This window comes from Anas platyrhynchos, chromosome 5 (genome assembly GCF_047663525.1).
Source record: "Anas platyrhynchos isolate ZD024472 breed Pekin duck chromosome 5, IASCAAS_PekinDuck_T2T, whole genome shotgun sequence".
Classification (NCBI taxonomy): domain Eukaryota; kingdom Metazoa; phylum Chordata; class Aves; order Anseriformes; family Anatidae; genus Anas; species Anas platyrhynchos.
In genome coordinates, this window is record NC_092591.1 from 29,416,026 (window position 1) to 29,856,966 (window position 440,941).

Consider the following 440,941-nt stretch of genomic DNA (forward strand, 5'->3'; position numbering starts at 1 on the left):
CTTTGAGGATCATTTACTAAAAAAGTTTTTAATACATTTTAAGCTGTGAGTTTAGAAAATGGGAATCCTGAAGAAAGCTTTTATTATTATTATTATTATTTTATTTTTATTTTTATTTTTATTTTTATTTTTATTTTTTTAATTTAACTTCACAACTCTGAGAAACTTGTTCAAAATCCGAGTGAAAAGCACTGTCCTGCTCTGTAGCACCCCCAGATGCACTACTGTGGACGGGCTAGTCAACTGTGTGATTTCATGGACACTGGCCTGAGGGTCCCAGCAGCCAGGCCCTGCTGCCCACCTTGCCTTGACCTGCCCCTCTCCCAACCTCAGTTACTGATCTCTCCCTCCAGCTCCCTGTGGCCTTACTTAAACTTCCATCTGGGAAAGTACCACTGTTTGGGGCTGTCTCAAAAATGTCTTGAGTAAGGATTGAACGAAACCTATGTTGAAACAGTTTCCCGCGACTGATGAGTGTACATTTTCTGAGCACAGTCTCTTTGTCTAGGGCTTGACTCCAAGAGTCACAGCCAAAGTCTGGCTATGCTGGCAAAGTCTCTTGCAGATATTTCTTATACCATGACTAAAGGAGTTTTTCTGAAAGCATTGCTACAAAGGAGTACATTCCTCCCCTCCATCCCACACCTCCAGCTAGCAATTATTCTAGCCAAATACTGTAGTACAAACCTGACCTCAATCTATCTACCTCTTCCTGTGGACATAACATAAAAAAAAGTTGCAGCTTTTCCCATTCATGAGAGATCAATTGTGTTCAGAGCAATAAGCAGGGTTCTGATTACAGGGGGCCATACCCCTCAATACCACCAACAGGAGCTGTGTGTGGTGGGACAGTGGTACAGCCAACACTCCGCCACCCTCCCCAGTACAGATGCAGCTGCTCCACAAGGGAATCAAACCTGAAATCTCTAGGGTGTTGTCATAGAGCATCCAAAGAGAGTTATTAATTTAAAAGACTGCATTTATGCTCCAAAAGTTTCACTTCGTTGAGCAAACATCTCCCTGTTCTCCTTTCCCCTCCCACCTTGCCCTGTCTTCATACATTTGGCTCCTTATTCAGTGTGTAAAGTTAACACCTAAGTCTAAGCAAGGGGGCCATTTTTCTTATAGACCATTTCATTTTTCTTTTGTAACAGTCCCTGCCATTTTGCAAAAAAAAGTTCCCAGCTTCAGAGAGAACAGTGCATGCCTGCTGTGGGTGTTATGCGAACGGAAATTATGTGGTTTGGATTTTTACGTGAGAATTCCAGGAGAAGGCAAAATGTTGCAAATAACCTCTATAAATCATTTTAAACAAAGCTCAGGAAATGCCCTAATGATTTAGCCGGCAATATCTAAAAAGAAGTTCACACTGTTCTCTGACTCCTAGTAAGTAAGTGTGTTTGCTTAAGATGTAATTGAAAAAGTACTGTGTTAATGTTTAGATTTTCCATTTTGTATCTCCTGTCCAGACACAGATCATTGCTGGCAGCCCTTAATTTGTACTATGCAGCATTTCATCATCCAAACAACAGTCCCTCTGGGGCTACAAAGTAAATGGCTGAAGGGAGATAGGTACCAACTGGCTGGGGAAGGCTGGAGTGAAAGGCTGGTGACATCTATAGAGCTTCAGAGTTACTGCAGTTTCCCTTGCCCTTCACTTTCCTCAATCATTCAGGCTGGTGAGAAACGACAACCCTTTATTCAGTGTGGGATTCTACACTTCAAACCTTGGTCTGGTTATTTTCTGCCTGTGCTGCCTCACACTTTTATTTACAACACTGCAAAATACCAGATTACTGTTTTTTAAGAAATGTTCTTTGCTGGACAGTAAAGAACCATGATTCTTTACAGTTCTCTTCAGTTCAATTCAGAGCTAAGTATTGGGTGGAAAGAGGATACATTCTCTCCTGTAAAATACCTGTTCCAGTTACACAAGTATGAGGAAACAAAGTCAATATCAAGCACCATATTTGCCATCCGGAGGAAGTAGTTTCAGGACAGCAGCACAAGGATAGTTTGTCTTGTTGCCATCAGCCTTTGACATTCTAGAATGAGCTCTGGAAAGAACATATTTGGAGCCCAGTAATAAAAACTGGGAATTCATGATCATTCCCCTTACCAGTCTTCCACCAAGCTTAGAGGCAGAATAGCAGATGAGCTGTTCTGAGAGCTTATGCAGTTATAAAACTCTCCCTTGCATCATTGGTTTTATAGGAAGAAAACAATTGTCTACAGTCAAATCTACTTACTTGTTTGTCTCTCAGGTAAGTTTTATACCTTCCAATAAAAGCTCATCTGTCTTCACAAATGTGTAAATCTTACTTATTTGGTATATCAAACCAATATCAGGCCATCCCATATTAATTCTGAGACATTAGAATTCATTTATTGCCTACTCAGTTTTTTTACTTCCGTTTTTCTTGTTTAGCTGCCCCAGAAGGGCTGCAGTCCAAGTATTTGGTGAGAAATGGCCTCAGCCTGATGCTCTGATACAAGACAAAGAGAGAAGAAATATTAGCATCCTTGTTTTACCAGTAGGAACAGAGGTACATGGTAATTTGCTCATATACTCCGAAAGTCTGTGTCAGAGCTGAAATTTTAATTTAGATCTCTCAGGTCTCTGCAGTACCATCTCCAATGTCTCAAAGAAAACAGACATGAATTTCTGTCAAATTTCTGAAGGCAGTGGGCCTTAGGCAGGCCTCCTTCAGCTGCCATACATGACTGAAATGCCTCAGAGAGTTGCTCTGAGTGACAGCAGGCACTTCCTTCCCCTGCTGGCAAGAGGCACACAGAATAAGTGTGTTTATTATTTTCTCAACCTGCATTTTGGAAGGTTACTTATGCAGGCTTAGAAGTTCACATGTGACTCTTCTGTGCCAGTCCTCAGAGTCATGGTCCCCGCTGCAGAATATTTGCAATGCTCTTTTGATCCACAGCTTTGAAGACAGATCTATCAGAAAAGAGGGGGAATTGCCACAGCTGTCTTTTCTGTAAGTATTTATTTATGCTTATAAAATCAGATGGGAAAGGTGCCCATCCTGTGCCCTAGGCACTCCTGATGATTATTTAAAAGCACAGCATAATAGAATGACAAAACCAGCAGACGCACATAGAAGCAACCTTTGCTTAGAGCCTGCCTCGGAGAGTAATATGAAAGAGTATCCAGACATCCAGGGCGAAAAAAACAACCACCCCCATGTTAAAAAACAGCCATGTTCCTAAAAGCCCTACAATTTGCTAACTCCTAATGTGGGACTCAATGATGACAGACTGAGGAACTCTGCAAGAAATGGGGTAAAAATAGCCAGGTGTGCCCATAATAGCCAGTATGACCATCACAGAGCAGGTCCCTGGAACATTCAGACTGTGGTTTGGGGGGGCGGGGGAGATGGGGAGGCTCAAGCAATTGGACATGAAGCTCAAAAAGCTCAAGCAATTTGGACATGACTGGTCACAAGTGTCAGTAACTCCATATATAAATCCCTCTCAGGCTCCTGTCTCTTGCTCACAGCTCCTAAAAGCAACAGGGATAAGATACAGTGAATTCATAGTCTCTGTTCTTACCCAATACAACAGCATTCAAACACAGGATGCAACCATTTACTTTAATGTCACTCTGAATAAAATAACATAATAATAATTTAAAAAACACCTGGCAAATATCCTTCCCCCTTCTCTCTCCCTGCATACTTTGAGGCTTTTCTAATCATTCAGTGCCATTCACCAGAGGCTGTTGTTTTCTCCCAGGTGGTTACAGCTGCCTTCAGAGAGTATTCCTGAAGTATCTTAAGTGGCTTTCAGAGGAAGCTGTGACATTTAGATCCAGGCAGAACTAGGAGATTTAGAACACCCCACTGGCTGAGTAGCTGACAGATGAGCATGCACATTGCTCAGATTGTCTCAGGACACAGAATTAGAGCCCTCCTCAGACAGGAGGCAGGAATTAAGAACCCATTTTCAAACACATCCCAGTGAAATACCAGCCACTCTAGCTGTAATTCTTTTGCTTCCTGCAGCTGAGTAGGCACCCAAAGACTAGACCCCGTACTGCAAAATAAATAAATAAATAAATAAATAAATAAACACAGTGCTATTTTCTTCATGAAATACATCCTGGTCCACATTCTCCTTAGATATTCATTTTCTAGGAGGTCCAGATTAGATGCTGCAGGTTCTGTGTATTCTACAGAAGCTTCTTGAAACACTTCTGCACTTGGTGTGATGGAAAATGTTGTGACAGCACAAATGTTCTCTGAATTTACTCTTACTACAGCCTACATAAACATCTTTCAACCAATTACTCACTCCCTTGTAGAAGATGGGGAGAGTTTGCTAATGCCACTGATTTGAGTTTTGAAAGGCCTTCTCCTGATGAGAATACAGGCTGGCTTCAGGCATCTTGAAATGCTTTGGCTGGGGGTTTGTGCCAGAGTCTGCCACAGAAATGAATGTTTCTGGGATTTTATATTAAGCGATCTCTCTCTCCCGAGGCACAGCCGTTTCACCCCATCCAAGTCACCAGACCCATATTAGCACTCTTCTTTCATATTGTGTTCTCATATTTGTCCTGTCACGTGTTCTATTGGATTCCACCCTGACGCTGCTAGTGTTTACATGAACGTGGTGGATGAAGGGATTACTTCAATCTTCCAGTGCCACAAGCCCTGACCTTTGCTCCTCACCAACAAACTTCAGGTTGCTGAGCCAAGACTGGAACATTTCCAGGTCCCATCAATGTTAGTTTGCATGCGTGGCCTCTGCTTCAGTGGTTCATATGAACTACAGTACATTTGCCTCGTGCTTCTCTTCTCTCTTCCAGCTACCTGAGGTCTCCTGGTGACACTGAATGGACAGGAGGTAGTGCACCTAATGCAGTACACCCTGGGGCTTGCCTGACTTTAGGCAATTCTGAGAAACCCAGTGGGCTGGCATGACAACCCCAAATCATTCAGCTGGCATGGAGGCAAGTCAAACATGATTCCAATCAAATTACTTCTTTTTTGTTGTTGTTCAGGAAAAACAAAAACAAAAACAAAACAAAAAAAAAAACAGCCAATACACTTCTGTACTACAGAAACATCTGAAGTCTTCATTTCATAAATACCATATACTGAAACTTTTCAACCCACAGAAAGGAAAACATCAATATTATCATGTTTGGCCAACTCCCGACAAACATAAATTTTCAAATACCAGAAAAATATGTGGGACAGAATGCTTACATATTTTTGCTCTTTTACTGCAGAGTAGGAAAGAAGCGTAAGCATAAATACATCAACCCCCAGATTATTTCTGTTTTCAGATGGAAAGATGGAGCATTAAGAGCCTGACCTCTGACTGATCCAAGGACATACAACAGTAGATTGCTCCTAGGAGCCAGGAATTCTCACTCTGTCCATTGCTGTAGCTATTAGATGATGATGCCAATCATGATAGAAACCATATAACAGAGGGTGGGTGTTGAAACACCTGTAACTGGCACCAACTAAGCTAATCATATATAGTCTGTGTAATCAGAATATTTTAAAAAAATACTTTCTCCAACCCACACAGGAAAACTGTATCGTTCCTTACTCCTACGATGCATTGTACTATATTTCTTCTTGTTAATACTGTATCAACAGTTTGTGTAACACTCTTACTAACACATTCTTAAGTTAGAAATAGGAAGTGAGTAATAATGCAATCAAGAGTATCTCTTGTGTTATTTTTGTGCGTGCAGGCAATATATTAGTGATATGTGTCACTTCTCTGAATCAACAAGAGAGATATTAGATTGTTTGATTCCTGAGTCGTGTTAAATTGAAACGGAAGGTCACCCTTTTGTTGCTCTCCTGCTCTCAGGGATATTGTATCAATAAATATAAACAGGACTCCCATGTTGTGAAAGATTTGGCATAGAATTGACATTTAAATAAATGGATTAAAATACTGTAAATTTAAGAAGCAAAATGGACCTCAGATAGAATTTACTTTGAAATATGGATCTATTCATGCCTCAGTACTGCTTTAGGCAAATCTCTCACCATCAAATTGCAAAGAAAACTGGGAAGGGAGCTTTCAGTTGGTGCTTTAGCAAATAAACAGAAACTTAACTCTCTTGCTTCCCAGTTGTCAAAATGTTCCATTAGCTATTTGAATCCAAACAGCTTTAACCAGTCACATAAAGAACATGGGAAGACTAAATAAAGCCCCAGGCCTTTTAAGACTTAGTCTGCTCTGGATATAAGCAGACAGAACTCACATTAGCTTCAAACAGAATTTCCCTGGCTTATGGCTTATGCCACAGATGAGTTTGGCTTTAGAGAACATTTGTTTCATACATTAAGTCAAATACATGCAGGTATGAGTTCAAAATAGCACCCCTGAATTTAGGATCTGGGGGCAAGGGGTTAAGGAGGAGTAAGGCAGGCTTTGTCCATGGTGATATCACCTTAAGCAACTATAAAAGTTCAAAGCAAAGTAATCTCTAAAGAGATTTAAAAAAAAAAAAAAAAAAAAAAAAGGTCCAAAACTTCATAGTTTTGACCCATTGTTTAGTTTTAGAAGGAATTTTCTTACTTTTTGAGCTAGAATTGCAGATATCTTTGAATATTCAATGACAGTAATACTGCAGTCTCATCACACAATGCAGTATCTTGACTCTCCAGACCGGGAATGAGACAGTCTCTAGGCTGTGAAGGCTTTTCCTCCCTTAGTTTACCATCCACTCCACAGACAATTGACATTGCTGGACGCCGAAATCTCCCCATCCATAACTTCAAGAAAATGACATCATCGGAGCTTCTGCTTTTTGAGAGGTTGTGCTTTACCACAACCTGCCATATATCCTTCATTAGTGACCACCTGGCACCCAGAGGTAGCCACTGTCCAGAGGTGTGGAAGCCCCAGAATGTCACTGAGAAATGAAAGCATGGCCCAACAAAAAGAGCTATTTCCAGTCCCTTCATTGCCTTGTTACTAGAGCTGAGAAATGGCTTTCTTGCATGGTCCAGAGCATGTCCTAAGCTGTGAAGAATTGTGGGGAGGCATGTGCAAGAGAATATCTAATGATTCAGTCAGAACAGAGCAGAATCAACCTGGATAGTGCAGAAAACAGCACAATACAAGAGTACTACATTACTGAAAATGTAATGTCACCTTGTCCTTTTACCACTGCTGTGAACCTCAGACACACTCAGGATACTAAATTCCCAGCATTTACTGCTGACTACCTCATAAACCTTCTCTTGCTTCTGTTGTTATGCCTTACTTAGATGAGAGGGGTAACACCCATGGGTAAATACTGCTGTTTTTTACAGCTGCAGAACCCTACTAAAGCTACCAGGATTGAAAGCATTCAATTAAAAGAAGAGCTAGCCCAGCTTATTGATATGAGTCACATCTGATGTTATCGTGTTCTGTCCTATTTCAGTTTTGGTCTCATATTTCACTGCAGCCAAGCAGTCTGAAACCAGGAAAATGTCAGGAAAAAAAAAAGTTAAACACTTAAGGTCGTGAACTGTGGTACTTTTTCTTCTCCTTCTGGGTTTTGGTCCCTGAAAACTCATAACAGAAGGAACATTTTATTCTTATAATGTAGCTATGCATTAGCCATGACAGCATAACATGCTGCCAGACCTGCGGTAAAATGTTACGGTTTCTTGACTTTGCCTTTGAACTCTGTCATTTTGCAAGTATTGACTGATGGAAACAACTCTCTCCTGGTCAGTTCCTATAAGGCAATGATCTCTGCACAGATTCTTCCTATATCAGCAGCCAGCCAATGCAACACTTTTCTGAGGTAAAGCTTCATCAGTATTCCACTGGTAGAAGAGTGAAGTGCTGAGAGATTAATATTCAAAATCATTTCCCCTCTCCATGCTCCAGATGCAAACTTTGGCAATCTCCCATTTCCAGACTGAGTTGTTACCTGAGCAGGTCCTAGTTTTCCCCTATCTTCTTTACCTGACAGCCTAATTTAAGTGGGGGAAAAACAGGTGATCAAGCTGAAAGAATAACGGAGGGGCTTCCAGCCAGGTTTCCTTTTTGGGGACATCTCTGGCAAAGCCTGAGAGCAAGTGAGTCACTGAGCACTCTTTGCTATTTGCCTAAGTCTCCACAGGGGTTCGGTGACACTACAGGGAAGCCAAGCTACATCTCCAGAGACAGTCTGCTGGACCTGCAGCTTGTCCCTCTGGCAACTCTGACAACATCTGACAACTCCAGTCAGATGGAGACTTTTCTCAACAAGCAACAGTGATGTGGTACAGTGCTGAAATAAATCTCTCCCTTTTCTCCTGCAGAACCAAGCTGTCAGGCAGGCATTAACAAGTTGGGTAAAACCAAACCGGTTTTCAACAGCATGCTTTAGGTTAACCAGGCTCCATTTCCCTGACAGAGCAGCACTTTGCAATAGGCCCTTAATGACCACTATTCACAGTTCTCAAGCTCATTTACTGCTTTGTTCTGATGGCATTATTTTATACAGGAAATAGATGGAAAAATGGAATGTAGCTATTACCACTCAGGAAAAAAAGCAATAACTGTTAGCTCTGAATTCTGTCTCTGTATCTGGCTTATAAAGGATGCTTAAAAAAAATTACATGAAAGCAAGACAAGGAAAAAAAAATAAAAAAAGGCACTCTTCCTACCCTCTTCAACAGCATGAACTTAGCCACTTTTAGAAAACTGCCCAGACCCACCCAGTCCTGAGCCAATATCATAAAACTTGAATACCTGTAACTGTAAGGGCTGCATGGCTTGGAGGAACTACACTTGCTTGAATTCCTACCTCCCTCTTTTGAAGGCATGTGGCAGTTCATTCCCTGCTTCATTCTGGGAAATACTAACATATTTTAGATCATATAGATCATATTTTGCAAGTAGAGAGGTACTGAATTACATGAGAGACGGGACTGTCTGTCGCATATGACAGCAGTAAGGTTTTTCAAAGACATTTACTCCCAACTGATTGGTTTTAGTAAAGGCTCAGTCCGAGTGTTCTTGAACTTGTATACGTATATTACTTTTTTTTTCCACTCAAAAGTAAATCAGACTGTATTATGGTTATTTATGCAGAAAGTGTTTGTGTAATGACAAAAACTGACTAAGAAGTAAAGCTACATGTATGCATTAAGAAGACTAATGACATTAACAATGAGTTCTTGCACATGTTCTCTGAATAACATAGAAAAATTATTAGTTACATCTGCAAAAGGAGCATCTATGTGAGATAAGCTGCACCAGAAAACTTTCACCTGACAAAGCCAAACTGTTATTCAATTTTTCATTACTGTCATTCTTTATTATGAATATTTTTTTCAAATGAGGAACACTTAATTCATAAGCTCCCATAAGTCAGAATTCAGAGTAACTTTTGAGCATTGCCTGATCAACTAGGCTTTGTTACAACAGGCAGAAAGAAAGGGCGCTGCTGCTGCTGGCAGTTCAGTAATGCTAAGTGACAACGAGACTGGGAACGAATACCAACTAGAAAAATTCAAAGAAAAAGCTTGAAAACAGCTTCAGGTGCCAGACAAAGCAGTCTTGCAGAGCATATGCCAACTTCCTCTGACTACATACAATATGCAGGTCCTTGGTTTCTTAATCAAGCTATTTTCAGCAAAAGGATGTATAGCTTGTCTTTATAACATCCTGATGTGACATACAGGTTAAAATTCTTAGCTGATTATGTTCCATAAAACGTAATTAAACCAGAGCCAAATCTCATCCTTCTCCATTATACTTGAAGATATCAAGATACTATTAAAACCCATAAACTTGTTTTCTATGCTGATGGTCTCTCAGAAATATGACACAGAACTTAACCCTGCCCAAGGTATCAATCATAAGGTTCTAATCAGTTTGTTGCCCCTGGTTCAGTATTTTGACTTGCTCTATGATGATCTCTTGGAGTCATCATTATTCACATACATCATATCCATATTAACACACCTCTGTCTGTCCAGCCACTATTGTTAGTATGTACTAACAATGAATGAACTTCAGTAGTAAAAAATACTCATTTATCTCAGACACATGGAAAACTTAGGAACTGTCACTGAAACGGTTCTTTTCTGAATGAGTTATCTGCGTTTTCAAACATTTCTGGACATGGTAGGACTATTCAGAGGCAGAAGATACTTCCCAGGAAACATTTTTCTGTGGGACTTTTTGGACCTCTTGCCATAGGTGGCCTCTTGCTAAGGGAGCATCTATTTCTGTTCCCAAGGATGATTTCTGACATTAATTTTCTTGAACTTGGAGCAGGGGAATGATTAATCAGAGAGATAAGCGGGTAAATATCTTGAGCCATACCCAGATAAACGGACTTCAGCTATCTAAAAAGTCTATCAATTCTGCCTAGCAGCAAGGCTTCCTGTGAAATGCTTGTTTACTAATATTTGCAAGACTACAACAGATGTACAAAATTAGCTAGGCTACAGTGAACGTTAAGAAAGGGCAGCTGATTGCTTAATCTAGAGAGAGAAAATTTGTTAGAAACACCTCTAGCTGTTTGCTGGCATGGAAAATTCTTAGTCAAGAGGCAAGATTCTCTACAGTGACAGCCTTTCCTTTCAGATTTGTGCTTTTGCCTGTCCCCTACCCCATTCCCCTGGAAATTAGAGGAGCTGAAGCTAGACTATGGATTTCTATGTACAGGGAGATCTGGCTGATGATTGCTGTTGTTTTTGCCAAAACTTTTCTGATTTGCCTATTTGCTTTTTCTATCTAAAACATGCAACAGTAAGAATGCAAAAAGCATGCAGAGCCAATGTTTTGAATACTGGATGTATACAGAAGCAATCTTGCAGAGGTCAAGTGAATATAGGGATAACTGGGGTACTTTCATCCTTTAGGAAGCTTGATGTGTACTAAAAGGCAACATTTTAGAGTCAACTGTACCAGTCTCATTGATTACTTTGCGTGAACTTTACAGAGTAGACATGAAACTTTGCTCTCTGCTTGTTGGCTAATGTGACAAACTTTCATGGGCTGCAAGTATGTATACAACACATTGTAGATGCCAATGGATTGCACTGTTATTTGAGGAAAAAAGGAAAAAAAAGAAAAAAGATGGCTTTTAGCACCTAAAATCTAGCTTGTGTAGTTTCATGCTTTTGTAAGAATCTCACACACCTTTTTACAATTGGGCCCTGTTGAGTTTGTATACTGCAAACCCAGAAAACTACAATCTTGGCCTCAGGAATTTACTATCCAATTCTGAAAAATTGATACATCACTCAGGTATAACAAATAGGGAAAAATGAAGGAAGAGCAATGCAGGTGATAAGATCAAATAAATACAAAAGCTAACAAAACTATGTTTGATTTTAGAATTTCTCCATCAAATCTTAATACCTAATACTTCATTCATCTTTTTCCTACCTTGTGAAAACCAATCCTGCACCAGCTGAGCAATCCTGAACTCACAGGAGGTCCAGAAATGAATTTGAGATGTCAAATGTGCTGAGTTTGGGGGTTCTGCCTTCAGCTATCTCCCAGGACCTGATACTGACAACGTGCAAAATGCCTACTGATTTCTTTAAGCTGCCTTGAGTTGAGCAGTTACTAACACTGAACAACCCATGAACACCAGCTGCTTTTGAAAATAAACACATAATCTATTTTATTTTTTTTTCCTTCTCATACTCCACATAAAATGTCTAAAGCTCTTACACTTCTCATTATCAGACCACTTTCAAAATTGCATGTTTGCACAGTATCAGAGCACATGTTCTCTCCTCCAGGAAAGGTATCTTTCATGCTGTAGCTATCAAGGTCTCTGCAGACGTGATCCCCTGAAAGCACACTGCCATAAGTGCACTTTTTGTCCTCAAACAAGAAACAGCATGCTGTCATTCTGATTTCCTCTGAGCCACATGCTTTGGTGGCTTGAAAGTATCCAAACCAAGACTTCTCTTGTTTTTCCTGAATATCTGAAGTGGATAACCCCACAGCCCCAGTCTTAAACTTTTGGATTTTTTAATTCTGACTTTTGCATAAATTGAGGTTTTTACCTCAAGCAAAAATTAAGCTTCCAAAGTTTTTAATATGACAATGTTAGCCTTCTGCAGTGTGTGTTTATCAGAATAACTGCTGGTGACACAAGCTGAGAGAGGGGAAACCCCAGGACATGCACCATATGTTGACAGGGACAGCAGCAGAAACAACTACTACTAATTAAAACAGTTCTTCATGGTTTCAAAATGGCTTTTCTAATAACAACTGCTGGTTGATTCTTCCTTAGGAGTACTTAATTCTGAATAAATACATATCTCTCTCAACTTTGGGAAAAGTTTTTTATTCCTTCTGCCTTTTTTCACATTTGAAATATAAGGAATATTATAGTAACCATGGAATCCTGATGACATAATGGTTACCATGAGAACAAAGCTGAAATAGTGTCATCAGAACCCCTTCTCTCTGCTGTGTGCTGAGTTTTATATTTAATAGGGATGGCCAAACTGCTGCCACCCAGCCTGACCAATGCTATCCTGCTTAACTTGGGTTCCAACAGCTGTAAAAGCAAAGCTGCCCTGTGCTGTTGCTTTCCACCTCAACATGGTTAGTTTTGCTTCAGGGTAGCAGTTCCACCAGTGTATAAGACAAGTCTGCATAGCAGGCAGGTAAGAGGATGAGTGTGTTGTAGCAGCTCCCCTGAGACACTCATTTGTCATGCCCCTAGGACATACTCCAATATAGCCTTTGGCCATGTATAAAATGGATATGGTTGGTCCTTGCCAACTAACCAGTCTTCAAATTGGGTTTCCTTGACTGCACTAGATCTCTTTGCTAACTACAGTGTCATTCAATGCATCATTTTCTGTGGTCTAGCCCTGCCACTACCTCTGCCCAGAGTGCTCTGCACCCACAACGATCTCCCTTGGCTTCAGCAAGCCCTAGCTAAGCACAGCAACGCATCACATGCAGCCTGTTACAGGACAAGAGTGCTGAAGCAGACACCAAGACTCAAGACAACACTGTGATTCAAGTTGCACACAGTTAGTTTTTTGAGTGCTCCTGAGTGCTGGCAATTCAGAAATTAGTTCAAATTGGTTCAGATTCTGCAGTACCGTCAGCATGACTGCTGTGAACGTCAAGCGCTATTCTCTCCTGGGGCCAGCACACCCCACTGCTACGGGGCAAACAGGCATTGTCAAAAAGCTGCACCCAGAAGGTAGCTCCAGCTCCAGAGAAGCAAAACCTATTCCCAGTCATTTTCCCCAGAGAAGCTCTTCTTTCTTTTATTGCAAGAACTGCTGGACATGACTCACTGCATATTGTTTGTTCATTTTGCTATATATATTTCCCAAATGCTATTTTTAGTTGCATTTCTCCCTTATGCTCCCACCATGTTTACTGCACTAAAACAACCCTCTAATTTTAATTTCATATTTAACCAAAACAAATGTGGCGTAGCTCTGTTCCTTCAGTAAAGCTATGCTGATTTATATTATGCATACAGACATAAGAAAAGTGGTCAGAGGGGAAGACATGGAGGGTATTATAAAACAAAGGGGTAAATTTACCAGAGGCAACATTTTGTGTAAAGATCCCTGCATTCTGCCTGTTTAACAGAATATTTTTAACAGAATATTTTCACACCAACACAGCCAGGTTCCTGCAGATGGTTCACATGTATTTGCTTCCTCCTCTAGCCAGGATCCACAGCACACACTCTTCCTAAAGCTTCTGGCCACAAAGTTTCTACTGTAGCCTCTTTTTACCTACTACCTGGTATTTTTACCCCACTGTTTTAAATAGCTCCTCCTGTTTCCTTGCCTTACCCTTATATTTTCTTCTTGGAAAAACAGGATAAAAATGGAGACATTGTCAAAGACTAACTGCAAAGACTCTCTACAACTATAGAATAATTCAGGTTGGAAAGGATTTGTGGAAGTCATCTGGTCCAATTCCTATTAAAAGCAGGGCCAACTTAAAAGTTAGATGAGGTTGCTCAGGGAGTTGTCCAGCTGAGTTCAAAGTATCTTCAAGGATGGAGATACCACAACCTATATGGGCAGCCTGTACTGGTTTTCAATCTTGCTTACTGTGAAAGTAGTCACTGTTTCCTTATGTCTAGTCAGAATTTATCTGGTCAGAAGGTAGCTCTTGCTACAAATTAAGACCACTGCCTTCTGTTTTTTGCTGTGAAGAGCCTGATCCTTGGGACACCTCCACTAGATTCTCTCCAGTTTGTTAATCTCTGTCTTGTATTGGGAAACTCAGAATTCCTGACATAGCTTCACAAGTGCCTCATGGAGGGGAGAAATCACTTTCCTCAGCTGCTGCCTATGGTTTTGCTAGTATAACCTAGCATGCAGTTGGCTTTTGTTGCTGCAAGGGCACGCTGCTGATTCAGGTTCAACTTGTCATACACTGGGACTCCCACATCCTTTCCTGCAAAGCTGCTCTCTGTCCAGATGGTCCCCAGCTTGTACTGTCACATGGGATTACTCCCTTAGTACAAAAAGCGCATTACAAACCCCAAAATTTTGCATAAAAGCACAAACCTTTGCATTTGTCTCCGCAGAACATCAAGAAGTTTTCCACTTTTCCACTCCACAGCTTCCTGATGTCCCTCTGAAAGGCATCCCCATGCTGTAGCCCACAGACTGCTCTCCCCAGTTTGGTTTCATCTGGGAAATGTGGGAATAGCTTGTCCCCTCATGCAGGTCATTGATAATGATGTTAAACAGCAGCATCCCTGGAGGAACACCACTCATAACCAGTCATCAGATAAATTTTGAATTGTTGGTCACTGCCCTTCAAGCCCTGCGGCTCAGCCCATTTTCTGCCATTCTTGCAGTTCCTGTCTCATTCCATATCTCCGTAAATGTCTGCAAGGATGCTGTGGGAGAATAAGTCATAGGCCAAAGTCTTGCTAATGTCAAGGGAAACAACATTTACTGTTTTCCTCTTGGTCCCTGAACTAAACTTTTCATCATATAAGACAATCAGACTTTTCAGGTATTGTTTGCCTTTGGTAAACCCACTCTGTATGTTTGTAGTCACCATCTTCTCCTTCACATGCCTAGAAGTTACTTCCAGGTGAATTTCCCTCACAGCCTTCCCAGGGACTGCCCAGCCTGCAGTTCCACGAATCTTACTCCTTGCCTTTTTGTTTGTTTGTTTTCGTTTTTTAACATGGGCATCACATTCGCCTTTCTTCAGTCACCAGGGACCCCTCCTAGTTGCCACAGCCTTTCAAAGACAGCAAAAAAACAGCTTTGCACTGACATAAGCCACCCCTTTAGCATTCTTGTCTGGTCCAACGGGCATTCATTTACAGATACTTTTTATATGAAAGGTAAACTTGTAAAAAATACAACAGACACGGTGGGGCATACCTTAACATCACAATAAACATACTATGAATGCATTACTTCAGGATTTGGAATAACATTTTATAGAGAGAAAAAAAAAAAGAAAAAAGAAAGAAAAAAAAGAAGAAAGGAAAAGCCTCTATGACTGAAGGACCTGTTCTTGGTAGCCTGAGAACAGGATACTTGGACAGGATCAGTCCATCTCCTCCACTTCTTCCTTGCCTCACCTTGGGACAGGGCCAAGATGGGGAGATAAACCCTGACTTTGAGGGTTTATCAAATATAAGTTGGCTTCAATACGATTTGGAAAGGCCTTCTGTATGATTTCACATACCTGATGCAGAACTACAGAGCTGGGCTGGGAATGTTGCTCCGATCAGTGTACAACAAACTTCAGCATCTCTCTTTGCCATCTCTGGTTAGCTTTCTGGCTCTTTTATTCCGTTGTCTCCATGTGAGATCTGTCCTGTTTAAAAGAAGACATATGTTGAAGAACCCAAAGAGAGGGAAAAGAAATGTAGAAGCCTGCCAAGTTCCACTGGACTCTTCCCATTGGGAGCAGGACTAATCTCTCCTTACACTTACAAAATAAAAGAAAAAAGGATGCAGCCCAAACATATCAACATGGCCAGATAAATGCATCAGGCTTTGCTATTTTGAAAGAAATGAGCCATTTGGGAGAAGGAACCAAAGCAGTTGAATTATTTATGAGGTGTTACTTTCCCCCAAGACAGTGCAAGTCCACTGGGGACTCTGTGGTTTTATGCACCATGTTGTCAGTGGGACCTGCTTCCCTTTTTAAAAGGAGCAACTGAGAGCGGCAACAAGAAATGTGGCAGAGCTGCAGATGAAAAGCTTGGCTTTTGGACAGGGCTTTTGTGGCACAAAGTTGATCGTCCTCTCTCAACCACAGATAGTGAAGAAAAAAAACAAACAAACAAACAGAAACATTACTTGCCAGATTGTCTTTGATTCCACAAGGCTTGCTCTTAACTCTAAGAACTAAAATGGTGTTCATGGTTGCTAGTGCAGTACAGCTGTTTTGCTACAGGTGACACACAGGGAAAGGAAGCAACCTTACCAGGGCAAACCCCAGATGAAACTTGGACCTCAGCACATCTAACTTATCACAAAATTAAAACCTGCACTGAGTTTACCTCCAGAAGACTGATTTGCATTTATCAACCTGAAGTTAAAAACAAAAACAACAACAACAAAAAAACCTCAAATCTCTGTAGCAGAGTCCCGGAGAACATGCTCAACCCATATCCTTCACCCATTAACAGGAGTGACTGAATGAAGCATGTTGTGAGGGCCTGACACACTCTTTGCTGCAAGCAGTTAGAAGGTCAAAAGGGAAATAAAAACCAAAGTCACTTAGAACCAGCTGGGGTAGATTTTTGAATGACTTCCTGAGCCATACAATCAAGCATTAGCAGGGAACACAAATACGGCTGTACACTAGCTTCAAACATTACCAATTCCCCACTGTTCCCACCTTAACCCACAGCTGGGATTCTTTACCTGTTCCATCAGATGCCTCAAACCCAGTGTACCATGAGTGCTTCACTCTCAGCAAGATCAAGCTTCAAATTTCAGCTATAGCCTCTGCTCTGCAACCTTGTCAGTGGACACCCTGAAATTATTTGGTAGTACCTCCTGACTGCTACTCCAAGCCTAGCTGATCGTCTGTGCTTCACTCAACATTCAACCTCAATCCCTGCTGTAAACCTAAATCAGCAACCTCTGCCTGCCTTGCAGAAAGCTGCTGTCAGTGGCAGCACCGAAGGCACTGTCACATCTGGCAATAAACCCATCTCTGGTGGTCACCAAGTCCCAAATCTTCACCTTCAGCCTCATGCCTGACGTTAACCTCACCCCAGTCCCACACTTAAGTCCTTCCTAATCAAGCCAGACTAGCGATTTCTGCCCTCCCCAGCAATGATTGCCTCTCACTGCCTCCACAAGCTCAAGCCAGGCCATAACAATGGTTGCTCAAGCCCAAACTCAAGCTCATCTCACCATCATGGCTTAGACTTATATCCAGCCCTAAATGTTGGCCCCTCCTGACAGAATTTTTGACAAAAAATAGCTGGTTGACTAATCACAATACATGCTCTGTAGCGAGCAGTTGGCAAATTACCAGGAAACCAAATTTTGCTATTCAAAATCAGTCGAGGCATATCTGAGCTGCAGTTTTTCAGCAATAAAATGCAGAGAACCGCTGGCAGCAGCACATGCGGTTTTAATGTCACACCTCCTGCACTTTGGTAAGCCCAAGAAGCAAAAGATTTTCTTGGAGTAAAGCAGCGAAGACCTACGGCCTCTCAGCTATTTACTGCTGCTGGACCCGTCCCCCTGCCAAGTCGCTGTGCACCCCACAGCAGCCAGCGGCAGATGGCTGGTCCAGTAGCTCGGAGCATTTGGGACCAAGGAAGCTAATCCCCCGGCACACAGTAGCCTTTCTGAAATCTGAAAGGAGTTCCCAACACAGGCTCTTTCCAGCTTTTTATTGAATTTTGGAGGGGAAGAGCGCACTGAGCTAGTCCAGTAGTAACTGATGAGTCCAGTTTTGCCTCTTGCATCAAACTCTGACTCACCCTGCACTGATACCAACTCGCAATTCTCTCTTAATTGGGAAAATCACTAGGATAGTACTCGCTGCCAGAATTCTGGGTCATAAAGTCATTCTCTGACTCAGAAGAAGGTTTACAACAGCTGTGGCAGTGATATGTACTGTAGGTGAGTCATGTTGAACTATTAGCATGAAGAGAAGAGCCTCATAAAGCCGAAACAAATACATAAAGAACTGCACTGACCCATCTAAATTATAATCTTACATTTGTTATTCTATAGCAAAGGACTCGACAATGTTTTATTGCGTACTCAGTTTTCTGGAATGCAAAATTTAAAAACAAAGTTACTGAGATGCCTCTCATCACATGAATCCCAAACAGCCTTTTAATTCCGAGGATAAAACTTTAGCTGATATAAATTTCCTGGCAGGCATTAAATTTGTGGAGGCATACTGGTTTTAAACAGCTCAGAATCTGATTCCAGATTCATGGGACGAAAACCCATGTTTATGGATTATGTAACAGTGAATGCAGATATGTCTCAAGTGCAGCACGCAACGTATCTGGCGGCATATAACAAAATATTCAGTGAATATTCAGAAGGAAAATAACGCCCTGTTTAATTTAAATTACAGGAAAAAATTAGATAGATAAACACCATCAGGTTTTCCAATGAAGGATTCCATTAAATTAGTGAGAAAATATATGAAATACGAAGTAACTGAAACCAATTACTGACTGTTGGTGAATGGATACTGAGGTAGTTTCACTGATTTTACAGGCCCACCATTGTCTGAACATTGAATCCTTTGCCTGTGGAGTAAGCCAGCTAATGCCACAAGTCATACCCAACAGTATTGATGCCAGAGCACTCAGAAAAGCCTGGTCTCCAGCGTGTGACGTGTGTGTTTAACAAGTTACAACCTTTTTAGGGAGAACTGATATGAGGAACAACAGGGATACATGGCTATTCCTCAGTACCAAGTAATCACTGGAGGAGGGGGAGAGAGGAGGGGGAAGAAAGAGGGGAAAGCATAGTGTGGTCTTTGAAATCCTTTGCTGCCTTTTATCACATCAGTGCAGGAGTCCCCGTCCGGGTTTGTGTCAGCACCAAACGCGTTACCTGCAGGCAGCACGGCGCGATGAGGGCCAGCGCGGCGAAAATGGCCGAGTGCTGAGGGGACACCTGCCCGCTCCTGCCGGGGGCCTGGCGCCGTGACAGGGGCGGGGGGGGGGCACCGTGACAGGCACGAGCCCCCTCCCGCCGCCCCCCACCCGCGGCTCTGAGGGCACGCGTGGGCTGCCGGCGGCGGGGGGGCCGTGGCCTCACTGCGGCAGCCGCTCGGCGGGGAGCTGCGGGCCGCCCCCCCGAGCTCCCCCCGCCGCCGGTTCCATTCATGCTTTCTCCTGCCTTCGCCATCTCCCTCGCCGAGCGAGGGGAGAAGACGGGAGCGCGCGTGGGCGGCCGCTGCCAGGCTCCCTGTCAGTCACACCGCCGCCGCCGCCGCCGCGCTGCGAAGAAGGCGAGCGGGGGAAGAAGGAGGGCGAGCGGCTTGCCCGGGGGGGAAGGGGGGCGGCTGGCGGCGCTGCCCCCAGCCTCACTGCCCCTGCCCGGGGCGGCTGCTGCGGAGCCTGAGGCGGGCGCGGCCCCGCGGAGGGGAGCGGCGGCGTCCTGAGGGGTGGGTGCGCGTGCACGCGGCGGGGTACAGGGGAGGTGTGAGGGGAGGGGGGGGGGGCGCGGCTCTGAGGAGAGGCGCGAGGCAACTTGCAACGGCCGTTAACGGTCGTAACGGCTCGGGGGGAAGCAGGGGGGGCGGGCTGAGGGCTCCGCCTTCGTGCGCCCCCCGCACCTGGAGGCGGCGGCGGCGGTGGCGGCGGCGAGAAGGGGCAGCAAGGTAAGGCTGAGCCGTGCCGCGCCGCCACAAGGCGGCTGCCGGGTCCCGGGGGGAGGACGGGAGGGAGGTGGGCGAGCGGCGGGGGCCCCGTGGGCAGCCCCCAAGCCCGGCGCCTTCCCGCTGCCTCGGTGCCCTGCCCTCCCCTTCCCTCCGCCGCACCGGGCGGCTGCTCGCACCGCGCTTTATCTCCCCCTCTTCTCCAGTGTGATTTCATGCGCCTCGCAGCCCCGCCGGGGAAGGCGCGGGGAGGCTGCTCGCACACCCCCAGGCACGGTAGCGGCGGCAGCGGCGCGGCTCGGCGCCGCTCTCCTCAGCACTGCAGCCGCTTCCCCTAGCGGGCAGCGCCTGGTGCCGGGGAGCCGCAGGCGGGGGAGCAGCCGGGCTCTGCGTGGGGATCGCGCTGCCGGCACGGAGCAGGACGCGGGCTTCACGCGTGCCCCCCGAGCTCGCAGTTAGGAGCGATTTTTTTTCAACTTGACGTGCGGTTTTCTCCTTAGTCAGCTGCGTTTTAGCGAGGCGGTGATTCTTGTATGTGGAAAGATGGTTTTAGTAGGTTTATCCTTTTGGATAACGGTGTTATTCACGGAGTTTATGGGGTTTGGAGCCAGCTCCTCTGTTTGCTACCTGGTTGGTACAGACTTGCAGCTGAGGATGAGACCCTGTGCTGGTTTTGGTGAGGGATTCAGGAGGATTGTGGCCGTGTTGCCCTCTGTTCTTACTTGGTGATGACTGTATGCACTGAGGAAGCAACGTCTGCTTTGCTTTCAGCCTTTTGTCAGGCAGTTTGAGATAACTTGTTGTATAAATGCTGGAGCTAATGGATCAAATTGAAATTTGGGTAGATTCAGAGCTCGCCCTGATTTTAGCACAAGTTTTGTACGTGACGGAGTGCTGAATTTTGCCGTCTGTCATACCTGAAATAGAAATTTTCCCTTTTGCTTTTCTGACACTTGTTTTTCATTTTGCTCCTTTGCAGTAGCGCTTTGGTCAATGGTTTCATTGATACATTTGAATTGTGCTGTATATTTGAAGCAAAGGATAGTTCTGAGGCTCAGTATGCTCCCATTGAGACAGAACAGAATTTAGCCTGTTGACTTGAATGAATAAAATGGATCCTAAAGCTCTTGGTTTACATTTGTGTACGATGAATCCCAGGGATTTCAGTAGGTATGCGCAGGAAGGTGACCACATCATGTTCACCTGTGTAATTCATTGTGCTGTAATTGAATAGGTGTTATTCTTTGTAATATTTTGCTTCTTTTTTTTTTTTTCTTTTTGTCACCCAGAATTACAGTTGTGTTATATTTGTCAGTTAGCTATAGAGAGTTGTCAACTGGATGTCGTGTGTGTAAAACTGGAAGAACCTCCAGATAGCAAGACCATCCATTTAGTGTGATAAATGTAGAATACACAACAGGGAAGCAAATCTGAATGGTTGTAGCATGCATCTCGCGAGGCAAATGCTGAAAAGGTAGAAAGCCAACAAGCAGATTAATGCCTTCAGCTTCCAAGTAACTAAAGTTGTTTTAAATGGAAGATCTTTATTCTGTTATGACATGCAGTTCATGACTTAAAGAAAAACAAGAGAATGGGGAAGAGAAGTTATTTATGAGCATTTTTTTTGATGGTGGTGGTAGTTTTTGTGTGTGTGTGTGTTCTTTTTTTTTGTTGTTTGTTTTTTTTGGGGGGAAGGGTGTCTCCAAATTCCATTATGCAGTAGGATGCTTTCCAGTGTCTGTTTTCTCAGTATCTGGAAAGGCAGATGTTGCTGCAGCAGGGGCAATTACAATGACTTGCAGCACAGGAAGGGGAAAAAATATCTGTTCTGACTCTTTCTGCATAAACCATTGATCAGATATAGAGCTTTAAGTCCCTCAAATAGTTTGAGAAGGTTGGAACTAAGGATTTGGTTTTTTGGTTGGCCCTGTTTAGGGCTTGTCAACAGAAGAGATGAGATAAGCATCACATATAAACTTGTTTCACTACGGGAGTGAAATTAATGCACAAATTAATGGAAATGTTCATTTCCAGAAGAAAAAAACGGTTAGCTTGTGTTACAGTCTTTGTTAAAGGATTCTACTTTATTGGTTTGACCTTACAGTTGTCCACAAACCTCACCAAAAATCAGTTTTCCTAGGTTTCATTGGTTGCTGGATGCTTAACCAAACTGCTCTGTCCTGGGAGATATTGAGTCAAAAAGCAGAAGAAGCAGTGGTGACTCAAGCACTGTAGGATTTTACAGAAGAGGTCTTCTCAACTGTAGCTTTTTTTAAAGGTGTATGATAAAATCCCATATTTGCTGAGGTTGCTGAGAATTTTGTTATCACAGGATAAGAAGCAAACTCAGAGAGAACTGCCTAGACCACAGCAAAGTGCAACTGATGTGACCCTAGATTCAAGCTGTGATAGCGTGTAGCTTCTGAATTTAAGCTGGTGATGCCAAGAATTTATTTCTATCTTTTAAATATAAAGTGTTTCTACTTTAGAGGATATTTGAGACTTCCTGCAAGTAGAACATGCAAGTGGAGGTGACTTGTGCTAAGGCATCTTTTAGCAAAGCAAGACCAGAGGAGTTGCCTTCCTTCAGGCTCAGCTTTCATACTGGTTTGATAAATAAGTTCAATCTAACACCAAGAAATGACTCAAAAGGGCAAAAAGCAATTTTTTTATTATTATTATTTTTTTTTAAAGGCTTTTTCCTTTATCTTAGAAATGTTTGGTCATCTGTTTCTTGCAGTCAGGGACTTCATTACATATAGCTGCCAAAGCACTTTGGCCCCTTATTTGTATAGCAAGTGAGCCATGATATATGGAAAAGGCAAGGGGCCCTAATGTCTCAGGAATGTGGCAGGATTTTTTAACCTACTCCGGAGCTCAGGCACAATAATTGTTTTTCTTTTTCCCCCAGTCTTTTCATGTTCCTTTAATAGTATAGAACCACCTGAACTAGTTTAGTTCTATGTTCTACTACTATGCATATCAGTATAACAGCTTGTTAGTGCAACCTTCAGCTTGTCAGTGCAAACTCATGTGGACACAACTGCATGTGTTAACAAGAGTTCTTGGTTTTGACACGATCTCATCCTTCCGGTATAAAAAAAAACTCAAGTTACAGGGAGATCACGATATTCTTTATAGAGCATCAGATAAATACCTTCCAATAAGCCTTGTCAAACACTGCTGTGCAATAAAGCTGTTTAGACTTTTTTTTTTTTTTTTTTTTTTTTTTTTTTTTTCCCCAGAAGAGTTGTGTATGTGGTGCTGGGTTCACATAGCAAGGAGTAGCAAGGAGTGACAGAAAAAATGCTTTCAGGTACACTCATTTGTTTAGGATGATACCTGTCTTCATAAAGCTGTGTGCAAACTTGGGTACTTGCAGATGTGGCAGTGGTTCAGAAAGGTTTTGAAAGCTTCAGTGAAAATAGTGATGGTTGCAATGTGCAGACTGCCCAGCAGTTTTACACACTGTCACGCAGACCTAGCATGCCACCATTCTGACGGAAGTCTGTGTGTAAACACGGCTTCATCAAACTGCATAACCTATGGCACAGATAGTGTTAATTACATTGCTTTCTGAAATCATTCAAATTTTGTAATTCATATTTCACTAGAATTGTTCTTCCACCTGCTCTGTCCACAGATCATGTTTCGTTAAAAGTGCTGAGGAGCACCCAGAACTCTGAAGACAGCAGTTTTGTGCAAGATAAGAATGTTCCTTAAAGAAGCTGATGGAGGATAGAGCTCAAGAGTGCCTGTCATACACTGGCAGCATAAGATGACACCATAGTCTAGTCTGAAATTGTAAGTCTTGAGAAAGACTTGATGTCTTTCATTTTACAAAAGGTTCTTGTACTGGAGAAACTTAATAGTGGGCTGGAGTCTGCTTTCAGGACCTGCATGGGTGTGTTTGCTTCTTTTCAGTTGTGCTAATGTCAGCATGGAGCAGCTAAATTTTCTTTGGTGGGTCAGGTATTCTCCATATGCAGATTTTAACTGAATCCTTCTCCGTTAGATGAAATGGAGATTATTTACCCAGGTGAGCCTTTGCTTTCTGCTTCGTCTGCAGAACTGCTAGGAAATCTAGGAAATAGGTGGTGTAAGCTTTACAGCCTGACTGAATCTACCAAGGGAGTTTCCATTCTGAAGCTGTGTGTTCATAAGGAATTGTTTCATTTACAGAAAGCTGTTTGGAACCTGTAGTTACCAACAGTCTTGAAATCATTGATGCCATGAAACATTCACGTGAAATATTTTTCATGATATCCATACCTTTGCGGAGTCTGCTTTTGACTGAGGTTTTTTACTGTATAGAGACCTGTCAGCAGGGACCAGGTTACAAGTCAGGAAGCTAGGACACTGGCAGTATATATTACATGGTTGTAACTACAGTATTAAATATAAAAATTGCACTACACTTGGCAGATATGAGCTTGACTACAACTGGGGGAAAAAAAAATCAATATTAGTAGATATTTTACTGGAATCTACAAGTCCAGTGGACTTTTTTCCATTTCAAAAAGTGGAAGAACCATATCTCAGGCTTCCATTTCCTTTCACCTTCATTACACAGCTCTCTTAAGAAACAGTAAATGCAATAAGCAATCTTGTAAAGTGTGATTCTATTTATAAATAGTCAGTGATCAAATCCTGTCATTTATTCCTGTGTGACCCTGAGAGAAGCAGGAGATAGATGTTTTTCAGTGGGAAATGGAGGAGTAATTTACATATGGAAATTTGCTAACATTATTATACCAAGCTTATTTGCTATGTGTGCATACATTTTAAAGAACTAGGCTGTGAACAAGGAGATGTATAAGCCTAAATAATAAGAATGGCTATTCTGGTAGTTACCTCTGCATAGACAGACTCTTAGATATAAATTGCTATTGCAGAAGTTGGGAAAATTGCCTCTAAACATGGAGGAGGGGAAAAAACAAACAACGAAGTGGGGGAGTGAAGTCCCAAAATTATGCAATTTGAAATGTAACAAAAGCACAAAGATCTTTCAAAGCACGTGTGCTTTGATAAAGATAGGTATTTTCACCTGTAAAACCAATGTGAGAAATCGAGGTTAAATGTCCTCTTAAATATCCACACCCTTGCTTGTTCTGTAGCTACGTATAGTGGATAGTGGTAAAATACTTTCTTTTTATGATTTTAACTGTTTATTCAGGTAATGATGCATGCTGTACTACTAGCGCAGCAGAGAAGTGACTCTGGGACGTCTGTTACTCTTTGAAATGCGTGGTTATGAAATCAGGATTAAACCTAAAAATCACAGCCTCCCTAGACCCTGCCAGTTCTTTGTGTCTAGAGATGTATGCCCTTTGCTGAAATTCAAGGGGATATACATAATGATACATCACACCAGTTATCTTTAAGAAATAGATACTGAAAATTGTTGTTGGAATAGCACTAGTCTCTAAACTTATGTCAGTAAAATGTAAAATTATTTGAAATAAATGGTGGAGGAACGAGATGTAGGACACGGCAGACTGTTGATGCACGCAAAGTAACAAACAGGATGCTTGAAGGAAATCTTTAAAACAATTTCTATGAGTTTTGTTAAATATCAGCAAGTATTTTAGATTTTCTATGTGATACGCAAGTTGTAAACAATCAGCTTTTTTTCAAGCTCCTAAGTATTTGACGTTAGAGTATGAGCACTATGGTACATCAGTTTATAAAATCATTGCAAATGAATGTCAAAGAAGTGTTACAATAGAATATAGCTTAATTCATACGCCAACGCCAAATTTAAAGTTGTGGTAGAAAACTTAAAATTGAAAATGTTTTAGAAAGCAGTATTTTTCTTGGAGGAATATCAGTTGGAATATTATGACTACATTCAGTTATTTCATCTATGCTTCCTTTTGGGTCATTTCTTTTTTCATAACCTAACCGTGTTTTTTTCTGGCATTCTTAGAAGCAGAAACTTGAAATTTTCATTTCCAGAAAGACTCAATTAAAGCTTACAGGGCCTTTTGTGTTTACGAAATCTGTGCATAAGCTGTTTCAGTATTGAAACAATAGCACACTACTTGCTACTTAATGTTACTTAATTAGTTAATGTTTAAACTGTACACAGTTAAATAACTAATGTATAGTTTATTTCTGTGACTTCACCTCTCAGTGCAGGGGGGGGGCAGCTTAAACAAATTTAGATGATGCAATCATTTGGATGAACGGCTACCTTGCTTTTGGGGGAGGATGAGGGGAGGTGGAATATTTGGCTTACTGCTCTGATACATCTCTCAGCCCATGCTTTGGATACCCTCTTTTTGCCTTTGGCACCCAGACCTCTGTTAGCAGGCCAGCAAGTCCCAGGGTTTAGTATCATTGATCTTTAGCCAAGACAGATCCCCTAGTTTGTGTAGCCAAGCGAATGGAGGTAGACAAGGATCTTCACTCCAGGATTTTCTGTTCTTCTTCCTGGAGGCTGTGCTCTTCAAAACAAAACAGCAAAACCCAACAGTGACACTACAGAATTCGGAGCACTCCTCACAGCGAGATACTTTGTTCTTCATAAGGCCTTGGTTTCCCATAGGTCTCACAATTGTTGTTTTACTTCTCTGAACAGACTGACCTGGCACTTCATGCTCTTGTTTGTCTCCAGACACTTAAACATTTCACACCTCTTAGGAGTACAGCAGAAATATCCCCACATATCTGAGCCTCTGGAGGCTGAGCTTGAAGTTGCTTTTTCTAATCCAGAGCATCAATGTGGTTCTGAGTCAATGGCAAAGGAACTGGGGCCTAATCTTGCACATGGGTGAGATATCTTGTCTTATGTGGAAGGAAAGTTGATGGTTTCCTGAAGAGCTAAAACTTTCAGTTTTTCAAATAATTTGTCATCTCAACACAGAAGCTAGACACGCTTGTAGCCAGTCAGTTGGCAGGACAAAACATCCTTATTGGTCTCCAGAAACTAATCCTGCAAATGCCAAACACCACCTGATGGAAGCCAAAACCAATCCGTTTTACACCATTTCAATTCCCGGTAGTGCTGTTAACAACTTGAGTGTCACAGTTCCCTTGCCTTCTCTCCCTGCCCCCCTCCCCCCCTCCCGAACTCCATGCTGTAACCAGTAAGCCTTGCAAGACATTATAAGCCAATAGACATGGAAATTCAGAGCATGTCTTCTATTACAGAATTATCTCAGACATTGCCTCACACACAGGCCTCTTCTGGAGACTTAACCCTTTAAAACCAAGCTAGTTGCGTCTGGTATTTTAAAAGCTTTGGCTTGTGTTTGGTAATTTGCCTTGTTTGCAGTGCAGACTTAGGCAAGCCACAGGACTACTGGTGGCTTTTTGATCTTACTGGTCTTTGCAAAGACCAAGATTACAGATCATGCTACAGATTCCAGACAATCTCTAAAGAAATGTCTTGCCCTCCCAGGTTGTGATGCTTGTGGATTCTTTGTAGAAAGGTGCACTGGAAATCTTAATTCCTGAGGCTGTGATCAGCACTAAACGTGATTTGTGAATTCTTTTTTATACTCAAGTTTGCTATAACATGAGATTTAGTTGCCTGTACACAAGTCTATCCATTCTGCCGCTTTCAAAATGTGGTTTTACTGCATTTTTCCTTAATTCTGCACTCGAAAGTAGCAAATCTAGCAGTTTCTACCCTGAGAAAAACATTTCCTTTTTTTTTTTCCTACAGGTAGTTGCCACTCCCCTTAAGTGGGAAAATGTGTTCTGTTTGTACCACCAGCGATATCACGAGCCTCTAATGGTATCTTAGAGTTTGTTATGAAATGCAAATACTGACATTTTGTAAAGATGCAGAGTTTTTTTCAGGTATCACTGTGTGAAACCAAAATTACTGAAAACATAAGCTAAGAATTTTGCATGGTGGGGGGGGGGGTCTTTCTTCTGAACTATATCTCTCAGGTGCTGTAGATAAGAAGTATTTTCATAATAGATGACTTGCAGTCTATAAAAGCAGGTCATTCCTATTACTATCTTCTTTCTCTTACTGCCACTTAAATGGCAGGAGGTATTCAGCAGCCAACAGCATTGCATGCTTCTTTAAGTGGAGGTGAATGCTTTGTGGAAGTGAGATGAAGGGAAGGCTCCACTGGAGTATAACCAGCTTTGGATACCTTTGGAAGGCAGGATTGAAAAAGCTGAGGTGGGTTAAACCAGCAGTAATAATTTTTTTGGTTTATTTTTTTGGGGGCCAGATGTTTGCCTGATTTCAGTTCTTAAAGAGAAGTTGTATTCTGTAGCCCTGTTCCCATGCAGATTGATGATTATAAATATTTGGCAAGGGGACTGGGAGAGGAGAGGTTGAGAATTTTTTTCTTTGGTTGGACTGTTCCTCTCTCCACTACTTGTCTGCTCACTGCTCCTGGCTGGTCTCTGAAGAGTGCCTTGTCACAAGCAGTCCATGGATTGTAGGCCTGACACTTGTCGTGCAGCAGTGGTGACAACACAAACAGCAGAAACCTTGCCATACAGCCACTCTGGAAGGTTATTCTTAAAATTCTGTTCTTGAGTAGTTAACTGCTTGAAAGCTAGGCAGCTAGACTAACCGGGATGCATTCCCAGTGTTCCCAATCATTCATAAGATTCTGAATCTCAGTAGTACTTTGTGCAGGGTGCAGGTGTATGCTCTCATGAAATAATAAAGAAGGCATATTCCTACAGGCTTGCTAATGGCAGTGAGTCCTCATGGGCTTGAGGTTTAATGTTTCTCCCCTCCTGCAAGATTTAAGAAGCTTGGCACCTTGACTCAGCCTCTCTGAGAGAGTATTTGTTTTGCCAGATACGTTATTTATGCCATTCTCTTGGACACGTGATGCTGCTTTTGAATTTACTGTCAGTTCACTGAATTACTCTCGCCTGTTTGTTTTTTTAATATACTTGTAAATAAAATAAGCCGCTTTTTTTTTTTTTTTTTTTTTTTTTTCCAGCAGCATCCAGAGACTCTGGGAAAAGGTTTCTATTTTATCTGTCAGCCAGTACAGTTTTCTCAAAGTTCTGCAGAACCCTTTTACTTTTAGGAACAGAGACTTGCTGCTTCCTTCCTGTACCTTGACTTGTTGAGTACAGCTAGACTTGTTTATTTTCTTTTACAGAACATCTTCTATTCAGTACTCCAAGAGCATCTGTTCCATCATTTTCTGTCTCAGTAACAGTACATATTACCAGCCTGCAGTTTGGCTGTATCCGTCTCCTTTAGGAGCAAAGCCTCCCTTGCCAGTACAGATCATTGCCACCATTCCATTACGCTGACCGAAACATTTGCTCCTTAAGTTTGAGAATAGCAAGCCAGAGAGGTGGAATAATTTAACTAATTGGCTTGTTTCAGTCCTCTTCTAAACATGGAAATCAGAGCCTGAAAACATTTCTGAGATGAAATCTTGGCACAGACACGATCGTTTCTGTGAAACTGCAGATGTGACTACTTTGTTATGAAACTGTTGGGAGCTTCGTGAATTATTGTAACAAATCCTGTGACTGAAAACCATGTAATGGCTATTTTATTCTGCTGGTGATTGTTTCTGCAATCCAGAGCCCATTTTGAATGGCTGCATAATGGAAATAGTTACAAGTTTCTTTTAGGTTAGAAAGGGGGGCTTCTCACTCACACATATGATGCCTAACTTGCACTAATACGCATGAGGAGTTGGGCTAAAATACACAGAGCATTAGCTCACCCATTATTTATTGTCTTACACCATGTTTTCAGGTGTTTAAGTGCTCTGTGGTAAATTTATTGCAAGCACGTGTAACATGTTTTATAACATCTCTGACTCCTTAATTACGCATTTTTCCCTGAATTGGTCACTGCCCTTTTTAATTAACTTTCATTTCTTTTGAACTTCCAAGCATCATGCACAACAGTGTATATCCTGAACTTTTTAGGAAAAAAACATCATCCCTTTGAATTTCCCCATGTGCTCTCTGGTGCTTCAGCTCCTCAAACTCCCGTCTGGGAACACTGTTGTAGATCTTGCGGCTGAATATAGTGCTGGCCATTTGCCATAGTTCTGCATGTTGCCAGTGGGCAGCAGATCACAAATGGAGACTCACTGCTCTAATGTTTTGTAGTGATGCTAGATAATGAGAGAACCAGCAATTAAGCAACAATATGTTTTATTTGCAGCGTATTCTATGCAGCTGAGAACATCAGTTATCACAGTCTGTTATCCTTGAGTGGGTAAGATTACGTTATATTAGTTTGCATTAGATTAAATTGAGAACTGTTTGGTGTTAATCCTGGTATGATTTTAATGTCACACAGAGGCTTTTAAACACAAAAAAAATGTGTCAGTGATAAGATACTGATTCAGGTGTCGTGCTGAATAGAGGAGACCATTACCTGTGTACCTAGAATTTTGGAAAAGATTATTTTCTGCTTGGCAAACTTGCTTAAAAGTCAGGTCCTGCTAACAGTATTTCTGTCTTTACTGTGTTCTGTCACAGCCTACTGGAGTGGATTTATCTGGTGGTCTGGGATTTGTAAAGCTGTATCTGTGAGATTACTGATAATGCTGGGAAGAGAAGGGAGTCCAAAGCTAGCTGGAGTAGCGTCTGCTGTCATTTGGGAATTTGCTTTATGAAGGCATCCTGCTTTCTCCCTAGGTTGTTAATATTGAACAGAAGTAGAAACTGAGACCAGATCTCCAAACTGACTTTCAGTCCTTGAAACCAGATGTTTTTTTCCAGTTTGGAATGTAGTTTCCTAGCTGTGTCTATAAGCTTTTCTTGGTTAATTTTTTCAGCCAATACCAATGTCTTCTGCTCAGTGGATGGCTCTCCTCCTTTCTGCTTGGGTGTGTCACCTCTTCACCCCAATTGTCATCTCCTCTAGCTATGTATCTCTCTCTCTCTCTCTCTCTCTCTCTCTCAAAAAGCTCAATAACCTGCCACAACAGCTTCAAACCAAGGAATTGCAAACCACTGTTTTTGTCCATCACATCCTCACAGATTAACAGCTTCTGTCTGATGTTCTCCCAAGAATGAAGGAAAGAGCTTTTTTCCCTGAAGCAATAGTATCACCTACATTCGTAACTTCTGAAGACACAGTAGGTTACCTATAAATGCAGTGAACAGTTTAACTGGAAGAATTCCATATTTAGCATAAAATCAGTGGCAACTGAGAGCCTCAGCAGAAACAAATAGCCAAGCCACAAAAAAAAAAAAAAAAGTGTTAATGAGGAAGAACTTCAAACCACTGGAGAGTTAATTACCTATTTCAGCTGGGAGATATCAGAGGGGTTCAATATGTGATGACCTGAAGATGAACCCACCCCAGATAATTAAGGATGATGTATAAGTAGCTAGAACCACTGAGATTATATAGAAATTATTTCACACAGATGCTTCAAATATATATATACATTTTTTTTTCTAGTACTTAACACAGTAGATGATGTGCCATCCAGTAGGAATTTTGGGGAAAATAATCAATTTTATGGCTTCTGAATCAAGGAGGAAATACTGCGAGTTAAATTAGGATCTGATACTGTGGTTTCATGATTTCTTTAGTTCATTTGCTATGATGTTTGTCCTTAAGCAAGGTGCTTAGTGCTTGTGGAGAGGATAAGGAATTTCAAGTAAGTTTTAAGAGCTGATGACAATTTCTCTCATGTTCATAATAAAGTCTTCTAGAGCCTTACATTCAAGTAGGTGTAGCGGTAACTTGTAGGCAATAATTAGATTTGGAGAAAAGCATTATTTTTTGAGGAGCATTTATGCTTAATTTGCTTTCATGACATTCAGCACCCTTGGGATCAAGTTTATTACAGCCTAGAATATTATTAGCTGATGATGTTGAAATTTCCCAGTCACAGAATGGGACAGAATGGGATGGGACCTAACCTTGAAATGAGCTGTGTCACCATTACAGTCTATGTAAAAGAATCACCCGTTTCACCTTTTTCTTTGTTTGCAACTGATTGCTATGGATGTCATTCTCTCTTAGTCTTCAGGACACAGCAGGTATTTGTAAGTATCTTTTAAAACCACCACTGATCCTAGAAATAGTGGCACTGATCCATTCAACTATTTCTATGCTGCTTCCAGAAATATCGAACTTACACATTGTGTCTATCTGCTTGTGATTGCTATCTTCTCTGCAGTTGCTGTGTGGTTTTAGGAGCTGATGCTTCATAAGCTACCAGAGCTAGAGATGAGTAGAAATCTGAGATCCTTCTGACATTTCAGGCTATTTAAAGCCTTGCTTCCTAGTAATAATAGTTTATATTATATTGGTCCTTTGTCCTAGAGAAGTTTTTTTTTTCCTCTGTTGTTCAAGAACTGGTCTCAGACTTGACACCAGTGTAAATTTTAAAGTTTTTCTGCTGTATTAATCTCTCATGTGTCATTTTGGAGCTGTTAATTGATGATAATTCTGAATGTTTAATCTGTTTTGTTTGAGGATTTCTAAGCCTTTTGGTGGCAGACTATCTCTCAGTGACACTGGTTGATGTGGGGAGTACTTTTTGGGAAGCAAAGGGATTGGAAGGCAGAAGAAGCCATTTCTCTTCAGTGTCTTATGTGTACAGAAATGTTCTGAAAAGCAAGGGCTGGAAAAGGTGAGAGTAATTGGTCCTATTCCTCTCTGCACCTGCCACGCATTTACATTAGAGGATTATGGTGCGGAAGGAAAGCCCCATCTGTTGATGTTTGCCTTGGTATAAGTTAGTTCCTTTGAGTTAATCCCTTAAATAACAGACTTTACGTAAATGTTGTTGCTGGACCTGTGTTTCTGAGTGTATGCCATATCATGTCTGTGGGTGTGTTGGTAACTGCTGCAGAGAAAAGGAGAAAGTAAGAAATCAAGTCAGTGCTAGAGCTGGAGAGACTAAGCACTCCTTTAGTTATTTGGAGGTCATTATTTCTATGTGAGGCTTAGCATTTTCACACAAAAAAAAAAAAAAAAAGACTTGGTCCAAAATGACCTCAGAATGTACCCCCAAAGTAAAGCTTAATTCTTTCTTATGTTAAACCTAATGGCAGAAATCCCCTGGATGGGTGAAACATGGTCAGACTTGTATGGTGGTGGTCTGCAGCCTGTATAATATCAAGGCCTGTGCACACAACCACCATTGGCAGTTTTCTGTCTGAAAGAATCCTGATAGTCTGCTGTGGGGCAAAAGCTGTTGCTCTGTTTTGAAATTGTTTGAAGTGGTGTCCAGAGAGAGGAAAACAGTATTGGCAGCAGCTTCCTTTGCTTTGAATATTATGTCTGTATTCCTTAGAGAACTCATTAATTTTTTAAGGCTGTGACAGCAGCAGGCTAAGTGCATACAGTAGTGGTACACTGATGGTTTGAGGTGCTGCATTTATCCTTTTGGGATAGCCAGGTCTGCTCCCTTCAGTGATGTGTGACACCCCAGGATGACTGGGAATATTCAACCTGAGAAGTAGGCTTCTTAGCCTACAGGAAGGTGACATTTGGTACAATGGTAGAAACAAGAAAATGGTTTTCTTTCTAGAGCATTGTCTGCTGTCTGATGGAAATGCTTCTTAAGATGAAAATACTGTGCTAATAAACTCAGCCTGCTTATAGAAAGAGGGGGATTATGCAAGACAGTCTGGTTTGCTAGCTGGTGCTGGGGAGACCTCAATATGTGAAAGGCAAGGTTATGAGTTACTGTATAATTTCTATTCAGTAATTGTCAGTCTGGATGAGTGCCTTGATTGCTGGCTTACAGGGTCTGAATGTTGTGAATGGGTAAGCTTTTCAAACCAGGGTACGTTAAGGGTGGCCATGTTTCATGTGTGTGTATATGTCACTCTGTTGTAGCTTATGGTATCCAGATACTTCACTGTCTTAATTTTGGCCTTGATTTCCTTCTATCCTTCTGCCCTCCATTTTTTTCTCCAGGGATGACTGAAAATATTGATGTGCCTTATCCAGGAGGACACGAGATGAACAAAAACTAAACAGCTAGTCTAGGGTCATTTAGGAGGTCTATATTAGACAAGGTATGGAGTTCCTGAGTGCAGACCTAGGACCCAAGTTATCACATCCAGCTTCCTCTGTAAGAAAAGTCATAAGAGATTCCCATTGCATTTTGAGCTACTGTGTTGGACCCTAGAAGAAATGTAGCTTTTTTTTTTTTTTTTTTTTTTTTTCCCATGCATGAGTGCTTTGAAGGTGTAGAAATCAAGGCTGAGTTGGCACATCTGAAGCGGGACAAGGCTGTGGCATGACCCTGGGGCCCTGATGACATTGTACTGTCACTTGGATGCATAGCCATAATACAGAGAACAGATTAAAAGGGACATCCTCCTGTGCCCCACTGCCAGTCAGCTGTGGGTCATGAGTGAGACAGGCTTGGCCACAACTGAGGCCAGAGGCTCTCTCGAGGCTGTTCTTGGAGACAAGTACACTGTCTTGGGGTGAGCAGAGACATTGAAGAACACTGAGTAGTGTGTCACGGGACATTTGAGGCACAAGTGCCTGGACCTTGGGACAATGAAGGAGGGAAGCAGTCAGCAGATGGGCCTCCATTTGGTACTGAAACCACTTAGTGGCTTTACTCAGACTTCGGTGTGACTTTACTATCCTTACTTTTGATATTTTAATATAAGACCACTTAGTGCAGACTCTGGTCGTGGAGTGTCTGTTCCATACACTCTCTAATGCTGTCTAATGCTGCTTCTCCTCCTCATTACTGTAATCCATTTCCAAGAACTAAAAATCAGAGGCATGCTTTCTACTCCAGCCAATGGGGCTGGAAGCTGTAGGAGTTCCAAATTCAATACTATATGTTCTGTAATCAAAGACACAATGTAAACAAACCGTAAAATGTACCAGATATAAATGTCAAGGGGGAAGTAACGCTCCATCCAATACAAAATATATTCTGTGCATAAAGCTCTCACGTGTGCTGTATATTTTATAATGTTTGGAATGGAATAGCGCTAATCTTCCTGACCCTGAATAGATATCATCCGCCCTGAGATGGAAGCAGAATCAAGCTCTCTTAACCAAGGATAGCAGTCCAAGTACAGAGGGACTGTGGTCCAGACCCTAGGAGCGGTACATGTTTTAACACCCGTTGATTTAGAAACAGGTAATCCGTCATTCTTTGGGGGGTGCTAGCCACCTTACTTCCCACTGAGATTCAGCCTTAAATGCCTGCCAAAATGTTCTCTGCTTTTGGTATTTGTAATGCTTCCAAGTTTTTAGTCTTTTTTTTTTTTTTTTTTTTTTTTGTATTTGCAAATTAAACTGTCAAATCAAATCTACCTTGATACTAACATTTTCTTCCTTACCTGTCCTCCTCCTTTCCCCGCCCAAGCTCCAGGTCTTTCTTTGTGGACTGGAACCCTGTATATCATGTTTCAGTAAGCTTTGGGGTTGTTTTGCTAACATATAATTAGGGATTTATAATGTAAATGGTGACACAACCTTAACTAGCCTGTTGCAAATGTGACACTATTAATTAAGGGCTCTCTAGGGTGCAGTATGCTCCTTGGTGGATTAGCTTCCTGGAAATTTAATGGCAGTTAGCAAATTGGCATCCAGTTTTGCTTTTAGTCTGTTTCTTGCTACTACACAAAGGAATTCTGATTCTCATAATGTGAGATGGTGGGTTTTTTTGTTTGTTTTGTTTTTGTTTTAGAGATAAAAGTAAAAAATTTCTTTTTACCATTCTGCTGTATTTTAGGCAGGAGGATGAGTCAGCTGGGGAGATCCTGGAGATATGGTACAAAGACAGATTGCTTTGTTTGTCTGCTTAGTGTCCACTTAGTTTTGTAGAAATTAAGCAGGATGTTCTTGCCCAGTTGCAAGTAACCAATCTAATTAATATTTCACATGTTGGTGAAGCTCACTTAAGTTCAGAAAACACATCTGAGGTTTAAATGTAATCCTAGCTCTATTTCTGCCCAGTCACTTTATGGAGGAAGGTGGAGATCAGCATTATAGGGTGCTATAGGATTTACTTCTTTTTCATTACATTTGGAGGCTAGATTGTTTTGCTTCTTCTCAGAAGAACACTGGCTTCTATTTGTGGTATGCTACAATTTTCTGTACTCCTTACAGGTTATCCATGTAACATCACTGTGCAATAGCTGTTTCTAAACAACTTCATTTACAGAAACACAATAATTCTAGAATGGCTATTCTTAAAATACTCATCCTACTATACTCTGGCATAACTTGTATCTGTAAACAAATTCATAAATGTTTAATAATGATTGGGAGGTCTAATTATAAGAACTAAACTGGCCTGTGTGGCAAACCTTCTAGCTAAGCAGTTCTATAACTTAAAAATATAAATATATATATATAAATATATATATAAATATATATATAAATATATATATAAATATATATATAAATATATATATAAATATATATATAAATATATATATAAATATATATATAAATATATATATATATATAAGATCAGCATTTACATAGCTGTTGTATACTACCTTTCAAGGCATGCCACCCTAAATGCTTCTTGTTTTGTTTTCAAGTTGTTGGTTGTCAAAGACTTTCCAGCCATGTGATTTAAACACTGAAGTGTTGAAATGTATTGTATAATCTGTCTCTTCTTTTTTTCCCTGAGAAATTAGTTAAAGAGTAGGTCCATAAAAATGTATTGCTGTCCCTTGTGAAGCAATTTTATAGATACAAAATAAACACCAAAAAAATTCTAGCATTAACCATGAAAGTAGCTTAACTTTCAAAAAAATCAAAATGCTCCCCAAGACGAAAGCTTGTTTAGCCATGACATATATTCTTCTGTGCATTCTACTGTGGTTTGAGTTACTTGTGGATGTGCTTGACTTACTCTGTTTGACTCTACAAATGCTGGGAGCCATGAAAATTTTGGCTACCTCTCCTCATGCCATATGCTTTGCTAGCATGATGCTTGCTCATAAGCTGATCAGACTGTTTTGATGGAGACTCAGTGCTGAGAGATCATGAATCCACGCTAATGTTTAATGGCAAAACAGCCTTGAGTGATTTTGTGCACAAGAGAAGAAAAAAAAAATTAAATGAAACAGAGCTCAGCATCATCCTTATGAATGGATGAAGAATATGCTGAGGGCTTGCTGGATCATCTTGAGGAACCCTGTCAACACCACTTATGGCATGTGACGAAGGAATACTCAGTAGATAACAGGCTCCTTTGGAGAGTTGGTTCCTGCACAGGGTGAAAGTAGCTGAGCCAGTTAGGATCTGCAGTGCAAACATAATTGGCAGTAGAATGAGGGCAGGAATGTGTCCGATTCTGTCAAAGTTAGAGTGGTATAGGGAAATCTATCACTTGTTTCCAAAAAAATTGTCAGGCAAATGCATTTGATGCAAAGAGTTCTTAATAAACTTAAGCCATCTAGCAATGGTGTCTCTATGCATTTCTCCATAATGTTTCCACAAACCACTTGGCAAGCTCTCTGGATAAGTGTCAAAGTCAAAATTATAGCACTTACATTTGTATATGGCATGTGATCTGTTTCTGCCCTTTGTTACTTATGGCCTGTACTCTGCCTCACCCAGAAGCATATAGACATTTGCTTACCTGAATTAGAATTTCATGAGCAGTGCTGCACTACTTGGATTGAGATTCATGTGGGTGGGAAGGAGCATTATGTCATTTTAATCCAGCAGTTAGTTCAGGGATAAAGGAACAGGGAAGTGATGGTTGTGCGGAGGTGGGGATGCAGACCCGCATGGAGTTGATAGAAGGGCTGTGCGGCAGAACAGTAATTCCTTTTTTATATAAAATTTCTTGGATGCAGCTGCAGTGTGTATCACATGGTGCAGTGCTGGTGGCCAGGAGGTGTTCATTCCCCCCTCTTTTTATCCTCATAGAAGGATGTCTTTCAAAGGCTCAGGTAGATTTTGGTAGGGTTGTGGACTCACAGCCGTGCATGCCTGTGGATCTGGTATTCTTAGTGCTCCTCATAAGAGTCCTAGCAGGAGAACGTAGTAATTTTAGTGCTTGCTTTGTGTATCATTTTCATGAAATCTGCTGAAATGAATTATCCTTACTGCACAAAGACTGATTGCTGAGGAAGATATTGTGACCACTTGTAGTGGCTGGCTCTCTAGCAGGGTTTTTTGACTGCTATGTGGGAGTTCGAGGTTTCATTAGAATAGAGAATTTAATTTCCCTATTTCACCGATGTTAGATTTTTACAGAAATATAACTCTGTGTACCTTGCAGAATCTGCAGGAGAGCAGAGCTGATTTGTGTTGAGACAGATCTCCCACACGGCTGTGAAAACAAGTGCACAAATTCGGAGGAGCTGGGTGTAAATCTGAAGTAACTGTCATGGGGATTGATGTTCTCTCTAGGAGTTAATCTAGATTTACATCAGGGTAACTGTGACCAGAATCTCTCAGGATTCATCTTTGCTAGACTTTAGTAGCTCACAAAATTAATTGCTAATTAACTCGAGATAGTTGATTATTGTGGATGCTTCCCACATATTTCTTCTGTCTTACCATCATGGAACTTAAAGGCAGAGCTCCACAAGATCAGACTAGACCCAACATATTCTGAACTCCTGCTTGTCAAAAGCTGTTCCCTTCACCTAGATATTAACCTTCTGAGTGTGGTCGGCAGATACAACAAAGCACTACAGTCCTCAGGAATCCAAACTGGTGTGCCTCTGGGGGATGAACAGCAGAGACATGGCAGCACACATCATCTGTGGGACTTAAAATAGCAAGGAAGAAGTTAGAGGAGGTCCTGCAGGGCTGTCCCAAGCTACCCTGGAAGGCTGGCCTTGCCAATTTCTGTGGTGGAGAGGTGCAGCGTGAGTCTTCTTGACATAAACAGAGTAGTCAATGTTGAATGGGCTCACAGATGAAATACCGAAGAAACAGCCTGAGCTACCTCCCTTCAAAGCACTACTCCCCTTGTGTGTTAGAAAGGAATTAGATTTGCATGCTGTTAATTCTATAGAAAGCAAGTTGTAACATGAAGTATCTCATGGTAAAATATTCATTGGCAGCATTCAGGGCCATTAGGAGGGGAGATGGCAGTGCTGTTCCTTCAAGGGTTGGCAATGTTGAGGTGCCTGAAGGATCTGCTTCCCTCCTTTTCTCCAAAGTTTTTCATGTAATATTGAGGGTGAAAAGGCTTTTTGTGTGTGTGTGTTTGGTTTTATATGGTTTAAGTAAAACAGAGATGCCAAAAGAATGGGATCCTTGCGAACTTACCTGGTGTATTACTATAGTTTGGGCAAGGAGATCTTATGACAGCCTTGCTTGAAAACTAATTTCTGGTTCTGCTCCAGCTTTGTCTGAAAGGGAGGTGGAGGAAGACGGTTAAAGCAAACTGGCTGAGAAGCTGTAATGCCCGTTAAGATATTAAAGGAATCTGTGTTGGGGTTGAAATCAAAAGTAAGGCTATACATAATTAAAGGTCCTTATTCTGAAACGAAACATTTTTAGTCCAACCAAAGGGGAAAAAGGCAACATGAGTCTAAAATGTCATCCTTGTCTTCATAGACTTGCTTAATAACCTTCCAAATTTTGGGCTGTACCTTGAACTTGCCTGTCTCCTAACAGTTTGTAGTTTGATCTGGGAAGGCCTGGTCATACTGACTGCTGAACATGCAATGAAGATGTAAAAATACAATAAACTGGTAATCATCTTTCTTGCCTGCATATGAAAGTGAAGGCATTGTGCCAAGCAAATATGCGCATTAGATGACTAACAGAGCTCCCACACTGTCAGTGTAGGCAGGGAATATGCAATGCAGCCACATATGTGTCTCAGAACCATACTGAGTGCTTTTTATTCTTAATGTTTGGTTTTGTTTTTAAATAGGAGTTCAGATCATTGAGCAGGATGTTTATCTCTATGCACAGAAAACAATATTGGTCATAGTTTTTAATATACGATCAAGTTTTTAAAATCACCAGCTGATATATCTATTGTGAGTGACATCAGAATTTCAAGTGCTTGCTATAAATGTTCACTAGGATAGCCCTGTGTATCAGATGTGATTATCTGAGTTTACAATTTTTGCAACCTCTGGAAGAACCCTTTTGCTTTTCCAGAGGAAAGTCTGTTGGAAAGTCTTGCATTTAACTGCCCTTTTTTGAGGTTCAATTTCTTTCTTTGATAAAATGTTTGAGACTTTGACAAAAATGAGTATACTGTAACAAAGGAATTTCATTTAATACTTGCTCAGCCATGGTTTTAAAATACCCATGCAGACATGACTAAGCTGAACACCTAGGGGAAATTCTGTAAATCCCTGTAAGAGGGATGCATTTCCACATTGCATTTAAACTAACAGTGAGCTTCCATTGAAGGTGATCCCCTTTTCAATTTCTCGGTGATGACTAATCCGCACCCTTAATTAATTAGTTTTCCATCAATTCTGCAAGCTAAAGCAGCAGCCCCATTTCTGCATAGATAAGATGGATGAATATGATGCAGTGGAGGAGAGTGAGCAGGGTGAAACATTTGTTTCTGTAGCACTGTAAGGTTAAATCAGCTTAAGGTTAGTTTTCGGTTGCATTGAAGTGTTGACTGTTTATATGGCAGTGTCATTTAAATCTCCCAGGGAATGCTGAGGACCTCCAGAGCCAAGAACTCTGCCAACACAAAATGGGAGACCATCTCTTCAGCTGTCTTTAAAAATAAAGATTTAAAAAAACAAACAAACAAACAAAAAAAAAAACACAGGCCGTGGAAACGGGAGGCAAAATTTCAAACCACCAAGTACAGGTTCTGTGACCTGACAACCAGCTGATCAGTATTTGATGGAAAGATCTCAGCTTGTTCCAAGAGCTAACATTTTTCCAAGTTCGTCACACGTATCTCTGGCTCATCCTACAAGCATACGGTATTTCTGAAAACAGAGTTCCAATGTTGAACAGGTAAAAGAAGGCAGAACTCTTGAGACTCTTCCCAGGACTCTTTCTTTGACAGCAGCAGAGTCTGTCAGTATCCTTTTAGTGCTAAATAACTTTCCATTTGATGACAAGTGCATTTCTGAATTAAAGACCAGTAATCAGGAAAGCCAGATTTCCCTTACAGAGATGTTCAGTAGCCTGTATAATAGATTGGTCTCTATTTTCTCTGTCCCCATTTTAAAAACCTGTTTCTTCTTTGTTCATCTCTGTGAAAGTTGGCATCCAGATCCCTCATTCCAGTTACCTTACTTCTACTAACAAAATTTTACTAGCAAAAAAAAAGCTGTTATGTGGACCAGCAGTTACAAGTTGTTTGGAATGGCTGGGGTGAGAGTCTACAGGTAGTCTGCATCATATAAACTGTGCAGTACGCTCAGCTGGTTAATTAACTTGTTTTTCTGGTCCCAAGATGGAAAGCACTTAACATGGATGCTTTAGTTTAATAACACATTCCTGCTCGTCTCTCCCAAGAGACTTGTCTCTGTCTTCAGGTTTGTCCATTCTTAAGGCGGAAAAAGTGAACGTAAGGACAAAAGGTTGGAGAGTGTGTGGCTTTTTAGGGAAATGCTTTACACCCTTTGTTAAAAACTACTTTGTTGAGATGTCTGTAACAAAGTACTTCTTGCTGATTAGGGGTTGTAGATGTAGGGAGGGAACATCTTACAACACAACATTGCTACAGATTGCCTGATAGATGTATTTGTTGGACTAGATTCTGTGTCCTTTACAAAACAGGGAAGAACCAGCAATAAACCATTATATCGTTGTGTTCCACTCTTTAGATTTGTGTTATTGATCTGTGGTGATGCTCCTGCACATCAACCTTCTCTGCTGCTTTGTCAGTGCCCAGGTAATGATGTGCACAACTTTTGCTGGTGTCTGGGCAGACTATGCCAGAGATTTTGGCAAAAATTAACCTGGGAATTTAGCAGAAATTGGGGTCTTGCTGGTACTGAGTAAAAAGTAAAGTCCCTTCAACTTCGATAAAGTAGTCTGGATGTGCTGCTGAGTACGTGGTACCAGTAGTTCAGCAATTGCTTATCAGTTTGCTGTGACACATCCTCTAGAGGTTTCACACAGGTTAAAATGATGTGCTGAATTCCTATCTTAACTCAGAGCCTGTTTCTGCTGGCACTTATGCACATGAGTAAGTGTGTGACTAGTTTTATCGGTTTGTGTCAATGTAACACAGGACATGTGAGAGTTTTAAAAGCAAGGGCTTGGTTGGGCAGCTACATTCAATGTAGTATTTCAGGTGACTAGCTGTTGGTAAAATTATTCAGCCTCCAAGGTTTTTTCTCATAGTCATGGGTGCATAGCAGCACATTTTGTCTAGATCACTGCCAAGTAGGTACAAAATTCTATCAAGTCTTATTATTGCTCTCACACCAGTTTTGATAACTGCAGGATTTGTAAGGTGTTTGAGAATAAGATTTTGTGTTGTCAGAGAGAGGACTGACTCCAAACTGTCCTTGTTTTGTAGTATTTTCTTCTGAGTGTTGACATGTTGTAGGAGAGACAGAAAGATGGAGCAAGTGAGGCAATAGATAGGCTTACTTCCTTCACCAGTTGGAGTCCTTCACAATGTGTAGTCTGGCAAGGCATCTACACTGAAGGCAGACTACAAGAGTTGCAAATGGCTTAAAAGGGGGAACTCTCACTAGAAGCACCAAGGACTTAGAGATATAGGCCCCATGCCTGCATCTTCAGCATTAATTCTTCATTTGGCCTCTCTAGAAATGTCACATTGCCAGGTTTCTTGCACAGCAGTGGATGTAAAGAAGACTTTTATACCAGTGTTCAAATATTATGGTGAACTGCAGGCACTAGGGAAGGTCAAAGAACAGCTTTTTTGGCTGCTGTCACTGCAAATAGGTTTATGTTAAAAACTCGTATGTGCGACCATTCCTTCATGTCAGCACAGAAACTACACATACGCATTCTTATTCTGCTTTTGTAAAAGCATTAAGTGTTTTTTGCTTGAATTTTAGCGATGTTTTCTGTTTGCATTGCGCTGAGAGCATACAGAGTAGATTGCACTTCCACCTAACTGAAGGAGTAACTTTCTACACCGGGCTTACGTGTTGACACACCAGAGCCCTTTATAGGAATGGAAAGGGAGCGGTATAGAGACGCTGAGCATCTTTCAATAAATTACTTGGTAGATGGGCATATAATTTGGCTATCAGTAGCAAGTCATGAAATCCACTTACCTCTTGGTTCTGCACCTCATGGACAGGCTGCTGGATTGCAGTGAGCATATTGCAAAGCCTCGTACTCTGGAACTGTTGCTTAGTGCTGGCAATTATGTTATTGCCTCAGTGGAGCAATGAGGGTGGTGATGGTGGACTTAGAACTATCCGTCCTGTCTTTCTATGGGACTTAGCTGCTTTGAATGACATCTGCTCTGTAAAAGAATTCTGTCGCCCCTTCGGACTTGCCTGCAAGACATCTTTGCAGTGTTAGAGCTTTGACTTTGGAAAACATACTGGCAAACAAACTTAATAAAAACACTTACAAAAATAATCATTTCTCATATTTTTCCTGGGAGGGAGGGAGAGGTATTTCCAAGGGTCTTATATTTTTTTATATTATATAAAAATATAATATGGTCTGTGAATCTTACTCTTTTTTTTCTGGTTTTAGGAATAACATTTGGATTACGTTTTGACACACACTGTACACAGACAGTATTCCGTATTCTTGGGCCTATATAGTTCTTCCATGCTATGTTTGTATTACAAGTGAAAGATGCTGTACCGAGGCTTTACAGTAAGTTTCTTTGACTTAGCAGTCCATTACCCTGCATAGCAGAAGATTCCTTAATGCTAAGATATGCTGTATTAAAGTTATGTTTTGTAGCTGACTCCAACTTTGTTTTACCTGGCTGCTGTCCTGTTATATCCTGGTGTCTTCTAAGAATGTGACTTGCATTATTATAAATAAAAATATATTTTTTCTTTAACGCACAGACATGCTTACCTGTATGCAGTGGTCACCTCATGTCCTTGTGTCAGAGGTGAAGGTTGCATTTCTAGGTGGACTTCAGTTTGTTAGCCTACTCAAAACTGGTCTTTCCAATTTTGAGTAAAATGAACTACCTGATTTCAACAAGAGCTCTGTAAGAGAGTGTACTTTCAGGATTTAGCTCTCTTCTTTATTCTTGTTCTTCAGGAGGCATCCTGATTGGGCTTATGATGCAAAGTGTGTTGGCATCAGTAGAAATAGTTGTATTGGTTTCCGTGGGCTTTGGATGAATGTGCTTTAGAAATCAATGGTGCACCACGTAAGATTTGGACGAAGAGCACTGTATCCTCTGGATAAACAAAACACAGCTTTGGCCTCACTCTTGGTAGAATTTGTAAAGGAGGAAAAAGTCCTTGCACTTTGTTAGAGGGGATTTATTTATATATATATATATAAAATAATATATATTTTTTTAAACTACATGCCTGCATGGCCCTCTTTTACCTATGTTTTTTGCTATGCTTTGAGTGGCATGGTGTGGCACAAAATGTCTAAGGCTATGATGGACCATTTCCAAATTATTTGTTCAGTTAGCTCCCTAGATACTCTCAGACCTTTAAGGACTCTGAGATCTTAGTGCAATCAGTCACTGTGATTTCAGCTGCAGGTTTTGGATGGATCACAGTTCCTGTATGCAGGTAATAAACAAAAGTAGGTGGGCCAGCATAACACAGGAATATACTTCATCTCCTTTCTGTGCTTCCTCCAGTCCCATCATTTGCAAAAAGCTGAGCAGATCAGTAAAGCAGAGGTCAAATACCTGTTGAACGTGCTTCCAGGTGTAGCTGCTTTCAGACACTGCTTACAGGATCCCAGCCTTAGGAGAGGACAAAGTACACATGGATGCGCTTCTGTCTACTACTGTTCAAGGAATTTGCAGGCTGCTACCAGATTATTTTCCAAAAGAAAGTGATCTGGGCCAGAGCAGTGATGATAAACATGAACCATAAACAGTGTACCAGACTAATGATGTTATCATAACATTAAACATTTCTCCTTCTTGGTAATGTAATTTCTGGCTTCTGCTTATTTCAGATCAGTGGCTTGATAGTTTAGGGATGAAAATCACATCATGGTCCCCTAGAATTTCCTTTTTTGAGTAAAAGGATGTGTAAAAGGCCACATGCTTCTTGGACACTTGGTAGTATTCAAGCTTAGACTTTTCATTTATGTTTTTTTAGGATTCTAGAGCTTAAAGGACATAAACAATAATCCCAGAGGATCATCTGTCCTGGAGCAGACACTGAAGCTAAGCTACTATGTGACTAAAAGAACTGAGCACGTCTGATGGTAAGTAAGGCAAGGAAGATCAGACTACAATATGCTTCAGCATGGAAGAAAAATTATCATACACTTCCAGAACTTGTCCTAATTTTTCTTGGAGAATGAAGGGAACAAGGAACAGCAAGGTTGTAAATGTTTTGGAAGTCCAGGTTAGCAGGGAATGTATGTTTTTTGCTAGATCACTTTGGCCTGCTGAATATCTTTATAACTTTAAATCTAGCTGTGGTTCTCACACTATGCAGAGGGTCCATTTGTCCTCTGTTAAAAGACTACTTGATGTCTATGAAGCTCATTTTAATTAGGATTTCTAAAGAAACTTAATGGATTGATCTTCAGTCTTCTTAAAGCTCCGAGGAAAGTCATCTTAAATCTCGTCCATAGCTGTCTCAAACATTTTTTGTTTATTGGTGGTGAGCTGTAAGGAAACTAGTGTGGATTTGTGTGTGCACACTTTTTTTTTTTGGTTGTTTGGTTTTTCTTTTTAAGTGGTCAGGGTAGTGGGTGAAAACTTAAGTCATTCTGGACTTGGTTCTAAGCGTATTTTATCTCTTAACTCTAAAGTGTTTCCTGTCCCCACAGTGAGGGCTTTTAGAACTACATTAGAAAGACTGAACTTTTGATAAGGCATTTGGTGTAGATAGACCTTTTTTCTTTTTATTGTCTAGAAAGCTAATCCATTTACCTTCTGCTTACAATATCAGAATGCCTTGATGCTGCAGTGGTACAGACTTCTATACCATCTTGCAAGTATAGTTGCCTTGCAGATTATTGCGGTCGATTACTGTTTTTATGGTACAGAAGCCAGTAGAGTTGGTGTGGGTAAGCCTTTCAAATCAACTCCACACTGCGAGGGAGGCCCAGCTTATGGAAAGATTTTGAAAGCCTTTGTTGGGGAGCATTTGGAGAACAAAAACATGTTCCATATGCAAACAAGCTTTAAGGTGAATGGGTTCATTCCACCTGATGTATGTTTTATTTCAGAAATACCCTTTCACAGAATTTCTAGGTTGGAAGAGACCTCAAGATCATCGAGTCCAACCTCTAACCTAACACTAACAGTCCCCACTAAACCATATCCCTAAGCTCTACATCTAAACGTCTTTTGAAGACTTCCAGGGATGGTGACTCCACCACCTCCCTGGGCAGCCCGTTCCAGTGCCTAACAACCCTTTCAGTAAAGAAATTCTTCCTAACATCTAACCTAAAACTCCCCTGGCGTAACTTTAGCCCATTCCTTTATAAGCTGTGGCCTATTCCTGTTTACATAAAAACCCTGAGAAGCTTCAGGTACCCTGCAAATATCTCTCCTGTGTGTTCATGTTGTCTTTCAGATGAAGCACTAGTAGTCAGCTTTGGCCAGCTGGTGATCAATGCTTACTGCTCATTTGACAGTAGAAAGGATGTGCTTTCCTTTCCATAAGCTCACATTTGTGTTCTTTGCAGTCTTTGTGTTACACAGGTCTTGTCCAGGTCCTTTGAGGCCATTGTTAAACCTAGGCTATAAAACCTCAGTATTTGTTACTTTTACATTGAGGTTATGTGTAGACGTTCCAAATAACTGGAAGTTTGATTGTGTTAGGACGTTTTCAAACATGCAGTAAATGTCAAACTTGCTTTTTGCCTCAAAGCACTTAATCTTGATAGCTGAACATAAGTAAAAACATGATATTGAATGCTATCTCATCTTTATAGGCATAGACTTTATATTAACTTCAAAGCAAGATGTAAATGCCATTCTGCTGGCTCAACAACAACAAAACCAAAAAAGATTCAGAACTTACTTTACAGAGCTTATCAAATTTATCCCTGCAGTGAGATTTGGAGTAAAATGCATTTAAAAGTACTTAGTTAAAACAGGAGTTAATTTGATCCATCTGCTAACATAGAAACCACAAACAAAATCTATTTTTTATTTTTTTATTTTTTTACTCATACAACTACCTAGTGTTTTTACTGAGTAGTAAATGTTATATGTTTATGATATGAGGTTGGTAGATGTTAAAGATACTGAGTACGTTCAGAGCTTTCACATTTCATTTCCTTTTTTCCTGTCCACATATATGATTGCTTTCTGGAGAATATAGGAAGGGTTTTAGTAGAACAATGCTTTCTTTTTCCCCTAGTTAGTATGAAACATCACTTCTCCCCCTTCTGTTTTTGCTTAGGCTTTTGCACTGCCCTAAACCAAGTGTTCTCCTCTTTAATTTCTACTCATTTCCACTGAATGCTGCTTGGCCTAAATGTCATGTGTTCGTGATGTAGCGTAGCCTAGAGGGTATTTAACAAGAAGATTTTTAATTCAGCAATGATAGTCTTCCTCCTCATATGTGGGCAATACAAAGCAAAGGTGTTTTTTTGCTTTTGTTTTGTTTTTTAAAATAAATAAATAAATAAATAATCAACTAAGTTTTGTTTATTGCAGAATAAGGTGTGATAGTTCTGCCTTGCAGAAGGACTTAGCCTGGGAAAACCTGATATGGGAGGAGAGACAAGAGACTGACAGATTGACAGTTGTTAACCATTTGACATCAAGGTGAACTTGTTCCAACAAAAAAAAAGTCAAAGGTCTCCAGCTGAGTGTGAGCTGAAGGTTGTGTACTTGCCTTCATGTTAACACAATATAGTCAGTATGGAAGCATTGGTAAAATACTGTGGAGGAAGAGAGTTGGCTGTATAGGCTGCCTCTGGTAAGCATGCTTGCTGAAAAGGTACCCTGAAACAGCTTCATTTTGAAGTGGCTGCACAGATGGGTTTTGGTACAAGAGGCAAAGACAATGATAAAATATGATTGTAATCTGAGCCAAGGCTCAGGAAGTGGTGTATGAAATGCAAATCAGTGTCTTTAAAGTTGCCAGAAGATACTTTGAAATAAACGTTTTAGTCGTTGTCCACTATAAGGCCATAGACTGACCCCTGCTTCCAGGTTGGCTAAAGAACAGATATCATCTACTTGCTCACGAACAAGCTAATGAACCTGGACAATGCAGAAAATGCTGTCTAGAATGTGGCTGAAGGGTCGCAGTATTTAGTACTTAAGCTGAGCAATCAATGGAACATGTGCAAAGAAAACACTGTCACTTTCACTGGTGTGCATGTGAACTAATGAGACACTTCTAATGCTTTTCTTGGTTAGGGTAGGTTGAAGCATAAACGTTGAATAAATATTTACTTTCAAATTCTGAACAATGCTTTGGGAAACTGTTAGAATGTGTTTGTGCTAACCAGTGGAAAAGGATGGCTAAAGCATGAAATGATGGACTATATAGGAAAAACTGTCATTTCAAACTCCCAGAAGGCTGCTTATTTCACAGAACTGCCTCATGCTGGATTTTGTGTGCTCTTACATCCTCATAGTTCATCAAGTAAAATAAAATTGGATGGTGTTCCTGGAGGCTTGAAAAGTTTCGCTGTAGATGCGTGAGCTGCAGTGGTGCGGGTGGAACAGAGGATGCAGATAAAAGGGGTCACATGAATCTGTGAAAAAGAGCAAAATTAAACATGCTATTTTTGAAGGAACGTGCGCTTGGGTTGACAGCTTCAAGTTGAGGTCTTTCAAGTTAAATCTTTATTAAAGCAAGTTTCTTCTGCAGTATGTACACAAAACTCAACACGGTAGAAAACTGATGTAAATCTCATTCTAACTCTGAACTGCATCTAAGATTCAGAGGGAGATGATGAAAATGAGGCAGTTTGCAGTGCCAAGGTACACTGCCTCTTAAGGTTCGCATCTACAGGGACACTGATTTCAACAGAGGTAAATCAAAAATCAATCTAGTCTTCTTGACAGGTATCTATTTGGTAAATTACCATGTGCTAGTTTTAGTTATGTGGTCCTTATTGCTTTAGTACAAGTTTCTGTCAGAATTATATAAGGAAGTTTGCCTTGAAGGAACTTCACTTGAGGGATGACATAGGCTGTCTACAGTACGTGAGAGTATAATTGTTGTTTCTTGTGGGCCAGATTGTGATCTCTTTCATTTGGGGGTGTTGCACAAATAATCCTGATGACTTCAGGGAGATTTTTTGCAAAAATAACGAAGTAAATGAGGTTCTAACAATTTCCACTGACAGTAGAAAGAAGGCTGCCCTGGGAACATAGTTGTTTTCTTTAATGTTTTAACAAATACAAGTTTAAACAGACTGACTTAAATTTGAGCTTTGATGTGGACATTCCATGACTTTATTGTAGTATTTATAAACACTAGTCAGCATTTCTAATGAATGCTTGATTCAGAAAGATTTGTCATTATAAAGTGTTTGTATAGTAACATGAACAGTTTGGCTAACAACATGCAAATAGAATCATTAAAAAAGCCATTCTGACTTTCGCATGAAAAATCCCATTGGTTTTCATGTAATATTTCCTTCCAGTTTTTCTTCCTGTTTTATTATGAATCATGAAGAAGTGGCATTCACAGCACAGCAGGTAAATGGTGAAAATGCTGGTTGTAACACTGAGGAGCAGCATCAAAAGAAACTTAGCTGTGGATGGCAAGTTCAGCATATACCAATGGATTAAATACAAAAAGTTCACACAGCAAAATTATGCCTATGTCAAGATCTTGATACAAAAGCAATGACTTGGAAGGTGATGTTTGAAAGACTATTGTGTGTGTGTGTGTGAGACATACCTTATGAAGGGCTGGACAGGTTCTTAGGCTTTTACTTCGAATTCTTCTTGTACTTGACCCTTTCTCAAGCTGGATAGTTAGCAAGTGAATTGCCATGATGCTCTTCCTTCTCCTGTCCTGTCTGTCCTTCTCATTCTTGCCTTATACTACGTAGCAGGTATAACTGATAAACTGAAATTTGTAACTTACAGAGGTTACATCTGCTAAGGCTGTCTTCTGCTGTAGTCTCATTCTTCTCACAATATCAGGGATATCTTTGTGTTGAATATCAAAGATACTTTTATGTTATTCAGTCTGGGATTTCCAGAGACATTTAATGAAATTGATTATTTGTTTTCCACTGAACTTCTAATGGAAGTCGGGATCCTTTGGCCACCTTTCAGGCGTCCTGCACAAAACCACAATAGAGTCACCTTGTTGGTATGGCCATGGATGTATGTAACTAGGCCATGGTGGAGAGACTTCAGTTCTCCTTGTAGCACTACAGCCATGTGAAAGAAACTAGAAATAGGATAGGATAGGGTAGGTGGGCATGACTGACAAGTGAACGACTTCAGCAGGCCATCTTGAGTGACAACAGCTCTGGAGAGAACTGTGAAGCTGACTGGTCTCTGGCAATGCTGACAGCTTGGTATTGGTGGAGTGTGTATTTTGAGTTTTGAATTGCTATGAGGGTTAATCATGAACTTCAAAAGGAGGATGAACTGGTTTAGAGCAGACAGATTTCTGTGAAAAGCAGTTTGAAGTGGTGTATTATGGTGTGTGTTGTCATCTTCAGTGTAACAGTCCAAGTAACAAAATAAAATCAACCCAGGTTGATCTAGCACAGTGTTTTTGTGCAAAGCTCCAGTTCACTATTTGTGTTTCTCTAGCAAGATATCTTAACCACTCTGCTCCTGTTATTGCTTCTCCAGCAGCTGAGTTTTTCCAGGGTTTCCACAAGTATGCATGTACATCTCTTTCCCTTCCACAAGGATGTATGTCTCTTAGGCTTGATATTTAGCAATCACAGGAGATAAGTCTGTCCATGTACTTTAACTGTGTCAGAGTGAGGTCTGGATGGCATCATCTTTCTTTTTTCCTGGTTTCTGATAAGGGAAATGTGGGTATATGGGCCTGAGAAGTGCAACAGCAATCTCCTCTTACAACCCTGCTCTGGATGGTCATAGTGAGAGAAGAGTCAAAGCTGTAGTTTGTTCCTGCTGTGCAGTTAGGTGTAGCAGCCTGTGCATACCAGGACATAAAACAGGTGGGACATAGTGGGATATTTCCTGCAATGGAATTTCTTGGCTTGTCATGCATACTAGCCCTGGCTAGTACTGTAATACTTCCTAACTTAGAACTTTGTCTCAGGTTTTGTGCCGATATCATAAACATAGCTTAAGGCCTGGAAGGCTGGGCTCTCAGACTGTCCAGTTTGTAGCAGCTGATGCTCTCACAGCTGCACCTGATTCCTTAACTGTCAGTGACACATGGACACACATTTGTGTGCTGTATTTGCAGACATACAATTAAAGAAAGCAAAAGCATATGGCTGGCAGCAGCTTGAAAAGCCTGCCAGTCTTGGTTTCGAGAGCAACTGTGCAGTATTGCAGTATTGTCTCAGCAGGACTAAGACCCTGTCTGGCTGGATTGGGGATTTTGAATATTTCCATAGACCTTCTGAAAATCTGGCTTGCTGATGTCCTTAACTGTTTAGGGGGTGGTGCCCAGCATCATTTTTCCCACTACAGAAGATGAATCAAAATCCATGTCTTAATTCTGCAGGTCTGCCTTTAAAATTTTCCCTGAGGAGCTTACAGTAGCAAGTGGGAAATGACAATTGCAGAAAAGTTTAACTAGATCTTCTGCTTCAGAGTTCAGGGCAGGGGCTTCCAGAGGAGAGGGAGGGAAGACTCTACCATAAGTCTAAGGTTTAATCCTCAAGAGGCAGGAAGTTTTCAGTGTACTGCGCTCCTTGCATATGCTGTCTTGTTTGATTTGAGCTGCTGCCAGCTGCTGTTTTTAGTCTCCCCTCAGTCCTTCTGCCAGGCTTTCACACTCCCCCTCCTGTGGGCTTTTCTTCTATGGCCTTATATTCATTTTCCTTCTTTCATCTCTTCTCTCATCACATATTCTCATTCCATTATTCTTAAGCATGCTCATTCCTTCTTTTGTCCCTGTCTTCACCTTTATTTTATCTTTGTCTTTCCCTGCTTGTTGTTGCTAGTCTCTTGTCTATCTTGACTTTCATCTTTTATATTACCTGATGGAGAGTGGTTTTGTAGGACCTAGTTTAATGTCATAAAACAGACATTTTAGAGGTCAAAAATAACCAAGGGCCTGTTTTAAGGATCTGAGATCCCAAACAGTTCATTGTTTTTTGATTCAGGCACCTTGTTACATCCCAATTTTTATTTATTTTTTTTGCATGCCTTATGGTCACTGTTCGAGTTGGTAGACTGATTGATTAATGGGCAAAGTATTTACATAGCTACATGCTGAAATAAACTGAAAGTCAGCCTAGTAAACATGCTAGTCATTTTAGAGAACAGAACCTTGCTGACATGTGGCTGTTAGTAATGGTCTCATAAACCTGATTTTTGAGCTGAAGCAAACCACTCTTTGGAAGTCTAATGTCTCATGTCATGGTATCTTAAACCTCCACTGCTGATTCATGCTAAACAGCCAGAAGGCAGCCTGAAAACAAAGTAAGAGCATCCATTCATTTTTTTGCCATCAGTCTAAGTCAGCTTCCTGCCATTCCTTTAGCAACTCTGTAACGTTGACAAGCCCTGCTCTTTTGGAACCATGCTATCTAGACCTCTGCCTTAACAGTTTGCAGACTGAAGTTTCATGCTTTACTTATACCTGCTGGTACCATTTCTGTATTTAGCAGAAAGAAATGCAAAAAAAACTCAATGAGAGAAGTATTTCAGTAAGGATAATATTGAGAAGAGGGTGGGAGGGGAATACCATCCTTAAGAATCAGAGGTTTTAAAGATGGAATATAATCTTCATTGTATCACAGTTCTCTCTCAAAAAAGAAGCCTTGGGAACCTGAGACTTGCTTTAATTATTTTTTTTTTGCCTCTTTTTATCTCTTTCCTCCCACTCATGATCTCTGATCTTTGTTAATCTGGATCTGCTCTGTATGTTCGTAGGGGAAATTTCTTATAGGAAAGAAGAAAGACTGCAAGGACTGAGAAATTATCAAATCTGAAGGAGAACAGGCATTGAGTTATGCCTCAACTGTTCAAAAGCAGTGAGGAGCACTCTCCCACCCCTGCTGCCTGGTTAGTAGGATTTCCACCTGCAGTGTGCCCTGTTTGGAAATCTGGTTGAATGTGACCGGGGAGTTAACCATGGCCCTTTAACCACAAAACGTGCCTTCCAGTCCAGATTTGGTTTTGATAGGGTGTTGTAAAAAGCACCATATTCAAGCATGTTATTGAGGGAAGGGACAGGAAGGGGAGTCTGCCTTGGTGAACCTTCCTAAGGAGCATTCAGATTTAATGGAGAGAAGAGATTCTGCCACTGCACAGGAAAAGCTTTTGGGAAGGCAGGAGAGGAGTTGAGTAAATACTGACACACGTGACTTTTGTGGGGTGCATTTTAATAACATCTGTCAGTTCTTTTAAAAGTACCCAGCTGGCTGTGGTTTAACTGTACATACCTCCCATACTTATTTCCACACATAACACGCTAGCATGTTCATTTCACACCTGTTCTTGGCCATGGAAACACAGTAGACTGAGTTTCTTCCTGTGTGCTTTGCTGTCTTAGTGTTCAGGTGGGCATCTGAGCTTCAATTGCACTATTCTGTTCAGGCTTTGCGTTGTACTGTATTCTATATAATTTCATCTCTGAAATTGCGCCCACCACTACGATATGTGCTCATAGTGGGTTGTTAGACTGTTCTCACCATGGTATCTGAATGCCTCTTCACTGGAGTCTGTTTGGCTCCTTGTGTGCTGCACCCCATGCTGTGGTAGCAAGCTGCCTGGGTATTACTACATTGTGTTTCTTACTCTGCACCCACCAAAGAGCATGAGTGCTTATCAGGTGTCCTTAATAACATGAATCTGGCATGGCTTTATTTTCAACTCAGTTGTTAGGCTAAAAGAATGTGTTATTTTGAATAAAAAGCAGTTTCACCTGAAAGTAAATGGCCAAATGAAATTTTTAGTCCTGACAATAGAGGCCATTTGCTGTTGATTATTGCCATCATGGCACACTTTAAGTGAGAACAAACATACTAACCTCCTCCAATACACACAGGCCTTTTTTCCTAACAGATTTATTCATTAAGCATATGTTCAAAGACTACAGCTATTACCGCTTTTAAATAGAACAATTTTTTTCATTGCTTTTCATAGATACAGTGCCATGGTGTTATGAAAAACCCATTAACATTCTGGATTTAATTAACTAACATATTCTATTAAAACTGTTCTGCTCCAGCAGTTGTTTCACAATAGGCAGATAAATACTGTATGTTTAAGACTGACCTTCAAATGACAGTCCAAAGTTGCTCCTTGGCAAAGTCTTCAGCAGTTTGAAAGCCTTTGTCTTTTCTGTATGTGCCTGAAGAAGTGTCTCTTACCTCTGAGCCCAGAAAACAGGGGCTGAGGTGGTAAGGCTGAAAGGCTTGGTTCTCAATTCCTTGCCAAGGCAGTATTCCTGCTGAAATAGGTTAGAAATAAATAAATAAAAATAATCTAACCAATTTTGCAGGCTTTCAGGAAGAAGGATGGCACTCCTGAAAGACACTAAGTGCCTTCCATTTTGTAGGTCTTCTGTGGAAGATAAATACAGAAAGCTTTTGCAGAGCAGGTCATTTTTCTTTGTAGTTTTTGGGCAGGGGCTCGCAAAATGGTTCCTTTAGCACTCTGCACACTGCCTGCTGCTGCCGTGTGCTTGCTGAATCTGGCAGGTTCTGAATGTCCTTGGCAAGGCCTTGTTAGCCTATGCCGTTTTCCATAGGTGAAAGTGCTTGTGCAGCAGCTCTTGGGTGAAGCTTTCTTTGTTCTTGAGGCTTTGCTGTGTGTTGCTAAAATGCAATTTCTAGTGGAGACATGTATGACTTCAGTGATTCTGTGGCTTTTCAGTTGGTAAGAGCACTTCAAATCTGTAGAGATAAAAGGTCAGTACACAGACAAATATTGTAATTACCCTTCCCCAAAAAGTAGGACTTGGTATCTTCTTGATTCATCTCTTGTCTTTTGAGTCCACATTTGGCATGTCTGAAATAGATCACAGCACTTCTACCTGAGCCGCGTGTAAAGCATATCTCCTTGTCCATCCTGTTTATGATTTTCCCAGGATAATTAATGTCGTCTACAGCATAACGGACAAAGAGTGTGTTACACATAGTTGAAACTGGGAGTCAAGAGGCGCAAAGAAAAAAAATTGAGTGGAATCTGGCACCTGTGGAAGAAGACAAGTAGGGTAGGTAGGAAAGTTCAGCAATGGTCCTTAGGAGCTAAGAATGAGATTTCCAAGGTCATTCAGTACAGGTTTAACTACTTCTTGTAGAAGTCAAGTGTGTATCTCAGTGTGGGAAGAGACTTGGTATAAGGCATTTGGCATCTCCAGTGAATGCAGACAAAGTGTTCTGGATAGCATAGCAGGAAGAAAGCTGTGTGGATGAGAAGTATCACTGGAAAAAATCTTGCTTCCCATTGGCACATACGGTCACCCACACTATGTAAGGAACACTGTATGTATGACATTTGGCTGCGTGCACTTCCAAATACATTATAAAATTCCTGAAAACACAGATTTAAACAGCTAGCACAGTAGTGTTCCAACATGGAAACAAAGCGGTGGGACATCTTGGACTCCATGAGGACATGTGGCCTTTGTGATGACCCGCATTACAAATGTTAAGAAATCAGGAGCTCCTGAAAAGAGAAATGCTCTAATCAGGGCCTGAGAAAACAATCTTTTGAACCACCCCAATTTGTGTTGCACAGATGAGGTGGTAAAATGAGTTCATGTCTTTTTCATCCTCAGAGCAGTAGATGGTGTGAGACCTTTTATACCTGTAGCAATGGAAGGTTTTAACAGTGTACATTGACAGTTCTGCCTCCTGCAAATACAGCAGACGTGCCACCTGCTTCTGTGGAACATCAAATCATATGCAAGACCTTTCCGGAGTGATCTTGATCCAAGGGATCTGAGAACGCATCCACTCTGATTGCTGGTGCACAGAACAAAAAAAAAAAAAATCCTAGGCTAGCTGATAGTAACCTTGCTCTGGAGCTGAAAGCAGCAATGCTGTGTTGTTTCAGGATCTGGTTCCAAAACGACGTCTTGACAGCTTTGCTTATCATCTTGTGGACCTGTTGGTTCATGTCAGCTCTTGCTAGATGACTTGGCATGAGGCTGTGGAGTACAAGGCAGTCACCTTCTCAGATCAAGGAAAACCTTGGGATGCAGACTTCTGTGAGAGGTGTTTCTTTGGATTGTTTTATAAGCCACTGAAGCTCTTGACTGCAGGCAAGTAGTGCAAAAATGCTCCCAGAATAATTGCAAAGCTTATCATCAGCATGTGCTTTTTTTCTCACCTACTCTGACATAAATCCATAACAACTTGTGCATGTCTGCTTATGTAGCTAGACGAAACATTGTCCTGTGCACATTTCTGTCACTGGGAAGAGGATGAGAAGGCAAACTGTTGGATTCTTTTAGTTAGCTACTTAAGCCTTCGTGTATGTGTTGATGAGCATAGTACAGGAACCTTTAAAAACTGGACACAAGAAACCAAGTGAGCTGTTACCTTCCTCTAGGTGAACTGTTTGCTGTTGTGTTGTTAGGTGGTCAGTTAGAGAGGAGGAGAGGTTGATGGAAGTATTATACTTAGCATGCATCTCAGTATGGCCCTAACATGAAGAGCCTGCAGTTACAGAGGTTGCAGAGCACTGATCCAGAGCAACAATTGTGTAGCCTTTGCATTTGTGCCCATAATGGAACTGCCCTGGGTGGAAACAGAAAATGAAGTGTGGACATCCTGTTGCCAGGTGTCCAACACCCTTATCTAACCAAGTGCTTATTCTGGTGACTAAATGATAGCATCTGAAAGATATTATTTTTTGAGGAAGCCAAGCAGTGCAAGCATAGCCTTTTTAAATCCATAAAAGAAAGTGAAATGCTTATAGTTGGGATGGTACCCTTGAGGCATATATAAGGTTTGTGGCTGAAGATGATTGTTGAGACTAGTCTTGATATAATTCACTCTACTCAGGGAAGAGAATGTCATTGGAATAAATGTTGAATGTGATGGTGGCTATCCTAGATGTTTTTGCTGATGGCTCCAGGGCATAACGTTTTAGTCACTTAGTAAAGCAGGCTGTATCCAAATGGACGGCATCAAAATCTTCACATTTGAACTTGGCAGGAGGCCAGCATATCACCCATCTGCTTCAGGGTGCAAGCTCTCTCATTCCCCAGAGGAGAAAACAGATGTAAAACATACAGGTCAGCAGGCTAGGAAGTTGCTCAAGAGAAATTAGAAGCACGCAATGGTATTTGCATTGCAGCTGCGGAAGTTCTTGCAAAAAGAAATATGCTTTATTTGAGTAATACAAGTGTGCTAATGCCAATATAAACGATAGTATTAATATTAAATACTTTCAAAAGTGCATGAAACTAGAATGCACTTTCTGTTTAATCTTCTAATTGACTCTGCTATTGCAGAGGCTGTTTGACTGGTTTTAAATTAAAGTAGCTGTTTTTTGATTATGCAGTCAGGCGCTTTTACTCATATCCTGTTGTTAATGGCTGAAGGTACAAAAGTGATCATTTGGGTTTGAGCAGGGAGAGTTAGTTATTCTATCTCAGGAAGAGAATTAAACTCTGGACATCTAAATCTGCCTCTTTGTTGCCCTGTTGACAATTCTCCCTAGCTATGTTCCTGTGCAAGGTCGATCCATAAGCAGTCAAAGCAACAGCTCTTGAACTACAGAATTGCCGAGCTGCTTTGTGGGTGTCAGTTTTCCCTGTTAAATGGAGTTTGCAGGCTGGGAATGATTTGGGGCAACCAACTCAGCTGAAAGTCAACTTGTGGTCTGTTTATAAAAGCTCAAGGCACCCCCAGAATTACTGCCAGGCACTTGAAAAACTTTCCCCGAAGAAAACAGTATAACCAAGAAATGTATTCTTTATATTAAAATGGGGAATGCAGTTAACTGTTAAGCAGTAATGAGAAGGACCTTCTGCAATGGGTTTAATAGGAAAGGAGGAAAAAGCCTTGTACAAAAACAAAAGAAGCTTTGAATAGAGCCCTGATTGAAAGATGGCAAATGCTAATTATGTGTGGGTGTGATGGAAGTTAATATTCGCTGCCTCTGCCCGCTGAGGGTCTGCATTCACTTTTCAAGAGCTGTAATTTGACACTGTATTTAATATTTTAATTGTTTTGAACCAAACACTGCTCTAGGGGCCCTAGCTTCCATGAGAAATAGCATATTCTTGAACTTGACAGGTTTCCCAGGAGAAAAGGACAGTGCTTAACAACACATCCTTTGTTTAAGACCTGTAAGCATTAGTAGATCTGTTAAGAATAAACCTCATGTGTATTTGATTTAATAGTGGAGCTGTGATTTATATGGGGACAGTGGCATAACTAACCTTCCGTTGGAAACTCAGAGCAACTCCCACATTATTAGTGGAAGCATTGCAGTTTATAACTAATATTGGAAGAGAACTAGACCTGAGCAGATGGTACAGTAGCTATCGTATACTTTGTCTTTGGTTCCTTTATCTGACACTCTTATTGCTTCTGATGGCTCCTACTGTTTTGTCCATGCTAAACTGGGAGGTCTGTCTTTCTCGAGCAAACAGCCTGATGATTTTGCTTTCCTCTCACTCCCGTGTAAGCAGGGCTTGCACCTGAGCTAGCCTTCTCAGCCAAGGGTGTTGTGAGCTGCCATGTTCTTGCAGCTCTTTCATGTGAATTATTACAGACTAGAAATTGGATGAGATGATCAAGTAAGTTACTTGCTCATACTCAATGGGCTAGGGCTATTAAGCAGTCACAAGCACTGTGCAGGACTCTGTCTTGAGCAGCTGGTTTCTCCGAGGAAGAAAGTTTGGCAGCAGCTCAAATGAGGTCTCTGAGTCTCACCCTTTGGTGCAGCAAAGTCATTGGTGGCAGGCTGCATCCTTCAATGATGTTTTCATAGACCAGAGTCCTGTCACATAAAATTGTGCTTTCCAAACTCTTTTGACTATTTGGAACAACAAGCTGACAGAGGTAAGGAACTTGGAGAATGGTTATGAATTTTGCTTTTTCTCTTTCCTGTATTTCTTTTCCCACCAGTTATCATATCAGCCTCTTGGGGGGGGGGAAGAGACCTGATATAGGAAGGCACATTAAAACAATTTCACTAAAATCTTCTTGGAATGGATTTTGGTTTTGCACTTCAGACCTGTAGAGAACAAGCACACTTTCAAGCAAGTAAACTTGCACTGGAAGAATTTCTGAGAAATGGGGCCAAACATTAGCTAAGAGCAGATTCCTTCTCACAAGGAAAAATCAGGCTCACTTTCTGAAGTGCTAATTCTGCCTTATAAAACAATTCTTATCTAGTTCTTAATAAGCCTCTAGTTTTTCTACAGAATATAAGCAGTAGCATTAGTTTAAGAATTAGTCTGAAAATTAATCCTGGTTTAGTCTGCAAGTCGGTTTCAGAGGTGTATTTTTGGAATAGTTTAATAAACTGGGAAGCTTCTGGGCATTTTCTTTTTTTAATGACTTAAGAACTGAAGTGTCCAAAAATCTAATTAGAGAAAAATTACTACCTTCATAATTTAATTAAATGTATATTTCTATTCAACTGTACAGCCCAATGTAATAGAGACCTGTGCCTGCTATAACCTTGATAAAACAAGTTTCCCACCACAGATAGCAGGGTCTCTTCTTTACATTAGAATTTAGCAGATGGCAGGAAATGTTGACTCCTGTTGTAGCTCCCATGAAAATCAAGCAAAAGAAAAGGACTAAGGTTTTCTCTTCATATTATTCTGTTTGAAAAAGGATTGCAGTTGATGGATAGTTCCACTGCAGCAAATCAGCTAAAGATGGCCTTAGGAACTGTGGTCTATCCAGAAGGTATTGTCACTTGTCATTGTGACACTTCCCTGTGGCAGCCAGGCAATTACTACACAGTGCCTGCTGGACTGTTGAAAAAGTCACAGCATCTTCAAAACTTTGAAGTCGGAGAAAAGGGGAGGAATCTCAAGGGCTGAAGCCTGAAACTTGTGGAACAAATCAGCAGTGGCCAGTTGGGAATCAGATGAGGTCTGCAATCTGTTTGCTGGCTGGTCTCTTCTTGTAGAAGAAGAAGAAGAGGGGGAGGCAATTTGTCTTGCAATCTGATATTTCTCTTCTCCATCCCTCTCTAGCAGCTTGCAGGCTTGCTCTTATATGTGACCCTGCTGTGTCATAATAATGGTCCTGGGTGAGCATGAACATTTTTTCTGACTTCACCTCTTTTTCTCTCCTCCCACCCATCCCAGATGAAGTGGCAGGTGGACTGAGTGGGAGCAGTGTGAAAATGAATGCAGAGAAAATGTGTGACTCAGCAGTTCAGCAGGGAGCTTCTGAGTGGAAAGGCAACTATTCTCCTCACACACTCTGGTATCAGGTTCCTGTTCCTTCAGAGATGAGAATAGGCCATTTATGGATGGAGTTTTGCAGCCCACCAGCAGGGAAAAGGGCTGCATATTCTTCTTAGCAGAACTTATCTTAAGTAGAGAGGAAAGTTATCTCTCTAAGTTGGTTAAATAAGGTTACCAGTAAAAGAGGAGAGGTATTGGACCAGAAATACATAGACCTCAGGTTGGTGCCTGATTTGATCGTGATTTTTTTCTGCATGGCTTTCCAGCTTCCTTTTTTTTCCTCTTGATGTATCTTTCCATTCTGGTAATCGGTTTGGCTTAAGCAGTATCTAGGTTCCACCAGCTGACCTTGAAAAGTGTAAATCTCAGTGCTCTTTCTGGCTTGTAGAAGGCACACGTTTCCTTCTCTGTGCTTCTGTTTAAACAAACTTCAGAGAACGTTTGCCTTTCTCAGAATGAAGGCTGGCTTTAGGTGCACTAATTGCCACTCACAGGAAAGCAGGTGCAAAGGAAAACTGATGCTCAGTGTGGGTTGTCCTCTATCTTATAGGGGTAAATTAATCTTTTTTTTCAGCTAATAGTAGGGAGGGGCATTGCAGTGCCTAACTAAGCATTTTGGTAATGATACAAATGAAAATTGAGATATTTTATTATCAGTTTTATTCTTAAGAAAGGACTGAAGAAGATTTTTCTCTGTAAACTAAGCAACAGGAGGTAGGCGCTTTTTATCTGTGATCGTACTTACCAAAAGCTCAGTTTCAGAGCTGTAGTTTGCATTGTTGTCACTGAAGTTTCCATCAACTTCTGTTCCAGAGTTTGATCTTTCAAAGAACAGATGAACTCTTTGCTTTCAGCTGATGCAGGTGATATGTGCACACACGTGTGCACATACAGGTACCTATAAGGTGCATATGGGATTGTTTTTCTTTTCAGCTCTTCATCTGGATACTTTCAGGGACTACATGCTCTCTCAATTACTGTTTTATTCAGATATTTGGAAGAGGTAAAGTATGGGACCGTTGGAAACACTAATCAAGTAGAATAGTAGTTCGTACTGTATCATAATTGGGAAGGTACAAAAAAAAAATAATAATGGAAGAGCCAGAGATAGAGATGCATTCTTATTATAACTGTGTGTGGAACTAGCATTCCCACTGCTTTCAACACAGCTCATTAGATCTTGAGTGTAATTTTTAATGTAACTTGTCAGATGAGTTAGGAACGTAGAGAACATGAAGAAAAAACAGCCTTTCCCTCATGAGGAATTGTACCCATCAGTAAGGACATCAGTAAGTTATGACATAGCTTCTGCCATTGTATTTAGTTCATGAATATCTCAGATTGGCTGGTTGTAAAGATCAGTAAAAGTTTGAGTTGTAGGTTAGTGACTCACCGGTTGGTTTCCTGTGGGGAGAGGAATTCAAGTCCATAAGTTGTTTGCAATGAAAATATGGCAGATCCCCTTCCTTATACCCGCTTCCTCCCATACCACTGCAGTGCAAAAGAAAAATCCTCTTGATCTAGAACCTAGTTATTTTGTTTCCTTCGTTCTCATACTGCAAGGTGTCGCAAGCAAAAGAGAATGCTTCCTAAGGCTATCTCTGTGTACTAGTACTATAGTTCCATTCCTTGAGTAGAGAAGCTGTCTTTTTACACTACAGCAGCACAAGCTGCCTCATGTTTGTGTATTCCCCGAGGCAGCTCATCCATGTTGGATGTGTCTTAACAGCATCTGGACTTCACTGAAACCAATGTCTAATGACTTGCAGATTTAATGGGTTCCTTACCGGCTAGGTGAAGTACCAAACCAGGGTTATGTCCTGCATATGCAATTTCAATGCATGTGAAAACAAGCTTTGCAGACCTGTATCAGTAGCATACGTTCAGTTAATGTTCTCTAATCAATGGCAGACCTTCCTAGCAATTAGATGGAAATCTGAGACAGTGATTTCAATAGAGAGTTGCATTTTGATACCCGAAGATGTAGAGGCTATATATGGATTTAGGTCTGTGATGTAAAGTGTTTGTAATTTTGCTGGATGTTAAGTATTGCTGTCATGTTCATAGCTAGCAATGCTTCCTACTCTGGTCCCACCCTTCAGTGTAAATTCTTGTTAAGTACAGTCATCGTGGAGATGTTAACAGGTTGACAAAGGTATATATCTTCCTCACACCTAGCACAAACATGGGACAGTGTTGCTGAGCTGCTGCAATCTGCTGGCTGCTGCAGCTTGAGAGCTGGTGATATAGGCGAGGCCCATTTCTCCTTTCTACCTTGTGCATCTGGCAGGTAGTTTCACAGAGCTCATGGTTTGCCTACCTGTGCTACACTGCCCCAAGCTACTTCTGCTCATTCCTGACACAAGGACAGCACCCACAGTAAGAAGCATGGAGTGGATGTTCTTCTTGTTTTTTTCTTGCTGTTGTCTGTCCTGTGTTTCCTATTTGTTAAGAAATACAGCCACGATACATGGTTGAGGGGATTGTTGTTTTTTTTCCTGTGATGGTTCTAAATATGAATCAATTGAGTTACAGAGCTGCTGCTGCCTTGTCCACAGTGGCATTCAATTGGTTTATGGTGTATTTGTTACTGCAAGGCATTGTCATCATACTTCCATTACTACAGTGCCATTTAGTGTTCCAGCTAAGTCTGGTACTCCAAGTGTGTGGCTTTCTTCCAAGAGTGTGTATATATTCTTGTTTCATTCTTCTGCCCTATCTGTACCCATATGCAGAGTCAAAAAACAAGCAAACAACAACAAAAAAAGAGAGGTAAAGGGAGTTTAGAAATAGATATATTCTGAGTTATGGAAGCCTACTGTTACCTTGTGAGGGGATGAAGAAGTTCCCCTGTATAGATCATTCCTTAGCAAATTGTTGTGTCATTTATTTTTGGCAACTTGCTCTGGTGGCTGTGTTTAGGGAAAGAATACAGGATGGGTGTATCGCTAGTTTGATTCAGAAAGTTATTTTTCCCTGAACAGCAAGGATGATGGTCAAGTTCACAGTGCTATTTTGAAATTCCAATTTGCTTTAACAAGGAGTATGCCTGATACAGATATCAGAGCCCTTTTAGTTCTTCCTCCAAAGGGTTTTTCTAGCAAATCCTTTTTCTTAGCCCTGTGTCGAAGGAGAAGTACTGGTGGAACTTGAATTTCTGCATCATGGGACAGGGATTCAGGAGGCTATCACATGGATGTTAAATTTCACTGTCAGTCAAATCGCTCAGAGGTGAGGCATAACTGACTCCTTCTGGATGTAGTTGTTCTTGTCATCTCTCTCAAGACCTTCCCACTGACCTTGACATGAAAACTTTTACCAATGTCTCACTCACGAGACATGTAATTTGTGCACTGAAAGAAACCCCAACCCCATTATTGCAAGCAATACATGAATATAGGGTTGTAATATGAAGTTTGAATGATGACTGAAGTATTGTCTAACACAGACATAGTTAAATCAATACAAAATCCTAGATGGTCATCACTACGTTTGTTAAAATCTAATATTCTGGGATTTGGAATACTAAATTTTAGTGGACTTGTATTAATCTAACTTAAATTCTTTGTATATCCAAGACATGATTCTTAATATATACATTTACACATGTGAATTCTGACAGTTTTCAAGTATTTGAGTTCTTGACCTAGTGCCGCTGTTGATTTTTACTGTAACAGTGAAAACACCTGTTGATAGCAGCTGAACAGAAGCAATTCAGCATAGCAGGAATCTGTGGCTCTTAGGTCAATAGAGCAGATCTCTACCTCATGCAGTAAAAAATTAACTGATAGTAGAAGTAGTCTATTGTCCTTCATATAGGGCAGAAGAAGAACTTGACTCCTACAATCGTACATCTGTTGCTAGACAACACTGGAATACTGGGAATTGGGCTTCTTGGCTCTGGAGAGGCATAGATCCCCATGGTTACGGACCCAGCACTCCCCTAACTTTGACGTCTTTGTTCCAGAAGGTGTGTGGTTAAGTGCCCTTAACATCGTCATCTGGAGTCAGGGTTCTGCTTCCAGCTTAGAAATGACTGGCCTTGTAAAATCTCAGGCTGTTACAGATAGGAAATGAAGACATTCTATTTACCTGCTGCATAACAACGTAAACGAGGTTTTGGTCAGTTAAAAAAGAAGTAGTCTGAAATATGAAATATTATGAGTTTATGAGAACTAGTTGAAAGCTGGACTTGACATCTGTATTCTCTGGTTCCTTGCTCTGGTTGTCTTCCTGAAGATATTTTAGTTGTTCTTTGCACATATTTTATCTGGAGCTTCAGGAAGGTGCATCCAACAAAGGCCATCACTAGGATTTGGAATGACAGTGAAAGACTCTTCAGCCATTCTCAGGGACTGAAGTACATTATTTAATGCAGATGGAGGAAAAGTGGGACTTAAACCATGCTTAGTGAAAACAGGTTAGAGACTCGAGCAAGTCATAATAAACTATGTAAATAGACATTCTTGTAGGTTTATCTCAGCCACATGTGAATGCCTTTTGCATGGATGGCAAACATAATTTCAGACATCAAGATTATGTCCTGGCTAAATTTCAACTTCCTGTTCCAAAACGCATAGCATAAGCATTCCACAAAAAGAGCAGGAAAAAAAAATAGGCAAATAGTAACAAGGGGTTTCCCTTTGTCCTATTCTAGATCCAATGAGATATGAAGCAGTCTGAAGAGTTGGAAACTTTCAAATTTAACTCATTGTGGAATATGAAAATGAAGGCCAACATTGAAAGTATTAATTATAATGCAGCCTTAACTATAGACATGACTGCTGTGTCATCCTCATGGAGATCTTTGTGTCCAGCTCTATGTAGCACGGTATCAGGGGTCAGATGTTAAGCATGTGGCCAGTGTCTCTGGACATGAAGGACGTCTTTTGGGCTGTGTGTGTTTCTTGGAGGGTGGGGTTGACATGGGCTGTGCACTACTGGTTGGAGCCTGAAGGGCGGAGAGGCAGAGTTCCCATGACCTCTTCAGCTGTATTTCAGAAATTGTCTGCTTTTTATTAACAAGTGCTATTTTTCAAACTGTTTTCTTCCAGCATTAAGGATGCGTAGATGGAAGTGAAAGGAAACTTACTATTGAGAAATACAGGCTGGTTAACGTTTCTGATACTACCTTTTTAATTCCATATTTTCTGCACATTTTATTGCTGTATGATTAATATGAAAATGGCATACATACCTGGGTGTATGTCTCTCTAGATGTGTGTTCTTAGTGTTTCCTGAGAAATACCTGTATAATGACAACGAAAATAGCTACCTAGATCCACTTAGAGCCAGCATACCCTGCTGGGGCTACTCCCTCTCACAAACTGAGTGGAAATATCTTGAATATAAGAAACAAATAACCTGAACTTTACTGAAAGTACCAGGTAGTACCTTGCAGGTGCTCCTTTTTGATTCATCTCTGGGTCTCCCCAGTCACTGCATGTTGACGATCCTCTTGCTGTTGAGTAGCTGTGGGAATGGAGAGCGTTGTAGGAAGCCACTAACATTTCCCAAATGCCTTGTTTTCTTATGGAGGCATGTCCTAAGGTCCGTTTTGGCAAGGGGAGAAAAGACTATGGAGTAGTAGGAAATTAACAGCTTGTGGAAATTAAAAGCTCATGTTCCTGCCCACTCTCACGATTTTGTGTTCTAGAAATCAGAATGCCAGATTTCTATGAATCCTTATTGTACAGATGACCAGACCCTCAGATGATACATGAATCCAATGTTTCTTTCTCCTAATTAGAGCTGTGGCTAGTTTCTGGATGCTTATCCAACACAGGGTTACTATTCCAAGACTTGTAGAGAAATATCTGATGAAGAGAGCATTCTATAGAAACCTGACCTTGACCAACCGCAGAAGTGCCAACAATGTGGCTTTTACCTGGGGCACACAGAGCCAATTTAGGGTTAAGAATAGTGTTGTACATAGAGCAGCCTTGGGATTTTCATCGTGTGGAAAGGTGTAAATCAGGATGATTTACAGTGGATAGGTCTGATCTTTTACTCCTTTTATCTTGTAAATTAATTAATGTCTATGCATACTGTGTTCAAAAAGCTGTTACTGAGGGACTTACCACTCCAGTGCATATTTCTATTGAATGGAATAGCATTATAACGTTATTAAAATAGCTCTTAAGTACAAATTCATCCACAAAGTAAGTTTTTAGACTTAGCCTGTGCCATAGAACACTCAGCCAAAAATCCGGAAATCTATAATCAAATTAGACAAAACAGACAAATAGGTGGAAAGGAAGAAACTGAGGCAGGGAGGGACAAAATGGATTCTCTGCCATCACGCAGCTGGAGCTAGGAAGTAGCACAGATGGTTCCTTTAAAAAAAAGTAAAAACAAAAAGGTACAGCGATGTAAATGAGAATGCATTAACAACAAAGCCCAGAATCTGCACCTCCGGAAAGAAAGGGAAAATAATTTATCCGCCCACACTCACTTTTTTCTGACGAAGGCAGGTGAATACAGCTGCACTAATAGAGTGTGACGCTCGCAATCCTGAGCCGCACTTACTGATGCAGAACTGAGAGGTAACCATCGTCTTTAGGAAAACAATAGTTCTTGCAGCCTCCGCAGTGGCTGCAGGGTTATGTGCTATTCATTCCCTGCACATGTCATTTTCATGTGAAGGTCTTTCCAATCCAGCTGCAATGGAGTCCATGGATGAAGCTGAAGGACAACAAGGACAGCTGAACAGGAAAGAGCAGTCCCTGAAAGCCTCCCAGAAAACAGCATTGCTTGGTTGGGCTGCCTGGTGGAATGGATTCATGACGGGAGACAACATGTATCTGTTTGTCCTCTCGCAGATACTGGTAAGGAAGCTTGTCATCACTTTGAAATGCTGGGACCCTTCTCTCAAGCTTTCTTGTCTTGGGAGGATTCCTCCTCATTAGTGGTGGGCATAGCAGTGGACAGAGCTGCAATCACCTCCCACAGCCTTGCTTTGCAAACAGCCTTTGCCTTTGGATGTCCCAGATTCCCATCCCATTCCCTGCCCCTTTGAAAATGCCTCCTTTGTAAAATAGCCAATCTCACAACTGATCAGTTTTCTGCAGCTGATATGTTTGGGGGTAAATAACAATTTTATTAAAAAGTGAACTGGTAAGTATACCCTTTAAGGTTCATTCCAGTGTGTCCTTTGTGCTAGGAAGTGAGGGTATACCCCTTTGTGAGGGTGCTAAATGTAACATCATTGTTTTTGTCATTTTATGTTAACTGTGGTGAGTGTAGCAACCTTGTGATTCAAATGAAATGCTTCAATATGTGTGTGTATATATTTTTATAGGGATAAGTACGTGAACATGGCTATTTGTAAGAGCTTTGCATAGTTTGAGATAGACGTTTTAGTAACACCAAGTTCATTGAATTCCAGTTTTGATTTAAAAGTGATAATGCTGAAAGCTCAGAAATCAGAGGGATCTCTTCTCTTTTGATGCACAGACTACTGTGGGCAAACACTTTGCTAGTATAGATCAGAGTAAGCTTGCTGAACTCACCGATAAGCATCTAGTTCATGCTTGCTGAGCATTTAGCCCTCAGTCGTCGTCTTGTTGTTAAGCTATAGCATAGAAAATATCTGACTTCTGAAAGCAAAAGTGGTGATCAACATAAAATCAATGAGAACTAAATTAGTTAATTATGCTGTCTTGAAATGAAAATGAATGTTTGTATAATGAGGGATACTCATTATGTATTTTCTGATTGATTGCACAGCTTCTCTGCATGATGCTGTGGTACAGCACTTATGGGACCATCCCAGTAGCTCAGAATGCCTTTGACCTGCTGTCTTACCTACTTACCCCATTTGAACGATTTTTGTCAGATCAGGGGGAGGTAAGTCCCTGTGCTCTTCTCTCTGACCATATGGTTGATGTCAGTACCTTTGGATGATGTTTCCAATATCTCTTTAGACTACATGTATGATACACAGGTATTCAGATTAATGTTGTGACTACTGCATTGTGTGTATGTTCTGAAAAGCATTTTCTGAAAGCACTTTCACATTTTATTTTCAAGAAACAGGGCTAAATTTTTGTTTATGATGTTACATCAGCTCAGTGGATTTTCTTATAATGTACAAATGATTGCAAATGAAACAAAGTAATGAGAAGTCAACCCTGTAAGGCTTAGCTGACATAAAAGAAGAGCTGGAACTTCATTTACGAGAACTGATGAAAATTTAAATTCTGGAAGAATGAATGAAGCTGCATAGCGGGTGCAGATCACAAGATACTCTGTCACAAAATTCTGTTTTGTTTTGTTTTGTTTTTTTTTGAGTGTTTAGAGCATATCTGGATGTGGTAAAAGTATTTCAGGTGTACTAGGAGTATGGATACAATTATATCTTCAAAGCTACCTCAGTAAAATTGCTTAACTTCTCACCATGACATAATGACATATATACCGGTATGATTCATTTGATTAATTACTGGGGTAATTATACCCAGTGCAGATTCTGCTAGCGTGGACAGAACCTTAATTAAATGGTGAGCAGCTACTTTCAAAAATCAGGTGAAATATAATTGTTATCAGAATGTTTAGATTCATTGTACATGATCTTTGTAAAGGAGGCTAAGCATTACAAACAGGAAATCTGAGTCGGTGCCTCTTGTGGTTGAAGTACAGAGGAGACTGTTTTCTGTGTTCCCTTAACAGTGTTTGAGCTGCATGTCACCTGTTCTTTTCTTTATTTGAAAGAAGCACTTTCTCTTTGTCCTTGCTTGGTTGGATTTATTATGATGCATAATCAAAGCTCTTCATAGAGCATTGCCTGTATCTTATTTGCAGTGGGCCTATCATTAACAAATTGTTCCTTAAAAAAATGTTGATTTATAGGACTTTAACTGAAAATAAATGTACTGTGAGTTCAGTGTGGAGGAAAGTGATTCCTAGAATGCACTGCAGGAACACCCCGAGTATGACTCTGTGCAGATGTTCATGCATATCTTTGAGAACTGTTTATTATAGCACTATCTACAGTACAAATTTATACTTGAGAACAGTAAAGGCAAAGAAATTTGACATTTAAATAAAACTCTTAACTCTGAATTTCTTTCTAGCATTTTGCACATATTGCTGAGAATGAGGCTGGACTCTGAACTACTTAAATATGACTCAGGGCATTAGAATGAATTTCACTGCAAGTACTGCGAATGAACCTGATGACATTCAACAGAATGCATGGAAAATGCAGGAGAATCCTCTGTGGCTGTGTTTTTAGTAAGGACCTACAAACACAGAACAGTACTAAACTTAATTCAGAGCCTTCTGCCAAGAGATAAAATTAGGCTGACTGTGGCAATGAAACTTGGGTCCAGCTTGCAAAATTCAGTAGTGGATCCAGATCTCAATTTTGGAAATATTTATGGGTAGGAAGCAGATTTACTGTTTCAGCAACAGCCTTCACAGTAGAATCTGGCTTTCAGACCTTCACAGATAGTTTCAGTCTTCTCCAAAGCCTGGCAGTTTTCTGGTGGTGGTGGTAGCTTTTCCACAACCAAGAGTAGGGTATGACTAATCCACATGGAAAATCCAAGAATGGATGCATACTCTCTGCCAAAAAACATGTATGCAGAGACTATACTGCGCTCTGAAGTACTTCATAATTATTATCAATTCTGTTGTATTGCAGGACCTGACTAGAATTGGGAGTGTTGTGGTATCATATATCCTGCTGTCTTTAGCATCTTTAGGACTGCTACTTGTAGGATCTCTGGTAAGTACAGTACTGCGCAAACTGTGTTTGTGCCCTTTCTTCAGCAAGTTTTTGAAAGATGTCTAATTTACCCTAAGCTATTGACGCTATGCTTAGGATGATTTTAAAACCACATCTGGGAAATTTCTATGTAACTTTTGGCATGACTTACATAGAGAAATCATGACTACACTTATCCTTAATCCATTTCTTGATGAATTGTGGATTACACTGATGGGTTTTATTCTTTTCGTCCTCGGGCAAAATGTTTTCACTTAGAATAGAAGGGATGTGGCCCAGTAAAGGAACCATCTCAAATTGCTTCCTTATGACTTGACCACAGAGCATCTGTTGTTGTCTGAGGTGGCAGAAAGAGCTGGTGCAGAGCACCAGGGCACTTGCAGGTGCAATGCCCTTGTAGATATAGGCCAAGGCCCCAGCTGCAAAACAATATTAGTGGCATGACTACAATTAATCTAGTTAACTGTCAGCCACTGGGGAGCAGGAGCACTATGTTGTGTTTCTGTGTGACTGTGTAATTGGCACAAAGGTGTGCACTAGATGGGAAAGCTAGGGAGAAATCTCTCACTTCAGGAGTTTTAACTGAGTAGGGTGTTTCTTGCCCCTCTATGTTGTTTTGTTAAAGTGGGAGTGCAGGTAGAACATGGCCTCCTGGCCTATGGCTGGCACTACAGCATCTTCAGGCAGCTCAGGAAGCTGAAGCTATGCTGAGTACATGCAGTTTAAGTGATGTGCAATGTAATGAAGTGTATCATAGAATAACAAGGACTGTTGGTTGGATGGGACCTCTGGAGTTTGCTAATCCAACATCTGGTTGAAGCAGGGCTATTGCTAATACTTGATACAGTCAGACAAGCATTATTCTACACAGGTTTTGAAAACCTCCAGGGAAGATAAGATGTACCACCTCTCAAGGTACCCGTGCCTTAACAATATGGCACACTTGGGGAGGAAGATTTTCCTAATGTCTGATCTGAATTTCCCAAGCTGCAGCTTGTGGCCCCTGTCCCTTGTGGTATCAGCTGTATGAAGGGTCTGGCTGCATCAGGTCCATAGCTGTCCTTGAAGTAGTTCCAGGCTTCCATTGCATCACCCTTGGCTGCCTCTTTGCCAGACTGAAAATGCTCAATTCTCTCCACTTTTTTCAAAGATATGTGCTCCACACCCCTGACCTCTTTGTACCCCTATACTGGGCCTGCTCCAGTTTGTTCATATCTATTTTAAACTGGAGGACCTAAAACTGGACATGCTATTTAATCAATGTGCAGCTGCACCAGTGCCAAGGTGAGTGGGCTAATACCTGCTTTAATCTGCTGGCCATGCTCTTCCTGATGTCACCTGGTATGAAGTTTGTCACATTATATTCCATGGTGAAGTTTGCTCAGAGGCAGCATAGTGGCAAAATCTTATGTTTACTGTGTAAGATGATATACTTTTAAAAACCGTTCTCAAGGCAAAGTAGTTAGTGTTAATGTCTGCGTTACTGTGATCATTGATGTAGGCAAGGAAGTTAGCCTGGCTTATGTAATGTTCTGCTTTTTTGATGCTGCTGTTCCTTATCCAGATGTTTATTTTTTGAGGACAAAAATTCATCTGGTGATTTTGTGACTGTAAATAGTAATGGAGAAAAATGACATTTGAGGGTTTTGATGAACTGTGTGCATTCCAGTTAATTGTTCAGCAAAACATTCTGAGCTGGAAATCAGAATAGCAGGGGTGTGTTATCTCTGTATATCCAGCCTATTTGTTGTGGATGGAAACATTTTATTGTCAAACTATTCTTAGGATAGAAAGTAACTTCAAACAAGAGTTTTGTGCCCAAAAATCCTGATCTCACTCAGTTTTAACTGCTTTGAATCTATAGCATTGCCTTGCAAACAAACATTTTTACCAGTGTAAACGAGAACTGATTGGACTCGTTACATGTTAGTTAAAACTTCTGCACAGAAGCAGTTTTATAACAGCTTCCCTGTAGTTGAGTTTGCTCTGTTTTGTGATCATATGGTCTGCACTAATGGACAGGTCCTAGGTGGATTAAGGCACGAATGTCACTGTGACAGCCTGTTCTCTGGACAATTCACAGAGCACCAGACCATAAGTAATGTCCTGTGCAGAGCAATGGTCTATCTCTCCCAGTACCTTTTTTTTTTTTTTTTTTTTTTCTGACAGTGGCATTAGGAGTGGGTGTTTAGAGATCATATGAACCTGGTCCATTTCTACTTGTTACCTTACTTCTCATCACTGGTCACGCTGATTTGCAATTTGTAAACATCGGTTTCTACCGATATTTAGGGAATCAGGTTTAAAATAATCATTAGTAAGACACTGGCAATACCACAGTGATGGAGCTAAGCAGGATTTCTAAAATCCTAGCCTGGTGGACAGCAGACAGCTGCATGAAGGCAGTTTTCTTTATTTTCTTTCTGTCTCAGTGCCATGATTTTACCCTGCTGGGCAGCTGAACTCCACCACAACTATTCTCTCATTCCACCTCCTCAAAGGAAAAGGGGGAGAAAATATGATGGAAAAGGCTTATTGTTGAGATAAGGACAGGGAGATCGCTCACAAATTATCGTCACAGGCAAAACAGGCTCAGCATAGGGAGATTAATATAATTGCCTCTTACTAACAGGCTAGAACAGTGAGAAACTAAAAGCAGCCCCCTTCTTAAAACTTCTCTCACAGAAGTGCAAACAACATCGCTCACTGGCTCAGCTCTGGGTAGCAGTGATTTCCTTTGGAGCTGACTAGAGGTGGCTCTGAACTGACATGGGGTGGCTGCTGGACTCTGCTAACAGAGGCCACACCTACAGCCCCCTTGCCACCAAACCCTTGCCATGTGAACCCAGTACACTCAGATCTTTTTTTCATTCCCTCTGGATTTTAAGTGATGTGATGCCCAGAAAGGACTTTGTGCATAGAAAGGGGTGTTTTACATTGAGGAGCACCATTATAATGAAATCTTTCTTCACCAAATGTACCCTTGTTTCTTTATAGATGGACTTGATACGTCAGTCCCATGCCAACACGTATACAAGATGGCATGTCAGTTAAAACAGCCTATGCATATTTTATTTAGCAACTGTGGTAACTTACACTAATATTTTGGTAGTTCGCTGGGGAAGGGAGGAGAAACACTTACTTACATAGCTACTTCACTGCCTTATTGTAGAATAATAACTATTGGGCCACCAAACAATGCTGAGGAAATGATAGTCAATTGGATTTTCAGAAGTGATACAAAGAGAACTGGGGCCCTGTCTTGCCTTGTCTGTGTACGTACTAAAATATAGCTCACTCCTGTATCAGGGAATTTGTGACTGCGTTACAAGTTGAACAAATTTCTCAGGAGGGCAGACCTCAGCTATGGTTTGAGGCGCATTTCAGAGAATGCCCAGATACCAGTACACATTGGGAAGCAAGCGATCACATAAGAGGCTGGGTAGTGTGTTTGAGGTTTGTGGTAGCGATGCTGTTGTTTTCTGCCTTATACAATGGTGTGTTAAGGTTCCAGCTGCTGCAGAGGACCAACATAGCACTGTCCAGTCCTCCTGAACAGGTTTTTAGAGTAATGACAGTACTCTCCAGCAGTATCAAGTTGCCGAGCTGATGTACTTTGCACTATGAACCGCTTGGATATCACAGTCGCATGGTATGTGTAAGAATCATGGCTAGTACTGGGGGACAGCCAAACTCCAGAAGTCATCTTGGGGAATGAAAATAGAATCAGATCTTAAAGCTTCTCACTTGTCACCCAACAGGCCAAGCGTGAAGGACAGATTTGGCCCCAAATTTGTATAGAATATAAGTCTAGCAAGCATGTTTCTGTTTGCTTTTGTAATTGCTGTGTATCCTGATTAACTGAAACAACATTTTGATTGAAGTAACTGTCAACTGAATACTGCTGCTTTGTGAGAATCTAACATTCTCTAAAACTGACTGTGGACAGAAATGAAAACTTGCTTCACTTTTCATTCTGTAGGCTTAGAGAAAGAAGAGTACATGACACACACAAGAAAATTGTTGTTTAAAATCCTGCACAAGCTAACATGTTTTCATAGCCTAGGAAGACAAATTTGACCTTTTTATTTGCATGTTTTCTAAATTCAACTACCCATTTAAAAGCTATATAAGAAAAAGACAAATATTAACTTCAAAAAATGCAACCCACTCTTCTTAGTCTCAGAAGGCTGCATGGCTGTACAAGACACTTTGTGTAATCCTAGCTTGAGTGACACTGCTCCTAGTTCAATGCTAGGGACAAAGCTGGCATGAAGTTTCAGATACTGGAATTCAGAGATGGACTTCTAATTTTTATGGTCCATGTGTAGAATTAAACAGCCCACTGATAATATCTCAAAATCATCTAGTCTGGCACAGCACCAATGCAAAACAATATGATTTTTTTTTTAGGTTTATGCTATTTCAATCCCTTCATTAATGCTAAATATTCAACTTTAATATTGCATACGTCCTAGAACTGTGCAAGATTTATTATTTAGTGATTATGTCATGCTTTGTAACCTAATTGTCTGATTTTAAACAGGCTTCACCACTGGCCAAAAAATGATGATATAGGCATTCTGAGTCTCAAAATGAGGTGCATTAAAACTCAAGGTCTCTAAAAATGATTGGTTTATATATGAATTTAGGCTATGGTGTCAGGTTATCAAAGATGTGCAGTTCAGGAAAATTATATTTACCTTTCTTAACCCAAGTATATCAAATTGTTAGGTGGAAAACAACATTAATTCAGGAGAGGTATCATTTGTGGAATAGTGTAGTAGATTTTGATTTTGTAAACAAATCTAGGAAAGGTAAGAAAGTGAACAAAAGGACAGTGGTGTCACAGCTTGCATGTGATGATCACAAGCACATTCTGCTTCCACTGTTATCCCTGAGTTCAGCCTAACCAGCTCCGTAGAAACCTCTGTGCCTGAAAGCAGGTTTGAATGGGTGGATGTGAATTCCTGCAACACACCACAAAGCTTTGCCTGCATGGAACATTCCTGTCCTTTGATACTACCCAATCCTGATATGTTACAGTGAGTTGGTATGCTGCCCTAATGACCCATCCTCCAGATTGTATGGAAGGGCTGGCATCAAACAGAAAGGTTTTTAAATGTTTGTTTCCTCCAGTTTCGGCATCTGCTCAGAGCCCGTCCAGATCCCCCCTTTCCGCTACAAGAGGACAGACGCCAATCTGTGAGCCGGCAGCCTTCATTCACATACTCAGAGTGGACAGAGGATAAAAATGAGGATGACTTCCTAGATTTGGATCCCGTACCAGAGACCCCGGTCTTTGACTGCGTAATGGACATTAAAGCGGAGACAGATCCAACTACTCTAACGGTTAAATCCGTGGGCTTGCAAGAAAGGTAGGGTAGATGTAACAAATAGGGGGAAGTTTGGTCCCAGATTTTGCGGGCTTAGTTCTGTACCTTGTAGGAAGCTTTATTACCTTTATGAATGTCACTTTCAAATGTGGTTTTAAACAGAAGTAGCTGCTTTATTTCCTGTCTGTTTTCAGTCCAGTCCTAAATATGCAACATATTAATCTACAAGTGCAATTTCCAGATGACTCTCAACAAGTTTTGTTCAAAAGCCTCACTTATTTCCTTGGAAAGATACATTTGTTTGATCAGTTTCTTGCCCTTCCCCAAGATAGCAACTGCATAGTATGAAAACCAGTATAGGACAGTGAAAGGTTTTACCACTGAAAGATGGATCTGGTTAATTCTTTTTCTGTCACTCATGTTGAAGGATTACTCCTTACTCTAGAGGCAAACCATAGTACAAATGGCAATCTGCTGTAATTCTCTTAAATCAGTTAAGTTAGTCAAAAAGTAAATGAATTCCTCTGAAATTAACCCAGTAATTGAATTGTAGGGTGAGCTGATGTTCACTTCTTGAGCCACGAAAGCAACAGAGCTTTTCAGGGAGATGCACAACTGGGAAAGGGCAGTGATGAGCTGAAAAGAAGGCAGGAGTGATGCAACATTGATTTGTGTTGCATTTCTATGTTTTCACTCATACATCGCACAGATAGGTCACCTGTAATAGGCAAAATTTGAAAGGCCCAGAGGTGTGTGAATTCCAGAATGCGTGACTACAGATAGGGGAAGGTTCAGCAGAGTTGCTGAGTGTTCAGTTGGATTGAACTTCAATCCATAAGATTATTGTAGTACATTTTACCGATCATAAAAGAGTGTTCATAAGTGAAAAGGAAGTACGCCAGATTTAGTATCCTCATCTCTGAGGTGGAAGTTGAATAAAGGACAGGAACTTTAAATCTTCTGTGGACCATGGGAAGGCTTTGTTTACGTTGTTAGCTGTCTGCATCTTTTTTCCTGTCCTGTTCTTTCAGTTGTCTTCATGAAACAGAGCAAAAATCTTCTGAATAAAAATCCCACAAAAATTCTGAAAGGTGATGTTGTTATGAATAACAAGTTTATTGCAGGGTCCAATGTAGAAGGGTATCAGCTTTCTTTACTTCCATTTTTTCAAACTTAGTTGGAGTGCTCTCCATAGTTAATTCTCATGTCTAAAACTTAAAAAGTAAAACTTAGATTCATTAAAAAAAAAAGTATAATACCGGATTTCGAAAGCTCCCTGTGACACAGTAAAGTGTTACAGCAGAGCCTTTTAATTTGCAGTCTGTGAGCTTAAAATATTTTTCTCATACTTTACTCTTGATTACATTATTTGTCGTAAAATGTCTTTCTTCTTGTATTATATTCTTCTGCTTTAAATATGAGATTCCAGTAATTTTGGGTGCATGTCCCTGAACCTGCTGATATTAGCAAGCTTTGCTGTCGTTTTTACATTATGGACAAGACTGAAATGTTTCAGTCATTTGTGCTTTGAAGCTTCATTGATCTCATTCCATCTCTCTTTTTAAAGATGCTGACATTTCTCCTCAGGTGGCAGCTGGTTTCGGGAAAATACTCACTGTTTCAAGAGAAGTAGTGAATATCAAGTAGTTAAAGTAGTGAATTAAAATTTAAAAATTGTCAAGGAAGTAGGGATGGGGAAAAAGACTACAGCTGATTGAAGTTCTCTCACTAGGTAGAATGTGTTATACAAAGACATAAAGTGAACTTCTCTTCAATATACACATGCTTGAGAAGCCAGACCTCATTTGGGGTTTGGAATATGCTCTGAGAAATTTAATTTACATCAAGCATTGGTCACTCTTCCTTTGTGTTTTTGTATTTAAACTATCTATCCATCCCTCTCTTTTTAATCCATCTTGCTTCTGCATCTATGATCTTTCTTCCCTCTCATTCTTAACCACCCACACCATTAATAGAGTAGTTGCTAGCTAAATTCAAACAGCACTGAATGTTACTCTTATGAAGAGACCATCTCATTTCCTCATGCTGAAGAATTATTCATACCTTTACATATGTAGCCTCCTCTACCCTAAAAGAACCCAAAGCATTTGTTATCAAATGCAGTTATTTTGGGGGAGGGATGTAGTACCTCTTTAACAGCACACAGGATGATAGGGTCAAAATATTTTTGAAAAGCACCACGAAAGAGTCAATGTCTACCACTAGTAGTCATATTTCATCCAAAATCATTTACCCATGACTGTGAATTACAGCAGGTGGCTGGCTGCACATGCTTTTGGAAAAACTCCTGAATCTAGAAAAAGGCTGTGATCCAAGTAACAACTTCTACCCATTTCTCTGTGAGCTGGTCATCCTCATGTGTTTACATGTTTTTTCAGCAGCTTCTAAAAACTGTTCCCAAGTAGATTTTTCCAGCTGAGTGAAAGTCATCAAAAATAGGTCTACTGTGTGGATATATAAACATTATACCTAGTACTTATTGTATGGTGTGATGTCATTAATACACTAAAGATGTTTAAATACGCATTCCCTGATGGCACTTGCGTCTTTTTTTGTCTGTGATATGTGAGATTGACAGAAGCTTTGGAATGCTTTAAAAATATGCAATAAACAATGCAGGCATTTTGGCTTTTTCATTTTGTTGTTGTGGCTAACTTGTATAAATGCCACTAAAAATCCTCCACTTAGGTTATAAACAGAGGGGCTCTTAACTCTTAAAACATTGGGACCTTCTTTATAACCTTCTCATGATGTACTATCGTTGAAAGAAAGTTTGTTGTTTTTTGTTTTTGTTTTTTTTTTAAACAGGTTAGTTGTTCACTGTAAAGGTTAGCATCTCATGTATTGATTCATGTTGAACTGGTAATGTTTATCCCAAGATTTTCCCCCCCGATGTTGTCTGGGCTACTAAGATATGGTTATTCAGTAGGATCTGGCCTAAAGAAACCTAGGACCAAGCTTTTCACCTGTGATGTTTAGAGTGTCCATATTCAGCCTTGTGATTTACACAAGTATGAAAACTTTTCCTCCAGTTGCCTGCTCAGTGCCTTTGATGCTTCCATTTAGGTGAGAAAATACAGTCACCTCACTACAGAAAACACTTTGATAATATTGGCCTTTGTATTCCAGTGCACAAAATGATCTTCAGTCTTGTTGAGACAAGAAGCATTGCCAATTTTTCAAAGGTAGTGACAATAATATACATAGCAGAACCAGATGGGTGCTTTTCTAAAGTTGTTGTTTATCTGTCATTGGGGCTGCATTTGTTGCTGACACATGCTGGTAATGATGGGGAAGTCCATCCCATTGTAAGCTAACTGATTGCTCTGTTTTGCAGGAGAGGTTCAAATGTTTCACTCACGCTAGATATGTGTACCCCAGGCTGTTCTGAGCAAGGTTTTGGCTATATTATGTCACCACGGGAACAGTCAGCTCAAGAATACCTCCAGACAGCATCAAACATTCTTACTGAAGAGGAACTGCACAAGAAAGCGCTGGATCCTTTCATACTCCAGGCAGAGTTCTTTGTGAGTATCCAACGTTTCCTCATAGGAGCATCAGGAAAATGGGATGTTGTCTGTATTCTATGAGCCTTGCTATTACTTTTCTGCAGGACCAAAATTAGTACATAAAAATTCCACTTTGATCAGTAAAACACTAAATGAAATCCCCAAATTAATCATCCTTTGAAATGGCAATGTCTGAAAGCTTTCAATGATCTTTTCTCTTAAAAACTACAGAATTGGTTCTGGAAACAACAGCAAAGTCTTGTTTTCACCAGTTTGTCTTTTTTTTTTTTTCTTTTCCTTTCCTCTTTTCTTCCTCAGCGTGCTACTAGTTAATGCAAAATCCAACTTCTTCACTGAAATATAGAAGAAAAGCCTAGTTTGCTATAGACACAGCTTCTTGAAATTTTGAGTTGCCTTAGGGATTAAATTAGTCCAAGTGCATGCTCTTTGTTGTTGAATGCTTGGCATGGAGCTACTTTCCAAGTTGCCTGAATGTTCTCCAGATGACTGAAGCACAGGATAGCTAGGTCACTCAGCTGAAGCCTTAGAAAGTATGTTGTACTGGTTTTTCTTCTGCACAGAAATTATTTAGCTGTAAACTGCTTTGTCTGTTGCTTTTAGGATTCTCTTAAGCATAGGATCTCAGCAGAGTGGAAAGAAAATGCTTTGCAACATTGAATCTTTTTCAGCCTGTCCCCTTTATGACACTTCAAGTGTCACTTGCTCTTGAGAGAGATTCAGAGATGAGATAGATTGGTCTTTTCTTTTTTTTTAAAAAAAAAAAAAAAAAAAAAAAAAGGCTGACATCATAACTTCCCAACTTCACTACCAGTGTGTCCAGTACTGGCCTCTCAAATTCAATGTGCTACAGCTGTGCTGACCATCTCTGCTCCTAAGCTCCATGAGCTGCTTCTCTGCTGAGGCTGATTTACACATCCCATCTTATCACATGTCTAGTGTCTCCAGTTGGTGGAAGGGTCTTTTGTTTGTCCCTGTCTGGCATTGTCCGCTTAATTGCAGGATATGAGTACTGGAGAATAAGAAGGTTCTCCTTTATTGTTTTCTTTAGGCTGTAGTGTAGAGAGCAGGTAATCCCTGAACACCTCTTTGCTGTCCTTGCCCATTGAGCTGTAAAGGGCAGTGAGCAAAATGAGTGATAAATGCTCCTGCCCAGCTCCATGGTATCAGATCAATGCAGCAACCTGTCATAGTGTGTGTCGTCATCTGTTGCTGGTGAGAGTCACTAGCAAATTACTTCCTTCCACCCTCAGGGAGGAAGAAGAAATGTGAGTCAGAATGGATGGCGTCTGAGGTCCATCGCTTTTGGAGCAGAGAATCTTACGTACTACCTTTTACTTAGTTCTGTGCCTACACTTGCAATTCAGTTCTAATAATATTAGGAGCTAACATAATGCTGTCTCGCATATTACTCAATGAATTAGTCACTATGAACGTTTTCATGTTAAGGATTTCAGAAAAGAAAGCCAGTGACAGTAAAAGGAAACATCAATCATATATTGGTGGCAAATTGCTAGAAGTACAGCACCATATGTTTCGTTTGACTTCATCACTTTGCCTCCCTCACAGGCAGGACATAATGGGTTTGGGATTTTTTTATTCCTTTTGTGAATCTAATAATACAATCTACTCTGTGGTTTTTTTGTTTGCTTTTTTTTTTTTTTTGAGCAGGAAATTCCAATGAACTTTGTTGATCCAAAGGAATATGATATTCCAGGCTTGGTGCGGAAGAATCGCTACAAAACAATTCTCCCAAGTAAGTATCCTGCTTTTTTTTTTAATCACTAATGCAGGGTGGTCTATTCCACATGCTGAAGGGCTTTGCACTTTGGTGTGTTTTCCAGGATACATCAAGTGGGCTGTCATTACCCTGTCCACTGGCTGTATTTATGAAGCAGCAACATAGCTTCAAAGCTAAATCAAATTTCAAAAGAGGTACAGAGCATGAACAACCTAAAATTGACAGAAGATCAGTAGCACTTAGGTTTTTTGAATTACATTGAATTACATCATTTGGTTCTGTTTAAAATTTCTACATGGGCATTTGGTGTGTTTATTCAGAAGCTACTTAGTAGTTTCTTTGATAAACTCCTTTAGAAGGACTGAATTCTATCAACGTTATTTTACTGAGCAATATATTTCTCAGAATCGTACCTCAAATGCAAACAGAGAGAAAGTATTGAAAACTGGTCTGATGGCATTAAGATGACAGAGAAAATCAAAATCTTCTGTTGCATTATTTGTAGCCAAGAATTGGAGATCCAAGAAACATTTTGTACAGGTTTCTGTATGTATAATTTTCTCCTATGTCTGAATTTAAGTTGCTTGAAAATGAATACATTTAGATGTCATGCTTCATTTTTGCTGTAAGCCGTTGTGGGAAGATGCCACCACTAACCAGAGTTAGCTATACTTGCAAAGCCCAAATGGTTCAGTGTCAGGTTAGTAAAGATAGGTTTAGAGAAGTCAAAAAAAGTCCTCAGCTATACTTGTCATTTTAGAAAATGAACCTTAGTTGGAAATGGTTCCAGGCTAGGTTTTATGCTTTTTTAAACCTAGATTTACAACTTTTTCAGCTGCAGCTAATGTTTCAATGTGCACAACCCTTTCGATGATTTTGCATTCCCCCTTAAACCAGAAGCATAAAAACATTCAGCCAGATGTTTTACGATTTCTGTGCTAATTATTGTGATGAATCATTCAAGTATTAATTTGCTGGTTTTGCTGGAAAGGGAAGATTGCAGAAGCTACTGCTGATTATAGAAGCCTAAACTGCTGGATTTTAAAGTGATCTGTCTATTCCACATTCCGTATTTAATGTGCATTTGAGAACTGGATCCATTTTAAATATCCCATTTTGTATTTCTAGACTCATAGTTGCTGCCATTTTTAACACCCTGTTCCTGAGATGTCAATAACTGCCAACATGCTACCATATATTTCTAAGAACGATCACACTCCAGGTTAATTACTTGCTGCAAACTTTATCTCAGCCTTATGGATATCTGTGTCAGCCATTGCTGTTGCTTTGACCTCTCTTGATAACTAGTTTCTACCCTACCATGCCTCCAAAGATTAACAAGCTTATTCCAAGCTCTTTATGATATGGGTTTTTTTTTTCTTGAATGAATTTTAAAACCACAGTCTCTGTGCAAAATTATGTCCCAGGCTGTGGCCAGAGGATGGCCTGATGTCTTTGAGGGGAGAAATGGGCTGACTGGGTTCATCTTTGTTCAGCTACCCCCATTTTGAAGGATACGGTGCTGATAGTAAAGAGGCTAGCAAGGAGTGCAAAAACTATACTTTTATCTCCTTTATGCTTTAAATCTAAGGATCCCAGTAAAGTGTCCATGCATGAAGTAGGCGAGGGAATTGTAGGCAAGATGAGGGAGAGTCCAGTCCTTTTTGGGTTTTGACCATCCACTGACTTACCAGTTTACAAGCTGACCAAATGTTGCCTGTGCTGCCTTGTGTATCCACTTAGTATTTCTCCAAGCTGCAGAAAGCACTACTGACAGGAACTACTGGACAAGCTGCTGCAGAGCAGGCTCAGGCAACTGATTATCCAAGGGAACAGCAAGTGCTTGATTACCAAACCAGAGTGAAACCCAAAATCGAAAACCCTAGAAATAATTAAAATTCCATCACCAACTGCATCTCCAGAAGCACTCTAGGCAGTTATTGTTAAAAGGTAGTCACTTTACATGATGATCAGTTGCTTGCAACCCTCAAGTTAATTGTAGTAAGTGAGAGACATGATAATAGTCTGTTATTCATCTAATTTGTATTTCATTTGTAGTAAATTCTTTTTGCAGATACTCACATTTCACTGTTGATAGTAAAATGGCTTAGAAGATGGCTTTCTGATGGCAGAAAGGTGTTTTTGGAAAAATGCAGAGCTAACAAGGTTGATGTGGTTATTTCATAAACATGAAGTTACTTATTTGCAATCTTCTATTTGGGAAAAGTCCTGTGGAATTTCCTGGAAAATTATGACTTTTCTTTAGGATATTTGAAGGCACTGTTTGATTATATGGAAAAGGCTCTTGTTACAGGATCCCAGAGGGTGGCATGTTGCGTGTCAGTCTCTTTGAATCCTTTTCTGAAGAGTAATGTCTAGACAGGCTTTCCTTATAATTTCTACACAGTTTTATTGCTTTTATGCCATGTTCAGTTATGCAAAACGTTTCAATAAGTTTAGCCAATTCCTCTAAAATAAATACAGAAAGTCCATAAAATAGATTGTGGGAAAAAATAGCTGACGTTGTTTGGCTTCTTAGAGATGCAGGCTACTACTGTGTTTTTTTTGTTGTTGTTTTTGTTTTTTTGTGTGTGTGTTTGTTTGTTTGTTTTAATAGATATAGTGTCTTCTTTAGCGTGGCCTATGCACTAGTTTTGTCCTGGAAGAACATTTTTTGTTAAGAGTAGGATTTGATTTAACTTAAATGTTTCTGTCTTGAAAAAATTTGAAATTAATGCCACAAACTCTCATGATATTAAAACGTTATGACTTTTGAAAAGAATGAGTTATTCTTGTTTATACATTTCTAAGAGAGGCTGTTTAACTCAGTTATGCTTCCTTAAAACAGTATAAATTCTTCTATCAACAATGCATTAAGAAGCTTCTCTTCTATGAAATAAGATTAGAACTGCTCACTAACATACTACTGTAAAAATGTAAATAGGTTAACAGAAAAATCACAAGCCAAGTATCGTAATTTGGAGTTAAAGAATATTATAACATTTTAATATTTGTGGCCACAGCAGTAATAGTCCACACTGAGAATTAACTCATGTTCAACTGCAGCTGAATACCAAAAAGAACCTTTGCTTAGGAGTCTGTGGCACTTAACTTACTTGATAGAGTTCTTCAATCCAATTTGTTTGTCCCTAGAGATTCACTATGAGCTGGACAATATAGTATTATGGTATTATTGCTGTTCTGAGAAGGGGGAAATGATGTAATCATTACTCAAACTTGAGCAGGCTCTGTGGATGACTGCATAAAACCCAGACAAAAGGACCTTAGGCAAGGGGCCTCACTAACCAGTACAGTAACATTTAAATAAACATCTGGCAAACGATGTCACCTTGTAGTGTAGCATTATCTCCTGTCTCATCATCTCCCCAGCACTAGGGAGATGAGCAAAGGAGAGCAGGAAGGAATTGTATTTCAGAGGAACTCGCTAGCTTCCATATTTCTGTTTTGCTAAACACCATCTCTGTTATTATCTTTGCTTTGTAGATCACATGATATTGTGACTTCATTATCACATAATAGATTATGTGAATTAGTTCTGTCTGAGGACAGTGTTTCATGCTGAGTCTGTTTATAGTACAGTAGGAACAGCTGTGTGTTTGGTCCTCTGTACTTGATCCAATATCACACTGTGTTTGCATATTTATTATTTTGTTCTGGTTTCTGAACAGTCTCATTTTTTTAATGAAGATGTTATCTGTGGTTTGTTTCTAATATTCCCCTGGTGATGCACTGTTAATGTTTGCTGAGGTCCTCTGTCAGAAGAATGTTTCTTGTGAATGATAAACTGGAGTACTGGTGATAATGGATGAATATGGGCCTGTGTAAGCTTGCATTAAAACAAGTAGAACAGCTCCCATTGACTTCAGTGGGAGCTAGACTGAGGTTCTCAGATGGAATCATGTTTTCATTTGTTGTCCTATTAAAACAAGAATAATGCTTCATAAACAGTCCCAAAGAGGAAGGGCCTCAAGTACTGAAATATCTTGTGCAAAAGGACTGTTTAATAACCTTCAATTTCTCCCCAGCCATTACATTTGTTAATAGCACTTCTCGAACTTTAGCTTATTGCAAGACAAAATGGAGGAAAAAATACTCAGCTGGCTTGCCTGTATGCAAGAAATATACGTTTATGATTTGGGAGAAAAAGCATTTGCTGCCATTAGAATAATGTCTTACAAGCCAGGATAGATCTATTCACCCAACAGACTGAGAAATAATTTTCTGGAGCAGAAAAGTTGATGCTTTCCCAGAGTTGCTCTGGGGTACTGACTGTAATAGGAAAAATTCAACAGGCTTCAGAGTGGGTAAAACTATCAGAGGAAGCTAAATGACCCCAAGTACCCTTCACCTTTCTCTGTATTAACATTTTAGCATGGGATCTTTCCAAGGCCACTGACATGTATTGGGATGGCCATGAATGCATCTAAATGTCTCGCTGTACAAACACCTGTGTCTTTCTTTCTCTCCTATCAGCAAATGATAAACTATTGCTCATCTCTTTACACATTTCAGATCCTCACAGCAGAGTGTGCCTTACCTCAGCTGATCAGGACGACCCCCTTAGCTCTTACATCAATGCTAACTACATCAGGGTAAGAGCTCAACAGTCCTATATGTTTGCCTAGCCTCTATCAGCCACTGTTAATGTAAACAAATTTGCAACATCCACTGGCTTTTAAAGGCATCGTGGCTGATCTGATTGCTCTTCTCTCCTGCTTACATTAACTGAAAACTAAATCTCAAAGTTCAATTGCACTGGTTCAAACCAGAGAAAAGCACACTTCTGCACTTCTTGATGCAAATTGCTTGTCAGTTGGCTGATCCGGGCCCTGGTAAATAAGCCTCAAAAAGGTTTGTGACCTAGCTAGAGTCACCTTGAGGCTATTGGACTCTCATTGCTGGAGTTATGAGACCATATTGTGCCTTTGCTCCATGTGCGTATGTGCAGGAGAAGGGAGAAGAACTGATGCCACGGTGTCTTCATTCCAACCAGCTTTAAAAGACTGAACCTTCAAGGTTGTGGTGGGCATCCCTGTTAAAACTGTTCTCTTGTTGTTTTGTTGGCAGGGCTATGGAGGAGTGGAAAAGGTATATATTGCTACTCAGGGACCAATAGTTAATACTGTCAGTGATTTCTGGAGAATGGTGTGGCAGGAGCGTTCTCCCATCATTGTCATGATTACCAATATAGAAGAGATGAATGAGGTAATGGTGTTACATATAGTCTGTATTTTTATCTGTACTCTGGCAGATATTTTTGGCACAGATGCAAAGCCTGCAGAAATAAGTGAACAGAAGTTAGTTCTCTGGCCTAAACAATCAGAGCTAGAATTAAATTCTTCAGAGTTAGAGAAGAGGTGAGCTGCTTTTCTTTCAGTTCAATTTAGTGAAAGTCTTGTTTTGCTGTCTGACTTAGCCTACTGCTGGTTCTGCTATTTTTTTTGTCTCCCTGCTGACCTGAAGCTTTTCCAAACCCAGCTCTATTTGCAGACATGCTTTAAAGCTGTCTCCAAAGGAATCAGAAAGAATTGTATTCTAGCCCTGTTTGTTTTAGTCTTCAACAACATCAATGTTTTTCAATCTTGCATTTATTATAGTTCATTGTCTATAGTCACTTCTCTGAGAGGCTGTCCCTGATTTGTGAAAGATAGTTACAATAATCAACAGCTAGAGCTGACTTGGGTATGGAGGCTCTTTTCCTCAAATATGTCCAGGAAATGCTGTTGAAATACTGAAATTAAGAAGCAGAAATTTTCTATTTACAACCTTCTGGAATTGGTACTTCTAGAAAGTAAATTGTTACAGTGTTTCTGGTAATCTGCCTAATGTTATTTTTGTTTGCAGTTATAAATACTGCTGCCCTGCAGCTGTTGATTACTAATTTACCTACTGCAAAATTTACCCCATAGCAGAGTTGCAAGAACTGTGTGCTTGGGCTTCAGTTTACAGGTCGGTAGCTGATCTTCTGTCACCTTTATTGGCAGAGTAGAATGTAGGAATATGGTCTGGGCCTGTGTTGAGCTCTGCATCCCCCTTCACCTCTGGCAGCAAAGTGTAGTAGAGAAATGGAAATGGTGTTTCCTATCTGCAGCAGCAATATTTGTCAAAGCTTGTCCCTGAAACTCAGTAGTTCAGCTGAGAGCGTTTCTTTTGGAGAAGACATTTCAGACACTTAAAAGACTGAGAATATAGTCATACAGATAGCCTGAAGTGCTAGCTGGAAGCTGAGTGCCCATAATTTTTGCATGTTCACAAACCTTTAGCTTTCCCCAGTTGTGAAGTAAATCATTTTAGACTGAATTTTAGTGAAAAAAAAAAATATATATATATATGGATAAGACAGATACAGAATTACCATGCTTTGCAACACAAAAAAAAATATATAATTGCAGCTGGCCAGTTGGACACATGCTCACAGGGCACTGCTGATTTAAAAAAAAAAAAAAAAGTTGCTAATCTAAATGTTTTGTTTGTACTAACATTTTAAACTTATGTCCTCACATCCGCTTTATCTCAGGCAGCATTGAAAGAATAACTTGCTCATTGATCAGAGTTGGCAGGTTATGGTGAATAAGATGTTGAAATATTGTGACATAGTGTACCCAAATCATTAAAGGACTTTGAGGTTTGAGAGAGAAAAAGAAGCAGAGGAAACATTGGTCCTGAATGATGTATTTGCTGAGAAGTTCTGCTATAGTTTTCATATAACAGGAATGTAAAATAACCTTTATATCTGAATTTTCTCTCATCCACACCGACAAAGTATTTCATCCATCATCTCAGTCTTGGAAAGGAGCACAGTGCAGTGGTGTTGCTCTATATGAGTGGAGCTAGCTACAGTCTCTATATTATAACAGAACTGTTGATTTTTTTCTGATACCTTTTGTATCAAAAATTAAAAGGTGTCGGGAATCTCAGCCGTAAATACAGGGTAAGTCCTTTCATGTGGATGTCTACTATATTCATTCCCTCTTTTCCATAATACATATTAATATATGAATAACAGGACTTCAGAATTATGTAGATTTAAAACCAAAACTTTTGTTCTGCCATGATGCTAGTAACAGAGGCTTTGTGTTCCTGCTCAATGCAACAACTTGGCTAATGTGCGTATGAAGAGCTCTGTATCTCAGCCCTCTGTCGCATCTAATCTGAACTGACAGACAGCCCACGGAAATGAGTGGGCAATCTTACTCCACTCCTTGAAGCAGAGCAACGTCTGTGCTATTGATAGATGCTAGCGCACTTGACAATTTTTACAATGGATTCTGCAGTTTAAGAAGAGAGGAAGTAAAGATGAGATCTGCGTAAATAATTTTACAGAGACACAGTGGGCCACATTCCCAGTGGGTTATTAACTGATGCGCTATACAGATGGAACAGCACTGCTTCTCCTACACACAGATTTTGACTCAGTAGCTTTGCAGAATACTTTTCTGTTGTTAGTCTTTATCCTGAAATGGAATTACTCTTGGTGGGGGAGGGCAACGCACACCTTTAACTCACTTCCTTCAAGACTGTGTGCTGCCATGTAGAAGAGAAAGCATGCAACCATCCTTTTCAACTGGGTCCGTCCAGCAGCAGGTTCTCATTCTCTTAGGATAACAAGAGGTTGTTTCTTGCTTTAACACAGGGGAGTCTTTTTATAAGAAACTGCCTTGTTCATGTCATTCCTTGTCCATGGACCTGTCCCTACACCGCATTGAAGTGCTTGTCTCTTCTTTTGCATATTGATTAGCTTAAAGAGCGATTGCATACAAAAAACACAATTGTTTTCAGTCCTTCCAGGACAAGAGTGGTTACAGATCCCCACCTACTTGTGCAGAGTATCAGTACCATGATGTAGATTTGCAAATGGACCGTGGTTTCAGCTTCTTTAATTGTCAGGCGATTCTGGCTGCATCTCTGGTTGTGTTTTGGCAAAATCAAACGTAGCAGTCTGATAAATCCCATAGCTATTGCTTCCTTTTTGTTCCTTATCTTTGATGTAAGATCCTCAACATCCATTTAAAGTGGATTTTGGTACACAAGTTAATTCCCCAAACATCTCCAGTCATGTTCTTTTGTACAAAAACCTATGCAGGTAATAATCTTATATTCAGAGAGCAATGGCCCTTTACCAAAAGTAGAAAAAAATTATTTTGTATTTCCGTATCCATTTATACACACCACAGAAATAGCGGCAACTAGTCTATATTGTGCTAATCATTATTATATTAAGAAAAGAATTAATCTGAACACATGGGCTATTAATAAACACAAGCACATTGCTGCTGGCCTTTCTAGTGAAACTTCAAAATGTGTATCGATTGCACAAAGTTAAATAAGGATGTGTGTATTTAAAAACAGTGGTTAGTCATTATTTGATTTGTGCATTTTTATCATGCAATCAAGCTGTTATGAATGCAGCAAAAATTGCCAGAAATGTGGTCCCTGTATAGAAATTGAAAATGTGTACTTATTATAGAAACAACCATCATTCATATTCATCTATGCATGCGCTAATCCAATTTCAGAGGAGTAAAAATGAACCTCCCTTGATGGCTGCCTGACTAGATGTATTTTATATTGCACACAGAAATGCACAGAATATTGGCCAGAGGAACAGGTCACCTACGAAGGAATAGAAATCACAGTTAACCAAGTCATACAAGCAGATGATTACCGTTTAAGGCTCATCACCCTAAAGGTAAATCATTCAAATGTACTTAAAATAGTTTTGCTACATAAACCCTTAAACAGGCCTTCATAGAGAGCTGTGTAGAAATATTTGCACAGTAAATTACTGTACAAGTATCACTTTTAACTACTGCAGTCATTATTGCTCTGTCCAATTCACCAACATACAAATACCACAATAATGTAAACAATCCAAGATTTATACCATATGCGTACAATCTGAAAACTTCCAGGCCAACTTCAGCAGTACAGAGTTAACTCAGTGGAAGAAATCAGTGACTCATTCTGTGCCTGTGTCTTCTGTGTTGATCGATCTCTTCAGTTACCAGCAACAGGACCCAAGGAAATGGCATGAAGATGCACGTTTTTGATTTTCTTATTAGGAAAAAGCTCTTCACTGAGAGGGTGATCAGGCACTGCAACAGGCTCCCCAGGGGAGTGTTCATGGCATCAAGCCTGATGGAATTCAAGTAGCATTTGGATGATGCTCTCGGACATATGGTTTGATTTTTGGGTGTTCTTGTGTAGAGCCAGGAGTCAGACTTGATGATCCTTGTTGTGTTGCTTCCAACTCAGGATATTCTATGACTGGTCACTTAGAGTGACATGTTAGTTCAGCATGATAGCATCTTACCAGCCTTTGCAAGTCATACTACAGACAGTGCTTGCGGAATAACCCACTGAACACTGTGATGATATTCTGTAGAATTCAAAGGCTTGTGTATTCTTTGGGCCATAGGCTTAGTCAAAGCATTACTGATTGCTAATAGGAATCTTTTACTTGCATGGAGTTTTACATATTTTGTAATAGGAGACACCTAGAAAACATTTAGATGGTATTTTTTGTCTATGTATGAATATTATTAGAATGCTGTCAGACTGCTAGATATCTCCAGTTGTTTATGCTTAAGATGACTCTTGTGCTACTAACAAGAAATGGAGAAGTTGAGAACTGACCAAAAGTCTTTTCATGGTTCTTTCCTGCCTTCAGTTTCTTGCAGTGGTTGGACTAGTGGTCTGCTTGTCATAATAGTGGTGTGGTAGCACTCCTGGTGTTCACAAGACTGACTTGATTTTGAAGATGCTTTAAGGAATCATTCACTCTAAGACATTAAAACTGCTGATGACCTTTATCAACACTTTTCACCACAGAATTCCCTCTGCTCATGTTTCTAAACATAGTATTTTTCCAGCTATTTGTCTAATTTTACATACCGGTAACCATTCTATCATCTTGTGGATAGGGAGTTTAAAGGCATATTTACTTAAGCACTTGGATGCTACTTAGTCTAAAATACCAGTCTTATTTTACAACTGATCTCATTGCTAGGTTCCTGAATCTCAAGCTATATGCTTTAATAAGAACCATCTATTTACATAAACTTAATACATATTTAATATACCAGATATACCCTTGACTTCAATATAACAACACAATTTCTTTCCAAGCTGAAAAAATCCTTCCTTTTATCCAACCACTTTCAAGTTTCTTCAGCCATATGCTAATAGGCAGAAAGCCAGTATGTGAAATTCCAGGTCTGGACGGAGTGTGGAAATCCTGTCACTCACGCTTTTTGTGAAAGCAGCAAGGAGAAAATCACATTCTCCAACAAGTGGGAAGAATATTTATAAGTGTACTGCAGACTTGCATTGACCTTAAATACTACCTATCCCAAACAATACAGTGCAGCAGCAAGAACAATATATAGCTTAATTCTTCTGGAATAATGATATCTCACAGAATTGGTCACACTTCAGTTACGGTGACAAAGCAATTTGCTCAATAAAAATCCTGCAATCTCTTCCAGAAGAGTTTCTTCAGAATTATCCCAAGTCTTCTCAGCCTCAAAGAAGCACCAGTGAAGAATATTTTTATTAAAGTCAAATCAAAATTATACAAGGTTCTACAAGCAGAATCGTAGAACTGGTAACAGCATAGAGAAAACTAAAGATATCCAGTGTTCATGCTTAGAAGTTTGGCTGTTTTCTGTTTCTGTCAGATGAGTGGTTTTATGTAGTGATTCATGTTTTTCTTCAGATGACTTTAATCTTTTACTTTTCTCTGAGTTTTATTGACAACATTTGAATTGCAATTTTCACGACCCACTTAAGAATACAGTGCTCATAACTTCTGTGGCTTACACATAGTCACATGTTGAAAGGCAACTGTGCATATCCATGTTTCAGAGCAGTGTTGAAATCTGATCTGGTTTACTGTCGTGAGCTCAAAGTGCTGTTCATGCCAGTTAGTTATCCTCTCTTAACCAGAGTATCTTCTGACAAGGGTAAATAATCTAGGGCCATGCTCTGTGGTACAGTAGTACTATTCTTTTTCTCAGCTGAGCTAGATGTACCCTTAAGGTTCCTGTGGCTGTGCACTTCAATGAGCACTTCAAACACAGCGTAAGCTGGAGCAACAACTAAATGAAGCCCGGCCTTCTTTGTCCAGCTCTCTTGTTTCCTACCCCTGTTCCATCTCCCATGTCCAATACAAGCATTTGTGAGAATGTGCAGTAACCCAAAGAGGGGAAGCTGATCCATGTGAAAATTAATCCTATGAGAGAAAGAGAAAAGATTTAACTAGATGACTTCCACAGTGCAGTTTACAAGTGAAGCTATGAAAAGCTTTGCCAACCCAGGAGAATGGTGGAAGGTGGCAATCATGTAGCACTTCTAACATACATCAGCTGGTAGTCATAGGGACTTAACAGCCTCAGTGACAGAAACTATTTCTAGATTTTTGCATCTCTTTCTTTAGAAAGAATCAAATCTGTTCTTTTTTCTACCTTCATCTCTTGAACTCAGCCAGACGTGTTTAAGGAAAGGTGGTGGAAACTAACACCTCAGATCCTGGACTTTGTGAAGCCATTTGCTTAGCCCTGTGCCAGTTGGCTTATGTAATGGCTGAAAGGGTAAGGCCAATTCCCTGAGCTCCATGTTATTGTTTGGCACCTTCAGGAATCAGGCATAAGGATGTCACTTTGAACACAAAATCAGAGGCACAGAGTGCTGCTTGGCACTCAGAAAAGGTAAAGACACATTTGCTATATGCTGAGAGATAGAGGCAATCAGAATTTGTCTCATGAAAAGCCCTGGACTGCAACTAGATGCAATTCCCATCTTCCAGTGTCTCTGAATCTGTCACCATGTCTAAGAGAAGTGACAGGAAACTGATAAGAGTCTGTCTGTCAGAAAAGAGAGAAAAATAAGCTCCCATCTCTATCCCTCATCTAGCTAGCTAGCTATCAAAGACAGAGATATGGCTCCTGGCTCTCTGTCTGTCAAATATATTATGAAAGCAATTATGTCACAAGTACAGCTCTGGTTTTGCTGAATGAATCTGTCAAGAGGGAGCAGACTGTTTTGCACACAGCTCTTGGCACTAAAAGAGCAGAGTACTTCGGGGGTGGGCGGGGAGGTTAGGTTTTTCTTCCTTTTTTTGAGGCAGTGTGCTGAAGTGCAGACTTGATCTTCAGAGTCCAGATTTATGTTGCTTTGCTCACCATTTGGTTCTCCTCTTTCTTTTAGCACTGATTTGCTTACTGCGTTCCTAAAGGAAAGCCAGGTTTCAGTGTGACTTTACAATTAAATTTAAAACAAACAAACAAACAAAAACCCCTTTGTGATGTTTATCTTAACTGGGTTGCAGAAAGGAGAAGAAGTCAGAAACCTGAAACATTACTGGTACACATCTTGGCCAGACCAGAAGACACCAGATCAAGCTCCCCCTCTGTTACAGCTAGTGCTGGAAGTGGATGAGGTAATGCAGAGTGCAGAAGAGAAGAATGCCCCAGTGATTGTTCACTGCAGGTAAATAAATGATGTATTCAACTTCGAAGGGCTCCTTTGCATACAGTGGCATACTGTCGTATTGGCCATCAGTCAGACACGTAAGAGATGTGGTCCAACTGCTTTAAATATTCTTGGAGCTCCTAAACTCAAGCTTTCTCTTTCCACCTTTATCATGCACATAGTCTGAGCTGTTGGTGGCTCAGTTACAAGTAATAAGTCTCATTTCATTTGTCTTACCAGAAATATATGTCTTCAGTAACCTTAAAAGGGCCATTTTACCAAAATGAACACACTGAATGAAACTGAGTAGGAAGATCATAGAAGATACGTGCAATCAGAAAAATAAGAACCCTTAACTTCAATAATAATATGTTTTACCAATAAGAAAAACAGAAGTTCTGGAGAACAAAAGCAAGTCTTGTTTTGCTAGCGTTTAGAAAGGTTAAATGTGATTACTTGAAAACAACAAGTCAGTTCTCAAAACAATTATTCCAGGTAAATTGCAAAAAACGTGATAAGTGGTGCAGTAGTACTGCCAGGATAATTTTCCATTATTTCAATAAAAATACGTTTTGATAAATGTACTTTGGGGATTTCTGTAAGGAATTTCACCTAATTTTGCATAACATTTTTTAGGAAATGACAGATGGTTGTTAATCAAAAGCCATAGTAAATGAGATATTATCATATAACAGGAGTGTTTGGTTTTTTTAAAGAGACTGGCACGAATGTTTCATATTCCAGTGTTGCCAAAGATCAACCTATAAGCAAATAGAGAGTAATCATTAATAGAATAGTCATAATCAGATCTCTTCAGGTTTATCTTGATTGTTTGATTTATTTACTTAGAACATGCATTTTAATGTAGCTACTGACAAGATCCTATGTCAGGAAAAAAATGGATATCATGCTTAGGGCTATGATCTCCTGGAAAGCAGGTGTCTCAAAAAATAACATGGAGGTTGCATTGGTTGTATATGAGCTCCCTGTATAACGCTGAAGATGAGAGGTTAAATGCAGTTCCGAATCCAGAAAAGGAAATTAAATAAGAAATGCAGAGTTGTCATTCCTTCTGTATGTAGAATGGGTAGATAATTAAAGTCTTATGTCCACTTTTCTGCCTCTGTTTTGGAATGGATTTTGAGAAACAGGGGAGAGTTCAGAGAAAAATAATGAATGGTTTGTAACAAGATCCCCTTTACCCTTGGATATCTGTATTTCTCAAAAATCTCATTGAAGAAGCATGGTGTTTGCTGCAGGTGAAGATTCTGACCACTGTGTCATTTGTGCTTTGCATATTTGCCTTGTCTTCTTGTATGGTGTCACGTCCATGATCTGGATATCATTTGGAGGCAATTAGGGCATTTTTATTTAAAAACAAAAAAACAACAACCAAACCTAAGAGACACTAGGAGGCATGGCAATAGGGTTATGAAGTATTTTATGTGATAGGTGGGGACCAGAGCCCTTTCAGATTATTCTCAGTTGCAGTCATTTTATCCAAAGAAGGAATTTAAACTGATGCCTCTAATTGAGAGTGGTATGTGCAGCAATCCATCAGTCAAGGCCTGACTTATGCAAGGTACTTGCATCTCCTTTGGCCTCTGTGGGAGGTCCTCAGTAGAACATAATCTGGTGGGTTTGGCCTTCAGTGATGTAAAATAACCCACCTTGAATAAAAAAATAAGTACAAGCCTAATCATGAAGCTATTCTTAAAAGCAATGTGAAGTTAAAGGAGGCTAGCAGTCTTGGTAAGGTCTTGTGGATAGTGTGGCAGTCTTAAAAGGATTATGACTTTTTTTCAGCCACTGACGAACTTGCAGCTTGGCCTGGGATAAGTATTCTCTTGGTGCTGTTTGTCTTTGAAAATGTCACACCCTCCCTTTGCACAACAATGAGATTTATGGATGGGAAGCAGCATATAAGAGATGCGTACAGTAGCCTATTTGATTATGGTATCAAATGTAAGGTGAGGGGCTTTTTTTGTCTCTTGATGTGCATCCATATGCATCAAAGAGTATTTTGAAACTGAAATGTACGAAGTATTGATAAACAAACTAGGAGATAAATTGAGACATGAGGCACAGAGTTTTAGGGACAAGGAAAAAGAAGTCAGGTAGGTACCTCCATCACAGTTATTTGACTATAAGACTGGGATTAGCTCTTAGGGAGTAAGATGGCCTACCAAACTTCCATTGAATTGCCTCAATCATTCTGTAATACAACTTAAAACAATTACAACGTAGCTGTTTTAGTTGTTGCTAATGCAGTTTCCGTAACAAGCATAAATACTGAATTAAAAAAAAAAATTATATACAATCAAAGAAAAACACTATTAGGAGTCAATCAGTAGCAGCTATCTGCAGACTCCATTATTGCTGGTACATTTGTTGCCAGTGTTTTTGTGTTATGACTTTAACACAATTTAAATGGAAGCAGGATTTCTTACAGTTGTGTCAGGTAATTATTCCTGAGGATGCTCACTTAATTATTTAACATATAAGAAGGGCTGTCAGCTTTTGCTGCATTGTTTTTTATAAGGTGATAAGAATTCACAGCTTCAGTAGCACTGTGCCTTTGAGAATAAAATCAATTCGGGTCATTAAGCAAGGACTGAGTTGGATACAGAGATATTCAGGAAAGGTGAAGCTTCTTTAATAGTGAATTTGTTGTATCCTACTCTAATTCAGAGAACTAATAGATTGCAGAACTGATAACAAATGGCACCATACTTATCATATTGCTGTTAGCTAAATTGAATTACTAAAGTAGGGGGGCTTTTTCATTGTACCTATGAATGAAAAATAGCTTTAAAAGAAGCTGTAAGGATTAAGAATCTCAAAGCAAAGGCTGCCCTCAAAGCAAGGGTTGATCTCAAAGCAAGTCTAACCAAGAAATACTATTTATATTCTTAGTTTGGCAAATTCAATGGCATGTTAGGTAAGACAGTATGTGGTAGTCTATTTTTTGGCACTGTGTGTGAAATAATCATGCTTTTAATGCAAACAGCTCATGCTGAACTGCTGAATCGTGTTGTCCTGTTGAAGCCATTCATATTCACAAGCACCCACTTGGCAGAGGTTGGAGGGAGGAAAGGAATAATGGGGTTTGACTGCTGGTTTTCCTGTTAAATGGGTGCCATGAAGTTCCAAAGCCCTTCTAACTTGTTCACTGCTTCTCTCTCCTTTTCCCTCCCTTAGTGCAGGCATCGGGAGGACAGGCTGCTTTATTGCAACTAGTGTCTGTTGTAAACAGCTGAAGAGTGAGGGCATAGTTGACATATTGCGAACAGCCTGCCAGTTACGGTTAGACAGGTAAGAAAACCTGTTTCTTTTCCAGAAAAAAAGAAAAAGAAAATTGGTAACCTTTCCCTTTACCTAAGGAGGACAAAACAGGAAGAGGGAGAACATTCCTGGAACAAAGTTGTCCTGTTCTAAGCAGTTCTGTCTTGCCTGTTGTATGAGAGCAGTAAATTTTAACAAACATCCCTAGCTAGGTTCATAGCTGGTATCCAAATCTGTGCAGCTGTGCAGGTTTGGAATGACCTTCCACCAGCAGAGGAGTTGGCCTCACGTTCATACAGATGCAAAGGATCAAAGTTGCACTTGTTTCAGAACTGTAGATCAGCTCTTTGCTCCCATAAGGAAAAGTGGCCTCATGTACTTGGAGCTGTGAGCACTGTTGGGAGGGCACTGCTGCTTGGGACTTTGTGGGGAGGGGGCGAGCATGCACAGGCTGAAGTGTTTGCAGACATATGAAAGGAGCTGTGAAAATCTCCAGAAATTCAATGGTTTCCAGTTAAGTATTTCTTAACACACCACCTTGAGTTTGATTATGAAGTAAACAGACTTGAATTTTGCACCAGAGATGTTATTTTTCCTCTCCCACTGGTTTCAAGTGCCATCAAAACATGTCTCAGTGCTCTCTCTAATGATAATGATAAATGTAGTCGGGGGAAGAGATGTCACGAAAAACATACCAAAGATTTTTCTGAGGAAAAAAAGAACCTCAACCCCACGCTGAACTTTATTTCAGAGGAGAAATTATGCTCAGTGGGAGGCAGAAAATGAAATGCTTGCTGCCCTGCTGAGGCTCTGATAGACAGGGACCTGCAGGGGCTTGGAGATTTGGCTATTTCAATGGATTTCAGGCCAAACAAGGAAAGACTTCTTAAGGAAAAAGAAAACCAAAATATGAATAGTGAGTGCTGGTTATCCATGGCCCTGTGAAGTATCTGGCTGGATCTGATATATCTTGTGTCCATGACTAGTATAACATGGGAAAATAGCCACACAAATGATGGTCAAAGACACCCGTTTACAAACATACTTGGCACAGAAAACAGATTAAAATACTTGCTTTGCTGGGAGAGGGCAACTGACAGTCATTTGTAGAGGCAGGAGAAGGGAGGATGCAACAGAGCAAAAGCAAGCCTTCAGGGGCCACTATTGCTGCTGCATACCTCTTGTTAGTGGGGTGGGATATGAAAAAGCCATTTAATCTCATGGGAGGAAATACTCAAGATGGAAAGCAGTCAAATCACCACCTTGCTGTAGGGAAACACGGTTTCTTCAAGGAGTGAAAAATCCCTTCATTCCTTCACTGATTCCCTTTGCAAAAAAACTGTGCTTTGGGCTTTGCACTGCTGGCCAACAGTTGGTCCTAACATAACACGGTACGACTAAGGAGAGGAAGTGATTGTTCCTGCATCCTTCCCGCAGTGCTGAGACACATTTGCTGTCCTTCCCCAGAATGCAACTCAAATTTGAAAGGTTCCTGTGGCAAGCAGGGGTGAAAGAGTAATATCTCTGTTCTGTGTCAAAGCCTGGACTGCAAGTACATGCTGTGGTATGCACGTGCGGGAAGGGGAGGAAGCTACTGCAGAACAGGGAACGAGATAAAATGGAAAATCACTTCCTGTGGTCTGAAACTTGATGGCCACCCTAGTGCTTCTGTTGCTACAACTTCAGGGTCCAACCTTGCTGTTAATGGGGAGAAGTTACCAGATACGACTCAAATTCCTTGTGTGTCGTGGACTGACATAAATATATTTCAGTGCTGTGCATGGCACAGAAGGACTCAAATTAACCATGAGCCTGTGTTAAATAGAGCAGATGGAGAAGAGATGCTCATCTGGGAAATAGTTTCTTTAAAAGCACACTGTTTCCCACCCTTTGCTCATTGATGAGAGGTTGGAGCATGGTTCCTGTTCATTGTTAAGAGTGTGTTTCAAGCATTCTGTTAGCAAAGTAACTGCAAGAGGCTGAAGAAGGAGGTTGTCTTGAACCTTCATTTACCTTCTGGTAGCATTACTGTGTGATCCACAATTGTTAAGCTGGGCCTCAGAGAAGAGGGCAGTTCCTGAGGGTGGTGCTACCAGTCTGCTGCCTGTTTGGCTCAGAGGAAGCAACTTTCCATTAATTTCCTCTGATTTCTGAAGGAAGTCATCACGTGTTCTCTTTCTCAAGCTGACACAGTCTGGTTGGCACTGGCCACCCCCAGGCTCCCACGTTCCTCAACACCACTTGTTTCAGACTCCTTTTGGCAATACATTCCCTGGATCCATGCGCCAGCACTAGTGCTGGCACAATTTTGTATAAACCTGTGAATTCGAACTACAGGTTTTAATTATTTTCATAATGAATTATGAAGAGATCATATCACTGTTATGAGGTACTCTTAGCAAAATTTAAGGTGTTTTTCTTTTTCATTCATTTTTGTCTCCCACTGTAGTATTTGTGTTCGTTAATATGGTACTTATAGAAATACACAGGTTAATGATGCACAGAGAAGCAAATTGTGCTTCTGCTCCTGCTTGCATTTCCTTTCAGATTTGCAGGTTTAAAGAGAACAGTAAAAGCTGAACCAAAACACATTTCTGCTCTTGGAGTCTCTTACTAGTCAAGGTGTGTTGGCAGTCAATTCAGGTAATAGTTAGAGTTCTCCTTTGTAAAAATTACAGTGTCTGTTCCTGAATCCTGCTCTCAATCATCTGGTTTGCTGGTGATCTTACCCCTCAAAAAAACACAGTCTGGGACAGCACAAAGACATTGCAGACTGGGAAAGTAGGGTGCTGCATCAGTTCTCTGGGCTAGCCTGGCTCTCTGTAGTCCTGAATTTGTTCCTGAATTCAGTCCCTAGTGCAACTGTGAAGACTGAAAGGAGCTAATTCACCTCTTTATATTCCCCCATCTCATATCTGTCAGTGTAGAGCTTTGAGGTATGGGTTGCTTTTTGCCACATTTAAAATGATGCTTAGAATACAGGTGCTACAGCCAGATACATATATGCAAATGATGATGGCATTGTCTTACTGGATTCAGGCCTCTGCTATCCTGTTCTGACTTGTTTCTGTTCCTTAGTTAGCAGAGACTTTCAGAACAAAGCTTGAGGTTGGACTGCAAGCTGGTTACAATCAATGGGTGCTTTCTCACTCCTTTCAGGAAATGTTGGAATAGATCTTTTGTGTGTAACACCAGCTTCATGCTAGCTGTGCCATTTCCTAGTATGTTATTTGCATGTAATAAGGCTACTGTTTCCCTCCCCTTTTTTTCTTTCCTTTTCAGGGGAGGAATGATCCAGACTTGTGAACAGTATCAATTTGTCCATCATGTCATGAGCTTGTACGGAAAACAGCTTTCTAGAGCAGCAGAAGAATAAGTGTTCATGATATTCCTAAAGGCTAAAACCAAGAGAACTTTTGACTGCATTCAGATATATTTCAGATCTGATAAGAGATGCATGGTAACCTGGCTGTCTTAGCTGGAGAGAAAGATATATTATTTTACTTTGATATTGCTTTTATGCTCTTGTTTGCGTTGACATTTAAGAGCTGAGGTACGCCTTGTCTTAAACATATGTGACAGGACATAATCTTCACCAAAAAAGGCTTATTTATACTGTAAATAAGGATAGTAGCTTCATTTGTTACAAAATCAAAAAGAAAAAAAAAAGTCTTCAGTTTGCTATTTTTAAAAGATAATTGCTATTATATCCAAATACAGTGTGAAACTTTTTGAATTGTCATGCTGAAATGTGCCGTATGTTGACTAAGCTTGAAAGTAACTTTTTGCCTCTTTCTGATTGTTTTTACATATAAAATTACCGAATACTGTGTATATCGTAAACCTTCTGAGCCTCTGCATTGAAAGATTCAAGTAGATTCATGTTGAAATGTTTCACACGTCATGTTTGCTTGTTGTTTTTTTTTTGTTTTGGTTTGTTTTTTAAAGCAGTCCCCACCAGTGTTATCAGAACTAAAGGGAAAAAAATGATTTCATTGATGTGAGTGAAATTCTTGCCTCCAGTTCCTACCAGCAACATACCTTGGTATCCTTACAGCTGGGTGAATCTGAGATTGATAGGGGAGAAGTTAATCTGAATTCTTCATATTTTACGTTTCCTTTGTCAATATTTTGGCATCTCAACATGGAGCCAGATTTTACTTGTGCAAGTATTTTCTCTTTTTGCATATTGAAATCATAATCCCAATACAACTTCCTCAGAAATTTGAGGAATTTAAGGTGAGGAATTACTATTCTTTTAATTGAGTTCATCTTTATCAAAAAATGAATAACAGAAACACTTGTGTTCTGAATTTAAACCTGTTTCAATGCTTTGAGAGTAACTGAGTGCCCAGTGCTCATTAAGACTAGTATGACTAGAAATGAAAATCTTATAGGCAGCTTTAAAAAAAAAAAAAAAAAAGCCTAAATCTGTTAGCTGTTCTTTGATACGTTTCCCCTCAAACCCAATTGAGACAATTGTTAGCCCATTATAATCACTAGTCCAGGCAACAGCATTTCCTTTAAAATAATAGACTACTGACAGACTACTGCCCATGCTTTTGTTTTTAGCCCTCAGTCTGGCTATGCAGGCTGAAGTTTGTGTTTAATGCTTAGAGGTAAGCACATGTTTCAGTGCTCTGATGAGCAGAGAAAAAAGGAGGTACATAGGACTATTTACATGAAAGATGAGTGTTTTGTGAATAGAAGCTGTAATCATCTACTGCAAATAATTTGCTTCTCTATTTGTGACAATAACCAAAACCCACTGCTTTTGCTGGTGCAGAAGATTCTCTGAACTTACTGCACTTTGTTATCAGGAGAAGGGAAAGCAGCTCTCAGAACAGTAAGGGCTGATCCTGCTCTCACTGAGGTTTTGCCATTGACATCAGCAGGTGCAGGGTAGGGCCAGAAATGTTATGCCTACAACTTCATCACTGTGCAGAAAGCTTCCCAGTATTTCAGTACACATCCTTTATGTTTATTCTGTATCCATGAACCTGTAAAAATCCTGTCAGCAGGGTTTGCATGAATGTGTGGCAAAATGTGTTATCTTTAAACCACTTGATTTTATTGCTGTATTTAAAATATTTCCTTCAGTGAGAAGCTAGCAGGAAGAACTGGCATTCTTTTTAAAAATACTGGCGGTAGTCATTAAATAGAGCAATAAACTTAAGCTTTTGAGCATAACATGACTGTTAGTTTTATGTAAACCTTGCTAGCTATGTTCTTCCCATTGCTACTGATTCTTTCAAAAGGGTAACGCTATTTTGTCTGAGCACTCCTTAGAAATAACAAAAGCACCACTGATGTTCTGAATGGCATTGTAAGTGGAATTCCCTATAATGTTTTCAGCTGTTCAGTGCCCTTCAGTGTCAAAATTGACTCAGTGAATAAAATGACTTGTTCTGTCATCAGCTTGCTGTGTATCTAATAAAGAATATTTGTTGATGATGGGTAGGATTGTGCATGTAGGAGAGAAGTTGACTGTATAAGCTGCCTTCTGTACAAGGAAACTTTCTAGAGGAGAATTGCTGTATGGCAAACAAGGTACGAAGGGCTTTTAGCATACTGACAAGGTCCATATGCAGATCTTCAGCAGGCACTAGTTAGCAGTGTGGTTTGTTGACTTGAACAGAAACAATTTTTACTGGTGAATGAAATCTAACCTGCTGCCCGCTCCTATTCTGCATATGTGGAGTGTCCCGAGAGTGTGGCCATGGGTAAAGTCTGGCTGTTTTGCATCAATTCACTAGTATAAAGCAAGTGTCAGCCTACTTCCCCTCTCTGGTTATGAGGACTGCCCTCCTGCCATCTCACACCAGGCAAGAGCATGCTGCTTAGTCAAGACCAAAATATTCAAATGCCTCTTGAAGTGTTATTTTGTCTAACAATCAGAGCTAATCCTCCTATTTATACTTCAGCCTTACCAGAATTAACATTTCTCTTAAAAAAAATAAATAAATAAAAAGGGGGAGGGGGGTCTGAAGGACCTTGTATTAGCTGCTCTGGTCTCTTCTGATGGCAGAGGTAGTCTTAAGTGTTCAGGATTAGCAGAAAGGATCTCTGACCATGCAGAAGCACTTGAGGTGAGTGGAGCTGCTGTTTCTGCTACTCAGAAGGTTTGAAACTGAGCTGACAATAGGGACTAAGCCAAACTGTGCATCTCACTAGGCTTCTATTTTTACTAGGCACTCTAAGAAAAAATTCTAGCATACTTTATGCCCCCAAGCCTATTTATACCTGAAACTGCAGTATTAACACCTACAAACAACACAGTTGTTCCTCAAAGGGCTGAATTCCTCTCCTTGGATATGTTAGCATGTAATAACCTGAGCTAATTTTATTTATAACTGGCTGTAATGTCTTCTCTGTCAGTTTCATAAACTTTTTTCACACTAAGTGTGAAAAGACTAAGGCAGAGCCTAGATCAATTCCTTGTTTGTTCATCAGTCACTGGCCATCATGCTTATGCAGTTATCATTTGTTTCACTTGTGGTAACAGTAATGACACTTTCTGTCCTTTTGTAGGTCTTCTGAGATCTGCAGACACACAGGATTACGTAAAAAAAAAAAAAAAAAAAAAGACTAACATAGCATGAGAGAGCATGAGCTGTCCCCAGGTAAAGCATGACTGACTCTCTCAAGGGTCATAATAAGTTACTTTGGTCAAATTACTTTGAAATATCAGCTGTCTACTATGTATAATACTTACTTGCACAACTTTCAAAAGCTGCTAACAATTTTGGATGTTTCCTCAGTAAGTACACTACTTAGGAAAATCTTAATCTATGAGTTTGCAGTAACAAAAGGACTTGAGACCAAAAAGATCATGAAACAGAATCTTGGTTCCCCTCATTTCTCTGCAGTGGAGGAACTGTGTAGATTGCACAGTAAGGTGGTCTTAAAGTGTGTCAATCACTTGGTGAGTTGGTAAGTTTTAGAAGTGCATCTGAAGTGTGACTTCAATTTGTTCTTTCCCTGCAAATCATTTTAAAGGGAAAAGGTAATTTTACAAGTTGCTAATCATAAATGTCTCTTTCTAATTTTGACATAAAACATGTTTTGTGCGTCTGCTAAGGAGGGAAAAATTGTTTTCTGAGATATGTTGGGGATAACCTTAAGTCTACTGCCTCAGCAGAAGAAATGTATTGGCTGATGTCTGTGAGAGTGACGATTAACATAAGATAACATAGGGCAGCTCGGAATTCCTGCAGGAAAAAAATGACTCCATTCAAAAGCACAAAAGGAATATATGAATGAAAGCAGCATTTGCAGCTCTGTTTATAAGGAACAAACATTCAAATAACTGCATGCTCTAGAAAATTGGTATCTAAAAGTAAATTTCACATATTCACAAAGAGGTGAATTCCTTCTATTGCAGGCAAGGAAAGAGAAGAGTCCACTCTCCTCTGAGTACTGATACACAGATCAGGCTCCAGCACTTGAATACATCTGAAGCCACATTCTCATGGCATAGCATGAACCTTCACAGAAGGGAGTACAATTAACTTCAATACAGAAGATCTTCCCAGGCTTTGTGCTTCATGTAATTCCAAGTAGGGCAGCAGGCAAGATTTATTCAGTTGATAGCAAAGCTGAACACAGAGGCTAAACAATTTACTCAGAATTAAAAGTCTTACTGGCATCACAGCTGGCAGTATGGTTCACAGCATCTAAGACGATAAAGTTGGCAAAGAACTCAGGTATTGTAATTCCTGCCCCTCATTTCTCTTTCATCACCGGACCATGCTCCTCAAATTCCATGTTTCATATCTCTTGTTTCTCTCTTATCTGCTTATTGCTCCTTAGGCTTGAAATACAGTAAAAATAATAAAAATAGTAATTATTTTTATTAGGAAAAATAAATAACTCACTGTGTCGCACTAGTTTTAATCCAAAGTGCTGATAGCTAGTTTCTTCCAGGGACCATCTCTTCCCTTGGAGAGAGTCTGTGTTGTCAGACACCCTTCAGAGGGCCTCAGGGGACCTCTTCTGCCTACCTTTTGATCTCAATACATCTCAGAATTTTGGGGACAAAATATCTGCAGTACCATGCATCTTTAGACTAAAGACATTTCTCCTTTGGGAAATGATGCCTGAGTCAAATTTTTGCTATGTATGGCCTTAACTCCTCTAGTCCCATAAGCAGCTACAATGTGTCTGCTTTTCTCTGCAAAGGCAATGCTTCTCTCCAGGGATCAGAGGGAAAAAAAATCTGCATAGATCCTTTTGGTCCAATCTTTCTCCTTTGCATGCTTATTTAGCCTGTTTGCCTCTGAAGTGGACATAAGGAAAATTGTCAGGATTTAAGTCAAAGTTAATAAGGTACCACAGAACAATAGAAACCTCCTCTCTTAACAGATAACTTTGATTCCTTTTGTCTCAGAAGAAGGAAAAAAGGGTGTGATTGGTTTTTACTACATCCACTGTTATTATCTTCGCACTTAGGCTGGTGTGAGGAATAATGCAGAGCAGACACCCAGCCATCACAAAGGTCAGGATAATAACTCTTCATTAGAGAATCCTTCACTCCCTTCTCTAGGCCTGCGCCTGACAGTGTGGCCAGACTTAATGTTCCAAAGTGAAAGATCTTCTCATTCATATACATTAGCTTTTTCCTACAGCACTATGCACGCATGTGTATGCATACGCACATGCCCACTCAGTGCGCCACAGTAGCTGGTGTAAGAACAGAAGGATGAGGGAGGACTCGTGAGCACTGTGAAATGAGCATGGAAACGGACTGCCTGGTTTTTGAGTCTGTTTGGAATAGTGGGTGGAATTGGATTGGGTTGGCAGTGTTTTGTTTTTGTTGGGGAAAATGCGACTCTCAGCCCAGAAACCAGGTTTCTCTGTATCTAATTTAGGCCCTTGTTTCTCAATTAGAACATTGAAGGGGTAAATGCAAGTCAGTTCCTTGACAGATTTATTAGACAAGCAATAAATAATACCTGATCCACTTTACAGCATGACCAATCCTATTTCCACACTATTCTGATTTGATGAATGTATCTGTGTTAATAACACTAACTTCTAGAGAAGGAAGCACAGAGCCTCTGTCATGCTGGAATCCTTCTTTAGCCTGTGAACTACAGCATGCAGTTACTTTTGGTGTCTATATACAATATTTTTAGCTCACTGGAAAAGCTGACAATGTTTTAGCCTCTGCACTATTTTTTTAAATTGATTCTTGTTAATTTTCTTTTTGCCTTCCCCTTTCTTTCTGAGACAGGTAGAAATCATCTGAAATCATCAGTAAAAGTGGTATATTTCCTGGAGAATTGCCATTGCTTTGTGTGGTGTTTACACTTAGAATTACTTCTGTCAGCCTCTGGAAGTTGGCTAGCAAACATTCTTTGGTGTTTCAAGTTCCTGTGTGTTGCAAAATGTAAGTGGAAGGTGCCTCCTGCACTAGACTCCCTTCTCATTTGAATTTAGCATAAATACAGAATAGATAACAGTAGTCTGTTCTAAGCAGAAATCAATTGCAGCCACTGAAGAGAAGCAGTTTATTGCCACTAGTTCACCCTAATTTACAAACAAGATATGTAGTTTGTGTCCTTCAGAATGGATAGACCTGTATCCTTGTAAAGAGGCCTCTTGTACTTGCAGTATTTCACTGCTGCTGCTGTTAACACTAATAATGTAAAAGAGAGAGAAATACACAGGCTGTGACCTGTAATTCATTCTCTTGAGAACTACCCTAGTGTTTGGGAATTGAAGTCCTTCTCCATACAAAGAAGGGTGACAATCTCAGACTTATTACATGTGAACAAGAACTGTTCAAAGAGTATCTTCTGTAATCTAAAGTTATAAACTGGTTTTCCAAAGAGATCAGTCCCTGTCTGATTATCTGAACAAACTGGTTGGACTCAGAAATGGTGGATACTGCTGCCTGTAGAACTTAAAAATAAACAAAGCCAAAGGCTGCCCAGCTCACTAGGTTGTGAAGCAAGCATTGAGGACTGACTTAACTGCCAAAGCAAAATTTGTTGAATGCTGTAATGTTTGAAACCTGACCCTACGTGTTTTCTTTTTATCATGAAAAACAAGGGTAAATTGTTTAATAGTCTGCCTTTGATCAGAGTTCTAAAATGGTGTTATAAATGATTACAACAAAATGTGGGATTGGGGAGGTGATGTTTATTTTTAAATAAAGAAGACGTACCTTTAACTTACTGAAGATATGCTCATTTTAGCCTCATACTTGAAGTTTCATTGTCCTGTTATTTTGAGAATGAGAAACTGCTGGAGTCAGTGTAACAGATGCAACAGCATAGCCTGTAAGAGGCTAGTAAGTATTTAGTTTGAATGGATCAAAAGCCATATTTGTCCAGTGTGGAGGGACCCAGGCACCTTCCGAAGACTGGAACAGCCTACAGGACTTCACATAAGCCAAGGGATGCAGAAGGGTCAGTAATGGTCTGAAATCTCCATTCTCTTGGTAGGTATAATCAGGATGTTAGCTGCTGGGGGAAAAAAAAATAAAATAATAATAAAAAAAAGGTAAAATGTATGGCAGCAGATGTCTGTCAGGAATGTCCTAGTACTCTGTATTTTGTGGCTGTATGCAGGCAAAGTGGAAAATGGTTGTGCGAGGTGAATGGCTTTAGTTTCATGTCTGCGTTGCTTTTCTCTTTGCTTTCCATGAAAGGAACCGTATGAAATACCCCTCTGAAGTATCACTCTTTGAGACTCTTAAAAACAAAGTTTAAAAGAGCTGTGCAAAGTATGGTGTAGGGAAAGCTCAGTTATTTGTCCAATTCTTTTCTGTAACAGAATCTAAAATGAATGTTTACTCACACCAAGTCTTTGTTTTGTATAGTGTAATGGTACCACCTAGTCGTTTCTCAAGATGTGGTTTGGCTTGCAAATGGATGCTGATTCTGTTAATAGAAGCCATAGAGTAAAATAGCAATGCTGTATGGTGATGGGTGAAGTTAATTTCTCTGCAGAGTACCTATCAGTTGATTCATGGTACACCTGTGTTCTTAAGCATGGAGGGTTGTCTGTGTTTGTTTTTGTGTTGTGTTTTTTTTCTTGTCCACAGTCAAGACATGGGCTAGTTGAGTCAAGGTGATGGGCAGTAACAGACAATGACATATCCTTCAAGTGCAACTTCTTGGTCTCTGGAAGTCAGTTAGTCTTATTAAGAAACAAGGAATCTTGTAGCCTCACAAGTCTTCCAAAAGCTTGTTCTTTCTTACTAAATTTACTGTTAAGGGCAATTTTTCTAACAGAGCGCTTGCTGTCTAGAAAGTAGCCAGAGTGAACAATAACAAAAGGTTAGGCCCAGCATTTCAGAAAAAAATTAAAAATTGATTATTACCAGTCATTTGTACTCCACAGCTGGCACAAGCTGCTGGATCTTAACCTGTACCACTTTCATGTTAAGAAAATCTGTGATCAAGGCTGAAAAACTTTGATCAGGTAAAGGAAATACAAGTAAATGAAATTCCATTTTCAGGTGAAAGGAGGAACTGTTAGAATGGTGAGTTGTTTTTTAAACCGTTTCACGGTGAGTGTGCAGCAGATTGTGCAGTGGAGCAGGTAAGTAAAGCAGCATGCTATGTGCCTTCTCACTTTAGCATTTGATGCTACTGAATATGGAGTTGCTCCATAGAGACTGAGGGTAAAATACGCTCCTTAAAAGGGCATTTGGAATTATAGAATAACATCTCCTATCTCTTCCTAGCCAGCCCCATTCATTGCTGTTGCTCACACTGCTGACCGTTGGTATGCAGGAAAAGAAAGGGTGAGAACAGAACAGTGAAAATGAGGGTGGTAAGAAGAAGAAAAAACCCTTTGGCCAGAGCAGGCAAGAGAAAGAGATATCTCTTTTTCCTAGATTCGTGGTTTGTAGAAAAGGTTTCAAAAATTGTGTTGCTGTGAGAAAAATTCTGAGCAGAAGAATGACAAAACGGTGTCTAGAGATGCATGATATCCCTTTTTTTTTAGAGGGTATATGGAGATACGTAGGCTAGGACAGAGACTCTTAATTCGTCTTCTGTACATAAGGAATTGGAGAACATTTATTTCTCATACAGGCCAGCTGGAGAAAAAGGCCAGCTCAGCAAGGAGACCAGAGTATTTATGTTCTGTGAAGGAAAAAGATCTGTTTGGGTGACCACCCAAAACAGAGCACCCTTGGTATAGCTGTAATTTCTGCTGGCAACAAAGCAAAGTCTGAAGGTCACGTGGTCTTGCTATTGTCTTCCCCATGGACTGTATCTTCTAGTTTCAGTGCATTATTACAGCCTCTATCAGAATAGAAGCCTGTGCCCCTAACTTTGGGAGGGGTTGTGTTTTGGGTTGATCTCCTGCCCCATGATCCTCTAGCAAGGACACAACTGTGTCAAAGATTACCATTTCTTATTTTATCTGCCTTATCAAGGAACACTTTTTAAAACTAGGGACCTGCCATTTCTAGATGACTAATGCTCATCCTTTATGGATGAGAAGTGAATAGTCCCTTTTCCCCAAACTGCCTTCCATACTGACACTGGTCTTGGCATAGCTGTAGGCAGCAGAATCCCCACTGGAAACAGGTTATATGCTGACAAGTTTCTCCAGTAGCATAGACACATGACTTACCCAAATGATGCACGCCAAACTGACAGAAAGTAGGCTGCATCTTCTCTGTGGGATTTGCTGAGAGGGAAGTGAGCCTTTTTGTTACTGTCAAAGGCCAGCTCATGGCAGTACATGTATTGCCTCTGCTAAACCATCAGCTGTGGGCTTTGATTAGAAACATTTTGTCTTGCTTTATCTTGGCTTAAAGAAACCTCCTTTCTGGTTGTGTCTTGGTATTGTAGTGAGTACTGCAACTCAGTTCCCAGCCACGCTCACCAAGAGTGAGGTGTGCACAAGCCCTCTTAGCATTCATACATTCCACAGTGTGATAAACTTGAGACAGCTGTGGGAGTCCTTAATAAGGAAAATGTGCAATGAAATTATCTAAATAAATAAGCAGAGGTAAATCCATTCTGATAGTAGAGTTTATGTTGATTTTTCTGGTGTAAAATGGAGACCTTTTGCTGTTACCACAGAAAAATGTAGTAGCTCCAGTAAGGCATTTGCATGGAGCTGTTAGAAATGAGTATTCAGGGTCAGTTCCTTATTGGTCAGTCTGACCAGAAAAAAGTTACTGTTTTACCTAAACTCAGGAAATACTTCTCGAAAAATACTAAATGGGTTCATTCTGGTTGAAAAATGCTGCACCTCTTTGGAGCCTTCTAAAATTAAGAGTTTAAAATGTTGCCTATTTCAGTATGTAGATCCATAAAGTGATAAAAACAGCCTTCTAGGTTATTCTACATGGGTTTTTTCCACCTCTGTTATCCTGATGCACACTGGCTTGCCAACACAAATTGCTAGATAGCAGTTAGTTTGACAGGAGAGCCACACTTACCCCTACACACATCAGGCAAGTGTATTTCTTAATGCTCCTTTCCAGAGTTTGCATCCCTCAGAACCCTGCTGCCATAACAGCAGAACTGCAACAGCAGAAGATGTGCACGTGCAAACTGAGATTGAGACACACTGCTCTGCTGAAGTCTTCAGCTTGCGAATGCAATCCATCTAAACTGTATGTATTTGTCTAAACATAGGGCATAAGTAGGGCTTAGTACAGCTTGACAGAAGGAAGTAAGTCCTAACAGGCCTTTTGTTACATCCAAAATTAATTAAATGTTACATACAAATTTAATTCCCAGAGTGGTATCCATGATAGACGTGAAGTTGTACTAAGCACAGTAAGTAGTAAAGTAAAGCAAGGTTAATCTAATCTTTTCCATAAAGCAGACATTTAAAATATCATATACTCAAACAGAGAAAGCAGGTAACAGATCCCTATTCCATTTCTTTCATTTATTCATTCATTCATTTCAATGTTTCTTCCTGAATTTTGGCGACATTCTGAGCTGAAGTGATAAGTAAACAAAAGCCTAGTATAACATGGAAAAGAGAGAGTGGGTACCAGTAGAAGAAGGATCCAGAGTGGTTTTTATAAGATCAATAAGGAGTATGTGCTAAAGGTAGCACTCCTTTTTTTATTATTTTTCTTGCCATTAATTCTTTTCTTTACAATAAAACTTTTAAAAAGAAAAATTGAAGTGTTATAGCACTCCTCAGCAGCAAGGAAAATGTCCCAGTTTGCAGCTGGCATACTGCAAGTTTCAGATGCTGTTGCATGTTTGTAGGGCATTATTGCCTATCAACAGAAAAGAGCTTTAGAGCAAGAACCATTATTTTTGTTCCTTGGTTTTGTGTATATTGTAGTGGGGCACTACTGCATCTTGTGTGCCTGTCAGGCAAAAGCAATACTAACATTTAATTCATAATAATATTCAGGACATATGTCCCAGTTCATCTCTGTTTAATTCATGAAGTCACATGACTGACAGCAGAAATTCTGCCTTTCTGCATTCTGCTCTTTTCCTTATTTCACTTACTCTGTCCTTTGTCTCCTCTCTTTCCTAGCCCAATCTATTCCACCTCGTCTCTCAGACAGTCATTTATTTACAAGTCTGCCCACCAGGGCAGGTCAAACTCCCTATTTCTTCTACAAAACTCCAGAGTCTTAAGTCCAGCAGTTTCCATTTATGCTCCTTTGCTCTCTGTATAGCTTATGCAGTTGAGGTGTGATATTCATTTTCATTGCAGAGCACTAGAATAAAAGGGTGCTTCTGAGAAGAAATGCATCTTCATTAGCCTTAGGCCAAGAATATAAAATCCAAAATACATCACTGTCAGTGGAAAGGCTTCTGGCTGTTTCTGAGGCTTTGGCAAGGCTGTGAGAGATCTTTAGGGAGGAAAGAGCATAGGAGTGGGTCTCAGATTTCTCTCCTCAAATATTCTGGATTTTCAACGGGTCAGTTCTATTAAGGAGTTTAAAAATACTGATTTTAACAGAAAAAGAGAAATTCAATAATATATTTGCTGTATTTCCCACTACCACCACTGATAACATTGGCTTCTTTTTTCTTTCCAGTCTCAGTGCCTCTCATGAGATGATGCAGATAAGTACAAGCATATAGTGTCTAAATTAAGTTCCTTACTTGCCTGTGCCCCATTCATAGCCCACCAAAGACAGCAGAAGTTAAAACATCTTACTCAGTGGAGCATGGAGGATGTAAATGACTAGTTGAAGGTCACACTAGGAGTGTAAGCAGTCACAAAATTACCTTGGCATTTTTCCCCAGGTCAATAAAAGTTGGACTTCAAAAAAAGTGATGAAGAAAAGGTCAGACAGGTTGTTTCCTTGTTTATGAACTGACTCTAAGTCTTCATTTCTCAAGGCACAGTCAAACTTCCAGCACCAGTAATGCAGACTGCTGCTTCTGTCAGTTTTGTAGTATCACAGCCACCATCAACACCAAAATCATCTTTCTTTGCTCCTGAAGCATTAACAATGTAGCATATTCCCAGCAGATGGTCTGGCAGGCAAGGTGGTGGGAAGGATTTCTGTAATGCCTTTATCCAGCAATGACCCTATGAGGGAAGCAATTAAAACCTTTGTTGTATTCTCTGGAGCTAGGAGAGCTTGTTTGGAATCACATGAACGCCCCTTCCTAGATATCTGTAATGCTATAGGGATGACAGTTTCTTATTTAAAAATGTAGCATGAATTACTTGTGAGATGTTACGTGTCGAGCCTGTAACTACTAAGAAGAATATAAAGAAAATGTTGACTGAGGAGAAAGAAACATTAGAGATCCTCTCCAAAGTGTCAGAGAAGTACTTTGAGAAGGTGTGCGTGAACTTGCAAGTTCCCTGATTTCCATGGGCTTCTCAAAAAAGTTGAAAGAGGAAGTGAAGAAGAAAGTGGAGGTTGAGGTTGGTGGCACTGTCTGCTTTCAGGACAGTTTAAATGTTCATTTCATTTCATACTTTTGTTTTTCTGTCCACAGTGACTAACTGTCCTTTGCATAAAAGTGCATAAAATGGCCTACAATGTCTGTCACAGCTCCCAAGACTCTTGACAGAGATAAAAGACCTCAAAAAACAGCCTACATCCAAAAAGAAAGCTGTGGAAGAAAGCAGTTCCACATCCCAGATAGGATACACATCTACAATTTTTTGCAGCAGGACTTTTGAAGGTAGATTTTTAAAGGAGCATGAAAGAATTGTGCCAAATCTCAACAAGGCAAAAATGACTTAAGAACCTCTCTGTCAATTAGTGAGAGATCTTCCTATAGACATACAGATTAAATTCATATCAAATCAGGTTCTTGGTGTTAATGTTGCATCCTGATAGTCTAGCCAAGGTCTTCAATCCAGTATTCCTTAGGATAAACAATGAATGAAATAATTAAATGTTAATGAAATAACCCAAATATGAATATTGCAGACAGGATCTTTTTCAGAGAAATGACTGTTGTATTACACATGTTCAAATGCCCTTGACCAGAGTAACCTGCAACGTACAGGATGCCTCTTAGATGACTGGGTATGCATTCAGCTCTACTGGAGACTCACTCTCTAATAGGCTGACTTGCCTGGGGCAAAGCTGCACTTGCTGACAATGGTTTGTTGATTTCCTACCAAAAAGGAGACCGAGGCTGGACTTCGTTCACTGTGCTACCCCCTGCTGGCTTTGGGTGTCTTTTAAGCAGCACTGTGTGTCCTGCCTGCTGTGTCCACTGCACAAAAAGAACGTGTTCAAAGGTACAGGCATTCTGCTTATTATGGGGCAAAGCCTTTGTGTTCCCTGTATTCCCTGAGAAAAATATGAAGCAAATGGATTAAGAAAAATATGCTGTGCATTACCAACATGAATGAAAAATACCTGGGTGTCCACAGTTTTCGTGAGGCTGGAAAGAAACTCTGTAATATTCAGAGCGATAGGTGATGTTTGTTATGGGATATGGGAGGTTCTGTGTACAAAGATGACATCTGCAGAAAAAAATGTGAAGGTCAAAACTGGTGGGCCAAACTGTGACCTGCTTTCTTTTCTTAGACATCCTTGTAACAATCATGATTCATTGGTCTTTTTAGGCTCAAAAAGAAATCTAACATTGTTCAAGTCATAGACCAACCTGCAATTAGCAGAGCACCCATGTGAAAACACCTTTCATGAGATAGCAGACTTCAATTTGAAGGCTAGTTATTAAACATAATAAGCCAAATTCTCCGCCGACGTAAGTGTGGTAGGGGTGTGAGTCACTACTGAGTTTGGACCGGTTTTAGTGGAAAAAATGGGAATGATAAAGTGCACCTTGACACTTGGTAAAAGTGATGCTGCCTACCTTCCTTACCTTTTACTGCAGTTGGGCCATCTTTTAAAGATAAGCTTTGCCAGAAGTACCATTCTTTAAGTGTAATACTTATCTTTTTCAGTAGCAGGGTTTGGACACAGTATTTGGTAGTGTTTGCCTTACTTAAGCCTTAGCAACCCCGTGCCAGGTACTGCAGCACCCTTGACAGATCATGCAGAAAGATAGCAGTCTTCTTTCTGCTTACCAGTTGGTTCCAGGTATGCCAAATGGTTCCAGGTATCTTATCTGCAGCTGCCTGAAGCCATTGACTTTACAATGACCTAGAGTCAGGAAAGGGGAAAAAAAAAAAAAAAAAACAGAACTGAGACAGAAGAACTGAACAGAAAAATAATGTGTCTGTTGGTATTCAGTTTTGTAAGATTACATGAAATTTCTGTTGAACATTGAGCTATTTAGCTTAATTTCTGCTGAAGTTTAAGGAATGAATTGATCTTTTTGCTGCCATTTATGAAAGAAATCAAACTGACTTCACTGAAGTCTCACTATTTAGTGTAGGAAATCCAAGGTCAGGAACTAGGCAAAACAAAATGGGTATTTGTCTTTTTGGTGTTTTAACAGGTGAGCTCCTAACGTTCCTAACAGAACCAAAAGGGCTGAAAGAAAGGCTGACAACAGTGTTTGTAATCTGCCTGCCAAACAAAATACCAAAATTCACCTGGAAGTTCAATGGGCAAGAGTTGAACCAAGATGATAAGTATGAGGGCATTCTACTGATGATGGATTGGTACACAATTAGGTCCAGTGGCCCTAGAGCACTCATTGTTGAGACTGAAGATCTTGTGCAGAAAGCTCCCCTCTTCATTAATCATAAGTAACACAAGGTAAGCATCTTTGGGCTGTGGGTGAATCTAACACAAGATTAGCAAGGTTTGAGATGCAAAATCCATAGAGCTAAAGTGCAAAGCCCCAGAACTTGGGCTGAGAGAACTGAAAGCCGCAGTGTTATACAGCTGGTCTGTAGATGGGCAAGCAGAGAAGCATCAGGGCCTCTTTCACCCTGGAAGTAAAATCCCAAGCCTGGAATCTCTCCTGTGTAGGAGCCTGGGCTGTATCCTGCAAAAGCAAAGCCACCTGTTCTGATCTATAAGGTATTTGCTGATACGTGCCATTTCTTGTTGCCAATCCTCTCCCCTTTGCTAGGAGTTAAAATTCAGTTCGTCAGCGAACCTGAGAAGCACCCAAGACGAAAAAGGAAAAAACCTGCCTGGAGCGCGTGCTGACTTCCAAAGATGTCACCCTGAAGGGGATGAAGAATGAATGGGTGATTGAGAAGCCTCTTAAGTACACCAAAAAGCATGAAGGGAAGAGAGCAGAACTTATTGTTAATGCTGCTGGGCTGAGTGATTCAAGAGATTGCACAGGCATTGATTGCTGTGCAAGACAGTGACCCTAATGAGCGGTACATCAGTGGCAGTCTAACTGAAGAAGGTAAGTGTGATTGGCTCAAGAGGAAGAGTAACAATAGCCTTTGTACTGTTCTTCATTGCAGAGTAATAGTGCTGCTTTGCTGTAACAGCTAGGAAACTGATGTGAGATAACACTGCTCTGCAGTCTGTTTATTGTTTAATGTGGAATAAGCCATTAGTCTGTGCTTTGTCTTGGTTGCATGAAGGTAATAATTAAGGATTTCCCTTTGCTGTACAAAGTGGTAGATGCATAAAAGAGTAAATCTTCCTTTTAAGTCCTTGCACGTGCCACCTAAACCATCCTAGTAAAATATGATGTTTTTTATTTTAGCCAGGATTGTCATAATGAATTCTCATCCAGATTCTTTGAAGTGACCCATGGGATGTTTGACTGCAGTCTGCTGAAGACCAGCAGCACAATGTGAGGCTGTTGGTATAGTAAATATTTAATATCACATTTGTTTTGTGATTTAATTTTGCACTAGCGTTATTGATGCTGTAAGCTTTTATCTATGATCCTTCTGTAAGGACACATGGCTGTTAAAAGCGGAAGGTTGGCAAGCTTAGCCTCATGCTCTCAGCATAAACCAAAGGAGAATTTCAAAGCTCTTCTTCACAGTCTGGATTTTGGTGGCTGCTAGTATTTGAGATGATTTCTGTTAGCTGTGGACCAGTTTTTACTATACCCAGATACCTTCCACGAAAAGTGCAGCATTTTAAGACTATTTTAAAATAAGCTGCTTGAAAGGCCAATAAAATGATATTAGCGTATCCTTCACAAGTTCAGAAACACCTGACCATTCAGTTGGCAGGATGGTACTAATGAAACCTCAGGGGCCAAAAGCAGCTCAGATGTGAAGTCAGGCAGATTTTAGGCAGTTTGTTCATGTGGAAGATTGATCTGTCCTAGTGCCCACCCCTGACAGCTGTCACTGTGAGGGTGGTATCTTCCTAATAGCTAGGCATTTTCTGCATCAGATGATGCCCCACAAATGCTAGTTTGACTTGGTGCACAGACTTAGGTAGAGGTAGCACTACTAATAGCGTTTTGGCCAAGCATGTCTCATTTTGTTTTCCCAAAACAGGCCAGAAGAAAGGAGTGGTTTCCCAGTGGCATCCGCAGTGTTGGGCTTTCCAGGTGTGCACCTTCATGAGGAGTCTAGGGCCAAGATTGAGCATGGCTGTTGATGGTAATGGGCAGAGAAACCCTGGCTTCTGGAAAATGGGTACCAGGCCTGGTATGTGAGTGCCCATCAGGATGGCCTGAAGGGACAGGGTTGGGGCAGGGGCCTTCTCTGACCTCTCCTCTGGAGAAGAAACCACTTCTGTGGTACAGGTAACCTGGAAAGCTGCGGCTGGGCCACCTCTCTATGCAGTGGTTCCAGGGGCTCCTACCATCCTGTGCGCAATGGAATTGCAGTCTGGTGTCTTAGTTACACTTAGTTACACTTAGTTACACTTAGTTAGACTTAACACTTCCCTGTGCAGAGTTCAGGTTCAGCTACAAATATTCTCTAGGTAGTAGCAGAAATGTTCATCTGGTTTGAAAGTTCCTCTGGATCAGCTAAGGGTCCAGAGCAGTGCCAAGAGGCTGTTTTCTGCTTTGGCTTTTGGGTTCCTAGAGCTGTATCCCTCTAGTGGATACCCAGAAAGAAGGGCAAAAACTAATTAACAAGAGTCTTTCTTTATCCCCCTTTCTTCCCTTGACATCCAATTCACCAAGCAGAGATAACAGCTTTCTGAGGGCCTGTCCATTTTGTTATGAGGTCTCCATGCTGTAAATACCTCCTTGGTGTTTTAAATGTTCACTCTGAGCAGAACTCAGTCTGTTCTGCTCACATGCTTCTACTGGCATTTCTTCCAGGTGCTTTTGCTGCTGTGAGGGGTGTATGTGTGATATTCTTGTTCTAACTGGGGATCCTGCCAAACTCTGTGTCATCCTGAATGATGAGAAGGTGGAAGGAGTGTGGTTCAAGGATGGCAAGTAGGTAAAATATCCCTGGTGTTGTCAGTATAAAGAAAAGATGCAAAACTCTAATGGGAAGTTCTCCGATATAGCTACTGTGGGATTTGGCTTGATTTTGGTAAGGGGCCTTTAACTAAGGACAAACAGATGGACAGAGCAGACAAGAACTGATCTGACCCTTCCCAGTCTCCTGCAGCCTTGCTCTTAGTAAGTTTTGGCTTGGGATCTTGGCTTTTTTTTTTTTTTTTTTTTAATTTTCCTTCCCGGTTTCCTGTACAGATGCTTTCATGTTTGTTAACCCATTTTCTCAGCCTGTATACTTGCATTCATTCGCACAAGGCTGGTTTCTCACCACCCACCCTTCTCCCTCACCCAGTCTCAGATTTTCAGTGTAATCAGTAAGCATATCCTTTGCATGCTAATGCTCACCCTTCGTTGCATGCCATGTGTGGCTTTTGAAGGCAGATTTGCAGATCCCCCTGTCCACATAACACTGAATTCATTCTGTCCATACATCACAGAGCATTTTGCTAGAGAAGGAGTTAGAAATCCTGACCCCTTAGTTGTGTTAGAGGAGGAAACTCTGATCAGAGGATTCAGGGACAGGGTCAGAGATGGTGTTTATTGCAATGCAGGTTGTTTTGTGCCTCAATATGCTTGTCAGATTATGGCTGTGAGAGGGATCTAGATAGTGTAGCAGGGAGCCATCTGCAAACTCATCACTGACAGGCTGGGAGAGAAGCAAGAAGGGAGGTACACATTCAGCCAAGGGACAGAGCAATAGTTGCCGTTGCAGGTAGTCAGCCCCTCTCCTTACTGCTGTTCAGAAGGCATACAACAGTGCTTGCAGAACCGATGCTTCACCAGGTACTCTAACCCGGGCCTGTACCATTTGACAGGCTTATCTGTCTGCATGAGCAAAACAGCTTCTTCCTGCTTCTTTGTTAGCTGAGGGGATAAAATTGAACAGTCGTACTGGTTGATTATAAGTGACTAAGCATAGGTTTCTGTATTTATAAATCTGTGATCGAGAACGTTGGCCTCAACCTTTGCTTCAAGCATTGTTGTCATGAGCAACAAGAAAAACACCTTTTCTGAAATTACATATAAATATGTGTATTACTCAGCTCTTGGCAGCCAGATGGCGCCAGATGGACTTTCAGACTCGTCTGCAGCGTGGAAATGAGCCTCTGTTTGCTGAATCAAGGCGAGGTGGGTAGATATCGCTGCCCAGGCAGCGGGACAAATGTAGCAGTAAGGATGCTTTGTCTGCAGCACCAAATATAGATTTATCGAACCTGTGTGCAGTAAAAGCTCATCCAAGCTGTGGTTATAAGGAGGGCTGACTTCCTGCTTTCAGAACTATTCTAGTCTGCATTTTATGACAATTTCAGCAGAAGATTGTCCTTTGTAAACCGTATGCGTAAGACAGTTGAAAGAAATACCACCAGAAATATTTAGGAACTTGGTTATTTTTCTTTACTGCATACATGTCATCCTTGGCATTTTCCCATATTACTCTAACAATTGACAGAGTATTTCGTTTACAAGCAGTAAACTTGGATTCCATGATCTTTGTCATGATCATAGCTACCTAAATGTAGCCTTAGGGAAGACTAGAACAAAGGGCTTCTTCTTTTACCTTCAAAACTTAGAAACTGCCTGGAATCAGATCTCCGGGCCCTAAGGAAGTGGGGAACTTTGGGGACTTGATATTTCCCAGAGCTTCCTCTTTCTCTGCTGAGCTGAACAACTGAAGGAGATCAGCCAGCTCCCTGAACAACAAACAATTACTTAAATTACTTAAATGAAAACACACTGAAAATTTTGCACATCCCTGAAGACTGATGAAATACAGGATTCTTACATTAAAAACATCAAGGAGTGTATGAGGGGCCAAGCTCTGGACCATCTTTGTTGGGAATTTGCAGACACAGGAAAAATGTCAAACTGTATTTGCAGCTGCAGCTTTCAATTGTCTTCTGTTCTTTGCAGATTCTCCTGTTATTGAAGAACCCGTCCTTGAGCTTTTTGCTGCACGTTACGAAGACTGAGCATACTGCAAGCATCAAGGTGCCTTTCGAGCCAAAGTGTTGCCTTGTGCAGAGTCACATGGTGCAGAGATGGTGTTGAGGTGACAGAGAAAGAGGTGATGGAGAAAACTAGTAACTAGGTTACAACCAAAAAGTGTTCAAGAGAAGACAGTAGAGCCTTTGTGCTGAATCTGAAAAAAATGTCTATGGCTCGGCTTCTGTCAGTCTTTACCTCGGAATGGTTGGTAGATCCCACATCTTTTTATAGTAGGCCGGTCACTGGTACATATGTTGGGTTGTAGACACTGAATTCAGATTTCCTTAAAACAAAACAAAACAAAACAAAAAACAACTTGCAGTGGGGCAGACTGAGTTACCAAATCAGTTCACTTTTGCTGGAATCAATAGAACTACCCTGATTTACACCATGAAAGGATACGACCCTCTAAATAATAGCTCTCCATGTCACTATGTTCAGCTGCACACAGTGCAGACAACCCAAAACTCACACAGGGGACAGTAAAGTTCCTGGAATACACAGGGAAAATGCACTGTATTGAGATGAAAAGCACCCAAAGGCAATGGCAGAAAGCAGGTCACCATCAAGAAGAAAATGGGCTGAGGAAAAAATCTTGAATCCAAGTAAGGATGATGGAAAGTAAATTCACCACATTTGCTATGGGTGGAGAAAGAAAAAGCCTACCAATTCAGAATATGTGAATTCTGAGGGCCTCACTGAGCCCCTTAAAACAGAAGTTTTTGCTGGACCAGCCTATTGATAAGCATTTCATCATCTCAGGACAGCTGTTTTAAGGTGGTTTCACTGTCCTGTTTCCCATCATTTTTGTTCTCTTCCTTCTTGCCAATCCCCAAAAGAATGCTGTCCTTGTGCCTCAGGGGACATTCCAAGGTCAGGAGCTTAGAAGCTGTTTCGTGCCTGGGCTAATAGCCAGGATCAAGCAAATAGCCAGGTCTTTTGACTACAAGTGTCTGTGGACTTAGAAACCCATCAGTATGGACTGGCCACGAGAGAGGACTGACTAACACACTGTTCTAGTGTCAGTTACATAAGCTTAGTAGAATACAGCAGAAATGAAAAGTGGCTTTCTCTGGAAAATATTGTGGGGGATGAGAGAAGATAATTTAAAAGGGAATGCTTAAAAACGTTTTGTTTTGCAGCCAAGAAAGAAAATATGTCAGCCAAAACCTAACTTGGTTAGACAACACTGTTGAACTATGTTCTAGGAGTTATAGTTTGGGTACCTCTTGTGCCCATTTTCCTTTACAGACTGGGTTCCTTGGAGAAGCTGTACCTCCCAAGATTTGCAGCCCCCTTTCCCCAGGATCAGAGTATATCATAGATGCCAGAGTAGAAACAATGAGTCTGGCCTATTGAAGCATGTCAGAAAGACAGAAAAATTCCAAATTAAAGTAATATGCATCAGTTCTCACCTAAAACTCTGCATTTTTTTTCATTTTTATTTAAATTACCTATGGATTAGAGAAGGCATTTCTTGACTGCTTTGCAGCACGTTGCAGAAAGAGCTCATTTTTTGAATGCGTGCAACCATTGAAATGTTTCAACCATTTCAAACGATAAAGGGAAGTGGATGGCAAAGTAAGAGGCTTTAGAAAAAGGTTGTGGCCATGAATAAACCTAAACATGTAAGTTAGCCTCCTTCACTTCTTACTGTACGTATTTATGTATGTGTACATAGACGCACACAATTTGGAGTCCACAAATTCTGTCTGTGCTGCACTAAATTGATTTTTCTCTGTTTAGAGCCTTCAAGATAGATGTTTCAGCTTCAAGTTGTAGATGTCAGGAAAGAAGCCGTCACCATCACCTGGAGCTCCACAGCCCAGGTTGGAGGCTTTCCAGTGGAAGGCAACATCATAGAAAGAAGGAAGAAAGGCAGCAATCTTTGGGTCCCAGTCACCAAAGAGCCAGTCCAAGGTCAGACCAAGATTATTATGTTTTATGTAGCCAGAGGAAAAGCTAGAGATTAATCAACCAAATGTCATCATGGCATCTAGCTAGATGTATATTTTGACATACACTGTTCAAAGTGAGATCCGCTTTTCAGCTCTCAAATAGAAATAGCTGGATACCCACAAGCGGCAATGAGATGGCAAAACTGCTGAAAGTCACACCCATGGATTTGAGTGTCTGATTTGGCTACCCAGATTTGGCTGTTTCTCCCTGACTGTTTCTCCCTGACTTAGACCAGAACTGAATTAAACAAATGATTGATTTTGTTGTATCCATCAGAATGCAACCATATGATCAATGCTTAGCACAGCTTGCATAACACATGGGAGTGTTCCTATCAGCAGCAGCATCTGACTAACGAGACTTATGCTTTTCCTTTTCTGCTAATATTTTGGTACTTTCTTGGATTCTTTCCTCTGTCTCATTCAAAATGTTGGACCTTCATATTAATTAAGTTATGATCAATCACACTACCCAAAAATATCCCCCTTAAAGTCACAACATTACTCATGGTAAATAATGGAAACACTTTATGATAGATTATTCAGTTTCAGAGGCACTTTTCTCCTTTTTTTTTTTTTTTTTTTTTTAGTTGAATGGAGGTTTAACCTTGCTTAAAGGCTGGACTATGAAAAACTTGGCCAATCTGAGCCTGTTACTTCATGGGAATTCCCACTAAAGTCAGTGGGATAAGATATTTTTCCCCACCATGTATGATTACACCAGGCGCTATAGACCATAACGTAGTAGAAAGCATTATAATGGCAAATTATGCATCTCTCTCCATAATATATTCTTAGAGATTTTATCTCCTTCTTCTGGACCTTAGTGAGAGATGTAAAAATGGACCCCTGGAGATCTGAAGGCTAGATTTAGTTAAGGGGCTCCCTTGACCCCTAAGTTCATGTTGTTCTCCAGCAGTCTGTGAGCTGAAATTTCCTCATGCTTTTTTCTCAGTCCAAAATCAATTAGAAAAAATAAGTGACCACTCGGGAACACTTTCATAGGTGACAGTTGTGTAATTGCAACATTTGTCTCTCCAGGTGCTGTATTCAAAATGGATGGTTTCCTGAAGGATATAGGATGAATTCCATGTGATAGATATCAACCATGCAGGCCCTGGACTTCCTAGCACACCATCAACCTGTTGTTGCAAAGAATTCCCTCAATATATTTCTTTCAGCATTTATCATCTGGTTCCTAAACATGTATGTTATAACTAGACCTATGCATTTATGACTGAAATCTGAGGGAATGTGGCAAACTTCAGCCTGGATTGCTGTAATGAATTGAATTGTGTCTTGCAGAATTTATGAAAGTTGCAATATCTAAAACAATATCTATTTTCAAGAATGACTATTAACTGGGGTGCTGTAATCCTTGGCACATAAACTTGAAGAACATTAACAGTATCTTGCAAGCCAGTAAGCAAATTCACTTGTCTGAGCAATTCAGATAGCACCTAACCACTTGACATAGGACTGTAAGAGGAGATTTATTAAATAAGAACAGAGACAAAGCAGTCAAAACAATAAAAAGACAGGTTTTATGAAATATAGTACAGATCTTATCAATTAGCTAGGAAGAGACAGAAACAATGCATTGACCTTTAATGAACAGATACCTCTCCCAAATATACATGTATGTGGAGACTGAGTAGTGGTCAGTGCTCATAAAATGTGTCCTTTCCAAGTTGAACTCAGATGGTCCCATGTCAAACATTGTGAGGACTTCTAAATGACCAGCTGTGGAACAGGGCTGTATGTATGTGCATTCATTTTAGAAACTGCATAATCTCATCGGACAGAATTTGCTCCATGTTTACTAAAGCTGCTTTCACTCTAGGTTTGATGTCTTGTAATAGGAGCAGCTCTATGTTCACATACGCAAGCGTAGGCCTGCAGGTACAGTGATCTGTCACAACTCTCCTGCTGTCATGGAGCCTCTAGAACTCATGAATGGCCTCCACAAGGTGAATTTGTCCAGCTCCAGCAGGTTGTTAACCTGGCTGGAGCTAAATCAGGGAGCTGTGCCATCAAGATATGTACTAGAGGATGTGAGCTGAGGACCAAGGAAAGGACAAAATACACCAAGATGCTTATCTCTACTACCATTTAACCCTGTGGGAGGCTTGCAGCAGAAACAAATCCTTGTTCTGAATCCAAGTCATGGAAGAAGCAATGGAATTACTTCTACAAAGAAGGAATTCTAGCAATGCCACCTCCAGGTAAGACCTGCAGTATCTGTCCAGATCAAGTTCCCATCTCTCACTTGTTATTTTCTTACATTTTCTAACTGTACATCATTTTTGTAAAGGGTTATCAAATTCATCTTGCACAAAGGAGCATTGTGCAAGAAGCTCTGCTGCTTTTTGCTGTATTTTCAGGGTGCTGGGAGGAAACGGAGGCCAGCACAAGCTGTGCAGTCAGTCAAAAGCATTCTGTGATCATGGCTAGCACTGAGCTGTCCCATGAATGGGTATGTCGGGTATAATGTCAGTTGTTTCTTCCACCACTGACCTCTCACACTGAGCATGTGATTACAATTGATTGTCTAATTTGTGTCATGGATACTGTAGTTTGAGTATCATTTAGGTGGGTAAGTATGACAGCAAATCAACTGTCATGTTTGAAATGCCAGTTAGTTTTAAATACAGTGGTACTGAGACAAGATTATAGTTCTTTCAGGTGATGGGTTTGAATGGGATGAGCAGTCAGGTGCTAGCGTGCTAAAGATAAAATAGTATTATCAGAGGTTATGCTTCAGAGACACTAATTATGTCTTGAGAATGAAAATTTTATAACATTTCCTGAAATCCCTAGCCAGCTTACTATTCAAGGTAGCAAATTATTTAAATCCTTATTGTTTAGGACTTAGGAGTTCTTGATTATTAATTATGAAAATCAGACTTATTATGCCTATGATATTCTCAAGTGATAAAGCGTGATGCTGACTGCTCTAAGCAGCAGTAATGCCAGCAAGAAAACGTGTATGATTCGTAAGTCATGTTGTATAACACTGATTTCTGCAGAGTAGAAGGATGTTCATACTTGACTAAGGAAATCTCAGGAGACAACATCTGGGTGACCAAAAAAGTTCCTCTCAGTCTCCACTTTGGAACTATATAAACAGTCTGTGAATCATGGCTTTGTAACACATCTCCAAAGAGAGAAACACCAAAAAATCTCGGAGGGACTGCAGACTCCAAACAAACTTCTCTGGTACAGAATGGCAACACGTAGTACTGTACCAAAGAGTATGACAAGTTCTATTAGAAACAGATGTACAAAATTGTTTGTGACAGGAGGTGGACAATAAAATCATCTAATGAGGCATTAAAGCTGCCTCTTCTTTTTGTTTGTTTGTTCTCATTCATTTTTTACATGAACTATTTTTAAATGTTCTACCTTCCTCACCTAAAATTGGTGTGAATAGGTGCTTATTACTAAGATGTTTGCTGAGGCATTAATGTCTCTCTTCTTGTGGTACAGGTATTAAGAAAATAGCTGGCATCATGGCTCTCAGTCCACTGCAACCCTTACACTAACTGCCTTCTGCTGATACAGTTCGAAGGTTTCTTCTTCCTGTCTCAGTCATTCACTTCTTGGGGCTTGAGTCAACAGACTGAAGAACGGCTTCACTCTTCTGTGCAGTCTTTCATTTTTTTAATCTTTTAATATCTCTTTCTGTCTTGCGTTTTTCTTCTCTCCCCTCATAGGTTTGATCTGACTGTGAGGTTGGAGAGCCACGGGGTGGTTTGTTCTGGGAGGGCAGGATGCATTCATACATCTTTGCCCGTAAGATTCTGTGTTATGTCCTGTCACAAGAGAAATCCTGCACTTAGAGTTTTCTTTGGCATGCAGTGAAATACAGCTGCAGGGTTATGGAGGCTGCAGTTATCTTTTGGCCTTTGTCATATGAGCTGTCACTTTGATTTAAAAGAGGATGACTGTTGGAGAAAACTAATAACAGTGCTTTAGGTTCATCAAGTCCCACATAACTGCTGACTATTTTTCTGGCAAGTTCTTTTTTATAAGCCTCTCTGATGGTGGTGGTAGAGGGACTTCTGTGCACACAAGTTTGTCAGCTGCATTATCCAGCCCTCTGCAGCAGGACTGACAGTGTTCAGCAAACCATAAAGCACGGAGGAAGCTCTCTGGTTTATCAGCAGAAGCAGAATTTTTCAAGCATGCAACTACAGTTTGCACAAACTGAAGTTAAAACGTTTTTGATTAAACCTTGAGTGACGTAGGGGGAGCAATTAGGTTATAAAGGCAAAGCTTGAGGTCCATATACTGTCCTTTCTGAGGTATTACTTTTCACATGGATGTTGAGCTCATATCTGGAGAGGTTAAAGACAATGTCTTTGCTGTCCTATTTTTAAGCCTAGATGTCTGTGCAAACTGTGGCTCTGTGGTACTTTGCAGAATCGGCACCTGTGTAAGAATGGATCTCTCAATTTAAATTGTACAAATATATCTCTATCATCAGCTGTTGTCCCTTAGCTTTCAAGGCAAGCAAACGGATTAACTGTAGCATGAGGTTTATGTGGCATCTCCCAAGTCAAGCCAGCTGTCTGCCTTGCTCAGCCTTTGCACTAGCTCAAAGTCAGAGCCAGCTAACTAACACAAACATGGGAGTGGTGCAGTTCAGACCCAAGCAATAAGGAAGGTACTGAGCTTTCCTCACTGTGACCAATGTGGAGGGAAAGGATGAAGTAGTGTTGCTCCAGACATCCCTAAATGCTACCCTGTTTCTCATTCTGTGTTTGATTGGGCACATGCCCATAATAGCCCTAACACAGCAGTGTCTGTCCCCTTGGCAATCTGGTGAGATTATTTCCATTGCACGTGGGTGCAGCCAAGTGTAGGCAGACTAGCTTGCTCCTTGAAGAGGCTTCCATTACTGTAACAATCTGCTGGGGATTAAGGGACCTTTGCACTGTGTTTTTACGTCTCTTCACAAGAGAGTGCTTTTTAAAATTAACAAGCTTATTTTTTCATCAGAAGGGAATTACACAGGGCAAACTGCTACTCGGGTTCCTCAAGCTAAAAGAAATTAAGGAAGAAAGTATTTTACACACACACAGACTTTGGAAGGGAGGAGCTGAAGTGAATTTTTATTTTCCCAGAAAAGGACACAGGGAGGGTCCCAAGTAGAAGAAACCAATACTCAAACATGCAAACTAATTTTTAGTTTTCCTCTGACCTGCCACAGCTGGCTGAGAAAGTCCCAGAAACTGTGACCCTGATACAGAATTGCCACCCAGACGAAGATGAGGAAGACAACTAACAGACTCATGGTATGCTGAAACATGATGTCAGTACTGCCACATGGTTCACAACTGCTGAAAAGGTCTACAGCAACAAGCACTGTCTGACCCTTGAGCTTCAATGGAGCTGTGATACATCTGCAAAGACAAAGGTGAGTATAAACATTCATGACAGTGCTGGAGGAAGAAGGGTGCTTTTGTATTCATGACTGTGGACTAAACTCAGTATTCCTCTTTGACTTTGGGCATACCACTAACGGGTTCTCCACCTCAGCTCCCCACCTGGGCAGTGGGCTTAAGATTATATTTCCTTCTATTCCATCCATTTGATAGCAGTCTTCTCAAGACCAGGCCACCTTTTACTATGTGCATATGTCGCACATTACATAGTAGTTCCTACAGATGTTGATTAAATTAAAATTCAAGACAATAGGGCCTGTCCATGTACAGGGACAGTGGTTATGTCATGTCTTGACATAGCAGAATACTGGCTTTACAAGTCATTTGTCTTGGAGTATATTTCCTGTCTGACCAGGATTTGTTTCCTAAATGAAAATGATTCATTAAAAAAAAAAAAAAATCTGTCATGGGTAGGAGATTGCATGACAGTCTGTCCAGGCCAGGAGCTATACAAGTCCCTAAAAGTATGTTAGATGTGCTTTTAGCACACTCACTAGTCACCATCAGGTAAATCCTTCTTCCTTTGTTCAGTTGTTACCTGCTCAGGCCTAATCAGTAATAAGGATGTCTCATTAGCAGCAGTCCCCCCCCCAAAAAAAACTGAACACACCCCAGTTCGTCAAATCAAAATGGTAAATGATTTTTCTGCCCGGTCTGGGGCAAAGCAGTATGCAGGTACTTGGAGTAGTGAGATCCAAGCCCAATTTTTTCTATCTGGCCTGTTACTATTTGTTTATTAAAACAGAGATATAATACAAGCAAACTATATATTAACATGTGTCACCAGGCTATACATACGTTTCTACGAAGCCTGTCCACACGCTTCTACAAGTCTTCTAATCCCATTAAGAGCAATGGGCAATACATTCAAGTAACAGTATTAGTAATACACTAAATTGAGTAATTGAGTGTCAGCTTATTTTTATTTTATGATCAGCCTTTCTTGATCCATGCAACTAGACAATACGTACATAGCTTCAGTTACATGAGCAGCTGAGGAAAAGCATCTGCACTTTGGTGGCTGTAGTCATTTTCTCATGTGGAATTTCTGTAGGCCTGGATCTTACTCCAGGCCTGGAAATAACTTGAATAGCTTCTGTGTATGAGTGAGTATAAAAGAGTAATAAATAGGAGAAAGCTAGGTTGGTTGTGCCTTGTGATACATTCCCTTGGTAACAGCCTGCCTGTCTTCAGGCAGGACAGCAGGACACAAGCAGATGTGAACTGATTTCTTATTCATCATTATAAACGGTGAGTCACTGGGTTCATCTGCACAAGCCTGAGAGATGGTAGAAAAAATCTGAAGGAGAAAGAAGGAGAGAGAGCTGTTGCTTGAGAATGAGGTCTCATAGGAGAATTTTACTCTACAGTGTTATATTTAGGATGCAGGAGATTTGATGGGACCCTACGCCGATGCAAAAGGAGATGATGGAGACTTCAGAAAACGTGTTTAGATAGAGGCTGAAAATGAAAGATTTACAGTGGACACTGGAAATTAAATTGCCCATGCAGATCCCCATGATTCCCCAAGAGCATTGTGTAGGCTATTAATGCCTCAGAGCAATGCCAGCAGAGCAATATCCCTTCCTTTCCAAGATCACCTGGTTTGGTTTATAATTGGGTGTAATTTAATCATGCATTTCTAAAGCACCTTAGGAGCCAAATATCCCAAAGCACTTTACAATTTAATGACATTAACAAGAGAAAGCATCAATATATTCCCATGGAGCAAAAACCCAACACCTTATTTACAGACTGAGAAACAAAGAAATTAATTGCTTGCCTACAGTTGCACAGCAGGTTAATGGGAGAATGAGGTTTCTGATTCCTTCCTTTCTTGCTTTTCAGTTTGTATTTGTTTACATGGGTAATAGGTACACTGGTCAGATGCTGAGGGTAATGCAGCATATTGCTCATTCCTATTCCTCCCTGAATTTTCCCTCATGGGGAAAGAAGGCCCAGGGCATGAACTCTCATACCCAAGCTCTTTGGATTTGTACTTATGCAGGGGAAGATGCTGTCCTGATGGTGCGGTGTGTATGCGTCTGTATGTTTGTGTGTTCAACCAACAGTGCAGTGCAAAGCAGCCCAAGGTGTCTGTGTCCTTGGCAGAACATTTTGACTTCACGATGGAGAAGTGTCCTAGGAAGGACTGACTGGCATTATGCTCCTCACTGAGCAACCACACCATGAGTCAAGGCAGAGTCTGCACCATGAACTGTGCTTTCATCAACAACCCCCATCCAGGAGTGACCTGTACAAGGTCAAGATTAGCATCCCATGTAAGTCCAAGTTGTGATTCAACTCAACAAGCGGCATCTGCCTACGAAGGATCCCGACAACCTGCAGCTATAAGTTGACCATCTCTGGTAAGTCAAATTTGAAGCTGCTGTGCTTCACTGGGCATGATTTCCTTCAGATTGGGTAACCAGCAGTAGGTTTATGTCTTTGAGTATAGTTTATACTCTGCAGTTGTCCAAGGCAAGTTGTCTTACTGAGATTGACAGTGTGGATCACGCTTCTCTGGTCAGTTTGGCTCTTGTGCCTGCCCACGGAGGAAGCAATAGCCCTGTAGGTACTGCAGCTAATGCTGCAAGGATGACAGTGTTTCTAAGAACTTATCTTCATATCCAAAAACCAGCCTAACTGATGTTGACTTCCTCTGAAGATTTGCCTTCAGTTGTCTGAAGCAGTATTGGGTCCCTTAAAATGGCATATTTTGGCTAAGTCTCATGAATTCCTTAGATGTCTCAAAAGCAAATATGGCTATTTCTCAGTATGTAACCAGGCCTGCCCTACACCTATGGCAATATGTAACACCTCCAGACAGTCAACTGATGTATTCTGACAGTAGCTTTGAGCTTTTTTTATTTTTTTATTATTTTTTTTTTTTACATATACCACAGAGACTGCACTGGTTAGATCTGTTCTCTTCCTTTGTGAAATATCAGGATTTTGCCAACATTGTATAAAAGCTAGTAAACGTTTCCAAGAGACAATTAATGAATTAATTAAAAACAGACATTTATGTCCCCCTCTCCTTTCCCTGCTTTTTTCTATGTCAGAAGTTCCCACCTAGTGAAGTTTTAAATCAGGTTGTAACACAGCAAACCTGGTTCCAGCTGGCTCATATTGGTCCTGTGCAACTGAATGCTTCCAGGTGCATACAGTGAGGGTTTGCTAACACTAATGCACAATCCACACACGGCTTCCCCATGTCATGGCACCCAAACTTGCAGCTTGCAGACTGGTCTTACAATATATACAGCAGTGCCTTGAAACTGCTATGTCCTGTGAGTTTCAGCAGCCCCTGGTGAGCTCACTCTACTTATGATTAACTAGGGAGCCATTAAGGTTAAGCATGGAGAGCAAGAATTCTCCATCCTTTTGTCAGACATGAAACTGTTTTCTCCATTTTCCCTTTCTAGAGAAAAGGCTCTGGTCCCACAGTACCTGTTGTTCTTTTAAAAGGAACGAGACACTGTCAGGCACAGCTTGAAATGAAACTGATACAGCACCAATAATGACGGGGCTATATTTGGAAAGATCTTTTACAGTTATTTTTGTCTGTGATCATTGCTTCTGGACAGCCTGCTGGCAACTGCTGAGCACACACATGCACACCCCCACATCCCCCTGAAGGTTCTGTTCTCCCTGCCAATGCAGAAGTAGCTCAGTGTGGGTCAGCAGAGGGAAAGGATGTGCATGCTGGGTTTCCTGCTCTGATTTTCAAGCACTCATCTGTCTTTCTGTGTAGGATACATATGACACTTCTTTCCCTGAAGCCAGCCACCACACGCCTAAAAGACCAGAAACAGTTCTTTATTGTTTTTTAAGACATCCTGGTGTTACTGATTCTCATGTTTCTCAGGCTCCCTAATACACTCCTCCCCAAAGCCACAGTTTGAAGCCGTATCCATCAGCTGGAGGATAGTTTCCTAGTCCCCAAAAGCAGTGAAAGCCCGTCCTGGCCAGGCATCATCAGCCAGGCTGTGAGGAGAACCCTGGCAGTGCTGCTCACCCGGCCTCAGGGAGGGCAGGCAGGCCTGAGGGGCAGAACAGTTTTGTATCCCTCTGGAAATCTAATTGCTGGGTAGGACATACCTTCTGCCTTCCCACATACAGCATGTTGAGGTGAGCACTGCTACAATAGGAACATGACTCTTCAAAGCTATTCAGAGCAGCCTATTTGTAAGCAGAGCTAGCTAAGGAGCAGGGCTTGCAAAAGCACTGTGTGGGTGAGGTGCTAATTTATATTCAGATTTCTTAATGGCCCCTTAGGAGGGGGTGAGATTTCAGAGGCTCTGATATCTTATTTCTGGGGCCTCCAGAGGCTCCTCCTTGCCCTGACCTGGGCAGTCACTGGGAAGGTCTCTGTCCTGCTAGGGGTCTTTGCAGCTGAGTGAGATGGGGAGAGCAGATCTCAGAATAAGAGATAAGGAACTGCAAAACTGACTTTAGGAGATCAGAATTTCACTCCAAATTGAACTTAATTGCAGGTTTATTTTAGATCTGAGGAACTATATTCTCACTGATTTTAGTTCTGGAGGAGGGGTAGTTACTGCTTGGAGATGGGCGCTGTAGGCTGGGGCACAGTGTACCTGCTGTGGGGACTCCAGCTGTGAAAAGTACTCTTTGTTAGGCTGGGAGCTTCTTTCGACCAGGACTCGGGAGACTTTCTTTAGGGGTTAAATGGTCTTTACTTGGTCACAGGTGGACTGAAAGGGAAGGGAGTAAGAAATGATCTAAGGGGTGAGCAAACCTGGGGATTCTGAATAGCTGGGCTGGAGACTCAGCTGCTGGTTTCTGTGCTGATTCCATGGCAGCTAAACCTTTGTTTCTCAAAAATGTCTCCTCTCTTGTGTATGTTCTTCTGTCTCTCTTCTTTTAGGAAAAGCACTTGCATTCCTCTGCTTAGCATGTTTTCAGTTTTAGTCCTTTTGTAGTATTTGCCAAATCACATAGTGCATCATTGCACCTCTGAACACGCATCAACATCTTTCCTGCAGTTATAGCTCAGAAGGAGGGAATCTTGTTTTCCATAGCAGGGTACAGAGGACACAAAGCCTGTTAGACCCAAAGTGAATTTTTCAAAACAGTGATGAACTGAACAAGGGGAATTGAGAAGTGAAATGAGAATGAAAATGGGAACTCTCCAAACTCAAAGTACCACTTCCTATGAAAATTGTAACCAGTTGCGTTTAGCCGGTGCTTTGTGAGATTTGCACTCAAAACATAGGGGGTTTTGCGGTGATTACAGCACTTCTCTCTCTTTTCTCAAGAAAAAGATGATAAAACCCACCTGGACACAGTGACAGAAAGTTTGCAGAAGCCTAAACACAGGATATAATTAGTGGAACCTGCTCTGCCTGGTCCAGCATGCAGAACAGCATTGCTGTGGCTGCGTAGTTTGTTTGTGTAGCTCAAAATGCAACTGCACTTGGCTTTTGTAATGGTCAGTTAAACAAGGTGGAAAAGACTGGGGCTTCTGCTCAGCAGGGCCAATTCTGATCTGATCTTTCCATATTTCTTGCCTGTAAGTGGTTTCAAACAGCATGTGAAAGGTGACATTTCTAATACCATCTGTTAATGTATCTTACTGGTAGTGAAAGGATCCTAAGGCTGCTGTTTTCTATGTATCAGTTTGCTTCTGCACTGGTCAATGAGAATCCCGCTTCTGAGTTCAGGAGGAGAGCTGGATTCTGTCTCCTTATTTGTCTTGTCCCCAGATAGCTCAGCGGGATCTCTGTGATGATGTAAGCTTTGTTATGTCAGACTGCATAAACATACACTAAGCCATAAATCTGAAGTACTTAAAACCTTGCAATGCTAAGAAAGTAAACATAGTCTGCAGCTTTGCAAATGAGGGAGTCACTGTGTGAAAGAGCTGGTTGTAGAAGGCAAACTTGAGATCCAGAAAGGTCTGGTACCTTCACTGCTGGTGGGCAAGACTGGATAAGGAATTAGAACATATCCGAACCATTAAAGGATTGATAGAGAGACAGATATAATTATATATATTAGTGCTGGTTCTTTTAATTCAGAGTGAATTCTTCCTAGAGCCTGTTGTGGAATACACGCACAACAGTGACCAGCCACACGCACACGTGGAGTCCAAGAATATTTTGCCACCTTTGTTCCACCTGGATCTAGGAAGGAGGTCTGTGGGAACTAGATGCTCCTCCCAGCAGGCCTCCGAGTGTTTGAAAGGAATTGTAAAAAGTTAAAGAAGCTTTCCCCTGCAGTCACTCCTCTGGGCTGCTTTGAAAAGAACTTGGTAGTGTCTCTTCCTGTTACTGATTCATTCTTGTGTCAGGAACTGCTCCACTTCAGATGGGGAGTATGAAGGAACCGCTGTTAAGCCTGCAAGCAGATCCATTTAATGGACTGGGAGCTCTTACTCCGTGCTTCTGTGCTATAAATCCTTGAAACCTGCTCCACTGGTGACAGATGGTCTGGTTCAGGATTAATGAAACCAAATATCTGTGCCACTGCATCAAACACAGCTGAAGAAATTGGCATCAGATCCTCAACCAGAGAAAAACGTCCATGCTACCCTACTTTCTCCCCTGGAAATTTTGCTTAGGAAGGGAGGGGAAAAAAGACTTGGCCATTTGTCTGGGATTTCTGGGCAGTGAGCAGCCTTCCCAGAGCAATCCTTTGCAGCAAGCTGCCTTCTCCCTGGAAGTGTGGACAAATGGCCATTGTAAGCAGGACTGGCTGGAGCAGCAAGGGCAAGTGTCCTCCAGGGCTCAGAACCCAAGGGAGCTCAGGGTGCATTGTAACACCAGCCAGGTGTCATCAGCACAGTGGTACCTGGTTGGTTTGTGTTGGATGTGCTTGTCAGTGTGCATGTGGCAGTGTTTCAGGGTTCCCCAGATGGAAATGCTGTAGCTGGCCATGACAGCGCCTGTCTGCTTCAGTGGGGCTCTGGGTAGCTTCAGGGCTAGAGAGGTTCAGTAGGCTGCTGTCACAGAACCAGTGTGAATAGAGACACTGCATCTACACAGTAAACATACCCAGTAAATTAATATTTTTAATTGCTGTTACATACAGAAGAAATGAGGAAAAAATACATTCCAAACAAAGAATTAAAATAGTAAAATCAGCACAAAAATGTGTTAAGAAAAGATCCCAGATCAAGTGGCCGTACTGCACATGGTGACCTTTACAATCACGGTAAAGGAAATAAGTGCTGGAGACTTTCAGACGTGGCAAAAAGCTGACTCCCCCAGGGAGAGCAGCTGCTTCAGTCACATCTTTCAGTGCACTCTGTCTGGAATGTGTGGGAGAGGGGCCGGAGTGAGAGGCTTGCAGGGGTACAAGACATGGATTTAGTGCTAGAACAGACCAGTGAGTCCTGTGGTCTCAGCCAGGCAGAACTACTGCTTACCCAATGGCATTTGCTTTTTCTTTCCTTGGTGGTTGTTTTTTGTTTGGTTGTGTTTGCTGTTGTTGTTGTTGTTTGGTTGATTGGTTTTTTGGTTGGTTTGTTGATATGGTTCCATTGTTTTCAAATTCATTTTTTTAAAAAGGTTTCTGCTAGCCTGACCCTGCCCACACTGTAGGCCTGGAGCAAGGCTTCCAGGGTAAAGTAGGAGCAAGGTCTGGCCCAACAGAAGCCTGCAAGAGGAAGGTCTAGATCCATGTGTTTGTACTGATTCAGCACCCTCACCCAACAGGCTGGATTTGGTTTCTTGATTTTCAGCTGTCAGGAAAAGATTTATTTTATTTCCTGTTGCTCTGTCTTTTAACTGATCCAAACAGGCCCAGGCGTTGCTCCCGCTGCAATCTTGGCTGCTTGGCCCCTGCATCCCTCTGGTATGAGGCTGGCTGCAAGGGTCTGCAGTTGGCCTTGTGCTTCAGCCTTGCTGTTGAGCTCTCACACCACTCCAGTAGCTCATCCTACAGCAGCGTAGTGTCACCACGAAAACAATACAAGCCATAGAAATTTTGGCATTCCTGCCAACTGGCCACCTTTTTTCATTTGTGGTCTACCTAGAGTCATGTATTTTTATTCTTTACAATAAGAGCAAAAATAAAATAACATTAAGAAAATGTCCTCCAAACTAAGAAAACTAGAACCCATCATACATTTTAAAGAAACAATAAAAATTTGCATTGTGTTTGCTTCTGAGTTCATATTAAGATAAGATTTAACTGCAGCTGCTTCAAAATTATGGTCCATTTCACATGTACACAGCTCACGCTCCTTGGTGAGTAATTCCTTGCCTTCATTTGTGTTTGTACAGCAGCTAGTGGTACCAGAAACAAGTAGTTTGTAGCTGTGGTCCAGATTTGAAATCAGTGAACTGTGGCATTTTTATAGTCATTGAGAACATGGTGATGGCTTAGAGCTGTATTTCTAGGTCTACTTTTGTTCTGAACCCTCGGACTGATGGTACAAGCACTTCTTTCACTGCAGAACCTGCTACTTCTTTGATTCAGGTGAAAAGGAAATAATTAAAATAATTCAAGAAGGATGTGTCGACCTTATTGATTCCAGCAAGGCCTTCCCTCTCTGCTGATTTTAAAGCCAGTAAACTTACAATCACAGGAATTAATCATCCCTTTTTAAGTTGTCCCTTGAAACCGAGCTGACCTTCCGCAGGATGAAGGTTGAACAGAATGACTTTGTTTTCTGTTCCAGTCTTTCCAACAGCCGTCACAGACTATAAGAGCACTGTGTTTTGACTGGATTAGATTTATTCTAGCTAGGGGATGTCAGGGATGAGACTAGACTGCAAAATTTGGATACACAGTTCACATCTAAGAATTTGGTTGAGGCTTTTAGAAGAACCAAAAACCGTTTGCAGAACTGAGATTAGAGTTCAGACTTCTAAGCTAAACCCTCCTCAGAGTTCAAGTGTAGCTGAGCCCATCCTGTTAGACAGTATGAATAAATATTTTTCATTTGCTTTCCATCTGATGCAAACCAAAAAGGCAGTCACACATTCTATGCTTTAAGAAAAGTCCTGCAGAGGCCTAGAAGCATTTTTAATACTACAGTACGTTAATACTTGGGACATATAGCACTTTACATCTTCAAAGTGCTGTATGAGCATTAATCCTTACAGCATCCTTGTGAGGTAGGCAAGTGCTAATATTCCCATTTTAGAAATGGGATGAGAACAGACACAGGGGTCTTGGTCCCCTGCTGTTGTAACCTGGCAGAGAGCGCTGATTCTCATACACTCAGCCTATTTACACCAGATGAGGACCTGGCCCCCAGAAATTTAAGTGACTTACCCAAGGCCACAAAAGGAGCGAGCATGGATAAAAGGCAGGAGAAGTACCTGGGAGGAACATGATTATGCTGCCTCTGCTTAAAAGAGCCCCTGTCTGTATCCAGAATCCAAGCAGAGAGAACAAGGCACCTGCCACTGAGCTTTGCAGTTGCTGTTTGCTTTGATCTGCTTCTTCCAGAACAGCTCCCAAATTACCATGACAGCAAGATGAAAACTTACAGGTGTCAGCGTCAAACTATGGCACAAGAAAACTTAAAAGAATCACTAACAAATTTGCAGTTTGTCCTGGGAATTTTAAATACATATGTATAAATATATCTATTGTCTCCATTGAATACAACATGAAATATTCAGCAATCTATTTAAAAGCCACATTAGAGTAATTCTCAAACCAATCAGCCTTACAGGTGCCTCAAAATGGAGGAGTAAGAAGCCAGGTATTAAGCACAAATACTTTTTTTTTTTTTTTGGCAGCGGAGGAGTAAAGCTGTTAATACCCTATGGCTTTGTTCTACTCAGCCTGCCATTTCTAAACCACCTTCACCCTGTTGACATCAGTGCAACTGGCACAGCCCAGTAGCATTACTAGCATTTAAAAACTTGCTGCAATTAGCATTGCTTCTTGGACTCATTGGGAGTTGTGTGTGAGCAAAGACAAGGAGGATGTACCTACAGAGAGAGATGTACAGCTGAAATATATTCTCTGCATTTCCAATTAAAGATCCAACAGATCTTTGAGTGGGTGATAACTACAGTGTAATAGAAGAGAACAAAAGTAATTGCACAATGTGTTTAGCCTCAAGTGACGTAGATGGGAATTGCAAAGCAACCTTTGAGTACAGCATCATGTAAAGAACACCTCTGTACTTTGCAAGCACCAGAGCTGATACTTCTGGGGCCAGGAACACTGCATTACTGGGGTGCTTCATTCCCCCTGTAACATCCCTGGCCTAAAAAGCAGGTGCTACTCAGAGATTGTATCCCCAAAAAGAAGAGAAGAATATCTTAAACCTTTCACTTTTACAAAGCAGAGAGACAGCAGGAAGGTCTGATGCTGCCATAGACAGTCACGTCCTTCACACTTCTTGTTTGCTCCTTTTCATAGTGAAGACTGCCCTTGCTGGGGTTAAGGGAAGAGTTTTAATCCCGTGAAAAGGCATTTAACAGCCTGAGAGCAACTGCTTAGTGTTTCTCAGGGTTTCTGAAACTCAGAACTGTGTCAAGTAAGTGTCCACATCAGCTCATCTCCTCCCAGCAGGAAAGACACCCTCCAGGAAAGTGGTCTCACACAAGTAATATGGATTAAAAGCAGAGAATGCATGGTAGGAGAGAGATTTTGAAGATTAAAAGCCTTCACTGGCAAATCTCTGAGCCAACTAAGACTTTCCCAGACTTTGTATGCTGAGGGCTTGGCCTCATGTTCCTGGGCAAGCTGACGCCGTTGCTTCACTGGGATGGAGCCAGCATGGCTGGCCAGGATATGTCCCAGCCAGCCCCTGCTGGGTGAGGGGATGATGAAGTGGGCAGCAGCCCACTTGGGCTACACATGCTTCTGCTGTCCTAACTAGTGTCACCTGCAGGCCTCTACAACCAGAAACTGCACTTCTGACAGTCAGTGGGTTAGAGAGAGCAGGTCTACTAACGACACTTAAAAGAGATCCTTTTGCAAGTTTCCACAGAACCTAGAAGTGGAACAGGAGAGCAAAGAAAGCCAAGATGGAAAAGCAACCACAAAAGCAACTCAGCTATCTTCAGAAAAGGGAAGATGGCTCATTTCCAGAGGGAAAGAAAGTGGTAATGGCTCAGATTGAAATTCTAACTTTTAAATCACAGAATGGCTGAGGTTGGAAGAGACCCCTGGAGGTCACCAGGGAAGCTCAGGGTGCACGGACCTTCTCTGAATAAATGCTGGATCAAGTGTGCTGGACTGACCCAGACTGAAACGTGCTCTTTGTTTATATGCTGGGAGAATGGTGGGGTTCACCTCAAAGGCTTAGATTTCCTCTTAGCTTGGTCAGTCTGTTGCAGGAAGAGATTTGCAAACAGTCAAGCTTAGTAACAGAGGGTGACATCCGCAAAGAGCTACGCTACAGGGTTCAAGCTGCGGCCAGGAGATAAGCAATGCTGATGAATGAAGATGTTTTATGGCTCTAAATTCTTTTGCTGTTTACTCCAGGCAGGCCCCCATACACCGGTGAATGAATACTGACAGTATTACACAACAGCATTAAAGGGAAGAGATTACACCAGACTGTGCTATTTACAATGCTTTCCCTCTCAACAATGCAGCTGACCTCTCTGATCTCTCTCTGAAAAGCAGCAGATGATTCCACGGGGTCAGGATGGTTAACCTAGATTTTTGTAATACTGGTTGCATTGGCACCAATGCAGAAGTCATGGGGGGGGCAACGCCTGTTCTGCACCCGGTCCCAACAGACAAGGCTGGGGAGGAACAGGAGCTCCACTTAGCACCTCTCAGCACCAACAGAAAAGCTAGCAGGGTCAGTAACATTTCCTCAGCTGCCCCCTGGCCCCTCTGCCCTCCCTGCAAAGAATTCCTGCTCTGCCACCTGTGCCAGGGACTCAGTGCCAGGCTTTTGCCAGGAATGGTCTGGGCACGCAAGGTATTGCAACCATGGTACTTTTCATCCCACGAGGACAATCTGGAAGGCTGCCCATCCTGTTTGCTCTGCCCGTACAAGATTGTGCAAGGGGTTATTAGGACCTGCGTGGATTTGAGTCACACGCATGCAGTGTGTTTTGGTTGTCCCTGTTTGGCCACAGGTTTGAAGAGGTGCTAGAACCCTTCGCTATCTCCTTAGCATGCCCAGATGCATTCGTCGTGTCTTAAAAACAAGCCACTGGAGGAGCACCTCGGCTCACAGGAGCAGCCCTGGAATGGACAGAAGGGAAGACCACATTTAAGAGAGTTTCAAACAGCAACACAGCTTGCTGTCAGATATCCCAAATAACAGGAAAAAATACACATACGATCACAAATCAATCTGGTGTTAAAGGAAAAAAAAAACAAACAGGGCAACCTCTTTCTATATCTTTTTAAGAGAGTAAAGACAGAAGTAATCTTGCTTCAGCAGATGGGCAGACAAAAGGCAAACCAAGTGAAGAAATTTGGGTCAGAACGAAACAGGCTTTCTCAGCCCTGATGGCTCTCACATTGTCACTAATCTGTGTGCGTTCAAGAAGGAAGAGGCAGGCACTTTGAACACACAGGACTGTGCTTTTCATAACGCTCTGCTGAAAAGGGGCTTTCCAAAAACAAGTGGTGCAAAGCTGATCATCTACCACCAGCTGGCAAAACACAACAACAATCTACAAAATCAGGGCCCTGACTAGCCATTTAAGGCATGGGAAATGCTCACACAGAGATGCAGAAGAGATGCTGCAAGCAGCAGGATCGTTAAACTTAATGAGTATATGGAATGTTATCTGTTAGAATACTGGTAAAGAAAGATGTAACGGCTTAGATTCCTATCTGCTGTACTAGAGATAAATAGGAAGCATCCTCCAAGTCCTGCTGTAAAAATCAAAATTCTTCATGTGCCCATGACAACTCAGCTGTCGCTGGTGGCTGCTGACACCACGCATTTGCACACACATGGTGGGGCAGAATGCCCTGGCCTAGCTACCTAGACATCCCTGAAATCCCACCAAGCTCCAAGTTCTGCCATATGTATTGACATCAACTGGTGTCCACAGACCTGCTCTGAAGCAGCAATCAGCCGCGATCAAAGCACACAACACTTCATCTCAGTGCATCTCCTGCTCTGTGCTCTCTGCCTGGTGTTTTGCTTTCATTCTGGATCTGCTAAGGGCTGCCCCACATGCTGCTGTTCACTCCAAAGCTCAGCCCTCATCTGAAATTGCTGGTTTTGCTCTCGCTGCAGGCTTCCTTTCAGCAGAGGCTCAAATAGCTCCAGTTTGTGTACTGAGTTCATAATGCACAAAAACAGACTAACTTAAACGTTGGTTAAATTCATTTTACCTATGGCTTTAGCAGAGATCTGTGCCTGTCTGCCTCCTATTGAAAGCAAGTTTCCTAGCACAGTGAGTGGCCAAAGCTTCTTTCCGTTCTTTCCCTCCTAATTCCCAGACATTCAGCATCAGTTTCAAGACTAACAAGTAAAATGCAGTAGTACAGCACTTCCAAGGAGGAAAAGTTGGATGAGTAGCTACTGCAGGGACAGTCTAAGCTTTCTGATGTGGACTCCACACTGAAGTAAGCTATATTCAGAGAAAGCCATTGAAAATAAAGCCCCAAAGGTAATGCTTCAAAGAAGCAAAATCAACATCACCAATATGCCTAGAGAAATGGAGATCTCTCTCAGGGGTGAATGCAGCTACAGCACCTGAGATATAACCCACATTGTTCACAGACTGTCGGCACTCCACCTAGCTCCTCTTTTTGAAGTCCTCTTCATCTCTGCTCTCTACAGCTGACAATGCAATAAGCATTTGAGCTGCATAGTAAGTAGCCATGATGATGACACGCGAGTAGGGCACAGGAAAGCAGAACTTGTTAACTGCAATGGTCAGATCCGACACCATGAAAAGCATTGCGCCGATGCAGGCCGAGAGCTTGGTCCATGTCCAGAGGTCGTTGCACAGCTGCATGCCGGCGACCGCTCGCCAGCCCATGAAGCCGATCAAGGCGATGTAGACAGCTACCAGGTAGGTGAATGGGCCCGAGAGGTAGGAGTACAGGAAGGCATAACAGGAACTGCAAACAAGGCCCATCAAGAAGCCGGCCTTCAGGTCCAAAGGCTTCATGCCGAAGGCTGAGGAGTACAGGATGTGTGTGATGGCGAACATCAGCAGACCTAGAAAGAGGCATTGACAAAGCAAGGGTGACTTTCATCAGTGACTGGCAGTCAGTAGCAAAAGAAAACATGGCTATATTGGATGTGAAATATACAGCAACAACTACAGGCATGATGTCCTTCCTGTGTTACAACCCTTATTTGATTTAAGCAGGAACCCTACTGCACACTTGGGACCATTTCAATATAAAAATCTGTGCACAGGAGATCAGCCTTAGCATCAGGCTTCTGCCCTAAGAAAACACCCCAGTGCATCTACAGCGGCAGCTGAGTATGACTGTTGTGGTGCAAGCCATTTTTGCCAAGAGGCCAGGTGAACCAAGCTGCTGCCGAAGAAAAAAAGCTGTTTGCTTTTCAGCTGTTCCTCCTCCCTGCTTTGGATGGAAGAGTGGGAGCAATGCAGAGCAAAAATCATCCCCTCTGAATATCTGTCATCTGAAGCATTTCACTCCTAGGTCACGTGTGGAACAGGAAGGCTGGAATCAGCAGCATCTGAACAAAATGCAAGAAGATAGCGATCCCTCTGAATTCAGACATAAAATCTGACCGTATTTAGTCACAAACACAAAGGCAAGGCACTCAGGGACTAAATCTGGCTTTTACTCCATCTCTGCCCGTAGCTAGGAGAAACCTAAGCTGGAAAGGAGCAGCTGACATATTTCAGGGACTTAGACCAATGTGATCTGCCAGCAATGTTATGGCTGTTTGTAAGATTCAGAGGAACCTTAGCTGGAAACAATCAGTGAATATAAAATGCCAGCTTCTCTTTGAAGTGAAGCACCCCTGAGAAATCCCAGATGTGGTTACTGGAAGGTACGGCCCATGTGTTATTCACTCGCTACTAATCCAGTTGACAAAAACTGTCACCATGTGTCAGTACAGCTGCTGACTGCTACTTGTCTTGCCAGTTGTACGTTGCAGGCCCCAAACTGAGTCCAGCTCCTCTGGTTCCCAAGCCCATGTGTGGCACAGCTAAAGGCTGTTCCACTTCATCTAGCAAGGTTGTTAGAGTGGCTGGATGTTTTCATGCAGCTCTAAACCATGAAACAGAGAAAAGGGTCTGGGAAACTGAGTCCTCCAGCAGGACACTTGTTTATGTTTAAAGCACAATGCTGTGGCATAAGGGGCAGCTGCTAAAACCTGCCACTGGCAGACATTTCTTCAATCTAATGCTTGCTGAGGCATCTTGAAGGGGAAGTGTCTCCCAGCCTTCAGGAAGGACCAGATAGATGTCTGCTGGAAGCTCAGCCACAGTGAACAAGAGGGGAACCCACTGGAGGGAGAGAGCTAGTTGGGGCGTCTGGTCTGCAAGGTGAGAACACGGACAGTGTGAAGGGCAGTGCAAAGAAGGGCAATGAGAAGGTGGTGTTTCGCAGAGCTGTTACACATCACGAGCATAGCACTGAGGGAAAACGAGGAGGGATTTAGGATGAGCTGTTTATAGTGCAGGAAAGGTTAGAGCCATGGGGGTGGTAAGGAGGGGAAGGTTACTTCGCCCTAGCAGTGAGGAATGATTTTTCCTTCAATGGCATTATGTGGAGAGTGCTGGGATGGGAACTGAAGAATGTGTTGTCCTTCATGCAGGCAGCTGGCAGTGAGGGGGAGGAGAGGAAGACAGGATGAAGCAGCCAAGCAGAAGCCCAGAAAGGTAGGAGGGGTTTTGTGATACATGGTGAGGCTGGCCACAAACAAGTCAGCTCTCAGGTTTGCTCATTCAACATCCACAAATCAAGCTAGGAACTGGGGAAACCTGTGTCAGCTGTACAGGGAGGGGGGTACATTTCTCTTGCATTTCTCAGCCTTCGGCTCAGCCCTCTGAGCACACCAGACAGATCAGCCTTTTCCCTCTGTCCACTTCCTTCTTCTCTCTGCTTTATTCTGGGATACCTAGATGGAATCAGAGAGCCCAGGTTTCCTTCCCCCCCCTGCTTCTTGAGTTCCCCTCACACTGGCAATGGGTCCTTTCTGCTGGTCCCCGTCTTCTTCACCAAATGCATAAATTGTTTCTAAGCGTCTGCTATTAAAGGATGTGGATGTTCACGCTGTCTGTCTCCTAAATCCAGTAAGGCACTAGTCAGAAAATAGCTTGTTATTAGTGGATTGAAACAGCAAAAATGAAAGAAGTCAAGTGTGCCAGGAGTAAGTTCCCAGGCTCTCACTTCCCTATAAAATAATGAACAAATGTCCTTTTATAAACTCATTGTCTCAAAAGCTATTCATCTCAGCCCAGTTCCCAACCCTTCTTTCTGCCTGAAAGCCATAGAAGTACATTTTTGTCTAATAATTCCCCTTATTCCCCTGAAATTTGAAATTCCCACAAAGGATAATGTCAAAAGTTTCAATGTCGTCAGTTGTCAACAACAGCAGCCTGCTGTATTTTAAATCAGAGAAAATACATTTTGCAGGCAAGGTGACAGAGTAAGTGGGGTGGTACACTTTATCTGCTGACAGCTGAAACGCAAATGTTAGCGCTTCAATACAGAAGGCAGTAGCTCAGATTAGGACAGACTGAGGCAGACAGGAGACAGCTAGGATCAAGGCAGAGATTTTCTAAATGGTCTAAGAGCTAAACAAACATTCTTCTTAAATCAAGAACAAAAATGGATAAAAACCCACAAAGCGATGCATCTCATTTGTGAAAAAAAAAATCCAGCTTATTTGCAGATTAAAACACTTTAACTAGACACTGAATTGCTGTGACAAGTCAACCTTCCTCTAGCATTAAATCACAGAGGGGACTCAGAGAAATCCCAGCTACGGGAACGGGGAACCTCTGTACAGCCTTTGTGCAAAAACAGTCACGGTGAGAATTGGGTCTTGAATGTTTTCCAAGCCACAGCTCAAGAAGCTACTCCAGCAGGCAAAACAGAAGTACGGGCATTTGGGCCGAGGTGACTTGTGCTGAGCCAGGCACCCCTGTTAGGACGAGGCCCATCGGTGGGAATGCCAGCACACTCAGCACAGATGGGATGGTGCCCCAAGAGATGGATGGAGCTTCTCAGCAACATGGCCAAAGTTCAGCCAAATGGATCCAGTCCTCAGGGCCTAATCTACAGTCCAACAAAATCAGTAAGAGTCTTTACATGAACTTTTAAAGAGATCTGGATAAACCCTTGGGAAGCAGGATTAAAACCAGATTCAAAGCTTTTGGCATTTCATATCTGGCATTTCACATACTTTCCTCTCATAAAGAAAGCAAAGCTTGTGGGAATTCCAGAATAAAACTAAATACTGACCTTATAAAAGGGGTAAAAAATAAGACTTTAATTTTCAGAGCTGACAGCAGCAGAAGTCAGAAAACTGGCCCCGTCTCATCACATTTTCCAATGGGACAGTCACAGGTGGATGTTAAATGAGATCCCTGCTGGTGAAGTTGACTTCACAAACCCCACCAGTACAGTTAAGTGAAGGGCTCAACTGCTGCTGATTTCTTGTGACAGTCCAAGGCCATGGGGAGTGTTGCTGCAGGCAGACTCAGTGTGGCTTTAAATCATTAATCTAAATCATTATGTTCTAGTCTACAAACAAGTGAAGTAAAAGAAGCTTGTTTTGCTCTGAGAGATGTGGATCTTTTTGTAGAGATGACAGGGTGTCGTGGTAAGGTTTGCCCTCAATTCCCTGTCATTTACATGTCTTGCAAAACCAGCTCCCATATTTTTACAACAGGCTGCATGATTCATGCTGATGAACCTGCAAGTAGGACAAAATTTCTGATGCTTTGGTTCCTAACATTCACATAAACACCTCCAGCGCACTACAGGCTTGTCTTTTAAAACTTAAGGATCTTCTCTATCTGTTCTCTACTGAAGATCTTTGCACCATACATCTTATTTCTGCATCCTTACAGAGAAGGGCTGACAGATCTCACTGCAGAGGGACAGCAGGTAGATACTTCCTGTAGCTTCATGGCAGCTGCTGAGTGCTGTAAGTTTTTGACTCTTCCCCGGACATTCTGCTCATGCCACTTTCCAACTCCTGCCAGCTGAGACGCTATGAGCACGTGCCAGGGAATCAAACTTGCACCAATTACCTCTATGACTCCAGGGCACCTCCAGATAAGCTCGAGAGATTCATCCATTATGTGACTCCTCTAACTGCAACGGATTTTAGTCTAGGGATGAGTGCCTCACACTACCAGGCACTTAAGCTGTGCATGAATAAACAAAACACATGGCCAGCAACTCATTACTAAATAAAGAGAGTAACAGCCAAGCACGGTGGCATCCCTTTAAGACTAACACTGCACTCACCATGAATGAAGTAGCCCTGCTCCTGCCAGATGAGGAAGGCATCTCCCACTGCTGAGAATATCAGTCCTGCTAGGATGCGGCTGGCACTCCGGTGTGCCACTAAGAAGTTAATTCCATGAGCCAGAAGGAAAACCCACAGGCAGAAAATGGGCAGACATTTGATTAGGGCACTGAACCAGGAGGGGCTGGAAGTTGGCAGCCAGAGTACAAAATAGACACAAGTTGCTTTGAAGAAGGGCACCAGTTTGGGGCCTTCACTCTTCACCTAAAAGGAAAAAAAAAAACAAAACAAAAAAAAAAGAAATTAATAGGACCATCAGAAGCATCAGTGGAATAAACTACAAACAGACTGTCTCCTTCCTTTTGAAAGCTTCTCTTTTTTTTTGTATAACGTCAGCTAGCAGCATTTCTACCCCAGAAAAAGGCTGCTTGAACTTGACTAAAATCTTCAACCTAGACCTTTGTGAACTTCTGAAAACACTTCTTGGCTGCCAGGATGGGTTTTGTGTGGTGGAGATGGAGGGAATTTTAGATACCTCTTCTATTTATTTATTCTACTGAAAACATCTAGGCCATTAGTCAAACCTCACTGGTGGTCTTTGCACCTGTCTTGTACTTAGACTAACCCCTTTTTTACACCTCCTTTCCTGTAGCTGGGAAAATACTGCACCCCCCAGGAGTGTCCCAGCAGCAAACAAGCCAATGAAAGTGCTAATAATCCCTCCTGGCTTGGTATATCCTCTTGCTTAGCCAGTTGCAGATCACCTTGGGGATACAACATCTCTTCTAACCCATTGTCTTTCCTGCCCTGTAGGCTCATGCCTGGAGCTTGCTGTCAGCATAACCCCGTGACTTCAAAGCCCATCACATCAGCCTCCAAGGTGGGGATATCACTTCCTCAGCTGACTACTAACACCATGAATCACATGTTGCTTTGTTCTAGCATTACGCTAATAATATACTGTCCATATTGCAGGAAATGCTTTGACTCAGATGTCTATTGTGTAAATACAGACAGAAAAATGCAGCATGAGCACTGCGCTGTTCACAACAAAGACACAACAGAGACAGAGCAGAGAGCTACAGACTCTGCAAGCTGGGTCTGCTCTCACCAGCTGCTCAGCTGGGAGCACTCTGGACGGTCCTATCATATATACTGTGTTCACCTGCCCTGCTGTGCTTCTTCTGCCTTTTAATGCCACTGGGGAAAACCTCACATGAGAAACAAAACTCCTATTTTATTTTCTTCTGGAAAGCAGCTGAGGGCTAAAAAAAGGAGCAAAGGAAGAGACTGTGATTGCCTGATACACCTGCAGTGTTTATGAGCTATGTCCAGGAATGTTTTAGGACGCCTGCTTTCTCCTGCAGCTAAGGCAGTGCAAAATCTGGGGTGCACAGGCTGCTGCAGGGGTTCACTCTCAATCTTACCATTTCTTTCATCGAGCAAGTTTTCGTCCCTTAGTATCATGATGGCCTACTACTTGTGGCCAAAGCACAGAGGCCTCAAGAGGTCATGGGGAAAACTTAAAGGCATCAGAGCTGGGTTCACACTGCAGAGCCCATCACAATCTGAATATCCATGCTATGGTTGCTTATCTTATGCAAGGACTCCATGCTCCAGAAACCTGAAAAAGAACTGTTGGCCTTTTTTCCCAAATCACTTGGCCCTGTTTTGTGGGACTCCATTGCCATGACACAGAAACAGCGTCCATCTTCCTCTGATGCACTGTATTTTGGTGCAGACACCTGGAATGGCTAGAGGCTCTACAGCAAATGACTCCATGCTTACAGTGCTCAGTTAATAAAGCCTAAACTCATCAAAATTCAGCAGGTTTTACAGACGTAAGTGAAAGGAATTGGATGAAGCTGGACGGCAGAGGCAGGGGCAGTGGAGGGCATCTTCACATGCAGTGTCTAAAAAGGGAATGTGATCTCTGAAGCAGCAAGACCATAAATAAAGGGCATCCTGAGAAGACAGTGCTTTCAAAATTGTTCTCACATCTGATGGAAAGTTCCCCAGCATATCAGCAGTTTCTTAGCATCAAGGTATTTCATTATTCCTGTATACATTATTCATAGGCTATTGCCAACACAATTTTTAAACACTCCATTAAACAACCAGGCTACACAATTCACTCACAGAAGGACATCAGAAAGCCGTTAACTTTCTTGTATTACACGGGGAGCCCATCTTGAGTCCTCTACTTCGGTTGTCTAAATTAATCACCACTGACTACCTCTTGTCTACGTTTCTTGGGAGAATTCTGCCAGCAAATACCAAATGAACTTGAAGTAAAAGTCATGAAAGCCCATGTAGTCTCTAAGCACTGAGTGTGCTTGGGAACTATCAAGTAACACAGGGGGAAGAGTGGAGACAAACCTCCTCCTCCTTGAGACCCAGCACCCTTCCCTTCCAAGGTCACTGAGATAGTCCCCAGCTACCTCCACAGCCGGGGCCTGGCTCCAGCTCTGCCCCCTCCCCTCCTGTGAAATCTTTTTGCTAAAAATGTAGTTGATCACATTCATCCTCTTGCAGTTGCAGGCAACAGATGACAGCGCTTCTGGCAGCATCTCCCCTACCCCGCCGGCCATGGAACATCCCTGCTACACCACAATGAGCCCGTGATCTCCAGTCAGGAAGACTAGCTCCCAAAGAGAAAGAGAAAAGGAATTTGCAGCTTCAACAGTGCTCCGGGTTCTTGTAACAGTGTCTGGTAAGGTAGGTAACTTTGTATCCCTGAAGACAGAAGTCTATGCTGAAAGACACCATTCAAGTTCAGCTTTGTTGGCAAAGGACAGAGGCACTGTTGGAAGCATACAGGAGAGTATTTGGGTTAATAAACACAGGAAGTTTCATTTAATACCCCATATTAAAATAAAAACACCTGCTAGGATGTTACCATTACAGTCACAGCTTGCCCTCCCCTGTGCACATGCATGATGAGACAGGTTTTAATTACACTTGTCGTTTTCCCCAGGAACCTTGCCTTACTGAATGTAAGATATGCACATGTGCAAAAAGATGATGTTTGCTTGGTAACCTTGAAATTATCATTTCCTACTATCTGAATGTGAATTTTCCAAGCCCAACCAGCATTATTTTAAAATAATGGTTTGTATTATTTCCACTCTAGTAACAATTAAGGAATTTTTCATGCATAAGGGTCAGATTCCAGTCTCAGTTACTCACTCCTAACTCTGGAATTTAGGGAGTTGGAGTCCTCACATAAGAATAACCTGATAGACCTAGAAGAGCTGCAAGCTTCTCAGTGTTAACACTTTATTCCTTTACAACTTTTCTACGAGTATACTTCAAATTATGTTATTTCAAAACATGCCCTTGCCTATTACTGACCGCTGCGGCTCAGGGGAGCCCCTGTGCTGGCTGTGACCAACACAAGTGCCCACGAGGGACACCATTCACAGAGAGGGAGGTCCCCATGCTGCTGAGGTCCAGGCAACACATCCTGCTGGGATGGTGTGGTGCTCGAGGTGTTTGGGAGAAATCCTACAAGAAATGCTGAGGTGACTGAAGGGTGAGGCTGGGGGGTTTCCCTCTGTTCGGACATGTGGCTGGGACCTAGGAAGAGGGGATGGGACAACTTGCCATCTGGAGGACAAGTCACAGCTAGTATTAGGAGGCTGTGTACCAACATGAGTGGAGGCTGTGGCTTAAGGAAAGCCAAGCACATAATCCATGACTGGACTTGCCTGTACCTCAGGGAAGGGAACATTTTTGCTTGGCTGGGTGGGTAAATTGCATCAAACCACCCATCTCCTTTGCACTTGAGTCTCAGAGACAGAACTTGAGATGTGGCTGTGCTGTGGTGTTGGAAAATGAAGTACTTGCTGCAGGTGACAAGATCCTTTTTGTTAATGTATGTGAGTTTTATGGCTTCAAGCTGGGTTTCACCATTTTGTCACGAATGCTATTGCATTTTTCTTACTTGTTTTCTTCTACTGCTAATTTACTCTTGGCTGACATGCAGTCCGGAAAACATCTTGAATACAATGACAAAACAATGTTTGCAAGTTTTGAATTTTTGAACTGTGCATAATTCAGGGCAACTTCTCAACTCCTATGATTACCAAGTTATTTAGAGTCTTTAAAAAATAGTTTAAATTGTTGTAAAGCCACTATGCCAGTCGTAGTGAAATTACAGTCAAACTACTATTTATAAATTATCTGCATCCAACCAAGTCCAACAAAACCCTCCAGTCTGAGGAAGTCGTGTCTGGGCTCTCACCAAGAGATGTACACCCATAATCTTTAAACAGAACCTGGCACTGGCACACACAGCTCTCTGGAGGTTTGGGCCTGGATATCCAGCTCCCTGCTAGGGATGCATAGCTGTACAATATTCATTTTTTGTTTTGTCCATTCTTACTCTGCTCCAGTTTGTAATATTGCTCATTTCCTTGTTGCTGTTGTTCAGCATGACACATGATGCTATCACACAGGTACTCCAACCATGCTGTGGTTGGGTATTGGTGTAAGACTTCTTGAGAGGTGAGGCGAGCCGATGAGGAAATACAGCTACAGGAGAAGTGGCAGACCTGAAGAAGTGATGCTGGGTAATAAAGACAGGGAAAAAGTTCCCAATGTGCAAAATATATACAGGATGTATATATATGTATAGATAACACCTGCAAGCAATATCTGCAAATTAGTTATTGATGACTCGCGGGGAGCCTGGGGATCCCTGCTGGGAGATCTCTTCTCACAGCTCTCTGCTGTGCACTGGGAGATGCTAATGATTTGCGTCTGTATAAACCAATGTTCATGACGGTGTGCGACCTGGGGACCATCTATGCTGCTCCTCAGCAGTACAGATGGCCTGTGCTGACTGCTGCAGGCGTGTAAACAAGCCAGAAAATTACAACCAGCTCCTCCATCCAAGAACAGGCTGCATCCGCAGAGGTACATCTATACATGTAAGCCACAACCCTGATTTTCTTTCACATTTTGGAGCCAGTTTTCTGTACCTACATCACAAGTGGGTTCATTCCTGAACAAACGTGTGCTTTTGACAGAGTCGCCCTGAGGGAGGTGACAAGCTTCTCTATGCACCAAAGCACAAAGGGGCGTAACAAGCAGTGGACTTGAGATAAGATGAAGAAAATCCAGCTGTCACAGGGAGAGAGGCATCTGACTCTTAAGGTATAGAAAAGTATCAGAAGCCTGTTGCTTTGAAATGCTGAAGCTGGACAAAGTGCACCTTTTGGAAATCTCCCAGGAGACAATGTGGTGTATGTTCTCTTTGCAAGCCCCCTAAATCAGCCTGCTCAGATAATGAGCGTGCAACCTCTGCCACCCAACAGCTGTACGCCAGCTTGCTGCGGAGCTATGGCTCACACCCATTGGGCTGTAAAATGCTGCTTTCCAGGAAAAGTGTTTGAAAAACAATACCCCAGCTATTTCACCAAGCAACACTTGAGCACGACCATGCACACTGGCCAAAAAAAGCTGGGTTGCTGTCCTCCACCCGTCCCTCCCATTGGCCTTGGCTGGCTGAGTACTGTGTATCCAGGCCTGAGCCACTTCTCCTGGCTTTTGGCATTGTCCATCATGGATCCTGCCTTGGTTCTGCCTTACTGTGACAACAGCCCCTACCCCACTGTGTGTCAGTAAGTATTTATGTGGATTTGGCGCCGGGTATTATGATGCCACTATAAGCCTATGGCTCATTTTCTCATTCCCCAGCAAATGTGGCTCTGTGCAAGGCACTGCCAATCCTCGGTGCAGTCTGAGTCACAGAGGGTGCTGCTTCAGCCTGGGGCTGGACCACAATTAGGATATAGACTATGTACCTGCAATAGGCTCCTCTGCAGAGCAGTGGGGAAAGCCTGACTTTGTGCTTATCCAAAAAGGACAGGCCTTAAGGAGTGAAGCCTGTGTGTGCACAGATCCTAGCTAGAGGCAGCCAATTTTCACCAGGTCTCAACACCTCATCAGCTTTTGCTAAACCACGGAGAAACACAGCTATGCTGGGCAACTCCTAGCCATAAACCCATGAGCTGACTGCAAGGCCACCATCCTCCGGGTGCTCCCACCCTTGCTCAGACAGTGCAACACCTTTTTACTCCACAGCATTGTTGAGATAGGAGGGCTGGCTGGGACAGCCCTGAGAAGGCGAGCGCACAGCGCTTTGCCTCCACCTTGGCTCCCCTGAAAGAGCAAACTTGCTCCTGGGAAGAGTCGCTTGTCTTTCGTCAAGAAATGCACTGGCTTGTACATGTACCAGGTTGCTCCTGGATAAAATTCTGAGAAAAAAGCATTTGTTTACAGAGGGTGGCAAAGAGTCACTGAACCAGCCAATCTGCCTGCTCGAATTACTTTGTTAGTGCAACATATTTGTGCAAGTGGATATTAATAAGAGGGCTTATGCTTGTGTTGGAGGTGCCATGAGTCAAGCATCCAAGGCAGATGGCTCTTGAACAGGCTCCACTTGCTGCGGGAAATTCAGGGTGATAGATGAATGCTCCTCCCCGCAGGTGGAGACAAGGCCATAGAGGCTGCATCTAAAATTGACTTTTATAATGCCTAATAAATCACCCAGCAGAGGAAGGTACACGATTCGCCTTTGGGAGAGCACTGATAATGGGCTGGTTGGCTGCATCAGGCTTATGCCATGCCCCAAGCCTGGCCAGGCCTTGCGGCGTTTTCTTGCAGCCTTTTCTTGCAGCTGCTGGCACTCCTCAGCACCCAGGGCCTCTGCTTCTCTGACAAGGGTGGTGCAGTGAAACTCACCTCGTGCTCGGCTGCCCAGCCAGACCTGTTTGCGAGCGGTCAAAACACCTGGATTTGTCTGCCAGGAGAGCCTCCATCGTTCAGCACAAGCCAGAAGTAACAGGGCTCAGCCTGAACGCTTCCCACCCGCAGAGGGACAATCCTCCCTGCTCAGCCACTTGTGCTGTGGCAGTGGGCCCCAGGCAGCTACTGCAGCCTGGGGGAAAGGAGTCTTTTCAGCTCCTCCTGCAAACTAATGCTGCTTTGTTGGTTTTTTTCCTCCCTCCCTGCACCACAGCTGCCTCGGCACTCTCCTCCTCCCCATGGCTCAACTGCATCACCCCCCCCTTAAGCAAAGTAAGCTCCAGCCACACTTCCCAGCTTTGCTCCAGTGAACCGAAACAGTCAAGAGCTAGAAATACTTGTCTTCTTTTTCTTTCTTCTTTTTCTTTTTTAAGAGAGAGCTATGGCTATTTGCCATAAAAATACAATTAAAATTTTGGCACGAGCCCTTGCAGTCCTTGGGTGGTGAGCTCAGATATATTGCCGTGCGAGTTCTTGGCATCAGAAAAGCACCCTTTGGTGGAGACACAGGGGAGCAGGCAGCGGCTGAGGATTAATCAAACTGGCATCTAAAAAGGGCACCCCCTACACAGCTGCATGCAGAAACGAGAACCACAACAAAAAGTTTTGTTTCCAAGCTGAAACCCTGCCTTACTTGCAGCCAGGTCAAAATTCAGCCTAATCTCCAGGTTAACCATAGGGGGGGGGGTGAAAACCTGTCAGCACTGAGGTTAAAATCTTCCATACAAGCATCTTCCCCAGGATGCAGCGAGAAGGCAGCAAATGTGGAGCAGCAGGCTCCCCGCAGCTGCTGGCACGTGCCGCCTGGCAGCGGGGCAGCCTTTGCCTGCAGGGTCAGCTTCTCTCAGGGGAAACCACAGCTTGAATCCCCTCAGCCAGGCAGCATGCCTGGGCACGGCACGGACACCACACAGCCACCCAGCTGAGGGACGTCTTGCCTCAAGGGGCTGGGGAGCCATGTGAGCAGGGCTCACCGTGTCCTGGGAGTGCCGGCACGTGAGACTGCAGATGTGGCTCTCAAGGTCTCTTTCCTGATGCTCTCTGAGTGTGATTTTTCCACCACAGGTTGCTGTCTGTCTCTTGCCTAGGACACTGCTCAAGCCCCTACTGCCCAATGCTTTCCTTTAGCTATGCTGTGATGGGAGTGGTTTCTGAAGGGGGTTGTCCTGGACAGGTTATAGAAGACTGAACACACAACCTATGAAAGACATTTAAATAAGTGACTCTGGAAGGTAAAAGAGATGAGGCGCATTAGACAAGCTTTGTGGCATTCTCCAGAGGACAGGAAAAGAGCTACTATCATGAATCCTTGCAGAACAGTCAGGGAACGGAGATCTGCAGTAGCAGGCAAAGCTGGCAGGTAGGGCAGGAGATGCCAAACTGCTGCTCACACAGAAACAACGCCTGTGTACAACACAAATACAACAGCAGTCCCGTCTCATCTTCACTCCTTTAATGAAGAAATTCAGAAGCGCCGGATGCTGAGCTGTTGCACTGGCCGTGCTCACGGTGATGCTTTCAAGGCTGGTTTGGCTCAGCAAATAGTGTGACCCGAGAGCTCTCCATCACTGTAGCTCTCTGCTGCTACACCTATGAGTTGAAAAATGCATCTGCAAACACCTGTAAAGTAGCAAGGGGGAAAGCCACCAACAGGAAACCAGAGTCTCACCTTCCACAGACTGCTGCAGAAAGCCTCAGAAATGTGAGGGAATGGAGCCATAGCAGCCTAAAGCAGAGGCAGGTGGTTCTGGAGTCAAGGAAATCCTGTCCAGCACATTAGGGCACTGCCCGTGCCACACACTGTGTCAGGAGAACACTCTTGGTCTTTGCCTTTTTAACCACAACATTGCCCAAAGCTATACTGAGACACTGGACCAGTGTTCCCTCCAGCAAATAAGGAAGTTACAGCATCCATAAAGGTATCTCCTGTCCCAAACAGGAGAAATTGGGCTAGCTCAGCTAACTGCTGTCAACAGGCAGTTGGCAACAGCATCTCTGGGACCTGCTTCTACTATGCAGGACCTGCCACTATCAGCAGGGAGCCCTGACACCAGGCGAGGTATCACTACAGCAGCCAGGGCCACGCAGGGTCACAGGGGTGTCTGCCCTTGGCTTCCCGGGGAGGTCTTTAAGATGTGGAAGCCTTTCTTTAGCAGATGCTAACTCTTGAAATCACATGACAAACACATTTCATCCTGAACTTAAGGCTTGGCTCAGATGCATGTTTTTGTTAGGACTTGTTTTGTTTGGGTTGGTTTTGCTTTTTTCCTTTTCCAAGCATCATCTGCTCTGTCTGCTGGGCTGGCACAGGACCACAAGCAGGGCTATTTTAAAAAACTTTTTTTAACCTGCAGTGGAAATGATTGACTCCCCATCTGTAGCAATCCTATAGCTGTCAGCAGTTCTGGAGATTGCTTTCAGAGTGTGGTTGGCAGTGTACCATTGCCAGTGACCAACAATGTCAGACCAGTCAAGAATTTAGATGTCTCTGCAGGGGCCAAGGGACCTGTCACAGATTAATGTTTTCAGGGTAGTCCATTGGCTCTCAGAAATGAAAGCAAAAAAAAAAAAATAGCTTTTGCCTGCCAGCATCTTATCTCAGAGCAAAGACTGCTTTTCCCTCATAGGATTTCACATCTTCCTTTTTATGAAACAGAAAGCCCCTCCAAACATTTCCTTTGCTCACAAAAGAAGCCCCTGCAGATGTTTAAAAACCCAGACCATAATGGATCTGTCTTTTCTCTTTACTCATCAGAGCTGCAGTGCTGCCACTGCCAGGGCACGCACCCTTCCTCAGCGAGCGAGGTCAGATGGGGCTGCATCCCCTAGTGCTGCCTGGGACTGTAGAGGGTGGCCCTGAAGCCACAGGGAGCTTTTCAGGATTCAGCCAACATCCTGGGACGTGCAGTGGCAGCCCCACGCTGTCCTCTCAGGATGAGAAGGAGCAGGCATGTGGTTGTCATATTAAAATCCAGGTATATTTCTGATGGTTAGAGAAAAGTCTCTGCAGCTCATCCTGGGGGTTGTTCCCAGGCTACAAATGCAAGTTCTCAGGACACTTGTCGTTATTTACATCACACTCTTCTGCAAACGGAGGCCCTTCCATCCAGAAGCAACAGAGATGACCTCATTTTACCTGCCACCTGTGGGGGATAATGCAAGTATAAAGAGTGTGTCAGGAATTTGTGCTGCCACAGCCCCTGCAGCTGAAGAGCCGTTAATGTTAAAAACCCCAGGTGACACAGGCCAGGCTATACCAGCCCCACCAGCCATTCCCAAAGACCTGTTAAGGGTGAAACTGCCTCCAGCACCAAAAGGCACTTCTGCAGCTCACCTTTCTGGCTCACGCAAGAAACTCGTGCACAGCTGCCAGGAGAGGTTTTTGCAACAGCAAAAGGAAGGCAGGGCAGAGAGAGGAGGGGAAGGAGGCTGCCAGTGGCTGGGAAAGCTGGCAGCTCCATGCAAGAGACTTTTACTGTATGAATCCTCACAAGGGGCTGCAATAAGATCGGCAAAATCTGGAAAATGCAAGCAGGGCTGTGCTGGGAAATCCAGGAGGGAACAGCTTTGCTTGTCTTATGCCTAATGGAAAGCTGAATGAAATGTTCTACCTGCGTATCGTGGCCTGCAGGCTGAATGCTTGTGAAATGCTGGTGTTAAAATTAGAAGGGGGAATAGCAATGTATCCCAATAAGGATGTGTATTTAGAGAGTTACCTCTCTGGTACCTTATAAAAACACAGCAGTAGCCCTCCTCGTTTTATAATGGGACCAATACGCTCTAAGGAGGACGAAAGGTCAAAGTATGACAGCGGAGTCACAAAGTTTACTTCCAATATCTACATCGTGTGCCAAGATGTTGTGACCTGTACCAGCCACTGTCAGGCACAAATTACATGAAGATTAATTGGACTTTCATGGCCAATTTCAACATGAGGGGGCAGCCAGGGTGCCAGGTGCAAACAGCCTATGCAAACAGGAACCCACGCACTCCAGGATTCACACTGAGGCATCAGGGGTTTCAATTGCAAAACCCCTGCTGCACATACAAATGGCACGCAAATGCACACTCACAAATAAGCGTGCATCTGTGTACCACAGGTATGTCCTTTACACTGAGGGGGGTGTAAGTACATGCATGCACGGGGCACGAACCAACAAACAATCCTGGAAACTTCATAAGCATCAGTTAAATGATGAATTTCAACATGATACTCCTTTTATATCAGGGTTGCAGGGAAAAGCCACACAACCAGCTGTTTCTCTTGCAATGGAGCACAAGTCAGCATTGCTATCCAAGAACCCTGGTTGGCTCTGACTAATGCCACAATAAAACCAGAATACACAAGGAAATAGGGGTAGAGCAGCCAAGCCATGGTGTCAGTCGGCACAAACCCAGTTCTGCTGAAGCCACAGCAGGCAAAATGCCTCATACGAGGCTGAGGATCTGCCCCAGCACGCTTGGCATAGATCAGTAGTCTGCCAGACAGGCAGGCTCTCGCCTAGCCCACCTACCACCCTGCAGCTCTGGGGGTGTGTGGAACCTGCTCCTAGTCCACGTTCAACATTACACAGAGGGATGCTCTGCACTGACACGCTTGTCATATAGCAGCCTGCCATTACCTCAAATGCTATTTAGATTATGGCAGTATGAGCAACAGCTATAGGAAGGGCACAAGCGGGCTAGAGGAAGCAATAACCATCACCTTCATTTTGGGCACGCTGCAGTAAGCAAGATCTGTATCTTTATTGTAATTACAAATCTAGTGGCTGTTTGTGTGATGTGAAGGGCAGCAGAAAAATTAAGTGCTAATATAATATCTGCGTCGGCCTCCAGGGGGAAGGGAGTTATGTAACTAATGATCTTTTCACTGTTCAAGAGTTTCCACATGCTAGCAGAAGACGGGTGCCAGATGCCATCATTTTCTAAGAGTCTCATTTCACTGAAGTTATTATTTCCTCAGTATTATGCAGTTACCCACAGAGAAAGATAACTTTGGCTTTTCTGTCATACTCGGTGTATTTTGGATATAGATACTTGATGAGAAAAAGAGAACAGCAGAAACACATTTAGGAGGAATTCTGTGTAAGTACAAGCTTCAGAACTGGACCCGTAATCTTAATACACAAAGCACACTTGAAACAACAGCCACGTGTGACTTGAGTGATCCACTTGAGTTAATGAAGCCTTTAATCTACAGCACTGCCTGCAGAAGTGATCAGCTCTAACTGCTTAATGCAACCGCACTGGGGCTGGGAAGAACATTAGCAAAGCTCGGACTTTCTAGCCCCTGGTTTCAGTTACCAGCCTGTCACAGCAACAGCTACAACAGCAAAGGATAATAATACCATTGCAAAAATGCCCAAGTTCAGCCTTAAAAATATAAATTATGGCACACCACTATGCCCAGACTCTTGCTAGCATAAACTAGCACAAGCTGTAGTTCAGTAGGGCCAAAGCTTTTAGGCTCCTCCCAAAAGGTGTGACTCGCATAAACATTACTGAAATCCTGCTAAGCTTACCTGAGGCGATGCCTCCCCCTCCCCCTTATTTCATTGATTGCAGAGTTTAGAGATTTCTTCTATAATTCATTTATACAAGCTTGTTTTTTTATACAAGTGCCATATTTTCATAACTGTTGATGTGGTGTATAAATGTGCATGTTTATAAGCCTCCCGTGTAATAAAATCCCAGTTTATGAGGCATTTAAGTAATGGGAAAAAGTATAATGAAAGCAACAACGTTGGGTATAAACAAAGAACAATTAAAACATACTTCTACACTGTATGAGTTAGTTCTTAGATGGTTGCTAATGCTTTATTTCTTAATGCAGAAATAACATCCTCTATTCAAAAAGGAAAAAGTTGAAGTAGTTCAAGGGGTGATCTGGCTTTCTTGTTTTAGAAAGCAGTTTGGCGTTCTGTAATCATCTGGATCAGTAGGGTTTGGCCCTTCTTCAGAAGCTCCAATGTATGAATACCCACCCAATTTTCCATCCCTATTCAATATTTTGCTGGTGAATACCTTTCCAGGGCATACGTTGCTTTTCTGGGGGCATCCAGTTTTTGTAAGTGACCTTCATGCTCCTCCACAGTGACACCCTGCTTCCACCCAGGGGGTGACAGGGGCTGCCCCCAGCAGGCCACCTTGCAGGGGGAAGGCAACAAGGGCTTGGCTTGCTTGATGAAGCCAAAACAATGTATTCTTCCCCAATCCAGCTACATCCATTTAAAGATGCAAGTATGTCAGAGAACAAAAGGGAAAGGATGGGGATTGTTAACAAATGGCTTCCAGGCAAAATCTGTCCCAAACAGGGTTGTGCTAGGCCATGTAAGTCAGTACAGACAGGATGTTGTATGGATGATTGTAGGGATGAAGCCCACAATTCATCTGGCCCAAAAGGAAAGCAATATCATCTATACACTGCCCTCAGAAGAGACCTATTTCAGCCTCTAGATGTCTTTATTTTTCCCATGCCCAGATTTCTTCAAGGTGATGTGTGAAGCTCTATGCTTAGTTTAGCCCTAACTTTATTTATGGGGAAAATAGGGTCCCTCTGAGCATTGCTGGAATGACTGCACATCTCCAGGCTTGTCTGCTCTGCACTTGCAGCCCCTGCAATGTCACGATGTCTGCTGGGCAGAGAGGTCTTTAGGGCAAGGCAGTGTCCTACAGCCCCACGCTCCAGTGCTGAAACCTGCTTACCTACTACTGGGGAAAAAACAAAAACAAAAAAAAACAGCAACAACAACAGGAGAAAAATTACTAACAAGGCAGTCTCAGGGAGGACTTTTATTAAGATGAGACCAATGACAACTGAATACGAAGAGAATTAAACCTCACATATCCGTGAAGGAAACATGTTGCTTATTAGTACTGCTCTCCAACCCCAGGCTCTTACCCTAACCACCTTTATGCAGAAATTGTAGCTCTTAATCAGAGCAATATCAGGAATAACAATTCTTAAGCAGGATGCTCCTGCTTGCCTAGCAGAATAAGCAGCAAAAACTTCCCTCCAAGGTGACTTTCAACCGGAGCAAGCATTGCTCACCAGCTGGAGCAGGACGGGCAGACAAATGCATCTTTGCTGCCACAGCCCAGTTCCGTCCAGGTCTGGACTCCAGCATCAGCAGGACCCCAAAGTGTTACCCCCGCCGAGTACCTGGCAAAATACATTAAAAGGAATTTTAGCACCAGGCTCATTTATCCATGGGCACTCTCTTCCCTTATCACATCTGCATCGTGCAGCACCAGAGAACAGCTCAGCTAGCTCTGCACCGCGCTGCAGTCTCCCCGTGTGCATGGGGCGGACATGCCAAGCCCCCAGGGCATGATGCACACCTGGCAGCTGGCACTAACGAGCAGTCCTACCCGTGCTACCTCCCTGGCTTCCTCTCCACCGTTTGTTCCTCCTTGCGTGGTTTCTTCCAGCTATCAACTGTGCAGCAGCTCTGGAGCTCAGTGTTTTAAGTAACCTGTCACGTTTCCTACAGGAGTGTCTTAGTGGGGGTGACACAGGAGATCAGGTTGTGCCTAAGTAGCGCGGGCCATCTGCTGCAGTTATAAACAAAGGCCATGGCTTTGAAAACTGGAAACAAAATAGTGCCACTCTCAGCTGTGTTCTTCTAGCGTCTTCCCTGTCGAGGCTGATGCTGCAGGACACTAGGAGAGAACATGCATTGTAGACAAATCAATTCAGCTGGCTAACTTATTATGCCTCAGGTGCTGCACCCACAGACTGTGCCCCCATCACGTGCCACAGCAGAGATAGCCACGCTGGCCCCCAACACCTCATCTATCTATGCAGCAAAAGGCAGTGTGGTACGGAGATAAGCCCTGGGCCCCAGGGGTAGCACCTAGCTGCGGACAGACTGATCACCCACTGCTGTTCCCTTCAGTAAGTGACCTGCCGGAGGGAGCCCACCGGCTTTGCAGCCACACCGCTTCTCAACCCAAGCATGCTCCCAGGCACTGTGCGGTGCTGCACAACGCCGCCCTGGCCTGGCCTGGGTGGGCTATAACACAGCCGATGGCACAACAGCACCACGCGCTCCTTCGAGAGAAGAGCAACATGAAAAACAGCTAAAGGTGACGCGCAAAGAACAGCTCCTTGACAGACTGAAGGCTGGCAGCTCTTTTTTTGTGATCTCTCCGGAGGATCAGACTAGCATTTGCCAAAGCCCTCCCCTTCCACCTCTACAGCTGTGGTAAACAGCTGCAGCTCTGGTCACAGCTCCCAGTGTCATCATGCCTCCAGCAATCCGCAGCTTCACGCCTGCGTTAGTTGCCTTTGGTGAAGCAAAGAGTTGGCATGTCAGGGACAGAGCCAGAGCAGAACTGTGTGTTGCTGCATGTCAGAAGAGCAAGTAAAGAAAGCAGCTTTTTCATCTGCCATTGCAAGTTACGTTCCTGAAGTGTAGTTCCTGTTGTAATTCCTGAATTTCTGAATTCCCAGCACATACCCATGCTTTAATCATTTGCCCTTCTCAAAACCTAGGTGAAATATATGCTCCAGGACCACCCCGAATAACAAGCCTTAAAAGCCAAGTGCTGTCACCTTTGAATTATGAAACAAACTGTGCCAGTTTTTAGCCATTCCAGTATTGTCCCAGGGCAGCATTTCATTTCCGAGGTACAAGTAAGTACACAGTTCACTGTAACCAAAAGCATTACTTAGATTAATTTAGCTTATGGCACAGAAGCACAAAGATACCAAGCCTCTTCAGTTATTTTTGAAAAGCATGAGGAAAAAATAAAAAGTAGTTTGGCCTTACAATGGTGTAATGTACAAGCTACTTCCCTCTGTCTCTAAAGATAACAATCACCCCCAGGCTGCTGATGAACTTACCAGGTACATGTTAACGAAAATTCATCTGAAGTATCAGACAATACAAGCTGCTGTGCAGGGCTGGCAAAGAAATTTGAAAGTTTTGAACCTTGGCTTTGTGAGTTAGGGAGAGGGGAAAAATGGGATTTCTACCTGTGAGAGAAAACACAGCGGAGTCACTGTGATCTGTGCAAGCCATTAACCAAAATACAACAAAACAGGATGACAGCAGGTCCTCAGGGACCCAGAACACTGCCAGTAGGTGTTCAGCGCTGCAGTGAAAGCACCAGGCAACTTTCCTACCAGCAGACAGCTATTCTTACAGCACACAGTGGGCTGCTGGCGTACCCAGCCAAATCCCTCGCTTTCTAGAAACAGGAACATGCGAAGCAGCGTGTCTAACAGCACAGCTTATCTGCTGTTCGGGTTGAAAGCATTCTGTCTACCTCCAGCACAGAAGCATCTCCCCTTCACCTGCAGGGCCAGGACCTGGTACTGCCAGTGCAGCATGGCACGAGCCGCAGCTCCCTCAGCTTTTGCTCCGTCGCGTCACCTATTCACGTCCTCTGCCAAAGGACAGCGCTGAGTTGCTGCCTTATTGCCGGTTGCGTTAATTAAGCTTCATGACTCCCCCATGAGACAGGCAGGTGACACCATCCCCATCTCACAGCCGCTGGATGGTGGAAGTGGCTCACCAGGGAGAGCAGGTGTCGGCGGGAGCTCCATCACCCCGCGGGAAGGGCTGCGGGACGCGGTGGCCTCCAGAAGCAGGGACGGGCACCAGAAGGCTGCTTCCAGCCCAGGTCCCTGTCCCTCGGCCACAGACCGAGCAACACAAACCAACTATCACAGAGAGCCACCCTCACAGCGGCCAGCAGCAGCGTTGGCCTGAGCTGTCACCTGAACAGCTGAGCGGGTCATAACCGTGTGTGAGGGCCGGAGGGAGCGCAGCACGGCGGCCACCAAGGCGATGCTGAGCGAGGAGGCGGCGGAGCAGCAGCAGGAGGGAGCCGGGGGCAGCGGCGGCTCCGCGGGGCCCCAGCACCCCACGAGTGGGGCAGGCGGCCGAGCGCGGGGGTGTCACGGCGGACCCGAGCAGCACCCCGCTAAGCAGACGCGCTGCACACGAAGCAGATATCCTTTTTTTTTTTTTTCCCCTCCCAACGACAACAACAACAAAATGGGAGCCGAAGGCGAGCCGAAAAGCCGCCCGGGGCGGGAAGGAGGCGCACCTCTGGAGACACAGCTGCCGGCGGGGCGGGCCGGGGGCGAAACATGGCGGCGGGGGGCGCGATCCCGCCGGCGGCCGGCAGCCCCCTGAGGGGCACGGCACGGAGCCCACGGCACGGATCCCACGGCACGGAGCCCCCGCCTCGGCAGCCGGTAAGAGCGGGGAGGGCGCGGGTGCGGGTCCCGCCGCGCACTCACCACAGTGACGGGGGACACCATGTCGGCGGCGGGGCGCGTCCTGCTGCCGGTGCTGCTGCTGCTGCCGGTGCCGGTGCCGGTCCCGCCGCGCTGCCCTGCCGCCCGCCTGCCTGCCGGGCTGCTTTTTTAGGCAGGGCTGACGTCAGCGGAGGGGGGGCCCCGCGGACAAGGCTGGGGGCGGCCCCGGCCCGGCCCCCGCGAGGGCGGGCGGGGGCGGGCAGCCCCCTCCGGGCCCCCCCTTCGGCCCCGGGGCAGGCCCCAGCCCCGTGCCGGAGCCGCCCCCCGCCGTTCCCCCGCTTCTCCCTTTGCCCTCACCTTGCCCGCGGGGCTGCCCGGCCCCATCCCGCACCCAGCGATCCTCGGTGGCCCCCACGACCCCCGGCCCAGCTCCCCGGGAGGCTGCCGGCCCCTGCCCTGAGCAACGCTGCCGAGCGGGAGGCAGCGGCTCGGGCTGCTTGGGGTGACCCCGGAGCTGCTTTCGGTCTATTTTTACTTGAGGATTAATATTTAAGGATGCAGGAAGCTGGTTTTCGTGTAATATGATCTTGTTCAAAAGTTTCGCCTCATAACAAAACAAACAGGTACTTAAATAGTAGACGATTGAGTAATCTGCTATTTGCAGCCCGAGCAGAAGTCATGCTCGGTATTTATCACATCGAGGGAACATTTTCTTCCATAAAGTGGAAAAAAAAAATATCTATGCGATTCTTTTGCAGCCTTTGTGCAATAAATCGGTATCGTGTTTCCGAGGACAAAATGTTTGCAAGCAGCAGTCCCAAGATCCCAGCCCGGCAGCGCGATTGCTCCCAATGTAAATAGCGAGAGGGCAGCCTTTGGGCCATCACCACCCGATGGGGCTGGGATGGACTCTGCTGCCTGTGTGTCGTTTGCCAGTCTGAGGGAATTCTACCCCAAAACCATAGTGCAGATCTGCACCGTCAGGTCAGAGGAGTGTCACAGCGAAATCTGTGGCAAGCAAACCTCAATCAGGTCAAAGGATGTGGTTCTCGATGCAGCATGGCCACGGCCAGGGGATTGAGAGCCGGACTTACAATTTCAATTAAAATAGTTCATAGGGCAGTAGCATTTTCATTAGGCAAGAAGAGAAGGATAAGCTTTTCCTTTTCCAGGGAGCTAGAGGAATTAGAGGACTGAAAGAAATTTCACAGCTTTTCATGATGAAGGCTTTGCCCTGCTGAAATCAAGGGGGGCAGTCCCTTGTAGGAGCAGCACAAGGCACCGGAGGTATTTAGATGTCAAAGGGTACCATGGGTTTGATACCGTATGGGATTTTCAGAGGGCCTATGGACTCTCAGAACTAGGGTTCCTAATTGCTTTCAAAAATCCTCCTGTGAGCTTGATTATGTCTTGGCATGTAAATATCTCCAAAAAAAAAAAAAATCTGTTCCTTGGTCCCTAGCCAAACTCTTCATCTGCTTATCTTGGCCTTTTTTTAAGCGATGAGCCAGGCAGTGCAGTTGGTAGGGGCATGTTTGTATTTGGGTATCATCTATGGTGCTCCAAAACTAGGAAGAGGTGATTGGGATGGATGCAGCTTTGCATTCATCCATTTGTTCTGATGTCTTCACTGGTTACCAGCTGAAGCTTTGCCCGGTCTCACAAATCACATATTTCTCTGTGTCATGATGCAAATGTTCAAAATATGTTAACGTTTAGATGTGGTTTTCCGCATGATGTTTAGCTTAAGGAAACCTACCTGGAAATGAAGGGGAAACCATGTATACATCCTGACTTCCCTGTCTCAAACAGTTACTGGGAAAATCACTCTCATTAGTTTTGCCTAGGGGAGTTTGACCATTTGTGATTTCCTGAAAGTTATTTCTCATAAACCTTTCAAATATAGAGATTCAGAAGTCCTAACAGCAGGTTTGGCATTTGTATGGAGTGAAGAGGTGACCCTCATGTCAAAGATTTTGCAACCTGTATATAAGGTGAATTTTTGTTGTTGTTTATCTAATACTGGATTGATTTCATGTCATTCACAAGATTATTCATTTTGTTGTCCTTTTTTTCACTATCAAATTCAGTGCTGCATCAAAGATAAGTGATTCCTTCTAAGTTAGGGACATCCTGGAGTATTAATGAGGAATTTGGACATAACAGCAATATCTTACCTTTTATCTAAATGCAATGTCTTAGAACAGGACTTGACACAAATCCTTTTCCACTCTAGAAACAGCACTCCAAGCAACAGATGAAGGAAGCAAAAGGAATAGATGGTCAGTGGCTTTGTAAAACTGTAAAATTTGTCTTGTTCTGTGCGTGCCATTCTTTTTTTTTTTTTTTTTTTTTTTCCTTTACTGGTGTTGCTTCAGTAACCATATTCCTCCTTTTCAGTCTCCTGTCCTGATCAATACAGGTGAGGGAGATCTCATGGGGCTCACCGCACCGTTTTGTTCTCAATCAACTGCAGGGATTTAAAACAACAAGGAAAATAGTTCCAATTTTGTGGAGGTGGTATTTTTAACTCGCTATCAGTAGGCAAACAGAGAACAGTAATCACACGAGCATAAATGTATGGGGGTTGGGTATAGCAAAACAGCACATTAAATATTTCTTTGCACGTTCCTGAAGATGCTGTTGCTGGGCCATGTCTGTGGTCTGTGGGGAAAAAAAGCAAGCAAGAAAAGTCCTATCTCCAGCAAGGCTGCTATGCAGACATTAATTTTTCTGAAGGATCCCATGGTGTTGAAGCTACTGCACGTAGCCCCATGGCTCTGTGTGCATGCAGTGGCTCCATGGCTCCTACAGGTGTGTTATTTCTTTATAACAACAACAGCCATATGTTTCTGTGATAGCTTGACCTTTTTTCTACCCTTCTCTGTGTTATTATTGCACCAGTTTATTCTCCCGTTGGAGAACTGTGGGCCCCAACAGCCCTGCCCTGAAATCCATCAGTGAAATCCTTTTAGCCAGGTCCCTGAAGCCCCATGCGTCAGGGAGGCTCAGGACTCTGCTTCGTCAGACACAGTCCAGACATGTCCAAAAAAAGACAAGCACTTCTGAAATGCGATTAGCCTTGCAGTGTGTGGGTCTGTGGATATTTGTACATGAAATGTAGTATATGGATTTTTATGGGAGGCTGTTGGGGCCAGAGGGCATGAATCCCAAAGGTCTGCAGGACAGCCCTATGCCTGTATGTTTTCTAGCTGCTTGTTCTTCAGGGAGGTGGTCCTACATCCAGCAATGGCTGGAGCAGGAGCAAAATACATCTCATGCTCAGGTGTCTCTGAAAAGGGGAGTGCAACCTGCCCTCGCTCTGCTGGCATGGGCTCTGCCAGTGGGCTGTGGGGGCACACGCTTTGTTTTGTGCTTTTTTTATTAATGCTAGACCTAAATAATAACAGTGAACTCAGATTTACTCTTATTAAGAAAGTGCCTGGGAATTAAACTGCTGAGGAACCACATGAGATGAACATGAGTCTCTGCTGGCTGCTCCAAGCAGAGTACTTCCAGATCCGGTGGCTGTATCCAGCCTGGCTTTCTGTTCTGACACATCCAGCTCCATGTAGCTCCGTTGTGGTTTGTATGCTGGTCACTGCACCAGTTCCTGATCCTTTTCATGTCAAGTAATCTGATGTTTCTCCCTGCACATGAGGATATATTGGGCTGTTTCCTTTCTGTACAGATTTATCTCCTGAAGGCTAGAGAAATTCAGAAAGTTGCCTTTGCTTCCCTCATGGGCAATTCCCATAATGATGATAAAAGTATTAAATTTAGACTTCAGAATTAATGTCTGAGTGAAATAGAGTGGGGGGGCACTGCAAATTCATGCCTCCTGAGAGCACTTTTTCAGGCTGTTTACTGAGCCAGAAAAGCAACACATCATCTATTTATAGGCTTTGTATCTGAAAGTTTTCTTCCCAGACATAAAATCAATTTGCTGCCGTGGCTTAATAAATGCTGTGTGTACATGTGTGTGTACATGTTTATGGAAGAGGCAGTCTTTCTAGAGATGAGCATGGGTATAGCTAAGCAGGATCCAGAGCATGGGTCCCTTATGGGACTGTACTTGTTTGTGATCAGTTTATGTTCTAATGCCCATCAAAACAAACACATTAAAATCTGATCAAGAAGATCAATAGGGAAGGAAATGTATCATCCGTTCTTTTAAAATTCTCTGTTCTACAGCATGAAGGTAAATCACAGAATCTGCATTCGTACAGTTTGTATCCCTGCGGTATCCTTTAAAGCTATTTCAGACACATAACCATCTCTTCTGAGATTGACAAGAGTGACTTAGAAGCTCTTAATCAAACTAAAAAATCCATAACAACCTACCTCAAATACTAATTCTGATTCAGTTACAATTTCTGTTCCTCACTCAGGTGCCCAATTTCCCAGTACAGAAATCCACCCAAAAAAAGCTGTGATTTATCTAGTGATCAATTCACCAGTGATTTAGCGATATAATTCTCCACAAGCAGGAGGTGCTAACAGTTGCCGTGTTGCAATATGCACAAAAAGCAGTGAAGGTTCGTCTTGGGAAACATCGTTAGATGATTTGTAGGAAAAAACATGGCGCAATTAAATGGTGAGATTACAAAACAGCACATAGGTAGAGAAAATGCTTTAATGTCTATTTTTACTTAAGCAATCTAGCTGAGCATCTGGAAGAAAAATTGTACCTGTGATGAGGGAGAAGCATGCTGAGATGATGCCGGCTCATCCCAAAGCTAGGCACTGGCAGCAGGCAGACAAGGCTGCCTTTCGGCAGCATTTAGGTCTTGGTGGGCTCACACCCGTCGTGAATTCCCCAAGTCGCATGGGATGAGGGTCAGCAGGAGCTGCCAGGGAAGATTTGTGTGGTGGGCATAACAGCGGAAGTAAGGTGGCATCTGAAAGTGGCAGGTGACTTAGGGCGGGTGGTCTGAGGGACCTTAGATACCTATTTTTCAGAGAGCGTTTTCAGAAATTTTGCTCTCTTCTCTGATGTTTTCCAATGCTCTGACATGATTTGAAGTATCCAAAGTCGCTGATGACCGCAAAGTCTTGTCTGTGGGCAACAGGCATTTTATAAATTCCTCTAAAATCAGTCTGAGTCACTAATGAGTTCAGATGCAGTTTGTTACCACTAAGTTTATTTAAATCCAATCACTGTTACATTTCCCAGAGAAAAACACTGTCAGCACCGCCAGCAAGCAATACAGTGATTTTGTATCAGCAAAACTGCCATTGATTTTAGCAGCTATTTATTGCATATGTTCCCACCAACCACTTTCTAATGGAATTTTAACAATTCAGTAGGGTCACTTGAAGGTCTTGAGGAAGCAAGGGAAAAAATCATCCCTTGTAGGAAATGCTCCTCTCCAGCAGTGCCTCCAGTCACGATCACCAGTCAGATGGGAGCTCTTCATCTTTTTCATATAACTACTTCTGGTGAATCCTGGTCGTTAATTTTCAAGGCATATTTGTTCTTTTTTTTTGATTAAGTTCACCCTGCCAATATATATACAGTTTCATCTCTGTCTTATTAAGTCCCTGAGCTGCAGGTTGCTGGAGATTGGGAATATACAAAGCAAGTATGTCTAGACTCAGTGTGTTAGCAACTCTCTAGCAGTTGGCTGCTGTCAGCCTCAGGACAGATGAGGCTTGGTCTGGTGCAGTGGATCTTACCTTAAATTAAAAGCACTGTTGTAAGAACCGGTCTAAATACGCCTCTCTTTCTGCTTCCTGTCCTGTAAAAAATGGCCTTTTTCATTTGAGTTAAAATCTTGCACCAGAAGAAATTTTTTGTTTGTTTGGGTGTCCTGTTCCCAATGGTTTCATCTCGCTCCATTTTCTTGTGCGTGATGTCAACTCCAAAAGCGTTGCATGGGTATGTGGGCAAAAATAAGAAGAGTAGGACAGGAATCATGACTGTTTTCAGAGAAAATGTTAGTATATTGTAAAAACAGAAGGGATTAATGCTTGGGTCAGTGCTGAAGGAGGTGGCCAGAGCACGCTCAGGGCTGGGCTGGTCCCTGCCTTGGCTCTCTACCTCCTACACATGCATAATGCATGCTGCCTAAAAACTACAAGGAACACAGCACTTGACATGCACCTGTAATTTTAGCTGAGACTTGACCCGAGTGCTGTGCCTATATCCCTTGGCACGCTATCGAGTGCAACATAATACAGCAGATAATGAAGGATGAGGGCAAACGAGCACTTTGAATAAGTGACAGCATCCATCACTCGCAAACCATCTACCACCTTGGAGTGAACCGAACCTGGTGGATTTTCTGAGCCACGCAGGCACAATTATGTATTACGGCAAGGACTAGAAGTGAAAGGAAAGCTGAAAGGAAAAATGTTTGTGTGAGGTTTCTTGGTCCCTTTGCAAGGTATGATGGATAGCAGGAGGGAAAGAAGGAGGCAGCACATTCTGGTAAAGAATTAAATGAGACCTGGCCTTTCATCCAGGCTCCTCACCTGACTCACCAGGTAATTGTGAGCACATTTTGGCTTTTCAACACTTGTCTGCATCAGGAAGCAATGGCTGAAAGCTGTCTTCTTCAAACCAGTCTTTTCCCTTTGCAGCAAAGTAAGCTTGAATACATCTAAAGGCAGCCAAAGCGCAAGCCAAGGAGCATATCCCCTTTTTGGAAATCCATCATTGTACTTGCAATTAAGTGAAGCTGTGCTGCTCAGGGGCAACACAGCCCCCAGGCAGCTGGAAGTGTGGCTGTGGGCAGGGAAGGGATGTGAGGCAGGGCCAGGGGCAGCTTGCTCTGAGCTGGCCGCGCTGCTGAATTTCTGGCTAACACCCGGCCTGGGCTTCTGGGATCTTCACAATGGTGCCACAGTTCCCTATCACTATGGAAACTGGGATATTTTTTAAAAGGCTCTGGTTTAAAAAGTGCATTAAAACTGCAACTTGTGCTCTGTTCTCTTCCCTGATTCTTGTGTTGCCTGGTAAAAGCCAAAGGCTCCTGGAGGCAGGCCTGGCCTCCTTAAACCCAAAATCTGGGTTCCCCTTCATGAGCGAGCCACAGCTGAATCAGCAGCCAGTTTTACCACAGATACAGAGAGAAGCCGCAAAAGCTGTAAAGTCAGCAGGAAAGTCCCCCAAAATAGTTTGAGGAACCAAAAACAATGTCAAAACAACACGGTGCAGTCCATCTGTCCCACCATCAAACAGCCCTCTAGGGTCGGCTGGGGGGTGTGCGATAAAATTGTGTACAGCTCAGGTTCATCTGAGCGTATTAAACAACTTCAGGAGGAGCTTCTTTAAATTTCTCCATTCTTTACAGTCTTGCCAAAGCTTTTATATGCAGCCAAATGCTAGTGTTCGATTATTAAAGGAATCAGGCTATAGTATGGGGGGCTTTCCCATGTGTATGTGCACTGCATACCTGACTGCCAGATCTTTCAGAGTCTGATTCAAACTCAGCTGAGATGAGAGCAACCCCAAAGGTCTTTTCTTTCCATGTGTGGGCAATAAAAAGGTCTTTATTGTAAACGGCTTTCTCTTGGAGCCTACTATTCAGTCTTAGCAGTGTTCATAACCCACTGAGTAGGTCATACTTGGCTCCAGCGAGCCAGCCTCGAGCAAAAAACCTGGCGTTTTGGGCCTCTCACCACAAAAATCGCACAAGAGATCTGCATGTGGGCGTTGGTCCCAGCTGTAGGCCAGCCCCAGTGGTGCAGCCCTCATTTGAATGGTCAGCATTTTTGTATCCCTGCCCAGCATTACAGAATCACACCTCAATCTTGACACCAACACTTATCACCTAGGAATCACAAAGTACTTGCAACCTGTACTTGTAGCCCCTGGAGGCATCACTGGAAATCTAAAAGCCCTTTGCAGAGGCTCTGTGAAGACAGATACTTCTCTCCCATCAGTCCTGCTCCTTTCCAATTCATCATTGTGCACGTAGCTCTCCATGGGGCTCTGTCAAATTTGTAAGAAAAAGCTGAGGGCTGGAGAAGTCCAGGAGGGGGGCAATGAGCAGCTGAGGTGACAGAAAGGAGGGAGGGAGGTTTCTGAGCGAACTTTAGCACTAGAGGAAATTCTCACTTAACTGCCTTCCTGGGATGAGTTCAGGAGGCCCTGCGTAGGGCATACGCCACTTGCAACCATTACGGACACCTAATTAGCAGGTGCCAGTGTCCAGGATGTGATTCAGAGTAATTAATTTTCATACACAATTGGCAGAAGGAAATGAAGACTGCTCCAGGGAAGCCACAGAAAAGCAGGTAATTACCCCTCTGAAGTGTAGGCACCCAAAATCCTCTTCCTCATCATGTCCTGAAACAACAAATCCATGTTTAGGAGAAAGAAATGCAGGAACAGAAACGCTAGTCCCATACGGTGCTGACCCACTAGCAACTCGTGTAATGTGTAAGTAAGTAGCTGGGCTTGTTTTTTTCCAATAAGCCTAATGCTGCTCCGTTACCATGTGGTCATGCCGGACCACTTGAGTCTCTCAAGCCTTTTCACCATCCCTTCCGCTTGCTATGTCTTCATCGTGCCATGGAGCCCTCAGCTCTGCAAAGAGCCTACAAGAAACCCCAGGAGAAATGTGAGCAAATCCGCCTGGAAAGGTACCGGAGCAACGAGGCGCCTGCATGCCCAGCATTACAGTTCAGAGCCAGCTCCAGAGCACAGGGTGGTTCCCAGTCCAAATGCAGGATGCTCCCCTTGTCCGAGGCCAGTGCACGGTGCCCGGGTCCTGTGTGACATGGTCAGGGACTGCAGGAGAGGACAACGTCAGTGGTGGGAAAGCCCCAGGTACCTCCAGCAGCCCCTGGACCAAAGGCACAACCAGTGCCTACCAGGCCATGTAAGGGAGCCTTTGCAGGCCCCTTCCGCTGACGTTTATTTTTGGCCTGTTTTGCTTTCTTTCCCTTCGGGTTTTCTCTGTCGCTGGGCATGCTGTCAGGCCCCAGGCACTTTGCCAGCACTGCAGTTCAGCACTGCTGGTCACGCTGTGCCCTGGCCTGGGAACTTGTGCTCCCGGCATTGTTGTTAGAGTCTCCTCCATCGCCCTCCTTCACTCACCGGTCAGATCTGCACGGTGGCAGTTTTCAACAAGCAAATGCAGATGTGCAACCATCCGCAGCGACACTTGTTGCTCATTCCCACCAGAAGCACGTTCAGAAAAGAGAAGTGAGGCAGGATCCATGACCAGCTCCTCTCAAAAACTGCCAGCTGTGCCAAGGTATCAGGACAGGAGTGTCTGGAGAGTAGCTTAGGATAGCTACTGGCATTGCCCACGTACCTGGAATAGCACTTTTTTGTCCATTAATGTCCTAGATGCTGCAATACAGAAATGGAAGAGCTCCTTTTTCAGCCTCACTGCCCCTGTGCTTCACCTGTTTTCCCCTGCTAATCTGAAGGGCATAGCCTTGGATTTGGGCTAGCATTTTTTTATCATAAATATCTGCAACAGCAGTCTAAAGTGTAATGATTTCCCATTCTTGCAAATATGGAAATATTTTAAGCTCATTAGAGACTTGGTTTTTTTTTAGTTCTTCCACATGTATACCTTAAAAATGCCCAAGCTTCAGACCACTGCCTGTGTGCAAAATACAGAGGAGTATTAGAAATAAGATCAGAATTAGGCAAAAATGATGTGACTGATGCCTTTGATAAACAATTCCAGCTCCTTAGAAAAACAATATGGTTACTGGTGTTTCCCTTTTTGGCGTGGCTGTCCTTGACTGCCTTACCAGCAGATTGCTTTTTAACAAGAGCTTTTCTTTCTAGGAAAGAATACAACAGTTGTAACTTGCTCATTGGACTGTGGCTTATCTGTATGATCCCAGCCATCTTTGGCTTTTTCTCTGCCTCACTTTGTGCAAGGTTGAGATGGTTTAAATTAGATGTTTTATTTAGACCATTAAAGACTTAGGTAAAGAAGAAAAATGATTCTATAGAGAAAGATCTCGAAGCTGTCTACAAATTCCTGTCTCTGTTACTAACCAGATGGAGAAAGCAAGTCATTTAAAAATCCCTGTTTTGGAAGGTGAGAGTTAGGCAGCATTTAGGAACTAAGGTCTAAGAAAATGATTCCTAAGCACATTAGACTGCACTCCAAGTTCACTCTTACTGAACAACTAAATAGCGTGTCCTTGTAGTTATCATCTTCTGTGTTTTTGTTAGGCACAGAGCTAAGCTGGCTTTCTTCTAATCTTTATTCCATATGGCAAAAATAAGCGCCAATAGAAGATAGTGAAGATCAGCATATCTTTTAGAAGTCCAAAGTTCTTCTCTGCACTATTATCAGTATCACCATATCTAATAGTTTTATATTTTTCCTGTTTGGCACAATGGGAGATGTGTTTGTCACCAGAGCTCATGCGCTCTATGAGACAGGGACAGCAAGTGGCCAAAGCGTAAGGGACAATATATCCAGCATAAAGAACTGAATCTGGGTTTAGATCAGGAGTAGGAGATTTACAAACGTTTGAGAGGCTTAAAGTAGAGCTTTGAAACTTATTGTCTAAAACTAAAGATAGATTTTTGCATGTTTTTAAGCTTTAAAACTTTTTCAGTTTTAAAAACTTCTGGATTTTTTTTTTCTTGGGGTGGAAACAGTCAGTAGATGACAATGTGGTTTTGCTATGAAGTAAACGTGCTGAGATCAGCCCGTATCTCTATCCAGAACTGCTGACTTTGGGCTATACTGCTAAGTGCCGGCTTTTCATCTCATGATAACTCGTGTGTGTTCATGCTGCTGTGAAAAAGTACGGCTCTGTTAGCAGTTAAGGCTAACCTTGTAGTTACACAACAGCATGGGATACCTTCCGGGAGGGACACTACACTAGCATTAATGTTTTGTTTTGAATAGTGGGAACAAGGATTTGCTTCAACCTGAACTGGAATTTGTATGTTTTTACTACACTCAGTCACAAATGGTTGCTCTCTAACAGCACCATAGGAACTGGGCAGCAAAAGTGCTTTCAGCTCTAGCCTCTCCTCCAAGGCTGGACGTTGCATCCAATAGCACATCTATGACCAATGCATCTGATAGTGCTGAAAAGCAGATTGGCAAGAGCATTAGGGACCTTTGAGCCCTGTGAGACATGTGTGCGTGATCTCTTGCAAACAGTCATCATATCAGTGAAACACCGGAAAGATTTTTCCACGCTGTTGGTGGCAGAGTCCGTAACTGCTGCTGCGCAAGCAAACCGAGGTTGGTAGAGACGCCCAAGAGTCAGCCCTTCCTTTCAGATTAGTTTTCGCCCTCCTGTATCATTATCAGACAAGGAAATGATTAGAGAGTATCGTATTTGTACAAATAAATGTGACATTGCGTCTCAGCAGAATGGGAGGCATATCTGGGAGTGGGGATGGAGTCAGACACTGAGACTGCACTTAGGTTACCTGGATTTAAATCCCAGTTCTGCCACACCCCTCCTGCTCGTCTCTCACCATCTGCATCTTGGTGGGTGTCTGGACAAGGCACAGCACAACCTGCACTGTGACTGGCATTTCTAAGTACTCTTGTAATAAATGTGGTGTAAACTTCTGCTGTCTAGTGTTGTGCCTGCAAGAGTTTGCATTTTGGCAGCAGTGCCATTAGTTTGATGAAGCTATCTGAAATAACACACAGTAAAACAGGTGTTTTTCATTTTATATCCTTGACCTGTGGTTATTAAAGCATTTATGGGAGGTCTGATCTGCAGCCTGTTCAGGTTAATGAAAGGCTGTGCATTCACCTCCACAGGCTTCAGATCAAACCCAATGAAATTAATTACAGAAACAATTTGCAGGAAAGAAACAATGAAAAGAACAGCATAGTACTGGAGGATGCAAAAGAGAAGAGTAGTAACAAAGCTTAATCACTCAGATCTGCTTAAAGGCTTTTTAGTTAAATAATCAAAAGTGTTGATGTGATTATAGTGAATACGATGGTACAACAATGAGATTTTGCATTAAAAAAAGTGATTAGATTAAACCATGACATACTAACTTTTGAATAACTGAATATAATTGACTTTATAGCAATAAACCTACCAAGAGAATGACCAACCTGTTGCTGAGAATACAGCTGTAATCAAAGAAGATGTAAATAGTAGGGACAACCTTGCTAAGGTACAGACTCCGGGCACTAACTCAACTGTTGCGGTCTAAGGCAGTGGCTTCAGAAGACAACATATTTGACAGCAGTATCAGTGAGTGATATTTTCCCTCCCAGCTCCTGGGGGACGCTCTGTCTCACCCCCTTGCTGCTGCCTGCCTTGGTGCCAGCACAGACCTTGGTATATCTTTTCCATGAATCACAGAGGGAAACTGAGCATGCTTTCAAATGTGCGCACACAGAAACAAGCAAGCATATTTTTGCTGGGTTATTTTTTTATCACAAATCAAGTGCTGGTATTGACACCAGGGTCAAGACAGCACGAGGCAAGGAGAAGAAGGATGGGCAGGGGGCAGGGGCTGGGGAGGCAGCCCTCAGCATTTCAAGTCAGCTTCTCCTTTGCCAAGGGCTCAAAAAAGATTTCACGTGACCACCAGAAATACCCATTCTTGGGTTTGGGGTTGTTTGTTTGTTTTAATGCAGTCAAATAGTGTTTTTACAGTAACCATTTGCTTAACAAATTATTTAACCTTGTAGGGAGTGATGGAGTGCTGATTATTTATTCACCAAAATTCAGGAGTCTACATCTAAATTCTCCTCGCACTCCCTTTCCTAGCATGTCATTATTCCAACTGGGAGAATGCTTAAGAAATTTAAATAATCTCCCATTCAGCTACATGTATGAGAAAATGCATTCACTCAGTACAATAATGCAATTGTGCCTTTCCTCTGAGATGGCCAAGCGGGTTAGTGGAGCCATTTTGAGAAACAGGAACCGAAAAGCAAAGGCACTCACACAGACTGGGCACAAGAAAACATAAAACCAGATAGTAGGCATGTGAAAAAGCCCCTCTGCATTCACAGACAGCAGAGAACAAAGCTAACAAAGTAAATTGTGTGAGATGAGAAACCACAGCACTCCACCAACTAGGGAAATACATAGATTCGGGTTAACTCTTTTTCAAACCAGCCAGGAATACAGAGCGTGAATGGACTGATGCTCTTCTGCCTTTCACTGCTGCAAATCAGGAGCAGCTATGCTCAAGCAACTCCTTTAAGCACAGGTATGCTAAAGTAAAAGTGTTTTGAGTGAAAAAACTTTCAGGCCCTAGACAATAGGTGCAAAACCTGGCCATCACCCCCTGTAGTTAGTAACAGCCGCAATATGTTTGTGGCACTGACCTAAAAACACAAAGTCCCAGGGACAATTATCCACAGCACAAATGCTGGGACATTTACTATACAGCCAAGACATCAGCAGCAGAAGAGGGCTGTGTTTAACAAAGGGAACAAAAAGACATTTTTATAGTGGTTTATGTTTATTTGTTCTATAAATATTGCGGCAGGGTTCCTTCGGGTCAGCCAGCAGATCTGATTAATTTATTTTTCAGTTTCATTTTTGTGCCTATAAATTGAGAGGTGACTTGGGGTTGCAATGCACAGCTGCTAAAAATACACCGCAACCACATAATGCACACAACAGGGTTAAGCCACCGCACTCCCCTAAACCTCAGCTCCTTAAAGTCCCTACACACGGGCAGATTGGTGTATTTGGAGGCATGTAAACCTGCTGTGGTTGTGGCTTACTTTGTCAGAGCAACATGGGGAAGGAGGCAAGGCAAAGGGAGCGATGACCAGGAGGCAACGTGAGCTGCTCAGCAGACACACGGCTGCCCCGTCCCACAGGGATGGGAGGGGAAGCACTTTCCCGAGGGAAAGCGAGGATTCCAGCCTTTTCAGTGTTGTACGGCATTATTTTCAACTGCAAACAGTTATTAAAATAGCAGCCTATAAAATCAAGACGGAGAAGAAAGCAGAGGGTGTGACGGGAATCAGAACGATTCCATTTTGATGGATTTTTTTCTTGTGAAGTTGCAAGCCCAGAACTAAACCTTACAAAGCAAAGTGACAACTCTCCCCTTTCCAACGGTGGGCTGCAGCCTCTTTTATCCTTGCAAGCTGCAGACCACCAGGCGCAAACCAGCTCTGAAGAAGAGCTGTTAGCTCACTGATGTCCGAGGTCACCTTGCCTGAGTTCATGAACCCCGGGCTCTCTCGCACGGGGCCAGAGGAGCTCCAAGCGGGGTCTGTGACAGGCACCTGAGCCCAGGGCAGTGCAGCGGTGCTGCAGGAGCTCGGCAAGCAGCCTGGCTTGGCAGTAGCAGAGCCAACTCCCTGCCCGTTGCCTGCTGTTCTCTGAGTGACCGAGCTAATGGGGTGGTCTGGCTGGGACAGGAGAATGGCTGCAAAGCCAGATGCTGGGCCAAGAGGGACAGGATAGCTACAGGAGGTGGGGTAAGGCTGGGGAAAGTCAGGGAAGGGCTGAAAAAAAGGGAGAGGGAGAGTTTAATCTTGCATGTGCCAAAGCAGAAATGGAGGGCGGTGTGTCGGGGTGTATAAGTGGGGTTACGACCTTTTTCTACTTTTGCATTTAACTTCTTTGAGCATGACTCTCACCTTAAAAGTCGGTGGTTCCAGGCCCTGTGACATACATTGGCCTGGCCCCACTAATGGACCCACAGCTTCAGAAGGCAGCTGTTGATATTGCAACTGGGAGCAACTTCTGGACTGGCAAGCAAAGGTCTGGGCAACATTTGCCTACCTAGTGACGCAGTTTATACTGTTCTGCTTGGCATATTCTTTCTCAGGCCTGGAAATGAAGAGAATTTCAAAGGAGAAACACAAAGGGCTTGGATTTGTGCAAGCAGTCAACATTGACAAGCTGACAGGATGCAAGCCAGTAGGGTGGAGACTCGTAGGAGATCTCTGCCGTTAATGGTCTTCCCTCCATTTTTTGAAGTGTCAGCGACCCGGAGTTACTCATCCAAGTAACTTCAGCAGTAACCAACAGTGGTGCAGCAGACAGCCAGTGTTTCCTTCCTTGCTGACAGTCCCTGTCCTCCTCACCACTGGGGGAAAGGCAGAAGCTTCTTGGCTGGTGCAGGGGCAGCCAACAGGGTGACATTGCCTGGCAGTGCGGCAGGACAAAAGTCCTGAGGAGGGATGGGCTCTGCAGCTCAGGAGGTGAGCAACACAGTGTATCTCACAATCCACCATGGCAGGGCTTGAATTTTTTAACTGCCTGTATTCATGGTCTTAATTTTAGATTTAGGGTCTGTAATTTTGTGCTTATGGTACACACTCAGCAATCATGCAATACTTGGTGACCAGCTGAAGTCCCCTCTTCGCCCTCTCTTTCCTGCATTTTTCTCATCCCTCTTTATCCTGGCTGTAGCCCTGACTCTGCCTGTGCTCCGGAGATCCCACGTTATCTCAGAGCAGCTGCTGACAGGTGGATGGAGGTCCCTCCTGTGTGGGGACAATGTATCCTGACCTAGATGTGACATATCTGACACTATATTCCATTCCTCCTAGGTACTGCCTTGTTCCTGTCTGTGTCCCCAGCTGTCGCGTAAGCCATTCCTGCCGTATCACTTCCTGCATGTGGGGGTATTTGCATGAGGTATGTTCCTGAGACCACACTGTGGGATATGTTTGTGTTCTGGATTAGTTTAATGGAACTGCAATATAACCTGCAAGACAGCTTCCCAGCTGGTAAATTGTGTTTAAACAGTGGAAAACAAATACACTTTCTTAATGCTCCAGTCCTTTTACATCTGGTTGCTTAGCATTGCCCCTATCTCCTGTCCGCTTTGCAGTGCTTCAGCAAAATTGCCAAACAAGCTGGCCAAAAATCAATTGAACAGAGATCAGAAGAAAAAAACAAATGAGATATAGCAGTCACTGATGGTATACACAGGCATATCAATTTGGCAGCTAGTCAAACTCCTTGGAGCAATCAGCTGTGCTCATTAAATGTCAGAGCTGTGAATTTGCCCTGGGCATTATCAGCAAAAGCTTGAAAGTGGCCCAGCTCAGTTGAAAGAGACTTTCTTCCCCCAAATTTCAGGTAAATAGATGAATGAGATGTCAATAGCAATTCCATACCCCAATTTTAGCTCCAGAACCTGATGTCTGTGCCACAAAGCCAGGGTGGAAACTTGGAGGGGGGTGTTAGCATGGAAGATTCTAGAAGCAGCACATTTTCTGTATACACTCGAACTTGGAAAGAAACATGCTGCCATTACCAGGTTTGGTTTTCCTTAGTATCACAGCAGCTGATGTGTTACATGACAACTGCCAGGAGGTGACATAAAATAGAAGACAACCAGGGTGAGGTAAAGAAAACCTAATTCTTCTAGAGGTCAGCAAAGAAAGAGCAAGTTCCCTTCCCTGATAGCACTGCTGAGTGGTGCAGAAAGAGGGAAAACTCCCTAGCCCTGCTATGTTTCTTTTCTCTGCACCTCAGGAGGTTCCTGCTGTTTCAGGCTCAAAAATCATGAAGCAGAAGAGCCAATTGCTTGCTCATTCATGTAGGCTTTAGGAAAAATCTGTGGAAATAATTTATACTGTGTAAACATCACAAAAGTCTTTTTTTTTGTTTTGTTTTTACCTGACAGGCCACATTAATGACAGATTTTAAGCCAAGTATTATTCAGATATCTTTATGGAAATCAGTGAGGCCTCCCACCAACAGACCAGTTACCCAGTATGGCCTAGGTTGTGAAACACACACTTGGCTAAGAGCTTTGCCTCACTGAGGACCTTGGGATTTGACCTTTAATTTTGAATGTGTGACTGTATAAACAAGCCATCACAATTTGTCTGCACTGTGCTCATCACAAAAACCATTCACACAGAAAGGACCTGGAGGTAAGTAGCAGGCAGAGGCCATTCTTGTAACACCTAAGCTTGGTGATTTCTCTAAGGACACGAGATTCCTTACCCTACCTTGAAGGTGGAGAAGTGGGCTCTGTCTGGGAGGGGAAGAGGGTTAAAAAGAAACCCCTGGGCAAAGATCCTCTGTCCCACTGGGAGCTGGGGCTGACCAGCTGTGTGGGCAGAGCCCTGAGCACTGTACAGGTCTCTCCATAGGAAAGTCTTTGCCTGGGATCTTCATACATTTGGTTATTTGGAATAATGTCCAAGAGACAAATGGTCCCCTGCTTAAGAAAGGCATGTTATTGCTTCTGGAGTGCAGCATTACTGTCGCATTAGATAGGAGTCTCTAACACTGTTCTGAGAAATGTTGCCTGCTCATATCACATTTCAAAACATGCAAATAAATCAGTGACCTTCGCTACCAGCAGAAGTGCTGTGTGGATTTGTATTGAGACTGGGAGAGTGGCTGGCTGGAGGGGACCAGCACACCAGCTAAACCATGTGCTGCTCACCAAGTACATCAGGAAATTTCTTTGGAGTGAAAAGTTGATGTCAGGCACTGCATTTCTCTAGCACTGTGCCCAAGGGGGATCAGTATCCATTCAAACGCAGCAGCATGTCAAGAAGAGGCATTTAATAAGTGAATGCTGAGTAGCATTTACCCTCTATACACAACTGTTATCTCTGATTTTATTTATCACAAAGGAAGGTATTAATTCTCCTCCTCTATCATGCTACTTCTAGGGAAATAGTTAAAATCATAACTGCAGTCTCAAAATCTGCAGCAATTTGCACCTTGTTGGATCAGCAGTTTGTGTGATAAAGGAGCCCTGACCTCCTCACCTGCAGTGGAAAGTCCAAAGGTATCATCAGAAGGTTTCAGCCTTGTTTACCAAAAAGCAGAAGTGCAGAAATCCACATAGAGACTCTGTAGCCTAGGAATACAGGCCAAAAAAGATGTGACGTGGTGGAGGCCTCTGACTACAAATAACACCCCTCACCCAGCTGAAACCCTAGCCAAAGGATGTCTCCTTTGAGTGATGTGAACTGCATCTTGCTGAATCTCAGACTCAGTGCCACAGCTGCAGTGCTTCCTGCAATCCCTCTGACACTGGAGAAAATGTCTTGCCTATTATCTTTACTGTTAAAGTCTGGATTTCCTGTACAGGGGAAGTCGTCATGTAAAAAAGCATAGAAAATGCTTTAAAGAAGGAGCAGAATGTGCTCAGATTGTGAAGCAGCTGATCTAAAGGCACTGAGACCCTTAGGGAACCCTGGGCCACAATAGTTGACATTTGAGGCAGGAAATGATGGTTTATTTAACTAACTGAACTGAAAACTGCCAGGGAATTTAAACAAGGCAAACAGAATTACTGAGGGCAGCATTTAGCTAAGGAAGGCATGCAGGCCAGAGCTCCTATGATCGTGGGAAATACTGAGAGATTTGACATCTGTAAGTGGTAGTGGCCTCTGCTTTGTCATTCATCTAAAAGACAGATCAGGTGGGCAAAGGATCCCCGGAGGGTGTTCCTGCTTGCTCACCACAGCTTCTTGCCCTGTCTGGTGCTTCTCCACACAGTCTTCCTTCCAGCCAAAGGCCTGTCTTGAAGATTTTGAGATATAATGGCACAATTCTGGCACTGGGCTACTCTGTTCCTATTTTTGTTTGTTTTCAAATGTTTCAGTAAAAATACTTTTGAAGACATTTGTTAGATAAAAACAGGTATCTCTGTTCAAATCATGGCTTTTTTTTCAGAGGTTTTCTTCACTCTTCTCAGGCATGTGCAGCAAACTCTAGGATTTTTCACTTTCTGTGGCAATGAATGATATCCAGGAGCTTGACTTCGGTAGAGGATCTGGCTACAGAAACCAAGCGAAGAGGAGACAACCCAAGTCAGGCAACTTCAGTATCAGCAAAGAAAATTGAGAGAAAGGCATAGCATAAAGGCATTTGTGATTCATCACTTGGTACCTGGAAGGGGAAAACAACAACTGTGAGCAGTTTGGGGGTTTCACAAACCACACCTGACTTTGCCAGTGCCTGACTGGTCTCAAGGCAGCGCTCCTGCAGGTGAAGTGCTCAATCTATGATCTCCCCTGGCTCAGCCCACCAGGGACATTCCCCATGGCCCAGATCTCTGCTGCACGTCCATCCCCCTGCCTCCCTCCAGCCCTGCTGAGGGCCAAGGAGTCAGTGTTTCGGGACTGGAATTCATTGTCCCAGCTGCACTTGAGCCCATTTAACAGGAAAAATGGCAGGTAGCCGTCTTTCTGCACAGCAGTGACCTTAACCTCCTTCTCCAGCCCACTGGGAGGGCAGAGTTGAATGAACAGACTGGTTGCTCTGCTGAAAGCCATGGCCTTAGGGGAACTAACTTGTTGTTGTTGTTGTTTGGTTTGCTTTCAGCTGAACTGTTCCTGGCTGGCCAGCTTCATTGTGCAATTGTACAAATACCGGTGCCAGCACAAATAAGGGATGATGGAAAAGCCAGTGCTGCAGGCAGACCAGGTTTCTTCTCTCAGCAACTCTTCTAGCTTAGGCTGTCCTCTAATGCATGTGAGACACCTGCTCCAGGAAAAGCTTGATGTAACCACAGCAAATGCAAAACCCATGAGATTATTATTCAGACTCTCCTGCCATTCTGCACAGATCCTAGCATTGGCCTGCTCCTCCTTGTACTGCACTTGACTTAATTTCTGTGTGCTGCATGCTTTTTAAATATTCACAGGGCACTATCTGGAGGAGGAATGAATCTATAACATCAAGTCATCTCCTGCTGAGCCCCACCGAATCATCACAACCTTGGACAATTGATCAACTGATTTTGTGTTATTTATGTTACCCTAAAGGCTACATTTCATAATTTGAAATGTATAGATTGGAAAAGCTGACAACTCATACTGCTCAAACTGTTTAGTAACACTGCACTTGTTTGAAAGGCTTACTTTCAAGGGAGAGAACATATCCAACTTGCAGGGAACAACTTCCGTTGCAGCTATAGTGAATAAAAAGTCTTCAAAATATTTAGAAACCGATTTAAGCTAACAAAGTCAAGGAAATAAGTGTTGAAACTCAAACTCCTGCTTGATGGTCTATTTGTAGTTCATCCAGTGGTAATGAGCCAGATTCTTGCCTAGAATAAATGGGCATAAATCCACTTAAGCCATGCAAGAATGTTGATTTATGCTTGCTACAAATCTGACCTTTATTTCAGTATTTCATGGTAAGCTCCAATCCTCTTTACACTGCTCATTTATTGGAATGGAATTAGATTTACCAAGGTATGCTCAGACAAAATGGATTGCTTTTCCCTTAAATTTTTGTGCCAGGGATATAAAATTGTGGTCTATTTCAATGGAAAACTGTTAATAAGGTATCTTTGTTGAAGAAAAGTCAGAAGTGATAGCCCCATTCATTTCAACACTACGTGTTATTTATTTCTCAAAGCTACACTGCAAGAGTACAATATGCTCCACAAATTACAAGGTCCTTCCAGGAAATCTGAGATGCATCTGAAGAATGGAGGTTGAAAGAAGTTTAGCTAGCAAACAGTTGCATAAAAACTTAAATATATGAAGCCAAATTATTTGCTGAAGGTGTACTGGAATGAAAATATCCTTTTGTTTGCTTAACTGAAACTACATTGCTCTAAATGACCTTACATTCTTTATTTCTAAGTCCACGACCCCTGCACTGAGGTTCAGCACACTGCAAGATGCCAGATTTACCAGAATATGCTAATCAAGAATTTATTTTATTAGTTTTAAATAAAACACTTTTGATTTTTGACTATGGTAGCTGCCTGGTAAATACAACTTATCACTGAGGAGAGGCATGCTGAGAAAACTGCATGTGAGATTATACTACTGTAAAGTGCTCAATATGGGGTCTAACTCAGAAGACAGAGCTCATGCAGGAGGCAGCAGCCTGTTTGCTAAATTCTTTCTCACACAGGTAACATCTTATGCTGCTGTTTTCAGCCTGCACTAGTTTCCTGTTGATGTTTGAAGAGTTCATTTGCAGTTAATTGTTTTCAGCCTGGCCACCAGATGAAGAACTTCTCTAACATGATAATGCGTAGGGATTTGACAGAGAAACATTAAGGTTGGCATGGATGAGGCACAAATGGCAGTGTGCAGATGCGAAATCATTGAGAAATGAAAAAGGACAAGCATGGGCAGATGTACCAAAATCAGCAGGACACTGAGATCGCAGCACACACTGCACCAATTCTCGAGGCACCTGGATCTCGTTTAAGTCTCGATCTGTGAGGTTTAATCTCTGCAGATTCTCAAGGCACCTGGCTCTTGCAAACCTCAGGAGGCAGCTTGACTCCAGCCCTTGTCCTCTAGCTGGACCTTGGACCTGTGCTCTAGCTTTGTCTTCAGCCCCATGGTAGGGGCAGCAGGTAGACCTTGGACCCATACAGCAGCTCTGTTTCAAACTTTGTCTGTGATCCCATCTCCTGCTGCTCCTGGATGACCCCTGGACTTGATCCACTAACTTGCCTTGTTTGGACCCTGGACCTGGTTCATTAATTTGCTTTGTTTGGGCCTGTTGATGGACCCTGTTATCAGTACCCAGCTCTGAGGGACTGTGCCCAGCTGCTGAAGGCACTGCCCATGCTGGGTCACCACCAGCTTCTGGCTTGTACCACAGGGGTCCTGGCCAGGCGATGTGGCCACACACATCTCCATCATTGTGCGTGAGAAAGAAAGAGTGAGATCTGTCTGTGAGAGAACCTATGAGTAAAATCAGTTTAAAATGAAACAAACTTCCCTCTCTAGGTGGTTTTGCATTGCACTTTGCTACATTAGCCAAGCATAAGCAATGGAAACACTCAACAAAATGCTTTGATCTGACTGAGAGGTGCAGGTGTGTTGTGCCCTCAAATTTTGGAGTTTGTTCCCTGATAACATGCAAAAGAGATTGGATTTTATAATAATGGAGGGCGGGGAGAGTTGATAACCTGGACATGAGTTTCTCTGAGGCAGGGAGAGGCTGAGATGAAGAGGTGCAATAGCTAGACAGGGGTAGAGTTTCAAGAAGCAGTTCATTTTAGATTGCTTTCATTTGGCAGCTTATTATATTTTTGTTTTCACATACATGTATAATATAATAGTGATCTGTAAAAACAGCCAGGAGCCCAACTTTCAGAAACGCCGTGGTCCCAAAAACTGATGTAGATCTTCCAGTCAGGCTCTCAGCACTGTTTAGGAAATAAATCCAAATATTTCAGTTGTAAAGAAGATGCTTTGGCTCCAGAACAATATGAGAAAAATGTACAATCCATTTGATCTGCTTCAGATGCCACAACCATCTGCAACTGCATGTGGCAAACACACATTTCTCAGATTCACAGGCATGTATGATTGCAAAGAGCATTGAATACTCTCAGTAAAATAGATAAACCTTTAGTATGCTCTTTTTGTTATTTACTTCTCTCCCAGCAACTCTCTGTGCAAAGAATTCCTCCTCGAAGACCTCGGGGGACTCAAAACCCACAGCCAGGCAACACAAAGCCTTTCAAGGCAGGAGAACTTGTGTGCAAAAGTGCCTGACAAGCAGCCAATATGAACAACAACGGTTGGCACCAGAAGAGGGTCACAGATGCTTATTTGAACATGCTATTGTGCAATATCGCCACACGGTGCAGGCTCCAGCTGCTGCTATTGGGAAGACACCAGCGCCATCTGCCTTTGTAAAGCCAAAGGAAACCCGGGAGCACAAATAAGGAGTAAAAGTCCTGTAGAGGAGCTCATCTCCCCCTGCTCTTCGGGGACTCCCAAGGGTAGCGCCTTAAATTCTAAACTTTGTCTTTGCAATATCCACCGTTGTTCTCAGTTCTTATAGCTTATATGTACTTTTTGCTGTCGGGTAGAAAGCACAAACTCGTGTCATCAGTCATACGAGCTGGCAGGCAGATATCACCACACTTCATCCTCCTGGGGCTGGAGGTTCGGTGTGACACAGGGACCAAGAAGGACTCCTAGCCCAGTAACTACAGCCAGCACCAGCACATCTAGCGCTGCATGCACATGCACGTGCTCTCCGCTGCTCAATGCTGCTAACTCGTGCTTTCTGTGCAGCTGAAACACCATTTTCTCATACTCAGCGTTTGTATTCCATGCAAATACTTTGTCTCTTAGTCGGGAGCTCAGATGAAATGCAGACAGCAGCTTTTGGTTCAGGGCAGCTCCTAGGGCAGAGAGCTTCCCAGCACTGAATGAGGGATCAGCTGGAAACTGCTCATTGTGTTGGGACAGTTGTCTCTCAGTCTGGGTTTTCTTATCTGGGATGCTGGCCCCAAAGCCTCATGATTCTCCAGCAACCCAAATCAGCCCAATCCTCATCATGGAGGAAAGCTCTTGATGCTCTGCAGCCTGTCCTACATGTGCTGTTTGATTTCCTGTTAATGCTATAGCATCTGGGCACGAGGTTTGCATTTCAATGTTCAAATACCACTTTTTCATGTTTACAATGATGGCATGGTTTTGCTTGTTTGTTTTTTAGCAACTTTTAGCCACTTTGGAGAGGAGGATATTCTTATAAAACAATCTTTATTTTGCATCTAATTTCCATCATTCTACCTACTATCTATATAGGTGTACACCACATACTACAGGATTTTTGTCTATTTCCCATATATTTATTTTTGTGGATTTTTGACATGTTTAAGCAACAGGCACTTTCAAGATATTTAAGCTAACTAAGCTATTAAATAAACTAAACTAAATTAAATATAATTACTTTTTTTTTTTTTTCTATTCTTATTTCTCCTCTGGTTAAGAGAACAGTGCAAATACTTTGCAATGCCTCTAGCTGTTGTTATTCAGTATAATTATCGTAATTTTCTGGCAGACTTACCTTTTTTTTTTTTTTTTTTCTCATGAAGATGTTAGTATTTTCATCAGTAATGTCCTGATTTGATAGGTGGTCCACAGGACCCCATTCTTTCCTGTTATGATGCTTGTTCATCCATTGACTTTAGGATACATTAATGCTCACATGCAGTGTCAGAGTGCTGCAGGGATAACCTAGCCATGGAGGAAAAAATGTGTTTGCTTGCACTCATCTCCACACCAAAGAGTCTCGCAGGCTTCATTTAGAGCATGAAGCTGAAAAATGTCCTGGAAATATATATATATATATATATATATATATATATATATATATATAAATATATTAATTATTATATTTTTGAAATTGCTCTTAAAGACCAGTGGAGATTGTTTCTTGCTGTCTTGTATGTTTCTATCCCCAGTGTACAGCAACAGAAAAGTAATACTTTGTGATTGCCCTGGATTTGAAATATAAACATTTCAGAGCACTGATAATTTCAGAACACCTACAGAGGAGTTCATGTTCTCTAAATTTAGTCTGTCTGTCTTGCACTCCTGTGCTAGGAAGCTGTGCCACTTCCGTGACCAGCTGACCCATTAAACAATGAGCTGCTTGCGTTAAACCTTTCTCTCTGACCCATTTAAGTACCTAGAAAATTGAAATGAGTACCAATGAGATTACATTGTCTAGAATAAATCATGTTAAACAAGTTAATTTCCAGCAGTGACTAGGTAACTGCTCCTGTGTATAGCAGAAGAGCCACCGATGCAGATATCTTGGTTTTAGGAAGCCTTCTAACGCTGTCTCCCATGACCAGCTGTCTCATAAGCAAGCCACAAACCATGAATGGACAACTGGGTGCAAAAATGGATCTATAGACCATTTAGCAAGAGTAGGTCATTAGCTTGGCCAGACACATCAAGCAGAATTCTGCAAGAGCATTTCCACAGCACCAACTTGATACTTAAAAAAAAAAATGTGGAATGCAGAAAAGATAAACTGCTTACCAAGCCCACTGACTGGGAAGGGCAGAAAGTGTTGGAGGACAGGACCTCAAGGAACTTGGCAAAGTACAGTCAGGGGGAAAATGTGATTCAAAGTACACGCTTTCGCTCGCTACTCTTGGCAGAACTGCCGTCACAGATGCAGGTTGTGGAATTACTGGTCTGATAGCATCACAGTACATACTTGGTGGTTAGCATGGATCACAAACTGAACAGGAGCCAGCCACGCCACGCCACCACAAAAAATGTCAAATAGCACCGGGGGGTATATATATATAAAGGAATATTGTTTGACAGGCAAACGAAGCTATTCTTCTGTTATGCCTGGGGATAGCAAACCTTTGGTTGGTGTACAGTATTCTGCTTTGGCTAGAATGGTGATTTAGAGGTTTTATGAGGAAATATTGGTGGAATTGGTGTTTACTCCTAAAGAAGGGGGAGTCCTGGTAGGGGGTCCCTGAATAGGCACACTGTGTTTCTGAGTGGGAGGGCAACACACTCGTCTGCTGAGAAGGCTTGTGGGGAACAGGTCTGGGTTACATGCTCAAAGCAGCCTTCCCATGGTGCAGCTAAGGAAACGGAGGGAGAGATTACTGTGGGGTACGACATCCTTGTTTTGTTAGTTTTCAAGCGTGGATTAGACATGTATATGTCAAAAATGACCTACACATAACTGATCCCGCTTTGGGGGCAGTAGGAAGAAAGGAGACACTTCCCAACCCTGTTCTTCTGATACTCCTGTTTGGAACTGAAGGTCATAATTTAGACACCTAAGTTAGATGTCTAAATTATACATTGTGAATACCAGCTAATTATCAAGGCTCTTGCTTTCTATTTCTGTTAAATATGTCATTAAGAAAAAATCTTGGTAGTCAATAATTTAAATCCAAAGCGGCTATAATGCATGCTGGCATCATGCTATGCAAACTCTATTTATTCAAACCTGTGTTTTCCAAGTCCTAGGCTTCTTTTGAGCACATACTGCCAGCTCCACTAACATCTAAAAGGCTTATGATCTAGAGACCTGTCTGCTGGACATTAGGATGATCAGGTTTATTTAATAAAGGCTTTATTGGAACACACATCTAACTTACTGCAGAAAGGATGATGGATGAAAAGGGGAAAGTAACACACAAATATTACTCATTCTGAAGATGCTAAAATTTAGGCTCAGAACAGTCTTTGATATTTGACCTCTGCAGATGGCCTGTAATTAAGACTCTAATCCTCTAAACACTTAAACACACTTGAAGTTAATAGGATTAGTCACATGCCTGAAGTGTGCATGGTGAGCAAAACTGTTGTTGAATACAGCTGATTAAAAAACTTGCAACAAAGGCATGTTTCTGGTGGAATACTGTCTGATATTTTCTAAGTGTTTTCAAACCAGTTCTAAGTGATTTCCTAATGTGATGATGTTTAATAAAAATAAAACTTAACCAAGTTGTAGCTTGAAAAAGTGTTGTACAAAAAAAAAAAAAAAAAGTAAATCAGTCTGAACTTTTTCAGAGGCAGAAATTATATGTTGGGGGACATTTGAGAGAGGTTATTTTGGTTTTCTGGATGAGGCAGGTCTACACTCACTGAATTTTACAATTCTTGCAAAAGAAATTTGAGACTAAGCATGCACAGAATTAAACAGATCAGACAGTTACAAAAAGAGGAAAAAACATTTTCTCATTTTTTTCTTTAGCAGAAATAGCAGTTTGGCTTAAAAGCACACAAGTTATTCCTTCGCTGTTCCTGACAAACTAGCTGTTCTTGGGAATCCTGGCCAACTCAGTCGGGATAAGATTGTCACATTGTAAGTGTATGAAAAGATGATGGAAGAGCAAGTACAACTGGGGAAGTGATTTAAGATATTGCAAGGACAAAGCTGTAGGCATACATGGCACTGAGGTTCCCATTCATTGTTGCACATCTGGCAGAAAAAGAGACTGGAGCACAAGGCATTGTGCTGGTGCATAACGTTCTAGATTTTATTTTTGTTGCCATTTACACCATGGGTGCAATCTGGGAATCCCAACACAGCTGAATCATTCGTTACCACCCTATAAAGTGCCTGCTGCATACACATACACAGTGACGTTATGTCTCCCATTGGTAATGTAGATACAAATCCCCTCTGCTAAAGGATGTGTGGTACCACAGTATTGTCATATACAGGAAAAGGTAACAACTGTGGTTAAAGGTTTCCAAAAAGTGGCACACGGCAAACAACTGCAGTACCATCCTCTGGCTTGCTCAAAAGTCCTCTTTTCGAGGCAGGGAGAGATTTCCTCCACTTGCCCTCAGGATTACAGTCAGCAGAACGAAGACTGCATTTAGCCAAGTATTCCTGCCAACTCCAACACAGACCAAAGTAAGCAAATAAAAAAGCCCAAGAGTAACAATCATCACTCTGTCAATACTGTTGTTGTTATACAGGAATCTGAGTCACACTAAGAGGCCTCTCAAGGAAGGGAGCAGTGGAGATACAAGAAATTCAAGACGGAGCAGGGAAATTCTGATTAAAGAAGCATCACAGCGGAGATGAGGTGGCAGATAAGACCACAAGAATATGGCATCATAACCTTATTGACAGCGTCATGGGGGAAAACAGAACTGAAAAAGTGAGAAACGATGGTAAACCACTGCCTGTAAGAAAAGACAGACTAAAAGGTCTTAAACCAAAGCAATACTTAAGATGAAAACTTAAAGAGAGTAATAAAATAAGGAGGGCGGAAACCAGAAGATGTAATCTAGGTCTGAGTCAATTAAAAAGACAGCACAGCCTGGTTCTTACTGGGGTCAAAAAACAGGGGGGAGAGGAGAGAAAAAGATGTTCTTCCAGGGTGAGGGGGTTAAACCAGGGCTGAGGCAAAGTGAAGGCAGTGGGAGGTGAGGGGTGCAGACCCCACCAGAGCAGGCCCTGCAGGAGCAGCTCCAGACCTCAGGCTCAGGAAGCCCAAAACCACCAAGCCGAGCACTGCAGTGCCTCACTGGGGCAAATCATCCCCTTCCTCTCCCCGCTCAGGGCCACACTGGGTGTCTTTACACAGAGCTGCTGTGGGGCTCAAAGCGGTGCCCAGAAAGGAACTTCAGATGTGGAAAACGTGATGTGACAGCGGGAATGAGGCAAAAAGGAGACTGGTAAAGGCCGAAAGCTGGAGGCAATGAACGCGGGGTGTTACGAAGTAGTATCGAGGCAAGTGGGAGCACCACTGAAACCAAGAGGAGGAGGAGGCAACGTGAAGTTGGAGGCACGGAGAATTTCCAACCTCCGCCCTGTCAGCAGCGCGGGGGAACTGAAAGAGAAGAGCCTGAGGAGCCCCGGGTGGCTGCGGGCTCGGAGCCACACGTCAGGTCAGAGAGGAATTCGCGTCGAGAGAGCAAAACGACAAGAAGACAGCTTCTACGAGAAGCAGAGGAACTTTTATTGTTATGTTTATTTATTTTTAGAGGAACCGAGGCGATAGGAGACCACTCGAAGGAGGGGGCCCTGGGCCCCTCCCCCTTGAGCCACGGTTCGTGAGGCGACGCGCACGTCAGGGCGGAAGTGACGCGCGGGCCGTGACGCCGGCGCGAGGCGAGGCCACAGAAGGGGGGCAGGCGGCGGCGGCCGGAAGCGAGCGGCGCGGGGCGGGCGCTGAGGGGAGCGGAGAGGCGGCGGCGGCGGCCTCGGCTCCGGCCCCGGCCATGGATTTCCACAACATCCTCGTCATGGCCTCGGAGCAGCAGGGCCTCAACGCCGTGCCGGTGAGCGCGCGGACGGGGCCGCCGGGGCCTTCCCTTCCCTCCCCTCCCCTCCCCTCCCCTCCCCGTCCCCTTCCCTCTGGGGGCACCGGGCGCGGGGCCGCTGACAGGCGGCGAAGGCCCCGCGGGGGGTGGCAGCCGGGGCCGGTCCCGGGGCCGTGCTTGGGGGGGGCGGCCCGCAGCGGCTGCTGGTTTCGCTGTGGGGCGGGTGTGGGGTGGGCCGGTAACGGGAGGCACCGAGGCCGCGGATGAGCCGCGTGCCGCCTGGAGGAAGGGCCGGGGGCCTCCTGCTGCGCTGGCATCCCGGGGTGCGTTCCTTCGGCAGCACCGAGCTGCGAGCTGTGTGTGCTTAGGTGCTCGACAAATATTGGCTTATGGCAGGCACCAGCCAGGGAAACACTTGGGCTGTGTGTTCTGTACCCAGGCGTCAGGGTTCTGTGCTTCAGCGATGAAAGCGGTGTAAATGAGGGCAGGTAGAGGCGTTTAGCATAAAAGGTGGGGAGGAGGATTAAAAGCGTAGCCTTTATTTCTGACACTGCTGACACGGGCACCCCAGGATCGAGGTTTGTCTTAGACTCTGTGTCACTACTTAAACTTTGTTAATGTTCGCCGGTGTTGTGACCAGTCACTCGTGTGAACCAACCACATGGTAGGTACACAGAATTCATCAGATCCTGCTGTGTTTTTACAGCTTATAAAATATATTTTGTATACATAATATGTATACATTTATATGTACTTCATATACATTTACAAATGTATACATTTGTAACATATCTTTTGTATTTAGTCTGATCGAGTTTGTCTCTGAATCTACATAGAGATGTTATTTGTAGCATAAATAGGAAAATAGCAGCTACGTAAACATGGTAAGGTATTTAAATGCCTGGTTTATTACTTTTAAAACTTTGTTTCACAAAGCTGGTTTTGGGTGGTTGTAGTAAAATTTCAACCTCTTCAGTTTTCTCTTGCAGTTCTTAGGTGCTGCACCACTCTTCCCTGTCACAGAGTTATGAATTACGATGATGAATTGATGAAACATCTGCCATGCTCCCTATCCCAGATATTGTGCTGGGGAGGCAGTCCTACCCGTTGTGCAATGGGTGAGGAGGGTTTTGTTGCTGCTTTTAGAAAAGGCAGGATTAGGATTTACTTGATTAACTCATGCAGAGGGAGTGCAATTATATGCATAGCTGAAGCAGGGTTGGTTTCTTGCCTCTCTTGCATGTTAGTGGTGCAGCTTTTAACTATCAGATGACCTTGGTCTCCGAGAAAAGTGGAGCTGTGCTTGGCACTATTATCTGCAGCTGCTGGGCTTCAAAAAAAGGCCTGTGGAGGTTTTCTGATCTGTCGACATCTAAGTCACTCCACTAGAGTAAAACTAATGCATAGAATTCATTCCTATAAGAAGCACGTAAGTAACCATACATATTTTTTGATTGAAATACTTTACAGACAAATTATACAATTCACTGCTATGTAATATTGATGGGTTTCCAGAAATGTTGATTTCTGCATTAATCAGCATATCCCTTGAATTTCCATTTGAGGAGTTTAAAAGAATCAGTGCACTGAATTAAGTATTCCATGCTTACTGTAATGAAAAAGAGTAACACAAGTTATGTATAAGTTGACTTTTTCTGTCGTTTATAAGAAATAATATGGTCCTGTATCATAAAAGAGGGACAATATTGCATCATGTCGTTGTAAAAACAGCTCTGCTTGTTCATCTCCCAGTGGAAATAGGTTAGAAAGGAACACTGCTGAAATGAACCTTCCAGGGCCCTATTAATTGCATCAGGTTGGGTTTCTAAATAGAGAAATAACTAAACTAGTGTATTAATGACGTGTCACTAGTAATCTTCAAATCAGTAGCTGAAAAATGTCTCTTTTTCTCATGTAGCATTCGGGGGGGAGGGGGGGGAAGGGGAGGAGCTTCAGTATTGTGTGTATCTTGTTGTGTTTATATTTGGCTGTTCATCACACCTGCAGTGTGGACTGGCTTTGGTAAGACATGATACCAGTCATGACTGTTGAACTCAGTTGGATGTAAATCCTGCCTGGGCACCCCCTCTCTTCACAGTGAGATCGGTACATGCTGATATGGGGCATAACTGATGTGGTGAAGCACTTTGAGGTCTTTATGGAAGATACTTCTAAAAGTATGAAATGAAATAACAGTTACATAAAAACAGAAAAAGCATATTTAAGAACTCAGTCATCCTTTTATTTTGTCTTGATACTGCAGTCATTAATAATTTATTAGAAACAACCTCACCTAGGTCACTGTTCCTTTTCACAGCGGGTGAATCAGTGGACAGAACTCGAAATCTGAAACAGATTTAACCACAGAGAGGTGCCCTGAAACTGAAACAGCTCATCATCCACGTCAGCACTGGCTGAAGTCTGGCTTTAAGTCGGACTGATGCACAGGAGCATGCATCCGTACAAAATAACCTCTGCTAAAACTGACAGATACATGCAATTATGGAAACTTGGTTTGTGTTTCACTCCTCACAGTAAATTTCCTTAAAAATGCAGCCATTGTAAGTATTTGGGAAGTAAAACCATAGCAAAATCCTGAAGGTTGTTCAGAGGACCAGAACTTGTTACAGAGCTTTCCCATGACGCTGTAATTTACAAACTACTGAATACTTGCCTCCAGGCAGGAGGAGCCCTTTGAGAGCTAGAGAAAGGGTGGCTGGGAAGCACGGGTTGCAGTTGTGGAATCGGGCTCCTGTTCCATCTACAAACGCTTATGTGGCTAAAACCTGTCTCAAAACAGGGTCTGGCAATGCTTCGTGTGCTGTATCAGTGCCCACGAGGACAGCAAGATCTGTAATAAAAAAGCTGGCACGGGGTTGAAGAGGGCTTTTATTTAGCAACTGGACTTGATGGTTAAGTTCCAGTACAAGCACTGACTAAAAGGTGTAAAACTGAGTTTTCCCTATTCTAAACTCTTTTTACATAAGTGAATGAAAATGGGGACCACAATACACCACATGAAGGAAAGAGCCAAGTATGCCTTTTTCCTGTGTGAAGCAATATTCAACAGAAGAAATGTGTGTGTTTTTCAGTTAATGGTTCGGCTTAGGTCTTGTGACAGCAGTTGCAAAATCTTCAAGTGACTTTACTTTTTTTTTTTTCCCTACACTTTTTCATACAATCGGTGACCTTGTTGAGTGGATTTGGAGAGATGAGAACAGCTGACAGTTCGAATGCTCTTATCGCTAGGGTATTTAAAAGGGTGGTTACAACCTGCAGGGGATGATACAAATTGAAGGGTGCTTGGTAACTGCCATTAACTGTTGTAACTCGGTGTTCGTAGTGGTAGTTGGGGAAGCATTTTACACACGTGTGTGTGCCAGGAGACAACAGCTGCAGAGCGAGCTAAGGTCTGCAGAGCAGAGGCGGTGGCCATCCAAGTGAGGGCTGAGAACCGACTGCTCAGCGGGGAGCAGCAAACATGGGTGTGGGGGGCTTTGCCTGCGCTGCGTGTTCACAAGGGCTGTGGTGAACTTGCCAGTGTAAAGAACGTGTGAGACAGCCTGTGAAAGCTGCCTGTCCTTGGTAGCACAAGTGGGGATTGCCTTCAGCTTGGCTGTGCAGGCGCAGAGCTGCAGGCGCTGTACAACAACGTGGAATGGTGCAGGATCCGTCACTTGTCTCACAGGGCTTGGGTTCAGAGGCAGGCATCGCTGGCTGGCTGCTAGTTCTGATGGGACAGGTGGGGAGTCATGGCAGGGTTCACACAGGTAAAGGGAAATGAGAAACCTCGGGAGAGCTGCTGCAGGAGTACTGTTCAGTGATGGGAAGAGGTTGTGTTTCTCTAGGGGATGCAGTTGAAGAAGGGCACTTCCGCAGCCTTGCCTTTATTCTTTGGCTAAAGCAGTGCCTGTTTTGTCTCAGCAGTCGGCAGTGAGCTGTCACAGGTGCTACCTGGAGAGTTAATCGCTGTTTGCAATTTGAGAAGGGCACTGTTCTGGGATAGCTTGACCTGCTCTCTTCTGGGGCTAACTGTTTGTTTCCCTGTTACTTAACCACCTCGGTGATAACAAAGCCAGGCACTGTGGCTGCCGCTGCCCAGCTGCTGATGTAGTGACGTGCGCTCACTTAGTTGGGCACTTCTACTGAAAGTCGGGTATTTGTAGGAGGTTGTGGAGCACGTGCATGCTTCAGTGCTTTTAAGAAGACCAACCTAAGCATGTTACCGTACACATTTTTAATTGAAAGTGCACGACGTGTGTCAACAGCAGGGGTGATTCATGGTACAGAGCTTTCTGTACTCATTTATGAAATGCTTAGCTGTGGTTTCAGCTGTTAGTCAATATTAAGTAATGCTGCTGCCAGGAAGACTTCAAATCTTGAATTTTGCACAATTTCTCATTTAGTGGCAGTGAGAAAGCAGCGTGTCTGTCTGGCTGCTTCACAAACCTGCTCCTGGGTAGGACTGTTGGTTGTAGTGCAGCAAAACAAAGCCTGAAAACTGCTTCCCCATCACTTTAATTCTTTATAAGGCTTCCTAATGGGATAGATCAATCTACGTTAGTCCCTGCTGTCTAGCAGTTTTCAAAAGTGCTCCTTCTGCCTAAAACTGTTTTAGAAAATCCTTTCTTTTGTTTTTGTATTTAAAAACTGTACAAGTTGAATAATTAAACCAAGTTTTACCAAATGAGATTACCAATTGTGAAACATGCCATGTTTAACTTAGTACAACACTGACTTATGCCAAAGATCAGTATACTACAGAGTACCTTCAGTTGTTCCAAAGGCACTAATTTGCTTCAGTATCCTGATTTTCTCTGATGTGGGGATTGCTTTGCCTCTCTGTCTTTTCCAATTTAGAATATGCATGCTGGATTACTTCAGGCCACAGAATCAAGGGTAAGGTGAGCAGAAATTGAGAGGAAGTCCTGCAGTACAGCTGAGGTCTCCTCAAACATGAGGTCTTTGCGATAACTGTGGTAAACAGCATGGAAGAAATGGGGCTGGAAGGGGGAGTGACTTGGCTTCCCTTGAAAAAGTGGGGCCCTACTCCACCCATCTTCTAATCCTTTAAATGGTTCTAGCTCTCGTCATTGAGTCTAACGATTTTGATCAAAAGTAACCAAAATTGTTCAGAGCTGAAGCTTCTGGAGTGGTACAGGTTTACCAAATCAGTTCCCAGGTTGTGGCAAATGCTCTTGTGCATAGAGGAGATTCAGTAACTGAGTCGGGTTATAGTAGCTCATTCCTCATGCGCTGAGGAAGCATGTCAGGGTACAGTACTGGAATGTAGAAGGATGCCGTAGCTTCAGAGTTTTAGTCCCTTGGAAATTATTAAAGGTGCCTGCAGACAGCTGGTATTGGAGCTGCCCTTCTTGGAGCCAGTTTTGGCTGCATTTGAGTCTCTGCACCTTGCTTCATCGTATCTGTATGCACAAGGCAATACATGGCGTTACATACTGTGACATCAGGTAATCCTGGTGTTTCTTTGCATGGTGCTGTTTCAGTGAATCAGATTAGACCTGAGGCTTCCATTGTATGTTACTGAAACCTACAGAAAGCCGTGCTACTTGCTTGCCAGCTTATTGTCCTTTAAATACTTGGATGATGTGTCTATCTTTGCTAGATATTTTCATGTCTTTGTTAACTTTCATAATTCTGTACAAGGCTTCATAAGGCTTAATTTACCATGTAGGTCTTGTCTGGGCTTATAATAGGCTTGTTACCAAAATCAAAAAAAAAAAAAAAAAACAGGAAAGAAAACTCAAATATTTCTTTTCTGAATTTATTCTGCTTTCTACCTGCTTCTAAATTTAACTGGCATCTATCATATTTACCTTGGTGAGTGTATGTGTCTTGTTGCTTTTTCTTTTCCAATTTGTGGGGAGATGTAAAGAAGTCTTTTCTGTCCCATTTATCATTTTAAAGCTCAGCCTCATGATACCCAGTATGCCTGTGGAAGGGCATGTCTGAGTGGTGCAGCTGCAATAGTGCAAGCGTTGGTTACATTTTTGTACACCTCAACATTTCTGACATGTTTATTTGTTTGTTGCAGAAAAGATACAGTTTGGCTGTTGGTCCTCCCAAAAAGGTTCCAAAAGTCAAGGGTGTCGAGTCTGCAGCGGTACAAGCATTTCTCAGACGGAAAGAAGAAGAAAAAAGAAAAAAAGGTAACTGCTGAAGCAGCCCAAAATATATCCTGTGGAAGACTTTCATTGACTCTTTGAGACTTTGACCCTTTTTACAGGGCTCTTGCAAATAGGGTTTTACATTTGCTTCTGGAATTCATGCATATAACTGCTGATGCTGAAGGATAGCCAGGGGAAAAGTTAGGGCCAAGGATGTTTGCATGCTTTCCGAAGGATTTAAACGTTAATCAGCTACACTGGTATTTACTGGTGGAGACCAAGAAGTAACTAAGGTGGAGAGAGATTTCAGGAAAGCATCCTGAATTTTTGTTAACATTACTTTGAAATATTGTTTTTGTGTCAAAACCTGGTAAGAGTTCTTGCTGTTGTTGCTTTAGTCTGCTCTCTCAATAAAGCCCGAATTTTTAAATTGGTGTGGCAAAAGCTTTACCTAAGCCATGCGGTGGTTTTTTTCCATTTTTATTATAACCAAGTCTGATGGACAGGGTGGCCCAGGATTGTCTTTCTCTCCTGGGCCAGTTGTAAGCCAGCTCCTTATCCCTGCTGGCAGATCCAGCCAGAAGCAAGACTGAGCATGAAACACAGCTGTACTCACAGTGTACAGTCATGGCCATTGACAAATAAAGTAACATAGGCAGGGCATGGTGCCTTTACAGGTACCCATATAAAATGCAGCATGAGTAGCCCAATCCAGTTTCTAGGAAGTGATGCTCAGAAACCCCTTTTTCCCAGGTCTTTCTGGTATTTTGCCCCTATCCATGCCATTGGTCTCTCTAGTACGTAGCCCTCAGACCTCATTTTATTCACTAGCTAGTTCAGCATGCATTTTGTATGTGATCTGCTGACAAGACACTTAAGATAAAGAGCATATGCTTAAACAGATGCAGTGACCTGCAGCTTGCTCATCTGTCTGGCTGCTTCCCTCCCTCTCCTACACCTCAGCCTATTTTCCAGTTCTTATTCCCACACCCCAGTATTCATCCCTCCCTTTCCCCACCTTCACTTAAACATATGATATTAAATTTTGTACACTCAAAATTATTTTACTCAATCTTGGAACTCCTTCCCTTTCACCAGAGATCCCATATGTCCTGTGCCTTTTTACACAGTAAGTCTCCTTAGTTTGTATAGCATCTGACAGTGGCTTCTGTTGAATCACGTCAGCCGGTTTTGTAATAGCAGTAGTTGGGCATAATTATTCACCTTTGTTTGTGCAAGTACCTAATTCAGGTGGATCAGGCTCCCCTGTTGGCAGACCTGGATCACTTTCCGGTCTGTTGTGAATTGCTGTTAGCCAGATATCCTTAAGCTATTGTCTTAAATGGTTTATCAGTTGGAAGAAACCGAAATAAACAGTAGTGCTTTTGCTTAACTTTCTCCTGATTTTCTTTTTACAGCATTGGAAGAAAAAAGAAAGAAAGAACAACTCTTGGCCAAACGTATTGAACTGAAACATGACAGGAAGGCACGAGCTATGGCCTCACGAACAAAGGATAACTTTTATGGCTATAACGGCATTCCTGTTGAAGAGAAGTCTAAAAAGAGGAGGACTTGTGAGAATGTTGCTCAGGCTCCAGAGGCTGAGTATGCAACAGAAGATGAAGCTGAGCAACTTGAATATGCTCAAACAGAATCTGAGCACGAGCAAGAGGAATATGATGAGAAACCATCCAAAGCTGCTCTAAAACCAAAGGCACCTCCCAAAAGTGCACCAGCACCTCTAAACTTTACAGATCTTCTGAGGCTTGCTGAAAAAAAACAATATGAACCAGTAGAAATAAAAGTAGTGAAAAAGATAGAAGAAAGACCCAGAACAGCAGAAGAATTGAGAGAGAGGGAGTATTTGGAACGCAAAAATAAAAGAGTAGAAATGCAGAAAAAGAAAAATGAGAAGGAGATTAAGAATACGGGAATATCCGGTTCTTCAAAAAAAGTGACTTCTCTGAAAGAATGTGGAAATGCAAAACTTAGCAAAAGCTCAGTAGATAAACATTCCTCTCCAAAAGGCAGCCTTTCTTCTATGAGCGGTACTGATAAGAAATCCAAAGCACCAGCATTGACTGAAAAACACTCCCGGTCGTCATCTTCCAGACCGAGCCAAATGGAAAAAGTAAAAACCTCTCAAAACGGTTCCTTAAAAAGCTCTACTGGTAGCAGTCATAGTAAATTACCTGTCAATGGCGTAGGAAAGTCTGGCTCAAGTTTCCCTGTGCAGTCCTCAAAACCATTGGCCAACGGCGCTCAGAGGTTACCCTCTGCTAAAGAATCCAGCCTGAAAAGGCCTGCCCATGCGAAAATGGGAAATGCCACAGCCCTCCAACACGACGTCAACTCCAGCGCAAAGCGAGCCAGCAGCAGCTTAGGAAAAGGAGGACCTGGGCATCCAGGTGGCGGTTCAAGCATAGGACCAGGGCGATCAGGCAGCAATTCTGGTGTGGGACCGGGCAGGCCGGGGAGTGGTTCAAGCCCAGGACCTCGGCGGCTGGGCAGCAGCTCAGCTGCAGGACCAGGAAGGCCAGGTGGCAGCTCAGGCGTGGGACCTGGAAGGCCGGGTGGCAGCTCAGGCACGGCCCCTGGGCGACCAGGGAGCAGCTCAGGTGCTGGACTGGGACGGCCAGGCGGCAGCATGGGCAGCGGGCCAGGAAGGCCGGGCAGCAGCACAAACACAGGACCTGGGCGGCCGGGCAGCGGCACAGGAACAGGACCAGGAAGGCCGGGAGTCGGCCCCAGCACAGGACCTGGGCGGCCGGGCAGCGGCTTGGGCACTGGACCAGGAAGGCCAGGGGTCGGCCCGAGCACAGGACCTGGGCGCCCAGGCAGCAGCTCGGGAACAGGACCAGGAAGGCCGGGAGTCAGCCCAAACCCAGCACCTGGGCGACCGGGCTTGGGTACAGCTGTAAAGCCTAAGTGTACTGTTGTGTCAGAAACGATTTCTTCTAAAAACCTAGTCACAAGGCCTAGCAATGGACAGATAAATGGAATGAGACCTCTACAAGGGCATAGACCCATGTTCCGTTCACAAGGTATGAAGTTCTGTAGCAAATAAGTTTTTAACTTTATTTGTTCCATATTTTTGATAAGTCGGAGTTGAGGTCACTGGGGGTCTTTGACAGTTGTAGATGCAATAAGGAAGACTTGCACAAAATAACATTTGTCTTTTAAAGAGTGTATTTAACAGTGGAATACTTCTTTTTGCTTTGCAATTTGTTTTCACCCTTTCTTATATACCTTGAAAGGAGGACCCGGGCTGTAAGGTCTTGATGAAAGAAATCTAAGCAACCTGTGATGGATGGTGGGATATGGATGGTTTTAAAGGAAAAGAATTAAAGGATTCACTTCCTGCATTACTCAACTATTCTTAGCCTTTAAAAATTTAGTAAATAAGATATTTTAAATAACAGATGCTTAAAGCAGCACATGGAAACTGAAACACAGCAAACCTGCAACTGTTAGTTGAGTGCTTGGGGAAATTTGCCTTATCAGTGACTAGCAGGAGCAAGCAGTATGTGCTCTAGTAGTTAGTACCAGAAAACCCTGACGAAGAACATAGACTTCTGTCTGGTAGTTTGCTCAGGATGCAGTTGATGATACTGATAAGTAATCTTCTACTGCACAGCATAGAGGATGTACTTCCTTTCTGTGAACTTCAGAATTGCTAATTAGCTTGAGGCAGAAGTTTTCTACTTGGAAGCCCAGAGTTAATAAAATGTATGTGCCCAAAGTACAGCAAGGAGAAGTACTTTTAAGGTAATGGTATGTTAATGTTAATTAATCATTTTTTTTATTCCCTTGTCATTAAGGTATTGGGAGACCACCTATTGGTTACAAAAGACAAATAGATGACGATGATGATGACGATGAATACGACTCTGAAATGGATGATTTCATTGAAGATGAAGGCGAACCCCAAGAAGAAATATCAAAGCATATTCGGGAGATATTTGGATATGACCGGAAAAGGTACAAGAAATGTAAACTTTAAGCTATTGCAAAGCAAGCAACAGAACAACAAAGATGACTATAGTTCAATGAATAAAAACTTTGGAAATAAGTGCTCATATCAAAAAATGTTTTGTTTTTTTTTGCATTGCAGAAATTTAATGAGCGTTAGAGCCCCTTCTGTGCAGAAGGGATTTTGACTTCTTACACTGCTTGCTATGCTGGGGCAATAATATTTGTGGAGCAATATTTGATGCAAACAGGACATAATCTATGAACAACATGGCTTCTACAGCTTCTCACCTAACTAATACATAGTAACTCCTTCCTATCATAAGGTGTTAAAATGCTTCCTATGGCAGTGGGTATTTGAGAATTCATGAACGTAGCTGCCTGAAAATGAACTGGTAAATGCAACAGTGTTAACAGTTCTCTAAGAGGATCTAAGGTGGCATATTTGTATGTCTAGGAACTGTGGGAAAAAGAAGACTGGTTTATTTAAATGCTTTCCTCATGTCTGACTAAGGTATAAGAAAGTAAGCATTTTAAAGACTTGTAAGTTAGATTCTTTCAAACTGTTAATGAAACCATATGTGGCAAGGTAATTTTTCTTTTTAAAAGGATGTGACTTCATAATTGAACTGTGCATGATGGTATTTTTCTGTGTGCTAAACACTAATATTTAATTTCCAGATACAAAGATGAAAGTGACTATGCCTTACGTTACATGGAGAGCAGCTGGAGAGAGCAACAGAAAGAAGAAGCTAGGAGGTATGCTTGGATTTAAAATAGAAATTGGGAGATTTGTTTGTTTATTTTCTGAGTCATGGGGATATTTACTGCTTTTTCGTAATGGAGGCAAATAAGTCTTTACATTTTTAATAGGAAAGCTTAGATAGAAGATGAAGCTCAGCCAACCAGAGCGCCCATGGAATAGTGGGTAAAAAGTTCTGTATGTTCATTCTATGCATTCAATGCATCACAAATTTTGCTAGTAGAAATTTTACCAACTTAGTCCAAAAAGTCTTCCTGCAAATACTTTGAATTCTGACTGAAATGACAAACCCTTCAATTTGTCCCAGACATGTTTTTTTTGCTAGTTCTTGAGGACTAGAAAAAGATTTGTCTTGATCTATATAAATGTGTGGTTTGTGTGCGCATACATATATAAAGAAGGCTCTGACACACATCTGTAACCAACAATTTCAAAAATGAAGACTAGGCTTTCTTATTGGTTTTGGCCTATAGACGTGTGCAATTCTTAAATAGCTATTACAAAACTTGGCATTCAAAAACTGATCCTTTTTTTTTTTTTCCATGCCTGGTGGAAGATGTCTGCAGTGCCATTACCAAAGTTTTGTAAATGTTATGGAAGTTTTTTTTATAGGTAATGGAAAATTCTGGAAATATATAGTCAAAATTCTTTTGTTTTAATTTTTTTTATATTTTTCATGGGGTGCCTCAAGTACTGTAAACTTGCATCTTTTTAAAGTTATAGTCAGTGTCCTTATTCATTCCTACTCTTACAAATAGCTGCAGCTCACGCAAAGCTGTAGTCTCTTAAATGGAGAAATAACTGAAATTTTACAGTTATACTGCTATTTACTGAATTCTGCATTGAAGACCTAGAGTGTGGTTCTGCAAAGCTTAGTACCTCACTAACTTTTAACTACACGTGCTAACGTAAAAGAAGAAACGAGGAATCTGAGTAAAACAGTAACTATTTCCTGTCCTTGGCTATTTTTCACTGAGTTTGGTTAAAAGTTTAACCTTTGATGTGAGGAGCTTTTTTTCTAATCAAACAAGCCCACTAAAATTACTGAATTCTAAGCTGAAATGGAAAATGATGCTTCAAGCCAGAGGTTGATCGCACAGATTCTTGTTGTTTGCTCTCTTAATCTAGATTCTGCAGTTTCCTGCATTCATTGACTTCCCTCTGCTTGTTTAGGCATAAAATCCTTTTTAGAGCCTGTTCTGGAGCAGTTACCCCAGAGCAGCTGAATGATGACAGATGGTTAAGTAGTTGACCTTGATATATTTTGGTGCAAACTGCCTTATGCTGCTTCACGTTGAGCTGTGGATGCTCAAAGGCTCTGAGTAGGCCTGCAAACCAGGCAGGGACTGATCACAAAACAGTAGCTCTGTGGCACCCATTGCTAGTATCACACCGGCAAGATTATCCATTGAGGAGGAGGTCAGTGACCGCAGATACTGTTTTCAGTATCTCTTTCAACATACTGACTTCTAGGAAGTTGAAGGAACTGCACAAGGACATAGCCAGAACATGCTCTGTTCAGCAGCATCTCTTCCCTCTGCCTGCTCCCAAGTCCAGGCAGCTAGCTGGACTGAGGGTAAGGCAGTGTCATTCATGGAGATGTCTCAAGTCAGGAAGTTGCCACGAAATCTCTTACTTGTTTGACGGATCCGCTCTCAGTCTTGCCAGTGAAAAAGGTGTAGGCGGTCCTCAGAAAAGCTGATCTGAGTCAGTCCTGATATGAATTGCATGTAAGAGTTACTTTGGCAAGAATTGATGGATGTTTCGGCAGCTTCTTGTCAAAAAAGAATGACCTTTCTTAGCCAAACTTTTTTTATAACGGTCATTTCTTTGAAGAAAACTTTATTTTCCTTCAAAGGATTTGGTTCTGCTCTAATGATGAGACTTTTTGGGGTATATTCTTTCTTTTCTTAAACTGTATTCTTACTGTAATTGAAGAAAACTTACAATTGTTGAACTGATCTAAATCTTTGTTGCTCAAATCAGTTGTAATTTAGAATTTCTTTTCTTGGGGGAGAAGACAAATTGCATGTTTCTTGAGTAGCAGTTTGTAAAGGCTTTCAACTTATTTGGCAGCTTGAGACTCGGTGTTCAAGAAGATCTAGAAGAATTGAGACGGGAAGAGGAAGAACTAAAACGCAAGAGACAGTCTAAGAAGCTGAGGACACGTTAACTGACTTATGGTGTTGACTTCTTTCATTTTTCTGCTACCCTCTGCCTCCATACATCTCTTATTCTACTTCAGTTTCCATTTGCTTGTTAGAGGGCAAAAGAATATGTTAAAGGGATGAAAGAACTGAAAAATAAAGGCTTTAGTTTGACTTAAATAAGATATTTATTTTTAATACTGCCAGGGTTGATTTTTTTCTATGAAGAAATTAATGCACTAATGCATATTATTAAGTAGAAGAAAATTAATTTCCATTGATGAAATCAGTTCAAGATGCCAGCAGAAATATTGACTAGCTATGCACTGACTTGGAACTGTGTGGGCCCATATACAAGTAAACCAATTTTGCATTCACTTGAAAGGAAGGTATAGCATTCTTGTTCCCTGATTATTATTATTTTTTTTTTTGAGATGTAGAGAAATTGCTTTATATCCTGCTTTGTCTCCTGAGTTGGGCCTCAAAGTATTGAAATGTTATCTTCTGTACAGAAGCGGCTTGGGTGTAAATTCAGCCATTGCCACAAATGTTCAAAGCAATAAAGTGCTTTATACTTTCTGATGACCCATAAACAATAACTAAACTAGCACCCTCTTATTTCTGAACAGGAAAGTGCACGTCACTTGCAAAAATTGCACAGTTATGGTTGCAACCCAAAGGTTAGGCTGGCTTTTGCTGTGTCTGGAATTTCAATGCCAATCAAATTCAGTATGATAAATACACATCCCGAAAATAGGAATTTCTAGTGTTCGTATGTAACCTGTGCTTTTGTGCTCAAGCACATGCTTGGGAGTTCCCTTTCTTCCCTGTCAATCTTCATGTTTGTCTAACAGCTTCTGTTGCTTTTACAAGTTGTGTGCAGTGCTTGTGGTTTTTTCTTGCATTAAGCATCAGGTGTGTTTAGTGATTTGAAATGTGGAGTAGTTATTTATCTAATCAGGTTTGCTATTTGGAAAGCATACTTCCAAAGTATTTTCAGCTCTCTGAAATCAATAACTTCATATTAACTAGTGAGTCCTTCTGAGTAACTTAATCAAGCCAAAAATCTAAAATGCATGTCAGGAGAGTTCGTTCTGTTACCTAATGCCCATATTTGCACATTATTTCTAGCTATGCACTCAAAGATTAACTGAATTTGTTTACTATCAACACCGGGTTCATTTAAATCAATAGGGGTTGTATTTGAGAGTCTGAAGCTCAAACCTGGTGTTGCAGCTACTTTGATTCCCATGGCTGCCCTTTGAAAGCTCACCAGTATCACCACTCAGCTTTGCCTCGAGCTCCAAGACTTCATTGATAAAGACCTCCAGCTTTAGCTGCTGAGGCTATGTTCTAATACCAGAAGTATTTAGAAAAGTGTGAAAAAGGGTTTGGGGTGTAAGTTGGGGAAAAAAAAAAAAAAAAGGGAAAATCAATGAGTAGAAAAATAATGAAGGAACCATTCCTACCAGAGCGCTGTTTGTGTTCTTCCTGGAAAGAGTTCAGACAGCAACCCATAAGGAACAATCTTGGAAGCTGCTGAAGTTTACACATCTGACTCTTAATGAGAGAAAAAACAATTTGCCTTTTTTAAGACATTTTCTGTTGATGGTGTAGCATTCACTGCCTTAGCAAAACACTGACATAAGCTATTGGGATGGATTCTGTTAACTAATTCAGTATTAACTGTCAGGGAGCCCAGATGATAACCATCATTGCTCCTCTGTATTTTTTTTTAACTAACAAAAATTGTTTCTCAGTGTATACACTTGAGACCATTCAAGATAGTGTAATCTCAGTGCTTGTCTAAAAGTGTGTTGTATTCACTCTGCTTAATGGGACCATCTGAAATTTCCTGTTGTAGCTCCTAGAATTACCCAAATGACCTCTGGGACCATCATCAAGTTGTGTTTTTGTTTTTTTTTTTTTTTTGTGTGGTGTCTTAGTTTTGTTTGTTTGTTTGTTTTTGTGTTTTTTTTTTATTTTAATCTTTTTAGCTGGAGAAAGGCTCTAGGTCTGTCAACCCAGACAACTCTATCAGTTGCAAGCAATTTCCTGCCTGGTTGGAAAAAGTCTTGTGTGAAGCAAAAGAACCATAGTGATTCAGAATTGGTTCAGTTTGGAATTAAATCTGCATTTCAGATAAATATAGGTTAAATAAATCCTAATTATTTCATCATTTTGTACACAGTTAAATTTCCTAATCTGTAAAGCACTTTGTCATTGGTCTTTTAGATGGTGACTGGAATGTACTCTGCTCTGCCAGCCTCCCTAAGACACTGTATAACTTTTCTTCGCACAATAATAATTGCTTAATTTTGTTTGTTTCATATGAAAAATTATTTAAGGACATGTTTGTAATTTTACAATCAAGAAGTACTTTCTCATAATTGGCATGGGATACTAATGCTTCTCAAATTTTGTACGATGTTTGGGTTTTAATGTTTGCATTTGCTGCATCTTTGTAAATCGTCTAGGAAGGACCTTGTATCCAAAAACATGTTTGCTGATTTCCAGATTAATAATATTAATCTAATGAGTACTTCAGTACTCATCCAAAGTGCATCAGAATTTGAAGTTGAGAAAACCTGAAAGAATGCTTATATTGGTTTATGAGGATCTAATGATTTAATTGTATGTAATGAAATTCTGGTTTGGTTTTTAGATTTTAATTCACTGTTTGACAATGTGCCTTTTATACTAAATTGTGTCAAAAAATAATGAATGTAGGAGTATAAAAAGGTTGGTCAGTTTCTGCTATCTCAGATATTATATCCTTAAACTTGATAGTGTGAAATGGTGACATACTTTGCATAAAACCCTTCCAGGTCTGGCTTTGATTGCACAATTACAGTAGCTACTTCTTTACTGATAACGCTAAATCAAATGAAGGGCACTTTCTATTGATGACTACTTTTTGAAAATGTCTTGTATTTACACTTGAGCTGTGTTTCACTTTACAGCGGTCTTTTTGGAGGCCAGGGTTTTGCATATCACAGGAAGCCTTACTGTGCAACTCTGTGCTGTGCATAAAATAAAAATCTTTCAAGAAGTATATGAGATCTCTATGGAAATCTGGATTTATTTTTGTGTAAAGCCCAAAATATTGTCCAGGAAAACTAATTTTCTATTTTTTTTGCATTTTGTAACATAATCTAGTAGCTGATGCATATTTCTAGATACAGTGTGCATATTTCTGGAGACCAAAACATGTCAGAAAGAAAATAAATATATGCAGAGACTGGTGTTTAAGTTGTGATGAATGTACTTCTATTTATTTTGGTGAGTGGGTGTGATGCAATATTAAAGTGTTAGTGTGTAAATAAGGGTGCTTCTAGTTTTAGCCAATGGTTTTCTTTGGGGATATCAGTTGTGCACAATGTCTTTTTACACAATGTGACAAATCAGGTTTAAAAACGTACATAGCTTAACTGTTTTCTGGTGCTGTCAAGAAAGTGTATACTTTTGCACACACCAAATGCATATAAAAGTTTTGCAGAGTATGTATACAATAAATTACAGGCATTAAACATTTCACTGCTATTTTTCAGTGGTTTCCTTTATGGAAGACTTTTCAGATTGTTTTCTGCTGTTTTCCTCAGAGATGTCACATAAAACAGCATTAGGCTGAATGTTCTCCAAGAAAAATTCTTCTCTTGTTCTCATGCAGCCAGCAAGAATGTATGAAAAATTGATGGAGTCGCTTACCACTCAGAAAAGAGCTGAAATTCATTGCTGTCTCCTACAGTTTAGTCTTCTAACCTAATTTATATTTGAAGGAAGGAACATGCATTTCAGAATGGTAATATAAACAAGTGTACAAGCTGCCTTTCATCTCTTCCAATGGGAGTACGGTGTTTCATCCTGCAGTTTCATATGCAGCATCCTTCTCGGATTCTTCTATTCCCATGTGAGAAACCTGAACCTCCTCTACTGCTCTCTGCTGTGCAACTGTTTACTGCTTTGACAGTTGGAGGTAAATAACAATGATAGTTCTGATTAGCTAGCACTGTGAACTACTTCCAAATAGATAAATGAATACCCATCATCAAATTGAGCCCATCTGCCCCTCTTTCCTTGAAAAGGGAACACTTGCACACTGTTGTGCTTAATATATATATATGTGTATGTGCATATATAAAGTCACTTAGCATTTGATTGGTGCCCAACCAGTGCTCTGCTTTGCAGGCATGAAATCTTAGCCTGTTTGGTCTTACCTTGTATGGAATCCCCCTGAGATTTTTCATGCACCTTCCTAGTTCTAATCAGTCATTATTTTAAAGCAAATATATTCTGGTCAGGCAGATGGAAATTTTACATTGAGTTGTCTTAATCTGGCCAATAAAGCTATACCTCTCTGGAAGCAAGGAAAGTATTTTATTCAGATTAAAAATAATAATAATAAATAATTAAAAAAAAAAAAAAAACAAAACTGAGGGCAGTTTTTAGTTTTAATTTTAAATGACATTTTAATTCCATAAGGCAGAACTGTGATTTAGTCATCCAATAAATGTTCTTTTACCTACTAGTTTAAATGCACATGGAAACATTTATTTTTCCACGAACCTAGGAATCCAAAAAAATTCTGACATACCATGGTTAACGTACTTTGTGGGATTAAACTGAAAACAGAAAAGGTTCCTGAGGTAGTAATACACATCCCTAATTTAGTTCTAATCTCTCTGCTTGCAGTTAATGAGTGCTTTTCCCAAACCAGCTGATGCCTAATTTCCTTTGGGGATTTTCTCTATTCAAATGCAAGTTTTTTGTGAGTCTTTGTTTTTACCTATATCCTTTTCCCCACATCGACAAATTTATTGTTTTTTTGTTTGGTTGTTTTTTTTTTACCTTGGATGTAACATCTGCCCACCTTCTCTGTGTTACTAAGTTTGAGAAAAGGCTCATCTGATGTCATCCCCTATCATACCATGCGTGAATGCAGCAACTGACAACTTAAAGAGAATTAAGAGCTTTGGTTTTGTTCCTTTTTCCTTAGTAAAGGCATGGGCTTGCTTCTGACTTGAAAAATACTTAATGAGGACAGTGTTGCAGGTTTTATAATACACTCAGAATAAGAGTGTATATGTAATCATGCTGAGCATAAGAGGATGTTTTTCAGTGCCTTGGCTATACTCCTCAACATTTTAACCTCTTTTGTGGACTTATTTATGGAAAGGTAACTAGCTCCCTTGAAGGATGCAACAAAGGATTTATAATGGTTGCTCTGAGTTTGTCAACTCCCTGTCACAATAATTCTCCCTGCCAGCTTCTTTTTTGGTCTCAGCATATTCAGTTCTTGTTCTGACAAAGTGGTGTATATGTTAGAGCAGTACACCTATTGGTTGACCTGCTGCCCTGAAACTGATAAAGGACTCTGCTTATAATTGCTTTTTGTACAGGAGAGACACTAACAGGAGGCAAACTGCTCTATCCGGTCTTTATTTTTATGGAGTGTGCAGGAATTTTGTTCCTGAGACCTCTATGGGGGTGTAAAATATGACTGTCACTGATGTATAGACAGCCTGGTCATGCAAGGTGAATCTTCAGAGTTCAGGCAGAGCGACGAGTTCAGGCAGAGCGACACACTCACTAACAGCCCTCTTCCCCCAGCCACAGTGTGCAAACCAGCAAACCCCTTATTCATATCACTTCTGCTTCTGTGCTGTGTGTACAAAGGGAAGGCAGCGAAAGCAGCATGCAGGAAAAATGAACCGTTTTGTGGAAGACTGATTGATGCCTCGTGCAGTTGGCAAAGAAGTCTGAAGTTGTGTGAAACTGCTGGTTAAAATGCAGTCTTGGCTGGGTTGTGCTTTTAAACTGATAGATAATGGAACAGTGATAAAATGAGCTAGTCATAGTATGGATTGTGCTCAGATCACATGGTTGTCCAGAACAAAGGTGAACAGTGAGATAAATGATGATTTTACCTGTGATATGTCCAGAGCTAAAGCCAGTTTGATGGGTTTTGTGAGGAAGCTGTTCCCCTGCCACTTGCAGTGTACTTAGTCTTCATTTATTCCCAGACCTTCAGTATCTGGGATGATCACAGAAGTATACTTCAGAAGTGGAAAATATTGCACATGGCATGTAGCTTCTGTAACTTTTAATTTCTGTTCCATTACTCTTAATTTGGACAGCTCGTTATTGCATGATTTTCTCCACTGGAGAAAGGTTCCTGACAACCTTTTCCTTTGGCTTTGCTCAAAGGTGGCACAGAAATACAGAATGCCCAAGGTTAACCAGAAGATTAAGGCCAGTGTCTGAAGTATGACATTTTAGGACACAGAAGATGATGCATTTTTCCTCTTATGTAAAACTGAATAAAATTCACAGGCCATGTGCAGTACAACTAGCTCCATGTTCCAGGAGCCTCTCATTTTATTTTGCTCTCTCCCTCAGCACCTGTGAAACCACAGCTTATTTTCTGTCTAACTGGCCATGTCTTCTATCAAGTCTCAAAGCAAATATCTCAGTATTATACACTTAGTGCTGACAAAATGCTGTTTTTGAATACACAGGGCAAGCTTTTATGGAGATAGGAGCTCTTAATTTATTAAGAGTTTGATATATTGGTTGCCTGTTCAATAGATACCAGTTTAAGGAAGTTGCTGAAGCTCAATTGGTAGTAATATATGCAAAATGCTATGGGCATACTTAGAAGAACACAGTATTACCAGTCCCGCTGGCTTTACCAGATGATTTGTGTTTAAAGTAAATATGTATGTGAAAGCTTTTCTAGAGCAGAGACAGTGCTGGATAATGTAAGAGCACTGTGGTGGAGACTTGCATATGAGCTGCTGGGCAGGCAGATACCATTTTACTGTCTTGAAACCACCCACATATGGCTTCAAGATGGGGCTAAGGTAAGGTGTGTTTATCTTCATAACTGCATTTACCAGAACACCCCTGTTGCTCTTGGAGCTATCAGTAGCTCTCCAGCTGTCCAAATTGAACCTCACTATCACCAGCACTTCTCGCCTGTGTCATACTGCAGTGAGTGTGTACGCATAGAGCAATGAAGCCAATAACCTGCAGAAAACATCTCTAGGAATGGCAATTATACTGCTAGCTTTCTTTTTGCTTAATACAGTGGGAGGTGCTGGGTTTGGGGAGTCAGGAGCTAGCTTCCAAAGCTGAAATACAGAAGGGAATTTCAGTAATGAAAAGGTAGAAATCAAGTCTTTAACCTGTGCAACCTGGTATAACTACTGATTTAAATTAAAACTATAATTTTCATCAGATCAGGTTGGGCTTATAATAAGACTCTGCCATCTTTTGGAGAAGTATTTTTCTTAAGCTGCCTCTCTGGGAGCTTCTGCTCTGTATGTCAAGAAGCACTTTTGGAAATGGCAACCTGTGAGATGATGTGGGGGAGGAACTGCTGGAGGGTGGTGTGTGGGGTAGCAAGGCCATTATCTGTGTGGGCAGAACACCAGCTTGCTAGGAAGATATTTAATCACTGCAAGATTAGCTGGCAGTAGGATATGTAATTCAATATGGAGTTACTCCTTGCATATTATGTGTAGAGCAGATTTTGAGTCAGAAGGCACAGGCACTGTTCTGAATTTAAAGAAGAGTTCAGACAGTGAATATCAAGAAATCTGGCCCTGTAGTTTGGGTGCATGCTTAGTCAGGGATGACCTGTAAGCCTCACAATGATGGTGTACTACTCAGCCTTGCAATGACAGTGGTGTGTCACTACCAAGGGTATATTGTTACTGTTCCAGTTTCTACCATTATTTTAGCTATATTGCACAAAGTGCTACCAAGTGTCTAACCAAGATTCTGTCACCACGTGTCTAATACTACATATCTTTCAGATTTGCCTAGTTGTCTTTACAGTGAAATATAGAGAAATTAAATAATTAAATTTTTGAGACAAAAAATTTGAAAGGATCTTATTCTAAACCATTAGCCTCTGCTAGCATCTTTGTGAATGAAAGTGATTTTCAAGATGTCTTTTAGAAGTGTTTAGGAGAATGTTCATGCAGATCATTCTGTAACAGCTCATCTTGGGATTCACCATATTCCACCCTTCAAAAAAGTACACAGGCTTCAAGTCTGTGAGGCTGTCATAAAGGTAACTGTTGTATACGTCCCAGTCCAGAGTTCTCAGGTCACGATTCATCCTGCCACAAAACCCAAGTGGCCAAGGATACCTCTGACTTTGTAGAGAGGCTCTTTACCATAGCATTTTTGTAGGGCTTGGGGACTTGCTTGCTGCTGCCATTTTGTGCATTTTGCCCTTCGGTTGCTCTCGTGCAGGTTGGCAACTTCTGCACAAATACAAGCTTTGGGAAAGGGCAGGACTGACCGAAGTGAGGCTGCCAGGAAGGAGGAAAGGCATAATAACTCCCGATAACTCCTCTTCAAAGAGTTGGACATCCTACCTACAGGTATGACTTGCCACGTGTCTCAGTGTTTTACTGATGGGAGCAGCCAAACAGGCAGCCCAGTTGTAATGGGAAGAATATTGCCCTAACACCAACACTCGGCTGCTGCGAGGTGGTGTCATACGCCCCCTTACGCCTGTATTAATGCAGAAATAACTCATCGCCTGCCCGAGGGGGAGCTTCTCTGCCAGTGGGGTCTGGACACCCCGCCCCTCGCTGACTGGTCTGCAACTGGGTGGGTGCTGCGGCAGTAACGCTTCAGAAATATTTAGAGCGAGAGATACGCACTCATACAGGCAGTCCGGAGCTAAGTATGTACCTGAGCAGCGGTGACTCACGGGGACTTGCCACAAGTCAGCTTCCAGAAGTCAGCGGCGCCCCTCAGCGGCCCTGAGGCGAGGCCGCCGCCTGCCCTCACGCGGGGCCGGGCCGGGCCGGGCGGCGCTGAGGCGGCTGGGAGGCGGCAGCCGGCGCCATGGCGTTCGCGGCGGAGGAGCTGAGGAAGCAGCTGGGCAGGGTGCGGGGGGCCGCAGGGAAGCGTGGCAGGGGGCTGGGGTGGCGGGGCTCGGCCGGCTCCGCGGCCACGGGGTCGGTTTACCTGGCCGCCCTAAGGCTGTGCTGCAGGTGGCTCGGGTGTTCGTGGGGCTGGGGACGAAATGTGGGGGCGCGCAGTGGGACTTTGGGAAGGGCTTTCAGTGTCCTGGGGGCTTGTTTGGTAGCCTCTGCCTGCCATCTAGGGGCTCTTCAGGCAGGGAGTTGTTTTCATAGCATCCCCCTGAGGTAAAAACTTTTTAATTTTCGTAAGAGAAACTGAGCTATGCATACTTAAACGCCAGACTTGCAACTTGAGACATTCCATATCTGATACACCTCAGAAGGACTTTACAACCTATTTAATAGGAAAACAATGTATTTAATAGGAATATATCTTTTGTTTTATGAATATGGGGTCAGCTGGGGAGGGATGGCTTTGGTTCACAGCCAGGTGTGTCAACACTGAGGAGAACGTGTTACATGCAGGCTGCGTGGCTGCTCCTCGCCTGTGCACCTTTGAGTTTTATGCACTTGACTTTGCGGCATCCCGTCAGACCGAACACCAAGAAGCTGACTAAAGGGCATTTCTTGTCTGCAGCTTTGTGTTTTCGCATGCAAGGGGGAAAATAATGGTGTTGTGTAAGCAGCTCTAGCTATGGTTCTGGTGGGGGGGTCTTGCTGAGGAGCAGGTGGGTTTTAGGTGCTGCTGTGTGGCAAGTCTCACAGCACAGTGAGCCTTGTAGGGTGCTCAGGGCTGGCTCAGCCCCCTGTAGCAGCTGTGTGCTCACACAGACAAGGAGGAGGAATGGTATGTGCAGAATGAGGTCAGAAACTGAGCTCTTGTGTTGCGACAGCAGACCCGTGATTCTTTCAAAGCTTTTTTTGGTATCAGCTGTTTAACACATTTATCTCATGCCAAAGCTATTGATAATGCTACAAGTAATTGTTATCTGCCCCTTCTTTTGTTTCTAATTTCTCTTGGTTCCGTCTCCCTGTCTCTGGTAATGAAAGAAATGGCCTTTGAAAGGAAACTTTTTTCTGATTTTTTTTTTTTTTCTGTCTCTCTCTGCTTTTCAGTATAAGTTCAGGGACCTGACCATAGAAGAACTGAAGACTGTTAACAAGACCTACCCTAACTTCACATTCTCCATGAACACATACAGTAAGAAGTGATACAGTTACTTTGAATGATTCTTACTTGCCATCAATTCAGATGGTGTATAATGTGAATGTCTTCCAGGTGCATTCCTACCTGTATTCTGACTTGCAGCAAAATTCCTCTTGCTCTGTGACTATTTTTGAAGAAAGCAGATGTATAAAAAACTAAGTTTAATGTGTCAATAACTGTAGAAGATTGATTTTTTAAATTTCTTCATGTGTAACAGCATTTTCCCATATCCCATGATTCTATTTAAGGAAGTTTTATGTCTTTAGCTTGTCAAGTCTAGTATCTAGGTTCCTTCGGAAAGACTGAATGTTCTTATTACACCAGATTTTCAGACTAGTGATATCCTTAGTTTTACCAGCCCAGTCTTCATTAAGATTCCATTAAGGAATTACCACAAAGGAGGCCAAGGCGGGGGGGAAGGAGGGAGATGATGGACAGATGGACATGATGGATGACACTTTTGTAACATTGGTGACTAGAGCAACGTATTTGATTTCTAAAGAAAAAATAGCAGTGTATATTTGTAGTTGTAGACGGGATTGTCATAATCATTTTGATTTTTAATTTCAGCCTTCAAAGATGGATCCCAGAAAGACCTCCTGAATTTCAGTGGTACAGTTCCAGTGAAATATGGTAAGAGTAATTGAATGTAATTTCCTTACTAGTTATGAATCTAATTATAGAATGTGCTGGGTACCGCCTCCCAACAACATACCATACGGATTGGTCATGGAGAATCTTAGAAAAACGTGTGGCTGAAGTAGTAGAGATGGCTTTTCTGCTCTGGCAGCCAGGTGGGAGAAGTGGGGAAAAAGCAAGAGTGCTGCTACTCATTTCCAGCAGCCAAAATGAGTTAAGTTTGCTCCTGAATGTGTTGTAAATGAAGTGGAATGTTAAAATCAAACATGAAAACCATGCCTCTAAATTATCAGATTAAGCTGTGTTAGAATGCATATGCGAGATGAGGTACCCTTTCTCATGTTGGGTATGGTCAGGGCTAATGTACACATGCTATAGGATCAAATACCCAAGAATGTGAATGAATACAAGTCTGTGTAGTGCCTTTGGGATCCTGGTACTGCTGGTGTTGGTTTCTGAACTGTAGCTTCATTAAAGGTGGCTATAAAGGATTTTGCCTAAATTGGCAGAAGCTGCTTCTGCTCCATAAACAAGTATCTTCATGCACACACAAATGTTGAAATAAGGTGTTATAAGATAAGTCAATTAAATAAATAAATAAATCATATAGTGTGACAAATTTATTTGCCTAGAAAACTGGACACGTTGGTTGACAGAGAGTACCCAAGGGAAAAAAAAACAACAAGGAGAAAAATAAACTTACATTAATCAAGACTCAATCAATGGCATGTCAAGTTGATCCAGACAAGTCTGCTTTTGTAAAGTGGCCTAAGTAACATAAATGCTTTTGAGTGCAAAACTAGAAAGTGATCTGTCTGGCTTTTTTTCTTTGTTATTATGAAATGTGAATCATGTGCGTGCACACCTGTTTTTTGTTTCTTCTCAGTGCAGAGGTTGGTAATGATTTTGTTTGTGTTGAACAGGTAACTCCTATAACATACCTATTCGTCTGTGGATTTTGGATTCTCATCCCTTTGCTCCCCCCATTTGCTTCTTGAAGCCAACTGCGAACATGGGCATTTCAGTGGGAAAGCATGTTGATGCTCATGGCAGGATTTATTTGCCCTACCTGCAGAATTGGAGCCATGTAAGAGGGGCAGCAGGGGAAGGAGGTGTCCGGGAATGATGTCTGATGTTATACATGTATGGAGAGGGGTGGATAGGGTTTGGGGCTTTTTGTTTTCTGTGTTGTTTGTTAAATGTGTAATGATTATGCAAAGAGAAGCAGAATGTTAGCACCTCTTGAAATTACAGCTTTCAGCCAGTATGAGGTGATCATAAGGAAAAATGCAGTTGATTCTAAAGACAATTATTTTAGGCTGAATAAAAATGGGATTGAGTTTGTTACAAAGTATTGTAAGGCCTGTGTGGACATTTTGATGTTTTCCCCTTTGTTTCAGTGAATAATGAATAATAATAGTAGACAAACTGAGTATCCCTGGAAGCTTCAGTGGAAGTTCTGATTTTTTGGGGATGTCTTTTTTCAATAGAACTATGCGAATCATTAGAACAGAGATTCAAAAGCCAGTGCTGTTGCTAAATAACTTTATGCACCATTAAATAACTTCCTGAAATGTAACTGTGTCAGGCCAGTGAAAGTGATTTAATGAACACTAGTTTTTAAAAAAAGGATAGGATATATTTTCCATGATTAATAGAGAAATTCCCATGGGAATTGTTTCTATTGCTCAAACATCTACTGTCTTCTTGCCTAAAGAAGAACTGAATCACCAAAGCTCTGCTCAGTTAAGCTCATCTAAGAAGGAAGCTGTCTTTCCTCTAGCTAAGATTTGCCCTGTTTATATTATTTGACGTCGTTAGATCAAAGGCTTTCGTATGTCCGTGGATGCTTTCAAAAACTAGTTGCACTGGTCATTTAAATTCTGTAATTCCTTTTTGTTGCATTCCTTTTAAGTTGTCCTCCTGTTTGAAAAGCATCTTCTTAAAAAGTGATGCTTTTCTTTACCTTAAATCTTTCCATGTTAAAGGTGTCAATATTTATAATTTTACCAGGTTTTGTATAGCTATGGCACTTTATGAAAGTGCTCCCGTTTACAACTGATACTGGTATGTGATAAAGCTAGTCAACTGTTTTGTCATCTTCCTGTATTTCAGCCTAAATCAACTATTGTTGGATTAATCAAGGAAATGATTGCAAAATTTGAGGAAGAGCTCCCTCTGTATTCATTGTCATCTTCTGATGCAGCCAGGCAATCAGAACTTCTCTCCTACATTGCAAAGATTACTGAAGGTGTGGATATTTTAATATATTGGTAATGTTCTAACACATTGTACTTATTAATTATTGTACTTATTAATTTATTGTTATTACTTAATAACACAAAGATGCCTGCGTAACGCTAATGTCTGAATTTTTGGTGCTTGCATGTCCACAGTTATTGGTGTTTTCTCTTAAGCACTTCTTGGAATAGAGAGCTCAGACTCTCTTTACTTGAATACGCAGTTCGTTTTGGTTATTTGCATTTAAGCCCACTGCAGACAAGTGCTGCAGACTTAGCACTACTTGTTTGTAGGAAATTACTGCAAGAAAATTCATTGTGAAATCTTGTGAAAACATGATTTTAGAATAAACAAGTTGATTTTACTCCATCACAGTCATTCATTCCCTCAGATCTCACGTGCTCACGCTCTTACATCGGCAATCACAAGCCCTGAGACCTGGGGTGCAGCACTGAGGACAAGGAGTGCTAGTGTTGAGGCTGCATTGTGTTTCTTGGGTTCTTCTCGTTAAGTGGTGGCAAGCTGATTTTGGTCTTTTCTTTTACACCCTTCAGGAGTGGATGCTCTTTGGCATCTTTTGCCTCACTGTTTTATCTCACCTATTGTAAGTCTTGGGCAAAATTCCTGAATTTCATAATTCTCATGATTTATGTATCTGGGTATTCTATGGCTCCTGTGCTGTTCTTCATCTTGACACATACTCTTCAAGTCAATCCTTTCTTTTAATGAAATCACAGATGATCATCTGTTGCAACTAGGGCAAATCCTTCCCTTTGAACCCTTTTCTGCTGTTTCGTCTGGTAATTGTGTACACAGACACGTTTGTGAGCACGTGTGTATGCAATACATATTTCAAATCAATTGATCAATCTTAATGTTTCTGCTACAAATCTCTGTGTGTTATACTCAGAATGGGAATTGTTGCATTACCAGTACCATTGGCTCAATGACCTCAGGTCATTGTATTTTAATCAAACTTGATTTTGAATGTCTTTTCAAAATTTTAACTTTTTTACAAGATTTTCTGATCCTGGTATATATTCATGCCCGTAGCAGTAGCAAAGGGAGTATTGTTTCTATGGTCTTGGTGTCTAGCTGCTGCTTATGGTTATGCTCATACGTTCCATTTAGTGAGAAAACATTCCTATTGAGAGAGGAGTGTGTGTGTGTTATACCTTTGCAGTTAGGATGAATTTTCCATGGTTAGACTGACCACTATTTTGAAGAAGCTTACATAAGTTGGTTTAACTGTAGCCGTGATCCTTTACAAAGCATCGATACTTGTATGGATGCAGTATGGACTAGCTCATCAGTTTGTGTTTTCCTTTTAATTGTAGGAGAAACTGACACGAAATCAAAGAGTAAAACTGGTGGGGACAAAAATGGAGGGCATTTCAACAAAATTACTGTGGTTGGAGCTGGAGATCTTGGCATCGCCTGTGTGTTAGCGGTTGCAGCAAAGGTATGTAATTAATATGAATAGCTACAGACCTTATTAATATAGAGGCTCCCAACCTAGTTCTTAGTGTCTGACACAGAACTAGCTCAGCATTTTCAATAGTTGTGTCACTGCTTATGTCATTGGCCTCTTCCCTTCAGTTAATTTATGGATGCACAGAAGCATTAGTTTCTGCTGTTTTCTCAGTCAGCTTTTGTAAATACAAAGGGTTGAATTAGGAATTCATGTACTTTGAAAATCCTTTGTTAACAGGTTGTTGCCTAAGCTGTGGCCTGTTAGAATTGGCATCTCCTAGTCACCTGGAAAGGGGGTTTATAGATGGTCTGCACTGTGTTGCAGGCTTTCTAGAGATTTTTGTGTTAATTTGTTTCATAATGCCTTATTTTCCAATTCAGCTCATTAAACTAATTCTATTTTTCTTGTGATTTGTCAGTCATTTTGGTGAGGTCTCCCCATAATGCTGATTTAATACACTGTACAACAAATGCTGTTTTGAATTGGAGAAAGCTGTTTTTATTCCCACCGCTGGCAAGAACCAGTTGTGTTTTATTGTTAAACTGTGTTATTCATTTAGGGTGTTGCAGACAAGGTGGTTCTTCTGGATCTTTCTGAAGGTGCAGCAAAAGGAGGAACCATGGACTTGGAGATCTTTGCTCTGCCAAATGTGGAGATCAGCAAAGGTACTAGGTCTCATTGCTGGAATGGCTTTAGTCGCAGAGCTTGAGGTGATGTAGCTTGATACCTCTTCCACGGTAGAAGTTGGAACTGAACATCTTTCATCTTCATTTTTCCTTGCTTACCTGTGGTGTTTTTATGTTCCTTGGACCCTCCATGAGACAAAATTGGGCAGGAGATTTTCACATGAGGCTTCTGATGTGATTTATCTTAGAGTGGGGACAGGGATGTATTCTGGTTTCACCAAGCATCTTACCTGATTATTCTGTTTCCACCTGACATTGCCTGTGCTACATCCTTTGATCTTACCTTGCAGATTTTTCTGCTAGCACATTTTTTTTCCTGAACTCTGCTTGTTGAACTGTACCACAAATCTCTGTTTGTCTTTTGTGCACCTGTTACATATTTATGTTTCTCTGTGAGAGTGCAAGCTTGTATGTTGTTGCTGGTGATGCTATTAGTAGTGTCACAGTGTTACTAAATGCTTCTGTACTGTAACCTGTTAGTGTGCTTATGTCTAGGTTTGGGGCAGGCTGGTATTATGGTGTTTAGTAAGGTTACACTTTGTAGGTACAGTAGGCCTTCGCTTTGGCTACAGCTGGTTTCAGAGGTAGTATTAGAAGCCTAACATAAGTAGGCTTTTGGAACTCTTACAGCTGTCTACACATCCTTAATTGAGCTAAAAGAACAAATAAAGGATAAAGGAATAAAGTCTCTGCCCTTCTTTTACAAGTCAGAAGAAAAACAAAGCAACCTTTTCATGAATCATTTTTTTTCCATTGCCAAGAAAATTACGTTTGGAAAGCTTATATGTCAAAACTGTATATGTGTGTCCGGTTTGTGCTTTATAGCCTTGGGCACACTTCAGTCTTTCTTCTGTGTTGCCCGCTATGAAATGGGAAGAGTGGTTCTATGGGAGAGCTGTGTTTTACAAGTGCTGTGGAAGTGCCACATGTTCCAGATTGGGGTGGTGGGGGTAAGACACAAGGGGAAGAATCCCTAACTTAAGTTGCATGCTGCAATTAAGCATTTAGGATAGCATTTTGTTTTGCATCTGAAACTTGATAAAGTAACATAAATGTTTAAAACACATTTTATTTTTATTTCCAGATTTTTCTGCTTCAGCTGATTCCAAAGTAGTGGTGCTGACGGTTAACTCTCTGGGCAGTGCTCAGACTTACCTCGATGTTATACAAAGCAACGTGGACTTGTTCAGAGGAATTATCCCAGCAGTATCACACTACAGTCAGAACTCTGTTCTGCTTGTTGCTTCCCATCCAGGTGCGTTGGTACTTCACCTAATGTTCCGTCTCTGCAATGGCTTTCTGTTTGGGCTGTTTTAAAAGTATATTACTTCAGATTGCACCCACTTAGTCAGAAGTTCTTGCTACTCTGAAAGATATTTTCCTTTTCAGCATTGAGCAGGACACTGTCTTTGAGGGGGTTTTTCTTAACTGTTACCAAGATAAAAGAAAATAGTGTACTTTGTTTTGTTTAAAAGGTATGTATTTCTGCATATTTCTGTATGTAGCTTAAATGTCTCTGTACCTACAAGATTAGCATCCATTAGCTGCTGTCTTGTCAGCTGTTTTATGTGTGTGTTTCTCCTGTGCAGTAAGCATAGATGTGTGTGTCATGTGCCATGTGATCAGACTCGCAGACTACTAATATATTTAATGTGGTGTCACGAGTAAACATTGCAGCTGTATTTTTGGGGAAAATCTAAATCTGTTGGGTCAGGAATATTGTGAAACAAGAAAAAAGAAAACATAACTTAAAGGGCAAGAAGTATGTGTGACCTCGTCTGTCCTGTAAACAGGCTGAAGACACTGCCAGCCCTTTTCTATTTTTCAAGTGCTTCTTGGCCTTCCTGTCATTTAGAGCTGTGGAAATGCAGAAAAGATCTCCTGCCTTATCTGGGGGAAGAAACTCTGGCTGCATTAAACTTTGAAGCACATGAGGGCTTTGGTATAGGGAAGCATAGTGACTCATTTTGAAGTTTCCCTTGATTTCTCTTAAAACTTCACTTGGTCTGTGAATCTTCTTTGCCTCCTCCCTGTCTGACCTGGTGTTTTGGTTGAACAGAACTACTGAAGTGTTCATGCATGCTTTTGCCTTTTCTAAAAAAAAATAAGTCCATCCTGTGTTTTGTAGCTGATTAATAGTTGGCCGTTGGGCTGAGTTTTGATTGATCCTTTATTGTCAGCATATTTTTCTTTCACGCATAGTTGAAGTAATGACATATGTGTCATGGAAGCTGAGTGCGTTTCCCAAAAGCAGAGTTATTGGAGTAGGTGGCAATCTGGATACCGAGAGATTTCAGTATACGCTCGCAAACCTTTTGCAAGTACAGGCACTGGGAAAAGATGCTTGGATTGTTGGTGAACAAGGGGAAGACAAAGGTAAAGTCATACGGTGTCGTGACTATGAGTATTTAATGTTCTGGCAGTACGTAACTAACTGAGAAAAGTATTGAAGGTAGTCACGAGCAGGGTAGTAAAATTTTCATAATGTAGTTCCAAAGAGTAATATTCTGGTCTGTGACCAAGTCTGTAGACCTGGGGTGGTTGTAAAACTATTTTACATTAGTCACAGTTGAAAAAAAAAAAAAATACAACCTTGAATGCTTTTTAATTAGTGTAACGATGTAGATTAGATATATTGAAAGAGGAAGGAAGTGTGGTATAATGTATGGCAGGCTACTGCTAATGTAAAAATTCTTGCCTATTAATTCATTTTTAAGCAAGTGTCTCTGGTCAAGTGATACTTCAGAGTTTTATTTCATCTGTATAGAAACCCTTAGCAGGTCATCAACTACATTTGTCTTGTTATGGGGGAAGGAACCTTGCCTTTTTTTTTAATTTTATTTTCCCACCCTATCTAATCCATATTTTAGTCACTGTTAAGATGTAGATTTAAACACTATGTTTGTTTCTATCTAGTACTCTCATGGACCAGTTGTAAGTCACATGCAAATCAAACTGAAACAATGGTTGCTCAGAATTCAAAGGAACAGGTGGCTAACAGGTAATGCCATTATAATCTTAGGGTTTTTCCATCGTGTTCAAACACTTCAGGTTTGCAGGGGTTTTGTTTTTCTTCAGTTCTTTGTGAAGAGGAGGAAGTTTGCTCTAAAATGTTCACACACTGAGTATCTATGTGTGTCACTCATTTTTCTGTAAGTGCATATACCTGCTGATTTTCTGATGTTTTTAATAATGTCTTGTCATTAGATAACATCACAGATGCAACAAGATTTGTAGGATATACATAAGAACATCTGAGCTGCCAGTTCAATTATGTCCACTTAAAAAAAAAAGGGGGGGGGGGGAGGCAAGCTTTCTGGTGTGCTTTTCTCAGAGTTTGTGCAGAAGCAGTTTACTTCAAAGTGAAGTAGAAGTTTCGATCAATTTACTTGATTTATTTATCCACTCCTTGACAGAATTTTTACTACTGTGGGTAAAATATTTATTAAAAATTTCTTGAAAGAATGTTGTTATTCTCTTCTGTTGTTTCCCAAATAAAAGAGTCATGTTTTTATGAAATGCGTATATGTCTGTAGGGTTTTACATATAAACCAAAAAAAGTAATAATTTAAATAATGAAAATCTAAACATTGTTTTCTCCCCTTTTTGTGGTTTATATAGAGCTATGGAAATCCTAAAGGGAAAAGGTCAGAGATCTTGGTCTGTTGGGCTCTCAGTTGCTGATTTGACTGAGAGTATACTGAAAAATAAAAGAAAGGTTCATTCGGTATCCACCCTGGCAAAGGTAAATGGGTTATTTAATATCTTCTGGTTGGCACTGTAATGATGTTATTTATACTGGATAGCCTCTGTTCAGAAGTAGCGCTGTTCTCATGACTTTCTTCCAACAACCACCTTCAGTTCTAGTCCAAGTGAAGCATAAACCAGTTCTTGTGTTAACCTGAAACCAATATTAAAAGTGGATTGTTTTACCTCAAAATATAAATGTTTAGATGGAAAATGTGATCAGGGTTGCTGACCAGCTCCCCAGGAACAGCTGGATTTGGCAAACGGAGAGAAATGTGTCACGATTTAAGTGCTCAGTGTTGAATGTAGATTTTTGTGGGGACCAAAAGAGTTCAGTATCATTTATGAAAGTGTACGTTTTCTTACGTTATTTTATTTGACAAGCTTTGAAACAGCTGTTCTTGTTACTCCTAGATTCTTTACATTGAGGAGATTATTAAGCTACATTTAATTGTAGACTCGACTTTGTGTGAAGTTTACCCAAGAGGCTTCATTAAAGCTCTAAGTCATTTCAAATGAGTAAAAAAGAGGCAGAAGCATTTATTGGTCACTTCTATTTACAGGACTTGGACGGGTTGTTCATTCTCAGTGCAGGGAAGTTGAGCACAGAAGGCTGCTCACTGTAATCAAGTACAGATATACAGCTCATTTCATCATTGTGTTTTCAAGTGAAGTTTTAAATTCTTTCTGAACTAAATGCAAAAGTAGAGGAGTCTCTTAAACTACAGTTAAACTTAGTAGTTAGACTAACTACAGAAAGTAAAATTTCACGTACAGATCCTAAAAAGAAACAAAATCAATCATGTAAACTTGAGCTACAATGATGTAACTTTGGTGAAGTCTCTCACAGAATGAATACATGATCAATATTCAAAAAAATATTCCCAGGAGAGATTTTTGTTTTCCCAAAGAAATTCCTCAGCTAGATTGTATCTTTTAGCTTAGCCTGTGTCGTAGAAGTCTAATATATTTATATTGGGAAACTCTTCCAAGTGTGGCACAATTCAAGATTGTTTTTAATTCACGCTGTAATATCTTACAGTTTCTGTACAGTAAAGCATTGCACAGGATCTAAAAAGTGGAACGTGAGCTATATAAAATCATGCCATGTGATGAAATATCTTTGCTTAATTACCATTATCAAGTTACTTTGTGGTTCTTTGCTTCAGATAAAGATCAGCAGAAATAAATGACAGTGTTCTTTGCATGCTGTTTCAGGGATGTTGCAATATAAACAGTGAAGTATTTTTAAGTCTTCCATGTATTCTTGGAACCAGTGGAGTGATTGAAATGGTCAAACTAGAAGAAGATCCATCAGTGCAAGAGAAACTGCAGAGCAGCGCAGGATCAATTCACGACCTTCAGCAGCAGCTCAAACTGTAAGCACCAGGAAAGCCACAGTGTCTGCTCACAGAAGATCTGCTGGGCACAACTGGTTGCTTGGTGTATACGGTTTTCTATATAAGACAAGATTATTATTTTTTTTTAATTTGCCTACAGCAGTGCTTTCTTTATTTGGATTTGGTTTACATACTTAAACACTGCACTACCCAGTACAAATTTCTGACTTGAAAAGTGCACTTTAGATAACCAAACCCTGGAGATTAATGTGCAAGAATGCTTTATGTAAATTCAGGTGGTATTTTTCTGTAGTATTTTCTTTTTCCCCAGCTGATTATGGCCTGATTCTTGGGTTATTCCTAACTTTGCAACTCCAGAGGACACCGTCTAGGACCGGAGCTTACCCAGCTCCTTGGACACTCCAGCAAGAACCCTTCCTCCTTGTTCTAAGTGCTGCCTGAGGGACTTGTGTAGCACAGGGCTGGTTGCAAGGCAGCTTGTGGGGGCAGCAGGGGCTGCGCTTTGGGAGCTTGGTATTTTATATTTAATGTCTAATGTCAATGGACTCCATCCTTGTGGGTTGTGAAGCAGGGGGGTAAAAGCCTGATGTAACAGTACGCTGAAAAATTACATATGGATTTCTGTTGTACGTTTAACGATGGTCTTTCTGGCCGTGCCCGGTGTATTTGTGGGGGCGTCCCTCAGGGGGAGCCACGCACCACAGCACTCAAATGGTGGCGGGGGGAGGGTGAGGTGAGGCGGGGCGGGGCCGGGCGGAAGGCCCCGCCCCGGAAACGGCGTCAGGGCCGGGCGGAAGCGGCCGCGCGGGCGCTTCCTGTTTGGGCTGGGGGCGGGCGGGCGGCGCCGCCATGGCGTTCTCGGAGAGCCAGCTGAAGAAGATGCTCGCCAAGGTAGCGCCGCGACGGGACGCGGCTGCCCACGGCCGCGGGGGGCGTGGGATGAGGAGGGGAGGCGGGTCGGGGGGCCGCGGGGGCGTGGGGAAGGGGAGGGAGGCGCACGGTCAGCTTTGTGCCTCGGGACCCGCAGGCGGGGGGAAGGGGAGGCGCGGTGCCTGGCCGGCCGTGACGTGACGGCCCCCGAGGGACCCAGAGGGGCCCATCTCCAGGCACCCGATGGAGCTGTGGGCTTGGCTCTGGGGGATGCTGTTGTGATGAGGTTCAGTCGTGGTGTTCACACAGAGTGAACGTGGCACGCAATAGATGAGGACCTGACCAGAACTGGTGGTCCTTCACCTGCAAAGGGTCAGAGGCACCTCCTGTTGTCAGCTCGAGAAGCAGTGCTGAGTGCTAGCTCGGTGCCAGCAAGTGGCAGTGTGCGTTTGTATTCCCCTGTCTCCCATTAATGAATGACTGGCATGCCAAGGAAGGGAAGAATCAACGCTGACTCCACGTCCTTATCTCTTTTTCATTCCACCCTGCCTCACCCCCATTTTATAGCCCCCAGTGCCATCTGACTTTCTGTGGGTACGTTCAGTGAAAAGTGCAGTGAATCAAGCAGTTCAGGAAAAGTGAAGTTACTAATTCAGCACTTGCCTGTATTTTTCAAGAATAGCTCCACTTTCTGTTCTGTAGAGGAAATCTGAGGAGTAGGCGTAGCCATGTGTGAGATACCAAAACACTGAGCCCCAGCTTGGGCGGAGACACACGTAGCTCAATTCGAGGTGTTGACCTGCTGTGTGAACCTGGCAAGCTTCATCTCTTTGCGGCCTGTTACCTGATATGTAGAATGAGGAAGATGCATTTACCATCTGATACTTGAGGAGGAAAAAAAAAAAAAACACACTTAAAAATCAAGAGTTTAAAGTAATCAGTTTTAGTTACGTTTATAGAGATCACTAAGGTCTTGCGTTTTCCAGAAGGATTTTGGCATTTCTTGGAAATCTTCAGCTCCTTACTAGATGAACACAGAAAAAGATTGTCTTGTAATATCAGTATTAGTGTGTCTGCTAAGCCAGCATGCAGTTTTTTGTCTGCTTTTTGATTAACCTGACCTGGGACTCTCGTACTACAAGTGGACTTAAATCCTTATTCCAAATCCTTATGTTTGCTAGGAGCTTTTGTTAGTGAAAACCTGTTCTGGTTTTGTTCTTCTTGTTCTTTTGATTGTGCCAATCTTCTTGAGCCTACATCCTGTACTATAAGGTATGTTCCTATAAACGATATAAACAATCCCCTCTTTTCTTTTTTTTTTTTTTTTCACATGGCTGGAGAAGTGCTCTCCCTCCTGCTGTAGAACCACATCTGGTGATGGGGGCACGCACTGCCCTTCTCCAGCCTGGCCTCACTCTGCCCTTGTTAGAAAGTTTCTGTTGGGGGTGATGGGATTGTTTTGTGACAGATTTCCTCTTTCATATTAAAATTTGAGGTACTTTTGACTTGCTTTCTGGGTTACTAAGCTGGTACTGGGGGAAGGCCTCAAAATTGTCTTGTGTAAATAGATATTAGGTATTCGTTGACGAGTAAAATCCTGGAGTTGCAGCTTTTGGTAGACTAAGGTGTTAGAGCAAGTGACGGGGCACGTTCAGCCCACCTCCTCAAGTAAGACTTGTGATGCCCAATGTTGGCATCTTTGTCAGCCTCTGTAGATACTGGAAACAAGTGTTAGTTTCCAAGTTTTACAACTCAAGAGTTTTTCAGAGCAAAGGTGACCCTTAGCCATGGCACCAGGCTTTGCTCTTGGATAATGTTGGAATTAATTTGTTGCATCAACATGTGTTGGGTTTCAGGCCGCATTGTGGAGGGTTGTGAAGGGTTGCTGTCTGTGGTCCCTGAGGCACCTGAAGGTTGCCTTTTTACAGAGCTGCACTACCTGGTGAAACCAGCTCTCTGCTGGCCAGGAGCATCTCCTCTAGTGTCTGGGGGTTCTTGTTCTGAGACTTAAATCTGGGCTGAGACTCGCTCCCTGCTCCCAGAGAAAGCAAGTGGATGAAACTGGTGGTGTTACCGATAGTATGGTGCCTTGAAATGTCTGCTTTTTTGTTGGTAATAATAATAGCAATTGATTAATACTGTAGTATGAGTGCTACGAAAGTGGTCTGTGAGGTTCAAATAGTATATAGCTGTGCATCAGGAATACTTAAAATGTCATACTATTGGTTCAGAGATGCAGGTTTTGTTTTTGTTTTCTGTTTTTTAGATCCACAAACTCTCTCATGGCTGAGTATTCTTTTGTTTCTCATAGTTATCCTTTGTTTTCCTCATATTTGTATTACAAATTGTATTAAAAACTTTAAAAGTGTGTGAAATTCTTTAGAGCTTTTCTACTTTGTGGTTATTCTGTATGTCCAGAAGAGGATTCGATAATTTTCCGTGCTTTTCTAAATGACGTAGATTTAGTTTTATTGATGATGATGTGTGGGTAGTCTTAATTTCACTCAGAAGATATGTGTTTGTCGATTGGAAAGGTATATGGCAGTTTGTTTTGCAGAATTTCTGATAAATACTATGTCCCAGTATTTGGCTTTGCTTAAAATGTAACATTGGTTATGGTAGAACATCAATGAAAATATGATAGCTTTCCCAAAATCACTTGATGTATGGACTCTTATTTGAGAATAAAAGCATCCTAACGTGTTAAAATTGGGTAAATTATATAGGAAGTGGAGCCCAGAAGAATGTCCATATATTATCAGTATAAGCTCTCATAAACGCAGGTTATTTTGTGAAACAAAACCAAATTAAATTACAGTGAAGCTTTATGATGTAAAAACATTCTTTCTCCTTGTTTTCTAGTATAAGTACAGAGACCTCACTGTGCAGGAGACGACCAGTGTCATTACTCAGTACAAGGACCTCAAACCTGTTATGGATTCATATGGTAAGTCTGCGTGACAAATTTTTTGTTACTGAATTGTTGTTGTTTTACATATATTTGGTAGCTTTTGTGGGAATGAAGGAGATTAAAGCTAGAATATGGAATTTTAAGACGATCTTTATGATCTTTGACATCAACACTTCCTTGGAAACAGACAGTAATACAGAGAAGTTAGCTAATATGCCAAGGAGTGTTGCATTTCACCACAGTTAAAATTTGATTGCTCAGAGGTTAGTACTCTGGAGATTGCTGGTATGTTATAAATTGTGGGGGTTTTACCCCGCTGAGCAGCTAAATTCCACCCCAGCTGCTTTCTCACTTCCCCTCATCAAAAGAAGAGGGTTCAGCTGCCCAGCAGGTGAACCAGCCACACAAGTTGAGCTTTGCTGTGATACAGAGACATTTTTGGAGTTCTGTCTATTTAGAAAATACAGTAAGATAGTGTACAAGTACTTCATTAAAAATGAATATTTGTGGCAGTGCTTTAAAGCATGAGGAAAGCAGTCATGCATATAGAAAACTGGTATGAGAGGTTTTGTAATGTAAACAGTGACTTAATAACAGTTAACAGTGACTTAAACAGTTTTGTAATGTTAACAGTGACTTAATCACTCTTTATTTTAAAGGCTTTGTGTCAATTTCAGTACATTTAAATGCTATTAGGGTCAGTTTCAGGGGGTTGAGAGTGTGATTTCTCAAAATAAAGTGAGCCAGCATAGCTGCTGAGGTTACCTTCCTTATGATCACCTTCTGTTAGGCCCTTGCACAGGCTGCATGGGAAAGCTGTGGCTGCACCATCCCTGGAGTTGCTCAAGGCCAGGCTGGATGGGGCTTCGGGCAGCCTGGGCTGTTGAAAGGCGTCTCTGCCCGTTGCAAGGGTTTGGAATTAGATGACCTTCCAACCCAAACCATTCTGTGATTATTTCTGTCACCTGTAGGATTCCTCTGTGAGCCAGTTCATATTAATAAAATATGATAAAAAAAAAATTATAGTACTTTGCTTTCTAGATTACAGTCTGGATCGACAAGAATTGAGGAGGGATGTAGGCAGGTAGAAGATGAGTTTTAACTTGAACTGCTCCAAGCCAGCAGCTGTCATGGAAGTAATATATATATTAACAATAATAATATAACAGTAATAATAAACTGTGCAGTGGTCAGAGAATCAAAAGCAATTGAGAAAAGGCTGTGGTAGGAATCTCGTATGCAAGTTTGCAATTACGATAGAGTGATCCAAATTCCAAATAGCACTGAGCTGTAGCATGAAGCTCATTTGTTACCTCTCTCATCCTAAGCTTCCTTGGAAGGTTGAGCACAGAATTACTTACAGATGGCTGGTACTGTTTGGAGCTGTGAAATGAGTTATGAGAAAATGGTTACCTTGCTGTTGAGATAATTTTCAAGTTTGTAGTAATAAAGTAGTATATACCTACCATATAAATCCTGATATGTTCTGTCTACATTTGTAGAACATTAGCAAAATAATTGTATATGGTCAGCTACATTTGAAGTGTGACTAGAAGCTTTCAGAAGAGATTAAGAAAATAAATCAACTTTTGGTAATAAAACTTATTAAGCAAAGAGTAATCCATTGTTTTGAAACCTAGACACAGTGACTCAAAACTGAGATCAGGGTTCCTTTGCTTTTTGTGAACAAAGACCAAGATATGGCTGCAAGTCAACAGCTAGGTTTTTCTTCCTCTTCGGTGTACTATTTGGTTAAATTGCCTTTAATTGTGATGTAACAAATATAATAATGCCTGTGGCCAACAAGTTCTTGGTAGTCTTGCTGACATGATTGTTTGGAGAAAGCATAAGGAATTCTCTGTAATCCTCAGATAAAAGTTGTTTCTTTTAAACTGAATTGAAATTACCCTTGTAGCAGTTCTTATGATGAGCAATTTGAATGGTTCCTACGTATTCTACTTGGACTCTGAGGAGACAGTTTTATTCGTGGTGAAGGTAGCTTGACAGCAGTCAGTCAGTGTTTTCTCAGAAATACATTATTTGTAAGAGGCTAACTGGCTGTAGATGACCATTTACTAGTCCATAGATGTGGAAGAGCAGAACTTTTCAATATACTTACTTACAGGTAACTTCTGCATTTACACTAACAAATAGGATGTAATCTGAACAGAGATCAACACAATAAATGGGTTTCCTTTAAAAACACTATTTGTTCCCTTTCAGTTTTTAACGACGGCTCATCGAGAGAGCTGATGAGCCTGAGTGGAACCATTCCGGTGCCTTACAGAGGTATGCTATTACTATTATCAACATCGTCATCAATATTGCAACCATTATGTTCCCAAATCACATTTAAAACTGTTCAGATTTTAATGGTTCAACTTCACTACTTCCATGACCACTATTTTTGTGAAATCCTTTACTTAACCACAGTATATTTGTCCTGGTTTTGCTGTGGAATAAAATCTTAGCATACATCATTGCCTCTTCTTGCCTGTACAGCTCTGTAACATGTGTTTATCTTTCAGTGCTGCATGTTTTTCAACTTCTCTAATTGAGTATTGCAAACCACTTACTGCTGCAGCTAAGGATAATGCAGATTAGGATCTAGTAATGTTACATTGCAGAATAAATGAGATAATGTATTAGTGGTAAACAGTAATTGTAAATGAAAGTTCTGAGTTTGTCACCATATCAGGAACTCTTCATTTGAGTGTTTTTAGTAGATGCTGTCTTCGACTTGTGTCAGTGCAGTTGAATTTATGGATGATAGAAGTTTTAAAAATCAGAGTACAAAAGAACAGGACTTCTAAAATCTTTCAAAACCTCTTTTTAGGTAACACCTACAATATCCCAATTTGCTTGTGGCTGCTGGACACCTACCCTTTCAACCCCCCAATCTGTTTTGTTAAACCCACTAGCTCAATGACAATAAAGACAGGGAAACATGTTGATGCGAATGGAAAGATATACCTTCCTTACCTGCATGAGTGGAAATACGTAAGTATAAGGAACTTGGAATTGTTAAATTCTCTTCTGAATTTCTTTAGATATTTGTACCATTTATAACAAACAGCAGTCCTATTTATTAGGCATCTTAAACCATTTATTTAAAGAATGCAACTGCTTATGGTTTGTAATGTCTTAAAGTTCCCACTGTTGTGTTCTCTGTTGCCTGGTTAATTTAATTTAGCGGCAGCTTGTCTGATTAAACAGAGCAGCGTGGGCTTCCTTGCCTGGCAGAACGCTGATATGAAGATAAGAATATTTACCGTGAGATAAGAGTATTTACTCAAGGCAAATTACAAATTCTGGCTGATATTAATCTCTGATGAAAATGGACTGCTGCATGAGCACTTGGACTACTTCAGGCAAACTTTGCTGGAGCTCTGAGTATATGTATGTATTTGCTTTACTAATAAAGTCATTGAGTAGTACAGGTTTCAGAGAAGTTTTGACCAAAACATGGATGTTTAAAGAAAATAAAATATTCTGACAAGGTCAGAAGAACATGACAAGATGTGCAGTTCTATCAAAAGTGATTAGCAGCAATAAGTGTAATAAACATGGGTGGTAGTTCAGCACTTGTATGGGAATACTGGAAAGATCAGCACTTAGGTCCCGCCCAAGCGGGAGGATCATTGAAGATGCAGATAGAGAGGGTGGTAAGAATAAAATAAACTTGTTTTTTGGATTACTGAGTGGATTGCAGAGGTAAGAAAATCAAGAAATACGGTGCTTAAACTAGTACTGCATTCACGAAACTTGCCTTTATTTCGGAGAAATGAAATCATTCCTATAAAAAAGTAGTTATAAACTTTGAGAAAACAAGTGTAGCTATACTTAAAGGACGTTTATGTGCAACTCCTTAAATGGGCTAGATTATTTTCTGTTGAGCCATTCTGAACTGGAGCAAAAGCTGTGTCGTATTAACTTGGAATGTCTCAAAACTTTGTGTGTTTTTTTTTTTTTGTGTGTGTGTGGAAGAGCTGATTTAAGCTTCAAGAAAATATTATAATCCATTATTGTGCAATCATCTGCAATCATTTATTGCCGTATGGTTGATATGGCACCATGTACTCACCAGGTTATTCTGGAAGTAAATGCTCAGAATCGTGTATTTCTCTATACTGTTTTGAAAACCAGTTAGCTAGGTTGCAATCTGTAAAGGAATCCATAAAGAAAGTTAAATATACATTTGTGCGTGTTTGTGTACATGTATACAAACAAATGAAAGGATGGCTTTTGGAAGCTGATAGAATGGTACCGTGTCGTTGTTAGTCAGGTAAACTGTCTGCCAGCAGAAATCAACAACATCTGATTCGTTTATCCTCGCAGCCTCAGTCAGACTTGCTGGAACTGATTCAAGTAATGATTGTGGTGTTTGGTGAGGAACCTCCAGTCTTTTCTCGGCCTACTGTTTCGGCAGGCTACCCACCATACCAGGCAACTGGCCCACCAACTAGTAAGTGGTTGTGGTTACCGATTTCCACAAATGCTTCCGTTAATGTTCCAAAGTGTGGTGGTGATTTTTAATTTGTTGAGAAATTATACTACACTAAAGTGGCTTTCTGTACTGATGCGTAATGAATTCGCTTGTGCTGTGCCAGACCTTTTTGATCTATTGGAAGAATTTGTGGTGTTTTTTTTTTTTTTGGTGTTTGGAAGCAGGGGAAAAATAAAGGTTGTATTGGCAGGGGAGAAGCAGAAAAAGATAACAAAACAAATGAACAACACACATACTTGCACTCCCCCCAAATCAAAACTGCTGATGTGTCAGCATTCAGGGATATACTTAAAAAGACATTATTCAGATAACTGTATCTTAATGTTTTTTGTATTTTGATAATACATCTCTGTATGCCAAAATCCTATTGCTTGTGTTGCCCATGTGCACAATCATATTTGTTTATCTGTTAGTAATTGTTGGCTGAAATGAAAAGAGAAACCTGCTTCAGGTTTTGAATGAATGAAATGAAAAGAAAATGAAAAGAAAATGAAATTTAATTGAAATGAAAAGAAAAACGTGATTTTTCAGGCTTCTCTGTTAATTTGGTACTCCGACTTAGGACACATTTTATTGCAAAAATCTTGATATTTTAAATATTATATTTTATATATTAAATAGTTAAAATATTTTAATATTTTTAGTTCATAAATTTCTGGAAGCAACGTAATTTAAAGACTGAGGATAGGTGGGGGGGAGAGAAGTGGGAAACAGAGAAGACTGAATTGGATGGGAAGAAAACAGTAGAGTAGAGCTATTCATGGAAGACTAGGAGGGAAGCAGATAAGCTGCAGAGTATTTAATGGTATTATAACAGTTCTACATAATTTGTTGTTTGATTTTAGTTGGGGTTATATTTTTGCAGTTTTTAAGGCTGCGTGTGGTTTTGAATGAAGTCTTTTATCAGATCATAGTTGCATCTAAAAAAAATAGTCATTACAATTCACCGAAAAAAACACCTTTATATTAAGGTCTTAGTCTCTCTAACATATGAGAAGAGAGGTAGCAAACATAAATAGGACCATTAGAGTTAGGTGGCTATAAGTAAGTCTTTGGGGCTTTTTAACTTGTCCAGTGCTAACCTGCCTGACCACAAGAGCACTAGATAACAAACAAGCTGTTGTGATTGTCCAGGAACAGCAGGTGTCAGCACAGTGTAGTTCTAGTGGAAGTTGTGACCTGTACTGTGCTTTCAGGGAGGATCATCAACTGAAACATCACACTGCTTTGTTCCTTTGTAGTTATTCATGACTAGTATAGTTGAAGTAATTTTAATGAAAATATTTCAGAATTTTTGTATTATTAATAGCTGCTTAGATTTATTACAGTATTGCATGACTACTCATTTTTTTTCATTTTTAAGACAATTGGTCACATTTTTAAGTTCTAGATAATGCTGTTTAAGCACTTTAATTAAAAAAGCATAAATCCTGAATTATTTGAAAGTTATTGAAGATGTAGGTAGCTAGGGAGGCTTAAAAAAAGAAAGAAAGGTAAAATGGTAATATTCCTAAAATTACTATAACCATGTAGTAAATTATAATAATTTTTAATAATAGAATCGTCGGATTTCTGAGAAGAAACTTGAAATTACTACGGCTGTGTTAAAGCCTTAGACATTTATATTTGTTGGTATTTTTTTTTATAAGTGTAACTTCTAAATGGCAGAAATTGCTAAGCAGTGTGATTGGATTGTTAAACAGCTAATCAACCGTTAAGCCTACTCTGAAGGTACTTAAATTATATGCTCATAATTTAGTGTGTAGAGAACAATGACTCCTTGGAAAGGTTATTTTCTTTTTCTCATCCATAATATAAAATATGGAGACAAAATTCATCAGGTCTGTCATCTTTAACACACCCATTTTTTGAGTTCTCTTGCTGTAGAGACTTTCTTATGCATTCATGATTTACTTAGTACAATTGCTCACTGCATTTTTAATTTGATATACTTTTTTATCCATGCATTAGTGAATTTATAATTAAAGTAATTAAGAAAATAAATATTCAGTGAAAGATGTTCTAACTCTTAATTGTAAGTAATGTGTGATGTTCTTTTCCTCCAAAAATATGTGAAATCCTTATTTTGTTTAGCTTCCTATGTGCCAGGCATGCCAGGTGGAATAACTCCCTATCCACCAGGAAGCACTGCAAACCCAAGGTAAGAACTATTTTAACCACTTTGCATTATCATTTACATAACAGATTGGTTTCTCTGAGCAAAATCTAGTCTTATTCCTATTCTGTTTCTTATGATGGATTTGAATCTCATCATTTATCACTTAATTGTTATGTTTGCAATGTGTGCTCATGAGTAAGGACAGAACTCTTGTCAATAGCCAGAAGAAAGTTTGAGAAAGGTATAGTTTTCTTACTGTTTAAACTGTAATGTAGTTGTGTGACAATTATGTTTTCAAAATGATTACTTAACTCCACGTTCTCTTGCTTCACTTGTATAATTAATTTGATTTTATAAGGTTATGGTGATTGCTGTATAAAGGCACGTACCCTCAACTGGGCAATTCAAGTAATTGGACAAAACAATTGTTGGATTAATGGGAATCTTCACGTGTCTTCTTCCTCTCTATGCCTGGTCTTGTTTCACAGGCATTAAAAACTGACAGTGAGTTACACCAGAGTACCTCCTGGTAATAGTTTAAAGAGTTGTTTAGAATGAACTGTTGCTTTCAACAGTATTCTTTGGCAGTTAGAAGAGGAGCAGTTTGTACTTCGCCTTTGGCTCTGCTCTCACCATTAATGTTCCATTTTATAGCAAAACCTGTGTATCACAGTGTTACAATTGCCATTCATAAAACTCTGCTAACCAGATTTTCTCTGGGTATTATATTTGCACATGCAGATATGACTCTTTTGTGTGCATAAGTAAAGTTGATACGGCAGAGAGCTGTTGAAGAAATTAATGACTATCTTTTAGAAAATGAATATTTAAGTTAGAATTTCACTTAGGTGATCTTAGAACTTTTCAGCAAATACATATTGTTTTAAAGTGTACTTTTAGAAGATAGATTTTTAGAAGATGAGAAATTCTTAGCAGCAGAAAAAGGTTAAAATTGCAAAGACTTAAGAGGCACTTCATAATATAATTACCATCTTTATGAAGATTTCATTTAAGTAGTTGTAAGTAGCTAATACTCTAGAAAAATACCTAAATCTTAAGTAATTAACAAAACTAATTCAGAGCACTCTAAGAGAACTTGAAGGGCACAAAATGATTTCAAAAGCGTTCTATTAATATGAAATAAAACATTTGCTTTTAAGTATGTTATGTAAAAGTGAAAATGAATAAACCTATTCCAGAACGATTACAGTTCTTTCTTAGCAAGTAGCAAGATGCTGATTGCCTTCTATCTTAATGTTTTCACACTGCTTTTCTTTTTATTATTAACATCCTTATGTCCTGATTCTGTTAAGAGCATATGAGGAGTTGCTATAGTATATAGCATTTAGATTTAAGAAGGAAAAAAAATAGTAAGCGTTGGGGTGTATGTTTTAAGGAGTGAGAAACAGGGATTTTGACAAGTTCTTAGGGCAATTTTTGCCTCCTAAATAGACCTATCTAAAGTGTTCTTAATGTATTTTGCGTAGCATTTTTGCATTTACATGAAACAGTTCAGTAGTCTTTCTGTTAATGTTCTAATAATATTTAAGATTATTAGAATTGATTTTTTTGTCCATTTGAAGCTAGAATTATTAGTTTTGGATAGCTTAGGGTTCTAGAAAGGCAAGATTGAGTGATTAAAGAGAAATTGGTATGGTCCAAATGCCTGACCAGGAAATAACTAGGTAGGGCTTCAGATAAAATGGTATAATCTTAAATTATATGAAAAAGACAAGTTGTGAAAGATGTTAATGTGAACAGGAAAAGAGAGAAATTATAACGTGGCCTTCAGTTTAAGCATTTTATAATGTCAATAAGTATTTAATATGGGAACATAAAGGTGATATGCTAACGTTATTTAACAATTTGTAAAGTGTCACCTATGTATATCTTTCTTTGTCAAAGCAGCTACCCAAACTACCCTTATCCAGGTGGTGTTCCGTTTCCAGCAACCACTAGTGTTCAGTACTACCCTTCTCAGCCTCCTGTGACTACTGTTGGTGAGTAGCTTTGAAAGTATCTCTTTGAATTGAAGCTTCCCACTGAAATTGATATGTAAAGACAGACAATGGGAAAAGCAATTTATTGTTCTTAACCTGACCTTCTAAAATACTGATCTTGAATGAAAAAAAAAGTTACTTGAAGAAAGAATTTAACACATTTTGCATCCTTTGTCTTTCACTTTATTTACTCAGAAACTTGTTAAATTCTTGATTGTATACAATACATTGTGTCTGCTCTCTGAGTATGTTGAAAAAACAGTGCATGTAACCACCCTAAGATGTTTTTTTCCCCCTCACCCATTAACTGTAGGTGACTTTGATTGTATTGCTCTTCGTTCATGGTCTCAGCTTTTAAAAGTGCTTTTGTCCGCACTTAGTCATGTACTAGTCTCAGTTTTTATATATACTTATACTTTTACTCCAAAAGTCCTAAAGCAGAGGTTTTCAATGAATTTGGAATGAGCTTGATTTTTACTGCATCTTTCTTCTGCCTCTTTGCTTTGTGACGTTACCTACTTGTTAGTAGGTAATATTCTTTCTTCCCTTCAGCAGCAAGACCTAGGATATTAACTTGGATCTTTTCCCATTTTGCTGCTTGGTTGCCCAGTGTTGGCAAAAATAAACCAGCTTGGCTTCTGTTCTGTCCTTCATATTTAGTGTGAGTACGTGTAATGGATTGGGAACTGCTGATAAATATCTAATTAAGTAGAAAGGTGGTGCAGTGACTTTGCAATTGGGTAGTCCTTTAGGAGCAGTTACGTGATAAGGATACAGACGTTTCTGTCACCTTGGTCAGAAGATCAGCCATTTGTAATCTGTTGCACTGCAATTAAAAAGTACATCCACAGGTTTTGAATTTAATGTGCAAGCTCCCAATTATTTATACACGTTCATCACTTCAGAACCATGTGTATTTTGAGGCTTTAATTCACCTTCCTGGGAACAAAGCAAGCTCACAGATTGGCAAAGGAAGGAATTGGAAGGCAAAGGAATTGGCTTCGACTTACTCTTAAAAAGAAATTGAGGAATTGTTCTGTTGTTCTACAACTTAGAAACAAGTCATATTTTGATTTTTTTTGTGCTTCATCCTCCTCCTCCGTGTCCAAGTTATTTCAGCTTTCTGAATTACAGAAGTGTTCTCTGTTGGCTGTTTTAGTGGTCATTTCCACTCTTAAGCAATGTGTGTGGCTGCTGTACACTCTACAAGAAAGCTGCTGTCCCAGCCAGGGTGTACTCAGTGTTGAGGGGCTGCTTGCTCCTTGTGGGCTGGTAGTCCCCACCAGCTCTCATTGTCATGCAGTAGGCTGTTAGGAACCTTTCCAGGGAACGTCAGCTTTCTGCAGCATCTCTCAAAGCAGATCCAGTTTCGCTTTTATGTGGTAGAGTGAATTTAAAATATAGATGTCATATTTAACTACTTTTCTTCCTTTTTATTCCCAGTGAAGATGAACAGAGGTAGAGTATCTGCCAAGTATCATAGCAGGCTTTTCACAGGTCTTGAGTTAGGTTATCTGGTATGTTGTAGTGCCGGATTTTACAGTGGCAATTTAACATTAGACAGCTTCCTTTGATGCAGCTAGGTAAAAGTCATGCACCTGCTGTGTGTGGTTTATCTCATGCAACATGAAATGCAAAGATGTCTCTTTAATCATCCAATGTATTTACAGTAAACTTATTTTGCTTTAACATGCAAACGTTTATTTCCTATTCGGATTTTTTTCTGCTGTTGATAGACTATGGTTTATCGTGATAGTTTATTGGGAACATAGAAGGAGGTAAAACTTGAGAATTTTGTTTGTATGGTGGCAGAGTGTTTCCTTTAGTGAGCTTAGTTTGGATTGAATGAAAATACAGAGTAGCTTTTTTTTTTTTATATATAATTGCCAGTTTTTCAAATAGTCCTTTGGTTGTTGTTTTTTCTTTCTTTCTGTTCCGTAATCTGCCATTAATTACCCGATGCAGTTACTAGTTCGTTGCTTCTCTAAGGTCATGTCTGAAACCAGACTCTGCCTGGTAAAGGTTAAGGGTTTCAGTGCTCTCTGGATTTACAGGCTTTGTGCCATAAAATCTTCCCTAGGCTGGGCTAATTATGGAAGTGACATAAAATGCTACGGGTTCATGCTCTTTAGGAAGACATATAGAATCTAACTGCTGGTCTTTCGTATGTGCAAAGACATTTTTCTTACCTGTTGACACTTGTATGAGAACTTTCATTGTTAGGTGTATTGTGACTTTTTTTTTCAGTCCTTCTTTATTGTTAAAGCAAACCTTTTAAAAATATCCCATAGTGAGAAATATCAGGGGGAAAAAAAAAGTAGAATTGATTGCTAGGTATGGCATTAGAGATTAATAATACTGTCTAAAGTGAACTTTATTATTTTAAAATTCTACAAATTCTGTTGCAATTTGTATGTAAGAAACACATTAGTAATCTGAGGTGTTCTTTTTAGAAGAAATTGATGCATTAGTAAGCATGATATGCATTTTTTCCTTAGTTACTCTTCTGTCAGTTGCATAGCTTTGTTTTTTCAAATATCTGGCACGGAATCAGTTTTGTGTACTGGAAGGCGGATGGGAATAGAGGAAAAGGCATAGGGAGGGAAGAGAGTCGAATGTATGCAGTCTTGTTCCGCTTAGCAGTGGAGGTCCAAAAATTCTTTGGATGTTTTAAGGATTCTCTGAGGTGTGTGGTCATGTCAACATTTTGCTAGTATAACAATACCAACAGATACTCAAAATATTTTTTTCTATTATTTATTTAAAACAGTTATGTTCAGATCCTAACAGAAAACTGTTAATTTTTTGATTCGGATGCTTTTTTTGTCCTAAGGCAGAACTGAAATCTTTAGACAGCATCTTCCAGATTGTTGCTGATTATCAGGAGGATATGTACCCTACTCAAAGATACTCTAATGAGTATCAATACTCTAATACTGGTACAGTCCAGCAACCAGTAGCCAATTCACACTCCCTAGAGCAATCAAAGATTTCCTGGTCTGCAGATAAGCAAAACTTTCTGAGGTCAATATTGAGTTTACCTTTTATTTTAAAAGGTAGAAGTTGCACAGACTCTTGAAATAAGGTAGTCTCATTGAAAGGCTGACTTGCAAAAGCAATAGGTAATATTTAGGCTTAAATGTGAAAGCCTCTAGTGTGTTAGAGGGTGAGGGACTAGTGAAATGTATTAAATGTACTATTATTTATGGATGGAACTGTGATTTAATGAATTGAAATTACAAGTTGTACCCAGCAATCATCTACATAGTAACCTCAATTACATAGCAGCCTCAGCTGCTGTTTTAGCTAACACTGATCAATTTAGAAACGAGTTATATAATACAAGAACAATAGTGGCTACTAATCTGCTTCACTGCTACTACAATAACTCCCTTGAAGTTTCTGGGCACCATGAACCAAGTGAAACTGATAAATTAATATAACTGAGGTCAAATTGTATTTCATCATGATTTTCATCATGTATTCATGATATTATGAAATACATGATTGTCATGCTCTAGCTAAAATAGAGTAAAATATTTGCTTACCTCTCTTAGAATCGTAAAATGGATTTCACAGCACCTTTGTATGCTTGATTTAATACTTTTTATTCAACTAACATAAAAAAAAATGTTTTGTCCAGGGAGAATTTTCACAGGTTCTTCGTGGTTGCCTTTAGTAAACTTCTTCCTCTGTCTCCCATCATTACGTTATTGTCCTGCAGAAGTTATTAAAAAAATAATGTAGGCCCAGTATAATACAGAATATCTTTCTAAAAGTCTGCCATCTACTTTTTGTCTGCTAAAATATATCTATAAATGTTATGCTGATGTAATTGATTAGCATTTCTGGTTTTAGTAAATATTGCTTGTTAAAGGAAGATTATGTTAATAAGCCAACAAATGTTCTGTATGAATACTGATTGTTTTATTGTCTTCCCATGCCTGCCCTAGGCTGGCTGAAAGAGAAAGATAATTGTGAAACTAACTGGAGAGTAGAACATGTTGTAGCTTTGGAATCAGTGTCCAGTAATTTGTCACTTAGGCCCTGTCAGAAATAGAAAACAGCAGTAGTTAATATCTTTTTCATTATCTTTATTTCTGTTAGCATAGTGTCCATCTATTTTTCATGAATCTTAAAATAAGTAATTGGTAAGCCTCCAAATAGAGCACCTCCAGGCAATTTTTCTGTCTCAGGCCAGCTGTTATATTATTTGTGCTTGAACACACATGTATCTGTTAATTCTGACAGAGTTCACCAGAAATTCAGTCATCTTTCAAAGACTTAGGCTACCAACATTTGTAGATTTTAGAGGGAAACAGCCAGCCTATTTTTAATTTAAAATAATTCTGTGGATGCAGGAATAGTAAAGTGGATGAATGGATTCATGCTCTTAAGTTTACTTGTTGTACACATTATTTTATTTTTTTTCTCTGTAGCCTCTTCACAGCTTTTGTAAACTATTTTAAAAAACATTTCTCTTACTATCCTGTGTCGCTAAGTATACACAGCAAGATAGCCATTTTCTCCAAACTGGCTTTATATTGAAGCCAGTGCAGAAGAGAGTTAATTTTGTGCTTGTGAATTTTCTTGTGCAGGACCCAGTAGAGATGGAACTATCAGCGAAGATACCATTCGAGCTTCCCTTATTTCAGCAGTCAGTGACAAACTGAGATGGCGGATGAAAGAAGAAATGGATCGTGCACAAGCTGAACTCAATGCCTTGAAACGGACAGAAGAAGACCTGAAGAAAGGACACCAGAAACTGGAAGAGATGGTAACTCGCCTGGATCAAGAAGTGGTAAGCGGAGATGAAACACTGCTCTATATCTGAGTATTTCTAGTAGGGAACAGAAGTATGTGACTAGTTTCTATTTAGCATGAGATAAATACCAAAACATCCACTGCACTGCTTTACAAGTGTGTATTCTTTTTCTAAACTGAGGTGCACCTATTCAGGAGAGATGAGTTGGAAATAGCAGTGATCCTAAAACACATTGTGCCATGTCTTAAAAATGCTGTTGTTCGACAGTAGAGGAACAGTATTGATATTTTTGCCCATACTCTCTAGAAAAGATGATGAATGTTGTGGGAGTGTTTAATCACTGTGTCTCCATTTCTGGCTAATAATGTACGACAGTAGCACTGGAGAACATTGCAGTGTCTTAGTGCAGAGACGCTGATTTTAGTCACAGCTTCCTTGTATAACTCCAGTTTTCCTTTCCAAACGAGAGTCTCCTACTCCTTACACTCAGAACTTGTTGCTAAGTTTTTCATTAAGGCCTGATTTCTGTTTACTGTATCTGCTGCTTGCATTCTCACTTGGGAGTAAGATTTTGGGACTAATGATCAGTTTCAGAAACAATCAGCTCAGTGTTCAGGAGCAGAGAACACGGAATACCATTATGTCATTATACAGATCTGTGATGTGCTTACACACTGCATTCACTCAGTGGAGTGAATGCAGTGTGTAATTGTAGTCTTCACTATCTAAGGAAGGACATAACAGAACTGCAGATGTATGATAAAAAGGCAAGAAGGGTGATCCAACACGTGAGCAAGCTTGCATAGAAGAGATGACTAAGTAAGCTAGGACGTAAATCTGGAAGAAGATGGGGTCAGGGGAAGAGTGGAATCTGATAATGGTCTGTATGGCTTTGAGTAATATGAGGAGGAGAACAGATGTGTATCGTCTCTTCCAATTGGTTAGCTGTGGGACATAGAAAATATTGGGAAGCAAATTAAAACGGAGGTGTTGACTATTTCTCTTATTGATGCAGCTAAATTATAGTTTCCGTTGGTGGTAAAGCCAACATGGTGTTGTTTTTTTTTTTGTTTCCTGTCAATACGGCTTAGAGTGTGTGTGTGATGCATGCTCAGCAGACTTATCTAGGAACTTACTACAAAGAATATGTTTCCAAAGAAAATAATTAATTTGGCTTTGCTTTTTCATTATTATTATATTTAGCTGGTTTAAACCATTGCTTTTCTTTTTGTAGTACCTTCAAAACACTGAGGCTGTTTGCGTGCCTTCCCTAAAACTAAAATCGGTAATGGATTGACATGATAATCTAAAACAGCTTTTACTTTTAAAAGGATAGAATCTCAAATATATAGACTGCTAGCCCTGTCTTTTGTAAAAATCATAGTGGAGGTGTATAGAGATGTAAAGAATCAAGTGGCATTTCTAAAAATATTGACAGTTACCAAGACAGCTTGACATAAGACGACATTCAGCTCTTGAAAGCTAAGAAATAAACTTCTTCAATGTTTTTAGGCTGAAGTTGACAAGAACATTGAACTTCTCAAGAAGAAGGATGAGGAGCTCAGTTCTGCCTTAGAGAAAATGGAAAATCAATCAGAAAATAATGATATAGATGAAGTTATCATTCCTACGGCACCTCTTTACAAGCAGATCCTGAACTTATATGCAGAGGAAAATGCAATTGAAGACACCATTTTTTATCTTGGGGAAGCACTGAGACGTGGCGTGATAGATCTGGATGTCTTTTTAAAGGTAGGCTTCTTGGGATGGTTTAAGATGAGTTTTAAATGTGTTCAAATCCCTTGAACTCTTGTGTTCAGCTTATTAATGATGTTTTCACGGAAGAAGATGCAGTAAGTACAGCAGTACATATGGGTAGAAAAAGTTTTAAAAGAGGAATTTCAAAATTAAGATGAAGGGCCAATTTGAAAAGCATTATAGATACGAACTCATCGTTAGAAATGTACAATAGTTTCAACACAAGCTTTCTTTTGGACTTGGATACTGATTTTGAAGAAACTAAGGGTGACTAGAGTACTCAGCTTTTCACTTGCGGTATACAGATGTGTCTGCTGAAGCAAACAGTGGAGTGTTAGACTCATAGAAATGAAAAGTGGAAGGAGACCTTGAGAAGCCAGCTAGTTGTCCACCTCTAGCAGAGGCTTTCTTAGAGACCCTTTCTTTGCTGCTCTTAATGTTAACAGTTTTCATATCTGATCTAATAGTCTTCTTTTTTGAGCTTACATGTGTGGTGGGGGGCACTTGAAATTAAAACAGAATTATTACTTAGAATATATTAAAAACATTTTTTAGAGAAGGGAACTTCACAACATGGTTGTCTGAATTGGATCTGAAAAGTTAGTGTGCAAAAATGTCACCCAGTGACCCCAAGACAGCGTTATGAGACTTAGCAGTCTCGTCTCTTTCTAATGGATAACGTTTCCCCAAGTCACTGCATCAGCTTGGCTTTTAATATTCAGCAGACAATGCATCAAGTGGAAACATACTATTTCCTTCTTATGTAGCTTGGTAGTTTAAAAAAAAGTCTTCTCCCCCATGGGAAGTTAATTGGTCTTCAGTTCAGTTCACCTTGGAGTACACATTACATCTCCTATATGATAAGAACTTGTGTAGAACTAATTATTAAATCACAAAAGTATACTATAGTGATTGCATTTGGTAGCCATTTACGATTATAAGCCAAGAAAATACCATTTGGAGAACTAATGTTTTTAGTGTTTCCAAAAATAAACATCCCATTTGGGTCACGGACTATGTCATGTTTTCAAAATTTGGATTGCTGTAGAATTAAGATGTTTATCAGAACTTTCCCAATAGCCAGCTGTTCTTACTTTTTTTTTTTTTTTTCAGCATGTACGTCTTCTGTCTCGCAAGCAGTTCCAGCTGAGAGCATTAATGCAGAAAGCAAGGAAGACTGCCGGACTCAGTGATCTCTACTAAATTCTCAGACTTTAACTGGGAAGTTAGATTTACTTATGAAGCAGCCTTCCTGTTGATTTTTCTCTTAATCAGTAGATTCCCAGAATAAGTTATTACATCATTCAAGTGTAAGATATTTTGAATCAATAATATATTTTCTTTTTGGTAAAGACTAGCTTTTATTAATGCACTTTCTATTTCCTGTAATCTTCGTGCTGGTGGACTTACGCTGAATAAAACTTGTTGCATATTTTCTTCCTCTACAGAATTGTGTACAATGCACTTTCTTTACAAACAGGCCTAGCTTATGGAGTGTCAGCTGAACCATTCTTTCATTTTATTTTTGAGATTTGGAAGATACTTCAGTGTCCTGAGCTAAAATAATTCACGTTTGGTGTAACAGTTCTCTTGTGGCCAATGAAAGCTGGAAACTGAATTTTGAGGCCCTGCTGTTTGACCTAGCTGCTATATCGACTACCATCAGATCATGGTCATCCTGGACTGTGTCTTACAGTACCTTTATGCCTTGCTGTGTGTTGCGTTTTTTTTTTTTCTGTAGAAAATGCTAGGAAAAACAGAAGGGCCTCTACATTTGCACTGCCTGTGAGGCTGATAATGCTATGCACCACAATGCCATGAGAGGCAGAGGTTCTGGGAGCCCACAGTGAGAAGCCTTATGGTTAAATCCAACACAGTTTGCAGAAGAGGGTAGGTTGTGATGGAGATTATCACCCACCTTGGAGTGCTATAAGGATACGTGGTGCTGCTCTTACTGCCTCCCAGCAGCATGCTACTCTCCTCCTCTATTTGTTCTTGTAAATTAAGACCCACGGACTGCCTTGGCAACACTAGCATGAAAACTAAAATTTCTTGGTCTGAATGCAATAGTAAGTGTGGCTCAAAGCTGGGTCTTAAGGCTTTTCACATTAGAGTTGGATCTGAAAAAGGTTTGAGTTCTTACTGAAAAGCGTTGTGAGACTTCACAGAATAAAATCTAAGTCCTGTGGATCTTCTAAAAACTTTAAATAAGGCTTTGTACCATTCTTCCTGCTGAATGCATAAAACAGGTGTTCATAATCACTTGCTGTGTGCTCTCATTCCAGGTGCTGTTTTGGTCATTTAGCTTGAAGAGAAAGCAGTACAACAGCTACAGCTTTTCCTTTGTTACTGAATTTGCTTCACAGCCTGTTTCAGCTTATTTTGAAATACTTTGTTCTGAGAAGCATCACCAGCTGCAGTCCATACAGAAGTCTACACTTGAGTGAATCAGGTGGTGTTTCCATTCCTGCTACATGCCATGTCCTAATGTTAGAAAAAGGTATAAGGCCTTTCCCTCTTTGTTATAAGGAGGTTTCTCATATATTGAGAAGATACCTTATTCTTCATCTACCATACTATGGGCTTTACAGAGTAATGCTGGTCACTATTACTATACATGGTTGCTATTCCAGAGATAATTTTCTGTACTTGGCAGCAGGTTGACTTTTTATGGATGTCATGTACTCAGTCATCTGGGGAGACACTTCCCTTACATACACGTAAGGAGAACATTTCCTTAGTTATATCTCTTTTCTCAGATAATTGTCAATACTGTCAACAGTTTCTTTGCCCTAATGAGGCAACCAAGTTTAAGTCCCAAGCATTTAAGTACTCCTATTAGTACTTTTTTTCTGCACTCTTAACTCAGGAGTCTGATGTTAAAAAGTTTACAAAGCATTTGGAACTGACAATGGATTAGCTTCATATGCAAAATTTTTTACAAAGGTGAGGTTTGAGTTAGCGTGACTGAAGAAATATATTTGATAAAGTCAGTAGTGATTTTAAGTGGAGCTGTAATGTAGAGAAAGCTATATAAGGAAAACTGAGGAGACACATAACCGTTGATGTTTTATTTGGTGTTGGAGCTGGTACTACAGGTGAACAGTTGCTGTCTTGTTGCATACAGAAACTTGGAACACTTTTAAACATGCTTTGGAGATAAACTTACAACTAGTCTGATACAGTACACAAAAATAAGGTTCTCTAAAAAAAGTATACACAAAAATTCCAAAGCAGTTTTAGGAAAATATATTTGGACCAACCAACAGTGAACTCTCCAAGCTATTCAGCTGGCAGAGAAGGTTTGTCAATTGGGTTGACAATCCTTGAACTGCAAGAAAATAGTCTTTGGTTTCATGTTGTGTAAGAGCTACTTACTTATTGTTCTGAGCCAAGGTTTAAACAAGGTGAGGAAAAGGCAAAGGGGTTTCTAGGCAGTGCTGCTTTGAATGCTGGATTTATGTCACCACTTCACTGTACAAGACTAAGTTCTCTCTGGCTAAGAACACGGGTGTCTGAGCATGGGGAAAATCCTAGAATAGTTTCCTAACACCACCTTTAGGAAACTCCTTTGTTCAGATTTTATTTTTTGTGTTCTAGTTGAGATACATACATGGAAGGATTTGACCTACTTGGAAAGTGCAACATTAAGACAAACCACTAACCCTGTTAAACTGCAAAACACTGAACTGCTTGAACAGGCTTAAAACTGTAGTTCCTTCTGGATTCCCCAGAGTGTATCTGCGCTCTTCCTTAATTTCTCTTCCTCTTCAGGTTTTAGGATCATCTTCACTACATCAGTGATGCCATTATTACCCAGTACACAAGGAACACTTAGGAAGACATCTTCTTTGATTCCATGCATGCCCTGAAAAGTAGGTAAGAATAGTTAGTTAGGGTAGGCCTTGTGTATGTGTTTTGCAGAGTGTTCTAATGAGGAAAACTGAACTAAGTTCAATTAAACTAGAATGTTACCGGTTCTCAGTTAAGACAAAGTTGGCAAAAAGGGCTGCTCACCTTAACAACTGTAGAGATTGGGTGCACTCTTCTTAAGTTCTTCATAATAGTTTCAGCTAGATCTGCCACAGAAAGGCCAATAGCCCATGATGTGTACCCCTTCAGTTTGATGACCTCATAGGCACTGCAGAGTAAAAAAATTACTCATTATAAAACAAGTAGCTTCAACTGAATGTTTGTAGGAAAGTTATTTTGGAGGTGCCTTAATCTAGAAAGATCAGAAATTTCACTAATCAGTGGACAGGACTGAAATGAGCAAGTCCACACTACACCCCTCACTAACATTGGAAGCTAAAACACTTCCCTTATTTAAAGCTCACTAACAATGAAAAATTAGCACTGCCAGATTTACACTAGTTCTTAAAACATTATTCCAAGTTGTACTATTTCTGTACCTTGACATTTGTTTTGGGCCACTTATTAAACTAGATAAAAATAATGCAGTTTAGAGATGTTGTAGTTCATGATTAATCCTCATGTTCAAGAAAAAAACAAGGGAAATTCTATTTACCTGTCCACCACCTGCTTATGAACTTCCTTCCAGTGTTCCTTGTCTGCATCAGTTCCCAGCTCTGGATGAAGAGCCTTCAGGGAGACGCCAGCAACATTCACTCCACTCCAGACAGGTACTGAGAATTGCACAGAGATTAATCTAACTAGTTCCTATCTTAACTGTTAACTTGAAGAGGATAAAACTAAGTTTTATTATGTTTGCAAGATTCTTCATCTTGTGAAGCAATTAATCTATTGCACATGTTACAGGTTTAGATATGACTTTGGTCTCATAGGTCATACTACACTTAATCTAAATTGTGAGCTAAGAAGATAAGAGCATAAAACCACTGTTCTTTATATGTGACATTTCAGGGTTTTAATGTACCATTATGAAAGCAAAACTCCTAAACAAAATGAACCAAATTGACAGTAACACTGTACTTTGCAGCAGTTTCTCAAGATAAAAATTGATTCCAAATGCATCCTATTGGATGTCAGGAAGCAGACAGCGCTGCTCTGCTGTTGCTAGAGAAAGTGCAGGCTACAAGAGGAGAACATTGCTCTCTCCTGTCCTCATCTAGACTTGACTCTGTAATTCTATTCCTAAATATAGTTCAAGTAATCAAGTGATGCCAGTAAAGACAACTGAGTGAGTACTGGTAGATCTACTGCAGATCTTTGGGAGTCCCTTGCAGAGAACTGTACCCTCTTGGTTCTGCAGTTTGCTTTTTGGAGCGTTATGGGAACAACTTAGCATAGAAGTTTTTAGCCTCCTTAGGTTACAGTAATGACCTTTTCCAAGCAGCATAACTCAGGTCAAATATAGATCATCTAGGGTTACTCTGTGCTGCAGAAGACTTAAAGCAGGACTTGCATTCTTAAGCTGCTGCAGTGCAAAAGCTTTCTGAGCGAAGTTTTGCTGTAGACTTTGCAAATGATGTTTCTTGCAAACAAAGTATAGGAAGAAAAAATGATGTAACAGCCAGATTTCACCCTTACCACTGGAATCTCCATGCTCTCCAACAATCCACCCATGGCAGCTCAGGGGATGGATGCCCAGTCTTTCTCCCATGAGGTGGCGGAAACGGGCAGAATCCAGGTTGCAGCCACTACCAATAACACGGTGTTTAGGAAAGCCACTGATCTTCCAGGCCACATAGGTCAAAATATCCACTGCAGGTAAAAAAAGAAAGTGAAGATAAGTGCCAGTCATGAACAGTTTGATAACCAGCGTGGTATCTTTTGTTCATCTCTAAGAGTTTTTATTTGCGTGCTAGTTAGGCGGAATAGAGAATGAAGTCATGATCATCACCAGACCCTGCAGCAGGCTAACACAATGACTGTTTATAAGGACAAAATTAAGAGGCTGTTTATACTATGCATGCAATTACCAGTGCCCCTTACTGTGTCTTCTGCTAAAGATCACTTGCAACTGAAGACCCAAATTGGAGGGAACCTGGTTTATTTCGCAGAGAACCAGCTTGCTGTGTGTGGAGAGGACGACACTTCTTGCTATGTGCTTATATGGCATAAACACTTTCCAATAGCCTGTGCTTGGTCATGTTAATATAATGACCACCTTACTGCAGAAAACGCTCTTCTCTAAGCCAAATCCTCTGGCCAAGGCAAAACGAGACAAACCTGGGTTTGAGACAATCAGCAGCTTGCAGTCAGGACTGTACTTCACAACATTGGGAATGATGAATTTGAAGATATTCACGTTGCGCTGCACCAAGTTAAGGCGGCTTTCTCCTTCCTGTTGACGGGCACCAGCAGTGACAATGACCAGCTTGGAGTGTGCGGTCACACTGTAATCTGCAGACAAAAGGCTGTATCAAATGACCTGTACGCATGGTTCAGGAAAGGAGTTCAGTTCCTTTTAGCATTGATACCTAAAATTCTCAAGCTTGAGGTTGCTAGCACTTTACTGATAATTGTTACTCTAGACTTTCCTTCTACAGAAAGTGGAAATTTTTTTTAAAGGTGTGGCCTGTTGCCACAGGTGGCAACCTTAAAGGCAAATCAATATCTTAAAAAGCAGAACTTAGGCAATGGTATCCCATACTCCTCAGCCATAGGTAGATATGGGGTAGCTGTCAGGATACCCTCCTGTGCAAGTGTTGTGTAGAAGCAGCAGGAAGGCTCTCCTCTCATAACTCATCACCTGTGGACACTGGAGCTGAGTATTTACTGAGGTATGAGATGGCTGCTACTTGCCCCAGCCAAGCCATTGCTAAACTGCAAGCTGACAGTCTTACTGCTGACAAGTAAGCAGTAACGTAGAGGCTAACTGCCTGTGAAAGAATTCTCAGAGGTCCACAATTATTTCAGTTCATCTTTCTATACTGAACATACTAGTTGGATGGCCCTTTTCAAAGTGTATGAAGCAGAATCGGCTGAGTACTATTTCTGTAGGAACAGAAATGAAGTCAGCTCCCCTCTTTATAATTAGGATAGCAGGCTCAGTGCTAGACTTGGATGACCAGGTTTGAGATTTGATGTGCTTATCTCCATTTTCAAATAAGTACATTGGAGCCAACTACTTACCTTTCCCAGAAGTAATCTTTGGTGTTCTAAGGAAGAGGCTGCCATGCTGGAGATCTAGCATCTCTCCTCTCAGCTTGTCCTCCACAACATCAACAAGGGCAAGTTCATCAGCCAAGTCCTGTGTGAGACCAGGATTAAAGAGTAAGTTTATTTCTGAACAAAGAACTCAATTTGAAAGGTGAAGTTACGATTCTTTTAGAAGCAGGAATCCATTTCAGCAATTCTGTTCACATTTCTCACTACTTGCTCCCAAGACAGGTATTTAAGTTAGTCTCCTGGGATATCCACTTTGAATTAGTTATATACTCTTCATATCCACATTCTACATGGAATAGTTGCACAATTTAGCAGGACGATGAAGAATAACTTTGTAGTTGTTCATAGACTACCTATTTTAGAGTTAAACAATTCTAGTGTTATCATATCGTTTTCAATTATTTCTGCATTGTGGAATACCTAAGACCACTTTTAGCAACTCCCACTGCAAAGAACTATTCCATCACTCCATCTTCTTTGCTTCAGACTAAGAATTAAGCTATTTTGTCTGTTTGGACAGTGTTTGGAGTGTTAAAGGGCTCCTACTTAATAGGGCATCTGGAATTTCAGAGCTGCATTTACCGTTGAATGAGTCAGAGCATGTTGTGTCAGATACTAAGGAAAACTTGGGTTTAGAAGAACAAGCTATTGACAGGAAATTGCTGAAGTTAGCTTCTTCATTTCAAGCACCAAAATCAAGTAATGTACAACCAAAAGTTCATCATGTGCTAGCTCAATTAGTCCAATAAGGCAGATTATTTTTTGTCCCCCTTTCTTAGGTCTCAAGTAGTCCAAACTGTGCTGCCTGATCCCCAGCTTGACACTTACCCTCATCAGGATGCTGATGGCACAAGCCATTCCGACTGCACCCACGCCAACCACACTGATCTTATTGTGGGCATGGCCATGCTCGTCCTTGTGGACATTGTGGATGAGCTGATCCTTGAGAGACATGGTGCACTGCGGAAAGGAAAGCAACAGATTATCTCTCCAGTCCTTAGAGGTTTCACTGACACTGGGATATTCATATCGAGCAGATACTCTTTATTAATAGATGCTAAATCACAACAAAATAATTAAAAACTGAATTAATCATGACAATCCACTGTTTAAGCTTGCTATAGAGTTGAGCAGTATAGATTACATAGCTGGATAACTTTCCAGCAGCATTAGCAGAATGGTTTAAATGATCATCCATGTTACATGTCACCAAAGGAAGCCATTTTACTACTTCCCAGTACAGCATGGTCTGTCAGTCTCCATTCTGCTGCCCTGAAAAACTGGTACTCTATGCCTCTAGCCTTTCCAGAGCTGCAGTTGTATAACAATTTGGCAAAGTCTTCTTGAAAGCATTATGATTCTTGAAGTATGTTTTATGGATTTGTTTCCACGTGAAACAGTACAGTTCTGCATTGAAATACCTAGTTCCTTGTGTTCCTGAAACATGATACTCTGAGTGGCATTACCAACCCTCACAGCCTCACTTTTTTTAAGCTACCAGCTGTACAGCAGCCTGGTTATATGGGTTTTAACTAACCTGTGCCAGCCACAGGTGTGCTGAAACACCCTGACAAGGAGGGAGTAATGTGCTTTCACCCCAAGATCCTTTGCTTTCCCAGGCAGTGCTGTGCTGGCATCTGCCCAGCTTCTGCTTCACCCGAAGAGCCCAAGGCAGGGGCAGCCTCGCAGATGGATGCAAGCACAGACACAGCTCGATTCTCAAGCTAGTGCTGAAGAGGCACCACCTTGTGCAGTGCAGGAAAGGCCATGCAGCGAGACAGAGCTGGCAGGGCTGGTAAAGACCAAGTGGGGTTGAGGCAGGAGGGACAGGAAGCCAGCAGTGTACTCATTTAGGGAAGGCTGACTAAGAGCTGCAAGCTGAGACCGCCGTAAGATGTCTCCTGAAGCGTGGGCTAGCACGGCATGCGCAGCCTGCACGTGCCCAGCGCTCCCCCGGCATTTGAAGCAGCACAACGTGCAGGGCTGGTGAGGAGTCCACACTCAAGCATTTTGGAGTTAGTTAAGTGTTTTTAGCTTGGTATTTTCACGGAAATCTGCAGGTTAGGAGCCAAGAAGCAGCTGAGGGTACATTTCAGCTCTTTGTAGTTCAGCTCCTAGTAGCTTGGTGTTAAGGCCGTGGTTCAGCCGCAGCCTGGAGCCATGCCTACCCCCAGGCCCCTTCCCCCGGCTGAGGGGAAGCTCGGGGCGGGCGCTGCGGCAATCACGCCGCTTGCACAAGGCCCCCGGGCAGGGCAGGGCGCGGTGCCTCGCCCATGCGGCGCCGGGCTGAGGGCCAGGGCGTGCCGGCAGCCCCACCACCGGGGGGGGCTCGGCCGAACAACCGGCACCGAGCGGACCCTCGCCACCCCCCCCACCTCCATCTCCACCTCCCCGGGCGGCCCCTGCCTCCCACAACCTTCCCCGGCACCCCGCTGTGCCCCCTTCCCTCCCTCAGAAGGGAGCAGAGCCGCAGCCCCCCGCAGCGGCCGGGACCTCTCCGCGGCCCCCCCTCAGCCTTATTTCCCCCCCCCCCGCCCCGCCAGGCGCCGGGCACCTACCCCCGGTCTCCTCAGCCGAGCGCAGCGGCGGTCGTGGCGGGGCGGACCCGAAAGCGGGGCCTTAAGTAGGGGCCGGGCGGCTGACGTGAGGCGGGCGGGCCGCGGCGGCGGGGACGTGCCCGCAGACACGTCGGGGCGAGGGGGGGGGCGGCAACGGGCGGCCCGTAACGGGCCCCGCCGCCCTTCGGCCCCTAACGGCCGCCCCGCTGAGGGAAGCTCTGAGGGAGCCGGGGGTGGCTGCGTGCACGGCACGGCAAAACCCTGCAGCCGGCACCGGGGCTTTGGGGTTTGGTGTCTGTCCTCCCTCAGGTTGATTCCCGCTGCCTCTCGGGGTTTATGGCCCCCTAATTGCACCGCCGTGCTCCCGGATGGAGCCTCTCGGCCGGCGGCTGGAAACCCGCTTCTCATTTCCATCTCTGTCTATTGCTGTTTGTTTTATTTGGCCCAGACATCCTGCTCTGCTGTTTACTTCCCCTTTCCCCATATTTGTCTATCAAATTCCCAGTATTTTTTTTTTTTTCAAGTTACATAAGCTAAACCCTGGCAGTCTTGCGTGATAGCAGCCGTGCTCCAGTCACCGGGACGTCCTTTCTGCAGGCCTCTTCCAGTTTTAATTGTTTTCTCTTGAGAGAGGATGCTGCAGGAGAGTATTTTAAACAGCCTTCTCAGTGGTGCCTATGTTGTGAACATTGATGTTTTCCTGTCATTACTGGAAATACCACAAGTGGACATGTACTTGTGTTTTTCAGTCACACCACAGTCAGCTCCCCGTCACCCGCTGGCTCCTTAGTACAGCCAGCTCCTTCCTCTCTTCACTCACTTCTTCCTAGGATACTAACAGAACAAAACCTGTGTTTTATTATTCTCTGCATGTCTGAACTTTGGATTTTATACTACAGTACAGGCTTGTCCCACAAAACTGTTTTTCCATAAACCCATGCTACCTTTTAACCCTTTGTTAATTGTTTTTTTTTGTCTGGAGTAAAAATTCCCTTCAGGAGTTTTCCTGGAGAACTGCACAGACATCAAATGCACAGTTCCAGACTGCTTCCAGCATGGCTCCTTACTGACATGTTCGCTGTTCTCCTTGCCCATAGTAATGCCTCCGAATCAGTTAGCTTACTGAAAATCCTCACACCTGGATTTGTGGTTAACTGTGCTTCAGGATTCTGGGATCAAGACAGTCTGGTTCCTCCGGTTGGAGCACAGCAGGCTCTGTTCTGCTCTCCACGTGTCTGCCTTCATTTATTGTGTTGTAGCCATTTCTCCCTTCTACCCCTTCTCTTAGACATCCTCTCTTTAACCCATGGTCTAACACGTTCATCCTCAATGAAAATCAGGGAAGCAGTCATTTAGGCTTGTGGGAGTAACCAGGTTACCTTTATTGTCCTGTTCCTCTATTAGTGATACCTTTTTTTTCTTCGCCCCACTTCCCCCCCCCCCAAATTTTCTTGTGGCTGTGGTATCTTTCAGATATTTGTCTTAGCTGTCTTTTGGATTCTAACTCTGATTTTTGTCAATACAAATATTTGGCAAATATTTGTGTCTTTTAGGATATACATGTACTTGAATTCCTTTATGAGGTGATTATCTTGCTATGTCAGAAGGCCTTTCTTTCAATTCTTCCCTTTGTCTTCCTTTACCTATACCAGCTTTTCCAGTTCTGCCTTGTCTGGGATATCCTCTCTCTTCTAAAGTCACTTTACCTAGTTGTTAGTTGATTTACAAATGAGAAGAATGTGTGTTTACCATGGAGGTCCTGATCTCTCCACCACTTCATCCCATTCCTAGCACATGCAAGCCTAAAACAAGGACCTCAGTCGTGCTAGACTGGTGCAGAGTATGTGGACATGGGTGCATCTTATCATGTGTTAGGCTTGTACTCATCTACCAAGCTCTGCTTTACAAGTGAAGTAATTCACTGCTGTTGTTCAGGGCATGCTAATACCTTCTCGCTGACCATCCCAGTGGCAATTCCTTTCTGCCATGGTGATCTGATGGGAATGGTAGCTCAAAGCCTCATTGTTTCTTTGAGAGTCCATTGGGAAAATAAAAGGAACAAGAAGCACAGGTAAGAAAATAACTGAAAATGTTTGAAATATTGCCTAAGGAGAGATTTGCATGAAATTGAAGTCAGAAAAATACGGTTTGAGTTCTGTATTGAACCACCACAGGTTCTCATTATAAAGAACAGCCCTTCTACCAAAGGAGGTTAGATATAATGACTTGTCAGTTGCAAAAAACAGATGTGCTTTATTCCTTGCCGCTGAGTGATGCTTGTGAGATGTGTGGTATGGGCGGAGAGGGACCGTAATAGCTGTGGTATGGAAGGGAAAGTGCTGGTAGGTGCTGAGTAGGCCTAATGCTGCAGGAATGCAGAATGAAAGGAAACCGTATAATGTAGTTCTGTCATTCTGTATTACGCTGGGTTCGCTGAGCATCTCGTTCCATCAACAGTCTCAAGAATGGATTAGGAAGTTTAATTCTGCACCCCAGGAATCCATCCCTACAGAGGCTTTGTATCAATGGGCCTAAAATTCTCGTTCAGAGCTGGGGTTCTGAACAACAGCATCTACACTGAGTGCTAACCTTTGTCTGCTGGGATAGAAACTGAGCACTTGACAGGAACAAAGGTCAAGAAATGTTTTCTCTCTATAAAAAAATTTATTTCTGAAGATTTTGAATATAAGAGGCTTCTAAGATGAGGCCAGTTGGGTAGATTAATGGGCATTTAAAAATATATAACGAGTGTAGAGCAAGTGGTATTTTCCTACTGTCATGGCGAGACCAGCGATTCTAAGAGAAGAATGCTAGCATTGTAAGATTGCTTTTATTCTGTGGCTCGGGCATATAAAATTGAACATGATTTTCAGGCTATAAGTTTCAGTAAATTCTTCACTTGCTTGTGTCCATGCTACTTGTTAATGAGAACAGAACCAAGACCAAATGTCCATTATTTATAACAAAAGGTAACTTACAGCATCAGATTCTCCTCAGCTGTCTGGTGCCTGTTTGGATACCAGAGGTACTGCCTTCAGTAGAGTAAACCAATGCAAGCAAAGTAGGATGTTTCAAAACCATCCTGGTCCCAGCATGTCCTCAATGATGGTGAGCAGATCAGAAGCCTTGTTTCATTAAAAATGAGTGACAGCTTTTAATGTGCTGGTGTTAATTCACCTGGGTTTCAAACAAGAAGGCTGTGAATGCCAAATTTTTCCCTTTATGTGTCATTTGTGATCTTAGTAGCAGCAGTAGATGCTCAGGAGGAGAGCAGTCATCTGTCATGATTGACATCGATTTTCTGCTCAGACAGCTTCTGACAGAGAAAGCTCGTAACAGCAAAAACAGAATGGGATGAGCAAGTGAAGGGCATTGTTCTTGCACATGGAAGATGGAGGCCGGGTTTGTTTTGATTTCTTTTAAGTGACTGACTTTGTAGGGATGGGGCCAGCTTTCCTCACTTGTACACATAAGGAGTTCTACTCTTCCTATTAGTTATCTGCTGTTGCCTTCCATTGCAGTAGCAGAAGGTGGTGTAGATAGAAGGATGGCAATACTTGAAATGTGACAGGGTCTCTCCAGAGAAGCTTGGCCCTTCCTCAGTCTGATTGTCCTCTTTTCCGTGTTAGCTTTCACAGATTAAACAAGAAAAGTAAAGCAACAGAAGTTGCTGAATGTGGAAACGTTTCTCTTTTCTCTCTAGGAGTAACAGGCAGAGCCTTTCCACTGACATCAGGTGGCATTTGATCAGGCTTTGGATGATCAAATCCAAAGAAGAAACAGAAGGAAAAGATTCACATTAATCAATGTGTTTAAACTATGAGATATTGATTAAACCTTTATCACAAAGTCCAGAGACAGCTATACAAGGTGAGTTCAATGTGTGTCTCTTGCTTTTTTTCAGTTAAACACTTACAAAGTATTAGTACATTTCTCTCCATTTTGCTAATATGCAAGAGGTTTTACATGGTGGTGTTTCATTTCTATGTTTCTTGCTATTTGCTCAGGTCCTTGCTCCTGAACGATTAAGTCCAATCTGATGGTGCTGCTGGGGTGGACGAGGACACCAAACCACGACCTGCACATATTTGCTGTATGAGCAAAAGCCTAGCTAAGAGATTGGCAGTAACCCAATGCCACTGCTGGTGCTGACCAGCCCCGGAAAGGTCAGTGAAATCTCTCTGCTCCACCTGAGATTTGAGGTCTAACTTGCTCCTAAAAATCATCAGTGTTATTCTCAGCATGATCAGTCCTGATTTTACTCTGACAACGACTTTTCTTTTATAAGATGTCAGTGTGTGCAGGAAAGACCTGGCACTGGACACAGCTGTGTCATGTACCAGTCTTGTCTCTCCCTTTGATTTAATCTGAAGCCTGAACAACTCCTTCCAATTGTATGGCTTCATTTCTCCTTTGTGAAATGGGCAGGGTCCTTATCTACCAACTGGGTGGTGGTACTGTAGGAATTAGTTTATTATGAAACACTTCAGCACTGTAAAGCAAAATAGAAATGATGGAGGTTCTTTCCCTAAGTCAGAGAAGGCTGGGCTACAAAACTGAGTAGTGTGAGATCAGAAGATTGTCATACTCCGCTATATCTTTAACACCAGAAAAGCTCCCAGAGACAGAATTCTTGCAATTTTTAGATACTTCTCTGTGTAGGATACAGGAAGTTGGTTCACACTCCCTAAAATCCTTATTTGTGTTCTACAAACTTCGTCAGTATAGCTACATCAAACAATTTGAACTGATCCAAGGAAACTGAAAACTAAAAGATGAATTTCACCATGCCTTGCACTAACAGGTATCACTGCAAATATGGCATTACGTGTTACATATTGGGTGGTACAAGGATGTAGTTCTTCTGCTGCTTCTCTCCCTCTTTTTCTTTGCACCGTCATTGTGGCAAGTGGGCGGGGTGGGGTGGGGGCAGGGGGAAGCACTAGCTGATGCAATTCTTATTTCCGGGTATTTTTTACTTAGGTATTTCTACAACCTATTTATCGGTGTTCACCAGGGTAATATATGCATGGAGACCTGTGTAAATAATTGTCACTTTCTGAAGATTCTTTAATTCCCAAGTGTCTTTTTGTTAGATGTAGCTAGAGGTAGCTGGACTAAGTAGAACATGTGACTGTCTTGCTCTCTGAAGGATTGGATTTTACTCATGGAAGCATGAGTCACTGTGCAGGATTCTCCAAGCCAAACCCATTCCTTTTACATAACTGAATATTTACTCATTTACTTAGGAACTGCAGGAAATGGGATGCTCAGATAAATCGCATGGGCAGAGATAGATGGAAAGGCAGCCTGGTTGACAGGAACCACTATTCAGTCTTTGCGTAGCAGAGTCACAAAGACATCTCAGCCGGTTCAGCACCTGCCTCTTACTGACTGTCCACAGGAGTGTTATCACTACTGCATCCCCACTGATGCTGTCTGCCTTCTAAACTGGCAGCAGCAGCAGAACTCTTACTGTTATTTAAGTTGTTCTTGAGTGCCTGGCAGGTTGCAGTAAGTGGAGACTTTCTATAAATTACAGTAGGGAGCCAGTGGGATATGAGAAGAGTGCTGCAGACTGCTGCCGCTGCTGCTTGCCAATTCAAGGGGGTAGGCAGGTTCAGCAGCAAAAGGTCAGAGGCATGTCTCTATACTCCATCTGGAGCAGAGACCTCCTTGCCCCTATTTTAATATTCATATTCATTCTGCAGCTGTCAGTTTTGATTTTCCCAGGATCCCTTCTCAGCACACCACATGCCAACAAGCTGGTTAGCTCAGTGTAAAGAGCAACAGAATCCTGCAGAGGCAGGTTTTTTTTTTCCTGATTCAGGCTGTTTGGGACACAGTACATTTAATGACACAGTATTGTCTCCCCCCCAGTGAAAAGCATAAGTAATTTGTAAATCCTCCTGTAAGGGAAGACAGCAAAGAAGAGCTATCAGATGGGTATCAGACCCATCAAGGGATGTGGAAACAGATGTGGATGTTGTGTGTCTTAGCATGTTCCAAGGAATAAAAGGAAGATGTGTTACTCAGGACAGCAGAGTAAGTAATTGATCCATCATGTCTCATCCAAGTGTTCTCTTTCTCAAAGATACTTTTCCAGCATTTCAGACCTTGCATATCTGATTGATCCTCATTGTATTCAAAGTAATAGCATATTATGTATTCTCTCCTATGCCAAAATGACTGTGGCCAAGCTCTCGTTTCTACGAAGGTCAAGGAAGTCCTAGAGAATGAAAATTGTTCTATGTTTTCATGAAGGACACACTTAGGCATGGAAGATACCTGTCCTCAAAGCTTTCACTCTAAACATCAGTGCTATAAAGCACAACTTTTGTACCTCTTGTTGTTTCCTGGAGCTTGTAAAATATGGCTTAGTTCCTGTAATTCTTTGTGGGTCCCAGGGAATAAAGCCCAGTTCTGTACCTAGAGTGGGAAGGCCAGAGATCAAGACAATCATGTTCTGTTTTTGCACATTCTCTAGCGTATATGGAAAATGTGTGCACTTACAAATGACTGTATGTAATAAATGATTATCCATTCCCTGGGGAAAGCTGTGGGAGAAAGAATGTGAAGCTTAAGTTGCAGTTCAGTACACTTATCAATAGTGTGGAGACAGGCAACCAGTTGCTTTCATTTCAGTCCCCACATTTGGGCCACACCTGAGGCTCTTTAAAAGAGCTGCAACTGGCCTGGCTTAGCCCTGAGCTCTTAACAGCCCTAAGGGCCTTTAGCTTGTGTTACAGAGCTGAATTCTTCTGCTGCCCTCAGAGGGGAGGAATAACTTCACTGTCTCTGCACGAGGTACTCTTACATTTATTTTTTTTTCCGTGGTGGTGGTAGCTCTGTGGATGAATGCAAAGCCAGGGGGTGCAGAATGTGAGAGGCAGGTACTGTCCTGAGAGGTTATTACGCAGAGTTCTGAAATACCATCTATATCATATGTACTACCAGGAGAACATGCTGCTGGATTGGAAATAGAGCTACCCCTAGGAAAAGCTGGTGGCTTGTCTTTTGGGAAGTTCTGCTCTCTGGGGTTTTTAATTTTGCTTTAATGTATTTTGTAGGCAGAAAGTTGCTAAAGAAAGAGAGAGTTTTTTTCTAAAGACCAAGTTCTCCCAGCTCATGCTACCTGTTGGGGATTTATGTCATCATCTGGATATGTGGTAGCTTTGTTTTAGTTGGCTGCCATGGGTGTTCAGGGGTCTGTGCTTTCCCCAGGGGCTGAGGGTTGTAGCTGGAGACATCATCCTATCCACAGCAAAGGTAGGTGTGTGTGTTGAGGTTAGATGTAAGTTCAAGGCAGGAAGAAGAGGGTGATTTCTAATGATTTTTTAAAAAGCTATTTTCTGCCATATATTTTTTTTTTTGAATCCCATGTTTCCTAATTGAAACATGATACACTGCACCATGAGTCAGTGCTGAAGGTCTAAAAAGAGGCATTGTTTCTGAAAGAAAATAAGACTAGAGAGACATGCAGCCTGCGTGGCTAACCAGCAGTAATCTCAAGCGGTAATCTGCTTCATTATGCAACCATAGAGAAATTATTAATGTACTCCGAGCAGGTACCAGACTGAACATCTCTGTTGGCGGCACAGCTTCACAGTGCAGGCGTTGTACAGACACACAGTAGCTCTCCTCAGCAAAGAGCTCACAAATTGTAGAGTCAGAGCAAAGCAAGGAAGTGAAAGTGGAGCCACAGAAAGTGATTACCAAATACAATACTTGTGTTAGGGCACTGTGTTTTTCCAAGAAATGTCACACAAGCACAGACCCATATTTCTATCAATTCAGCTTTCTTATTTACATTCAAATTTTAAATAGAAAATGAAATCTTGCTTGCCTGCAGACAGCCAGTGAATCATTTTCACAGTGCTATGCTAAGCCTGCAGTTGCTGGTTTGTGGTCCCTTTATTCCTGTGTTTAGATGAAGCTTCACCAATATTTAGCAAACTCTTGTAGGGCACAGCCTTGCTGTTTTGCAAACTATGGTGAATCTTGCTTAATGTTACAAAAGGGAACGAGAGCTTGACTTTGGGCTGCTGTAGGGGCAGCCTTGATTCTTGCAGAATCTGTTGTTCCTTGACCCTGAATGTAAGAGGAACAGCGTGCCTGTGTCCTTGGTGGTAAATGCAAGGTACACTATTTCTCACTGGCACACCAGCCTTGTGTTGATTTTCTCACAACTGTCCAGATTCAGTTGTATTCCTAGACCCCGTGCAGTTATGGCCTTAAGAGGCAGTGTCTGAGCACAGTTTCCATTTTTAAAAGGTACCAGTGTGACAAAAAAAGTGAGGTGGTAGGAGATAATGTCATTGATTCTGTGCATGTGCGCACTAGAGCCAGATTTCTTGATGCTGGGTCCTCTGATCACTTCGCTGCTGGTACGTTTTTCCACCTCCTTTTTTGCTAATTGTACATCATTCCTGTTTTGTGCGTCCTATGGTCTATGTATGATTCACTGTGTGTTTGTGGGAGGTCTTTGAGATTTAATGCTGGGATGTCGGGAGGGAAAAAATACCAGCATGTTCCATCTCTCACTCACTGTGAGGATGAACAATTTTTGGAGTGGTGACAGGGATGTGCAGTCCCCTTGGTACACGTACACGTCAGTTCCTCACCATGTGGCAAACCTTTGGACTGGCCCCTGAGGCAGTGGGGTTCACCCAATTCTTCACTCTCATTCTCTGGACTGAAGCGTTTGCGGACAGGGCAGTGCCAGACTGGTAGTGAAATGTCAGCAGTAGGGTTTGGGAGACACGGATGGAGCTGAGCACAGGCCTCTGACCTCTGGGACGTGGTGTGGTGTATTTACGTGTGCAGGCAGGAGTGAGCTCTGCTGCTTCCTTGTAGAATATCACTGTCTGCCTGTTTGGCTGCCACCAGCCTGGGGTTCTGACATTTTTAATCTTCCCAATTGTTTGTACCCCCAATGCATGTTGAACATACAGTATGATCTGTATGTTTTCACAAATGACTAATAATCTGTCTCATGGCCCCTTTAAAAATATGCTCCCTTGCAACTAGAACACACCTGGGCATTTGGAGTCAATAGGGTGTTATCTTAAAGAGACACAATTAAAAAAAAAAATATATATATATATATTTTTTAAACGAGGGGCAAAAACAACTGAAAACCCTTGTGAACATTTTGTGTCTTGCATGAACTGGCGGCTCTTAATTCAGTGCGTGACCTCTGTAAGAGCTCTTAGGCATATAAGAGTAGCCAAAAATAGCTCTGTGGAAGGTCGGAGAAGACATCCCTTCTGCATACGGGAAAGCTTTGCATTTCTGACCTCAATCATCTGTTTATATGGTAAGCAAGCAGGAGAGGCTGAGTATGAAAATGGTAGGCAGTCAGAGCCTGTGTGACTTGTTCTTTATTCATATGAACATGTATGAACTACTGTCTGCCTTGGAGATTTTCCCACATGTGAAGCAAAGGAAGCCTGTCTTAACTTCCAGCCCACACTTCAAGGTGAGCCTAGCCAAATAAAAGCTCGATTCAAGCTGTCGATAGATGAACAGCAGCAAGAGGGACCCTTATGTTTTAAAATGGAGCCATAGGCGTGCATCCAAGTGATTTTTAAGCTTCTGACTGACCCTGGAGCAGGGAAGAAATTTCAGCTTGTCAGACCGAATGTTCTCTTTCTTTTGATGTCTACATGCTGAGACAGAGTTTACGAGAAGCTTTTATAGCAAATTCCAAAGTCACTGCAGAGCACTTTAATTATTGAACAGGCAAGAGCTAATGCAGGAGGGAAGGGCTCTGTATGTCTGTGGGTATTAATCTCCCTTCCTCCCGCCCCCTCCTGCCCAAATCCTCTCGGTTAATCAGGTTATGTTTGCCCTATTTCTCTCTGGGAGCACGCAGAATGCAGCACTGATAGAAATGGAGGAAAGGAAGGAAGAGAAAGGCACGCTGAAAGCAAGAGTGGGTTGACGATGCTCCAGAAAGGAAAGCTTCCCTTTGGCAGTGTTCCCAAGATCGCAGCAGGATGCCTGCGGGCTGTGGGCTGTCGCTGTGACCTGTCACTCACTGACATACTTGATCTTGCCTCCCAGGCCATATGCCAAAGGACATTGAAGGGGGCTTGCTTGTTAGCACTCAATCCAGAGGCGTTGGTGGTCTCTGCAGCCAGCAGCCCCCCTCCCCAGACTCTCAGCAGCTTGTTCCAGCTGAGAACCCATGTGAGGGAGGGACTGATGTCAGGCAGAGTGTGTTCTTCCAGGGACATTTGCCTGAAATGCGGTGGTTAATGTGAGGGTAGAGAGGCACACACAGACATGAATTGTGCACTGAACGCCTCTGCGCACTGATAGAGCCTTTAATTCTTGCTGCACTCATCCTCTTGAACGCATGGCTGCAAGCCACAGAAAAATAGCACAGATAGACCTGCCAGAGTAAAACGTAGTGATGAGAAACAGGGAGCCAGCATGCACACAACCAGCATCACTCGCCTGCTGTGCTTTTGTGCCAGGTTGTGCTGGTGAGCCCAAGCTTCCTCTAATAAGATGGAATTCATCTCTGAGTGCTGAGATCTGGAGGGCTCTTGGAAGAGGCGCATGCTTTGGAAGTGCTCTCGTCTCCAGTTGTAATGGACAACACCAGACTGGGAGATTGAGGACCAAAGCTCTTCTGTGACCAGTGTTTAGTTTGAAAACTTGCAGCTGAAACCCTTCCTGAAATGTGTTTTTGAGGTCTGGGTCTGGGCAGGCTTAACCAAATACATGATGTCTTATGGGAGATACAGGCGCGGTGACTCGGGTGGTTCTGGGAGACTGACAGACACTTTAGCAGGATGTAGACCTGCAGGTCTGCATCTGCACTCTGTGTTTGGAGGTTGAATTTATCAAAAAGCTAAAAGTAAAACTTTTATAGACCACACTGAAGCTTCAGGGAGTTTATGCATAACGCTACTTCTCTAATGCTCAGGTTCTGGCTGAGGATCAATTGATGTCAGCCTTTGCTTCCGTTTCAGTTCTGGCAGGAAGTGCTAAGCCACACAAGCGCTGCTTAATGCAGTCTTGGGTGCTGCTTTCTTTGCTCAGACCTCATGGTGCATTGTTCTGCTGCGATGCGGGTATTAATTAGAAGAGATCTTTAGCACCCCTTTTTGCCAACAGCATGAATCAGGAACATTTTTGTAGCTCAAAGAGAGGTGAATACTAAAACATCCTTCTGAAAACATAAATGCTGGAAAATGCAGACTTGAGCTAGTAAATCCTGGAGCTGTGACATGATTTTACATGTTTCCCAGTGCACAGTAGAGCTAACTGGATGGCCACAAACTCCTCTTCCCACAGGAATGAAGACAGACAGGAAATGAAGCACCAGAAACTGTTTCTTGGCAGGGGAGAGCTGGGGAGAAAGCAAGGTGAAGCAAGCCCTGTGCTGCGGTAGAAGCAGGCCTTGCAGGTGCTTACAAGCCATGTGGGGAGCTCGGGGCCATTTTCTCACTGCGCAGTGTTCGTTGACCAGCGTGCCTTGTGGTGTATGTCCAGGACCTGTCGGTGCCCAAATATAGGGTGCTGCCACAGCCCAGTTGCTCATCTGTTGGTGCTGTGTCTTACTGAGACTTGCTTGGATCTCCTCTGTGCAGTCCCTTTTTGCAATAGCAGGGAGCAGGAAGGCTGAGCTGATCTGCAGAGCTGCTCTTGTGTCGAACTGCGGCAGGTGGGAGGGGATGCTCACGGCATCCCTGCGCATGAGGAAGTGAGGGAGAGAACTGAGCTGAGCTGTGCGAGGGAGGGCTTTGGTTCAAGTCCGCGCCAGGTAGGAGCCTGCCTTGCCAGCCTGTGTGTGGGAGCGCTGCCGGGAGCAGATGGCAGGCAGCCCTGCTGCTGCAGGGTTAGGCTGCTCACAGGGAGCTGCCAGGCCTGTGCAGGAAGGAGGGCATCGGGCCCTTCGGAGGAGAGCAGGGAGTGATGCAGCAGCCTGGAGGCTCCCCCAAACACAGCGGAGTCTGACTTGGACCACATTGCTACTCAGCCTTCAGAGATGTACTTTGTTTTTCCTCCGTGGATTGCCCAAAAGAGCAAAACTCCTAAATTGCTTGCAGATTAACAGGAGGCTTTTTTTACATCTCTCTGATACCACAGGGTAAAGTGCTGTCAGTCACACAAGTACATACATAAAACTCGTCTTCTCCCCAGCCCCCAGACTAGACTTGAGCTCCCAGAATTACATGACTGGCTTAAAAAACCTGAATTTACCATCTGGTGTAGTCCTAGTTGTCTTTCTGTCTTCCAAAAGCTTAATTCTAAGCCAGGAGCTATTTTATTTTTTTTAATGAGAACTGTTTTGGTTTGTAACCAAGTTCCAGGACTCCAGAAGGTGGAGCATTAAGGAAAGCCTTGGGAGGGGGGTTCAGCTCCAGTAGCACTGAAAGGAAGCTGAGAGGCAAAAGCCTTAGTGGAGAAGGTGGTCCAGGAAGCACTGAAAAGGTAACTCTGTTTGACTTGAGCTGTAGCTGGTGGAAATGGCTGCGTGTTCCAAGGAACTGCATGTTACAAATGCATGGCTTATGGCATGCGCAGCAATCAAATCACGAGGTAATGACTAGACCAGTGGGAGAGGCAAGCAGGCAGTATAGGTTGTTAAATCATTAAAAAAATAAAACCACGTGAAAAATCAACACTGCATTTTCAAGTTCAGAACTTGGCTCCCATGATCTGCTTTTACATGAGGAAGAAAAAGTTGAAGGGTGAGGAATCCTGAAAATATCTGCCTCAGTTTTAATTGCTAATAATGATTTTGATGGGGCAGTGGCTATACTGCCTCCAGACAATGATACACTTGACCATTTAAGACATTGGGTATATAATTCAATGGAAGTCTGACTGTGCAGAAAGTACTGCTACAAAATGCCCATTCAAGTCAGGACGATGAAAGAAAATCTTTAGAAATGCTGATATGACAGCATAAATGAAAGATTGAATTTGGCACACGGTGTTTTGCCAGGGATCCATGGAGCTGGAGCTCATTGACTAATGTCAATCAGATAATTCTGATCTAAAATCTTTCATTCTTTCCAATATTGTTCTGCTGAACATATGACATGGAATTTAAGGAAAGAAGAATAAAATGTTAAGATTTTAAAATGTAGCTTTTATAGCATAGTAGTGCCTATTCTCATATCTATTTTGAGGTATCCAATGGAGTTAAGGTTCTTGGAGCTTGGATGCTTCTTGGACAGCCAGTGTTTGCCCTAACCATAGTCTTTTATTGCATGGTGTTTCCTTGAAGCTTTTTGTCCACAAATAATCTTACTCTGGAAACCTCAAGCAGAACAGTAAGCTGTTTGTTTCATATGGAATCTTGAATGTGAATGGGGGTGTGTGATAAAGTTGGTAAGTACCTAATATTGGCTGATTCATTAAACAGCTCAGTGCATTTCTAGTACTTAGGATGCAAGCAACTTGCTTTTGATAAAGCAGCTTTGAGAAATTCTTTGTGTCATATAGAGAGAATTGCTTTTCATCTGATTTGTTTCTTTTTGAAGATATAGGACCTTCTAGTTTTGGTGAAACAAGCATTATCACTGCTATCTCCATTGATAAAGAAATGGGAAAATTTCCATGGAGTATGGATGGTCCTGCCCAGAGCACCTGAAAATGCTTGTAATCTCTGCCCTGTAACTGGACTAAAGATGTCATTAAAGGCCTGCTAGATAAACAGTTGCGCAAGGCCTTTAATAGGGAAAATAGTTTGAACTTTGTGCTGACGCCATTTCCTGCTATTATTACATGCAAATAAATGAAGTGGGGGGAAAGAAAAACATGCCCAAATGTAAGATCAGCCATTGGACTCTGTACTGGTTGATGGAGTGGCCACAAACACACAAAAAATATTTCCAAGTTAAGGATTTGTTTTCTGGGAGATGCTCCAACAGGTTATCCTCCATACAGCTCTTTCTCTAAGGCTCCTTCTGTAGTCAACCAAGAGAAGTTGTTGCATGCAACTTCAGCTCCTTTGGAAGAGCCAAACTTGGTCTCTCTTCTCCTTAAGCAGATTTTCAACTGCTGCAGTTTTGGAGATTCCCCTGTGCACGTGTGCATCCTTGCAATGCAAGTGGAAGATAAGTTGCTTTTTCCTGAGACTTGACACATCTCTCACAGTTAACCTGAGGACCTGCAGGGGGTCACAGACATAAAAGCATGGCTTCAGAGGAGTCATTTTCCATAAGGCTGAGGAGGAGCCCTTTTTTGAGCTGAAGTTGGCTTTTGTCAATATCACTCCTGCTTTTCATCTTATCCACTATCTGCTATTGGGTAGTCTTAAGTATGGTGCTGGAAGTCAGCAGTGATTTAAAAACAAAAACAAACAAGCAAAACAACCTCTGTCAGTGACCCAGATCCAGTGAAGTTTTCCATTATTTAGATCACATCTTGCAGATAATGCAGAAAACTTGTGTTTGGGAGAAGGCTCTCAATTTTAGGTTGAATTAGGTAATCATCTCTTTAAAAAGTAGGATTTTTTTTTTAAGGTAAAGACAGCCAAAGGGCTCCCTTTGAGCACTGATACTGCTCTTTTGATTGTATGAATATGCTTAATGGTTGATGGTGAACTTTAGAAGTGACACGTTTAAAATGTTGACCCAGTTCTTTGTTTTGTTTTTCCTCGTGCTGTTCTTTGGCAGGTGCAGACTCCAAAAGAGCCAAGCAGGCTGGGTGTGCAGCCTGCGAGGTCTGGGCCCTGTGCTGCCCAGTTAGACCTCGTCTCTTGCCAAGTGAGGTCAGTAGGAGAGATGACCCCAGGGTTGAATTTGTTGAACTAGCAAGTGTTTTAATCCTGCAGAGTCCTGAGGGAGGTGGATGCCCCAGAACTTGGTAACAAGCTGTACCAGGCAGGTGGGGGGCTGCACACAGGCCTGTGGCTCCAGCTTGCACACCTTATGCACAGTCCTTTAGAAGGAAGAGAGCTGCCATCACACTAATGAGCTGAAAATGAGAGTAATGTGAAGTATTTGCCCAGTTTATTCATGCGAAAGAGTGAGTTAGCACAGCTACGCTGATGCCTCCTGGTGCTGCCTCAGGAACAAATCCCGGCAGGATCTTGCCCAGTCGCTGCTGGGAGGCCCAAGCAGAAGTGGGGTGAGCAGTGAGGCCTGGCAGCTGGGGGCCTGGCCTTTGTGCTGAGTTGATCTTTTAGAGAAATGAGGTGCTGCCTGCTCTGGCAGCAGTGCCTGGCACTGGGAGGTCCGCAGGGCTGGGACCAGCTGTGTCTGAGCTAGGGACGTTTCCTCTGGGTAGGAAACGGGCAGCTACTGAGCAAATGGTGCTAAGGAACTGGCATCTGCTCTGCGTGAGTGCTGGAAACTTTGCTTCTGCCTAACTCTAGTCTGCACCTGTGGACCAACACTCACTAGTGACTGGAGTTCACCTCTGGTTTAGTTTCAGACTGGGGGTATGTGTTCATGTGCTCTGAGGCTGTCATCTGAACCAAAACACGGTAACCAAGAACACCGGGGAGATGTGCTTTAAGGTTGTTCCTGATGGGAGTCCAATGCTAATGAAGATTCGTCCAGGACCCAGGAGCTCACAGCTGTGCTGTGTAACACAGCGATGTGTGCTTTAGAGGTGTCTAATTATAGCACCAGAGTCTGATTTCAAACAGATCAATACTTACTATTTAAAAGGGAGGTATGTCTGGGGGAGAGCAATAATGAAATTAATGTGCCTTCAGCTTAGGCAGTAACAGGAGTGCTACAGAAGCAGAGCTACCTTTCCAGGCTGTGCTTTGCTGTGGCAGTGTTTCTTGCCCGCCCTGATTGCTGAGTAGTTGCAGGAGGTGGAGCACGTTTCTCTGATGGGAAGAGATGGCTTCCCATTCTCAGCCAGGGCTGGAGGGGAGAGACTTTCCTGCAGGGACAGAGCACAAAATGTCAATGTTTGAATGCTGAGTTTCAGGTCGTGGCAGTGTTGTGTCCCGTGGAGTTAAATAGGAGTCTGACTAGGACAGAAACAAAACTGAGTGCTGCTTCTGATTATTTTTGTGAATTTTCTCCTCAATTCTGTGAGTTTTTCTGTGGTGGAAAAAGCATCGTATGGTCCTGCTTAGGGATGTGAAGCATGATGCTCCTCCTGTCCTGTGAGCTGCAGTGTAAGCACAAGTGAATCAAGTTCTTAGGAAATCAGCCAGGGTAGTGTAATGAGCAGCTTAACAATCCAGCACTTCTAGTAGAAGATTTCCTGGTCATAGTAGGGTTTACTGCTATTGACTGTCACATCTGATGCGTGTGTGTGTCTGGGCAAAGGTTTTGTAGAACAACAGGACAAGGTGGAGCCCTTGTGTCTGCTAGCAGGGACCTGGTTCTGGCTGCCTGCTGCCAGCTGCACCCTGTGTCTTGAGCAGAGCACCAAGCCTCCCCTGCTAGAGCCAAATCCAAACCAGTGTAAGGCTGCAAAAGGGGCTGGTAATGCTGCAGTGTCTCACTGCCCACATGTGCTGCAGATCCCCCAGAAGCAGGGGCTGCGTACACCAGTGCCTGTGCTGCAGAGCTCCCGCTGCACCCCATGGTGCCTGGGGAGATGCAGGCAGGGGACATCTGCCAGGTCAGCATCACTCCCCCCTTCCTGCTTGCGTGCCCACCTCCCTAGGGTTATACCGCTTCTGAATGTAGGCCAGTGCTTCATAAGCCTCTGTCATTCTTTGCTTGGGTACAGCAAACAGCTGCAGGGCAGAGAGGGGCCTTATTTTGCACTCAGATGGCGTGCTGCGGTAGTTTGCTGGGAGGTAGCTGTGCTCAGTCAGAGGGGTGTCTCTGGCTGCCCTCCAAACACAGTCAAACACAGATATCGAGGCTAAGGAGACCAAGCTGTGTCTCTGGGTCTCCTTTCCTTCCATTCCAGGCAGCAGAGAAGCTAGCTGCCTCTTCTGCACCTTCTCCCATGCTTTGCACGTCAAGACAAAGAGCCCAAGATAGAGTCTGGGCACCGGCAGTGCTTTGTCCCAGCTCCCAGTGTGTACTGTGCAGGGCTGCAAGGGAAAGTGGCCCTGGGAACCAGGCTGCTCACATTTAGCAGGGGCAGACAAGTCCCGTGCTGTCTTTGCTTTGGGATCATCTTCCTTTGTAGAGCTAAATGGGGTTTGTTCACCTTGTGTGATGTTAGGTCTAGAAATCCTTCCTAATATGTTTGAATGACATGAAATACTTTGTGGGAGGAGGATGCTGAAGAGGAGGGTTGTGTCTGAAGGGATTTCCTGGTGAAGATGGGTCTCAAATCCCTGGATAGAGATCCCTATTACTTCAGCTGAGTAGTTATTTCCCTAGTAACCTAAGAATGGTTATTGTAAAATCTAGCAGTGGCTCCTGTGTTCGTCTTTGGACTGCTGCATGTGTTTGCCTTTGGTAAGATTAAGATAAGTGGAGCTGTGCCCAAGGGAGTGGCAAGCCAGGAAGAAAGGCTGTTCCATTTCTGCAGCACCCAGGATCACCTGTCTGAGGTCCCTAAAGAAGCACTATCCTGTCTGCTGTGAAACAGCACTAGCCAGCTTGAGAGACTGAGAATTTGGCACAGGGCAAGTGGCATTTTAGTAAACGGGCTTAAACTAGAGAGTTGGAAAGGAGAATCTGATCTCTGTGTTTTCCATAGCTCCCAGTGTGCTTTTAATCAAAGCAGATTCTAAATTCTGTCAGGACTCCTGCATTTGGAGTCTGAGCTCTTTCTTTCCTGCCCCTTTTTTGATGGACTAACGTCTTACCCCATAACTGCCCCCTTGCTGTCCACATCTGTGCCGTGCTCAGTGCTGTGCTCAGCCTGTGCAAGCTACAGATAGAGGAGGTGCTAGCGACACGGGCAAGGCTTGGGAGTCTGAGTGAGCTCATTTCCTATGGGTGCTCTTTGTCAGGCACCCTTCAGTTTAGTAACTCCAGTGCAGGGCAGAAGGAAGCGTTCAGCATGGGGTGACACCATGTCACCATATGGGGCGTGCTGGGGGCACCCCGGTGTACATGCCACGCTGCTGTAAAGTGTTCTTTATACTGGGATGCTTTGTGTGGTCTGTTCGTGCAAAACAGGGTGCTTGGTACTTTCTGGCTGGGCTATCTGGTTCAGCCCGTGCAATCTTTGCCCCCACTGAGTGCACACCCAGAGAAAACAACCAGGCTGATGCCTGTGTCCTTCCTGGTCCCCTGCTGCTCCGTTTGGGGATCAGCTCGGGGCAGCGAGGGGCGGGGAGCACGGTGCCAGCGCAGGCAGCAGGCAGGGCCCATGGCTTGGCCATGCCCGGGCTCAGGGCTTGTCAGTTGGGAAGCAGGTGACTTTACAGCTCGGCGCTTATTTCCCGAACTTCTTATCTGCAGAAGTGGGGCAAAGGTAGAAACGGGGGGAGCACTCACCGGGAAGTGGGTGCTGCGGGGCTGTTGCATCAGAGTTGTCAGTTCTGATCACAGGACAGGTCACACGTCCGACCAAGTCGTTATCAACGCCCTCTTATCTGAGTCTGCCCGTCAGCTGGGGATGGGGAAGGCGGCAGGTTAGGTCAGGGAGGTGAGCATGCTGCTGTGATGCACCTGGCTCTCAGGCTGGAGGTCCCACCTGAGGCCACTGCTCCTTGGGCAGTGCCTGGAAAGGGGCATCTCCTGCCCCTACCCCCCCCGCTGATGTGTGGCTGCTTTCTGGAGTAAAAGAAGCTGTTTGAGTCTTGTCTGTTTAGCAGAAGCACAAGCTTGGTATGCTCAGATCCCTTCCCTTTTTCTCTGAAATGTGCAGTCCTGTTGAGCTGATGGGGACTGGTCGTTGTAGGGCAGAAAAGACAGGGTATGAGTGCTGCTGAGAGCAGGACACTTTCCCTTATGGCTTTGGGGCTGAAATGCACACCTGTGGGCACATGGAGGCTGTGTTGGTGGCTGAATCCCAGGCTGCCAGGGATCATGGGGGGGGTCCACTGGGATTTCCAAGCTCTAAGGTGCTTGGGCACGAGTGAATATTTGGGCACAATGTCGAGGTGTGGAGAAGGCATCGCTGTGGCAAAGGGCAGTTGTGTGTGACGGCTCAAAGGGCCAGAGCTCACTCCAGGAAGGCAGCACGTGGCAGTGAGGTGATGGCTGCGGTGCTCTGAGGACACTGCAGGGTGCAGGAACTTGGTAACTGCAAGCAGGTGATGTTGTGTCATGAATGGGGCTCTGCAGATGTGGGCATTCTAGAGGACAAAACTGGTTTCAGGATCAGTGTTTTTTTTTTGTTTGTTTGTTTTTGGCAGGGGACTGCCTTTGAAAGCTCCAGATTTAATTTGGGGTTTGTGAGGGCTGTGGGTGAGAAAGTAACAAAGCAGCCTTGTTAAAGGGGACCTTAGCAGGCGGGGAGGACAGGGCCTGCTCAACTCCAGGCCAGTATTTCCCTTGAGCATACGCTGATAGCTGAACTAGTGGAGCAGTCAGGCTTTACCAGGGTGAAGGATGTGGGGTCTTTGGTTGACAGAGGGGTTTGGAGGGCCATCAGGGGTTTGGAGAGGACGAAGATGGTTATTGTGTGGGAAAGGCAGCAGCTGAGGGCATGTGGGCTGGGAAAATGCCAACAAAGAGCCTCAGCTGTGTTCAAGTCATCTTGTGCATCACTGCCCTAACTGCTGTGGCATTCGGCAGCCCAGCAGTGACCTTAAACTTGCCCTGAGGGCAGAACAGGGCTGAACTGGCCCCATCTCTTGTAGGGCATGGGGATGTGAACGTGCTGGCCCCTGTGCTCAGCGAGCTGTGGCTGCCTGCAGGGTGCCCATGGCCCCGGGCTGCAGGGAGGTGCCCAGGCTCTACTAGTGCTGGGCTCAGCTCTGTTAGCCTGAGCTGCTGCCAGCACCTACCTTGCTTCTCACCTCTTCCACTGCACGCAGGAGCCCAGAAGAGCCCTGGTGTGTTGTTTTCTATTTAGGAGGTTAGCGAGGAGCGTGGTGAATTCCCTTGCTTGCAGCATTTCAGACAAGCACTTGGCTATCTTGTGGGGGATAATGTGTTTGAAAGCAGTTGAGGGGAAGCACAGTGTCTTGAAAAAGATGGAGGAGATTGGATTAGGTGACTTCATGGTTCCCCAGGCTTCTATAACGCTACCACAGCAGTGCATCTGCCATTAGTTATTGTGGTTTTTGGAGGAGCACCTCCACAGATGACCAGTGATGTCTCATTGCCGTTAGGAACGGAACTTCTGTGTTTTGTTTAGATGGTGCAGCTCTTGCTGGGGGGTAAGAGAGAGCCTGAGAACAAGTAAAGAATAGTGCATCTCATGCTCTGAAACGGTTGCAATACAAAGGCTCCAAATCCACTTAGGGTGCTGCCTGCAGGTAGCAGCAATGTTGATTAAGTTTTTCCCTTGAGAGAGACAGGATGGATAATGAATCTTACACTTTCTGGCTGTTGCCTCCCCTGGTTACACAGTGACTTTCTGGATAAAGTAAATGTTTGATAGGAGCTTTGGCAAAGGTAAGCTTTCTAGCCAGCACAACTTCTAACCTGAAGTGTTGTTAAGGATGTAGTTAGTGTAAATACAGGAAAATCCTTGCAGCTGTAAAAACACCTTAAACAAGGGGGTGGGGAGTAAGTCACATCATGCTTTGTCACACTGCAAAGTTGAAGATGACAGTCTTTTAAGAACTACAAGCATGCAGGTAACTGCTTGTAGGAATGGCCCCACTGGAACAATGCAGCTTCCCCTCCTGGCCTGTGCTGGAGCTCCAGTTGTGAGAAATGGCCCAGCCTTTTTTGTGGTGCATCTAAGAATTTTCATCTGCTGAAATTCCCAGGCTGCAAATAAGCTGAGCCAGACTTGTGTTAATATCTGCTTGAAGATATCCTGTCTCCATTACTAGCAAAGCTCGGATTTGAATGGCTGACAAAGCAGCCTGTGCAGCTCTCCTGGAACAGCAGCTGCTCTATCAGTGCATAGAACAAGCTAAGTATTAATCCATGGAGACTTAAACTGGCTTTTGTATGAGCAGGAACAGGGGCACAGTAGTACCAGTGATGCTGTGAACACCCCACATAGCAGAAAAAGTTTTCAACCCCTAAAAATGAAAGAATTTAACAGTAACTGTATTGTAACCCTGCATGAGGTGCCAGCTAAGCTAGCACTAAATGCCGCCTTCTTTATTTTAGACCTGTATAGACTGGTTGGGATTTGATTGAATGTCAGAAAATACACAGCCTAAGCACTAGAGAAGACTTGACTTTAGAATTCAGTAGGGTTTATTCTACAAATCTTAGATCAATGCCAATGATACAAGTTTTATGAATTCTCATTAAAAATACAAGTCAGTATAAAGATTCCAATAGTAATATAATGCATGATGATTCAGTTTCAAAACTTAAGGAATGAATCTGGGTTTTGGACCATGCTACAAAAAAGGGGAATAAAACGTAGGAGAAAATATTTAGTTGACCTCCCTTACTGTAGGAGGGGCCTGTGCCTTATTGCCACAATACCTGAAAAAGCAATATGAAGTGCATAGCAGCCTTGCCTGTACAGTCTCTAGGCAAAACTATTGAATTTAGCATCCTCCTCCTTCTCTTCCCCCTAGTTCTAGGAATTAATTGATAGCCTGATATCGCACCAATAACTTAAAGCTATAGCAATACCACCCCCCACAATGATTGCAAACAGTCCTTTGAACTGTGAAATCTTGTGATGCACTGAAACTTTTTATCTTCTGCTAAGCACTTTGTCCAGTGTTCCAGGAATCCTAAATACTGAATCAAATTGAAGACTTAGTTCCATATTCCAAATTCTGATTTATGACTTTTGAAAGGAAATGATTATTGCAAAGCCTCAGTGCGGTCTAATACTCACATGTGTTGTTTATAGCTTCAGGCACGGAATATCAATCAGATTTTCTTGAACCTAGCCCTCTGATGTGATGAAAGCCATTATGGCTTTCTCTAAATAGTTGAAATTTGGCCACAGAATTACTAGAGTGAATGCTTTGGAGTGGGGTAGAGCGAAACTGCACTTGCTTTCTGGGAGCTGTCTGCACTTAAGAGTATTAGACTTAGTAAAGCCATACCCTATGTCTAGATTTTAGAGAAACTGTTTATCACAAGAGGCAACTTTTGACAAGATGTGCACCTCTTCCCACTAATGCTGTACATCTATCTGTTAATGTCTAGTGAAGCTTTTACCCTGCCAAAAAAAAAAAAAAACAAAACATGTCCCTCTTGCTGAGCCCAGTCACTTCTTATAGCAAACCACATTAACATCACAGAGCAGGTATCATGCATCTATCTGCAAAAGCAGACAGGGAAACTAGGCTTAACAATAAGCATACATTTCCAAACAGAATTTGGGTGAGGACTGTGATGTTTAACTGAAACTCGGCTTTTATCAAAATGGCAGCATAATACAAAAATCCAAGAACACTGGATATACAGAAGCTGCTGGCTTCCACGCATTAGTTAAAGAAAACCCCTTCTTGCATAAATGGAGCAGCAGCACAGAACAAGCACAGACTTGGCTGTACAAATACATCTCTTCTGCTGAAGGAATTTACAGGAGTTTTCCACCTGGAATCATACTATAATGTTTTAATGTCATACCAGTGGTGGCAAAACCTAGTATTAATTAAGCCATCGTACTGGCTAATGGGAATTTCTTCTGCCTTACAGAACACTGCTGTGCTTCCTTTGAATAAGTATAGCCACTGATTTGTCTCTGTAGTAAATGCCTCCTATATCTAACAGTCACATTTAGTCAGAAGTAAAAAAGCTCAGTAGCCCATTCTGGGCCTTAGTACAGTCAAGATGACAACAAAATACAAGGATGTCATTGAACTGCATATTATCATAGAAAACAGATTTACTTTGCATTTAAGTCACATTTAATACAAGACAAGTTGGTCTGAAATGGTGAACTTAGTTCTATTTGGAACAAAGTATGGCACAGATTCCCAATAGCTATGGACACTGTAAATAACACATTTTTCTCTTTGCAATGATTATCAATTCGCCAAAAATAGTGTAACAGTCAAACGGGAAGAGTGAAGGAAAACAGATTTAAGGGAAGAAATAAAGTCTAAATTGAAAATAAATGACTGCTTTTGTAAGAAACTTTATTTAACTTCATTTTTAAAAATGCATTCTCTCCTCAGAACAAATGCCACCTTAAAAAAAGATTGCAGTAGCACACGCTTGCACTCAAAGGAAAACATGCAAAACTGATGGCTGAAAAAATTCTGCATAAAAATCCAAGACTTCAGGCAAAAGTTTGCCCCCATGTGCCTTCAGGGACCCCAGACCATAGACAGCTTTCAGTGCAATGCCTCTTGCTTCCAATTGGTGGGGAAAATATATGGCAGAAGCTTGTCTTCTGACAGCTACACTCTCCCAAATGTTTGAAGCAAAACCAGTCTCTGCTATATTTTATAATATCATTGTTAAACGGTTGCAGAAAGTATAAACAGAATTCAATAAAATGTCAGAATCCAGTGAAGAAAAACTTTTGATTTCTACCCTGTGCCATACATTTCTTAAAAAAATTAGACAGAAAAACAGATTTTATTAATACACCCTCTTTAAATTTTTTATTTCTGAAAGCAGCTCTTTATGCAAATCATAAGCAGTTCCTGAGTAACTGCAGTAAACAGTGTCTTTTAAATATTTTTGCGCCTCAGCTCTTCTGTTTTGGTTCTTCCTTGTTTTTCTCCCTAGTTTTCAAGTTTAATCTCAGTTCCTTTTTCAAAAAAAATGTGCAAGTTCAGTTAGCATCATTTCCAGAAGTCCACAGCTTGCAGGTCTTCCTGCAACAACTATAAGATCTGCACATGTGCTAGGTTGTATTCCTATACCTATTGCAGATTTTGCTCTCAAACCTGTACAGCATGCATTTTCACGTCTTCTTCAGCATACGGCGGGACTGCCATGTATGGAATTTATTGTAGGCCGTCTGCAGCATCTCTTCTATATGACTTATCAACTGAAAGATTAAGAAGAGAAAAAAAGTCTCAGCTACCACAAAATAGATCCCCTCCCCTGCCTTTGATCAAAGAGATACTCAGTTGGATTATTCCTTTCATTCACTCTGAGTGATCTCACCAAGATCAAGGAGGTGTGCCAGATGAGGAGAGAAAGGACCTAGAAGCTCTATGCTAACTGCAGAGGTAGCAGTTCAGAGAGCTACTAAGCTAAGCAGGTCCTAGGGATGTGACACTTGGTTCTGCTGTTTGTTCTGGTATTTAGTCTGTAACCACTTAAAGTCTGATATGGTAGGAGATTACTCTGAAGTAGCTCAAGTTCTACTTCATGATGGAAGTAGAAAGTGAAACATAACTTGTCCCTTTTCTGTTGTCTCACTTGAGCAATTTCCAAAGTTACAGCTCTTGACAAGTTTGTCATTCAGCAAGGTAGCCAGGGACCAGGGACAGTCAAGGAGAAAAGACATACCTAACTCTGTACCTAATTTCCCCTCTATCAATTTCTTCAGTAATAAGACTTAAAATGACATAGGATAACAGAGCCACCATCCTTTGATAGTTGCGATTCACATTATTAATATGCACCTTATGTAATTAAAGTTAAGAATATTTTTCCCTTACATTTGTGCTTAAATACTGTCTCCGAATCTTTTCTTGGAATGGGCAGAGCTTCGTCACCTGAAATCTTTCCAAGTTGCTCCTCATTTTCACAACCTGAGAGAGAGACAGAAGCCAATGTTGTAATTGCTTGCACAGAACACTTCATAACTCATTCTGGGGGATACTTTAAGTGTGTACAGTTTGAGGAAGGAAAAACTCCTAACACATCTTTAACTTAAAGCATGTTTTATTTTTGAGTACAACATGCCTGAAAATCCACTGTGGTGGCAAGGTGATTACTATTACTTGGTCAGCAAATTCTATAGATATTAACCAAAACATTTTTTTCTTCTTCATGCAAAGGCTGTATGGTGTTTTTTTCAGGCCACATTTTGCAGCAGAAAATCTAAGATGGCTGAATGCAAGTTTTTATCTCTGTGATGCATATGAGGTCAGAGGTTGAGAATGGCAACAGAAAAATCGTAACAATCCTACCTGGTTATAGCCACACATCCCTTCATTAAGGCAGCTCTGTTCTAAAAAGCAGTGCGTGTTTTGAAGCTGAGTGATTTTCAATGGATAGAAGGATAAGGAAAACTTCCTTGTAAACACTGTTGCAGACATTAGGTCTTACAGTTGCGAAAGAGGGTCTATAGTTTATGTGTGTTAAACTGACAGTGATAAATCCGCAGTTGGAAAACAGCTGACCATTCTGTTGGAAACTAGAGCACAGGAAGTGTCCCTGAAGGGGGTTAAGAGGCCTGCAGGGATAAGCATGATTTTAGCCAGTAGCATCAAGTTGCTGAAAAAGTCCCATTTTATAGTGTTCTGTGAACTTCAGTTCTAGGGATGAGTAAGCACTAGCTTAAAGCATGCGTTTTATTTTAGTTCTGTGTTTCAAGTCAATGATGGTCATTTTAAACCATGATCTGGCCATGTCTTAACCATGGCCACAATAGGAAGGATCCACCTTACCTTTTCTTCTAGGAATGGCGTATTAACTGGAAAGCAGGACCAGAAGTGTCGTAGCAGTTCCCCTACTGCCACATACAAGTGTTTTAGTTCAGACTGAACATCATTTGGCACCATCTCTGCAACGGGAAAAAGGCTTTGTCACTTCACTCAAAATTAACATATGTAAAATGAGTATGTTAGGCTAACGAGAAGCTTAGCAATATACATTTCTTAGTAGAATGACAGAAAGATTGGCTGGGAGGGAACTCTGAGCTGCCTCACACCTGAAGTAAGCCTATCAGTGGCATTAGATCAGGTCAGCTGCTTATTTATGGCTATGCATGGAAACTCATAATATTGAGGCAGATCTATAGCCAGGCTAACAATGGACACTGTGCTTTAATCCAAAATTAGAAGTAATAATTAGAAATAATTACTGTTGTTATAGTGGTATAGTACTGACTGCTTCTGGGACCAGAGCCTTGTTCTGTTCAAAGCCCAGAGCAAAAATGGGCTGTGAGGTATGTGGTGAATACTGCAAGCTAATGTAACTTCTAACTTTCCCCACTGTTACATGGGCAATGAGAATAGTCACAGCACCTGTCAGCGATAGGGCACACGGAAGACGAAAAGTTTAGGCAGGAACAAGGAACTTTCTCCCCAGCAGTGCCTTAAAGAAAAAAATAGCTACACTGTTCAAGAACAGGGAGGGCACCACAACTGTAAACAGCAGGGATGAAAAGCACAGCCTGTCACTGAGAATGGCAGGAGCAGTCCCTTGAACAGTATATAACAAACTTGAGGATGAGGCTATTAAGAAGGTGGTTAGGCTTGATGAAAGGGAGCACCCAGTCCGGCAGTTGGGATGGGCAAGGAAGCCTTGTTACTGGCTTGCTGACTCCTTTCTGACCAATAGAAATTCAAACTTTTTCAACAGACCGAATAGTCTCTGCGGTCCTTCAGATCAAGTAGAAAATGTGAACTAGAGAACTATACTAAATCCTGCCTTGAGAGAACAGGGATTCATCTGCTGCAAGACTAAAGGGAAGGGAACTCAAGAGCTGGCACGAATGTGACAACAGGAAATAGAGCAGTTGAATGGAGATAGGAGAAGGAGGGGTTGCCTGTTTGCCCTTGTAGTCCACAAGAAAAACATCCTTCACAGGGAGCTGCAGATCTGAAATGCAGGCTGCAAAAAAAATAGTTCCAAACAATTTCCTAGAACACACTTCTTTAGAGCTCTCCCAGACTATGCCTCTTATTTTCTAAAATCCAGGAAAAAATACAAATTAAGAATGCTGAGCAAGCAAACCCATTAACTGCATGACGACTTAGTATCAGGTGCATCCTTTATCACTTCCTCTGTAAAGTTCTCATTCACTTGCTGCAGCACTGGTATAGCCAGCACCATCCTCATAGGGTGCCTGGGTTGTTTTATTTCTTGTTGCCATAACCAGTCTTACTCCAGCTACAAGTTTCCAGAATTTCCTTTATCAGTGTAATATATTCTAAGAGAGAAATAAAACAGCAAGCTGCTTTAAAAAGGAGTAAAATGTGATTGAAGTACTATACATCCTAAGTGCTTACGGTTTATGGCTTGCTGTGTTCCACCCTGCATAAGTGCTCCTCCAGGTGACAGGACTGCAATAGTGCTAGTAGCATCACCACTTGAAAGAACCTGAAGGGAAAGAGGTTACTATTATTTCAGACCATTTTCTCCAACGTGTCTTTAAAGTAAATTGTATAAGAAATCTAATTGTAGATATAGTTGGGAAGATACAGGGGAAGCTCTGATGAAGAGTTTGCTGTACTGAAGAATTAAATGAGGTGGCTTTGTTAGCTCATGTTTTCAATGAAAGCCCTCCAATTATGAACCAACAAACCTTTCCTTTACCTAGTATGTGAACTGGCTGCACAGCTACTACTACTAAGGATAATCCTTACAATACAGAGATGTGACACATTCACAGTTGTGACCCCTTTTCTTATGGCCAAATTTAAGAAGGGTAGTTCAGAAACTGGTTGGTGAGATGGCCATACTATCCTCATGCTGTTAAAAGCAAGCTTCTCTGCAGCCCATACTTAAAAACAGATCCTACCTAAATACATTTTGGGGCAAAAGACCGATTCAGTTACATGCCTGCTTACTACAACCTCCTAACACCACGATACCCTAAGTTTCAGAGGGTGGGATCAATAATATTTGCCAGTATTCATGTTGCACGACTGTCCTGCTTTACTATTTTATGCCTTTGCTATTTCTTCAGAACAATATGTTAACGGTAGAATATAACTGAGTACCAGCAAAGCTTCAACTATCTTTTTTTCTTATTGTTTTCGGTGTTTATATTTTAAACACAATAGCTGAAAAGGTATCACCTGAAGTTGTAAATTAAGTTTAGGCTGATGAGCCTAAAATTCCAGTAGCCAAGAGACAGAAAGCAAGATGTTAACATTAGGAAGGGAATTTTGCTAAAAATTCTTCCATACCTGAGTTAGTTTGGGTACATATGCTTCCATTTCTTGCCTAATACTATTAAAAGAACTAATTATATCCTGACTGGTTGCATATTGCTGTGATTGAATTGGAGTTGGACCATGATAATACCTGTGAGAGAGAAAAGTATATTAATAGGTGTGTTGGTAAAAATGGAAAAAATTCATTGGACAGTCATTCATATGTTTGCAATTTTAGACTTCTTTATTTTTAGACTTTGTAGACTTTGCAACTGTTGACTCCACTATCTAAATCCTGTTTGTTGGCATGAAAAGTATATATATTGCCAAGAGGTTGGGTTAGAGATGGTATAGTGAAAAGGAGGATGTTTCTGTTGTTGAATCTATGAGCATCATTCTGCCAATAAAAAGCTACCTGTGCCACCTATTTTGCTCAGTTCTGGGAATATCATCAGAATGGAGGAATTCACGCTGCTTTTATTTGAACCTCAGCTAAATGAAGCTACACACACATTTGGATCTGTTCTCCTTCCTGTGGTATCACTCCTTCTCTAAAGTTACTTCTATGGTTCTTAAACTCAAGAGTCTAAAAAACTACTAGTAGAAAAATACAAGACCAGTGGCCAGTCCAAACTATCGCAACAGCACTTCTTTCCCCTGGGAGAGGACTTTGCTAGGAATTGTCTACGAACACATGCTACACACGTTTTTCCACTGAGCTTCAACAAAGTGCTGAATCTTTAAAATAAGCCTGTTAAGATTTTCATAGAAATTATGTCAAAGCCCTCCTAGTAGGTTTACAGAGGCTTAACGAGCTGAGAAGCAAGGTAAAATCAAACTACAAATTTAAATGGAAATTGCTTGGAAGTTGGTTTATGCAGGAATTCATATTTTGTTTCTAAATTTAGCTTAAACACACTTCATTGCGGCACAGTGGAAACTAAATCAGCTGATTGTGTGCAGGCTATGATGAGACCTGCTAGATAGAATATGCTGAAATAGCCCAGCATATTTTGTTAACTTACCTGTCAGATTTCTTTAAGTTTAGTGCAATAGTTTTAATGCTATTATTCGTTGCTAAATCTTCATATTCGATGGACTCCTGTAGTTTCACCTAAAAATAAACCAAAGAATTTTACACTTCACTAATTGGAGCACAATTTGGCACATTTACTGCCTTTTTTCTCTTACTTAACTGAATTTGTGTGAAAGGGCTACTAACACCTTAATGAAAACAAAATTGGCTGGAATGGTTTGTGTCTATCCTCCTAAGGGAGGTATGCCCAGTACCGTTTTAAATGTGCAGTTTGCAAACTACTGCTTTTTCTATAGATTCTGACCAAAACTCACAGTCCCTGACACTTGAGAAATTATTCTGCTATACATACATCATTCTTTGTTCTCTCTACTTAAGTCCAGCTATCTCCAGATTAACAGAAACAGTAATACTGTAATGGCTGGAGTACAAGAGTGTAGGACTAGCACCCTAACAGTTCCCCAAGATATTTGGTAGAGCATTCATGCTGAGAGGTGCCACCACAGTGGTGACAGACTTTTTCAGCATGGGTAACACCACAGGTGTAGTTCTCCTTTGTAGGCTCTTACTCTCATGCTACTTTATCATTCTTCTCATTGTCACATTTGTTCTTGTCCTGGTCTATTTACTTCCTCAGTAAAAGCCTGCAGCTTTCAGGAAAGTCAAAGCTTTTGACCACTGCAACATTTAAAAACTCGAGTATTTTACACCCTTTTCTCACAACATACACAGGTTTTGGGTCAGCTTGGCATTTTCTAATTTGGCTGTCAACTCTAGCAAGGAGTATTCAGTTAAGTTTTGTAGCAGTTACAGTACTTTTACAGCACTTCAAGGTGTAGTTCATTCACGTTTACTAACAGACATGCTCTACGCACAAAGCTTTTCACTGGCCCTCAATTGTTTTTCTCTATACTTTTAAGCAAAGCTAACTTAAATATCGTTTTAGATGCTTCTTAAAACACATAATGAACTTTTAGTGTTGTTTTAAGAGACAGCATCCAATCCCTTTCATTTGGAATCCCATCAGCTAGCTTTATACCTTTTTCGTTGGTGGTTGAAAGAAATCTGAATCCCTGGAGTTTCCATCCGTACTGCTGGTCTCACTGTAATGGTCATTTTGTGCTTCTCTTAAAAAACAGAAACAGCATTAAAAAGAATCCACCTCAAAGGAAATTTTAAATACATGCTAGAAACAAGGTAAATACATCTATTTCAAAAGTTCTATATGCATTTTCATACTGTACACCAGCTCCCCCCCCCCCCCCCCATATGTCTTAACTTATAGAAGTTGATCTAGATAAAAGGAACCAACTCCTCAAATGACCCTGTTTGTCAAGGGGGAAATTCAACAGCAGGGAAGGGTACTTCTGCCTCTCTGCAGAAATAATAGCATGACCACAACGCAAATGAGACACAGCAAAATCATGCAAAACAAATACTTTGCATACATGTTGAGGCCAATCTTGTATTAGCAGAGGTATGGGAGCCCTGAAATAGTACTGTTTCAGAAGGAGAGCTACTGCCTTGTCTCACTCTGATCTGAGGAACAGAAACAGATACCCAGAACGTTATCTGAGGCCCACTGCTCATTCTGGGTGAGACAAGAACAACGAAAGGGAGCTCAGCCATGCAGAAATGATTTAAATAAGATCTCTCACAGGTAAGGCCTGTAGGATTTCAGTACAGTAATAATCTGTTGCTTAGGTGGTTGTCTATAAACCAGTTGTACAACAGAGCTCATATCAAACCCATTTAATTCCTCTTCTGATGAGTTTTTCCACTACAAATATATGTAACCAGCCGATACCTTTAAGGCATGGTCAGGGACATGGTGCTGCACTGGGTAAACCTTTAACGTGATCTACCCAAGTCATACTGTTCTTCTGCTTCTGCTTTTACCTCTTCCCATGCAACCTGCTATAGGAAGCCCCAACAGGCCCGCTCCTGGAAGGCAGGCAATAGGAACTTCCTGTACCAGACTTCCCCACCCGCACAGCAAACAGAGTAATACTTCTGCAGCCTTCAGCAGAGCTAGAGAGCTAAGGCTGAAACATCCTTTCCTTTTCTATATCTGATTTGTATGGTAGCGATCCAGCTAAAAATAGCATTTATCATCTCAGACAGCTCTGAAAAAAAGTGTATGAAGTAAAATAGAACCTAATAATACTTTCGTTTCTAGAACCTAATAGTTCATTCATAAAAAGAGGCTGGATGAGGAACTGCAGATGTATTTTCCTTTTGGAAATTCCTTGAAGTATGCAACAAAATTTAGCTTTTAGACAACATTTATACTTACTGTTTTTTGAGGCCAGCTGCAAGGACCATGGCACTATGATGATTAAAGCGTTTTATAATGGCAGCATTGCTACTTTCTCTAGCAGATTTTGAGGCATTTGATGTAGAGGCCACAGGAGCAACACCATAGCCCTGCAAAGAAAATAACACTAGTTACCTCCTCTCTCGAAGCCAGAAGGACCATTCTGTGTTTTCCATTGAGTCAGGAAGCCTGTGTGCCACCTCCTTGCAATTTCACCAGGCGATACTGCACTATCATCTAAAGCAGTGTTTTCTTACCTTCCCTCCCACCATCATCCACATGCACTCTGAAAAAACTCCAAATGCTTGAACGTTTAGAGGTGTCAGGAAAAAAGTCTTGAACAAGTAAGTTTGTAAGATACCTTGATCTGTTGTATATACAGGACTAGCTTTAAAAAAAAAAAAAGATTACCTGTACTAAACAGACAGGCACGGATGGCAAGTAAGAACTAGCAATTGTGTTACTGACCTCTTTTTAACTTCTTGTAGAACACCAACAGCCTGCAGGCTAAATGACACCTGTCAGGAAGATGTGATAGCACTGGGAATTCGAAAAACCTCAAGCCTTAATGCTGGCAGTGTTCCCCAGTTACCAGGTGGCTGAAGGCAAAGCGAAGTTAATTCCTCTTTAAAAGAAAGAAGTCTGGCTTTATACCCAGCACACCAAGGCAGGCATCTGAGCACAGGCTCCAGTTCTTTACACACACATAACTGGTGTAAATGTTGAGTACTCAACAAGCACAGCAGCCTAGTAAGTGACCTGTCTTAGAACAAACATTTGTACTAATTTCAACAGGAGGAAGATCTCCTTTCCCCTGAACTGAAACAATTTTTTTTTTTTGTATTTTTGCCAAGTACTTACTTCATCTAATGTTTTATCTTCCAAAGCTGTTAAATCTATCAGAGGGTTTTTTACTCCTTGAGATACCATTGTTTTTAACCCTGTATGAAAGAAAAGACCATAAAAAAAAAGCCACACAGAAAAACAGAAATAATTATGGGATTATTACACTGTATTTAACCTTCAAGGAAAGGCCAAAGGTTCTGCAGATGTCCAAATATCACTACAACTAGAACTTCTAACCCTTTTCAAAAGTTCCCTTGAAAATAAACCATAAATTTGGAATATTATTGTAAAATAGCAGCCTACTAATTATAGCAGCTTTCAACTTCTACGCATAACTGAACGCTGTTCGATATGTAAAAAAGAGGATGCATTTAATATTAGTTGTATTAGTGGGAACTGGAAGGCCTTAGTTTCGTTTCTTCTAATTATGGCACTGTATTGCTGGACTGTCTTGGGTAGAACAGTAGTTTGTATCTGGTGATAGCTTTTGTGAAGGGTTGTGGGTTCCTCATAGAATGTATTCACTAGACAGAACATGCACCAAGGAATGGTGTTAAGTGATCTTATCTCTTCACATTTGAGCTAGGTTTGTAATCATACAGAAATGTTTAATATGAAATCTTAAATATCATCTGACTTAAGCTTCTATTAAAACGACTGACAGAACAGGTAACAGGATCCACATTTGTCTGTTGTGAAAAACTGATCCTACTACAAAAGCTGTACCTGCTCTAAGTTGTGCACACAGCATGAAATGAAGGCTTATGTAAAATAAGTTATTCCATAGTAACTGATGGCAGAGCATAAGTATATTATCATGATCGCTTATTTTTGGAATTGATTTATTGTTGCCTGAGTTGTGATAAAGGGTATTTCTAGTACTAGCACTTCCCCATTTGTTTCAAGGAATGCATTTGCTATCAGACGGCCTAAGAATAATAAAGCTATAGACAACTTCCAATGTCCATCTCTACCTCTCAGTTTGACAAATAAGACATCCAATAGATGGACATATGAGAACTCTGACTTGAGTTTTGCAAAGTTCACTAGCCATACCTCTTGATTTGTGCTCTATAATACTGCTAAGTTAACAGCCTATTGCAGAAAAAGAAAACTTACCTTTTTCATCCAGTTTGGCACATTCTGCAAAGAGGTCTTTTGAGCCTGTATTGAGTCTGTCCCGATGGAAATAATGAGACTGAAAAAATCGTGTCCAGAATTCCCTCTCTGTCATGTTATGTGGAACATTTTCTGCATATTTCATTTTTACTGCAAACAAGCAAGTAACGATTACAAAGTATTCTGCAAATCCTAATACAGCACTTTACATTACAAATTCCTTGCTTTGTTCCTTCCTTTCTGTCTAGTGCTATCACCATTGGTGCCAGTTAAATGTAAGGGATTGCAGTAGTTAAACACCAGCAAACTCTTCTATGCCTTGCAATACTACCTAGTGCTCTGAAAAGAAACATACATCACAGAAACCAGAATATTCTAAACTGAATTACACACACTCACACACATACGAAGTCTTATTTACCAGAATTCTAGTTATTCTCAGGATGGATCTAGCATTTTTAATCTAGAGCCAAAAGGAACCCTTGTCAGGGTTCAGCATAGTGCAAGGGAAGGATGGAAAACTGTCTCTTGCCCTCCTGCGAAGGTAGTATCGTGGAGGAAAAAAAAAAGGCATGATCAGTAGGGGCGTATTATGGCAGCCAAGTATCTACTTAGAATTAAAAAAAGTCAGTGCAACAAGTCGAAATTCTTTCATCTAACGAAATCAGGTTTTCATTTCAAAAGCATGTCTTAGCACATACTTCTTTCCATCCCTTCTCAAATTAAGGAAATAAGGCAGGGAAAATCATCCAAAGAGACTGAAGATACAGTCCTTTATACTTACAGGCTCAGGCTTGCAATGTAGCCTTCCTGGAGTAAAATGATAGTAAACAAATCTTAAATGAATGCATTTGTAATGCAAAGCACGATTCTTACCTGCAGGATATGTTCGAAATATGGATTCGATGATATCTGAAGTCAAATTGTACCTCAGACCATTGCAACCATCTGTTTGAGGCCGTACATCAGCCTAAAAAAAAAAAAAGCATACAGAGAGGAAAAACAGTTTAAGTCTGAATTCCCTCTGTAAATGGAGAAGGAAAAAAAAAGGCATAACTATGTCAAATTCTGCTGCAGATAATCATCTTCCTCCAGTAATGCGTGGCATATTTGATCATAAATAGCTATTTTTGGAGTGGTAAATAAACTAATTAATGCATGCTCTTTTATTATACTTGCCACTCAAGGAATGATTCAAGAAGTAGACTGTAGATTTTAGAAGATGAAAAAGACCAGTCAAGGGAGATATGCTTAGTTTAATATAACCTTCTTCCAAAGTAAGAAAAGACATGTTTACAGTACATGCCCAATCTTCTGGTGTTCATTCAAGAATTCAGCTAGTGAACGATCAGTGATAACTTACAGCTGTCACACCTTATTTTCTTAAGCACTAAAAGCATCTAAGTATAAGTGATAAGTAACATTGCATTTAAAAACTGACTGTAAGCCTTGGTCAGAACTTGCGAGTTAGAGTTCAGTAATCATTTTAGGAAGCTCTGCATCAAGCAGAGTCAGATTCTCAGTGACTGAGGAAAGCATACGCTGCCTTTTCTTCCTTTTCCTGTACACTTAAATTCTAGTTTTTAATACTACCTAGTTTCTAGAGAAGCACTCATTCTGAACAGAGCCAGACAGTTATTTTAACTTGGATGAGAACACAAATACCTAGAGATTTCTTCTTCACAAATGCAGTGTACAAAAACTGGTTATTAAAGTAACAATCAGTTACTTTAAGAAAGCTTCACTTTTTTTTTTTTTTAAGGTGTAAGAATAGTGCAGTGACAGAAAATCAAAACAAATTCACTTAACTGATTCAGGTATTTATAAAGGGAAAGCGAGCATTTGTGTAGCAGGTAAGCCAGCAAACAATTTCCATCTCCTCTTTCCCTCCCAAACCTTTAGTGTGTGCAAACAGTCATTACAAAGGTAAAAACGGGATTCCAGCTAGAAAATTGTAATCTGTATGAGTTTTGTTGCAGAAGTAAAAACACGTCTCCGTGGAAGGAATCTGAAGATTGTACCTACATTACTTTTAGATTGCATTCAGATTACAAAAGCATTGAGATCTTATGAAGGGATAACATAATTGAAAGTTGGGGAAAGAGATAAAACAAGCTTTCAGATGTACAAGTTGTTCTTTGGCTAGCTGAAAGCATGTACCAGTTTAGAAAAACAAACACAGGGAAGGAATAAGACTGCTTTGTGTGGGTGTCTTCGCGGCTTCATTTATGCACAACAGACACTCTTTTTATTGCATTAATTAATTGCATTAATACACTATAATCTAGTGACTAAGTTAATCGTTTTTTCTGTTACATGGAAGACAAAGCAGCAGTATGAAGAGCATCTGCCTATTGCCTCTTTAAGGTTAAGTTCAATCTGAGCATCTTAAATCGACAGAATTGAGGTTGCAGATTTTCACAAAAACTACATTTTTTCTCCCCTTTACACTTGCAATATTTTAACAGAGAAAGAAGAACATTCAAGTATGTGGGAATAAAGTATAAGAGCAGAAATCTTTCCACAATTTGTTTGCTCTAAAATGTTTTAAATTAGAGGTTCAACATACCAGAAATGCTGCAGAGATGCCCACATCCTGCTTACTAGGTGCTGCAGAATTATCCCCTGCATTCAGGCTTAAACGGTTGGCCCAGAATTCTTCAGCACTGATTACTTGGCTCACAACAAGGTCTTTATAGAGCTGAAACAAAACAGGATCTTCTTGCAGCATTCTGGTAAAAGAATGTATTGAATACAATTGAAATGCTGAAGAATAAATCACTAGGATTTCCATAACTAACATGAGTTCACAAAAGGAACAGAAACTAACTCTTCTTTCAAAAAATGCTGTGTATTTCTTAATAAGATTGTGTAAATAACCAACCTCAATAACGATACTTGTCTCAAAAGAATGAAGGGCTTAAAAAAACCTTGAAGGAATAGCATTAAATGCTAGAAAACAGTAAAGCCTAGGAGAACAGTAATATGGGATTAATGTCTTGTCCTTAAATATTCTGTGAAGCTTTTGTGCCTTTGCATGCCCAAGACTAGTCTTGTGAACTAGAAAAGCACACTGACTCTTCCTGAACTACCATTACCAAAGTCTCGTCGTAGAAAAAGGGGATTTGGGCACCATCCAATTATTGTTTAAAATCTTAGAATTTGGTAGTTACAGGTCTCTACTTTAGTGCTAGAGTACAGATAACAAAATATGCATGTTTTAAGATACCTTAAAACACACATGATCTTGAGATTTTTGTTCATTTACATTTCTGTTGGTGACAGTAGGACCTTCACCACTTAACTACTGCATGCAGTGCTAGTGCTGCAGAAACATTCGGTGTCATTACCTCCACCAGGAAGTAATGTTTACAGAAGTTAGAAACCAAATATCAAGCAAGTACCCTTACTGTCCACAATACAAGAAAGGTATGCACCAGAAACTTCAGTTATTTCATGTTCTCTTTTTCATGCAGCTGTATACCAATTAAAAGCTCACACTAGGTTACCTGCTGGGAACCACACATGCACGCAGACAAGCAGCCAATAACCTCAGCAACCTTAAGCATATTCCTCAGGGTCTTGGTTGTGAACAAAAAAACAAGCTGTCTTGTGAATACATAGTACACAGTCTAGGGAAGAACGTGGATAGATTGCAATTTGGACTGAACCAAAGTCTGTAGCAGCTCTGAGGACAAAGTATGATGAGATATAAGTGGTAACCTTTTGGGACAGGACATTGCTAGTATGTTTTCTTACCAAGATTATTTTTTATTTGTAAGAAAAATAACTGGATATGTATTAGCGGCCATGACCACTAATTAGTGCAGCAGGAAATAGTCTGTTACTTCGAAATAGCTCATTTAATCGTGGAATTTTGGTACATACCTCACCCCAAGTATCAATAAGCAGAGGAATGCCACAAGGACTCTGGATGAAGTACTGCACCAGAATAGGCTATACTTTTCAGCCTCATCTGTTCCAAATTAGGCTAGTGAAGCCCCATCACTGGTCTTGAACTTTAATTGTTAAAAGAACAGACCAGAACAGCCTGTTCTAAAGATTCTGTCTTTTCTGATTCTAGTTTTCTGTAACTAGAAAAGCTATTAATGCCACATAGCATAGTACTGTAGAACTCCATTTACGGCTACAAAGATTGAGAGCTAAGACTGTGCACCTACTTGGTGGTGTTACTGTTAGAAATGAAGAAACAGCGTAAAGAAACCAGTATGGTAACAGTGCCAAAGTAGCCTGCACTGCTGTAGTGTCTAGCTGTCACTGCAGTACTGAAAACAGTCCATCTCAGATCTGTCAGAGCTCCAGCTCAAGGACTCTTGCCGGTTTGGGAAATCCCTTTGTAAAGATCTAATCTGCCCAGTAAAGTAGGGTTCCTGTTTTTTGGTTAAAAAATATACAGTCTACCTTTAAGTTAGGTAAGTTCAAAGCTACAACAGTCTTTGAAAAGGAAAGCTAGCAGATATAGGATTCACAGGAGATGCTAGTGAAACTCATCTGGGGAGTCACAGAGAAGTGTGCCCTAAGACCACAAAGGCTGCTTTAAAACAAATGTTTTGTAGAAAAAGAAGCATATCTTAAAAGCCCTTTTAAAGAAGGACTTAGTTCCTGAAACTCTTCTCTAAATTCTTTTCAGAATAAACATCCTGTGTGCCAAATAACAAAACTACTACATGTCAAGTGAGATGTATGAAAAAATAGAGTAATTTAGTATAGTATATATGAAAAACAGGAAAGAATATTTGGCAGGAGCGGGCAGGGAGGAAAAAAACAAGCACAAATCAAGGAAGGTGAGAACTTCTGGAAAAAAATCTTTCAGGCAGCTTTTCTCACTGGTACTTATGTACTTAAGCACGCTAAAGAGAGAGACTGCCAGTTGGACGCTTTCATCTCACAGCAATAGGTAACAAAGACTGGGTAGCAGCTGGGCTGGCTGCCTTTACACCTCGAGAATGTGTCACTGAGAACACAAGCACAGTCTCAACATGTTAGAGTTATATAAGTCCTGAGGAACTGCCTCTAAATTGAAAGTGGAGAGATTGTTTGTGATGTTGCATTTGTAAAAATGTTGCAATACAACACAAGTTAGACAAGACTTAAAAAAACAAATAAAAACAGCCTTCAGAATCCTTTCTCTTTACCTGTTTTTCTCCTCAAGTTCTTTATTAGCTTTCCTTTTGAATTTGGGCAACAGTTGTTGAAGAAGATCCTTAACAGCATCTCGCTCCTTCACTGCTGTGCTTTCATTGGAGAAGTGAAAGTTGGTTGTGTCCCCTGCATGCAATACTAGCTGAAGCTGAATCTTAGCTTTACCTTCTGGACTGATTTTCTGGCCTAGATTACACAGAGAGCATTAATTAGCAACAGACAGTAAGCTTATATAAGAAACTGTCTACCCTAGAGTATTTGGTTATAAGTAGTTATCCACATCATCCAATTAAATGTCATTATCCTACATGTGAACTCCAGCCATTCAAGTAGAACAGAGTCCTCCCCTTAAATTAGTTGGAATGCTGCACCGTGTCCTCTCCAAAACCCAGTATCCTTCAGCCACAGCTCAGGAGCCCAGATTCAGCTTGGTATTCACTACGTTCTCTGTTAGCAAACTCCTGTGAAGTAGATTTTCACCACCTGGAGACTTCAACCTGGTACAAGTCCAGGAGGCTGCTGAAAGGTACAGCCTTGTCATTTCACCCTTGCCCCTTCTTCCCACAGCCTCTCTTGCACCAGTGCTAGCGTTTGTGCAGCAGGCCAAGCCAAGGAACCAAGCCACTGAAAAGTAACCCCCCTTCTGTTTTTCCAGCTGGGCCAGCTCCCACAGAAGAGTAGTAAGAAAGCAGATGCAGGGTGGGGTTACAGGATGTTGACAGCAAAAGTATGCTGGTTTCAAGCTGCGTGCTTTAAGCACAGTTAGCCACAGTACTCCCCAAAGGTGATCCCCAGTGCCTCCAAGGTGCTACTACACCCTAATGACTCATAGGAAAAAGCTAACTCCTGCTTCTTGTAACCAGAGGGAGCAGAGGCTAGAACAAGTAAGTTTTATGGACAGTAAACAATTACATTTATGGGTTGTTTTGTTATACTGACTTCACCATAGCCCTGCAAATGGCACCCACCTAACTTCCAATCTTGGCCCCTTTCTCCAATGCAACTTGGAGACAGGAATCAAAGGTCAACCTAAATCATGATCTTTCTTACAAATTTCTTATCCCACTTCTTTAATTTTGAAAAGACAAAAAAGCGCCACTCATCCAAGTTATTAAAGTGTACAGGCATATAAGTCATTATATGTAAGCTGCTTAAGTGTGTATAAGCTAAATGGCTGGATAAAACCTTCACAAAGTTGAAGGTAAGTGAACAGACCTTTTAAACTTCTTGTCACATTTGTAATTCAGAAAACAGCAATTAGTTTTCATTCATCACACACACTTCTGATCGTGCTGCAGTACTTGTATGTGACTTCTGACAGCAGTAATTGCTAAAGCTTAACCAAGTGATGCATACAACATTTTAAAATTATTTTTTTGGCATTACAACACATGGAACACAAGTACTAATTGGAGCCAGAAAGGCAGCATAGTATAGACGTTTCCTGTTCAGTTTTGACTTGCAAGTACTCTGCTATTGCAGCAGCAAACACTTATTGGGTACATTACAGTCAGGCCAAACTACAGAAGCTAGCACTTGTGAAGTTGTGGTCTGTTGGATGAAAATAAAACAGCGAGGTTCACTTTATATGAAAACTGGAACAGCTTTAGATGCATAGTTTAACAGATGATATGCCAGATAGCTTCTGTGTTAGACCCTGAAAATCCTATACTCTTCCTCAATCCTCCTCCCACCCTTCCCTCCACAAGCATATGGCATAGATAATTTGTTTGATTTTTTTCAGATTTTTTTCAAAAGTTAATAGAGTGCAGTGTAACAAATATCTGAAGAGTACAGAAGTTCTACAATTATGTACTTTATCAACCGTTAAGCATGCACCATGGTCCTGATCACTGCTGCTACACAGAATAGCCTAGCCAAAGTCCCAGACCCTTTCAACCTTCCTGAATTATCTACCAGTGTTTTATAGCAAATAAGCTTTGGATTGTATTTAAACATTTATTGAAACACCACTTACTGGAATAGGAAAAGTCTTCACTTACATTTTATGTCTGCATACATATGGCTGACGGTGAAGCGGTCTTTGCCTTCAGGTGCCCATGCTATCCTTTCAGCCATAAGGTAGAGAGCCCCATCCTGCTTCTTCTGACGTACCTTCTTTACTATCAGTAACACTTCTTCAGATGATGTCGCCATTGTGGCTACAAGGAACTATTAAAAAGAGTAGAGCTGATTATCATCATCATCACTTACCTCTTTCTATTCCTGTCAAGGTATTACAACCCACATTTACTCATTAATGCCTACATCATTTTTGAACTATTGCAGATAGACATGCTCCCCTGTGACAATGCAGTTAGCAAATTTATTTAGACAAAACAGTGCAAGCTACTTAAATAATTCACCTAATTATATTGCTGAGACTCCTCGTGCTCCCATAAAAGACCTGCACATCTTAAACCGATAACCGAGTTATCCTATTTTAATATTTCTTTACTGTTTTTTCAAGCTCAAAAGAAAACCAAAGCTACACAAGGAACACAAATTCCAGATCTCCTCTGGCATTTGGCAGCATTTCCCTTCTTCAGTACGAACAGCAGATGCTAAATCATTTCACAAGACAGAGGGATACGTGAAAAAACAAGGATTTTCAGTTCTCCTCTGCACTAAAGATAACAGTCCAGTTACAGTCCTGTTCCTACTGTAGTGATTTTTGCCCAAGGCTCGAACGATATTTCGTACGCTTGATCCCAGCTGTCTAGTCTCCTATCCCCATCCCTCAGAGGAACTGGACTGTATTAGACCTGCTTCAAAAGAACGGGAATTTTTTCACTAGTCTCTCATCGACTAACCTTTTGATACATGCTGTAATCTTTCCAGCAGTCACCATCCCTCCTCTTTTCAGGTTCACTCTACAGCCTTAAATGTCTCAAGAAAATATGTATGCCATAAGTACATCTAGATTTTGTTAACATACTATTGCACACTTATCAAAGAATCCCAGGTTTAGTTTGTTTGCTGTAAATGTTTAGTCTGTCCAGTTGCTATATTTTGTACACCACAAACTTTTCTGTTGATATACAGAACAGTATTTTCAAAAGGTGATACATGTATTATACGTGTTTTATAGTAATGTTTGCTGGTGTCTGCATCAAACTTCAAAAAGCAATTTGCATCACTTATCACACTAATAAGTATCACAAAATGACACTTCTGAGTATTGAAATTCAGATATTTTTTTTTTTAAGACATAAGCAAGATAGGAGATCTTACTCTAACAATCTAAATAATACGATAGCATTCCCTTCGGCAAGTCAAAACCCATCATTGAAATGTGTTAAGTAAAATACTGTATGGGAAGATTCAATGGCAAATGGGCTCTCCACTTAAGCTTTGCTCATTTATCGTGTCACTCAGCCAAGGCTTCGCCCAAGACTTCAGTGATGCTGAGCTGAACGTGGGGGTTCACATCAGCACCACTGCAGCAGCCGCTAGAACGTGCTGTGCCACATTCAGAGCAGCCCTGCTAATACTGCTCTCTCAAGGAAAACTGCATGGCGTAATTTCAGGACTGTTTCCTAGCATAATCCATTACAGTCTCCCCAGCAGCATTATTCTCTTTTGGTGCTATTTGTGCTACCATTTTATGGAGAATTTCCTGTTGCAGGTCTGTAGTCTCTCATCAGCACCTTATCCTTACCGGAAAAAAGCAGCTAGCCACAGAATCCAATAGACCAGAAACTTCAATATACGCAAGACTACAGATTTTGACGCTTTTCTCCCCTTGTTAATTTACAGTCCTTTGAGATCATTATTATCAAATGCAGTAGAGACAAAACCACAGAATGCAAAGGAATTGAAATTGTTCTGAACAGAAAGAAAAGGAAAGCGTTTCCATAGTCAGGCATTCTGATGCACGTTGCTTTGCTTTTAACCATGCTATTTCACCCACCTACAAGCAATCTTTTAACTACGGAGGGAAAGGATCAGCAGCTAGCAACTTCTCCTTTACAGACGCAGTGCTCCTAGCACAGTACCCTGCAGTGTGCAATCTGTGAACGCAAAATTATCCCACAAGTGGCTCATTCTACCTTCTGGGAGAGCAAATGCATGAGCTTGCTGCCATTCTTATTTGTCACTGCTCTGCTCCCTTTTTTATGCAGTAATTTATGGTGGCAGTAGGGTGATATGCACAATAAGCATTACCCAAAATGGAGAAAACCCCGAGCTGTCTTTTAAACAATACATCAGGAAGAGTAAGAGAGGGTAATAATCAGGACTTAGAAAAGTTACCATCTTTCAATAACGAGAACAAGATGGCTTCTCTTGTTACAAGAAGTACAAAATTCTAAAATAGAAATCTCGCCCAGCTGCTAGAAAAGTGTGAGGATGGTCTCCTACTGACTGCAGAGGGGAAGGCGATATCCTCACCATGCACATGCAGGGAACCAGTCACTTTCTCTTTTCTCTGACACTTAAGGCTTACGATGAAGAAGGGTGAGAGCCATCAATGATCTGCTCACGCCTGCCCCAATATTCTGACATCTATATTTAACAACTCTGCTGAAGCTTCCAGGAATCAGTACTGCGGATGATGATGTTGCTGCTCAAAGAGGCAACAACTGCACCATTCCTAGGGAGGAAATCTCTCATTTTACATCTTTGACTGATAGTTTTAATCTGCTGCTAAAAGAAGCAGTGTTGGAGTTGTTCAACTGCAGATTTTGGAAGACAGACTTATCTGTTTTAAGCATCTTCTTGAATAGGAAAACCAGACAGTTTATTTGAAATTCTGTAGTGACAAAGCTTTTAAAGAGAATGGCTGATAGTTATGAAAAGCATCTGGATAAAAGGGTAGGCCTTAACCCAGGGGTATGACTTTGCCATCAAGCCTGTCTTGAGGATGTCAATGTCAGCTGCAATTTACAACTGGCAAGATCAATCAGGAAGCTTTAGCTTTGCAGAAAACAAAACAAAAGGTCCTCTTTGCTTGTCTACGACTAACCCCTCCTCTCCCAACCCTATGGGAATCTTAGAATCACTAAGGTTGGAAAAGCCCCCTACGATCAGCTGGTCCAACCCTCCCCCCCCCCAGTATCACCCACTAAGCCATGACCCTGAGCACCAGCTCCAACCTTTCCTTGGACGCCCCCAGGGCTGGTGACTCCACCACCTCTCTGGGCAACCCATTCCAAGGCCTGACCGGCTTTTGGAAGCGAGCACAGCTTTTTGGCAACACCACCGCATTTTAACGGTTATCTCGCCTTTAACACAGCGAGCCTCTCCTTACCCGATCCCACAGCCGGGAGCCTGCCTCGTAACGCCCCGCTGAGCGCCCTCCGTTACCAGCGCTTGGCTCCAGCCTCCTCCTGCGGGGCTCGGGGAGGGCTGAGCAGGCCCGGAGGAAACCTTTACCCCGTTGGCTAACCCAGCGGCGGGCAGGGGCCGGCAGCCGGGCTGTGCCAGCCTCACCGCTCGCTTTCCGCTGCCGCAGGGCGGGCCGGGCAGCCGGTCCCGGCGGGCAGCCGGCGCTAGCGGCCAGCAGCCGGTCCCAGCGGGCAGCCGGCCCGCCGAGGCGCAGCCCCACGGCCCCGTCACCTCCGCCGCGGCTCCCTCGGGGCGCAGCCGCCGCCGCGCCGGCCTGCCCCGGGCCCCCGGCCTAGCCCCGGGCCCCCCGCCTTTGTGCCCCCCGCCAGCTTCCCGCCGCCCGGGCTCGGTCCCGGCGGAGCCCCCCGGGCCTCACGCTCCCCGCCGGGCCGGGCCGGGCCGCGGCCACGCCGGGAGGGCGCCCGAGAGCCCGGTGCCCGCGATGCGGCCCCGCCGCCCCCAGGCGCTTACCGTGGGCGGGGGCCGGCCGGGCGCTGGGGGGGTCGGGCCGCCGCTGCCGGGGCCATGGGGCGGGCGGGGGGCGGGCACGTGACCGGAACACGCCGCGGAGGGGGGGGGAGGAGAGGGGGAGGGAGGAGGCCGCGTCACGTGACGGGGGAGCGGGCCGCCGCCGCGCGGGCCCGGCGGTCACGTGGCCGCTCCTCCCGCTCTCCTCCCGGCTCACGTGACGGCCCCTCCCCCGCCGCCATGACGGGAGCGGCCGGAGGGGGGGCGGCGGCGCCGGTGCCGCGCCCACCCCGCCGCTCCCCCCCGCCCCACCGCGCCCGGCCCTCCCCGGTCCCCGCCGTCACCCGGCCCCGCGGGGCGCGGCTCCCGCTCGTCCCCCGCCATCGGGCCCGGCGGGCCCCAGCCGCTCCGCTCCCAGCTCGGCGCCGCCCGGCGCGGCGCTGCGGGGGAGGGGCCTCCCCTCGGCAACGGCCCGCCGCGGGGGGAGGGGGGGCGCCGCGTCAGCGTCACGTGCCCGGGGCCGCGCGTCACGCGCCCGCTCGCCCTCGCGCGGCCGCCGGCCCGCTCGCCCCGCCCCTCGCCGGGGGTCACGTGCCGCGGGGGGCGGCCGCTGGCGTGAGGCGGCGGCCGAGGGGGGCGGCCCCTGGGGCTGCCGAGGGGGGCTCGGGGCTGCTGCGGGCTCCGTGCGGGACCTCCTGTGGGACCTCCTGCGTCCTGCCTCCCCCAGCTGCTCGCCTGGGGGCTTCTGGGCAGCGCACCCATCGGAACTCCTCGCATCCCGCTGTAAAAGTGCTTCTGGCTCCGTGACGCCCCCCGAAGGTAGGCTTCTGGGGCTGGGCGTAGGTGCTAAACGTCCATAAGCGTCTCCCTGCGGAATTTGGGCTAAGGAGTTTAAAACCGGGTGCGCGTATGGTGTTGGTGTGCTGAGGTCTAATGCGCCTTGAGCATTTTCCTCTTCTTGTTATAGTCTCTTTAAACGCAAAAAATCTGTTGTAACGCTGAAAAGTGGGCTAACTGAGAACCTTCCTTCTGTTTGGTAGGTGCTGAAGCTGTGATGTACCCATGAGTGACTGCTGCCAGCCTCATGCACCTATGGCCTCTGCGCCAGTCATTCCGGACTCTTACAACCATGTCCTGGCAGAGTTTGAGTGTTTGGATCCATTGCTTTCTGCACTCAGGCTGGATTCTAGTCGTCTGAAGGTGAGTTTGTGATGCTTGCTTTTGTTATTCAATTTAAGAAGTTATCCTAATCAGTTGTTCTAATTAGCCCACAAGCTTTATCATGTTCTTTGGGAGTTTGTGCGTGTTAGTTTGTGGGTGTTGTGCTGTGGAGAATCACAGAAAAAGAAGAAGTGAAGACAGAATCCTGCTGCGGTGTTTTTTTAATGCAACTGCAGGGTAAAAAATACAATCTTAGGTAGTTGTTATCTCCTACCATTTGTTTGGATCTCAGAAAGAGGAATTTTAATTTCTTTAGTGGTGGCTCTGCAGCTGGTGTTTTGAGCTTGCACATGAAGTTGGCAAGCAGTGAACTTTTTTTAAAAAAAAAAATAAAAAAAATAATGTGAAGAAAAGATACTGTACTTACCAGTGTGTGTGATCTGTCTTATGATTTGTATGCCTTCAGTGTACATGTATAGCTGTGTCGAGGAGATGGATAGCTCTGGGCAGCTCAGGAGGAGGACTGAATCTTATACAGAGAGATGGCTGGAAGCAAAGGCTCTTTCTTACTCATAAGGTAAGGGTAAAATATTCTGGAGAAAAATATCCAGGGGAATTGGGACTGGGAAAGATGTGATTTCATGTTAATTTTTATTAAAAGAGTCAATGGGTATTTTCAGCTCCTTAAATTGTCCAAATAAGGTAATATTTCAAACTGCTACATGTTAAAAAGGGTTGTGGTACTGGTCTGTGTCCCCAGAGCGTGTGGTGTAATGTGTCTCATGAGGTGTGAAAGAAACGGCTTGAGAGGGACAGAGCTCTGCTTATCCAAATCTTACTTTTAACAACAGCAGCAAAGTCACCCCCTGAATGTTTGAGTCCAAAGAAAACCCTCGAATGTGTAACCAGAGCAACTAACATTTGGATACCCAAACATTAGTAGTTCTCCATACTATGAACTACCTGAATAGGTAAAGAAAATGTAGGCTTGCTTGTTTTTTCTGAAGGAGGTCAAGGAATAGGGATTGCTGTTCCTACCACCCCATACTGTTTCCTGGGAGCCATTGTTGCTCCCACTATAAAATGAATGTAACCATCTTTGGAGGTTGCAAACATCTTGCTTAGTTCTGGCAAAACAGCTTCTATAGATACAAGGACAGGAGACTGATTTCTGTGTTCCCAGGCTGGAGGATGAGCTGTTGATTCTCTTGATCCAGTTATGTTGTTGGCTACTGCTTCTTAGAGTAAGTTCAGTGTTTTCCAACAGAACCCAAACTAACAAAAGCACCTGTATCACCACAAACTGGTAGCAGCTGTTGACATTAATCTCTTATTTCATAGAGATAAAAGTTGTGTACTGGCAAAGGTAGTACAAGAATGTTTCTTACCCGTGCTTACTGCCATACCTTACTTTCAGGAAGGTGCCATTTCCCGAGTTGCCTGCTGTTTGCATGATGAAGACTACGTTGCTGTTGCTACCAGGTGAGCGATATACTTGGAAACCCGAACAGAGGATAAATATTTTGAAGTAACTTGTAAGTTTCAGGCTGACATCTGCTGAGAACTTGGAGGGGGACAGGGAATTAACTGGTACAGGCTTCAACAGAATAATTCTCTGTGTAGTTTGCTTATATTTTTTTCTGGCATAATTATTCTAGGAAGAAGTTGTATTTCTGTAACAGAACAACTATGAGAGAGCTCAGCATGCAAAGATATGATAAATATACCCTTGAGACCCTTCAGCATCAGAAGAAATGTTTTCAGTGACGTGGCAGAGCGAAAGTTGCAGTTAATATCACTTATGTTGTTTAAAATTTAAATGCATATTTTTCCTTATGCTCAGCATCCTTGCTGGCAATGTCAGCTCTGAAGTGAACTTCTTGCTTAGGTTTTATATTTCTTTGGGGTAATGTGTTTTTGTCGCTGATAAAACGTTGAATGCCTTTAGAACACTTATGCTCAAGCTGTGTTTTCTTTTTAAATGTTGCAGCCAAGGTCTTGTAGTAGTCTGGGAGCTGAATCAGGAACGTCGTGGGAAACCAGAACGTATTTATGTTTCCTCTGAGCATAAGGGCAGAAAAGTCACAGCTCTATGTTGGGATACAGCAGCCCTACGTGTTTTTGTAGGAGATCATGTGGGAAAAGTATCAGCCATCAAGATTAACACATCAAAACAAGGAAAGGTAAAGTGTCGCATACTTCAAGATAAAGAGGTTCCCAGGCGGTGCTGTGTGGATTCTTTTTTTTTTATTCTTTAAAGAGATGTAGAACAGAGGAAAATTTGTTTTGGGTGTCGGGAAAGCAAACTTTCTGTGTAGCTTTGACCGCAGGAGAAACAGTCTACTGAGATAACAGTAGAAATCCTTGCAATTCCATACCCAAACCCTTTTTTTTATCTAATTTAGTAACTCAGCGTAAAACTGTTTTTTAATCTATAGAACTAAAAATTTTGTGTGATTTAGCAACATAGAGGTGCTGGATTCAGCCTGACTTTGTGTGGGTAGGTTCTGACAGAAATTTGTCCAGACTTCAGAGATTTGAGTAAATCCACGGTTCATTCCAGATTTGTTTGCTGTGATCAAGATCAAGCATGGTCTCATAGAATTCCCTTCAGTATAGGACAGAGCAGTATTAAAATAGTGTGTACTGGCTGAGCTTCTTCCTCTTGGAGTTGACAAAGATCCAAGTACGCAGTTCTGGCATTTCTGAGCCTGATGGACTCCTTGGACCCCTTAGACTCCAGGTGCAGTGTCAGCCACATGTTTTGGTCCTCAGCTCATCTGTCAGTCTGAGAAAGAGCAGTCACAGGCTGATTTTTTTTCTGGGCTTCCTGGATCAGTATGAAAGCTGTGCATGTTTATCCTTCTTGAATGTGTGTTTCTTGGCCTCTGTGTGGATACTCTCATTCCTAAAGAGGTGGAATAGTTAAAACAAATGGTGGGTGGACACAAAGTTTAAACCAATTACACTTTGTGCAAAAGGCACTCACATTAATGAATAGCAGCAGCCTCATTTCCAGTTTTTCAGTGTTTCAAGTTTTATCATGACTGGGTCACTTACTTCTCCTTTTAGTTGGTAAGATGCAGCACAATGTGGAAGTAGGCATGTTCCTTCAGGTTGTTTCCGTCCCTCATGAGAGATTTTAGAAGGAAAATTGTCTTAAAAGTAGCAAGAATGTTGCATTTAAAGAGCAAGAAAATCAGCCGTGGAAGGATAGTGGAGAAAGGCAAGACCCATGAAATATGTGCCTGCTTGGGCCTGTTAAGACTGAATCTCAAACGTAGTGCAGTTTGTTAAAAGTAAGCAGTTAACACATTCATAACAAGACAACTTTAAACTGTCAAACATGGTGATTGTCCACTAGAAAATGGGAGTGCATTTTCCAGTAGAAGTCTGTCTAGGACTTGGTTCTGGCACCCATGCAAGCTGAGAGACTTGAGTAATTAAGAGCATTTGGGTAATTCACTGCTGGGTAATAGAAAAAGTTTGTGAGTTTTTATAAACCACCTAAATCTGATGGATTTTTTTTTTTTTGTATTAAATAATCCCTCAGATCTGTCTCTATAAGACTTGGCTGAACGTACCCATGGGGAGAATTGAGAGCATTGGCAAGTGCACAAAGCTTACAAAAGAGTAAAGGACCCTTGTAAAGTTACAAAAAAAAAACACTCTTAAAAAAAATCTGTGTGCTATAGGATAAGATTTATTTGCTTAAAACTTTGGTAATGGAAAACTTCAGTAATGCTTTTGGGAAGAGGATGATTTAGATTCCTCTATCTCTAAGCATTAGGACCTTGTTTCATGGGTGTACTGGGTCTGGCTGGGACGTTAACTTTCCCTGCAGCAGCCCATACAGTGCTGTGCTCTGCACTTGTAGCCAGAACAGCAGTGGTATCACACCAGTGTTGTCTGTTGCTGAGCAGTGCTGGCACAGCATCAGGACTCTCTCTGATCCTCCTAGAGGGTGGGCAAAAAGGTGAGAAAAGAAACATCACCAGGGCAGCTGACCTAAACCAGCCGAAGGGATATTCTATACCATGTAGTGTCACACTCAGCAATAAAAGGTGGAAAAAGGAAGAAGAGGGGAGGGGTGGGCTCTTGTGAAAATGTCAGTCTTCCTCCTGAACGCTGGCTACGTGCGTTGAGGCCCTGCTTCAAGGACGTGGTCAAGCATCGCTCATTTGTGGGAAGTAGAGAGTAATTTCGTTCTCTGCACTTCCATATAGCCTTTATTTGTTTTGTTTGTTTTTTTCTTTCCCCCCTCCCTTTTCCCCTTTCCCTTTTTTTCCCCTTTAGTTAAATTTAGTTAATAATAATCTTTCCTTAATAATTATTAGTTTTGTTTCCCTTTAATTCAATTATCCTTATCTCAACCCGTGAGTTGTTCTTTACTTTACTTCTTCCCCTCCTCATCTAAGGAGGGGGAGTGAGAGAGCGTTTGTGGTGTTTAGCCGTCTAGCACGGTAAAACCACCACAATGGGGGAGAGAAGAGAGGAACTGCATTGCCTTGCTTTGTCTTAGGCTGTACATTCAAGTGTATGTGAGCCTTTTCTGAATTATGCAATTTTAACTTAATGAAATAATCTTTATGCTGAACTGAGGCCCAGTATACATTTTTTTCTTTTTTCTTTAAACTGTAGGCTGCTGCCACTTTTGTGATGTTTCCCGTTCAGATTATAACCACTGTAGATTCCCGTGTTGTTCAGCTCGATTATTTGGATGGAAGACTGCTCATATCTTCACTTACACGTACTTATTTGTGTGATACAGAGAGGCAAGTTATGTTTTACTTGTAAAATATTGGACTTGCAAGGCTGCTCTGCAATCAGGAGGATTGACTGCAGAAGACTTTTTTTCAGCAATTGCTGAAAGAGGAAAAAAAAGCTCGTGATCTGAGTTTTTACTTAAACTAATAAATATTGCTGCACCCCATATGTTACAAACTTTATGCAGGCTTCAGAATTTTAATTTCAGAGTTTAGAGAACAAACGATCAGTTCAGCAGTTAGGATTTAGTATTTTTATTCTTCAAGAACAACATAAAATTAATTAGAGCCTCTGTTAATGCTGCCTTAACAAATGCATTTTCTCCACTAGAGAGAAGTTTTGGAAAATTGGTAACAAAGAAAGAGATGGAGAATTTGGAGCATGTTTCTTCCCTGCTGGAAAAAACAGTGGTAATCAGCAACCACTAATATATTGTGCGCGGCCTGGCTCAAGGATGTGGGAGGTGAACTTTGATGGGGAAGTGCAAAGCACGCATCAGTTCAAGCAGCTGCTCTCATCACCGCCTCTCCCTGTTGTTACTCTCAGGTAATGCATGAGCCTTACCGGTGATAAACAAGCTAGGGACTTCAAGACCAGCTGAGATGAAATAAACTCCCAGTGCAGTCAAACTTTAATCCTAGCTGTCATCTTAACATGTTTCCATCTAATAATGAAAAGCAGTAGTTAAGTAATTAACTAAAATTGCTAAAGCCTTGGTTCTGTAGATCTCTCTGTGACTATAGCAGTGAATTTTGCTGTTACAAGACTGTACATTTAAGCCAGGTTTAGATTTAAAGGATTAAGAGTGTGATACTGTTATGGTTATGTTTTGTAATAGATCATTTTTCTTTACAGGATGGATCCTCACTGCACAACTTCCAGCTGCTCTCCACAATCTTTATCTTTCCCCAAGCTACTGTATTTGACGTGAGTATTGGTTTCCTGTTGATAAAGTAGATTTAAAAATCCTTTAATAAGTTGTGTATACTCCTAATTAGTATTATCAACTTAATGTTTTTGCGTAAGAGTTTTCCAAATATCATGTTAAACAACTGTCTCATTTGCTGTACTTAATGTATGTAGGGATGATGTTGGCTTACAGTGACTACTGCAATTAATTTTTTCCTGGTCAACGTCTGCTTTGCTTGCAGTGAGCATTATGTTGTGACCTGGACGGAAAGAGGCATTTATATCTTCGTTCCCCAGAGTGTTCAAGTCTTACTCTGGAGTGAAGTAAAAGGTAAACTTTAAGAATCTTAGTTTGTAATGTGGTTTGTTATGTTTGCTGTATCTGAAGTCCTTGTCTAACACAAAGCCTTTCAGGCTCTATTTCTGCAGCTGGATTGCAGAACATTTATCAGAGAAATAATTTTTGTTGTCATCTGTCAGACATACCCTTGACTAGTAACCTTCTCCCCACCCCTTCCAGCCTCCATATTTCTGAGAAACAAAACCTGGTATAAAGTGAATCTTAAAGTACAGTAACAAAATACTGTGAGGTAATAACAAAACCCACAGTACTCTTTCCCCATTGCTGTTTATTCCCAGGTATCCTGTGAAGGATAATCAAACTGCTGAAAGCTGAAAAAAAACATTTTTCTAACATCTGTCTAACCAGTGAATGTATTTGTTTGTCACACGAGTGACGCCTCATAAATAGTTGTATGTATATGGTTATAGGCACAGTCCTACAACTGTTGGGCATTGTCACTTCTTCCTTCTGCCTCCCTCCCACCTTTTGGTGTTAAGTTTCCGATGCCTTTGTCTTTGAGTGTTTGCACATAGCGTAACTATTTCCTCTGGAAACTGCTGAAAGGTCAAAGAGGTTTTCTCCTACAAAATCTTTTTGTTCTTTTTTCAAAGCTAATAATGGTGTACCTCTCTCATATTTATCAGTCTTTGTTTCATTTTTCATCCTTCAAAGGAAAAGGGAACTTTAAGTAGCTTAAGTGTACTTCTGGGTGCAGTCTAGAAATGCAACTCTGGAAAGTTTTGATACTTGAATTGTGCTTTATAGTTGTTAGATACTAGCTTAGTGCTCTTCAGTGTTTGTTCTCCATACCACTTGTATTACGCTGTTGCACGTACTTGTGCTCAAGGAAATAGGTTTTCAACTTCCTTCAGGAACAAAAAGGAATCCTGATGAGTAATTTCAGTCCTTAACATGCTTCTTCTGTGCATCTGGTTTTGCAGATATTCAGGATATTGCAGTTTACAAGAGTGAACTGTTCTGTCTGCATACAAATGGAAAAGTTGTACACCTCTCCCTTCTGCTGGTAGACCGCTGTGTAGATCGTCTGATAAGAAGAGGGTTCTGGACTCTTGCTGCCAGGGTCTCTTGTCTCTTCCAAAATTCAATAGTTTCTTGCAGAGTAAGTAAATACCTCTTTGTAAATGTGCAATGTAACTCCATTTTGTTCCCTGTTCTCTTACAGTAAGTTCCATGGGTTTCCAAGGTTCATATTTTCGTAGATTTTAAGAAGTCTGCTAGACCTTATAGTTTTAGTATGAAAATTAGCCTGCATAAGTAGTTCCTTGTTAATTTTTTCATGCATGCATTAGAAATAATAATGCTTCTGTTTCCCTGTGTATTTTTAGGCAAGAAAAAATTTGCCACTAGACAAGCTGGAACACTTGAAGTCTCAGCTGGATGCCTCAACCCAGCAGGACCTCATTTCACGTCTGGAGGAACTGATCTTGAAAGTGGAACCTCTAGATTCTGCATGCAGCAGTAGGAGGAGTAGCATTTCATCTCATGTAAGTGTATTGGTAATGCCAAAAATGTTAGCTAGAAGTTTTATCTTTGTCTTAAAACCATCTCGTTATTTTCTTTGTAGATGAGGCTTTTGATTTCCCTGTGTCTACTATAGGCGATAATACTGTTTTTTAAAGTTACTTGGGGTAGGGAGGCATGAAATAATACTACTTGCATTCTTTAGGCTCTTACACCCCTGTCTTCCTGTGTTATTTTATGGCTAACTGTTAAGAAATGGACAAAGACAGATACAAAGAAGCACACAAAGAAAGCTTTCTCCACAGCTGAGTTTTGTACCTTGCCGTGCTTCAGTAAAGGTCATCTTGATTATAACTGTTGTCTTATCTGGTGAATGCTGAATGTCTGAATGTTCAGAGCTGTCCTTGCCCTGTTTTAAAAATGGTCTCACTCTGCAGCTCAAACAGAAAGCTCTAAGGAAAAAATAAAACATTCCATAGTTAATACAACATGAGTTGCTTTTGATCTAAGTATTTAAAAAGTGAAGCTTAAAAAACAGTAACATAAATTCCATCTGGACATGGTAAATGAGTTCTTTCCATTGGCAAAGTAAACTATGTGGACTGACCATGAGCCAAAGGATGTCCATGTGTCTAGAAGCAGACGGTTTTAGAGGATCCATAGTTGTGCTAGCTAGGTATGGCTTACTGGTAGAAAGCACATGGACTCGTCTGGATGTAGGTACATGGGGTGAAGTGGCTGGTTCACATACGGGACTAAAGCCAAGATGTTTTTTTGTCTCATGGTCTTGTACTAAGTGTGCCAGTTGTTCTACAGGCTGCTTTCCTGAAAGCAATTGCAGTGCGTGAATCTTTATAATGTCACTGGACTACGAGTTTAACAGCACGTGTGTCCATAGCTGTTCTGGATCTGTCAGTAATCTGATCTTCCATAGGGCTTTCTCAGATAGTGAATTATGAAGGGCTGTGAGGTTATTTCTCTTGGGATGGTTGTTTCAATTCATTGCAGGAAGTTGAACAAGGAAGTGCAACTCGAAAAACATCTGGTCCTTCTCCCTTGTCTGACAGGAAAGCTTCAGTGTCTTGGACTCGGGTATATATCGTGTTATTAGTCGACGAGGCAGTCAGTCCGATGAAGACTCATGTTCTCTCCACAGTCAAACATTCTCAGAAGATGAGAGACTTAAAGAATTTCCTGCACACCAGGAAGATGAACAGGTGGAACTTGGTAATGTTTCTTAATGAAAATATGTTCTTCAGATGCGGTATTTATTTATTCTACAAGAATTTATTTGCTCTATGCTCTTATTTTCTCCTACCAAGTTATCTATAATTAAATTTTCTAATTTTTTCAATGGAAACACAATTATCCTATCCTCTAGTCAAACTCTTTCTTGAATCATTGGGGTGAAATACTGGCTCTACAGAAATAACACATAAACAAAAATGAGAAGCGATACAAAAGGTCCAGAGGGCTTTTCCCAAGCTAGAGTTTAACTCAAAATTTTTTCCCCCTTTGTGTGCAATTCAGCATTAATGCTGAGACTGTCTTGGCTGACTGTGGCAGTGTTAATTGAGCTTCAAATGAGATTTGTTTGATGTCCCTATCCTTCCAGCCTTTTTGGCTACAGGAAAGAATTTATTAGTCTTGTCTCTGGCATTATTTCTATATTGGGGAAAATGAGTAGGCTTAGGGAGGAGTAGGCTTAGCTTTCTTGCAGGATTTCATCTGTAAAGGGGATCACCTCTTACACATTTATACATTAGCATGGGAATGATATGATTGTTAATATCTAACATTTTAACTACTCAGGGAGTGTTTCTTAACGAATACCTGTTGCTAGATGAAGCATAGTGAAATAATGTGTCTTGTTCTCTGCTCTGAAGAGGAAGAAACCTGGGATGATAAGGAGCTTGTTTAGTTCAGGGTGCGGTAGAGAGGCTTTCCAATAAAAAGGCTGCTCTTAGCTGTTGCAGAGATGTTTGAGGAGGAAGACAATTTGGATGCTTTGCTGGAGGAAAGCCACAGTAGAGTGGGAGAATTTTTGCTTCTCTGTTTGTCGGTAGTGTGTCCTGCTGACTAAGGTACATGATGTTTGTAGCCCTTATGCTTACATTTGTCTCTTTACCTTCGTTCCCCAAAAAAACAACAAGTGAGAAAATGTGCAGGAAGGTTCCCTAACATTAAAACTCTAAAATGAAGGGTCGTAGTTCTTGAGCATTGTGAGTTAAAACTCTTCTATCTGTTCAGTAAGTGATAGCAAATTTGCTAATTGTTCCAAGGTAGAGAGGTTCTAGATGATTCTTGAAGCACATGTACTTCATTTGGTATTTAAAAGCAATAGACTTAATGAATTACTTCGTTTTTATTTTTTTTTGCTGTGCTGCAGCTGGTTTCCCTGATCATATTTACGTAAGATGTCACAAGTTTTTTAGGTTGCTAATTTGTATAATGAACAAAAGCAGCCTTTTGGTCCCAGTCAGTTGTGACCTTTAGGCCCTATTGAGGGAGAGTGGATTCTGTTGGAAGTTCTGTAATAGCACAACATCTTTTCTTCTCAGCAGTGCAGATAGGTCTGACTGTTGCAAAACAGTGTCATTCTTACTCAAAAGTATCCTTTTTTCTTCATTACACCCCTTAAGTGTAATGCTTAAGTGTGCTTGTATGAGGAAATGACTAATCAAAACACCCTGTAGATACAGGTAGGTATATAAGTGAAGAGGAACAAGTCAGGGGCTCTGTATTTCCTGTGATTCTTGTCAAAAGCCAGAGTTGTGGATTTAATTGTGTTTTGAAGTCCCTTCAAATAGGAGTGATTTACACCTTAACCAAGATTTGTGTTTCTGTATTTCAGAGATAGTTTCCCTTTTAGGAAATAAGGCTGTGTGAATTGATGCATATTACCACATTAAAATTTCGTATCTGCTTAAATAATTAACAGTGAATTAAATTAAGTTTATTGTCTCTGAAATGAGCTGTAAGGTTACGTATAGATTGTAAGTTTTCAGACAGTTGTTGCTGAATGTTATTTGCCTTATTATAGAACCAAAAGGTTTGAAGTTGGTAATAAAATGGTCCGTGAGACTAGGTAGTGCTTTTCTGTCTCCACGTAATTTTCAACATGAAATACTGAAAAATATGATTATCCCACGCAGATTATCTAGCAATAAATTAGTGACTTCGGCTTTATTTCATTGTTTCATTTTTGCCAGGCCATTGTTTCATGACTCTTTATTTCAATTCCATTTGTTAGACAATGTATCTCATGCATCTGTGGCGGTTGAGGCTGACCGGAGTGAGACTTTTCTCCCATTCAGTATTCCTTTGTCATTTCGTTCCCCATCTCCTCTCGTCTCTCTCCAAGCTGTGAAAGAAAGGTAAAATTTGCAGGAGGTTCATTCATCCATTACATCCTTCCCTTTTATGTTCTCTGAATTTGTAGCATTGTCTGTTTTAATTCATACTCTGTTCTGCAAAAGTGTAACACCTGAAATGAAACACTGCAGATGCAGTCAGGTTTGCTAGGCTATTTAAAGCTTTCATCTTGACTCTAATGAAGATCCGAAGAGCTGCTGCAAGCTTCAGTGCAGCCAAGATTTCAGCCTTACTGTTCTGAATGTCTGCTAAGAATATTTAACATGACCTTGTAAACTGTGGTAGTGGTTTGTACTCAAAAAGAAACTTACTAAAAATATTGTTTTAGAATTTAGCTTTTGTGCTACTTGGATTTCTAAATGATAGGGGCTTGTGGGCAGAAATTAAAATATTTGAATGGTGCCAATATTTGAATATTGCCAAAACACACTTGTGAAGTGTACCGTCTAGCCTGCCATCTTTCTCTCCTCACATATGCACCTTTCAGTAAATCTAATGAATTCCTTAAATGTTCGTGGAATAATGGTAGTTTATACCAGGTGCAAGTAAATATGGTAGCGTCCATTTTGTGCAGAAATCAAATTGCCTTTTAAAAACTCACTGCAACATATAAAGCAAATGGTGATAAAAACATAACTTAAATAATTCTTGTGAAACTGGTGTGTTCCTCAACAGAATGTTACTGCTCCATAATGACGGTTTGAATATTACCTCTTCTTTAATCACTTAGGTATGTCAATTATATTCTGCAACAAAAAAATGTAGTTGATATCAATAGTGTGAGTATCTCAGAACAGGTTTCAGACATACATGCATTGTTATGAGTTCTTTCTAAATCATAAGCAACTTTTAGGAGTTTGAGTGTAAACAGTAATAGTAATTAGAACTTAAAAGTAAGTACCCTCTATGTTCTATTTATGATTAAATAAAGTAAAACAGTTGCTTTTTTTTACTATTGCTTTTTAAAGTTTCCCTGTAATCCTAAAAGAAGGTGTGTGTGTGTGTGTGTTTTGTTTTGTTTTGCTTTTTAATGCTCCTAAACTAGTTCTTAGTCAGAAAGCAAGAGGCTGAGTTCTTCGTACAACTCTGGATAATGTGGTTCTCCTTATGGTAGAAATGGGTTTCTGTGTGATCATTGGGATTTTTCTTGAATAAAACACCTGGCAGGAAAAAAAAAATCGATGATGAGAAGGGTGATTTTAGTGAGCTTTATAATCGAAGAATTAACTCTGAGTGCTGTAAAATCATTTCTTACTACTAAGAGGGCCATCATTTCCTAATGCTTTCCTGATGCTTTATTAGCCCTAAAATGAAATGTAGCCAGTCTGCGTTTATTTGTGCAAATATGTCAAAATCTAAGCACTAATGTTAGTGTGAAAGCCTATGTTTTCAAGCAGCAAAAAACAAGTCTTAAGTACTTCAATTTTTGATTCTTTGTGCCGATATTACAGACCATGACTCAAGCACAAATTCTGAGCATTTTCTTGGGGAACTTTTGTTCTCGTTGGCCATCACTGGTAAGATCCTTTTCGCAGAAGTTCTTCAGGTTATAAAGATGTCTGAAACGATGGTTTGAATGGAAAGAAAGTGCTTGATTGTTTCAGTTGTGAACTTTGAATTTCACGTGTTTGAACTTCTGATTTCTAGTGTTTCCAGCTTTGTACGTAAAACTACCGAAAAGATTGGCACGCTTCATGTGAGCCCTGATATTAGAGGGAGGCAAGAAGCAAAGGATGATGAGCACCAGCAGGAGGTGGCTGTCAGTCTGGTAGCATCTCCCCAGGAAGAGAGAGTGTGAGTACAAAATCATGTTGTCTTAGCAGTTGCATTTGCTGGGTGTTCTGAGGCTAGCAATCTAAAGAAAATGTGCTGTTTCAAGGAGAATGGGGAGCTCAGGTTGTTTGTTTGTTTGTTCGTGTTTTCACAGCTGCTGTTTGCTACTCTGGGTTTAGCTGGTTCTTGCTGGCTTCTTACCTAGAAACTGGTTCAGGATGTTGGAGCATGCAGTCTCCGCAGTGCTGTAGTTACTGAATTGTAAGAATGTAGTGTATTCAGCAACTCTTATGTAGCATACCTTTGATGGCTGCTTGGGGTATGAGTCCAACAGTTTGTCCTGCACTTACAGAGTGGGGAGTCAACACACTTCTCCCTCAAACCGTGTGTTATGGTACCTATAAAACGTAATGGCTGTCCAGTTAACACAGAGTTTAACTGTTTCATATTCCAGTAATTTGATAATTTATGGTAACTTTCATATGGTGTCATATTTTTTTTCATTTAGTGTCTTCAGAAATCTACTGTAGTTAGAGCAGAAGCCATAATAAAGGTCACAGAAACATTATGGTTGCTCTTCATGTCCAATTCATCTGTAACTTCTGTTGGTTGAGCTGTTTCTTCTATAGAAATTGGAGCTTTATTTTTTTAATAATGGAATTTATGTTGTTTCCTGGCAAATCTGAGGAAAATCCTCATGTAAATTATTAAATACAATGCTTCAGTGAAGGCTGAGATGAATGTATTTTTCTAGATCAGAACCACAGAGTTGCCAGCTTCCAGAAGAGGATCATCTAAGAGATCTCAAGGCTGCAACAGCAGAAGCAATGTAAGCTGGGCAATTTTTAGTGTCTAGATACGTTGGGCTTTAGTAGAAAAATGACTGATTTTTTTCATTGCAAACACGTAAAAGTAATGTTGTAAATGTCTATTAATGTTACCTGTAAGGCTCTCATTTTGGTTAATGATTTGTCTCCCCTGTTTAAAACAAAGCAAAACCCACTATAAGCTTGGTTAGGACAAAAGTGTAACACCGAGTAACTATATCCTAACTGCAAGCATGCTTAAAACAAACAAAAACCAACCTACGACAATGGCAAAAAAATAATAAAAAAAATCACTAACACAATGTGCACGCACACACACACAAATGCACCTAACAAAAAATCCCTGGATGTCTTTAAAAGACATTTAGATGTAGAGCTTAGTGATGTGGTTTAGTGGAAGACTTGTTAGTGTTAGGTCAGAGGTTGGAATCAGTGATCTTGGAGGTCTCTTCTAACCTATTCTGTGAAAAATCAGTTCGGAAAGAAAGCTTGGGGAAATCGGGAAGTACAGCAGCAAATGCAGATGGTGCAAGTAGCTTAAATTTTGTTTGATGCATTCAAAACCACAAAAAAGCAGCTAACTGTAAGTCAAGTTCAGGAGTATACTTTGAGTTGGACAAAACATACATAATATTTCACTTGTGATGTCTTACAGCTGTGAAGCAACTTAGCAAGTTTCTTTTTTTTTTTTTTTTTTCTACAGAGCCAAACTCCAGGATCCCCTGGTTTTGTTAGAACCACAGTGCATGAGAAGGGTTTTACGAGAATGGCTTGTCTATCTGGAAGAAAAATTTGGCAGCAGAGAGTGTTTTGATTCCTCTGTTAGGAAGAGCAAGACTGGATGTGCTGAAGAACAGAGGGAAATCCTGGAGGAAAACCTGCAAGTAGATCCAACTGGTGGAGACCTAGTAGAAAAAGAACCGAATAGTATCTTGGAAGACTGCACTGAAAGTAGCGATGAAACTTGTGAAAGCCAAACCGTATGTGAAAATAGTACTAATTTCAAGGGACCTTTGGGTGACTGCTTTCAAATTTCTGCTCCATGTGACATAGAACCAGATGTTCAGAAAGATCTTGTGGAGCTGACAACTCTGTGTTTTGAGCTAAGTGTGTTTTCTTGTGGAAATGGTGATGCAGAGGAAAGCTCTGATCAAGGTCTGCCATTAGCAACTTTGTCAACCTTGGCTTGTAGGTTTATACAAAGCTACTTCTTTCTTCTGGATTTGAAAAGACTAAAGCAGTGCATTATAACCACGTATGCAAACAGCCCTAATGTATGGAATACATATATTGCAGGATTGAAAGGTAACTAATGAAAATTTTATTACTAGTAGACTGAGAGAAAGACTTTTTGTTTGGGAAGAAAAAGAAAATAAAGTTTGAATATTCCCATTTATGCCTGCAAATTTTCCTTCTGTGAATATAGTGGGGAAAGGTGATTGGTAGGTGGAAGGTTTTGTTCTGTTTTGGGGTTTGTGTGCTGTTCCCCAGAAGGCTAATATAGGGAAAAACTACTGGCTCCCAGGAGAGAGGAGCCTCATTTTGCAATTCCATAAAAACTACTTCTGAAGCTGTTAATGTATATGGAGCTTGTTGGTTGAATGGTGTGGCAATTACAGACCAGATCTTTGTGAAAGCAAATACACGCCCTTCAACGAGCAGAAAAATCTTATGTAAAATCAAATATCTATAGAAATAAGGCAGAAGGTTGGAGATGGGACTTCATTATTTGCATTAGAAATGGAAGGCCTGACTTAAAGAGCACTGTCATTAGTGTGAAAAAAGGCTGAATGGTCCCATGCAAGTGAATGGCTTGTGATCACTTCAAACTTCCCTTTTCTGCAGAAATCCTTTTGACATTTTTGATTTCTTTTTAGTCTTATTGAAGTAAAGCTTCCTGATTATACTGGAAAACAGAACTATGTCTGTTCTCTGTATGCAGCTTCTGCTTTGTGTTTTCTTTTAAGAGTGACTTAAAGGCTTAGCATTAATTTGGCACTAACAGAGATCAGTCAAAGAACAGAATCTTGCTTTGATGGTTGGCATGTGGTGCTGGGTTTCTTGGAATTTATTCATAATTTGTGTCTTCATGAGAGCTTTAAAGTAATGTATACATTCCCAGTTTGCTCTCAGTTGGACTGTACTCGTGTTTGTAGACTGATACCAACATTTCATCAGGATCTTGGTTTATGATGAATTCTGCTTTCTGTGAATTCAGTGACCAAACTGAAGTTTTTATTTATTAATAGAAACAAAACATACTATACTGAAAACTGCAGATCTACATTATATTCAGCAAGCCATATGTCTTGCAGTGTGCACTTGTGTTTTTTTTACTAGAGAAAAACTGCATCCTCTGAAGTCCAAAGACTTCAGAAATGAGAAATATATCAAGAATATTATTCCGTGCCTTCATTGTATCATTTATAACTGAAACTTGGAAGCCCTGCCTCCAAGTGATGTTGACTTCCATGAAATGATCAAGTGTTCACTTGTTGCTACTGTTCTAAGGAAGTAGAAAAGGTAACTTGTATCTGTACATGTAACAACAGCTTTGTGTGTGTTAAGGCAAAACATTGTTTGTATCTTGTAACACGTGCACTGATTTATTTCAGAACTAACTTGTCACAGTCCTGTTGCTTTGGCAATGGAAAATGAAGATATGTTGAAAATACTGAAACTGTTGCATGACCTGGGGCCCTGGGATGATGGCCCTCTGTTACTGGTACATGCTCAAAGGTAGCCAAGTCCTTTTTTTTCCTCTTCTCCATGTTGTGAACTTGCTAGCAGGAATTGGTTTTGAGAGCTTCACACTTTATGAAGCTTTCTGTGAATCTCTTCAGAAGATCACCTTTCTGAAAATGTTTTTTGTTCTGTCTCTCTTCAGGCTTTATGAAAAATTTGGGGAAACAGCTCTTCGGCCCTTAATCAAGTTCCACCCCTCTATTTCACCTTCTGATATCAAGCAGCTTTGTTGGAATGATCCAGCTCACTTTTTAGCATATTTAGATAGCCTGCTGAAGTCACAGCCAGAGGATAAAAGGTAAAGGGAATAGAGAGCCTTTCACCTGTGTGCTGCCTTCATCACATGGCTGTAATTTTTTTTTTGTTTAACTGTTTTGATATTTCTATGCTTGGTGCTCTTTATCATTAGTTTTCAGATCATTCTGCCAGTTTTAGTTGATTTATCAGTATGGATTTTATTAGCTTAGGTACTAGTTCTAATATTTTTTCCTGCAACATACTTTCAAAATAACCTGCTATTTTTGTTCTTGTGCCTACTGTTCAGCATACCCAGGTTAGACAGTATTTAGGGGGAAAAAAAAAAAGCAAGGGGAATCCAACCTCTGTCAACTTCATGGGTTTCAGTGGTTCCCTTCAGTTCCTAGGAACATAAATGATTCTAGTTTTTTCCATACTTAGTTTTAATCATGATTAATTTATTTGCTCATGTGCAATTTTTACGTCTCCATGTATCTGGTATATTTAAAATCAGTATTTTTTCCCCATGTGCTTTGTTTTGTAGGCCATCTCTTCTTAGATCTCTTCTGCAACCGGAATCAATACGACTGGATTGGTTGTGCTTGGCGGTTTCTCTTGATGCACCACAAAGAGCAAATACTGTGGATGTGGAAGGAAATCCCAGGTAAAGCGGAGTTCACCTGAGGTTCTGAGTGCAGCAAAAAGGGAGGCTTAGGTTTTATATGACACTTTGGATGTCAGTGAATCCTTGGAGCATTTTGCATATTGCAGAGTTCAGCAGAAGCAACCAAAGGATTAAATAACTACCTGTAACACCTTATTGAATGACTGTTCTTGCTGAGACTGCGCCGTGTCTTGTTAATGTTCCTACTTCTACTTGATAAACCTGAATTTCTTGTAGAGAGAACTTTTTTTGAAGAAAACCATTAATGTTTTAAAACAAAAATTTTATTTGTCTAGGCCACGATCGCATTTGTTTACATGGGGCTACAGCCAGCTCATTCTGCTTTTGATTAAACTCCCAGCTGATTTTGTTACAAAAGAGAAAATGGCAGACATCTGTAAATCACATGGGTAAGATGAAAGCTTGCTAATTCTTTATACTTGCTTCATTGGTACTCTTACCCCAAAAAGATACAAACAAAAAACACTTATCTGCTCCTAGCTTGAACAAGTTTCACTCAAAAACATTTCCTGTTTTGAGGATGAATTTTAAGAGTCCAATTTAATGCATCTGATACCCTTGTGAGCCTGCTCTGTGATGAGCCATATGATTGTTGGCATTCAAGAAGTGCAATTGCTTCTGTCTTCCTTAAGTGAATATTTAATTGTTCTTCGTTTCAGTTTAGGATGAATATTTGATTCCTGGAAATTTTTACTCTGTTATTTAAGGTTTTGGCCTGGTTACCTTTTCCTCTGTTTGGAGCTGGATAGAAGAATAGAAGCCTTTACTAATATTGCTCATTTGGATGATTTGAGCCTATTGAATGAAGAAGATGGTTAGTGAATCTTAAGCTGTGTACACATTTCTGCAACATCAGAACTGCCCTTAGTCTCTGCTGATTAAGTTTCTCAAAAGTGGAGTTAAGCTGTTTCTGTTGGTGGTGGGTTGTTTTCTTTTTTATTTTTGAAGTGTTTTGGTAGCAGTACCACTTGCTTGGTGTACAGCAGCATATTTGAAAAACCTAAGTGGATGTTACGCTCTTGCATCTTCACATGGTGTTTCATGAAATCAGTAACTCTGGAAAACATTTATCACCTCAGGAATGTAGGGTTGTTTATCAGGAGTAAAAGCTAGATTTGGAGGAAAAGCTAGCCTCCCTATGCGGCACAGAACTCCCCCACTACACATGTTTATACACACAAATTTGCAATGAGCAAAGTATTGTCCCGGTAGCCTTAAGATGAAACAATTCTATGTTTTTTGACTTGACAAAGCCTCCAATGCTGAAGTATTGCGAAGTTTTGCACTGAATCTTGACACTGAGTCAGTCAAGGCAATACAGTTCTGTATGCAATTTGCTTGTTGATGACACTTGATTTTCTTGCATTTCCAAAGAGAAAAACAGGATAGCTATCTTCCTTTTTAGGTATAGATCTGTTTAAAACAGTAGGCTTGTAATAAACCTTGTTTTACAAACAAGGTAACAAATTTGTTTTTGCATCTAGGTTCAATTCCAGAGACTATAGAAGAATGGAAGTTTCTTCTGCATCTCGCACAAAATCACAGCGCTGTTTTCCACCACCATGGCCCACAGAATGGAAATGCTGCCAGCGACGGTAGCCCCAGCTGGCCAAACTGCATTACTGTAGAAAACATAGCTCTCTTACTAGCAAAGGCCATTGGCCCAAATCGTGCCTTGCCTCTATTGCAAGAGTGTGGCATGATGCTAGAATTGTCTGAGAGATTTACTGGAGTGTGTGAGATACTGAGAATTGCTGAGAAAAGGCAAAGGTAAGATGATGCATCAACGGAAGATCTGTATATGCACACCATTCGTTTTAGATCTTCTTGGTGCTTTGAAGTTTCTTTTCAGTTAACAAAAAGATAAAATATTTCACACTTCTGCCTTGAATTTTAAACTCACTGAAAAATTTTCTTTTAAGAACTATGTATTGTGCAATGTAGCTACCTTAAAATGGGGGGGCAAAAAGGAAATGGAAAACTATACATTAGATATATGTGAAGGAGGTTTCATCTTGTAGAGAGTCTGATCCAACCCCTCCAGAGAAAGCATGCATGGTGATGTCATGATATGTAATCGTGTTTTTGACAATTTTTGACAAAATGCTTTAAAAAGCAAAACAGTTGTTTCTATTGTTATTTTTTTTCAACAGTTTAACCTTTTCTTTTCCTTTGATTTTCTTGCAGAGCCCTGATTCAGTCTATGTTGGACAAGTGTGACCGGTTTTTGTGGTCTCAGCAAGCATAGAAAAAAAGTGGGAAAACTCTGGGATCTGTAATGTGTATATTAAAGTGCCTCTTAAATTTTCAGGCTCTTAAAGAAATGAGCTTCTCCCTAAAAATTCGGTTGTACTGAGCCAACATCCGTCTGACAGGTATCTGACTGGGAGCTGTTCACAGTGCTTTCTTATTCATTAGAGATGAGTTTTACACTCCAGAACTTCAGTCAAAAGAATCCAGTATTTATCTCAAAATTAAGCTTACAGATTTCCAAGATGAAAATGCCTTAATTTATTTTCTGAGTCTGCATGACTTAAGCGTTAAGGGTATGAGCCCCTAAGGATCAAATCATGGTGTATAGATTTTTTTCTCATTGTTTGCAAACACGAGAAGCCATTCCTGGGAAAGATTTAAGCATGTAATTTTTCATTTTCCTGTAAATAATATTTACTTTTTAAAGTAACTGTAGAAGTACTTGGTGTAGTATATATTTTTTCCTCTTAAATTATATACACTGTTCTTACCCATTCGCAATTAATTATTTGAGACAAGTCTTAAAATACTGAGAAAATATTTCTCTGGAGTGGGTTAATGGAAACCTGATGAAAAGAACTTACTAAATAAACTCACTGTTAAACTATAAAAGTGACATTTCTAAATTGCCTATATCTGCTTTTGAAATATGAGTGTAGACTCTGGCTGTGATATTTGACAGACCTCAGGACAGAAATATTCCACAGTGGTTTTTGACCTTTTAGAAAGCAAGAGGACCACATATCTTATTCTAATATTTTCTTAAAAGCTGAATGTGTAGAGTTATTTCAGATCAATGCCATCGAGCAAGAAATCTTTAAATATCTGTTATAATATGAAGACTCGTAAAATCACTTGGGTTTAATTTCTTGTTTACAGAACTATGTTTTATATGAGTACTGTTTCTGCACTTAATGCCTGTTTGAACAATTTCCTTTTTAGGCTACTAGTTTTGACCCTTTTCACTGTTAGATTCTCACAATTTCCTCACATTGTCTTATCAATAATCAATTTTTCCAAGTGTCATTTAAACAACAACAATAAAAAAAGCTATTGCATGCATTAGAACAAAACTTTATTCTTCTCAAAATCTGTAATTTGGACAACAAATGCCTTGAAAGCATTTCTTTATACAGATATGAAAAAGAATCTTAGGCAGATTTGCAGGACTTACACTATTCCCAAATAGTGCTTTTATTTTCATCAGAATAGGGCTATAGTAATACAGCTTTCCGACTTGGATGGATGCAGTCTGACTCTTTCATCTCAATTGCAGGAAAGACTTTATTGTGGAGAGTTGGTTACTACACTAGAGGAAATGAAGCTACAGATAGAGAATTAGTAGCAGGTTTCCATCTCTTAATACTGTTGCTTGTGGAAAAGCCAATAAGTAAGTACTTCTAAAAAAGAAAACTTTGAACACTTTAGATTTTATATTTTGACATGGAAACAGCACAGATCCTTCTGTGAGAAGCACACCATGCCCTTATGTTACATTACAGTAAGACTGTTGGAGTAGGACCCAGGCACTTACAGTATGTGGTGAGGTTAAACAGGTCGGATGATGTCAGTGTCTGTTTATCTGCCAAATGAACACACTGCTACCTCAGTGACTGTTAGGCCTAACTGTTTCATGCAGTACATCAAAGCTTTAGCTGAGATACTAGTGTTGCCTTTCTTAGAGGAAGTTAGCTGGCTTTGTAAGACTGTAGCTGACTTATCTCTAGATCTAACTGTTCTACTTTATTTGTTCCGTGTACGTTGTATACATAGCAGCCTTTTTCACTTCGGGGAATATTTTGTACGCTCAATTGACTTCTGTTGAGTGGTGTGTTTGCTTTTTTTTTTTTGCAATAAATCATAACTTTCCACTCCAAAGTTTTTCTTGTTCTTAATTTTTTTGTTGTAGTAGTCATACTGCTAATGTAACAGGAAGTATTTGTTAAAATCTGTAATTTAAAGTGAGCTTGTGTTGATGACTTCAGTTAACTTGGTTGTCAATAAAGAGTAAGAGTTTATTTTTTGAAGACAAGTCAGCAAAATTGTTGCTTCCTATTCTTAATGCATATGCTTTCATCATATATGGATAATGTGAAGGAACTGTGATATGAGATGATCTCATGCTTAGAATTTAGTTGTACAGAGCAACGCTATTATCCTTAGGCTTCCTGAAGGATCCCCCTTACCAGCTCTTCATCACCCAGTTAAGCGTACACCACTGGTCAATTAAGCCAGCCTGCAGTGAAGCAGCTTTTTTCTCCTCCTCTTCCAAAAATAAAAACAAACAACCTCTGACTGGCTCAAAACACTTATTTCACCATTAGAATTATCAAAACCTACCAGGAGCTGCATTTTATTTAAGGTAAACATCTATACATAAGATCTGTTTCTTGAAGAGGGGCCATGTTTGCAGTTACTAAGTCTCTAAGCCTGATGTCAATGCTCGTAATTACCGCATGGACCAGCACGGCAGAAGTCCTGAAGTGAATTCTTGCTTGAGTAAGCTAAGACAAGGCCATCTTCCCAGAATATAGAAAAACAGCACGTATTATTGTTCCTGAGTGGGGAATTCACCTCATACCATTTCCCAATCAGAGGCTTATTGATTTAGGTTGCAAAATACCGAGATTGCAGAATGACTGCATTCATAGATACTTAAGATTAAAAAACAGTTTGAGGGGTAGAACTTTGAATAGTGTTTTATTTTAATTGTATTGGTGTGTATAAAGTCAGAAGACAGTCTGAGTGGCTCTTACGTATGCTACATTTACCTGGTATATACATGCAGCCTGTGCTTCAGTGCTAGAACAGAAGGGAATATTTTGCTCAAACACTGGTGCTTGTTCATTGGCAGCTTGCCTATGTCTCTGTGAAAAGGAGCAGTTGTTGGCTGCAACATTTTTCTGTGGGCCAAGGGCTGTGACTGGGAAGGCAGGCCAAGAAGAGACGGGAAAGCAGGGCTCAGGAGAGTTAGGAGGATACACTCCGTGATCTAAGGATATGCTCCAGTACTTGTCTTCTTGCAGTTATTCTCATGTTTGTGCTTTTTGCAGAAAAAGCTTAGTTTAGTGGGAATGTGAAACATCAGACTGAATTATAAAACTCAGAAGAGCCTTTTGTGCTCAAAAAATGTCTGAGCTCTTGTATGGAAAAGGTCCTTAGGTTAGGTCAGTTTTGCAGGTATTGTTCTGTTATAGGTCCCTGGACACAGGGGCATATGTGAGAGTTCTAGTGAGCGAGCTCTACCTCAGTTTATAGGAATTATTTTCCAGTCATGACTTACTTTAAATCAAAATGAAAGAGGAGACAGACAGGGCTCTGCAGCCAGCAGAGAGATGTACTGAAGGGGCATGAGTCAGCAGTAGGATGTGAATAGAGTTGTGGAAAAACTTGGTACTCCAGTCCCTACAGTAACTGTGGCGTTGCATTGGTAGACGTGAGGTTCATGGGTAGCAAGGGCAAAACACTTGCTCCCTGCTTTTTGTAAGGTTTCCCTTTCTCTTGGGTTAGGGTACAGGTTCTCTTTGTCCCAGATAATTGAATTTAGAGATACGGCATATAAGAAAATGTCTGTCCTTTTGCTCCAGGCCTATCTATGGAAAATATCTCTTGTTCTCCTTAAGTACATTTTTCTTTGGAGGAAGAAGACCAAGGAAGACAGCTGCTGGCACTATATTAACCCAGTTTGTTATCGTACCTCTTTTACCTCATGCCCCTGCTGTTAAACTGCAACTGCTAATTACATATAAGTGACAGAGTTGTGAATGGGACAGCAACACCTACCTGTTTTGCAGAGAATTTGAAGAAACTCTGTGATTCAGACTTGTTAAATTATTTATGAGACTGCACAATGGGAGATGTTTTGCTTGCTTAGTCCAGAGCCTTCTGCAGAAGAAACGTGTCAGTTGTTATTAAAAGGGAAGCAAGCACCAAGCACTTCTTGAGTAGATCCCTAACCAAGAGTAGGACAGTGAGTAAACAAACTATGAACCACATCGATAGGGCTTGACAGTTGATACGGCAGTCTTAAAATCTAGCAGAGATGTGGCTATATGGGTTTGAACTTCCCCTTTGGTAGAACATTTACTACTGCATTAAAACCTCTCCTTCCTTTAGCCTCCTTGAGCCCTACAGAGCTGTTGTTGCAGCAGGATGGCTGAAAGTCCCTTGAGAGGAATCTGTGGGAGCAACCAACAGAAGGACAAACCATCTAGGCCTTCCTCAGGGTGGCACAAGTATGTGCTATCTTAAAGCAAGGATGTACATGTTCACAGTTTACTCTTAACTCCATTGTGAAGCAAGACTTCCATCAGCTCTGGGATCCAGCCCAGCACCTAGTAGTGCTGGCTATTCCTTGCAGTTCCACACTGTTGGCTAGCTAAGCTCCTCGGTGCTGCCCTCTTGTTCCCCATCCTTAAAAAGACAGGGGAAGAAAATATGAAAAACATCTCATGGGCTGAAATAGGGACAGTAAGGCCACTCACCAGTTACTGTAGTGAGTAAAACAGACTCAGCATAAGGGAGATTAATATAACTTATTGCCTGTTGGTAACAGACTCAAGCAGTGAGAACTTAAAAGCAAACTAAAAGCACCTTCCCATCATCTACCCTCTCCTATCTCCTTCCCCTTGAGTGGTGCGGAGGAACAGGGAATGGGGGCTGCAGTCTGTCCCTAATGCTTTTTCTCTGCTGCTCCTTCACTGTCAATCTCTGCCTCTGCTCCCCATGGGGTTCCTCCTATGGGATGCCATCCTTCCCGCACTCATCCTGCAAGGGCTTCCTACAGCCAGCAACTCTTTAAGAATTCCTCCAACATGGCTCTGTACCATGGGGTCCAGCCATCAGGAGCAAACTGCTCCAGCACAGGTGCCCTATGGGCAGCAGCTCCCCCCAGACCCCTGCTCCTGTGTGGGCTCCTCTCCACGGGCTGCAGCTCCGGCCCGGGGCCTGCTCCTGTGGTGAGGGCTCTCCTTGGGCCGCAGACTCCTCCAGGCCATGTCCACATGCTCCACCATGGGTCTTTCTGCAGGCAAACTTCTGCTCTAGTGCCTGAACCACTTCTTCCCCTCCTTCTTCACTGACCTTGGTGCCTGCAGGGCTGTTTCTGTTTTCTCACACATCTCTTCTATCTGCTATTGTGCAGCAGTTTTTTTCCACACCCTTTCCTAAATGCTGCCTCAGAGGCCCAACCAGCGTCGCTCTCTGGCTCAGCTCTGGACAGTGGCAGATCCCTTTTGGAGCTGACTAGAGCCAGTTCTGGTCTGTCCTGGGGCAGCTGTAGGGCTCTGCTCACAGAGGCCACCCCTCAGCCCCCTGGCTACCAAACCCTTGCCACACAAGCCCAATACACTTGTGCACAGAAACAGACCCAATCTTGTGCTCCAAGGTAAATGCAGGTGATCAGGCAGCTTCCCCTACAAGCTCTGTCCTGCACAAGTCCCAAAAAAGCGTGACTGTTAAGTCAGCCATAATACTTCAAACACACAGAACACTTCAGTCCTTGAGGCAGTTTCTCAGTCTGCTTGGTGTGAGGAGCAAATATTTCCATGGACAGCACCAAAGAAGCACCATACACTCTAAAAAGTTGTGCAACAGGGTCCATGAACTTTAGCCAGGACAAGGGCAGGCTTACTGAAATTCTGTGTTGAAATGAATGGTGCTGGGGAATTCCCACCCCTGGGTATTCTGCCCAATTTCCTCTTTTGGGAGCCTGAACCGCTTATAAATACCCTCTCTGAGAGCACAGGAGACAAGCTTCATCTCCTCCTGGCTTTGCCTTTCTGGAGTGGTGAGTGATACTCTGAATTTACAATTTGCATGCAGTTTTCTCTTTTTCTGGGGAAAGAACTAATGTTTTAGCATGTGGGACTTCTCTGTACTCATGAAAAGAGCTGCAGGGAATGCTAAAACACAAGTGTCTCCTGTCCATCTGTCTTTGTTGAAGAGTCCTGTGTTGAGCTCGTGTTTGCACAGGAGGCATCAGTTCTTGTGGGGCAAGAAGTGGGCTCGTGGGCTGGCTGCTAGCACTGGGGTGGCTGCACAACTGCTCCTGCAGCTGCCTGGGCACGGGTATGAATGCTGTGTCAGAAATCTCTATTGAAAGCTCTAAAACTGTTAATCTCTCTTTTTCCCAGCTCCGTGTCACGCTTGGACAGGGAACCATGAGGCTCTGTATCTGCTTCGTGTTGCTCGCTGTTATTGTGTGTGCAAGTGCTGACAACCCATTTACACGTGGTGGAAGATTTGTCTTGGATGCAGCTGGAGGTAAGCTGCTCTGTTGCCACAGGTCTTTCCCTCGGGACGCCTCCCCGAGCACGGGTTACATGCAGTCAGTGGGTTCAGCCCTCCAAGCAGGGAGGTCTGCAGCTCCCGATGAGGGACCCCTGCTGGTTGCTGCTGGGAAAAGGCCCCGGTCAGCCCCCCGGTCAGCACTTTCTGTTGGCAACTCCCGTGCAAAAGCCAATGTGGAGGAGCACCTCTGCATTTCTTTTCCTTGGGCCTTTCTAAGCACAGCACAAAGGATGTGACAGGCCAGAGCTCAGGCTTGGGCGCATCCCTGCAGCCAAACAAGGCACAAGGACTGAAGGAATGGTCATTTGCTCATGGAGGGCTTTTTGTGGAGAAGCTGGGGGCACAAACCCTCTGCTGGTAAAGCCCCAAAGTGCACCCGGTGCTTTCTCTGGTGCACAGCATGGAACTGAAGTGCCACTGCCTGCTTGCTGAGCTTTACCTGCCCCTACGGTGCCCCAGCCAAGCCATACAATACTTCCATGGCTCCATGAGGGTCTCCCCAAGGAGCCCCCTTTCTTCTGCTTTGTCAACCTCCCCTAGCTTAGCAGAAGAGGTTTTCCAAGGGAGCCTTGGGGACACATGCAGCTTTCTGGCCCAGCAGAAGCCTGTGAGCTTCTGGCTGAAGTGGTTCTTGGCTGTTGCAGGGACGAGATTTTAAAGTTAACATCACCTCTGTCTCTGTGCTTTCTTTAGGAGCATGGGACATGCTCAGAGCATACCGGGACATGCGTGAGGCAAACCATATAGGTGCTGACAAATATTTCCATGCTCGTGGCAATTATGATGCTGCCCGAAGAGGACCTGGTGGTGCTTGGGCAGCCAGAGTGATCAGGTAAGGGAGCTTCTCTGGTTGTTAACAGCAAGTTCCTAGGGATCCGGGCATCCCAGTCAGAGTGAAGTCCTTCTTGACACACACACAGCTTTTGGCCCAGAAGGAGAGGGGAGGGGAAGCAGTTGGTGCCTGAGCAGGCTGTCTGCAGATGGAAAGGTGCCTCCCTTCCCATATAGCAGGGAGCCTTTCTTCTCTTCCTGAGCAGGCAGATTTCTTATCTCTGCATTTTTGGTGGAAAAGCGCTATTTTTCCTTGCTGGCCCACTTCCTGACATAAGTTACAGGTTCCACTGCGGTGCTCAGATAAGGACTTAGCATGTGTCTGCACCTGGTGCTGAGCAGTCCCATGGAAAAGCTAGCGTTAGGCGAGTGAGGAACGAACACGAAGCGATGCCTGTGAGGGGGGTTTGTGCTGGCTGGTTCACGGGGCCCCTTTTGTTTCCTCCAGTGATGCTCGTGAAAACTGGCAAGGCGGCGTGAGCGGCAGAGGCGCTGAAGACACCCGCGCCGACCAAGAGGCAAACGCGTGGGGCCGCAACGGCGGGGACCCCAACCGCTACAGACCCCCGGGCCTTCCCAGCAAATACTAACGCGCGGTGTGCCCCTTCCCCCTCCCTCACACCTTCCTCCCCAATAAAGAAACCGCCAATATTTCCTGAGCCCTGCCTGGTTTACACTCCAGCGCCTTTTCTGAAGGGTTTGGGGCCGGGGGGGGGGCCTCGGGGGCGGCGGCGCGGGGAGCTCCGGGCCGCCGGGGGGCGCTGCGCGGCGGGGCCGGCCCGGCCGCCCTCCGCTGCCGCCTCGCTGCTCGCGGGGAGGCCGCCATGGACCGCAACCCCTCGCCGCCCTCCAGCGAGGCGGAGGAGGAGGAGGAGGGCGACGCGGTGGGCAGCACGGTGTACAGCAAGCACTGGCTCTTCAGCATCCTCACCCGCCTCATCGAGGTGCGCCGCGGGGCGGGCGGGAGGCTGCTGGCGGTGGTTTTTCCGCCACCGAAGCGACCGGGCGGCTGGGGGGGGTGCGCGGTGGCCTTTCCTCACCTACCGTCCCCCCTCTCCCGGTTTCTCTCAGGTCATTAGCCCCGAGAAGACCGAGCCCAGCGCGAACCCCGAGGAAATCCAGACGGAGCTGGACGAAGAGATGGAGAACGACATTTGTAAAGTGTGGGACATGTCGATGGATGAGGTAGGGGCACCGCGGCGACTGGCTGCTGCCGTGTTGCTGCTGCTGAGTGCCTTCAGCCTAAATCCTGTCCCCAAAAGGCTGGGGAAAGGCTTAAATGTGCTGGGCCAGCTCTCTGACGCAGGTGGTGTTGCTGCTTGCCTGGTTTGGCTGGCAGCATTCTGTGGGTCCTTAAACAGGGCAGGGGTGGTGAACTGGTCTGAAGCAGCCTCATCGCACGTTTTGAGACAGCAAGTGCTCTGTGTGTGCTCCTTAAGCCCGGCACTAGATGAAAAGCAGGTCCTTATCTTACATCCCATCTGCAGGGCCCTGTGCTGCTGGCTGAGGATACAAAGCAGGGCTATATGGGAGCGTAAGGGAAACAGCTTGGTCTGCCTGAGCCATCCTCCAGGTGTCCTACAGGTCACACAGTGCTTAGGGTCAGCTGGCGGCAATGGGGCCATATTCACACCTGCCGGTTTTCTATATTACCTGCAGGTGTCGAACTGAAGCCTGGAGTGAATAGACAGCAGCTCAGCTGCACCTGAAGTGAACTCAGCTTGTATTTAGCAATGTGATTACTGATGCTGTCTCTATAATGGCATGTTTTCATCTAGCCATGTTAATGCTAGTAAACGTTTTTTCTGATCAATAAACAGTCTTTTAAAGTTTAGCTTGCAATGGCAATTTAACATATCTTTTTGGTATTTTTCTTAACATTCCCAAATTCTGGAACAAATTCTCAAGTAAGACAAGGATTTATTTGTAGTTCTCTGTTTAAATGTTTCAAGTAAACATGGAAGATGTGTACTTCATTCCCAAACAGAGAACTAATACAGTGATTTAATGAGGTGAAATGAGGAGCAGATTTCCTCTTTTGTATTCTCTGATCAAGTGCTAACGGTAGTTCTTTCTTTTTTTTTTTTTTTTAATATATGATATCACTGCTTGACAAAACAGTATTTGCTGAATTCTGCATGGAATTAGCATGCCTGACCCTTTGTTGAGATAGAGGAAATAGAAACTAAATATGACTGGTTTGTTGTAGAGCCTATCACTGGCATCTTGAATCACTGTATGGGCTTGCTGATCTTCTCTCAGTAAAAAGCAGGAATGGTGGCATAGCACATTATTGGTACTAATTGTTGGTAAATACTTGATCTCTTGTAGTGAGTTTGACGTCTCTGATTCAGTCCTTGAACTATGTGAAAGAGTTTGATTTGTGTTTGAAAATTGTAAAATTGGAAAATCTGTTTACTTTTTCATTCACTTTCTCCACAGGATGTCGCTTTATTTCTTCAGGAGTTCAATGCCCCTGATATATTCATGGGAGTTTTTGCCAAATCCAAGTGTCCTCGCCTGACTGTAAGTATGGGCTGTCAAAAAACTGTCCCATAATAATAGCAACAATAAATAGCTCTGTACCTGCTTTCCTAAATATCGCCTTCTCCCAGTTGCATTTTTGAATAAGATAGTGGAACAAAGAGAAAACAAAATTAAAAAAATGTTTCTTTGTGCAGCATTTTTAATATGGTCCAATCAGTAGGTATTTTGGTGATGCTGAAAATGTTCTGTGTTATTACTGATGAAGGATTAAATGTATGAAACTTAGTTATACTAAGGCTAGTTCTAATAATAAGTAAGGACTGGCCTGTTTTTTTCCTGCTAGCTTTTTCTGTAATTACTATTCAGAAATGGTCATGAATTTGTTTTGTTAGACCTACAAAAGTAACCTTAGCTGTTAGGAATCATTGGAAACCACTCCTTAATGAACTTCTTTTTTTTCTTCCCCCTTTGTTTCAATGTCATTGCTTTGCAGCCTGTATTACATAATGCACTAGCATTTAGAAATTAAACCAGGGTTTTCAGCCTTAATCGGTGTTCTTATAACCTGTGAAGTTGCCAGAACATTTACATCAGGAGATGAGTAGAGGCACACAGGACTTTGAAAGCTCAGTGTTTTGTACTTTGAAAGTGTGACAGAAATTGGGAAGTCAGTTTAAATGGGCTGTCACTAGATATTGTTTGGAATAGCAGCGGCTAGAGTGCCTGGTGTAATTTAGCAGAGGTAGGAGAATGTTAATAAATATGCTAACTTCGATTGGTTAGGGTTAATTTTCAAGTTGCTGAAACTGAGCGACTCCTAGAACGTTCCCTATTAACACCAGGCACCTGCAGGTGTTCTAGAGCTCCCTTTGTAGAAGTGTGCATCCTTCTGGTGACTGTCCGACTGTCTGGGCTTGAGTATTTTAATGGGATGCACTGCTTTTTTTTTTTTTTTTAGGAAGCTCATATTAAGATGTGTTTTTTCTTTAGGAGTAAGCGAGTATATGTAAAGAGGAAAATCATAGGGTGATATTTTTGTTCTTAGGACTCCTTATTGCTTTTATAATAGTGATACCAGATTTCTAAACAGTGTATATAGACAATGCAAGCAGAGTTTCATTTTGAAATGTATTTGCTTTTACAGAACATCTTAACTATGCTAAATATCAGAATAGTACTTCTCCTGAGGATCCTTCAGGCTAGTCTAACAGCATACCTTAGAAATATTGCCTAGAAATCGGTAGGACATACCAACTTGGAAGTCAAACTGGAAAGCATCTTTGAACCTTTTTTATTTTTGTCTTATGGTTGTGAAAATAAACTTGTGAACTGTGTTGCAGTTAGTTCATTATACCTTGTTTGGACTTTTCAGGAAATCTGTGTGGGAATATTGGGAAATATGGCCTGTTTCCAAGACATATGCATGTCTATTAGTAAAGATGAGAATCTCGGGTAGGTATATATGTGTTTTATATGTGCTTTTCTGGACTCTCACAGTTATGGAATATACATTGTAAAAGGAGTTAAGTTGGTTTGCAGTGCCTTTGTTCACATCTTTTTGTCATATCCTTACTGGTTGAGAAGTATTCAATGAGAAATAGGATGCAGAATATTGGGGTTCTTTTGTAGTCCCTGGTCAAGCTCCCCAATCTTAAATTTCTACGTTTGGCAGTCTTGAAACCCTGGTAGTGTATATACAGTCTGGAAAAAAAATGGTTTTAATTTTAGAACATGGCTGCAGCTATGAAATTAACCTTTTTGTATATTTTTGAAAAAGATACTTTTTACTAATTCTTACCTTAAATTTTCTATTTAAAGCCAAGTGTTATTGCAACGTTTGTGTGATTCAGATTCTCCAACTCTGCTGGAAACAAGCAGGTAGGACATCTCAGAAATTAATGAATCATTAATTTAGTTCAGCTGTGTTGTGAGGCCATGGGGGAAAAATTGACAAGTGGTCTCATTATTTTGATATTTTCCCATCTTACCATTTGTCATTTCCACTTTGTTCTGAAATTGATTTGCTGTGGGCTAGATTCCTGTTTTTTGTCACACTATTCTCATTATTTTGGTTTTACGCTTGTACTGCTAAGATCAATGAATTGGCTTTTAATTTGTGAAATGGGCAATTCCTGTCTAGGTTGTTGTTAACTTGCCTCTCCCAGCCTGAGGTGGCCAATGTTTGGGTTGAGAGAATCCGAGACAGCCCTTCGGTGTATGACTGTGTTTGCTTTATCATGTCAAGCTCTACAAATGGTGAGTTGCCAAAACAAGCTGAGAATAAGTGGTTTGCAGAAAAAAATAAAAAGTGAATTATGCCATTTCAGAGACAAATATTTTCAAGTGGGAGTAAAGAATTTCTTTAAAATAAGGTTAAACTCATGATAATTTAATAAGGACACCAAAATAAACTTGTCCGGCCTTTAAGGGTTTGTAAATATATCTAAAGCCAACATGGGAAGTGCATTTAGAAGAATGAGAAAGTTCTGTGGGGGAATTAAAACCAAGTCAAATAGAAGAAATTATTTACACAATAAAGGAAAGGACAAGGTCCTCATTAAGAGATGTGCATATGTCATTTTTGATATTTGAAACGAGACCTGATTTAGATTATTGTTGTTGTTATTTTAATCAGATATGTATTTTCCATTTTTAAAACTACCATATTTGAGGAATGTGAATGGGAGGAATAATTCAGTTTCTCTGAGTGGCAGCAGAATACTGCACAGGCTTTGGGTACGCAGTCAATGGTACAAAAGTCTATTCTTTTTTGTCATAACACTAATTTTGCAAAAAAAACAAATCAAGCACCCAATCATGGAAACATTTTGAGCAGCATTTATTTTTTATGTCCACTCAATTGTAATAGCAGTTGTCATTTGTCTATGAATCCTAATGCTTTAGCTTTTGCAACTTGAAAAATACCAGCTTTTTTGTTTTTTAAATGATCTAACGCTCGTTCCAACTGAAATCGCAGATCTACTTAAGTAAAATGCAGATTAGCAGAAAACTGCACTAGGGACAAATCTTGGCATGTTTTATTTTGGAAGCAGAAGTTATGGCTTTTCAGGAACTTCAAGTCTCTTTGAAGAAAAAAGTTTTGTTTTATAATTAATAAGGTAGAATGTGTCAGTGGACTTGTCAGCAGTCCCTGTTCTTCAATCTCTCCACCACATTTATGCCCCTAAAAAGTAATGAGCACAGGAACTGTTAGTAGATCATGAATGAAACTAGTATATGTCAACACTGAATTTACTCTGATACTTGTATATGTTAGCATTCTGTAAACTAATTTTTGCTCTTTTCTTGAATTTGGTACGTTCTTTTGAGTGCAGTTGAATTGCTGGTAAAAGTGGGTGAAGTCGTGGACAAACTCTTTGATCTAGATGAAGAGCTAATGTTAAACTGGATTAAAAGTGGCATGTGTCAGTCTGTGGGACCGTCTGTAGATGATTCCCCTGAAGAACTTCCAGATTTTAAGATTGTGCCTTGTATACTTGAAGCAGCCAAACAAGTCCGGTAAGTGAGATTTCTTTATGGTATCGAGGCTGGGGAGTCTTCTTGTAACCTCGTTAAGGCTTGTCTCTGAAACTCTTGATTTTTAGCGGGAGCTACGTGGTTTGCCAGATCCCTACAACACGTGTGCTTGCACCTACCATTTGAAATGAGCTAACTAGCTTGTTAGCAAAGAGCATGGCAGACTGCTGATGGTCTGTTGTGCATCTAAAACATGTAGAGAATAATGAGATAATTCAGTAATCATATCTTTAACTTGGCTTTGTTTCTTGTTTTGTTTCCTGTAGCTCAGATAATCCGGAAGGACTTGATGTTTATATGCATATCTTGCAGCTCCTAACCACAGTGGATGAGGGCATTCAGGCTATTGGTAAGACACTTGAATTGCTACATATGATGGGAGTAAGAATGACAGTAACTTCTAGATCATCAGATATGGGAAGAAAAACAGTTCATGTACCTAGATTAAATTTGGTGGTTTTTCTTTTTTTTTTCTTTCTCAAGTGCAGGCTCCTGATGGAGGAAAAGAAACTTGGAGTTTGCTTTATGACCTAGTTTGCCATGAACTCTGTCAGCCAGATGATCCACCGATCATTGTGCAGGAGCAAAAGACTGTATTGGCCTCTATTTTGTCGGTGCTATCTGCTATGTTTGCTTCACAGACAGAACAAGAATACATCAAGATGAGAAAAAGTAAGCCATACTTTTTTCTGTTCTCCTTTTTTTTTTTTTAAAAAAAAATATTTTTATAATTGATATGAGGTGAAAGATGGTTAGTTTATTACTGTTTTCTAGAGGTTAGTTCAGAACACAGAATTCAGATACATGTTTGAATAAGGCACGTTACTTGTGACTCAAAAAAATCATAGCTAGCTCAAAGTTCTGGTACTGGATACGTCTGAAGAGTTATGGTAATGGAACCTACAGATTCTGTTCAGTCTTCTCCACTGGCTAAATGCATGAAAACTGCAGAATCTCTCTTTGCTAAAACATGAGGTCTTGCTGTCATTTTTTTTTTCTAGAAGGAAAGATTCTTTTCTTAAATCCATCTTTATCATTTGTTACTTTTCAGTCCATTTAGAAGTCTTTAGAATTACAAGTTTACCTTGGGAATGTGAGTCACCCGTGGCAGGAGGAGGTTTTGTTTTTGTTTATCAGATAGGGTTATCTGGATGCACCTTTAACATGCTAGCTTCTCTTTTCCTTTTTAAAGGTGCTAAGTCTGACTGCCAGCAAGGTCTGGCTGCCTTTAGATTAAGTTCTAGTTTAGTATAGCAGAGAGATAAAAGTGGGGAGGGAATGTTGCAGAGAGCCCTGATCCTCACTTTCCCTGCCACTTCTGCAGCTGAGCCTGCACAAATTATCTGTCCTCCCAGAAGGTGAAAAGTGGCTTTGTTTTCTTCTTGCTCGCAAGACTCTAGAAAGAATTGTGCTTGCTCTAGGTTACCACTAGAAATGTTTTCTTTCTATTCCTTACCAGCAGTGTATAATTTTAATAGGTACAGGTTAGATTGCAATAAAGAAGTACTTGTTTTTTCTGTTGTTCCACGTTTTTTTAAGTCTTTGATTAAAAACACTGTCAGATTATACATTCCTTTAGCTTTTGTATAAAATATTCTCATCTGTTTCAAAATTCTAGTTCCTTGGTAGGATTGGGGAAAAAAAATCAGTGTTAAACTTCCACTTTCTTGTTACTTTATATCAGATATGCCTCTGATTGGGAGCTTGATTCGTATTTTACAATACATGGAGGGCTGCGGGAAGAGATCTGTTGATAACTCAAAGGAATCTGAACAAGAAGAGACTGGAAAAGGTGACCTAAATGAGGAAGATTTCCACTTGAAAATTTTGAAGGATATTTGCTGTGAATTGCTTTCCAATATGTTTCAAGAACTGACCAAGGTAAGAATAAACAAAGTTTGAAGAGGGATTTCAGCAGGGTGGGTAAGAAAAAAAAAGTTACTATTAATTGGACGTTTTTCTGAGCAACTGAAATTGCGTGTTGGAAATTCATTAAGGAATTGATCAGAAAGTCAGCAGCAACGTGTATCAGATGGCAGGGACACAGGTTTTCAAAAGTATGTACCATCAGGGCCAGGATTCTGTATATTAAATTTTTCAGGTGTATGTTGCCAATTCCTTTTGAATAGAAGTTAATTTAGGAAAGACCTATATAAATTGATCTTCTCAGCTGGACTTTTTTTTTTTTATGGGAGAATTCAGAAGAAGAGACTTCTGAGGTGTCGGTTTTCACACCTTTTTTAATTAATGTCTGGCATTGTCTTAGAACTGTACATTCTACTTCCTTGTGGTTTCACCTGTTACGAGAACAAAGTGCTGCAGCCACTGTGTGCGCAACTTTGAGTTTTTCTTTGACAACTGCTCTTGACATGCTAGTTGTATTTCTCACTTTATTTTCCAGGAAAATACATTAGAAGGACTAAACCAGGGACATTTAAATGAACAGACGTGTTCATGTGCATTCCAGAACCTCTTGCCACTCTATTTTGCATCAGTGAGTATATGACAACGTATATAAGGTGGATAAAAAATACTATTATTGCAAGGACTTTCAGAGACAAGCGTAAAACAGCATTAGGACAGAATTCTTCGGACACATGTAATGTGCCATTTTAGACAGTCTTACCCTCCCCTTCTGGCTTGCTTCAGCCAGAGCTTTGCCTCCATCATCAACTGATAAAAGGTCTAACTGTGCTGAAATGAATGAACAATTCAAATTTTACGTCAGCTAAGAAGTTGCCCTGTATGGTTTTATAGAATAATTAATAATATTTTGCATAGGAAGCTTTTCTTTATGTACTTTTACATGATAAAATAAGAGGCTGGGGAAGGCAGTGGTTCAAATTTTAGACCGAGTGAAACTGTGGAGTTGAGGAGGAAGCTATCTACCGTGGAGCATTTCTCATTATTCTTTACAGTGGCTACTGCTGGCTGCTGTGGCTGGGAAGATGGAGTAGAAAGACCCTTAAACTGACTATAAGAATTCTGTGTTCCAAGCAAGTTAATGTTTTGTATTTTTGTTTGTTTGTTTGTTTTTTATTCCGTGTATGTGTGTGTGTGTGTTTGTGATTTTAATTCCAGGTGGAGAGTTTCCTTGAAGTTCTGCGTGAGGCTGATCAGACACTTGCTGAAAATCTAGAAAAACGTTTCCCAAGCCTGAAGGTCCACACCTAAGACTGTACATGAAATACTTTCCTTTTTTGGAATGAAGATTTTTGACTGTTCATTACAGTGTTTCAGAAATCAGTTTTTCAGTAAATGTGAAAGAATGAGTTAGCCTCCGAACCAACAGGTGACTTTTAAGAAATTTTCCAGTTAGACCTGATTAAACTAGGGATAATCTGGTCTGCATGGGGAAGGAAACTGTTGTAAATTCTGTTCTGCACCTTCCATCCTGTTTGCTCTGGTGACGAGAGACTGTTGATTTCTAGTTGCTCTTTTGTGGAGTAGTGTTGTTTGAATAACTCCTGATCTTGTGCTTTTTAACATATGTTGAAACAACAGAATGGATGAAATGCACAGAGTTGTTCTTAACGTGATGATGGCATTTTCCAAGTTGCTGCTGGCAGGAGGAAAATTGATCAGGAAATCTCAGATATCCTTTGGCTAAGCACCTTCATGCACCTGATGAAAACAGTTAAATTACACAGAGGAGAGGGGTTTCCTTTTTTTTCTTTTTAGATCACATCAGTACCTTGAGCAGGTATTTTAACAGATGTTTCATCCCGCACCTCTAAAATCTTTACCTGTCTTTGATTGAAGCATTTTTTGCCCGGCGGCTCTGAGTTATGACATCTAGGCCCAGCACATTTCAAAGGATTTGAGAATGTGGTTACCAAAGGTCTGTGCTGCAGCTTCCAGCCCTGGCAGCCAGCTACCCAAAGTTAAGAGTTGTAGGATGGCTTGGATTTAATCCTTGGCATACTTGCAGACTTTTTGCTTTTTTAAAGCAGCAAGTACTTCAGTTTAGGAAGACAACATGTATCAGACAGTTCTTTCCTCATTCACATGTTTTATGAGTCATCTGTGAATGGCATTAGAAATGCCATGCTAGCCTGACTTTTCAGGGGAGTTAAGATGTTAAGTCAATTGCAGTCAGTTAATTCAGTGTATGGAGTCTTCTAAAATGCCACTTCTAATCACATTACATTTTAACTACACTACATTGTTATATCCCTGCATGCAGTGCAGCTAATATTCTTTTCTGTGTGTGTGAGCAGCACATCAGCTCCAGCTGTTGCTATAAAGCAGAGTGCAGAGCAATTGGTCTTCATCAGCTTTGGGATGTAAAGGAAAAGTGGAAAACAGAGCATAGGGAATAACTTAATACCATTATGCACACGTTCCCTTGTTCCCCATGTTTTTTATACGTTTAAATGTTGTGCTGGGCCCTGTTTTGTTTGCCCTGAGTTACCTGTACATGTGGTAAAATACAGTATCTGTATGTATATATAGCCTTTTCATCCAAACTTCTAGTTTTCAAAAAAGTACAATTTAATCTTTTCTTTGTGCTGCCAGAAACTTCTTAGTTGTTGGCAGGGGACTTAGAATTTAAAAAGTCTGACTTGTGTCACCAAAAAGAATTGCAGTGGTTTCTATCAATTTTTGTATGCTGTGTTTACTGGAGAAAACTGGTAACTGTGAATAGAATGACAGCATTTTTCTTACTACTTTGACATTTTGGGATATTTTCTTAAACCTACAGATTTGTAATAAAGTTTCTTTAAAAAAAAAAAAAACACAAACAAACAACACTGTATGCTTTTATTCCTTCCAAGTGTCAATTAAATTTGTTTTCTGAGCTACTGGAAATGTCTGTTGCTGTCTTGAAAATGTCATTTTTAAAAGGAAAATTGAGCCTCTTCATACTGTCATTGTGCTGTAAAATATATTGTCCTTTATTTAATAATCATTTTAACTATTTCATGTTTCCTGTGCTTGGCCACTGTTGTGGTCTGGAAGTAAAGGTCTCTCTCATGCAGTTGCTAGCTTTTCTGGACTTCGTTTGTCCCCAGATGTATTGTATGTATCTTTACAGTAGCCCACTACAGTTGAGAATTCGTTCTGATTTGCATTTCTTGAGGTTTCGTGGTTTCCAATAGTGGTTTAATGTACCAAGAAGGTGAGACATCATCTGTGTAGTTTACCTGTATTTGGTTCCTTCTAATTTACCGTACACAAGTGCCTGGTGTTGGCTGACTGTTAAATGTGGTCTTGCTAATTACGAGTGGGTGAGATGTGCCATTTCCCTGATACTACTTTTTGAGTTGGATGCTACCTAATGCCTGTTGCGTAGTAGTCGAACAAGTGCATGATTTCAATGCATGGCAAACCAAATGGGTCCCACCCTCCACTCTTCTGCAGTACAAGAAGCTGTAGGAGCTTTCATCAGCCTTGCTTCGGCAGAATGATAACTCAGGTATGCTGGGAATGTTTGTCCTTGATAAGTGGAATGGAGATGGAATTCCCCACTTGCCCCACCAAACAGCTGCAACCTGTGCTAAATGGGTGAGACAGAGCAAGACGTTGGTGCCAAATCCTATGTATGCAAGGGAAATGTGCAATGTGTTTGGCATTCAGATGTGGAAGAAACTGCTCATGGGTGTCAGATGTGTCTGGCAATGGTGCCCATGTACTACATCAGCCTGCCAGCAGAGATCTCCCTGAGCTTGTGCTTCATGAACATAATATGCCTGTTCAAACTACAAAGGTGTTTTTTTTTTTTCTCTCTTTTTTTCCTCCTTTTTTTCCCCTCTCCTAGCCATGCTTTGACACTGGCTGGCAAGCCAGATCTCTCTGGGTTAGTCGGTTCAGAACAGATCTATCTGTAAAATCAGGAAAGCAGCTTTCTTGCAGACCAAAGACCTGATTTACTTCCATAGCATCCCTCCTCTGTGTAAAGTACTTTTCTCTGCCTCGTGCAGGGCTCCAAACGAGAAGTAGGTATGCAAAGTGCTGTACGAAGGTAACGGGAGCCTGGTCCTGCTTAGACTGAGCTGGATGTGAATGGTGGTATGAGAACACCTAGAAAGGAGAGGTAGAAATCAGACTGCAAGGGCTTTTTTTAGGTCTGCATAATAATTTCTTTCAAATATAGGATTATAACATTATTTTGACTCCTGTTTTGTATGTGTCTTGCATCTTCATAGTGACTGTTTTCTGATGGGACAAAGCAACATCTGCTCCCTTGATGGTGTAAGGAGCTTGCTGCTGTTCACGTCCTTGTGCTTTGCCCAATATTTTTGTCACAGACCTGCCACTTCTGGTAGACTAAACCAAGAAGCCTAGTATGCCGCAAAATCCTTTTTTATAGTATTCAAGTATTCTTATAACTGCTATGGTGATTCCCTTTTCTATAAGATTGTGCGTTGCTGATACTGATTTATTATAACCACATTGGTTGTAACTAAGCCAAACACAAACACATGCACACAAAATTTAAAATCTGTTTTTAAAAGTCAACTGTCTTCGTAGTTTATGACAGTGACATGAAAAGGTATGGTACCTTACAGTGTCTTTGTTTGATTGTATTGAAAATCTGGTCTCTTTTGGATTATTTTGGATTACTAACCACAGATTATCTTGGCTGTTCACTGAGTTGTAAAGGCAGCAGCACCTCCATGTTATTTTCATTCAAAAAATTATTTCTGTTTCTAGAGCAGAATCACTTGGTCACAGCAGTTCCACAGCAAAACCTTTACTTTCAAAAAAATATATATTAAAAAATCATTTTTTCCTTTTTAATGCTTGCTGTTTACTTATTTTCTGTTCTAGATGATGATGAAATTCACATGCTGTGCTGAATTCAATGATAAAGGAAGAACCTATTACACCTGAGGCAATGACCAGTCTGCTGTAATACACAATTTCTCAAAAATCCTTAATGTGAAGGCAAAACAAAGCAGTGAGCAGCTGCGTGTTTGCTCCTCAGTCGCGGCCATGTGCATCAGTCATGCCGTTAGTGTGCCCATCAGTTGGAGCTGATAAGCTGTGTGCTAAGCAAACCTGACATGATAAGGTTGGTAAAATAAACCAGGTTATTTCCGATGGCTATGAACAGAGGTTTTGCACTGGGAAATACTGTTCCTCCTTGCTTCCCTGATTCAGTGACTCACCTCTATATTCTGTTCCAAACAAAATTGATTTTAAAGGCAAAGAGCTAGCATCTAAGATTGGTAAGAGGAAAAGTTCTCTTCTGAATTGTCATGGTGAAGAAAATGAACAAACCTATGGAAAACCCTCTGGGGTTCTTTGTGCTTGCTTGCTTTTTTCCAGTTCAGATCTTTGGGAGTTAGCTGCCTGGCCTCATGATGAGCAGCAGCAAAGTCTCAGAGCTGAATTTTATAAAAAGATTAATGCAAACTAGTTTGCTTGAAAAGGTAACAGTGGTAGGATGAGAGAAGGAGGAAAGCAGTAATACTAGAGAAAGAAAAAAAAAGAGATGAAGGGATACTGTAGAAGGAAATAAAACAGGGAAAAAAAAGAATTATGACATGGGGAAAAAACTGACTAATTGTTATGTTGAAGGAGGAAAGTATTAAATATCAGTAATAATTATAGCATTCTAGATTTGTCCAGGTGGACTATCTAATGTGTGGTCACCTATCAAAAAGGTGTCATGTTATTATATTTTCTGTTTTCAAAGCTGAATCTTTGTAGTTCTCCCTGCTTGCACAGCAACGAGACAAATTTAAGGTGAAGTCTCCACAGCAGGTGGGCAGGCTGATGTTGCTTCATTTCCTCTGGTTTTGCTGGCTGGCTGAGGCATCGAGGTGCAGAGCTGCTCACAGTGGAGGGGAGGTGGTTTCAGGTGTTGTGTGCCCCTGCATCGCACACACCTTGCATCTGCTAGAGGTGAGCTCCAAAAGCAGAGCTGTGCAGGGGTGATGCTTGTGATGCACTTCATTCTGAGCAGAGCACAGCAGACTGCAGCAAACTCCTGGTTTTGATAATTTGTTGGGTATCAAGGGGCAGGGACCTGTTTTCACTTGAGGAGACCAAAACCCTGCTCAGTCTGCAACACCAGGCACTATGAGTACAAATCTTCACTTTTATATTTGACTTCAGTGTTTATATGTTTAAACATAAAAAAAAAAAAAAAATGTTTACCCCAAATTAAAAACTCCGTATGACCAATATATTCTACAGGGATTAAAATCCAAGCCTTAATGTCCATGGTACTTTGTTCATGCATGTAGCATAGACGTGGTGACAGTCTGCAGGTTTGTGCCTGTAATTAACATCGTCCTGTGTCGTTGGCACACCTGCATGTTTTGTCCCTTTATCTACTTTCTAAGGAAATCTTAGAAAAGCAAATGCACCTTGATGTTCTTCTGTGTTGCAATGGTGGCTGTTATTTATTCTGTGCTTTAGGTTATGCAAACTTCATTTTAATTTTGCAGTGAGCTTGTATCAATATTATTTTTGTTGTCGTGCACATCGTTTTTGGTGACAACCCTGTTTAAAGAAGTTGTAACTTTAACAAGCCATCTGTTAACCTTTCAGAGAAAGGAAGTGCTTTTGTCAGTTACTCTAATGAAATCACAAAAATCATTTCCTGGTCTCTAGTTGTAGCCCAGTCATCCTATCTTCTGTCAATAGGAGGATATTGAAACATACAGGAGAATACATGCACGCTTTAATCCCACCTTGTGATATAGCCACAGCGCTGTATTTTAGTGCGTCACATTATAATTAGCTAGTGATGTCAACGGCTTTTATCTTCCATTACAAGTTCTCCGTATTGCACAAACTCTCTTATTCTACATGAAAGAGTTTCCTCATCCATCGGGTAGGCAAGCTGGGCACAAGAACTGCAGGAAGATCTCTTGAGTTCCTGCCAACCTTATTAGTAAAGATTCTGATTTCATAAGTTAAGAGGGTAGAAAGGAAGGAAAATCATGCCAGCTTAGGTAGGAATAAACAAAACTGCAAAATAACTCCATTTCCTCCTTTGGGATGAGGCTGGATGGAAGGAGGAGAAACAGTGGATAGAAACATTTGGAGTAATGGGAAAAATTAATGATGAAAGCATGGGAAATTGCCTAGTGAGCTATAAAGTGATGTTAAGTCTGAGGAAAGGCTTTGAGGCACCAAAATATGTTGGCACTGAGCAATGTGAGTTGTTCGTGAGGAGAAAATCCCAAGCACAAATGAAGGGAAAACTTGTCCTTTTACTTTTCATCCTCTCAGAGAAGATTTGACAACTCCTAAAAGGAAGGAGTAGACGCGTACCCAAGACCATGCCATGGTTTGGCTCTAGAGTGGGGTTGGAGTTGCACAGTGTGTGTGTTCAAGTACAAGGGACAAACCCAGAAGAAGTGGCTGGTGTAGCCCAAGAGGAAACTCGTTGCAGACTTGCTCCTTTTCTGGCCTCCCGGGCACTGGAGCAGGTGGGTGAGGACAGGCCCCGGCGCTGTGGTGGATGACGGCGGTGTGGGTGCCTCTTGGAGCCCACCCCTGCACTTCCCTTATGCCCAGTGCTCTCCAGCAATGAAGAGCTCGTGTTTATAATTGGGTCTTTTACCACTATGCTCTCTCTAACTTGCTCTAGCAGATCTGGAGCCAACTCTTGTGATGGCAGTGTGGGAGTGAAAAGAGGCTTCCCTGTGTGTTTTACTGGGAGGGATGGTGGAGTCAGGCTGGTTCTAGATACATCCCTCTGAGCTTCGCTGGGCTTTTGCTAGACCTAAGCATGTGCCAGTTGCTCTCTTGTAGTTATCACCACCCCTCTGGTCCAGGTGTGGGCTTTTTGTAAAATAAAATGGTCGTGGTTAATGAAACTCAGGTAGAAGTGAAAATGTTGACATTCTCACCCAAAGCAACAGACTGAACAATTGTGTTAAAAAATAACCACAGGGCTGTACCACACTTGTCAGCTTCTGCACTGGAAGAGCGCTTAATACTGCACACACTGTTGTCTGTGTGGCAGACTTCTTTTTTATCCTTCTGGTCCATAGGATAAAGTTTGAGAATGCTTTTTGAAAGGAGCTGCTGAATGCAACATGGCGTGATGTGGGTGCGCTTGCAGGGAAAGGAACTGCTTTCATGATCTAACTAACTGGTTGTTCTGCTGATTCCTGAGTTTACTCAGACTTAAAAGAAGTAAATGCAATTACATTAAACAAAGCTTTTTCCTTCCCACATGTGCTCTGGTCCATTTGCTGCTTCTGGGAGACAACAGCAAGTTTATGACTAACAAGTGCAATCTATTTTTATTTATTTTTTTGATCTGTGGCAAGAGGCTGGCAGGAGAAACATTATGCACAGGTGCAGCATGTTCATGGGATAAGAGGAAGAGGTTACAAGAGTGTTTGAAATGCATTATTTGAATGTGTTCTTTGAATGTAAATCTCTATGTTAAGTTGGTAAAAGGATAAAACTGTCAAGATTTTGGTGTTGCCAGTTGCAGGTCAAGATCATTTTGACAAAACGTGGCATTGTTTGATTTGAAGCCTTGACAAAACAGAGGGAAGAGTTAAAAGGATTTGAATTCAGTTCTTGGCTATTCCAAAGGCTTCTATTTAGCTGCCATGAGCTGGGTAACCTCTCAGTGCCTTGCGACGTGGATCAGCAGCCCACTGGGATTCGGTGTTTTCCTGCCAGCCAGGAGTGACAGCCTGTTCAGTTGTACTGCTCAGCTATCTGCATGTCTCATTTTGAGAGCATAATCACACATTTAAAGTCGTTTCTGTGTCTGGCCACAAATGGAGAGCACCACTTAAAAACACAGCCTTGCCCAAATGTGAGCCTTCTAGAAATTCATTCTAGACTGTACCTTCTTTTTTTGTCTGTATTAATGGGGTAAGTGAAAATATGTGGGGTGAAAAAGCTCAGTTAAGAAATGCCAAAGCTATCTAATGCCTTTTGTCCTCTGGAGCAATTCTCCCATCGAGTTGAAAGTAAAGATGATTAAACACAATTTGTTCTTGACTAAAAAGTAGATTTAAGAAAAAGCAAATGCTTTCCAGGGAACTTGCTAGATATTAAAACCAAGTTTGACTCATCTAAAACAAACTTTTTTTCTCCCATCTTTTCACTCTGAAAATTAGTACTCTTTTTGCCCATCCCTAGCTCTCTTCCATATAATTGCTAAAGATAATATGAATGGGAGAGAGATTTAGTGTTTGTCAGTTCACTAAGTTTTCTACTTGAATTTCACCAAGCTCTGCTTGCACAAATGCATCTTTGTTAAACCTTCTTTAGCCTGTTCTGGTCTACACTGGCATGCTCACAGTTACGTGCCTGCTTACAGTTTACCACCCTAATCTTTTATCCATTATTCTAGTTGCTATTTAGCTAATGCTTTTATCCTTGAATATTCTTATCATGTTGTATTTCTCTGAAGCTATATTTTGCACCAAGTGTTACCAAAAGCAAGACTCTCTAATCAGACAGATGAAGCTCATTAGTGGTATATTTTCAAAGAGCCATTTTTGATGCAAACTAATTAATTTTGACCCATTGCAAAATTGTCCTAACTGTAATGGGAGCTAAAATCTAATAAGATAAAAGAAACTGAGATGGAAAAAAACAGCCGTCACAAGAACACAGCACAATGAACAGCTTCTGCTAATCTTGGAAATGATGATCTGTTTTACAGCTCTGAGGCTGAACGTTTTACAATTGCCAGTGTGTTTGAAGTCCCTATGGTGAATTGGCGGTTTTATGTTGCTGGTTTTCATCCTTAATGCAGAAGGTAACTGTGATTTAATTTACTTAGCTCACACTGACCAATGGTCAGTGTTAGTGTTCAGACAGAAGCTGCCCTCCATGGTTTGTTCTTCTGTGTGAACAGGAGCATTGCAGAGGATGGGCAGGGCTCTAAAGTGCCTTGGCCGAGAACAATCCTTCAAGCTCATTTCACTTTGAAACAAGAATGGACCATTAAAAACAAAAAATGGCAAGGAAAGAAAAGTCTGGCCACGTTCTCAGTTTCAGAAAGGCTGGTTGTTGTTTTCAGCAAGGAGGTAGAGAATACAAAAACTTTAACAATGTCTTCTGATTAGTTTAACCTTAGAGTCACTTCCTGACTTTCCTTGGCCTTTCTGTGTTTAAGATGAGTGAAAAAGATTGAATGCAGTCTTCCTGCTTCTTACTTTCAACAAATTTAATGTCAGGTAAACATCCTAGATGAATATGAACATGGTAGATGATACTGGAGCACGCTCATGGTAAGGCTGTGCTGTCAGAAGTGCCTTTCTATTTTCAGAACGGATCAAAGCCGCCTCAATCGCTTTCTGAGCAGTGCTTACTCATATCATTAGCAAGTACAAAGCTTTCTCCTTTGTTACCTTTTCCACCTCACTTTGAATGCAAAATATGCCTCTGTTATACTAATTGGGCCAACAGGCTGAGGTTAACAAACACTCAGGTGCTTCTCTTATCGGCAGCCTTATTTATACATTTGACTATTTTGCTTTGTGTTTGCCTGTGATGTGAAAGAATTGGATAACTCTGGAGGTTTTTAAGTAGAAATGATAAGATAGAAATAGTGCTAATGGGGTGGTTCTTCAGTGACCGGAGTGCCTTTTGACTACACTTGTTAAGAGATGGAAAAGTATCAGGACCTGGTCAGAAGTAATCCCTGGCTTTGGTTCCCACCCCACTCTGCAAGCTATGAGTAGCTCTTGTCAGTGCTGGTGAAGTTGCCTATGGCTCGGAGATGCTCTGTTCTCATCTTTTTAGGTGCTTTGTCCTTCGTATCCAGGCAAAGTGTTTTCAACCCTGTACTCTGAGCTCTTTGCAGAGCCCTCAGCATCAAGAGGCTGCACAGCCTCCCCTTCTCTGCTAGAGGTTTGCTTGCTGGGGCTCACAAGCAGCCTTGGTGCGGTGTGGCCGCGTAACCTCAGCTCAGACAGCTGTGCAAACTGCCGTGAGACTCCCCTTCTCCCTTGCCTGAGCTACGTGGCAAGTTGTAGATCTGCAGATCAGTTTGTCAGGTTTTCCACTTGGCTTTCCCCAGCCCCGGTGGATGGCTGTGGCTGGACTGAGGAGTAAATACTGGTTGCCCCAGTTACAAGAGGAATTTTTGCTGACCTCTACAGGACCGGAGCTTTCTTGCTCCCTGCAGGTTTAACTTGAGGTCACTTGGCCAACATGGAGCAGATTAAAAAAAAAAGAAATACACCAATAATAAAAAGTAGCTCTTTCAGTATTTTGGTTTCCAGTCTGACAATAGTTTTGTTTGTTGAATGTAGCTGATAGCAAATTAGTGATATCATTCACAGGTGGAAAAAAGTCAGAATGTGCTTTCTCCCCTGCGTTTTTGCAAGCTTTTTATGAAAGGCTAGGTAAAGTGTTGTTAGGAAACTACGCCTTGTTTGCTCCGAGCAGCATGTAACTTCTATCACTTGTGATTTTATTTAGCTTTTATCAGAAGAAAAAATATTAACTGCCTCAGTTGAAAGGTCTAATATTATTTCTTTAAACAGTCCAAAGCAAATATATAAACAGTGAATGGTATGTTGGCTAGATGTGCTTCAGTAGATTTACACAGCATCTCTGGCTTTTCTAAATAAGCATGCTTACAGGCTGCTGGTGTTATAGCTGGCTGCATCACTCTGAGAGGTAATTCATTTCATCGGTTCTTGTACTTTTACAAAAATCTTTTTTCAATTAAATGTTTTCAATCCTTAAATAATTTAAAGGTTTCTGGACGTAATCCCCCTTCTTTTGTTGCTTTTTAACTGCTTATGAATCAAATGGTTTGTTATTCAACAACAATTTGGTAAGAAGAGCTAACTGATGGCTGAACCCTGCCTAGTAGCTGAGTTATTGCACCAATGCATGAGATGCTCCTCTGCACTTGCTCAGAGTACAGTGCATGATGCTGTTGTAGCCTCATGCTGGTGAACGGTTGAGTAAGTGTCTGTTGGAAGAATGGTGGTTCACAAAAGAAGGGGAAAAATAGAATTCTCCATTTGAAATCTGGTGCTTTTGGGTCTGTACTTTTTCAGAAAATTTGAAAAGCTCTTGCATTTGCAGCTGTTTAACTCCCTGTTAGGTAAATGAGCTAAAACAGCATAATTGTAGGTTATCTCCTCCGAGAGAGGGAAGTCAAAGGATGAGAAAGTGAAGATTAGAAAGTGAATGGAAGTAAATGATGCTGCTTAGGTGTTACAATCAATGCCTTATAAATATTAAAAACAAATAGGTGAAAATTTGTCAGATTTTCAGACAAGAGGGTTTTAGGCATCAGGGCATCCATAAAATGCAAGCAGAATATGAGGAAAATCTGTAAAAGCTGCTCTGGAAAAGAAGCTGACCAGTGGTCATCTTCAGGATATGACCTAGGATATCTTCAGGATATGACCTGTCATAACTCTGTCCGTTTGGTATTAGTTCTGGCAAAAGTAAGACATCTTAAATCATTTCACACTATCTTCATCTTCACTCTACTGTGCAACTTCCACAGTGCTTGCCTAAATGCCATGTGATTCTCAGACATAGTTTGTCTGCAGCAGTTAATTAACAGAAAGGCAGAGGGCTGCAGTTAGCATTTGCAGTAGTCTGTTCTGGAGTGGTAATTATGATTAGGGCAGACTTAGTATCAAATCGTATTAAACCTGGTTTGTTCAGGGATGTAACACTTGGTAACTTCTTCAGGAAAAAAAAAAAAAAAAAAAGGTATAAAGTGGCTACATAGCCTCAAGAAGTTGCTGCTGGTTAGGAAGGGAAGTGGCTGGGCCAGTGAAGCCCAGAGGATGTCCGAAGAGGTTTCTATTCCAGCAGCGATGTGAAATTTCTGTGCTGGAGATTAGAGCACTTTCTCCTACCAGGCAGGAAGAAGGGGTAATTCACACTGGTGACCTTGATGGGATTGAGAAGACTTTAGGGCTCACTGATTCTCTCCTTCAGTCCTGCAGCGTTCAGGCAGTTAATCTCATCTTTCAGCAGAAGATGAATATCTCTGCAGATCATTCCCCTTCTGCCTTTCCTTGGCTCTTGCCTCATGAGTTGTGGCAAGCTGTGGTTTTGTTGAACAAAATCACCCTCTGTCTCTGTCTCTCTTTTCCCTAGCACTTAGAAACTGGAAAACTTGAGAACTTCTTTACTACATTGTTGCTTTCTTTTCTTTCTTTTTCCTTTTTTTTTTTTTAACCCCCCACAGACCAGCTTCCTCACAAGGCTGGTGAATACAGGACTTGTGCTGTGTCTGGAAAGATGTAGCAGGTTAATTGAGTCCCTACTTCTTTTAGCTGTGCCCCACGGAGAGCAGCCTTTCTCATGATGGGAAGAAAAGACATGTAGGGCAGAAGGCTTATGTTGGTCTGTTTCACAGACAGGAAAAAAAAAAATCTCTTTACTGTTTGTCCCTCTACTGAGGTAAAGATCTGGAGCTGTGACCATTCTTAATACTTGTCAACCTAAACATTTGCAGTGCAATTACCTACAAATGGGTATGTGCAGCATCAGCACCAGTGTCTGGTTGCAAGCTCTGCTCTTTGAAAAACAAAATGGAATCCCACTAGATCCTGGAGGAGAGAGAAGCCACCCCTAGGTTAGCAGCCTGGCAGCAGGAACAGAGTCACGGCCTCTTTTGGAGCCACTTGATGGTCCTGGAGCTGTGAAGGACCTGGAAATCAAGGGACGTCTCACTTAGAGCTGCATGCTGCTGAGAAAAGGAGGATTCATTTAACAGGAGGAATTATGAGGGGATAATGTAATTGAAAGCCAGCTTGTGTAGCCTTCGTTGTAAGTGTTAGCACAATTGCTTGGTGCCAATGTAACAGGTTTCACAGCAGCCATGCTGGGTAAAACATTGCCTTGCAAAACATGATCAGCTTGACCTACTTTTGAGCAGGGTCAGACCTGTACTTGATCCTCAGATGCCGCTTATCTGTCTGGAGGTCTTTGTCTGTATGAGAGGCTATATGTGAGAAATCTCCTGTGGGCTTTTTTTAAGAAAAAAAAGTAATCACCATCTCACAAAGAGGCAAGGCAATATGAGGAGAGGGCTGTTTCCCTACAGTGCCTGTGCCCCAGGCTGTCTCTGTCCTTCACAGCTCCTTCCCACTGCGGTGTCCCTTGAGACTTCCCGACATCCTGCTGAAAAATTCTGGCCTCCCTCTGCCCCAGTGCTCCCACAGACCAGATCTGTGCCAATGTTTTCTGGGTTGCTCTTTACCTGTGCTGTCTCCTCCCAGGAACAGCACCTTCACACATGGCTAACCTCTTTGCGTTGCACTCCACACTCGACAGCTGGTAGCTTTGCTTTGCCATATTGCCCTTCTCTGTGAGGAGGGCCAAAGCTGCTGTTCTTAAATGGCAGATTATGCTGCCAGCTTTTGGGAGAAGGTAAAGTGTCCTGTTGTTTGTGAAAACCCAAAGAAGCAGTTCTGCTTGTAACACAGCGATAGTTTTCTGAAAACTTGCCACCTTAAAACCATGAAGATCCAGCTTTTGGGTGAAACCTTTTAAATAGTTCTACCAAACAACCTGCACGTTCAGAGGAGCTGGAAACCAACCCTGCATGGAGAGGAGCAGAGCAGGCTCAAGTGAGCACCCAGTGAAGGCAAGCTGTAATCAAGTCAGTTCATGCTCTGTGGTTCTGCCCTTTCAGAAGGCAGACATTGGCTGTGGTGAGTAAGCACTAAACCAGTGAATTAAGTTTAATCAGTTCCCCAAGATTCTGAGCACCCACATTATCTCTTCATGTAATTAGTTATTTTCATGTGTTAAATTTCCTCGGCTGTTAGTGTACTGCTTCGCATTGTAGGAGCAGTTAGAGACAAAACTGACCACAGACTCTGCAGAGTTAGGTATGAGGGGAAGGATGGCCAGTGTCCCAGAAAGCTTCTGATCAAATTGGAGATGACAGGATGATGCAGGGATGCTCCTCTCTGTCAGACTGGAGCCTCGGAGGTAGGAATTGCCCTTAAACCTGGCAGAGCTGAAAGCTCAGGTTATATCCCCTCCATGGCTCTTACATGCCCTGAAGCTTGTGTGCTTCTGTTGAGTTCAGCCTTGCTATCTCGTTGTGTCCCCTTGGACTGTCCTGTGCCCTTCCATGTGCTTCGTGTCTTCAGGTACCTACAGGTGGGAACCAACCCACTGCTTCTCCTTCCCTGGGGGGAGAGAGGTTCTCAAGTGTTTGGGCAGCTGCAGGTGGAGGCAGGCACCAAAGCAGGTTTTCAGAAGTGTTTGTATCACTGGCGTTTCTCTGAGCATCTTGACAAGCATGGGCTGTAGGGAAGGACGGCTATGTCCTGTAACACCAGAATAGTCCAAGTGGATACACCAAGGGTAAACTGGCCTTTCTGCTGTATCTAGTGAAAGCTCATAGTGTTTGAAGGAGAGAGAAAAACAGATTTGATTAAAAATAATAAAAATCATTTACAGCTAAAGCCATCAGTTGTCTCTTTAGAATTTTATAAGGGATGAACTCAATGCTTTGACAAAAAAAATAAAGAGAAGGGGAGTTTGAACCTGGCTGCCATCAGGTAGCACTGGAAACCCAGCCTGAGCCCAGGAGATCACCAAATAAAAGATGCTTACCTGCAACTGAAGAGCTTCAGAGGGCTACCTGGTGTGCAATTCCAAAAAAATTGCATGCGGAATGGCACGCTAGTTCTTACTGTGGTGTTTGATGAGCTAGGGAGAACTGACAGATTAGTCATGGTATCGTAAATATCTTATTGTGCTTGTATTTACACGTTGATTATTGATATCAGGCTCTCATATGTTTAAGATTCTGCGTAAAGATAATATGAATTGTTTGCTTTTTGAGTCAGTGTGTTTGATGGGGAGATCTGTTCTGCCAGAAGGAAGTGAAATGTCTGTTGTAGACCTAAACCATATAGTGAATAAATAGCATTTTCTTTATGAAAGGGAAAATTGAAGTATCCGGTCCCAAAATGAATCCCATCTGCAAACTGGAATGAGTTGGCTGTTCCAGTTTTGCTTTGTCTTATACATGTAGGCATTCTCTTCCAGTCCAACGTGTGTTTGGAGGGCAGAGCTGCTCACCCTCAGCTCTACTAGGGCTGCTTGAGGGTCGGTGCATGTTATGCTGGGAGGAGCTGAAGTCCCGCTGTGGTCCCACTAGCCATGTGGGCCCCTGATGGCCATGTGGGCTCCCAGCAGGGGTTCCTCCAGCTCAGGTACAGGCACTGAAGGTGTCTGTGCAAGTACCACGGTGTCTGATACAGTTTGGTGCCAGCCTCATCAGTGCAATGTGTCAAGTGCTTTACACCGGTGTCAGAGAGCTCTAGCTTCACCCAGGATTTCAGTGTTTCAGGCACTGAAGAGAAAAACACTGAAGCTGGTTCAATCACTTGAGTAAACTAGGGGAAAAATAGTTGTTGCTGACTTTGAACCTTTCTTTGAAAGCCCGGTTTTTAAGAAGTGTAACAGAAGCCCGGGATGTGCTGGCTCAGCCCCATGCCCCACACAAACCCCCACAGACTGAGGGACCGGGGGCGAGTTTCAGCCTCTGCCGAACCCCCCCCTTCCCTTAGCGCTGCGTTTTGGGGAGCTCCCCAGCAGCTGAGCCCACACCTCTGCCGTCCTCAGGCGGGCTGAGGAGGGCGGAGGGAGGAGAACCCGCACCGTGGGCAGCCTCCAGCCTCTCCTCAGCCGCTGCCGGCCGCCTTCCTCCCGCCTCCTCCTCCTCCTCGTCCTCTCCTCCCCCGCCCGGGGGGGTTAGGGCCGGCTCTCGCCCCCTCCATAAAGCAGGGCCGGTGCCGTCCCATCCCATCCCGTCCTGTCGTGTCCCGTCCCGTCCCGCCGGGCCATGCAGGCCTTGCCCCGCCGCGGGGGCTCGCTGGAGGCGGCGCCGTGCCCGCGGGAGGCCGGTGGCCAGGTGAGGGGCTCGGGGGGCCGGGGAAGCCCAAATCTCTAGCGGGAGCTGAGGCAGAGCTGAGGAACTGGTGGGCTGAGGAGAGCGGTAAGGCGCGGGTCGGGAGCAGCCGCCAGGCACTGCAGGTTGCGCTCTGAGCGGGTTCTGAGCGCCGGAGAGTGTGGGATAAAATCACCAGGTAAGTGCCGATTTGCTGGCTGCAGGCAGTGGCACCGGGCGGTTTAACGTGCCGGTAGGCTTTCTTGCAAAAAGCAGCAGGATTTAAGGGAGCGAGGTTACGCGTGAAATTGCCTCGCCGGTCCCCTCAACGCGGCACGGGCTTGAGTCTCTTCGGGAACAGCGGGGCCAGGAGCACCCCTGGCGGGTGGAAACCTGCCCGGTGAGGTGACCTCGAGTCGTGGTCGCTTCCCACAGCGTGTCTTCGTCCTGCCCTGTTCGCACGTGTGGGAAAAGGACAGCGAGAAAGTAACCAGCTGCTCAGGAAGGGAGGCAGGAGGCTGGAAAATGCCTCTTGATGCTTTTTCTCAGGTACAAATAACAACAATCTGTGTCAAATATGTACTTAGGAGGTTTTGGGCTTCAGTTTACAGCTCTAAAATGTAATTTCCTTTAAAAAAAAGTATGTTTGGATGATTTTGAACATAGACTATCTGCTAATACAGAGAACTGAAGCACAACATATAAGTGCTAAATATCTATTCCACAGAGAGTACTTCAGTGTGGAGAGGGGAGAGAAAGGGAAGGTGATTGCTGCGGACTCCAGAAGCTGTCTTTTAACCAGAAGACACTCAGATCGCTGTCTGAGTAAAAGCTTTAGAGCACTCCTCCTGTTGGAGTATTTTCATTAAGATTTAACTCAGGTTGATGACAAGTTAGTTTTAGCAATAATGATTCCTACCCACCAAATCCAAAAAGCTTCAATGTGATGCCATAAAGGAAAAGCATCAGATACAATTAGAGCTGAGTTACTGGTGCAGAAAACAATGAAACAGGAGGTGCAGCTGTTGGAGGAGAGGAATTATTTTTGCATTATCATTTTCCCTTGTCCTGTACCAATAAGGTGGTGGTGTTAACACATACCTGTTGCCAGTCTATTTTTGTATTGAAAGATGGAAATTAATATTAGTGTAGGACTACAGATGCAAATGATGTGCGTTTGGCATTGTAGGCATCTGAATCTACCCTCTGCAACTTTTCCAAATTCATCGTAGTGGTCATTTTTAGAATTTAATGTAAAAATACACTGCATTTTTTGTGCTTTCTTTGTTGGTTCTTAAAAATATTGCTTTATCAATAATATTGCTCAGTCCTGAATACAAGGTTAGTTGAACAAGCAAAAATACAAGATCAGAACTACAAGATTAGTCTTCAATATGTGTAATTTTTCCAAGCTGTGCACCTTATAATATTGCCTGCAACTGTACCAAATCTCTTAAGCTGATCTTAAGTCAGTGATCCTGAATGTGGAATCAAGCCAACGTGCTGTGTATAAACCTTATATAAAAAAACAGTCTGATGGTTTATGCCTTCAAAGACCACCATGTGTTCATAATGCAGACTTTTTTGCTTCTACAGCAGTATCATCTGAGTGGGGTTTGGTTTACTCAAATAGCAATCTCTGCACTTGAGAAGACAACCAATAACTTATATGTGATTGGGGGGCTATTAGTTTTTTCTGCTCACAGTAGCCCAGCTTGGTGCCTATTCCTGGCTCTTGTGATGCTGAACAGATGCTTGCTAAAGCGAGCTGTGAAACCTGCAGGCTGCTGGGTCTCAGCACCACATTCAGCAGATAATTTGGTACCTGGACTCAAGCTGTGAGAGATCAGTGGCTTTGCTGGACCAGAAGCAGTGCACTGGACACTGTTGCCTGAGCTCATTGTATAGTGACAGCTTGTTAGGGGTAAGGACCTCATCAGAAACCCAGTGAAGGTAGCAATAATACATTAGCATCACGAGACCTCTTCCAAGGGATACCACTTCTGCACCCCAAAGAGCTTGCAGCCAATAACTTCCTTAAGACCTTCCATAGAGCAGACTCAAATGTTTACCTTGTTGTAAATCCCTCCATTTAAAATGAAACTAATTTAGTTGTTTTGTTAGGCGGATTACCTTCTTAATCTGAAAGATAAATGGGAATGTTTTTGATAAAAGATATGTAAAATCTGTGTTTTTTGTTAAACAAATCTACAGTAGGTAGATACCATTTTAAACAAGTAAAAGTTGGAGATAACGTAGAAGGGTATCAACAGAACTGCGTCATTTTGTCTGTGTTTTTATTGTTGCTTTTTCCGTTCCCAGGTGAGTCGGCACCAGATAACCAGATCTTAAATACTGTGTCAAATCAAGAAATAATTCCAAGTAGCAATAATATGCCTTTGTTTTTCTTCCTTCCTCTTTCACTGGCTCCTTCAGAAACCTTTTTTTGTTTATTTTTGCAAGGTTTGAACACACATGTCTTATGTGTGTCTCATATAACACACAAAAATCATATAACACAGCCTATGCTTCTAACCCTTGTTTGTTTGTCTTATTTTGCATTTTCCACATTCTTAATTGTTCCCATATTATTTATGTTTATGGCCTGGCTGCATATAACTAAGAATCACTAGTAGTTTACAAAACTACATGGTCCTACAATATAGAACTATGTCTGAGAATTTTCAGTGTGAGTTGGGTGTTCATTGTAAGGATTTGGCATTTGAATTAGGGGAACTGACTAACAGAATAGCTCTGTTACATTTGGCTGGAGTGGGACTGTGTTTGTAGTCAACAGATTCTGTTCAGCACAACATTTCAACTCTTTAGGTTTTGACTCCTTTCTCTATAAAAGTAATGCTTTATGGTTGTTTAGTGAAAGAAAGGCAATGATTTTTCAGCTCTGATTTATAAAAGCATGATCTGTCTTTTCCTACCTATATCCAGTGGATTTTGAATTAGTCCCTTTACCAATATTCATCAAATATGCTAACAAGTATTTTTTTCAACTTACTATTTCTGCTGACACTTTATAGCCTGCCTTTTTTTCCCTAAAAATACCAACACCTGTTATAAACAATACTTTGAAAACATTTTTTGCATGCTAGAGAACTACTAAAAACTTTTATAAAATCTTTCAACTGAAAGAAAAAAAAAACAAAAAAAAACAAACACAAAACAACACACCAAAACCCCTTCTGAATTTCATCTTCAGCCCACAGATTCTGTGTGAACCTGACTCTATGCCTGTCGGTATAGAGTGACTTAATTGGCACCTTTCTTTTTGTGGTTGATCAAAGTTCAATATTACTCCAAGACAAACTGAACTATCAAACTTCATACTCTTTGCACTACTAATCATTCAAAAAATTTATTTGCATTTAGTTAACTAAGTCAAATTACACAATGATTGAAGATAATAAAGAAAACAAAGACCATGCATCTGAAAGAGGAAGAACGGCCATAATTTTTTCCCTGAAGAATGAAGTTGGAGGACTTGTGAAAGCCCTGAAACTTTTCCAGGTGTGTAATAATTTCATGTCTATAGCAGCTCTATATTTTTGAATTTTAAATGTAGTTTTGGAACACACTAGAATTAATCACACCCATTTATTAAGGGTGTGATTCCTGACATGACTCCCACTTAGCACCCAGAATTATTCATGAAGGTAAATTTATGCCTCAGAAATTAGATGCTGGCTTAAAGTCTTCACAAACTTTCCTGCACCTACTAAAGACTGGGAGAGATTCCTCTTTTTACTCCACGAAGGGATTGTTATTGTTTCTAAAGCATTTAAGAAGCAGAACTGAAGCACCTGCTGATGGTGGGTAGACACTTGGGTGTTGACCTGATGCCTTCAGTGCTATTGTTACCCTGCCAGGCTGGACTGAGGGTGACAGAGGTACTCCTCTGATTGCTGGGTGGGTATCCTGGAGGGAACATGGCAGTGTCACTGTGCTCTGTCATCTGGCACTGCTTGTCTAGGCTAGGAGTTACTGTATGCTCCTTATATAAGACATATGATTAATAAATAAATAAATAAAAAGGGAGGCTTATGCCTGGAAAACTCTTATTTTTAAATCCCTTGCTTGTGAGATAATTATATGGAGACTTGACAGGCATCTTTATGAACTTCCCCAGACCAAGTTGCTAATCAGCTCCTTATGGGAGAGATGAAAGAAAAAGGTCAAGGAATTTAAACCTCCTTACTGTGTCTCTTTCTGCTTCCTCAGTGTAAAAGAAACCAAAAGAACACAGATTTATTCATTTTCTTCTCAATGGGAAGCTTTTAAAAATCAAACTATTTCCTTACCCCACCAATAAACAAACAGGAGATCCAAATAACTAAAATAAACTCTCATAGCTAGTAAATATTCTGTGGTAACAGAATATTTTTTTTGGAATAATGACTTTTTTTTTTAGTCAATCAGTTTTAGTCAATCTGTTTGAAAACATTGCTTCCTTACAAAACAGGAGAAGCATGTAAATCTGGTGCACATCGAGTCACGAAAATCCAAGAGACGAAATTCCGAGTTTGAGATCTTCGTTGACTGTGACAGTAACAGGGAACAACTGAATGAGATCTTCCAGCTGCTCAAATCCCACGTCAACATTGTCTCTATGAACCCAACAGAACATTTCAATGTGCCGGAAGATGGTAAGCATGAAGGGCAGCTCTGGTAAAAATGCTCAAAGAAAGACATTATCGCACTTCTCAGCGTGTTGAAGTTTGCTTTAGATGTTCACAGCTGCATTCATGTAGTGTTTTCCATGGGTAGCTATCGAGTTTGTGCTTCTGTGCTGTCTGTGAATGTAGAGAGGTTGATGTGAATGGGGGCTGCATTGGCTGTTGTCCCCTAGAAATACTGGCTGCTTGTTTTTCTATGCTCCCATCCCTCCTCAGCACATCACAACCACTGCAAGCGGGAGTCCCTGCACCAGCAGAGACCAATGCAAAGGCAAAGCCTGAATGCAGAGCTGGGCTATGGCCAGTGCACCACGGTGACAGAGCTGTCATACCGACAGGCACCAGTTCAGTTCAGGTTCTGGAGAGAGTGGGAGATGTTTTTTGCAATTTCCTCATGTAGCTCCTGACTTAAAAACTATTTTTTTATCCACTTTTCATCATAAATGTTTACTTATATTGGTGTGAAAGAAAAGGTGTCTTTCGCTTTTGGGATGCTTCACATCCTGTTTATCTTTGCTCCTAGTTCAAGAGATGCTCAAAATTCAGGGCAGCACAAAGTCAGTCCCATGTATTTCTCAGTCACTGCACTTGGCGCAGTCTGGTAGGTGAGGGGCATGAGATATGGTGTCTTCTGGATAAAAATTGCTTATTCTAGCCCTAATTAGGAGAAATCTCAATCTAAATACTTCCCCTGTTATTTTTAAGAAAACTAAAGAGTATAGGGAGAGAAAGAAGTCCTTTGGTTGTTGTAGTAAGTTAACAGCTCTGGCAAGAGCTTCATAAAAGCTCTTAAGCTTTAAAAAAAAAAAAAAAGAAGCCGGTGATAAAACTAATTTTGCATCTCTAAGGCTGCAGGGCTAAAATTGCCTCCTCTTCCTACTCCCCAGCAAACCCCTCAGCAAAGCCTGAATTTTCTGGGACGTGTAAGCACAGAGCACTGTCTCTTGCCCAGGGTCAGTAAAACAGGATGGGAGGACTCCAACCTACTCCTGCTCTGCCCAAGGACCACAAGCAAACGGATTCTTGGCTCCTTTGCCTGCTTTGTGCCCTAGAAGCCTGGTGTAGCACTGCACACAAGGAGGCCTTGCTGAGCAGGAGCCTCTAGATGCTACTCCAGCATTAACAGAAGTAGCAACCCCGTGTTAACTATTTCCTCCCTTGGAAGATTTGGAGTCTGCTGTGCTCTGTGGGCAGAGTGGCAGTGACAGAGGAGGAAGTGTGAGCTGTAGGCTGGTGCCAGATAGGCAGTGGACTCTCTTGTCCTATTCATGACCCTTTTAATTTATAGATTTTGCTTGTAACCACCATAGCCATACTTGAAAGTAGCATTTCCTCCCTCAGCACGCTCGCCGTTATTAATAACTTTGTGGATTCCATGCGTTCCCTAGACATGGAGAATGTTCCCTGGTTTCCAAAGAAGATCTCAGATTTGGATAAGTGTGCAAACCGAGTGCTGATGTATGGGTCCGATCTGGATGCTGACCATCCAGTAAGTATCTTCCTCTCCCTGTGCCAGTCCTTAGTGGAAAGTACCTTGTGGAATTTGCTTTTAAAAAATGCAGCTTTTCCTCCTCCCTTTACTTCCCCTCAGCAGTGCCTCTGTGGGTCTGAACACCTCGTGGGGGTTTCGCTTCTTTTCCTAGGGCAGGCAAGGCTGTCACTGGGTTTAGCTCCCATGCCTTTCTGCGAGGCTTACTCATGTGAGGACTTTGGGTCTGGGCCCTGAGTGGTTGCATAAAAATACTACAAAAAAAAAAAAAAGAAAAAGATGTCACTAGATAGGCTTCGTTCCTCCTCTTTCTTTCTTCCTTACTAGAAGTGGAAAAACAAAATAGTACTTGCACTGTACAAATGGCCAATTTATTCTGTAATTTAGAATAATCACACAAGTAATCAATTTTGTGTAAATAGTGATATGACTAAAAGCAACCTTTGTCTATTGAATATATATTGTGCATGCATAAAACCTCTAATCTTTGCTTTGAGTTGGTGTATTCACTTATTTTACAGTAAAAAAAAAAAAAAGTTTCAGATGACAGTTCCTGTCCTGTCCCCTCATTCTTACACAGCATACTTTTTATATTTCCCATTGAAGAAATGTCAGATGTCTTGTTTTAAATGTATTTATTTGGTACTGCTTGAAAGCTCATTTAATTTTTCTTTTTCTTCCCTCAGGGTTTCAAAGACAATGTCTATCGCAAGAGACGAAAGTATTTTGCAGACCTGGCTATGAACTACAAACAGTAAGCTCAATTTGTTCCAGAATAAGCTTCCCAAATGCTTTGAAATAATAGCAGAGTGGACTAGCAGGAGCTCACATCCTTGGGCTCTGATCTCACTGGGATAGACTTGGCTCAGGAATCAGGGCTGGAGGGGTGAAATGAAGGCAGATTAAAAGGTAGATCTAGGCCATCTTACAGCTTCCTGGGTCTCTGATCAGTCTGAAGATCAGCTCATGGCTGCACAGCCATTGTGGCATCTGTGGCAGCACTGGACTTGGATGGGCAGCAGCGGCAGCGTGGGCTTCTTGCAGCGTGGTTCATTCAGGCCCTAGGTTTGTTCCCTGCTTCTCTGGAAGTGGGTGTAGCAAGAAAAGGGGGTGGGCAATGCGTTGCACAGCTGCCTGTGCCAGCACATACATACTACACCAGGGCATTTGGGTCTCCTTTGTGATGAAGAGGGAGGGAAGACAGAAGTCAGTATAGAACCCATTGACCACTAAGTATAAACTCTCTAGGCAAATGTTAATACTTGAGTTTTATTTCCTGGTTTAAAGTAGTGCATGTGATGTGCAGATAAGAAGTCTTCTGCGAAATGACATTCAAAGAGCTTCTTTCTTTAGAGATGCTGCCTCGGGGAGGGAGCTCTTAAAGCTGCAAGCCCAGTGCTATAATTTTTTTCTGAACATGATTTTCTTGTTGCTGTTGCATGTGTGAATTTAGATGGCAAGTTCCTCAACTGGGAATGACCCAGAAACACAGGGTGTCTAGAGCTCTGCTGCACTGTTCATTAATGCAGCTGGCCACCGGCACACAGGCAGTTACTGTTGGTGTGTTGTCAAGTTTCCCTTCGGAAAGCACCTGCCATGCTGGTTACCTAGCTGGCAGCAGAAGCAATGTATTGACACTCAAGTTGCTTTCAGCAGGCTTTAGATCACAGCTTTGACATAATCTACTTTAATCAAGATCCTAAGGGCTAATTAGGATAGATGGACTACAATTACTGTGTTCAGACAGACATTTGTCTCCTCTGCATAGAAGCATGATTTTTACCTAACATATATTTAGCTACGTTCACTCTTTGTGTTGCTAATTTAGGGAATTATCTTTTCCTAAAACAAATAAAGATGACGGAAAGGAATTGTATACAGATAGGGGAAATATTACAGGGAAAAGGATGCATTCTCAGCTCCTGAAACTAAAGGTTTTGCTGTTATTTTAAATGTTACTTCTAAGAAACTGTTCACAAGACCAAAGCTTTCAGACCCCAGTGAGGTCAATGTAAAGATTCCTATCAGTTGATTTAGGTGGAAAAGAGAGCAAGCCCCTTAGCCTGAAAGCTCTCCAGGGTGTAGACCAGATACCACTGTGTATTTTGCAGTGTAGTGAACTCTTAAACCTGACCAAGTGTCACAGCCATATGAATGTTAAATAATTATAGTAAGGAAATGAATCATCCTTATAAGCCTTTTATCAAGGCATGTCCTTTTGTCCTCTTCTCCTTTTAGTGGTGACCCAATTCCCAAGATTGAATTCACAGAGGAGGAGATCAAGACCTGGGGGACTGTATACCGAGAGCTTAACAAGCTTTACCCAACTCATGCCTGCAGAGAGTACCTTAAAAACTTGCCCTTGCTCACCAAATACTGTGGGTACAGGGAGGACAATATTCCCCAGCTGGAAGATGTGTCCCGCTTCCTGAAAGGTAATGTGTTAATCTTCTTAAACAAAAAAGGAATTAAAGTCCATTGCAAATCACACTGCTATTATATGGGCACCAAAAATGATCCTTGGTGACCTAGTTTCGGCTGGGAAACCAAAAAGCAAAACATTTGCTTGATTTAATTATGGTCTTCCTACCAACTGGATTTTAATGCATCATGTCCTGGATATACAAAAAACAGGGATGTCTGGGAGCAAATGCTAACTATAAAGAAACTCAGGATTGGTTAAAGCAATACCTAATTGTATTGTGTTGGCTGTAGGCATAAAATCCAATACAGGGATAGGGACGTTTTCATTACACGCTCACCATTCTTGAGTTTAGGACTAAGTTTCTAGTCAGGCCTAATTTTCCCACATGCTCTTGAGCCTAAGTAGCACAGTGGCATCTACCCCAGTTACAGAAGGGATGAGAATATTACAAAGTTCTACATTAAACTAATATACAATTCTGTTCCTTTTTAGAGCGCACAGGTTTCACCATCCGTCCTGTTGCTGGGTATCTGTCACCCAGGGACTTCTTGGCGGGATTAGCATTCAGAGTCTTTCACTGCACTCAGTATGTCAGACACAGCTCGGACCCTCTCTACACACCAGAGCCGTGAGTCATTTCATCTTGGGGTAAAATGAAACATGCATTTTTGAATTTTGCTGCATGAAGCTGAGCTACTGAAAAGCTGTTCAAGAATGCCAGCAAGAAAACTTATTTTTGAAAGTGCCAAAGACTCGGTCTTTGTGCTGAACGTAATGATGTTTTGGCATGCTCAAGTGCCACCTTCAGAAGTATGGGATTTTCAAAAGTACATCACGTTATTGGAGAACTCCTAGTGGTGTCATTGTGGGCAAAGTTAGTTTAACATTCAATTGCCTTATAAATGTGCAGCTTGGATCATAATTTTAGACAAACTCAGATTTTTGAATGAGGATATGTAGTCTTGTAGGGCTGGTATGACCTGCTTAGTTGCTTTCAGCTGAACTTGATTTGATACTTCTGTCTTTTGATTTGATACTTCTCTGTCTTTTGGTTATTAAAGTTTCACATGAGACCCTGTATCTGTTTAATGGTGTTGCTTTTTCATGCTATAATAAAGAAAGATGATGAGGTTTCTTGTTTTTTCTCCTTTCCAGTGATACCTGCCATGAGCTCCTAGGCCACGTCCCTCTTTTGGCTGAACCCAGTTTTGCTCAGTTCTCGCAGGAAATTGGTCTTGCATCACTTGGGGCATCAGATGAGGCTGTCCAAAAACTGGCAACAGTGAGTGTTTCAGTGCCCAGTGATCCTCTTTAAAGCTTAGTGCTTTACTCAGCTGATTCCACTCTATCTAATTAATTTGGAGAGTCATGTCAACATTAGCCATGCCAGCTGCTAGACCTGTTTCACAGGTTCTCAGTTTTTAGAGCATATAGCAAGGTTCCATGCTAGGAAAAAATAAATAAATTAAGGAAGATGTGAGTGGTATTTTTCTTCACTTGGCTATCAGATAAGGATGCAATTTCTGGGAGTAGCTCAATTCTTCCAGCTTGAAATTTGATAATCTGATTCATCTGATAAATATATTTTTTATTTCCAGGAACATGGTTCAATGATTTTAAATGTAATCTGTTTCTTTACTGTGTCAAATGAATTGAAACAGTAAGATCTTTTGATTAACTGTGTTGAGCACTAGCATTAGATTTTTTTAGCCAATAAATTCAGATAATGTAAATTAATCTTACTTCCAGATACCAGTTTCTAGATGCTTTGGCCAAAATATTATGAGATGAACATTTTACATAAAAAATAATTGATGCAACTTTTGAAAATGGTTGCTCCTCCCCCCCTCCCACACAATTGCAGCTAGTGGTAAAATTTTTGCTATCTTCAGTGGGAGCAGAATTAAACCATCTAAGAAAAAAACATTCCTTGCTATATACCTGCAGGAATCGTGAAATCCAGCAAACTAAATGTTATTTTTTTAGAACAATAAGCAAATGAGGAACGAATTGTAATGGACTGTTGTTCACCAAGGTCCTCTCTGTCCAGTGGTTCTTTTAACCTGAACCTGTCATGTCATGACTATATTTCTCAAAAAATATTTAAATTTCCATGATCCTACTGGGATTAACAACTTCCAGCCTATCTGGGTGAACTATATTATCAGACTTTTTTATTAGAAATGTGCAGTCCTGTGGTTCTTAACCCTTCCATTCAGGTTCCTTCCCCTTTCTATATCTGAGAGTGATAACCAAATGATGACTGTATGCCATTTGAAACTGTTTGACACCACCTACAAATAGAAATGCCCCATCTAGCTCACCACAGCATCTTTGCAGAAGGCTGAATTATTTTCCTCCCTTTTCCGTTTCAGTGCTACTTCTTCACTGTAGAGTTTGGCTTGTGCAAGCAAGAGGGACAGCTAAGAGTTTATGGGGCTGGCTTGCTCTCTTCAATTAGTGAGCTCCAGGTAAGAATATCCAGTGCTTATTTCCCTCTTTTATTTGCACCTACCTGATTATTATTGTCACTCTTCTGCCATTTTTATGAGGTATAATTCTAAAAATACTTTAAAAAACAAAACAAAACACAGCCAACTACTCAGTATCTACTGTAGGGATGAATTTTAGGTGAATTCAGTGTGGCATTAATTACAGGGCAGTGTCCTTTTGGGTGCATGCTGAGCAGCTCCCGTGTTGTTCTCAGAAAGCATCGTATGACTGGTATTTCTTAACTTTAGGCTCCAAGTAACCTATTTTGAGAATAAGACTCTGCTGGTTTAAACAGATTCTGAAAATAATGCTCTTGTTTACAAAGTCTTGTGTTTGAAGAACCCCATTTTTGATCCTTATTGGTGGAAAATGACCCTTCAGAGCTATTCAGTTCTTTAAGCTTAAACCACTGTTCAGCTGCAGAGATGTTTTAAGAAGCAACGCACTAAATATGGTCTCACGTTATCTTTTTTTTTATTTTTATTCTCTTTTTGCTTCTTGTCTTCTTCCTTATGGATTCTTTTGGTGGTGATGTTCCTCTGACATGATAACACATTACGTTACCCAGCACTCGCTCTCTGGCAGTGCCAAAGTCAAGCCTTTTGATCCAAAGGTCACCTGCAAGCAAGAATGTCTCATTACAACTTTCCAGGAGGTTTACTTTGTTTCTGAAAGTTTTGAAGAAGCAAAAGAAAAGATGAGGTACGGTTTTTCTTCACTGTTTTGTAGAAGCAGGTTTGACTTCATGCATCTCTCAGCAGCAGCATCAAATCTTTTCATTCTTAGCACAGTTTTATACTTACCTTTCCTGGGGCTAGAAAGCTGAATTCAATATTTGTTTGGTCTCTCATGTACTGGATGGAAGAGATGATGAACTATGTAGTAATTATAATTATCATAAAAGTGGTTATTGATACTGATTGCACACAGAGGATGCATTTGTCTTTTGTTTAAACTCCCTCTCTTTTTTTTACTTGCATAGAGAGTTTGCAAAAACCATCAAGCGCCCATTTGGCGTGAAGTACAATCCATATACTCAGAGTGTGCAGATCCTGAAAGACACCAAGAGCATTGCCAGCGTGGTGAATGAGCTACGTCATGAGCTAGACATTGTCAGCGATGCCCTCAGCAAGATGGGCAAACAACTGGAAGTTTAACATTCCCATCATCAGTGTGGTGTGCTCAGCAACTCTTTTCTTCTCCCCACTGATTTCTTTCTAGGCATGTAACCTGCCGTATGCAGAACTTTCCTTTACAAATGGAAGAGTGAATGGCCCATAAGGATAATTGCTTTATTTGTTTCTCTGTTTAAAGTCGCTTACAGAATGTATTTCCTCTACCTTTATCCTCCCTGGATTAAAAACTCCTAGTGTTCCTTTTCAGAAGCTAGCAGAGGACTAGAGAAATCACCAGACTGGACCACAGCTGTGGTCTGTGGATCAGGGCTGGGAGCAGATACTTCAGAGGGTGGCTTATGAGGCAATCAGAATAATTTGGTACAGGGAAATGTCTGTCTGACTCTAGTAGTCTATGCTGCTAATTTTACAGTAGTGTAGATTTTATAGCATAGAAGTTATAGTCATCAGTGCTTCTATGCCTGTGCTATTAAGCTTAAAACTTGACTGATCACGATCCAGGCATCAGGACACAAATAGCCGGAAGCTCATCATGATAAAATGGAGGGGTCAAGTCTCCTTTTCAAAGAGATCATTTGTTCCCCTAAAGAATTGCAACTGTACTTATTAGCATCTTTCTAGTAGAAGGCAGAGATACAGAGCTATTGCATGAAATCCTAATTCTCCTTATTTCAAGAGATTTACTGTCAGCTCAGAGTCAGGATTTTTGTTTCTGTCCCTGGTATTGCACCTGAGGGAAGACACTAAGGAAATATCATTTGCCTTTTTCTTCACTGAATAAATTTAGCCATTTTATTATATTTATAGCAATTATAGCAAGCCATCAGGTAGTGACTTATCACAATGCCTAAAACCATTTCCAAATTACAATTTGATATTCAAAATGGCTTCACAGGACTAAGAGAAGCCCAGGTCTAAAATGGCTCTCATTTTAAAGTTCTTAGCTATGGCCAAAGTTCATGGCTTTTTATAAGGATAAACATCCTATTGACAGCTTAGTCACATCATTGACCTTGCAAGATGCACAAATACGGATTTAGTTTCTTCTTTGCTAGACCTGAACACCTGTATTCACCATCAAGCAAATGATAACTGAAAGATCCAAACATTTGATAGGAATCAGTGTCCCACAGTAGTTTCAAGCATCCTTGTGTAGCTTTACAGAGCTGCACTGCCTGCTGTTTCTACCACCCTGTCTATGAAATAAATATATCTGTACAGGGAATGACACATTTGGTGTATTTTATATCATGCTAGGCACTGATTCTTCATATGTAGATCTATAGAAAAGCCACAGTTTGCAACTGTGGATGTCACTGGGAAAATCGACTGAAATTGCAAATGCACTGGAGATGTTGGTCCAAGTCTTTTGGGAATTGGAAAGGACTTTTGAGAACCTTTGTGATTGATAATGACTTTGTTTCATATGCCTTCTGGTAGGCTGCTTCTGCTCCATAAGCAATCACCAGCCCTATCTTTCCAAACACATTCACTGTTTATCTAGACTTGATTTAATTTTCCTGTGACTTAATACACTATTATTATTTTTTTAAATAATATTTTGGACATGTAGAATTGTGGTCTACAACATTTACAGTTTATGTCACACTTTCAAATAGAGTTTAGACGCTTCCTCTTCCTGAAGAAGAACCAGTCTTTGAGCAATGAGGGAGGATGTGCTGTCTGCTTCTGTGATAACAGTTAATACTCAGCTGCACTTAAAGAAATGATGGGATCATTATGTTGTTGAAATATAGATCTGTGTTACTACAAGACTTTGCCTGAATTATGTATTCATTGAGTAGGAAACCTTACATCTCCTAAATTAGTACCTAATTTCAACTACTTTGGAAAAAAACAGCAATTGTGTCTTTATTTGCACCCGTGTAACAAAAGTGTAAGTATTGCTAAAATAGAGGACGCGTTTTCGCAGTGTTAACATGTATGTTTGGCTTCACACACCCAACCTTTCTGCCTATGTGTAGAGCAGTGACAATTTTAGTATTTTTAACTACTGTGGAGGCTTTAACTGTCCATGAAATAAATAGCGACGCCCTGTTGGTGATCAGTAGGAGCAAATAAACCTTTACTTCAGCACTGTAGCACTCCCTTCTGACTAAAGTTGTGTGTGTTTACGCTTTACATTCGCCTTTTCTGCCCCCGTGCGTTCATTCCGTGGGGAATGGTGTGTATGGTTGTGAGAGGTGACTGGGGCGGCGGGCGGCTTCCCCTCTGAGGCAGCGCGCGTGAGGCGCGACCGTTACTCAACGGCCGTTACCCAACGGCCGCCTGAGGGGGGAAACGCGCCGGGGCGGCTCGGGCTGAGGCGGGGCCCCGACGGAGCCCGTCCCCGCTCCGCCTCTTGCTCCCCGGCGGCTGTGGGACGGGACGGGATGGGACGGGACTGACGTGGTGCTGCTCGTCTGGGTAGGTGGGGGCCGGGGATGGTGGACGGGGGGAGCTGGGTCCCGGCCCGCCCAGCCTCGGGGGAGGGGTTCCCGCCTGCTTCGCGTGAGCGATACCACACGCCAGACCCACCGTCCTGAGAAGTGGGTCTGGCGTGTGGTATCGCTCCAAAACTGACTGCCAGACAGCGACCGCATCAGCCTCCCGAGCCCAGATCCTGAAATCTCACCCACCTGATAACCGCCCAGCCTGATGCTTTTGCCTCAAGTGCCTAATGCTTCTGCAGGTACCAGGTGTTTAGTGCTGAAGGTACCCTTTGGGGATGCACCAGGGGAGAGCAGGGGAGGTGGGTTAACCCCCAGCTGGGCTGGATGTTGCTGAGAGCCCGCCCTTGTGAACAGGGGTTGGGGTCACGCTGTTGGGCTCTGGTCATCGAATAGAGCTAGACGTGGCTAAGGCATCCTCCGACGTGTTACCACGTTGTCAGCAGTGGCTTTGTGGGATTGGTTTAGCAGCTATTGTTTTGTTTTTATAAACGCGTGGTCTATTTGCATTTTGCCCACTTTAAGTTAAAAGAGTTTGTTCTGCTTTCCTCACTTAGGTTCCAGAATAAGGTAGCATGTCTTTCTCGTCTTATTTTGGGGGCATACTGCTAGAAAGCATTGGCACAAATGGTATCTTGGTGATGAGTGGGAACCATTTGAACTAAAATTAAACAGGTGGAGATCATATTTGATAATGAGGCTTTCTGCCTTAGCAGAAAGCTATTAGCCTACAGTTAGTCTTATTGTGATATATTCCAGCATGTTTCTTACAACAGTGGGGTTATAGTGGCAACCTGAGTGGCAGCAGATCTAGGACAATCATTGTTGGTAATTCTGGGGGTCTTATGAGACAGCTGTAGGATTGAAGATCCCCTTTTGGGGGATTTTCGGGAGCAAATACTGGCAGGTTAACCTGTGACATGTTCCTGATGAGCTTGTTGGCTCATAGGAGCAGGGCTGAGTGAATCTCTTTTTGTTAATTTTTTTTTTTTTTTTAAATTTGTCTTTTTATTTATTTATTTGTGTGTGTATTTGAAGGGTGCAAACAGCTATGGACAACTTGGTCTCGGTCATAAAGAGGATGTGCTGGTACCTCAGTCAACGAAAGATGTTTCCTGCAAATGTTGAGCATTACTGGAGGAGGGGGACATTCTGCAGTTATCACTGGTAAAAACATTGCGCTTGCAAGGAATGTATGACAGTCTGAAAAAAAAAAGTGTTTCCCTGTTGATTTGGTGCTACCACCCATCTTTTGCTTTTGTTTCTGAGCTTAGTTGCAACGTGATTTTCTCCAGTGCTTGTTAATATTTTGGGGGGATTTCCTCTGTTTTGTTTATCTTTGGTTATTTAATGGATTTGTGAGGACAATTTTTTTTTTTAACCTGTTTTATATAACAGCTTTTCATACAAAACTGTTGATTTTCCTGTATTGAGGATGGGGGGGGAAGGAGTCAAGTAGGAAGTTATTCAGTCTTGAGAAGTGCTAGTGTAAGGAGTGGAAAATAGTGTCTGGTCTTTGAAGGGTTCTGCTGTGGGCTAATGATAGGAAAGAAGGGATACAGAGAAGTGTGAATGGTATGAAACAGTTCTGATAACAGGTTCCTGCTTTTCCTATATAGATTGTCTCCCTTGACTCTATATAACTGTTTATTTAAAGATGCTTCTTATGCATCAGAAATAGTTCTTTCTGTTTTTGTGTGATTGCAGTGCCTAAGATGACACAGTCAGCTGTCCTTGTCTATCACGGGATCTCATGGCATATAGACTTCTCTTTTTAGTCTGTCAAGTGGATGTGATTTTATTTTTTTATTTTTATTATTCCAGGTGCTCTTTGTGCATGGCCATAACAAAGAAGGGCAGCTGGGACTGAATCACACAGAAGATGTACTGCGTTTCACTTCTGTGCACTGCCCTGTCTGGCTTTCATGTAAAAGAAGTTGCCTGTGGTTGGGATTTTGCAATCATATTAGTAGGTAAGTCTGCCTCTGTAGGAGCTGGGGAAAAATAGTGATGTAGAGAACACACTGGAAGTTCTACATTGCTATTGCCTGTGCCGTGCGTGACACTCATAAGTTTTAAGCTACTTGCATTGCAAACTAAGTTAGTCTGTGTTTCTTGTATCACCTTGAACTTCAGACTTTTACTGAATGTGATATGTAAAACCAGAAGCCTGTGTCCTCAGGGGTTTCGGAAGAGGAGATGCTAGGTCTTTTTTGAGTTGTTTCACTGTGATACTTTTGCCTGTTGGAATGTTATGGTGCTTTGCTTTTGCTGACTTATACACTGATCAGACTCTAACACTTTATTTTGCAGGAATTGGCCTAGTTCTGTCCTGTGGGTCTAATGCTTTTGGACAATTAGGAGTTCCTCAAATTTCAGGTCCGTGCTTGACTCCATAAAAGATTGAGGTAAAGATCTAAAAGGAATTGTGCTTTATTGGTCTGAATGTTATGTTTCTTACAGCAAGTAAAGGCCTGGTGACCTCAGTGGGCTTTAAGCCAGGCCCTTCAACTGCTTTTGAAGGAGTCTATCTGATGAAATAAATTTACAAAGTAAAGGACCAAAGATGGTAATTGACTCAGAAATGAGAAACTAAGGTTGCTTTCCTTCTTGTATGAAGAAGTTGCCCACTGTTATGGAAAACTGTCCGTTTCACTTGTGATTAGAACAATTCATTAATGCATTTGGATGACATCTGCAGAATGAGTCTGATGCTCAGGTGATGTGAAGTGATATTAAAGCTAATGAAACCATCTGACTTTACTTCAGCTGAAGTTTTGCCTCAAGTTTGTAAGAGTTCAGGTATGTTTTGCTACCTGGAGTTTACTCATACCTTTGCATACCTTGTTCAAGGCTTGTGCTTAGTTGTTTGATTGATGCCTTGCAAAACAAAATAGATTAGCAGTAATCTGCTCTGGAAAAATAAACTGTGTGATAGAGTTCAACAAAATTAGTGATGTCAATTCTTCTGATATGTTGCTCTTTTGCTTCTTATGCACTTCCGCTTTTTGAGTATGTGCTACTTTTCAGGTGCATTTATGACTCCAAATTTCTTTCCCACAGTGAGGACCGTAGTATTATTTCCTGGTCTTAAAAACCTTTAGATAACAGCAAGCTTGGTCATTCCCAAAATAATATCAGTATGGGAAAGTATGTAGCTGCAGGAAAATCAAACTGAGAGTATATACTTTAGTTATGTACTTTGAGACTAAGATTATTTTTACTTCTGCATGTAAAGGAAATAAAAAGTAAATTGACTCACATCTTGTTTAATCTCCAGTATTTATCAAACAATATCAGCTTCAAAGGAAATAGAGGAGGAATGGAAACAGATATCTGCTCGATGTCACAGGCAACCACCCTCCCTACCGGCCCTGCCTCCCCAGGTGCCCATACACAACAGGTTTGAGGCCCTGGAGCTTGAGACCAGTGGGTGAGAACGAACAGTCTACCCAGGAGGATGCCTAGGGCAAGGAAGTTGACTCCACGCCTCAGGACTGCCTCTGCTAAGAAAGAAAGAAAGGTGATTGTTGTAGGTGACTTCCTTCTCAGGGGGACAGAGGGCCCTATTTGTTGGCCTGACCCTACCCGTAGGGAGGTCTGCTGCCTCCCTGGGGCCAGGGTCAGGGACATTGCCAGAAAGCTTCCCAACCTGGTTCGCCCCTCTGACTATTATCCTCTTTTGATAGTCCAGGCTGGCAGAGATCATATTGAAGAGAGAAGCCTGAAGGCTATCAAACGGGACTTTAGGGGGCTGGGATGACTAGTAGATGGAGCAGGAGTACAGGTTGTGCTTTCCTCCATCCCTACAGTGGTGGTGGGGGGGAGGTACAGAGAGGAGTCAGAAAGCACACCTGATAAACAGCTGGCTCAGAGACTGATGCCAACAAAGAATTTATTTATTTATTTTTTTTTTGACCATGGGGTGCTCTACTCAGCACCTGTCCCGCTAACTGCAGATGGGTCCCACCTGTCTCAAAGGGTAAAACAGACACTAAAGCAGGAGCTGGCGGGGCTCGTTGAGAAGGCTTTAAGCTAGGTAGGAAGGGGTTGGGGATGGGGAGGGAACAAGGCTCCTTAGATGTGTGCCAGGGAGAACAATGTCAGGGCTGGGGGAGCAGGCAATGGCCCAGTTGAAGTGCATCTACACCAATGCACGCAGCATGGGTAACAAACAGGAGGAGCTGGAAGCCATCATGCAGCGGGCAAGCTATGACTTGGTTGCCATCACCGAAACATGGTGGGACCACTCTCGTGACTGGAGTGCTGCAATGACTGGCTATAGGCTCTTCAGAAGGGACGGGCAGCACAGAAGGGGTGGTGATGTGGCTCTCTATATTAGAGAATTTTTCAATGTTGTGGAACTCAAGACTGAGTCTGGAGACTCAGTCTTATCATTCCTATGGGTTAGGATCAGCAGGAAGACCAATAAAGCAGGCATCCTGGTGTGGGGGGTCTGTTACAGACTGCCAAACCAGGATGAGGAGACGGATGAGGAATTCTACAGGCAGCTGGCAGAAGTTGTGAAATCATCAGCTCTTGTCCTTGTGAGGGACTTCAACTTCCCAGACATATCCTGGAAATGCAATACAGCTCAAAGGAAGCAGTCTAGGAGGTTTCTGGAGAGTGTGGAAAATAGTTTCCTGATGTAGCTGGTTAGTGAGCCTACCAAGGGAGGTGCCCAGCTGGACCTTCTGTTCACAAACAGAGAAGGACTGGTGGGAGATGTGGTGGTCAGGAGCTGTCTTGGGCAGTGTGACCACAAAATGGTGGAGTTCTCTAGTCTTGGCAAAGTCAGGAGGGGGACCAGTAAAACCCTTGTCTTAGACTTCCAGAGGGCAGACTTAGAGCTGTTCAGGACACTGATTGGCAGAGTCCCTTGGGAGGCGGTTCTGAAGGGCAGAGGAGTCCAGGAAGGCTGGGCACTCTTCAAGAAGGAAATCTTAATGGCTCAGGAGTGGTCTGTCCCCATGTGCCCAAAGACGAGCTGGTGTGGAAGAAGACCTGCCTGGCTCAACAAATTGTGGCTTGAACTTAAGACAAAAAAAGCATTGAGTGGGTGTATCACATGCCCTATCGTGCACCAGTCTGCGGGAAAGTTGAGCAACACAATGGACTGTTAAAGACTACACTGAAAGCAATGGGTGCTGGGACATTCAAAAATTGGGATATGCATTTGGCAAAGGTTATTCAATACTATGGGATCTGCCAACCGAGCTGGACCTGCCCCATCAAACCTGTTACATACTGTAGAAGGGGATAAAGTTCCTGTAGTGCACATAAGAAACATGTTGGGTGAGACAGTCTGGGCTACTCCTGCCTCAGGAAAAGGCAAACCCATTCGTGGGATTGCTTTTGCTCAGGGACCTGGATGCACTTGGTGGGTAATGCAAAAGAATGGGGAGGTCTGGTGTGTACCCGAAGGGGATTTAATACTGTGTGAGAATAGCCCATGAGTTGAATTGTACTATGTTAATTATTATATAATACTGTACGTCATCACTACCATGATTGCTATATGTCAATGTCCTATTAATGGTATCACAGTGACAGCCACGCAGATAATAATGAATGAATTTTGATAGAGTTGGACAAGCACAGAGATGTGATGGAACGAGAACGGGCTTCAATTTGTGACAATCCAACATCACACACCATTTCTTCTGCCCTGAAAGACTGCTGTAACAGATGGAGCCCGAAGTCAGCCATGGACTATGCAAACTCAGTGGACATTGTGTAATAAATGGCTCAGTCTTCAAAATAGGACTATAATCAAAGTTTACAATTTATTAAAGGAATAGAGGTAAGCAAACAGCGCTGGGTGCACCGGGAGTCTCTGTTCCACCAAGACGCACACCAGTTACATCAAGCAGCTGATTTTTATGCTCCTACGCTAATACATATTCATTACTACTACTAAAAAAAAACACAGGGTTATTATAATTAGTTTCCGGAATCCAAACCCTCCTACTGGAGCATGCGTATCAGTCTCTGGTGGTCCCTCTGGCGGTCTCTCATGCTGAAGGCTCATAGTCTTCCTCCCTCTTGTCCTTCTCCTTTGTCCAACTTGTCTGTATGTCAGAGACTCCCCTGCAAGCTTTGTCTTTTAGTTGTTCTTCAGCTCTCCCTGTCTCCTTAATCTCCTGCCCAGATACCAGAGATTTGCATACTGTCCCTTGCAATAGTCATAATAGTTAGCAGTTATTCTGAAACCCCCTCAGATATCAGAGACTTCAAGGAAAAGCCTACAAATACATTTCCCTTCAAGCTCTCTATTGACGCGAATTACTGAAACATTCATTTGCAAGATACAAGAATTATATACATCAACCACTCTGTTTTTCTTAGACTTGTGGTTATACAAGGGTATGTAAGAAAGAAGGTCATATTCATCATACCATGCAGCCCTAGCATTGTTCCATACTGCCACGAATCAGGTGAACATATCTCACACTTGTATATACTATAGATGAAAATGGTGATTAACTGGAATGTGTTGGAAAGGGTGTAACCTGAGCATGACATAAATGGTATAGAATAAGGGGTGGATGTATGTCCTGGTTTCAGCTAGGATAGAGTTAATTTTAACTCCTTATTATGAATGTTTTTCATCCAAATAGCTCAGTCATCCAAAGTCACTTGCTACAACTCACCCTGCTCATTTTGCTGTGGCCTCCATAAGAAATTCCTAGCTAAGGATGCATACTTGAAAGTTACAGTTTTACATCATATTTTATGATGAAACAGTCATTTTCTCAAAACAAAACAAAGTCTCATTTATTTGGAGAATACAGATGTGCACCAGTTACCTGGATTTGAGCAACCTCAGGCTTGGCAGTTCCTGACAGTAGAAACGAGAAGTCATGACTGCATCTTTGAATACAGCGAGACGGGACAGAGGCAACTGTTTGATTGGAGAGAGGCTTTGTTGCCCGCCCTTTGTGTCACAGCAGGACCATCCCTAAGATACGTCAAAATCAAATCACTTTGTCTTCACTTTGTCTAACTGTGGGATTAATAAGATTTGTCAGGTCTCCAGCTAGTAATGCTTACTATGACCCAAGGCTGATGACAGACTCAGCTGCTGCCTGAAGACAAAATTGTGAAGATGAAAATGGTCCTTTTTCTCTGCTGGCCATTCATGTTTCTGATAGAGGGAAAAGGTCCTTGAAGGGAATTCTCCCATCTTCACACTTCACAAGGGAATAATCCCGCACTGCAATTCGCATTGCAGGTGTGCAACGGCACACTCTGACAATGTCATCTCTTCTAAAATTAAATTCAGAATTTGGGAGTCTATTCAGGACATTGACTTATATTGGCCAGGATCTGGGAAGAAGGAGCCCCCTGAAAAGATCTGCAGGACAGGAGCCCTAGGCAGCTGGAGGGGACAGGGACAGCTCTGAATTGGCCTCATCTTCCTCAAGAACCATTTCTGAGCTTAGAAAAGTGGAGAAGTATTGAAAACAGCCCGGTCCAAGCAGTTTTAAAGCCAGCCCCTAACAGGGGCACGCAGCTACCTCTGCTTGACCTGTAATCTTGCAATTCAATGGGTTAGGCAAGGATCCCCTCCCTTTTCTTGGGATTGAACAAAAGCACTGTAGAAATCCTTCTAGTTTTCACAGGACATTTTTCCTTCGAGACAGTCTCTCACTTCCGCTTAGATTAGAGCCATAATCAAACCTGGCTGTATGCTCGGAGAGCTGCTAATTTCCAGGAGAGAAAGCTTGAGATCCTAACGATGCACAGTGGAGCCAATTTAAACACACTTAAACTCTCCTGCCAAGTTACGTCATTGCAGTTTGTCAGGCACCAACTTTTTAAACTGCATCTACTGAGACCTTATTAGAATCATCTCAAGTCATTTCCCGCAGAGACAAACAAATTATGTTAAATAGTTTGCCTTGCGTATTGAGACATGGGCTCCCAAAAACTGAATGGTGTTTGCATTTGACTTCCTTGTCAAAAAATCTGAGTGATTGCTTCAAATACGTGTAATAATTTGTACCGTGTTTCCTCATAGAATAGCAAAGGACATAGAAATTTCCCATAGCTGAAATGTGGAGCCTAAAAAAAAAAAAGTAGGAAATTACAGTTTGACAATTACAGGTTAAAGAAACAACTGAAAGTCAGTATTGGTTCTCATAGTACTTAATCATATGTCAAAAAGTGTCAAATCTTGTGTTTTGTTTTGTTTTTTAAATCTTCAAGGCCTGAAGATTCATGCTTTAATACCAAAGTCAAATAGCTGGATTGTAGATCTGTTGTCTGTTCAAAAAAATAAATCTCTTTTGTAAGCTAGCTTCACAATACTGTTTTAGCTTCAATTGAGCTTTGGAGATGCTTTAGGATAACAGTAGTTTAGTTGTCTTTTGACAAAGAACCAGTTTTACATTCGGCTATGCAGAGTATGCTTGATTAGTCCAATCAATTTTAGAAGTAAAGTAAAACCAAAGGTGATTAAATGTAACGTTTTGACTCAATGCAAATATTTTTAAGGAATTAAGCTGAAGAGTATACTGTTTTTGTCTTTTAGGGCAAGTAAGTTAATTGTCTAGTAACTTCTTCAATATAATAGCTGGTTAGAGATGTTAAGTTTTGTTGCTGAGCCTCTTGAGGTTTTTAATGCAACTGAAGAGCGTGGGAAGAATGAACGCAGTTTTTAAAATGTGCTGCCATATCGCTGTCTTGTTGCAGCTCACAGTTCATGTGGTACGGTGTAGGTTATTAGTTGCTGCTCAGGCTGATGTGAAATTTTCTGTATTGGATTTGAGAAATCTGGAGTTGGTCCAGATGGTAACGCATTCCAGTAAATGACTAAAAGTGAAATTGTGTCTCAATGACTTTCTGTGATATCTAAGGCAATTGAATGCCTGTTATCACAGTGATTGAAAAATTATTTAATCATTTCAGAGAGCTTTAGGTAATGTAACCCTCTTTTTCATTCTAATACTGATCTGGTCTCTGATCTGTTGGGTTCAATAAGTACGTGAAGTTTGAATTTCCCATGACCCATGTCACGTAATGTGTCTGTAACACTTTGAAAGTGTAATTTATTTGTGTGAAGATTTGTGGAATAGTAGGACATAGATTCTTAGCGAAAAGTGAACTTGAAAGGCAGTATTATGAATCTAAGCAACTATACTTCAGTATTGCTGTAGCTTCTGTGTATGAAGACAGACAGTATAACATTTTCTGTTCTAGCTTTGTTTTCCCAAATTTACTAAAGTAATTTGCCATTCAGGTGAGAAATTTCCATGCTTGCCCTGCATTTTGAACTGACTTTATCTGGTAAATGTGATTTCCAACCAATTTTATTTGGTTGATAACCAAAACCAGCCCACTTATCCTTAAATTGTAGGAGACTTACTCTGCTGTTGAGTAGTATTGGTGATGCTGGAAACATCAAATGGATTGTTTTGAGTAAATACTCTTAGAGAAGGAAGCTTACCTCATAAAATTCAGAGCTGAAAAGTCTACGTATGTGAGATCATGAGAGCTTCTTTGAAGACTACATACTTGCTTTATAAGACAGAGGCAAAGAAGGGATTAACTGTCTCTGCTTTGCCTATGTCCTTGTCTGTGAGGTGACCTTCCCCGTCAAGTAGCAGACCTATGTTTTGTCTTGTTCTCCTTTTCCCGTTCACATATTTTTAAAAACACCAAACAAACAAACAAAAAACAATGAAAAAACCTTTTTATTGTCTCCCAGAGACCTGGCCAGCTTCAACTCTAATTGGGCTTTGGCTGCATGAATTTTCCCCCTACAAACATGTACAGCGTCCCTGTATTCTACAGGTAGAAGTCCCTGCTTCTACAGGTATGCTGCCTGTATGGATAAAGAGAAATCTCTATCCAGTGCTACCAAAAGTCTGTGGCACAGTATCTGACCAAATTTAGAAACTTTAAGTTAAAACAATGTAGACTATTATTCCAAATACAAATAGAAATTCTTAAATGTTTACAAAGAAGTCAGTGCAATGCTACCAGAATTACTATCATACCGTTAATATAAGTGCTGCCTTTGTTACTGACATGGAATTAAGCTGGAACCAACATAAACTGGTGGACACAACCCACCCAGGTTAGCTACACAGCTCCTGCCTAGAGATCTCTCCTGAGAAAACAAAATATTTGCTAACGTAATCACCACCATAGCATAAAAGATGCCTGCTGCTGCTGGAGAATACTCTGCCCTGCCTGTAAATGCTGGTAGATGTAACGAGAGACAGGAAATATATCTAGTCTGAATAGATGTGAAAATATTTTAGCCTTTAGGGACTGAAGGAAGCACTCATTACTCCAACTAAGCCACTAAAATGTCCTTTTTATCAGCTGTGAAGCACGATACCTCGGTGTTTTCAGTAGGCCATGTTTGTGTATGTGTATATTTTTCATCTTATTCTGTGTGTGTGGTTTTGTCTGTGCCCTTCCTCACCAAGGAGCACTGAAAAGAAGTAGCATGCTGGACTTGATTTTGGGAAAACAGGTTATCAGCTTACCAGACACATCTTAAAGGAATATTAATTTCTGCCTGTAATTAAACGAATATACTGAAATATTCCACACTTTAAGGGTCCCTAGTGACTGAAAGTGTTTGAAGCAGCAGCTCAGGCCTGTGCTTTTTGTCTTCAGTGTGTTTCAAAATGAGCTGAAGGACAAATCTGATGTCAACAGCAACCTGAGGAAGGGCTTCCTTCAAACATACAGCAAGACTCAAGTATAATTTCTCCAGGGATTAATTCAGCCCTGCAAGTGCTGGACTCTCAGAAGACTAGAAAAGTTTGATGGGGCTGGAACTACTAAGCAGCTTCTGACCAGTTTAGAAAAAGAGACTTCTTCCCTCCTGAACAGAAACACACATTTCCTCATTTACAGTGTTTCCCTCCCCAGTACAGAAAATTAGTGTTTTTTTGGTCCACAATAACAGAGTAACAGAAGTCCAAGTAACAGAATAACAACTCAAACAAACAAACACACACATCCAAAGGATCACTTGGGAGGAAAAAAAAAAAAAGTTCTTTTCAGATCTGAGAGGAATAAAGTCCATTTGTCTAAATGCAGGAAAAGAGAGGACAGGCTACATCCATAGGAAATGAAAGTAAATTCTAATGGCCCTTCTCTGCCTTGTCTCAGGTTCAGAGTCTGTGGCTGACCAGGAATCCTACCCCCAAACACAGTACACGTATGAGAATGTACAACTGCTAAAAAACAAAACAACAAAAAAAAACTCCTTTCTGATAAGGAGTATGAGAGCTCCCTCTTCTGCAAGTAAGCTCTTTCTGGCTCTTCCCTTCAGGTTTTGGAGAACAGAAATTTCTCATTTGGAGCCAACAAAAACTGCACACCTTGCAGTCAAATCCACATTAAGAGTTGGTGTCCTTCCATCATACAATCTCTACTCCCCAGTTTTCCCGTTTTTGTTTTTTTTTTTTTTTTTTTTTTTTTTTTTTACAGGACAGTCTACTGATAAGAGCAGAAACAGCAATGCAAACAGAACACTAAAACGTGTCTGGTAAGGTCACAGGGTTGCAAGCAGAAGTTCTGTGGTAAGCATGAATACAGAAGACTATTTAAATATATATATATATATTTTTAAACCTTTGTTATATTCCAGGTGTGGAGGAATTCTCCCCCTCCCCTTCCCCCAGTATATCAATATAGGTATTGCTTAAAACAATCTGACTTTGTTCAGTCTGTGTGACTTGTATTTCCTAACTTTCATTTTGCCTACATTCTGTTTGACATGAGAACAAACTCTTTGATTCAGTATCATTTTAAAAATGACCTAACCATATTCAGGAGGCAATCTAGGAAAAATACTATGCCTAAAAAGTTGCTGTGTTAACTGATAGTGGAAAAATGCCTAAAAAATTGGAAGGAGCAAAATATTTTCTTTTGTCCACAATGGGTGGGACAGAACCTTTTCATTTAAATCTCAATGGGAAAATCTGAATTAGTCCTTAGGTGAAAATTGAAGTATCACTAACTTATAAAGAACAAGTGAAAACGATTCATTAGGCAGTAGAAGAACGCACATATGAGTGCATTTTAGAGAGTGCTGGACTTAAAGTGTGGCCTTCCTGAGCTAGGTGGAGAGATGTTTGTGTTGAAAAGGAATTAGTCACAGTACTTAGCTGAAGAATATAGGGTACCAGCACTGAAGCCAGAAAAGATGACATTGAAGATGCTGCTCTGTGATAACACAGGAAAAAATATAGCCTCTTCCATTGAATCTTCTATAACCCTTCAATAAGAACGAATGCTGTGTCTGAGAAACAACACCAGGTTTGTTTTTTTTCCCACCAGTTTCCTCAATACAGGGAAATGAAGAATGAAATCAGAACAAGTATGGAGGTCACAGCAGGTCTTTCCTCAAATCCAAAGGGAGAAGACACCAGAAGGGTAGTCTTGCTCCAACATCTGCTGCTACTGAACCATTCCAGGATGGGTGAGACATGTGATAATCAACGTGCAACATATTCCTGACACAAAGCACCCCAGGCCTCCACAAATTAAGCAGCTGCATGCCCCACAAACACCAGGCATGCCTAGCATAAAGGGTCTAGAACAGCACATCCACTGCAGTACGCTCACCCCCATGGACGACTTTCTACATCAGTTTCTATAACAAAGAAACGCTATGCCCTGAATGATGTGGTTAAGCCCTACAAAATGAACTGAAGGCAGCTTTTAATCTTTCCCAAATAAGTCCTTCAGCAGTGCTTCATTCTTCTAAAGTCTCCTAAAGTATGCAGTTGATCTTTAATCCCAATTAAAGGAGGCTACTTCAGAAATTGATTCAGTTTAAGATCTATTTTCATAGCTATAGGTTTTTCAACTGAGGCACTTTGAGAGGCATTCTCAGTAACAGGATACCAAATACTCTTACAGAAGAGGAGCGTGGTAGCAAGCAGAGTACATACAAGTACACCACCACAGCTCTTATGACCACTTCTTTTAGGATTTACTGGCAAGGATGACCCTTTCCTCCCTTGCAGAATACACTCCGGAAGGGAAGGGCCCTAGCCAGAGTAGAAGAAAACATTGTCACTAATGCATGGGTGTGGTCTTTGTTTTACGGGCATTTTTTTGGTTTTTCTTCCCCTTCTGAACCCATTTCTCTCCCCTTTACTTGCTGTGCTTCCTCATTGTCTTTGCTCGGCCCTAGCAGTGACTCTGAATCCTCAGGCAGCTCACCCCAGACTGTTGGCCTCAGGAACATCTATTTCACCATCACACCCATGCAGCTGCCGTGCAGATCTTAGCATTTCCCCACATACTCCTTGGCGCTGGCATGTCCATTGCCAAGAGGTGTAAGCAGGGGCAAAACTCAGTGGGCCATGAAGCGTCTGCTCCAGGACATGCAGCAGATGGTCTGAGAACTCCACACAGGAGATGGATTTTTGGACAGTGGAACTGTGGCAGCGAGAACACGGCCATAAGCACCCCTCTGACCACTGCTGCTTGGGGCCATGCCGTGCAGGCTGGGGCTGCCCTCAGCTACAAAGCTGTGGGATTCTCCTTTTACAGCCTGACTCATTACTCTCACATCCACTGCTCTGCAGGCATTTCTGTTCAGCGGGTCTGTCGCAGCCCACCCAGGCACATACAGGCCACTGATGTTGAACCATAGCAATATGAAGCTGATTGCTACTCTCCTATCCAACATATAGGACATAAAGAGGACAAAAAGCTCATGAGGTGTGAAACAGAAATGCTTCCTGAGCAAGTCTGATCTCAGAATTCCAGATCTAGCAACCAGAATCTTTGGATTTGCAAGGAACCAGCATAGCTGCTCCTCCCCATCCCCACATCATCTCCACAGTAATTTTTGTGACCCTGCAGAGCAGTTGTTTAATGACCATTGAAGGGGAATGGTGCACCAGCCTATAACAAGTTTTCTGTGCTCATTTTTTGAACAGCAGACTGTCCCTCTGTCTACATTGATAAATGCTTTGCAATTTGTCAGATGGCTCAGGAGTCAGTGTGGCTGTTTCTGGAAAATTATTTCTACTGTCATAGATCAAGAATCACAGATAACACCATGGAAATACCTGTCACTCTACACGTAATAGGTAATTACCCCCATATTTCACAGGATTTCTGATCTCTTCAGCCAGCTGGTGGAAATGAAACAGGACTGAATATTCTGGTTTATTTATTTATATTTATATTTATTATTATTATTATTATTATTATTATTATAGTTTTTATTTATTTTTATTAATTTTGAGCATAAACTAGGGACCAGGAAAGATGACTAGGGTCATTAATAAAACGTGCTTATGTGACTTAATCCCTTGATTACTGTAGGTCAGTCAGTACACTGAATTCTGTTGGAGACTTTGTAGTGGTATGGATACATGTGTGGCTTTAGCAGCTTCTTAAAACGTGGCATTGAAACTTAAATGTCCTTGGATAGACTTTCATGTCATTTCTTAAGTTGGTGAAATATTTTCAAAACAACAACTCAGAATACATTACTGTAGGCAAAAGCTCTTTTGGTTATTAGTTGCCCTATGAACACATTGCAAACATGTTCTACAGATAAGAATGAAGTTCAGATTACTTCCATAGTATAAGAATGTGCATTTGTTATCACTAAGATCTGACTTCCTGCAGATAAGTCATTAGTTTAGCCTTCATGTCAGGGCAGCAACCACAGAAAGGCCACTAAAAGACATCCTTCACCTTTTTTTTTTTTTTTTTTTTTTTTTAAGGAACCATGTGCAATATCAGCTATTTAGCACACTGTTTTAACACAGCCTCAGGTCCACATCAAGCTGTAAGTTTATCACCCCAGCACAGAGGCACGTAGTTAAGGTATACACAGATTTACAGCCACAATGCACAAAGGAGATGGCACAGTACTCCCCTTCTCTTGCATCCGTTTCCACCTTTTTGTCAGCCATACCTTTGCTTTCACTTGGAAGTGCTGTTCCTGGTTATGGACTCACAGACCTAAAGCACACTCGATAAGCCTTCCTTCAGTCCACCAACACTCTGAAAAGCCAGGGCAGGCCCAGACAGTGGTCACAGAAAGTCCATGACTGAAAAGCCTCCCCATTGTCCCACTTGCTATAGTTTTCTAGGATTCCTTTTACTGTATAGATATCAGCATAGCCGATATCTCCAGTTTGTAGGAGCTGATTCACATGCCGGCAGACTGAGATATGTGGCACAAGCTATGGCCAGATATGCTTGTTGAACTATTGGCATGCCAGTTGAAAACACCCAGACTGATGAGCTTAAATGATAGCAAAGGAGCTTTCCCTCCAGTCAGTCTCCCACAGAGGATACAGTTACATTATTTTCCACAGGAATGAAATGGTCAGTAAGAGGAAACAGTTCTATAAACTACTTTAACAGAAGTGTGTGCACCATTAAGTGTGCCTACAGTACCTGGCTGGCAACACCCATGTTTAAGACCAAGGTTCTCATCTAAGCTTCTTCCATGCTCAATGGAGGAAAAGATTACAAGCCAAGGTCACCTCCTCCTGTAATAATGACCCAGAGTTGTGCCATCCAGTTAGCTGTCTGGAGATGCATACTTCTCCCTTTTAACTGTAAACGGAGTCCAGAGAAGGAGTTTCTTTCCAGGATCTGTCTTTTAGATGATTAAAGTAAGAGATGTCATTACCAGCAGTCCCTATCCAATTGCTTGGGCTTCCAGAGGAGGCCAGAGGCAGAAAGATGTTCTTATTTTGTTAAAATAGTTCTCACCTGGCTGATTACTCTTCCAAGGGCACATTTGACTTCTTTGTTCCTCAGACTGTAGATTATGGGGTTTAGCAGCGGAGTGAGGATCCCATAGAGCATGGAAACTATCCTATCATGATCAGGTGAGTAGGCAGAAGAAGGCCGTACATACGTGCAAATAGTAGTCCCATAGAAAAGGCATACCACTGTCAAGTGAGAGCTGCAAGTGGAGAAAGCCTTGTGCCTGCTCTCAGCAGAGTTCATGTACAGGATAGCCAAAAGGATATACACATATGAGACCAGAGTGACCACAAAGGCACTGCTTCCAAGGACCCCAGCTACTATAAGAATCACCAGTTCCCTACTGTAAGTAGGTAAACAGGAGAGGGCCATCACAGGTGGAATATCACAGTAATATTGGTCAACTTCATTAGAATCACAAAAAAAGAGTGTAAAAATCAAAGATGTGTGCAATAGAGAATTAAAAAGTCCTGCTATCCAGGTGCCAATGGCTAGGCGAGCACATAGTTTCATACTCACAATATTAACGTACTGCAGCGGATGACATATGGCAACGTAACGGTCATATGCCATCACAGCCAAGAGAAAAATCTCTGTGCCTACAACATCAATGAGGAAGAACAGCTGGAATATGCAGCCACTGAATGAAATCACGTTGTTCTCAGACAACAAGACCTCCAGCATCTTTGGCACAGTAATAGTGGGGCATAAGATATCCAGTAGGGATAAGTTGCCAAGGAAGAAGTACATAGGGTTGTGCAGACGAGTATCTGTGCTAATGGCAACAAACACTGTGATGTTGCCTGCCATGGTGACCAAATAGATGATCAAAAACAGCACAAAAAGAAAAAAACGCACCCCTGGAGCATCAGATAGGCCTATGAGAATAAATTCAGATACTGTTGATGTGTTGACCCTGTGCATCTTATCATTCATTGTAGAAATGATTGCAGAGGTGTACCTGGAAAAAAAAAAGAAAAAAAAGAAAAAAAAAAGTTGTAATAGTCAAAATTTCATTACCTTATAAACAGTGTGATTTTTTAAATCTCTTTTGCATTTCAAATACATTTGTAAGTTTGCATCACCACACTCAACATCTGAATTTTGCTCTCATATATGTAAGATAAAGGCAAAAAATAGTATTAAGCTTAACAGTGATTAACCAAAAAAAAAATTAACTCTTTGAGTGCAAGTCATCTTCTCAGACTGGGGAGCTGAAAAGTTGAATACAAAGATACCTCCCCTCTGTAGTGACTAGCTTGGTTGAACATGGCTCCAAGCAACCCAACTGGGCTTTGAAAGCAGCTGTACTCTGAACAGGGGAAGGGTAGGAATACAGATCTCTAAAAAACATTTCAATATAAATTTTACGATACTATCATCATCAAAGAAGTCTGGGTTACTAATAGAAACTAAAGACCTAATTTTTAAGTGAGTAATGCTACCACAGAGGAATTAAAACCCTGGTTATCAGCAGAAGGTATATACCCAGAATACATTTATTTTTTTCAGCTTTATCCAGTAGGATAAAAAAGGGATATAACCCATTATCTAATTGAAGATCTTCCTCTTCTCAATAAACTTTACCCATTGGGCTTTCACATCAATATTAATACTTTCAGGATGTGACTGGATGTTTTTTTTTTCTTTCTCCCAATTCAACCAAGTTTAAGGAGATAGCACACCATTGCTACATTAAACATAACTCGTGAAAATAATTTACACAGTAGTTCTAGAGAGAGATAAAGCAAGGCACAACACAAATACCTCCTTACTTGCAAATTGAAACACGATGAGATGGTGTGAATATCATAACACATTCTCATTCATAAGGGATACGGAGAAACAACTAAAATAGGAGACTGATACCCCATTTGAGATAGGCTTGGCTGTCGTCTCGTTCTCATATAAGCTTGCTTCCATCTTGAAAGGGACTAAGGTCAGAGCTTAAAACACCATAAGAAATATTTAGGCCAGCATGAATAAAAGGCACATGGTATTTCAAATCAGAGCATCACTTGTTCTTAGAGTTGGGAGGTTATTCAGCTGCAACACAGTGGAAACACACAAATACTCACTGCAACAAAGAATTAATTGCTGGTAATATACAGTGGTCTGTATCTCCGGGAAATGTCACTGTTCTTTTTCTTCTTTCTACATCTGATTAAAATATTTGCATGACAGAAGAAAAATGATTTCACTGTAGATTTAGGAACACCAATCTATCAAGGAAGTGATGAGTCTGAATTTAGCAGCATAGGCATATTCATAGATAGAATCACAGAATGGTTTGAGTTGGAAGAGAACTTTAAAGATCATCTGCAAGCACTGGCAAAAGTGATAGCCTGACTACAAAAGTAAGTCTCTTTTTCAATGAGGCTTTATAAATATGTGCTGAGGGTGTATCTAGGGACAAGTGTCTCTGAAGTTTTCTTGGATGCTTCCTTTAGTGCATATGAGGCTCTTTCAGAGTGTTGTCAAAGAGTCAAGGTGAGCTAGAAATGTGATAAAACAATTTCTCTGATTCCCATGACCTTCATGTTGTAGAACCTTCCCACAGAGCTGTGGTTTGATACTTGAGTCTACTCAGGAAGAAGAAATAGATGGCATCATTTTATCTGAGTCTTACCAGTGTACCTCAGGTGTCATTTCAGATTATTGAAGTTTTACATATCACAGGGGTCCAGTGTTCTGATTTTTTAAGTTATAGTACTGTCTTAAAAAGACTTGATCACAAACTGATTTCAAATTAACTTGTCTTGGTCTGGTGCCTGAAATCTCACCTATCTAAAAAGGTCAAAATAAATTTGGCAACAGCTCCTCTGCAGAAAAATATACCTTAAAAGAGGGCACTGGTAACACATTCAGGCTTTCTTTGTAGAGTAGAGGGCAGAACCTAAACGACAGCAGTGGGGCAGCTGTGGAGCACTACAAGGTAGGTATCACAGCATCATGTGCCAGCACAAACACCTGCCACGTGGATTTTATGGGCCATCTCTGATTCCTGTATAGGAGCAATCTTTTAACTATGTATAGCCCCTTCAGCAATGACTTAAGATAAACAGCTTGTGAAAGCCATGCACGAATTGAAACAGATGTGTACCCTGGTGTAAGAATGAACATAAGTTACCAGCATTACCTTGAAGAGCAAAAAACAATTTTCCTCGTTCCAGAAAGCATCCATGCATTCAGTTATTGAAGCACCACTTTCCATGTGATGTACAGAGTGGCTGATCTGTTTCTTTTCCAGTATTACCTGCCCATAACTTCTACAATAGTAACATGAATTATATTGTTTGTCAATCATTCTTAAAGCCTGTTCACAGTCTTTGCAGCGTGGGACTCATACACAGGAATCTTAATTTTGTACATCACAAGATAAAAAGGAGCTCTCCAAGGATTACAAAGCACAGGCCTATCCTGCAATGGTTGTATAGACCTTTGGCTGGAAGAAGTTTGCGTTGTCCCAGTCTGCCTTTGTGTACTGCAGTCAGCCCTAGGATCATCAGACATCATACTTCTGGTGAAGTTTTGCAACAAAGAATGGAGCTAATCATTTTGTAATAAACCCAGAGGTTGGCAATATGTACACCGAAGATCAATTGCATCCGTACCTTTGAGCAAAACTAAAACTGTGCTCTTTCATCCTCCTAAACTGGCATAATGCCACTTCCACTAACTGAAAGCTCTTTGCAGGTACCCATCTTTCCGTCGAAGAGCCACTGGAGGGCGATATTGCAATGCAAAATCTGGACGCGGTACAAGGCGCCAAACAACATTGTGGTACCAGCAGTCAAGCGATGATGTCTAAGTACCGGCCACAAAAAAAGGGCCTCCTACCTAAGTGTGGGCTATTTACTACTTCCTGGGATTTAAAATGTCAGGCCTTATGTTTAAAGTCCAGGGTTGATAATCTATCCTTAGTACAACATTGACTGATATTCTGCTCAACTATTCTTTGCTAGCCACCAGCATGATGTACATATGGTAGCCTGCTAACTCGCCAAAAGGCAGACTTGTAAAAAGCAGTGGTATAAGTAATGTGTATGAGTATAGACCCCTTTAAGGAGAGTTTCACATCATATCTGAAACACTTTTTTTAGCATGTCTGCTATGGCCTGTCTAAGTGGCAGTCAACCAGCACCATCAAGAGCACTTTGGGCTGCTGTCTCAATTCCACATTTGGTCCTCAGATGTGCTGCTCATGCCACTGCAGGGATACTCTTAGTTGAATTAGGTTATTAGAAGTAGAAGCACAGGACAGTACGTGAGATATGCTATTAACCTACTCTGATCAGGCTTTCCATTTAGTGAAGTCATTAGTGAAGTTGTTAGCCCAAGACTACAAATAACTAGGCTAGCAAATGATATTACTGACCCCCAAGATTATAGTGGCATGTGTAGTTCACAGGCACTAACATGAACCACATGCTGATGTAGTCTTTAAGCTCTCAAGTAAGCCATCAGCAATTACCAAGAGATTCCTCAGCCATGCCTGGGTCATAAAATTATTTTAGTCAGCTTTATTTGCCATATGCTTGGCAAGGCCTAGTGAATTTTACATAAATGTTTTGTAAGACTAGCCTTACTAGCCTCTGCATGAACTGGACACTGAAATACTCAATACATGGGCAGAATTTGCAGCAATTCTGAAATATTGCTCAGGGAATAAAATAGCCTTATGATCAAATGCCTATACATGATAGTGCTTGTAGAAAAGGTGTTATTCTGCCTCAAGGTAAAAATCAATTTTCACAGGTAGTTTTCCTCACCTTGTAATGCCTCAAAGCAGTCTGGAGTTACTTGGATGGTGTAACTCCCCCAGACACTACTGTCCCGTATACCTAAGATGCTGGTTATATGTAGTACAGTGGAAACTCCATTACGAATCTTTTTCATGGCAGGACCATCCCTAAGATACGTCAAAATCAAATCACTTTGTCTAACGGCGGGATTAATAAGATTTGTCAGGTCTCCAGCTAGTAACGCTTACTGTGACCCAAGACTGATGACAGACTCAGCTGCTGCCTGAAGACAAAATCGTGAAGACGAAAATGGTCCTTTTTCTCGGCTGGCCATTCATGTTTCTGATAGAGGGAAAAGGTCCTTGAAGGGAATTCTCCCATCTTCACACTTCACAAGGGAATAATCCCACACTGCAATTCACATTGCAAGTGTGCAATGGCACACTCTGACAATGTCATCTCTTCTAAAATTAAATTCAGAATTTGGGAGTCTATTCAGGACGTTGACTCATATTGGCCAGGATCTGGGAAGAAGGAGCCCCCTGAAAAGATCTGCAGGACAGGAGCCCTAGGCAGCTGGAGGGGACGGGGACAGCTCTGAATTGGCCTCATCTTCCTCAAGAACCATTTCTGAGTTTAGAAAAGTGGAGAAGTATTGAAAACAGCCCGGTCCAAGCAGTTTTAAAGCCAGCCCCTAACAGGGGCACGCAGCTACCTCTGCTTGACCTGTAATCTTGCAATTCAATGGGTTAGGCAAGGATCCCCTCCCTTTTCTTGGGATTGAACAAAAGCACTGTAGAAATCCTTCTAGTTTTCACAGGACATTTTTCCTTCGAGACAGTCTCTCACTTCCCCTTAGATTAGAGCCATAATCAAACCTGGCTGTATGCTCGGAGAGCTGCTAATTTCCAGGAGAGAAAGCTTGAGATCCTAACGATGCACAGTGGAGCCAATTTAAACACACTTAAACTCTCCTGCCAAGTTACGTCATTGCAGTTTGTCAGGCACCAACTTTTTAAACTGCATCTACTGAGACCTTATTAGAATCATCCCAAGTCATTTCCCGCAGAGACAAACAAATTATGTTAAATAGTTTGCCTTGCGTATTGAGACATGGGCTCCCAAAAACAGAATGGTGTTTGCATTTGACTTCCTTGTCAAAAAATCTGAGTGATTGCTTCAAATACGTGTAGTAATTTGTACCGTGTTTCCTCATAGAATAGCAAAGGGCATAGCAGAAATTTCCCCGACCCGAAATGTGGAACCTTAAAAAAAAAAAAAAGTAGGAAATTACAGTTTGACAATTACAGGTTAAAGAAACAACTGAAAGTCAGCATTGTTTCTCATAGTACATTATCATCTTTCAAAAATTGTTAGTCAGCCACTAAGAGTTACCAGCCTGATGTGCATCTTTTGCATAGTCCCTCCCTTCTGCCTCCCAGCTTAAACATTTCTTCTTCATGGGCCATACCCTAACACAGAAAAAAAAAAAAGAAAAAAAAAAAGGCAACTGATTGGAAATCCTGTGCTGAATTCAAATGTTCGTTGACACAATCTATGGAACAGACTAGCTCATACAAAGAAAGCTTTTAGAGTAAAATAGTTGAAATGTGACAGTATATGTCCTGTAGGAGGTCGAGGTGCCACAGCTTCCACAGACAAATGGCAAGGTCCTTTTCAGCTTTAAAATTCATGGGATTTGTTCCACAGTCTTATGCCATGCCATGTGATGGAAAGACAGGATCAAACTTTTAATTTTCTCAAAGATCTCAGAAAGCCAAACTAGAAACTGAACATGTACTTCTCAAAAATCTACCCACTTACTAGCCCAAGGGTCTCTCTCTCATCATGCCCAATGTGTTAATCCTGCCTACTTTGGTCTGCACCCCAGATGTAGCAGGATAGAAACAGATTGCCTTCAGCAGCAGATTAAAAATGGCACAAAATGGCCATGACTCCAACACAGCAGGATCCCGACAAATGCAGTGGGTGACAGAGGATGGTGGTTACTAAAAGAGCAAGGAGGGGAAGGAAAAGCCCCCTCCCAAAACTAGCAATTGTGCCCTTGTTCTCCTGTCTCCTTGGTATGAACAGTATGTTCCAGCTCTTCAGGGCTGTCTCTTAACACAAGCTACAGAATCACAAATTCATGAAGTCTCTGAGGTTGGAAGAGACACCTTGCAATCACGCACTGCCCCTGCTCAAACAGGGTCAGGCAGAGCTGATCACCCAGGATTGTGTCCAGGAAGGTTTTGAATATTCCCAAGGACATTCAAAGGATATACAAGCTGCCAGGGCAGCTCATATCCCAAACTCTGCTCCATGATTACCCTTTAGTTCCATCAAAGCTCTCAAAGCATAATTTCCTCTGCCATTTTCTCTACTGTACCAACATACAAGGGTGTCTCCATCCCATCTGCCCATACATATCAACCCACATACACTGACAAAGGCTGGTAACTAGCTATTTGGAGACACAGGTCTCAGTCCCTTGTTCTAAAAAGACCTTTGGCACTGCAAAATACATTCACGCAACATGAAAACATGCAGAGACACCACTCTGGCCTCATTGTACAGCAGCACAGTTCAGACAAAAAGCCCAAACCAAGGACAACCCAACTTGCTGCAAGGCCATCTTCACAGCCCAGGAATGAGGGAACCTACACAGGTGGGAGGCTGAACCAGCTGCTGCCAGTAACACCAGCAAAGTCTGTAGAGTGCATGCCAAGATGTGGCTGAGCTGGCAGAGCAAGGCACACAGCTGACCCCAAGCTTTTTGGGGAAGGAAGTGCTCTGCTGTGCTGGGGTGGGTTTGGCTACACAGAAGGCTTCTGGCTTAGGATGGAGGAGGGCCAATACAGTAAAAGGAGACATGCTGCAGCATAGTGGGGAGTAGAAGGCATGTGTCTAATTGAAATAAGTGTCCTAAACTAGAGCAAGAAGTGTTGTTTAGAGCACTGCATAGACAAACAGCCAGAGGTTTGGACTGGTGCTTGGCCTGGATTTCACAGGCAGCAGCAAAGACTGAGCAGTGGTAACAGCAAAATATGTTGCACCAACCTGGGGCTAGCACTTGCCTTGTTTCAGGCAATAACAGACAGTGAGGTGGTCAGAAACTGCAAAGAGAAAGCTATCTACACATCTTCAGCAGACACATACTGGTTTGCAGGGGGTCAATTCTGCTCCTAGACTTCATCGTCACAGCCATCCTGTGACTTGTCCCCAAAGTCCAGCTAAGCCCCTTCAGTTTAACCATAGTGCTGCCTGCTGCTATTTCAGTCCACCTTCACCCCCATGCAGATATGCAGACATCTTTCCCACAAGCGAGTCCTGGGCGATGATTACATTCCCAATTATCTTCAGTTGATAAATCTTGAGTACTTAAAGATTGGTATGACAGAGAAATGCAGAAATACTTATAGATCAGCCACCTAAATTCCCCACTCCCTTCCCCACAAACATACCCCTTTTGCGTTTGCCATAGTTCTTACTTTTTAAAAAACACTTCTGGACTGACTTGTTTCACTGTAGCATCCAGTGGCAAGTTTAGCACTAGCAATACTAGCACTGAGATGTAATCTGGAGTGGATATACCAAATTTCTACACCTTTAGGGAGGCCAACAAGCGAACACTTCACAGGCTGAATTCATTGTAAGGCTGCATGGAATAGGCTGACACTCTATGCCATTAGAGCTTAAACCTAATTAGGTACCCCATAAATATCTAAAACTTGATTTGGAAATAGACTCATGAATGACAGTAACAGCAAAGATAGCTTGTTATATCCTTTCTGCCTCTTTGAGAGGAATATCTCTCTCCCATACCAGTCCTCTCTGAACTGACTGCCCAATCAATTCCTTTGCTTGTGTTCACCCAGAAAAGCACACAGGGCCACTCGGACAAATTCAAAGTCCATTAATCCTCCATCAGCAAGTTTAACCTACATAAGTCACTAGAGCCCTCTAGTGAGCACCACTAGAGCACTATTTAGACCAGGGATTTTACTAAAGGAAGCAGAGGTTCAGCAAGCGGAATACAGCACATTTGCCCTGAGACTGGGTGACTGCTTTCTGTATGCTACTGCCATTTCTGCCAATGGTTTAAGCGATCCTGATCTATGTATATTTTAAGCTATTTTTACTTCTTTTCCATAGTTTGACTTTGATCCATCATTACACTTAGATACAGAAGCTCTTCTAATTTCAAAATGCCACAGAAGTTTGGTGATCTGGTGTCTTAAACGTTAAACAACGTTAAAACATTTGGGGAAAACGTATAGGAAGATTTCCTCACTGCATTTCCTCATTGCACATAAATGACCTATTTAACCAGGCTTCCTCTGATATTCTGATGAGTATCAGAAAAAAAGAAACCAGCATCTTCAAAAAGTTATTTTTCCTGAGGATGGGGTGAATTATTTCCAGGAACTGCCTGTCTCTCTATCCAATAGAGGTGCTGAGGGAGCTTAATTCACTAGATCAGACTCAGCTGACAGTTGCTTAAGCTTACTGGTAGACTGCACCAAATTTTGCACCTTCAAAATTCCTGTTTTGTTTTGATTTGTTTTGTTCTTCCCCTCTAAAGGTATCCTTTTCTCTAAGAGATATGGAGCCCCCTTGGCACTGGAATGTGATGCTTCAGTGGAATGCCTAAGTTTAGGTGGGGTGAATCCAATCCTAAATCTCAGTCACTCTAGCACAAACTTACTCTAGTCTCTTCTTGGCAGATGGTAAACTTCTAATGGATTTGTCATATAATTATACCCTCCTAAAGGATTAAGTTTGCAGATGGAGTACAGAAATTTAATTACTGCAAGGTGGAGATTTCGCTTATTGAAGACAGCTCGCAAACTCCTAGTGTCTTTTTTTTTATTCTTCTTCCCCAAACACAGTTGCTTTCTCCACATACAAAATGTTGGATTGTGGCAGTTCTTCCTTTTCATATTGTCCCCTGTAATATTTCAGTAATTTAATTGTGTGAAAGAATCATTACTATTTTCTGAAAAGTTAAAAAAAAATAATTGCAGCCTTTCAAGTCTAGAAAATCCTACCACCAAAACCTCAGCTGCCTGAAGCACACCTGTAGGGAGCATCGGTGCACGGCCCCTGTGCCTCTGCTACCGGCTGCCGACACGTGGTAACAGCACCCGGTAGCCAGGAGTTTTTCTGCCGGGCGTACTGCTCTGAACATGCCATTTCCACCCAATGAAACTGGTTAGATGGTTTCCATTTTTTGACATTTGTTCTTAATATTTTCAGATATAGATATACACGCTTAAGTTGAAGAGCTTATTTTTGTAAATACTTTGCATGGTGATATTTATTGCTTACTGCAGCTGCTTGTTGATAGTGTATGATCTTGTGTAATATTGCGTTGTATCTTAATGTGGTGACAAAAAGATATCAGACGTATTCTGCTCAAATAGCTGAGTGTGAATCTACCTATAAGCTTCAGCAACAGGGTGTCCCAAGTTATTCCAACAACAGATAAGTACACTGATTGATATCACCCAAAAATGCAATGGAAGTGAGTCCATCTGACCTCATCATTTTACGCTTCCCTTATGGTCAAAAAAAAAAAAAAAAAAAAGTACTCATCAAGTACTGTTCATCTTCTCTGAGAATAGACTCGGTCATACTCTAGGATGCAAATCATATTTGTTAAGTATAAAGAAGATCAGATGTACAACACCAATGAAGAAAATTACTCCTGAGATCATAGACCTTATATCACCAAAAGCTAAAGTGAAGAAAGCAAAAATGCACACCTTGTCTTTCAAACTGGGGCATTCCAGTGACGGAAGGAATGTAAACATAGACCCATTACTTTTTGACGCATTATGAAATATCGATTGTGTCAGGTATAGCCATCCTACTTGGTTGCACTAAAGGTCTTTCACACATAATACATACTAAGGTCAAAAAAAAAAAAAAAAAAAAGACTAACTCTTGCTTCTGGTGGTAGGGAATTCAATATTTACAACTGGTTAGTAGGTTAGTAGGAAACTTGGTTTTCTAGGCCTTGAATACTAGTGGTGAAATACCTATTAACCATTTGCAGTTTCTTCCTTATGATGAAAGACATTCGTGCACCACTTAATTCTGCTGTAGCACTGGATTTCAACACAGGCAGAGTTGTTTGCTTTCAGAGTTGGGAAATAACCTCAAAGTTCATTTCAGAAATTCTGTTATGACACAAACATAAGCTGCTGTGTAACTGCTTGTAAGTCTTTCTATCAAGGAGTGGGTTACTTGCCAGATTTCCCTAAAGAACATTGACCTCCTGATGCCTGTGCTTACACATAAAAGTTCCATTGTTAACCTTATGCAAGGCCTTCTGCAGCTGCTTTTTACAGTGCTGGGAGCTACTAAAACTAGAATAAGGCTATTCTGGGATTCCTAGCCTGTAATAACCTAGTTCTACTTTGTCCTGAAATGGCGCTTTGCTAAATTTAAGTCATTTTAAGAGTAAGCAGGCTTTGTCTCTGTTATTTCAGATAATTTGGAAAATGCCTATTAGAAGCAGTCCCAAAACCAAGAAGCGGTCAGAATCAAGAGGCCTAAATCAGCCTCTGTAGATAGTACAGACTTCTCTTCCACACACCAACTGTTTCAGAGCTGACATAGAGGAAATGATTCTTCTTTCACAAACAGTGGAAAGGGGAATCACTCAGGCTCCAGAACTCCTCTCTCACCAGACTGGTGTGATAACAGCAGGTAGTATCTTAAGATGGGATCTGAAACATTTTTGAACGGGTTGTAGTCATGTGCTGTGGCAAAGAATGGGTTGTGGTGATGAGAAAAGTTCATCCATTGTTACAAGAAACAGACAAACGTTATGGAAACAAACACAGAAAAGCAAAAGAAAGACAAAAGGAAAAAAAAAAAGACATTGACAAAGACCACAGTTATTCAGATCTTTCTACTTTTTAGTTCAAGGAACAGAATGATCCGTGCCTGAAGAAGTTCATCGTGTTTCTTAATAAACAGTAGAAATGTTAGCACAAGTTCCGTTGCGTAATGGTGGTTCACTTTTTCCAATCAGTATTCAGAGGTTGCTCAATGACTCCCACTTGAGCAGATCCTGTGATCAAATGTTTTTTTCTTTAGGCTCTGCCTTATCCTACAGCATAATTCCATTTCTATTGGAATTTCATTCCAAACATCTGAGCTCTGCCCAAGAAAAACTTCTAATTCACTCACTGCTTCACAAGGCTCAATGTATAATACCATCAAATCTTCTCTACTCAAGTCTGGTCCTCCTGACTTCTCTTTGAGGGTGCAGAGGAGGATGCCCTAATCACTATCAGAAACTGCAATTATAATTGCAAGGCACTGTGAAGAGCAACAACCTTTAAAAATGTCTCATCTGTGCTGCAGCGGCGACAAATTCAGAGGTGGACTAAGGAGACCTAAAGCCCATAAAACAGACAACAGTATCAATGAAATCTACTACTCTGAAGAAACCAATGTTAGGTAAATTCCTGAACTGGAACTAAACATCCTCTGGGTTTTAGATACTGCCCTACATGATGAATTCCAACACTGTTCCCATATCCTGATCTGCCACTGGTCTGTAGGAAGGTAACACCAGGTTTTCTGCACAGCCAGCTTGTCTCAGAAGAATCTGCAGCGCTGCCACAGTTTCCACATGGATGCCTTCACCTCATTATTCCTCAGGGTGTAGATGAGTGGGTTCATCACTGGGCAGAAGACAGTGTAGATCACACAGACATGCTTGTCAGAGGAAAAACTAGTGAAGGGCCGGAGGTAGATGAAGATGCAGGGTATAAAGAAAAGGGTGACAACCATCAAGTGTGAGGCACAGGTGGAAAGTGCTTTCCAGTGCCCCTCAGTGAAGCGGACCCTGACTGTGACCAGGATGAACGTGTAAGATGTGACCAACACCAGGAAACAAGCCAGGGATATTAAGCCACTGTTGGAGACCATGAGCCACTCAGTGACATGGACATCCATGCAGGCAAGCCGGATGACAGGAGGCACGTCACAGAAGTAGTTGTCTATTGCATTGGGGCCACAGAAAGGGAGCTGGATTGTGAGCAGTGTCTGGACGATAGAGTGGAGGAAGCCCCCAGCCCAGCAGGCGAATACCAGGACCCAACATACCTGCCGGCTCATGATGGCTGTGTAGTGCAGGGGCTTGCAGATGGCGGTGTAGCGGTCATATGCCATCACTGTCAGGAGGAACATCTCTGTTGCCCCAACAAAGTGCAGAAAAAACAGCTGGGCTATACAGTCCTCAAAGGCAATGGTCTTCCTTTGTGAGATCAGGTCCACCAGCATCCTGGGAGAGGTGACAGAGGTGCAACAGATATCTATGAAGGACAAGTTGCAGAGCAGAAAGTACATAGGTGAGGACAGCTTGGGGTCAGCTTTGACTGTTACAATAATGAGAAGGTTCCCCAGGAGAACCATGGCATAGGCCAGAAAAAAGAAGGCAAAGAAGAAGATTTGCAGCTCCCTTGTATCAGAAAGCCCAAGAAGGATAAATTCAGTCACCCGGGAGAAGTTTCCTAGTGTCATGGCATCAGGCTTCCACGGTGCAGGTGTGGGCATGAAGTCATGGGCTGGCCAGGAGGAGAAAGAGATGTGCTCCAAGGTTCATGGATGGTGAGGGAAGGATGCATTACTCGTATTCTGAATGCTACAGAAAGCAGAGTCACATCATGAATTACAGTGAGAGTTTGCAGAGAGTACTGGCTGCCTCTCATCTCCCATCTGCCCACTCCCTTTTAAGGCTTCTGGCCCCTCATCCCTGAACTTACTCTGACCACTGTTTTCTGCTTTGTAATGGATATGACAAAGTGCATACTCCCATTCTGTCAGGGAGGAGTCACATTCTTCTTTCAAAAGATGAGAGACATGAATGCTGGAAACACACTATTACCATCCTTTCACCCACTGGGAGTATAAAGTGCCATCATGGAAGGCAAATACTTGCTATGCCCAAGCATCATGTCTACAATATACGATTGAACCACGAGCTGTTCCATGCTCTCTTCCTAATTGCTTTCCTTTAAACTGACAAAAGGGTTCTCCAGTTAGCTTGTCAGCTCTGAAACTAGAGATGCATACACAGAAGCCAGGCCTGGGAGGTTCCTCACTGGTGTTCCTCTCCATTGAGCTAGCGGTTGTCTGGTAGCTTGATTGCTGTCTTAGGCCTGATGTTGACAGCACATGCTCTTCTGAAGAACGTATTTGCTAACATAGCATAAGCTGCAAAACACTTCATGCATTCTATGCTCCCTCTGTGTTACTCAGAGACATCTTTAAAGTTCTTCAGTGGATGTATGCCCTGTTTTGTAGAGGTTAAAATATGACCAACAGAAAAATGCTCATTTTCATTTACAATCACATCAGGAAATTCTTCAGCTGCTCATTTTTCTCTGAGAGTTTATAAGTCAGCAAGCAGGAGACTACTGCTAAGAAAGCATTTGATGCCTTTGATACATGCCTCTTACCTCTTGCTAATACCTGAGCTATTTCTTTGGTTACTACTCTATTCTCCACCGCTTTGCAGTAGTTCTCAGAGTGCTTCTCTTTCCCATCAAACAGGATTGCTTCATGAGTAATTCAGAATATATGACTGCAAATCAAACACTAGTTTAGAAATGGTCTCACTTTGTCCCCTCTCCCAGGGGCTCAGTAATCTTCTAGAGCTAGCACAGCTGCAGAGGGGATGACTGGCCATCTGTCTGTAGTGACCCCTCATGCTGTAGTAGACAGACGCCTGCAGTACAGGCATCACAGCACTGGCTCCCTGTATAGTCAATGAAGAGAAACAAACACTCTAAAGTTTACCTTGTTTAGATCATCACACTACAATGAGATGCTTATACCCTAGAAGACAGCACACCTGTCTGAATATAAATGGAGAGCAGACACCTGTCCCATGCTGGATGTCTCAATTGCAATCAATGTTAAATGAAGCTGCCTGAAAGGATCCAACTGGCCAAAGTGTTACAGTAGCATTTACATGTTTCTGTACATTTCCAACAGATTACCAAGCATTTCTCTCAGCCTTTCACATGGATGCACACAACCACACACGTTCTTTAATATGGCATGGCTGATACGAAAAACACAGACAAAGATGAGATTTTTAAAACAAACAAGACAAACAAACAACAACAACAAAAACAGGCTGCTACTGTACCAAGTTACTAAATGTTGTTACAACATGAACTTCCAAGTCTGAACTCCACAGCATTTGTTGTCTGAACACATTTATAATCATTCACTCCAAATTTGTTTCTACTTTTCATCTGACAAGGCATTGTTCCACTCTTACTCCTTCTGCTTGTAATTGCCACACCCTACTCTTGTTTAAGTTTCTTGTTGCACAGAAATTTGTTTCACAAGATTTTCTATCAATTTTTCTTGTCCTGGCAGGCTACAAACATATTATATTGTGATAGTATCAATATCCTGTTTTCCATCTACCATTTAGTCAGAGAGACCAATGAGGCAACACCTTCAAGACTTTCAGAGCTGACCTCAGAGTTTCCTGCATCTCCCTTCTTAATCTCAGACCATCCTAACACAACATATAAATACTCCTGTAATGTATTGGATATGGAAGGTAGTTTTCTAGTAGTGGAGTTGGATCTGTGAGAACTGTTTTGTTACCAAACTTCAAGTAGCTGCCCAGGGCCTTATTAAAGAGATTTGGTGATTGGGTCCCTGGTGTGCAACAACACAGCAATTTGTTCCTGAAGGCTGACGACGGGAAAGGAAAAGGCACCATGCACTTCTACACACTCAGGGGCCTTTTGTGTGGAAAAAAAAAAAAAAAAAAAAAAAGCTCCTAATAAAACAAACATAATTGTGGAGTCGTACTAACAATCCCTGCATTGAGAAATGTTGGGCACCAGGAAACATTGCTTGGATCAGAGGAGCTGCAGAGTTGCCATAGTGGGAAACTGCAGTCACACAGGGATAGACTGGATTCATTCACCATTCATTCACCAAGACAAAAGAAAGTCTGGGCAGACCAAAGATGTTGTCAGAGGTGGTGCGTCACTGAGAACTGAGGCTCAAATGAAAAACAGCTTGAATTTGTTTCCTTGAACTCCCATTTCAGCATTTAAATGGTCACTTTTAAACTTAGGCTGAAATGGGCTCTGCAGTATCAAAGCAGTTTGTGTTTGCTACTTGACTTTATCCCTTTTAGAGATTCTTCAGTTTCCTTACTGGAAACAGCTGAGGAAAAATCAGCCAAACAATAACATTCTTATTAAGAAGATGAGGAACATTTTCAGTGTTCAGCTAGGAAATGGGTTGTATTTCATCATGGAGAGAGATTTAATCACCCTATTTCCACTGATATACCTATCCTATAGATAATACTAGTGCAATAGTGCAATACTTCCAGAGAACTGGTCAAAACATGAAACTTCATCCAGTGTCTAAATAAAGCTATGAAAACTATCCTGATAATTCCTGTGGACGGTGGGTGAAGCAGTGTTTATAGATTTTAACAGTTCTTGGATTGCTGTACTGATCTGCTATGAAGATCACTGATGACATAAAGTCAAGGCTTTGGAAATGTGTTAGAGAGCAGGGCTCCTTTAAGTTGATCCAGTCAAGAACAGCTGTGATTTTAGGTTTGTAGTGCATGAATTTTGTTGGGAAATAAATCGCACATCTTACATGTGTTGTCTGTCATTGGTCAGTTTAGATTCTGAATGTTTTGGGGACCCAGGGTCAGGAGGGAGAAAAACTCTGAAGTGGATAGCATATTTACCAGGAAATACCAAATAAAAAAACGAGAGTTCAGACTTTCCATTGTAGGAACCCTTTTAGCTATTAGCCTAGTGAGTTTTTGCATCATGATACTGACACTGAGCAGTAATAAGAGCAATTATTATTACTGGAAATTGCAGTGGCAGGGGAAGTGGAGAAGATTCCTCTCCTGTTACCTGCATCAGCAAATGACCAAACTAGCACCTAATACCAGTGTTTTAATAGCTAACTCATGGAGCCAGCATATGACAATGCGGTTTTGATAAGAAAGCATTTACTGTAAGAACAGGGAAATCCAGTGGTATGATTGTTCAGCCTGGAAATGAGGAGGCTGAGGAGACCTCATCACAGTCTACAGCTTCCTCACAAGGGGGAGCAGAGGGGCACGTGCCGATCCACACTCTTTAGTGAACAGCAGTAGGATCTGAGGGAGTGGAATCAAGCTGTGACATGGGAGGTTCAGGCTGGATATCAGGAAGAAGTTCTTCACTGGCACCCAGCCTGTTGGAGTTTAAGAAGTGTTTGGACTGTGCTCTTAGCCATATGCTCTGAATTTTTGGGTAGACCTCTGTGGGGCCAGGATTTGGACTCGATGACCCTTATGGGTCCCTTCCAACTCAGGCTATTCTATGATTCTATGATAGCATCTAGCAGCAGGCAACGATGAGCTTTGCAGACACCTTGGGCCACCATTTTGCAGCTGCATGGGCTGCAGAGTAGCTAGAATTTGCATGCTTGAAAGTTCACCCTCTGGTAACAGCAAGCTTTGCCTGAAGAACATTTTTAATATGTACATATTGGTGTTTATTTATTTATTTATTTGCTGATGTTTCAGCACAATCTGACATCTTTCCCTGTCCTAACATAACCTGTTTCTCTCATGTTCCTATTTTACCCTGAAATGAGTCCCATCTCCCCAAAGGCTGCTGACTCATCAGCTTGCTCAGCTGTAAACACATCATGTTAGCACACGAAAACACACAAGATGAAAGCTGCCAATGCCATGCTGAACTGAAGGGATTGTTTACTCATAGAAGCTTGGAACTACCATCACTCCTTTGTGCAGAAACGTAAGGAGACACCACTCTCCAAAACTTGTAGGAGATAGTAGGAAAGAACTTCCCAAAATACTTGATTTTTACTCTTAATGCTGGGAGAAGCCTAGACAAATACCCAAGATACAGCTATGACATGTTTGAAGGTAAACACCACAATACCACCCTCAACACTCATGTTTGATAGGTGACAACGACCTAATATATTTTCGACTGACAGTTTCTGAAGAAAATAATGCATAAATCCTTGAATTTAGCCTCAGCTCTATTCCAAGAAGCTGTGCTAAAAACAGAGCAACATTACTGGAAAGTCCTTCCTGAACACTTATCTTTCCTCCCCATGTTTTTTTTTTTTTTTTCTGAGCTCACGTCATTGTACAAGCAAGCACTGTGTTGTTTCACGTCTCACTCCTCTTCACTTTTCTGCTCCACAACTTTTTTATGGCATTTTTCACCTCTTCATTTCGGAGGGTGTAGATCAAGGGATTGAGCACGGGCGTGATGATGGTGTAGAACACAGAGATCATCTTGTCTGCTGAGAAAGTGGTGGAAGGGCGCATATAGATGAAAATGCATGGCCCAAAGAACAGAATCACAACAGTGACATGGGAGCTGCACGTAGAGAGCGCTCTGAGACGCCCTTTGGAAGAGTATGTCCTTAAAGAGACCATGATAATAACATAGGAAACAGAAAGGACAACAAAACAGGTGAGGGAAATCAGACCACTATTGGTAACCACAAGGACACTAATGACATAGGTGTTAGTGCAGGCCAGCTTCAGCAATGGGTGAACATCACAGAAATAGTGGTCAATCTCATTGGGTCCACAGAATGGCAGCTGAATGGTCAGCAGGGCCTGCACCAGTGAGTGGACAAAGCCTCCCACCCAAGAAGCTGTCACCAGACAGCCACAGACATGTTTATTCATAACATTTGTATAATGAAGTGGCTTGTGTATAGCAACGCAACGATCATATGCCATCACTGTGAGAAGGAAGATCTCAGTGCAGCCAAAGAAATGGCCCATAAACAGCTGAGCTATGCAACCCACAAAAGGGATGGTCTTCGTACCAACAAGAAGGTCATAAATGAGTTTGGGAGCTGTTACAGTAGAGTAACTTATGTCTAAAAAAGACAAGTAGCTCAGGAAGAAGTACATGGGAGAGTCCAGCCGTTCACTTGTCTTTATAGTGATGATGATAAGCAGGTTTCCAAAAATGATAATGGCATACAAGACTAGGAATAACAAGAAGCATGCTTTTGCTATTGTCTTGTCTTGTGTGAGTCCAAGGAGGATGAACTCTGTCACATTGTTTTTGTTCTCCATAGACTACGTAGACAGGACCTGAAGTAAAGAAAAGAGCTTCCAGATACAGCATTAGAAATAGGATGTTATCAGCACACAAATATATTCATCACTAGTATGCTAAATACTAATCATATTTCCTCTGATCTCTTTTGGGGGGGGACAGTTTCCATTTAAAATAAATGCTTCCCTCAAGGAATAAAGCTGCTATCCAACTCAGAATGTATTATTGAAGTGTATAATAAGAAGCTCAGATTATTTACCTGAGGAAGGTGGTAGAAATAATATCTTCAAGAATCCTAGTTCTCACCTTTGTCTCTTAAAAAAAAAAAAAGATGACTGCTAGGTCCCCTCAAGACCCACTTTTACCCTATACTGTCAACTTTGAAATAAAAAGTTGAACCAAAGGCACAATGCAGCTATAATTCAACTCCCAAAACTTTAGTCATGGCCTGAGGAAGGTCCCTGCTCAAGAAGAGAATGTACTTTCCTTTTCAGTCTTCTAAGGAAATGCAATAGTACCGCTCCTTATTATCTCTCTGACTGTGACAGACCTGTATAAGGTGTCACAGAAAGAGCTGCCCAGTGTTTCCTTGGACCACCTTTCTTACAGTACATGCATGAGCTAATCTGGAGCTAATTTGCATTAATGGTGTGTTAGCAGGGGGATTGTATACCTCACCAAGGCCCTGGACTGAATGTTGAACTCCTCATAAATACATCTGGGTTAATGAATGCACCCCTGCTGACTCCCATACAGTATCCACAGTGTTCAATTTATATATGAAAACAGAGGCGGCGAGGATGTAACAACCTTGTCTGTGACACCAGTAAATTGTCTGGTGTATGAATCCCATTTGACAATCACAGGTCACTCAGTTCTATCTCCTGAGCTCTCTGCCTCACCCACTAGATATACACATCCAGCACAGCAGAGAAAATGGTCTTTAGGGTCTCCAACCCTACCTCCGTGCTCCTCCAAGATCAGAGGGAAAGCACTGTGGGGAAAACCCAAGTGTGTGTGTTGTGACCACTGATTTCTGACGTACAGCTAGGGGGGACAATGTAAGACTGAGCACATAGGAAATGCTGTCATCAGCTTCTGAGTCCTCTCTAACACTGACATGCTTTTGACAGATTATTATGGGAACAGGATATAGTGGGGGGGGGGGGGGGGGGGGGGAAGGCAACTAAAAACCCAAATTAAAACAAGGGCTAAAAACTGAGGTCTGTAGTTGAGGTTTTTGTAATTCATAAAATGGACCTCACAAAAGTCACTCTACAGAATTCTCTATTTTTTAAAAGCAGGATTTCGCAGTCATGCTTGAACAGAATGATGTAGCAATATCAGAGAACTTACACTGTTTATGTTTGCCAGTCTCCAAGAGTTTACGTGCTATTGCTCCTCTGATGACCTCCTCTGACCAGTTTAGGTGGTTTCATCAAAATGGCTGAGCTGCAAGTTGCTGCTTAAATGTCACAAGAGCAGTCCACACCTCTGCCAATTCTGAAAGCTAGAGCAGCTGAAAAGCACAACTTGACTCTCCATCTGCGTTTCTCATTCTGCAAGAAACAATTTCCAAGAGCATCTGCAAGAACAGCTCTCTCTCACAAGATGGGGAAATTGAAGCAGAAATATTTAAAGTGTATCATGCAGCAGAAGCACAAGACTACCTGGAGTAATGAGATCCCAGAGGCATATGAAGATTTCTTTGTCAGAAGTCGTCAGTGGACAAACAGCTAAAAATTGTACTTTGCATACTGTTAAGGTAGTCTCTGGAGGGTGACACTAGAGTGTGGTCATCTAGACTGTGTTACATTGTGCATGATTTCCCTGCTTGGTTGTTTGATGGCCGGGTTTTTAATGCTGTCCAGATAGACTCCATTTACTACTGGCCATGTATTTCTTCTGGAAGCATTGCTGGTTCAAATAAACATCACAGCTGGCCATTTGCAAGACTTTTATTTCTTTTAGCTTTGCAATCAAACGTTCCTGGAGTAAAGGAGTGACACATGACATTTAGATAAATTCTGTTTTCTGTCCTAAGGTAGTATTTCTGATATGTGTACTTATTCTATATTAACTTGTTCTAACTATTGCATGTTGACAGTGCAAATAAATATCAAAACTGTGCTGTGGACTGCTATTCCTTAAACATCTGGTCTGTACAAATTTGAAAGAAAAAAAAAAAAGTGGAAGTAAAACAGGAAATCATTTCAAAACTTTAGAAAGGATTGTGGTTAGTCCTCACTGCCTATCACATATTTTTACTCAGACAATGCAAAATACAGAAGGTACTGTTTAATTCTTTATATGATTTTCAGTGACACCTTCCATAAGATATGATCAAACTTTTGCCCAGCAGCAGCCAAAAGCGAAGAAACAAAGTTAAAAAAAATAATAAAAGAAAGAAAGAATTAGAAGGCCTAGCTTGGACTAGGAACACCTTGTAACCTTAAACCCTACTTAGGTGATGTTAAGGTGTAACACAGGAGCAAGCATTTATAGAGACTGTAAATGAAGAAATAAAAGGGAAGTGCTTCAGTTACTTTTGGATAGTACCATGCAGGTACTGGATAGGCTATGCACATGGAAAAATAAAGACACGTGGTTCATCAGCACTGTCATTATCAATAATGAATTCTATATGAGACGCGCTTGCAGACTATTAAATAGATTGGGTTACTCTTAAGTTTATGAAGTGATTGTTTTGCTTATTTTTTTAGTGTAGGTATTTAATTCTCCTTTGATGAAACCTCAGCCATGGCTATTACTGAACCGAGACAGGTGCACTCTGTGATTTGCACCTCCATCCTGGTCCTTCAGCATTTGTAAGGCCTGGGTCTATGGTCGGTGTGCTACGGACAAGGCCAGTGTGTGCACCTCAGGCACTACAGGGGCTGCAGGGCAGATCATGCCCATGTTTCCCCTCACTGTAGACCAAGTCCATGATAACAATCTCTGTAAAAACAGTGCCTTCAAGAATACCTGGAAATACTGCTTGGAATGCTGATTTATCTTATAAGTGATGATGATCTTTGAATTGTTGTTTAGGGTGGAAATGAAACCACTCACAGGGAAAAAAAATCTCTCGTATATACATTTCGAAACACAATTTTCCAATATCATGGGCTGAAAAATGACTTCAGGTGAACTTACCTATCACGGAGAAAGCAGCAATTTCTGTAGTCACATATGATTTTAGTATTTTGCTTGCTCTAAATCTTAGCAATTCTAATTTGAGAGGAAGGAAGAATGAAAGGATCTTTTCAGATCGTTTTTCCCAACACTGTATGAATTCTACCTAGGACTGATTTCTGATGCACTCTGGGGTATATTTTCAAGATTTAACATCTGCTTAATGAAGCTAATCTAGGCAATGGTCAGTGTAAATCTCTCTCTATATAGGCAGAATGGCTAAATTAGAGAAAATAAATTAAAGTTCCAGAGCTCTTTATTTTTCCATTGACTAGCCTGAGTAAATTAACATCACTGGGGTAAAGTTAACTTCAAGGAATAATCCTTTTTGTACCCTGAAAGTAGCTCAGAGCTTTCCCTAATGCCATACTATTTTTTGTGTTATGACTGAACTCCTTATTCCTGGGCATTTCTAAATTTCTAGTTTCTCTTTTCAGACATGGTCACACTCAAGCATGTTCGTGGGGCTTCTTTGGTTCAGCCGGTTCCAGGTGTAGCCCCAGAGCAGTACATGTCACTCGTAAATAAGTGAACTACATCTTTAAAAAGACTTAATAGCCATTAACAGCTTCCCATTATCCAATCAGACCATCAGAGTTCCTTTGGTCAAAGATGTCTAGAAACCAGTATATTACACTCTGTATAGAGTTTACAAAAAAAAAAAAAAGAAAGAAAAAAAAGGCACTTTTAGAATAAAATTATCAGCTGTATAGGATGCATTTTATCATGGAAACATTCCCAGTCAACTGGTGTTAAACATCACCAGTGCAAGTCTTGCCCAATGAAACCACAATCTGTTCTTCCTGACTGTGCAGGTGATCTCTTAGCAGAGAATGATGTGGAATGATTGAGTTAATGCAAATTTTTGAGCCCCCATTTAAAGTTACAGCATAATCAGAAAGTCTTGTGCAGACAAAAAACATCAGCATCTACAGGAAACAATGAAATGGAGAAAACCCAAGATTACTCTCAAACCCACAAACTAGAAAGGAAATGGGGAAAGTTAGGGACTTTTCCTGTGCTTACAGTTGTTCTAACTGTGGACAAAAGATAATCAAGAAGAAGGGTAAAATTGACATGGGTCCTTCCTTTTCCAGTATATCTTCATGAAAAAAAAAAACAATCGATAAGAACAATGACATATTGATTTCTGCCTAGCCTTACCGAATTGTGATCCCTCCCTCCGTTCCTCCATCTCTCTCCCCCTCCCTCCCTCTCTTCCTTTCTCCCTCCCTCTTCTTTTAACTTAGCACTCACATAGCCTTCCTACAGAAAATAAAGTCAGAATGGGTGCCCATATACAGCTGTGCAGTACCGAGTGGAAGAGAAACAGCTGGGCTCCATCCAGGCCAGAGCACAACTCGAAGCAAACCCCACCAGGCTCAGGGTCACATTTAAGCAATCAGTGGTTCAGAAAGGAGTGACCAAATGATAAATGAACAAGGAAAACTACACAGCAGGTGGGAAACTCCTAAGCTAAACCAAGATGCATATTCTTGAAAGGATTATAAAGACCCATTCGCAGCACAGCCAGCTTCACTGTGTATCCCTCTTGGTAAGGTCCCTGCCATCACCACCAAATCGCATTTTACAAAATATTCATCTGCCTCACCCCATCTCATTGACTTATGTCACACAGAATTCTGTATCTGAGCTGGTCATATCCACACTTCTTCTGCCTTTGCAGAGCAATTCATGACCAGCTTAAGCTGGCTACTTAAAGATGTGATGAATTACTTGCTGGAGGTACGTATTTCCTTCTGTTGACTCCAAGAGGATCACAGGAACTAATTCAGTGGGGGATTCCCACATAATATGTCTTACCTCTTAAAGAACCTTTTCAGGACAGACTAGAGCTGTATGATATGATGCAATCAATTGCAAAGTAAAATAAATACCATATAAACTGCTAACATTTTAAAAAGGATGAGAATTTTTACCCTCTCCATACTGCATGCATCATCCCCTAAAACTTCAGGTGGTTAGTGGGAAACAATAAAATAAATACAAAATTATCTAATCCAGGGCTGCAGAACTTGCCCTGTACGTGGTTCCAGCAAAAGATAACAGTTGATCACTTCAGTGAAAATTTATTTTTGTATTTTCATATTTGTTCAAGAAGAAAGGAAGAGGAAAGGAAAGTAGGAAGAGATGAGAAATAAGTGAACAGAAGAGAAAATAAAGATGGATAAGCTGGAAAAGTTATCTTCTCTGTATTTGGAGGCCTAAATTTTTGTGTAGGGGTTTTGTGGTTTTATCTCATCAACATCTCTGTTCCCTGGTAGGGATGTGTTAGAGCACAGGGTCTTTAGAGAAAATAGAATGGAAAGCTTCCAACACTTGCTTATGAGATGCCTTTTTCTGTATAATCCCATCTAATTTAGTTTCTTGTTTTCTTTTGTCACAAGTGTATCTTGGTATTTCCTGCCTATGTGAGAACTGCTTTGATGGTCTGTCTGGATAATGTAGCCTGTGTGCACTGAGTGTTACATTCATAACCCAGGCGCAGAAAGGAAGGCTGAGAAGAAAAGCAGTTAAGTACTGCTCTTCAGCCCTCTCTGAGGATAACCTCTCACCTGGAGGGCTCTTGGGGCTGCAGAAGGGAGACATGGAGGCTTAGTGAAAGGAAGGCATGACAGGAAGGGGCAAAGGAGACATGAATTCTGTCCTGACTGAAAAGGTTAAACAAACATATTTTAAAGAAACAGTCATGAGTCAATGCTAATGACATTTTGAAAGCATTTCAGGATTTCTCCACCACAAATAACAGCCAATGGGTTAGCTGAACATTAAACTGGACAAGTGTGTGCAGTGAATTAGTCCAGTTAACCCTTTCCAGAGTCCTTCCTTAAACCAGGCTGAGAGCTCTACAGTTTTCCTAAGCATAGAGGCCCATTAGATCTGCTGCTTTGGCTTTCTAGTGCTGTGAGTAATAACACAGTACTTTTAGTGTATAAAAACAAACGAAAACTACATGCAACACAAAGCTTCATTTTTAAAAATGAAAAAGATTCCTATTGGTATAGAGAGAGGCACCATCCTCTAGGGGTGGTGAAGATTGGTCATGGTAATCCTTTAGGTAACCCTTGCAGGTTGGGCACACTTCTCTCACCAGCGGTTACAATTAATCTAAGTTTCCACAGAGGCAGAAGTCACTTCTTGATGAGCCTTCATCAAGTCCTATTTTGCATGAAATTTCATCACTGAAAATCCAGTGAGCAAAGCACAATGCAAGAACTTGCATGTTTTAGCAAAAGTCTGAATTACAAAGGAAGAAAAAAAAAAAAACCAACAACTTCTTTTTACAAATGGGGAAACCAAAGGCAGCAAGTCAGCTATTTTATGCCTATGGAAGTCAGCTGATTTGATTCTGACTTTGTCACTCTATGCTGTCCTATGGAAAGACACAGATCTCTCCAGAAGTGGACTCATCTGATCTATCTTGGACCTGGTTTTAGGATAGGATTAAGTCTTAAAGGGACATCTGAAGTCCTGGCCAGGTTAATACGGTTTAATAGAGTATCGGGTAAGAAAGCTTACAGTCTTTGGGAAAAAAAGAGGAACAACAGCTGATAGAAGTCAAAGATTAATCCTCGGGTACTTGGCATGCTAAACTAATTTGGGCCAGACCTGCTACTTTTTGTACCCAGTGATAAACATGGCAATGATTGGGCTAACATCATACCCATCTCCTTTTGTTTCCCCAGCCAAACGGACTACTAAAAGAGGCTTAGTGCACAGGTTCAAATCAACGGGAATGGAGAAAGGTGTTTACTCTGTTTTCACACCACTGGGTTTAGCACACAGACCTGGACCCCACAGTGTCTGTCCTGCAATGTGGCTGAGGAGTGCGGTGCATGTTGAGTAGATGAGTGAGGTGCTGAAGATGGGCAGCAAGTGCTGACAAGGCAGGAAAGAGGCATGAATTTCATGGTGAGCAGGATGGGGATGGGGCACTGCTTGGGGGGAAGTTGTGAAACTGGAAATGGAAGGCATGAGGCTGGAGCTGGTGAAATCCGAAGTGCCTGAGGTGTGGTGAAGGACTGTGCCAAAAGGGAATATGAAGCGGCATTTAATGCCAAAGGGTTTGAAGTTGCCTTTAAAAAGATGGTGACATGAGGAGCAGGCATTGTGTGATGAAGGCAGTACTAGGACAGGTCGTGCAATTGTGGCTGCTGCGGTGTGCTGGGGCAGATCCTTCTCCAGGGCAAGTTGTGTGACGCAGTAGGAACCGATGTGCGAGGCCATTTGTGTTAGGAGAGGCTGAGGTCACACGCTGCAGTGATGGGCATTAAGGAAAGTGGCAGGCACAATTGGCCCTTGGGAATGAGAAGTTGTTCTGGGGGAGGTTGCGAAATCAGCAGCAGGGTTTACAGAAAATGGACTGGCATTTTCTCAGCCTGTGTCACCCCAAGCAACAGTAAGGCATCTTCTACATGGACTGTGAAACTAGAGCACCCCAAGGATGGATGCAGGTGGGAAGTGAAGCAACAGTGCAGGAGGCAGAATATAATTTTGGACAGGATGTTTTTGCTTTTTAGTATTGTTAGACTGGCTGAAGAAGGGAGAAGTGGTAAAAATGCATTTCTTAAGACATGACAGCAACAGGTCCTGTACAAAGAGGGAAAGGGGAAGTAGTTCAGGTCTAAGTGACCACACACAAAAAACTAAATGTTTCCTCCAGAAAGTGATTCGCTGGCTCTCAGACATTACATTGACCACAGCTTTTTAAACAGTGCTTAAATAGCCTGGCACTACAGTGCTGACATGAGCAATGACACGAGCATTTTATCTGGACCACATGTCACAGGATTCAGGTTATAATTTTCCCCAGCAGATCCATACCAGGCAGCTGCTGCAAATCAGCCACTGAAGTTCCAAGGAATTCACAAAAAGGTGAGAAATTCTTAGATGACTATCTTTGCCATTGCACTTCGTCTGATGTTTTCTGTCAGTCATGCTTTTGCAGAGATGGAATGGGACAGGAGGAGGAAAAAATGGAAGAAAGGAAATCACACATTTCCCTCTCCTGAGAGTTAGAAATTGGCTATAGACACATAACTGCCTTGATCATTTTCAACTTAGGGAAAGCTTCATCCTGGTGAGCCATTTTCATGAAAAAGTGCTATTGTATTGCTTTAAATACACCTCTGTAATAGAAGATGCCACTATTCAGAGACCTAGCATTAGAAGTTTTCATCTTAGATGCTCAGCTAAGATTAGCCAAGAAAACACAAAAGGTTAACTTCATATCCATACTCTAAAATGACTTTGTGGTGTCAAGGCTGTTCAGACTGACATCTGCCACAAGAACTATGTGGTACTCAGCTTGTAAACCACAGGCAAGATGTTTAATCTCAAGGGAGTGAAGGGTCACGTAGACTCAGTTTGCTGATGTTTGATGCAAGCTTTCACTAATAATGTTTTATTAAGGAAGTAGACTCTTATAAAATAGGTATATAAGAAACAGAAGTTACCTTTTTGGTCTTCTTTTCCACAGTCTACAGAATTCAAAGGATTTCTTCACTTCCATTACAGTGGAATGAAAAATTATTGATGTTTTGTCATCTATCCACAGGACTTCCCTTACAGCTAGTATCTGTACCTGGCAGTCTTTATGCATATACTATCAATGGCATAAGGCCATGGCATTCAACATTAGGAAAATCTGCTTGATCAGCCTAAGTTAGACAGCTAATTGCCTGCCATTGTCTGAATTCACAGCACAGACAGACATATCGCTGGAGGATGAGGTGAACTGCCTTCTGGAGACAATTGCAGCAGGGAGGTTGAATGACTGCTTCCCTAAAACAGGCACCTGGTCAGAAAGCTGGAGTGGGCTTACAGAGAGCTAAGTGACACTCAAATATTTGGGTCCTCTTTAAATCAATTAAAAATTTGTTTCAGGTCACACAGACAGATTGTGGTGAAGTAGAGGACTGCACTGAATCTTCTAAAGGCTAGGAAAGCATTTAACCACTGGATCTTCCTTTCTCCTCTCAGCAGACTCAGATCACAGAATTAGAGGCTGCTTCAGCTACTTTCCACTGTGAATCAAGGTCTGATAATTCTTCATTGTGAGAGTCCTGCTGCCACCCAAAAAGCAGATAGAGAGGAAGTGAACAAAGTTACAAGGCCGTATCTTTTCAATTTGCTTGCTATAAATGTTCAGGAAGGCGGAAGCTTGCTAGTGTTATTGGTCAGGCAGTATGCTACCCTCCCCAGGTAAGGAAAGAGAACGTGAGTTTTGATTCAGGGATGTTCCATGCAGGGCTTACACACCTGTTGTGAAACACACTGTGCTGAAACAGAAATTCTGTGTGTTCAGAAGGAGATGATGATTTTTGTTTCCCGCAGTCCCTTTCAGTGTGCACTTAAATTCTTTCTTTAGAGACCATTGGTCTCTGAAGTCTTAACACTAGAAGCATATGATGTCACTTAATAGCCACGGATGGAAATATCCATCTTCCTAAAAAGAATATTGTGCAGTGCCAGAAGTTCCCTGTTTTCAGTAAACCCTAAAGGTTTCTCATCCTGCAAGCTGTGATGAAGTTAAGAGTGGAGCTCACCTCAGATCCCTTTGGCTGCCTGCACATTAAACCTCTCACTAACATTGGCACTCTGCAATGTATCAGCTGTCAGGAAAAACAGGCAGGTGACTGTATGCCTGTCTTAGACACCTATCTTGGGAAAAAATACATGAATCCTGGAGGTGTTCATAAACCTCCGTTAATTCAAATTGAAGCTTTAATGGTTATATTACATGAGATGTTTGCATTTTTAATGGAGAAAGCGAGGAGTAATTGTCCCAGTTGGATGCCCGACCAACCATGTGCCTGCCACAGGCTAATGCAGCAAGATTGTCTCCACTGTCCCAGGCCATCAGCTGGGCAAGGAAACGATCTGCATCAGGCATTTATCTTGTCTTGGTCCATGTGGTACTGAAGAGGGTGTGTTTAGAGTGGCAAGATGAAACCATGATGATTCAATTTGTAACACTTCACTTGTTACAGTGGAGTGTTCACTTGTTACAGCTATCTGCAAGCATGTTGCAGCATTTTACAAAGAGGGAAGAAACCATTGTGCCAGTTCAATGATTCACCTCTTCCCAGCCCTCCCCATTTTGACTTGTTCCTTTCATCTTTTTAACTATCTCTCGCTGCTGTCTTTCAAGGCATTTCTCCACCTTCCAAGTCTAAATAGCTGGTGGGCAAAGATAAGGGTGACACTGTTTGACCTCATCAGACAAAAAAAAAAAAAAAAAAAAAAGGTGTGAATTCTACTTTTGGGCTTCATGCTTTGTTTTACTTTGCTTGGTTGGTTGGTTGGTTGGTTAGTTGGCTTGGTTTGGAATCTTTTGCAAGATTCTTACTCAGATGCCAGTATCATGGGGAAAGGAGGAGGATGAACTCAGGGAGGTGTTCAAGGCCAGGCTGGATGGGGCTTTGAGCAACCTGGTCTAGTGGGAGGTGTCCCTGCCTGTGGAAGGGGAGAGTGAAACTAAATGATCTCTGAGGTCCCTTCCAAACCAAATCGTCCTGTGATTCTACAAATTCCAATATCCTGTGAAGGTCAGAGATTTTCTCCCACATAAGGTTCTTACAGTTTCTCTCTGAGAAAGAAATTAAGGGCTGACTCAAACCAATCATATTAAACTATACCTTACTAAAATCTAAATCAGTCATCAACATAAAAAAACTACTAGCTATTTTGAGTAGCCTTTACCGTGTTTTCTGCATCTGTGTATGACAAAACTTAATTGTCCGTAATACTGCTTAAACTTGTATACCGATTGCCTGCAACTTTTACACATTTTTGGCAAAATTCATCTCACTTAATCCTAGCAGCATGAAGCAAAGACAATTATACCAGAGTTGTTAACACTGGGTTCTCTTTTTATTCAGAGAAGTAAAAGATGTACTTTTCCAGCATGATTTATCTGAGTTACTATTGCTCATTTTAAGATATTTGTTTCCCATTACTGACAGTAAAAAGACCCTCACAACATGAACCAAAAAAAGTGATAAACACATTGTAATTTAATTTGTCCTACGTGTCATATGTAATGTGGCCTCAGATGCAATGCTTTGAACAGTGCCTTGAAACACTGCACTCCAAGTCCAAGCACAGCAATCCCTCCTTGAATCTAGCTCTGGCTACAAAGAACTAGAACGACTCTGGAAACACCACCAAGTTATCAAGAGGGAAAGTTGCATGAGATTTACCACCTCTCTCTGCTTACAGGTCTGTGCGAAATCACTCATAATGAATACTTCAACTACATCACTCTTCCTTCCAAATGCAGACAGCCAGGCTCAAGGAGCTAATCACAGTGGTGATGCAGGAAAGGCAGAGGCATCTTATGCTGTCCTCAAGTTCATGGAAAGCTTCTGCCTCATCAGTGCTGCCTGTGGGATGGTGGGAAATGGCATGGTCATATGGTACCTTGGCTTCCGCATCCGCAGAAACCACTTCACTGTCTACATCCTAAACCTGGCTGCTGCCGACTTTGGGTATCTGCTCTGCATTGCCATCGAGACCGTTAAGTACTTGATGCAGTTCAACGTGGGGGTGCAGTTTGGGATATTCCTCTTCCTGGATCTTTTCATGTACGGGACTGGCTTGTATCTCCTGACGGCCATCAGCATTGAGAGGTGCCTGTCAGTCCTCTGTCCGATATGGTGCCGAAGCCACCGCCCAAAGCACTTGTCCAGCATCATTGCTGGTCTGCTCTGGGGTCTCTCCCTGCTGCTGAACACACTCGGATATGTATTGTGTACCATCCACCCCTCCAGCAGCTGTTCGTCCCTGCTCATCACCATTGGAGTCTTGGATTTCCTCTTCTGCACACCCCTTATGCTGCTCTTCAGCCTGACCCTCTTCCTCAGAGTCAAGTGCAGCTCCCAGAAATTCCGAACAGGCAGGCTCTTCACTGTCATCATGCTCACTGTCCTCTTCTTCCTCATTTTTGCTGTGCCTCTGAGCGTCCTGATCCTCTTTGATTTCTTGGGCTACAAATTTCTCTACTCGCCTGAGATTGGCTTTGTGCTGTCCTGCGTGAATAGCAGCCTCAACCCAGTCATTTACTTCCTTGTGGGGAGCTACAGGGATCGGAGAATCAAGTTCGCCCTAAGGCTGGCATTCCAGAGGGCCTTTGAAGATTCAGCAGACGACAAAGATGAACGGGAAACCCGTGACACGATAACTATGTCTTCCTAATACCCTGCTGTGCCTAATACAGTGACAGTGCTCTGGAGTTGAGGGCTGACTGCTTACAGAACTGAAGAACTCTGATGTATTGGGGGAGCCGGATCATCTCACCTAACCTTTAATGTCTTCATTGGAGACCTCTATCCTTTCGCTAGTTATTTGAATCTCCATCTGTATTAGGACTACACTGAAAGTGCCTATTTATTTTCAGTGACTATTAAATTATTTTGATGTGATAAGGTTAAATGTCTTGATGCCTGTATTTCATCAGTGCAATCCCATCCAGAGTTTACAGCTCACTCAATAACGGCTCTTCTTTCAGAGCAAACCAAAATTGACATTCATAAATAGTCACTTTTTTACTCAGATCTCTGAAGATGATATGGGATTCATCCTCTTCCTTTGAAATCAACCACGAATTTCCTGTAAGACAGTCTATCTCCCTTAATTTTAAGTACGTGTATCTCAGCAACACAGGCAGCCTTTTGTGGCTTGTAGGGTGCATGATTCTTTGCTTTCTAATGTAAGCATTTCAAATCGTGAAATGCTTTGTGTTACAGAAGTCCCTTTCTCCTACTAATTAGGGAGTGTTTCATACCACAGAGTTGTGATGTAGCAGAAAAGGGCTCCAACCCCTACCAACTTTCTTTGCAACTTCATGCACTGAGTTGCATGCTTCGTTTTCTTGCATTTCAAAGAAATACAGAGCCGGAGTTGCATATTATTCTAGCTTCCTCCAACACAGCACAAAATATTTACATTTAACTACAACATCCATTGGGTTGTTTTTTCTTCCTTTAAGAATGACAGATGATAAGAACCCATGGCCTCTAACATTTCCTCACCTACCATTAGAAATAAGTTCAAGGATAAGGAAAAAATAGGAAACAGAAGAAAAATAAATAAATAACACAATTTACAGTAAGTAAATAAATAAATAAGATCTCTAGACCTAATTCCTGGAGATGCAAGACACGATTTTTTGAAATGTTGGACTATCAGACTGCCCAATATTTGCTCTTTCAACTAAAATTGATGGAAGAGGGCAACACAAGTAATTTTATTTGAGAAACCTTATAGGCTTCCTCTTCATGCATTCATCTGTAAATATGTTCCTAAAAGAAACCTGCCTTCTTCTCCTGTCTATTCTCTTTTCTCTGTTCATTTGTCTTTTTATTAATATTGAAAAACAACAATTAAAAATAGTGGTCACCCTAATGTCTGTGGCTGCTTTTTGCTTCCCATTTACAGTTCCTGAAAGCTGAAAATTGAATTCCATTTCTATTATTCTTTAATTTTTAATGCTATTTTTCTGCAGTGTACACATAGTTGATTCAGATTAGGTCTATGCCGTCAATTATTTTTAGTAAGATTTTTTGTTCTTCCAACCTCTACTGGAGTTGGGAAGAGACCATCCATTTATCAGAATACATGTTAAAATGTTTTCCTTTTAATATCTGTAATGATTTTCTCATTGGGAGAACAAAAATTCATTTCCTTTATTATTAAAAATGTTACAAGCCTTTAAGAAAAATAAAGGAAAGTAAGTTCTATTAAAAACTAAACATTTCTGTGCTCAGAAGAAGACATCAACTGATAAAAACATATAGCATATAAATTGTGAAAAACTTTCCATCATAACAGTTTATCCCTTAAGCATACCCATCATGAAGGCACATGGCAATTAGTGTGAACACACCTTTTACATCCAACCCTGGGCATTTAAAAGCTGACACTTGGATATAAATGACAACTGTAAACACCCTCGACCACGCATGGTATGAGACAGGCACTCTCCGAGGTACCATCTGCCAGATATTTACAGTGCATTTCCTGTGGTCCAAAAGAAGTCAGTGATAGGATCTGCAATGGAATGGGGAACATTTGCAGGATCTTCCACCCTGAACTAACACCAAGATAGCCAACTCAGCCTACCAGGGAGAATGTAATCAGCATCTGAATTAAATTTGTCCTCTGAATTGCTTAGTGTCTCTCAGGAAAGACCCCCAAGGCACCCAGATCAGTGGTCATGCATGAGGACAGTACAGGGGCCACCAGTACTTCTGAAAAAAGCCCGGAGTTCTGCCTCCCTGGGGACAACTGAAAGGAGACAGCCAGCCCAGGGTGTAAGTTTTGAGTGTTCTCCTCAACATGGCCTAAATGCCCGCAGCATGAAGTGACTGTGAGGGATGGCATCACCTGTTCCTTAACAGCGGCAAACCTAACTCCACTCCTCTTAGAAGACCTTGACACCAGAATTTGTAATGATCTCCGTTTTCTCATTGATTGCAGCAGAAGGCACACACACTACTGTTAGTATTTCTGCAGTGCAGTTAAGGCCTGGAGGAAGGGATCTGTATGGTCATGGGCACACTTCAGAACAGTTCAGTTTTCACCATGTGCAGGAGAGTGAAAAAGACTCTCTGGTGGCTTGATTTGGTTCCTTTTTCCCTTTGGGGAATGATGGGGGGAGGCATATGAACAGGATTAGTGCTGTTCAAGGACATCCTCTTGCCCAAATGTACATTTACGACGTAATTCCTCACTTATCCTTGAAAAAGAGATGGCTAAAGGGAGACCTTACTACAGCCTTTTAATTCTTAAAGGGTAATACATTTAATACTTAGAGGTAAAATGGTGAAAGAATTTTCACCAAGGCCTGTAGTGATAGGACAAGACATAATGGATTCAAACTGAAGGAGGCTGGATTTAGGTTAGACATTAGGAAGAAGTTTTTACCACAAGGGTAGTGGACAAGGTTGTCCAAAGAGGTTGTAGATGCCCCATGCTCTTAAGTATTCAAAGCCAGGCTGACTGGGTCTCCGGGCAACCTGATCTGACACAAGGTGTTCCTGTTCCTGGCAGGGGGGGTGGATTAGATGATCTTTAAAGGTCTCTTCCAACCCAAACCATTCTATGATTGATTCGATTTTCAGTCCTTTTGTGTGCCTTCAAAAAGTACCCAAACAGCTGCAATGAGGCCTTTTCTCCCTCCTCCATCCCCAGCTCAGGCAACTAAGGATACATCCTGAGCATACCTCTAATAGTGTGACATACATGTACCCCTGCAGTAAAGCCATATGAACTCAAGTGGGGTTAATTCAGGAAATTCAGCCAAGGAAAGAGCTGCACCATGCATGCACCATGGGCTCTCATATACTCTCCATGGTGTCTGTGTTCTCAGAGTCAATCCTCAATAGGTCATTTACTTTGGTTAACAGAATAGATATCATCTGAGAGTGGAAGTAAGATTGTAATGCTATTTAAGACATTAAAATTACCACAAACATGAAAGCACACATACTATTATTCTGCTTTTCCCATTTAGCTTAGTAAAGTACCAGTACACCTTCCCCAGAAGTGAAATGGACAAGAATTTGGACTATTTAGAAAACAAGGCACAAAATGTTACAGTATCTAATAAGAAAATGTACCTTTGTCAACAAGGTGGGCTAAGGAGAGAAGTGCAGCTCTGCTGGCAGGGAGAGGTGACCTTTTGTTAGACCAATCTAACTAAACTTAGCAAACTTCAGGTCACTTACCTTCTGGGAACAGCTGCTCTGAGCCCAACTGCTGACACTATTCTTTGAGGTGACTCCTCCACTGTTTCTCTACAGGAGCTGTCTCCTACCTTCAGTCTTTGTTTTACTCTTCAGAAATTACCCACAACGCAACAAAAGTCTTGATCCTCTTGGGTTATTCTTCATTGGGTAATGGATGAAAAAAAAAAGCTGCTGTTGTATACAGCAAGAAAATGTCTGTGGGAAATATGTGGTGACCAGCTAAAAATTTGGTGGGATATGCTCACTGAGGAGAAAGTCACACAGAATAGGAATGTATAGTAATGAGAATGTAGATCTCTCCTAGCTGATATTGCTCTCTCTATGCTTTAGATGCTAATTAGAACGGGAATCAGAAGCAAATATAAACAAATCATGAACTATATGAGGATGGACTTACATGTATCTTCATTGTTAAAATTCATTGCATCACACGGTGCACATTAGGCTCTTGGGTTGGTAGACTCACCGCTGGACCAGGATGGGAACTACTGCCACCAAAATGCTAATGGGCCTCAGGGCTGATGGGCAATTGCCTTTGCATGTTACCTTAGTACTGTTAATTTCTCAGATTTGAAAGTAGAACAGAAGTAGTCAATTACACTAACCAGCAAGAGGAAACAGTTATGTATAGGCAGAAACCAGCACCAACAGCAGTCATGTTCAGGATGCAGATGGTGATGGAACCCCTTGCACCACATCAGAAGAAGCAGGAGATAATTATTTTCCCTCATACTCAGATGAATGACTACTAAGGCATCACAAACACATTCTGCACTGAAATACTTGTTTTGTATTCAGTTAAACTATAGGTTCACTGGCCTTTCCCGGGGCTGGATGCAGGAGACATCTTTATAGCTTAGTCAACATGAAACATCTGCTATGAGAGGAGTTCTCATAACAATGCTTCTCTGGTTGTTTTGTTTAGGCCCTCCCAATCCTCATGTCCTGGACCCAGCAATCCTGATCAAGCTGGAAAGCGACTGAGAAACCAGGACACAGAAAATGGGGGGACAGGGAGAGAGAGGAAGTGGAGGTGGGACCAAAGGAGGTAGAGAGAGACGCTGGGATGAGAAAAGTAGGAAGATAGAGGTAGGTAGAGGAAATGTCAGGTGGGGGTGGGTCCCTCATCCTTCCAAAGGTGACAGAGCAGGACAGGAGGACACACACCAGCCTGAACAGAGATGTGGCAATGGAGGAATGGTTCCTAAAGATAGGGACACAGCCCAACCAGGCTCCTGGCCGTGAAGAGAGAGGAACCGAGGGGAAACTGCCTGAGCACCCCACGGGCTGGGGCAGGTGGCTGGGGGAGAGATCCGAGCACAAAAAGAAAGAAAAACAACTGTTCAATTATGACTTGAATCGAGTGCATTGGAGAGACAGGCTGCCCTTCCTCCCTGCCCAGTACCTCAGAAGGAAGGGGCTTCCCACGGGCAGCGCTTCCTCTCTGCCAGCCTCTCCATGCAGACCTTGCAGGCTGATGCAGGTGGTGGCAGGCGATGAGTTCCGTGCTAAGAGGAAAAACTTGGCTAGAAATGCACGCAGGTGTGACAGGGAGATCACCGGCGGCAGGCGGGGGCCGGCAGCGAGGCCTCTGTGAGGCCTCTGTGAGGCGGGGGCTGCCCCCTGCCGGGCACAGGCGGGCTCGGGCCGGCCAGGCCGAGGAGCGCCGTGGGGGCAGAGCCGTGGTGGTGGCAGGGCTGCGGGTACCAAGGCCCTGCAGGGCCCGCACTGGAGCAGGGCAGCAATGGGAGGGGAACAGAGCTTCGTAAATGAGGTGTTCAGGGCTTATAACCTGCCGTTCTGCACGCAACGCGCTGTGCTGCGTGTAAGCTGCCCTGCTGTGTGTAACACGCCATAATGCATGTAACCCGCCACGCTGTGTGCAACTGGCTGTCCTCTGTGTAAACCAGCATGCCCGGTGTACCCTGCCAGCTGTGGTGTAATCTGCCGTTCCCTGTGTAACCCGCCATTCCCTCCCCATCATCTGTGTGTAACCCACCATTCCCTGTGTGACCCAACATCCCCTCCTGTGCTGCTGATGAGAGAGGACTCGGGGGCAAGGGAATGAAGCTGGGCTAAGAAGAAGGGGCAGGAAAGGCATTGCTCTAAATGTTGTAGCCAGCAGGCCAGGGAGGTGGTCACCCCTCTATACTCTGCTCTGGTGAGGCTGCACCTCAAGCACTGTGTTCAGTTTGGGCCCCTCACTACAAGAAAGACATCAAGGCCCCGGAGTGTGTCCAGAGAAGGGCTATGAAGCTGGTGAAGAGCCCGGAACACAAATCATGAAGTGCAGCTGAGGCCACTGGGGTTGTTTAGTCTGGAGAGGAAGAGGCTCAGGGGGGACCTTATTGCTCTCTACAAATGCCTGGAAGGAAGTTGTTGGGAGCTGAGGGTTGGCCTCTTCTTGCAGATAACCAGTGATAGGACTAGAGGAAATGGCCCCAAGTTGTGCCAGGAGAGGTTAAGGCTGGAAATTAGGAGATACTTCTCAGAAAGAGTGGTCAGGCACTGGAATGGGTTGCCTAGGGAGGTGGTGTATTCACCATCCCTGGGAGTGTTTAAGGAAAGGTTGGATGTAGTACTTAGAGACATGGTTTAGTGCGTGATATTGGTAGTAGGGGGATGGTTGGACCAGATGATCTTGGAGGTCTTCTCCAGCCTTAATGATTCTATGATTCTGATTGCCAATAAATCAAATTTATTTCCCTCAGGTAGAATCTGGTTTGTTTGTGTCAGTAATTGGTAAGGGGTCTCTCTGCCTTTACCTCAACCCGAAGGCTTTCTCCTTGTGCTGGTGAGGAGGGGAAGCGAGCGTACAGCTGGGGGAGCTTGGCCTTCAGCCAACGCTAGCCCACCCCAGTACAGAAACCCACTATAGAGAGCACGGGCAGCTGGAGTCAGCCAGAGCCAGCTGACAGCAAGAGACGGGGACGGAAGGGCCACAGGCAGAGCTGGGAGCCAAGTGGAAAGAGAACACTGTCAAGTTGAGCCCAGGCAGAAGTGGCGGGTGGTTCAGGGAGCAACAAAGGGAAGTCATGGAAAGAAAGAGTTCCTCCTGTTGTTTTGTTTTTGTTTAATCAGCTGTGGAAGGATACAAGGCATAGAGGGCAGTGTTGGAGAGTGAGGAAGAGAGAGGCAGCAGAGCAGACATTTCAGACAGAAACAGAGACTGTGTCCAGCTCTCCTTGCCATCTAAGACACTGCAGGACGAATTACATCCTTATGGGAACTGGATTGAAGTGTAATGGCCACACGGTCCCAGCATGTCCCAGTAACTGCTTGTAATTCTTGGTGGAAGATTTCCCTCAGCTACCAACAGTCAGAACTCCTTTTCTGGGAAAAGCAGCCAAATCCTCTCAGGGAACATCCTATCTGGGCTGTGCAAGATCAAACACATCTTTACAGCATGGTCTGGTTCCTGAGCTGATCATGCTTCATGACGTCTAATCTTCTCTGGATAGAGGAAATGACTAATGAAAAGAAACTTCATAAGATAAACAGCTATAGAATTTTATTAATTAATTTATTTATTTATTTATTATTTATTTTTACTGGCAGATATTTCTATTTTATATAGATTGTTTCTGTTTTAGTAGTTACATGAATATTAGCACCTCTTAAATTGTTTTGTTTTGCATTTTTATTGTTCTCCATTCTTAATTGATGAATCTCATGGATATTTGGCAATGTTGATTTCTCCGTCTTAAAAAATACATCTTGTTATCTCAGATATTATGCCTATTCCAGAACTGCCTTAGGATGTATTTCCATCCATAGCTGTGCTTTGCATCAGAACACCAATATACACTTTGTTGGAAGTTCCTGTCAAAAAGATGGGATCTGAGAAGAATGAGGAATACTTATTGCACAATGTGTGGTAGAAGAATTAATACGTGAATTATTGTTAAAGACAGCACTAATGATAAGACAGATTGTAATGAAAAGACACAAAAGGAAGAATGAAGATAGAAGGAAACTAAACTGCATAAATACTTTTTTTATGTAAGATGCAAGAAAAATCTTCAAGTCAGAATACACTGAAAAAGGACAGAAAATAGAATTTTATTTTATTTTATTTTATTTTTGTACAGCTATTTCCAGCCTCATTAGTCAAGTATTTAACAGCTGCAGTTGCTTTTTGGCAGGTGAATAACACAAGGTCCAGAGATACTGCCTGTACGTACAAATGCTCTCTCAGTTGTTTCCTAAGACTACCATAAGAAACAGCAATACTTCTATTTTTATGGTGATTTTCTTTTCTATTGTTGAAGAAAACTTCAGTTAGAAATAAATTAAATCTCTTTGGGATTATCTAAATTTGTCTTTAGCCTTTTCACAGTAGGATTTAGGTGACTGGACTTTGGGTTCCTGCAATGCAGGAATTGCTAGCATGTCAGGTAACCCCACTATAACTACAGGGATCCAGTAAATACAACCAGTGGAGCTGAGAGTGTGACTAAAGGGGAGAGGACAGCAAGCAGATATCACAGTTTCTAGACATGTCTCTCCTAAAACAATATTGTACTCAATCATCAAATGTTTTCCAAATTCTGTTAACTGACATGAAACAGCTTCAGTGAAATTGCAGATCTGTAAAAAGCAAATGAAACATAAAAGAAAGGCTGTGACCCCCTGTTATTTCTTTGAGTGTTCTGATCAAAACATTTCCCCTCCTTTCCCTGCTTTAGGCAGAGATTCAAAAAAAGCATCCCTGGGACCTGCTGCTCCCCTGCTCTCCCCTGCCCAAGCACTCCCGCTCCCCAGCACATGACATTTGCACCGCTGGATTTCTCTGTAGTACACTGAGGTAGTCGCAACGGAACTGAATATGTTGCCACGGACAGACATTAGGTTAAAATTGCAACAAATAGAAGTTAAGCAAATGAAAAGGATAGGGAAAGACCAGAGCATGCCACAGATGAGGCCTGGTAAGTGGTTGTGGTGGTGGCATCGGTACCAGACTGGGAAGAGGGCAGTCATTGCTCCATACCAATCGCTGTCAGGAGATACATGCTGCTAAAGTAAAAGAGAAACGTGAGGTAAACTACAGTGAAGAGCAAATCTGGGAAGTTCAAGCAAACATTGCACTGTGTAATGTAAATGGTTAAAAAAAATAATCAGAGAGAACTCAGCAATGACCAAATGACCAGGTTCAAAATGTAGAAGGTGAAGGGGCTGTTCATATGGAAGCCCAGAAACCATAAATCCACCACATTCACCACCAACACACACAGCCAAACACACCACCAAAACAGAGATAAAAAGTCAACTGTAAAAGCCTGTGATTCACAAGAAGCCCTGCTCCCTCTTCTATTCCTTCCAGCATCCAAGGAATCATTGAACAGGGAGAGCTCTGTTGTGCTGGTCTCTGCGACGGTGAAGCTCCTGCTCTGGGTGGCCACCTTGTCCCTCTCCCAGCACCTCCTGAGAGACAAGGAAGGAGAGAGAGAAGAGGAGCATCGGTGCTCCCAGCACTCACCGTCTCTGCCCGTGATCCCAGGCTGTGCCCAGGACAGGCTCCCACAGCTCCAGCCCCATCCCTGGCCAGCAGGCATCTCCCACCCACCCATCCCTGGCCTCCCACCTCCTGGAGCTCCTGGGAACAACACCATCACAGGAGCACCAACACACGGGGCCTCCACAGGGTCAGGCTTGCCGGGAGAAAGGGGCTGGCAACAGATGCCAGGGCCACCCTGCTCTGCTTCAGCCTCCTCCCTTGTGCTACGGAGCAGACCTGTGCCCTGAGAATGGGTCCCGTGGTCAGGAGACTCCTCTCACAATCTCATCTCATCGGTGACAGCTTCCCCTCACATGTCCCATGATGATCTTGTCAGTGGGAGCTGGCCACGTCACCCCCTTCCTTTCCTTCTCCCCATCCACCAGCTTTGTTTTGCCATTTTGGGGGCTGCTGGGTTTTTCTGTGTGTACCTGGTGCTGGACGGGAGACCCTCTACACTGGGAAATCAACAGTGTGTGGATGCAGCATCAAGGCTTTACCTACTGCGTCTGATCCAACTTCCCAGACAGGTCACCTTAGAGATTGCAGATGAAGGTTAGAGAGAGCTGCAAATGGGATTTTATCTTTAAGAAATTGTCTTACTAAATCTCATGCATCAGCACCATGGAGACAGCTCCATGTCCTCTACTGTTTTCCTGTTCCTTTCCCTTTCCCTTTCCCTGTTACTTTCCCTGTTCCTTTCCCTTTCCCTTTCCCTTTCCCTTTCCCTTTCCCTTTCCCTTTCCCTTTCCCTTTCCCTTTCCCTTTCCCTTTCCCTTTCCCTTTCCCTTTCCCTTTCCTTTTTCCGTTCCCGTTCCCTTACACATGCTCTTTCTCCTTCTCTCTCTGCCTCACTTTCCTCTCTCTCCCCAAAAAATATTACGTTACCCCATGTCTTCTTCTCTATCCCACTAATCTTCCCATGACCAACATGGACCCATTGGCTTGCCCAATTTTGCAATCTTTTCTGAAGAGCCCTGCCTTGCCTGCACAGCAGACAGCCAGAGCTCCCCCAGGGCCTAACACACCAGACTCTCCCCGGGCAGGATGTCCCCCCAAAGACCATGAAACTCATCTGCTGACCAGAGCGAGCCAGAGTTTATTCATAGGACCAGCACAACAAGGGGCATTGCAGTGGGGAAGACAGCCCGCGTGTGGGGACTGAGCCTGGCCTAGCAGTGCCGTGCCAGCTCCGTGTCAAACGCGCCCCCTGCCCAGCTCCAGCCATGGTCCCTCCCTGCAGCAAGCAGGCTCCGAGCTGCCTGCCAGGCTCCGTGCCTCCAGGCCTCCTCCCCAGCGGGGCCTCACACAGCGGCCTCCACCGCCGTGTCCCTGGGTGTGCGGCTCCCCTCCTCGCTCACTGCCTTCTCTTCGAACACTCGACGGAAGGCAGCTTTCAAAGAGCCCTGGATCCGCCGTCGCCGGCAGCTGCCCACCAGGAAATAAACAATGGGATTGGTGTTGCTGTTCAGCAATGCCAGCAAAAAAGGTACCTGGTTAGGAAATAGATGCCATCTGTGATTAAGATTGAGGAATACCTCTATGCTGAAAGGAATAGCAAGGACAAAGAAGAAGATGACATTGAGCAGGACAGCAACATAGAGTTTCCCTGGGTGTCGTCTCTGAAAGCCACATCGGAGTTTGATGAACAGGGACAGGTTGGAAATCAACATCACTGATGATAAAGTCACAGTGATTGCAATGGCTATACCTCCAAATGCTTTCTCATGTGGCACATCAAAGTAAAGGCCAAGATACATTGAGGAAACAAAAGCTCCAGCAAAAGCCCAGAGCAACCCACTCACAATGCCAGACAAGTGCCTGGGGCGATAGCAACGATACCAGATTGGGAAGAAAACAGAGACACACCGGTCCACACTAATTGCTGTAAGTAGACCCAGGCTGCTGAGGTCAAAGAAGTGGCACAGAAATCCAAGTATAATTTGAAGATTCATATAGAAATAAAAAATATGATTAAAGAGAGAACAAATTGTTAAGCTCAAAAATGCCGACATGAGCAGAGAAAGGAGGAAGAGCAGAGAGAAGTCAGCAACAGCCAGATTTAGGATGTAGACAGTGAAGGGGTTCCTCATGTGGGAAAACAGGAACCAAATGACTATCCCATTCGTCACAACTCCACACAAAGAAATCCCCATACAGACACCTAAAAAGACCAGAATGTCAAAAGGTAATACGAAGCACATGTCCATGTCATTTCCAGAAGAGTTCAGACGTCTAGAAGTTGTGTAGTTCAGAGAGAAGTCTGTTGTGCTGGTCTCTGCCATGCTGAAGCTCCTGCTCTGGGTGGCCACCTTGTCCCTCTCCCAGCACTGCCTGAGAGACAAGGAAGGAGAGAGAGAAGAGGAGCATCGGTGCTCCCGGCACTCACCGTCTGTGCCCGGGTTCCCAGGCTGTGCCCAGGACAGGCTCCCACAGCTCCAGCCCCATCCTTGGCCAGCAGACATCTCGCACCCACCCATCCCTGGCCTCCCACCTCCCGGAGCTCCTGGAAACAACTCTAGCACATGGGGTCTCAGCAGGGCCAGGCTCACCAGGAGAAAGGGGCTGGCAACAGATGCCAGGGCCACCCTGCTCTGCTTCAGCCTCCTCCCTTGTGCCACGGAGCAGACCTGTGCCCTGAGAATGGGTCCCGTGGTCAGGAGACTCCTCTCACAATCTCATCTCATCAGTGACAGCTTCCCCTCACATGTCCCACGATGATCTTGTCAGTGGGAGCTGGCCACGTCACCCCCTTCCTTTTCTTCTCCCCATCCACCAGCTTTGTGTTGCCATTTTGGGGGCTGCTGGGTTTTTCTGTGTGTACCTGGTGCTGGATGGGAGACCCTCTACACTGGGAAATCAACAGTGTGTGGATGCAGCATCAAGGCTTTACCTACTGCGTCTGATCCAACTTCCCAGACAGGTCACCTTAGAGATTGCAGATGAAGGTTAGAGAGAGCTGCAAATGGGATTTTATCTTTAAGAAATTGTCTTACTAAATCTCATGCATCAGCACCATGGAGACAGCTCCATGTCCTCTACTGTTTTCCTGTTCCTTTCCCTTTCCCTTTCCCTGTTACTTTCCCTGTTCCTTTCCCTTTCCCTTTCCCTTTCCCTTTCCCTTTCCCTTTCCCTTTCCCTTTCCCTTTCCCTTTCCCTTTCCCTTTCCCTTTCCCTTTCCCTTTCCCTTTCCCTTTCCCTTTCCCTTTCCTTTTTCCGTTCCCGTTCCCTTACACATGCTCTTTCTCCTTCTCTCTCTGCCTCACTTTCCTCTCTCTCCCCAAAAAATATTACGTTACCCCATGTCTTCTTCTCTATCCCACTAATCTTCCCATGACCAACATGGACCCATTGGCTTGCCCAATTTTGCAATCTTTTCTGAAGAGCCCTGCCTTGCCTGCACAGCAGACAGCCAGAGCTCCCCCAGGGCCTAACACACCAGACTCTCCCCAGGCAGGATGTCCCCCCAAAGACCATGAAACTCATCTGCTGACCAGAGCGAGCCAGAGTTTATTCATAGGACCAGCACAACAAGGGGCATTGCAGTGGGGAAGACAGCCCGCGTGTGGGGACTGAGCCTGGCCTAGCAGTGCCGTGCCAGCTCCGTGTCAAACGCGCCCCCTGCCCAGCTCCAGCCATGGTCCCTCCCTGCAGCAAGCAGGCTCCGAGCTGCCTGCCAGGCTCCGTGCCTCCAGGCCTCCTCCCCAGCGGGGCCTCACACAGCGGCCTCCAATGCCATGTTCCTGGGTGTGCGGCTCCCCTCCGCGCTCACTGCCTTCTCTTCGAACACTCGACGGAAGGCAGCTTTCAAAGAGCCCTGGATCCGCCCTCGCTGGCAGCTGCCCACCAGGAAATAAACAATGGGATTGGTGTTGCTGTTCAGCAATGCCAGCAATAAAAATACCAGGTTAGGAAATAGATTCTGTGTGTGTTTAAGATTGAGGAATACCTCTATGCTGAAAGGAATAGCAAGGACAAAGAAGAAGATGACATTGAGCAGGACAGCAACATAGAGTTTCCCTGGGTGTCGTCTCTGAAAGCCACATCGGAGTTTGATGAACAGGGACAGGTTGGAAATCAACATCACTGATGATAAAGTCACAATAATTGCAATGCCTATACCTCCAAATACTTCCTCATATGTCACACGAAAGTGAAAGCTAAGATACATTGAGGAAACAAAAGCTCCAGCAAAAGCCCAGAGCAACCCACTCACAATGCCAGACAAGTGCCTGGGGCGATAGCAACGATACCAGATTGGGAAGAAAACAGAGACACACCGGTCCACACTAATTGCTGTAAGTAAACCCAAGCTGCTGAGGTCAAAGAAGTGGCACAGAAATCCAAGTATAATTTCAAGAACTCTATAGGAAAACATAATATGATTAAAGAGAGAACAAATTGTTAAGCTCAAAAATGCCGACATGAGCAGAAAAAGGAGGAGGAGCAGAGAGAAGTCAGCAACAGCCAGATTTAGGATGTAGACAGTGAAGGGGTTCCTTGTGTGGGAAAACAGGAACCAAATGACTATCCCATTTGTCACAACTCCACACAAAGAAATCCCCATACAGACACCTAAAAAGACCAGAGTTTTATAAGATAGCGTTAAGCACATGTCCATGTTATTTCCAGAAGAGTTCAGACGTCTAGAAGTTGTGTAGTTCAGAGAGAAGTCTGTTGTGCTGGTCTCTGCGACGGTGAAGCTCCTGCTCTGGGTGGCCACCTTGTCCCTCTCCCAGCACCTCCTGAGAGACAAGGAAGGAGAGAGAGAAGAGGAGCATCGGTGCTCCCGGCACTCACCGTCTGTGCCCGTGATCCCAGGCTGTGCCCAGGACAGGCTCCCACAGCTCCAGCCCCATCCCTGGCCAGCAGGCATCTCCCACCCACCCATCCCTGGCCTCCCACCTCCTGGAGCTCCTGGGAACAACACCGTCACAGGAGCACCAACACACGGGGCCTCCACAGGGTCAGGCTTGCCGGGAGAAAGGGGCTGGCAACAGATGCCAGGGCCACCCTGCTCTGCTTCAGCCTCCTCCCTTGTGCCACGGAGCAGACCTGTGCCCTGAGAATGGGTCCCGTGGTCAGGAGACTCCTCTCACAATCTCATCTCATCGGTGACAGCTTCCCATCACATGTCCCACGATGATCTTGTCAGTGGGAGTTGGCCATGTCACCCCCTTCCTTTTCTTCTCCCCATCCACCAGCTTTGTTTTGCCATTTTGGGGGCTGCTGGGTTTCACTGTGTGTGGAAGACTTTCTTCTGCTGTCTCCTGAGACATTTTGCACCCTGACAGAGCCTTTGCCATAATGTGGCAAACCTGGCAGGTGCCACAACTAACCACACAACTGTAGAAGAAAGTCCCTGCAGAGCCAAGTGCAAACAAGTCTTCTGCTTGGAGGTAAAGGAAGGGAGAGAAGCATGGTGTCAGTGAATGACCATGCTGTCTGGACTGTTCAAGTACAAAGTGAGAGGGGTTTGAAGGAAGGATCATCTCATACCAGGAAGCTCTGGGAACAGATTTGCAGATTAATGTGTTGTACTGTTACTTCCCAGCAGCACCCTTTGTCTCTGTGTGGAAGGCTCTGTGTCAGAAGTCATCATGTAAGTCACCCCCTGGGCAGGAGAATGGCAGAACGATGAGAGTGAGAGAGGCCAGGCAGGGATCCTCAACAGTGGGTAACGTCTGATGTGTGGAAGTGCAACAGCATGCAGTCTTTGCTCAGTGCTTCTAAACACACGTAAATTGGTGCTCAAAGACTTCTCCCAACTTTATGTTGAATGTTCAGAAACATTAATATGTTTAATGTTCAGAAACATTTCCCCCCAGACAAAGGCTTTGCTTTAATGTGTCAAAGCACGGAACATAACACTTGTGACAAATGCAATGCTACAAAGCCATAGAAGAAATCAGTACTGGGAAATGTTTTTCACAGTGGTGGTGAAGAAAACAAAAAACAAACACACACACACACACACAAAAAAAAAAAAAAGTGCTGTCACTGAAGGACAATGATGATCTGATTGGCCTAGCTGTGGGAATGGAAAATGAAGAGGCTGGAACTTCAATTCATGAAGCATGACTGAACACCACAGCACAATAACCTGTACACTTTGAGACTCTCTGATTCCCTCTTCCAGGGCCCTGAAGGCAATAGCATCCAACAGCAGCCCCTTTTCTGTCCTGACCCCACCCATTAACCTCCTGCCCATGGACCATGGGATCCAGCTAGGGTCAGGCCTGAGCACCCAGGGTTTGCCTGCATTGTGAAGGTGTTACACCTGTTGGAAGCCTTTTCACCACCACCTTCTCATGGGTGGAATTAGCTCTACCCTTGTTTTAGGTCTACATGTGGTCCCCATCTCCTGCAGCCCAAGACTGGCTCCCCTCAGAGAGACTCTGGGCTGGGTTCATCCCTGTACATTCACTATGTGAAATCAAAAGATATCCTTGGAGGACATCATTCTGTGAATGACCATAGGCAAAAAATAAAAATAAAAAAATCATAGAAAAAACATAGGCAATAACTCCTAAGAAGAGGTATTCAGAAGATGGAAAACGCATGAAAGAGAATATGATTAGTGAGGACGGCAGCCCTTATGATGTGAAATCAGATTGTGAGACAGGAACCACTTGCAGATAAAAGTATGTATGCAACACTATGTACCCCACAAAATGTAGTCTCAGAGAAGACATGACGGGGATGTGATCAGAGACAGAGGGCAAAGCTCTTGTGTTGTTGTGTATCTGAGCACCGGTGATTTTTCACGGCAAGTTAAGGCAAGGCCAGAGCTCTGCCTTATGGGTGGCTGTTGAGAGTACTCTGTTGGCATCCCAGGTGCAGGGCATGGGTGTGTGATAGGGCCCGGGGGGCCGGGAAACAGATTGGCACAACTGGGAGTGATTCTACACCTGAGGAATGATGTGGGGAAGAAGGAGGAGGGTTAAGGCCACAGGCTGCAAGAGACTTCCAAGGGGTATTGCCAATGCAATCAGCTCCGGGGCAGATGCGTTCTGCAGTGGAGGGGATCTCAGTGTGCTGGGGTTTCCTGCATCGAGGCCACTTGAGGCAGCTGAGGGAGCCACCGGGACCTGGCAGCCCTCATGAGGGCAGCTGACAAGGCTTGGGCAAAAATAGAAGCCCCATCTCTGCTGAGCAGGGAGAGCAGGAGGTGGACTGATCTCGCTACCCTCTATTCTGGGAGCACCACGAAGCAGCTTTCCAGTGAGGTAAAAATGATGTCCACCCACCACACCTCCAAGGCTGAGACTGAAACCCAGGCAGAGGGGCTATGACCCCCCCAGTAGATGCCTCTACCCAGACTGATCTCCCAAGGACTGAAAGAGCCACCCAGACCATCTGTTGCAGGGAGCTCCAATATCTGGAGGTCCCTCTAGGGCCTGAAGGCAGAGTTGGGTGTCATGGGCGCACGTGTGACCAAATAGACGCACTCTCTGAGCAAGTTGCCAGGTTGCAAGAGTCTGCAATGCATCCAGGAATCCAAGCGAGAGATCGACACGTGGTACCATGCTGGCACGGGCTGGCCATCTGACTTGCCTTAAATCCTTGGAAAAGGATGGTAAAATGGCTTCCAACCTGAAACCAACAGAATTGATGGACTCACAATACAAGGGTGGCTGGACCCTCATCTCTGCTTGAAACATAGTGAGGAATCCCCCTCTTGCCCCTGAAGTGCCCCTACACAGCAGATACGATGCTCTGGGGCTCAAAAAACTTAGAGTGTGCCAACAATGACAATGGTAATGGTCAAGACCCAGGAAAGGGCAACTGTAAAAAGGTAGATCAGCTGTAAAAAGGTAGGTTTGTGGCCCCCAGCACAAGAAACATGTGGACATGTTAGAGTGAGTCCAGAGAAGGGCTAAAAAGATGATTAGAGGGCTGGAGACCTCTCCTGTAAAGAAAAGCTGAGAGAGCTCAGGATATTCAGCCTGGAGAATGTTCAGCCTGGGGATGTTCAGCATAGAGAAGAGAAGGCTCTGGGGATACCTACTTGTGGCCTTCCAGTACTTAAAGAGGTCTTGTAAAAAAGATGGAAAAGGACTGTTTACTCAGGTAAATAACGGTAGGACAAGGGGGAATGGTCTTAAACCAAAAGAGGATAAATTTAGGCTAGACAAGAGGAGGAAATTCTTCACTGTAGGAGTAGTGCGGCACTGGAACAGGTTGCCAAGAGGATGCCCCATCCCGGGAGGTGTTCAAGGCCAGGCTGGATGGGGCCTTTGGCCAACTTGATCTAGTGGGTGGCATCCCTGCCTATGGCAGGGGGTTGGAGTTAGATGATCTTTAAGGTCTCTTCCAACCTGAGACATTCTGTGAGTCTATGAGTCTGTGATTCTGCTGTTTCAGCCATGCTACTAATGGTCCCTGCCTGGGCCATTTCACTCATTCTCACCTTTCTACCTTCCTCCTGCCCTGCCAAATCTCTTCCCCACCATACCCTTGGTGATGCAGGCAGTAAGGTTAGCTAACTAACAGGTGAGAGCTATGAAAGTCTTCCACCACCTATGTGTCCTTGCCTTTACCAAGGCAAGAGTGCCAAAATGGTTCTCAAGTGAACATCCATTTTGTTTGACAGTAGAAACGATGTGTTGTTCTCTTTTTTAAGAAAATCCTGTAATACTTTCAATTACCGTGATGAGGTAACACTTCCATGGACAAGGTCTGCCCTGATAAGGGGCCAATTTGATGTTGCAAGACTTGGGGTTCCCAGCACCTGAATGGACATAAGATTGTCTGTGCTATCCTCTCCTTCTTTAAGGTTTCATCTTGAGTACAAGGCATTTTATATAATATTTCCTGGAGTATTTCTAACTGAGACCATAACAGAACAAAACCTCCTGATAAAAAACAGCAGAGGGGGATGGAAGGAGGTGACGTGGCCAGTTCCCACTGACAAGATCATCGTGGGACATGTGAGGGGAAGCTGTCACTGATGAGATGAGATTGTGAGAGGAGTCTCCTGACCACGGGACCCATTCTCAGGGCACAGGTCTGCTCCGTGGCACAAGGGAGGAGGCTGAAGCAGAGCAGGGTGGCCCTGGCATCTGTTGCCAGCCCCTTTCTCCTGGTGAGCCTGGCCCCGTGGAGACCCCATGTGCCAGAGTTGTTTCCAGGAGCTCCGGGAGGTGGGAGGCCAGGGATGGGTGGGTGGGAGATGCCTGCTGGCCAGGGATGGGGCTGGAGCTGTGGGAGCCTGTCCTGGGCACAGCCTGGGATCACGGGCACAGACGGTGAGTGCCGGGAGCACCGATGCTCCTCTTCTCTCTCTCCTTCCTTGTCTCTCAGGAGGTGCTGGGAGAGGGACAAGGTGGCCACCCAGAGCAGGAGCTTCAGCATGGCAGAGACCAGCACAACAGACTTCTCTCTGATCTACACAACTTCTGGATATCTGAACTCTTCTGGAAATAACATGGACATGTGCTTAACGCTATCTTACGAATCTCTGGTCTTTTTAGGTGTGTGTACGGGGATTTCTTTTTGTGGAGTTGTGACGAATGGGATAGTCATTTGGTTCCTGTTTTCCCACATGAGGAACCCCTTCACTGTCTACATCCTAAATCTGGCTGTTGCTGACTTCTCTCTGCTCCTCCTCCTTTTTCTGCTCATGTCGGCATTTTTGAGCATAACAAATTGTTCTCTCTTTAATCATATTATGTTTTCCTATAGAGTTCTTGAAATTATACTTGGATTTCTGTGCCACTTCTTTGACCTCAGCAGCTTGGGTTTACTTACAGCAATTAGTGTGGACCGGTGTGTCTCTGTTTTCTTCCCAATCTGGTATCGTTGCTATCGCCCCAGGCACTTGTCTGGCATTGTGAGTGGGTTGCTCTGGGCTTTTGCTGCATCTTTTGTTTCCTCAATGTATCTTAGCTTTCACTTTCGTGTGCCATATGAGGAAGCATTTGGAGGTATAGCCGTTGCAATCACTGCGACTTTATCATCAGTGATGTTGATTTCCAACCTGTCCCTGTTCATCAAACTCCGATGTGGCTTTCAGAGACGACACCCAGGGAAACTCTACGTTGCTGTCCTGCTCAATGTCATCTTCTTCTTTGTCCTTGCTATTCCTTTCAGTGTAGAGGCATTCCACGATCTTCCGCTTGCAAAGGAACTATTTCCTCACCAGGTACCTTTATTGCTGGCATTGCTGAACAGCAGCACCAATCCCATTGTTTATTTCCTGGTGGGCAACTGCCAGCAGCTGTTCCAGTGTGTGACCCCCCTCTTGGTGAAGAACCTTTTCCCAATATCCATCCTGAACCTCCCCTGTCGCAGTTTGACTCCATTCCCTCTGGTCCTATCGCTGGTCACCAGAGAGAACAGATCAGTGCCTGCCCCTCCACTCCCCCTTGTGAGGAAGCTGTAGACTGTGATGAGGTCTTCCCTCAGCCTCCTCTTTTCTAGGCTAAACACACCTAGTGACCTTGAAATGGGAACAAGGATGAGAGGAAAGGGACAAGAAAAGGGAAAGGGAAAGGGAAAGGGAAAGGGAAAGGGAAAGGAAAAGGAAAAGGAAAAGGAAAAGGAAAAGGAAAAGGAAAAGGAAAAGGAAAAGGAAAAGGAAAAAAGCAAAGGACACACAGAAGCATATATAGAGGAAAAATATATATTCTCTACTTCCCATCAATGAGCAGTGTTCAGCCACATACTGGGAAGCAGGGCCACAATATGCATGGCAGTTGTTTAGAAGGACAGATTTTCATAACGAGAGCACCCACTCCTCTTTCCCATTTCCCACCTTTAATTGCTGAGCCTGACACCATATGGCATGGAATATCCCTTTGGCCAGTCTAGGTCATCCGCTCTAGTGTTGTCCTTTCCCCACCTCTTGCCCACCCCCAGCCTGCTGGCTCTTGGAGCGGTTTGGAGGATATTTTGATGAGGTGCCAGTATTGCTCAGCAGCAGACAAAACACTGGTGTGATACCAGTGCTGTTCTAGCTACAGCTGCAGAGCATAATACTACATGGGCTTTTGCAGGGAAAATTAACTCCATCCCAGCCAGACCCAGTACAATGTTCTCCTCCAAACTAAAGCTGAGATCCCTTCTGACAAGCATTATAGCAGTAACAACATGAGCATCGACTGAGGGGCCCTTCTAGGCGTACTATTCTAGGGGTACTATTAGGGGTACTATTATATTTCATAAGAAACAACCTAATCATTGTTTGACTTAAAAGAAACTTCTTCCAGAATGTCGGTTATCTGGTTTTTATAGCATCTTTAACACTCTTTTTTTTTTTTTATAACATTAAAATAATGATAATGATAATGATAATGATAATGATAATAATAATGGTGATGATGATAATAATAATGATGATGATAATAATAATAATAATTCTTTTTGTACATTTCATACTTCCTGTGATGTTTTCTTCCTGAAGTATGGTCAAAGAAAATACAAGCTTAACTTGGCAATGGTTTCAATAAAACATGAAAAGATTCCACAGAGAGGTCACTTTAACAATTTCATGCCCCAGGCTGGACAGGGTATTGCCCTGTCACACACTAGGAAGAGCACTGTTGGATGCTGCCCTCTTTTTCTTTCTCACTCTTGCTCATTCCTCCTTCTCACCTACTCTCAGGTACACACAGGACACACTGCTGAGGAGAGGCTCGCTGGCAATGCAGCCCCACCAAAATCTCCCTCTCGGACCAGGTGACCCAGGAGGGTTTCCCTGAGCAGGAACGGGAGCTCTGGGACCTTGGCTGGCTGCAGGGTCTCATCCAACACTGGGACACATCCAGCATGGGGACACATCCTGCACTGGGATGGATCCTGCACAGCACCAGCAGCAATTCCCCAGCTCCAGGGCTGCTGGCAGAGCTGGCCCAGCATACCCAGTCTTTATTCCCAAATGTTCCTGGCACTTCCCCTTTATTTTTTGCCTGTTCTCCCCACCTCAGTCTCACACACTGTCTTCAGTCTAATGCTCTCTCTCTAGGAATATCTTAGAGGTATCTCTGCGCCCATTATTCTTTCCCTCTGCCCTGAACCCTTGGTTCGCACCCTGAAGCAGGTGGAGCTGTTCACACTGAGAAGGGGGCACCTCTTTCAAGTTTGTTTCTCTAGTGTTGTCCCACAGTCTCACCAAAGAGACCGTGATGCAAGCAGATGCTCTAGCCTGTGTCTTCATGCAGGTGCGGTGAATGAACCTCTGAAGGTGTGCATGTTTACTCGGTGGCTGCACATAGGGCCTCAGAGCTGGCTCAACCCCCAGCTCACACAAATCTCTCCCTACCTCAGCACAGCTGAGAGTGTAGGTGCACCTGATTTAAAAAAATGAAGCTTTTCTTAGCTCTGAAGCTTTTGCCTGGAGGAGATGGAGGACCTGCTGTGATGCACCCTGCACGCACTTGCATTGCTGCATGGGTTGTCACTGCTGAGCAGAGCAGGCCTGGCTTGTCTTTCCTACAACACTGCTCATTCCCTTTCATTTCTAAGCCCCTGGCTTGTCCATGGGGAGCACAGGTGCCTCCCAAGCATGCTGTGCCTCATCCCACCGCAGGTGGAACAACACTGGAACAGCTGGGATGTGGCAGCGTTATCAGTGACAAGACCTCCCCATTCACATTGCGAAGGCCCTGGGCAGCCGACAGCATCTGCCCAGAATGCTGCAGGTAGCAGAGAAGCTGCCTGCAAGAAGCCTGCAGTTCAGCTCCACCACCACGTTAGAGCTGGAAGCTCTTCCTAGGAACAGCTGAGCACCAAGTGACCAGTTTTCATTCCAGACCCCAGCTCCTCATAGGACGGGCTGACAGATGTGGAGGGCAGGAACGCACCCAAAGGAAGAGGAACCAAGGAAGCACTGGCACTGCTCCTTTCACCTGGAGGGTGCCTCCTACCAGGAGTCAGTTCTCACAGCTTCAGCAGGGTTGTTTCCATAAAAAGTTAATTGTTTTCCTTCCATCGCCCAGTATCCTCTGTCACCTTGAAAATCCAGACTTTACAGTCTTCAAGCAGAGCTGTCCTTTTCTGTTTCTGTTTGATCCTAACGCTACTCCTCTTGTTTTTCTGGAGAAGGACCAAACACACCAGAGCTGGATACAATCATCAGGTTGTGGTTGCAAAATGGCATCTGCTCAGGCTAACCATATGACAGCCCAGAGGAGAGTGGGAAGGACTGCAAGAGCCAGTTCCAGTCCAAACCATTGTGTGCAGATGGCCAACATGATGCGTGGACAAAACTTGTCTGCCTTGCTGCCAGAAGAAGCACTGCATTTTGGGGAAAGCCTTCTGGGGCTGATCACACACACATGGCTACTTCCCTCTTCACAAAGCCGAACGGGAGTTCTCTGCGTAGTCTTTGCATGTATCCACACCCACCAAGGCTGCACACACAAAGCTTTGCTGAGGCATTACTCTGCCCTGCTTTGCCAGGTTCTTGCATCCAGCAGTGCTCAGCTCTTCAGCAGACACACGAAAAAAAAGCACCGGCAGGAGCTAAGAGCCTCCATGGCTTTGGCTTTGCTTTAATAGCACACTGGCTAGAGCAAGCTCACTTTTGAAGAAGGAACAGCTCAGACCTGTTAGATAGGACAGATTCAAAGCAAAGATTTCAGAGCAAAACGTTTTGATGGGTGTTTTACCACCTGCCCAGTGCCAACCCCAGGCACAGGTTCCTGTGCTGCCCAGCACATTGTCTTGCTGCTAGTTCTGCGCAGCACCAAAGCCATCGTTCTTGCCTCACCCTGTCTCACAGGACACCGCCATCCCTAGAGGATCTTCTCCCAGGGAGGGGCTGGAGAAGGTTAAACATTTATTTCCACTGAGCTTTCTCTGGGAGTTTCACTTCTGTTTTCAGGTTCCATGACGTCTTCAAAAGCCCTCTGACAAGCAAGCCTAGCAGAGACTGGGAACTTCTTTGTACAGCTCCCTGCCAGGAAATAAATAATAGGATTGATACTGCTGCTCACACAGGCAAATAGGAGAGGTGTGTCAAAGAAGAGAACTGAAAAATCAAACAATCTTAGCAAGAGCCAGTAAGGAAAGCCAGCATTGAAGAAGAGGAAAGAGATGACAACGAGCAGAACCACAACACAGAGCTTCCTCAGGGGATGTTGCCATGAACAGCACAAGACCTTGGCAAAAAGGGTTAGACTGGAAAGAATCAGGATAAGCACCGACAACAGGTAGCTCAGGACGAAGATGACAAGTGCCACTGGGGAGAAGTAGAGGGTCACGGTAAGCAAGAAGGAGAGGGCCCAGAGCAGGGCACACACAAGTGCTGGCAAGTGCCAGGAGCGGTAGCGGGGCCAGCAGGCCTGGCAGAGGGCAGACAGGGACGTGCTGGCACCAAAGGCCGCCAGGAGGTATATGCTGGTGGTGAAAACGAAGATGATGATGATGTTCAACATAGCCATCACATCCCGTGAGCCCAGCCTGTGACAAAAGCTCAGTGGTCCATAAAACATCACAAGGGCGATGGCAATGGAGAGGAGGAAGGTGAAGTCAGCAATGGCCAAGCTGAAGACGTAGACGGTGATGGGGTTCCTGCGGATGTGGGAGCCGAGGAGCCAGAGGACGGCCCCGTTGCCCACCAGCCCGCAGAGGCAGATGAGCAGCGTGGCAGGGACTTCGCTCAAACTGTCAGCCTCACAGTCAGTCCAGTTGTAGTCGTCCTCACGTGAGGCAGCCTGCCTCATCAGCCCACGGTGCCAAGCTTCGTCATGCGCCATCCCACTGGGCCAGCTCCAGCAAGCAGGGCTGTATCGTGCTGTGGTAGGGAACGGTGCGCTCATTGTGAAACATCTGCTGCTTCAGCTTCCCCTTGCACAGCTGGAGGGGTGATAAGAAACAGAGGCATGTCAGAAGCTCCAGTGTGCCCCCACACCAGGATTTTAAGGTCCTTGCAGCCATACCTCATCTTCCACATGGAGAAGCACAAAGAAAAAATGAGGAACAGGAGGGATGGGGGAGATGGGTATAACATGCCTGGCACAAAAGCATGCACAGGAATGGAGAAAAAGCTAGGGGGATGCTTCTTTTCTGGCTTTGGACAGGTTAGATCTGGAGGAGGGAAATAGGAGGATGAAGGGATTGTCCTTGGAGATGGCAAAGAGCAAGCAGTTTTGTGGGTGGATCTGACATGGACTCAAATTACAACTGGTATTACTAAGCAGCTAGGTTCCTTCAGTGAGACGCCCATTTCAGTATTCCCCTACCACCTTTCCCCAAATATTTGTACATCTTAATGAGCTGCGATCAGATTTGATGCAAATCACCAGCAGGTTCAAAAGCAAGGGGTGGGGGGAGAAGGAGATGGGTGGGGGAGAGAGAAGGGGGCCAGGGGAGAGGAGGAGGCCAGTGGGTGCACTGATTAGGATGGGAATAAAACACCTGGAAAAGCCTGACCTTCTTTTCTGTCGCAGCCTGGAGACCTTCACTGGAGCAGACGTGCTGCAGACTCACATTTCCTCTTGCTTGCCAGCTGCTGTCCTGTGACAGAATCTTCTCATGAGGTTTTCTGGAATTACCGCTTATAAACTGGACCATGCCTGTCCTGCTGAGCTTGTGCGGCGCCCAGCACGGCACATTTCTCGGGCCCTTTTACAAACTGCTTTGTTGCGTGCTCAGGAGCTCTTGCAAACATGAAGCTGCTTCATAGCATCTGATGATATCAGAGTTCTGGTTATAGTCTATGCTTGCGTTCATACAGGAAATGACTAACAAGTCTCAGAAGCTAGCCCTATGGGAAAAACAAAACATCTTTCTGTTAGGTTCCTCTTTAATTTCACTTTAAAGCAAACCCAATCCCAACATTTTTGTATCTTTGAACTGGACAGACTTTTTTTCCTGTAGTTCAGGCAGTGATCTCTAGGACCCTGCGCTACAAGCGTGGCATTGCTCTAAGATTTCTGTCTGATTCAAAACGAGGATTGCCACTTATATACCACAACTTCACAGTGACACATGACCTTCAAACACACAGCTTCCAGGAGCATGCTGCTGTGAGCACAAAACTAACTGAGACTTCCTAAGACAATAATTTCTGGAGAGCTGAACTTCAGTGAGACGAGTCCTACCCAGAGTGGCTGCAGTTCAAAGAGCTCCTGCTGCACCCGAGAGGAAGGGGTGCTCCTGCTTGGACCTGGAGCATGTGGGGGCTCCAGGGCTGAGATCTCCTCCTCTCTCGCCTGCTGACACTGCCTTTGTGTCCCCAGATATCCCCCCCCTGCAACCTCAGTCCCTTCAAGTGCAAACAAGTAATGATAAGAAAGCTCCAAGGTATGCCGGTGTAGTGCTGTGCAAGATTATGCTCACTGCCCATGTGCTCTGAGAAAGAGCAGAGTTACCCAGGGTTTCCTGGCTTCTGCTTTTGCAGGCAACATCCTGGGATTGGTTGCCTAAATTTTTATTTCCAACACAAGATTTACAAACATCAGTTACTTGTTTGTGTCGAGGTTAGGCTCATACATCTTCAGAAGAAGCTATGTTCTGTAAATATTATGGCTGTATGTCAGGAGAGCTTGTGAGAAACATCTCATTTTTCTTCAGACAGGATCTTCTGTGAAGCTCTTTTATTCGTGATTGCAATGGCAGGCGGCCTGTCAATCAGGAGTGCATTTTAGTGAACAAATCATAACCTTTTATTCCCTATTACCTGATGCCCGATCACCTCCCCTGTTTTCTCATTGGCTGAGTACTACAGGTGCACAAGCTACTCAATGCTCCTCTACACTATATATATACATTTTTTTTTTTCTACCCCTTAATTTCTCCTTTCTTATGCTTTGAGAACTTGTGATCTTTTACTGTTCTCACACTGCTCATCCTGTTTTTCTCAAGCTTCTACCTTATTTTGGAAGAGTGAGGCCTTCTACTGTCCACTTACCTACTTAGCATTGCTCCTTGTTATGACTACACAACTACCTTTGAATACAGAAAATTAGTTCTCTACTGCAAAAACACAACTTTGTTTCTCACAAGCTCATGAAACTGTCCAGTCAGCAGAGCTCACCCTCTTGAGCTATCACCTGCCAGAGCTTTCACATTCACATTTCACATTCATTTTCACATTCCTGTCCCTTTATTTAGGACTGCCCACGCAGTTTGCTCCATGGGGTTCTTCACCCCACGCCCAGAACCGCACTTACCAATGGTCATCCACCCCTGTCTGTCTGTCTGTCTGTCCATCCTCTGTCCAGCCTGGCCCAGTGCTGATTGCAGGCACTTGCCTCTTTACCCTGTCCCTTCCTGCCTCCCTAGTTAAACCCCCCTGTTGGTGTCAAGATTTGTTTGCTGAATGATGCTGTCAGCTAGAAGGAGATGGACCTTTTCTTCCAAACAGTGGTGCAGGAGGATACCAGGACAGAGGGAGATGAAAGCTTCTTTTCTGTCCCTCTCCATCACCTCCTCCAGTACGGGGGCTTGTGGGAATCGAGGCACTGGATGCTCAGTGCTTTACAATCAGGCACCAAGGCCCCAGAGCAGGGACTTCTCCACCCAGGGAAGCAGACAGGGTATGGACTGGGGCCAGGAGGTTTCATTCTGGAATCCACACGGTGCTGCAGGTACTCAGCACTACATCTGCATGTGCATCCTTGCCTGTTCCAGCCCTTGCCACCCTGCACTCAGGAGCGCTGCACCAATAATGTTTTTTCCCTGCTGGCTCTTCCAACAGGACCCAGTCCCACCAAAGGCACTGGGTGGAACACAGGTGCTGCGGACGTGGCCAGGCTGCTGCTGGGCAGCCAGTGCTGAGCTTGGTGAAGGCTCCTGTGGAGCCGCCACCATCTGTATCCACAGCTTCCACCCTCAGCGAGATGCCAGTGAGGGGCAGAGCTGAGAGGATGGGGATGATGGTGTGTGCTTGTGCAAAACAACTTCTGCTGAAGGGAGTGACTTTAACAGGAGACCTTAGGAGTAGCTCTTCTGTTGCAGGAGCATTGGGACTGGAATTATATGGCGGGATGAATCTGATGTCTTTGAGAGCAAACAACCTATTTTAGGGCAGCCTAAAATCAGTGAGGAACCAGATGTTCAGCCTGGCAGCCAGGACAGCAGCCAGGAGTGGCCGATCACAGGGACACTGCTCTACAGGAGCGGTAGGGCACAGAAGGGTGGGTTCCCTTGGGAAAGGTCTTCTACAGCTGAGGGACCTGCCCAGAGCAGGTGTGGAGGGCCTGTGCCCCCAGGGAGGGTTGAACCACAACCACACTGAGGTCAGGAGCCACAGCCCCTGGTCTGTGCGCTACCAGAGAGGTGGCACTGTGGGAAACAACCACAAGCGCTCCCAAGTGCAAGGAGGAAGATGTGGACTTCCCATGCCACCATCATGCCCCTGGTGAAGGGCTGGGGGGGCTGCACGTCTCTCCAGCAGCATGCTGGAAGGGAAGCACAGCACTGACAGAACCCTGCCTGGTATCTGGATTTGTATCATTAGGGGGTATTAGCAGTAACCCGTCTGGGCTGCAAGTGCCAGTGAAAACTACCATTCCTCGTTCTTTTATTCAAAGATAATTTATAAACTTTTATAAACTGTTAATGCCCAAATTCGACGAGTAAAACTAGGTTTTGGCTCCACTTTGACTGCGTATTCCCTCGTGCCCGGGAGATATCTTGGCCATAATTCCCACATACTTCCCACAAGGGGAGTTGCTTCTGAGAAGCACTGCAGTGGCCCTGCCAGCGTCACCAGCATCACGCTTTTCCGCTGCGGGGCAATGCCCACCCTGTGCGGCTGGAAAGCCCTGAGCTGTGGGGGAGTGGAACAAGGAGTGACAGAAATGCATCAGGCAGAGAGGGAATGCAGCTGTGAGAGCTGGGCGTATTTAATCAGAAAAGCATGAGGAGCCATTCACAAAATTCTTGCATAGTTTCTGGCAAAAGCCACTTCCTTTGTGGGGAAAAAAAAAAAAATCAAGATAAATAAAAACAAGGAAGCAGAGCTCTGACGTAGCAGTGGTTACAAAACCTTTCTCGATGCCACTGCGACCCCACTGTGGCTGGGGCAGCCCGTGCATGCAGCATAGAGGCACAGAGAGGAGCCAAGTGACGAGTCCGGGGACACCCTGGTGACCAGGAAACGTTCCTCATTGCACAATTGGCCTGAGGGGAATCCTCTTCAGGACCTGGATTTGAGGGGAGCCTGAGATGCCAGGACACCAACGTGGATCTGCACAAGCCCTTCTGGAAAAACAGCCCTAGCCTGCTGATTCAACAAAGCTAACAGTTAAGTGCAATGTTTTTCCTCAGCCCTACCCCATTTTTCTTTCCTCCAGCACCCGCAACCAGCACCTCCCTCCCTCCCTGCTCTCCTGCGGACAAGCTGTGCTCTCCCCAGTGCCTTTCCCCTGCCCTGTGCCGCCCTTTTGCAGCTCCTGGTGCCTCCTGCCCCTGCCCTCACGCCTCCCTCTCACATCCACAATGGGAGCCCTGCTCCCCGCTTCATCCCACTCACCCTCACCCCCCGCTCCCTGCTCTGACCGCAGCCAGGACCCCATCCACCACCGCCTGGCCTCCTGCCATGGAGCCCAACCACACGGCCCTGTCTCCTCCGCCACCCACGCCGACGGCCGAGGGAGAAGAGGTGTGCGAGATAGACGTCCCCGACGTGGCCGTGGACGGCGCCACGCTGCTCATCTGCCTCTGCGGGCTGGTGGGCAATGGGGCCGTCCTCTGGCTCCTCGGCTGCCGCATCCGCAGGAACCCCATCACCGTCTACGTGCTCAACCTGGCCGTCGCTGACTTCACCTTCCTCCTCCTCATGCTCACCTCCTCGCTCCTCTACATCCTGGACAGCCTCTCCTGCAACACCTTCCCTTTCTTTGCGTACCTCAAGTCGTTCCTCCTGCCCCTGCTGCTCACCCACAACATGGGCATGTACCTGCTGACAGCCATCAGCATCGAGAGGTGCGTGTCCGTCATCTGCTCCAGCAGCCCCTGCGGCCACCGCCCCCAGCACCTGTCGGCCGTGGTGTGTGCCCTGCTCTGGGCCCTCTCTATTTCTGTAATTGCTGCAGTAGCTGTCCTGTGCCTGTCACACCAGCACGACCAATGCCGTCTGGCCCTCATCTCCATGTACGCCCTCAACTTCACCGTCTTTGCACCATCCATGGTCATCTCTAGCATACTTCTCTTCATTAAGGTCCAGTGCAGCTCCCAGCAGCGCCAGCCCAGGAGGCTCTACATCGTTATCTTCCTCACCGTCCTCTTCTTCCTCCTCTTCACTCTTCCCCTCAGCATCTGGAATTTCGTGCAGCATATCAGTTACAGCATCGGGCACTCCCAGGTTGTTTTCCTGCTTGCCTGCATCAACAGTAGCATCAACCCCTTCATCTACTTCCTGGTGGGGAGCTGCCGGAGGCGCTGCTCCTTGGTGTCCCTCCAGGTGGCCTTCCGGAGGGTCTTCGAGGAGCTGGCCGATGACACGGTGTGCAGTGACAATGCCACGATGGACACGCTGAGCCCAGTTTGTTGAGGCCTTTCTGTTACTCTGCTTAAAGCCCCCCCAGATGATGGTTGTGGGTTTCACTGGGGACCCAGATCAATAAATGTCTGCCCTGTTTCCCCAGGTGTCACCCTCTCACTGCTCCCTGCAGACAATAACGGGGCGTGGGTGGGGAACGGGGGGAAGAAGAGAAAATGTAATTATGTAATTTGGAGGTCAGTGGGGGGCAGGATTCCTGGTAGGATTCCCTGCAAGTGCACAGCTTTTCTCATCCCCACAACCCTCCCCAGCAGTACCGTTCCCCAAAGGAATGTGCCCCAGAGGGCAGAGTTCCCGTCTGATGCTGTCAGACTGCCACATTTCTGCTTTTTGGGATGAGTATTGCCTTTGGGAAAGGCTGACTCATGTGTGAGTGGGGAAAAACCTGCCTGGTGTCCTAAGCTCCTCTCCCACATCCCCTGTGCAGCCTCCCCCCTGCTCTGCCCCCCTCCTGGCTCCAGAAAGGCCAACAGTGGGGCACCCAGCAAGGCTCTGCTGATGCCCCCATGCTCCCACAGGACCAGCTCCTGCGTCACTGCGGCTTGGTGTCGATACACAGCACCCCTGAGCAGCCTGGGGTCCATGCCCACGCCCAGGCTGGGAGGTCTCCCATCCCGCAGGGCACTTGCCGATGTCCCCACACGTGGCATGCAGGCCCCGGGGGAAAGCCCCCGCTCCCCAGTCAGTGGTCCCCGGACCCCATCCCTGCCACCGCCTGCTGGGATCAGGCGCTAAGCCCCCGGGCTGGAGCTCCCCGTGCGCCTTCCCCACTCCTCACGTCCTGGTGCGCGCAGAGCCCCCAGCCCCAGCCCCCCAGAGGTGCCCCCAGCCCCAGGCCACGAAGAGGAGGAACGAGAGGCAGCGGCAGAGCAGCGGCTTTATTGGGGGCAGAGCCGGGGTCCGGGAGGACGCGGGGGCTGGGGGCGCCGGGCGCTGTGCGGGGGTGTCCCGCAACGGAGCCCGTCCCGGGCCGGCGGAGCCCCCGCACCCAGCGTCGAAGCGCCGCTTCTCCGGGGGGTTGCGCGGAGCCCTCCGGTTTCCTCTTTC

General features: G+C 42.3%; 20 protein-coding genes and 2 long non-coding RNA genes across 62 annotated transcripts; 13 read left to right on the forward strand and 9 right to left on the reverse strand.

Annotated features, from left to right (window-relative positions):
• The first annotated feature begins 19,227 nt into the window (after positions 1 to 19,227).
• On the forward strand, positions 19,228 to 101,747 carry PTPN5 (protein tyrosine phosphatase non-receptor type 5). 17 transcript variants are annotated; one of them, XM_072038551.1, is made up of 17 exons: positions 19,633 to 19,785; positions 23,426 to 23,586; positions 29,906 to 29,959; positions 43,298 to 43,423; positions 44,860 to 44,968; positions 66,859 to 67,025; positions 67,927 to 68,046; positions 69,845 to 69,928; positions 75,068 to 75,306; positions 78,623 to 78,812; positions 80,484 to 80,568; positions 85,087 to 85,166; positions 85,642 to 85,779; positions 89,153 to 89,263; positions 92,903 to 93,063; positions 96,247 to 96,360; positions 99,613 to 101,747. In XM_072038551.1, exons 6-17 carry the CDS (start codon positions 66,864 to 66,866, stop codon positions 99,704 to 99,706), a joined length of 1,578 nt encoding a protein of 525 aa, XP_071894652.1. In that variant the 5' UTR covers positions 19,633 to 19,785; positions 23,426 to 23,586; positions 29,906 to 29,959; positions 43,298 to 43,423; positions 44,860 to 44,968; positions 66,859 to 66,863; the 3' UTR covers positions 99,707 to 101,747. The 17 variants fall into 17 exon arrangements, with proteins under 17 accessions (XP_071894658.1, XP_071894659.1, XP_038036694.1 ...); XM_038180756.2 differs by lacking the exons at positions 19,633 to 19,785; positions 29,906 to 29,959 and adding an exon at positions 19,240 to 19,569 and having other exon boundaries at positions 66,844 to 67,025; XM_038180755.2 differs by lacking the exons at positions 19,633 to 19,785; positions 29,906 to 29,959 and adding an exon at positions 19,241 to 19,569.
• A 143-nt stretch (positions 101,748 to 101,890) lies between these two features.
• IGSF22 (immunoglobulin superfamily member 22) lies at positions 101,891 to 189,299 on the forward strand. 3 transcript variants are annotated; one of them, XM_072038564.1, is made up of 18 exons: positions 101,891 to 105,721; positions 114,171 to 114,433; positions 114,753 to 115,040; positions 115,350 to 116,156; positions 116,883 to 117,002; positions 118,112 to 118,196; positions 118,980 to 119,057; positions 120,801 to 120,974; positions 122,054 to 122,218; positions 122,856 to 123,237; positions 126,228 to 126,434; positions 128,535 to 128,831; positions 142,133 to 142,196; positions 145,613 to 146,844; positions 147,335 to 147,517; positions 177,275 to 177,362; positions 178,360 to 178,612; positions 180,378 to 189,284. In XM_072038564.1, the coding sequence occupies exons 4-8, from the start codon at positions 116,077 to 116,079 to the stop codon at positions 120,834 to 120,836; spliced, it is 399 nt and encodes a 132-aa protein (XP_071894665.1). In that variant the 5' UTR covers positions 101,891 to 105,721; positions 114,171 to 114,433; positions 114,753 to 115,040; positions 115,350 to 116,076; the 3' UTR covers positions 120,837 to 120,974; positions 122,054 to 122,218; positions 122,856 to 123,237; positions 126,228 to 126,434; positions 128,535 to 128,831; positions 142,133 to 142,196; positions 145,613 to 146,844; positions 147,335 to 147,517; positions 177,275 to 177,362; positions 178,360 to 178,612; positions 180,378 to 189,284. The 3 variants fall into 3 exon arrangements, 2 of the variants coding, with proteins under 2 accessions (XP_071894665.1, XP_071894664.1); XR_011809625.1 differs by lacking the exons at positions 101,891 to 105,721; positions 118,112 to 118,196 and adding an exon at positions 112,672 to 113,001 and having other exon boundaries at positions 115,350 to 115,439; positions 116,104 to 116,208; positions 180,378 to 189,283; XM_072038563.1 differs by lacking the exons at positions 101,891 to 105,721; positions 114,171 to 114,433; positions 114,753 to 115,040; ... (11 more) ...; positions 147,335 to 147,517; positions 178,360 to 178,612 and adding exons at positions 161,696 to 161,822; positions 162,584 to 162,678 and having other exon boundaries at positions 184,073 to 189,299.
• TMEM86A (transmembrane protein 86A) lies at positions 133,479 to 162,327 on the reverse strand. Of its 3 annotated transcripts, none has more exons than XM_027459310.3 (3): positions 162,183 to 162,327; positions 144,799 to 145,063; positions 133,479 to 140,548 (listed from the first exon to the last, which is right to left on the reverse strand). In XM_027459310.3, the coding sequence occupies exons 1-3, from the start codon at positions 162,207 to 162,209 to the stop codon at positions 140,121 to 140,123; spliced, it is 720 nt and encodes a 239-aa protein (XP_027315111.1). In that variant the 5' UTR covers positions 162,210 to 162,327; the 3' UTR covers positions 133,479 to 140,120. The 3 variants fall into 3 exon arrangements, with proteins under 3 accessions (XP_027315111.1, XP_027315113.1, XP_038036700.1); XM_027459312.3 differs by lacking the exon at positions 162,183 to 162,327 and adding an exon at positions 161,868 to 162,021; XM_038180772.2 differs by lacking the exon at positions 162,183 to 162,327 and adding an exon at positions 161,672 to 161,802.
• A 731-nt stretch (positions 189,300 to 190,030) lies between the features above and the next one.
• Positions 190,031 to 206,259, forward strand: SPTY2D1 (SPT2 chromatin protein domain containing 1). Its single transcript, XM_027459301.3, has 6 exons — positions 190,031 to 190,207; positions 196,245 to 196,359; positions 197,736 to 199,361; positions 200,139 to 200,298; positions 200,971 to 201,048; positions 203,129 to 206,259. Exons 1-6 carry the CDS (start codon positions 190,148 to 190,150, stop codon positions 203,223 to 203,225), a joined length of 2,136 nt encoding a protein of 711 aa, XP_027315102.3. The 5' UTR covers positions 190,031 to 190,147; the 3' UTR covers positions 203,226 to 206,259.
• Positions 206,260 to 206,869: 610 nt separating this feature from the next.
• On the forward strand, positions 206,870 to 243,822 carry TSG101 (tumor susceptibility 101). Of its 5 annotated transcripts, XM_005028415.6 has the most exons (22): positions 206,870 to 207,175; positions 211,465 to 211,595; positions 213,204 to 213,288; positions 213,865 to 213,927; positions 214,857 to 215,020; positions 216,049 to 216,184; positions 217,512 to 217,636; positions 218,208 to 218,313; positions 219,419 to 219,589; positions 220,537 to 220,710; positions 221,251 to 221,335; positions 221,956 to 222,079; positions 223,300 to 223,460; positions 227,175 to 227,259; positions 229,447 to 229,512; positions 230,060 to 230,223; positions 231,562 to 231,688; positions 233,825 to 233,891; positions 235,755 to 235,849; positions 240,448 to 240,650; positions 242,127 to 242,366; positions 243,486 to 243,822. In XM_005028415.6, the coding sequence occupies exons 1-15, from the start codon at positions 207,043 to 207,045 to the stop codon at positions 229,474 to 229,476; spliced, it is 1,773 nt and encodes a 590-aa protein (XP_005028472.3). In that variant the 5' UTR covers positions 206,870 to 207,042; the 3' UTR covers positions 229,477 to 229,512; positions 230,060 to 230,223; positions 231,562 to 231,688; positions 233,825 to 233,891; positions 235,755 to 235,849; positions 240,448 to 240,650; positions 242,127 to 242,366; positions 243,486 to 243,822. The 5 variants fall into 5 exon arrangements, with proteins under 5 accessions (XP_005028472.3, XP_038036681.2, XP_027315108.2 ...); XM_038180753.2 differs by lacking the exons at positions 206,870 to 207,175; positions 211,465 to 211,595 and adding an exon at positions 211,830 to 211,903; XM_027459307.3 differs by lacking the exons at positions 206,870 to 207,175; positions 211,465 to 211,595 and adding an exon at positions 211,952 to 212,109.
• Positions 243,823 to 245,428: 1,606 nt separating this feature from the next.
• Positions 245,429 to 252,454, reverse strand: LOC101799210 (L-lactate dehydrogenase A chain). The gene is made up of 8 exons (XM_038180769.2): positions 252,026 to 252,454; positions 250,296 to 250,427; positions 249,432 to 249,549; positions 248,526 to 248,699; positions 247,884 to 248,057; positions 246,901 to 247,018; positions 246,390 to 246,513; positions 245,429 to 246,240 (listed from the first exon to the last, which is right to left on the reverse strand). Exons 1-8 carry the CDS (start codon positions 252,437 to 252,439, stop codon positions 246,076 to 246,078), a joined length of 1,419 nt encoding a protein of 472 aa, XP_038036697.2. The 5' UTR covers positions 252,440 to 252,454; the 3' UTR covers positions 245,429 to 246,075.
• Positions 252,455 to 252,610: 156 nt separating this feature from the next.
• On the forward strand, positions 252,611 to 293,006 carry LOC106019768 (uncharacterized). The gene is made up of 4 exons (XR_011809626.1): positions 252,611 to 254,096; positions 255,729 to 255,895; positions 256,033 to 256,191; positions 292,884 to 293,006. It is a non-coding gene; the product is annotated as an uncharacterized lncRNA (long non-coding RNA).
• Positions 275,044 to 296,507, reverse strand: GTF2H1 (general transcription factor IIH subunit 1). Of its 3 annotated transcripts, none has more exons than XM_027459318.3 (15): positions 296,213 to 296,507; positions 292,417 to 292,585; positions 290,407 to 290,599; positions 287,820 to 287,982; positions 286,127 to 286,220; positions 285,251 to 285,400; positions 284,147 to 284,226; positions 283,265 to 283,395; positions 282,008 to 282,095; positions 280,958 to 281,046; positions 279,966 to 280,083; positions 279,063 to 279,153; positions 277,497 to 277,612; positions 276,543 to 276,635; positions 275,044 to 275,923 (listed from the first exon to the last, which is right to left on the reverse strand). In XM_027459318.3, the coding sequence occupies exons 2-15, from the start codon at positions 292,568 to 292,570 to the stop codon at positions 275,837 to 275,839; spliced, it is 1,647 nt and encodes a 548-aa protein (XP_027315119.1). In that variant the 5' UTR covers positions 292,571 to 292,585; positions 296,213 to 296,507; the 3' UTR covers positions 275,044 to 275,836. The 3 variants fall into 3 exon arrangements, with proteins under 3 accessions (XP_027315119.1, XP_005028468.1, XP_071894649.1); XM_005028411.5 differs by lacking the exon at positions 296,213 to 296,507 and adding an exon at positions 295,665 to 296,142; XM_072038548.1 differs by lacking the exons at positions 275,044 to 275,923; positions 276,543 to 276,635; positions 277,497 to 277,612; positions 296,213 to 296,507 and adding an exon at positions 277,619 to 278,983.
• Positions 296,508 to 296,831: 324 nt separating this feature from the next.
• Positions 296,832 to 318,644, forward strand: HPS5 (HPS5 biogenesis of lysosomal organelles complex 2 subunit 2). Of its 3 annotated transcripts, XM_072038547.1 has the most exons (23): positions 296,832 to 297,028; positions 297,250 to 297,409; positions 297,837 to 297,947; positions 298,788 to 298,852; positions 299,361 to 299,553; positions 302,012 to 302,149; positions 302,472 to 302,683; positions 302,993 to 303,064; positions 303,289 to 303,377; positions 304,331 to 304,509; positions 304,736 to 304,894; positions 305,939 to 306,098; positions 308,125 to 308,248; positions 309,894 to 310,040; positions 310,774 to 310,848; positions 311,550 to 312,151; positions 313,462 to 313,585; positions 313,734 to 313,889; positions 314,373 to 314,492; positions 314,789 to 314,902; positions 315,221 to 315,327; positions 315,998 to 316,283; positions 316,701 to 318,644. In XM_072038547.1, exons 2-23 carry the CDS (start codon positions 297,272 to 297,274, stop codon positions 316,759 to 316,761), a joined length of 3,432 nt encoding a protein of 1,143 aa, XP_071894648.1. In that variant the 5' UTR covers positions 296,832 to 297,028; positions 297,250 to 297,271; the 3' UTR covers positions 316,762 to 318,644. The 3 variants fall into 3 exon arrangements, 2 of the variants coding, with proteins under 2 accessions (XP_071894648.1, XP_027315117.1); XR_011809620.1 differs by lacking the exons at positions 296,832 to 297,028; positions 297,250 to 297,409; positions 297,837 to 297,947; positions 298,788 to 298,852; positions 302,012 to 302,149 and having other exon boundaries at positions 299,367 to 299,553; positions 302,468 to 302,683; positions 316,701 to 316,888; positions 318,043 to 318,644; XM_027459316.3 differs by lacking the exons at positions 296,832 to 297,028; positions 297,250 to 297,409; positions 297,837 to 297,947; positions 298,788 to 298,852; positions 302,012 to 302,149 and having other exon boundaries at positions 299,367 to 299,553; positions 302,468 to 302,683.
• Positions 318,645 to 322,539: 3,895 nt separating this feature from the next.
• SAA2 (serum amyloid A2) lies at positions 322,540 to 324,547 on the forward strand. Its single transcript, NM_001310804.1, is given in 4 exon segments — positions 322,540 to 322,554; positions 322,901 to 323,030; positions 323,751 to 323,889; positions 324,337 to 324,547. Coding segments are annotated over 3 exon segments (384 nt in total). The 5' UTR covers positions 322,540 to 322,554; positions 322,901 to 322,927; the 3' UTR covers positions 324,479 to 324,547.
• A 97-nt stretch (positions 324,548 to 324,644) lies between these two features.
• On the forward strand, positions 324,645 to 334,717 carry SAAL1 (serum amyloid A like 1). 4 transcript variants are annotated; one of them, XM_027459319.3, is made up of 12 exons: positions 324,645 to 324,832; positions 324,960 to 325,073; positions 326,331 to 326,414; positions 327,748 to 327,827; positions 328,194 to 328,253; positions 328,516 to 328,631; positions 329,711 to 329,894; positions 330,179 to 330,261; positions 330,396 to 330,584; positions 331,597 to 331,793; positions 332,314 to 332,406; positions 332,994 to 334,717. In XM_027459319.3, exons 1-12 carry the CDS (start codon positions 324,713 to 324,715, stop codon positions 333,084 to 333,086), a joined length of 1,413 nt encoding a protein of 470 aa, XP_027315120.1. In that variant the 5' UTR covers positions 324,645 to 324,712; the 3' UTR covers positions 333,087 to 334,717. The 4 variants fall into 4 exon arrangements, with proteins under 4 accessions (XP_027315120.1, XP_027315121.1, XP_005028465.1 ...); XM_027459320.3 differs by lacking the exons at positions 324,645 to 324,832; positions 324,960 to 325,073 and adding an exon at positions 325,651 to 325,795; XM_005028408.6 differs by lacking the exons at positions 324,645 to 324,832; positions 324,960 to 325,073 and adding an exon at positions 326,027 to 326,184.
• Positions 334,718 to 336,665: 1,948 nt separating this feature from the next.
• On the forward strand, positions 336,666 to 363,026 carry TPH1 (tryptophan hydroxylase 1). Of its 4 annotated transcripts, XM_027459321.3 has the most exons (12): positions 348,511 to 348,717; positions 349,129 to 349,242; positions 352,078 to 352,215; positions 353,168 to 353,351; positions 354,770 to 354,870; positions 355,557 to 355,624; positions 357,109 to 357,305; positions 357,788 to 357,923; positions 358,451 to 358,577; positions 359,671 to 359,766; positions 360,357 to 360,490; positions 360,771 to 363,026. In XM_027459321.3, exons 1-12 carry the CDS (start codon positions 348,649 to 348,651, stop codon positions 360,943 to 360,945), a joined length of 1,539 nt encoding a protein of 512 aa, XP_027315122.2. In that variant the 5' UTR covers positions 348,511 to 348,648; the 3' UTR covers positions 360,946 to 363,026. The 4 variants fall into 4 exon arrangements, with proteins under 4 accessions (XP_071894660.1, XP_027315122.2, XP_005028463.2 ...); XM_072038559.1 differs by lacking the exons at positions 348,511 to 348,717; positions 349,129 to 349,242 and adding an exon at positions 336,666 to 336,930; XM_005028406.5 differs by lacking the exon at positions 349,129 to 349,242 and having other exon boundaries at positions 348,514 to 348,717.
• A 364-nt stretch (positions 363,027 to 363,390) lies between these two features.
• Positions 363,391 to 366,324, forward strand: LOC106019771 (uncharacterized). Of its 5 annotated transcripts, none has more exons than XR_002405985.4 (5): positions 363,391 to 363,639; positions 364,413 to 364,541; positions 365,199 to 365,347; positions 365,688 to 365,753; positions 365,838 to 366,324. It is a non-coding gene; the product is annotated as an uncharacterized lncRNA (long non-coding RNA). The 5 variants fall into 5 exon arrangements; XR_002405984.4 differs by having other exon boundaries at positions 363,391 to 363,623; XR_003497789.3 differs by having other exon boundaries at positions 363,398 to 363,616.
• A 6,573-nt stretch (positions 366,325 to 372,897) lies between these two features.
• On the reverse strand, positions 372,898 to 381,502 carry LOC101796577 (olfactory receptor 5F1-like). The gene has a single exon (XM_027458953.3). It carries the CDS (start codon positions 380,031 to 380,033, stop codon positions 379,077 to 379,079), a length of 957 nt encoding a protein of 318 aa, XP_027314754.3. The 5' UTR covers positions 380,034 to 381,502; the 3' UTR covers positions 372,898 to 379,076.
• Positions 381,503 to 390,331: 8,829 nt separating this feature from the next.
• On the reverse strand, positions 390,332 to 392,453 carry LOC101796908 (olfactory receptor 4E2-like). Its single transcript, XM_038180333.2, has one exon. It carries the CDS (start codon positions 392,417 to 392,419, stop codon positions 391,460 to 391,462), a length of 960 nt encoding a protein of 319 aa, XP_038036261.2. The 5' UTR covers positions 392,420 to 392,453; the 3' UTR covers positions 390,332 to 391,459.
• A 4,535-nt stretch (positions 392,454 to 396,988) lies between these two features.
• LOC101797085 (olfactory receptor 4S2) lies at positions 396,989 to 398,262 on the reverse strand. The gene has a single exon (XM_005028400.6). The coding sequence runs from the start codon at positions 397,989 to 397,991 to the stop codon at positions 397,062 to 397,064; it is 930 nt and encodes a 309-aa protein (XP_005028457.4). The 5' UTR covers positions 397,992 to 398,262; the 3' UTR covers positions 396,989 to 397,061.
• A 7,348-nt stretch (positions 398,263 to 405,610) lies between these two features.
• On the forward strand, positions 405,611 to 414,079 carry LOC101797500 (proto-oncogene Mas). Its single transcript, XM_005028403.6, has 2 exons — positions 405,611 to 406,065; positions 409,414 to 414,079. Exon 2 carries the CDS (start codon positions 409,435 to 409,437, stop codon positions 410,386 to 410,388), a length of 954 nt encoding a protein of 317 aa, XP_005028460.3. The 5' UTR covers positions 405,611 to 406,065; positions 409,414 to 409,434; the 3' UTR covers positions 410,389 to 414,079.
• Positions 414,080 to 418,002: 3,923 nt separating this feature from the next.
• LOC101801669 (proto-oncogene Mas) lies at positions 418,003 to 422,121 on the reverse strand. 2 transcript variants are annotated; one of them, XM_072038566.1, is made up of 3 exons: positions 421,992 to 422,121; positions 419,527 to 421,773; positions 418,003 to 419,366 (listed from the first exon to the last, which is right to left on the reverse strand). In XM_072038566.1, exon 2 carries the CDS (start codon positions 421,722 to 421,724, stop codon positions 420,744 to 420,746), a length of 981 nt encoding a protein of 326 aa, XP_071894667.1. In that variant the 5' UTR covers positions 421,725 to 421,773; positions 421,992 to 422,121; the 3' UTR covers positions 418,003 to 419,366; positions 419,527 to 420,743. The 2 variants fall into 2 exon arrangements, with proteins under 2 accessions (XP_071894667.1, XP_071894666.1); XM_072038565.1 differs by lacking the exon at positions 421,992 to 422,121 and having other exon boundaries at positions 419,527 to 421,919.
• An 829-nt stretch (positions 422,122 to 422,950) lies between these two features.
• On the reverse strand, positions 422,951 to 429,054 carry LOC113843852 (proto-oncogene Mas-like). The gene is made up of 2 exons (XM_027459038.3): positions 424,345 to 429,054; positions 422,951 to 424,184 (listed from the first exon to the last, which is right to left on the reverse strand). Exon 2 carries the CDS (start codon positions 424,058 to 424,060, stop codon positions 423,155 to 423,157), a length of 906 nt encoding a protein of 301 aa, XP_027314839.1. The 5' UTR covers positions 424,061 to 424,184; positions 424,345 to 429,054; the 3' UTR covers positions 422,951 to 423,154.
• Positions 428,795 to 430,337, forward strand: LOC110354277 (proto-oncogene Mas-like). The gene has a single exon (XM_038180398.2). It carries the CDS (start codon positions 428,795 to 428,797, stop codon positions 429,824 to 429,826), a length of 1,032 nt encoding a protein of 343 aa, XP_038036326.1. The 3' UTR covers positions 429,827 to 430,337.
• A 317-nt stretch (positions 430,338 to 430,654) lies between these two features.
• Positions 430,655 to 435,098, reverse strand: LOC101795552 (mas-related G-protein coupled receptor member A2B-like). Its single transcript, XM_005028391.6, has 2 exons — positions 434,818 to 435,098; positions 430,655 to 434,241 (listed from the first exon to the last, which is right to left on the reverse strand). Exon 2 carries the CDS (start codon positions 434,202 to 434,204, stop codon positions 433,215 to 433,217), a length of 990 nt encoding a protein of 329 aa, XP_005028448.2. The 5' UTR covers positions 434,205 to 434,241; positions 434,818 to 435,098; the 3' UTR covers positions 430,655 to 433,214.
• Positions 435,099 to 438,094: 2,996 nt separating this feature from the next.
• Positions 438,095 to 439,974, forward strand: LOC101795736 (mas-related G-protein coupled receptor member H). Of its 2 annotated transcripts, none has more exons than XM_005028394.6 (2): positions 438,095 to 438,636; positions 438,901 to 439,974. In XM_005028394.6, the coding sequence occupies exon 2, from the start codon at positions 438,932 to 438,934 to the stop codon at positions 439,883 to 439,885; it is 954 nt and encodes a 317-aa protein (XP_005028451.2). In that variant the 5' UTR covers positions 438,095 to 438,636; positions 438,901 to 438,931; the 3' UTR covers positions 439,886 to 439,974. The 2 variants fall into 2 exon arrangements, with proteins under 2 accessions (XP_005028451.2, XP_005028450.2); XM_005028393.6 differs by having other exon boundaries at positions 438,103 to 438,636; positions 438,897 to 439,974.
• Positions 439,975 to 440,941: the final 967 nt, after the last annotated feature.

Excerpts from the sequence above, each read along its gene's own strand:
- IGSF22 (XM_072038563.1), top strand. The coding sequence starts at position 161,715 with ATGGCGGCGGGGGGCGCGATCCCGCCGGCGGCCGGCAGCCCCCTGAGG. Across the intron at positions 161,823-162,583 it reads AGCCCCCGCCTCGGCAGCCG|CCTTTGTGCAATAAATCGGT; the intron begins GTAAGAGCGGGG and ends ATTCTTTTGCAG. Across the intron at positions 162,679-177,274 it reads GCAGCGCGATTGCTCCCAAT|GTACTGCCTTGTTCCTGTCT; the intron begins GTAAATAGCGAG and ends CATTCCTCCTAG.
- LOC101795736 (XM_005028394.6), top strand. The coding sequence starts at position 438,932 with ATGGAGCCCAACCACACGGCCCTGTCTCCTCCGCCACCCACGCCGACG.
- LOC101797500 (XM_005028403.6), top strand. The coding sequence starts at position 409,435 with ATGAATACTTCAACTACATCACTCTTCCTTCCAAATGCAGACAGCCAG.
- LOC101797085 (XM_005028400.6), bottom strand. The coding sequence starts at position 397,991 with ATGGAGAACAAAAACAATGTGACAGAGTTCATCCTCCTTGGACTCACA.
- LOC101796577 (XM_027458953.3), bottom strand. The coding sequence starts at position 380,033 with ATGAATGATAAGATGCACAGGGTCAACACATCAACAGTATCTGAATTT.
- SAAL1 (XM_027459319.3), top strand. The coding sequence starts at position 324,713 with ATGGACCGCAACCCCTCGCCGCCCTCCAGCGAGGCGGAGGAGGAGGAG. Across the intron at positions 324,833-324,959 it reads TCCTCACCCGCCTCATCGAG|GTCATTAGCCCCGAGAAGAC; the intron begins GTGCGCCGCGGG and ends GGTTTCTCTCAG. Across the intron at positions 327,828-328,193 it reads AGTAAAGATGAGAATCTCGG|CCAAGTGTTATTGCAACGTT; the intron begins GTAGGTATATAT and ends TTCTATTTAAAG.
- PTPN5 (XM_038180766.2), top strand. The coding sequence starts at position 66,864 with ATGGAGTCCATGGATGAAGCTGAAGGACAACAAGGACAGCTGAACAGG. Across the intron at positions 69,929-75,067 it reads TGCTACTTGTAGGATCTCTG|TTTCGGCATCTGCTCAGAGC; the intron begins GTAAGTACAGTA and ends TGTTTCCTCCAG. Across the intron at positions 75,307-78,622 it reads TCCGTGGGCTTGCAAGAAAG|GAGAGGTTCAAATGTTTCAC; the intron begins GTAGGGTAGATG and ends TCTGTTTTGCAG.
- GTF2H1 (XM_027459318.3), bottom strand. The coding sequence starts at position 292,570 with ATGGCGACATCATCTGAAGAAGTGTTACTGATAGTAAAGAAGGTACGT. Across the intron at positions 284,227-285,250 it reads TGCCAAACTGGATGAAAAAG|GGTTAAAAACAATGGTATCT; the intron begins GTAAGTTTTCTT and ends TCTTTCATACAG. Across the intron at positions 276,636-277,496 it reads CGCCATTCCTAGAAGAAAAG|GTTGTGAAAATGAGGAGCAA; the intron begins GTAAGGTGGATC and ends TCTCTCTCTCAG.
- TPH1 (XM_027459321.3), top strand. The coding sequence starts at position 348,649 with ATGCAGGCCTTGCCCCGCCGCGGGGGCTCGCTGGAGGCGGCGCCGTGC. Across the intron at positions 357,924-358,450 it reads CCTCTCTACACACCAGAGCC|TGATACCTGCCATGAGCTCC; the intron begins GTGAGTCATTTC and ends TCTCCTTTCCAG. Across the intron at positions 358,578-359,670 it reads CTGTCCAAAAACTGGCAACA|TGCTACTTCTTCACTGTAGA; the intron begins GTGAGTGTTTCA and ends TTTCCGTTTCAG.
- LOC110354277 (XM_038180398.2), top strand. The coding sequence starts at position 428,795 with ATGGCAGAGACCAGCACAACAGACTTCTCTCTGATCTACACAACTTCT.
- TSG101 (XM_005028415.6), top strand. The coding sequence starts at position 207,043 with ATGGGAGTACGGTGTTTCATCCTGCAGTTTCATATGCAGCATCCTTCT. Across the intron at positions 211,596-213,203 it reads GTTGGACATCCTACCTACAG|TATAAGTTCAGGGACCTGAC; the intron begins GTATGACTTGCC and ends TCTGCTTTTCAG. Across the intron at positions 221,336-221,955 it reads AAGGAACAGGTGGCTAACAG|AGCTATGGAAATCCTAAAGG; the intron begins GTAATGCCATTA and ends TGGTTTATATAG.
- TMEM86A (XM_038180772.2), bottom strand. The coding sequence starts at position 161,716 with ATGTTTCGCCCCCGGCCCGCCCCGCCGGCAGCTGTGTCTCCAGAG. Across the intron at positions 145,064-161,671 it reads CGGCAGCTGTGTCTCCAGAG|GTGAAGAGTGAAGGCCCCAA; the intron begins GTGCGCCTCCTT and ends TTTTCCTTTTAG. Across the intron at positions 140,549-144,798 it reads GCAGGGCTACTTCATTCATG|GTCTGCTGATGTTCGCCATC; the intron begins GTGAGTGCAGTG and ends GCCTCTTTCTAG.
- LOC101801669 (XM_072038565.1), bottom strand. The coding sequence starts at position 421,919 with ATGGGTGGGTGCGAGATGTCTGCTGGCCAAGGATGGGGCTGGAGCTGT.
- LOC113843852 (XM_027459038.3), bottom strand. The coding sequence starts at position 424,060 with ATGGACATGTGCTTAACGCTATCTTATAAAACTCTGGTCTTTTTAGGT.
- LOC101796908 (XM_038180333.2), bottom strand. The coding sequence starts at position 392,419 with ATGCCCACACCTGCACCGTGGAAGCCTGATGCCATGACACTAGGAAAC.
- LOC101799210 (XM_038180769.2), bottom strand. The coding sequence starts at position 252,439 with ATGGAAATGAGAAGCGGGTTTCCAGCCGCCGGCCGAGAGGCTCCATCC. Across the intron at positions 249,550-250,295 it reads CCATCAGCATCCTGATGAGG|GACTTGGCTGATGAACTTGC; the intron begins GTAAGTGTCAAG and ends GGTCTCACACAG. Across the intron at positions 246,241-246,389 it reads CAATCTCTACAGTTGTTAAG|GGCATGCATGGAATCAAAGA; the intron begins GTGAGCAGCCCT and ends CCTACTTTTCAG.
- HPS5 (XM_072038547.1), top strand. The coding sequence starts at position 297,272 with ATGAGTGACTGCTGCCAGCCTCATGCACCTATGGCCTCTGCGCCAGTC. Across the intron at positions 304,510-304,735 it reads ATTCAATAGTTTCTTGCAGA|GCAAGAAAAAATTTGCCACT; the intron begins GTAAGTAAATAC and ends GTGTATTTTTAG. Across the intron at positions 312,152-313,461 it reads ATATATTGCAGGATTGAAAG|AACTAACTTGTCACAGTCCT; the intron begins GTAACTAATGAA and ends GATTTATTTCAG.
- SPTY2D1 (XM_027459301.3), top strand. The coding sequence starts at position 190,148 with ATGGATTTCCACAACATCCTCGTCATGGCCTCGGAGCAGCAGGGCCTC. Across the intron at positions 196,360-197,735 it reads AGAAGAAAAAAGAAAAAAAG|CATTGGAAGAAAAAAGAAAG; the intron begins GTAACTGCTGAA and ends TTCTTTTTACAG. Across the intron at positions 199,362-200,138 it reads ACCCATGTTCCGTTCACAAG|GTATTGGGAGACCACCTATT; the intron begins GTATGAAGTTCT and ends CTTGTCATTAAG.
- LOC101795552 (XM_005028391.6), bottom strand. The coding sequence starts at position 434,204 with ATGAGCGCACCGTTCCCTACCACAGCACGATACAGCCCTGCTTGCTGG.